The following is a 501632-nucleotide window of genomic DNA, read 5'->3' as shown; positions in this document are numbered from 1 at the left end:
CCAGGTGTAACAAAAATTCCTGCATGTCCTTAGTGATCTGTGGAAGGGAGCTGCTGAGGACCGAGGCCACATGAAATCTGGGTGCTGACAGGTATGGGAGCATGGTCCTACCATGCTCAGCCATGGCCGATGAGTTCCAGACTTGTGGGCACACCTGGGCTCCCTTGCTCGTCTAAGTGGTCCATTAATGGTGCTCATTAATGGTTTCCTCATTTGGAAAACTGAAGTGGTGGTCTCTCTCATGGGCTTGTGGGGATAAATAAACTGCCTAAAATAAAGCCTGGATGTTCTTAGGTAATTGTGCATTGTTCTAATGTAAGAAGGGACAAGAATAAAAGTAGAGAAATCAAGTCCCAAAGTGGGAATAAGTGACTCTAAGATTAATAACAGAACATTAGGGATTTCCTTCATTCTAAGGGCTGAAAATGCTTTATACTAGGTGTCAACACCCCATGTGCCCCAGATAGCCTTGTGGGAATAGCTGTAGATAACACCAAGTATCACCTAGTCCCCAAATTACTTACTGGCATGGGCACTCTCAACTAAAGATTATCTTTCCTTAAAATTTATTAAAAATTGGGCTGGGGATGTGGCTCAAGAGGTAGCGCGCTCGCCTGGCATGCGTGCGGCCCGGGTTCGATCCTCAGCACCACATACCAACAAAGATGTTGTGTCCGCCGATAACTAAAAAAAATATATTAAAATTCTCTCTCTCTCTCTCTCTCTCTCTCTCTCTCTCTCTCTCTCTCTCTCTTTAAAAAAAAAAGTTTACATGTGCATGCTGGCAAGATGGTGGAGACTCTGGTTGGGGAAAGGGTACCCATGAGAATGAAGGGAATATCCTGGGTGTGCCACAGAAATTTGGTGGAAAAGTTAGTTTCATTCCAAATCAACCCAGGAGAGACTCAACTCATTGAAATTACTGAATGTTGGAGCTGAAAAGAATTTCGATGTCATATAATCCATGGTCTTACCCCACTGCTATACAAATGATGAAACAGCTCAGAGAATTCAAGTGACTTTCCAAAGGTCGCATAACTGCTGCATGACAGGGCCAGGTTCAGAACCCAGTGCTCTGACATCTATCCAAAAATTCCCAGGCCCCTGCACCAGAGCCACATGGTCTTGATCTCTGCTGCTTGAAGATTCTTTCCTTGATATCGGGAACTAGTGACTGCTGCATTCCTAGGTTTCTGCCACTTTTGTTACTGCCTGGAACTAACCTCAAGAGAAACCAAGGTACAGGGAAATGGAATAGATTGTGCTGAGTAGGTTTGGTGGGGAGTTTAGTGGGGAAGAGGGAAGGAAGAAAGGATAGAAGTTTTGTATAACTACTCAATAATTCAAAGGCTGTCATCCCTCTACCCATCCCCTGACCCCCCAACTTTGAGGGGCCTCTAAGTTCTCTCTGGAGGAAACTAGATCCAGGGAATTAACTGTCACTCTTCTGACTGATCGCCTAACACTTTACCTGGGGACAGGGTGTTATTGGAGGCAGCTGCTTGGCAGGGAGCTGTCTCTCCAGCATAGGTTGTCAGTTTTTTGATGGCCTGAACTTCTCATAGGTCCTGACATAGCATTTCACTGTTAAGAATAAAAGCCAGACAGCACAAGATGATTTCCATATTTATATGCACTTTTCACATAGTGGAGAAGTTGTAGAAGAACTAACTATAGAATATCTATAAAATGGGGCTGGGGATATAGCTCAGTTGGTAGGGTACTTGCCTCACATGCACAAGGACCTGGGTTCAATCACAATAAAAACAAAACAAAACAAACAAAACCAGGAGAGCTGTAAAAGACCCTCCTGGGTGAGAGCAACCTTCAACTTTGCTAGTAGTGAAACATCCTAGTAAATGCCAAATACCTTTTAATATCCTGTGCCAAAACTATTACCATCAAGATAATTGTTTGGGGGTATGTGGTTGTGGCTCAGAGGTAGACCACTTGGCTAGCATGCATGAGGCACTGGATTTGATTCTCAGCACTGTGTAAAAATTAAATAAAGGTATTGTGTCCACCCACAGATTAAAAATAAATGTTAAAAAAAAGAAGAAAAGCCAAAGCAGGCTTTTTAGAAAGGTCCCTGTTTCATGCTTACCCTTAGAACAAATGAGATAACAGTCCCCCAGGGCCTGTGTTTTAGGGGGAGTCTCAAGGGAGAAGTTTACAGGGACTAGAGGGAGAGGAGAAAAGGAATGGATAAAGGAGCAGTGGTAGAAAGTGTTCCAATCCTTTTGAGATTGAAACAATTTGGAGACGCATCCCTGGAAGTAAACAGGAAAGGGTATTGTCTGGGAGAGAGACAATCTGAATAGCAAAGTGGTAGGAACAGGGATGCTGGAGCAGGCTGCCTGCTTGGAACTTACCACACCTCTTAGAGGCAAGTCGCTTGACCTTTTATACTACAGTCTCCTCATCTGTAAAATGGGCACAATGCAGTAATTATCTCACAGAATTATTTTAGGATTAAAATAACTATTCTCAGTAAAGCATCAAGAAGCCTGCCTGATGAAGAGAAATTCCTATATGAATATCAATCTTTATTACTTGGAGTGAGTGAAATAAAGTCCCCCCCCCCAGGGTGGGATATAATATCTTTTGTTTCGTTCACTTCTTCCCTTGATTCATTCTGTATTCTTATACTTTCTGTTTTCTGCCTCAGGTTTCTCATTTATAAAGGGTGGAGCTCTCATCACCAGCCCACCTTATCAGAGTTATTGTCAGTGGTCACAAATAGCACACTAGACACTAACATAATCTTTTTCATTTTGGGGGGGGCTGGTGATATTAATGAATTAGTTTATTAATGAATTAGATACCTCTGAGTATATTGTAGATTCCACAATCTAGAATCGCCCTTTGGCTGACTCCTTTTCTATCCCTCAGCCCATGGCCAGGCACCTAGACCATCCTAGAGATGGCACGCCTTTTGTTTTCTGGGAATGGAGATCCCATGATTTATCTCCACAATCCTCCTTATTCCCGTCCTAGATCCCATGGAGAAACTCTTATAAAACCTATCCTTCTCCCTGCCTCTTGCTGCCCTTTTTCTTGTTATGCATGTCTCAGGTACATCTATTCCCCATCTCCAGCTCAGTTTCTTCCTTTAATCTAGAGAAAAGCGAGGATAGCTGGTGGTGAGATAGAGTGAGGACAGGTGTGCAACAGGGACCTACTACTGTTCAGGGGGCGGCTCTCATTCTCATCCCTGGTTATCTCTGGATAGTGAATGACTCTTTGGGGCTGCTGGAAGGACGCTTTGCTGGCAGGATTGGAAACTAATCAACTAGACGGTTCATGAGATAATCTGGCTGAATTTTCCCACGCCAAACCAGATTGCAAAGCGCCTCCTCGGGTCTAGAAACAAAGGCAGCGGGAACTGTCTTGCCTCTCGGTTTCAGAAAGAGCATGTCCCAGACTCAACCTCACCGCGGGACTGCACTCCCAGCGCTGGTGCGCCCAGGACGCAGCAGGGAGAGCAACAGCTCAGACTTGCGCTGCGCATGGCCGGGTGACTCGGGAGGGGTGGAGGGGGAGGCGGAGGCGGCAGCAGGCAAGGGGCGGGCACGTCCAGACTGAGCTGAGCCGTGATGGAATTAGCCCCGTGGCGGTATAAGCCTGTCCAGAAGCCAACGCGGTCGTGGGGCAGTCGGGTTTTGCCTCCCATGAGTCCGCGCGATGGCTACCCCGGGGCTGCGCGGTGAGTTTCCCCAGCCGGGGACCCTGGTCTTGAGTATTCAGTGTGTTCTAGGAGAGAGGGGGGCGAAGGAGGCGGCATTTAACTCAGCCTTCGGAATTGGTTACCACAAGGGAATCTGTACACGGTGGTGTGAGAAACCTACCCCTTTCCTCCCAGGCAGGGAAGATGAGGGACACCTGAACAATTGAGACTCACGCCCATCAAGGAGAGGGAAGGGAGATCAGGAGGCAGGGGACTGGTGTGGCCACTTCACAGGGATTTTTTTTTCTCCCTATTCCTATCTCAATAATTTTGCCTCTGTTTGTTACAGTTCTTGGGACGTTTGCTTAGAGAGTCTGAGGGAAGTAAACAGCTAGCCAGGCTTAATTCAGTAGCAGACTGGTGAAGATAGAGCATCTCTAGAGTGGCCTCACAGATCCAGTCCTTAGTCAAACCCACCTTTATAAAGGGCTTCAATATTAGTCATTTTACACCAGGCGTGGGAAAACACAGGAATTGCTTGCCCAGGGATGTTTCTTGGAAGAAAAGTAGATTGTAGTAAATTTGGAGATACTTCAAAATTATAGTGAATAGACAAATGCATTCGGGCAGGGCTAAATTTACCTGGAGAGGAATTTTGTTGGGTGTCTTGTTTCTGATAATTCTTGAGAAAGCCATGAAGTAGGGAGATGCTCATTATTTTGGCATGGACAATGAACCAGGGGTAGGTGTCAGTGGTAGTCTTGATGCTTTTGTTTGCATAGGTGATACTTCTAGGGACCAGGTGGACCCTGGCCTGGGGCAGGAGGTCCCATTGAACCAGGTAAAGATCCTTTGAACCTTTGGGCAAGTGGTGGAGTGAGGGTATCAGGCAAGGTAAGAGAGCTCTTCCAGATTATTCTGATATTCTTGGTCTCTCCACCTGTCTGCATTTTGTCTTTGGGACCAGACATCAGAGCCCTTGCCCAGTCTTTCTGTCACTGTGCCCCAGCTGCTGGACATCCAGGGTCTGTTTGTTCCTCTGACCTGTCTTGCCATACACTATCATTTTGGGAACTAAGGCCCTGAAAAGGTTCTTTCCCAAAACCTCTTCTGCTGAGTTGCCTCGTTGTGCCCTGGGGCCATTTTGTTTGCTATTTGAAGAGGTTGTGAGAGGAGCTAGGAACTAACCCAGTTCTAGTCTCCTTTCTCTGTGTGCCTTCTGTCTTTTATCTTAGGGTAAGGTTAGAGGGCAAGAGGCATTTGGGTCCTTTCAGCTTGTTTTCATTTCAACACCTCTTTTGAAGGATATTTTCCTTGGATATAGATTAATGTCTTGCAGGGTTTTTTTTGTCTTTCAGCACTCTAGGAATCTCTCAATATATCTCCATTGTTTTGATGAGAAGCTAACCTTAACTCACATTTTAATATTATTATTTTATTCATGTGTAATCTCTTTCTAAATTGGTAGCTTTCCAACTTTTATTTTCATAAAGTCTAAAGTGAAACATGACTTTTCTCTAATGAGAAAATGATTTTCTGGAAATCTAACCATCCTGTGGACCTGTTCTGCTGGCTAAGAGAAGCCTGTCCCAGCCAGTGGATGACATTCTAGAACACACGGAGAACAGAAATTTGACTACTAGAGATGGGAATCTAGGATGAAGTAGAATCAATCTGTATTTTTGATCTGTTGGTTAGTCCTCTCTGAGGAGATGATTTTGAATAGAGATTGCATTAAATGAAGGAATAAACCATGGATTTCTGGAGTATGATCTAGCAAAAGAAGTATAGGTGAAAGATTCCAGGATTCCAAGATGACAGGAAAGGACACGAGCTGTCCAAGGAATAGTGGGAAGCCAAGTGGCTGAAGCAAAGTGACCAAGAGGGTGAGTGGTAAGAGTGAGCCAGACCATGCATGATTTTGTAGCTCAGGTCATATGTTCTTGGCATTAAATTAGGGAAAGGGAAGACTACTATTTATCAAACATCTATTTTGTACTAGATGCTGCTAGTATTTTTGCTTCACCTTGACTTTGGGAATCAGTATTATGAACGATTCAGAGAAGAAAAATCTAATGTTCAGAAAGGTTTAGAGATATGCTTGTTTTCATATGTCAGTCATTGAAGGATGAACCCAGAATTTAATCTTGGATCTGACCCTGGACCTCATATTTCCCACAGCAACTCACCCTGTTGCTTTTACTCTATATTAGGTCATTAGGAGGAAGTATAAAAGCCAATAATTCAGAATGTGAAAAGTGGGTGGAACTGGGGCTCTGTGGGGAGATATTAATTTTGAAAGAGATTAGTTAAATGCTGTGGTCATATTTTAGGTAAGGCTGTACCGTACACTACTTCCAACCTGGAATCATCATGGATGGTTTGTTTAGTTGGATCAAGTCCAAGAAGGCTTGAGAGCATATTGTTACATCAGAAAACTTAAACTAAAAATAGCTATTAATTGAGAAAAAAATTATTTGTGAGTTTTCTGACAGCCAGGTCAGAAAAGAAATAAATTATATCATTCTCATTTATCTTAAAAAAGGTGACTAGTTCATCAACATTAAACTTTAAGAAGAATGTTGTAGTGATGCTTGTGTAAGACATTGCCCAACATAATGAACTGTAGCTTTATTAATAGTATTGTTTATCAGAAAAGATTTATTATGTTGTTTCCATTTTTTGAAAAGAGAAATTTCTGTTTTATTCTTTTCTAGTCTATTTTTTTTAAAATATTGTTTGCAGACCATTAGATTCATATCCTAACAAATTAATGAGTTAAAACTCTAATTGGAAAAGAAGTAGCTTATGGTGTATAGAAAACCATTTAGTAGTCTATTTAGACCAGTTACTGTCAATCTTTTTCATGACACTTCCATCAGAGGCTGTTCTTATCCACGTTTCATCTGTCATCATTTCTCTTCAGCCTGAAGAACATCCTTTAGTATTTCTTGAGGTGCATTTCTGCTGATGACAAATCCTTTCAGCTTATGTCCTCATTTCGACACCTCTTTTGAAGGATATTTTCCTTGGACGTACATTAATGTCTTGCAGGTTTTTTTTTTTTTTTTTTTTTTTTTGTCTTTCAGCACTCTAGGAATCTCTCAATACGTCTCTATTGTTTTGATGAGAAGCTAACCTTAACTCATATTTTAATATTATTATTTTATTCATGTGTAATCTCTTTCTAAATTGGTAGCTTCCAAGCTTTTATTTTCATTTTTGGTTTCCAGTAGTTTGATTGTGATGCATTTATGTGTGGCTTTCTTTTTAATTAGTTTAAATTGATACATTATAACTATACATAATAGTGGGATACATTGTGACACATTTGTATGACACATGCATATAACATTATTTGGTCAATTTCATGTACCTGTACCTCCTTTTAGGTGTGGTTTTCTTTGTATTTCTTTTTTTTTCACTTGAGTTGGCTAAACTTCTTGAATCTGAAAGTTATTGTATATTATCCAATTTCAGCCAATATTTTTTCAACAATTTTTCTGACCTATTTTCATTCTCTTCTTTTCCTGGAACTCCAGTCACATGTATGCTAGACTGTTTGATATTGTTCCAGTAGTTCCTGAGGCTCAGTGAAATTTTTTCCAATCTTTAGTTCTCTGTTCTCTAGATTAGATAATTTCTATTGATTTGTCTTTAACTTCATGGATACTTTTTCTGCCTCTTCCAGTTTGCTGTTAAGTTCATCCAATGAATTATTTTAAGCGATTCTAATTTTCTAGGAATTCCATTTTTAAAAATAACGGTTTTATTGACATCATTCACACACCATAAAATTCACCTGTTATGTGTAATACAATTTAGTGATTTATCGTATATTCACAGACTTGTACACTTATCATCACAATCTAATTTTAGAAAATTTTCATCCTTCTAAAGGAAAATTCATACTCGCTGGCAGTCACTAACCTTTCTCATATCCCCTTAATCCATGGCAACCACTGATAAACTTTCTTTCTGGTGCATTTGCCTATTCTGGACATTTTATGTAAGTGGAACCATACACCATGTGGCATTTATGCCTGGATCTTTTACTTAGGAAAATGATTTTAAAGTTTAGCCACATATTGTAACATGTATCAGTACTTAATTCTTTCTTATGACTGGAAACTATTCCCTTGTAAAGATATATAATGTTTTGTTTATCCATTTATTAGTTGATAAAATTTGGCTTTCTACTTTCTGGCTATTATGAATGATGCTGTTAGGAACTCTTTTGTACGTTTTTTTTGTGTGTGCATGTTTTTATTTCTCTTATTTCTCTTGAGTCTCTATCTGGGAGAAAAATGGTTGGGGTAACTGTATGTTTAGCTTTTTCAGCAAATGTTAGAGTACTTTCCAAAGTAGCTATACCATTTTACATTCCTACTAACAATTCATGAGGGTTCCAATTGCTTCACAATTTCAACGGTACTTGTTATTGTTCACCTTCTGGATTACAACCATCCTCATAGGTGTGAAGTTGTATGTTATTTTGGTTTTACATGAATCCAGGATCAAGAGAAGCCTATCTCTGGAGAAGAGGAGAAACTACCATGCCTGGCAACCCAGGAATGTGCTTTGGCTTCCTGGCTATAGAAGTGGTGTGCATCTCAATCAGGGGTAGGACCTTCCACTTGCATTAGCTTCAGCTTGGCTCCCCAACTTCTAAATGATACTTTAGAGCCTTGAACACAGTACCCGCTTAAGAATCAGAAGGGGTAGGAGTGAGTTCCACACATCCAAGTAAATTCAAATGCTAAATGTCACAAAATGTAGTTAGTTAACTTGTATCTACAAGATTTGGTACAGTTTTTGATGACCTGAAGGCAGGTCTGCCTGCCACAACAAACAGAAAGGCAAGTGACTTCTTCTAACAGCACAGATATGTGACATTCTAGGAAGAACCTCAAGAAGGAACTAAATCTGTTGGCCAACTACTACTGTCTTCCAAACTCACCATTTATGTTCTTCACCTTTCTGTTATTATAACAAAATACCAGAAATAATCAACTTATAAGGAGAAAAGTTTTATTTTCCCCCATGGCATGGAGATTCCAGTTCATGATCAGTTGGCCCTGTTGCTTTGAGTCTGTGCTGAAGTAGCACATCATGCAGGTAATACATGCCTGGGGCCCAGGGTTCTGGATTACAAAGAGAAGGACATCTCATTGAACTGAGGAGGCAGAAATCAAAATTGGGAGCAACAAGATGGTTGTAAATTATGGGGAGAGGCACAATAGAGGAGGAATCTGTATCAACAAAGATCTCCAGAGGTCTCTTTGGGGCCTGCTGATGAGTCCTTGTCTAAGACTGAAGCTTCACATGCATAGAATGAGATATATGGGGTTTGGTGGAGAGAAGTTTCTTCAAGACTGAGATCAGAACAGAACTGCTAGAGGTCAGACAGTACTGGGGGATGTTGCAGTTACATCCCAGCTGGAGTGGCAAGACCTTGTTAGTATGTCCTGACATTCCAGGCATGAATGGAGCAAAATTGCTCATCTCATGGCCAGGATTCAAAAGAAAAGACAAGGAAGGGGCTGAGGTCCCATAATCCCTTTCAAGGGCATGCCCCAGTGACCTAAAGACTTCCTACAAAGCCACCCCTCTTAAAGGTTCTAACACCTCCTAATAGCAGCACGGGCTGAGCATGAAACACATGGGCTTTGGGAGACATTTAAGATCCAAACTATTCTTTCACCATTCATTTGTTCATTCATTCAAAAACTGTTTAATAAGCAATTATTACATACCCTGCCTTGTCTTGGGTGCTGAAATTTGAAGTTCTTAGAACATACTTAAGGAGATAATTATGTAAAGTTGTAACTTTAAAAAAAAATTATTTATTCTAATTTGTTCAACATGACAGAAGAATGCATTTCAATTCATAGTACACATTTAGAGCACAATTTTTTCATTTCTCCAGTTGTACACAAAGTAGAATTACACCATTCATGTCTTCATATCATGTACCTAGCATAATAATGTCCATCTCATTCCTCCATCTTTCCTACTCCCATGCCCCCTCCCTTCCCCTCCCTCCCCTTTACCCTATCCAAAGTTCCTTCATTCCTCCCATGTTCCCCCTCACCTCCTTTATGGGTAAATTTGTAACTTTAATATGGTACAATTAAATATGACTATGTCACACTAAACTTACCATTTTTGATAGGTCTTTATGACATATGCTTTTGAAATGCTTATCAAAATCTCAGGTTCTCCCCTTTTTCCTAAATACACAGCTAGAGTGTATTTCCTAGACTCTCTTAAAATTAGGTATGGCAACAAGACTGAATTCTAGCTGGCAGAATGTGAGCAGAGTGGTATGTGCCATTTCTGTTCCTGGCCCATAGAAGCCCTCTGTGCTTGTACCTCTGCACTCTTTCTCCCCCTTCAGATAACTGGAATAATAACTCACAGGGCTGCTGTGGAAGTCACAGTTGAAATTGGCAGAGCCTGTATCACCCAGGGTTCCTGAAAAGGTACATGGAAAAGAGCTATTCCACCAACTTCTTAACTAACCCAGGACTATTTAGCAAGAAGTGAACATTGCTATGTCTTGCTCATTATTTATGTCTCAGTGCATTTGTTGTATCAGCTAGCTCAGCATTATTTTAACTTCTGTAGTATCCTTCACTATCAATGTGGGTAATAATAAATAATTCTGTTTATGAATACAGTAACTCAGTCCTCTGAGGTATCATCCATGTCAAATACCCTTACTTCAGTCTTGCTCAACAGGGCCTTCCCCTAATTTCTCCCAACCTGACAGACTTACAACATCCCCTCACACTTTTGCACACTCCAGGTAGGGAGAGACGCACAAAGGCAGGTACTGGATGTCACTTATTTTTGACATTTACTATAGTCTGTAACATATTAGGTGCTCAGTGACTGGACAGATAAAAATTAAAAAGGTGAAAGATGAGCAGGGAGGTTTCTGGGCAAAGTCCTCTCTCCTGTGCTTTGTGGTAGTGAATTCTAGAGCTATGATTATGTTGAGTCTGCATATTCTTGAGCAAACACAACATTGTTTTTATTTTTATTTATTTATTTATTTTTGGTTTGTTTGTTTTTGGTAACGGGATTGAACTCAGGGGTACTCAACCACTGAGCCACATCCCCAGCATTTTTTTTTTTTGCATTTTATTTAGATACAGGATCTCATTGAGTTGCTTACGGCCTCACTAAATTGCTGATGTGGGCTTTGAACTTGTGATCCTCCTGCCTCAGCCTCCTGAGCCACAACATTGTTTTAAAATAAAAAGTCTTAGTAGATGGGGTAGAGAGAGAAGATGGGAGGGGAGGGGAGGGGGGATAGTAGGGGATAGGAAAGGTAGCAGAATACAACAATTACTAATACGGCATTATGTAAAATTGTGGATGTGTAACCGACGTGATTCTGCAATCTGCATTTGGGGTAAAATTGGGGGTTCATAACCCACTTCAATCTAATGTATGAAATATGATATGTCAAGAGCTTTGTAATGTTGTGAACAACCAATAAAAAAATAAAAATAAAAATAAAATAAAATAAAATAAAAAGTCTTTTGTTTTTTTTTTTTTTCCTGCAGGTATTCCCAGAGTTTACCTCTCCCTTGTGACCAGAATTAAAGTTGGGATCTTATCTTCTCTTTAAAAATGATAAAAGGGTTCCTTTTCCAAAGTATGAGAACTCATTTTTTTTTTCTGTGCTGGGGATCAAACCCAGGGCCTTGAACATGCTAGACCAGTGCTCTATCACTGAGCTACACCCGCATCCTAGAGGATCAGTTCTGAATGAATACTAGTGGTATCATTTCTGGCCCATGCCAATAATATACATCTGGAGCTCTGTGCTCACAAAATCCCTGATTAAAAACCTGACTGGCAAGAACTTCTGCTTCTAGCAATGTTGGAATAATTGATAATGAAGGAGGCATTCTGCCATAAATTATAACTGGGCAAAATATATGAATCTATCATTTCCACCACTGAATAACTACCAGCACAGAAGTGCAATCTGGAGAGAACAGAAACTCACAAATTGAGCTCTAAGAGAACAGGTTATTGACTGGGGCCCAGGGTTCTGGATTCCAAATAGAAGGACATCCCATTGAGGAGGCAGAGATAGAAACTGGGAGCAACAGATAGTTGTAAATTATGGGGAGAGACACAAGAGAGGAGGAATCTGTATCAACAAAGATCTCCAGAGGTCTCTGTGGGGACTGCTGATGAGTCTTTGTCTAAGAGTGAGGCTTCACATACATAGAATGAGATATATGGGGTTTGATGGAGAGAAGGTTCTATAAGACTGAGATCAGAACAGAAATGCTAGAGGTCAGACAGTACTGGGGGATGTTGCAGTTACATCCCAGCCAGAGTGGCAAGACCTTGTTAGTATGTCCCGACATTCCAGGCATACAGCTGAGACTTCAGAGCTCCATTTTAGGATGGAAACCTCTGCTTGTTTACAAGGTGCTCAACATCACTAGTATTTGGGGAAGTGTAAATCAAAACCACAATGAGATACCACCCACACCTGTTAGGATGGCTAATGAGATAGCAAATGTTCATGAGGGTATGGAGAAAGGGGAACCCTGCTACACATTCAATGGGAATGTAGAGTGGTGCAGTCACTGTAGAAAAGAGTATGGAAGAGTATGGAGTAAATCATCATGATGTTGTTTAGACAATGGCTTCTGAATATTAAAATGAAAGTACAATGTTTCCCTTCATTTGCTTTAACAAAATGCTACAGGTAATTTATAAAGAAAAGAAATTTGTTTTATTATTATTTTTCCTAATCAATTTTTTTATTTAATTGTTTTTTTTTTAAATACATGACAGCGGAATGCATTACAATTCTTATTACACATATAGAGAGCAGTTTTTCATATCTTTATATAAAGTATGTTCATGCCAATTCATGTCTTTATACATGTACTTGTTTTTTTTGCATTACAATTCTTATTACACATATATACCACAATTTTTCATATTTCTGTATATAAAGTATGTTGACACCCAATTCGTGTCTTCATACATGTACTTTGGATAATAATGTCCATCACATTCCACCGTCCTTGCTAACCCCCTGCCCCCTTCCTTCCCCTCACACCCCTCTGCCCTATCTAGAATTCATCTATTCCTCCCATGCTCCCCCTCCTTACTACACTATGAGTCAGCATCCTTATATCAGAGAAAACACTTGGGCATTTGTTTTTTTGGGATTGGCTAACTTCACTTAGCATTATCTTCTCCAACGCCATCCATTTACCTGCAAATGCCATGATTTTATTCTCTTTTATTGCTGAGTAAAATTTCATTGTGTATATATGCCACATTTTTTTAATCCATTCATCCACTGAAGGGCATCTAGGTTGGCTCCACAGTTTAGCTATTGTGAATTGTGCCGCTATAAACATTGATGTGGTTGTGTCCCTGTAGTATGCTGTTTTTAAGTCTTTTGGGTATAGTCCAAGGAGAGGGATAGCTGGGTCAAATGGTGGTTCCATTCCCAGTTTTCCAAGGAATCTCCATACTGCTTTCCATATTAGCTGCACCAATTTGCAATCCCACCAGCAATGTATGAGTGTACCTTTTCCCCCAAATCCTCACCAACATTTTTTGTTGCTTGTCTTCATAATAGCTGCCATTCTGACTGGAGTGAGATGTAATCTTAGGGTAGTTTTTTTTTTCTTGTTTTAGACATAAATTTTGCATCACTCATTTTTTTTATTATTAGTTGTTCAAGACATTACAAAGCTCTTGACATATCATATTTCATACATTTAATTCAAGTGGATTATGAACTCCCATTTTTACCCCGTATACAGATTGCAGAATCACACGGGTTACACATCCACGTTTTTACATACTGCCATACTAGTGTATGTTGTATTCTGCTGCCCTTCCTATCCTCTACTATCCCCCCTCCCCTTCCTTCCCCTCCCATCTTCTCTCTCTACTTAAGGTAGTTTTGATTTGCATTTCTCTGATTGCTAGAGATGATGAGCATTTTTTCATATATTTGTTGGTTGATTGTATATCCTCTTCTGAGAAGTGTCTGTTCAGGTCCTTGGCCCATTTGTTGATTGGGTTATTTTTTTTTTGGTGCTTAGCTTTTTGAGTTCTTTATATACCCTAGAATTAGTGTTCTATCTGATGTGTGAGGGGTAAAAATTTGCTCCCTGGATGTGGGCTCTCTGTTCACCTCACAGATTGTTTCTTTTGCTGAGAAGAAAATTTTTAGTTTGATCCCAAACTAATTGCTTATTCTTGGTTTAATTCTTGCACTATAGGAGTCTTATTAAGGAAGTTGGGGCCTACTCCCACATGAGGAAGATTAGGGCCTACTTTTTCTTCTGTTAGGTGCAGTGTCTCTGATTTAATTACTAGGTCCTTGATCCATTTTGAGTTGAGTTTTGTGCATGGTGAGAGATAGGGATTTAATTTCATTTTGTTGCATATGGATTTCCAGTTTTCACAGCATCATTTGTTGAAGATGCTATCTTTTCTCCAGTGCATGTTTTTGGCACCTTTGTCTAATATAAGATAATTGTAATTCTGTGGGTTAGTCTCTGTGTCCTCTATTCTGTACCATTGGTCTACTAGTCTGTTTTGGTGCCAATACCATGCTGTTTTTGTTACTGTTGCTCCATAGTATAGTTTAAGGTCTGGTATAGCGATGCTACCTGCTTCACTCTTCCTGCTAAGGATTGCTTTAGCTATTCTGGGTCTCTTATTTTTCCAGATGAATGTCATGATTGCCTTTTCTATTTCTATGAGGAATGCCACTGGGATTTTGAGGGGAATTGCATTAAATTTGTGTAGTACTTTTGGTAGTATGGTCATTTTGATAATGTTAATTCTGCCTATCCAAGAGCAAGGTATATCTTTCAGTCTTCTAAAGTCTTCTTTGATTTCTCTTTTTGGGGTTCTGTAGTTCTCATTGTATAGATCTTTTACCTCTTTTGTTAAGTTGATTCCCAAGTATCTCATTATTTTGGGGGTTATTGTGAATGGATAGTTTTCCTCATTTCCTTCTCAAAGGATTTGTCACTGATATACAGGAATGCCTTTGGTTTATGGGTGTTGATGTTATATCCTGCTACTTTGATGAATTCATTTACTAGTTCTAGAAGTTTTCTGATGGAGTTTTTTTTTTTTTTTTTGGTCTTCTAGGTATAGAATCATATCGTCAGCAAATAGTGCTAATTTAAGTTCTTCTTTTCCTATACATATTCCTTTAATTTCTTTCGTCTGTGTAATTGCTCTGGCTAGTGTTTCAAGAACTATGTTGAATAGAAATGGTAAAAGAGGGCACCCCTGTCTTGTTCCAGTTTTTAGAGGGAATGCCTTCAATTTTTCTCCATTTAGAATGCTGTTGGCCTGGGGCTTAGTGTAGACAGCCTTTACGATGTTGAGGTATGTTCCTGTTATCCCTAGTTTTTCTAGTGTTTTAAACATAAAGGGGTGCTGTATTTTGTCAAATGCTTTTTCTGCATCTATTGAGATGATCATATGATTCTTATCTTTAAGTCCATTGATATGATGAATTACATTTATTGATTTCTGTTTGTTGAACCAACCTTGCGTCCCTGGAATGAATCTTAGAAGCAGAAAAGCCCTCATCAGACACTGAATGAAATTGCTTTAATTTTGGATTTTGAGCCACAACCCCAGCCTGACCCAGTTCATTTTAGGAAACAGATACCTGGTCCACCTTTGGAGAGACAGGAATACGAAAAAGACCATCAGACTTGGTTACATCCAGGAGAAAGTGACAGTTAGAGATGAGAGATGCTTATGAGTGGTGGAGGGCAATGAAGGACCCACAAATATTTTCAGGGATCAGTCAACTTCATTAAAATGGTGTGTGTGTGTGTGTGTGTATGTGTGTGTGTGTGTGTGTGCGTGCACGCATGCATGTGTGTAACATGTGGCAGGGGTTGGGGGAAGGATTACATTTTGTTCACCAATGCATCATCACATTCTTTCATGTCAACAAAAGAGAAAACAGAGCAAACCTGTTACAAAACAGGTTATAATTAGTGAGGTAACAAAACAGTTTTGATCAATTATGGTGTAGGCGGGCTATTTTCTTATGACATATGAGGAGGAACACTTACATCTTAATCTCATCAGTCACACTCTAAAGTGTAGGATGGGCTGCCAATGAGAAAGTTTCATTTGGACAACTTGTTCAAGTCTCGTTAGTAGATTTTGTCATTGAGTGAAGCACTTCTTGAAATGAATTTTGTAGAGAAATAGAAACTGTAAATCCAAACAAAAACAAATACAACTTGACTCACATTTCCTGATTTCAATTCAACATACCACAAGGCTATCACAGTACTGGCATAAGGAGAGATATATCCCTGGTCTTTATTATTTTAGGATCTTGGGTCTGAAAATTGAATGTTAATGTAATTTGTGAAAATGCCTTTTAAAGAGGTGAGAAATGTCAGGAAAGGACTTACTAACTTATATGAGCTATTCCCTTTCCTTTTCACACGTTAGTTAACTGGTGTGGTTAGAAGTGTGGACTGTGAGTATGCCAGTGATCTTGAGCAGCTTTACATGACATCTCTAATGCCTCAGTTTTCTCATGAGTAACATGATGACAATGATGTCTACCTTATTAGGGTATGAAGATTAAATTAGTTGATATTTGTAAATTGCTAAGAACACAACCAAGTGCATATAAAGTGTTAAGTATTTGTTTTAGTCAGCTTTTTTGCCACTGTGACTAAAAGACCCAATCAGCATAATTGTAGAGAGGGAAAAGTTTATTTGGGAGCTCACAGTTTGGAGCTAGCTCCATTCCTCAGGGCTGGAGATGAGGCAGAACATCATGGTGGAAGAGTATATGATGATCAGAAAGCAGAGAAGAATCCATTGGCCAGATACAAAATATATATCCCAAAGCCATGCCCTCAACACCCACCTCCCCCAGCCATATCCTACCTGCTTTCAGTTACCACTCAGTTAATCCCATCAGGGGATTAATTCACTGATTGGGTTAAGACTCTCTCAACCCAATCATTTCTCCTCTGAACCTCCTTGCATTATCTCACAAGTGAGATTTTGGGGGACACCTCACATCTAAACCATAGCAGTACTAGTGTTTAGTTGTTATTAGGGAAGCTCTCTGCTCAGTTCAACACAGAGAAATCTATCCTGTTCGAAACTGACTCAAAAGGAAAGATTTCCCAATTCCCTATATCTCTTCCAACTCCTTGTTGTATCCAGAGTCCTAGGCTAGGCATGCAAAGATATAAGAGGCAAATTTTCTGAATGTCAGAATTTAGGGAAGGATTAGCATAGGACTAGTACTTTAGCTGAATAGGACTTAGGCAGGCAGAGAGAACATTCATTCCATGCAAGAGTAACCGCATGAGCAAAGGCACGAGTTTGAGAGTAGCTTTGGCTAAAGAGGAGTTGCTAAATTTTTGGTCTTAAATGTCCCCTAAAGGCCTGTGTGTTAAAGGCTTGGGCCCCAGCCTATGGCACTGTTTGGAGGTGGTGGAACCTTTAAGAGGTGAGATGCTGTCGGAAGAACTTAGGTTATTGCATCCCTTCAAGGGCATGCCAAGACCCCAGGCCCTTCTTTCTCTTTCATTTATTTCTTGGCCAACTTTGGGTGAGGAGTTCCTCCACCACATGCTCCCATCATGATGTGCTGCCTTGCCACAGGCCAAAAGCAATGGAGCTTACTGTGCATGGGTGGAAACCTCCAAAACCATTAGCCCAAACAAACCTTTCCTCTTTTAAAGTTGATTTATCTCAAGTATTTTTTAGAACAGCAGAAATCTGACAAACACGGGAGTGCTCTTGTTCAATGGAGGATTAGGCAGCAGAGAAACATAAAAACCAGATATAGAATTCTTTGAATGCCAAATTGTTCTGTAAGCCTGCAGACAATGGACACTTTATAGCAGCACTGTGACCAGATCCATAAAAGTTTCAGGAATTTTATGACACTTACTTGAAGCACCAAAACCCCATCCACCCACTCCTCATCCATTCATCTACTCAAGTACCCATCCATCTACCCACCTATCCATATATCCATCCACCCCTGCCTACATCTAGTCAGTCATAGCCCATCTATCCTTCTACTAATCCATCTGTCCATCCCTCCCTTCATCTGCCCACTCATTTATCCATCCTTCCTCTGACATTCCATTTATCCTCACTATAGCCAGAGTGCTCTTTATAATATAATATTAATTTCATTGCACTGCTGCTCAAAATCCTTTAATGTTGTCATAAATCAAGAGCCCTGCATATTAACAGTGGGATTTGGGGTGGTTACAGGGTTGGGGAGAGGTGTTTGGAAGTAAAAAGGAGAACAATACCAAGATCAAAGATAAGAAAAAGCAGATCACCTTCTGTAGTTGTTCATTCTTCCTGAAGAGAGAGTGTGTGTGTGTGTGTGTGAGTGTGGGGGGGTGCGTGAGCAAAAGATACTGGAAAGATTGATAAGAAAGATTATTAAGGGCCTCATAGGTCACATTAAGAAGTGTTTACTATAATTCAGGGAGTTACTTTCAGAGCCTAATGCCGCAGTCTGGCTGGGCACAATTCAGGAGCCACTTGTCAAAAGAAACTAACTTTATTTTTAGAACTACAAACGCCAAACAAAACAGCTCCTCAGGAAAAAACCCTCAGAGCCCAACTGCCACCACCTGCTTCCCCAAGCCTCTCACCCCCACACAAACCTCACCACCTCCCACAATCCTCCTGCTCTTGAGGCTGATTGGCTGGGTCGCGTGGGCGGAGCCAAAGAAGTCCCCTAATGAGCAGCTCCCTGGAGGAGCCAATCAGCTAGATGTTGCTGGGGCCGCTGTGAGCCAATCATCAGCCGGCAGCTGGAAGTTTGCTGACAGCTGGAAGTTTGCTGGGGCCCCTTTGGCTGTGGCTCTCAACAGCCCACCAGCCCCACCACATAGTGATCACCTGTTTGAACTCTGGGTGATAAGGGAGCATGAGGAGGGAGTAAGTCTTCATTCTCAGAAGTTCAATAATTCAAAACAGTCAATCCCAGAGATTGGTTGCACAGGACCAGACAAATGACTGATTTTCTCCCTGGAATCTTCCCACTTTCCTTGCCCATTGGCAGATGCCTATTCCTTTCTTCTAGATGAGTTTCAAAGTTCATGTTCTCTGGGGGCCTTTCCTGATAGCTCTAGGCAGAACTAAGGACTTTGGCTTCTATAGATTCTTGTTTATACTCCAACTTTGGCTCCTTTCCCATTCCTAAGGTTGCCTTCTCATTGGTCTGCCTTCCTTCTGTGTTAATCTTTCTTTCTTGGGAACATCTAGGGCTTGGCGGGAAGGATTGTTTTCTGTTTGGCCTGTTTTCCCAATGTTTTATGAAATGCTTTGCAGTTGAAATGACTCTGGAATGAATGAACAAGGGGTATGAAATATTATATGCAATACCCCACCCTCCCTGGGAATGGCCAAGTGTGTGCTCAGAATGCGATGGTGAGTGAAACACAGGGAAAGACAAAAATGCAGGAGTAAGGCAGAGAGTGAATGAGGGTGGAGCCAAAGAGCAGTCTAGACAGGTAGGCAGGAACCAGACCACAAAGGTCCTATTTGCCATACTGGTTTTGGTCCTGATCCAACAAGAGTGGAAAGCTGTTGGGTTGGAGTAACATGGTCAGTAACTCAAGCTGCTGTGTGAGCTGAGGATGGAAGGGAAGCAGGGTTAGTGGCAGGGAGGACAGCTTCTCTCCAGGTATGAGGTAAGGATGCAAACTGTGGCATTGTCATGATCAGGAAAGGAATGTTGGGGACTGGGGAGGGGAAAGGACTGTTTTTGAGCTAAGACTTTGATAAGTAGGGGCGAGGAGGCAGATTTGCAAATGGTTCTTCTTGTGTGTGTATATGGTGCTTTTGATTGAACTCAGAACCTTACACATGCTAGGCAGGTGCTCTACCACTTAGTTATAGCTTCAGTCTTTTTTTATTTTAATTTTTGATGGTCCTGGGGATTGAATCCACTGCCTAGTGCATGCTAGGCATGTGATCTACCACTGAGCTCCATCCCAGCCCCACAAATTGTTCTTTTGTGGGAGGGAACTGGAGGGTCATCCTTCTACTAGGTTTGATGACATTCAGAAGCAGAGGAAGTTGCAAGACCTATTGGGTAGGGAGTGGGGTGATCAGCAGAGCCAAATTGTAAGCCTGGAGCCTCAAATTTTGGTTGACCTAGGTCAAATTCTTACAGAAAAGGAAGGCAAGACTCAGCATAAATACTGGTTCTAAATGAAATGAAATTCTAGGATATAGATATTCCTTGACTTGCAATGGAATCACATCCCAATAAACTCATTTTAAATTGAAAATATTGTAGGTCAAAAATGCATTTAATACACCTCACCTTCCAAACATCATAGCTTAGCCTGGTCAACCTTACATGAGCTCAAACTCTTACATTAGCTTGTATTAGGCAAAATAATCTAGCACAGAGCCTATTTTATAACAAAACATCGACTATTTCATGTAATTTGATGAATACTAAAAGTGAGAACAGAATGGTTGTGTGGGTATGCTTTCACAACATTGTAAAGTTGAAAAATTGTAAATATATTGATCATAAGTCAGGAACATCTGTGCTTGAGAAGGGTTCCAGGGTGAGGCCTTCAAATAGGAAAGTTCCCAGGTCTCTCTGAGGCTTCCAAGAGGGTCTGCCTCATTCTTGATCTGGGAGACTATAGATACTCTGTCTCCCCCAGAGCAGCCCTGGGCCTATCTGGTCTTGAAATGTAGTGGCCTTGAAATGCGCTGATGGAATCTGTTCTTTTTTCCTGGGCCCCTTGTATTTCACTCACTAGTGGTTAGCAATGAGACTAATAATGCCAAGAGGGAAACTCTGAGGGTAACCCCTGCTGCCTGAGCTCCCTCTAGAAACCTCCTCTCACAGTCCTCTCTCTGGGAGGCCCTGGAAACCTCCTAGGACTTGATGACTCACCTTGCCCTTCACCCTCGTGCCTGGTGAGCCCACTTCCTTTGGGCTTTGCCCAGCTCGTTCCTGACTGTGTTTCTGGTCTCTTTGCCATAACTACTGCTTAAGCTTTTTTTTTTATTCTTGCTAGTCCTCCATTGTAAATGCAAGGAGAGATTCCTTCCTTTCTCCCCTGTTGGAAAGACTCTTTCTTCTAATCCTGTGTAGTGAACTTGGAGATTTCTGCCAAGCTGTCCCAGCGCAGCATGAGTTGAAGAACCCAGACAGAACTCCTGCCTCGCAGTTTCATGGTGCAGCAAGGATGATACTTTCAGACTAAGACCTCTGTCCCCGTTAGTGTGTGGGCCTAGTGACATCTGTAGGGCGTACTCATGTTTTAATTTTCACTTACATTGTCGGAGGATGTTAGCATGGGCTCTTTGCACTTTGGTGCAAGTTAGCTTTTTGGACAAGATAACCTGTAGTTAAATGAAGGAATGGGTGTGCAAAGACCGTGACAACTAATGGGAAAGTGGAGGGATAGAAAAGGTGGGACCAAAATTGGGGAGAGGTTTGGACAAGCTCTGGGAAGGAGACAGTGAGAGGCCAGGCCGTGGGAGGCCTCTGGAAATGGGATCTGCCTGTTTTTTTCTTTGAGATTCAGGCCTCTCCCTTTAGCCTATGTTTACTTCTTTTAAAATCTCTGATCTTGCTGCTTCTTCATCTGCCTCTGTAGAGCAATCTAAGGAACCTGCAGCTCTCTTAAGTGTGAAAGTTAGAATTGCCTCAAACTAGAAGGGACAGAGTTCCTCCCTGGCACCACTGATCTAAAATAGCTTAAGAATGTAGAGGATAAAAATCTGTGTGGTGGTCTTGGAGGAGCAGGAAATCAGTTTCCTTGGACCAACAAGTGGATAACAACAAGTGCTTCTCCTACCTGAACTGGCAAATGTCCAGGAGGAAGTGGATGGAAAATAGGTAAGTAGGTAGGAGAGACAGGGAAGGTCGGGGCTTGGAGCAGAGCAGCTGGATGGAGCAGAGAAATCAGTGTAGGAAGAGGCAGTTGAAGGGACAGGCACTTGTGCCTTGAAGGAGGATTTGATAATTATTCCTTGCATTTTCCATAGCTCATATTCTCCCAAGGAATTTTAATCTTTTCTCTTGCTGTATCATTCCACTCACCCTAGGAGAAAAGGATACAATAATGACCCCCCCACCCCACTAACCCTCCAACCACAGAATTAAAAACTAAGCTCAGAGAAAATATATTCTTTCTCCAAAATTATAGTAACATCATGACTAAGAGCCAAGGGTACCCCGGGCTTGCCTGTGGCTCAGGGTGCTGGTTGTGAAAGTGAGAGTTGTAGAGTAGAAAGGGAGAACAAAATGGTGAAATGGACCCAGTGCTTGTTCACTGGCCATAGCACCTGCCCTTGTGCTATCTCCATGCAATCCCAGCTCATTTTGAGATTTATTGATTGCTTTATTCTTGTCCTGAGAAAAGACTATCAACTTGTGACCACTCTGAGACACGCTGTGTGGCCTCCAAATAGCAGGCCAAGATCAGAACACTGCCATCCCCTTCATTTCCTCCCCACACTCTAAAAGTATAGGCCCCCTTATGAAGTGTGTCTGTGGATCCACAATTCTTCAAGTTCTTCATAAATGGAGCAAGTAAGAATTTTCAGAAACACATTAATTTCAGAGTCATTGGGAATGAGAAGGAGAGCAGGTGGGGACAGAATTGGAGAATACAGTTGTCCCTTGATATCCACAGAGCCAGTTGGTTCCAGGACTGCCCACAATTAGCAAAATCCATGGGTACTCAAGCCTATTATATAAAATGGTGCAGTGTTTGCATAGAATCTATGCATATCCTTCCATATGCTTGAAATTATTTCCATATACTTATAATACCTAGTAAAATGTAAATGTTGTGCACATAGTTGCTAGACCATATTATTTAGGAAATACTGACAAGAAAAATAAGTCTGTATATGTTTAGTATACATGCCTGCCACAAGTATTTTGATCTGTGTTTGGTCGCATCTAAGGATGTGGGACCTGTGGATGTGTAGAGTGGATTGTATATGGACCACCTTTTAGTTTATAGTAATGACATTATACTGGCAATGGAGGAAATATTTGAGCCAAGGAGTGGATTTAAAAGATGTGTAATTCCCTAAGATACCACCTCACCCCAGTAAGATTGGCAGCCATGATGAAGTCAAACAACAACAAGTGCTGGCGAGGATGTGGGGAAAAGGGTACTCTTGTACACTGCTGGTGGGACTGCAAACGGGTGCGGCCAATTTGGAAAGCAGTATGGAGATTCCTGGGAAAGCTGGGAATGGAACCACCATTTGACCCAGCTATTGCCCTACTCGGACTATTTCCTGAAGACCTTAAAAGAGCACACTACAGGGATACTGCCACATCGATGTTCATAGCAGCACAATTCACAATAGCTAGACTGTGGAATCAACCCAGATGCCCTTCAATAGATAAATGGATAAAAAAAATGTGGCATTTATATACCATGGAATATTACGCAGCACTAAAAAATGACAAAATCACGGAATTTGCAGGGAAATGGATGGCACTAGAGCAGATTATGCTTAGTGAAGCTAGCCAATCCCTAAAAAACAAATACCAAATGTCTTCTTTGATATAATGAGAGCAACTAAGAGCAGAACAGTGAGGCTGAGCAGGAAGAAAAGACTAGCATTAAACAGAGACATGAGGCGGGAGGGAAAGGGAGGAAAAAAAAAGGGAAATCACATGGAAATGGAGGGAGACCCTCATTGTAATACAAAATTATATAGAAGAGTTTACGAGGGGAATGGGATAACAAACATGGAGGGAAATGAACTTCAATAGATGGGGTAGAGAGAGAAGATGGGAGGGAAGGGGAGGGGGGATTTTAGAGGATAGTAAAGGTAGCAGAATACAACAGTCACTAATATGGCAGTATGTAAAAATGTGATGTGTAGCCGATGTGATTCTGCAATCTGTATTTGGGGTAAAAATGGGAGTTCATAACCCAATTGATTCTAATCTATGAAATATGATGTGTCATGAGTTTTGTAATGTTGTGAACATCCAATAAAAAAAAATAAAAAAAAATGTTAAAAAAAAAAAAGATGTGTAATTTTAAAAGATCCCTCTGAGGGTGAAGGGGGTGGGTGGATTGGGAATTTTCTAATGACCAAAATAATAGGTGGCCCACAACTAGAGATGAAGAGTACGGGGGATGTGTGTTCTAGGCCAATGGAAAAACATGTATAAGATCTGAGCTACAAGGGAGTGTGGTGCCTGAAAGCAGGGCAGTATGGCTGGAACCAGCAAGATATGGGGAGCACTGAGGTGCGGCTGTGGGCAGGGCCTTATTGTGCAGGGTCTTACAGCCTAAGATTAGTGGGAAGCCCCAGAAAGTTCTGTACAAGAGGATGTCTTGGCCAGATTGACATGTTATAAGGACCTCCTGGCTGCATTATGGGGAACAGTGAGAGGGAGCAAGGGTGATGGCAGGAGGACCTGTTAGGATGCCATTATCTCATCCAGGTGCTGAGGGTGAGACATTGGGAATGAGAAGAAGTCATGGAAGTACAAAACAGATGTGTTTTGCTCATGTTCTAGGAGGTAAAAGTCATAGGATTACTGACAAATTGGATACAGGGTATTAGGGAAGAGGGTTATTGAGGCTGCTCCTAGATTTCTGGCTTGTAAACTGATTGTAGAATGGAGCATTGATAGGAATGGGGGAACCCTGAAAAAGAATCCTGTTGGGAGAACATAGTCAGTTTGCTCTTGGGCATGTTGACTTTGAGAGACTCTGAAACATACAAGTATAGAAGCCAAGAAGGCAGGGCAATGTGTGCACTTGGGCTCTAGAGGAGAGAGCAAGGTTAAAGTAAACTGGGGAATTATCAGTCACAGATGGCAATGACAGTCTCAGGGATGTATTAGAGAACCCAGGGAAAGAGTGAGAGTGTTGAAAGACCTGGGGAAATCCAACTGATTAATACAGAGATGGGTGAGCCACACTTTCTGCCCTCAGGACAGCCATAGCCATGAACACTCAGGGATCTCTTGTTCAGGACAGCAAGAATGGCAAATGAAAGGTTATTTCCAGGGGGTTAACCCATGCTGTGTACAATGGCCTTGACTTCTCATTGACCTCAATGCACTTCTTCTAGCTTCTGAGGGAATCCTCTAGGTGTGTGACCACCTGGCCCATGCTTCCTGATGGCCAGGCTGCACTCACCCCCTTCAGCCTTCTCTCATGGTGCAAGCCAGCTCTCTCGTTTCCCACATCTGTGTCCTTATCACTTAGAATGCCTTTCTGGAGCAGGATGGCTGAACTGTATGTTGTGTTCTACCTTCTGGGGAATGGGGAGGCTGCCATAAAAGCAGTCCCCTGATAGCCGTGAGACATGTGGCAGTGAGCAAGCAGAAGGAGTGGCCAGGATGGCTAGTGAGGCTCTGGGATGTCAGCCTCAAGCCGCAGGTAGCTAATGCACTGTAGCCTGACCAAAGCTTTGGTTTGCCTCTGAGTGTGAGCTACCCTGAATCACAGCTGAAAACAGCTGCCAAAGAAGGGTGGTCCTGGACTGAGTGCCATCCTCATCACTGCCCAGTTATGTATCTAGACGGCCTTGGGCTTTGCAGAACAGAGGTTTTGAGGATTTCTGTAGGGAAGAGTCATCTGTTCCAAGTTCTGCCCTGGGCCAGGTGGGGAATAGCCATGCAGAAAGGCCCAAGGGAAGAAGCCTCTTCTCTAGTGTCCTGAGCTGGAGGACCCCTGTTGCCCTGCCAGCACACATGTCCAGTGCTGTCCTTCTGTGTTCTCCCCCTGGGGAGGGCCTTGCTGGCCTGCCTGGTTTTCAGAAGCCACCACCCCTCAAGAACAGCTCTGGGCTCAATTCCACCTCTTTCACTTCTTGCCCATGATACAGACAAGAGCTCATGCTACAGGAATAAGTTATGGAACTTTATCCTGCAGGTCACAATTACGTTTCCAGCATGCAGCTCCATCTTCATAAAGAGGTTATGTTTCTCAAGTGCAGGGACCAAATGTTCTAGGCTCCCTGGAACTGTCCAGCAGATAGCTGAGCACAGATGGGGCTGCTGCACAAGTCAGTGACAGATCCAAAGCTGTTGCAAGAAACCCAGCACAGCTGCTTTCTGTTGTTTCATTCCTTCATCCATCCATTCATTCATTCAGCAGGTGCTTGGGAAAGAGCTGGATGTCTAAGGTGTTATTTTTGCTTGCATAGAGCTTAAAAAAGAAAATAGGAAGACTAATTATAATCACCACCACCTTTTATTGCCTGCTCAGAGGCTAATCGCTGTTCTGGATGCTTTTTTATTAAAGGTCATTTATTTTTATTTATTTATTTACTTATTTTTAATTGGTTCACACCATCTGTATGCTTTGAATGTATTCTTTTCTTTTTGTTCTCACTTGGATCCTGCAAGTTTGGGATTCTCATTTCACAGCTAAAGAGACAGGCTCAGAAGTCACAGTGCTACTGAATGGCAAAGCTGAGGTTTAAGGCCAGGTACAGTGGCATGCTGCTTTGCTTCAAAGTGTTTCTCAGACGTGGGACTAGATTGAGCCTGATCAACTCACGTCTCCTCTGTGCAAAGTGGAGCTGCAGTGTTTAATCTCTCATCCCCTCCATTTCTAACATTCCACAATTCTATCTCCTACAGGGGTCTTTTCCCTCCAGGAGGCAATATCAGGAATTTTCTGAAAAAGCCCTGTTCTCTCACTGTGGATTTTTGGAAGGCTTACTCAGGGAGGGCTGAGAAAGGACTGTGGGCCTCTGAGGTCTTAGCTTAGGCAGCAGCAGGTCCACGAGGACCCATCAAGAGTTGTGGAGGATGGCCCCCATCCAGAGGATGCCTCTGCCCCAAGTAGACCCACCCTTTGTGTGTCCTTGCTTTCTCCATGGGGGTGTGCTGCTGGCTTTGCTTTCCTGGGGTGAAGCCTTAAGGCCTAAGCCATTGTCATCGGTTCACACAGTGACCCCCTCCCCCGATACTGCCTGCCTGATACTGCCACCTCTCTCTTCTTGTCCCAGACAGTGGACACCATGGCCAACCCCCATGTTCCAAAGGAAAAATTAAGGACAGTGTCTCAGGGGTGGACTGCTTGCCTAACATGTGCCAGGCCCTGGGGTTCCATCCCTTTTGCGTGCACACTGCCCCCTGGTCCCCAGAGAAAGGCACAAGGCAAGAGATCATGATTGGAAGGATCTCCTGATGGCAGCTTGAGGCGTGTGTGTGTGTGTGTGTGTGTGTGTGTGTGTGTGTGTGTGTTTTCCTACTTCCTTTTACTCCTCTGTAACCAGTGTGAACTTGGTTCACTAAGGCTGTAAGAAAACATGAGCCATTTTCTTAGGGCCGTGGGTGGCTTTCCTCCTCAATGCCTCAGTTTCTCAATATCTTGCATTTCCCCTCGTCTGAAGTTGTTTTGTCTCTTTGTCTTTCCCTCTCACAGATCTCCCTCTGCTCCCTGGCTCTCCACGCAGGCTGAGCCCTCGGACAGGGGTCAGAGGGTGCCAGGGCCCCCCAAATGGACAGCAGTACCTCAAGGTGCCAGGTCCCCAGACCCAGAATCCACAGGGCAGTTCCAGCAGAGACTCTGGCCAGGGCTCTGGTGGAGAAAGCCCCCACAGCAGCTCTGTGAGTACTGGTAGTGGGCCCACCCCAACAGAGGCCCCAAGGGAGCTTCTCACCTGGGGGATCCTCCAGCTGGGGGCTGGTGTGTGTACCTGTGTGAGACCCTGGGCTTTTATTAGGGCCCTTTTCTCTTCTCCCTCTAAGTGAGGTAATTCCCAGCAACAGTGATTCTCTTGGTTAGGGGAGGGTCCAGAAAGGAGGTGTGGGAGGCCAGGTGATCCCACCTGTCAGTCTGCAGACACCCTGGCTCTCGTCCCATAGGCCCGAGGAACCTGTCTTCTCTGCCTCTGTGACTCTGAGCCTCTCCCCTGTGCCTGGCACTTCATCTGGTTGCCTGGGTGACCTCTCAGGTGGCTGCAGAGGCAGCTGGGTATCAAACCAGTAAAAAAACAGGGAAACACCCAAGGGAGGGAGGCAGGTCTCAGCCCTGCTCCGCCTTGTTCTCTCTCCTCCTCTTCTTTCCACCTCCCAGTCTGGAGTGGAAGAGAGAAGGAGCCAGTTCCTCCTGCTGCTGTCATTGGCTGCTGTCATTGACAGGGTCCTCACCAGTGACTGAAAAGGAGGAGGAAGAAGAGGATGTGGGCCTGTGAAGGGCAGAGTGTCGAGTGAATTCCTGTGGGGGGGCCAGGTGACTAGAAATTGGCCTTTGTTCCAATGGATCCAGAGAACCTGCCCGTGAGTATTCTGTGTGTGTGTGTGAATGCATGGAGTGTTTGCAGGCCAGTGTGCAGATCTGAAGGGAGGTAAGTGTGTGTGGGTGTGTCACAGTGCACGTGGAGGGGAGATGCATGTATTTGTAGATTCCTTTACATGTGTGCAGAAGTGGCAGTGCAGGAGGATGTGGATGGAGGTGACAGTGTGCACATGCAGGAGTGGGTGTGTGGGTGGGGGGGCAGTGTGGATGTGCTGGGGTCTGCTGCTGCTAGGTGTGCAGTCTGTGGAGGTGATATCTGTGTGCAAGGATGGTGGAGTGTGTGTGAAGCACTGATGTCCAGACTGTAGACGAGTGGGTGGAGGGCTGTGTGGGCTGTGTGACAGATGGACTCAGGCTGCTCTGTTCCTGCACTGGGGCGGCCAGGGCCTCTGGGATTGGAGGGATTTGCTTCCTAGTCTACTTCCATGTCCATGAGCACAAGGGTAGCTGTCTCCACACTCATCCCCTTACTCACTGGAACTCACAATCCCCGTCCTTTTGTCTCTGGCCAGGTTATCAATAACTACCTAGATGCCAACGAGCCTGTGTCTTCCGAGGCCCGTCTGAGCCGCATGCACTTCCACGACAACCAGAGGAAGGTGGACTATGTGCTTGCCTACCACTACCGGAAACGCGGGGCACACCTGGGCCAAGGCTCTCCTGGCCACTCTCTGGCAGTCATCTCCAATGGGGAGACAAACAAGGAACACCACGCTGGGGGCCCCGGTGACATTGAGCTGGGGCCACTCCATGCCCTGGAGGAGGAGAGGAGGGAGCAGCGGGAGGAGTTTGAGCACAACCTGATGGCTGCTGGGCTGGAGCTTGAGAAGGACTTGGAGGTGAGGCTGTCCAAGGCAAGAGCCTCGGGGCGGATGGGCTCTTGGTAGTCGGTGCCACCTGCAGGGAGCCTTGGCTTTGTCCTGGCAGATGGTACTTTCTTTCTTTTTTTTTTTTTTTCCTGGGAAACCCAGATTTTCTTGCCCAAGGTCTTAGTATTGCTGCCTAGGTGATTCCAGGTGGCAGTGGGATGGCCATGGTGTACCAGTCTCCTCCCTGGATTTGGCCTGGTTAGAGACTGAAGGCAAGACTCTGCTTCTGGAATCTCTCTCCTAAAGGCCTCATCTGGTAGCCCTCTCCATAATGTTTCCTTGGGATGAAGACCTGGTTTGCCTGCTGAACTTTGGGTCTAAATCCCTCTGTGGAGATAAAGGGATCTCCTTAACTAAGGAGAGTGTCAGTTCTGGCTCCCTGAAGGAGCTGTTGAGGGACATTCTGGGGAACTGATAGGACATATTTTACCGACTTGTAAGCTATGTATACATCACCTCTGGTCAGCAGACAGTCCAAGAGAATCCATGGAAATTCTTTCTCCCACATATACATTCTTCCTTCTTTCCATCTACCCATCCATCCATCCACTTGTCCATCCATTTATCCACACTGATGGTTTAAAAATGATCTGTCTTTGTTATTTCCTCCAAATCCCTCACTTACCTGTGTCACCGTCCCACACTCTATTCCTAGCCATCAGCCTTTTCTCAGTTGTGGCTAGGTTATCTTTGCCTTGTCTTTGTGCTGGGGGTCCCCTCTGTCCAGATCTGTGTATGCTCATCCTTCAGGTCTCAGCTCCAATCTTATCTCCTTCCAAACATCTTCCCTAAGTACCCCTGATGACATATCTTCACTCCTGTCATTTTTTGTCCCTTGCTCCTGCTTTATTTTTCTTCACCTCACTTATCCCTGCTATTTAGAGTAACATGATATCTCCCTCTCTCTCTCTCTCTCTCTCTCTCTCTCTCTCTCTCTCTCTCTCTCTCTCTCTCTCTCTCTCTCTCCCCACTAGCTCCATGAAAGCAGGGAAGCAGGGATCTTGTTTAGTTGGCTGCTACATCCCAGCACTTAAGACAGGGTCTGGCACATAGTAAGATGCTTAATAAATGTTAGTTGAGTGGCTTCTCTGAGTCTCAGTCCCCTTATCTGCAAAATAATGGATGCCTTGCTGAATGGTGGTTTTTACATCTCTCACCATTAGATGGGGCAATGAAAACATTTAGCCCAATGTCTTGTACATAGTAGGTACTCAATTGGTGCTCATTATAATTATTTTAAAAGGTATTATGCTTAAGGTTCAGCTGTCATTCTCATCTGAAATCTATTTGGTAAGATTCAAGTTAATACTATCCTCAGATTGGGAGGGACCCCCAGAGATCATTCCTTTCTTCCTCTGTCCCCTGGTGGATGTCATGCATCTGGGCTCATGTCCTTTTGGTGCCAACCTCTGTTGCTTATCCAGACCTCTCAGGTAGGAGATGCTCCTCTGGGGTTGGCATTCCCTCCAGTAGGCAGAGTGGGCTCTCTTGCTGTGGGGTTACTGATTTTCACTTTTTGAACCCAAAGCTATTTGGTGCCTCCATTTGGAGTTCTGGTGAGGTTTCTTCAAGGCAGTGGTATGTTCTGAGGGTCATGCAAAGAACTCTTGGCTCCCACCACCTCTGTGGGAGCTGCAATCTATCTGCCTATTGTGGGGTCTCAGGAAGTGGAGGTCAAGGCTTTGCTCGGGGCTCAGTTGGAAAATGGCATGTGTCATGCTCAAGAGGGTGGTCTCGGAGGGCTGATGATATATGTTCTGTCAGCCTCGGGACCTTGGCTAGGTTACATGATCCTTTTGAGTTGAAGTTTGCTTGTCTGTAAAGAGGGAATAATACATTCTTCACTGGGTTGTTAGGAAGCTGAGACAAGACAACTAAATAAAGTATTTAGATAACAAGGCAACTAGCTAAAATGTTTAGTAACAATGAGTCAGTGTTATTGTTAGAGTTGCCAGGTTTGGTGAATAAAAATGCATGGTGCCTAGTTAAATGTGAATTTCAGAACAACAAAGAATAACTTCTTGCAGAGTGCCGTGGTGCACGCCTGTAATCCCAGTGACTTGGGGCGCTGAGTCAGGAGGATCATGAGTTTGAAGCCAGCCTCAACAACAGCGAGATGCTGAGCAACTCAGTGACACCCTGTCTCTAAATAAAATACAAAATAGGGCTGGGGATGTGGCTCAGTGGTAGAGTGCCCCTGAGTTCAAATCCCTGGTGCCCCCGCCCCTCAAAAAAGAATAACTTCTTTAAGTTATTATGAGTATGCCCTATTCAATATGGGGGATATGTTTATACTACAAATTTAAAATTCAAATGGGTCTGTCCTGGTCCCTCTCACGATTTCTGCTAGCGTCTCTGTTCGTCTTCCCTGCTCTCTAGCATGTTTCACTTTGGCTGCTCCTGGATATTCCTGGCTTTGGCTGGGAATCGGGAGGGCACAGGGTAGCTCTGAGGCTGACTGTTGTTAGAGGGGGCATGTATCATGTCCTGGATTGTTGTTTCTCGTGTATGACCACTCAGGGCTCCTCCCTCCCAGTTCCCACCTCTGACTTCAAGGCCCACTTAAACTCTTCTCCTTTATGAGGATTCCAGGTTGTGCAGTCTCCCCAGGCCCCTCATCATAATTATTATGATGGTAGTGGAACCTCACAGTGAAGAGTTAATTGTCCTTCTTGACCATGGCACATTATTATTGCTGATCTGCAGAGGAACTGCATATTTCTGTAACATTCCCCTTACTCTTTGCTGCCCACTCCCTCCACAGGCAATCATTCCAGTGCATCGTGGTTCTGGAAAATGTATAGCACTGTTATTGCTGTATGCAATTTTGTTTTTCATTTTAAAAATAGACATTATTACTTTGAATAGTTTTATTTTTACAGAAGAAAAGAAATAGTACAGAGAGTTCCTATACACCTACCTGGTACCCAGTTTCCTCTCTTATTAGCATCTTACATTTATTTGTATGGATCATTTGTTACAATTAATGAACCATTATAATTAATACATTATAATTAACTAACATCCATGCTTCATGCATATTGCTTTAGCTTCTTATTTTTATTTATTTATTTTGTGGTATCGGGAATTGAACCCAGAGGCCCTCTATCACTGAACCTGCAACCCCTATTTATTTTTGAGGCAGGATCCCCCTTAGTTGCTGAGACTAGCCTTGAACTTGCAATCCTTCAGCCTCAGACTCCTGAGTTGCTGGGATTACACCATGCCTGGCTCCTTAGTTTTAAAACTCTCCTCTATTCTAGAATGCCAGCTGGGACACTTCATTACACTTAGCAGTCATGTTCTCTTAGGCTCCTTTTGGTGGTGACAGTTTCTCAGAACTGTATGTATTTTAAATTTACATAAAAGCACTCTGTTTTATAGCTTATTGTTTCCTTTTTCCTCTCAGCACTGTGATTTTCAGACACTTCACATTCTGCATGTACGTCCCATCCATTATCTCTAATGGGAAAGCAGTTTGCAGCCACCGGAGTTTACTGAGTCATTTCCTAATAGTAAAGGGAGCTTAGGTGGGCCAACCCAAACAGGGCTGAAAATAGATTGTCACCTCCTTCAGGACTGGCATTCCATGATTTTCTTGGTCTCCCTCCCTTCCTCAGCACCATCTTTGTGCCAAACACTGTTTGGGGATCCATCAGCTGGGGCCTGTGAAGTTCTGAACAATTCTTCTCCATGTCAACGTGGTTGGCCTTGGCCTTGAGCAGCGGTGGGGGCATGGGAGGGAGACTTTGCCTGACTGCAGCTGGCAACAGTTGATGAGCAGGTGCAGCCCTACCTGCTCAGCTGGGACTCCCCACCTTTTGGGCGGGGCTGTCTTAGGCTCTGATTTCATTTTGACTTTAAAGTAAATGGAGAGGAAATGGGTCTCTGTCAGAGACACATTAAAAATTATTCACTTAGACTTTCAGGTCAAAATAATTTGTACCCACCAAACTTTGAATTTCAGAATTCATTTCCAACCCTGGTTGATATCTGGGCAAGTTTTTGACAGGCGGACAATTGGTGTGTACTTTCCTTTGGTGTTTTAGTTTTTCATTCTTTGTGCATATTTCCACGTATTGATATTGTCTGCCTTCATATTTTAAAGATGTTTCTGTATTTTATCAGATGACTGTGCTACAATGTGCCTCTATATTTTCTTAGTTTTGACCATTTGATTGGAATTTCATTGGAGACATCCCTGGAAATGCTTATGAGTGACAAAGACACTTGAACCCTTACTTACTACCAATTCATATAATTGAGGGCCATCTCTTTGGAGATAGGAAGCCCTTCCAAATGGGAGGCCAGTTTAAGCAACTAAGGAGGTGTAGTTAGGCTTGAACTTCCAGAGTGAGTCTGCTCTTGTCCTGCTGGGGCTATAGAGAGGGTGAGCTGAATGGGCCTCTTGTGACAGCTCTGGGAGGTCTGACCTTCCCACCTCCTCCCACTATCTTCCAAACCTCCTGCCTTGACCCAAAGAGCCAGCAGGACAGAGACAGAGGCTCAGATGCATGGGTACCACCTGGGGTGGGGGGAACCCCAGAGCAAGGCACAGTGCCATGCATGTGGGAGGCCAGGAGAGGTGTTTGTGCACTTTGAGGCATGAACTTCCCCTGCCCTTAGGCCCTAGAATTCCAGCAGGCATGGCTGGCAATTCCAACTTTGCGGGCAGTAAGGTCTTTGATACTGGGAATGGAGGAAAGAGCATTGAAAAGGAGGCCAGGTGCGCACCTGTTCAGGGTTAGTGTTCCTGGGATTTGGGCGTTAGAGAACTGACGGCAGAAGCTGGCATCGTGTGGTGTGGTCTGGCATCTGCAGCAGGCACATGGGTTATTTCAGCAGGTTCAGGCATAGAGAGGACAATGTGCCAGCTGGGAGGCTCCAGGGCTACACTCCATTCAAGAGGCTAAGCTCTCCTTCCCCACTTGGAGTCAGGTGGGAAGCCAGGAGGGACCCAAATCCTTCTCTCAGCAGAAAGGAAACCCCTCCCCCAAATCATAGACTGTCTCTAACACCTGATCCTGACCCTGTGGGCCTGGCAGAGCCTGGGCATCTCTCACCTCAACCCAAATCACTGCACTGAGTCCAAGGAATGCATCTCACTTTCTTAAAACCAGCAGCCTCTGTTTCTCGACCTCTGTCATCACCCCCATTCTCACCTCCTTTCCAGGAACACTTTTCTACACCTGATTAAACAGCTGATAGGACCATCTGTCCTCTAGGGTCTTTGGAATGAGGTGGTAGTAACTTTGGGAAATTCTCTGTCTTCAGAGTTTTGTTGTGGTTTATATGTGAATTGCCCCCCAAAAGCTCCTGTGTGAGATAATGCAAAAAGGTTCAGAGGTGAAATGATTGGGTTATGAAAGCCTTAACCCAATCAGTGAATTAATCACACGACGAGATTAATTGAGTGGTGAGTGAAGGTGGGTGGGATGTGGCTGGAGGCAGTGGGTCATTGGGGGCATGCCTTTGGGGTATATATTTATATTTGGCAAGGGGAGAGCTCTCGCTCTGCTTTCTGATCAACATGTGAGCTGTTTCCTTCCATCACGCTCTTCTGCCGTGATGTTCAGACTCACCTCCAGTCTCAAGAAATGAGGCCAGCTGTCTATGGACTGAGACCTCTGAAACCTCCTTTGTGATTGTTCTGGGTGGGTCCTTTACTCACAGCAGTGAAAAAGGCGACTAAAACAAGTTTAATGTGTGGTTTTAAGGACGGAAATTGACTTTACTATCTTCTGTGTGCTTCCTAAGGCACATTTTTGCTATTTCTTGGATTTGATCAATTAGTCTTCACGCGTATCCTACACGTAGGTGTTATTACAGTCTTTTTAAGGAGATGAGGCTCAGAGAGGCTAAGTGACTTGGCCAAGGTAACATTGCTACTAAGTTATCCATCTGAGATTTGAATCTCATCTGAGCTTCAGACCTCCTCGGATTTTTCTCGTCCCAGGGAGAGTTGCTAGGCCCTTTGTAGGAGTTTCCTATTTCTCCCTCCCCCAAATCCACAGAGGTTCTCTTCAGGGGCCAGGAGCTATTTTTCCAAAGGAGGAGATATGAGATACCTTGCCCTCCCTTTCCAGAGAAGCGTATAGTGCCAGAGCAGTGAACTACCAGACCCTGGGCTTTTTGCCCTTGGAGGTTGCTGTGGCCTCTCAGAAGCACCAGGCCAACCTCGGCACATCTCCCCTTATGTGGTATAATAAACAGCTTCCTGGGTGCAGTCCTTAGAGTTGCCTCTGTCTCTCAGGTTCTTATAGAGCTCATATCTAACCAGCTCCTCCTCTTAGAATGCCCAATTCTTGCTTTGACTTTGCTTTTCTAGAGGAAACTAGGACTTCGAATCCTTAGCAAAACCTGATGTTCTGTCTTTTAGGGTGACAGTATCCTCTGGAGTCTTCAAGCCCATTGTTTTGCCTGGGGCATCCACAGAAAGCAGACCATTGGGTGCTGGAGTGAGGGCAGTGGTATATTTCTATGGGTTGGACGTCCCGAGGCCTGCGTTGATGCCATATAAAATCAGTCTATCGCTCCTCAGGAGTGGGGTGGAGGGGCCATAGTAAAGGCAGGGGAAGTGATACGTGAGTTTACAATGATGCCAAGTCCACACTGCTCCTTGGTGATGGCTGCTGCACTATTGTGAGTGTGGTTAGCAGCCACACTGCTGTTAACATGCCCTAATGACTAGGGAAAACGTGATGATTTCCCTCTGGTCTTGGATGTGTTCCTGTCCCACTAACCTCCCTCCCCCAAGCAGCATCTAGAGCCTTGGGCTTCTCAACTGTCTCTTTTCTATCCCAAGGGAGCTTCAATAACACAACAAAGACAGCCCCTGTAGCCCTGCCCTTGGGACCACAGAGCTGAGAGCTGAGCCACAGGTGGACAGGCAGGATCAGGTTTCAGAGGGCAGGACTGGGGCAGCCTGGGGTGGGAGGCAGGAGAAAGGAAGGAAGGGGTCCAGTCCCCCAAACCTGGTTAAGTATCTATTTCCTTTTCTAATGAGATGATGATGATGATGACGATGATGATGATGATGATGATGATATAAACAAGCATTCCATCTTCTCATTTGTTCACTTTAGCAAATCCACTGAGGTAAGTAGAGCAGCTATTGACCCTTCCCATGGACTAGGGGACAGGGAAGTACTTTATCCAGCTGGAGAATAGCGTGGCTGGGCCTTGAAACCAGCTCTTCCAATTCCTACTCCTCATATTTTCTTAAAATAACTTACCTGAGGGGTGTTTGGCCTATCCACTCACTCCACCTTGGAGATAAATGAGCATTGTCCAAAAATTGAATGGAATTGGGCAGTGGGTCTAGTCAAGAAAAGCAGGCAAAGAGAGGCAGGGTGGGTCCCTTTTCAAGTCCTTTATGTCTATCATCTTTCATTTATGGATGGGCATTTCTGGTGGTCTGCAGGATCCCTCAAAAGGGGATAAAAGGAAGTTTCTGGGCTTTGATTTGCCATGTCCCATCCTGTGATCCCAGAGGGCATAGATCAGTGAAGTCACAATTGTCCTTGCTAAGGGACCTGGCCTGGGTCCCATCTCTACTGGCTGTGTGTTTTTCTGATTTTCCTCTGTTACCAGGGTCTTTCTGGTAACAGATACATGATATGTATGAGAAAATTGGATCATAGAGCCCTAGAGTTGTAAGGTTTGAGGTAATTTTTTTTTTCAATTCCATCTGAGAGTGGGAACTGAAATCCAGAGAGAAGATATGACTTGCACGTGGTCATGGTGGTGCTAGTTAATACCTTAATCAAATTAACCATTGATGATAGGAAGCCTATGTAAGCACATTAGTCAAGGGAGTTAACTTCCTTCTATTAGGTCGGTCTTCCTTGTAGCTCAGTTATTACCTTCCTGCAAAGCTGGTATCCCCTGGTGTTCCTGCTATGACCACACTGGGTGTTGGTGACTGGGACCTGTTCTTGCCTTAACTATGTGCTGTGCTGATTGTCAGATATCCTGAGTATCATTCCTGTTCCCACATGCATTTACAGCAGCCTCTGTAGTTGGTGAAGAGAGACTTGGGAACAGTTGGTCTCAGTCCTGTCAATCATTCTTCTTCATGGCATTACTGGATGTTTTGGGCTCTGAGACACACATCTAGAAAGAAGTCCCGCTTTGTCACCTGAAAATTCCAGGTCTTTGAGGCTTCTTGGGCGGTCGTTACAATGGCAAAGGGAACGGGAAAGCGCTACCAGGAGGAACCTGCCAGGCTCTTTCTCAGGCTTGCTTTCTTCTGCTTTAGTGATTTATGGAGCACCTCTTAGGTGCCAGGGGATGGGCTGGGAGATGACACAGAAGTGAAAAGAGACATGGTCCCTGTCTTCAAGGGGACGCAGAATTGATAGGGGAGAATCACATGATGAGGTCTAAGTGCTGTGGAGAGAATCCTGGGGTTGTGTGTGGGGGTGTGTGACTCGAGGAAGTCTTGACCCTGCCTTAGAGCTGTTGGCTAAATCACCTTCCTTGTCCCTACCCCAGATGCTGGGGGTCCCCGCAGAGGGGAATGGACTGTGTTCCCTGCCCTTATCTGATCACTATCAGCATGCTGAGATGCCAGTGTGGACCATGCACGTTTAGAGGGTTTAGCCGAAGTGTTTGTGGGGTGTGGCAGAGTCTTTGGCCCTTTGTGGTGTGAAGATAAACACGTTGGATCTATTCGGTGCTTGATAGATGTCGAAGGTGGTGCTTGGGGCTGCTTCAGCCCTAAGTGCCCCCTCACTGCAGGAAAGGTCTCATTGCTACCCCTGCTCATCTTGTCACTAATGACCCTGGGACCAATGTGGCAGCAACAGGGCTTCTTAACTCTTAATGATTTTTGTAAATAGAATTCAGGGGTAGAATTCATAAACTTGGATGGTAGGAAACTGCATCTTTATTTTCATTGACACTTAACTAAGATTTAGCAGTTATCACAAATGAGGATGTAGACAAAATCCTATAGTACTTCAAGTTTCTGTGATTTTGTCACCTATGGAAGTGATATGTAGATTTGTCATATTGTAGTCATTGCACATACCTTCAAAAACATTTACATTCTCCTCTACTTTCAAATTAGGACACTTTTTAGATTTGCTGCTAGGTCTTATTATTTAATGCACTGATATTAAGAAGTAAGCATATTACTCTATCACAAATTTGTTAAAATTTTTGATAAGTACGGATTTTGTTTTGTTAGCTTTCATGGCCATTTTATACATTTAAAGGCTTTCTGAGAAGTGGTCCATGTGTTCCATCTGTCTGTCCTAGGGTTCCATGGCTCAAAAATAGAGACCCTTGATCATATCTCGCAAAACCTAGGAGAGGCCTCAGACAGTGGGTGGCAGTCTTGCCTGGCTGCCTGTGAAGAGAGACCAGATGGGGACAACCCCAGCTGCTGTCTGGGAACTGCCTGGCTCAGAGAAGGCTCCTGAGTTGTCTCTCTGCAGGTGTTTGGTTTGTGGGTCACTTGGCATCAGCTGAGCTTCTACTCACTACAGCTGCCACACTGGGCCAGCGTGACTATATGCACTTGGAAACTTGTGGTTTGGTCCTTGCTATGACTAGACCCAATCTGAGAGTGAGCTGAGCACTGGATATGCAGGTTCCAGGTTCTGCTTTGCCACCTCCTGGCTTCTTTCTGGATCTTGAGTTTCCATCTGAAAAAGGAGAAAGTTGGGCAGAAATCAAGGACTCTCGAACTGTGAATCTGACAGTCTTGGACTGAGGTAGCCTATACCAAAATTTAAAAAAAAAGAAAAGATAGGTTTTCCTAATTTATTAAATAATGATATTAATAAAGATAACTTCCTTAATTGAAGTTTGTTCTTACATATCTTTTTGTTAAAACTTTGGAAGCTATTACTCCTTGTCTGCCAGTAAGTACTTGTAGAGGGGAAGAAGGAGAGTGGAGAAGGGAAAGAACATTCATAGAAAAGATGTGGAATTGGCTGATTATGTTTAACTTCACAACTCAGTTCAGGTTGTGATTTTTTTTTTTTTTTGGATCACTTATAGATTTCTCTAAGTTGTTTCTTGTTTGAATGTTGGAATTAATCATATTGGTATTTTAAGGCTCTTTGTAAAGGGTTTAGTGAGGAACACCATGGCCTGTGGGTGTCCTGCCATCTTCTGTGTGTCTCCAAGGCCCCTTGCTCTGCCCTTCTGTGACCTACAGCACTGAACGATGCATGCTGTTTGAAAGGCTGACTCCTGTTCTAGATGAACAAAGGGGCAAATGGATTGGAAGGTTGCTGTGGAGTGACATTATCTCCAGGGGCGATAATGCTTCTGTTTACATCCAGGCCACCAACACAAGCTATGGGTCACCTCATGTACTCCAGCCTTCCCTTGTCTGTGTACTGTGATTGTAAGAGAAAACAAACTGATGTTAAAATGGAGGTAAAAGGAAGAAAGCAGGCAGAGTCAGCCACATCACTGTGTACAGAACATAGCAGGTGCACTTTGGAGAACTTGCCTTCCCTCCTCCCTCTTGAATTGCCCAGGGATTCAGCTAAAATCAGAGGATATACCTGGGCATGGTGGTGCACGCCTGTAATCCAGGCAGCTTGTGAGGCTGAGACAGGTGGATCAATCGCAAGTTCAAAGCCAGCCTCAGCAACTTAGAGAGACCCTAAGCAATTTATTGAGACCGTGTCTCAAAATAAAAAATAAAAAGGGCTGAGGATGTGGCTCAGTGGTTAAGTGCTCCTGGGTTCAATCCCCGCTACCAATAAATAAATAAATAAAAATTAAAATAAAATCAGAGGATATGTAAATCTTCCCAGCAAGATTGATAGACATTGTCATTCATGGCTCTTAGAGAATCCTGCACATTCTGATGCCTCCCAGAACGTGAACCCCAGTCCTGGGGCGTTGCTGGTTTGGCAGTTTCATCTGCTATGTTCCACTCTGATGTGGCCAGCAGCTGGACTCTCTATCCAGCCCAGCTGTCCAGGGGTCAGAGTCAGGTCTGGACCAGGTGATCGCTGGGTTTCCACTGAGGAATGGATTATTCTCTGGTGTCAAGGGCTGTGGTCTGTCTGGCTGAGGCTATTTCTGTCCAAGCTGTGTTCCTTCCTTCTGTCAGAGCTCTTGCAGCCCAGGGAACTTACACTTAGCTCATCCACAGGCCTTTGTGGGGTCGAGGTGGCTCAGGCCTCAGAGAAGGCCTATGGGGTTTAGCACCTTTTCAGGAATAGGAAGTCAGGGGTGGGATTTGATCCGTGTGCTGTTCTGTTGTTTTGTTTTCTGTTGTCAGATGCAAACCCAGGGGCCCCCAAAGGCTTCAGAACAGAAACCCCGGGGCCCTTGGAGTTTGCATGGGTTTGTTGCTGGCTCCCTGAACTCACTGCCCATCCGTGGTTACAGTGTTGTGTGTGTTGCTATGTACTGTTCTCACTCTGCACTGTGGAGTTGGGAAGGACGCGCCCAGACCACGGCCTGTGAGTAGGGTCTGGGTGTCCCAGCTGTGCTGCGGAAGATTCAAGAATGAGTGGTTATTTTGGGAGGTGACTTCTGCTCTTCCACACCTGGACTTCTCCAGCAGTGTGACACAGTAGGAAGAACTTCAGGTGTGGAGAGTGAAGAGCTGGCTTCTTGGATGTCTTTGTGTAAGGTTCTTAGCAATGCTGGGTACATTTTCTTACCTGAGATCATCAACTATAAAGTGTCATAAAATAGACCCAAGTTGTTCTCCTTTGTGCTTTAATTTTCCATTTTTCCACCCTAGGAGCTGAGTTGACTTTTCTTCATTTTCAGAATGAATGAAACTGTCTAATGAATAGATTAGGCATCCCCAAAGGAGGAGGCACACCATCCAGTTGGGAAACAAGAGACACACCATCAGAGAGTTAACTATTCAAGACACATATTCTAATTGCTTCTTTCTCTGTTTCCTGAGCAAAAGGATCTACAATTTTCAGCAATTTGGAACCCATCATTCTGATTTTGGATATCGCTGCTTACCAGTGTCAGGATTTTAGGCATAGCCATTTTCTACTATCTGTACCATTACTTGATGAATACTTTTGTTAATTTGGCTCACTTTTGAAACAAATTTGTTTTGAAAGGGAATATTGTGTCTATCAGAAATGGAAAACCCACAGTGACTGAGCCAGGAGGATGGCAAGTTCAAAGCCAACCACAGCAACTTAGAGAGGCCCTAAGCAACTCAGTAAGACCCTGTCTCAAACAAAAAAATTAAAAGGGCTGAGGTTGTGGCTCAATGGTTAAGCACCTCTGGGTTCAATTCTGAGTACTTTAAAAAAACAAACAGACAATGAGGAACCCATATCACTGGATAATAAGTAGACAATGACTACAAAATAAACACAACAGAGGCAAAATGACATTACTGATTTCTAGCTGTAGAGGGTCTGAGGCTGGAGCCTGTTCACTCTTTGTTAAGGAGCTTAGCTAATGTCAGAGGTTAGAGGCCTTGCCATCAAACTGAAACTCAATCTTTGCAGGATAATTGGAAAGAGACTTTCTCATGATTTTATTAGTAACATTTGATACTATGTTGTACCTGTCCATAATCTTTTGCCCTTATTTCACGCTGGGCAACCTTCCCAAAATGCTTAGGACCGCATCTCTAGCCATGCTTGTCCCTGGATAGACTGAAGACTCTGAAGATAGGGGTTATATTGTATTCATTTTGGGGGACAGTGTTTGACACATAATAAATACTCGATATTATCGAATCGATGCAAACATAACCTCTAGCAAAGACAGTACATTGCGGAGTTGTTCCGGAAGGAGGAGGTCCCAGGTGTGGGGGTTGGTGGGAATGCTTTCCAAAGGAAAGGGAGCCCCTCTTATCTTTTCCCCAGCCCTGCTCAGCAGGTTGCTCCCGTCTCTCAGCGCACACCCTCTCCTAGTCCTACTTCTTCAGTAGCAGCACTGCCCTGGTTCTCGTATCTCCTTTTCCAATCAGGGGACAAAATACCATAACAATTTGGAGCCTCTGCAGCCCCCGTACAGCCGCCCACTGGAGGAGAGGGCTGGCGGCAGCAAAACGGAACCAGAGGTGTGACAAAGGACGGGGGAAGACAGAAGAGAGGAGGAAAAGGGCTGGTGGTCAGGAGACCTGTGGGTAAACTGAGCCCCAGCACAGGTTGTCCTCTGGTCCAATGTTGCAGAGATGTGGTGACCTGCTGGGGTCACCAAAGTCTAGCACTGAGGGTCGTTAGCGGGTTCTTCTTTGTCTTCCTACCCTTCCTTTCTCTCCAGGTCTCTCCTTCCCTGTTTACCTAATTCCGTGGGGCATGATGGTGACTGTTGTCATGGCTTTGATGATGGCAGTGTTCACGTCAGTCCAGTCTCCTTGATCTGATTATAAAATGCTTCAGCAAAAAAAAACCTCAGACACTGTTTCCCATGGACTTGTGTCAGGAGCGGTCTCCACCTCCCCTGGCTTGTCCTCAGGGGTTCTCTGGCAGGGGGACTCCACTTCCTCCAGACAGAAGAGTTCTGAACTGGAGAGTGTTCTCTACTAAACCTTCTCGCTTGTTCCCTCTGTTATGCCCACCTTCACTCCAGTCAGACTCGATGGGAGATTGTGGGGTGAGGAGCTGCTGGATCTCTGCAAATAGCTTCTAGTCACCCACAGGCTCAAACTGCTCAGGACTACCCCTGAGACAACTGTGTGGACCTGGAGCCAGTTAGCAGGGATGAGAGGCAGCCAGTGTTCCCAGGAGGGCGAGGCTGGGGACCACACTGCAAGCCATGAGAGATCACCCAGTGCTGTGAAGTGTCAGGGCCGTGTGGTGCCCAGAGTCTCCTTGGGCCTCTGGCAGGGAGGACAAAATAGCCAGTGTGGAATGTCAACCCACTGGGAGCAGGGCTGGGATGATCCTTGGAAGTGTGTCCTGCTTAGTCCTGCCCTTGAGCATCAGGAGAGAGGATGGTGGGGCCGAGACATTTGTCCTGGGCATGCTCAGCCTCCCTCTTCTGCGCTCCCCTCCTCCTTCCAGGGCACGCTCAGGTCCTCCTTCAGACTCCTTAGTCTGGCCCTGTTGCTACAGCTGCATTTCCAATAGGGATCAAAGCTTTCAGTATATGGTGTATCAGGCATCGACAGGTGGAGGAGAGTCCTGGAAACCATACCATGTTGACCGGCTCTTCCCTTTTGCAAGGGTCATGGCCCTTGAGAGCACCCCCCCCCATCCTTTATCTCCATAAACCGCTTACATTGCACCTAATGCCGTATCAACCTGGCAGCATTTAGCATGGAACACCCCTTAAGTGCAGAGAGGCTCATGTGAGCCCTGGGATGAAGGAGAGGATGATCACATCGAGGGCATATTCGGGGATGTCAGTGTTGAAAGAAGAAAACAGGTGGCAGGGAATTGCTGGGGGGTCATGCAAGATGGCCCACGTAAACAAGCAGGTTTCCTCCATGTAGGGGCTGATTACGGAGGGCAAGTGCTTAATCTACCCCTCGTTTCTTGCATTCTGGGTCATTCCCTCCTGCTGCTAGGAAGCTAATTCAGTCATTAATCCGAGCCTAAGCCAGGTGGAGTTACACAGATATGCTGGGATCTCCCTTCCCCAAATGCAGAATGTAATTCCCTCCAGGCTGTGGCTTATCTGTACTGTCACCTCTATGGTTTTGGGTAATTGCAAATTGTGTGTATAGACCTTGGCATTTGTATGCATATATCCATATCTGGATGTGTATCTGTCTCTATACACATCTTAACTATCTTGCTGTAATGACTAAAACCATGGATGGTGGAGTGAGGGAGGGTTTCCAAAGGAGAAAGTTCTGATTGAAAACCCCATTTGAATGCTGGATTGAATCTGAATCCTAGCTCAGCCAGTAAGTGATGCAAACCTTTGTACAAACTGTAGCATGTCTCAGATCACTTCAGTTTTCTTATCTGTAAAAAATAACGAGGTTGGGTTGTTTTGAAGAAGACTGGCACATCACACAGAGGGAGCTTAATATTTGCTAAGGAAACAAATGATGAAGTGAGATAATGCTTGTCACAGTGCCCACTGGGGTATGTTAGAAGCTAGTTCCTTCATCTCACACCCAAAGCCCCATCAAAAACTTGTCTGTATTTCTGGCCTCCAGGATGACCTACCTGTGAGTTAGATGTGATCTTCTATGCTATTTACTCCTCCTTCCTCTCCCGGCCTGGCTCACGGACCAGGGCGAGACTCCAGCTCCTGCCTGCTTGCTCAGATGCCCCGGAGAGACCCCGCCTGTAGGACAGCTGCTTTTTCCCTCTGCTCTTTCTAGAGTCCCTAGAAATCTCTCCAAGTTAGACCCCACATCAGACACATTCCCTGAGGCTGGGTGGTCTCAGAAAAGACTCACCTGGAATCACAGAGATCTTTTATTGTTGGGCCCCTGGGTAAGTCATCCATTTTGGGTGCCCTAATTTGAGCTAGAAGTCTAGCATGCTATGCAAAACACCGTTTAAAAAAAATCACATCAAAATTGAAGTGTATTAATGTAGCTTGTTATAGTGAGACTTTTTTTCATGATCAATCAACCTGATTTATCGGCTTTTTTGAACCTGAACTTTCAGGTATCAAATTTGTTTAAAATGAGGTGAAACTATAACTTTCTTACTGTGCTTTGGTTGAAGAGGGTACCTCCTCTTTATATAACTCTAAGCACAATCCAGCCTATAAACCCACTCTAGAAATAGAGATTACAAATTGGCTGTTTTGCTTACTCATGCAGTGTCTCAAAACTCAGGAGGGAAGTCCTTCTTAAGGTCTAACCTAAATCCCTTCAGAGCAACTATATGATGGCAAAGAGGAGGTCAGATGGCAGGTATTTGATTGGCCCCGTTGGGTCTAATGTACGTAGAGATTTGTCTCAGGAGCTTCATCTTGAGGCTCCTGTGTCTCAGGCAGTGGAGCAACAGGAGGATTGGAAAATATCTTCCTGTGGACCTGGGGAGGGAGGGGTCTGGCCGTCTGCAGATCAGAGCTCTTTTCTCAGCTTTCTCTCGGACTCAGGATAGGTCACATGACTTTCCCCACATCTTGAATTTCAGGGTTTTCTAATGGTTGGGGTTCTTCCATCTCCTGTCTCCTGTGGGCATCTAGAAGCCTGTCAGTGCTCCACATTCTGCAGAATCACACACTCCTCTGCCTCAGATGTCTGAAGGTTTTTTTTTTTTTTTCCCCCACCATCCACCTCTGAAATAGGCTGCCCATGTGCCAGGCCTTAGGACATCTCCATCACCTTAGATAATATCACCTATGTTTTCTAGAGTCTGACCCAGACCTCTCTTGCTACCATCTCAGCCTCTTGATCCACTTGGTCCTGGCCTCCAGAGAGGCAAAGAACAGCTGCTTGGCTCTGCCCCTGTTCCTTCCGTGTTCTCTTTGGGGTATCACCTCCATGCGTCCTGCTCATGAATCCCCCAGCAATTTCTTTGTCACTAGATCACATTGCAAGCTCCTGTCCAAATGCTGTCTGGCTGCTTCCTGTTCCAGGCATCTCCCTCCCACCTGAGTATTTGTGTTTCTGATTATTTATCCCCAGATGCATCGGGCCACATTTTTCCAGGTTGAATCTGCTCATTGTTACTTCCTGCCTGGGTTTGCTAACATCTCCAGGTCCCTTTTGCAACCACCGATGCAGCCTGGCTCGGGGTGGAAATGTGGATAGAGATGGGATGGGACAGGGGAAAGCCAGTGACCCTGCCGAGCGGGCCCCACCCCCTCTGAAGCCAAGGCCTTCCCCAGGAGAACGTCTGAATTGATGAGCACAAAAAGCCATCAAAGTGCTTCCAGCCTGGGGATGACCTAGACGGAGACCTGTCCCAGCTGTTCGGCTTTCTCTGGCTCTCCTGAGCAGAGAACAAGGAGACGCCTTCCTGCCCTCTTGGCCTTGCAAACAGCCATCACCAGTTCTAATTAAATAGTCAGCAGATGAAGTGACCTGGTGCCAGATGAGGGGGTGGGGGCTGTGCTGTGTACTCGGTCACTTCCCGCCCGGGACCCATCGTTGTGAAGGGGCCCTGCCAAGGCTGTGCCATTCTGGCAGAGGCCACAAGTTAAATGAAGAGGTAGAGTGAATGCTTCTCTCATTTTCTCTAAAAGAGAGAGTTTATTTTCGCCCCCCCCCTCCACCCCCACTTTGTTTTATTGTAAGCCCTTGATGACTCAGAAAGTCAGAGTTGGAAAGGGCCCTTCGAGAGTCTTTAATTCACGTCTCATTTTACAGATGGAGGCCTGTAGCAGTTCAGTAACTGAAGTTCACAAAAGCATTTTAAATCCTCCTCTGCCTTCTAGATGGGTGCTAAGTATTAGGCATGGAAAGGAGGTCTCTGGGGGGTGGCGAGGGACTTGGAAACGGAAGCCTGATCCAGACAACCCTGTCTTCAAGGGGCTGTCTCAGTGTGCCTGCCTTTTCCCACACTTTATACCCTGCACCAGAGCTAGGTGAAGCTGGGTGGAGTCATGTTCCGTCCCCCACTCCCCCACCCCCCATGCTCTTGGTTGACTATGATTAAATTGAGATCCAGGCTGGGGGTGAGGAGAGTTGAGCACTGCTCCTGAGAGACTGTCAGAACTTGGGTGGCAGGTGGAACTGGCTTAGAAACTGAATTTACGCCTGCTGTCCCCCTCCCCGGTTCTCTTCCTTCCTGCCCACCACAACTTCTCCGTGTAGAACATGTTGCTTGTTAGCAGGATGCCTCAGAAGATGCTGATGAATTTGGAGTGATTTTAAAATTCATCTGGGGAAATAAACAGCTGCAGCCTGAAACACAGACGCATACACTTGTGCTGCTCTGTCCACGTCTCTCCCTGTCCTGCTTCCCCTGATCTGGGAAAAGTGTGTGACCCAGTTCATGGAGCAACACAGAGACCCATGTGAACGATCCGAATGACTGTTGTGCAAAGGAAGAGGGATTAGCTGTCCTCTAGACCGGCAAATGCCACAACAAGAGACTGCATGGTTTTAAGAACGCTTGTCTGGAATCAGAGGGAGCTTTGCATCCGTGGTTTGCAGAACTCTGTAAAAGCAGAGCTGCTTCTCTCTTCTAAGAACCTTCTACTTCCTCAGGGAACAGGCAGGAGAAAGGGGACATTTATTGGTCACCTGAGTACATACAGACTTGTGTTTTCTTAAAAAGACTGCTGTGAAATAGGTAGTAATTATTAAGTTATTATTCCCATTTTATAGAAATCGAGGCTTTCGGAGATTAGGCAGAGCCTATGTAATGGATTTATCTGACTGAAGTCTTCAGATCCCCAGTCTTTGAGGAGCCATGTGATTTGTGGAGGTGGCTGTTCACCCAAATGCTACTTCTGTTTCCTCTCTGAAGATGGAAATCAAATGGGCTATTTGTCTGGGTTATTAGAATTTTTAATCACACAAGGTGTCTAGTCCTTTGAGGTAGGGTTAGAAAAGACTATTAAAGAGAGATTTGTCAGTCCACTTAACTGGAAGTGTCACCCAGAGATGATTCTTTCAATCCCTAGGTTTGCTAAGCACTTACTAGGCATGGCCTCTGTGCTGGGGAGAACTGTGAAGTCCCAGCTTGGCCATCGACTATGGGCTGCAGCTTCATTGGTCATGCCCAATCTCTTTTTTAGAAACCCTTCTTCTAACCCTACTACCCTCTCCAGCTTTCACGGACTTACATTCCCCTCCTTCATATCTAGGCTTTAAAAAAATAAACTTTTATTAAAGTACAGTGTATATTAGAAAAGTGCACCAATTGCAATCGTACAACTTGGTGAATATTACTAAGTGGGCTCATGTGTTTAATTACCACCCAGATGAAGAGGTAGGGCACTTGAAACTTTGCGGAATCCCCATGGGCCTCCTCGTAGTCATGTCACCCACCCTATCCTGGGTGCCTATCCTGGCCTCCAGCATCACAGATGAGCTTTGCCTCTTTTGAACTTTGCACAAAGGGAAACATACAGTATGTATTTGGTCTGTTTTTTTTTTCCTCAACATTAAGCGTGTGAGATTCATTTATATCGTGTATAGGAGTGGTTTATATAGCATTTTGCTGTTTGGGTAAGTAAAATGTGCTACGTTCATTCTACTGTTGATGGACATTGGGATTGTTTCTTGTTTTAGGCAATTATGAATAGCATTGTTATGGCTCTTCTTTGACATGTCTGGGTGAATGCATTTCTAAAGGGTGTGCTGGGTCATATGGTAAGTTTATGTTCAGCTTTTAGTAGGCACTACTGAACAGTTCCCAAAGTGTTTATACCGATTTATATTTATGAGCGTTCCAGTGTCTCCACATCCCATAGACACTTAGTATTTTCAGTTATTTTAATTCTAAACAGTCTGATAGTGGTATCTCTAATGAATAATGAGATGAAAATCTTTCATGTTTTTTCCCCCAGTCCTTTACATTGCCTATTTGAGTCTTTTGACCATTTAAATAAATGGCTCATCTGCCTTTTCCTTATTGATTTGAAGGGATACTTCATGTATTCTTGTTCAAGCCTTTGTTAAGTACATGTTTTACGAATATCTTATTTCCATTCTGTGGTTTTCCTTTTCACTTATGTCTTTTCGTGGACAGAATTTTGTTTTAGACCAAATTGTTGGTCTTTTTCTTTATGATTAGGGCTTTATGTGTCCTGTTTAAGAAATCATCACCTATCCAAGTAATGAATCTATTCTTTAACGTTATCTTCCAGAACTTTTATTGGTTAACCATTTACATGTAGGTCTATAATCCTCATAGAATTGATGACTTCTCCTCCTTGTGTTTCTTGTGTGAAATGAAGTGTGAGTCAAGGTTAATTGTTGCCCCTCTTGGCTATCCAGTTGATCCAACATCACTTATTAAAGGACCATTCTCTTTCAATGCTCTGTAGAGTTATCTTTGTCGGGAATCAGGGGTCGATCTCTGTGTTGGTCATCTTCTGCACTTCATTTTATTCCACTGGTTTATTTGTGCCAATGCGTCATCGTCTTAATCAGTGCACTTTATAATAGGTATGGATATCTGACAGAATTTCTCCAAAGTCATTCTTATTAACAATTCCCATGTCATTACCACTCACCTAGCCTGTTCCTATCTACTTTCCAGTTCTACCGCTCTGCCCCAGATGCTCTTGCACAGATGATCAGGGTCCTCTCGTAGGTGCTAAAGTGAACAGAAACGTTTTAGTTCTCAGCTTCGTGAGTCTTCAGCATCATCCAGCACACCTTGAAAGCCTACCTCCCGTGTTACTGTGCTTTCCTGATTTCCCTACAGCTTCTCTAGTCGAGTCCTCTGGGCTGAGTTGTTCTGCTCTGATTTCTGAATGTTGGACTTCTTCAAAGCTCATTCTTAAGCACTCTTCTTGTTTTGCAGTCACTCTTAAGGTGATTTTTTTTTTTTAGAGAGAGAGAGAGAGAGAGAGAGAGAGAGAGAGAGAGAGAGAGAATTTTTAATATTTATTTTTTAGTTTTCGGCGGACACAACATCTTTGTTTGTATGTGGTGCTGAGGACTGAACCTGGGCCGCACGCATGCCAGGCGAACGCACTACCGCTTGAGCCACATCCCCAGCCCTGATTTTTATTTTCAATGTTTTGTTGCCTTATTTATGGTAAGAGAGCTCCGGTATGTGTATTTCCAGTTTGAATTTTCCTTATAGGTCTAAACCTTGGATTTTTTAGAGTTTTTTTCTTTAGTGATCTTTTACTGAATTATTTCTTTCAATGAATAGTTTTTTAAACCTTCCCATCTTTTCTCTGTGTATCCCAGCCAAGGGATACACAGAGAAATCAGACAAGGGATTTCATTGAGATTCAGTTGTTAAAAATTATTAATAGGGGAAATGATTTCTCTTCTCTGCAAAAGAGAGTAATCTGAGTTACTGCTGTAAATTTCTATACTGTTTTTAGAGATGGATATTATCCCTGTAAGATGTTAGTTATCATCTCACTTTAAATTCCTATTAATCATCTGTCATCTCCAGAGATCCTGTTTTCATCTTCATTTTGACCATCTAGAAGGGAAAACAAAGGCACAGAAATAGCAAGTGAATTCTTCCCACAACAACAGGAATGCAGACAGACAATAAACCCCTTAACTTTTCCCATCAAAGACACAGAACATGGGTGATCCTCAGAAACCCAGAGGTGCAAATGTCCAATCTCCAACCTTGATTACTAGTCCTGGGGCGAGAAGGAGGAATGAATGAGCTGCCCCTTCACTTATCTGTGGGAATGAGGAACAGAAAAGTATTGATACTACAGAGAAGTATCTACTAATTTGCTCACTGCTTAAGCTCTATGATTCCTCCAATCCTTATCATAGTCACTTTCCACCCTTTCTAGGCCAAAGTTATCCACTGTGTCTCTTAAAGCTGGAGTCCGGTCACAAGTGAATATGGATCAGCATTTCAATTAGAGTTAAGGTTCTGCTTTCCTGTAGTCTACCAGCTCTTAGATGCGAGCATTGTCAGGATCACTTGGATAATTTATTTTATTAATACATCTCTATGTATGGTTTTATTAGTGGTATGTCCTACAACTTATAAAAGATATATTTATTTTTTTTCTTAGTCTATTAGAATAAATACTTAACTACTTTAGGTAGAATGTAGAAAACTTACTATAAGTCTCCCCACTTTAGTTGCCTCATATATTATAGTTATGTAAGTTGAAAATGCTATCAGACTGTATTATATTTTTATTTTTCAACTGTCAAACATATTTTAAAGAAATAAAAAAGAATAATATATTTTATTTTCTCAGTTACCATTTTTTTTTGTGTATTTCTTCCTTTCTTCCTGATATTCTAAGTTGCCTTTCAGTACATTTTCCTTCTGTCTGAAGAATTTTCATTAGCAATTATTTCAGAACAAGCGTGTTGTCAATAATTTTCTTATTTTTTCCTTAATCTGAGCAGTCTGGATGTAGACTTCAGAGTTGACAATTATTTTATTTCAGCATTTTCAAATGTTTTACTTACCTTCTGGCCTCCATGGTTCCTGATGAGAAATCGGTCGTCATTCCAAATCATATTCCCTATAAATAATGTATTGTTTATCTCTTGCTACTTTCAAGACGTTTTTCTTTGTCTTTAGTTTTCAGTAGATGAATTATGATGTGATTGGGCATGGATTTCTTTGAATTCAGCCTTTTAGAGTTTGCTGAATTTCTTGAGTCTATAGGTTTATGTCTTTCACTAAGAAAGTTCTTAGCCATTGTATTTTGAAATATTTTTTACTGTACTGTATTCATTTTTCCATCCTTCGGGAGCTTCAGTGGCATTAATGTTAGATGTTTTTAGTATTATTCAACAGGATTCTGAGGTTTTGTTCACCTATCTAGTAATTTATTAAACATCTACTCTGTACTTATTAGGTAAGCATGCCAATTAGTTTTGTGTCATAAAAGTAAAAAGAAATTTTGAATGTTGGCAATGTTTAAACTTTGCTTCTCTGGGTTGTTCACATTAGATAATTTCTACTGATTTCTTTAAATGTATTGATTCTTTCCTCTGTTGCCTCTGTTCTTTTATTGAGCCCATCTAGTAAACTTATAATTTCAGTCATTGCATTTTTCAGTTCTAAAATTTCCATTTGGTTCATTTTTAATAATTTTAAATATTAATTATTTAAAACTGGTATTTGATTAAATTTTTGGAAAACTTATGCAAATTTGAACAACATGTATCTAAATTTTACAGTAATGATTTACTTCATAAAGAAGCTCTTATTTGAGTATAGAAAAAAAATATCATCTCACACTTACTTGAATTGCCAACTTTGTTTTAACACCTGAGACAATGTTAATATAGCTGTCTCCTTTCACTACCAGGGGGAAAAGTATTCCATTTTATATCTCAAGTTTAAATTATAAATTACATAGTCTATCTTTAAGTAGTCTTCAACACATAATAATAAGCATCTTAATATTTATGTAGACAACCTACAGAAATACAATTGAATTCACAGAAGCATTTTGTTTTATTTCTTTAAATATGACTTAAGTATGCATTAAAGAGATGTGTTTAAAGTCAGGAGCAGTGACACACACCTGTATTCCCAACTATCCTGAAGGCTGAGATCACAAGTTCAAAGTCAGCTTGGGCAACGTAGCCAGACCCGGTCTTGAATATAAATAAATAAATAAATAAATAAATAAATAAATAAGACAGATATGGCTCAGTGAACTGTCCCTGGGTTTAATTTTCAGTGCTGCCAAAAAAAATATTCAAGAAATATGACCATTAAGAACTCATTGAACTGTTACAGTATAATTATTTGGAGGGAAATAGAGATGATAAATTACTTCCCTTAGTGGATAAGTATAAAGCTGTTCAAATACTAAAAAAAAAAAAAGAACCCTGTAAACATAATTCTTTCCTAATGTATTTTCCTACTTTGTTTATATATAGATAAATTAATCTATAAAACAAGTAAAAATTAATCTATAAAACAAGTAAAACTGTCAACTCTGATGGCTTAGAAGTACAAACACATTTTTCAATCCGAGAAAAATGATAAATTTGTCTTTAACAATCTTTAATAAGATTTATCAGCTTGTCTGAACAACAAAAAAATACTACTGAAGGGTTGGGGTTGTGGCTCAGCGGTAGAGTGCTCACCTGCACTGTGAGGCCCTGGGTTTGGTCCTCAGCACCACATAAAAATAAATAAATGAATAAATAAATGAATAAATGAACTACAACAAAAAATAAAATATTAAAAAATACTACTGAAGAATGAATGCCTGTATCATCATTTAAATAGTGTCCAACAAAGTCTAAAATTTAAGAAAAAATAAAGAAAAATTTATATTAGTCTTATAAAAAATAATTCCACTGAGATTCTGTAATAGGAACAGAATCAATACCTAAATTTTTAAAAATTTAGTTTTGAATCATGTTGATGAATTAAAACTTTAAGAGTAATAATAATGATACACAAAATGACTTTAGATATAATTCCATTTCACTATTTTTTGTTTAATGACTATAAATCCTTATTTCTTCAGAAAATATTACATATTTGTTGAAACACACCACCTATCTAGTAATTTATTAAACATCTACTCTTTTTATTAGGTAAGCATGCCAATTAGTTTTGTGTCATAAAAGTAAAAAGAAATTTTGAATGTTGACAATGTTTAATTTTACACATTATTTTTTAGTCCTTTATAGAATATAAAACTTAGGAAAATGTTTTCAACTAATATTCTCATTCAATGTAAATGATGCAAACTACAAATAATACTAAGCTAAGCACAAAAATCTAAGTCTCTAGAAGTTTGACTTTTCAGTCAATAAAAAAATGATACAGATCACACTACTGACTGCCCCCAAACTGTTTAAAAGTTAAATATTCTCTGTTAAGAAGCAGATTATAAGAAGGAATTGTTTTCTATACTCATATTTTAAAAACAAGATTCTGGTATACATAAAGAATTTAAATACAAATTCACAAGTGATGGCTAAAATCCAGTCAATTTCCAGCCTGATACAATATAAATCTACCAGTTATTGTGTACAAAAATTCAAAATTAAAGCTTATAATGGAAATGTCAACAAGTCATAACCAGACACATTTCTACTGATGGATTCCACTATACTTCAACCAGGCACAGCAGATGTGCACATCTGATAGCTTTAATTTTCTAGGCCTTTTCTGTCAGACTATAAATAGGGAATACATAAAACAAACATCAATGCCAAAACATTAGGGCCATTTAAAAAAAGTGAATAAGATGTGATGCAAACACATTTGATAGTTCTCTGTATAAGCCACCTTCCACTGACTTATAAAGCTGTGGCTTTATAATTCTTTTTAAAAGGAAAATGTTTCTACACTGCTTCGTGGAGTAAGTTCACAGTACATCCTTGACTATAGTACCCATCTCCAAATGAGCTTGATCTATCTCATCAGGATTTCTCCGGAAAGTTGGCTTATCATATTTTCAGCAGCCTTTAGTGCTTCAGTAGCCTTGCATAGTTCCTTAATAACTGCTCATAAAACTTCTGGGTTAATTTTTTGTTCACACACTGTCTAGTGTCTCCTTATCTCAGCCAGTATTCAAAGTCCTTGAGATCTCAAGCAGAACATCATGGTCTCCCTCACTGCTATCTGATTTGTCATTGCTGCTGGTGCCCTGGTGCCACTGCCACTCACCCCAGCAGACACTGAGGGAGGCCCCATTTGGTTCTTTTTTTTTTTCTTTTTGTCTTTTATTTCTTTGCTGGAAAATTTTTTGTTTATTTGTTTTTATTAGTGTATTATAGTTATACATATTGTTGGGGTTCATCTTGACATAATCAAACAAACATGGAATGTAATTTGCTCCAATGTAGTATGCTGATTTTAGATCTTTTGGATAAATACTGAGGAGTGGGAGAGCTGGGTTATATGGTGGTTACATTCTTATTTTATTTTATTTTATTTTATTTTTTAGGAATCTCCATACTGCTTTCCAGCGTGATTGTACTAATTTGTAGTCCCATCACCAATGTATGAGTGTACCTTTCCCCCCAATATCCTCACCAGGATTAGTATTATTTGTATTCTTGATGATTGCCATTCTGGCTGGAGTGGGAGATGAACTCTCTATGTAGTTTTGATTTGCATTTCCTTGTGCAAGAAATAAGACCAAATAGAACCAAGATACAATAAGTGGGACAGCATCAAATTAAAAAGGAAACAAGAATATAAAGAGAGAGACTACAGAATGGGAGAAGTTCTTTGCCAGCTATTCCTCTGATAGGGGATTAATATTGAGAAAATATACAGAACTCAAAAAACTTACCACCACAAGAAACAATAAATGGGCAAAAGAACTAAACAGATACTTCTCAAAAGAAGAAATACAAGTGGCCAAGAAATATATGAAAAAAATGCTAAACATCCCTAGCAATCTATTTATTTTAAGAATGTTCTTCTTTGGGGACATTTAAATCAATAACTACTTTAAAGTATTTGTCAGATAATTCCCACACTTTTTTTTTTTTTTTTATTGGTTGTTCACAACATTACAAAGCTCTTGACATATTATATTTCATACATTAGATTGACATGGGTTATGAACTCCCAATTTTACCCCAAATGCAGATTGCAGAATCACGTCAGTTACACATCCACAATTTTACATAATGCCATATTAGTGACTGTTGTATTCTGCTACCTTTCCTATCCCCTACTATCCCCCCTCCCCTCCCCTCCCATCTTCTCTCTCTACCCCATCTACTGTAATTCATTTCTCTCTTTGTTTATTTTCCCATTCCCCTCACAACCTCTTATATGTAATTATGTTTAGCAATGAGTGTCTCCCTTCATTTCCATGCAATTTCCCTTTTCTCTCCCTTTCCCTCCCATCTCAAGTCTCTGTTTAATGTTACTCTTTTCTTCCTACTCTTCCTCCCTGCTCTATTCATACTTGCTCTCATTATATCAAAGAAGACATTTGGTATCTGTTTTTTAGGGTTTGGCTAGCTTCACTAAGCATAATCTGCTCTAATGCCATCCATTTCCCTGAAAATTCTATGATTTTGTCATTTTTTATTGCTGCATAGTACTCCATTGTGTATAGATGCCACATTTTTTTTATCCATTCGTCTATTGAAGGGCATCTGGGTTGGTTCCACAGTCTAGCTATTGTGAATTGTGCTGCTATGAACATCGATGTGGCAGTGTCCCTGTAGCATGCTCTTTTAAGGTCTTCAGGGAATAGTCCGAGAAGGGCAATAGCAGGGTCAAATGGTGGTTCCATTCCCAGCTTTCCCAGGAATCTCCAAACTGCTTTCCAAATTGGCTGCACCAATTTGCAGTCCCACCAGCAATGTACAAGTGTACCCTTTTCTCCACATCCTCGCCAGCACTTGTTGTTGTTTGAATTCATAGTGGCTGCCAATCTTACTGGAGTGAGATGGTATCTTAGGGTGGTTTTGATTTGCATTTCTCTGACTGCTAGAGATGGAGAGCATTTTTTCATGTACTTGTTGATTGATTGTATATCCTCCTCTGAGAAGTGTCTGTTCAGGTCCTTGGCCCATTTGTTGATTGGGTTATTTGTTATCTTATTGTCTAGTTTTTTGAGTTCTTTGTATACTCTGGATATTAGGGCTCTATCTGAAGTGTGAGGAGTAAAAATTCGTTCCCAGGATGTAGGCTCCCTATTTACCTCTCTTATTGTTTCTTTTGCTGAAAAAAAACTTTTAAGTTTAATTAAGTCCCATTTGTTGATTCTAGTTGTTAACTCTTGTGCTATGGGTGTCCTATTAAGGAATTTGGAGCCCGACCCCACAATCTGTAGATCTGAGCCAACTTTATCTTCTATCAGACGCAGAGTTTCTGATTTGATATCAAGCTCCTTGATCCATTTTGAGTTAACTTTTGTGCATGGCGAGAGAAAGGGATTCAGTTTCATTTTGTTGCATATGGATTTCCAGTTTTCCCAACACCATTTGTTGAAGATGCTATCCTTCCTCCATTGCATGCTTATAGCCCCTTTATCAAATATAAGATAGTTGTAACTTTGTGGGTTAGTCTCTGTGTCCTCTATTTTATACCATTGGTCCACCCGCCTGTTTTGGTACCAGTACCATGCTGTTTTTGTCACTATTGCTCTGTAATATAGTTTGAAATCTGGTATCGCTATACCGCCTGATTCACTCTTTCTGCTTAGAATTGCTTTTGCTATTCTGGGTCTTTTATTTTTCCATATGAATTTCATGATTGCTTTATCTATTTCTACAAGAAATGCCGTTGGGATTTTGATTGGCATTGCATTAAATCTATAAAGAACTTTTGGTAATATCGCCATTTTGATGATGTTTGTTCTGCCTATCCATGAACAGGGTATATTTTTCCATCTTCTAAGATCTTCTTCTACTTCTCTCTTTAGGGTTCTGTAGTTTTCATTGTATAAATCTTTCACCTCTTTTGTTAGGTTGATTCCCAAGTATCTTATTTTTTTTGAGGATATTGTGAATGGAGTGTTTTTCCTCATTTCCATTTCAGAAGTTTTGTTGCTGATATACAGAAATGCCTTTGATTTATGCGTGTTGATTTTATATCCTGCCACTTTGCTGAATTCATTTATTAGTTCTAGTAGTTTCTTTGTAGACCCTTTTGGGTCTTCTAGGTATAGAATCATGTCATCTGCAAATAGTGATAATTTAAGTTCTTCTTTTCCAATTTTTATGCCTTTAATTTCTTTCGTCTGTCTAATTGCTCTGGCCAGTGTTTCGAGAACTATATTGAATAGAAGTGGAGATAGAGGGCATCCCTGTCTTGTTCCGGATTTTAGAGGGAATGCCTTCAACTTTTGTCCATTCAGAATGATGCTAGCCTGAGGCTTAGCATAGATAGCTTTTACAATGTCAAGGTAAGTTCCTGTTATCCCTAGTTTTTCTAATGTTTTGAACATAAAGGCATGCTGTACTTTGTCGAATGCTTTCTCTGCATCTATCGAGATGATCATATGGTTCTTATCTTTAAGTCTATTGATGTGGTGAATAACATTTATTGATTTCCGTATGTTGAACCATCCTTGCATCCCAGGGATGAATCCTACTTGATCATGGTGCACTATTTTTTTGATGTGTTTTTGTATTCGATTCGCCAGAATTTTATTGAGGATTTTTGCATCTAGGTTCATTAGAGATATTGGTCTGTAGTTTTCTTTCTTTGAGGTGTCTTTGTCTGGTTTCGGGATCAGGGTGATGTTGGCCTCATAGAATGAATTTGGAAGAGCTCCCTCTTTTTCTATTTCCTGAAATAACTTGAAAAGTATTGGTATTAATTCTTCTTTAAAGGTTTTGTAAAACTCCGCTGTATACCCATCCGGTCCTGGGCTTTTCTTGGTTGGTAGTCTTTTGATGGCTTCTTCAATTTCATCTATTGATATTGGTCTGTTCAGATTGTCTATATCCTCCTGACTCAGTCTGGGCAAATCATATGACTTAAGAAATTTATCGATGTCTTCACTATCCTCTATTTTATTGGAATATAGATTTTCAAAATAATTTCTAATTGTCTTCTGTATTTCTGTAGCATCTGTTGTAATATTGCCTTTTTCATCCCGTATGTTAGTAATTTGAGTTCTCTCTCTTCTTCTCTTCGTTAGCATGGCTAAAGGTCTGTCGATCTTATTTATTTTTTCGAAGAACCAACTTTTAGTTTTGTTAATTTTTTCAATAGTTTCTTTTGTTTCAATTTCATTAATTTCCGCTCTGATTTTAATTATTTCTTGCCTTCTGCTACATTTGCTGTTTTTTTGCTCTTCCTTTTCTAGGGCTTTGAGTTGGAGTGTGAGCTCATTTATTTGTTGGTTTCTTCTTTTTTTGAGGAATGACCACCAGGCGATGAACTTTCCTCTTAAAACTGCTTTCATTGTGTCCCATAGATTCCGATATGTTGTGTCTCTATTTTCGTTTATCTCTAAGAATTTTTTGATTTCCTCCTTTATGTCTTCTGTAACCCATTGATCATTCAGTAACATATTGTTCATTTTCCATGTGATGTAGGATTTTTCCTTCCTTCTTTTATCCTTGATTTCCAGTTTCATTCCATTATGATCAGATAAAATGCATGGTATTATCCCCACCCCTTTATATTTACTGAGGTTTGCCCTATGGCATAATATATGGTCTATTTTTGAGAAGGATCCATGTGCTGCTGAGAAGAAAGTATATCCATTTGATGATGGTTGATATATTCTATATAAGTCAGTTAAGTCTAGGTTATTGATTGTGGTATTGAGTTCTATAGTTTCTTTATTTAACTTTTGTTTGGAGGATCTGTCCAATGGTGAGAGAGGTGTGTTGAAGTCTCCCATAATTATTGTGTTGTGGTCTATTTGATTCTTGAATTTGAGGAGAATTTGTTTTGTGAATGTCGCAGCACCATTGTTTGGTGCGTAAATATTGATAATTGTTATGTCTTGTTGGTGAATGGTTCCTTTTAACAGTATATAATGACCTTCTTTATCCCTTTTGATTAACTTAGTCTTGAAGTCGATTTTATTCGATATGAGGATGGCCACCCCTGCTTGCTTACGAGGACCATGTGCGTGGTATATTTTTTCCCATCCTTTCACCTTCAGCCTGTGTATGTCTTTTCCCATCAGATGTGTCTCCTGGAGGCAGCATATTGTTGGATTTATTTTTTTAATCCATGATACCAGCCTATGTCGCTTTATTGGAGAGTTTAAGCCATTAACATTCAGAGTTACTATTGATATGTGGTTTGAACTTCCATCCATGTTTGATTGTTTATCCTTTTTTTAAAAAAAAAAAAATTTAGTTTGTCTCTCCATGATTGTCTTTCCCCTTGCCCTCTGTCTTTACTGCGGCACTTCCCACTGATGGTTTTGGTTATTGTTTTTCATTTCTTCCTCGTGTAGTGTTTTGCTCAAAATGCTTTGCAATGCTGGTTTTCTGGCTGCAAATTCTTTTAACTTTTGTTTATCATGAAAGATTTTTATTTCGTTGTCATACCTGAAGCTTAATTTTGCTGGATACAGAATTCTTGGTTGGCATCCATTGTCTTTCAGTGTTTGAAATACATTGTTCCATGACCTTCTTGCTTTCAGTGTCTGTGATGAAAAATCCGTGGTTAACCGTATTGGTTTACCCCTAAATGTAATCTGTCTCCTTTCTCTTGTAGCTTTTAATATTTTCTCTTTGTTCTGTATATTGGATATCTTCATAACAATGTGTCTTGGCGTTGGTCTACTGTGATTTTGTGTGCTCGGTGTCCTGTATGCATCTTCAATTTGTATATCTGTTTCCTTTTTTATTTCTGGAAAGTTTTCTGTAATTATTTCCTTCAGTAAGTTTCTCATTCCCTTGGTTTGAATCTCTGTACCTTCTTCTATCCCGATGACTCGCAAGTTCGGTTTCTTAATGTTATCCCATAATTCTTGGATGTTTTTCTCGTGATTTTTTACCAGCCTTTCTGAGTTGGCTAGACTCTTTTCAAGATGGTGTATTTTGTCTTCATTATCTGATGTTCTGGTTTCTACTTGCTCCACTCTGTTAGTGATACTCTCAATTGAGTTTTTAATTTGGTTTATCGTTTCCTTCATTTCTAGAATTATTGTTTGATTATTTTTTATAGACTCTATCTCCTGATAAAGATGCTTAACTTCTTCTTTTATCTGTTTGTGAAATGCATTCTCAATGTGTTCTTTCGCTGCTTGAATTTGCTGTCTTGTATCCTCTTTAAGGTTCCATTCCATCTGTCTTAGGTGTTCCTTGAGTTCTTTATATGACCATTTTTCTGATGACTCTAGGTCCTCCTGAATATTTAGGCTATCCTGCGTTGTTTGTACTCCTTTTCTTCCTTGTTTTTTGAAGCTGCTCATGTTGTTTCTTGTTCTGTTTGACTGCTGAGTTACTGTTTACTCCTATAAATTAGTTTGATGCTTGGGAGGAAAGGTATTTGAAGGGAAGGGAAGAAGTCTCTAAAGAGAATGAGAGTAGGCAGGTAGAATTCAAGAAAAAAGGGGGGATAAGAAAAATGAGAAGACTAAAGAAGAAAAAGAATAGGAACTAAAAAAGAAAAAGATTTAAAAAAAATAATAATAATAATTAAAAAATTTAAGTTAAAATTAGTAGAAAAAAAATTTAAAAAATATTTTGTAAAAAAAAAAAATTAATAAAACAACAAGAAAGAAAAAAATGAAAATGAAAGAAAAACCTAAATCAAAAAAAAAAAAAAAAAAAGGAGAAAAGAAAAAGAAAAAAAAAACCTAATAACTGCAGTCTTAGAGTTTGATTAACTTCTCTTCCAGTAGATGGCGCTGTGCCCACCAGGTCAAGTTTCTCCTGTCAATACGCGGGAACCAATCACTGTGCAGCAGCTCCTCCCAGACTGGGCGAGTCTCCAATCCTGAGTGTCTAGGGCCTCCTCTTGTGTCTAGTCACTTCCCACTTTTTCTCTAGCCAGGCCCCTCTCACCACAATACTGGCTACACGCCAAGTCTGCTGCTCCCGGGAGCCCTGTTTTCATGAACGACTGGGCACACTCTTCCAGTTTGCCATTCCCTCAGACCCTAAGCTTGTAGAGTTTGGGGCTGAGAATCCTCAGCGGCTTTTACTTGCCCTCTGATATCCACTTCCCGTAGGTGGTGCAAGAGGCCTCAGCAATCAGCCCAGGTGGGAGCGGTATTTCCGCTTGCGAGACCCGCACCACCTCTGATTCCCTCGGGCTGGCTGAAGCACTCACAAAGAGAGCTGGGAGGTGCCCTTAGGGGAGAGCTGGGAGGGGCTCTTAGAGTTTTCCCGATGTGTGGAGAGGCAAGGCTATGGGATCACACACCTGTTTCAACAAAGTTATCTCCGCAGCAGTCTGATGACACGGTTTCCCTTTGCCGGGAGACTAATTCTACGGGTGGGTCCTTCTCTCCCAAGCCCCGTTTCAAACCTGTGGCCACTACTTATGAAGGCTCGGTAGGCATTTACCTTCGTAGGATGAGAAGGGCTGACCCGTTGTTTCAGCGGGATGAATTAATGCCGAGTCATAGCTGTTTGTCTGCGGGAAGCAGGTGACCGGGAGTTTGAATTCAGCGGGCCAGAGCTCAGTGCGTGTTCTCGGATCACTTGGATTTTAAATTGTCGCTCATCTTATCAGCTGTTTCATATAATTCGGCAGCTCAATCGCGCGGTGAAGCGTCTGCTCTGTGGTGCTCTGTGGGAGGCGGCGGCAGCAGCGGCGGCGGCAGCGGCGGCCTTCGGGACCCCCGGGGAGGGGGTGCGGGTTGGGGGAGGGGAGGCGGCGCCTCAGGCCACGCGGTCCGGGTACCGGACACGCAGGAGAGCGGGCGGGGTGGGGGAAAGAAGTTGAGATCTAAATTTAGAGACTGAGCTTGGGAGGAGAGACGGCTGGGGAGAAAGAAGCAAGGTGGAAAGGCGGAGAGGAGAAGGGGAGGGAGAAGTAGAAGGGGTTGATGGAGCCAGGCGGCTCGGGCTGCAGCCTTACTGCTCGCGCTGAAGTCCTGCTGTACTCCCTTCACCTTGGCTGGATTAGTGGCTGATTCACTCCACCTAGGCCCTTATCATGACACGGTGCTGGGTTTTTGTCGACAGATCTCCTTTAATGATCTTTACCTCATCTTTTCAGACGCCACGGCGCGGGGCTCAGAGCGGCTTACTCACTTCCCGCCGCCATCTTCCATTCCTCTATGTTCTTATTAGAACAGTGTCAATTCCCACACTTTTGTTTCCTTGTCATTGACATCTGTTGATTGTCTTTTCCCACATTTTCTGTTTTTTCATGTATATGTGGGCTCAGTAATATTAAGTTTTATCCTGACCATTTTCAAAATTATTATGAAATTCTGGGTCTTATTTTAATGCTGTTTGTGTGTTAGTAGGCAATTGATCTGGTTGGGTTCACTCTGCAAGTTATGACCAGGGTGCTTTTGGTTGTGTTTTCAATATCAGTTTCATTTTTAAAGCTTTATGCTATTTGGATCTGTCGTGCAGATGCTACCAAATGGCTAGTTTGGGACCTGGGTATACCTACACCACATAGTTCAACCTTAAAGTATGAAGCTTATGCTTTATACTGTGTGATATATGATAGTATCCATAGGGTCACTTAGAGATCTCTCCTCTTTGTGACCTTTCTAGAACCTTAAAGCTCCCTGGGAAGTTCATCCCTTAGCTAGAAACCTTGAAATCTGCTTACCCTCCTCTGCCACATACTCCAAAATCACACAATTGCCAAGTGATGGGGCCAGGGGAGAGAAGCAACTGAGGTTTGCTGACCTCTTGGGAGCACAGAGAGAAAGTTCCTGAGTTTATCTCAGAATTTTTTGGGTCTGTCTGTGGATTAGAGCATAAAAGATTAGAGAAAACAATGGTGGCTTTCTACACTGTCTCTTAATACTTTTAAAAAATTTCTCAAGCCAGAGTTAGAGGGCTTCTGGGGCTCTCTCTGTCTATGCTGATGCCCACTTCTGGGTTTTGGACCTCCTTGAGTCTACTAAGTTGGAGAATAATGGAAGAAAAGAGTGCCCAAACTTATCACCAGTTTGATGTTAGCTCAGATTCCTTTTTTTCCCTAGTTGGCTTAATACTAATTACTTTTAAGAGTTCTCAAATAACTTATCCATACATTACATTTGGTTTTGTAGCTGCATCTAGAGGGAAAGACACAGGGCAACATGCTTACACCCTCTCACGGAGGACTAACCCTTGGGGTTTTGTTCAAACTCAGCTTTCAGAAGAGTTTCTGTTCCAATCAGTCTCAGGTGACTCTGAAATTTGTATTTCTTACAAGTTCCCAAATGATGCTGATTTTTTTTTTTTTTTTGGTCTCAGAACCACCTTTTGAGACCCGTTATCTACTGTGTTTTAGAGATGGGGAAACTTTTCATCCAAGGTAGAATAAAATCAGATTCCTTATTTAAAAACTTTAAGTAGGGCTGGGGATGTGGCTCAAGCGGTAGCGCGCTCGCCTGGCATGCGTGCGGCCCAGGTTCGATCCTCAGCACCACATACAAACAGAGATGTTGGGTCTGCCGAAAAAATAAATATTAAAAAATTCTCTCTCTCAAATAAATAAATAAATAAAAATTAAAAAAAATAAAAATAAAAACTTTAAGTACCCAATGCTTGATATTTAACAAGCTGAGAGAGAAATGACAGTGGAAAGAAATCCTTTGGTTGAGCAGGTGAGGAGATTAAATGAAATAAAGTATTATACAGTATACTATAGATATTGGCTAAGCAGGAACTATGATTGATGCTTTACACTGAAAGATGTGTTGGGGAATTTCCACAATATCTGTATTTTAAAAGCAAACCATAATGGGACATCTGATAACTCTCAAATTGTTTTGTTTGTAAGCTATATCCATACTCTAGGGGAGATAACAAGAGGAACTACATTTTAGTCTTATTTTTTTTTTTAAAGAGAGAGTGAGAGAGGAGAGAGAGTGAGAGAGAGAATTTTTAATATTTATTTTTTAGTTCTCGGCGGACACAACATCTTTGTTGGTATGTGGTGCTGAGGATCGAACCCGGGCCGCACGCATGCGAGGCGAGCGCGCTACCGCTTGAGCCACATCCCCAGCCCTACATTTTAGTCTTAATTCTGAATAACAAGATAAAGCTGGTTGACAAAAGAGGCATTCCCAATGTCCACAACACCTTGGCAATAATGAAAGGATAGAACATGGGGTGTGGTCATATTTATGTACTATACTCTGCAGATGGACTTTTAGAAAGCAGAGACAAGGTAGATATTATCTGAAGGTGCATCAAAGGAATCAGAATTTTATAAAAATGATATTTAGACAATGGTACATAATCTCATGATGGCACAAAAAGAGAAGGAGTTTGAAGAGAAGTGTACTGCATAGCCTACCAGGAGTGTGAAAGGACATCTGGACAGACGGGGAGTATGGGGTGTGATGAAGTCTGAATGCAAGGAGACAGGCAAACGCTTAGGACAAAGTGGGTCAGGAGGCCCAAGTTCTGAGTGAAATGAGGTAAGGCCCATGGTGTCTGTGTCACTGTGAGGAAGGAAGCAGCAGGTGACGACGCCTAGGAGTGCATAATGGACATTTCATGCTGGAGAAGAAGAGTTACTGGAGGGAAAGGATGTAAGCCCGGCTTTTGTGGGCAGGTGTGCAAGTTACTAGTCCAACAGAGACTGAGTTGATTGTGTGCCAGTTTGGGTGTGCTCTTGAGAATCCTCCCCGTCCTCTGCTGCTCTTTCTCATACATCCCTTTATTATGGACCTTATTGAGTTGAAACATAAGTAAAGATCACGTTCACTTCTATCTTGAGCATGGGGATTCTGTGTTTTTCAATATCAATCCCTAGTCTTAAGCTAAGGTCTTGTAAGGAATCCCTGGGTTTCCTAGATCTCTAGGAAATCCCCACGTGTCTAGGAAAATCCTAAAAAATAGGGTGGCTGAAGAATAATCAACTTTAATGTAGGCAATTTATACAGACAAAGCATTTTATTCATTTAGTCTGACATATGTTTCTCTGTCCTGAGCTGTGGGACCCCTCTTCTAATGGGGTCCCAAAGGGCTTTGGGTAGAGTCTTGTTCCACAGTCGGTGCTGGGACAGCTTGAAGGCATATTCTGTCTTGTCCTCTGGATTAGCATTAGGTCTGCCAGCATCTCAGAGTGACTGTCATAGTAGAGGAATGAACTTTGTGGCCATAAGAGGTCTTGCTTCTTTCCCCAGGTCCCTGGAGGAAATTTTCCATACTGCCAAAGACTCAGTACTGGTGGGAATTATTACTTCTGGGTAAAACTGGTATTCCCAAGATGCAGGTCTGGGCAAAAAAGAAAGAGTGGAATTTTAAGCTCTAGGGGCTACAAACCAGTTATCTGATGAGTCCTATTTTCCATTGGTTTATCTGCCCTTGCTTGTCCACAGATTGTCTGTCCTTTGTGAACTAAGGGCCTGCACTATTCACAAAACTGTCATGAGTCCTCCAGGCCACCAGGGGGTGGGAAAGCCTCAGAGTGGCTTGGCACTGAGAGAAATTACACAAAGCATAAAAGGTTAATTCTGCCTAAAAAAAGGTTTATTTCTCAGGCACTGACCTAAAAAGTTTCATTTCCCCTTGCCTGGGAATGCTTCTTTTTCATTCCTAAGTTGATTGCCTATTAGGTGGCCAGCTTATCACAACTGTCAGTGTCACTGGGAGCTGTGTAGAGCAGAGGAGACCTGGTCCTCCCAAGAGAGAGTCTGGAATATGATGAGATCTGAATGCAAGGAGATTGTACGATACTTACTGTGGAGTCACATCCTTGAGGAGCTGTCCTGATCCCTCCACCTGGCTCCTGGACACTCATCACATTGACCTATGTTTTAGCAGGTATCTTTTTTGGAATGTGATTGATTGCTTATGTTACTGAATCAGGACCACTTTGCCTGCTTCACAGTATGCCAATCACGGAAATGACAAGTTTTGCAAAAGAGAGTTTATTTGCAAGGTGGCCAAGTGTGGCCACAGGAGAGAAAGTCTCAAATCTGCCTCCAAAGGAGAAAGTGTAGGGTATGTATGAAATAAAGAAGCAGGGTGGACTGAGGCATGAGGGGATGTGACTGGAAACAAGGCAAGGTGAAGTAATTAGTGGCTTGCACATGTACAATCAATTTCCCGGTTCTGCATTTTCTGCATTCAGAAAATGGTGGCGTTGGCATGATTTATTGGTGCCATTTTGACTCTCTGTTATCAAAAGAGATCCATCAGATAGTTGGCGGGCCCAAGTGTGGTGGCTTCCACCAATTTGACCTAGTCAAGGCTACCTCCAAATTACTGAAAGGCGACTTAAGCATTACCATTGTGACCATACATCACAGGTTTAGCTATTAAAAAAAAAAAAAAAGCTAGTCGTGGTTCTGATATTTTATTGTTTTAACTAAGCAATTAAAAAAATTAATGTTGTGGCACTGCAAATTGATGCAACCACTCTGGAAAGCAGTATGGAGATCCCTTAGAAAACTTGGAATGGAACTACCATTTGACCCAGGTATCCCATTCCTCGGTCTATACCCAAAGGTCTTAAGATCAGCATACTACAGTGACACAACCATGTCAACATTTATAGCAGCTCAATTCACAATAGTTAAACTGTGGAATCAACCTAGATGCCCTTTAATAGATGAACGGATAAAGAAACTGTGGTATATAAACACAATGGAATATTACTCAGCATTAAAAGAGAATAAAATTCTGGCATTTTCAGGTAAATGGGTGGAGTTGGAGAATTCATGCTAAGTGAAGTAAGGCAATCCCAAAAACCAAAGGCCGAATGTTCTCTCTGATAAGTGGATGCTGATCCATAATGGACGGAGGGGCATGGGAACTTTGGATAGGACAAAGGGAAGAGGAGGGGGCATGGGGATAGGAAAGATGGTGGAATGAGTATACTCACACCAACACGCGTCTTCATACATGTACTTTGAATAATAATACTTACAAGGAGCTTAGAGCTGTGCTTGGGATATTGCAAATACTCAAAGAAAAGTTAGCTTTTTTGTTGTCTCTTTCCCAAGTGTCTCCTTCCTTCCTTCCTCTCTCCTGTTTCATTTCCAGAGCTTCACATGGTGCTTAAAACAATTGATGTCCAAGCATTAATTGAATGACTAAGAAAATGACTGAAGAGAGAAACCGTGACTCGGCAGTATGCAGGTCGAGCCTTCCAGGGACGTTTCTCTCTGTGCTTGGCACTGTGTTGGCTTGGTACTGCTGTGGGGCCTGGAGGGCGCAACCCTGGAGACCAGACTCCCCGTGGGGAGAGGTGGCTGCTCAGAGTTGGTGTCAGGCCCTTTCGTGAGTGATCTCGAATCATACATTTTTACTGAGGGTGCTGCTGTGTCAGGTAGGGTTACTTACATAAATAATTTAATATTGGAAGATTTAACTTTCACTTTCCCATATTTCAGTGAACCTGTCATTACATTTCATTGAGGTTTGCGGTTCCTTTCCATCTGTGAATTTTCCTCTCTGCTTGTTTTCTTTTTTAAAGATCCAAGCACAAGTTTTAATTATTATTATATTTGAAAAGTAACATTTACTATAAATATTTTTAAAATTGTGATTCAATATACTTAACATGAAATTTTCCATTTTAGCCATTTTAATAGGCATTAAGAGCATTCACATTGCTGGGCAAACATCACTATTATCCATCTCCATATCTCCAGGAGATTTTTTTTTTTTTGGTACTGGGGATTGAACCCAGGGGTGCTTAACCACTGAGCAATATCTCCAGCCCTTTTTATATTTTATTTAGAGACAGGGTCTTGCTAATTTGCTTAGGGCCCCATCTCCAAAACTTTTTCATCTTCCCAGCTGAAACTCTGCACCCATTAAACACTAACTCTCCATCCCTCCCCACAACACCAGTCCCTGGAACCCATCATTTCACTTTCTGTCCCTATGAATTTGACTACTACTACTACCTAATGTAAGTGGAATCATACAGTACTTTTTCTCCCATGTCCTTTAATTACACTTAGAAAAATGCTTTCAAAGTTCACCCATGTTATAGCATGTATCAGAATTTCCTTTTAGAAAAGCCAATTTATTGGGGCATAATTGACATACAAAGAAATGGGCACATTTAATATGTACAGTTGATGAGTTTGGATATATGTAAACACCCACAATACCACTATCACTGCAATTGGTAGAAGAGACATGTCTATCATCTCCCAAAGATTCTTTGTATTATTTGTTTTGTTTTTATTTTTGTCATAAACATGAGATATACCATCTTAACAGATTCCAAAGTGCAAGATTCCATCTTGCTAATTGTAGGTACTGTGTTGTATGGCAGACCTCTAGAGCTTACTCACCTGATGTGACTGAAACTTCATACCTACTGAACAATAACTCCTCATTTCCCCCACCCCTCAGCCGCTGGCAACCACTACTATATTCTCTGCTTAGATGCGTTTGACTATTAAAGATGCTTCATATAAGTGAATCATGAAGTATTTGTCCTTCTGTGACTGGCTTGTTTCACTAAGTGTGATGTCCACGAGGTTCAGTGATGTCATTGCAAATGGCAGGGGTTTTTCCTTTCTAAGACAGAGTCACATTCTATTGTATGTGCACCACATTTTGTTTATCTCCTCACCCATCCATGGACACTTGCTTTGCTTCCATATTTTGGTTATTGTGAATAATGCTGCTGTGAACATGGGTGTACCAATATCTGTAGAATGCCTATTTATCCTCTCTGCTTTAGATTCATAGGCCAAGAAGGGCCTGGGAGTAACTGTATTTCCAGGGCCTCTCCTCCAGCAATACAGATGCTATCTCAGGTCATGATGCTATTTGGATTTCTTCTGGTCCACTCCAGACATCATTGGTAATAGAATCTGTGGTTCCTTCTAGTCACCCTTGCTCCCAGAATAAGGCAAGTAGTGTAGATCTCCAGAAAGACAGAAAAGGGAAAGTTGGCTTCTATTGGGGTTAGCCTGGAGGGATCATTTATTGAATATGTATAGATTTGTGGTCAGGTTCTGTGATCCAGAAGGCAAGAATATACTGGCTCAGGGGTCCTAATTAGCCATGGACAGTCCTCAAAATCATCCTCACCGTGGCTCATTAAGGGCTGCATGGTGCTAAGGGGGCACTCCTCAGAATTCAGGATATGCTATTCAGTGTTTACAGACTCAGATCATAGCTCTGCCCCTTATTGATTGGTATTCTGGACAAGTCACCAAATCTTTCTTAGGTGTACTTTTTTTTTTTTTTCTATCTTTAAAGTGGGGGAAAAGAACAGTGTCTACTTGCTGAGTTCATTGAGAAAACTAAATGGGATAATGCACTAAAACTCTCAGTACAGTAACCAACATATGGTAAATTAAATATGAGCTATTATTATCATTAGTAGCTTTTATTCTTACAGACACCTCCCTTTGCCCAGCCTTGGTCATCAGTTTGTGGCAACCATAGGCTGGGCTGCATCTTTGGTGCCTTTCCCATGGAGTTGCTCTGTGTCTGCAACACCTTGAGATCAGCTCTGAATCCTGAAAGCTTGGTGAAAGCTCTGACACCTTGTAAAGCCTCACTCCTGCCTAATAACTTTCTATATGAGTCAGGGGCCACCCTGGGTGTTTACATATCCGGACCCCTGGGGTGGGGAAGGGGTAGTGGCTGCCACTGGCTTTGTAAGCTTCCAGGCAGCTGGGGCCAATTGGAGAGGTCAATCCCACCAAAGAAAATGCTGTCTGTTTCCAAGGAATAGGAATATTAATCTGACATAAGGCCAGAGCACACTGGACCAGAGGGAGATGAAATAGTGGAGCAAGAATGTAGAGCTTTCTGGTAGAGTCAGGCAATGGATGGCTGCAGCAAATCGGAAGCAGATTGTTTAAAACATGGCTCTGATGGTCGTGTTTGTGTTGGGGTCTCCTGTGCTCTACATTAGCAGGCCTGCCCTGGGATTGTGCTCACCCTCTTCACCATGCTATGGGAAGAGAGTGGGTCTGTGGGTCTGCCTGCTGACTTCCTTTCATTTCTGTTTGGTTCATTTACTGGCCAGGTGATCTAGAACCATCTGAAGGCCCAGCATGTTGCCCTGGGGCACAGGTTGGAGAACTTAGGTGCTCATTGTTTTCTTCTAGTGCACACAGTACCCAATGCCAACCACAGCAGGCAGGGAACCTCCACCTGGATCCAGGAGGGGTGTCCTGGGTCTGAGTTTCTGTTGCCAGCTCACCATCTCTGGGAGGGTACAGGAGGTACAGCTGTCCTGGGCTGGGACAAAGATGGCCTCTGGGTCTAAGGGATCTGATTTTGCCTTCAGGCTGCCTTGCCATCCTGCAAAGATTACTCTTCTGAGCTGTTTGCATGATAGCAGCAGCAAAAAATGGTGGGAAAGGGAAGAAAGGACAGGCTTTTATATCTGTGCTTGGCTTTCATATCAGCCTGCATAACACCTTGGAAACTGAGCTGCCCTTGTGCTCTGAACAGGGGCTAGTAATTTCATCCTCTTCTCTCATGAATTTTACAGTGTCGGCTAGAATCACTGCCCACCATGGCTGTTACGTAGGATTGCTTTGCACCTTGACTGGTGAGAGGCCCAGATTAAAAAATGTCCTTTCCTTTATTTACTGCTAGGGGTCCATGAGACTGCATAGTGGAGTGTGCAGGGTCTAGAAGTGAACAGCTGGTTTCTCATCTCTATTATTTACTACTCGTGTGACCTTAGGTTTCCTTACGTTTTCTGTGCCCAGTTTCTTTATGTGTAAAATGGGATTTTCCTATATACCTGATAGGACTAGTGTTAGGATTAAATTAGATAATGCATGGAAAGTACCTACAGAATTATTTGTCACAACAGTGGTCAAGTCAATCAATGTTGGTTTTTATAATGGTTAATTATAAATATAGGGCATTGTTTCAAGTGCATTAAATAAAATCAGAACGTGTCAGAATTAGAAATGACTCATGAGACCAGTTATCTCATCCAAACTTCTCATTTCATAGACAGAAAAAACAAAGTCAGGAAGGCACTGTATATTTTTGTGTTAGCTTTCCATTACTGTAACAAAATATCTGAGATAATTAACTTAAAAAGAGAAAAGACTTATTTTGGCTCACAATTTTGGAGGTTCTAGTCAACGATTGAGTGGCCTCCTTAGTTTTGGGCCTGTGACCAAGTAGCACATCATGGCAGGAATGTATAGTAGAGCAAAACCACTCAACTCATGAACCAGAGAGCAAGGAGAGAGAGAGGAAGAGGCCAGGGACTCACAATCCCTTCTGAATGCATGCCCCTGATGACTAAAAGGCTTCCCACTGAACCTTGCTCCTGAAGGTCCACAGCACCTCCCAATAGTACTAGGTATCAACCCTTTAACACAAGGACTTTTGGGGGACTTTCACTCAAGCCATAGCATTTGCCAAACCCCATTTTTTGGCTGTAGAGGAGCTGGGACTTGGAAGGCAGGCTTGAGTTTCTAGCCCAAGGCTCCTTTCACACACTGTTCACCATGCGGCCCACCTCTCCAACCTTGAAGAGAGTTGTGCAGAACATCCAGAGACCTGGACAGCTGAGCAGACATCAAATACACAGATATGCACAAATCCACCCAAGTGTTTGTGCTATTTCCAACTGACAGCATAAATGACTGAGCAAGAGAAGGTCACTCAGGATGAATATTAGACAGTGAAAGGTATTTCCATAAGCGACTGTTGAGATAGAAGGCATCTCTAGCTCTGGTTCAGCAACAGAGTAGGCGAACCTGCTCCTGGGAGATGTGTGTTTTCTACCTGGGTGAACCTGATTTCCAATGGAGTAGGTATACGCTCTGTATCTGAGTCTCAGACATTTAATTGATCTCAGTCTTCAACACCTAGTTGGGAACTGATGGCTGGGAAAGGGAAAATGGAGGCACTAATGAGATTTCAGGCTGACACAAGTTGGGTATGTTGGTGGGTTTCCAGCAGAGCACATGGTGGGTGGTTAATGCTCCCTGGTAAGTGGATTATATAGACCCCTAGCAGGAGAGCCACAGGATGGTGTCTTTGTTCACGTGGCAACCTTTGCTCACCTGTCTCCCCATCCAGTTCTTAACCTCATCCTCCTCTTTGGAATTTTCCCGTCTAGCCTCTCTCCTCTGGGAAGCCTTGTGTGGCTCTGTGGACTCCAGAGAGGCCTAGGCAATGCCTCCTGGCTCCAGTTGGATCAAGGTCTCTGCCTTTTCTCCCTGGACCTTAGTCTGTTGCGGTGGACTTTGAGTCAGGAAAACAAAGAGCCCTGTTTGGGGATGTGGGCGACCCGGTCGTGTCCTTTCTCCATCCTTTGCTCCTCCCTGATTGCTGTCTCAGACCACCCAGCTAATGTCTGTCCCATCTTTGATGTTGGTTTCCTCTAAATTTTGGAAAAGAAGACCTGTCACATGACTCTAGTTCTTTGGCCACTAGTCCCTCTGATGTCTGACCAAGCTGTGAATTTCCTCTGTCCAGCCAGCAGGTCAGGACCTGCAGCTGGCACTGTCCCTGCTCCATGCCTCTGAGGGGAAGTGCAGATCCTAGCCTGTTTGAAGGCACCATTAAGGCCTGTGGCTCTCAAGAAGTGAAGATAAAGCAGAGCAGAAGGTTCTCAAGTCCAGAATGGAGGCTCATCCCAGGAAATCTCTCCACACTTGAATATCCCATTTGTAACATGGACCACACAAGCCTATGCTCAGTACCACGTCCTTGTGTGAACCTGGGTCCCTGATGGGGGCTTGTGTTGGAGAGAGAAGCATTTGTTTTTCAGATCATAGGAGAGGTAACAGACTGCAGTGACTATACTGATACAGGTTGGATAAAATCTCAGTGTAAATCCAATATTTTTGCCTGTTTCTTTCCTTCCCATTTTTAAGATCCTTGAAGAAAAAGTCTCCTTGTCCATTTTCAGTGCCATTCAGCTCTCATCTTTCTCTTTCAATAGTTATTTCCAGCTGTAATCCTCTTTTTCTGCCTTCCCTAGTCACCAACCCACACCACCCTCCATCTCCAACCATAGCCTAAAAGATTTAATTCAATTCTCTTGCTCCAGCCAGGAAGTTTCTATCTTCCATAAGGTCAGGCCAGGATGAGCATTATTGAAATCGCTAATTTATTTCTGTAGCTTCAATCTCCATCCTGGAATGGAACAATGAGACTAAAAGTGTTCCAGACACATTGTTTGTTTAACAACGGAACATTCTTCCAGCTGAACTGTATGGCTATTGGATTTTCTGGTTTGATTGGTTAACCCTCGTAAGGGGTTTGGTTTTCTCCTGTTAGAGCTGGAGGGAGTGGGGGCCTAGGGGTCCATGAGCCCCTTTAATTGTTATATCATTAGTTCCCCTGACCCTGAACCCTTACCTAGTAAAATGGTTTGACTTCTGTAACATCATGCCTGCATCCAGAGAAATAGTTAAGGCTGTAAATCTCACAAAAATGAGAGTGCTGTATAGTCCTGGGAGAAATTACAGGATTGCCCCTTCTGAATTTCAACCCTGTTGGCTTTGAGAAGGCTGTTGATTTTATTATTGATCATTGAGTTTGATCTGATGCGTTTCACAGAGACTTGGCTCTGTGGCTGTGCTGTTGGCTCCAGGGGCAGCAGCTATGCTGATGACGAGATTTTCCGTTCCCCCTGCCAGAAGGCGAGAGATGGTAGGGTAGATGCATGCTTGCTCCTCCCTTCCTTCTGGAAAGTCTGATTTGGAGGCATGCATACGTGGGTTTCTTTAGATTAGATGGCATGTGTTAAAGATTGCTCCTGACATTCTGCCAGACGCAAGAGGATAGATGGAATGACCTTTGGAAGATCCTTCTTGGTAGAATAGTTATAAAGGTTTTTCTTGTGTTTCTATGAAATATACATTTCTTTTTTCTCTGTAGATACATGTCTAACTACTGAAAGGGATGTTCTGGGATCACCTTTGTCCATTTCACTAGCTCTGGTGAGAACCATCACAAATACAATCCGTGAAGCAGATAATGGGCTCAATTATCAGTCATCAATACGGAAGCCCTGACTTTCTTCCTTCCAGCCTTACCAAATACCGACTCCATCTTAGGAACTAAGCTGGTGTGCTCTCCATTATTAAATTTCTTTTGGTATTTTTACTCATCAAGAATAGAAAACCATTTCAATTCTTTCTTTGCTTGCTCTCTCCACTGCATTGGACACAGTTGACCACTTCTTTCCATTTGTTATTTTCTCTTCCTCAGGTTTTCTGGGTTTGTAACATGATTCTTCCCTGAATTTCCTTGATCTCTTTTATTATTTTATTCTTTTTTCGGGGGGAGGATTGAACTCAGGAGCACTTGACCACTGAGCCACATCAATAGCCCTATTTTGTATTTTATTTAGGGACAGGGTCTCACTGAGTTGCTTAGCACCTTGCTTTTTTTCTGAGGCTGGCTTTGAACTCCCAGTCCTCCTGCCTTAGCCTCCTAAGATGCTAGGTCTTTTATTATTCCTCTCTTTATTATTTTATCTGTCACCATCCTTTTTATTCTCTTTCCTGTGATCTTGCCTCCTTATCCACCATTGATTTATTAGTGTTCTCAGAGTTCTGATTTAAGGAAAATTTAATTAGCGATTTATTTTTTATTGATTATTTTAGTTATATATGATAGCAAAATCCATTTTGATATAATTGCACAAGCATGAAATACACCTTATTCTAGTTGAGAGTTCCATTCTTATGGATGTACATGGTGGTGGGATTCACTGTGTTGTTTTCATGTTTACATACATGGGAAAACTATGTCAGATTCATTCCACTGTCTTTCCTTTTCCTATCCCCCTCCCTTCCCTCCATTCTCAGTTATCTACTGCACCTCTCTTCTTCCCCTCACCCCATCCCCTTATTCTAGGTTAACACCCACATATCAGAGAAAATCACTTGGTCTTTGGTTTTTTTGGAACTGGCTTACTTCACTTAGCATAGTATCCTCCAGATCCATCCATTTGCTGGTAAATGTCATAAAGTCATTTTCAGCTTTCTTACTTCCTTTTCCCTTTCCTTTTCTCTTCGTCTTATGCACTCTTTCTGGGAAATTTTACCCACATCTACGGCTCATGTTATCTACTTACACGTGTGTTTCTCAAAAGTTCTCATGTGACCTGCACTCGTCCTGTGTGTTCTCATTGAAGTCTGTCTCCTTAACATAAATACCTGCGGTCCAGAGACATTTCAAACCTAATGTGTTCATAAAAGAACTCAGTATCTTCCCTGTCAAACCTGCTCCATCTTTGTTACCTGTCTTGGTGGCTGTCCTAACTATTCTCCCTGTCATTCACTCCATAATCTGGAACCTCCCTAGTCCCATGCCCTCACCTTCCCCATTGCCCTCTTCCCTCCTTCCCTCCTTCCTTCCTTCCTTCCTTCCTTCCTTCCTTCCTTCCTTCCTTCCTTCCTTCCTTCCTTCCTTCCTTCCTTCTTCTATTCTTTGTCTTCTTTCTCCTGCTCCCTTCCTCCTCCCACCTTCTCCTTTTTGTGCTAGGGATCTAACCCTGGGCCCATGCATGGTAGGACAGCTCTCTATCACTAATCTATGTCCCTAGCCTACACTGCAATATCTCTTAACTGGTCCAAACTATCTTTATGTTGTTTTATAGGTACTTTATGTGATCATTATAGATACAGATCTGAATGAGCCACCCACTTATGTGAAAACTTTCACTGACTTCACCTGGAGGCAAGTTAGCACTCCTTAAGCCTGTTGTCCTAGATTCTCATGATTAGTTTCTCGCCCACCATTTTTCAGTCTTCAACAAGTCTCTCCAGTCTCTGATTTGCGCATGGCCACTCACCCCAGGCTCCAGTCCTACCCAATCCCTAGTTGGGCTGCTTCTCGCCTGCAGGTCTTTGCCTGTGCCCTTCCCTCCATTGGAATGCTCTTTCCTCCTCTTTCTGTGCTGGTGTTAGCATTGTCCCTTCTGTGAAATCTTCAGTTTCCTCCTCCTCATCTTCACTGTACACTACAAATGTAATAATTTGTTTTCCTATTTTCCCAGATTTTTATTGGTGTATTGTAATTATATATCATAGTGGGATTCATTATTGCATATTTGTACACGTATATGACGTAACAATATAATGTGATTCTTTTTGTTCCTCAGTTCCTTCTCTTTCCCTTCCCTCCCTCCCTGATCTCCTTCCTCTGTTCTGCTGGTTTCCTCCACCTTAAAACATTATTTGTTTTCCTGTCTGTTTCCCTACTAGACAGAGAGCTCCTTAAGAGTGTGGGTGTTGTCTTTTATCCCCATAATATGAGAGCTTCACATGGGTCTTGTACTTGTGGATCAGTACCTATTTATGAATATACAGTCCCCTAGATTGTTTTTCCTCTGATCTGTATCTGAGCTACAGTAACCTGTTTGCTTAGACTAGTCTTCAATATCAACATGTTAGAGATCTACCAGAAATCTGAACCTGGCTTTGTTTCTCATGTTTGGGTATAGTCAACTCTTACCTGCCTGCAACCTCACCTGCTGTTTTGATTGTTTGAAGAAGTAGTTTCATTGCAGACTTGGCCTTACTTGGCTTGTTAGTCCTGACCTGTGGCTGCTTCTGTTCCATGGCTCCCATCCTCCCATCTGGGGAATAGGAAATGCAAACAGGCTGTTTTAAGAGCAGAAGGATCAAGAAATGCTGTCAAGTGCATGCAGACCTTTTATACTTGTGGATGCAACACTTTTAATCATTTTTAATGTACTGGTAATCAATTCCTCCTTTTTTTTTTCTTCCAACCAAATGGTAGCTTGAACAGAGAATGACTAGCAATCAGTTTCAAGATAAGATTTGAGAAGGAACGCCTTTACTCTACTCCATTTTGCATGGAAAATTGAACTCTAACCATACTGTCGGACCGTGTAGTTCTTTAGGGGAGTCCCAAATCTCAAGATTATCTTCTGGCTTCTCTAAGTAACGAAAGAACCTATTTCTAACAAGTTTGTATGTCCCCATAGGATGCTATATAGATCAACCCGGGAACCTGATGTTCCCAGTAATCTGTTGGCTCACTTGATCTAGAGTTTGGTTTTTATTTATTTTCTACACTGGATTCAGCTTAAAAGAAAGTCAATAATGCTGGGGCTGGGATTGTGGCTCAGCAGGAGAGCGCTCGCCTAGCACGTGTGAGGCCCTGGGTTTGATCCTCAGCACCACATAAAAATAATTAAATAAATAAAATAAAGATATTGTGTCCAACTACAACTAAAAAATAAATATAAAAAAGAAAGTCAATAATGCTAATATTGGCAATTCATCTATAGTGAATCAATTAATTAATTTAAGTGTTTTGGGCACACTTAGTCTGACCCAGGTATTGTGCTAGGGCTGGCAATACAACGGGGAACAGAATCGGTCCCAATCCAAGGGGAAAACCTTAAAGCCAAACAGATCTGAATACAAATCTTGATTCTATCAATTTTCACTGTGTGATCCTGGATAAGTTCTTCAACATTTCTGAGCCCAACTTCTTCATCTATAAATGAGGATTATTTTATTTCCTTTATAGCAGTATTGTAAGAATTAGAGAATACATCATATATAATCTGGTTGGGACACTGTCATTCATATATATATATATATATATATATATATATATATATATATATATATATATATATTTGTAGTAAAATACAAAAGCAGAATTCTCTTTGGTCTGCTTTAGCTTATAGTGATAGCTAAAATACATAGTGATTCATTCTGTGATACAGATACCTGTCTCTTAGCACTTCAGATGTATCAACACTTTGAACAATCTTATGAGGTTGATACTTCTATTTTGTAGAAAGAAAAACTAAGGCATAGGAAAGTTTAATAACTTACCCAAGGCCATACAACAAGTGAATGGTTGGCTGGGGATTTGAACCTAGCTAGTTGTCCTTCACATTACAACCTTTAAGCACTGTACTATGCTGCCTCTTCATGAAATGCTCTAATCATATTACTAAGTTACCAGTCATATTATTTTCCTAAGTCTTCCATAACAAATTGCCTTAAACTTGTTGACTTAAAACAATTAAAATTTATTTTCTCACAATTCTGGTGTCCAGACACCCAGGATCAGGGTGTCAGCAGGGTTGGTACCTTCTGAACAGGACACATCCATGCCTGTGATGAGCTTTTGGTGGTTACTGATGATCTTTGACATGCCTTGGCTTTAATTATGTCCACCAGCCATCTCTACCTCCATCTTTGCTTTGCCTTCTTCTTGTGTGCATGTCTTTGTGTGTTCTTTCCTCTACTGATAAAGATAACAGTCACTGGATTTGAGACCATCCTAATGGCATGGAACCTGGGTATGTTTGGTGTATGAGTTGTGAGAAGAATTCATCAAGATAAAGAGAAGTAGCTAAGAGAGTTTATTGGAGGAAGATGTGCTACAAGGGTGCAGAACAGATATGACAAAGATGTCTTCCCATGGGCACAAAAGTGACAAGAGAATCTGTGCTTATATGTGCTTTGCTTTTTTTTTTTTTTTTTTGCCTTTGGTGGGATTTTTGCTGGAATTGGTTTATGTTAAAAGAGGAGTGATTGACAGATTCCTGTCCCTTGCACATAATGCATAGTGGGCATGTGACAAATGCTCATCCCCAGGTTTAAAATCAGATGTATGAGATGTGGGTAATATACATGAGGTATTATAAAGGCCCTTTCTCTTCTTAGGTTACTTTAGTTCAAACTTGGGAGCTTCCATGCATGTTCCTCAGGATCGTTGGGCAATCTTTTGAAAAGCAGGATCTTGCTGTTTATACTTCCAGGAGGTAGCTTCTCCAATAACTGCAAAGGAGTGGGTTGAAAAGGAGGTTCTTAGGCTCATATCAGTGTGGCTAATCAAGGAAGGGGGAGCAGGGTCAAGGGTCCCTAATCTGTCTTGCTTCACCTAATGCTATATGATCTCATTTTAACTAATTGTATCTTCAAAGACTCCTTCAAATAAAATTACCTCCTGAGGTCTCAATGGACATGATTGTTTTTTTGGCAGGAGGTACTGTTCAACATACTATAATAATCATTTGATCTTCACTTAAAAGGAGATTCCATGAAGGAATGTATGTTTATGATCTTATTCCAAAAACTCAGGTGAAGGGATTAAAATAATGCTTTAAGAACTTGATCGTATTTTAGAACATAATTCTGACTGGTGTTTGGGCCATGGCAGAACAGTGGACTGAAGGGGATATTCACTTCCTCCTCAGATGGCCATGGACCTTCCTTGAGGCACCATATGACTAAGGTGACTAAGGCTGATTGCTGTCTGCAGAGACTATTTGAAGCCAGATGTCATACACACCTTTGCCCTGGGCTTCTTTCTAGTTGGTCAAACACCTCAAGATCTGTTTTTCATGTGTGGGGCCTTGATTTCTATTACTTACTCATTTCTGTCCTCTGAATGAGCTCTGATTTGTTTGAGCTCTTGAAATGAACTAGTAGATGCTGGTTGTGGTGGCTCATATCTGTAATCCCAGCAGTTTGGGAGGCAGAAGCAGGAGGATTATGAGTTCAAAGCTAGTCTCAGCAATTTGGTGAGGCCTCTGCAACTTAGCAAGACCCTATCTCTAAATAAAAAAATATGAAAAGGTCTGGGGATGTGGCTTGTGGCTCAGTGGCTAAGTGCCCCTTGGTTCTATTCCTGGTACCCAAAACAAACAAACAAACAAACAAACAAACAAACAAAAACAAAAAACAGATCACATCAGCATTTTATAGTTGCCATATCATGCTATGTACACAGAGTTCTTGAGCTAGTCACAGCCTCTCCTTGCACTTAATCCCAAATGCATTGAGAGACTCCAGGGGTCTGGTGTGTTCGCATAGTCTGTTACCTGCAAAGCATAATGAATGTGTGAGTGGCATATATTAAGGCATCTGCTGCAGCTTCAGATTAAAGGAACTGGAAGCTCACGCAGATGTCTGTCTCCTTGGGTTCATCCCAGCCCCTGGAGGGCTATCAGTCGGGGAGAGTTAGCGTGGGAGAGGATAGAGGCATGAATCCAGAAGGTGGACTGTCTGGTCCAAACTTTTGATCAGAAGATGTATCTTTTGATGTAGCAGACGGAGTTCCCTCCAAGAGTAATGCTCAGGCTAATGGGCCAGTCTGCTTTTCTTTGCATCCTTTGGCAGGTACAACCCACACTGATGTGGCTGGGTTTTATCCCTGGGCCAACCTCCCATTGGGGCTGATCTGCCTCTTGATATCTCCTGGTCTGTTCTAGTGATAATCTCCTTAGGTCATGGGGTGTGACAGAACAAACATTTATTGGATACCTATCATATATAAGATTCAGTAGAAGACATACATGTTCAAAGGTTAGGAGACTAAAAAAAAAAAGATTAGAGGACACAGAGCTATTTCACAGTTCAGTATAGCAGACATGCAAACAATAACAGTTGTGAGGGAAATGCCAGGTGAAGACATGTCCATCAGTAAGGCCTGCCTTAGAGTAAGAGTTAGCAAATTATGGCCTGCAGGCTGAATACAGCCTACCACTTACTTTTATAAATAAAATTTTACTAGGATTCAGGAACACTCATTACTTATGTATTGTTTATAACTGCTTTTGTGATTCAATGTTAGGTTGAGTCGTTGTTAGAGAAACCAAGTGACCTGCAAAGCCTAAAAAGTTTGTTGACCACTGTACTAGAAAATGGGTCAGCAGGCGGGAGTGTACCAAATGAAAAATAGACATGATCCTTATCCTTAGGGTATTTCTGTATTTGCAGCTCACACACAGAATTTAGGGGAGCAGGAATTGAGGAGCCGACTGGAGGAGAACTTTGGAGATGTGTGTGAGGTTTCTGATTGGGAAGGGGGTGCCACAAAGCATAGCAAGTGTGCATGTAGCATGAGGAACTTGAGGAGGCTGAGAGTCGATAGGTACACCTTCACAGGTATACAGAAAAGCTGGGGATGATGGGAAACTCAAGACCAGAGACCAAGCAAAGGATGGAAGGCTGTGAAGATAGAGGGGATTTTATAGTCTCAAAGCCATGGTGTGGTAACCAGGGATGGTTCTGTATAAATAATCAAAGCAACATAAAACTCTGGAATTGGAAAAGTCCTCAGAGATCATCTACCTCAATTCCTTCATTACATGAGTGAGGAAGAATGAAGGGAAAGGAAGACACTTGCTAAGTTCACCTAGCCAGTGAGCTGGGAAGATCAGGGCTAAGTGCTGTTCTGACTTACTCAGGGCTCTCTTCTCCAGTTGTGAGTTAAGCCCTTGGATACTGGCCTTTTGGTCTTTTTCTTTAGGGGAAAGAGCTATGAAGCTCAAGTCTCATCCAAATATTTCTATTTTAAATTTCAGTAGCCCTTCAGATCCGACTCTTTTTTTTTCCCTAGCCTCTTGGATGGTTCTGCCACCTGTGGGCTACTTGAGGGCAGGCTGTGTCTGTGAGTTCCTCCTTGGTTTTACTGGGGACTCCATGAATGTGTATAAAAGCACTGAACATTGAGGCCTCTGCCTGGCCCATCTGTCATAGGGTGGAGATCTGGATTTCCATGGGCCTCTCTTGGTTGGGCTTGGGTATAGCAGTGTTGCTTCATAGCTCTGGCTTATGTCACTAGGGCTGAAACGGAGCCACTGAGCCCTGGACCATTGTTTTAGCTTCCTGTGTTGTCGGTCACATGCTTTATGGCCACCTGCAGAGCCTTTCCTCCAAAACACTCACCACCCTTAAACAAAGAGCTTCTTTATGTGTTGAACATCTCCCAGCAGCCCTATTCACTCAGGGAGGATTCAGCTGGGATGCCATGCATCTTCCATGATTGACAGAAACACCTCATTTGTCCTGATGTGTTGATGGAAAGACCAGAGGAGCAGCCAGAGAGGACTCTCCAGCTCAGCCCATCCCTAATTGACAGGACACGCTCCTCCCAGGTTCCTTTAAGCTGTGAGAAGACTCTCCTTGGCTTCCCACAACATGCTGGATGGGCCCCAGTCCAAATTCCTCCAGTGAGGCAGAGATGGGAAACGTGGAGTGGGCGGGGGAGCTATGGTGGAAAGTGAGTTGGACAGTATTTGCCCACAGAGTCCCAGATTCATTTTTTGTCTGTACATTGGCCCAAAAGTTGCCCTGAGCCAGTGGTGTAACTGGCTCAGCAATAGAGCCAGAGAACATGAAGCCAAAATTCAAGAGCCAGGGGACACCAGGTGTATTGAGAGAGAGAAAGCATGCAAGCTGCCTTACACACTTAAAGGAAAAATGAACATAGTTCTGTCTGATCCTGGGGACCCATGAACTCTTCAGTCCTCATCCCTTCTCTTTCATCCCTTTTATCTGGTCTTTTAATAACAATATAGAAATCAATCATTTATAGTAGCTTTGCAAGTTAGGGTAGAATGCTGACCAGCCTAAGTTACCAAATGTTGACTATAGGGTACTGTTTGCATTGGGGATTTTACTATCAACGAAGGAACCTAAGATACACTTGCACCTGCCACACACACACCCGTGGGTGGTTTCCCACACCTCTGCACATTGAATCTTCATAATAGTGCAGCAAACGACATTATTTTACCCATATGTGGATCAGGTCTCAGAATTATTAAGTAACTGTCAAGGTCACACAGGTACAGGGTTTTAGAGTTATCAGGTTTCATGGCCCATTTCTTATTACACCAAGTATATTATTCAAGGAGCTTGCACAGAGCCCTGACAAACCTGGCCCTCTTTGTGGGTAGAAATGGAGATATAGATAGCATAATTTTAAAAAAAACTGACAGATAATAATTGTACATCCTATAAGTGCAGTATGATGTTTTGGTGCATTTAGTATTGTGTGATGAATAGCTCAGTGTATTTTAATATAATTAAATCCACCCTTCTAAAATATGCAATCCAGTGGTTTTTAGAGTTTTCATGAAGTTATGCAATTGCCCTGAGGCAGCATGATTTGGACCTCTTCAGAAGGATCCAAGGACCTAAACCCTTTCTCCTGACAGGCCCTAGTGGGCTCTGATGTCTGCCATCAATCCCTGGAAGCCCCTGACACAGTATGGCTGGGCAAGGTCTGATCTTTAGTAGCCTCTAAGGCCATTTTCACCAATGGATAAAACAGTCACTTGGTAAGTCCCAAGTAAGGAAACCTGGGTCACAGTATGAATTCCTTGCGGTCACCCTAGGGCCTTCTTACCTGGAAAGGATGTGGATTGAATGACAGGTAATCCCAGGTGAGGGAATATGCAGGACATAGACCCTTCAGAGTAAGGCTGCAGGCAAGTGGGAGCTGTGATAGGGAGCTCTGGAAAACAGCTGGGTACCATGAGAGGGAGCAATGGAGTAACTGAAAATGTATTTTCCTCATATTTCATTTACCTGGTCTTGGTAGAAGCTGGCGACATCCCAGGACTAGTTTCTGCACTGCTTCTTTGATTCTGTTGGTTGGAGGTTGAATTAAAAGAGCTTAGAAGGCCATGCATTCTGAACTTTCTCTGGTCTAAGACACATGTATGCAGCTTTCCTGAACATGTGCTATGGGAAGACCATCAAGGACTCCAAGTAGGATAAGCTGGACGTCCATCTGGGCCAGTGTGCATCTCTTGGGTGATGAGTTCAGGAGACCTGGATTCTTCTACCACCCACTGTGTGTTTCTGAAATCATCTGGATTTCCATACATTTCCTTTGGTTCCATTTGTTATAGTGGGCTGTTTGGGTGCTTACTCTGTTATGGGCACTGTGCTAGGTGCCTGGGTACTTGGGATTTAGTGATGAGCAAGACAAAAACTCAGTCTTTAGGAATCATTATTTTATTTGATCCTTTAGAAAATGTAAATATCCCCTGGTTTGGCTTTGGTCTTCCTGTCATTTACAACCTGTATGGATGACTTTTCAGATTATATTCCTGAGTATAGGTTTTGCTTTGGGGCAGAAGTAAGGATATAAAATGCTCCTATCATCTCTCTCTGGCTGTTTCTCTGAGGGTCAGCATCCATGGTAAAGATGGGGCCTCAGTTGGCCCACATGGTGTCTTTGGGTCATTTAATAAGATGCTGTTTTTGAAAAAAAAATAGTGTATATTTTTTGAAAACTGTCTTAATGCTTTGCTTCTGTTTGATCAGGACATTTTACTGTTATCTATCAGAATGCTATCATAGTAAATATACTATTAAATAAAAGATACCTTCTCTATAGTTCATGCCCCTGGACAGAGTTCTTCTGTTCAGTGCATGATCTATACACCTGCATGTAGCCATAGTAGTATTATTGGTAAGCATAATAAATAGTGGTATTTGCAGCTGGTATCTGTTGGATTTTTCATTCAGCAGTGATGCCTTACCCTGAGTAAGGATCTTCGATTCTTTCAAGTTTTAGAATATGAGAAGGGAAGGGACTCTTGGGAAAGAAGAAGGAATCCAGGCTTGGTCTCTGTACTGGCTCACTCTTGAGTCTTTCCAGGAGGCTGGGAACTCTGCAGCCCATCATATTATATTTGCAGCCAAATGCTTGAAAGCAAAGTTCTTTAGTTTGAGGCATGGAGAGAACTCCTGCCCTTCTTGAGGATCAAGGACCTTTCAGGGGAAGGGGACTTTCAGAGGTTCACAGGTAAGCAGCAACCAGAGCTCTGGGAAGGCTCAGGTATATCACTCCTAAAGTGCCACAATGAGAGGTGCCAGACTTGGCTTCAGGACCTGGTCTCTATGTCTCGTCAGTGTGTCTTTTGTCTTCCTCACTGCCCCAGAGAGGCAAGCACCACTGGAATAGTGTGGCTTCAGAGGTGCAGAACAGACTGTGGGCTTTCACAGCGGTGGAGAGGCCTGTTGGCTTGGACAGCCTCATCCCTGAGCTTCTCTAAGGGGGTTGTTCAGCACGGTTCACGTTTTACTTTCCCCTCCTGTTTTTCCTAGTGCCAAAGGAGGCTGAGCCAAAGCAAGTTTTTAGTATTTGCTTTCTTCATCTCTTTAAACACACAGGTTTATTGAGAAGTGTGGTATTCTTGGACTTACGAAGGGACTCCTGCTTTTCTTCACAAGATATTTGTTATGGTTTGGATGTGAGTGTCCTCCAAAAGCTCAATACTTGAGAAGGTTCAGAGGAGAAATGATTGGGCTGTGAAAGTTTTAACCTAATTAGTGAATTAATCCCTGGTGGGATTAACTGAGTGGTAACTGGAGGCAGGTGGAGTGTGGCTGGAGGAAGTGGTTAATTGGGGGCATGGCTCTGGGGTATATAATTTGTATTAGACAGTGGAGTCTCTGTGCTTTGTGATCACCATGATGTGAGCTGCTTCCCTCTACCACACACTCCACCATGATGTTCAGTCTCATCTCAAGCCCCAAGAAATGGAGCCAGCCTTCTATGGACTAAGACCTCTGAAACCTTAAGCCCTCAAATAAACTTATCCTCCTTACAGTTGTTCTGGTCGGATCCTTTAGTCATGACAGTGAAAAAGCTGACTAAGACAGCATTGATTTGAAAGTGACCCAAGATAGTAATTAGATTTCTCTCTAGGCCAGAGAGACTTCTACAAATTCCCTGAGCATGAATTATACCGTATTCTCCTGATTATTTTTTATAGTGATTATTGATCATGAAGTTTTCAAGTGAAAGACAGCAGGTGCCTCAGGGAGAACACTGTAGTCTTGGAGAAGACACCAACTGTGTCATGGCTAAATTGGAGGAGCCATTGTCACATGAGACATGCATCTGCCCCATCATTTTTCCTCAACTGGTTAGTTATCTTCTTTCTCCTGGACCCCAGGTGACTCCTCCTTTGTGTTCTGGCACAAGTAAGGGCTGAGCATACCACATGTATCTGATTCAGGGTACCATGCACTAGGCCTTGTCTTGGAGTCGAGAGCACAGAGATAACAACAGAGGAGCCTCGGGTACACTTTTGACCCATGAGGGGTTGAAGAGAGCAATTCTTTGTCATGTTAGTCGAGATAATGTCAACCCTCATTTTTTAATGAAAGTTTACCATGGGCTTAGCAAGCTGCACAGCTAGGTCTTTGCCCCCTGGAGGCAGACAGGAGAGTCAGACATGGGAAGGTGCCCACAATCAGCACTGTTATCATAGGTGAGTGCTAAGTGAAGAGATTGGAAGAAGCTTCTTGCAGAAGGTGCAACTTGAGCTTGAGCCTCTGTGGAGATGGTCTTTGGAAGAGAGCCTTGGAGAATGGTGAGTGGCTCTGCTGGAGGGGGCATAAGGGAGCAGCTTAGTCATGACCAGCACCTTCTCTGTGTGGTCTTACCTCCAGGCTTCTTGGCCCCCACTTCTTCTTACTTCTTTTTGTGTGTCTGTGTGTACCAGGGATTGAACTCGGTGGCAATTGACCACTGAGACACATCCTCAGCTCTTTTTGTATTTTGTTTAGAGACAGGACCTCACTCAGTTGCTTAGTGCCTTGCTGTTGCTGAGGCTGGCTCTTAACTCATGATCTTCCTGCCTCAGCCTCCTGAGCAGCTGGGATTACAGGTGTGCGCCACCATGCTCAGCTTCTTTCTTACTTCTTGCTCATTCACTCTTTTGCCACCTGTGTCTAACCTACTCATGTCCTCAGTCTTTTTTCAGCATCTCCTTCCTCTCCTCTGTCTATGTTTCTAATTATTTCCCCCAGTTGGATGACTTGCATTCTTCTGCATTGAATCTCATTTTGTTATTTCCTGTCCCATATTTTCTAAACTCCCCAGGTCCCTTCTCATTTATTTCCCCATCCTCTCTGGTGCTGTTTGCAACACCGCCCAGTTTGTTATCATCTGCAGATTTAATTAGCATGGTTGATGACCCCTCTCTTCCAGACCAGAGGCTATGGGGAAGGACAGGCAGTCTCAGGCAAGGCTAGATCCAAGTGTGTGTGCACTGGGTCACGGCTGTGGAAGAGCCCGTTTTGGCTGTGTGGAGGGGACAAGTTCCAAACTGGTCTCTCACCTCATATAGGGAAAAATGCCCCAGGAGCCAGGTTTTTCTGGGAAAAAAGGGAGGATGCTGGAAACTGGATTGCACAAACCCCTTTAATTCAAATTCCTCTGGCCAGAGAACACCATCTGCAGAATCTAATTATTAGCATTGAGTACCTGTTGTGTGCCAGGCATTGTGCTAGGTACCTTCCCTCCATTACTGCTGATCTTCACAAGAACTCTGTGAGGTCACCGCTGCTTCAATTATTATTATTTTTTCCTATTTTACAAAAAGGGAAACTGAAACTCAGAGGGATTATGTTATCGATCCCTGATTATAGAGGGAGGGAGAAAAAGAATGAGATTTTCATCTGAGTTTCTTTAAGGTACTCTGCTTCTCAGCAAGTCTAGCTACTTCTTCTCCTGTCACCAAAACCACTCTAGGCTAATGGATTATTTTTGTAGCACTCTAGGCAGGTGGGCTCATCTGGATATTTTGGGGAGTCCACAAAATGATTCCACTATTTATTATTTTCATCATAGCAATAGGACTTTTCCTGAGTGTACCTAATCAGTTCATTAATATCAGATTCTAGATATAGATATTAGCTATTTCAGTGGCTTTCATTATTAAACTGACTTCTTTGAACTCTACCTCAAAATATCTCAAATCAGAGTGTGGTGGGATGGAGGCAGGGAACTGGTGTGATAATTGCAAATACCAGAGCTAGCGTCAGGCTGATGGGTCTGCAGGACAGCACAAGTGGTTTTCAACAACATCTCCCTGAGCATAGAGACTCAGGGGAGTCCCATATATCAGAAAGGATAATTTTTCTTAATGTTTGATCTCCTTCCCTTTATCTGCTAAATATTAATGCTGCTCCCCAGCCACTGTGACAATTGAGAGCCTCCACCCATTTCTAAAGGGGATGGTGCTGCTCTTGAGGTTTGTGCCACGGAGGCTACATCAAGGCTCCAGAGGAGCTGAGCAGATGGGGTTGTGTCCCTCCTAAATTCAAACATGTAACCTCTTGAAATATTGTTTTAAGAGAGTTCTTCAGCTGATGAAGGCTTATAATCAGTTTTGTTTACTTGCTTGGTACTTGGGATTGAACCCGGGGTGCTTTACCACTGAGCTATACCCCTAGGCCTTTCTATTTTTTAAAACAGGGTTTCGCTAAGTTGTCCAGGTTGGCCTCAAACATGTGACCCTCCTGCCTCAGCCTCCCAAGTCACTGGGATAATAGATGTGTGTTGCCAAGCCGGAATGTAATCAGTTTTTGTGGAAGGTTTTAAAGCTTGTTTGTACATGTTGAAGTCCACCCTGCCTCTCTGTTGGATCTCTGTTGTGAAGGATTGATGGTCCCCAGAAGGAAAGTCAGATACCTGACTTCAGAACCCTGCCTCCATGATCAGCAGAGGGTCACAGGCAAGCTTGTTCCTTTATTTTGTTGGACCACAGCTAGACCAATTCCAGAGCAGATGGACTGTTGTTGGTCTCACTGGAGAATGAGTGGAAGTTCTTAACTTGAGCACTCTTGAGAAAGGAAAAGATGTTTCTTCAAGGGTCCTATAACTAAGGGGACTCTCTCATCATTGTTTATCTCACTGAACATATAATGAATCTGGGTGAAAGTAACAGGTTGATCCATCAAGATCACTACTGTGAGGTTCATGGGCAACAGCCACCTGGTGGACAATATGGCCATCACAGCCCATATCTCAGCATCCTGGCTCTGCTGCTTCTTCTCTGCTTCAGGCAGGCTGGTCTCCATATGTGTGCTCTTTCTTCATTGAAACTTTGCCCATCTTGTTCGTTCTCTTCTGTGCCATCCACAATCCTTTCTGCATGTGAAAATCCTATCATAAGGCATTCAAAGTATAACTCTCTATAACATTGCCTCTGCCTCCTCTAGTCCATAACTCTTTGTTGCATTGATACAAAACCAGCTTAAACTGACTTAAACAACAAAGGAAACATATAAATTCAGGTTACCAGAAAGCCCACCATCAGGGCTGGTGAGACTTGATCCAGCAGCTTAAATAATAGCCCCAAAGATACCCGGCTTCTCCAGAAATCTTTGTGCTTAACCTTCTCTATGGTCCACTTCATCCCTTGTTTACTGAATAACCCCTTGGCTGGCCCAGACCTTTCCTTTATCATGTGAATTGACTGCCCCATCGTCTTCAGAGTCTGACAGAGAAAGCTTCTCTCCCCCAAAACCCTGGCCAACATTTCCTTGAATCCTACTGGTTTTGATGAGTTCTGAAATGTGCTTGTAATGCAATTATTGTGGTCAAGGGGATGGATAGGCGAGTTTGCAAGCTATTCAGCCTTCTCTCTGGAGTTGTTGAAGGGAACAATTCTACTAAAAACATAAAACTGAGATCTAGGAGATGAAAAAAAAATCTGATGGGTGAAAGGGGAGACAAAGAACAAATGACCATTCATTAGTTTTCTTGTCCCTTTGGACATTAATAACCCTAGTCATGATTGTCATTTTCCTTCTGTATTAGATATCATTTATCTGGTTTCCAAAAAGATTGAAGACTGTGTGATGGTATGATGGGTTTTATTTCTTTTGTGTGTCCTTGACTCTTAGCACATTTCTGAGCACATGGTTACTACACAATACATACTTGTTGAGTTGAAAAATGTTGGAATGATTGAATCATAGGAAAATAGTGAAGATATTCCTTAGGGGAGAGGTGAGTCACCACCAAGAGAAGGCTGGGGCACATCACTGGGGTGAGGAGTTCATTACTGATAACATGAAAGTTTTATAGAAGTGTCTTGAGGAGTGGAAAGAAGGTAGTGCAATTTAAGAATCATAAGTTTTGAGTTGGGATAGGGGTACTTTTAGGGATAATATAATGGACCTTTAAATGCTTGGAAAGGCTGCTCTCTGAAGCATCTATTTTCAAAGAAATGAAGGCCATAAAGGAGATAATGGACATTCCTACCCATAGATTTGATGGCTGTTGAACTTAGTGGTGCTCATTGTTTATCCCTAGAATGACTCTGTGATTTATTATCCAATCCAAGGCATTTTTTTAAATGCTAGATGTTAGACTAGATGGGATGATGAGACAAGGGAAATAAATTGGGACCGTCCCAGGCCAACTAGGACCCATTGGTCCTCTGTGGTCTAAATATCTCCTAGTCACCAACTGGGGTATCCTTTGCCCATTACTCTCCATCTGCCTTCTATTCCTTCCAGAGTGAAATGCTCCTAGTGTCCTGCTGGGGGCGAGTGGGAAGCACACACAGAGTTTGGAGTCTGCAGCATCTGATTCCACTTGCAGGATGTTGACTGTTCAAAATAGTTTTACTGTGATGAATGGGAAAGGGCAGCATTTCTCTGGTTTTTCCAAATGGTTATCTATGATCTTTTCTCCTCTGTTTGCAGCTGGTTCTATGTACCTGAAGCCCAGTTGTTAGCCTTCTTTAGTTTTGGGAGAGGTCCTGTCCTTTCTGCCAACATCTTCAGGGACTACGGATTCTTAGACTTTTTTTTTGGGGGGGGGTAGAAATTTTATCTCTGGCTACTGGATTTTAATCAGTCTGTTACTTTCAGCAGTGCAAACTCCCAAGAGAAACATTGGTTTGTTTAGTTATGTGTCAGGGACTATTGTCTCGGTGGGCTTAGCTGTGATTTCCCCCATGATGGGATTACTAAAAAGGACAAGGGGCATGTTTTATAAAGTACCTAAATATATATAATCTCATTTGATCTTGAGATACCATGGAATCATCCTTCATTTCTGAATATTTGTTAATTAAAAACATAATATATAATATATTTAAATGAGTATATTTATTTAACAAATAATATATTTCATTAAAAAATCATATTTTTAAACAAAAAAGTTGTGGGAAGTTGTGGCATTCTTTTATACTCTTGCATGTCTTTCTCCTCTGCCTTTATTGAGATATAATTGATATAAAATAAACTGCAAATATTTAAAGTATGTAATCTACTGAGCCTGGGCAAATGTATATACCTGTGAAACTATCACCACAGTCAAGATAATGAATATATTACCACCTCCAACATTTCCACATGTCCTTTTGTAGTCTATTCTTCTCTCCTCCAAGTGGTATTTTTTTTAAAAAATATTTTCTTAGTTGTTGATGGACCTTTATTTATTTATTTATTATGAACTTATATGCAGTGCGAGAATTGAGCCCTGTGTCTCACAGTGCTAGGCAAGTGCTCTACCACTGAGATACAACCCCAGACCCCTCCAAGTGGTATTATTATTATTATTTTTATTGGTTGTTCAAAGCATTACAAAGCTCTTGACATATCATATTTCATACATTAGAATCAAGTGGGTTATGAACTCCCATTTTTACCCCAAATACAGATTGCAGAATCACATCGGTTACACATCACATTTTTACATACTGCCATATTAGTGACTGTTGTATTCTGCTACCTTTCCTATCCTCAACTATCCCCCCTCCCCTCCCATCTTCTCTCTCTACCCCAAGGAGAGAAATGAATTCCAAGTGGTATTATTACTGGCAGTTATTTTAACAATGTTCCTTCATCTCAGAGAGTTATGGTGGTTTGTCAAAAATGGCCCAGCTGGTATGTAACAGAGTTGGTGCCCAAGGCTAGGTCCTCTGGTCCTGGAATCCATGGCCTCCCCATGGCCTATCTTGTGTGGTGGTGAAGAATATTCCCTGTTTCTTCTCGTTGTAGGGTTTCTGAAGTAGAATGAAGCTCAGAGAACACGTCACACTCTGCTGTTGACTGCCCATGTGGATCCTTTCAGGGTGCTGAGTTGCCCTCAGGGGGATCTGTAGCTCAGGGATTAAGTGGGGAGTAGGTTCTCTTAATCCTTGTGGTGGTGGGTCTGAGTTCCATTTCCCTGGGTTGCACCTTGCTGCTGCTGATTCAGCTGGACTTTGAGCAGTGGTTCCTGGGTGACTCCCGTCTGGAATGCACTGAGAAGCTCTCACTGAGAAGTACTGAGTGTGATGACAGTTCCAGAGATCATTTCTTCTGGGTGCCCACCCATTTTGGTGCCCAGAAGTATGGCAAGAGTGGCTAAGTTTCCATTTCCAAGAGTCTCTGGTTGGGTAGTTTTCAGTCTTTAGTCGGGGACTAAGGGAAACCTTTTTCATAAGAAGGGTCATATTTCTGGTCTTTTAGGGTCTGGGACAGGGCTTGGTGAGTTTTGGAATCTGCTCTCTGCCTTTGCTGATCATTAACCATCATCCTCATCCTGGAGAGGTGATTTCCTTGCTCTCACCCAAGAAGTTCCCAGGAGCAAGTTTTCATCTTTCTTCCCTTTGACAGGGAGTTCTTCCCTGTGCCTAATGCCAACTTGCGTTGTCTCTGGGAGGTTCCTCATTGTATATTGGGAGTTTCTGGAGCTGCAATAAAGTTAAGGCTTTGGAGATTAAGGAAATGACATGGATAGATGACGGTGTTCCTTGAGCAAAGCAGTTGTGAGACCCATCTCAGATAAATCCCTGTTCTTGTGTCAGAAGACCTCCATCCCAAGGCTATCCAGACTCCTCCTTATTCCATGATAATGGCTTCCTGGCTGCCACCTCAGCACTGCCTGGTAGAGCTCCTCCATCTGTGTGGGGTTCCCTGGGGTTCTCTCACTCTCACTGTGGGACCATGTTTTTTTTGGTCCCTGCTGATCCCAGGTACTGGAGTCTGTGGGAGCCTGTCTCTCTTTTCTCCCCCTTTGTTCCTTCCATGCTCCTCTCCCCACCCTTCCTCTGACAGTCCCATTCTCAGGCCATGATGTGCTGCAGCTGATGTTCTCAGCTCACAGCAGGGCTTGGGACCAGAGTACACGGAGGCCTCTGGGGTCAGCACTGAGGTGGCTTGGCAGGACTGTGGGGAAGGAGGCTTGTGGAGTATCAGTTTCCAATGTTTGGCTGGGGCTGCCTCCCATTCACTCTTGTCTCTCTCGAGGGAAGACGTGGTCTTGTGAAGCCACATGCAATCTTTGGATTACAAGAAGACAAACCATCAGCACAATCTCACCAAGAGCCTGGAGCAGCAGCAGGAGTGCTGAGAGAGTCGGTTGGGGGTAGAAGTCCACCCTACTCTCCAGCCCTAGCTACCTAATGTTTCGGGAAGGGAGGGGCTGCAGAATTGCCTGTCCCTTATGGACAGTGTGGATGGATCCTGGTGCCAGGCAACCCGGATTTCATTCTTGGCTCTGCTGGTGCTTAGCTGTGTGTCCAAGTCCAGACAATCACCCTGCAAGGATCCAGGTCTTCATTTGTTCTGAGAAATGTTGGTATCCTTGGAGGGCTTTCTGACTCAAGAGTCCTGTGGCCAAATCAATTCACTCCAGTGAAATTTCTCTCTGTCTCAACTCTGAGCTGTCAGCATGGGGATGTTGGATGACACCATAGCACTCTAATGCTCGATGAGCTAAGATACCCAAAATCTTTACACTGGAAGTCTCTCTTATTTTCCAGAGTATCCCCGATACATCTCTTTAATGTTACAATACCCCTATAAGATGATAATTATGGCAGAGAGATTCCAGGTCTATGTAGCTTCAGTTCTGTTTAGGATGGCTTTCATGAGCACAAGAATGAGTTTGTGCAATTGCACAGGGAGCAGGAACTACAAATGCAGTGAGGACTTGGGGCTACCAATTGGACTGGAGAAGCTCTCTCAGTTTTTTATAAAGTTCATGATCAGGTGAAGACTTGAGTAACTTTAGTTAATTGGCATGAGAGAAACATTCAGAAAAGACAAATAATTAAATGATTTCATCAAAACTAAATTAGATTTAATTCTGTTGGCCACAACATACCAATCACTTTCTGGGCTATGATTGCCAGTTTTTGGAAAGTGGTCACAGGATCCAAATAGAACCACCAGGTGTATATATATTGAAGTTGCAGTAAATATTTACGGAGCATTAAATCCATGCCAGGTACTGTATTAGCTGCTGAGGACAAAGCAATCAATAAGATACATGCTTTCTCCATCCTTCTGGAGCATCAGGTCTAGCCAGGAAGGTGTCAACACCTACTGACAACTGATGGGTCACTGCTATGAAGGAGAAGGGCAAGGAACTATGCAGGCAAGAGCAGAGGACCAACTATAATCCGGAGGTACAGGAAAGCCCACCCCAAGGAAAGAATATTTAATTTGAGATCCAAATATTTATATATAGTTTCCTGGGACTGGGGGTGGAGAGAACTTTGCAATGGAGGAGAAAGAGTATGAGGAGATCCTGAGGTGCGAAGTTGGCTGGAGCAGTTGGAAATCAATGAGGAGGACTGTGTAGCTGGAAGCTGGGGAGGAGCAAGAGAGGTGTTCGTGCTTTAGACAACATTCGTATCATCAGGCTTGATACTGAGTCAACTTTAGAAGGAAGGGAGGTTAAGAGAGGATAAAACACTGGCTGATTGGGCAGGACTTGGATTCAGGCTGGGGTCCTGACTTTGCCTCTTTGTGAAGCCAGTTCTCTGTAGATGTACTTAGTGGTGAACAGGTTTAGGAAACCACTTGACAACATAAATTACAAGAGACCAGTAAATCCAAAAGTCAGATTATAATTGAGGAGTGTTCATTTCTCTTGATGAGAACACTAACACCCTCTTCTTGGGCTCCTCTCCTTATTACCTAGGACTGGAGAAATAGATTTTGTAGAGCTTTGTGAAAATGGCATCACAGTGAAAGGCATTGCATAGTTTTGTGGGACATTTCAACTGCTCTGTCATAATATGTAAAATCATATTTCTTGCCCCTGGAATGGTTGTGTGACATAAATGGTCATGCTTGGGCTCTCCTGCAGAAATATTTGTGCACTGATTTTCCTTTCTCTGATGACCAGAATCAAATTATAGTTACAGCTCATTTTGCATAAACTTTAATCTTAATTGCCTGAAGAGATTTGGGAGCTTCCCCCAACCATATTGATTACACATTATTTATTTATGAAACCTCTTTTAGGGATGGGTTGTATCCTCCAATCTCATACTTTATGCCAACTTGCATGTCAGTTTCAGAAAGTCTTCTGACCTTGTCCTTGAATTCTGGAGACATTTTTCTTTCCATATTTTTTTAAATATTTTTTTTAAAGAGAGGGGTGGGGGAGAGAGAGAGAGAGAGAGAGAGAGAGAGAGAGAGAGAGAGAGAGAGAATTTTAATATTTATTTTTTAGTTCTCGGGGGACACAACATCTTTGTTTGTATGTGGTGCTGAGGATCGAACCTGGGCCGCACGCATACCAGGCGAGCGTGCTACCGCTTGAGCCACATCCCCAGCCCAATTCTTTCCATATTTTTATTGGCACATTATATTTATATATAGTGGTGGGATTTATTGTTATATATTCACACATACATTCAGAATATCAAGAAAATTTGGCCAGTATTATTTCCCAATAGTTTCCCTTCCCTCCTCATTCCCCCTGCTCCCTATTCTCTACTCCCTATCTCCCTTCAATTTTGGTGTGTCATTCCCAAAAAACAAATGCTGAATATTTTCTCTGATATAAGGAGGCCAATTCATAGTGGGGTTGGGAGGGGGAGCATGGGAGGAATAGACAAACTCTAGATAGGGCAGAGGGGTGGGAGGGGGACGAAGGGAGCAGGGGTTTAGCAAGGATGGAGGAATGTGATGGACATCATTATCCAAAGTATATGTATGAAGACACGAATTGGTGTGAACATACTTTATATACAACCAGAGATATGAAAAATTGTGCTGTATATGTGAAATAAGAACTATAATGCATTCTTCTGTCATTTATTTAAAAAACAATTTAAAAGTTTTTAAAAAAAGAGAATAGATGGAAAAAAAAATTCGTGTATGTGTGTTGGGGGGAGGTACTAGCAATTGAACTAAGGAGCACTTAACCTTTGAGACACATCCCCAGCCCTATTTTATATTTTATTTAGAGATAGGTTCTCACTGAGTTTCTTAGTGCCTCACTTTTGCTGAGGCTGGCTTTAAACTCATGATCCTCCTGCCTTAGCCTCCCAAGCTGCTGGGAAGACAAGCATGCTCCACTGTTCCCGGCTCACCTAATTTTCTTTAATCCTTCCAACAGTCTTTCAATGTTTCTCATTCTCCTTAGGCAGGTAAATAAACAGGATCCTTTGATTAAATGACTTGCTCAAGGTCCCACAGCTGTAAAACCCAGTGTGCAAATCGTAATCTGTTTGAATCAGCAGCTCCAAGCTCTTTTCATTCATCTACTTGGCCTGAAAGAATCCAACTCCAAAAATGGAAGTATGGGCATCAGTTGGACCTAGAAAACAAGGGCACTTTTTTTTCTTAATACATGTTAACCTCCAATTTTAGATCCCTGGGATAGTGAAAAAGAGCTTCTGCATTTGGTGATGTTTCTACTCAGGGTTTTTCATGCATTTGTTTGTGCTTCAGGAGACGTAGGCAGTCACACCAGCTAATATTTCACATCAGCTAATATTTCACATCAGAGCATGTTTTTCTTTTTATGAGAAGGTAACAATATTGCATGACATGAAAGGAACATGATGAGTAGATGTTAGCACCACAAAATGGCATTCCAGCTTTTATTTTCATTTCAAACAAGTTCTATTTGGGGAAAATGGAGAAGCAGCCTGCTTTGTTGGAGAAAATTAATGTCCCCAGATTGGGAAGCCGTTTTGCATTAGGATAAGGTTAGGCTGAAATGGTCAGAGCCTCTACATTCATATGGGCTAAATGAGGTAGAATTTTTTCTTTCTCATAAAAAATCTAGGAGGCAGTCCCGGGCTGCTACCATACTCCATGGGGTCAAACTCAGCTTCTCTCTTGACCCTTTGCTGTTGCTGGTCTGGAGTTTGACTGCGGAGTTTATGATGCTCATTTCCATTTTCCAGGGAGGAGATTAATGGGAGGGAAGAAGATGAAGGGCTTCTACTTGCTGTCTTTGAAGAAGACTGACAGAAGCTGCTTCACAATTTTACCTACACCACATCAGCCAAGAATCACTGTTATGAAATACCTCACTGTGAGGGAGATGTACTCTTGATTTTAGATGGCCGTCTGCTTAGTCAGAGATGAAGAAAATGAGGAGTGGAGGGTGTGGCTCAGGGGTAGAGCACTTGCCTCACTTGTGTGAGGCTCTGGGTTAAATACCTGGAACCGGAAAAGAAAAATGAGAATGACTGTCAGGGGACAGCTAGCAATCTGCCACTAAGGTCATGGAATTCGATCCTTGGCATCCATCCCTACTCTTTCTCAAACTTTGAACATCTGCACCCACTTAATGGGTATTTGGCACACACCCGAACCACCAAGTCTAGATAAGGTTAAAAAGGCATTCATCCCAATTAGGAAATAAAGACAAACCATAATGTATTACAATTAATGATGTCTTGATTTCGTTTTAGTGAAAGGGATGGTACTGTCTGCCATCTTTCACCAAAAGCATCGATTCTGAAGCTATGAGAGAGAGAACTGGGGCTTCAGGTCCAACTTGTAGATGGCTTCTTTTCTTATCCTTCATTTATTACTGAATCAGAAAAGCTTAAATTATAGATAGAAAAGCAGCAAGTGATTGACGACTCTGCCTAGTAGTCGGGAGATTCCAACCAGAGATGGACCTGGAAACTGGAGAGGTTTCTTGCTAAAGGCCAATTTCAGTGTTTTGTTAGAACAAAGTCACACTTGGGAGGTGGAAGGTTGAGTGCTTCATCTTAGGGCTGCTGTACAGATTCCTTATCTACCCTGTGATTTGATAATAGTCTGAAATGAGTGTTTGTGCTTTTACAACTCTTAGATGTGGTTTTTAACTACGCTCAGTAACAGGGCATGTCTCTCTTCAATGAGAGGAGAAAAACCACCAGAGCAAGAACTTCCTGGATTTGAAAAGTATTTTTATTTCACTTCCTGTATAACTTTACGAAAAATCATTTAAATGTTCCCTGCCTCAGTTTCCTTAGCTCTGAAAAATAGAGATGATGCTAGCGCTGGCCTTACATCACAGTGGTGAATATTGTGTTGAGCTAAAGCATGTAACCACCTAGCTCAGTTCAGGCACATAATATAACATTGATAAATGTGCATTGTGGACATTTGTTATTATTTTTAGGTATTTGAAAACTCTAGATTAGGTGATTCTTTCACATTAGTCTTGGGAAATCTTGGATAGTTTAGTGCCCATTCTTCTACCTTATCCACATGAGCTTTCATCCCTGAAGTGGGATGTGTTCTATATGTTTGACTTACTGAATATGTGTACTTTGGGGCCAACACTTAAAAAAATAATAGAAATAATCTTCCTTTGCATTATGAGTTTCATAAAATATCTTTTTATCTTCACTTCAAAAACATATGTAGCTTCATAGTGTCCTTCATTGGGGAAAACGGTCTTCCACATGCCATCTGTTTCTCTACCCAGCACACTGGAAAGGCACAGTCAGAGGTTGTGAGTTGAGATAGTTTCCACCATTATTTTTAACACTAAACCAAGATCAGAGGGCATTATTGTTGAACCAAAAGTGGTCTCTGTGAATGAAGCCAGGGAATGATTTTCAAAAGGACCACCTGCTTGTGCTTGCTGTAAACAGAGTTGGTTCCTTCTCGGCACTGACTTCTGTGCATCCTGCTTCATAAAATACATGGTAAACTGGGTATGGTGGCACATGCCTGTAATCCTAGGACTCAGAGGCTGAGGCAGGAGGATCACAAGTTCAAAGCCAGCCTCAGCAACTCAGTGAGGCTGTAAGCAACCTAGTGAGACTTATCTCAAAATAATAGTAATAATAATAATAATAATAATAATAATAATAATAATAATAATGGGCTGAGGATGTGGCTCAATGGTGGAGCACCCTTGCATTCAATCCCTGGTACCAAAAAAAAAAAATTCAGAAAACCTTCTTTCCCTGGATATTCAGCAAGTAAATGGAATCAGGAGCTGTGGAGCACTTCTCTCTGTGCAGCACCCTTGCTGAGTCCTGATCTCCACTCTGTCTCTCAGTGGCTCTGTCCTAATGTGAATGACACAGCACACCAGCATCTTTCCACTGTGCTGCATGGATTTTATGGTGATTTTCAATAGCCATTTGATGAAGGAATGGCCATCAGTCTGTTCCACTTTCTCTTTGGACATAATATTGGTGATGAATTTTGCAGTTAAATAGTTTTAGAAGTGTCTCACCAGTAATGAGACTTTTGCCAGTTTTTCCTGATTGGTTTTGGTCCTCTTTTATTCTTTAGTGACAAAATTGATTAAATTAATATTACGGCTGGGGATATGACTCAGTTGGTAGAGTGCTTACCTTGCATGCACAAGGCTCTGGGTCTAATCCCCAGCATCACACACACAAAAAAATTAATATTAGAAAGTATTTCTCTTCCTGTGTGTGTTTGGGGAAAAAATTGGTTTTATTTGAGGAAAAGGATGAATCCCTGTTGTGATATGACAAATATTTATAATAGCCAAGGCCAAATGGATTACTCAGTTAATAAAACCTAATTTTCTAATATTCATCACCACAGTTTCTTTCCTTTTCATTTTTGAGTGACATCAACGTGGCACAATCACTTGCTCTGGGATGTAGATCCGTGTTCTGTGTTTTCATTGGAGCCCTGCTTAGAATTCTTGTTTATGATATTGTTTTGGGTTGTACTATTTGCATTATTATTTATATCACGACTCTTAGGCTTAGCTAGACCACATGTGTGATTTGGAACTATAACACAGTGCAATAGTAGAACAGAAAAACAAACTTGAACAACGAACAGTAAACACATGTGGATGAGGACAAATTGCAAGCTATTTGCTGCATGCTAGCCAGTGGGAAACTGACCAATGGTTATTAAGAGTGTAAAGCAATTTCTGTGAAAATTATAATTGCTTATGTTTGAAATCTGTGAACAAAATTGTTTCAACTCTTTTTCTTTCCTTCTGAAGTCTCTACACTTCCAGAGACCACACTTTGGGAACACTACCCTATGGTTTTTTTGATGAGCACATTTCTGAAACATATGAATTGGATATGGGGTGGGAGGGAGCTGGTTCCTAATGAAGTTTAAAGGAAACAAAACCAGAAACTGAAGAACAACAAATCTGGGCTTCTAGAGTTGGGGAACAAGGAATTTAAGCTATGTCCTTACAAGTGTTTCCATTTCTTCCTTCTTTGTACCTTGCAGAATAAAAGCCAGGGATCCATCTTTGTCCGGATACACGCCCCGTGGCAGGTGCTGGCCAGAGAGGCAGAATTCTTGAAGATCAAAGTTCCCACCAAAAAAGTATGACAATGTTTCTCTTGGGTTCTGGGCTTCCTGAGGGCTGGATGGATGTGAATAGTTTGGGATTAGGGCCAGGTGGGATGTGGGTTTTGTGGAATTGAAATCACACTTATCTCCCTGGGGATCCTAAGTATGTGGCCATGAGGTGGGTGGGACAGGGAAGTATGAGGAGAGAAATCTTTCCATTTCAGAGCTCTGTCTGGGCTGTCCTGCTTGAGAAACCAAATATGGCCCATTTTTAATTTCTGTCACAACTCCTTTCCTGCTTTTCTTGGGGTCCCAGAAATGCCAGGCACTTTTCTAGAGTGAATATAGCAATGAGAGTAGATGGCAAGCCATGCTGACTGGGTCATCAGTGTGCAGGGAAAACAGCACCCAGCTTGCTGTGGGGGTACCTATTTTGGTTCTAATTCTATCACTGAAGATTGTGCAATGGTGAGTTTCCACTTATCTCTTTAATGAAATGGAAGGTGAACTGATTAAAAATTATCTGGGATATGTTTTCAACGTGTTCAGGCCAGTGTCCCACCTCTGGGGTTTTGTTTCAGTCTGTTGGCATGGAATGAGGTTCTGGTGTCAGTATTGTGAAAAATACCAGGAGGTTCAGCTGCTCACCTGGGTTGAGAGTCACATGGTAAAGATGATATGTCAGGTAGTTTTCAGTTAGAATGGTCTACATACAACTTAAAAATCTCCCCATGGAATTCCTAGGTGACATGTCTCTTTGTGTAAAAAAAAAAAAAAATCCAGCAGACAGCTCCAAAGAGAAAGGAAGTATGTTTACATATCTTACTTTTTTTTTAAAGGAATTTTAGGGGAAAGGAGTGGTTGTGATTGATTCTGACCACCTAAGATGTCTCTTAGGGAGAGTCCTGGGGCAGATAGTAATGTGGTTAACTGTGGGTGCTCTGTGGATGATCTCTCTCTATTTCACTTTCTCTCTCTCTCATATTCCTGTAGTGTTGATTCAGAAGTGGTAACAGTTTTTTCTCTTCATCATTCTATCATTACCATGATTTTTATGTTCCCAACCATTATTAGAATCCATATTTATTGCATTCTGCACTACCACTTCCCACTATTGGTAGAATCACTACATTCAGCAACACTGTGTTAGTTTTTCATCACTGTGACAAAATACCTGAGAAAAACAATTTAAAGATTTATTTTGACTCTTGGCTTCAGTCCATGGTTGGCTGGCTCCATTGTTTTGGACCTGAAATTAGGCAACACATCATGCAGGAAGGGTGTGGCAGAGGAAAGTTGCTCAGCTCATGGCAGCTGGGAAGCAAAAAGAGAGAAAGGGTCTAGGGACATACCTCCAAGGACCCACTCCTTTCAATTAGGTTCCACCCCCTACAGTTTTCACCATCTTCCAATGGTCTGTGCAGCTATGAAATTTCCCATGGATTAATCCATTGATGAGATCAGAGCCCTCATGATTCAATCACTTTCCCAAATCTCTGCTTCTGAACGTTGCTGCACTTGGGACCCATGAGTCTTTGATGGACACTTCATATCCAAACTGTAACAAACACCATTCTGATTTACATTGTTGGCTATGCTAATACCATCTTTATTGCCAGCAGATCTACTGTCTCCGTCAAAAATCACTCCTTAAATACTAACATGTGACTGGGCCATCATGAATCCCCTGCTTAAAAAGAAAAAAAAGCAGTAGATTCTGTACTTACAGATTTATTAAGATGAACCATACCTCAATGGAAGATGGACAAATGCCTATTAAATAATGAACAAATAAAAATATGAATTTTAGCTACAAGTGTTTTGCCTCTAAAAGGTAAATGGGGTGGGGGTGTTGCATGCTGGAGTATCCACAAGGACTGCACTGATCTTTCCTCCTCAGTCTCACCACTGTGTGCTTCATCTCCATTGTCCTCTCATTCCTAATACCAGTGCCCTCAGATGCAGGCACATCTTTGTTCTGGACCTTTGTTCCCCTTCAGCTGACAGTCTCTCAGTCTCCTGGCAATGCGACCCAACTCTCAGCCTTGGGTGGAGGCTTCTGCTCCCCTCTGTTGGGCACCTAACTTGGCCAATCCTTTCATTTTCTTTTGCTTCTCTTTTCTTTCTAATTCCTATATATTCTTCTTCTTTCTTTTTTGATTTATCTGAACAGCTAATGTTCTCTTAATCTCATTCTATTTGAATGTAGTTTTCTGTTTTAATCTTTGCTGGCTGATCCTTGGAAAGTAGGTGAGCAAAATTCTATATCCCATGACATTTTTACCTCCAAGGATGATCCTTTTGGCAGGGAACCTATCCTCATCCAGCCCCAACTCAGCCTGCCTTTCCTCTTTGCCCTCCTCCTCAACCTTCCTTTGCTCTCAGGTTTGCCTTCTCCTTTTCTCTTTCCCTTCCAACTTCCTTAGCCTCCCTCTCTCTGTTCTGTGCATAACCAGTCAGAACTCTTCCCCTCTCATTTCTCTGCCACCTTCTCCTCCTCATTCCCAGGCTCAGCCCTCAGTCATTCCTATCTCTGGTCTCTGCTTTGTCCTGTCACAGGCTCAGATCTTCAGAGCCTAGTTTTGCATAAAGGACATATTTGCCCTCAGAGGTTCAGTGCCCCTATACACCAGCTATTTGGAACTGACCATCTATAGTTTATGTTAGACTTGAATTTGTACATGAGTCGACATAGGCAAGGACATATTACAAAGCAGCCATGTCTTGGTTTCCCTCCTGCCTTTTTATTCTGGCGGCATAAGGTAATGGAAACTGCAGTGAACAAATCTTCAAAACAGACTTTTGCCCTCATTAATGTGTGATTTGGAGATGTCACTTTCTCTTTCAGAGCCTCAGTTTCCTCATCTGTAATTTGGGCATAATAATACCTGCCCCATTCTTCTCTAGGTCATTATAAGAATCCAATGAGTGCTGTTGAAATGCTGAGGTTTGTCATTGTGTCTGTTTTCTCAAACATTTTTATGTGTACACTCAATTCCTAGTCCCCCAGTCAACTTCCTTCCTGACCAAATAGGCAGCCAACACTGCTGGAGCTCTGGCTGTGTGAAGTCTTTGGAGAGGCACTGAGGCTAAGGAAATAGCTCAGGCCCTCAGGGAGCTGATAGTCACAGGGTGACAGGAGGAGTACACAGACCCAGACTTCAGAGCAGTGATCAAATTCTATGTCAGCAGCAGCCTATCAGCAGAGCACAGGTTCAATCTGTCAGTCTGGTGGATTAGGGAGCCTGGGGTGAGGCTAAGCCTTGTCTTGCTCGTACAGGCTGCAGGTATAACAGAAAAGACTTTCCCCAGTGTTTGTGGGTCCCAGACTTGACACAGGTGGACTATTTTGGCATCCTTCTGCAGGTTCAGCCACATGGCCCCAGATCTTCTATATACTCATAGAATGCAGTGGCTTGTAGTTGATCTCTCTTTGGGCATTTTAAGCAAATGAGGAGGATACAGCTTGGTATGCTGGGTAAGATGCATGTGTTTGTAAAAACTAACCTGAAACTCTGATCCCAGTGTTGCGATGTGGGCTGACTTCTGTATCTGCAGTGAGAGAGGGGCATGGAGAAGGAAGGAAGGACAGGGTAGTCTGTGGAGGGCCAGCATTGGGCTCAGTGGTATTTTCACTTTTTCATTGGGTTTGGGATGGGAGTAAAATGAGAATAAATCACATTTGCAGAGAGCTGCATTCCAGCGGGTGGAATGTGAAGGAAGAATGAGGCATGGGTTGGGATCAGTTAAGCATCCTCCAAGCCAGTGGGGTTTGGATCATAACCCAGCAGGGTCCAGAGAGACTGAGAAGACGGGGAGGAAATCACGAAGTCGATCGCAAACCTGGACAAATCCATGGTAATGCATCCAGGGACTCAGAGTCCTGAGCATAGATATTAACTGGGAGGGAGAATCTTGGAAGGAAGCGTTTGTTTTCCAAAAACAACAGCAAAACAGCCAGAATTTTGTGAGGGACACTCAAAAGTCTATGCACAGGAGGGTGGGAAGGCCTGGCCTTTTGGCCCAGAACAGGCTGAGAAGGTTTGAAACGGGTGTTTCTGGGGCAGGTGCTTTCGTACTCCTCCTAGATTGTAGTCAATAGTGATGTTTCTTTCTCATTCACTTGTTTACTTGTATGAATGAACACCCTTTTTTTCCACCCTTGACATCTACATTCCCCAAACCCCTAGATTAGCCTGAGATTGGATGAAGGGTTGATAGTGGAGGCTATTAGATGGAACTTTCTTGTCAATGAAATCATATTGATCCATCCAAATTTGGAAGAAAAGACATATGACATGCCTGGGATGGGTGAATATCACTTTTGCTCAATCTGCCAGCTCTGTTCCCTGTCCTGGGGATCCTGTAAGGACTTTGCCTATGTATCCTTTGTGTGCATGAAAATGCTCTCAATTTCCAGCAGGTTATACGTCTTTAGGAATGCAGTCTCAAGAGTCCTGCACATCTCCCAAACAAGAGTAATGATTATTTTGGAGGGCCGCAGCAGGGAGCAGTGAAGGTATGGGTAGAAGGCTTGGCATAGAGGCATGCCTCACATGATAGCCACCATTATTACTGTTGTTGCTGTGTCGTTCATAGTGAGGCTTTTTCCCTTCTCTCTTTCTTCACAGCCAGCATCTGCAGCACTGGGGGGAAACAGCCCCTGTTTCTTTATTCTGCCAAGGCAGCCAGAAGCCCAGACATGGAATCTGTGGGAAAGCAGGGACAGATGGCCTTTAGACTACATCCTGGGGGATTTCTGCTTCTCAAAGCACGGGACCTTGGGACATTCCTAAACATGATGGTTCCATGTGCAAGGTCTGCAATGCAGTCCCCAGGAAAAGCCAGCAGGAGCACTGCTCAGGCCCTGCTGTGCAGGAAGGAGAGCTTGAAGTCACCCATTTCAAGGAAGAGAGAGCAAGGGAGAGAAAGCAAGTGTGAGCTCTAACGTGGTCCCTGCCCTCATGAACCTAGCTTTATTTGGTTCATATCTTAGTTTTTTTTTTTTTTTCAAAATGAGACTCAAGATGGGTTATGATGAAAAAAAAAAAAGAATGTGAATCGATCATTTAGAAAAGAAGACAAGTGAAAAAGAATCATGACTGGGGGAAGTGGGAAATAATGATAGTAGAAATTAAAAGATAAGGCTGGAGTGGTGGTGAATGTCTATAATCCCAATGCCTTGGGAGGCTGAGGCAGGAGGATTTCGAGTTCAAATCCAGTCTAAGCAAATTAGCAAGGCCCTAAGCAACTCAATGAGACCCTGTCTCTAAATAAAATACAAAAAAATAAAAAGACTAGAGATGTGGTTAAGTGCCCCTGGGCTCAATCCCCAATAGCACCTCCCTCCAAAAAAAAAAAAAAAAAAAGAAAGAAATTAAAAAATAAGGGTGAATGATGCACATGAATCAAAATTTCATTTAATTCTGGTAGTAAAGCAGAGGAAAGACTATGGCTCACATCATCTATAGAAATAAGTAGCTCATTTGTCAGAAGAGGCAAATATTTTTCTGTTGCTAAAATATAATTTTTATCTAAGGGACTATGTTTTCAGCAATAAGTTCCTATAAGGTTCTGGAATGTTCTTCATATGGCCACTTCTTAAGCTAAATTTGCATAAAAACTGGGGAAGAAATGTTAAGCTGTAGTTCATGGTAGGGTGCTGTATTGCAAAGCACTATATGCAAATTTCTGATGAGCTTATGTGATTAAAAGACTAGAGCAGAAATGCCACTGGTACTTTAATCTCCCCTGTGGAACCCATATTTTGAGATATTTGTATCTACTAAAATTGCATTTATTAAAGAATAACTCATTGTCTCCTTTTCACTCATGGAAAATACATATAATTGCCATTAAGGATTTCTAATTAGTTTGAGAAAACCCATGTTACCACACTGACCTGATACAATTCCAGTTTAAGCAAAGATACTTGATGTTTTAATTAGCTTGAGTGTCTCCTTAAGAGGAAATCTTAATTCCATTAAGATTAATAAATCATTGGAAATTATTCTCAGAAACATGTTCCTACCTTTCTAGGGATTATGATTTGGTAGCTATGGTTTTGCAAAAGTCTTGCAGGAAGGCCATCCCCTGGCTCATGTTACCTACTGTGCCTCAGGGTCTCTGCTTGGCCAGGGCCACAGCATCTCTTGCTTCACAGCATTTGAGGATTGTATTAATCAAAGTTTTCCAGAAAAACGGGAGAGAGAGAGAGAGATAAAGAAATGAGATTATAAAGAATTGGCTTATGTGATATGGAGGCTGAGAAGTTCTAAGATCTGCCATCTACAAGCTGGATTCCCAAGAGAACCAGTTCCAGTACAAGTCCAAGGGCCTGAGAACCAGGAGAGCTGATGGACTTCTTGTCTGAAAGTCAGCAGTCTCAACACCCAGGCACTGATGTTTTCATTCAAGTCCAAAGACAGAAAAAGGTTGCTATCCCATCTTAAGGCACGCAGGTAGAAGAGTCCCCTCATAAACATCTTTTGCTTTATTTAGACCTTTAACTGGTTGGACAAGTTCCCACACAGGAGTGAGGGCAATCTGCTTTATTTAGTCTATTGATTCAAATATTAATCTCATCCTTAGACTCCCTCATAGATAAACACCAAATAAAGTTTGACTAAATATCTGGGTGTCCCATGGCTCAGTCTGATTGGCATGTAAAATGAATCCTCACAAGACTTGTACTTTTAAAGTCCATAACAATCTTCATAAAGGAATGGATAGTGGTAATCAGTAAGATATGTTTAGGTCCTAACTTTGGAACCCATGAATGTGATCTTATTTGGAAAAAGGGTCTTTGAAGATCTAGTTAAGTATATCATCCTGGATTATATATATAGCCCTATATCCAGTGGCTGGTGTACTTATGGGAGAAAGATAGAAAATGATTAGAGAGAGAGACAGAGGTCCGTGTGAGGCAATACAAGCCCAGGGATGCCCGGGGCTACCAGAAGCTACAGGAGGCAGGGAAGAATTTTCCTCTAGAACCTTCAAACGGGATACAGCCCCACAGACACCTTGAGTTTAGACTTGTGGCTTTCAGAGCTATAGGAGAATAAATTTCTTGAGCCACCCAGCTTGTGACAAGTTATTATGGCAACCCTAGGAAATGACTACACCTTTTCTTTGGGCTGTAAGCAATAAGCAAGCAATCTCATGGGCTCATTGACTTGCTCTGCATTCTCGGAATCCACTTTTCAGCTTCTGAAATGACTTGGAATAGCCCTCTCCACTCATTGCCATTGGGCTTGGGGTTGTAAGGAAGGATCTTTGTGCATGGATCTTCCTGCATGACCTTGGCCTTCATGAATACTTCTCCACATTTCCTTCCTGTTTGGAGGAGGCAGGAGGGTCTGGGAGAGGCTCACCATGGCATGGATGGTAGAAGGAGATCCAGCATGGCAAATATAAGGAAGAGCTGTTTATTCAATTCAACAAGGATTTTCCCACTGATAACCTCTATTTTCAGAGATAATTAGTGGTTTGATTAAGTAAGATTTTCTGTCTTCTTAAGAAGTATCTTCAAACAATTCACAATTTTCACATTTGACTTTGAGAAGAAAGGTTCATAAAATCACTCTTAACAATGTCAACCAAAACTAAGTATCTTAAAATTGAAAGATTTGTAGTAATAGTTCATATGTAGATAATAATTGAATTTAATAAGTAGTTAATGCTTCCCATGTGCTGGGTTAATTGATCAGAGCATTATGTACATTATTTTGTTTCTATCTTCAAAACACTATGATGCAGGCATTAATTTTAGCCTCATTTTATAGATGAGGAAACTGAGACTCAGGGAGGTTAAGAAACTTTCCAGCTCACACAGCTTGAAGGAGATAGATCCAGGGAATCAAAACCATGTCTATATGACTCCACAGCTATGATTCTGCTCTGTTACTTTACTAAAAATCCACAATTGGACTTGAGGTATTAGGTGATGTGGTTTCTCAAAGGGTATTCTATAGAAAAATAGTCTGTTTTTACCAAGAACAAACTCAAGAATCACTAATTATTACATTTTACTTGAACAATTAGAAGTTCTGAGAAGTCTTACAGTAAGAAAATGGTTTGTTGTTCAGCCTTTTTCCTCCTGAACACCTATTAATATCAAATGTTATTAATAGATAATGTTAGGCAGAACATGCTCTGTGGAATTCTGTCTTAGATTAAATAATCCTGGACTGGAAGAGGCTACACATTTAATTTTCTACTTTTTGTTGCTATGGACTAGCTCGGTGAATTTCTTATCATTCCTGGATTATAGTTTTCTTACCTATAAAGTAAGGAAGTTGGACCCTCAATTCCCTATCATAGTTTTAAAATGCTGTGGCCCACATATAAACCAAATGACAATTTGTGAATTTGTGACCCCCTCCCATTATTGATGTTAGAAGAGGGACTGGAGGACTTATTATTATTATTATTCATAGTCTGATTGTGTACAAATATTTCAGTGTAAAAATGTTTGTGTCTGCCACATGTTTAAGCAAAGTCATAAGTGAGGAAGTACATTTAGCCTGTAGCTGCCTATTCTGCATTTGCAGCTTCACAGTATCCCTGAATCTGGTAACACCCCTGGGTTTTCTCTGAGTTTTCCTACCCATGCTGGGCTGCTCCCTCCCAAACCATGTCTCTCTGTGAAGCATATATTGTGCTCCCTGATACAGATTTCTTGTCAAAAGCAGAGTACTTTCCTCTTTTTTTTTTTTCCTATGGGATGGAGCCCTCTCAGGTGCTTTAAATATTTATCCCTGGTCTTATAATGTTCTCTCCATTTTTCCTTGAATAAACAAATACTACTCATCCTTTGCATCTCAGATCACTTTGACCCTCTCATTGACCCTGTTTTATTTCTTCAGCTTGAATTGATCTCCCCTTTTCTGGGTTCTTAATCAACGTACAGTTGATATGTGTCTTATTCATATCTTTAACTGTTTGGGGTACCTTCAAGTGTACCATAAATTCCCTGGGAGTTGTAACTATATTTTATATTTCTTAGGTGTTCCCTGCAACTTTAGAATGGTGTTCCGTAAATAATTGTTGCTCAATAAATACTAGATTGATTGGCCCAGTGGTGCCAAATAATTCTTGTTTTCCCATCCCCAGGACCTTCTTTTGGTCATGATTCTCAGCAGAGTCCCTCAGCATAATAATAGATGTTTTAGTTTACAGCTGTCTACAGTCATTATGAAATTCAACAAGCAGTCACCCTCACTCCCTTCTTACCCTGACCAACTTCTTTTTTTGTCAGGTGACAATTTAGTTACTCCTTGGAACTATTGTGATACTTGAGTAAATCTAGGAAATAAAGATTAGGAGGAGCCGTGAGTTTTATTAAGGCAGTGAACATGTAGTCTTTGCCATCTATTTAGCCTTCAAGATAGTTCTCTGGACATATTCTTTTTATTATTATCATCAATAATTTTTAAACGAACCAGAACTGTAGCTGTTTACATAGGACTGGCTGGCTATAGGTGGGGGCCTTCCTCTTGTTGTCATTGCCTGTTCTCAAACATTTGTTTTTAATAGAGGCACAGCTGAGAGGGTAGGGTTTACATTTCATATCATTATGGGCTTTTTGGTGCATGCTCTTTGATTACTATTTAAATAGGGTGGAAAAAGTGCAGAATGCTTGGACTTTTTATTCCTTTGTTTTCTGTAATGCTTCTCTTTTTTTTCTTTTTTTTATTGGTTGTTCACAACATTACAAAGCTCTTGACATATCATATTTCATACATTAGATTGAAGTGGGTTATGAACCCCCAATTTTACCCCAAATGCAGATTGCAGAATCACATTGGTTACACATCCACAATTTTACATAATGCCCTATTAGTAATTGTTGTATTCTGCTACCTTTCCTATCCCCTACTATCCCCCCTCCCTTCCCCTCCCATCTTCTCTCTCTACCCCATCTACTGTAATTCATTTCTCTCCTTGTTTATTTTCCCATTCCCCTCACAACCTCTTATATGTAATTTTGTATAGCAATGAGGGTCTCCCTTCATTTCCATGCAATTTCCCTTTTCTCTCCCTTTCCCTCCCATCTCATGTCTCTGTTTAATGTTAATCTTTTCTTTCTGCTCTTCCTCCCTGCTCTGTTCATAGTTGCTCTCATTATATCAAAGAAGACATTTGGTATTTGGTTTTTAGGGATTGGCTAGCTTCACTAAGCATAATCTGCTCTAGTGCCATCCATTTCCCTGCAAATTCTATGATTTTGTCATTTTTTATTGCTGCATAGTACTCCATTGTGTATAGATGCCACATTTTTTTTTTTATCCATTCATCTATTGAAGGGCATCTGGGTTGGTTCCACAGTCTAGCTATTGTGAATTGTGCTGCTATGAACATCGATGTGGCAGTATCCCTGTAGCATGCTCTTTTAAGGTCTTCAGGGAATAGTCTAAGAAGGGCAATAGCAGGGTCAAATGGTGGTTCCATTCCCAGCTTTCCCAGGAATCTCCAAACTGCTTTCCAAATTGGCTGCACCAATTTGCAGTCCCACCAGCAATGTACAAGTGTACCCTTTTCCCCACATCCTCACCAGCACTTGTTGTTGTTTGACTTCATAGTGGCTGCCAATCTTACTGGAGTGAGATGGTATCTTAGGGTGGTTTTGATTTGCATTTCTTGGACTGCTAGAGATGGTGAGCATTTTTTCATGTACTTGTTGATTGATTGTATATCCTCCTCTGAGAAGTGTCTGTTCAGGTCCTTGGCCCATTTGTTGATTGGGTTATTTGTTATCTTATTGTCTAATTTTTTGAGTTCTTTGTATACTCTGGATATTAGGGCGCTATCTGAAGTGTGAGGAGTAAAAATTTGTTCCCAGGATGTAGGCTCCCTATTTACCTCTCTTATTGTTTCTCTTGCTGAGAAAAAACTTTTTAGTTTAAGTAAGTCCCATTTGTTGATTCTTGTCATTAACTCTTGTGCTATGGGTGTCCTATTAAGGAATTTGGAGCCCGACCCCACAATCTGTAGATCGGAGCCAACTTTTTCTTCTATCAGACGCAGAGTCTCTGATTTGATATCAAGCTCCTTGATCCATTTTGAGTTAACTTTTGTGCATGGCGAGAGAAAGGGATTCAGTTTCATTTTGTTGCATATGGATTTCCAGTTTTCCCAACACCATTTGTTGAAGATGCTATCCTTCCTCCATTGCATGCTTTTAGCCCCTTTATCAAATATAAGATAGTTGTAACTTTGTGGATTAGTCTCTGTGTCCTCTATTCTATACCATTGGTCCACCCGCCTGTTTTGGTACCAGTACCATGCTGTTTTTGTCACTATTGCTCTGTAATATAGTTTGAAATCTGGTATCGCTATACCGCCTGATTCACACTTCCTGTTTAGAATTGCTTTTGCTATTCTGGGTCTTTTATTTTTCCATATGAATTTCATGATTGCTTTATCTATTTTTACAAGAAATGCCGTTGGGATTTTGATTGGCATTGCATTAAACCTATAGAGAACTTTTGGTAATATCGCCATTTTGATGATGTTAGTTCTGCCTATCCATGAACAGGGTATATTTTTCCATCTTCTAAGATCTTCTTCTACTTCTCTCTTTAGGGTTCTGTAGTTTTCATTGTATAGGTCTTTCACCTCTTTTATTAGGTTGATTCCCAAGTATTTTATTTTTTTTTGAGATATTGTGAATGGAGTGTTTTTCCTCATTTCCGTTTCAGAAGTTTTGTCGCTGATATACAGAAATGCCTTTGATTTATGCGTGTTGATCCTGCCACTTTGCTGAATTCATTTATTAGTTCTAGTAGTTTCTTTGTAGACCCTTTTGGGTCTTCTAGGTATAGAATCATGTCATCTGCAAATAGTGATAATTTAAGTTCTTCTTTTCCTATTTTTATGCCTTTAATTTCTTTCGTCTGTCTAATTGCTCTGGCCAGTGTTTCGAGAACTATATTGAATAGAAGTGGTGATAGAGGGCATCCCTGTCTTGTTCCGGATTTTAGAGGGAATGCCTTTAACTTTTGTCCATTCAGAATAATGCTAGCCTGAGGCTTAGCATAGATAGCTTTTACAATGTCAAGGTAAGTTCCTGTTATCCCTAGTTTTTCTAATGTTTTGAACATAAAGGGATGCTGTACTTTGTCAAATGCTTTCTCTGCGTCTATCGAGATGATCATATGGTTCTTATCTTTAAGTCGATTGATGTGGTGAGTAACAATTATTGATTTCCGTATATTGAACCATCCTTGCATCCCAGGGATGAATCCTACTTGATCATGGTGCACAATTTTTTTGATGTGTTTTTGTATTCGATTCGCCAGAATTTTATTGAGGATTTTTGCATCTAGGTTCATTAGAGATATTGGTCTGTAGTTTTCTTTCTTTGAAGTGTCTTTGTCTGGTTTCGGAATCAGGGTGATGTTGGCCTCATAGAATGAATTTGGAAGAGCTCCCTCTTTTTCTATTTCCTGAAATAACTTGAAAAGTATTGGTATTAATTCATCTTTAAAGGTTTTGTAAAACTCCGCTGTATACCCATCCGGTCCTGTGCTTTTCTTGGTTGGTAGTCTTTTGATGGCTTCTTCAATTTCATCCATTGATATTGGTCTGTTCAAATTGTGTGTATCCTCCTGACTCAGTCTGGGAAAATCATATGACTTAAGAAATTTATCGATGTCTTCACTATCTTCTATTTTATTGGAATATAGGTTTTCAAAATAATTTCTAATTGTCTTCTGTATTTCTGTAGCATCTGTTGTGATATTGCCTTTTTCATCCCGTATGTTAGTAATTTGAGTTCTCTCTCTTCTTCTCTTCGTTAGCATGGCTAAAGGTCTGTCGATCTTATTTATTTTTTTGAAGAACCAACTTTTAGTTTTGTTAATTTTTTCAATGGTTTCTTTTGTTTCAATTTCATTGATTTCCGCTCTGATTTTAATTAGTTCTTGCCTTCTGCTACATTTGCTGTTGTTTTGCTCTTCCTTTTCTAGGGCTTTGAGATGAAGTGTGAGCTCATTTATTTGTTGGTTTTTTCTTTTTTTGAGGAATGACCACCAGGCGATGAATTTTCCTCTTAAAGCTGCTTTCATTGTGTCTCATAGATTCCAATATGTTGTGTCTGTATTTTCATTTATCTCTAAGAATTTTTTGATTTCCTCCTTTATGTCTTCTGTAACCCATTGATCATTCAGTAACATATTGTTCATTTTCCATGTGATGTAGGATTTTTCCTTCCTTCTTTTATCATTGATTTCCAGTTTCATTCCATTATGATCAGATAAAATGCATGGTATTATCTCCACCCCTTTATATTTACTGAGGGTTGCCCTATGGCATAATATATGGTCTATTTTTGAGAAGGATCCATGTGCTGCTGAGAAAAAAGTATCTCCATTTGATGATGGTTGATATATTCTATATATGTCAGTTAAGTCTAGGTTATTGATTGTGATATTGAGTTCTATAGTTTCTTTATTCAACTTTTGTTTGGAGGATCTGTCCAATGGTGAGAGAGGTGTGTTGAAGTCACCCATAATTATTGTGTTGTGGTCTATTTGATTCTTGAACTTGAGGAGAATTTGTTTTATGAATGTCGCAGCACCATTATTTGGTGCATAAATATTGATAATTGTTATGTCTTGTTGGTGAATGGTTCCTTTTAACAGTATATAATGACCTTCTTTATCCCTTTTGATTAACTTAGTCTTGAAGTCGATTTTATTCCATATGAGGATGGCCACCCCTGCTTGCTTATGAGGACCGTGTGCATGGTATATTTTTTCCCATCCTTTCACCTTCAGCCTGTGTATGTCTTTTCCAATCAGATGTGTCTCTTGGAGGCAGCATATTGTTGGATTTGTTTTTTTAATCCATGATACCAGCCTATGTCGCTTTATTGGAGAGTTTAAGCCATTCACATTCAGAGTTACTATTGATATATGGTTTGTACTTCCATCCATGTTTGATTATTTATCCTTTTTTAAAAAAATTTAGTTTGTTTCTCCTTGATTATCTTTCCCCTCGCCCTCTGTCTTTACTGAGGCACTTCCCACTGATGGTTTTGGTTATTGTTTTTCATTTGTTCCTCGTGTAGTGTTTTGCTCAAAATGCTTTGCAATGCTGGTTTTCTGGCTGCAAATTCTTTTAACTTTTGTTTATCATGAAAGATTTTTATTTCGTTGTCATACCTGAAGCTTAATTTTGCTGGATACAGAATTCTTGGTTGGCATCCATTGTCTTTCAGTGTTTGAAATACATTGTTCCATGACCTTCTTGCTTTCAGTGTCTGTGATGAAAAATCCGTTGTTAACCTTATTGGTTTACCCCTGAATGTAATCTGTCTCCTTTCTCTTGTAGCTTTTAATATTTTCTCTTTGTTCTGTATATTGGATATCTTCATAACAATGTGTCTTGGTATTGGTCTACTGTGATTTTGTGTGCTCGGTGTCCTGTATGCATCTTCAATTTGTATATCTGTTTCCTTTTTTATTTCTGGAAAGTTTTCTGTAATTATTTCATTCAGTAGGTTACTCATTCCCTTGGTTTGAATCTCTGTACCTTCTTCTATCCCGATGACTCGTAATTTTGGTTTTTTTATGTTATCCCATAACTCTTGGATGTTTTTCTCGTGATTTTTTACCAGCCTTTCTGAGTTGGCTAGACTCTTTTCAAGATGATATATTTTGTCTTCATTATCTGACGTTCTGGTTCTACTTACTCCACTCTGTTAGTCATACTCTCAATTGAGTTTTTAATTTGGTTTATCGTTTCCTTCATTTCTAGAATTATTGTTTGATTATTTTTTATAATCTCTATCTCCTGATAAAGATGCTTAACTTCTTCTTTTATCTGTTTATGTAATTCATTCTCAATGTGTTCTTTCGCTGCTTGAATTTGCTGTCTTGTATCCTCTTTAAGGTTCCATTCCATCTGTCTAAGGTGTTCCTTGAGTTCTTTATATGACCATTTTTCTGATGACTCTAGGTCCTTCTGAATATTTAGGCTGTCCTGCATTGTTTATACTCCTTTTATTCCTTGCTTTTTGAAGCTGCTCATGTTATTTCTTGTTCTGTTTGACTGCTGAGTTACTGTTTACTCCTATAAATTTATTTGATGCTTGGGAGGAAAGGTATTAGAAGGGAAGGGAAGAAGTCACTAAAGAGAATGAGAGTAAGCAGGTAGAATTCAAGGAAGGGGGATAAGATAATTGAAAAGAAATGAAAAGACAAAAGAAGAAAAAATAGGAAATAAAAAAAGGAAAATAAAATTAAAAGAAATAATAAAAAAATTAAAATTAAAATTAGAAGAAAAAAATTTAAAAAAAATTGTAAAAAAAATTAAAAAACAAGAAAGAAAAATGAAAATGAAAGAAAAACCCAATCAAAAAAAAAAAGAGAAAAGAAAAAAAGAAAAAAAAAGAATAAATGCAGTCTTAGAGTTTGATTAACTTCTCTTCCAGTAGGTGGCGCTGTGCCCACCAGGCCAAGTTTCTCCTGTCAATACGCGGGAACCAATCACTGTGCAGCAGCTCCTCCCAGACTGGGCGAGTCTCCTATCCTGAGTGCCTAGGGCCTCCTCTTGTGTCTAGTCACTTCCCCACTTTTCCTCTAGCCAGGCCCCTCTCACCGGTGGCGCTCACCACAATATTGGCTACAACCAGTCTGCTGCTCCCGGGAGCCCTGTTTTCATGAACGACTGGGCACACTCTTCCAGTTTGCCATTCCCTCAGACCCTAAGTTTGTAGAGCTTGGGGCTGAGAATCCTCAGTGAATTTTACTTGCCCTCCAGTAGCTACACCCCCGGTAACTGGTGCAAGAGACCTCAGCTGTCAGCCCTGGTGGGAGCGGTAGATCTGTGCCGCGGGTCCCGTGCCACCTCTGATTGCCTCGGGCTGGCTATCGCGCTCACGGGAGAGCTGGGAGGGGCCCTTAAGGTTTCCCCGATGTGTGGAGAGGGAAGGCTAGGGAATTACACACCTGTAGCTGCAGGTTTCAATGAAGTTATCTCCTCCGCTGCAGTCTGATGACGTCAGTTCTTTGCCATGGTGGTGTCTCTTGCAAATGGCAACAGCTCGTTTCCCTTTGCTGGGCGACCAATGCAACGGGTGGGTCCTTACTGTCTCTCCCAAGCCCCGTTTCAAACCTGTGGCCACTACCTATGAAGGCTCGGTAGGCATTTACCTCCGTAGGATCAGAAGGGCTGACCAGTTGTTTCAGCCGGATGGATTAGTGCTGAGTCACAGCTGTTTGTCTGCGGGAAGCAGGCGAACGGGAGCTTGAATTCAGCTGATCCGGGCTCTGTGTGTGTTCTGAGAGGCCCAGACTGTTCGCCCCAGATCCACATCAGCTCAGCAATGCCTAGTGATCCTGAGCAAACAGATTTAGGTTATTTACGACTCCCTATGCCTGCACAGCTGAAGAGGTCAGGGACTTGATCTCTCTGCGCCCGCCGCCATGTTGGAATCTCTTCTGTAATGCTTCTCATCTTCAAAAATCAGAGAGGAACAAAATTGATGGCACCTAAGTGTTGTGGTTCCGGGGACAAAACTGAGATGGCACAAAGCCATGTTCTAGACATGCAGACAGGCCTGGTCAGACCATGTACAGGACTTGGAATGGATAAGCCCGACCCAGGGTTCAAGGACAAGGAAGTTAAGAACATGAGAATGTCATAGGAAATGAATTTTAACTTTGTTGTGTTTAGACTTACCATGGGGAAAAAAAATAAGATCGAAGTGGTGGTTCTCTTTGTTAAAGTCTTGTCTGTCTGAAATGGAGAGCGTATGCCAGTTGGGAATGGCTGGGGCCTGGTCCCTGGACTCTCCATTCTCAGCTGGTGGGCTGAGAATGGAGAGTGTGGGTAGGTTGACCATTGAATCTATCATACAAACTGGGGCAGTTTTGAGAGTGAAGGAACTGTTAGTAATAATTATGCAGCATAGCAGTAATAAACCAAGACTGTCCTGAGTCACTGGGACATACAGTCACCCTCCACCCATAAACAGTATGGAAACAGGGTCCCATCTTATCCATGGCAGCTCCAGTGGATGGGTGGGAAGGAGCTGGCATAGAGGAGGGGCAGAGAAACAGGCAGGTACAGTCCACTGCCTGCACTTGAGCTTATGGACAGAGTTTTTACCTCATAGCATCCTGTCTTGCTCACACAGCTCCCAAGATTTGGTTGTTAAATTTTCAGGAATTTTGAAAACTGGTTATTAAACCATTGGCAGCTTGGAATTGACTATGGTGGGAATATTTGCACTGTGGAACTCAGCAACTGGTACATATCCTCACCGCCTCCCCACCTGCATCCACGTCCCCAGGAGGCTGTTCCACACATACCAGACCTGGGAATGGGAGACTCCAGCTCACAGTGGGGGCAAGGTGGAGCCTGTTGTCGTTAGACTCTTGCCCTGGTCACCAAAGGGCTACTGGTCTGAGGAGGGCCAGTAATGACAAAATGTATGTCAGGAACTCTGAATGGATTCTGTATTTGCTGCCTTGAAAGCAGAAATTAATTGCCCACTGCTCCTCCCACCTGCTTGTTCTGCTCCAACCACAGAACCACAGAATTTGTTGTGCCTCCGGATGCCAAGCCTGTTTCCCTTAGGGTTTTTCTGCCTGCCTTTCCCTCTCTCTGTTAGACCTTGTCTTGATACCTTCAGAATTTGCTCCCTCACATCTCTGGAGTCTCTTTTCAAATGTCCCTTCCCTCAGACAGGCCTCTCCTGACCATCCTGTGTGTAAAATAGTCACATACCTCCTTCCACTCTCCTTCCTCTTACTTATTTATTCTCACACTTAGCACAACCTAATACTGAGTCATGTCTTTGTTTCTGTTTATTGTCTGTATCCCCACTGCATTGGACACATGAGGGCAGGGATCATGCTGTGCTGGATATGCAGCACCTAGAACAGTGTCCCATATAGACCAGGCCCATTGTTGACAATGAGTGAACCAATGAGTCACACAACCAGGTTTCACCCACTGGGAGAGGCTGGGTGGCTTGCCAGAGGGATGCTGAGATGAGTTCTGAGACCCTATCCAAGTGTGCATCTGGTAGTACACATACCATTTGTAGCCATCCTTAATCTGGGTTCTTAGTAGCCTTTTCAGTTGACAAAAAATATTTAAGAAGTCTAGTTATACCTGGGATATGGCTAGGTTGAGTATAAGAAGCCCTAGCCCTTTGATTAGTTATATTTTCCATCTATCCATCATTTATCTTCATCTATTCACCCACTGATTGATTGATCCAGCCATCCATATATTCATCATCCACCCATTAATTGATTTATCTACCCATTCATCCATCTGTCTGTCCGTCCATCCATCTATCATCTGTCCATTCAATGAAATTTATTTGGCACCATTATGTACCAGATGCTTTGTTGATGGCTAGTTGTACAGTAGTAACTATAACTGTTCCCTGGTTTCCTGTGGCTTTGGTATGGCATTGTATGGCTAGTTTGAATTGGGAGGCATCCATGGATAAACAAGAGTGGTGTATGATGAGAGTCAACTAGAGGAAGCTCATTTAGATGGGCGTGGGTGAAGGCACCATCTGAGCGGATACCTGAGAGCTGGGGGGAGTTTGGCAGGTGGGGAGGGTAGGTAAGAACCATCCATAAGAGGGAATGACCTGTCCTCAGGACTAAAGGTCTAAAACCCCTGGTTTGTGAGAGGAATTGAGGGGAGCCAGTGTGGGTACAGCACAGACTGTAGGTGGGGAGGTTGGGATGGAGGAGGAAGGCGGGAGGCATGTCTCCTAAGGGGCCTTGTCAGCCATGTAATTTTAAAGGTTTGGATTTTGTCCCAAAATTTAAAAGTCAGCAAACATTCATTCATGTGCAGAGGACATGTTGACAACAGAAATATAAACCATGAACAAATACAGAATTAGACAACAGAGAATGTGCATTTTGTAAATACACCACTGTCCACATCCAGTGTGGCTGCTAACTGGAAACTTACCTGTAGGCAAGGGAGTGGCTGGCCTCTTTCCTTCAGGTGCCCATGGAAAGTCTCCCTTTTGGCTCTAGGTTGCAGCTGCTCTTAGCGGCTCCTGCTGCTGTTTCCATTTTGACCGGTGAATGGCTTAACACCCACTCACATGGGTAAATGTGCTATGGGCAGTGAGCGAGGACAGATGTTCAGTGGCATGGAACTCCTCACGTCCTGGTTCAGTGCCTGTGTGTGTTTATCTCTCAGGCACCAACTAGAGAGTTCTGCTCTATCTTTGGCTTCTCCTGCTCCTCACTTCTTTAGCTCCAGAACCTTCTGTCTTTGTCCAGCTAATGACTTGTGGTACACCTTCTATACTGCCCAATATCTCTGTGTGACTGAGCCTTTTGAAATTAAAAGGGAGTAGAAGGGGATGAGATAATCTTCAGATCAACCTTAACTCCCAAGATGAGTGAGAGGCCATAAACAGTAACAGTTGAACCTCAAAGATTCAGGAACTGGTGTGGGAGCAGAGGAAAGCACAAATAAATAAAAGAGGCAGCTAATCTGGATTAATTTCTGTTAATACCCATGTTCCCAGCTCAGGTACACCGTCCATCTTTATCCCTCGCCTGTATTCTTTCTGCAGGGACAGGTTCTTTTAGGCTACTGTGGATATAAGTGACTTGTGGACCATCAGGATTATATCGTTTACATATTGTGTTGTTACACCTTTTCCCTGATGTTTGGAGTCACTGGCTCTCTAAATGTTCATGCATCATTGGGCATGTTAGTAAAACTTTCTATGTCACCTCAGTTTCCTTAGCTGTAAAATGGGAATAGTGTCATATACACCATCCAAGATAAAAATCATTGTACTCTTGTTTCTCTGCCTACCAGAAATGCACATGATTTTAATGCAGAGAGGAAACAAATCAGTCTTTAGACCACACTGCTCTGCCCCTCTGGAGGGGAGAGGCTGAAGGAGACAAGGAGGAAGAAAAAAGTAAGGAAAAAAAAAAAAGAGAGAAATTTCAGTAAACCCCTCAGACTATGACAGTGAGGCCAAAGTGAACTTTTATGAGAACCACATTTAAGCCCGGGAATAAAAAATAAGAGCAACATACTTTAAAAATTATTTATGATTTTAAGCACATGAAAGGCGTATCATGTACCCAGGGAGGGCATAATGGGGAACAGCTGGCTAACATGTGTCTTGCCATTTCTGAGGATGTTCATAATTCTCTGATGTCCAAGAATAACAGTAATAACAATGCCACTGCTGATTGTATTAATAATAATAAAGGAGATTGGGGTGCCTCTCTGGGTCCCTTGCAGGAGGCAGAAGGAAAGCTTGGGCTGCTGGGTTTGGTGGGGGCTGAAGGAGGAGCTTCCTTCTCGTGGCGCTCTGCCAAAGATCAAAGGGCAGAATGGCCAAGGAAAGAGCCCCGAGGAGGAGCTGGGACACCTGGGTCCCAAGCCTGGTTTTACCACTGACTCTGGCAATTCTCTGCCAAAGCCTTAGTGCTCTTTTCTATAAGCTAGAGAAGCTCGCGCTGCCTGGCATGCCCACCTTGCAGAGCTTTCAGGGTCCTGAGTGAAATGCTGCCCATGGAGGAGCTAGACACAGTGGGCAGGCAGCAGGGGTTATTGTCATCTTTGTGCTTCTCCAGCACTTGGCACAAGGAATCACCAGGCTTAGGACCTGACTTCCAGGAGGTGCTTGGAAAGGTTTGTTCCATGAATAAATGTTTCTTTTTCATTAAGTATTTGAAGTAATAGAACATTAGATTTGCCAGCACTTTAGCCATTTAATCCAGTTCCCCCTTTTATGATTTGTTAAGTGTATCTGGAGCAATGCTTACTCGAAGGTTAATTAGCCGCCCCTACTAAGTAAACCTGAGTTCATCCAGTGTCCCATGAGTTATGGAATTTTCCTATCTGGCCAGGGTGAATAGGTGCCATTCCCAGTCCTTCGAGATTGTTCTTTCTCCATTCTGGGGTAATTTCTTCACATCCACGCTACTGAATAGTCAAGGGGGATCTTTTGCAGATTATGGGGTTCTCTGGGTCCCTCTCTTCTCTTGGTTACCCTGTCCTATGAATTTTAGTCTCCTTAATCTCCCCAGAAATATAGCTCTGTCTTCTCAACTCAGGGAATTTGCAGGGCTATCCCTGTTTCCTCTTCCCCTCCCAAGGCAGGAACATGGAGCAATCACAGGGTTCACGTGTGATTGATTACTGTGATTCGTCACTGCCCTTCTTTGCCCGATGTTTAGGATCTTGAAAACCATCATCTCATGTATTTTGTCTGGGTGTTTTTTTTTTTTCCCCCAGGTGAGAGAGTAAATCTAATCTGGCCCTGTTACTCTCTCAGGCTAGGGAGTGGAAAATTTCCAGTTCTTTACTGAGAGGTGAATAAATAAAGGGGAGAGTGTCTTGCCCATAGTTACACAGCTAGTTAGTATTGGCAAGAACTAACATGCAGGCCGTTCACTCAGAATGTATTACTGTGTAATTATTCGGTGTGAGGCACATAGGGAGCTATCCTTGCTCTCTAGAAGTCCATATCCTTTGGGGAGATAGGCCAATAAACCAAGAATTAGAGACAGAGAAGTGAAACATGATAAATTTCATGATGCAGGTATTCATTCACAGGGTACCAAGGAAGCACAATAGGAAGTGAGTGGGCAAGGAGCTTTTCTGGGAAAATTGATAGTTAAGCATCCGTAATGAAGGAGAGGTAGGAATTATCCAGGTTTAAAAAAAGAGAGAGAATGAGGAAATTTCTACCAAGGCCAATCATCTTATGATTGCTCATTATTCATAAATAAATGCAACACATACAAAGGTATGGAGGTAAGAAAAGGGTTCCTTGCCTTCCAAACCTGGTGTCGTGATATTGTACATGGAGACACCCACACGTACTTTATTGTGGGTTTGTATCTGACTCCATTCCCCAGAGAGCCCTTGAAGTCTGAGAAACTTCTTTCCACCCTAAATCTGGTGAGACGGTTCCTGTAGGATCTTGTTTGGAGTTATGAAGTAGATGTTACCATGAGGTATCTGGTGGGATCCAGGATTTCACACCCTTGACATTTTCCAGAAGGCAGATGATAATATCACCTTCAGTGTTTTGGAACATCCCCATCAAGAAATGGTCAAAATTTAATCAGATTTCATTCCTGGTCCCACTAAAGACATAACACAGGAGCCCATTGCCTTTAACTCATTTATCTAAGCAAGTTCTACGAGGTTCATTGCCAAGTTGAGGCTCAGGAACTGCTTGGAAGTCTCAGCTAACCTTCTGCCAGATACAGCCCTGAGACAATTGCTGGGTCATAAATCTGCACCAACTAAATGCAGGCATTCCTGGTCCCTGCTGTGCTGGGCTCCTGAGTGCCTTTGCACCTGGTGGGGACAGGAAGGGAAGCATTTTAGCCAGCCAGAGGCTTTAGGTTTTTGGCTTTATTCCCCTGCTGGGTTAGTTTCTACCAAGGCCAATCATCTTATGATGCTCAGACTTCAGCCTGGACTCCTCCAGTGACATAACCACGGCTGTCAATGCTGTTTCTCTAGAGATTTATCATTCATTCAAAGACAGGGGACATTTGGGGTATCCTGCCTTCATGGAGATTATGGTTTAATGGGGGGGGCAGCTAGAAATTAATCAAATAATCTCTCAAGTAAATATAAAATTAAAACTGTGCTGAGTGCTTTGAAGGAGAGGAACTTGGACCCATGATATACCATGAAGGTGGGATTTGACCTTGTCTGGAGGCCAGGAAAGGCTTTTCACAGGAAGTGACATTTGAGTGAGGCCTCAAATGTAAATGGAGTTTAAGAAGGGAGAGGGAGGAGATGCAGCATATGGAGGGCTCAGTATTTAGGAAGAATTGAAAAGGCCTGTGGCTACAAAGGAACAGGGAGCAAAGGACTGGGGGACAAGTTAAATATGGGGATGTCTATGGGGTCCCATGGACTATGTTAAAAAAATTTTGTCTTTATTGTATAAGTAATGGGTAACCATTGAAAACTTTTTAATGGGAGGGAATATGATTAGATTTTGCCTCAGAAATATCACTCTGGCTCTAGTGTGGAGGTGAGTAATGGTACAATTGCCAGATAAATTATATACATAATATAATACATGATGCCCAATGTAATAGTGAGCTTTCCTTCACTATAATAAAATACCCGACATAAGCTAATTATGAAGTAAACAGAAGTTTATGGATCTGAAGTTTCAATCCCAGATGCAGTGTCTCTATTGGTTTGAACCTAGAGTGTGTGCTCATGTCTCAAGCTAGGAGGGAGGGGAGAGAGATAAAAAAAAACAGGAAGAATCCCACAATTCTATTCTGAGGGCATGCCACTAATCAGTGACCTAAGAGTATCCCAATAGGCCTCATCTCTTTAAGGTCAATAGTACCACCCGGGGATGAAGTCTTTACATGTGACCCTTTTGGGGATACTCATCCAAACCCAGCACCCAGTTAATTTTAATTTTGGATAAACAATGAATTTTTTTAGTGTAAACACATTCCCTCTACTGAATGGAACATACTAAAAATATTGTTTTACTAGGAATAATTTTTTAGTATATTACATAGGACACTAACAAATGTTTATTGTTTATCTAAAGTTCAAATTTAACTGGACATTTTGTGTTTTTATTGTTAAACCTGACAGTTCTAAGTGAGAAAAGATGTAGTAGGGATTTTGATCATTGCTGTAGCTGAGGGTTCCTTGGACTGGGACATCAGAGATGGAATTGGAGAGATGTGGATGAAGTAGAAATACCTTTGGTTGGTCCAAGTCTGTCATGCCAAGGTATGAAGAGGACAGTCTACCAGCTTTATTTCTGCTCTGAAACTTTAGTTTCCACACTCATAACATTTAGAGTAGAATGGCTGTGGGTTTGGTTTACACTGTAGTTTCAGTGCAGGGCATGTACTTGATTGTGCTTGCCCCAAATGACCTTTAACTATGTTCTGGAACAGTATGAGGGGGTCATTTTCCCACCTTTTCCCTCCAGAACCAGAGATGCCTGAGAGGTGAGCTTTTTGCAATGCATAGTGTGAAGGAGAGATTTGGCAGGATCTTTATAACAACCGAGGAAATATTGTGTAAGTTTCTCAGTGTTCTCCTCCACGATATCCACATTTTGGCAAACGAAGCAGTAGCATAAAGCCAGACACATAGGAGACCCTTATTAAGAAGAATAGTTTATTTCTAGCCACCTAGAAGTAAACAATCCCCTTATTTCAGAAAACAGGCTCCCTCTTCTTACACAGACTCATTCAAATATTTTCTCAACTCACAGGTGTGTTTTTGCCATGACTGTTTGCTTAATTCCTGTTGCCGTGTGCAGCAGGATCTTCATCTGCTGGCCTCAATTTGCCCTTCTGCCATGACTGTCATATTCCCCATGCTCCAAAAAAGTTGCCATGTGTTCATCAGCTTTCCTTTATAGTATAATAATACCTGAGCTAATCAACTTCTAAAGTGAAAAGGTTTATTTTGGCTCATGGTTTTGGAGATTTCAGTCCATGATTGATTGGCCTTGTTGCATTGGGCCTGTGGCTAGGCAGCACATCATCACAGAGTGTTTGGTGGAATAAAACACACACCTCATGACTGGGAAGAGAAATAAGAGGGAAGAAGGGGACAGGGTCCCCAAATTCCCTCCTAGGGCATACCTCCAATGACCTGAAGACCTCCCACATCTCCAGTGACCTAAAGACATCTCTACCTCTTAGAGGTTTCATTGGCTTTCAAAAATGCCACACTTCGACCAAGACCATTTGTTATATGGACTTTTTGGGAAAAGTTAAGGCCCAAACTATGGCAAGCTCATTGAGCCTCCTGAAATCCAACTTAAGTTCCTCTGCTTTATTTCTGCAATGTCTTTGCTTATATCTGTTCAAGATTTATTCGTTAAAAGTATCTACAAGGTAATTTTAATAGAAAATGAAGTAAAATGTGTAGAGAACAAGATAAATGCTCATTGCTGGATAGATGGCTAGACAAATTATGATCCACATTTACTGTGCAATATACTATGAACTCATGAAGACAGCTCTAGATGTAAAGAACAAAATTATAATAGAAAGGAGTTTACCCCATCTGCTAAACCCAGCTGGAATGCGTCCCCTCAGAAATGCTTTTCTGATTCTTTAACTGGATGTGCTGCCTCTTTCCCTTGAACCCCCAAAGCTCTTTGCAAATATTTGATGTACTTTATCTCAGCCTAGCTCATAAGTATTTTGTACATGTCGTTTTGCTCATGTAGATTCCAGCAACTTGAGGCTATCATGATAAAGCAGACTTTTAAGTCAGAAGATCTGGAAGTTGACTTTTGTTCCAGTTATCTATAGCAGGATGACAAATCAATCTCAGCTAGTAGCTTAACACTCATTGTATTATATCTCATGACTTTTGGGGCAGGAATTTGAGCAGAGGTAGGCTAGGAATCATATGGTATCACTGTTCCATATGGTATCAATTGAGGTCATTTGGTGGCTTGGAGTCCAAGGGTCTTTACTCTCATGCCTGATGCTTAGTAGGGCAGCTTGAAGCCTGGGCCTCGGATCCTTTTGGAACTCCTTTATAGATATTTTACAGCATGGCTCAGGGCTTCAAGGGATAAGGCAGAAGCAGCTGATTTTAAAGGATGGAACTGGCATAGTCTACTGTACTCTACTGGTCAAGTGGCCATGAAACTCACACAAATTCCATGGGGAAGGGTGGGAATAGAGATGCTGCATCTTGAAAGGGATTTTTTTTTAATGTGTGGCTGCTAGATACAGTGCTGCATACCTGTAATCCCAGCAACTCAGGAGGCTGAGGCAGGAGGATTGTAAGTTTGAAGACAGCCTCAGTAACTTAGTGAGAACTTATCTATCTCAAAATAAATGGATAGGGGATGTAGTTTGGTGCTCCTGGTTCAATCCCCAGTAACCCCCGCCCCCCCAAAAGTGACCATCATTAATTTATTAGTTTTACCGTTAGAAGTGAAAACTCTGCCTCAATTAGTACATTTACAAATTAGAAAGACCAAAAGTTATAATGTAGCAAAGTAGTATTCTGTGCATTATAAAAAAACTATAATTATTAATGATTATCTTGGTGCTGCACCACTCCAGACAGATTCTCATTGAATGTTAATATTCTGAAGGCAAACTCATTTAAATATAGATATGCCTTGAGAGAAACACAAAGAATGTGGTACAGGGTGGTCACAGAAGCATGGCGTAGCTGTACGATACGGATTTGGGATTAGGTTGACTTGAGTGAAACCCAAGCTCTGTCACCCATTACTCTCTGTGCAGCCTTGATTGTCTTATCTCACCTGTTGGAGTCTTAATTTCCTCATCATAATGTGGTTATAATATTACCTATAGAGCTGAGTTCTTGTGAGCTTGAAGCTAGTTCTGGTTAAAACCTAATATTACCTATTTATTTCTATATGCATTTGTCCAGTGAGGATGGGGTGACCATAATGCATAAGTGGGCATGCATTTTCTTTTAAGGTATGTGACAAAGTCATACAGATAGTTGGGTCTCTGTTTCTCTACACTGGTCACCTCCATCAGTACACATAATCGAGACAGGGTCCTTGTGAAAGCAATGGGGGAAGATAAGAGCTGTACTTGTTTCTCCTAATTGCCTCATTTCTCCAGATCCGGAGTGCACACACCACAACCTCTGCTCCCCCAGCTTTGTATCCCAAGCAGCTTTGGTCACAAAGTCATTCTTCTCTGAGTGTTGCATGTGGCCCCCTTTTCAGACCTATGGCTTTGTTTTTCATAGATGTATGAGATCAAAGCAGGAGGCAGCATTGCAAAGAAGTTCAATGCGATTCTGCAGAAGCTGAGCTCACCCCTGCAGCCCAGAGTTCCAGAGCACAGTCACAACAGGATGAAAAACCTCTCCTACCCATTCTCCAGAGAGAAAATGTACCTGTGAGTATGGGAGCCACAGGGGCAGGCATGCAAGAGGGGATGGGGAGGAGGAATTATTGAATACTTTTCTGTGCCTGAGCCCTGGGAGAGAAGAGAGGAAGCATGGTTTCACAGTGAAAGGGTCCCTGGGCCTGTGACTCCCTTTCCCCATGTGAGATTGTCCCTGGGCATCTCTCCAGTGGGGACACCTGCCATTTGGCCACTGTGCATGATGAAAGGGGAACCAGGGATCAGCCAGCTATGAACTGTAGAACTCTCATGAGAAAGTGGTCAGACACCTGTGTACCTTCTTGGGGAGGCCATCTGCCCAGTTCCCATTCTAATGGGGCTTTTGGCATCATGTGATAAACCAGACACAGGATGGACAAAGCTTCGTTGTATATTCCCATTGCTTGCTCATGTACTTATTGACTCAGGAGATGCCGTCCCCAATTCCCACCAGAGAAAATAGAATCTCTTTATAGGAATATCCGTTTGGGAAACATCTGGAAGGGGAACCCATGGTCAGGAAGTAAGAGATGCAGCAGTCAAACATTAATTCTGCTTTAGGAACTAAGGGGGGAATGTGTAGCTGTCAGGAGTGATAAGGGAATTGAGTGAGAGAAGGCAAGGAAGGGATCTGGAAAAGCAAAGAGGACCGGAGGATTTGTGTCTTTTTTAGGAGGTGGGAGTCATGGAGCAGTTTCTGTGTTCATTGGAGATTCTTTCACACCTATCTTTGCCCCATTAGATAATAACTGTTCATAAGTATCTGCTGTGGCTTTTGCAGATATTCCCTTAGTGAGTCCTCCTACTCCCCTGTGAGGTGACCTGTCAGATTATAGAGAGGAAATGAGTTCCGAAGTCAGTTCAGGTCATGCAGCTGTAAGTGGCTGTGCCAGACCTGGCATTGGTGGCTCCTGGCCTCCTGCTCTTTTTGTACCCTGGATTCTTCCAGGCTTCCTCTGCCATGGGCCTTCATTTATGCTGGTGCTGGCCTCTGAAGAGCCACCTCTGGCACCCTTCCATTCATTTCATTTTGGCTATCTCCCAAGGCCAGTCATCAGCAACTTCCTTTAGAGAAAATTCTGTTCTTCCCACTGGAAATCCAGCAATGTGCTCTCCATCCTCTGAGCTTTCACAGCCATGATCTATACAGCGTCACACTCTACTCTGCATCCTTGACTTGGAGACAAACATCTCCAGATGGTGGCTGGTGGCTCTGAGGAGCTGGGAGCACTTTATTCAAATGTGTGTCCTCCTGCACAGTGCCCTGAGCACAGGGAACACTCCATGGATGCCTTTTTTGAGTGCAATTCATGAAACTTAGAATAGACATGAACCTTGCATAATTAAGAGTTTGATATCTAATTGATGAGATGATGGTGCGAACATAAAATGAATTAATTTTTTATAAAATGATTATATGATTCATTTCTTTTTCTACAAAGGGTCTAAGAATATCTTAAAACTTGATGTTTATAGTCATAAAATGCTTATCTTTTACACTCTCAAGCAACCAAATTCATTTAATTTGAAAAAAAATGATGGGTTTAATTTAAGGGAAGCATATTTGCTTTCCAACCATTTCAATTTTTTATGTTGCAATGATTTTTATGAGTTTTTGCCTTTATATATGTCTGTTCTTACTCAGAAAATTAAGTTTTTATTTATTTTAAAAATTGTGTTGGTGAATTATAATTTTGTGAAATATAATGAAATGAATTTTTTAAAAATTAAGAGGTTTTTTTTTTGTATTTTTACTATCTTTATCCAGGCACAGGTATATTTCATGCATACTTTTATTTAGAAAACTTATCTTTAAACAATATTTTTCAATAATCATATAATCTTTTCCTATTTATAAAATTTTTATAGTTATAATTTTCAGTGGTGGAATGATAATCTATTGTATTGATTTTGAAATTGCTTTTTATCTCCATATTCTTTATGATAAATAACTTTATAATGAATATTTTGTTTTTTTCTTCTTTTCAATTTATTCTTTATGATACATTCCTACCATGAATTTTCAGAATTATTGTGTCAAAAAGAGCAGAGGCAACGTGTGAGTGTGTGTGTTTTACACATCTTGATGTGTTGCTTTCTAAAAGGTTTGCTTTGGGCTGGGGTTAGCAGTGGTATTACAGTGAGTATAATGAAATGAGTTTTCCACCTGCTTTCTTGGTATCTCCAGGTACAACATTCAGGAAAAGGACACCTTCTTTGACAATGCTACTCGCAGCCGCATTGTAAGTAACTGGATGTGCTGGGTTAGAAAGGGGGTTTGGGAAAGACTGTATGTGGTTGGAAGGGTATTCTCTGCTACCTCTCCTCATCATTTCCTTGGAGTTGCCTAGCAACTAAGTGCAGTATCTAAGAGCTTCCCTATCCCGATATAAAAAACCAACCAAAACCAACAAAAAATAATTTCTGTCACTATAGGTTGAGAGAAGCATTTCTGCTAAAGCCATTCTTAGAATCACAAAGCTGATGGGAATTTTAAACAATTAGGTGACCCCCTTGCATAGTTGAGGGAACTGAGGCTCTGAGAAACCATGTATTGAAAAAAAACCCTAGCGATTATTAGTGTTAGAACAAGGACTAGAAGCAATCCTGATTGCAGGGCCACTATGTTCTTTAGGCATTTTCCTTCCTTCCATTCCCCATGATGATGTGAATTTATATCACAGGAAATACTAGTTAACCAACTTATCCAAAAATAAAGTCATCAGTCCATTCAACAGACACACATTTGTGATTGTAGCCCTTCTTCTACAGTCTTTTTGTCTTTTACATGAAGGTTTTGAATTGTGTAGGATGTTTGATTCTCATAAAAATCTGCATATAGCATATGTCCCTGTGGCCCTATGTGAGCCCCTATAGAACCTCCATTTACCCATTAGTTAATTCTGTACCACCTTAGAGGTCATTAAGCCTATAGGTAGAGGAAAGAAGAGGGAGGGCCCCAGGACATGCTAGAAATTTCTTGGGACCACACTGGAAATGGAAGTGTGATTCCAATGATCCTAGGAAAGAGCTTAAGTTTCTATTGGAGAAGAAATAAGTGAAAAAGACCTAGAAGGACCTCCTTGCCAACTGAGTGATAAGAAAGGATAAGGAAGAAGGGACAGGTGACTAGAGAAACGTACAGAGGAAAACGTGGCCTTGACTCTTGCCTTCAGGATGTGCAAGAAAAACATCTCAGGTTCCCCAGCCTGGTGTTGTAGGAAGGGTTAAAAATGGACATATGATTCCTTTTTTCTTTTTAAGGAAAAAAGTGTGAACTTCCCATTTTCTTTGATGCTCTTACAAGCCAATTAAATCTTACTGTGGCTTGGGTCCCATGACTGTGGGAGAGTTATAGGGTGTTGTGGAGATTACCCGATAATTGCAAAGTGCCTGTAAAATAATACAATGCCATATAAATTCTGTTCCTAATTATTATTGCTGTTGAATTACTGTACTGTATTAGAAGCAGAATTAAACACTCTTGGGTCCCATTCTCTTGGAAGTTATTCATTTACCACTCCCTTTAGGTCTGTGGCTAGAATATGGGAATGTGAATAATGATGGGGTAACATATCTTCTCTCACGCCTCCCTCCTTCTGGAAGCTTCTTTCTTCCCCTTCTGCCCTTTCCTCAGTTCACTGAGAGAAGGGTCGGAAAGAACCTTGAATTTCATCCTGGAGACTGCTCTGTCCTGTACTTTTTGTTCAAGGACCTCGCTTGCATCTGTAAAGGTCTTCCTGTCCCGTTTTGTTGGTGACTGACCAGTCCAGCTGTTTGTCCCAAAGTAGATGTCATTGCCTCTTCATAGCCTACCTTAGGCTTGGGGCCTACTGGGAGGTCAGTAGGTTTTTTGTTTGTTTGTTTATTGTTGTTTTATTTTTGTGATTGAACCCAGGGGTGCTTAACCACTGAGTCACATCCCCAGCTCTTTTTATTTTTTATTTTGAGACAGGGTCTTGCTAAGTTGCTTAGGGCCTCACTAAGTTGCTAAGGCTAGCTTTGAATTCGTGATCTCCTTGCCTCAGCCTCCCAAGCCACTGGGATTACAGGTATGCACCATTGTGCCCGGCAGAGGCCACTACTTGTACACTGACTCACCTATATCTAAGATTCTTCTGCAGAGGACACCCCTTTCCTCCATGTAAGAGGTGCTCTAAGGCAAAAAATCCTGAAAGAAGTGTAGGTTATGTTTCCATTAAGGAGGCCGAATGAAGACTCAGCAGTGACTTAAATAAGATTACCGCTGGCCAATATACTGGCAGCCCTTTTCCATTTTACCAAGCACTTTCTTGTGGGCTCTTGGGGCGGCTCCCCAGAAGGCTCCATCAGGGGACAAAGCAAGGCAGAGCCCCTGAGGGTTGGCTCTGGGCCCCTCTGTACCTGACTGTGCCTCCTGAGTGCTCCCAGTCTGCATGTGCTCTAGGCTAGTGCAGGAGGCATACCGCCCTAGGACCTGTGTGAGTCCAATCCTGTTCCCTTAGGGCCTGGGGTAGGGTTGAAGGTGGGGAGCTTCCTCCCAGTCCTCCAGAGGGCTCTTTGCTCCAGGCTTGCCTCAGATCTTTTCTTACCTCCTGTAACTACAGTCAACTTATAGTCTTTTATTTATTTATTTTAGTGAGGTCAAAGTGTGTGTGTGTGTGTGTGTGTGTGTGTGTTTGTGTGTTTAAATTCTTTGTTTTCTCAAAGTATTCAAGTTTGAATGGGTTTGACAAGCGGTCCATGAGCTCGGCACATGCTGGGCTTCCTTCTCCCCGCCAGGGTCCCCACACTGCGGTCCACGCCCGCCCGCCCACCACACAGGCGGCGGTGACGCACGGTGGTCAAGGCGTTCACAGCTCTGCTGTCGTCCCCTTTTAGGTGCACGAGATTCTGAAGCGCACCGCCTGTTCTCGAGCAAACAACACGATGGGTAAGGAGCCCTCCCTCCCCCTGCCCTTTCAACAGCTCCCTCGGTGGTGAGCAGGGAACAGCAGACACGCACCCCCCACATGGAGGAGCCGCCTTCCCTTAGTTGGAGAAGCATCGCCTGGGTCCCTAGGAGCAGGGGATGCCGGGTTTCTTGGTGGGGCCGAGGCTGCTCCTTAGGCTGTGGAAGGTTCTCTCTCTCTGTACTGCTTGCACTTTTATTTTCTCCTGATAATTCCACTGCCCCTCGCCTGCCCCATCTCCAGTAGCTTTTAACAATCACCTAAAACATGGCCAATTTTTATTTATTTTTAAGAAGAAAGCATTTTAGAAGGCCTTTAGTCCAACCTGCTCGCTATATATAAGGAACTAATTATACAGTGAAGGATGGTGGGGTCTGAATGTGCCTCTTCTAGGTTCAGCTTTCTCCCACTGCATCTGGCTGTTTACCTTGTGGTTTGTTTTTCAAACTTGAGGGTTTTTAGAAAATACCTTGGAAGCAGGAATCTCAGCATTTGGGAGCTTGCAGTATAAGGTAGTCTGCCCTGATGCTGATGGATTGTGGATATACCTGGTGGCCAAGGGGAGATCCTGAGTTGTGACCATGACCTTACAGTTCCTAAGGTGCCCATCTCAAAACAGCTTTTGAGCCCATAGGGATAACCAACTTTAGGATATGCCCTGTGGTGGCCAGTCTTTGGCTTTTGCAGCACCTTTGATTGAAAAGAGTCCAGGGTTATTTACAGTCAAGTCTACTGAGTGGAGAAGGCCATCAAGCTAAGGAATAATGATGATGACAACAATAACAACTTACATTTTTGGGCTCATGAATTGCCTTGAGATCAAGGAAACAGTTCTGGGGAAGGTATTAAAACAGGTTTTGTATTATTGACAGGAATTTTAGAAAAGTGCTTAAAGGGCAATTATGTCAGCTCATATTTGCTTTGATGTATTCATCTTGCTGCAGATTTCCAAATAACACTCACATTTTAAACTCAAATCTTTCATGCCTTGTTATTTGTGTGGAGCATGGTGCTGATGAGGCAAAAATGAGTGGGCACATGAGACCATTATCCCAGCCCAATTCCACAGGTAGATGGAAGGTCTCATTCCAAGAGACCATTTTGTCCCACAGTCAACAAGATGAGACAAGAAATCTGAGATGTATTTTATAATTTTTTTGGTAACTTCTCTCAGTTTTCTTGTATTCTCCTCCACTTATTGACCAGCCCACATCTCAATTGCATTAATATGACTTTTACCGTCTCCTATCCTTCCCAGTTTGACCCAAATTTCTCAGATGTTATTAGTGACTTCTTTCCCCTATTTCATGGCATTTTTCTCAGTCATCATCTTCTTCTTAACTCTCCAAAGCTTCCTTCCAAAGCTTCTTTACTGAACCTCCTCGGATGGTTGACACACTGCTAATAGTTGGCACCTTCCTGCTGGTCTGCTGAGCTGCTGTTGTGTTTACCCCATGGACTTTGTCCTCTTCCACATTTTAGATGTTATCTTCTCCAAGTTCCTTTGGTCTTGCCTCCCTGCACCTCCCTCCTTTCCTTCCCCTTTGCTCCTCTTATTCTCTCTCACCTCTCTCTCTCTGTCTCCGTCTCTCTCTTTCCCACCATACAGAGGACTTGCAACCATGTATTTTTATTCCTGATTCTCTCACCAATTCCAGACCAGCATTTCCAGTGGCTGAGTGGACGCCTCCATTTAGATGTTCACTAGAACTTCAAAGTCAATATTTTCACCGCTGTCTGATATATTTCCTTTCTCTCTTTTTTCCCTACTTCTCTTCCTGTTAATGTGACTACTGACCTCTCCATTTTTGCTCCTTCTGTTTCCTTTACCTGACTATCCTACCCGTCCTCCCCAGTCTCATTCTTGTCCATCCCCAGATCAAGTCACTGACCCAGTGATTCTCCCTTAATGGCCTCTAACTGGAATTTCCATCAAAAGCAGTCTCTTTCTTGCTCATTATTTATGTCAATGGCTTTGACTCCCAAGACACTAAGTCCAAGAGATGTGTCTGAATCATCTTTTATGCACTAATGCACCTAGATATCTGCTTTGCACATTCTATTTAGTTGATTCAATTTAGCTAATTAGTTAAAAAATGCTAAGCCTGCTAGTCCCAGACATCAGTTGTTGTAAATTTCTGACTATGTGTGTTCGTGGACAACTGACTTAACTTCTCTGCAACTCAGCTTTCTTTTATGAAAAATAGAAATAATATCTCTCTTGCAGAGTTTTTTTAAAAGATTAAACAGACAGCTGTTTGTTTTGTATACTGGAAAGTCCTTAAAAACTAAAGTTTATTTGGGGGGACAATCTGTAGGTTGTCACAAAGTTCCTGGAAGTCCTCAGCTCTAATTTTGAAGGTTGTATTTTTCCTTTGAGGATCTGAAGCGCTTTTTTTGGTCTCAAAGTCAAACATCATTAGGATTTTGTCATTGTTGAGTAGTGTTCACAATTTGTTAATTTCCTTTTTGACATTGAAAAACATTTATTGAGTACCTGCTATGTGTCAAATGATGTTACAGAATCCCAGGGATGCCAAGATGAATTTGACTATTTTCTACCCTTGAGGGACCCTTAGTGTAGCCAAGCAGACAAACTTGCATACAGGTAATTCTGAGATAATGTGGCAGGTGGTATAATAGACATGTAAAGTGGAATGGAGTCACAGATCAGGAAGCAATTAACTTCCATGGATGCTTCTAAATATCAACAGAAATTATCTAATATTAGTTTCATTGCTCCTAGGGAAAGTAGGTAATGTCAGGAATTATCATCTCTAACTGTGAATGGACACAAAGAGAAGAGGTAACTTGTTCAGGGTCAAATATTGAGTCACAGTCACCAAAAGTAGATCTAGAACTTGGATATCCTTGCCCCAATCCTATTTCCCTATTTCCACTACTTTGGGATGCTATCAACTAGGGGTTGCCTTAGATCAAGTCTTTAAAATTCTATTAATTCCACAGTAGCTGCTTAAGAGTTTTGTAACAAGGGGCACATGACTGAACTCCGCTTTTCAGCAGAGAACCCCAAAGACCAGTTTTCAAGTGGTTTGACCTCCACCTATAAAAGTCAAGGTCCCTCTAAGCTCTTTGGCTAACATGTCAGTCTTTCTTAGAAGATCAGAAACAATGAGGAACATGGCAAGGCTTCACCACAATATGGATCTTTTAGAATTTATTACCCTTCTTTCTGGTTTATAAGGGGAGACCAGAAGCACAAATGGCTACAGTTGTGTTAAATTCCTCCAGAGCCCTATTGTGTCATGAAGAGAAAAGAGGTGATCAGGATTGTACTTGTGATTATAGTTATTTTCATAAATTCACTCACATTGCTTATTATTTTTGTGACAAACCTACAAAAATTTATTATTTCACATTATATCTAATTCAAAAATTAGAAAATGGAAAGGATAGTGAAGATAATAAGAATTCAGCAATATTTCTGTTTGGTATCATCACTTTTTTTCCTTTGTAGACAGTATGTATTTATTGAATGTCTACTTTTGCAAAGCTTCCAACTACATACAAGTTGTAGGTACTGATTTATTTATATTTCTGCCTTGTTCCACAAAATTTCTGAGATGGCTTACAAGGAAAACAATAAAACAGCCTAATATAAATAATAAATTAAATAAAACAGGAACCAGGAAAAACACAAATTGAAATAGAATGTCAAAACTAGGAGGAAAAAATAGAATAAAAATATTCAAACCATAAGGTCCTTGAGTTTCTGTAGTTGAGCTGAAAATTTAACCCCAACCTAAAGAGAAAGGGGAATATGGTCAGTGTTGTAACTTTTCCTAGTTGCAGTAACATCTTCTTGAATAGAAATCCTTCCAAAATCTATCTCAAAAGTCCCTGCTTTCTATGTTGAATATGTCTAAATATATTCTCGTATAAGTGCATATGTAAACTTTTCTGGATAATTCAGCAGCATTGATGAGAACAAATATTTTTAAATGTTTCCTCAGGAATTATCAGAGTGTCATTAGAATTAATTGCCCTATGCTGCTCTGATTTCTTCAATTCTTGACTCTGGGAACCTCTCTCCTAAGCTTTGCTATTTTGGTTTTGCTTTGCAGTTCGAGAGACAGGAAAACATGCTAATTAGAATTTTGGGTAAAGAGAGTGAAAATGCATTGAGGGAGGGTCTGAGTATTCTCCTGTGGTTAAGGTACATTTAACATTAGGGAGAGCAGGTTTCATGAAATCTGTATTGGCTGTTTACAGATATTTTCTCTTGCTCCTGGGTGTTCTGTTATGAGAACTTAGATAACCAGGTAAGAGATTTCTCTACAAATAAGATATTTCTGTTTCAAAATAATGAATCCTTGCTTGCATATGGTTGTGTGTTTTTCAAAGCACTTTCATACTCATTATCTCATTTGATCTTTTAATTTACCATGCAAAGTAGGCTCAACAGATGTTAACTAATTTCACAACAGAGGGATTAACTGGCATGCCCGCAGTGGGATATTTAGAACAAGATTTTGAACCTGGGTTTCTTGGCTCTTTTTCAGTGCGCTGTAAGTTAATCAGTTGGCAAATCGATGAAGTTATCGGGAAAGATTTCCCAGAGGAGATGGAAACTGAACTCTTCCCAGTGTAATGCCCATTGATTCATTCAATAACTATTTATCAAACATCTACTCTGTGTTATTCCTATTTTAGAACTGGGGAATAGAAAAGTTTGTTAGACAAAAATCCTTGTTGTCATGGGGCTTGTAGTCTAGTGATGGGAGACAGAAAATAAACCAAAAAATAAGAAGGATAATATGTCAGGTAGGGATTTATAATAGAAGGGAAAAAATAAAGCAAGGAAAGGAGCTAGAGAGGAAATGGGAGTGGAGAGTATTGTAATTAGTGTAGTCAGCTGGGTATAGTGGTGCATACCTGTAATCCCAGTGGCTCAGGAGGCTGAGGCAGAAGGACTGCAAGTTCAAATCCAGCCTCAGCAACTTAGCGAGGGCTTGAGCAATTTAGTGAGATCCTGTCTCAAAATAAAAAATAAAAAGTGTGGGGATATGCTCAGTGGTTAAGTGCCTCTAGGTTCAATACCTATAGTACCAAAAAAAAAAAAAAAAGAAAAAAATAGCATAGTCAGAGAAGGCTTTCCAGATGATATAATATTTGAGAAGGGGACATAAGCCACATGGTGCCTAGAAAGAGAGAGATGTGCAAGAACAGCAAATAAGACAGAAGATCTAATAGTAGCAATTCCAGAGAGTCAGTTAGGATTCCAACAGTAGCAAATAGTACACTCAGGATAATTCAAGGCAGGCACATACAGAGATCATTTTCAAAGATCTAGGCATGGAGTTGAGGAATCTCAGGAATAGTGTACTAATCTAGAGTTGATAGTAGCAGACCTCTCACCATCCCTAGGACCATAAGGAGAGGTCAGTGGACATGGAAAGAAGGAACTAGGTAGAGGACTGGCCCTTTATAGGTGATTGGGCAGAATCCAGGGGTCTAAATACTCTCTCCCCTTGACTGGCTGAACACAGGAGGAAGCCACAGACCATGGGAGCCCACTCATGTAAGATGGAGAAGCAGACAGTATATCTAGAAGGGGAATTGGATGGTAGGCACACACCTGGTGAGGCTAGAGAAGCGGATGCCAGTTCCAAGTCACATGCTCTCTCTGGACCTGTTTCTCTCCCCATCAAATAATGGGGGCTTCTCAATGTTCTTGAAGTTCCTTTCTAGCTCTGATATTTCGTAAACCATGTGATTCAGAGGAGTCAGGTGATCTCCTTTATATATGAGTCCAAGAAACCAATGAACTCACTTCCCTGTAAGTTCACAGAGAGCAGATTCCAGGTTATGGCCTGGACCTGGAGTCAAATGATATCCACAGACCTCGGAGAGGATGGAGTAGACAATTACAGTGGGAAGGAAGATGCAAGTGAGGATTCAGATGAGTTGGTTAGGATGGAAGACAACTTTGTACTCCTGTATAGATCCTCTATAATCTGACCACAGGTTACATTGCTCAGGTGTGGGTGCACTCAGTTGGCATTAGAATCACCTGGTGCACTGGTTAAAGCCTCGGCTGCTGGGACTTCATGCCAGATGTGCTAATCAGAATGTGTAGAAGCAAGGTCCTCAGGTCCTGAACTATCTACCCAGGTGATTGTTAGGAATTCTAAAGTTAGCTAAAGAAAAAGATAAACATAAAAATTCAGATAGGGTGGGCAGTTGCAGGCTGCTTGACCTACTTACATATGGGAATTTAAAAAATATTGCAAAGTGCTCTACCTCTTGGGAATCTGACCATTCATTTTATGAAGTACTAAGGATAACCAAGTCTATTTGTAAAGGTTTAGTTTTTGCTGTTGCTTTTCTAAAATTCGCTATATGAACATACAGCATTTAGTCCCTTTTAATGTTGTAGCCACTAGCAGCTAAGACTCTTCAACGCCTCCCTCCCTGTCTCCTTCCCTCCCTCCCCTCCTTCCTTCCTCTCTTGGGGATGAGGATGTTAAAATATTATAGTATACAAAGATAAAGCAAGTGGAGCTGACCTTGAAAAAGTGGGGTGAACTGGTGTTTGGTGATGATCTACGTTTTAATTTTTTAGGTTTCTTTCATAGCCCTCTGGAGGGACAGTTCAACTTCTCCTTATTCACCCCCTGGAAGGGAGGGATTATGGGCTAAAGCACACACATTGTTCAGAGACTAAAATATTTGCAATTTGGGTTCTGCCTGGTGGTGGACGTGTGTGAGTGATCGTAAACTTGGTCTAGCCCTGTGATGCCTTCTTAATCAATGTCACGTTTCCGAAGGTCAGCCTTTAGGGCCCTGGAAGTTTACTCCATCATCAAATGACTTTAAAGCGTGCCTTGCCATGGAAAGAAACCCAAGCCTCCTTGACCATATCAGATGAGGACAAACACCTTTCTTGTTCCTTCATATGGAAGTTATTATTGCCTTTTCATGGACAGAAAATTACAGATTGATGGGGCTACATTTTCATGGTCATTGTGGTGTCAGAGCATTTAAACAAATGTATGCTTTGGGCATCCCCCCTCCCACTCAGGAGACGATGTCTTAATTATTTTGACCGAAGCCAGACCATGTTGTGTGTTGTAAACATCTGGTTTATCATTCATCCAGCTGAACTGGTTTCTATTTTGTTAGAAGAAAAGGCTTGGGATTAAAGGCATTTAAGTAATTAAGCACACGTCAAGACAATTTGGTGATGGGTAAATATAGTCTCTGTTAAATGCACCGTCTGGGGGCTCTGGTTTAGATTTACGTCCGGCTGGAGTGCCGGGATGAAAGCGGAATGCCGGGAGGACTGGGCCCTGTTCTGGGGGGAATCAAAACCAAATGGGTTTTCAGGAGTAAGGCACCATTCCTTTAAGAGCCTGTCCCAGTGGATGAAAGTTTCCTTTGAGTTTGGCCTGCAGGGAGTAGAGCTGTAGTCCCTGTCACCCAGCAGCACTTATAGATTTAATGAGACTCACTTTGGGAGGCAGACCATTAACCCCTGTGCTTTGGTGGTTCCTTTGTGTCCAGGAAACAGAGATGTTGCTGAAGCCGAATGCTAGGCTTTCGGTTTTGGATGATGCGTATGTGTTTTCAGGGACCAGTGTCCGGGCCTGAGTCTACCAAGGTCATGTTTCTTGGCCCTCTGCCTCTGGATGTAGACAGTGATGCTGGGCCAGGTTAGATCAGGCCATCTAGAGGTATGTTTTATTGCCGGGCAATGAAGAAGCACAGTTTCTTTTCTTTGGGGGTTACAGTTTGAAGCAACAGGTGTGAAGTACCTGGAGATTTGAAGGAGAGATGGACGTGGAGACTTTGGGAATCCGCAAGGGTCCCTCAGAAGTTATGATTTGAGTCAAGGCACTGCTTCTTTTGGGGGACGGGGGGGGGGGGAAGGAAAATGTCCTTATACCTTTCTTCTTCTTTATGGCCCCCATTATTCTGGGAGTAATAGGACAAAAGCTTAGGTCTCTTCTCTCTCTCTCTCTCTCTCTCTCTCTCTCTCTCTCTCTCTCTCAGGGTCTAGAGCAGGGAGCAAAGAATATAGACGTTATCCTGAAGAAGAAAGCGTTGCCGTTATGGCCAGAAGAATAGCACATGATGGAACCAATTAACCCATTTTTGCTGAAAAGAAAGGGAAAAAAAATCAATTTCAATTTTCAAAGCAAGGACTCTTTTTTTTAAAAAAAAAAACCGTTTGATTATTTTCTTCTCCTTTCAAACTGATTTCCATGCTTGTTTGGGGGTAGAATCTTGGTTTCTGAAGTCTGAGAGTGAAGCAAGAGGCCAAAGCAATCTCCACTTGAATGAAGCTGTGGATGAGTAGTTGTTTTTCAACTCTCCTCCTACTTCCCCTTTCTTTCATGTAGTCTCCCCTCCCTTCCCCCAGCAGTCATTCATGGGGAGCACCCATATGAAACCACCTAGGTCTCATGCTGGAGGTTCACAGCCACGGGTGGGAGAGACATTCATTTACATCATTTGAGGCCCTGGATTTCAGAGTTTGGACAACTCAGATTTCATAACTTGAATCTTTGCTCCAAGGCAAAGGACCATTTGTCTGGACTTCCTGTCTTAGGAGGCAGACTAATCAACTGAAGTCTAATGTTTCCTCATCAGCATAGGATGCCAAACAAAGTAGTGAGGAGGGCAGTGCCCTTCATAAACAAGAAGAGATACAAAAACCATAGCCAAAGGGCTGGTGACTCTCTTGATGGTCATTCTGTCTGTGTTCCCAGCAGTGAGCTAAGTGCTTTGAAGGATGTAAGTGAAGGAAAAATGCTCTCTCGGACCCAGGTCCCATGTAGGACTTTTTGGCAATGAAATAACAAGCAAATGATATCCTAGAAGTGAATCCAGCTACCTGCTTTAGGCTGTGTTGCACATAGGAGCCTTATTTGAGATGGGGGTTTAGGTATATAGCATTAGACCCCCAATGATTTGAGATCTTTCTGAGGCTGTGGCAGCTGGACCCAGGAATTCAGGTTGTCAATCTAATGCGTACAGATACTTGGCTACTGTGCTAAGAAAAGCTGAGAATAAGCAGAAGAGTTAAGTAAGGTGAAACACCTGTTTAACTTCTTCTATGCAGTCTTGGGACTGTCTTTATGGTATACAGAGCTGCCATGGCAACCATAGGGTATGAGTTCAGGGACTGGATGGTTAGTTCGTGGGGTGCAGTCTAGCTGGAGCCCGACTCGCCTGTGATGCTTCAGCCTCTATCCATGTTGACAGCAGTCTTGTAGCTTTGAACTAACCCCCTTCCTCTGAACCCCTTCCCAACTTGGGACTCCTCCCTTTGATTATTGTAGGGTGGCTTCGCATTGCTGTGGTTAGAGCTCTTGAACTGATTAATGATGTTCTGAGTGAAATTGTAGTCTTGTGAGTAAAAACAACAACAACAACAACAAAAAACTGCAGCTCAGCCAACCTCCCAGGCACCCCCCATCTGTACTCCCTTTACTCACCTTTTAGTCCTCTCACCTCCCAACTTTATTTTGCATATTTTATGTTCTTGCCAAAGAGGAAACTTAAAATCAGAAAAGGACTGCTGGCTCTTTGGTGACACAGCAGCACCCAAGCACTCAGCTTTCAACTCATGGGAAAAGTGGCCAGCCACTGAGTGTCCCCTGCAGCCTCCCATAGGCCTCCACTCCTATGTGGGGCCTGTGGCATCGTCATTGTGACATCCTACATCCTAGAATTGTGGTGAATCTAGGCAAAATTTGAGGAAGAGGGGACTGATAGAGGAGATAGGATTGTTTGGGTCTCTGAATGTGTGGGTGGAGTGTTGGGTGAGTACAGGAGGTAGAACATTATCCATATTAATGAGTAAATGTTGTCTAGATTTGTTATCCAACTTTGTTGCTTATCCAGAGCCTTGCAGATGCTTAGCATTTGTATATCATGTGTCTTTCCCTCCAAAATCAATTATCTCCTCATCTTACTACTGTCTACAGTCTCTCTGGAAGGAATGGTTCAGGGTTGACAATGTGTGCAAGACAAGGGGAATCCCTGTGTACCGGGAACTTCCTCCTCCTCCTCCTTCTCCATGATCAAATGTGGATCTTGTATGGTGAGATCCCTGGCACTGTGTGTTGGTGAGGCATGATCCCTCCCATCTGGAAGCCAGAGACCCAGCACAGCCTATCCTGACTCAGATAGAACATACATATAGTCTCTGAATAAAACCAAGAATGAAACAAGCAAGTAACAGTGACATTATGTTGAGCTGAAGCTGAAGTTAGAGGGACAAGACATTTATTCAGTAGAATCTATTATGTGAAGGTAGTATGAGACACTGTTGGAATTCAAAACTGAATCCTTGTGTAGGTTTCAAACTTTGTGATCTCAGGGCACCTTTACCCTTTTAAATATTACTGGGGAAACCCAGGGAACTTTTATTGAGGTGAGTTCTGTGGTTGAACATTTATTGTGTTAGAAGTTAAAACTGAGAATTTTCTAAAGCACAATACTATTTATATATGCGTGCGTTCCTTGAGCCATGGGTGGGTGGAATCTCTTGTGAGAGAATAAGAGAATAAAAAGTAAATATTGTCTTAGTACTATTACAAAAATAGTTTTGACTTCATAAATCCCCTGAAAGGGTCTTAGGGACTCCCAGGGGTCCCTAGAACCACTTTCCTACTTCCCCTGACCTCAGGGACGTCATGATCGGGTGGGCAGGTCAGTCACAGGCAGTATATGAACACTGCCCTGTGAAGGAACAGAAAGGTGCCAGAAATGCGAGCTGAGGTAAGGTGTGGATGAGACTCTGACATATCCTCTTTTGATCATAATTAGAGGAATCCTTTTAACCACACCTCTGCTGTCTCTGAACACACATTCCCAGCTGATGTTATGGCTGTGGTGGTACTGGTGGAAGTAGAGGTTTCTTGGACTAGAGTGATCTGAATCTTTGAGGACAGGAGGAATATGAAGTTTGAGATAGTGTATTTGATTTTTAAACACGACTTAGTATTTGGGAACTGAAAAGCATTATTCTTATACTAAAAACTAAAGCTTGACAAAACTTCTAGATTGGGAAGGATGTAGAAGAGAATGCAGTGACTCTTGGCTGGGAGATACGTGAAGGTTTAATATTTATAAAAAAAAAAATGCGGGGAAGTAAGGTGAGAACCCCTGCCCCAGAGTTACTATTCTCATCTTCTTTCTGTTCCTTTCTGCTGTAGGTATTAACTCCCTGATAGCAAACAATATCTACGAGGCTGCCTACCCGCTTCATGATGTGAGTACCACGTTTATCCATACTCTCTCTCTAGTCTTCCACAAGTTGAAAACCACTTATAGAAGTAGTGGGTGAACATTTGCAAGGCAAGGCAGGAGAGGCATTGAAACAATTTGGCTGCTTCTGGATCACTCAACGCTGACAGTAATGCCCAGTTTGGTTTTGTCCATGGTCTTAACCTGTCTCTCCCATGATGACTCTAGATGGAAAAAGGAACTGGTTTTTGTTTGAGCTTCCCCTAACTCTCTGCCTTTGGTTTTGGTAAAAGTGTGAAAATACAGGTACAGCATCTAGATGATTAAAGGGAGGACATATTGATGGAGGTGGGTGAATGGGCATGAATGGAGACTTGAAGGCCTGTCACTGGACTATCACTGACTATCTTTGGTAGGAATGATGTTATGAACATCTTAATGATGCAACACAATGATATTTTTGAAGACAATTCATGAAGAACTTGAGTGGCCCTTGACCTAAATGCCTTCTGGCTTCACTGACCATTTGATTGGTCATGTATTTAGCGTCTGTCATATAGTAGGGCCATCCATGTGAGACTGCTGAGACATGGTACCAAATGAGGTGGTCAGACAAGACGTTCTCAGATGGGGACCTTCTTCCTGACATCTTTGCTGTGGTGTATACAAAGCTAAGTTCTGCCTGTTGTGAACAAGGGTGAGCATGTCATGCCCAGGTGGCTTTTACATGATGTGCTGACCCCTCTATAGGCACAGTCCCTGCCATCGCTTTTGCTATGGGTAGGTGCAGGAAGAGGGGACTGATAGAGGAGACAGGATTGTTTGAGTCTCTGAATGTGTGGGTGGAGCTTGGGTGAGAACTGAAGGTAGAACATTATCCATATTATTGAGAAAATGTGGTCTAGATTTGTTATCCAACTTTGTTGCTTATACAGAGTCTTGCAAATGCAGATTACAATTGGCCCTTGAGCTAAATATTTCCTGGCTTCACTGAAGTAGTCTTCTACAAGTTGAAAACCACTTATAGAAGGCAAGATATTCATTCAAAAATATCATTGTATTGCATTATGGTTCACCTCTGAAGCATAGAGAGGGACCATCTTATCTTCATGTGTGATGTTATGAGGGTAAACATTGCAAATGTTGGTGACTAAGAAAATGGAACATCAGCTCCTTACTGTGCCATGTTTTTGACCTTCCCTAAATAGAAATGAAATAAAGAGAAGATATTCGAAAATGGAAAAAAAAAAAAAAAGAAAACCTGCTCTCGTTTGGCATCTGTTTTTGATAATTCCATTGGCTTTATCTGGCACCCCTTTTTCTCCTACAGGGTGAATATGATAGTCCAGGGGATGACATGAATGACAGAAAGGTAAGTCTACTTTGTGCTGCTGGGGTGCATTGGTCACGTAAAACTACAGACGGGTAAGGAACTGGCTACAAGTGTCCTACATGTTTTCTTTACCCATTTATATCTATTATCAACAGTTTTTCCATAGCCACTTGCCACCAGGCATTAGGAAATGCGAGGTACACTTCAGCGCATCATCACAACTGTATGTGTTGTAGGGACACACCTGGCATTTAGTGCCTGGGCAGCCAGAGATGCCAACCATCCCGAAATATATCCAGCAGTCCCCCACTAGGCTCTTATCTCACTCTCTAATGACAATAGAGCATCAGCGGAGAAACAGTGACAGTCCAGATTCCTTAATTTACAGAAGCAGAAACGGAGACACAAGCTGAGTACTTTGCCCAGGCTCACGCTGCTGCACACAACACAGAGGAGGTTCCGAACACCATTGCCCCTGAAATCCAGTGTCCCTACCAAAAATGCATGATTATCCATATCATTTTGGTTGCTTTTTCTTTTTATTGGAGAGGGGATTGGTGATCTTTGTGGTTCTCGTCCTCTAGGCAGGTAAGTGGAATATACCTACTTCCCAATTATAGATGAGAAAGTGGAGAGAGGAGGTGGCTCATCACACTTCATATGCCAAGAATCTAGGAATTAGAGGTTACATTTAGGGGACAGCAGTGGTCCCTTTAGATGTCCCTCCAATGGCAGTCACAGCTCCTGACCGTGCAGTCCTCTCCTTAGATCCCCACCTAGATCTGTTGATTTTGTTTGCTGTTTCTCTGGGGTCATGGCTGTACCTCCTCCTCAGCCATGGCCCAGCACTCAAAAGAATGGTCCAGCCTCTTTAATGGGGACACATCTGTGAGCTCCTCGTGTCATCCTTCCATTCAGTCTTCAGCAGCTTGAGTGAGCAGAGGAGGGTGGGCGCCGGTGGGAGGGACAAGGAACTGATGCTCAAGAAGTTTCCCTCCCCCAGCTCTGTTGTCTGGAAAATCATTCATCCCCCAAGTTGCCTTTTGAGCAGTCTTCTTTTTATCCTGCCTATTAGTCCCTGTTATGAAGTGTTAAGTATTAAAAACATAAAAGGTCTTTTCCAGAAATACTGCTGTGATTGCTTACACATGTCTCCTCTCTGCCTGCCCAGGGAATCTGCTGTAGTATTTCGATGTCTTAACCTCATCTGTTTTCTATCTGATGCTAATAGTCTCGGTGTTTAATTTCCTGAAAAGTCTCGCATCAGATTTAAAGGAAAAGGAGGAAGCATTTCTCCCCACATCTCACCTCTCTCACCCAACCATTTTCTGTCCTCCCACACTCTAATTTCATGTCTCTCCCCTTTAAATGGCAATCACCACCCACTGCCCGCCTAAGAAATCTCCTGCTGGGTGGTGGTGTCCAGGAACACTGCAGAGACCAGGAATACACAGTAACTCACCAGAGAAATCAGATAGCCCTCTGTTATCTGCACTAGTGGACAGAAGCAAATTGTAAATCATCCAAAATACATGTGTATTTGTATTTGGAATGATATTATTGTTAAAACAACAATAATAATACCTTTTAACAAAATATTTTCCTTTAAAATAAACATTTTGCTTAGGCTAATATAATGATGTTGGTGCATGCCTCTATTTGGTAGAGTATGTCAGAGCTGAGATGTAGTGAAGGACCTGCCAGGATGGAGTTGCATCTTGGAAAATTCTCAAAGCTGAGGTCAGAAGGATGCTCCTTGAAGGTGAACAAGTGTCTTTGAAAGACAAGGACCTTATTTTGTAGTTTTTCTTGGATTTGCTGGACAGAGCCAGTGTTCTTTCTTTGCTCAGGGCATGGTTTAAAAAGTGAGCTTTGTCATCATGGGGGATAAGAGAAGCCATGAAGGAGAACGAGAACTTTTTTCTGTCCATCTGAGTTGGGAAACTGATGCCTAGCCAGGTCAGAGGACTGGTTGCAATGTTTGTAAATGATTGTTATAGAAGTTAAAACTAAAATCTGTTGTCCAAATCCCAGCCACTATTCTTCAGTCATATGGACCTTGATATGAATACTATATTGTATCTTAAGAAGAAAGGGCAAAACCTTCTGAATACGTACAGCATATTTGCTAGTTTTGGTTTTGACATTATAATAGTTAAGTCTTCTTTGAGAGGGCTGCAGGAAGTATTTTGGTTAGGTATAGGAGAAGGGTCCCTACATTTTTTTGTAGATGTAGGATGGCCTCTCTGGGGACTTTAGGAGTAATTTGTAATTGTATCCCAAACTTCCAACACTGACAGTGCCTGAGTCTTTTTCTTCACTCTCTCCTTGCAATTTGTGGTGCTTTCCATGATCTCCCCAAGGCCCAGGCTTGTTTCAGTGAGACTCTAGGCAAGCCTGGAGGCCCTGGAGGATGGCAATCTCCTTCCCCTCCAGCTTGCCTATGAAACTGTGCAGACTCATGACTCAGCTCCAGATAGGGACTGGAAGTCTCCCTCACTCCTCCTGGAAAATAATTAAGAAGAGGCTCTCTCTCCCTCTGGAGAAAAAGGGTTTCCTGCCTTCCTAGAAGCCAGAGCAGCAAGAGAGGGAGCACTTGGGGTCAGGTGGATGCTACCTGGCTTCCAGCATCTGCTTAGTTCTACATCTGCCAAAGAGGCCTACTTTTCTGAAGGACCCCAAAGAAGTGACTGCCACCATCTTCTGAGGAGTGCCTTGCCTCTGATGGCTCCCTGTGGCTTCCTCATCCACAACTGGAATGTGATTGACTTTCTTTAGAACTTTCTAGAAATCCTTGGTTCTAGGTTTGTAGCCTTTGCAGGTAGCAGGCTTCTCTAGTGGAAAGTTAGTAAGTAACCTGCTGTAAAGGTGTGAAAGGAATCAGTCCTTCTTTTCTTTTTTAAATATTTTTTCTTTTTTTTAGTTGTAGATGGATACAATACCTTGATTTTATTTATTTTTATGTGGTACTGAGGATCGAACCCAGTGCCTCATGTGAGCTAGGCAAGCGCTCTGCCACTGAGCCACAGCCTCAGCCCCAAGGCAGGTGTTTTCCCTCTGTGGTTCACTGAGACTTAACTTGCCACACTGCACAACTTTGGTTTTACTATATAAATAAGTCAAGACCTAGATGAATTGATGTCAGTTGTCAAAATGTTTAAACAGGCCACTGCAGGATCTGGGAATAGAATCCAAATCTCTTTCATTCAGGCCCACCTCTGTCCCATGGATGTTTCTGAGGTACCTATAGCTGATATCTTTCTGCCCATCTTACCCCAGTTTCTCTTTCTCTGGGCATTGAGACCAGGGGTGTTTTTACCACTGAGCTATATATCTAGTCCTTTGAAAAAAGTTTTGAAACAGGAGCTTGCTTAGTTCTTGGAGATCTTGCTATGTTGCAAGGTTGTCCTGGAACTTGTGATCCTCCTGCCTCAGCCTCCAGAGTTCCTGGGATTACAGGGGTGCACCACTGTGCTAGCTCTAGTTTTTGAGGAGCTTGTGGCTGCAGAGGGAATCGTGATTCCTAAATATCATGCTGTTCTCTATCATTGTAAAGGTTTTTTGCAAAGGGTTTTAACACCTGAGTTCCTTTATAGTCTTAAGAAATACTTAAGTCAATGACCCATTGTTAAATATGATCCCCCAGGGAGCCAAACTTGCTGCTTATATGCTTTGATCTGTCAGATGGGATAGGCCTTTCGGGTTGTTGTTTCCTGCCATAAAGGCTTGAGGTCAGACAGACATGCCTGGAATTACATCCAGGGCCTCTACAATGTGACACTCACTGGAAGGACTTGTAGCCTCTTTTTGATTTATTTGGAATATTCGCCAGTTGTTGAAGAGAAGATGTGGTGTAACATTAGGGAGAAAGTACATTTGCTAAGAGCTATGCTGGAAAGTTCTAGAGCCTGCAAGTTGTTGAAAGGGACTGTTGTAAGTTACCATAGTTGTCCCCCTGCACTTTAATCACACTCATGGGGCAGAGACTCCAGAGCATGCCTCCCTTCACCCTGACGACTAGCCTCTTCTGGGACCCTGGAGTCTGGAGTTTATCATGATCCACTCTGTCTTAATTATGTGTGATTGAAAGTTCTTAGCAGTGGGGGAAGAGTCTGTAGCATTCTCCACCCGCTTTCTGGCTCCCCTGCAAGCGACAGAGGGTGTGTGGTCTGGCCTGGTAAGGTCCACGAGAACGTCCAGGCATGACTATTGCACCAGTTCCCTGATTTAGTGCTCTGTACACAGCTCTAGCGAGCTTTCTCAGGGACTGCCAAATGATTTCCTCCTCTGTAACCATCTAGCCCTTCTGTATCAAGTCAAGAAGTCTTCTTGGCTCATCGTTGCTTAAACCCACAGCTGCAGGGATAGCTTTGTGTTTAGTGGCTACCACACTGACTATAGGGACTTTGGAGGTTTCATAGAACAGGTACAGAATCCAAGCTGGGGAAGCTTCCGAGTTTGCTTCTCAGTTTGGGCCGGAGATGATTGGGCCATTCTTGTTTCTTGGATCATTTTTAGTTTTTTCCTGCAAGGTAGTGACAAATGGGCATACTCAGGCTCAGGTTTCAGCTGGCCATGTAACTTGGGTAGGAATTTGCTCTAAGGTTAAGAACAATGAGGCAGGCAGTGACATCCACAGTCCTCGCAGGGGTTCTTGCCAATTATCTCCTGACGTAGGCTGGCCTCCCTTTGGGCCACAAATAATGTCACTGTGATTACAAGGTGCTGAAGAAGCCATGGTTTGCATATGGAAGAGAAAATCAAAACCCAGGGCAGTAGAAGTACTGAAGATGGGGGAATGCCGATTTTAGCTCTTTAGAATAAATACCAAGGAGTGGGATAGCTGGGTCATGTCATGGTACCATTCCTAGTATTTTGAGGAATCTTTATACTGCTCTCCAATTTGCATGTATGAGTGTACTTTCCCCCCCACATCCTTGACAACATTTATTATTATTTATATTCTTGATAATTACCAATCTAACTGGAGTGAGATGAAATCTCAATGTGGTTTTGATTTGCATTTCCTTGATTGCAGGGATGTTGCATATTTTTTCATATATTTGTGGGCCATTTGTATTCCTTCTTTGAGAGGTATCTGTTTAGTTCTTTTGTCCATTTTTTGACTGGGTTATCTTTTGTTTGTTTGATGTTAAGTTTTTTGAATTCTTTATATATTCTGGATATTAATACCCTGTCAGAGCAGCAGTGGGAAAAGATGTTTTCCGGTGCTGTAGGCTCTCTCTTCATGCTCTTAATTGTTTCCTTTGCTGTGTCGAAGCTTTTAAATTTGATGCTGTCCTACCTATTGATTCTTGGTTTTATTTCTTGAGCTTTAGGGGTCTTGTTAAAGAAATTTGTGTCTGTGCCAATATGCTGGTGTTAACTATTTTCTTCTAGCAGTTGCCAAGTTTCTGGTCTAATTTCTAGGTCCATTTTGAGTTTAATTTTGTGCAGAGTGAAACATAGGGATATAGTTACATTCTTTTATATATGGATATCCAGTTTCCCCAGGACCATTTGTTTAAAAGGCTTTTTTTTCCCAAAGTACATGTTTGGCACCTTTGTTGAGTATCAGAGCAGCATACTATAGTGATGCAGGTACATCAATGTTTGTGGCAGTGCAATTCACAGTAGTCAAGTTATGAAAATAGCCCAGGTGCCTGTCAGCAAATGAATGGATAAAGAAAATGTAGTTTATATACACAATGGGGTTTTACTCAGCCCTAAAGAAGAAAGCAGTTATAGCATTTCGAGTTTTCATAGGAGAGGTCAGAGTCTAAGCAAATGGTTAATGGATGGCACTGGTGAATATCATGCTAAGGGAAATAAACCTGACTCAGAAAGTCAAGGGTCGAATGTTTTTTATTTTTTCTCTTATGCAGAAGCTAGAACAAAATAAGAGGAAAGAATTGGGATATCCCATGAAGGCAGAAGGGAGGTCAGTGCAATAGAGAGAGGGGATAAAAGGGAAGGAAGAGGGGACAGGATGATGGAAGAACTGAGGCATGAAATTGACCAAATTATACTATGTACAGATATGAATATACCACAGTGAACTTCACCTTTGGGCGTATCTGAAAAACACCCATATAAATAAATAGAAGAAAAATCAGTAGAGGAAGGAAGGAAGGGAAAGAGGAGGTGCTGGGAACCGAAGTGGAGCAAATTATAATCCATGCATGCATGATTGTGTCAAAATGAACTCCAATATTACGTGTGACTGTACTTCACTAATAAAATAATTTTTGAAATATGGGGGAAGACATATTGATAACCATAGGAGTGGGTTAGGAGGTACCACATTGGAATGAGCAGAATCAGTACCCATAAATTCAGATCTTATTCTGCTAGCACACTTTCTATGTGTCTGAGTTTCCTCCTTTGCAAATGTAACTGTGAGTGTAGTTTGCCTCACCACAATCTGTGTGGTTTTTGGTTGTATTTTACAGTTTCTGGGAGATATTATGACAATAAAATTGTATATCCATTAAGTAGGAGTGACATTCTTATTTCAGTTTTAATATCTTGCCTTTATATATTCTTAAGTGAAGGTGATGGCTTCCTGAGAGCTGGATATCCAAAATACCAGACTAAAGTAGGTTCTCCTAGACAGATTTCCTTGTGAATCCTGTATAATGTGTAAGAAAGGATGATGCATAAGGAGCCTAAGGAACATAACAACCTAGCATCTGTATTGTAAATCTGTCAATTATAGACTCATTATTTTGTTAAGCACCGATTCAGTGTGGGTATCTAAATGAAGTCTAGTGTCCATTACTAAATTATTTATCAGTGGATGATTGCTTGTGAAGTTTGCTGACCAGATATTTGAATCTAAAATATTGGATTTATTTATGATATACAGATTTGTCCACCTGGACTTCTGCCAAAGTTGCTACATGATTCTCATAAGATAGCATGACCTGAGGTGTTGATTGTGGTATCTTTCTTTTTAGCATCTTGTGTATGTTGCAATGAGGTTTCATCCCAACCTCTCATATCAAAGTCATCAGTGACTGTCAAGTTGCTGAATCCAATGGCCACTTCTTTACTCTCATTAGAACCTGTCCCATCATCAGCATTTGACACATTTTATCATGTTATTCTCTTGGAAATCATTTCTTCTCTTGTTTTCCAGGGACCCACATTCTTCTGCTCTTCTTCCACACTGTCAGCTGCTCCTTCTGTCTGTTTGCTGTTTCTCTATCATCTATTTGTCCTCAAAATGTTCTGGTGCTCAGGTTCTAGACATCAGGCCTCTTTTCTTTTTATTATTTCTTCTTTGGTGATTATGTCCATAGTATAATGACTTTACATATCATCTCTTCTCCAATAACTCCCAAATTTGCATCTCCAGGCTGAACTCCCCTTTGTACTCCAGATTTTTAAACCCAGCTGTTTACTCCGCATTCCCATGTGGAGGACTAAAGAGCATCTCAAATTAAGTCATCCCAAAGTGGACTCTTAGGTCTGCTTCTCTTAATCTGGTTTCCTCACAGTCTTCCCTGTTTCAGAAAACGTCATCAGTATTACTCAAACACTCAGGCCAAGTTCTTATTTTCTCACATGCAATCCAACAGTAAATTGATCAGCAGTATCAATTACTTTTCATTATGTCTCCTACCACCCCTGTGGTTCCAGCCATCATACTCCACCCAGACCATTCCAATAGCATCCTACTCCTCTGTTCACTCTTAGTTCGTTCTCTATACAGCAGCCAAAGTGAACCTTCTACAACCGAAGTCAGATCGTTTCTCCTTTCAGCTACAAATTTCTCAGTGACTTCCTTCAGAGTCCAGAGATTTTAGCATAGCCTACCATCCCCTGGAATGATCTGGCCCCCCTGTTTACTTCCTGATATTATATCCCATTATCCTCCCTGGGCTCCTTTTGCCCTACACACAGTTTTCTTGTTCTTCCTAGGATATACCATATATGCTTGCCTCAGGGGATGTGTATAGGAGGAATGTTCTCCCTAGAACACTCCCCAATTTTCTTCTGGTCTCAGCTCAAATGTCACCTTCTCAGAGAGGTCTGCTTTGGCCATCCTACTTCAAATAGCATCCTCTCCCTCCTTAACATAACACCTTACCTTAATTTACTTCTTATTGTGTTTGTAAACTTTATGTTATGTGTTTATATTTCTTTCTCCACACCAGGTGTAAGTTCCTTGATGCAGAGCCTAGGATATAGGAAATGTTCAACGAGTACTGGTCAAATGAGTGAATAATAAATTCCAGGGCTCATTTTGCTGGACTAGGCAGGACAAGGGGATCAAGAAGGAAAGGTTATACTTATTAGGTACAGGACTGACCCTGAGTGTGATAAAAATAACTTCTATTATTTGAAGAAGAAGGAGACATCTCTCTAGTCTTCTGTCTTTGAACATCTCCCTTGTAGATGGTTCGTGAGCCTTTTCAAAGTTGGGCTTTGGGGACAAATTTTGACTTGCTAGGATGAACAAAATAAGATGAACTGTTACCTGCCTTTACCCCTAATTTGCCTCCCTATTTTTCTTTTCAGCTGCTGTATCAGGAGTGGGCTCGCTATGGAGTGTTTTATAAGTTTCAGCCAATTGACCTCATCAGGTAAGTTGTAGAAGGAGACTTTTGAGAGGATGTTCAAGATGCAAATCCTGAAATACAGCTTGTTAACCCCTTGAGTCCCTGGGAGTCTGTTGTTCAAATGGAGAGCGTCTGCTTTTCTAGGGTGTATGATCCTCTTTTCTGTGTCTCATGAATAGGAAATGGAGACTGTTCAGTACAAGATACAATTGATTGACATCTCGTGACTTCTGTCTTGAGATTCTCAGCATTGTCTGTCTTTTCCTGCCTCCTTTTTGAGAGTGGAAGAGCTGTCTCTCTTATTTTTTCCCTTAAACTTGTCTTAGGGAAATACTTGAGCGAAGCAGAACCTTGGGTGATGCCCAAGTGGTCACAACATTGTCTAAGGGAAGGGAAGATCTGGAGGGTCAATGGGAATAAGCTGCCTGGTTGGACAGGGATTGTGTGCTTTTTATAGTTTCTCTAGAAGGGAGGAAAGACTGGGTCCTGAAATCTGTCCCTTCACTGCTTCCCCAGAATGATGTCCTTTTGCTGGCACCTTGGAGATAGCCCTAGCTTCTCTTGCATATTGATGAAAATTCCTTTGAAAGAACTTACTAGAATGCAGTAGGGTCACCTATCCTAAAATGGGTCATTGCTCTAGGAATCCAATATTCTCCTAGAGGTCACAGTCTTCCCTAGCTGGAATGTTGGGTGGCAACACTGGGAAGTTGGGAGGTGCTGGGCAGAGAGTCTGGAAACCTGGATTCTAGTCTAGATCTGGCACTACGTGCTGTGCTTTTTTGGATCAGCCACATTCCTTCTTTGGTCTTCAGGGTCCTCGTGGCCAAAAATTGGGAGGTTGAATTGAGGAAACTATGAGGTAGCTTGGCGAACATGCTAATTTGGAAAAGATGGCAGACTGAGCTTACAGGAGGATGTCTCATGATTGACATAGTGGCCTCTCTGCCACGTAGTCACTTGTGGCTCTTTTAATAATCTAAGTAGGCAGTCTGCAAATACTGAAAGAATTCCTGGCTGATTGCCCTGGGCTGGAATTGTGAGAGGGCAGCCTCCAGGAGGATTGAGTCCAGAGGGAGGAATTCCAGCTTCTTGGACGAAGAAAGCAGCACCGGGTCCAGAGTTTGGGCAGGCTCACCTCCTACGCTAAGATGTGGTGGCCCTCCCAGGGAACTGGGAAAAAGCAGGTGTTTGTTCCAGCTGAAGACTTTTAATGCAGTGTTTGGGTCTGAGAACAAGGGTGTGGGGTGTCTGTGACTGAGGCTCCTCACCCAGCAGGTTTGTTCCCTGGCTGCCTTTTTGCTACATGGGCCACCTAGAATGTTTTTGGGGCCACACCAAGGCAGCTTCTTTCATTCTTGGTAGGCTTTGATCTTTTCCTCTGGATCTCAAGTGGCCACCCACCTCTGTCACATGTTTTGTCCACTACCCATTCCTGTTTTAAAGATATGAATAAAAAAATAAAAATTCTCTCTACCAGAGAGCCCTATTTTTCCCCCCAGAGATTTCAGGTGATTTTCCTGCCAGCTAAATGAGGAATGGTTCCAGTATGCATTCAGTTTTGGCCACCAAAGCAGCCTCACCTGCTAGGGAAGAATTGACCTTGGAGCAGAGCCCTGTTCTGGGGCCTGATAGGTTTGGAGAGCTCAGATCTGTCTATACGGGGCACAGAGAGCTGGAGTGGAGCTGGAGGCTGTCCACAGGGCCTCATAGATCAGATGCTGAGGTGCTCACACAGCCCCTGGGCAGGGCCAGTGGGTTGCTGGGCAAGGAAGGGAAGGCTGAGCCTGGTTGGGCAGGAAATGAGGACTGAACACTGGGTAATGTGTATGGGGGTGCTTAATAGGACAGGTTGTTGTGGTCTACCCCGTCACATAGGGAACTTTCTGACCTCAAGGAGCTACTGGAACAAGAAGTGATGGCATTAGGGAAGGTATGAGGGAGAGGGAAAGAGCGGGGGCTATAGGGACATAGGAGGGTAAGCTGAGCTAGGAACGTCACCAGCAGGTGCCCAGAGTCCTCATAAGTAAAGGGAAAACAGGTGGAGCATGTGGAAAACAGCTCCAGATGGGATTCATCATTTTCCTTTCTGCCCCCCAAATGGCCCCCTCTTGCCTTTTGTGATTCTGTTGAAGGCCTCTTCTCCCTCTTCTGTATCATCACCGTGGCTTCAGGACCTTAGTGATTCCCTCTCTTTCTCTTCTCACTCCCTAATCTGACTCCAGGTCTTGCAGCGCACTGTTTCTTTCTCCTGCCTCTCCTCTTCCTCCTTTCCCCCCACCACCTGGGAGGACTTGCTCAGCGCACAGAGCCCAGTCTGCAGCTCCTCCTCTGGGCCACCAGGAGCTCCTCCTTGTGTCTATTTTACTCCATCGCTACTTACTAATGTGATTCATGCCCATGTAGAAGTTGCATTCATATGGTCCCTTTTGAAAGATGGACAGAAGCAGGGGAATCTTAGACAGTTGAATATGAATATGTCTGGCCACGGTATTTCCCACCCATTCCCTGGGGCACTCTGTTCCTCATTTTAGCATTGAGATAGTGTTTCTTCTCTGGAGCCCTTGTGCTCCTCCCCTATGCTAGTTGCTTGGCACATTTTAAAACTCTTTATACATTAAACTGAGGTGTGGGATAGCTGGAACAAATGGTAGTTCCCTTCCAGATTTTCTAAGGAATCTCCGTACTGCTTTCCAGATTGGTTGCACCAATTTGCAGTCCTATCAGCAATGTAAGAGTGTGCCTTTTCCCCCACATTCTTGCCAATACTTATTGCTGCTTGTATTATTAATAACTGCTATTCTGACTGGAGTGAGATGTGTGGTATATATACATATACAATGGGATATTACTCAGCATTAAAAGAGAATAAAATCATGGCATTTGCAGATAAATGGATGGAGTTGGAGAATTCATGCTAAGTGAAGTGAGCCAATCCCAAAAAACCAAAGGCTGAATGTTTTCTTTGATAAGTGGATGCTGATCCAAAATGGGGGTTGGGGTGGGAGCATGGGAAGAATGGAGGAACTTTGGATAGGGCAAAGGGGAAGGAGGGAAAGGGAGGGCACATGAGGGTAGGAAAGATGGTGGAATGAGATGTATGTGACTCTACTTTGTGTACAACCAGAGAAATGAAAAATTGTGCTCCATTTGTCTATTGTGAATCGAGATGCAGTCTGCTGTCATGTATAACAAATTAGAACAAATAAATAAATTAATTTTAAAAAATATTTAAATTAAAAAATAAAACTCTTGCAAGAGCAGTTGACACCTTTGGTGGGTAGGAGGTCTGTCTGCATGTTCTCAGCCCCAGGACTAGCTATCCTTCAGCTTCTGTAGGCCTTAAAGACTAACCTTGAATCTTGGGCTTTGGGGCTTCATTTCTGGATGATGAAGGTCAACAGAAGGGAGGCAAGATGCCCTCCCTGTACCCCTCACCCCTGCCTCTCCTAGCTGCACCATCATTCCTGCCCAGCAGGCTGCACTGTGAGACTGCTGATGAGTCTCATCCAGCCCAACAGGGCTCTCCAGTGTGTATCCTGTCTTTTCTCTAGAAACTTTGGGGTCTCTAGGCCTTGGCCCTGTGTGTGTGTGTGTGTGTGTGTGTGTGTGTGAGAGAGAGAGAGAGAGAGAGAGAGAGAGAGAGAGAGAGAGAGAGAGAGAGTGAGAGTTGCCTGAGAGTTTATTAGGGAGGGATCTAGCAGGGACCCAGGTGTATGAATGCAACCCAACTCAGAAGATCCCTCTGGGAGCTTTTAGCCAGTAGTACTTGTGCCCTGGAAGAAACAGTTTGTAAATAAGAATATAGGGAAATGGCTCTTCCAGTCCCTCAGAGCGGATAGAGAGTCTTCATAGCTATCAGAGTGAGTTTCTGCCTGGCTAATGCTGTGAGAGCCTTTTATTTTCTGGGAGAACTTGGGGGAACCCGAGTTTTGTACAAGTCTGATTTAAATATTTCTCAGTGCCATGACTTATCTTTTCACTAAAATTAATATCTGCTCAAAGGCTGATTTTTCTTAGCTTACAGGTTTTGTTATGGATGAGACAAAATAATAGATTTTATCTTCTGAGTTTGACTTAGCTCCTGACTATAGTTTGCTGAAACTGATATATAAAACTTTTTAAAAAAATATTTGCCATGTATGGTGGCACATGCCTGAAATTTGAACAAATCAGGAGGCTGAGGCAGGAGGATTACAATTTCAAGGCCAGCCTCAGCAACTTAGCAACTTAGTGAGACCCTTTCTCAAAACGAAATATAAAAAGGACTGGAGATATAGCTCAGTGGTAAAGTGCCCCTGGGTTCTGTTGCTGCACAAAACCAACAACCCCACAAACAAAAACACCCCCAAATCCAAAACTTTTTAATTTTATTTTTAAGCAGCTGACACTGCCTGCTTGCTTCAGGTGGGAAAGAGTGGGTTCTGAAAGTCTGCTAGGCTTTATCAGATCTCAACCTGTTGACTCTGGACAATTCACCAAGGGGATAACGCAGGGGGGGACATTCACTATACCCAGCCAGGATTATAGTCTGGAGAGGGTACTGATCCTTGCTCATTCCCACCTTTAGGGATGCTTGGTTCATGAGTGAAGTTTCCTGCAGTTAAAACCAGGTTTCAGGTATGAAGCACATGCCACATCCATGTGGCAGTCCTGAAGTCTCTTAGAAATGTCTCAGCTTGAAGCCTTGGAACATGGAGCAGGCTCCATGTGATATCTATGGAGGGATCATTTCAAGAGACTTTGGGTGGTCCCCTGTACCCATTGTGTTACTGGTCTCCACCATCTTAAAATTCCATCCCTCTCCAGCTTTGCTCCGGAGAACCTTCCAGAACCCTGGCCTCATGGGAATTGGCTCTCCTTCTATTGCCAGCCACAGGTCATTGTTTTTGCCAGTATTCTCCAAGATTGCCTTCTGCAGGCTGTGTGACTTGATCCATCGCTCCTGGTCTCTGGGCCCACATCCACCCTCCTGAAATGCGACCCATCCAAATCTCTTCAACAGGGAGACAGGGGAGGCCACATTTTCCCCAGGAGATTTCCTGACAGTCTTTCTTAGGAAGGACAGGCCATAGCTGATTTGGGGGAGGGAATACAGAGAGAAAAATGTTGATTGAGCCACGATTAATTATTTCCTGAGCCCTGCCACCTTCTCCTGGATCCATCCTTGGGATTTAGAAAGGTAATTCAGGTTAATGCAATGAACAAATACTGATGCTTACAATGAGCAAATACCTTTGCTCAGAAATATGGAAGGTACACAATTGGTTAAGGTGGAGCCTATGGTTTTTAAGATCTAGCAGTTATGTAGGGAGACAACTATGTGCAAGACTGGATGAAGTGAAGACTATAAGGACTGTAATAATGGACAAGTGTAATATTATGGAGTCACAGATGAAGAGTATTTGTTTCTAGCAGAATAAGGTAAGACTTCCTGGCAGAGGTGGCACTTGATTCAGAAATATCACTTTCTGCAGGACTGAAGTCAAAGAGTGTGCCTTAATTGCCACTCTGAATTGCCCTTTCTAAAAAAAAATATTTATTTATTGTAATTATGTATATATGACAGAATGTATTTTGATTCAGAGTACACAATTGCAGCACAACTTTTCATTTCTCTGGTTGTCCACCATATGTACCCTTTATGTGGATTTGTTTAGCTTAATACAGAGGGCAAAAAAATCATGTCGACCCCCAAACCAGATCCTACTTTTCTGTTGTTTGAGAATGGTTAGCTCAGGTATTTGACATGCAGGGTTTTTTTTTTTTTTTTTTGTAAGGATTCTGTGCCTCCATGTCCCATGACCCTTGCTCTGTCCTGTGAGCTAGCAGGGAGTCCAGGCTTGGAAGGAAGGGAAGCTGGATCCTCAAGAGGCAGCTAAAGAGAGACTACATGAATCAGCACCTTGGCTTTTGATTGGTCTTTGCATTTGAGGGTTGGATTTACCTGGGAAATGTCTTGCAGCCTGGGAAGAAATAATAACTCATGAGTCTGAAGAATATCTCTCTGAGGCTATGAAAGCAGAACAGACAGAGTAAAACAACAGCTGGTCAATATGAGGCAGAAACAAGGATGAGAATGTTCTGTGCTGGTATATTCAGGTCCATTTTATAGCTCAGGATGCAAGTTAGACTGTAAGCTAAATCTAAGTGTAAAAATGTCTAGCAAAGTAGCCTTTTCCCCATTTCCTCCACTGACTCCAGTTTGTACCCTTTCACAGGGAAGGCTGTTGATGGTTTTGTTGATCAATGGACACAGGAGTGGGGTATGATGCTCCCAGCTTTAAGCCAAAGACTTCTGAAGGTGGCCTTCTCAGCCTCACAACAGCCTTCCATAGATGGGGCTCCTGTTTTAGATCAAACTTTTAACCTTCCTTCCTATAGCGTCAGCCACATGGTATAGATATTGTATTCCAAGGCACCAACAGGCTATGCACATTCCCCATAGCCACCCAGCATTCCACGGACAGAGCTGGAAAGAAGGAGCTATCTATCTGAGTCATCAGCTCATTGCCTCCTTGACCCTCTGTCTCGTATCCTATTTCCCAGAGACAACGAGAAACTGATGTTAGTCTGAAAAAATTGACCAGTTATAGACTTTGGCCTTTGGGTGCAATGAACGTTCAGTTATCCAGAACCCCTAGGAACAAACCAAGGCATCATAAAAGTGGGACAAACTTTATAGGTCAGACTCTGCAATCTGTATACGGGGTAAAAATGGGAGTTCATAACCCACTTGAATCAAAGTGTGAAATATGATATATCAAGAACTATGTAATGTTTTGAACAACCAATAAAAAAATAAAAAATAAAAAAAAAAAGAAAGTTCAGTGCCCGGCCCTGGAATGAAGGAATGGAGGATTCTTTCCCCAGTTTCTGCTTGATTTTTTTCCCTTGTAATAGAACCTTATTTCACGGACAGCTGTTTCTCTGTTGGACACATCTAGCCACTAGGAGGTCATGGAGAGAGTGAGAACTTTGCTGATTGCCTTCCTTTCTTGGTTCTACTCCTGCTTCCTGGAGCTGCACAGAACAGGAATACCCTAGTCCGCTTCCCATCACTGTGACAGCATGCCTGAGATAAAGGGAGAATTTTTAATTTTGACTCATTATTTCAGAAGCTTCAGTTCATTTGGCATGCCTTAGTGCTTTGGATCTGAGGCTGCACAGAACACCATGGTAGGATAGAGGAGGCTTGTTTATCTCTAGGTGGCTGAGAAGCACAGGAGGAGACAGAAGGGGCTGCTATTCCAGTAGACCCTTCAAGGGCACATCCGATGACCTAACTACCTCCTTCTAGGCTCCACCTCTTAGAGTTTCTTTCATGTTCCAATAGTGTCACAGGTTGGCAATCAAGCCTTTAACACATGGGCCTTTGGGGGACACTTCTGAACCATAGCATTTCATCGCTAGATCCCAAGAGCTCATGTCTACCTCATGATTCAAAATGCATTTAGTCTATCTGGGAGATGGTGGAAACTTGAAGAGGTAGGACTTAGTGGGAGGAAGTTAGGTCATTGGAAGATGTGCCATTGAAGGGGTTATTGGGACCCCAGCCTCTTCTTTCTCTCTCCCTTTGCCTTCCAACTGCTATGATGTTCTACCTCGCCACCGGTCCAGCTTAACATGGACAGAAACCTCTAAAACTGTGAAAATAAATCTTTCCTGCTTTAAAATGGATTATTTCAGGTATTTTGCCACAGTGAAAAAAAATCTAACAGAAGCCTGTTGTACAGGTCAACCCTTTAAATATTTAAAAATGTTGATTGTGTTCACGACAGTTCTGATTTACTTAAGCTTTCTTTCTTCTACCCAAACACTCCTGGGCCTTTCAACATTTCTTCATGTCACACTGGCTTTTCTAACAGCCTGAGCAGTGTGATCATCCTCCTTGGGACCTACTGGTCTGGGCACCTAAGAGGAGGAGCTTGCAACTCCCCTCCCCTCATGTTTGGAAGCCAGTACATGTTGTGAACAGTAGACACCATGCTGGGAATATGGAGACTAAGTATGGCCCTCCTGTCAAGGAGCTTGATTTCAAAGGGGAATCTTCAAGTTTGTAAGGGACTACTGGGCTTTTGTCCATCTTAGGTCATTGCTCCTAGAGAAAACTGCTGGACCGTAAATATTTCACAGAAGGAAAATTAATATGGTTGAAGACTTGAGGAACATCCATAGCGACAGGCTAATACAAACTCTCAACTCTAGGAAGAAAGTGGGGAAGGAGGAGGCTGATGTTTGTTAAATTAGAAAATGGGTGAAGGGACCATGTGAGTCTTCTTCAAGCCTCGAGGTACCTGTCTCAGGAAGTTCCTTTAGGCTAGCAGTGGTGGGTCAAGAATGAGAAGAACTCAGTTTTAGTCCAGCTTTGCTTCTGGTTGATGTAATGTCCGGGGTGAACCATTCTCTCACAAGTCTTAGTTTCCTCAGCTGTCAAGTGGAGGCTATAACATCTGTCCTACCTCCCACAATATTACCATAAGGAATAAGATGAAGGGTTGCACAAATGTTATGATGGTGGCTGCAGGTCTGGTTAAATGAGCTATTATTTATCTATTCTGCTGGGGGGGGGATTAAATATTTCCTGAAGTGGAAGAATTTTATGCAGTTCTTTATATGTACGTCATATATGTGATCCATATGCTCTATAGCAACCTTGCAAAGTGACCATTTCCATTTTCCAGATAAGGACAAGGTGCTCAGAGAAGTAAAGCTTTCCCAAAGACACAGAGAAGCTTATCTGAAATTCAAACCAAGTGTTGCCAGACTCCAGGGACTGACTTACTTACTTTCTTTCCTTCCTTCCTTCCTTCCTTCCTTCCTTCCTTCCTTCCTTCCTTCCTTCCTTCCTTCCTTCCTTCCTTCCTTCCTTCCTTCCTTCCTTCCTTTCTTTCTTTCTTTCTTTCTTTCTTTCTTTCTTTCTTTCTTTCTTAATTTCCATTGTTCTTTGTGGCTGAAGGTGCTGCAGAGCCCTGCCCAGCTGTTGGCAAGCTACCTGAGTCTCCAGCTCTCTAGTGTTTATTCCTTTAATTACTAATCTCCTTGGGCAAACTGTGGTATGGTCAGCTGGTAAGCATGGTGAATTGACCACAGTCAACCTTTGCTATAAAAGGGGGTCATCTTAATGAACATTCCTCTTTGTCCTTAGCAGGAGTAATGTGGCACTCTCAGGGCCATGTTTTTGATTTCTCATTTCTTATGATGTTTTTTTCCCCCTGACTCCTTCTATGCTATGTCAAGTTGTTAGCTGTCTCCTCCTCCTCCTCCTCCTCCTCCTCCTCCTCCTCTTCCTCCTCCTCCTCCTCCTCCTCCTCCTCACCAGGGATTGAACTCAGAGGCACTCAACCACTGAGCCACATCCCCAGCCTGTTTTGTATTTTATTCAGAGTCAGGGTCTCACTGAGTTGCTTGGTGCTTGGCCATTGCTGAGCCTGTCTTTGAACTCGTGATCCTCCTGCCTCAGCCTCCTGAGCCGCTGGGATTACAGGCATGTGCCATTGCACCCAACTCACTTTCTACTTTTTGCCAGTGGAGTAGCTCTCTTTCAAGCTCTGCTGCTTTGTCTAGGTTGCAGCTTCAGCAACTGGATTCCCAGGCCCATTAGCTCTGTGTACAAAGTAAGATGCTTCCACAGCTGGTCCCAGAGCCTGGCTATTGCCTGGTGTATTGGGAAGGGATCTACCTGTGCATTGAAAATGTCTTCTGAAGCACAAGAGGCCTCAGGACAGTATCAGGATGAGCATGATACAACAAAATGCCTTCACTGTCAAGGACTGTCCTTTGCCCTCCTTGCTTATTTTGGGAGGTCCAGCCTATCAAAGATTTTTTTTTCTTAAAATAGAGCTCAGAGTCTTTTAACAATGCAAGAGTCAGTCTGGGCATTAAGGGCCTACTGCATGCCAAGCTTTGTACTGGGTGTCCAAGCCTCAAATAAGAGGGAAACAGAGAGCTGAGGGTATAATGATGGGACACAAAGTTCTCATAAAAGAAACCTTTTGATGTGGGTCACCGAGCTGTAAAGTCATACCCAACAGGGAAATACAAAACTGTGCACGGCAGTGCTGGGGCAACATGGTGCAAGGTTTTGAAGGCCTTAGTGACTGGCTTTGGTGTGGTTGATTAGAGCAAAATGACCCAGGTGAGTTTAAAGTAGAAAGCAGAGGTTTAAAGGGTTTGAGGTTTGCAGCAGAGGTTTGAAATATGGCTGGGGGATTTGCAAGATTTGGGTTAAAGCACACTTGGTCGGGAGATATCAAATGGAGAAGTGCAAGAATGGACTGAGGTAGGAGGGCAGAGGAGAAAGCACTAGGGCTGAGGGAAATGACTGGAGGACATGTTTGAGACTGTGCACGGGAAGGGGGCTAGACAAAGGGATAGTGATGATGGAGAATAACAGAGAGGCTTGCAAGTGGCCACTCTGGAATTTAGGCAGATGGCAGAACAGAGGGTTCCTGGAAGGTTCCCGGATGTCCAGTGAGAATGAGTAGGCCCATGGATGTTCTTCACTCATACTCTTTCTGGGAAAATTCTGGGCAGGTCTTCCACAGCCTACTACACTGCCTCTCCCTGATAGTCTCATTCCTCCATAAAACCTCGATGCTGTGGGATGGCAGGTGCAGTTTTGTCTGCAGAAGTCAAGGACCTCAGGTAGAGCTGAGGGACTGATCTTGCCCTGGAAGGAGCCCGGGGACTGGCATTGGGTTGCGTTACCATGGACACGGCCCAACTGTTTGATCCCGCGAGCCACTGTTTTGCCACGTGTCTCTGGAACCCCTGAGCTCCCCACTCCTGCTAATGATATTCCCTGGAGTGATGTTCTCCACCCACACCACATGGCTCTGTAACCAACATAAACAGAAAATGTCTTAACACATTGAATAACATCGGCAGAACACACGTTACAACAACAACCGCAAGATAGCTAAATTTAATTAGCCCGGCACGCCCAGGCTTTTTGCACAGGCACATGCCTCTGTTTTAGAAACGGAAAACCACAGCATTTTGTGGGTCTGGAAGTCACAGACATAAAAAAGAAAAAAAATGTGAAAAAAACTTCAAGATCTGTGCCTGGGAGACTGCTGTTCTCTAGTACCTTACTGGGGTTATGTCAAGGTACTTAAAAGATGTGGATAGTGGGTAACTGCTGGGATTGCTGTCTGTCCTGGCACACTGGTTGGCTCAGATGAGATGAGGTTTGTGGACCTCAGCCTTAGTCACTCATCCTGGAGATGGGACTTGGGAAACCCCCTCGAGGACTTGGGCCTCAGAGTCGTTGGAATCACTTCACCACTTTCTTTCTTGGAAACCATATTCAACTGAATGTAGTTAAGAGAGAGAGAGAGTAGGTTGGAGGACCAAGATTTTGAACTTTTTATTTGATCATTTTAGTCAGGAGGAGAGAGGCAATGGCATAATTTCCAGCTGCCATCAGTTCTAACAAAATGGCACCCATTCCTTAGATCAATGTTCTGCCCAATCCTTAGCCCTGGGGCGGGAAGTCAAGCTGCTCTGAAATAGAGAAGTAAATCAGCCATTTTTGAAGGGGGTCTGTTTGCCCCACTCAGGGGACACTGGGTCCCTGGAAAGCCCCACCTGATGGTTCATGTAGAATTCTCTTACTGTGGTTCTGTCCCTTTCACTTTTGTTCGGTCTTCAATGGGGTGTTCTGCTTAGCAGGGTCTGCTTCCACTTTTGTCCAATACTGTGAGTCCATGTTCCATTTGGATAAACTATCTCTTCTCTGAGGGTTTGACTTTGGGGAAAGAAGGAAGTTAAGACCTCAGACAGTCCATAAGGTAACCAGAAATGTCAGGAGCATGTCTTTGGGGCCAGTGTGAAAGTTAAGACAGAGTTAAGACAGAGCCCCCAGACTTAGTCCTCTCACTATTCAGCTGGGATGAAACTCAAGTGTTTGGGGAAAGAGCTTTAAGAGAATGTAGTTCAATTTGATTCAGTATATTTATTGAGCACCTTCTCTGTGCCAGGTACTCTTTTAGGTGCTGGAGTTACAGTGTGCACAACATCAATATGTGCCAATCTTGGGAAATTAGATAATTTAACTTCTAACTTGGGACACTTGTCCATGAAAGCTAATGCTATGGATAATGATGCCAAATATACTAGTTAGCTATTTTCACATAAATACTGTAGAATAAACCTCCCCAGAGTCAGCAAGCTTACAACAACAGTCATTTATTTTTTTGTTCATATGCTTAGAATTGAGTGGGAAAGCTCTGTTCCAATGTGAGAAGGGTTTAGCTCTAGGATTCTGACTGTGTTTAGTTCTCCACCAGGCTTCACATTCTGCTTAGATTAGCAGCTACCTGGGGCATGGTACTCCCATGGGAGTCATAAAGGCACAGGAAAGCAATGGAGACATGCTATGTCTCTAAAGACATATGCTGACATCCCATCATTAGCATTCCATCGGCCAAAGCAAATCACATGACTAAGCACAGTCCATAGATCTAGGATGTATACTTAAGTAGAGAGGAATTAACATTTAATGAATGCCAATGCAACTTATCACACTGAAACAACAGGTGCAAGCCAGGACTGTCCCAGGAAATCTGTACTTGTGGCCTATCCTGGTTGACCTCAAGGAATGTATGATCTAATAGAAGAGAGAGAATGTATAGTTAATCCTAAGTGTGACACAGGTTACCATAGGGGGTAAAGGAGTATACTGGGAATACAGACAGAGGGCAGTCCAATCTAGTTGGAGATGGCCTTCCTGAGGAAGTGTCATTTAAATTAAAATTTGGTAGTTGAGTCAGAGTAAAGATGAGTCGAGCAAAGATGAAGAAAGTTATGATAACAGGTACAGTTAGACGATACTGTGTGGCAGGCATTGTCCTAAGACCTTTGCATTTGCTTTGTCACAACAACATGTTGTGATAGATACTATTCTCATTTTATAGAAGCGGGAATTGAAACACACAGAGGTGATTAAGTGCTCTGAAGTCACATAGTTTGAAAGTGCTGGAGATAGGATCTGAACTTTTCAAGTCTGGTTCATTACTGTGTATACTGCACTACTGCTGGCGGAGGGAGCCTGGGAGCTGAAGCATAGCCCTGCAGTGACTAATGAGGCTGGGGAGGGAAGAAGAGACAGGGGGTTGACCATCTTGGGGACTGGTTAAAGGATTCTGGAAATCATTTGGGATAACCCTGTGGGAAAGTGTACCTCCTTGAAGGATTTGGCTCCTGTAGGTTTACATGTGCCGATGATGATCTTGATAAATTTGCCTTTTGCTTTTGAAGGACCTGAAGGTGTTCTTTGGGGGGCACTGGGAAAGAACTGGGATTATACTTTATGTGTATAAAAGATGGAGGGGTCAGGTCTGGGGAGATGTTCTCTTTCAGAGAGGACAGTCTGGATCTCCAGATCCCCTTTTCTCTTCCTATTCTCACCTCTCCACATCCCAGCTCACCCACAGGCTCCCTGGGTTGTGATCCAATGCTCTGAAGCATCTCCTGCTGTTCATCAGTGGTGGTTGTGTGAGTGGGGATGTCGGTAACCATCAGTGAGACACTGTTTACTCCACACACCTCATGCATCAGTTCTACCTGACGACAGTACGAGTTGTCAGGAAACCCTATTAGCACAATCATTGTCATTTGCAAGATGAGGACACTTTAGCACAGAGCAGAAAAATCTCTTTCCCCCAATACTGGTAAGTGTGACACCAGAACCCAATACCTTCCCTGATTTGCTCTACTTTCAGGAAGGACGACTGCTCTGGTGAGATGCACAGACTATCCCCTGAGGAGGGGTTGTGGGAGCATATGGTCAGACATTCAGATGTGATAGTGAAGACTCTAGGAACTTCTAGGACAAAATGGATCCAGTTCCTTAAGGGGGCCTTGCCATGGATTAGGAGAGATTAGGAATCTTAGGTCTGAGAGCATTCTTGAAAGTCATTTAGACTCCACCCCTGGGCTTATAAAAAAAAGGGGAATTAAAATCCTCTAACAGAACTCAGGAGGCTAGGACACAGAGGCGTCGTGTCTAAGGTAACTTCCAAATGAGGAATCTTTCACCTGTGTCCCTAGAACCTGCTCAGATTTAATGCCAACAGTCTACCTGGGAGGTGGATGGATATGAGGGGTTAGAGGTAGAGCCTACTCAAATAAGTGCAGACAGTGGTGACCTGGGTAGAAGGATGTGTGGGATTAGAGGTGGTGGTGCTTTGGGCAGGTAGACTTATACGTTACCTTCCTCACCTTAAAAGAAAAAAATCAGTTTAGACAGGTGATATATAGTATCCCAGAACTAATGTTCTATGGTTCTACAAAGATGAAATCTCAGTCTTGAAGTTGATCTGGGGAGATGGCCCAGGGGAGGGCAGTTGAAATAGGGATTGGAGCACAGAAGTCGGGACCCTGATTCTGGACTTCATCCATTGGACTCAACCGCATGTCAGGCACCTCCCACCCAGGTCTCTGGCTTTCTGTCTTCTTTTCCCCAACTGGCTCACTTCCCCAATACCCCCATCTCTGTTTTCTTTAGCTTCTCTAGCTTTGATCACATCTGGAGCATTTTGTAAAGTTGATGAATGTGTTTTCCTGTTGGGACACATGGTGTGTGTCAGAGGCACTTAAGAAGCTCTGGAGGAGTGGAAAAGTCTGCATGGCATCTCAGAGGCTGCTGGCCTGGAGTGTGGGTGGCAGCTGCATGGCAGGGATCTAGCATGAAGGGCAGCTGCCTCTCTGGGAAGGCCCAGAGGTCCAGCCTGGAGACCACTGCTCCAAATGGCTTTGAGTTAAGTGAGGATAGTGTGTGGGAAGGGGGTGGGGTGGTTGGGGAATTTATTGGAATGGTTCCTCTGCCTTATTGTCACAGGATACTGCTCTTCATGGTACCAGGGAGTCTTATCTCTGCATCCAGCTGACACACACACACAAAGGGTACCACCTGTAGGTGGACAGTGGGTTATGAATGTGGTGTGAAAGGTGGCAGTGATCGCCTCTATGGAGTGGCAGGACCATTGGGCTTCCCACAGGAGCTTAACAGGGAACAGGCCTATCCCAACATACCCTGTTCAGAGCTCGCTTTGCTGTCCCTCATTATCCCCCCTCACCCATGTTGGCTGTTCATTCTCAGTGTCCCCATGGATGGGTGAGATGGAGTCAGGGTGATTCTACAAAAGTGAAGATGATTTTGGCAGGAAGGATGGTGGCATAGAAACACACAGACTCTGTGAGAATGATTCTGATGTCATATTTGCCCTATTCTTTCTTTTATTTCTCCTTTTCATGAATGGCAGGGTGGTGAAGGTGAACCCAATCAGTCATTTGTCTGGAGAGGTGTTTCAGAGGCTGGCTTACTCACACCCTCCAGAGCCTGAAGAATTCATCTTGAGTCTCTCTCTAGTTCTCTCCCTGGTCCCCTTAAACGTTCTCCTCCTTCTCCTCCAGTAATACTTTTTCTCTCCATCCCATCCTTACCTATCAGTTCTAGCCACTCTGTTTCCATTCATCCTGAGTGACACCCTCCAGCCTTGGAGACTAGTCATTACCATCTGGGCCTGCTGGAGGTGGTCTTAGAAAGCGATAGAAGGTATTTATAGGTCCAGGGAAGGATGGAGGCTGGGGAATGCCAAGCAGAGTTCAGCCTGGAAGGTTGTTTATGCTCTTGCAACTCCAGCAGAGAACTGCTCTGTCTACCCATGGCTCAAATTAAATTGCAGATGCCCCTGAACTTGGGGTTAAGAACATAAACAACTGGTGAGTTGTAGACTTCAAGCAATGAGCAAACTCAGCAGGGGAGAGGCCTGGTGAAGGGCTGGCCAGAGATGGATTTTTCCAATTGATGTCTTTCCAGCAGGCTTTCCTGACTTCTTGGATTCCAGGGACTAGAGCATCTCTCCTGGGTAGCACATCTGGGAGTGTGGCTCCCCCTTGGTTGTGAGGTGGAAGCAAAGAGAGGAAGGAAGATTTCCTAGTTTTTATTCCATTTAGTTTGCCTTGCTTAGGGAGGGAATTTATAAAGAAGGCAGAAAGCTGAGTAAATCGAGTGTGGAGTCCCCATGAGGGAAGCCTCTGACATCTACATCCTTACTTTGAGCCGATTCCAAGATGCTGAGTCTGAGCCGAGGATGTTGTGAGGCAGGCTCAGGTGTGACAGAACGGCCCCTCTGGTGAGGAAATGGACAGCCACTTGTGTGGTGTGACTGGCTCATTCATTAATTTGCTTGGCCTTCAATCTATTCAGTGTCTGAACAGCACCTACACTTCCACAGGAACTGGCTCAGACCATAGAAACGAAAAATCCTGATCTGCAAGGAGCTTAGAGTCAAGTTGGAGAAAAAGATAAGTCAGCTAATCCCTACAGATGCAAGATGGGTGGTGGAACAGAACATGTGCAGTGAGATCTTGACGGTACCAAAGATTGGTGTCTGAGTCCATCAAATGGGCCTCGTGGGGATGCAATGGCTGAATTGCAATTCATTTAGTCATGAATTGATATAAGTTGAGTGTAGAATAAGGGATGGACATACCAGGCAGGGATGACAGCATGAATTATGGCATGAAGGGGTGAGAAAAAGCACAGTCTTTTTAAATTTTATTTTTATTTATTTTTTCCACAGTATTTTTTTTTATTTTTAAAAAGGAGTTTCAAGTAGCAGATGGAATGAGGAGTGTGTGTGAGGACGGGATGAGATGTGGGGCAAGAGTCAGATAAGAAAGCCAGCCTCTATCAGCATCTAAAGTGATGTGGAAGAATTTTAAGTAAGAAACTGGCAAGATAAACTTTATTTGATGGGTCAGAAAAGTTCCCTCTAACTGCTTTTCCCAGAAAAATGTCAATGTTGGTTTGAAAAGCATGGCCTTGTGGAGTAGAGAGGAGTAGGTCGGGACCCCTGTAGGGGAGAGAATGCGAGCACAGAGGACAGTGGCTTCCTGAGAGAGAAACGTCAAATAAGTAAACTGAGGCTCAGGAAAGAAAACTCAATAGGTCAAGACCATGCATTTAATTAGTAGCAGAGCTGGGTCTTCTGGTGAGAGCCAAACAGAACAGAAGATCTCTCTACCTTGCTCAAGGGTGGCCCTGTCCTCTCCATTTCAACATCACCTGTTACCTGTGGAAATGAATGGCAAAAATATTCATGGAAATGTTTGTTCAAAATCCATAGGAAGACTACAAATTCACCATCACCCTGGCATTTTGCCATGATACTTCCTGAGAACTAGGTTTGCTGGTTTGTGTTTCATCTCCTTTCATTCTCTGTTTCCTGGGAGTGGAGACTATAAAGAACAAAGTTAGGACTGATTGGCCAGTGATAGTCAGTGAGGCTGAGTTCTGGGGTCTACTTACCAGCTCTGGGTACTTGAGAATGGAAGGCACACACACCAGATTTTGAATTGGTACACATCTGGTTAAAGTAGTTACCTTGAAAGAAAACAGAACCAAGATTCAGAATGTTCTTGACAGGATAAAACCTTGAGCCCAAACCAACAAAGTGAAATTTAGTAGTGGCTGAAGGAAAGTCTGTTAATACCATGCAGAACAAAGAGATCTGGTTTGGTGGGCATTTGTGTGAGAGAGATGGGAACACAGCTCCCTGAGCTCCCTGATATCAAATATGAACTTGTCCTACACTGAAATAAGGAGGCTGTGGGATACAGATTATAGATAATTATAATGAACCAACACATTGAACTGTCAGTCTACCATGGAAGACGGTGCTCTATTCTGGCACCCTATTTTTTTTTTTTTTTGGTACTGGGGATTGAACTCAGGGGCATTCCACCACTGAACCACATCCCCAACCCTATTTTGTATTTTATTTAGAGACAGGGTCTCACTGAGTTGCTTAGTGCCTCACTTTTGCTGAGGCTGGCTTTGAATTTGTGATCCTTCTGTCTCAGCCTCCTGAACTGCTGGGATTACAGGCATGAGCCAACACGCTTGGCTCTGGCATTCCGTTTTAAGTGGTCAGTTGACCCTGGAGAAGATTCACAGATGTTGTCAATGAATGAAGCTAGGGAAGATTTCACCCAGTAGATATGTTTTAAAATTTGGTTCAAATATTTTAAAAGATAAAATGTATCATTTTTAGTTGGAACCCCAACTCTTTAGTCTTCTTACAACTCCTAATGTCCCTTGTTGCCTTATAGCCAATCCAGCAGCTCACATTTCTAATATTCCATTTAAACTTGGGCCCTTGGGTTAAAGCAGTGATTCCCAACTCTAGCAGTACAACAGAATCACCTGAGAAACATTTAAAATACATATTCCCTACCTCTACATCTGGCCATGGTAAAGTGTGACTGGGATAAGACTAACTTTTCTATCCTAAACAACTAGAAACTTGTTTGTGTGTGTGTGTGTGTGTGTGTGTGTGTGTGTGTGTGTGTGTAATTGTTTTGAGATATTAGGCAACATGCAGGTGTAATCTCTGAAAGAACAAGTTTGACCTTATAGTGGCTCTGAACAAGTACAAAATAAGATAGTAAATGGTAGATTTAAACTCAACCATATTGAGTACATTAAGTGGCCTATCAAAATTAAGAGCTAGAAATTGTCAGATTTAATAAAAATGCAATACCCAATTATATGCTACCAACTGGAAACATCTCTAAAATATGAAGGCACAGACATGTTAATTTTAACATGGATGAAAAATATATTAGTGTCAACACTAATTAAAAGGAAATTGCAGTGGTTTTGTTAATGTCAAATAAAGAAGGCTTCAGGATAGGAGTATTATTAAAGATACAGATAATATTATTTTGACAAAAGATTCAATAAGAAGGCATAGCCTTAAATATATGTGTATCTATTAACAGATCTTCAAAAAATTGACAAGACAAAAAGTAAAATAGATATTTCGATTATATTTTGTGATTTAAGCTTTCTTAGTAATTGATTTAGCAGTAGACAATCAGTAAGACTATGGTAGGCTAGAAAAACATTTGTGAATGAATTTGTCACTATTTAGAGAACACTGTAGCCAAACTGTAGCAAATACTTTTTTTCATGTGAGTGTGAATCTTTTCCCTGATTTTTTCAAAGTCAGGAAATTGAACACTGATGCAATATCATTATCTATTCTACAGTTCATATAGAAATTTCAATGGTCTCAACAATGTCCTATATTGAAATGTAATTTTTTTTCAATTCATAGCCATAAAACAACTTCCAATAATTTTAAAGAATTGAGACCATACAGCATATCTCTTTAGACCATCTTGCCTACTGCCCCCTCCCTTTATGCAGAACCACACCTCATGCCTCTGCTGTAAACTGACCTCAGCCAATTCAGTCATGCACAATTCTTTATTTTGACAATGGTGACTCCTGAAGATGTTTTGAAATAAGTGAGTTATTAATTAAATATTTTATTGACCTGTGTGAAAAAAGTAGTTCATAAACCTCTTCAGGACACCACAACTTGCTATTCTTTTATATTCTCCCACCATCTCTTTGCTTGAAAGATTTAATTCTAGCAGATACCTCAATTCTATAGTCCTTTGTCATTCTCATAACTAGTGTCAGGAAAGCAGAAACCAGAGACTCAGCTAGCCACAGGGCCATGTAGGGTTTATAGTCTTATTTTATTTTATTCTTTTGCTGGGGATTGACCAATACAGTACATGTTAGGCAAGTACTGTCCTGTTAAGCCACACTCTAGCCCCTGTTTTGATTGTTGATAGCAGCAGAGCAGACATGCTTATAGTAGCTGCTCTGAAATGTGCCTTCTAGATCAAGAGTGAGCTGAAACCTGGCCCTGGGCATTCCTGATTGTCACCTGAGCTATAGCTTCAGTCAAGTAAGACAATACTTTCGCACTTTATATGATGAAATATTTGAAAGAAAAATTCTACACACTGTAACATTTTCCTAAACGGTGTTCTCCTCTTTTGAAGATGTCCAGGGAAGGATGCCCGCTGGCCTACCCTTGCAACCTATTCCAGTATCTCATAGTCATCACGGTTTCCTTCTCTCCATTCCAGAACTGTTTCCAGGAACAGATTTATTCTTGTTTTCAGAGCCTCCTTCAAAATGTGCATAGCCAGGCGAGCGCGCTACTGCTTGAGCCACATTATAAAGTCATCTCAGCTTTTGATTTCAGAGCCAGAATTTTTAAACACCTTCCTCCAAAACTCTAGTCTCCATAGGCCAATGTTTAATGACCTATACAGGGTGATTAGTGATTAATGATTTTTGCAAGTGGAAAAGCAGCTTATGCTAGGTTCGGTGGTGCATACCTGTAATCCCAGCAACCTGGGAGGCTGAAACAAGAGGATCACAAGTTCAAAGACAGCTTCAGCAATTATCGAGGCCCTAAGCAACTTAGTGAGGCTCTGACTCAAAAAAATAAAAAGAACTGAGGATGTGGCTCAGTGGTTAAATATCTTGGGCTCAATTCCCTACCCCCACAAAAAAGCTCATGAGAATTCAACCCAAAATGATGACCCCAAATGAAAACTTCATAAACTGTTTTTCTATAAATTATGTGAATTAAATTAAATTTCCACTGTGGGGCTGGGGTTGTGGTTCAGCGGTAGAGCACTCACCTAGAATGTGTGAGGCCCTGGGTTCAATCCTCAACACTACATATAAGTAAATAAAATAAAGGCATTGTGTCCACCTACAACTAAAAAAAAAACAAAAAAAAAAAAAACCAAAAAACTGAGTTTAAAAAAAAAAGTTCCACTGTTAAGCAGTAGTCATTATCATCAAGTGTTAATGATAAACTGTGCATGGTACTAACCTGATACTAAATCTTTCAAAGAACCACCCAATCAAAAAGTCTTTATGGGCTGGGGTTGTGGCTCAGAGTTAAAGTGCTATCCTACCATGCATGAGGCACTGGGTTTGATCCTCAGCACCACATAAAAATAAAATAAAGATATTGTGTCCACCCATAACTAAAAAATAAATATTAAAAAAATGTGCATAGCCCTTCTGCCTGCCCTTCCTTGTAATTTTGATTTAAGACTTGCAGTTCCTGAGGGCAGAGAGTGGGTTTGGCCGAGTTTCACAGTTGGTGTGTTTATTAGGGAAGGATTGTCCTGCTGCCGCATACATGGCTATTAACTTTCTCTCTGTGGTTATCCTGCTAATTGTTTTATGCTCAGATAATTATTTCCAACTATCACTTTGTTCACTTGCAGTCTCTACTGAAATCAGAGAAAGGACTGATGTGCTAATAGCTTGGATGTGCTAATGGAAGCTTCTTTGTTTTGTTCTGTGATTGATTGTGATTAGAGCCTGAGAAATCAGACTCCACTGCTTAGTTAGGGCCAAGGCATGGGCTAAACAACTTTTGTAAAATAAGACAAATTATTTATTTTATTTTAAATTTTTTATTTGGAAATAATTTCAAACTCAGAGAAATACTTCGAAAAGAACTCTGTATTGTTAGCACTCCAATTCATCAGTTGTTCAATTTGCCATATTTACTTTTCTGGATGCACATGAATATATATTTGAATATCATATATGAATCCAAGAATGCATGCATATATGTACATGAATAATAATAAATAAATAAATAATAATATGTACACATTATTATTTAATTCTTAAGAGCACATGGCAGACATCATACCCTTCATACCAAAATACATCAGTGTGTAATTTCTAAAAAGCAGAATTTTTTTCTTACCCTATGATTTTCAAAATCAGGAAATTGAGATTGATACAATAACATTATCTATTCTACAACTCATACAGAAATTTCAATGGTCTCAACAATGTCCTATATTGAAATGTATTTTTTTTCAATTCAAAATCCAAGCAGTATCCTTTAATCTGGAATCCTTCCTTTGTCTTTCATGACACTGAACTTTTGAAGAATGGAGGATGATTTTATAGATGGTCTGTTTGGACTTGTTTGATGTTGCCTCTAGAATGGGCTTAGATAGTGCATTCCCAGCAGAGAACTACCCCAAGTGACATACATGTTCATCCTTTAGGAAATATCACAGCAGGAGGCTCATGTTGTCTGAATCCTTTTTCTGGTCATTGGATTATGGTGATACCTGCTAGATTCCCCCACTCTGAGGTTACTGGTTTTCCTTCAAAATTATTACACAATTTATGAGAAGAGTCTTTGAGACTGTGGGACCCTTCTGTTTCTTGTTAGATATTCACTCATTACTCCAGGCATTGTTTGGGGTGTATTGTATCTTTCGGGGTGGGATTTTGAAGGAAGAAAGTTTGGAGGAATTCTTTATCAAAAGTTCTTTGTCCCCTGGAGCCATGGAGTGAGTATTCCTGGAAAAAACAGGCTTTTTAGATGATTTAACTTAAATCTAGATGGGGGATATAACTTACCTTCAAATGTCAGTGTTTGTATGTATTTCAGAGGGATTAAAAATGTGGAAAGGGAAGAAAGAAGCGTGACTAGATAGAAGGGACTGAGCACAGTTTCCTTATGGACTGAGCTCTTGATTTGGCATTGTCAGTGCACAGCCTGATTAATCAGACCAGAAATGAATAAGGTTTCATATTTTATATGCATAATCCTGGACCTAGAAGGATTTGCCAGAAGTTACTTGATTTAACCCTTCCTCTCTTGGGCAGAAATCACCAGAAATGTCAGATGTGTTGGACTTTACATTTCAATACTTTCAGAGGGGAGATGTCACCATTCTTTCTCAAAGAAAGCACAACTAGGAACCTAGAGAACAAAACAGACAAAAAAATGTGATTCCTTCCTTTAAGAAATGTTCAGTCTCCTGAGAGATGCCTCGATTAACCACTCCTCCATCCCCACCAAAATAGTATCGGCTTTTAAATCTAAAGTTGATCCCACTGCTGTTTTCAGACTTTTCTGGGCTCCAAATATTTTTCTTCCCACTCTCACTTGGTCTCCTAAGACAGTGTACCTTACCTGGCCTTTGACATTCACTGCCTGTTGTGCATTATGCTTTCATAGAGAACTGGTCGTGGTTCAAGATAACCATCTTCATAGATTCTAAGTATCTACTGGTGGTAAGATGCTTATTTATTTCATGAAATATCATAAAAAGAGAATGTTGCCAATTACCTTATGCCAGGCCATCTCTGGTAATTGCATTCTGGTTCAGAGATATTAAGATGTGAAAAATGTGTCTATATTTAAATTGATGAAATATACCCTTAAAGCACCAGTGGAGAAATTCATTATTTGTACTCACTTATTCATTCATTCAACAATCATATAAATGTGAACTTGAGGTACTGCTTTTTGTGGGGAGATACAAAGAATATCCTTTAACCTTTATGAAATTTAAGAGGACAGAAAAATAGACTTGGAAACACTTGAGTGTGAATGCCAGTCCCATTGTTCCCTAATGTTAGGAAACTCAATAAATTTATCTATTTCTCAATCCTAATATATAAAATGGGGTTAATAATATCCATCCTTTGGATAGAGAGAAAGGATGGGAGAGGAGGGGAGGAGTAGGGAGGATAGGAAGGGCAGCAGAATAGAATAGACAATATGATTGATGTATGTACATTCCATGTATGTATTATATATCAAAATGCATTCTACTGTCATGTATGACTAAAAAAATAAAAAAAAATTAAAAAAAATAATATCCATCTTGTTATGCTGTTGTAAAGACTGGAAGTAATATTTAAAATTATCTAGCCTAGTGTCTGACACACAATGCCGGTGTTACTAGAGAAGGTGCTCAATTAATAGAAATTAATGGATTGACTTACAGGTGTATGATGAATATCCCTGGTTATAAGAATGCACTACAATTGGGCGTTCCTTTTGATGTCTAAATTGCATTCCCTTCCGTCTCATGGAAGCTGTTTTGTTCTGTTTCCAGTAGAGATGGAGAACAGCTGGACACCATCCCTCTGATAAAGTCTGGGGACAAAGGTGGAGTCTCCCTTACACAATGGTCTTGAAGCTGTAGGGGAGGGATGCGTCACCTCTCCCATCTGAATGCTTGACATTTGGGGGCCATTTCTTTTCAGTCGCCTCCGGCAAACCAAACGTCTGCTCCCACCTAATTGCAGTTACTTTCCTGGCTGTGAACCTTAATGACAGGGCTGGGTGCCACTGCCATTTGGATTTGTTGACCAGCTACAATTATTTTCCTAGCATGTTCCGAGCTTGCTTAAAACCATACTACGCATTTTGGTCCCTGACTGCTCTTTTGTTTTTTCCTTTTCATTTTGAAATCTGTATGTGTTTTTCTGACATAAGGAGAGGAAGATGGGGGTGGGGAAGTGGAATTAAATCCATATGTTAGCAATGCATTTGTCCTGAAAAAATAAGAATGCCTTTTGGGGAGAGTTTGGGTGTTCTAGGCGCCATTTTGGTAAGCCCTACCTTGGCCTTTTGATCTCCTCTGCCCGTGTTGCCACTTACCAGGCTTTGAGAGCCTCCAGCTCACCTTGGGACACAGCTCTCCTCTTTCATTCAGTCTCTTGCTGTCTTTGTACCTGAAGACTTGGTCTCCTCTGTATTTTACACATGAAGTGAAGGATAAGTGATTGAACCTTCAGTTCTATCTGAGGCATTAGTGAGGCCATAGCTGGTTATTGCCCTCTGTAACCTCACTTCCTATCTAAAGACCAACCTTTGTCTGCATTGCTGAGGACTCATGGTATATATTAGTGTTCAGGCTATAGCTAGTTGGCCTCTGTAAGCTCCTTGATTATAAGTATATGATGGCTCTTTTTATTTCCTCCAAGCTCATGTCAGATTTTACATTTGATTATTTTTAAGCCATCACATTTCTTTCCCCTCAATTATTTTTGTATAATTAAAGAGATAGTTATTTTTCATTTGTTTGCACACAAACCTGGTACCCTGGGTTCTGAATGCAGATTGGGGAGCGTGAACTTTTTCTCATATCTGGCAGCTCAGTTCTAGGGGGCTGCCAAATTCAGAAGCTCCTCTCCTGATGCTTAGAGGGTCCTCCAGCTATGGTGTCCTGCACCTCAGGAGCCATGCGTGTCAAGGATCTAAAAGCACTCGGATTCAACTTAGGCCTCAGGTAGTGTTAAAATTCTACCAACGATCAACATCATGTACAGCCACAAGACTGGGATCCTAATTAGAATAAGATATACCCCATGTTTGTATAAATATGTCAAAATAGACTCTAATGTCATGTGTAACTAAAAAGAACAAATAAAAATTAAAAATTAAAAGAATTCTATCAATGAAAAGTTAGAAATGGGACCAAAATTGTGTTTAAGACCAAAGGAGGTTCCACACCCTCTAATATTTAAGCTAAAAAATGCTGGGAGAAAGCTTGCCAGATACAAAGGTTACCCATACATAGATTGTTCCAGAAAACTAGGAGCCTGGTGACAGAAGCTGGCAATACTTTTGGATAGCTTTATTCCTAAATGTGTCTGGTGTGACTCAGATGAGGCTCTCCTCCACTTGCCACTACCTGACCCAGCAGGCGTCCACTTCCCTCATTCATTCATGCCTTTAGCAGGAATTGGGGGTGGACAGAGCCTTGTGGGGAAAAAAAGATGTATAGTCCCTTGAGATGCTTGTAGTCAGGCTGGAGAGACAAGGTACAGCTAGTTAAATACCATGATAGCAGTAGAGTTGAAAACGCTCAGGCAACGGAGCCTAAGACCTGTTGGAAGTGCAGTGTTTGCTCATCATAGTTATCTGACTTTTGGCCAGATGTTGAACATCCCCGATCATCACTTTCCGAGAGTGGTTAGGTTACCAGAGTGGCTGAAGGTACTTTGGAAAGTATAAAGAGCTGTGCAAATTTTCAGTATTGTTAGTCATACTGAAGCAGTGGTGCAGTGTGGAGTGAGACCATTTCTAGAATGTGACAGGTGAGCTATGCAGCATATGTTGGCCAAAAGTGCTGCTGTGTGGTGTGGGGAAGGACTGATCGGCTTGGTGGAAGATGTTTTCAATTGATTTCCACGTGATTAGCATATTTAAATATCTTTAACCCCAAAGAGGATAGTCAAGATTCAGGTTTAGCTGGTGTAGGTTTTGACAGTTTTTAAAGCTGATTTTATATCAGAGTGCTCAATTCATGTTCCTCTATTCATCACTATGGCTAAGTGTTCACCACCCCAAAGACTGTGGTTGGGAATGGGCAAGTCACTGATGGGAAAGGCTTGTGAGTAAGGGAGCACGTGGCTCAGAGGCAAAGAAGGTCCACTCTGGAGAGATTATAAGGAGAAAACTATTTTGAAAAACTCCTGAAGAAAAGATTTATGGTACTCAGGATAATGTATCTTAATATTTGGAAAAACAATTTGGAAGTGTTTCATCTTTATTCTTCCATAATTTTTAACATGACTCATATGAGAATATGTGACCTTTTGGGTTAAGATGAAAGAATGAGGATTGTTCCTGCTTTGTGAGATTATTTTTCTTTTTCCCTGTGTGTACATAATTATTTCCTATTCTTTCATTCATTGATGGTATTCTAGTGGTAGAGAGGATGTCGAAGAAGTTAATAGTGGAAAGAACAATTTGGAATTGGCAAAATAGTAGGGCAGTAGAAGAGATCAAAGGCTCTCAAAATAGATAGGCCTGGGTTGGAAATCCAGATGGTAGCTAACTGGATGTGTGACCTTTGGAAAGGGGTATAGCTTTTTTTTTTTAAGCTGGAATTTGCTAGAATGCTTTCTAATGCATAGTATGGGGATTAAACCATCTGGGTATGTAAGAAGTTGTGTAAGTGCTCAAAAAAACCCAAAAAACAAAAACAAAAAACCTTTCCCCTCTTCTGGCTTAGTGGAGGAAAGGAGAGGAAATTTTTTTTTTTTAAATTGGTTGTTCACAACATTACAAAACTCTTGACATATCATATTTCATACATTAGATTGAAGTGAAGGAGAGAAAATTTGGAAAAAAGAAAAATCATAAAGCAGAGATACAGTGCCTAGGGAAAGAACTGGCAGAGTTTTTTTGTAATGTGACAAACCCACAGTGAATTTGAAAGAGAAAGAACCAGGTCTCCGTTGCAATTTCATGTGGGTGAACATGGAGGAAGAAGTGTGGACTGTAGAATCTCAGAGTGTCTTGATGAAGAGCACCTGGTTTATAGTTTGGATGTGAGGTGTCCCCCAGAAGCTCCTGTTAATGCAGGAATATTTAGTGGTAAATGATTGGATCACAAGAGCTGTACCCTCACCAGTCTACTGTGGTTTGAATAGACCAGGTGGGGCATGGCTAGAGGACATGGCTCACTGAGGGTGTGATCTGGAAGGGTTCCTCTTCCTACCCTTCTTCCCTCTCTTCCTCTGCTTCCTGACTCTGCCATGAGCTAAGAAGTTTCCCTCTGCTGGGCCCTTCTGCCATGATATGCTCTCTCATCTTGGGCCAGAGCCATGGAGTAGCCGTCTATAGACTGAAATCTCTGAAATCTCTGAAACTGCAATCCCCAAATAAACATTTCCTCTTCTAAGTTGTCGTTGTTGGTCATTTTGGTCACAGAGATGCAAAAGCTAACTAAAACAGCTAGGTTCTGGCCCAGGTGTCATTGAGGGTCCCCCAAGGTGTTCTCTGAAAATGTTATTACAAACATTGCCTGTGAGTTTCCAGTAAGAGCTGTGCTTTGTACCAAGGAACAGTCCTTCATCAGTCTTTCAACATTAAATTAAAAGTCTTTCCTTGGTGATTGTGAAACATCACAGTACTGGCCTTTCTTTCCCCTCTAGAACATTGTAAAACAATGTTTTATCATAAGGGAAGAAAGCTTTTTTCACCCTGCCCTTCCACACATTGGGGAATAGCAAATTCAAAACAGTTCTTTTGCCTTGTCTCATTGTAGTCTCTGACCTCTCCTAAAAATGTGGCCTTAGGAAGTCATGGTAATTCAGGCTGAAATCCTCTGCTGTAGAGTTTTCAAAGCATTTTTCATAGGCTCTCAGTGGACATTCACAACAATTCCATGAGATGGAGTTATTTTTTGTTTAACAGTGACACCAACTTGCTGGGAACCTGAACCAGAGCCAGTGTGTGACAGCTGTGCAGGTTGTTCATTGAGCAAGGTTCCTGGCCAATGGGGCCCAAGGGAGCTGGCATGTATCATATGCTACTTACCAAGTTTTAAACCTTGGTACCTCTTTCTCATTCACGTTATAAAGTGTTGTGGCCCTGCCTTGGACACAAACTTTTTTGACTTTAATTTTTCCATCTATCAACTACTATTAATTTTTGAATCCTCATGCTAAAAAGTCTGTGGCATTTTAAGTGTGTTTTCCCTTTTTCCTTAATTGTAATAGGAATTAATGCATGCTGATAATGATAATGAGGATGATATGATGATGATGATGATGATGCTTACTAAAATTCCTGAGTTTTATCATGTGCTATTTTGAGTATTCACTATATAAATTAACTCATATGAATCTTCTCACAGTCCAAGATCTGGCTTCTAACTGTGGCTCTGCCTTATTGTTAGACAAGTCTTGTAATTTCCCTCAGTCTCAGTTCCCTAGTCTGTAAAGTGAGAGGATTAGAACAGACCAGTAAATTCCAACAACATCCACCCCTCCTTCTGACTTTTGAGCCTTGTAGTATTAGGATCCTGGCAGGAAAGAGGTGACATATTCAAATTGTTAATTGAGACTGCAGGAATTGAAAGCATCCCAGAGATCGGGGAAAAGGGAGGAATTGTTATCATCTCTAAACCCAAAGGTGAAGGAGGAAGGAAGGAGTGCAGACCCTACCCAGAGGAGACTTGGCTGGGGCTGTCACACAGGGGAGGCCTCTGATAGGAGCTATGGCACCAGCTGCCAGCCCAGGGCTCTGTGGCCAGAAATCTAAGGGAAAGAAATGCCTCACTGTCTTTATTCTCTCACCCTCTGATTCAGGCTCAGGCCTCCTATTGGCCAATCCAGAAGCCAAAGTGCCAAGGGATTTGTTGATGAAATCTACAGATGTCAGCCTCCTGGGACAAAAGCAGAGGCAGCGGGGTAGAGAAGGGGTCCTTACAGGCCACATTCACACAACAGGCTTAGTGCCCTAAACTCCCGCAGGTATTATTTTTGAGTTCGTCCTATGTGGTGTATTATGAAGACATGATTTTAGTAGAACTGTCGATATAGAGATATAGAGATATTTTATTATAAAATCCTCTTACATATGATCTTTTCCACTACGAACTCTACAAAAAGTCACTTATCCTTCCCCTTTCTAACAAAGGTGGCACATGGCTGTTTATGTTGTCACATTCATCATGTAAGAAAAAATGAAGTTGTTCTAAAAATACATTTTTAAAGTAGCAGAGTAAATCATCTTTGGCTTGAGGAATGATATGTATAAAAATAGATTAAATTTCTCATCATACTATAAACCTCAAAATAACCTGAAATTTGATATATTTTCCCTCTGAGTTTAACATTTAACTGGTTTATGACCTAATATTTATCTTTTATTTCCAAATGATGAGCTAACAGAGAAGGGCTCACCATAGATTATAGTTGTGGTTGGGGTCAGTCTTTGATTCCCAGTAAGTGAAAAGCCATTGGGATACAGTTGATAATGATAGTTCCCTTCTCTCTAAGCATTGGGTTTTGGTAAGGGAAAGTCTTTAAATGTCAGATGCTAATTTTGATAATAATTAGATGGATGTGTTACTTCTCAATTACTATAAAAACACCTGAGCTAATCATTTTATAAGGAAAAAAAGGAAGAGATCAAGGTTCCCACAGTCCCCTCCAAGGACATACCTTCAATGACCCAAGACCTCTCTCTAGGACTCACCTCTTAAAGATTCCACTATCTCAAAATATACCATTGGCTGGGGACCATGCCTTTAACACATGGACCACTGGACATATGAGATACAAACTGCAGCATTGCAATGTATGGATGTGTGTGAATATCATCTAGAGGCAGATTTATGGATTTCTTTCTCACTATTTTTATATTATACATTAATATGCTATATCTCCCCATCAGTGCTCATTGTTTTAATCTTTATATGAAAGTTCTATGGGTAAAATGTAAGCCTTATTTAAGAATGAGAATAAAGATAATGTAAAATGGCCCAAACCACCAGGCAACAAAGGATCATGGATCTAGGCATGAACATGTGTCTCCAATCACCACTTGACATGTGCTTGGAAGTTCTTATGCTGTTCACTAATAAACTGTTTAAATAATTACTTTCTCTATTGATTTTTTTTTTTTACAAATAGAAATTGGAACAGATACTATCACTGTCTTACTGTCTTTCCTGATGTAAACTCCACTCTGGAAGTCACAGTGTTTTATAAACCACAGGATAAAGAATTTCATTTAATTCATTTAAGGTGGTCCTGAGGGTTCCTTCCAGTTTTTTATTCAAATAGAAAGTAGATAATAATGCTTTTTAAGATTAGAGCTGCCAATCTATCTTATCATCTGTACTGTCACCTAAAAAAAGACATATGTCATAGGTAAAAGTACAAGTTGAAATCAGACAGCTTTCAGTTGCAGCCTGGATTCTTCTCTTGTTAGCTAAGAGGCCTTTCACAGGACTGTTTCTCGGAGCTGTGCTTACTTCATGTGCAGAACAGATCAGCCTAGTAACCTCCTGGTGGGGTTTTTGTGAGAATTTAGTCATTCACTCAACAAATGCTTTTTAATCCACATCAATGTGTTAGGCAGGTTCTAGGAAATGAGAATATAGCAGTGAACAGGACAGGGAAAATTCTCTGCTTTCATGAAGCTAGCATTCTGGCAGTGGAGATGGACCAAAGCACAATACATGTGGAAAGCCATGTTAGGTACTGATAAATGTTATGAGGAAAAATGAATGACAAGATTGGTGTCATTTGGGGTGAGATGATGAGGGAAGGTCTGTCTGATATTGGAGCAGGCAGTGGAAGTGAGGAATCAAGTATGGGGAGGTCTAAGGAAGGATGTTCCAGGCCGAGGGTACAGCCATGGCAATGGCCCCCAGGCAAGAGCAGACACTGCATGTTTGAGGGTCCTTTAGTGGAACTATAGAGCCAAAGATGACCAGCTCAAATAGGACTTTGCTGGTCATGAAAAGAATTTGTGGTTTATTTTATTTATTTATTTTTGACTTTTTAAAAATTGATACATTATAGCTGAACATAATGGTGGCATTTGTTGTTACATATTCACACTTGTACACAATGTAATAATAATTTGGCCAATATCATTCCCTGATATTTCCCCTTTCCTTCTTCTCTTCCTGTCCACAGTCCCTTTCCTATATTCTACTGATCTCTCTTTGATTTTCATGATCTTCTTGCCCCCTACCGCCTTTCTTTTCTTTTTTCCTCTCAAGTTTGTGTATGTGAGAGAAAACACACCATCTTTGACTTTAGGAGTGTGGCTTATTTCACTTAACAAAATGTCATTCTGCAAATGACATCATTTCATTCTTCTTTATAGTTGAATAAAACTCCATTGTGTATATATACCACATTTTCTTTATCTATTCATTCATTAATGGGCACCTAGGCTGGTTCCATAGTTTGGCTATTGTGAATTGTGCTGCTGTAAACATGAGTATGCATGCATCATTGTAGTATGATGACTTTTATTCTTAATTCTTTTTGAAAATGTGTTCTTTTTAGATACAAATGACAGTAGAGTGTGTTGTGACATGTTATATATACATGGACTATAACTTATTCTAATTAGGATCCCATTCTTGTGGTTGTACATCATGTGGAGTTTCACTGGTGGTGTATTCATATATGAACATAGGACTCTAATTCTTTAGGATAAGTACCAAGGAGTGGTATAGCTAGGTTATATGGTGGTTCCATGCCTAGTCTTTTGAGGAACCTCCATATTGATTTCCATAGTGGTTGTACTAGTTTACAATCCCAGCAACAGTGAACAAGTGTTCCCCTTTTCTTACATCCTCTCCAGCACTTATTATTGTATTCTTCATGGCTGCTATTCTGACTAGAGTGTAGTTTCAATTCACATTTCTCTAATAGCTAACCATGAACATTTTTTCATGTATTTGTTGGTCATTTGTATTTCATTTTGAGTAGTGTCTGTTCAGTTCATTTGTCCATTTATTAATTTTTAAAAATTTTAAAAATTTATTTATACATTCTGGATGTCAATCCTGTTAGAAGAGTAGCTAGCAAAAATTTTCATACTGTAGGTTCTCTCTTCACATTCTTATTTGTTTGCTTTGCTATGTAGAAGCGTGTTAATTTGATGCCATCACATTTATTAATCCTTGGCATTATTTCCTGAGCTTTAGGTTTTCTCTTAAGGAAAACATTGACCTTTCCTATATATATTGGAGTGTTGACCCTACATTTTCTTTTAGAGTTGCATAGTTTCTGGTCTAATTCCTAGGTCTTTGATTCATTTTTGAGTTGACTTTTATGTAGGGTGAGAGATAAAGATCTAGTTTTGTTTTGTCTTCTACATATGGATAACCAGTTTTTACAATTCCATTTGTTAACAAGGCTGTCTTTTCTCCAAGATATGTTTTTGGCACCTTTGTTAAGAATCAGAAGACTGTATCTGTGTGGATTTATTTCTGTCTGATATTCTGCACCATTGGTCTATTTGACTATTTTTATGCTAGCACAATACACTCTTTGTTTTTATAGCTCTACAGTATAATTTGAAGTTAGGTAATGTGATGCTTCCAGCATTGCTTTCTTAGCTTAAAATTGCTTTGGCTTTTCTGGGTCTTTTATTTTTCCAAATAAATTTTAGGACTATTTTTTTTCTGGTTCTGTGAAGAGCATCATTGGCATTTTGCATTGAATGTGTATCTTTCTTCCAGTAATATGCCCATTTGAACAATATTAATTTTGCCTGTACATGAACATGGGTAGTATTTTTATCCTCTTATGTCTTCTTCAATTTCTCTCTTCAGTGTTCTATAGTTATCATTGTAGAGATCTTTCAGCTATTTAGTTAGAGTTGTTCCTAGATATTTTTTTGAGGCTATTGTGAATGGGATTATTTTTCAGATGTGCTTCTCAGTAGATTCATTATTGCTGTATAGGAAAGCTGTTGACTTTTGTATGTTGATTTTTAAATCAGCTACCTTGCTGAATTTTTTTATTAGCTCTAGCATTCTTTTCTGGAGTTTTTTGGGTCTTCAAAGTGAAGGATAATGTCGTCTGTGAACACTAGTAATTTGACTTATTCCTTCCCCATTTTTATCCCTTTTTATTCCTTCTCTTGCTTAATTTCTTTGGCTAGAATTTCTAGTACTATATTGAATAGCAGTATTAAGACTGGATTTAAAGGAAATGCTTTCAGTTTTTTCCCATTCACTATCATGTTGGCTTTGAGTTTATTATATGTATTCTTTATGATGTTGAGATAAGTTCCTTCTGTCTCTAGTTTCTTCAGTGATTTTATCATGAATGGGTGCTGATTTTGTTGAAGGCTTTCCTCTGCATCTATTGATTAAGTTGTCCTTAATTTTATTTATGTGATGAATTACATTTATTGATTTGTGTATGTTAAGACTATCCTTGCATCCCTGGGATAAAACCAACTTGGTCATAATGTACAATCTTCTTAATATGCTGTTAATATGATTTGCTAATAATAAGAATTTATCTATCTGGCCCAGAACTATGGGATCAGTCAACTGTGGACTAAACCTCTGAAACTGTGAGCCCAAATACACTTTTTCTCCTATAATTGTTCTTGTCAGGTCTTTTGATCTAAAACAATGACCTATCTATTGATCAGAGAGGTATGTTGAAATAACCCAGTATTATTGTATTTGGGTCTGAGCCTTTAATTCAAGTAGTGTCTGCTTTATATAATTATGTGCACAGATATTTGTGACATAACTATTTACTATCATTATATCTTCTTGTTCAATTATGCCCTTTACCGTATTATGTGAACTTTTTGTCTCTCTGAAGACTTGAAATCTCAGCTATCCTACTCCTCAGTCTATACCCAAAGGATGTAAAATCAGCATACTATAGTAATGCAGCCACATAAATGTTTATAGCAGCTCAATTCACAGGAGCTAAACTGAAGAGGCCTAGATGCCCTTCAGTAGATGAATGGATAAAGAAACTGTGAGATATATATATATATATATATATATATATATACATACATACATACACACACAATGGAAGATTACTCAACATTAAAAGAATAAAATTCTGGCATTTGCAGGTAAATGAATGGAATTGGAGAATATCACACTAATCGAAGTAAGCCAATCCCCAAAATCCAAAGGCCAAATATTCTCTCTGATAAGTGGATACTGATCCACAATGGGGGAGGGCATGGGAAAATTGGAGGAACTTTGATTGGGCAAAGGGAGGGGAGAGGAGGACATATGGGGGCAGGAAAGATGGTGGAATGTGATGTACATTATTACCCTAGGTACATGTATGACTGTACATATGGTGCAATGTTACATTGTGTACAATCAGAGAAATGAAGAGTTGTGCTGTTATTGTGTACAATTAATCAAAATGCATTCTACTGTCATCATACCTAATTAAAAGAAATAAATTTTAAAAAGATTTGAAATCTGTCAGATATGAGAATACCTACCCCTGCTTGTTTTGCAACTCCATTTGCATAGTATATCAATATCCATCCCTTTCACTTTCAATCCGAGACTGACTTTGCCTGTAAGGGGAGTCTTTTGCAAGCAAGATACATTTGGGTCTTGTTTTTAATCCATTCTGCCAGCCTATGTCTGTAATTAGATTGTCGAGACCATTTACATTCAGTGTTATTACAGAGTTGTGTTTATTAATTTCTGTGATTTTGATTTATTTCTAATGTTCAATTTGGTCCCAAATTTGCTTAGCCACTTTTCACAGGAAATTGGTTCATTTTTGAGCTGTGGGGTTTATTTTCAATTTCTTCAGTGTAAAATAGTTCCTTAATTGTTTTCTATAGTGTTGGCTTAGTCATCATGAATTCATTTAGTTTCTGCTTATCTTGGAAAGGTTGCATTTCTTATTCAATGCTGAAGGATAGATTTGCTGGATATGGTAATCTTGGTTGACAGTTATTTTCTTTCAGGACTTAGAACATATTTCAAGTCTTTATGGTTTTTTAAGTTTGGGAAGAGAAATCATATATAATTCTGATTGACTTCCCTCTAAATATGACCTGACATTTTCTCTTGAGACTTTTGAAATTCTATTCTTGTTCTATATGTTAGGCATTTTAATTATAATGTGTGTGGAGAGGATCTTATTTTTTATTTTGTTTATTTGAGATTCCAAATCTATCCTCTATCTAGATGTCCATCTCATTTTTTTAAGGTTGGGAAAATTTTATATTATTATTTCCCAAAGAGGTTATTCATGCCATTAACCTGCATCTTACAACCCTCTTCAATTAACAATGATTCTTAAATTTAGTTTCTTAATATTGTCCCAGAGTTCTTGTATATTCTGATTATGGATACTTATTTTCTTTACTTTAATACTGTCTGAATGTCCAAGACTGGCTACTTTGTCTTTCAACTTTGAGATTCTGCCTCTATCATGGTCTATTCTATTAGAGATACTTTTAACTGAACACTTTACTTGATTTATTATGTCTTTCATTTCTAAGATTTCTGTTTGGCTCTTTTTCAATATCTCTATCTCCTTATTGAAATTCTCATTCATATTTGATACTTACATCTTTAATTTATATAGTGGTTTTTCCTATGTTTTATAATTATTATTCTGATTTTTTTGTCTGATATTTCATTTGTATCAAAATCCTTGAGTTAGTTGCTAGAGGATTATGACTTTAGGAAGCATCATGTTACTTTGCATGTTGCAAGAGAATTTGTCTGTTGCAGGAGAAGAATGGAGAGAAAGAAGAGAAAAATAATATGAAAACAAAACAAAGTAAGATCAAAATTAGCAAACCAAAAATCCTAATGCTCAAAAACAAGACAAGGAAAAATAACTATCATAAAAAGTGCTAAAATGAGAAAAAATGTATATGCTTACATGTCCTTGAACCAATCAGCACAGAAAGAACACTAAAAGATAAAAAATAAAGAAAAATAATTCTTAATGAAAGATAAAAGAATTGTCTCCACTGAGATAGTGGCAATCAAAACAGTTGATCAGGTTAGTCATTGCCTATGCCTGCCTACCTGTTCTTTCCATTTCTTCTTGAGTTAAGAAGAGAGAAATTGAGGGGGCAGAATATGAGTGAATGAATATGAATAAGGTATGAAGAAGGAGGGCTGGGGATTATTAACCTCTCCCTCTTTGTGTTGCTCACTGAGCTGCCAGTTGGAGAAACCTAAAATTGAAGTTGATGGGGGCAGAAATTTTGGTGGAATGAGAGGTACTTCATTACCCTAGGTACATGTATGACTGCACATATGGTGCAATGCTACATCATGTGCAACCAGAGAAATGAAAAGTTGTGCTGCAGTTGTGTACAATGAATCAAAATGCATTCTGCTGTCATATAAACCTAATTAGAATAAATAAATTTAAAAATAAAAAGGTAATCAATAAAACAAAACAAAACAAAAAAATTGAAGTTGGTTGAAATAGTTCTCAGATTCTCTTCTTCCCAATATAAGGTAAGATAAAATGGGAAGTACTTCAGATTTTTTTAAGCATTTTTTAATCCTTTATGTTATTTATTTATTTTTATGTGATGCTGAGGTTCAACCCAGTGCCTCATACATGCTAGGCAAGTGATAACTGAGCCACAACCCCAGCCCCTCAATTAGAATTTTGTCTGCACAGACCAGATCTGTGCACTCCAAGGGTGGGACTGCTACAGAGTTCTGTGAGGAGAGTTCCAGAAACTGGGGTTTATGTCTAACCAGGCCTTAGAGATTGTGTTGGGTGTTATCTGCCCTACAGATATTAGATCAACAGACCCCTAGAGCCAGGAAGATGTCAATCTCTGATGAGAATCTGAATCTCAGCTGCCTCCCAAGAATTCTACTCACAGGGCAGGGGAGCCAACCCTCCACAAATACAGCTATCCCAGGCTTAATTCCTGGGTGTATTCACATCTGTCTGTTCAATTTTCTGATCCTCTTTAGCTTACAAGAGCTACTAGACTCAAAGGGAAAAGAAGTAGCACATTCCTCCATTTTTCTGACTTGAATTCCTTGGTACAATCTTCTTTGTGCCTGTTTCACACACATTCTACTAGGCACACCCTAGGCCACACAGTAGGTACTTGCAAGGACTGTATGACAGTGTTTGCTATGATCTCCTGGCCTCCTCAAGATGGCTCCTGCCTTGGCTCTCCATTTGCCAGTTTAGAAATATAGGACTTTTCAAACACCAGTTCACTGTGCAGCCTCTGGATTAGTTAAATTCAGGGTGCTTTTCTGATCTACAGGTTTTTCTGTACCAAATTTGTGTTATTCCTGCCCTCTGCAGTTAACCAGTACCACTGCTGTCACAACTAACTCAACTCCAATGTACTCTTTCTTATTCTTTGTTCAATGCACATGCATTTCTGAGTCTCTAAGAGATTCTTTCCAATGTTGAATTTCAGCGAATCCCCTCTTTTACTCACCTTGCTGAGAAGCATTACTCCCACTACGTGAATCTCAAACCACAGAATAACTGGAAATGCAGACTTTCTCTCCAATTTTGGGGTTTAGTATACATGCAGACAATCATTTTGTGCAGAGGAATAATAAATCTGACAAAAGAATAAAAGTATTCTTCCAGATGCTTTGTAGCAAAGAAACTAGAGGTTAAGGATAGAAGCAGGGTATAGATCAGGTCACCCATTAGCCTCAGAGGAGAGGGGAGAAGAGTTAGTTCAGGTTGTTGTTGTTGGGGATGGTGAGGTATGGTTGGATTTGGTGCATTTTTGCAAGTCAAGTTTATAGGTTTTGCTGAAGGGTTGGTAATAGAATTTGATAAAAGAGTAAAGGATTATTATTTCAATGGTTTTATCCTGAGCAACTGGATCGTGTTTCTGTATACCCAATATCTAGAAGCCTGGTGGGAAAAGAGTTTAAGTGCAGGTTAAAGTGGACCAGGTATCAAGAGTTCTACTTCATCAACCTTGACTGTTACTAGCCATCCATAGGGAAAAAAATTGAGTAGGCTGATGGAACCATAAGACTAGAAACCAATAAGCTGAAAGAATATGAATTACTATGATATCCTGTTTTTCCATTCCCATAAATGGGGTTTAGGGTACAAATCTCATAACTATAAAATAGGGCTTCTGTATTATTTTGGGTCATTTGGAACCTACAGCCATTGACATTTGTAATACTAACCAGAAAGATATTTCTGCCTGCTTCTGTGGTGTGGTGTAGTAGTGAAGAACAAGTTCTTTTGGTCCTCAGGAGTATAGTACTGCTTCACTAACTGAGGCAAGGTATTTACTGGTAAATAAATTTATGGTAGATACAGTTCTACTTCTGGGGCTTCCACACAGGCTTGTGAATTTTGTAGCTGGCCCATTTCAGTGGAAGCTGAAATCCAGATCACACTCCACTCCAAGCCTGTGAATTTTATGGGACTATGTATTCCTGTGGAATGAACCTTTTCATTCACACAAGGATATGAGGACAACATTTGCTTGCCAAGACCTTATATCCTTTTGTAGGATTTTTGTGAGGACCATCAGAGATAATGTGTATTCAATAGCATACCAGGAATAAAGTAGGCACTAAGAAACAGAGACACTTTATTTTATTATATTCATTTCTAACTATTGTATCCTATCCCATCCCATCCCATTTTATTTTATTCCATCTAATCAATTTTATTCCATTTCATTCTATTCCATTCCATTCCTATCTATCCTACTGTGGAGGCATGGCTAATTATCAGGTCCTTCCATTCATTCAAGGAGATATATAAACAGGTAGAAACACCTTGATTAGAAAAGACTTGAATAAGATACTAATGAGGTTTGGATTTATCCCAAAGAGACTGTTTTTTAAAACATAAAAAGATCAAGATGACTTTAACTGTCTTGCACATCTAAATCTAACCATAGTTGAATCTTAACATTAATTTTTTAAAGACAACCACAATATTAATTTTTAACCAGTTGCACAATGTTCAGGAAGTATTAAATGAAATGCTATGTAGAAAGTCCTTCATTCAGGCCTGGGCATATGGTCCAAGCTAAATAGATGTTTCATTTCCTCCCTTTTTCTCCAATGCTGGTTCCTTATCAACCATAGTTCATTTATATTATCTCAAAGAGTTGAGAGTAGAGAAAAATAATGTTTATAATTTTGAATATAAAACCTACATTGGCCTGTCTCTCAGTTCACTATGGAGAGTTTTTTTTCTGGCTTCCCTGGCTTCTACTATAGCTGGGAATTTCCATGCTGCCTTCCAGAGAGCTAATGATTATGAACTTTCATTAAAAACTTAGAACATTTTCTCCAAAATCCCTGTACCTGCTTACAACATGCCTCAGGTCACCAAATGTGCCTTTAATCCAATTTCAGCAAGGTTAGGAAAACATGAAATTTTTTTGTAAGGACAAGAAGGAAGGTGTGTGTCTGCTATCCTACCAGGTTGACGTGGGCTTGGCAGGAGTTGAGCACATGACTCTCTCCCTCCAGTTAGCAGGGCCATCTCCTCAGGAATATGCCCTGTTGGCATTTCCCTGATGATTAATTAAAGAAATTGAGCACTTTTATATGTATTGTTCACTTGGATATCCTTTCTTGTGAAGTTTGAGTCAAGTCTTTTGCCCAGTTTTCTATTAGTTATCTGCCTATTTCTCAAAGGAAGAAATTCTTTATGTGTTTTGACAACATTCCCTTTATTGAACAGTTATATGTAAATATCTCGCCATTATGTAGCCCTCTTTTTCACTTGTGGTGTTTTGGTGTTAGTGGATGGACAGAAGTTCTCCATGTTAATAGAATTTCAGAATAATAGGATCAATAACAGTTAACATTTATTGTTCGTTTACCATGCTCTCATAAAATTTGCTCATTTAATAAAATGAAATTTTGAATGGGAATAAAATTTTAAATGGGAATAATGGAGGTTGGAGAAGTTGAGAAACTTTTCCAGGTCAGGAAACAGCAGAGGCAAGTTTCATATCCAGGCCTTTCTGTTTCAGAGCTGTGTTCTGTTGTTTTTGCTATTCTATAGAAAGTGCCAGTGGCTATACCAGGGACAATGTCCAGTTCTTGTACATCTTTTGATTGACTTGCACAATCTTTTTCAATTGAATTAGTTGCCAATATTTGAAAGTTATTGATTTATACTCTCAGCTTTATTATTTCCTTCCTTCTGCTTGCTTTGGACTGAATGTACTCCTTTCCTTTCTTCCCCCCAGTTACAGTATGAGGTTAGATTATGAATTCAAAACTCTCTTGTTTTTTAATGTAAGTATTTAATGCTATAAATTTCCCTGTAAACCTGATTTCAGTGCCATCCCACACATTTTGGGTTGTTATGTTTTCATTTTTACTCATTTTAAAATACTTTTTAATTTACTTGATGGTTTCTTCTTTGATCTATGGGCTGTTTAGAAGGAAACTGTTTAATTTCCAAATATTTGGGAATTTTCCCAGATCTCTTTCTGTTGACAATTTTTAGTTTAATTTTGTTGTAGTCAGAGAGCAAAATATTTATTGCTTCCACCCTTTTATACTTCTTAAATTTGTTAAATTGGTTTTATGATTCAAAATGCAGTCTATCTTGGTGCAAATGTATTGAAAAGACTATATTTTCTTCTGTTGCTAAGTGGAGTATTCTTGGTTGAGTTGGTTTATATGTTTACTTGTTTGCTTAATTACTGAAAGAGAAGTTTAATGTCTCTACAGATGGTCCCTGATTTAAAATGATTTGACTTAATGATTTTTTGAGTTTATGGTTGTGTGAAAATGATATTCATTCAGGGGAAACCGCACTTCAAATTTTGAATTTTGATCTTTTCTATAACTAGTTTATTTGACTAAAGAATGTCCTTCAACATTTCTTGTAATGTAGATTTGCTGGCAATGAATTCTTTCAGCTTTTACTTGATGAAATAGTATTTGTTTTGTTTCCTTTTTGAAAGATATTTTCTTTATGTATAATATTCTGAAATAAGTTTTTTATTCTTTCCATACCTTCTAGCTTGCATAGATTCTGCCAAGAAATTGGCTGCAACTACTACGAATTGGCTAGACATTTTCCTCTCTGTTTCTAATACCCCACCCACCTCACTCAGCTTGTTTATTTTCTTTTTCTATCTCTGGTTTTCAAAATTTGACTATGATGCATTTATGTAAGTAGTTCTTTATATTTTATTTATTTTTTGGTGTTTATTATGCTTGGGGTGCTCTGAACTTCTTTGATTCATATTTGTTGCTCTTCATTACTTTTGGAAAAATTTTAGCCACACTGCATTCAAATACTTCTGCTGTCTTTCTCTTATTCTTTGGGGACTCAAATTATATGCATGATAGTACCTTTGATATTGTCCTTATAGCTCTTGATTGCTCTATTATTTTCATTGTCTACTTCTTTTCTCTTTGTGTTTAATTCATCCTTTGTGGTGGAGTCATCTCTAATGTATACATTATGGCTATTTTGAATTCCTTATCTGGGCAAATATCCAAATGACCTTCAATTTCATCAATTCCCTTATTTCTTGACCACAAGATTTTGTTTTTTCATGTATCTTGTAATTTGAATGCTAGACACTATATCTTATAGGACAGTAGAACCAAGTAAATAGCATTTATATCTAGAAATATGTATGCCTCTAATTAGGGGAGCTGAATCAGTCTAATCAGAGGTTGAGCTGGGTCCGAATTTTGTTGCTGCTAGAGTCACTTTCAGTATATCACAAACTTCAGATTCCTTTAGTAATGGCCTGATACTACTTTATGATTTTCCTGGGCCCTGAAGTTCTAAAAAAAAAATTGTCCTTATTGTTCATCTTCCATCCTTACCTTTCAGAAGTCCTCCTGCCGCTGTGGCATAGAGGGGACTCTCACCATGTCCCCACTTCTTCCTCAGGAGCAGAGCACTAGTTCTTGTTACACCTAAGCCTCAATAATGAGGCTTTCTCAGCATTCACGTTCTCCCTCTACTACTCATAGTCAATTTGTGCCTTTTATTTGTGGGATTTATCGGGTGGAAGAGTTTCTTGCCCTTCTCCCATGGCAGCAGACTTATTTCACAGATTTTCCAGATTTCTCTTGGGGCAGTGGAAACTGCATTCTTTCAACTGTCTAAATCTTAAGTGGAAGTCAGCCCCTGATGGTGGGTAAATAGATTATGACACTGTCCTCTTTATCCTCCAGTCCTTCCATCAAAGTATGGGCAAGTATTCCATTTCTCTCCTATGTTTTAGGTCACTGGCTCTTGAGAAATGAAGTATATTGCTTCTCTGTAGACTGTACTTTTCCTCACCAGAAATCTATGATCAGTATTTATCTAAAAGGAAATTGCTTTTAATAGCAGATGGATCATGGGAATTGAACTCAGGGACACTCAACCACTGAGCCACATCCTGAGCCCTTTTTGTGTTTTATTTATAGATAGGGTCTCCCTGAGTTGCTTAGTGCCTCGTTGTTGATGAAGCTGGCTTTGAACTTGTGATCCTCCTGCCTCAACCTCTGGAGCCAGTGGATTACAATGTGCGCCAATGTGCCCAGCAAGGAAATTGCTTTTTAGAGGTTTGTTAAACATAAGCTGGGAATCAAAAGATGTGAGTAGGTAGAAAGGAATCACTTTTTCTTAATAACTTATTAACCAGCTGATGTTCCATTAAGAAGGTGGGCCTGTGCCCTCTGATAGCAGTCCCACCCACATGCACCCCTGTGGAAGACTAGCCAACCACAGACCACCAGATCCAGAAGTAGCTCTCTCTGTGTGCATATCATACAAGAATCCTGTTCACATGTGCCTCTGGTGGCATGTCCATTACCACAAACTAGAAGACATGGTAAAAGCTCTACCCATTCTCCCATAGACCTATAAGCAGCCTTGCCTGCCCATTAGGCCAAAGGCAGCCTGACCTGTGTGTGGATCTCAGCAGCCATACCAGTCTGTAGAATAGAAGCCCAGTCCACTTCTAAACCCTTTCAATAGGCCCATCTGCCCATACACTCTTGAAACACTCCTACCCGTGGATCCTGACAGCATATACAATTTTAGATCTTGGCTTAGGTCTTCCCATTTACTGCTAGCTGGCTCACCATGCTGGCTGATGACCTTCCCATAATTTCTTACCTTCCTGTTTTATTAAGATCTTTAACTGATAAAACTGTTCAGTAACAACTGGAAGAAGTGACTGCTTCTAAAATTCACATCTGCCAACTGAGGGCCACAAGAATCATGCAAACGTGACACTAACAAAGGAGCCCAATAAAGCTCCAGTAAGCGACCCTTTTTAAAATTGAAATCCACAATCTGCTTGACAAGTAATTAAAATTAATAATATTAAAGAATCTCACTGAGCGCCAAAAGAACACATATAGACAACTTAAAATCGAAATCAAAACCAGGAGCATAATATTTGAACAAAATGAGAAATTCTACAAAGAAACCATGAAAAATAACCAAACTGAAATTATGGAACTAAACTATATAGTTACAGAACTGAAAAATTCAAGAGACAGCTTCAGTAGCAGACTCAATTAAGCAGAAGAAAGAATCAGTGAACTTAAAGACAAGTCCTTTGAAATTGTCCAATCAGAAGAACAAAAATTGAATAGAAAAGGAATGAAGAAATCTTAAGGGATTTAAACAGCATCATTAAGTGAACCTATATATGTGTTATGAAAGTTTCAGAAAGAGAAGAGAGAGAGAAAGAGAGAGAGAGAGAGAGAGAGAGAGAGAGAGAGAGAGAGAGAGAGAGAGAGAAGGTGGTTTATTTAAAAAAAATAATAGATGAAATCTTTTAAAATCTAGGGAGAGAAATGTACTTTCAGGTTCATAAAGCTTCAGTGTACCCAGATAAATTGAACCCAGAAATGTGAGGACCATAGCACCTTACAAATAAATTATTGCAATACAAATAAATTACTCCATTCAAGTGAAGTACTGCAGTGATTAGGTTAAGACTCTTATTGCCTCTAAACTTTCTTGCATTATCTCACAAATGAGCTTTTGGGGGAACACTTCATATCTAAATCATAATATTCATAGAAACAGAATGAAGATAAAAATCATATGATAATATAAATAGAAGCAGAAAAATATCTAACAAAATTCAACATTGTTTTTTGATGAAAATTTCAACAAATTAGATTTAAGAGGAATTTACCTAACAGAAGATGTATATGAAAACCACACAGATAATATCATATTTAATGATGAAAAATGAAAGCTTTTCTTCTAAAGTCTGGAATAAAGTAAAGATGCTCACTATTGCCTCTCCTATTCAATGTGGTACTAGAAATCTTAGCCAGAACAATTAATTAAGAGAAAGAAATGGAAGGAATTCAAATTGGAAATAAAAGATTAAAATTTTTTTCTGCTTTCAAATAACATGATCTTAACTATAGAAAACCCTAAAAATGCCATCCAAAAATCTGGTGGAATAAACAAATTCAGAAAAGTTTCAGCATTGAAAATCAACATATAAAAATCAGTTGCATTTCTATATACTAACAATGACCTATATAAAAAGAAAATTTAAGAAAAATGTCTCACAAATGCATCAAAAAGAAAAAAATGCCTAATAACAAACTTATTCAAGGAGGTAAAAGATTTTCACACTGAAAACTATTAAAAATGATTTTAAAAGGCAAAAATAAAAGGACAGAAATCTTGTGTTCAGGGATTGGAAGAATTAATGTTATTAAAATGTCCATACTACCTAATGTTCAATAAATGGTGTTGGGAAAACTGGATGTCTGCTTGCAAAAGTGTAACAGTGGACACTTATCTTATACCATACAAAAAGTCAATTCAAAAGACTTAATTGTAAAATCTGAAATGATATAAATCTTAGGAGAACATGGGGAAAAAGCTGGTAAACATTGGAAATAGCAATGGTTTTTTTGCATATAACATCCAAAGCATAGATAACAAAATGTATAAATAGATAAATTTGATTATAGCAAATTGAAAAGCTTCTATACAAGCAAAGGAAACAATCAAAGAGTGAAAGACAACATAAAGAATGGGAGCATGTATCTGTAAACCATACATATGGTAAGAGATTTTATCCAAAAATAGAAGATTCCTACAAGTCATTAGTAAAAAAAATAAAAATAAAAAAATGTTTATAGCCTCCTTGTCATTCACAATTGCCAGAATGTAGAAACAACTCAAGTGTACATCCATAGATATATGAGTAAACAAAGGATCTATACACATACAGTGGAAGACTATTCAGCCTTACAAAAGAAGAAATCCTGCTATTAGTAACAATACGGATGGACTTGGTGGTGGGTATTATGCTAAGTGAAATAAGCCAGATACAAAGGGACAAATACTGCATGATCTCACCTCTGGGAAGAATTTTAAAATTATCAAACTCATAGAACTAAAGAGTAGAAGAGTGATTTCCAGGGACTGCAAGAAGGGAAAAACAGAAAGACAGAGGGTAAAAAGATTTCATTATGGAAAGTACATAAATTCTGAAATTCTTTGTACAACCTAGACCCTGTAGTTAACAGTAGTGTATTGTGCAATTAAAATTATCCTAGTAGGGTAAATCTTAGGTTAAGTGTTCATCACACGAAAGAAAAAATAAAATGAAAAAAAAAGAGCAGAGGCAGAAGGAAACTTGGAGGTGAAGGATACATTTCATAAATGTCTGATTGTGCTCACAGGTGTCTCCGCATACCGTGCAAGTTAATTATGTATAACTTTTGTGCACCAATCAGACCTCAGTAAAGAAGTTTCAAAAATAAATAAAAATCACCCATAATCTTATCATCCAAAGAAACCATAACTAATATTTTATTGAATTTCTTGTAATGATTTTCTAAGGAGTGTGTGTATGTCTGTATGTAAGTATGCATGTCCAAATACACAATTTGTGTGTTTTGTTTCTATAAGTTGATTCCAAGAAGGTGCGTGTGTCTGTAGATTGAAATGATAATGTATTATTAATGTTTGGTAAAAATGCCAACACTTATGGTATATGTGTGTGTAAAATAACTTCATTTTATTTTTGAATGTTCTTCTTACTGCATTATAGTTATGTATAACAGTGAGACTCATTTTCAATAATCATACATGTATGAACTATTATATGGAGTTTCCAGTACTTCCTTTTTCCTTCCCCTCCTTTATCCTCCCATTCTTCTTCCTCTACCCAATTGGTATTCCTTCTATTTATCTATCAGTTTTAATGTGGCACATTATAGATATGCATAAAGGTGGAATTCACTATGAAACATTTACATATGCATAATTTGACCTACTTCATTCTGCGGTTCCTCTCTTTTCCCATCAAAACAATAATACCAGATAACTTCAACATATCTCTCCCACAAGTAGAGAGGTAACCCAAACATAAAATAAGTATAGTATATTTCTAGTTTGCTGTTAAGGCTGGATTTTTTTCTTGCAGCTCTCTGTTTCACATGAACAGCTAAGACAGGTATCTGTATGTGATTCCAATGGAATACAGTTAATTTCAGAAAAGACAGACCAGTTGTCGATTCTTTGCATCAAAGTGCACCCTTTCCCATGTAACCTACACCCTTTTGTGTTTATTACAAGAACTAATGAGTATTTGCACTGACCACTGCTAGACAAAGAACAAATAGAAATAAGGAAAATATATGATGTTCTTAATATGTATTTCCTTTTCCTTTCTTTTTTTCCTAGAAAATATTTTGGAGAAAAAATTGGGCTGTATTTTGCCTGGCTGGGGTTATATACATCATTCCTCATCCCATCTTCTGTAATTGGGGTGATTGTCTTTCTTTATGGATGTGCAACTATCGAAGAAGATATTCCCAGGTAAGACAGGTTTAAAGAAAAAGGCTCAGTTCTCACATGTTGGTAGTTTGGAGTTTTCCTCCAGTTGCAAGTACATTTCACAGGCTTCCTTCCAAACTCTGTCTTCCTTCTCTTACCACACAGGTAACTTCTCTCCAGAGAGATTAGGGAGCTATGGATTTGGGAATGGCTTCAGAGCCGCGCTGGGCTTGACCCTCTTCCTTTCCTAGTGGACCTTTTCCCTATTGCCAGGGTCTGGGCAGGTAAATAATACCAGATGGGAGGAAAATGCCAGAGAAATGATTTTTTTTTCCTCTTCTTGACTTTTTTTCTTTAGTTTCTCATAAGACCTAAGATAGGGTGTGGAGAGTAGCATTGGATAGAAATCACCTATCTGTGTGGTCAAACACTGTTGGAATAAAATGTTGTGAAGAAACAGGATCTTCTAAAACCAAGGAAGGAAGGTTAGTGGATGGTTCAGGAATCAGAAACTGCAGGAAGTGACAGAACCCATGGAGAGGCTCTTGCAGTGCTGGGATTGACCAAAGAATGGTCCTTGTAAGAGAGAGAGACAGTCTACAAAGGAAAGGAGCTCTTTAGGAATGACAGTGTTACATATTAACTGGGTGACTGGACTGTTCACTCTCTGGGTCTTAGTTTTCTGGCTATAAAACAGTAATAATAAAGGCTAACTCACGGTGTTGAAGCTTAAAGGAGACAGTATCTGGCACATAGCCGAGAATCAATGAATAACTATTAAATGAATCAAAATATATGGGAAAAATACAAGAGACAAAATGCTTAGCTAACTTTTAGAATGTAAATCTCTGGCTGTCTTTAGAACTAGCATTGCAAACTGATGAATGGCTAGCATGTTATAATATTCTTTTGGTTGCAAATGATAGAAATGCAAGTTGAACTAGATTGAGTAAAAAAAGAGACTTTATTATAAGGGTTCTAGGGTGACTTCAAGGAACCCAGTTGCAGGCTTGTGGATGACCTAAGGATAAACGGGGTCTCCTGTTTATCTCCTGACTCTGGTTCTTTCTAGTATTTATTGGTTTCACTACAGATTTTCTCTATTAAATGTAAACAGTGCTGCTAGTAGGTCATGAATGTTACTAGAGCTTTATACTCAATGGATCTCAAGTGAGAAGGTCCTATTGGCTCAGTTTGACTTAGGTAGAGGTCCTGGACCAATCAGTGGTGGTCATGGGCACAATCCGTCTGTAGCAACGTGGTGTTCTTCCAGTAGCCAGGTAGATAAGAAGGCTGGGGATATTATGAGTACCTACTATTTTTTTGGGGGGGATACAGTGGCTGTCCTGAAGGAAGGACCCAGAATTGTACTTGTTGAGGAAAATGTATCCATCAGTAGGCAGGATCCAGATGGTTCTTCTTGCCACTCTCACTCTATAGAAATGGTCTGTAGAATAAAGCTAAATAATTTGGTGTAAGAGACAAGAACTCGGATATTTTGTGTATAAAACTTTACTGTCATCTGTCAAGTATTCTTGATTGGGAGTTCTGGGACCTTTGTTACAGAGGTTGGTTATTAGGGTTCTAATTGGTTTTAGGGCTACCTTCCCTAGTCCATCTATTATGAAGGAAGAAATAATATTCAAATACCTATCTTTTGCCAGGCATAGTGCTAGGTGATTTTTATTTAATAGTTTCTTTGATCCTGTAAGAGATCAGTGTTGTAAAATCTATATGATAATAGTATTATTTTCACTTAGAGATGGATAAACTCATGTCCAGTGAGATTACCTAAATTGTCTAAGTCCAACTGCTAATAATCTTCAGGGATGGAAGGTGAACTTTTTTGCTTCCTGGTTTAAAGTCTTTGCCTTTTGCAATAGTGAAGTCTTCAGAAGGCTCAAACCCTCCTTGGCAGCTCAGTAGCTTCACTGGGAGCTTGCCTAGGTATGTTCTCTTGTTTTCTTTGTCTAGTTGTGATTCCTAGATGTCTGGTCTCAGGTTGATCAAAACAGGAAAGCCCCATAGTGTGCACAGGGAAACAAAGCAGTGTGGTGGGTGGGGCGTCCACATGCTGGGTCACATCAGGACTTAGAATTTGTGCCCTGGATCCCCATATGGGAATACATGTGGCGAGCAACCACTGCAGCTGGAAATGGCCACGGTCTGCACATGCTACAAAGTTATATATCTAGCTACAGGAATGCACACCACACATTCACACCACTAACATATGTGCAGGGATATACACATGTAAAATGCAGTTGTTATCATTGCTGACATGTTGTGCCCCTTAGAGCATGTCATATTCTACCACCTATGAAGAGCAACCCACGGGTAGGTTGTGGAATCAATTTGATGGGTTATTTTTTAAACGAACTATGATGAGATAGGATAGTATTACATTATTATTCATTACAAGCAGGAAGGACAAATGTTTAATGAGATACATTTCAGTGATATAAGTGTGAGGGTCAAGGGTGAATGTATTTGCATACTGGAGTCTTATATGTTTTTTAAACTGTAAATAACAGTAAAGAAAGTTTGAAATTAACTAATATAAAATTGAAATTTGGGTGTTGGTTTTCAGACTCAGGATAGAATGTGGTAAATTGGGAAGGATGAAAATAATAGAAAAAAATAAGTATCTTATATATAGGTGTCTTTTTAAAAAAAGGACTGCTCTTTAAGCATAATTGCATATCTATCAAAGGCCCAAGATTTATGGGCCTGATGGAAACACACAAAATGCCACTCTTCATCAACAGAGGAATATTCACTAAATCCCAATATTGAATCTAAATAAATTCATATTCTTTATGGGTCTGTGTCTATCAGCCCAGTCACTCCTAAGTGTGATTAAAAACTTGCACTATTTTTGGGATTGTTTTAGATTTTATATTATATTTTATATTTATATTTTATATTTAGATATTAAATGCACCCTTTATTCCACACTAATAACTTTGATATGAAAGATATATTCAAAAGTTGATAAGTAATAATTCCATGTGCATGTGATACATCTAAAGAACTTTACTTACCAAGGGACTGATTTCATTTGTTAAGCACTTACTTACATGGATAGGGAAGATTGGAACATTTTTTGGAAAAGCTGATTAATCCAAACCATATTGGAGAAAAAAGGTTGTTACTTTAGGCCTGAGACCTTAATAGCAGATGTTTTGTCTGAATAATTGCCTCTTTGTACCTCCCTACTTTGTGCTAGCAAGTTCTGCCTTACCCAACTTGTGAGTAGTGATTCACTCTTTTTTTTTATTGTTGGTTATTCAAAACATTACATAGTTCTTGACATATCATATTTCACATTTTGATTCAAGTGGGTTATGAACTCCCATTTTTACCCCGTATACAGATTGCAGAATCACATCAGTTACACTTCCATTGATTTACATATTGCCATACTAGTGTCTGTTGTATTCTGCTGCCTTTCCTATCCTCTACTATCCCTGTGATTCACTCTTAAGAACCCCAATTGTTTTAGGGTCTTGGTTCAACTGATTGTCAGGTCATTTATCAACCTTCCTATGCTTTCTAAAGAAAATGATGGGTTGAAAAAATATGCCATTAGATTTATGGCCACCATTACTTCTCATTGGAGATCTGAATTTTTCATATAGCTAGTGAGTAACTCAGACATGATTTCAATTCTAGGTGGACTTCCTCATTCTTCAACTTGTCCAGAGGCAGCCTCTTTCAGGGGATACAAAGTCATTTTAATGTCATTTTGAGACAGAATGTCTCTAGAATTTTGTTAAAATCGCTTGTATCAAAAAATATATAGCAAGCATTCTGACTTCAAATTTAGATGAATAGAGAATAATCCATGCTACTGTGGCTGCTATTTTGTACAAGTGATTGATAGCTGCCTGCACTCTAATTTAAAAAGCCAATAATTTACACAGCACTTATGTTTCAAAGTGCTTTGCACCAAGTTGGTTGCTAATACTTTCTTCATTCTTGACCTTTTAGAATTGACTAGATTTAACTAAGATTAGTTTAACTAGGATTATCTGTCTTCCCAGTCCTGGCTTTAAAAACTCTGAACAAAGTGAAGTCCTTAACGTACTCACTTGAAGGGCAGCACTGAGACATGGCTTAAAAACAAAGCTTTTTACAAGAACTTATATGGACAAACTATTTTCTTTATAAATCTGTTTTCTAAGAGGACATTTTCTTTTCTGAAAGTAGCAATTTCTTCTCATCCACCTTGTGAACATTTGCCTGACTCAGAAGACTAAAATAGACCTTGTTCTGTATTTGCCAATAAGAACGTGCCCAGGTGAAACTAGCACAGCTGAACTTATTACTAAGATATTACCATTTAATATTTTCAATGTGAATGAGTCATTTTTATTGACACTTGCCAGTGGAGGGCTTAGCAGCAAGTCAGTGGAGGAACTAGGATTTATCCTCAGAGACCTAGAGTTTCCATTCTCTCACACAGAAGGCCCTTCCCTGATGGGGACTTAATAGCTCATTAAAAACAGAAGCCTAGAAGCTGGAACTTGACAGAAAGTGACAGTTCTCGGTAAATCTCTCACTCTTCAACTTCTTAATGATGGGGAAATGGACACAGTGTTCCTCAACTTTATAGGTTTCATGGAGGCCCTTCTTTGAACAGGGCACCAGCTCCCCCATGGGACAGTGGACTCCCCCTTGACAGCCATGCTCTGCAGCGCCCTCTGCTGCCTCTTTCTATAGAAAACAGAACTGTGGTTTTCAGCCCAGGATGCCCTGCCTCCCCATCACCATGGTTCCAGCTGCTCGGGTGGGAACAGCCAAAGTCTCGTTTTCATGAACCCTTGAGTTCTCCACCCTCTCTCCCCCAAAACCATGAGCTTAACAATCCACTTGTTACACACCAAAGTGATGAGTTCATTCATTTTCCTGCCACGATGTGGTTTGAAGGGATAAATTGAGGAAGCCTGACAGTGCTGGTAATTCTTTGAATCTTATTTGTAAGCTTTTATATGAACCCAAATTTGTTGAATTCACCTAATAACCTAATAAATGAATGGAATTTCATATATACTCATCCACCCATTAAGTAGAAGTGTCCTTGGAATAGGGTAGAATATGGGCACTTGATATTTTCTGGCTCATGCTTCTTTCCCAAGTATCAGAGGATCTAGACTTTGGAAGAATTTTTCTTTCTCCCTAATCCTATTTCATAGTAATGATAATTCTTATTAGATTGAGGTTATTAATCTCTATTCTACAAATGGCCATGCAGTGAATGTTCTTAGAAAAGGGCTTCCAACCCAGCTTTATTACATTTGTTTCCTATGGATTTTTTTTAGAGCTTGTGCTGGTCCAACCATACATACTTGTTTGATTCTACTTGTGACCCATTCCACACATCTGTGAGTCATTCAGTAGGGTTTAAGAAGAAAGCACATATTTGAAGAATGGGTGATGAAATCCAGCTTCAGGCAGGTGATTAATTCACAATTTTTGATGCTTGCTACCAACCTCACAAACTCAACACATTTTGAATGAACTTTCTAGGGTATCATTCAAAGCCCAATATCTCTGACATGCAGTCACTAACTTTCTGGGATACATCTAGTGACAGGGAGTTCCATACCTTAAAAGATGGACCATTTGTCTCTGTTTTTTTGTTGTTGTTGACAAAATATGAGTAACACTCTCAGATGAACAATCCAAACCTAACTTTTTTGATATTATTTACTTATGGACTTGATAAACTCAACCACAGATTTGGAAATGGGAGGTCTTTTGAGGGTGACTTGCCTATAATTGGGCCCAACCTGAGCTCCATCTGAACCAGCATCTGTCCACTGCAGCAAAGAGATGTGTGACCAGCAGAATGCCTTTACCATGTGTCCCCTGTGTGACAAGTCCTGTGACTACTGGAACCTCAGCTCAGCCTGTGGGACTGCACGGGCCAGCCACCTGTTTGACAACCCTGCCACCGTTGTCTTCTCCATCTTCATGGCTCTGTGGGGTAAGTGGGTCATAATGCAGCTTATATGGGGACTCTCTGTAGAGCTATCAAGCTCTAAAAATGGCCATGCAGTGAATGTTCTTAGAAAAGGGCTTCCAATTCATAGTCTTCAGTTTGCTCTCTTTAGTAGATTTTTTTTTTCATATCTCAAGAAGCTTTTTAAGGACAATTTCTTTCTCTTCTTTACTCATTCTGATGAACAGAAAACAAAAATATCCTTCATGACCTTACCTGTTTTCTCTTAGATACAGTAATGTCAACCCCATACTGGCCTCATGTATGATTTCATGATTTGAAAGCACCTATCATACCCATGGGATCCTCTAGGCACATTTCCTTAGTCATGTAAAATCATAGATGTTGTGCTGTGTAAGACACAGAGTAGTGCTGTAACCCCTGTGGTTAGATAGTTTGCTGGTGGTAAAAGTGGGCTAAGATATGGCCTCCTGACCCCAGGCTCAATGCTATATTTAGGACACCATGAATATAGACTGTAGAGATTTTATTGAGTACCAGAGTGGTGTTTTCTGTATTTCCACCAGAGAGATTTGAGAAGGAAAGAACAAATAGTTTCTTCACTTTCCTCTTCCTCTTTTCCCCCGAAGAGTATCAGGGTAACAAACTTGCTCTGAGCCACACTTATCAGATCACGAAAACACACACACACACACACACACACACACACACACACTCACACACTCACTCTCACACACATACACACTCCCAGTCTTAAAAACTAACCTGGAACAACCACCCATGGTAACTGAATGTTTCTAAAATGACACACCCATGTGTATTTTCAAAAGGACAAAGTCAACATGTTTCAGTCCATTTGAGTAGCCACCTGCTCTTTGCTCATCATTGAATGTGCAGACTCCTAATGCTCCCACAGGATCACAGACCAGCAGGACCTCCATCCTGCTTTAGAAGCTGCTTGATTTATCACTGCCTCCGCAGGGTCTGGAGGACATGCCAAGATGGGGCCCTGAGTCACACATCCCTAAAAGTGTGAGAAGGAGGAGAGGGAGAGGTCTGTTCTCAGTAGTGCTGGAAGAACAGGAACACAAACTTTCTCCATTCCCTGTGGGGATCTGTACTTGGGTGGAGACAGAACTTAGCTGGAAAAAAATCCTGCGTGGCTAAGCCACCACAGAAAACTTCCAAGGGGGCACGCTGGTTTCCAGGAAGAACACCAGCTTCCCAAGAGCACATGGGAAGTCCAAAATAAAAGCAGTAAACAGCAGGAAATGGCCATACAGCTCTGGAATTGTCTACAAGAAGGGTCAGGAGAGCTAAGAGAAGTTGGTCTTGTTGTCTGGTAGGTCATGGGCAGCTCTGTGTCTCTTCATCAAGCAGGGCATCTTGTAATTACCCTGAGATCCACTTGAACTGAGTTGGAACCTGGAATACACATTAGTTTTCTGATATATTACAACCCTAATTCCCAATAATTCATCTTGTGGATACTACCACCACTGAGTAGCTAAAACATAATGACTCTGGGCCCATGATCCCTCAAGAACCTTCCTAGGACACATAATATCTGGTAGAGAATTGTGATTTTTTCACTTGTATTTTATGGGTTTAAGCCCCAACAAGTGTCTTTTGTGTTTCCTCAAAAGCCATGATGAGCAGATACCTCCACCCCTTCTAAGATCCTCAATCATTTACTGCCTCCACCTCTGCAAAATACAAAGAGGGTGGGATTGGGCCCAGGCTTCCTGGCTTTGGAGAGGTTTTTATTTTTTTTAACAGCCTTGTTGTGTTTTATGTGATCATGTATTTGGTTACAGCAGCCAAGAGCCCTAGGCATGATTGCCTACAAATTACAATTAAAAATTATAGCAATGCTTCTCATTATCATGATTATTATGATTAGTGGTGTTGTGTTGGGTGGGCCTGGGCCAGGGTCCAGGTCTGCCAGGAATAGACTTATGAAGAAGTGGCTCTGTGTAGAGCTGTCTTTGTGGCAGTGAGGATGAAGTTTGTGGAAACTCGGGGTCTTGATGATACTGGTCTTGAGGATACTCCCATCCTGATCAGCAGGATGGGAGTCTGCAGGAAACTTCAGGTACACCTGCTGTAGTCTGGCTTTAAACTCCAAGAAACTTTAGGGCAGTGAAGCCCTATTGAAGAGGAAGTAGATAGAGAGGGTTTCTGAAATCTTTTCTGAAAAGAGGTTAAGAACACCAAGTTAGAGGTCAGACTGTCCTCAATGGACGTTCCAAATCTTCTCATCATCTTTGGATTCTGTTGCAAGTACATGTGGACCTAGTCCTTTGTCACTAAAGTTAGTGCTCTTAAAAAGTGGACATACCTCTGTGTCTTAAAATCAATACTCACAACCAGGGTGCCATGCTATCTTGGGCATGTTAATCTTTGAACATCACTTCTATAAATGGTGCAAAACAGTACCTACTCTTTTGTGCTTTTATGCCAAGTGAATGAGATATATGCACAGTAGTTAGCATGATTCTTGGCTTAGAGCATGCACCCAGGAGCTGTGAGCTGCTCTTCCTGGCATGATGGCCTTCCCTTGCCCCCATGACTCCTCTTCCCATTATTGCTTTGCTCCTCTCATGTGATCCCACAGTCTGACTTCCTATTCTCATGGAGACCCTACTTGGTCAGCACTCTGGGCCCTGCTGTATGCACACTCTTCTCAGCACCATGAAGAACAATAGGTAAAGGAAAGACTTTCCCCTGATCTCAGAGTGTCTCCAGGCCAATGTCAGTGTCAAGAGGTCAGGTGGCACTCATGAGAAATACTTCAAATACAAGGGAGGAAAACATATGTACTAGTGTATTCTAATGTAGTTGCAAGTAAATAAATGTAGCTTTAAGTCATCACATGGCCAACTAGTACAGAGGTGTTTGCCATTCCCAGTTCTGTGCTCTGCCCAAGTTAAACATGGACAACCATGAGCCCAGGAAGAGTTGATAGCCCTGATAGAGCACAGCAGACCTGACAGCAATCAAGCCCAGCATGCAGTGAGGTCTGCGTAGGTCCCTACCAGGGATAGTGTAGAGCTGGAGGGATGACCTTGGGGAGTATTACATTCCTTCCCTTTCCTTTTGTGCTGTGACCAAAAGGACAGTATGAGTGTGGAGAAAGAGGAGACTTGGACTGACTGGGGATGGGAGGAGGCAGGAAACCTGAGGATAGGATAGGATAGGAGAAGGGTACATTCTGCATAAATTGGGGGTGCAGAGGACAGTGAGGAGCTTAGCAGCAATGCGGGCATGAGGTATGTGTTGATAAATAGTGGGAGATTTCATTTTAGAGGAGTGGGTCAGATTTTCATGGTCCTGACATCCAGAGAAGACTTAGATCATAAGGAGCCACTGAAAGTTTATGTAGGGGAGTGTTGGCATTCTCCCACTTTTCACTGCCTAAATCCCATTGCTGGCTAAAGCCCAACTCATGCCTCCTCTGACAGCTAACATTCCTCTTTTGCATACCCATAGTTTTCTGTCTGTATCATTCTTAAGTCTCTGTTATTTTTATGCCTTGTATTATAGTTGTTTACAATCTATCTTTATAGACTGCAAACAACTTGAAAGCAAAATCTGCATCAGATTTACCTCATCTCCTCCACAATGTCTAGAACAGTGTTTTGTACATCACAGATACCTTAATTGGGGGTATTATTTTTGCAGGATTAGAAATCCACTCAGGCTTGCTTAAAACACAGAGATTTATTGTAAGATAGCAAGAGGCAAACTCAAGAATGTAGGAAATGAAATATAGCCAGGCTTCCTGGGAACTGGAGCTGGGGAAGGAATCAGAAACCAGAGCCTTCCCTCCTTTCTCAGGTGCTGTGTGGTTTCTCTCATCTCTGCTTCTCTTTTTCTTTCTTCTTTTCAGTATTCTAAAGAGAGACTCTGACTAGTCCATCAACAGAACCTAGATCAGGTGTTCAATCCTGGTAGGACCAGCTTTGACCATAGGGTTGTAGTAGGTAGCAAGCTTTGCCTAGAGCATGTTGTGTGTACCCTTGGAAAAGCCACGGGCAAACTGACAGAAGGGTTGGGATGGTAGACAGACGTTCTACAGATCTTTTCTGAACAAATGAAAAAATGAGTGAATTCTACTTATAGAGATTATGCTACATAGGTTGAGTCTCCAGACTCTTGAGTCAGATAGAACTGTTAAGAGGCTGTTACATCATCTCAGAATCAGATGATTATGGCTAATAGAAAGGAAGTGGTGCTGGGGACAGAAAGAAAGAGATGAAGGAGAGAGATGCTGACGAAGGTTCAGGAAGAATCCATGCATAGGCAAGATGAGGCTGGTCAAAAGGCTACAAATCCCTCCATTTTTATTTTCTTCAATCTTCCATCTTTCTTTAATTAAAAAAAAATTATTTATTTATTCTAATTTGTTATATATGACAGCAGGATGCATTTCAACTCATAGTACACATATAGAGCAAAATTTTTCATGTCTCTCTACAAAGTAGAGTCACACCATTTGTGTCTTCATACATGTCCATGTAATCATGTCCATCTCATCCCACCATCTTTCCTACCCCATGCCTCCTCCCTACCCCTCCCTCCCCTTTGCCCTATCTAAAGTTCCTTCATTCCTCCCATGCTCCCCCTGCATCCCCATTATGATCAGCATCCACATAGCAAAGAACACATTCAGCTTTTGCGGGGTGGGGGGGATTGGCTTACTTTGCTTAGCATAATATTCTTCAACTCCACCCACTTACCTGCAAATGCCACGATTTTATTCTCTTCTAATGCTGAGTAATATTATATTGAGTATATCTACCACAGTCACTTTATCCACTCATCTACTGAGGGCATCTAGATTAGTTTCACAATTTAGCTATTGTGAATTGTGTTGCTACAAACATTGATGTGGCTGTGTCCCTGTAGTATGTTGTTTTAAAATCCTTTGGGTATAAACTGAGGAGTGGGATAGCTGGGTCAAATGGTGGTTACATTTCAAGTTTTCCAAGGAATCTCCATACTGCTTTCCAGATTGGTTGCACCAATTTGCAGTCTCACCAGCTATGTATGTACTTGCCTTTTTCCCACATCCTCACCAACATTTATTGTTGTTTGTTTTCTTTTTTTTATTGGATGTTCACAACATTACAAAGCTCTTGACAAATCATATTTCATACATTAGAATCAAGTGGGTTATGAACTCCCATTTTTACCCCAAATACAGATTGCAGAATCACATCGGTTACACATCACATTTTTACATACTGTCATATTAGTTACTGTTTTCTTAATAACTGCCATTCTTACTAGAGTGAGATGAAATATTAGAGTAATTTTGATTTGTGTTCTCTAATTTCTAGATATGTTGAACATTTTTTCATATATTTGTTGATTGTATATCATCTTCTGAGAAGGGTCTATTCATTTCCTTGGCCCATTTACTGATTGGGTTATTTGATGTTTTTGGTGTTACATTTTTTCTTAATTTTGTAGGATCAAATCTATCTTTTTTCTCATAATTTCGAAGTAGGGAAAGGGGTGTGTATGAGTGTGTCCCTTTAATATAGCCACACACTGTATAATGATGTTTTGATCAATAAAGTACTACTTATACAATGGTGGGCACATAAGATTGTATGACCTAGTGACACCATAGCTGTTTGTGTACATATACCCTATGATGTTCATACATTGACACAATTGCCTAATGCCTACTTCTCAGAATGTTTCCCTTCCTTATTAAGTGACACATGACTGTGTATCTACAGACCATTCAAGGATGTGGAATATTTTAAGAAGCTCAGCTAGAAGTGGGAGACAGGGGCTAAGATTTAAAGAAAGCTTATAAATGTAAAATCTATATAATGTATCCCCTACCTCCACTGGTGAAAGTGAAAAGGCTATTCATAATCCACCCTTCAAAAATAATTGAATTTTTTCTTTTTTTTTAAAGCTACCATGTTTCTGGAAAACTGGAAGAGACTACAGATGCGACTAGGCTATTTCTGGGATCTGACTGGTATAGAAGAGGAAGAAGTGAGTTCCCTTGTGTACTTCTCTGGGCCCTTGATTTGCTTTAACCCTGGAAATAGACTATCTTCTGTAGGATAGCCATGGATGTTTGCTGTCTCATCAGCCAGCCCTATCTGGGTCACATAGTGGCTGCTTTTGCAGGATGGCTCCATGGGCTAGAGCATGGTTGATAGGCATTGAGGCAGAAGGTTCAAGGGTTCCTTCTTCCTTTGAGCTGTAAGACATTGGGCTAATGCATAGTCATATGTACCAGGACCCTACTCTGGGAAAAGAGATGGCATAAGATGCAAGAGGCAAGAGGCAGACTTGAGAGCATGAAGCCAGAGAATAGGAATCACTCCTATGTAGCCCAGAGCTGAAGTGTGTCAGAATGCCTCTGTGGGCCTACTGAGGGCCACTGGAGAGGCATGGGGGCTGCGCCAGCCCATTGATACCTGAGGACAAAGATAGACCTCTTAACTACTATGATGTGAGGTGGAACTCTGTGTGTGAAACTGGAAGGTGAGCTTGAGAGTAAAGGATAGATTCTTCTAGAATTGAGTCTTCTGGGAAGATGATTTTTAAAAATGTTTTTACTAGTTCATTCGAGTTATACTAATAGTGGAGTTCTTTTGACATTGCCATACATGCATGGGATATAATTTGCTCCGTGGATTTTGATCCCCAGTACTTCAACTTTCTCTCCCTTCTTCCTTAAGAGGTAAAGTGTTCCCCTTCCATCACTCCCACCTCTACTCCCTTCCCCTTCCCCTTATTTCTTTCTATCTATCTATCTATCTATCTATCTAATTTTAATGAGTGCTTTATAGATATAGATGAAGGTAGACTTCACTGTGGTATATTCATATATGTATGCAGCATAATCTGGTGACTTTCATTCTGCAGTTCCTCCTTTCCAGTCCTTCCTCCCTCCTCCTCAATCCCCTTCTTCTACTCCACTGATTTTTCTATTTTTATGGATTCCCCTCAGCCACCCTGCTTCTTCCCCCCTGATTTAGTTCAAGTTTCCACATGTGGGAGAAAAGGGAGAAATCATTGGATCCTTTACTTTCTGTGCCTGTCGTATTTCACTTAGCATGATGTTCTCCAGTGCCATCCAATGGCAGATGTTGTCATCTCATTCTTCTTTATGGCTGAGTAAAAATCCATTGTGTGTATAGACCACAGTCTCTTTATACATTTGTCTGTTGATGGGCTTCTGTGCTGGTTCCATAATTTGGCTCTTGTGAATTGTGCTGCTATAAATATTGATATGTCTGTGTCACTATAGTATGCTAATTTTATTTATTTTGGAAGAGGACTTAAAGTATGTCAACAAATCAGCCTCTCCTCACAGCTCTTTTGAGAGCTAGTTCCATAGTCTTGATGCTGGTGAGGTGATGATGGACAGTGTGTCATGATTGCTCATGGTTATCCTCCTTCCTCAGACAGCAACCTCACTTAGCTTTCTATTCCCTCTTCTTTCCCTTCCAAGCTCAGTTAGCTCCCTCTGTGGTGACCATTACAACTTTCAAGAGCTACTGATATCACAGGCCACCATGGGCAGGAAAGCAAATATGAATATTGGAGTGGAACTTCCAGTACTTCCAATATGATGGATGAAGTGCTGGGAACTGTGACTAGAGGACTAGGAAGCACTTTGAGTTATCTGAGTCCTCACTTGCAAAGGCTGGCTATAAGCCATAGGTGGCTGCATGGAGAGTGAATCTTTTCCTCACTAACTGATGTTTTCTGCCTTGAACTGGGGACCACTGGCTTTGTGGTCCTGATGTTTTATAAGCAAGAAAAATGAAACCTCCAATTTAGTATTGTTTCCACGCCTCTGTATTCCCAAGTCTAGTGTATTTCATTTCTTCTCTTTAATGCTCTAATTAGTCCCAGTTGCCTTTGAACAGATGAGCTGAGAAATAGTAGGGCCTGCAGGACAGTTGCATGGAATGAAATCTGCAATAATGTAGATTTTCCCCAGTTAAAATTGGTTTTCAATTGATTGAGCCCCATCCACCCATCCTATATGTTAAGCATAGGCCCTGAAATTAACACCACCATGGATTCTGTGACAAAAAAGAATGTCCATGTGGATTCTGCCTTTAGAGAGGGATTCAAATCAGTCAGGAGAATAATAAAGCAATTGCATTTCTCAGAGATAAATGCCTGAACTGGTGCTCCCAACAGAAAGAGTTACAGGAATTAGTTTGGTGTGGGTGATCTAGTGGGGACATAATTGTCCTGTTGGTCCCATTTTATTCAGCTAAAATATGTCAAGATATACAGAGAGGGTGGGTGGGGAGGGAGAAGGAGGGAATGTGGTTTATCGTGTGGGGAGGTAAACAGGGAATAGGTCTTACTCTCCTAATTCTAGGGAGTAGGATGTCTTCAAGGAAGAGAAGAAATACCCTGGGATCCAAGTCTGTGTGGGCTAGAGATAAGCTAAGTGTGTCTGCTAAGTAGAGCTGAAGAAGCCAGAACATCTCCCTGTTAAAGAAGAAAAGTAAACATACTTGCACACAAAGAAGCATCAGTTATGACTCAATGTCCTGAAATCTCTGTAACAGGTTCCTGGCAGGAGTGGAATTATAATTCATTTTTTCCATATAGCCAGATTTCCTGTTTTTCTGTTTAACCCAATGATCCATGGTAAGTTCAGGTATGTGATTAAGGAACTCTTGTGTAGGCTGAGGGGCCTGACCACAACTGGGTTTATCTGTTTCTTTATCTGGGGCCTAATGTTCCTAATGGGATCTCTATGTGAGGTTTCTACTGGTTGGTTCAGCATGCTTGGTGTAGCCCACAAGTGGACAGCCCAGGGTCAACATGAGAGAGGAATGGAGGTCAACCTTTTTTCTGTTAATGCATTTCTATTTTGGACTATAATATCAAGCACACCTAAAAATCCAGTCCAATTTTGAGCATATCCATTAAGTACCTGCTCTGCATCAGATTTTGGTATGGGGTATGAAACTACCTTAGGAACAATCTCTTTGATCTCCAAAGGGTTGCATCCCTATATCTGGTCTATAAATATTTAGAATAGAATGGAAAACATGTAGGAGACTTTCCTTCTGGCTAATGTAAAAAGAGAAAAAAGAGAAAATGCTTTTTTTAAAATTTTTAAACAGGGTTTTGAAAACTGGTTGAATTTTAATGGGCAGCAAAGGGAAGGGGGGGCACCCATGAGGAGACAACAGTAAGCAGGAGCCCAGGAAAACTAGGAGTATAGAACAGAAAAAGCAAGATCACTAGAAAAGTCCTGTTGGCTGCAGGAGACAGGGATTGGGATGCAATAGGGAACAAAGGAACACGTATGTGTTTTGGCCAGGCTGGTGACCAGGTCTGGGTGGGCACTGATTTCTTATCATCTACTGTAGGTCATGGGAATGGATAAAAGGCAGGCTAGGAAAGGTATGTGTGACTTATATCTGATTCCTAGAACTTATATGAAGCATTGTATGTCGAAGTACACACATCTAAATGTGGGACAAAAGAAAGGCAGATAACATTGGGTGTTGGGGAGAGGGAGGCAGGTGTCCTGAAAAGCCATGGTTAGAAGCTTTTTCTATTTTAATTAGATTCCTTTTTTCAGTACCAGAAATACTCCCAAGCCTAGCTATTTGGAACTCAAGGTGTTATTCCTCCCTGTGGTATTCACTAGCACTTTCCTACTCAGAAGAAGAAGAGTGCTAACACACATATAGACCAAAGCCCATTCTTCACCTTTGGTCCTTCTCCCATGGGTGTCCCCAGCATATTGCACTCCCCATCCCCCACCAGAGAAGCGGAACAAGCACATGGGCTCAAGTCCATCTGGTCAACCTGAATGCAGACAGAAGATTGAGATTGCTTTCTTATGAGAGAAGGGAAAGAGGCAAGCAGCCAGGCCCCAGAGCCCACTCACTGGTCCAGTACAGTCCCAGTGTCGGGATGTTTTTATGGACATCACCAAGGGACTTGTTGAAGGACTCCTTCGGGCCCTGGATGACTTCCTTGCAGGGAGGCCTCTCATGCCTGCCCATCCCTCTCTGTCCCACCCCTCACCTATCACATGGAGCCACCTTTTCTCTCAGGAAGCATCACCCTCCTCAGCTTGGCGTCCCCAGACTCCCCGGTCTGCTTCTTTCTTCTGTTGTTCTTATTCTCTTATCCCCATCAGCTGGTTTCTCCTTTCTGGCACAGCTTTCTTTCTGTTTCCTCTACTTGAAGATAAGCTGTATGGTAGGAGGGGCTGGGTCTACAGGGTCAATGCAGTAGTGTTGCCAGTGCTTCGAAAAGAACTCAGAATGTAGTAGGTGCTTGATAACTCCTTGTTGAGGACATTTGTTGAAGCATCTTTAGATTTACCTCTTCAGATCAGCCAAAGGTGGTTCTGAGATGGCCTGAGTTCTTTCTCCAGATGGAAATAGTTCCCAGTAGTTGGTGGGAAGGATTATGTATTTGTGATAAGTCGACATCAGATTACCCACCCAGGGAAGTTGTGTTTGGGGATGGTTGGGTTAATCTGCCCTTGGCTGGATGTGTCAAAAAAGTCCTTACAGGCTTAGATTCTGCTCTGATCAGGAGTTTTTGAAGGATTTTAAAACCTCACCAGAGCTGCTTGACAGCAAACAGGGAGATCCTTGCCTAATCTATCTCAGCAGATTGAAGGACACCTTGGCTCTGCTTTGAGTTTCAGACTCTTGTCCATGTGCTGAAAAGCTAGACTTGTTCTAAATAGATAGGAGAGATCTGAACTGGTCCCCAGCATGGGGTGAGGTGGGCCAGAGCTACAACTGTATCCCTCTATAACAACTAGAGGGATACAAGGAAACTCTGTGTGGTATCATAGCATGTTTTGGAAAGCCAGAAACTGGTGGGAAACATCCTATCAGTCTATCAGGAGGGTCTTTTTCAGCCCCTTTGCAGGTTTATAATTCATATTTTGACACTCACCAGAAGTTTATCCTGCAGTTTAAATTAAAATATTTCATTGGAATAATGTAGGAAAGAAAGTGACCAAATTTTAGGGCCCAAGGAAGAAAACTTTGAACCAAATATCTTTACAGCATTTCTCAGAGCTTTATAAATTACTTATTGTGTCTCTTGGAAAGATGATACATTGAGCGGTATTTTCCAATATTTTGGATGCTAAAAATCACTTTTTAGCTAAAACTCTCTTGGAACACACCTTGGAAAATACTGTGTGGGAGAATGGATGAAGGTGAGAGACAGAATCCAATGAACTTCACCAGCATTTCAAGAATTCTGTGTTTTCCGCATGGTACCAGTTTGTGAGAAACACAACATGATATAGAGCAGGTAGCCAAACCTTATGTTAGGATAAGAAGATGCTTGCAAGCCAAACAGCTAGGAAATAAGAGACAAATATGTAATCAAGAGCTACAGTGTGTGGTGTAAGTTATAAAACTCAAGGAATTTGGAGAGGGAGGAGACCCTGGCTAGCCTGTAGGTATGTTGCAACAGTCAAGAGAAGGGCTCCTGGATGGGACTGACCAACCCTGGAAGACTGGCTGAGATGGAGGACCCTCTAAAGCCTGTGAACAGCGTCACCTACTGTCCTGTCATACTTATTAGTTACATGGTTTCTCCAACATCATGACTTGCCTTGGGAAAACCAGAGACAGGTCAGGAGCCTATGTTATTGACCTCTGGAATCTCTGACATGCAGGCAGTGATAAGAAAATGTGTGTTCTCTGAACAGCCAAGTCCACTGAGAGCCAGCACCCGAATCCCTAGGAGTAAATGAGGCAGGAACGTGAAGTCCTCGTACCTCTTGATATTTGTCCTGGAACTGGAAGCTGCAGGGAAGGCCTGCCAATGAGGCCAGGTGTACACTGTTAAATTCCCTTTGAAGTGACTCATGCATCTTCCTGCCCCAGCATCTGCACTGATTTGATTTGACCATGGTTCTCTTGATGAGTTAGGTGCTCTTTCGTATGCCTGGTGACTCACTATGCAGGTCTGTATGGCTGGATGGCCCAGCGATGTCTCTTGAGCATTGATGTACTTGCCAATGAGTTACTCACCTATGCTGTGCAGGAAACAGGTTCAGGCAAGTGAGTTTTAAGATTCCCTGTGGTCAGTGTTGACTTTGATGTTTATTGGTCGCCATTTTAGCTTACAGAATAATGGAATGGGGAAGAAGTGTTGTTGTTGTTGCCCTAACTCCCAGCTGTGGGGGCACATCTGTTTCTCCAGCTGGGATTTGACTCCTTGGAATTTTGAGGTCTGAGGATAGCTAGTGGGATGACCAGGTGTATGCCTCTGCCTTTGTCAAACTGCTATGCAAAGCACGTGGCTTCTCTTTGTGTCAGCTGCCCAGTTAACATTTCCTCTCTCCTTTCTCAACACCGGTGCCATTCCCAGGAGCGTGCCCAGGTTTGGTTTTCAGTGTGACAAAAAGTGTCATGTGTCCCCTCTGGCCCTGTGTCTTCCACATTGTGTTCCTGGTCTAGACTTTTTTGTGATTGTGTGTGGTGTGGCAGTTCATGTACAGTAACATCCAATCCTAAACCCTGACTTTGATGTACTCCATGTGTCTGGCTATAACCCGGAGGCCAAGGTCATCGTTCTTCCTATTTACTAACCGCTCTCTGACTCTTTGGTTTAGGAACACTCCCGGCCTGAGTATGAAACCAGAGTTCGAGAAAAGATGCTAAAGGAGAGCGACAAGTCGGTCGTGCAGAAATTGGAAACAAATATGACTGAGTCCGAGGATGAGGTAAGATGCTGTGCTGATTGCTCATTGTCCTCTTTATCTGTTAAGATCCTGTTGTCATGGTATCTGGACCGTCTTAGTGAAGGGAGACTGGGCTGTGAGAGGGAGTTATGTGGGACTGGATCAAGTGAGAGCCTGGCATCTCCCCTCATCCTGCAGCGGGAACTCTTGGGTAGCAGGCTCTCTCCCTGACTGGATCCATCCCTTTCCTGGTGGTTCTTACTGTCTGGTCAATACCCACTGCATACTAGCTCTGGGGTCATCAGGGTGTGCGGGGTGTTTAGGACAGGCACCTCTTCTGGAGAACAGACAAAGAGGTCAGGTTGGGGGAGAAAGAACGGTCTCCAGCCTGGCTCCTCTGGGTACCATCACCTGAGCATTGAATAATGGTAACCACCACTAACAAGCCCCACACTGGCAGCTAGCCCTTACAGAAGGCTTGCTGTAGGCTGGGCACTATTCTAAGGGTACTATATTATCTTGTTTATTTTCACAGTAAATCCATGAGGCTCGTACTATTGTTATGTAAATAAAAACTAATGGAAAAAACGTTATATCTACAGATTGAGTCATTTTCCAGAGGTCACGCAGTCAGTAAAAGGTTCTAACCTGGGTCTATGCATCCAACCAGTAGTCACACTGCCTCCTAAATGGAGGGGGAAATCAAAGGATGAAGCAAGAAATGGCTCTTAGGGCTAACAGAAGCAAATTCATGCTTGTATTTGGTTGAGGTTTTTTCATAATGTTCCTAACATTTCATTTTTCTGGGTGGGCTTCCAAAAGTAGGAATGTGACGGTGAGCATGTCTTCAGAGTCACATTTCTGAGCTTCGGAATTTGCTGTGATCTGTAAATACTCTTGGTGTGCGAGTGTATGTGGGGAACACTCTTTGGTAGTACCTGTCTCTTAGTGCCACCCTCCTTTGAAATCTAAAGAGTATGTGTGTGGTTTTGTCTTTCTTCAATCTGATTTCTGAAAAAAGTTAAGATCGAAAAATCTGTTTGTTTTTTACATGTCTTTTCTCCATCTTGGATTTGAATTCGAATTTCGTTTTATTTTACATCCTTTCAGTTGGAACCATTCATTTTGATGTGCAAATTTATACAAGTAACAAAACAGAAGTGTGTAGTGTTTTTGAGCCCAGAATACCAGCATTTTTCAAAACAAAACAGGAAATAGAGAGGGTGGACCTCTGAGTTATTTTTTTCCTAGACAAAGAACACATCCAAGACCACCAATTATTCAGGGAAATAATGAATTCATACTCAGGAAAGACTAATCATTGCAGCTACCCTCATCAGAAAGCAAGCATTCTGTGTTCTGTCAGCTTCGGCAACTCCATGCAGCCTTCTTCCTCCACCGAAGAGCAATATACAATGGATAATTTTATGGAAATCACATGTAACTTTTATTGACCACTGACTCATTTAATTTTAATTCCATCGATGGGAATGCCAAAGAGCTGGAATTGCGTACATGGAGGCTGTGGTTCTAATATAAACATTGCTTGGATATATATGCATGATAGGTCAAATAACTTTCAGGAAACATGAATAATTAAAAAACATCTGAATGCATTATGAATGATACATATGTTTATGTTTTAGCATTCAACATCTATTTTCATTACACTATTGAGAATGCAAAGCTCAAAGCATCTAATGCCTTATAGGCCCTGGGAGGAAATGACCTTCCCAATAAGCAGCAATGTAAGATTAAAATGGCCTAGAATTTCATCATCAGGATCCTTCTTGCATTTCCGCCATTCTCTGATTATTGTAAATGCCTCTGTTCTTGCTGTAAACCTAGCCATTGATGGGAGATAACAATGGAGCACAAATTGCATCTGTTTGGTGAAGGGAAGCAGGTTTCACCTGGGGAACAAGTTGTGGTCAGTGCCCACTGCATAGCAGGGTTCTGGGGCACCCAGGTGTGTGTGACATTTAGGAAAATGTACAGACAGGGGTTAGGGATCAAAGTCTAGCTGGTCACCTTGGATGTACTTCTTTTGTCCTTTGAGAGTCACCTACATTCTGCCTTCATTGTAACCCTGGGGCTGCATGTATTTCCTGCTCTCTTACTTTTCTTTCTGTTGAGTGTAAAAAGCTATCATTAAAGCCCAGATTGGTAGAGGAACTTCCCCAAGACCACACAGCTAGTTGTAGGGAGGCATGTGGTAATCAAATCCAGTTCTGCTTAATCCCCAAGGACTATTGCTGTCTTTTTTTTTAATTTTAAAGATATCAAGTTCATTTATTTTTAAAATATTTTATTGAGATTTAGTTCTATACTCTTAAAATCCACCCATTTAAAATATACAATTCAGTGGTATTTTGTTTATTCAATGATGTGTCCAACTGTCCCCACAATCTAAATTTAAAATCCCCCTCCTCTAAAATTGTGTACCCTATAGTTGCCAACCCCTGAGCAACAACTAATCTACTTTCTGTCTCTGTAGATTTGCTTATTCTGGATTGTCATGTAAATGAAATCGTTTGGTATGTGGCCTTTAGCTTTTTTCACTTAGGACAGCTTTATATCCATGTCATGGCATATAGAAGTACTTCATTTATTCTTCTTTCTTGACTAGTAATATTCCATTTTTGGATATGCCTCCTTTTATTTATCCATTTATCAGTTGATGGATATTTGAGTGGTCTCTGTATTTTGATTATTATAAATAATGATGCTATGAACACTTCTGCCTGGTTTTTGTTTGACTATATGTCTTCATTTCTCTTGGGTAAATGCCTAGAAGCAGAGTCATATGTTGAGTCTATGCTTAACATTTTGAAGAACTATTGTACTGATTTTTGAAGTAGCTGTTTTATTTGATATTCTATCCAGCACCATATGAGGCTTCAATATTTCCACATCCTTCCCAACAATTAATAGCTGTCTTTTAAATTTTATTCATTGTAGTAATGTGAAGTGGTATTTCATCGTGGTTTTAATTTGCATTTCCTTAACAACCAATGTTCAAGTGCTTAGTGGTAGTTCATATTCTTTGTAAAAAACGTCTATTCAAATCCTTTCCCCATTTAAAAAAATGTATTAATTGACTATTTTCAGGTTATAAGAGTTCTTTATATGTTTTGAACACCAGTATTTTGGGAGATAATATAATCTACAAATGTTCTAATTCTGTAGATTATCTTCATACTTTATTGATGATATCATTCAAAGCCCAAAAGTTAAATTTTGAAGTAGTTTAGTTTATCTATTTTTCCTTTTGTCACTTGTACTTTTCTTATATCTAAGAAATTATTACCTAGCTCAATGTCATTGATATATTCCTAGGTTTTTCCCCAGAATTTTAAAGTTGTAATACTTATAGCTAGGTCTTCGATCCATGTTGAATTAAATTTTGTGTATTATATAGAGGAGTCCAAATTTATTTATTTATTTTTTGCATGTGGATATTCACTTGTTCAAGCACTATTGTTAAAAAAGTTTATTTCCCCTTTGAATTACCTTGACACACTCATATGCACTCAACCATAAATGCAAGAGTTTACTTCTAGACAATAAATACATTCCATTGATCAATGTTTGTCCTTATGCCATACCACATTGTCTTGATTATTGCACCTGTGTAATAAATTTCGAGGTTGAGAAGTACAAGTCTTTTGACTTTGTACTTTTTTTTCCCAAAATTGTTTTGACAATTTTGGATGCCTTGCATCTCCATATGAATTTCATGATCAGCTTATAAAGAAGGAGAAGAAGGAGGGCAACTGGGGAGAGAGGAGGAGAAGGAAAAGGAGGAAAGAATAAGGAAGAAGGAAGAAGAAAGAGTAAAAGTGGAGGGGGAAAGAGTAAGGAAGAAGAAAGAGTAAAGGAGGAGGAGAAGGGAAGAAGGAGAAGGAGCAGGAGAAAGAGAAGGAAGAGAAGAAAAGAAAAGGATAATAATAATAATTATTATTATTATTTGGAATATAGTAGGGATTCAATTGAATCTGTAGATTAATTTGAGGAGTATTTCCATCTTAACAACATAAGTTTTTAAATCTATGAACATGGTATATCTTCCCATTTATTTAGATGATTATTTTTCAGCAATGTTTTATAGTCTACAGTGTACAGGTCTTGCATCTTCTTCTTCTTCTTCTTATCTTATTAATGGATTCCCTAGGATTTTCTATTTACAAGGTCATGTCTTCTGTGAGTTAGAGATAGTTTCACTTTTTCCTTTCTAATTTGGATGTTTTCTCTTTCTTAACTAATTGTCCTGACTAGAATCTTCTGTACAATGTTGAATAGTGGTGGTGAGAGTGGATTTCCTAGTCTTGTTTCCAATGGAATGAGGAAAAAAAAATGTAACCTTTCATCATTAAGTGTGATGTTCACTGTATCCAGTACTCTTATTAGAAAACAAACCTTTCTATGAGATTTCCCTGAGAACAAGTCACATCATATCAACATGATGCTGGCCTGAAATGAAATGTTCTATACTGTAATGAGGTGACAACAACAACTCCATGTTGGGGAGGTACAACGTGGTAAGACTTACAGGTTGGCAGAGGAGGAGTCAGAACCCTAAGGGAGTAATCATGGTGCTTCCTCAGGTCGCTGAGCCTTTCTCTGAGTCTCTTCTGCCCCAGCCGTCATATGGAGAAATTGGATTTTATAGCCTCTGCAGTTTTCAGAGTCAGTGATTTTCTTCGTTGATGTGCAGAAATGTTGGTCATCAACCCATCACCTTGGGAACTTCCCTTATTTATCTTATACATCATAAATTTGGCTATTCTTTTAACTACTCTAATTGACTTTCTAGGTAGTAGGAATAAGAGGAATGTTAATAATGATAACAATCACATTTAGGGAATGTTCTATATGTGTAAGATTCCACAAGTATTTTTTAAGTCTCAAAACCATTTTGATCCCCTGTTTCACAGGTGAGAAAACTGAGGTTTAGGGAGAGAGGTCATTTGCTTGATACAATATGTGGATAGAGTGTGTGCCAGGCAGTCTGACTTGAAAGCGGTGTTCTTAACCCTGAGTTTCTTCACCTCTCAATGTTTTCTTAAACAGATCCTCATATACCCCCTAAAAATCCATGTTTAGTTCTTCCCTAAATTATAGACAGGAAGGACTATGGTGCTTGTTGGAAAGTAGATGAGGGACAAACTGCCACCTTGTGTTAGTGGTTTTGTGTAAATTTTGGTGGAGTGAGGCTCTGTTCCACTGAGGACATCAGGGGTGGTATTAGCTCAATTTGCAGCAAGAGGGTCGACAGACAGTTGGGGAAATTCAGGAATATAGACACAGATATACATTGTGTTTCACAGGAAAAATACGAAGTCTGGAACTATTAATCAAAGAATAGGCTGTTTTTTTTTTCCCCTTCTGTATCAGAAGAAACCTTTTCTGAAATTGCCTGTCCTCAACAGATTTAGAGGTTTCCTGTAGTTTCCCTACTGGACAAGCTTTTTCTCTGTCCATGTAAGATGGCAGAGCCCTAAGTTGAGGCAAGGTGCTAGTGTTGGCAGGACTGAGCAGCTGTGCTGGTCTGGACCTCTTATCTCTTTGACATTTCACTCAGCTCCCTTTAATTCCAACCCTGTCTCTTCTCCTTCCAGAAACTTTGTATTAATTAAGAACAGCCAAACAACAAAGCTCATGCTATGTAGAGCAATAGAGGGGAAAATAATGAGGAACTAATTACAAAAGTGTTAGAAGAAGGGATGCTGAGGCAAGTGGGGTGGTGGTGAAGCAGTGAAGGGTTAGTAACAGTAGGGAGTGGCTTTCACTCTTGGGGCTGGAAGGACTAGAAGGGAGGTGAGGTCACCAGAGTCCAGGAGCCAGGAGATGGAACCCAGCAGGAGGAGCGCTTCTGGAAATAAGGTCTGATGCAGGTAGAGAGTCGGGAGAGATACCATGACTTTCCCCTGCCTGCCCTCCAGGCTCTCACTAGCACCTCCCATTGGCCAAATGTAACCAAAAGTCAGTTGATAAATTATTCTGGGAAATACAGCTTCCAGGGTTAGTGCCCTGATGTTATGGTTTAGATATGAGGTGTTCCCCCCAAAGCTCATGTGTGATACAATGCAAGAGGATATAGAGATGACAGGATTGGGTTATGAGAGCCTGAACCTAATCAGTAAATTCATCCCCTAATAGGGATTAACTGAGTGTTGGCAGGATGTGGCTGGAGTAGGTGGGTCCCTGGGTGCATGCCTTTGGGTTTTATATTTTGTACCTAGTGGGTGGCATCTCACTCTCTGCTTCTTGGAGGTCATGTCCTGAGCCTCTTTCTTCCACCACTCTTCCACCATGATGTCCTGCTTTACCTTAGCCCTGAGGTTTGAAGCCAGCCATCTATGGACTGAGACCTCTGAAACCACGAGCCCCCAAGGGAACTTTTTTCTCCTCTGTGTTGTTCTTGTCAGGTCTTGTGGTCACAGCAGAGAAAATGCTGACTAAAACACCTTTGATGGTAGTACAGTAAGGAAGGACAGTGAGTGAATCTGAGAGCAACTGGCAGAGGACTGGGACGAAGGTCCAGTGTATGTCAGCCTATTGTCACAGATTATTGGCCAGCTGGCTACCTGCTTGGGAGAGCTGAGAGGCTATTGGGGAACAGAGATAAGAAATCGAGAAAAAGCCCAAGTGTGCTTGCCGCTAACGTAATGAACAAATACACAACAGACCATTTCTGAACTACTGAGTATTGGTGTGAAGGAAGAGGAGAGGCGGGAGGGGGAGGCACTGGAATGTCAAAGGTGAAGTCAGATAACCGAAGCCTTCAAAGAAGAGGGAAACCATACTGTTGGGTCAAGATTCAGGGAGCATGGAGCCAGCTGGGGGAGGAAAAATGTGGGTCTTAGAAGAGACTTTTCCTATAAAACATGTCCCTGAAAGGACTTTCAAACAAAAGTCTATTTATTCCCAGGAGTTGCCTCATGGAACTTGTTGTCACCCAAATCTTTGACCCAGGGCGGGTGCAGGCAAAAAAGCAGTCCTCCCCTCTCTGCCTGGCGCTGCCTGCAAGGTTCTGTTTAATGAATGTTTTATGGGGCACACTGAAGTTAATGGGGGGCCTGTGCCAAGAGGAGGCCTGTGGATAGATGGGTGTTAATTTACTGTTCAGTGCACCACCCTGGGGACAATTATTTCAAAAGAAAACTCATCTAAAGTTAAGGCATTGAAACATTTACGACAGATGCCTCTGGCAGGGGCAACAAACAAACATGTGGAATAAATTATGCATAAGGGTATGGCCTCTGAGGAGGCTGGGACAACAGCAACCGGAAGCCAGGAGATCGTCAGAGTGTGTGTGGGAGAAGGGAGGCCCGGGAAGCAGGGTGGACGGGTCCTGTCTGAGGCTCTTCCCCGGGGCCAAGGAGGACATGGTCCAGGCTTTCCATGTAGACCCTCTGTGGTTTACCAGAATGATCTATGGAGCAAAGTTCCCTTGGGCTCTCTTTTGAAGGCACTAAATGACTTAATAACCACTTCAGGGTCAAAAATATAGAGTCTAAGTAATTATCTCAGATTTTTCTTTGGGGTTAAGAATGTTGCTCATTGGCCAAGGGAAATACTGGGGCAGAGAAAGGGACTCAATTTGCCTAAGATTTCCACGGTGACAAGTGGAGGTGAGCCTGGTTCCATTTCTAAACTCTTTTTATTTGCACTGGGCCCAGAGTCACTAATCATCTGAGTGTTTTGTGGATCCTCACTGTAAAGGGCTGAATTCGGAATCACTGAGTACAATGTTCTTTTCTGCGCTATTGCATGAACTGAGGAATGAGTGTCAGGAGGGAAGCGTGGGTTCCAGCCCAAGCTGAAGGACATCTGGGAAGGAGACTGGTTCCTAGGTTCTCAGACTAGCCCCTGAGCTCACCCGATAAAGACAGGCAGCTGGAGGGTTGTTTCAGCTCTGAAATGATTGTAAGGTATTGATTCCTTCCCTCCTTGAGTTTCTCATATTTGGTGATAAAGATAAGGAAACAGTGTAACTGTCTGGCTGAACCATAGTTTGCAAATTAGAATTGTTCCTGAAGGCTGCCCCCTGACAATTTTATGGACTATTATTTTTTTATTTTACTTTTGCTTCTAAATTATTGTTTCTGACTCTGGCTCTTCTCCTTTCTACTCTCCCTCTCTCTTCTTCCTCTCTCTTCCGTCTCTCATAGAGTGGCTTCCATTTCTCACCTATAGTCCCCTGCTCACTGGGACATTCAAGCCAAGAGAAATGGCCGTGCAAAGGAGCAGAGAAACCAATGGAGCTGGAGCGAGAGAATTGGGGTGAGGAGGGGAGGGGTGGTCAGGCCTCTCAGATTGTCCGATGTGTCTTCTTATGAGGACTGAAGGACTGGAGTTCAGAGTTGGATTCCGTATCCCTTTCCCTCATTGGTGGAATGTAGTCACATGGCTCCTCCTACATGAAGAAAGTCTGGGAAAAACAGCCCTTGGCTAGCAGCCTCCAAGCCACAGCTCCAAACACGAAAGAAACATTCTATACCCATAGCACGAATATGTGATGGGAATAAAATGTGGGCCATTAGACTGTGGCAAGATGGTTAGGACAGGTTTAGTTTGGAAGAGGCTACAGGTGATTCTGGCTGACTCTCACCTCCTGAGAATTGCTATGGTACAAAATGAGAAGAAAAAGCTTTTAGAAAGGAAAATGCTGTCAGGAATTTCAGTGCATGAAAAGCATACATCCATCTGTATCACATTGTCCCAGCTGTACCTCAGGAAATAAGTTTCCTTCACTTGAGCTTAGGACTGATCTTCTCTGAACAGAATTTAGTACTATCTTATGGTATATTGTAGGTAAAGTTTTTTTTTCTTTTGTGCCCATTTCTTTAATTACCTAAGAAATACATAAAAACATTTCTTCTTGAGAAAAATCCTGACAATAGAGATAAAGTAAAAGTCTCCTTGGATCTATCTCCTCCCAATGTTTTTTTTTTTCCCCCTAGATATAATCACAGGTACCAGTATGGTTTGGATCCTTCAGGACATTTTCTTGGGTATTTTTGAACATATTTGAATTCATGTTTGCTTTGGTTATGGATTTTTTTTACACATGCACAGGAGAAAAATCATGGACAAATGGTTTCATCAAACCATAGTTTCCAAATTGTGCCCCAAGGCACCCAGGGTACTAGAATGAATTCACAGTTGTGATATTAATTTTTAAACATCTTTGAGAGAAGCCCAACAATACTTGACATTAACTCTACATCCCGTAATATTACCTCAGAGGTGGTCAACTTTAATACTGAATGTCTTTTATTGGCGTATCTTAGTGAATCTGAGTTTGCCATGGTTGTAGCACAAAATTGGAACGGGAAGCATGAGTGACATCCAGTCTGACTGCAAGGATGAGAACAAGGAGAGTGTTAAAAAGTGCATAATTCTATCAGTAAGTAATTAGGGTTAAGGATGAAATGAACTATCATGTATTTTTGTGTATTTTCCCTAATGGCACTCTATCAAAATTGCTGAGTCACTAAGGGCATAGTGAACCTAGAAAATTTGGGAATGGCTTAATAGGTTCAACCAAAATTTAAGAGTAAAGGAGACAGCCAAGAGCAGAAAAGCTTTAAAAGATAGTGTTTCAAAGTTGCAGGGATTTATTTTGGGATGGCAAACTGGGCTACACCCACAGCAAACTGTGGGCTGTACCTGCTCCTTGAGACTCCCAGTAACTTGACTCTTGGGTGTTAAGGTAGATCTGGCCCAGTATATTGTTTTTCTGTTTCTGTCTTTCTTTTATCATCTCTTCTTTTCTATGTATGTGAATACGTGTGTGTGTGTGTGTGTGTGTGTGTGTGTGTGTGTGTGTATGTGTGTGTGGGGGGGGGAAGGAGAGCATTGAAGGTTACTGGTCATGAACATCCTTTTAAATCCTTGCTTTACTCAAAATCTCCAGGGTGGTTTAGGTTTCACGGAAAAGGATGCCAGAGAAGTGTAGAATGTGTCCATAAACATCTCTCTGCATGGAGCCTGTGAATTACTCATTCCAAGTAGAGACTCCTCGGGTGGCCCAGGCCATCAGAATCGGGGCTCTGGCCCTCTTCAACTGACAGCCCATTCTCAGCATCAGAAGTTCTGGCTAAAATGAGACCTTCTCTTCTGCTCACTGTATACATTTCTACTGGCCTGGGTCTAAATTAAGAAGTTACAAATAAGGAGAGCTCTGAGGCTTGGATTGTGGGAGAAAAGCTAGAGAGAGATAGGCAGCCCATAAAATGAGAATTCAGTGGGAGAGGAGTTGCAGCCAGTCTAAGCTTGAAGCTAAAGCTGGGCACAGTCAAGATGGTATTTCAGACCAGACCCTCATAGCTTCTCAGAAAACACCAGGCCCAAATATGTTCGGTGATGGGGAATGTTGGAACAGCAGAGTTGCTAATAGAGGCCAGCACATACCATTGGGGTGTGTGATGTTAGCCACTATTGACTTGCAGTTTGGACTTTTCTTGTTGCAGTTTAAATGATTTTTCCTTATATGGCCTGAAACATGTAAATTAAATTTGTCTTTTGCTATCAGGGCCAAGATGATTTTTTTCACTTCCCTAGAATTCAGTGGAAGCACACACACGCCCTTCAGGTTCCCTGCTCTTTCTCTGTTAATGAGCCTTCTGGAAACTCAAAAGTGCTGGTTGAAAATAGTCCCCTAGAGTCAAAAGGTGTTTGGGTTTCCTGTGATTCTTTTGACATGATGGTCAAAAGGAGTTTTCAAACAAAACCAATGGAGTTGTCCTTTTGTGGATGGAGAAGAAGAGCCCTTGAGACTGTCCTGACAACAATTTCCTAAGATACAGGAGGCAGGAACTTCCCTGTCCTTCCACGGCCATGTTCTACTTGGCCATGCTCTAGAAGGGATTATCGCCCAAAGCATCTGTAGCCCCATCACTGATGGACTCTGTTCTTTCTGTGCATTAACTCTCATGAAGAACAAATATCTAGGAAGAAAAAGAAAAATGGTTCCTTACTTTAGACTCATTCAGATTCCAACCCTGAGCCAATGATTCACATGCAGAATTTATTTGGGAGGTGGAAACCCCATTAGTAGAACGAGGCAATAAGAGATGGGAAAGCAGCCAATGAAGGGTGACTCGTCAGTCAGGTTGCCCCTGTGGGCAATCAGGACTTGGTTTCATTAGAAAATTCTGGAAGCTTATATGGAATGTGTACTTTAGAGTTTTATTGCCTCGAGGATGAGTGTTTTTTGTTTCTGCTGCTAATACAACTTACCTTACATTTGGTGATGTATAAGCAACAGAAATTAATTTATCACAGTCTTGGAGTCTGAGAAGTTCAAGATCAAGATGCCAGTAGATCTGGTGTCTATGAGAGTTGCTCTCTGCTTCCAAAATGGTGCCTGTTGCTATGTCTTCACGTGTGAAGACAGAAAGCTTAAAGGGTACCAGAGTAATCCTTTACCCTCATTTATAAGAGCACTAATCCATTCCTGAGAGTGGATTACTTCAAGTCCCCATCTCTTGCTAATATCACCTTGGGATTTCAGTTCCAACATGAATTTTGGAGGAATGTACATATTCTAACAGTAACAATGAGACAGCTGGGTATATACCAGATCCTGTCAAACACTGGAGTCACCAAGTATGACTGTGTGTGCGTGTGTATGTGTGTTGTGTGTGTGTGTGTGTGTGTGTGTGTGAGAGAGAGAGAGAGAGAGAGAGAGAGAGAGAGAGAGAGAGAGAGAGATATCCTGTGCTTATGGTCTGCCTTGAGTAAACACATGGAAGAGAAGGCTCAGACCATTAAAAAAGCCTCAAAGAAATACATATGCTTGGCAGTTGGAAGTTGGATTTCAGATTATAATGGTAAGATTCAGAGATTTGGGGCAAATGTTGACAGTATCAAGTGTCCCCAAGTCTTGAAGTGCCTGAGTCAAGGTCTAGCCAGAAAATCAGAAATCTGTGAATCCAGTAGGTGGAATCTAATTCAGGGAACTAGTAAAGGTGTCAAAAGGGCTGCCAAGCCACACTAGAGTGGTAGAGCAACTCAGAGACAAGTAGTAGCAGGAAGCCAGAGACTAAGCAAGGAGGTGGTACTACTGAGCCCATGGCTGGGGACACCTGGCATGAACTGGAATTACAGCAGACACTGCATGGTGGAAGATGGGACCCTGCCCAAGGAAAGCACAGCACATCGGGTAGCGAACATAAGGAGATGTTGCAACCACTGCACCAAGCAGAGAGAGTGTGTGTGTGTGTGTTGGGGGATACTCTGGTTCATCCTTTTCATATATACCTGCCAACCTTGCACCTGGATCTCCCATTGGCTGAGTATAGCCAAAGCCAGTTGGGAAGGCAAGATGGGAATTATATTTCCAGAGATCACTCCCCTGTATCATGCATTAGAGAAAGAAAATGGCAGATCTGAGAGCAAACAGAAATAAATGGTGCTAGTCAAAATCTTTCAATTGTAGCTGAGCAGCCGCAGGGCTTTAGACGCCCTGTCTTGATCATGTGGGGTCATTGAGGAACTACCAGTTCTTAAATGTGCCCTTTAACTCTTCCCCCTTACTCAGGCTTGCCAAGATTTGATGTCTTGCTATTTCTGGAGAATAAGTGCCCTTATATTTTGAAGACTGTTTGAGAACCTGGAGCACACTTATGTTCTTTCTCTCTCTGAAGGTATTGCCATTTAAACGTGTTATGTTTATCATTTTCATGAACCCAAATGCCAACATTTGAAAATAGCACTCTGAACTGGTGCCGACCTTGGGCCCTCCCTGCCTCTGCCCCTGGACTCCCCATGTGTTCCCCATTTACTCTTGCAGCCTTCCTGGAAAGAGGTGTGTCCCTGTAGTAGCCCCCTGTTCCTTTAGAAGGGGAAGCCCAAGTGAGAGTGTCACAGAGGAACGTACAGAGGAAAGTTGATGTCCAGTTTCCAGGGTTATATCTTTGGGTTCACTTACTAATTGACAATTCATTATAAGCTCAAGAACACAAGAACCTTCTCTCCCTACCCACCTCTCTTTCTCTCTCCCTCCCCCTGCCCCCAACATTCAAAGTCAGATATAGTGTCCTAGTGTGATTGGAGACTGGAGTCCTAGGACTATCTAGGTTTGACTGCTTGTCCCCAAAATCAAACAGAAAAGGTAGTGGTGAAATGCAGAAAAGAAAATTTTAATCAATATGGCCATGTTGAGAAGGCAAAGTGAGATTCAGCATATCAGCCCTGTCTAGCATTGCTGACATGAGCTTTAGGTTTAAATAGAGGAAGAATTGAGGCAGGTGGCACAGTGGTACAAGCCTGTAATCCCAGAGACTCAGGAGGCTGAGGCAGGAGGATCATAAGTTCAAAGCCAGCCTCACCAATTAAGCAAGGCCCTAAGCAACTCAGTGAGACCCTGTCTCTAAATAAAATATTAAAAAAAAGGGCTGGGGATGTGGCTAAGTGGTTAAGCACCCCTGGATTCAATTCTGCATATCCCCTTCCTCCACTGGAAAAAAAAAGAAAAAATAATTGATCAGGAGGGAGAGGTCTTCATAATTAAGCAGTCTTGGTCAAACTGTGGTCTGCTTGAACATGGTTCTGCGAAGTGACTCCAGAAGAGTCCTCATCGCATGTCGGGGCTTCACAGGGTGTAGGATGTTTATCTCTCAGACCTTGTGATCCTGGAAAAGTTGATGACTGGAGACTTCTAGGCACCACTCCAGGAGGCCATCTGTGGAAGCTGATGTCAAGTGTCCCTACAAATTTTGCCTCAGTCTTGAAGGGGGATGAAATAGATTAGGTGCATTTAGAGTTAATAAACCTCGTATTACCAGGATGTAGATGAACACTGCTTGTGATGGTATAGATTAGGTATCCCCCAAAAGCTCATGTGTGAGACAATGAAAGAAAATTTAAAATTGAAATGATTGAGTTATGACCCTTAGTGTATTAATCCCCTGATAGGGATTAACTGAGTGGTAACTGCAGGCAAGTAGGGTGTGGCTAGAGGAGGAGGGTCCCTGGAGATGTGCCTTTGGGATATATATTTTGTCTTTGTTGTGTGAAGTTCTCTCTCTCTCTCTCTCTTTCTCTCTCTCTCTTTCTCTCTCTCTCTCTCTCTCTCTCTCTCTCTCTCTCTCTCTCTCTCTCCTCTCTCTCTCTCTCTCTCCTTCCTGGTCCATGCTCCTAGCTGCTTTCCTCCGGTGAACTCTTCCACCATGATGTTCTTCCTTATCCCAGGCCCTGAGGTATGGAGCTGGTTGTCTATGGATGAGACTTCTGAAACCGAGATTCCCCCAAATAAACTTTTATTAAAATTGATCTTGTCAGGTCTTTTGGTCACAACAGTGAAAAAGCTGACTAAAACACTGTGTGTAGGGCTGAGCAAGGTTCTGACCCAAAGTTTAAGGTAATAAAGGAGACAGGCACAAAATGAAAACAGAGACTGCAAGCTTTATCGTGTACTTAGTTACTCATTGGGCATCTATAGACCTAAGATAAGTCATTTATTTTGGCAAAAGCAGCTTCCGTAAGTCTCTCTAGGCTATGAGATACTTCTGTTCCACACAGGTCAGATCTGGAGTTCAAGGTGGAAAATACACTGAAAATGGGGTCAGTGGAGATGCTAATTCTGGAGGCAAGAGAAAGAGGTCTCTTCATGGGAGAGGTAAAAGGGGGATATTGCTAGTTTCATGTCTCATATGGTCTTCAAGTTTTAGAGACTGAAGCAGGAGAATGCAGGGAGGGAGACCATCTATGACTTAACTTCTCTTTCATACCTATCACCTCTTTAAATTAAACCTCTTTAAAAGACAATGATTCAAACAGACTCCCCTTGGGGTATCTCTTATTTCTGTTCTTTTTTTCCCACTTTCAGCTGAAATCCCTGAGGTGTGGTTAAGGAGCACCCTCTGAAATGCAATTCCACAGCCTCTGGGCGATTTAGATATTTCATTTTCTCTAACAAATGAACATTGACTTGTCCTGGTAGGAAGGGTGGGGAAAAATGGTTGGCCTTGAGCAGTACCCCACGCCTTTGTAAACTCCGCATGTGGTCCTCTGCCTGTCTTCTCCCACTGTCAGAAACTGGTTGCTGCAAGGCCTGCAGGAAGCTCTGACCTTTGGGGGGGGGGGGCAGCTGTCTCTATCCACAGACTGTCCAATATCAGTTCTTCCTCTAGGGATCTGGTACTGTTGCCACATCCACAGTTTTTTTGCATCATTATTTTATTTATGTTCTGTCTAGGTCCCATGGGCCTGTATTGGTCTCCATGATTCCTCTGGACCATTTATGTGACTGTGGTGGGACATATACATAACCTTGGAAAAATCAGTACCCACCCAGGGCCAGGAAATCCTCCTCATCAGTGGCCTGGGGTTTGTCCACCTCTGGGCCCATTGGATCCAGCTTTGATGATTCCCCAGGAAGGCCAGACGTGGTGATGTTAAATTGGCTGTAGAGATTTGAAGTCCAATTCATTTTTATTATAATGTTGCACAGTCCACCGGCCAACTTACATAAATTTTATCCAGGATTTGGGCATCTGCATTGAGTTTAGTGAATTTGTGGTAGGAAGTTTGCCCTGGAAATGTACTCAGCCGAATACTTGCACTCCTTAGCATGGAATGACTCCCATCCAAGAATCTCAGTGAGCTTGTCTATAAACATGAATGAATTAATCCACCCAACACCACCAAATGCTCTTTGCCAGCTGGATTATTTTAAGGAGTTGACCAGCCCAGGGGTCTTTATTGAATCATCAAATATTATATGTACCACCAGAGAGACTGGACTCCAGATTGAATGGAGCGGGGGCCACTCTGCCACTTCTACCTCCAGTGTTTGAGTATCATGGGAATCAGCAATGAGCAGACAGCTCTGGGGATCAGGCCACCTTGGCCATGACCATATTTAATTCCACAGTATTTAGTATCTTACTTTTTAGAGCATAAAAGTAATATGTGTTAAGTAGAAAATCTAAAAAAAGAAGTAACATATAAAAATGAAAAGTAAGTCATCTCTTATTTTTTATTTATGTAAAAGTTCTTATAAACTCTTTTATAATAACTGATTATTACTAAAGTAACAATTGTTATTTAGTAACTGATTGTTAAAAAAATCATATACTTAATTTTGGGTAGTGATTTTTTTACTTTGTCTCAGAACATAAGTTCTCAATGTTATTAAATGTCATTCACAGTGTGCTCATTTCAACAACTGCATCATATTTCATCAAATGGCTATATTATAGTTTTCTTAGCTCTTACCTTATGGTTGAACATGTGATGAACACACTTGTACTCATAATTTTTTTCGATGTTGGGACTATTTTAGGAGAATTAAATAATAGATTGCATCTTTACATTCACTGGGCTTCTGATTATACCTGCTTTTGTGCTTGGGGTGAAGGAACTTCATAGCTATGACCCTTGTCATATGACTGGTATATGGAGGCAGCTCTAATGCAACTGTTTGTTTTGCTAGTGCTCAATTGTTGACTCCAAGTGAAGGTGGGTGAGGTCACTAAAGCCATATCCTAGAATTCTTCCATCAACTCAGGTGCCCCTTTTGGAGAGCAGGAGGCCTTTGCTGTTCTTGCATGTGTAATGTGGAGAGCAGATGTCCTGGAGCATAGGTGAGTCACTATCTTAGGCGTTGGGGTCTAGTTTTGGCCAGGAACTACTTATCTCATCCTGGGAATGGGTGGGCCACTTATATGGAATCATGGGACTTTCTACATCTTCCAACCCCATAACTAATATGGAAAAATGATTCTGGAGCAATGGATGTATCATGAGTGCTTCTCCATTGAAGATATTTCCTCAGTTGAACTAAGGCCAGGGTTTTGGCAGGGGAATCAGTGGGACAAATCGTGAGCTGTGGTTTTAGCTCCAAGAAAATGTGTCCCGGTTGGTAAATGAGCATCCAAAAATGCATGAAACTCTTTTTGATAACTTTGACTTCTGGAAACAATTTAGAGGACAAGTAGGGTCAGTCTGACTTCCCAGAAAGGGAAAGTTTTTCTTGTTTTGATGCCGGTTTTTCCTTCAGTTTCATAACATGTACACACAAACAGTGTTGACCTATGGAAAGTATTATTAATCCACAGAAGAGCACTTGATAAATGCTTTAATATAATGTTCTTTGCTTTGGTACCATTTTTCATTTGATAGTGAATTCTTCATTGATAGCCCCTTTATCTTTCTGTAGTCCTGGTGTTTCCTCTTTATGAAACATGAAAGTGTGGTATTACCCTAAAACTGACCTAAGAGTGTTCTTTGAATTGGGGATGCATTTCATTCATTTTCCTATCTTTGTTTTGCAATTATATATGGTTTAGATTTGGGGCTCTGAACTATTTCATGCTTTGACTCTAAACTGGGTACCTATGAACTTCTGAAAAGGTAAATTCTTAATCAGAGCTGAAAGTATAAAGAGATCTCCTTTTAAAGGAAGATGAAGAAGGAGAAGGAGGAAGACAGAGGAGAATAAAGATAAAGAAGAATAGGAGAGGGAAAAGAAGGAATGACAATGACTACTACACATGGGTAACAATGATATCCTATTAAAATCCAATTTTCAATATTTGTTTCAGCTTTTATCCATAAATGGAGTGTTCCAGGCTATGCCTAGCTCTTTGGGAGACCCAGGCAGGAAACAAAGCTGGTGGGAGCACCAAACTTGTCAGACTTGGTGTTTGGCTGGTGTTTCTTGGACTTGGTTAAGATTCACCATGACCTTAGCTCTAGCCTCCTTGCTTATTCTGTCCTAGTTTCATGCAAATTTGGAGGACAGGAAGAGGAGTGGGTCTCTTCTTTATTCAAGATTCCTTTTTGACCTTCCTTTAGATTCAGACTGAGATGTGTAAACAGAGATTAGGGACCAGTATGAATTTGGCTAAAATGATGTCGTGTTCTTTTTCAAGCCTTTGTCAAGTGAAGACCCCTTTGGAGTGATCTGGTAAAGGGGCAGCTAATCTACTTGTGGGATAGCGAAAAGAATGGCCCAGACCTTTAAATAGTTGGCAGTGTTAAAAGAACACAGCAGGTCTAAGAGGAGCAGGGAGGTTCCTCCAAATCACAGATCTGGACCAGATCTTGATATTGGATCTTACTTCTTCCAATTTTAACATCTCTCGCCTGTCTCCTTTTCTCTGGCAGAACTGTGGGGCTGGCAGACAGAGGGAGGGCCACAGATGGATCACCAGGAAAATGTGATTAGTGTCTTTGGGCTAGCTTGAGCCCAGAGGGGAAAGGTGGAGATGGTAACGCTCCCTCCCGCTCAGTCTCTTATACCCTCTAAGGATTTGAGATTCTGTCTGGGTTTTCCTTGTTTTGGATCCAACAGAGGAGTTTTGTGACTTGAAATCTAGAAGGTGATGGGCTGCCAGTTTGAGTCACTCCACAGGGGCCTTAGAAACAACAGCTCCATAAATAAGCTGGGAGTTCCCAATTTCCCAGAGCTGCTCTGTGTCCTCTTCCCTTTCTTCCAGGGAGATCCATAGCCTTCCCTCTCTGTGCTGACCTCTCTCAGCCACCATTTAACTCATGAGTTAATCACAACCCAGATGGTTATTTTGGCACACGGGGTAAAGGGGATTTAGCATTTTTCTCAACCACCTGGTTGAGTTTTCCCAAACAGGAACCATGTCTTCACCTTCTGATTTCTGGAAGGAAATGTTTAAAGTACTTTGACACAAAAATTTATCTCCTATCTATATGTGTGGGTTAAAAAAACATGTTTAAAAAAAGGAAAGAAGACATGCATGTGCTTCATTCTTAAGACCCAGTTGTCCAAGCCAGAAACCTGGGAGGGTTACACATTGTTCCTTCCATCTCACCTTCCACACCTAACGAGCCACATATCTGCCATGGTCTCTCTGGTATGTGTTCCTTTTTTTCCTCTGAGTTCAGGCCCTCACTGCCTAGTGCCCAGATTGCTTCAGTGGCTCTTAACTGATCTCTTTCCAGTTTGTCAGGCTCCATGCTCCACAATGTATTAGGGGTCCACCCGGAATGCAGATCTGATTATGATACTGTCTTGATTAAAACCCGCTAATGCTCTCCAAAGTTTGGGGGATCATTTTTTAATTTCTTGGCCTTACCCATGAGGTCCTACATGACCACCTCTCCAGCTTCACCTCCTGCTCCCGGACACGAGCCCTCTCTGCCTCGCAGCTCTCTGAGTGTATCTTACCGTGTCATGCCTCAGTGGTTCTGCACACGTGTATCTCTCTGCTTGGAATGTGCTTTCTCTTTTCTATCCTAGAAAACTCAGGGCTGCTGTCATCTCCTCTGAGAGGCCTCCCTCACTCTCTGGAGCAGACTGAACTACTGGTCCTTGTATTCATTTCCTGGGACTGCAGCAGCAAATGATCTCAAACTGGGTAGCTTAAAACAATAAAAATATTTTTTTGTCATGATCATGGAGTTCAGAAGTCCAAAATGAAGGTTTAGGCAGGGGCTGTGCTGCCTCTGAAGTCTCTAGGGAGAACGCCCCCCTGGCCTATGCCAGCTTCTGGTAGCTGCAGGCAGTCCTTGGTTACAACAGCTTAACTCTGATCTCTGCCTCCATCTTCCATGACCTTCTTCCCTCCATCTCTCTCTGTCCTCTTCTGTTATATGGACACTGATTATTGAATTTAGAGTCCACCCGAAATCCATGGTGATTTTACCCTGAGATCCTGAACTTAGTTATATCTACAAAGACATGTTTTTTTTTTTTTTTTTTTTTTTGCCAAGTGAGGTGACATTTAAAGGTTTTGGGCTGAAGACTTGGATATATCATTTTGGGGCCACCATTCAACCTATTACAATCTCATAGCAACCTATATATTCCTTTTGTGTGTGGGTGTGTGTGTGTGTGTGTATATGGTGGGGGGGATGGAACGTAGGGGTGCTCTAGTGCCAAGAAACATCCTCAGCCCTGTTTTTGAAACAGGTTCTTGGTTAATAACTGAGGCTAGTCTTGAACTTGCCATCCTCCTGCCTCAGCTTCCTGAGTCGCAGGGATTACAGGTGTGCACTACTGTGTCTGCCTGACTCTGAATACTCTCCTTTTAGGAGGAACTTTTCCGTAGACATTTTAAAACATTCATTGATATTCTTATTTCTCTCTCAAGATGAAATGTCTTTGAGGACAGGTCTGTTTGGCCTTGTACCTCTGACTTCTAGTTCCTGACCTTGCTGCATCTCAGCATGACACTTCCATTCCTTAAGAGCTGATAATAGGTACTTATCCTCAGTGTGGCTGGACACAGACAGACATGCTTGAAGGCAGGGTTTGGACTGCTGGACTCCTAGAAAGACTATCCAGTCAAGGAAACAGATTATGCAGTTCTGTTTGATTCAGGCATACATTTTTAGGCTATTTGGTTTTAAGGAATAACCAAAGGAAGGCCTCAGACTATAACAAAACATAGGGAGGAGCTTGATCCAGTCAACCTACATTCTGATGTATTTTGTTTAATGTGTGATGATTGTGGGCACATTTTTTAAAGTTACCAAATGGCTGAAAGAGGGTGGTAAAACATTTTTGAGCATGCATAGGCATTGCCTGGATTCTCCATATTTCAAGCGAGAGCTTGGCTTTCAAAAGAAGATCAGGTCTTGGGGAACTGGTAAGTTAAAGTTCCCTATGCATGTAAGTTATGCAACTTTTATTCTCTAGGCCTCAGTTTATTTTCTTTTTTCTTTAAGCAGAACTAATAAGAACATGACCCTGACTCCCTGCTTTTGTATATTTGCTTATGGTTGGTATTTGCTCTAAGAGTCAGAACTCTTATCTACCTATCAGTTTACAAATGATGAATGTGGCCCAATTATATGCCATATACTTTCCCATAGGCCTAGGTAAGTAAAGCTGTCTTTTGAAGATGTCCTTTAGACTATGAGGCTTATCTTGTTTTCATCTTTGATCTTGAAAGGCAAATGTGAAAGGCCTTTGGCAAGAGACTTCTAGCTCCTGTTTACTGCCTTTACTTTCTGAGCTACCCTGTCACAACCCATATTAACAATTGTGTTTTTGTGAGACAACCTATAGTATCAAACTGTTCTTTTGGAAAAGAGAGGATGCAAACAGATTCTTTTTGGGGGGTGGTACTAGGGGTTTAAGGGTTAAACTCATGAACTTGTGCATGCTAGGCAAACACTCTATGCACTGAGCTATATCCCCAGCTGCACAAACTGATTTTTTTTTTTTTTTTGGTACCAGGGATTGAATTCAGGAGTGCTTAAGCACTGAACCACATTTCCAGCCTTTTTTATATTTTATTTAGAGACAGGGTATCGCTTAGTTGCTTAGGGCCTTGCTAAGTTGCTGAGGTTAGCTTTGAAATTGAGATCCTCCTGCTTTAGCCACCTGAGCTACTGGGATTACAGGCATGTGTCACTGTGTCTGGCTACATAAACTGATTCTTAATGTTGGGTAAACTCTTCACAAAAGTTTAGAACATGGGACTTATAAGGTAGGTTTCTTTGTTACCTCCATCGAGCAGAAAAAGAAATTGATTAAGCAGTGTTCTCAGCCATCTCTGTCCTGCATCACTACAGAGAAGAGACCTGAATACCCCTTTCTCTATGGAGATCTGACTGTACCATTAGTGTCCTGGATGCAGCAGCCATCTCTCTGTGACAATCACTTATTACCAATGCCAATTTGAAAGCAGAGCCGCCATTCTTTTGAGTTTTAATGGAAGTCTTTGCATCTGCACAGAAAACTTATATTTCCACTAATCTCACTTTCAGCTTTTCTTCCTTCTTAACAGTATTTTTACTCACTGGCCTCCTGCCCATTATTTCCCTTATTATGGAGTCCTCAACTCCAGCTATGCAACTCAGCTTACTCAACACAAAGGATGTTCAGGTTCTGCCCTCTAGCTCTATTATTACTTTTATTTTATATAATATTTCTAACTTCTACTACTGTCCTGGAACTCTGGACCCTCATCCTACCTCCATCCATTTTCTTCTGCAGTTTAATTCATGGCCCTGTGACCTTCTGGCCCGAGATGCTACTTGTTTTTATAAAACGTTTGGCTGGGTTGTGAATTCTGGTTGCCAGCCAAGGGCACCTCCAAGTCCATGGAGGTTCAGGCAACCCCAGAATTTTTCACAGTCAGATCACTCCATTAGTGAGGAGAGGCTAAGGAAGGAGGACAGTAATGATGGTAACAGGCTCACTCATTTGCCCTGAAGTGTTGCTTTCAGAAAATGGAAATAGATTCTCAAAGGGACTGGCCAACATATGAATGAATCCAGAGCCATGAATAGCAAACAAAAAACCTGGGATATACTCAGTGGATGAGGATGCTAGGGAGGAACTTCATGCCCCTCTCCATGGCTTACCTGGCAGGACTCTGATTGGTAGCCAAATTCTAGAGCAGATAGAACCTGATTCTGGCCCAATATTTGACCCTCTTTTGGTTGAACAGTATTGAAGAGGTGTGAATAGGGAAGGAGTTGAAATTAAAAATATTTTGGAAAAGATACTAGAAGGGAGAAGACTGAAGGGGAAGGCACTGTCCTTCCTCTTAAAGTAACAATCTGAAATTTATACACCTTATTTCTACTCATAGCCAGTAAATCAGAACTTAGGAAGCTTACTCCTAATGGAAAGGAAGCTGGAGTCTACAGTTTTTATCTGGACAGCCTTGAACCTAGCTAAAACCAGTAGCTCTAACACCATGAGAGTAGAAATGGGTACTGGGGCACAACCAGTAACCTTTGTGGGGAGCAATACACTTAGTTGATTTAGTTAATCATGTACTAAGTACAGTACCTAAGTGGAGGCATTGGGGGATTTGCAAATGATCCTAAGCAATATTTTATTGAATAATTTCCTTGAAAAGTATTTTTTGGGTACCTGCTATGTTCCAGGCACTGCTAAGAACTATGGATGCAAAAGGGAATAAGACAAATTTGTTCTGTGCCTTCAGCAAGCTTACAGTCTATGGAAAAGACAGGCATTAAAAGGAAATAATTATTTATCATCATTTTATTCAGTGACACAAAATGGAAGAAACTAGCCTAGTCCAAAGGGTTAAATAAGGCTCTGATGATGATTTGATGTTCAGTTCAGAATTGATGGATGAGTAGAAGTTGGTGAGGGAAAGAGAAGGGAAAAGCTGAGATTAAACTACAGGTACTGTGCACCCTACTAATTGCTAGGCCCTGTGGGAAGTACTTTTAATCTTTATGGCATGGGACATGTAAGGTTGGCCCCTTTATTACCCCCATCAAACAGATAAGGGAATTGTTTAAGCAATGTATCTGATGTCACAGGCCAGGAGGGTAAGAGCTGGGAGCACTTTGGATTTACAGAGCACTTCAGAACCCTGGCTTGACACCAAGGCAGACTGACGTGGAGCTCATTCCCTGAACTACTCTGCTGTGTCACTGAGAATAGGGAGCATGCTTTGCAGGTCAAGGAGGTGAAAGGATGACTGCGTTGGGAGAGTGGCTCCAGCCAGATGTGGCTGAAGGTCAAGGGGGAGCCAGATCATGCACAGCTTTGCAGGGCTGGCTGAGAGCTTGACCTTTCTTTTTAATACCAATGGAAATTTACTGAAGAATTTGAAAAACAGGGACACTGTATGATCAGATTTTCATGTGAAAATGCTCTGTGGAAGGGGATGGGGAATGTAATACTATGTTCAGGGATATGGGCAGGGATTCCTTCAGCAGATGATGATAGTATCTTCTAGAATAAGAAAGTAGCAAGGTATTTAGGGAGCAGAGTTCGCTGGGTTTGGCTAGGAGAAAGGGAAAGAACTGTGTGTATGTCTAGTGTAAGCAGCTGGTTGGTGGTGATTTTATTTACTGAGATGAGAGACTGGACAGCTTGAGGGAAATATTCAACTTTGGACATGTTAAATAGAGCTTTTATAAAATATCCACTTGGATAAGACATTTAGGCATTTGGGTCCAGAGCTCAGAGGTCTGGGCCAGAGATGTAAATTTGGCATTCAGATGGTATTAGAAACACAGGAGTGGACAAATTGAGATGTCTTGTCTATCAACAAGTATCTTATTATTTAGAATGTATCATTTAGAATAAAATGAACCCAAGACAGTTTACCAGTGTCAAATAGAGTGGTGCAAATTCCAAGAAGAATGTCTATCCAAAGGAAGAAGTGGGAATCTGAGGAGGCTGGAAGTGTTGTAAGCATTTCCAAGATAAGTTCAGAAAATAAGTGAGGTTTGGATAATTGGATTGATGTTCTAGAAAATTGATTGAGCATCTTCTTTTTTTTTTTTTGAAAGAGAAAAAAATTGCCAATATATGTTATGGGTTTTATTTTTTTATTAGTTGTTCACAACATTACAAAGCTCTTGACATATCATATTTCATACATTAGATTGAAGTGGGTTATGAACCCCCAATTTTACCCCAAATGCAGATTGCAGAATCACGTCGGTTACACATCCACAATTTTACATAATGCCCTATTAGTAATTGTTGTATTCTGCTACCTTTCCTATCCCCTACTATCCCCCCTCCCCTCCCATCTTCTCTCTCTACCCCATCTACTGTAACTCATTTCTCTCCTTGTTTATTTTCCCATTCCCCTCACAACCTCTTATATTTAATTTGTATAGCAATGAGGGTCTCCCTTCATTTCCATGCAATTTCCCTTTTCTCTCCCTTTCCCTCCCATCTCATGTCTCTGTTTAATGTTAATCTTTTCTTCCTGCTCTTCCTCCCTGCTCTGTTCATAGTTGCTCTCATTATATCAAAGAAGACATTTGGTATTTGTTTTTTAGGGATTGGCTAGCTTCACTAGCATAATCTGCTCTAGTGCCATCCATTTCCCTGCAAATTCTATGATTTTGTCATTTTTTATTGCTGCATAGTACTCCATTGTGTATAGATGCCACATTTTTTTTTATCCATTCATCTATTGAAGGGCATCTGGGTTGGTTCCACAGTCTAGCTATTGTGAATTGTGCTGCTATGAACATCGATGTGGCAGTATCCCTGTAGCATGCTCTTTTAAGGTCTTCAGGGAATAGTCTAAGAAGGGCAATAGCAGGGTCAAATGGTGGTTCCATTCCCAGCTTTCCCAGGAATCTCCAAACTGCTTTCCAAATTGGCCGCACCAATTTGCAGTCCCACCAGCAATGTACAAGAGTACCCTTTTCTCCACATCCTCGCCAGCACTTGTTGTTGTTTGACTTCATAGTGGCTGCCAATCTTACTGGAGTGAGATGGTATCTTAGGGTGGTTTTGATTTGCATTTCTCTGACTGCTAGAGATGGTGAGCATTTTTTCATGTACTTGTTGATTGATTGTATATCCTCCTCTGAGAAGTGTCTGTTCAGGTCCTTGGCCCATTTGTTGATTGGGTTATTTGTTATCTTATTGTCTAATTTTTTGAGTTCTTTGTATACTCTGGATATTAGGGCTCTATCTGAAGTGTGAGGAGTAAAAAATTGTTCCCAGGATGTAGGCTCCCTATTTACCTCTCTTATTGTTTCTCTTGCTGAGAAAAAACTTTTTAGTTTAAGTAAGTCCAATTTGTTGATTCTTGTTATTAACTCTTGTGCTATGGGTGTCCTATTAAGGAATTTGGAGCCCGACCCCACAATATGTAGATCGGAGCCAACTTTTTCTTCTATCAGACGCAGAGTCTCTGATTTGATATCAAGCTCCTTGATCCATTTTGAGTTAACTTTTGTGCATGGCGAGAGGAAGGGATTCAGTTTCATTTTGTTGCATATGGATTTCCAGTTTTCCCAACACCATTTGTTGAAGATGCTAGCATCTTCTGAGGGTAAAATCTGGGAGCACTTTGGATCTACAGAGGACTTCAAAACCCTGGATTAGTTGGAAGGCTTGTTTTCTCCACTTCCTAAGTGGGTCACACTGACTTCTGATCTTTATAAAAGACACTTTGGTTACCCATTCTACATAACTCACAGTGGTGGGGACTTTAAATATGAACTGTACATTTTAAAATTATGCAAATTTGAAAAGCATATTTGTTATATAAAATTCAAGATTCAAAGTACATAGGTCATTATCCCAAGGTCACCTGATTGGCAAATGGCTAACCTGGGTATAGATCTTTGTACTTACAATTTAGAAAAATTAACATTGCTATGGATTGTTGTTTTTGGTGTTTAACTCTTCTCATTCTCAAGTTCCTTATATATAATTTAGGAGCTAATACCATTAACTCAAATATTAAGCATTTCTTGCTTGTTTACTATGTGTCAGGTGCTATTCTAGACCATCAGATTATAGCAAGGAGCAAAGCAAAGTGTTCTCCCCAACTTGTTCCCACCAGTGAATGTGCTAATCATGTTTTAGAGTTGTTTTTTTATTTTCCCGCGGTGTGTGATGATTCGCTAAGAGATGCTATGATGTATGTGAAGTCCCTGCCTTCCCCAAAGAGTATATAAAACTGCGGCAAACCCTGGCCTCAGGGCATCTCAGCATCACCAGTTGCTGTGTGCGCAGGGAGGACTGAGCTAGCTCGCAATAAACACCTCTTTGCTGCTTAAAAAAAAAAAGCAAAGCAAAGTGTTCTCAATGAGTTTATGTTCTTATGATAGGAGGATAGACATGACTGAGGCAAATAAACATATAATGTGTCAGAGGGTAATAAATACTATAAAGAGACATGAAACAGAGTAAGGGAAAGGTCTTTGATAAATAAAAATTGAGCAGACTCCATCATGAACTAAGAGAACAGTATAGATAACTGGGGGAAAAACATACAGGCAGAGAGATCAGTACATGCAAAGGCCTTGGCGCATATACCTCCTAGATGTAGTTCAGGAACAAGCAGGAGGCAAGTGTGACAGTAACCGAAGGAGGAAAAGGGAGAGGGGAAGGAGAAGATGCCAGAGAGTAGCTAGAGACGGGGTCATGCAGGGTCTCCCCATTAGTCAGAACTTTGAATTTTTTTCTGAGTGAGAAGTGCAGCTACATTAGAGTTTTAAGCAGAGAAATGAGTGATTAAATTTGTCCTGTTGATAAAATATTGTGAGGCAAAAGAGGTAACAAGCATTAAATTGCTTTACAAACTGGGAAGTTAGATTGAAGAATACTTCCAGGGTGAAATAATTGGCAGACAGTTGTAGAGCTAGCAAAGAAGGCACTGCCCTGAACCCCAGGCCACCCTTTTCTGTATGGCATACTGAATCTTCCTCACAGTGTCACTCTTGAATAATGTTAAAGACATTTCCTCCTTCTCAAGCCAGGGGTCTCATTGTCCTGGCAACATTTGTCTTTTGGAAGGAGGTACAGGAGCTTGTGATCGATTTCAAATGGTAGACAGAAGGGAGCTGGAATAGGGAGCTGGAATAGGGAGCTGGAATAGTCTGAGGCAATTTGAGCCTGGGCAGTCAAGATTGTCATAAATTAAACACAGGCCTTCTCTGCTCAGGGTTGGGCTAGAGAAGCTAAAACATCAGGAATTAAGAGGAAAAACCAACAGTTATGCTAGCATATGGAGAACTCCATTAATATCTAGTTAGGAAGCCACAGGGTGGCCAAAAACAATAGAGTTAGAATTTATAGGAATTCATCTTTGTTTATATAGTATTAGGCATGGGTTAAGGAGATGTAACAGTGCATGAATTGGGACAGAAGTGACCTTGTATTATGTGCCCCCCTCTGGAGGACCAGCTCCTGTAGATGAGTGCCTCTGACCTAGGGCTGGCCTTGGCCCTCCCTGAGTGTGGACAGCTTCATGTGGTTCCTGTGGGTGAGGAGGGAAGGCCAAGCTATGGTTCCTGGCTGGGGAGCCCAGGGATGGAGTCCGGCACCTTGAACCTTTGCTGTTTGTCAAGGATGGTTTGTGCTCATTCTCTTCTTTTTCTCTCTGCCCTCCTCCTCTATCTCTTTCTGCTTTTTCTTCTCCCATTTCCTGCCATGAGTAGAAAACATTAACTAATGCTTGATTTGATCTCTATTAAATTTATAATTGTTCATAAGATCACTACCCATGTATCATTCATCCAGAACACACCCCCAAGAGAAAACCTCAACGGGGATTCTCCATTCCCAATAAAATATATGCTATGTGGCTACTAAGTAATCTTCATAAATCATCTACTCTTAAGGAAATAAAGCATAGTTTTTTTTCAGTGAAACTTTTTTGGATTCTAACTATAGAAAAACCATAATGATGTACAATCTGTTTGTGAAATTATGTTCCTTACCCTAAGGTATGATTTTTTTTTGGAAGTAACAGACAAGTGATATTCCAATTTTAATTACTTGAAGTCAACATGTTTTAAAAACATAGCCACCTTTAGGTCTCCATATTTTTCAAATAATTCTTGTTACTTAAAGTTTCTTTATCTGCAATTCCTTCATATTGGAATCTTGGCAGACTCAGAAATTATAATTTTTCTCTAAAAGGACAGAAAACATAGGGTACAATTGGAAATATGTATAGGAGATATATGTTGTGTATATATGTAGGAAAACACACACACATACACACCATGCATTTACTCTTGCTAGAGAAGCTCATCCTGGGGGTTTCTTTTTTTTTTCTTTTTTTAAAGAGAGAGTGAGAGAGGAGAGAGAGAGAGAGAGAGAGAGAGAGAGAGAGAGAGAGAGAGAGAGAGATTTTTTTAATATTTATTTTTTAGTTCTCGGCGGACACAACATCTTTGTTGGTATGTGGTGCTGAGGATCGAACCCGGGCCGCACGCATGCCAGGCGAGCGCGCTACCGCTTGAGCCACATCCCCAGCCCCATCCTGGGGGTTTCCAAGGGCAGAATCAAGTCCAAGTGGTGGAAATTTCAGTGACAACAGATTTCAGACTCCTTGGGGAAGAATTTTGTCACTGTCAAATCTGCCCACTGACAGAATTGGCTGCCTCATAAAGTTCAGTAAAAGGTTGTTTTTTTTTCCAGGACTTTGCAAATACCAGAAGCTTTCAATGACAGGATTATTATAAAAAAAGCATTCAGTTGATGCCCATCTATTTAAAAACCATGTTATTATAAAAAGTAAAGAACAAGTTGATCTCTCAGCACATGGGGAATGTGTGACCTGCTGAGCTGTGAATGAATAGGTTGGCAGTGTGGCAGAAGCCACGTGGACGGAAGAAGGTACAGACTGTAATGGATGACTGTGGCAATCTTGATAATGCAGGAACCATGAGGGGTCTCAGACACTTATGTATTTTGGCAAGTAGGTAATTCTTGGAAGTATTTAATTACAATTGTGCAAATATTATATGCTAAAGAGTCCCTCTTCCCTACTCCCTCCAACCTTTTTCCTTTCAGGGGCTCTGAGACTAAGAAACTCCAAAAATAGCACTCATCCTTTTCAGCTCAGAAACTAGGCATTCTGAAAAAATATTGTTCTATTGTAGTAAGCTCCCCAACTAGGGAAGATACCAAATAGATCATGAGTTGTCACAGAGATGAACAGATAGTCCCAGAAACATTGGGTGGTCAGAAGAAAGTTGATAAGATGCTTATTTTGTGGACCCAGAATACTATAAAGAATAAGCTAATGAATACCCATATAGTAAGGACATTGCTTCACCATAAAGAACATTTTTCATAATTTCATCAGATTATGTTAAAATGTCATTATAAATAGAATTGGAACATATATAGAGAGAGTAGTCCTTACGTCCTCAACCCGCTCATTCTCTTCCTAAAAGTTACCACTATTCTGAATTTGTATTTACCATTTTCATGACATTTGTGTGTATTTATTGCCTCTGCATGCATAAAAGTATTATAAAATATTTTTGTGTTTGAAAACTTTATCTAAATGATATCATACAGTACATATTATTTTATAGCTTGGTTTTTTTTTTGGTTAGCCTTGCTTTTTAATATATTCATTTTGATAAGCATAGTTCTAGAACATTCATCTCAACTAAATCATCATAATACATATATTAACATACCATCATTTATTCATTTTCTTCTTTGAGAGCATGGAAGTTCGTTTTCTTGTTTTTCTACTATCAGCTGTATAGTTATGAATCCCCTCACACGTGTGTTTGGGAGCATTTAAGTAAGAATTTCCTTGGGAATAGAAATACTTACTCTTAGAGTGTTCACATCTTTACAGGATTTACTCAAACTCTTCTCAAAATGATTGGACTAATTTATACTCCTACCAACACTGTATGAAAATTCCTATTTTCCGCATCCTTACCAGCTCTTGCTGATAACAGATTTTAATTCTTGCCAGTTGATAAATGTAAATGGCATTTCAACATAGCATTTTAAAATTTTGTAAAGAGATTCTTTTCCCTATGAATCTTGGAACTATGTGCAATTTATTCTTGTGTATGAAGTGTAGTAGGAATCAACCAGTGCAGTTCATTGTTTTCTATATGATGGTTTTATTTTATATTTTCTGAGGTACTGGTAAGAGTAGACATATTTGCCTATGTTTATTGACCATGTGAACTATTTGGTCTTCTAATTTTCTCATTTTTATGTTGGACAGTTTGTCTATTGATTTATAGGAGTTCTTTATATATATGATTATTATCCATTCTTAGTAATATGCATTGAAAATATCTTCTTCCAGTCTGTGGTCTGTTTGTACTATGATTATGTTATCTTAAGATGAATATTGGTACTGTTTTGATTGTTTTTGTTGTTAGAACTTACTTGTACAACATGCATTCTGCAGCAATTCATATGGTATTCCGTATTGATTTATTAGATCAGGTTTATTCTCAAATATGCTGTATACCTGCATGATCAATTTACTAAGTGTGTTGTATTAGAATCTCTCTTGTAAGGGAACATTTATGAACACTGATCATATACCAAGCCAGATCTGAACATACAAGTCTGAACATATTTCACAGAATTTTTCCTATAAAAATCAAGGTTTCTGATTATCATGCAATTAATGAAGAAATAAATTTTTAGAGATTACCAAAATTATCCCTATATATTTGGAATTGAGAAAAAAATTCCCCAAAACCTCATGGACCAGAAATGAAATGGGAAAATAATTGGTGTTTAGGGGTGACAGTCAAATATTGAATTTGTCAATTTCTCTAGTAGTTCAATTTTTCATTATTATTAGTTATCTATTCATTTAGAACTAATAGATCGGTACATTCACTTAGAATTAGTCCTTATTGTAACAGCAATTCCACCATGCTTAAAGACAGTGACATTTATTATGGTTGATAAGCTTCAGTACATTTCCTGTACTAAGAAGTGGTCTTCTCCACATCTAGTTTGCCATACTGCCAGAACTGTAAGTATCTCTTACATTTTCTGTGTAGACAATCATCTTTCCTATAAGTATTGACAATTTTGATTTCTACCTTTCCAATTCCTTTATTTTATTTCTTTTTCTTATTCTACTCTATGGCCAGTGTCTTTAGTATGGTATGGAGAGGAAATGTAGGTAGTGAGTATGCTTATTTTATTCCTGGTTGTAAATGGATGCTTTAAATATTTATCTCTAAGTAGAATTTTTGCTGTGTTTTCTTTGCTGATAACATTTATCAGATTAAAGGGAGTTCCCATCTGTTCCTATTTTGTGAGGATAATTTAAATTAAATTATCAGATGCTTTTTGTTCACTGATTCAAATTGCCATGTGACTTTTCTCCTTTAATCTGGAATGTACTGAATGAACTTCATTAATAAACTCTTAAGTTAAACTATACATGTAATTCTGATCAAAACCAACTTGGTCATCAAGTACTGGTTTTGGTATATTGCTGTATTTGCTTTGTTTAGGTTTTATTTAGGATTTTTGTGTCTACATTTATGAGTAAAGTTGACCTAAAGTTTTCCTTTCTCGTGCTATGTGTCTGGTTTTGATGCCAAGGTCGTTCAAGCTGCACGGCATGGTTTTGGAGTGTTCCCTCCTTTTCTATTATCTGGAATACATTATAGAAAGGATTATTTGTTTCTCAAGAGTTTGATAAAACTCATTTTAAAAATGTCTAGGCCAACTGCTGGGTTTTGTGGGTAGATTTTAATTTCAGGCTCCCCCCACCCATGGTTTTGTGCTTTTAGTTTTTCATTTTCTTTTTGATCCCATGTTGTTCACTAATATTTTTCTAGGAAATTGTCCATTTTGTGTGCATTTTTAATTTTTTGGTATGAAATTCTCTATAGTCTTATCTTTTGAAGTTATTAACCTTTGCTTTAACTGTGATGATATTGCCTTTGTGATTCTAAATAATTTCTTTTCTTTTTCAAAATCTGGTTAGTATATATGTTTAAACTATTTTATTAGTCTTTTCAAAAATTGAACTTTGGTCTTATTTATGCTTCTTAGTTTTTGTCTTTACTGGCTTTGTCTTTCTGATGTTCTTAGTTGTTGAATACCTTATTTCTTCTCTAGTAAAAGTATATAAATGTCTTATCACAAAACATGTTCATTTACTCATCCCCCCCCCCGCCGCAATTCAACAAATATTTAGCTCCCACGCACGCACTGTTCTAGGTACTATGGATTCATCAGTGAGCAAAACAATCATAAAAGCACTCCCATATTTTAAAATTTGGAGTATGAATTTTTTATTCCATGAATTATTTAAAAGAGTCTCCACATTTCCATTGCTGTGGAGGTAGGGAAGTTTGTCTCTTAGCTATTTCTAATTGTGTTTTGTTTAGAGAATGTGGCATGTCTGATACTGATTTTTTGGGTACTTTTCAGATTTGCTTTGTGACCTGGAATGCGGTTATTTTTTTTGTAAAAGTTCCATGTGTGCTTGAAAAGAATGCCGACCAATGATCTTAAGATCCTTTCAACTTGGCGATTCAATGGTTCCATGTCAAAGTCAAATAACCCTGCCTGGTCTGGCATGTTGTTCAAAGTCGTGGTTAAAAGTGTCTAATTCGTGTAGAGGTTGATTCAATAGGCTGTTGGGAGTGGTGTTTGGAGTGCCCTCTACTCTAACACAAGAGTTTAATGAGGACCGTTCCCTTTTTCTTCTGAAGAACCGTAGGGCAGAGAATCATGGAATATCAGAAAAATCTGTTTGTGGTTGTCCACAGCCAGCAGCAGCCTAGCAGCTTGAGCAATTAGTCAGCAGACACTTAGGTAGCACTTAAGTTTGTGCTGTGAGCTGTTCTGAGTGTTGTTACACATGCCATCTCATTTAATCTCACAGCAGTCCTTGACAGAGTTACCATGATTATTCCCATTTCTTTGAAGAAGAAATCAACCACTGATAAATGAGGTCCTAAGGTCTCATAGACAGTAAATGGCAAATCAGGGTTGAATTTGGGCAGTCTCTGATCCCAGGGACCATGCTCTCAACTGCTCCATGATGCTGCCTCTCCAGAGGTATAATTTTGAAATCTGAATAATTATCCACACATTTCCAGATCCAGGTTTTGGAACCACTGTCTGGCTATGCTTATCATTTTCCAGATGGAGAAACTGAGGCCAGGAGGGCCAGGGGTTTCATCAGCACATGAAACTTGCCTTGCGTAAGCTCTGCAGGTGTTGCAGGGGAACTTAGCATTGCCCTAGGAGACCTGGCCCACCAAGTGCTTGTGGATCTGAGTAGCTCATTCTTTCCCAGGGAGAATCCACATAGAGCTGATAGCTGATTTTCAATTGTTCTGTCTCTCTCTGACCTTCTCCTTCTGTCTCTCTGTCTCTATCTGTTTGGATCTCTCTCTCTCTCTCTCTCTCTCTCTCTCTCTCTCTCTCTCTCTCTCTGGAAAAGTCCTCTATTAAAGAAGCAAAGCAGACACCCTGGAAATTTGGGGAATTGGTGTGGGCTGTTGGCATCCATTTCTTCTCTAGTGGAGTGTTAGAATCAAGTTTGTTATGGTTTAGACATGGATGTCACCCCCAAAACTCTTGTGTGAAACAATGCAATAATCTTCATAAGTGAAATGATTAGACTGTTAGAAGTGGAACCTAATTAGTTAATCCATGGATATGCATTAATTAAGTGCATACTATAGGTAGAGAGGGTGTGACTGGAGGAAGTAGGTCACTGAGGGCATGCATTTGGGGTTTATATTTTGTACCTGGTAAGCAGAGTTCTCTCTGCTTCCTGTCATGTCCTGGGCTGCTTACCTTTGCTAGGCCCTTCTGCTATGATGTTCTGTCTCACCTCAGCCCAGAGCTATGGAAAGGTCGACTGTAGATGGAACCTCTGAAACAATGAGCCAATTGCTTTTGTCCTCTAAGTTGTTCTTGTCAGGTATTCTGGTCACAGTGACATGAAAGCTGACTAAAACATGAGTGAATCTGTTTAAAACAAAACAACTCTGCCCTGACATTCACAGAAAACAATTATTAGAGAAGGTAATTTGGGTGAGAGAGTTGAGCTAGAAGTTTTGAATATAGGTTTAAATAATTCCACTTTATTGTCTACAGTCATATATTATTTATTAACATATCATAGCTAACTAATATTATGGTTGTGTTACTGTTTCAGAATTTCCCAAAGTTATTTCCTTTAGTATGATGTCACCTGCCATCCTGCTTTCTATATTTTAACATCATTTTTCAGATGCTGCGTTTAAGCATAGCTGGCTTGCTTATTTTAAAGTAATCATATATATCTGGTATATAGATTTAGCTACATGATATATTTTATTTTCTAAAAAATCCAGAAACTTTATATAATTTAATTATAATATCAAATAATATATAAGAATTAAACATGCAAAATGAAATAGTGATGAACTAAAGCTATCCGATGCATTTTACATTGATATAAAATGAAGCTCAATAGGTTTAATAGCTTTGTATAATTTCAAACAATGAGGTATAAATCAGTAAATTTGCATTTTCATGTTTAAAAAGAAAAAAAAACATGAATGAATGTGATTCAAGTCCCAGATCCTGCCACCTTTGACTTTGTCATATTGGACTGTGACTTATTCCTCTTATTTTTCTTGTCAATAAAAAGAAGCATAATAATACTAGCTTGTAGTATCACTGAGAGGACCAAGTGAAAGAATATTTGTAAAGCTCTTGGTACATGTTAACAACAACAGCAACAACATACTTTGACCAAGTTCCATTCTGCATCAGGCATGGGTGGAGACTCTCTGGATATGTAGCATGAAATAAAGAGAAAAATCCATGCCCTTAGGGGCTTTGCAGTCTAGAATAGAGACACAGTAATAAACAAATACATATGGAATGTATTCATTAGTAAATTTTTTATGAAGAAAACAAAGCAAAGTAAGGAGGAGAAAGTGAATGGTCTTTCTGAGCAGAAACTAGATGCAAAGGAAGGAAGTTACGCAGGAGCCAGTTCATGGAGGCCTCCGCTCACTGGAGCATTCTGGACATCCTCTCAATACTCTGAATGGGATGCGAAGTCATTTGGCGCTCTGAGAAGAGGATGACATGCTTAGACTCACGTTGTCCAGTGTTTGCTTCAGTTGCTAGTGGAGACTAGGTTATGAATGGCAAGGGCAGAGTGGAGAGCAAGTAGGAAGATGTCGCAGTGGTCCCAAAGGGAGGTGACAGTGGCCTGAATTAGGGTGGTAGCCATGGAGAAGATGAAAAAGATTCAGATTCTGGCTACCAATATTCAGGCAAATCCCTCAATATTTGTTGATGAGGTGAGTGTGAGATATGAGAAAGAAAGGTTGAGAATGACACCAAGATTTTGGTTTGCACAACTGAAGAGTATTGGTGAGGGAGGAAGAAATCAAGTGATTAGTTGTGAACATGTTTAATTTGTGACACCTGTTACAATCATGTGGTGATAAGGAGAAGGCCACTCAAGGGAAGTTCCAAGTGGATAGTCACTGGCATTTAGAGGATATTTTAACCATGAGATTCATCAAACTCACCAAATGGGTAAATATAGACAGTGAAGAGAGATAACCCAAATGAGGCTTGGGTCTGAGTAAAGTTAGACTGAGATGATGAAGAACTCAACAATGTGATCTAAAGTAGTCTTATTTACTTATCTCTTTACTGTCCGTCTTTGAGTATATAAGATCCTGTAAGACAGGGATTCTGTCAGATTTCTCAGTGCCATATGGCTGCCTGTGTGGGGTAGCGCAGAGAATTTAGTCGGTATTCAATAAATAAATGCCAACAGTCTGAATTTATGAAATTATTTTTGATTTATCTTATTTTCATTAAGCCTCTGATTTTATGCCCAGGATGGAAAGCAGGTGATTCTTCCTAAGCCTACAAGTCAGTTGAGACCTGGAGGAGAGGCCCTCCCTTCCTCCCTTCTCTTTAGTGGGTACACTCCCTCTCAACCCCAGCCTGTGTGTTCTCATTAAGCAGTGTCACTAGGCCAGGTGATACTTGGAATGCTAAAAGACTCCCTGGGACAGGAGGGAACACTGGACAACCACACTTTGAAACTCTTGCCCTGGGGTGACTTGGCTAGAAGAAGCCAGGCACAGAGCCACAGTGAGTTTCACCCTGCTGAGGAAGTAGACTTTCAGGAATCCACAGAGCCGGCCAAGTCATGTTAACACAAAACTGGCCAAGAACTTTGGCTGCCTCGTTTTCTTCCTGGAGATCCAAAGTCAGCAGCAACTAAGATTCCCTAATTTCAGAGCCCCCACTCTTCCTTGACTTTTGTTTTATTAAGAGTGTGATGCTGGGAAGATGGCGGCGGGAAGTGAGTAAGCCGCTCCGTGCTCCGCGCCGCTGCACCTGCGCAGCGTATGTTGCCGAGTCTTAAAAGATGAAGTAAAGATCATTAAAGGAGATCTGTCGACAAAGACTCAGTACCGTGTTAGAAAGGGGCCTAGGTGGAGTGAATCCGCCACAACTCCAGCCAAGGTGGAGTGAGTCCATCACGACTTTAGCGCAAGCAGTAAGGCTGTAGCCCCCGAGCTGCCCGGCTCCCTCGGCCCCTTCTCCTTCTCCTCTCCACCTTTCCGCTTTGCTTCTCCCCCGCCGTCTCTCCTTCCATGCTCAGTCCCTAAATCTAGATCTCAATTTCTTTCCCCCACCCCGCCCGCTCTCCCACGTGTCCAGTACCCAGCCCGCGCGGGCCCCGAGGCGCTGCCTCCCCTCCCCCAGCCTGCACCCCCTCCCCGGGGGTCCTGAAGGCCACAGCTGGGCCGCCACCGTGCCGCCGCCGCCGCCACCGCCGCCGCCGCCGCCGCTTCCCGCGGAGCACCATAGAGCAGACTCTTCACCGCGCGAGTGAGCTGCTGAGTTAAATTGAACAGCTGATAAGATGAGTGACAATTTAAAATCTAAGTGATCCAACATGGCGGTGGACGCGGAGAGATCAAGTCTCTAACCCCTTCAGCTGCGCGAGCATAGGGAGAAGTAAACTGTCAAAATACTGTTCGCTCAGGACCACTAGGCACTGTTGAGCTGAAGGGGATCCCGGGCGAACAGTCTGCCCCTCTCAGAACACACCGAGCCCGGATTGGGCTGCATTCTAGTTCTGGTTTGCCTGCTTCTCGTGACTCAGCACTAATGATCCTGCTGAAATAACTAGTCGGCCCACCTGAACTCACAGAGGTAAAAGCCAACTGAGCACGATAGTCAGACCCAGGGTATCCCTCTGCTGACAACAGAGGTCCCTTGCAACAGCTACCAGGGGAGTTGCTACCTGAGGGCAAACAAATTTGCTGGAGGTCCTCAGCCCCAAGCCCTACAAACTTAGGGTCTGAGGGAGGCAAACAGAAAGGGTGTGCCCAGGCATCCATGGAAACAGGGCTCCCAGGAGCAGCAGACCCGGAGTGTAGCCAGTATTGTGGTGAGCGTCACCGGTGAGCGGGGCCTGGCTTGAGGAACCACAAGAGAAGACCCTAGGCACTCAGGATTGGAGACCCGCATAGTCTAGGAAGAAGAGCTGAGGCACAGTGATTGGTTCCCACCCATCAAGAAGAGAAGCCTGGCCCAGTTCCCACCTACTGGAAGAGAAGTTAATTGAGCTCTATGACTGCATTTATTATTATTATTTTTTTAATGATTATTATTGGTATTTTTTTTAAATTTTATTTTCACTTTTTGTTGTTGATGTTGTTGTTGTTCTTCAACTTTCTTATTAATGGTTTCAATTTTTTTAAATTCTTTTTATTCTATTATTATTACTATTATTACTATTATTTTTTAAACTTTAATTTCCATTTGTTTATTATCATTATAATTTTTTTTTGGTTTTAAATTTTTATTTTTTCGTTTTTTCTTTCTTTCTTTTCACTTTTTTCTTTTGTCTTTTCATTTCTTTTCAATTTTCTTATTCCCCCCTTCTTGAATTCTACCTGCCTACACTCACTCTCTTTAGTGACTTCTTCCCTTCCCTTCTAATACCTCTCCTCCCAAGCATCAAATAAATTTATAAGAGTAAACAGTAACTCAGCAGTCAAACAGAACAAGAAGTATCATGAGCATAAAAAAGCAAGGAAGAAAAGGAGTACAAACAATGAAGGACAGCCTAAATATTCAGGAGGACCTGGAGTCATCAGAAAAATGGCCATATAAAGAACTCAAGGAACACCTTAGACAGATGGAAAGTAACCTTAAAGATCACATTGAAAATGAATTACATAAACAGATAAAAGAAGAAGTTAAGCATCTTTATCAGGAGATAGAGATTATTAAAAAAACAAACAATAATTCTAGAAATGAAGGAAACGATAAACCAAATTAAAAACTCAATCGAGAGTATCACTAACAGAGTGGAGCAAGTCGAAGCCAGAACGTCAGATAATGAAGACAAAATATATCATCTTGAAAAGAGTCTAGCCAACTCAGATAGGCTGGTAAAAAATCACGAGAAAAACATCCAAGAGATTTGGGAAACTTAAAAAAAAAACAAACTTACGAGTCATTGGGATAGAGGAAGGCACAGAGATTCATGCCAAGGGAATGAGTAACTTGCTGAATGAAATAATTACAGAAAACTTTCCAGAAATAAAAAAGGAAACAGATATACAAATTGTAGATGCATACAGCACACCGAGCATACAAAATCACAGTAGACCAACGCCAAGACACATTGTTATGAAGATATCCAATATACAGAACAAAGAGAAAATATTAAAAGCTACAAGAGAAAAGAGGCAGATTACATTTAGGGGTAAACCAATAAGGTTAACAACGTATTTTTTATCACAGACACTGAAAGCGAGAAGATCTTGGAACAACGTATTTCAAACACTGAAAGACAATGGATGCCAACCAAGAATTCTGTATCCAGCAAAATTAAGCTTCAGATATGACAACGAAATAAAAATCTTTCATGATAAACAAAAGCTAAAATAATTTGTAGCCAGAAAACCAGCATTGCAAAGCGTCTTGAGCAAAACTCTACACGAGGAAGAAATGAAAAACAATAACCAAAACCATCAGCGGGAAGTGCCTCGGTAAAGACAGAGGGCGAGGGGAAAGATAATTATGGAGAAACAAACTAAATTAGAAAAAAAAAGAGATAAATAATCAAACATGGCAGGAAGTACAAACCATATATCAATAATAACTCTGAATGTTAATGGATTAAACTCTCCAATAAAGCGACATAGGCTGGTAACATGGATTAAAAAAACAAATCCAACAAAATGCTGCCTCCAGGAGACACATCTGATTGGAAAAGACATACACAGGCTCAAGGTAAAAGGTTGGGAAAAAATATACCACGCACACGGTCCTCGTAAGCAAGCGGGGGTGGCCATTCTCATATCGAATAAAATCGACTTCAAGACTAAGTTAATCAAAAGGGATAAGGAAGGACATTATATACTGTTAAAAGGAACCATTCACCAACAAGACATAACAATTATCAATATTTATGCACCAAACAATGGCGCTGCGACGTTCATAAAACAAACTCTCCTCAAGTTCAAGAATCAAATAGACCACAACACAATAATTATGGGTGACTTCAACACACCTCTCTCACCGTTGGACAGATCCTCCAAACAAAAGTTGAATAAAGAAACTATTGACCTCAATATCACAATCAATAACCTAGACTTAACTGACATATATAGAATATATCAACCATCATCAAGTGGATATACTTTTTTCTCAGCAGCACATGGATCCTTCTCAAAAATAGACCATATATTATGCCATAGGGCAACCCTCAGTAAATATAAAGGGGTGGAGATAATACCTTGCATTTTATCAGATCATAATGGAATGAAACTGGAAATCAATGATAAAAGAAGGAAGTAAAAATCCTACATCACATGGACAATGAACAATACGTTACTGAATGATCAATGGGTTACAGAAGACATAAAGGAGGAAATCAAAAAATTCTTAGAGATAAATGAAAATACAGACACAACATATCAGAATCTATGGGACACAATGAAAGCAGTTTTAAGAGGGAAATTCATCGCCTGGAGGTCATTCCTCAAAAAAAGGAAAAACCAACAAATAAATGAGCTCACACTTCATCTCAAAGCCCTAGAAAAGGAAGAGCAAAACAACAGCAAATGTAGCAGAAGGCAAGAATTAATTAAAATCAGAGCAGAAATCAATGAAATTGAAACAAAAGAAACTATTGAAATAATTAACAAAACAAAAAGTTGGTTCTTTGAAAAAATAAATAAGATCGACAGACCTCTAGCCATACTAACGAAGAGAAGAAGAGAGAGAACTCAAATTACTAACATACGGGATGAAAAAGGCAATATTACAACAGACGCTACAGAAATACAGACGACAATTAGAAATTATTTTGAAAACCTATATTCCAATATAAAAGAAGATAGTGAAGACATCGATAAATTTCTTAAGTCATATGATTTGCCCAGACTGAGTCAGGAGGATACACACAATTTGAACAGACCAATATCAATGGATGAAATTGAAGAAGCCATCAAAAGACTACCAACCAAGAAAAGCCCAGGACTGGATGGGTATACAGCGGAGTTTTACAAAACCTTTAAAGAAGAATTAATACCAATACTTTTCAAGTTATTTCAGGAAATAGAAAAAGAGGGAGCTCTGCCAAATTCATTCTATGAGGCCAACATCACCCTGATTCCGAAACCAGACAAAGACACCTCAAAGAAAGAAAACTACAGACCAATATCTCTGATGAACCTAGATGCAAAAATCCTCAATAAAATTCTGGCGAATCGGATACAAAGGCACATCAAAAAAATTGTGCACCATGATCAAGTAGGATTCATCCCTGGGATGCAAGGATGGTTCAATGTATGGAAATCAATAAATGTTATTCACCACATCAATAGACTTAAAGATAAGAACCATATGATCATCTTGATAGACGCAGAAAAAGCATTTGACAAAGTACAGCATCCCTTTATGTTCAAAACATTAGAAAAACTAGGGATAACAGGAACTTACCTCGACATTGTAAAAGCTATCTATGCTAAGCCTCAGGCTAGCATCATTCTGAATGGAGAAAAATTGAAGGCATTCCCTCTAAAATCTGGAACAAGACAGGGATGCCCCCTATCACCACTTCTATTCAATATAGTTCTCGAAACACTGGCCAGAGCAATTAGACAGACGAAAGAAATTAAAGGCATAAAAATAGGAAAAGAAGAAGTTAAATTATCACTATTTGCGGATGACATGATTCTATACCTAGAAGACCCAAAAGGGTCTACAAAAAAACTACTAGAACTAATAAATGAATTCAGCAAAGTGGCAGGACATAAAATCAACACACATAAATCAAAGGCAGTTCTGTATATCAGCGACAAAACTTCTGAAACGGAAATGAGGAAAAACACTCCATTCACAATATCCTCAAAAAAAATAAAATACTTGGGAATCAACCTAACAAAAGAGGTGAAAGACCTATACAATGAAAACTACAGAACCCTAAAGAGAGAAATAGAAGAGGATCTTAGAAGATGGAAAAATATACCTTGTTCATGGATAGGCAGAACTAACATCATCAAAATGGCGATATTACCAAAAGTTCTCTATAGGTTTAATGCAATGCCAATCAAAATCCCAATGGAATTTCTTGTAGAAATAGATAAAGCAATCATGAAATTCATATGGAAAAATAAAAGACCCAGAATAGCAAAAACAATTCTAAGCAGGAAGTGTGAATCAGGTGGTATAGCGATACCAGATTTCAAACTATATTACAGAGCAATAGTAATAAAAACAGCATGGTAGTGGTACCAGAACAGGCGGGTGGACCAATGATACAGAATAGAGGACACAGAGACTAATCCACAAAGCTACAACTATCTTATATTTGGTAAAGGAGCTAAAAACATGCAATGGAGAAAGGATAGCATCTTCAACAAATGGTGTTGGGAAAACTGGAAATCCATATGCAACAAAATGAAACTGAATCCCCTCCTCTCGCCATGCACAAAAGTCAACTCAAAGTGGATCAAGGAGCTAGATATCAAATCAGAGACTCTCCATCTGATAGAAGAGAAAGTTGGCTCTGATCTACATATTGTGGGGTCGGGCTCCAAATTCCTCAATAGGACACCCATAGCACAAGAGTTAATAACAAGAATCAACAAATGGGACTTTCTTAAACTGAAAAGTTTTTTCTCAGCAAGAGAAACAATAAGAGAGGTAAATAGGGAGCCTACATTCTGGGAACAAATTTTTACTCCTCACACTTCAGATAGAGCCCTAATATCCAGAGTATACAAAGAACTCAAAAAATTAGACAATAAGAAAACAAATAACCCAATCAACAAATGGGCCAAGGACATGAACAAACACTTCTCAGAGGAGGACATACAATCAATCAACAAGTACATGAAAAAATGCTCACCATCTCTAGCAGTCAGAGAAATGCAAATCAAAACCACCCTAAGATACCACCTCACCCCAGTAAGATTGGTAGCCACTATGAAGTCAAACAACAACAAGTGCTGGCGAGGATGTGGGGAAAGGGTACTCTTGTACACTGCTGGTGGGACTGCAAACTGGTGCGGCCAATTTGGAAAGCAGTATGGAGATTCCTGTGAAAGCTGGGAATGGAACCACCGTTTGACCCAGCTATTGCCCTTCTTGGACTATTTCCTGAAGACCTTAAAAGAGCACACTACAGGGATACTGCCACATCGATGTTCATAGTAGCACAATTCACAATAGCTAGACTGTGGAATCAACCCAGATGCCCTTCAATAGATGAATGTATAAAAAAAATGTGGCATTTATACACCATGGATTATTACGCAGCACTAAAAAATGACAAAATCTTGGAATTTGCAGGGAAATGGATGGCACTAGAGCAGAGTATGCTTAGTGAAGCTAGCCAATCCCTAAAAAACAAATACCAAATGTCTTCTTTGATATAATGAGAGCAACTAAGAACAGAACAGGGAGGAAGAGCAGGAAGAAAAGATTAACATTAAACAGAGACATGAGGTGGGAGGGAAAGGGAGAAAAAAAGGGAAATCACATGGAAATGGAGGGAGACCCTCATTGTTATACAAAATTACATATAAGAGGTTGTGAGGGGAATGGGATAACAAACACGGAGGGAAATGAATTACAGTAGATGGGTAGAGAGAGAAGATGGGAGGGGAGGAGAGGGGGGATAGTAGAGGATAGGAAAGGTAGCAGAATACAACAGTCACTAATATGGCAGTATGTAAAAATGTGATGTGTAACCGATGTGATTCTGCAATCTGTATTTGGGGTAAAAATGGGAGTTCATAACCCACTTGATTCTAATGTATGAAATATGATAGGTCAAGAGCTTTGTAATGTTGTGAACAACCAATTAAAAAAAAAGAGTGTGATGCTTCGGGGGAAACCTGAGTGAGATAATATTGAAGCTCAGAGGTGGGTGATTCCAAAGCTATGGTTTTGATGCTGACTTTGGGAGTAGATTGAGACTAGTATTTGAGACCCCTGCCACCTTCCCCTCAGTGTATCCATGTCTCCATCAATCCTGTAAGTTCTGTTGAGGAGGCCTACGTTGAGGGATGACTTCATCACTGAGTCCAGGCAGTCAATTGAGCAAGAATTTTCTTGAGTCACTTAGAATTGACTTTGCCCTGAGGTTGTGTAAGGTCTACAGAGAGCTGGTTTCTGTAAGTGGCCTTTAACATACACACCGTAGCTAACCACCCCCATGGCCCACTTTAGGCCGTCACTATAGAAGTTTGTCTCCTGCCAGCAGCTTGCACAAGAAATATTTTTGTTCCCTTACTTTGGGAAAATTATTCCCCCTTAGAAGTTGCAGAGAAGGAAAGAAGAATGCAAAATAGGCTTAAGTTCAACAACCATTGCTCAGGTGCTTACTAGGCTCTGGACACCGGGCTCTGGACTAAAGAGGTCATATCCTAAGCTGAGCCACAAGGAAGATAAAAGACTATGGTAAGATGGTCATTACTTAAACCTACCCACTGCCACAGATGCCCCTTGCAGGAGTCTGCATTCATATTGGATTAAAGGTGAGCATGTCTTTGAGGAGAGGCAAACAGCCAAACTCAGAAGGGAAGGGAAGGGAAAGTGAAGAGAGGAATCCAGCAGCAGTGAGAGCTCAGAGGCAGGGCCTTGGTCAACATTGGTCGTGTTTAGAATATCAGACATCAGGTCCTACCAAGAGGGTACTGAAACGAATCCAATTCCCACCTCTAAGAAAAAGACTGTCTCTGTGATCTCTGTGTGATTGACCTCATCTCTCCTTGTCTACTCCTGGGCTTTTACTCTAAAATGATCATTTTTTAAAAATAATCTTGACTCCTCAATATCTTCTTGTCCCTACCTGCCCCCTGCCCAGTCAGGTCAAAAATTCTGCTCTCTTAATGACATTCTCCCTCAAATACATGCTCACCTCAAGTTACCTTGCTTTGAATACCGTTATCTTCCTTTTTCTCTTATTCTTGAAATTCCCACCTGGGTTTCCTTCCACTCCATTTGCCCCTTGAATAATCGTGTAATTTGTTTTCCTCCACAAATCTTCTGAAACTTGTCATTAGTTACCTTCCTAATCTGTTCACCTGCTGCCTTCACTTTCTCCTTCCTCGTTCTTTCTACTGTCTCTATTTCACACCAGAGAGACTAGATCACCTTGGCCATGACCTTGGTCAGGGAAGACTTATACAGAACAGAAGAAAAAGACCCAGGAGATGGGTGTGTGGACCATTCTGGAACATGTCATGCAGGGGACAGAGCATTCCTTGGCATTTGAAAATCTTTGACATTGGAGGGTCACTCGATGGGTCAGGATTTTCGCCTTAGTGAAGGAACAAGACCAAAGTCAGAGGATGCCAGATGTAGATGAGCTGGGTGCTGTTCAGACCCCATTACACTTTGACCTTTTTGCAGAATAATAAGCAAATCTGGATTAAACTGTGGTTGTCCCTTATGGTTGGATAAAGCAGTATGTCTAATTGAGATGTTCACCTTTTGGGTTTTAGCCCTTTATATCCAGTTCCCAAGGATTTGAGTAGAAGGAGATAGGATTAGTCTGTATTCTAAGCCTCCCTTGAAAGGGAGAGCTGGAGTCAAGCCTTTGTTTAGAGACAGCTGGGGCATTAATGCCTGGCTGAAAGAAAATCCTTTGTGATGGCTATAGCCATGGTTTTGGACTAATTAAGAAAGCCCTCTGATTGACGCAGAGAAGGGTGAGTGGTCCTCTCTGTGAGCTTGTCCTTGCTCCAGGCCTCTTGTAGCACTCAGCTGGTCTTTGACCCTGGGGCTTCCATTCAGTCCAGGCTTCCTTTCCTTTATTAATTTCCCAAAGCATTGCATGTTCCAGAGCCATCCCCACTCCCCAAGAAAATTAATGGGCCAGCCCCGCTGCTCAAGCTCTGATTCGAGTTCAAGTTTTGGCACCTTCCCCATCACAGTTGTTTCTGGGTTTCATTTTATTCTTCATTTCTGTTCCCCACAAGGTCCTCATCATTGGAATAGGAACCTGGAAGAGGAATAGAGATTGGAGCGATGACTAATGCTATTTTTTAGTGGTCTTGTTGGATTTTACCAGATTTTCATCATGATAATACAACAGTGCTTGTATTGTGTACCTTCCTAAGGGAAGTCCAAACGAAGTCAGAAGAGGGAATGGGTACGGGGTATGGGGCCAGAAAGACCTCCTGTGTTTCTTGTCAGTAATCCTAGGCTTGCTGTATATTCTCAAGAAGGTTTCTCTCCATCTCTGTGCCTTGTTCCCCCCACATGTTTAACAGAGGTAATCATGCTGGTTCCCTCCCTTCCTCAGAGGGAATGAGAGGATGAATGAGATCATGTCTGTAAGTGTGTTGAATTCCTTGGAGAAAGGTGCTGTAGAAATTCACAGATGTTGGGTATTCGTGTAGCACTCCGAGTTCTTGGAAAACAGGGCCTTGTGCATAGGACCTTGCATGCTGCTAGCATTTGGCATAGAGCCCCAGAGTCCATAGCATGCAAGAGGGACTGGATGTCCCCAGCCTCTATGAAGGACCCCACCCAACCAGAGCCTCAGACTGATGCATGCCAACCTGATCTAGAGTTAGTTAAGCAAGGAAATTGCACATGCCTGATTGGAAATATATCCCAGGGTCTCAGAAATCCTGCCTGTATGGTGGTCTTCTCCATGCATAGCTATACTGACTCTTGCTTCCGTCTGTTCCATATTCAATGGGATGTAAGAACTCAAGATTATTCATTCATACTTATTTAACAACTGTTCTCAGGCAGCCATAGGCAATGGTGAACAAGCAGATTCTAACAGAGGGGAGGATTCAGTGGGAAAGGCAAATGATTGGAGTGTGTAACAGGAAATGTGTACAAATCTCACAGGTAGAGATAGTGTCTTATCCAATTATTTGGTAACCTAGCTCAATCCAGTTGGTTAAACCAATGTTTCTCAACTGTTCTGTCCATGACATATCAATGCTTAACTCAGTTGGTTAAGATGTTTTTTTAATTTTTTCTAGGTGGCTTCCCTCTTTTCCTTCACATTCTCCTCCATGCAATGGTGCACCCAATGCTTTCCCTCCATTCGTGTTAGAGTGAGGACATGTGAATGCACACCTACCCCCATGTGCCTTGAGCCTCCTCTGCTAGAACCTAGATCTTTCACCTGTACTGTCAAGAACATTTCTGCACAGCGTTCACATTTTCAGACACACACAGTGGTGCTTGGTAGATGCAAAAGAGACCTAGGCAACAAAGTGGGATAATTGAATTTCCACTGTTTGCATACGGACAGGAGATAAGGAGTTTTTATGGGATGAGTAGTGGAAATCTCTAGGAAGAGAGTGTTCCTATACCACTGCCTGTCCAAAGAGCAGTTGGCTATGTCAGAAGGGCTGTCTGTGTCAGGCTTTGGTGATAAAAACAAGCAAAGAAATTGCTTCCCAAAGAACCCAGAGGGAGGATGGTATAAAGGCCTCTGATATAAAGGCCCTCAGCTCTTTACTAAGATGTCTCCGGGCCTTCAACAGGGTCAATTCCTCCTCCTCTGTGCTTCTTGGGTACTTATATGTTCTTTGATTTTATTACTCCTAATAATTGATGGTAGCTATACTTACTGTTCAATGGCATGAGTTTACTTGCCTTCCTTGAATGAACTGAGTCTAATTTGTCTTTGTATATTAATCTAGTATGTAAGAAGGGCTTAATAAATATTTAGGAAAGAAAAAGGAAAACTGGAATTGTAGACATGGAAGTCCAACAAGGAAATGTTGGACCTTCCTGTCCAGGATACCTAGTTAGCACCACACACAGATGGAATTTAAGAAATTTCTTGTAGATGATGTGAGTAGTGGTCCTGTAGGGGTCAACAGAATTGACTGATGGCCTGAGAGCAAAAGGTGTGCTTTCCATTTCTTGGGGATGCTGTAGGGAAGCCATTCTACATAGTTACCCCGAGACCTGCTCCTGTGGGAGTTTACTCACCTGCTTCCTAGCATGTCTGATGCCACCTTTTTAGGATGGGAAGAAGCCAGTCTCAATAGAGTGATCTCTTCTGCCACTTGAGGGGAGTACTGCTCCAGCCAAAGGACTGGGGAAACGGCCAACTCCTCTGTGGGCAGAGAAGCTATTTCCAGAAGCCAGGCCCGTGAGAGAAGGCTGCCATTGCCACTGTGCTGGAAAAAGCTGCAGTTGTCTGTCCTACTGTTGGTTCCCCTATGGCCTGTCTTCTCTTTTCAGTTAGGTGGGGGGGGGGATGGTGAAAGAGGAGCTGGGAGTGAAGGAAAGGACTTCATCTGAAAGGGAGGGGTAGGTGGTCTGTTGTGCAATCTTGCCCCCCCCCCTCCGTTCTTCCCCACTTCCATAGAGACTTTTGGGGCCTTGCCAAGGGTCATAATTGTACCTTGCAACTTGCCCATTTGTCCTGTTACTCTCACTCTCTTTTGGTATCAGAAATTGAACCCAGAAGCTCTTAATCTCTGAGCCATGTCCCCAGCCCTTTTTTATTTTGAGACAGGGTCTCACTAAGTTGCTTAGGACCTCGCTAAGTTGCTGAGGCTGGCTTTGCACTTGAGACCCTCTTGCCTCAGACTCCCAAGCTGCTGGGATTACAGGCATGTGCCACTGTGCCCAGTATTCTGTCTTGTCACTCTTCCCAGTTTTCTTCTAAATGGCCAAGTTCAGAGGCAGCCCCCTGAGCCTCTGTCAAGGCCAGGCCCTCCTCTGGGGTAGTTCAGCAAATACTGGAACGTTCTTTGTCTTTCCTCCTATTGGCCTGACCAAGAATGGAAGGATTTATTTTTTTATAATCAAGCCAAGGTGGCACAGAAATGGCTGGTCATATGAGTCTCCACTGTGTATAGATCTGGCAGCAAAAGAAACTTTCCTGGGAACCTACTATGTGTTTCACTCAGAATTGGAGCTTTGGCCTATATTATCTCAATTAATGCTCTTACATCATCTTTGGGAGTAGACTATTATGTACATAGGGAAAAATAAAACCAAAATGAGAATGTGCCTGAATCTCCCTAACAAATACTAAAGCTAACAAATACGAAAGCCAGTGTTTGCCACCAGGGCCCATACTCCAAAGCCTTTGCTCTGAACCACTATTGGAATACTGGCTTTTGTGGGATCTCCAGGGGGATGAACATTAGTAAGCAGTATGGACCTATTCTCAGATGAGTCATGGTCAGAATGAGAGTCAGTATGGCACATAGGAAGGAGGCCCTGAAAAAAATCTACAGATGGAGGTGGCATGTCATGTCCCACATGCTCAGAGGGACACAGAGACCTTGCATGGAATGTGCTTCATTGGGATAGGTGATGTTTTCGAGGAAGACTTTTAAAGTTGGAACAAGAACAAGTAGAATTATTGGGAAAGACTCCATGATGGAGTGATATGGCCAGGTGAGCAGTTGGCTTACTTTCAACCAAGGCCACCAGACCTCCCGTGGCCCGCAAGAAGCAGCTTTCTGCAGAGCGTCTGGCCTCTACATGCTACCTTCTTGTTACTCATCTGTTTCTTTTGCTGGATCATCAACTCCCCAATGGCAAAGCCTTCCATGGTTTGTCGTTGGATTGCCGGTGTCCGGCCCATTTTAGGAACTTGGTGAGTCGGTGTTGAGTCTGTGCCCTTACCACCCTGAGAAACAGTGGTCCTGCCGTTGGCAGCAACTTGAGCTGCTGAAACCAGGGAGCAGCTGGCATTTCTGGTGGGGCAGCTTGCTGCCAGATACTGGTGCCACATTGGGAGACAGAGAGTCTCAGGGCTTTGTGGAGGTGTGGGAGGGACACCTGGCACAGAGGGCCCCTAGGCAAATGCTGGGCTGCCTGTGCTTTGAGGGTGACTGGGGTGGGGTTGTGGAGGGGAGTTACTTATATTCTCCCCCTCTCCACTCCCTCCTGGGCCTGCACACATCTGCCATGGTGAATTATAGATGTTGGGATACTGTGCCACAAATGAGCAGAGGAAGGGCCTATGTGGAACAGACCTGAGAAGAGAAGATAGTAAGAGTGGAGGTGAGGTAGTCAGGAGACTGAGCCTTGGGAGAACCGGACTAGCTTGTCTGGTGTGATTGATATCCCCTTCTCCTCCATGAAGCAGTTGCTCATGCCCTGGTGCAAAGCCCCCTGTGCAGGTTCCATGGCTGGTACCAGTGTCAGGGGGAGAGAGGATTCTGCTGCTTACCAGGGCCTGGGCAAACACCTCTACTGCTCTTCCTTGCAGAGAATGTCTATCATTTGTAGGCTGATGCCTAGAGGAGGTTGTCTGTTGACTCAGACTGTCACTGAGTCTCTTCCCATTAAGTCATCAGTCACCAGAACACCAGTTGGTGACTAGCCACCCATAAGCTAGAACAGCTTCTTATCATTTTCTGGGATCTCTTCTCCCATCATTATATGACACTGAATCTAAAGAGCCCCAGAGTCAAATGGGACAACTTAGATGGTTTTAGTAACTTTTTAAAATCACATCTCTGGTAGGTTCTTATTTAGCCTCTCTTTGAATGCTTCTAGGGATGGCAAATTCACTACTCTATGATGTAGTTTGTTCCATTTTTGATCAGGAATCCCATGATTTCTACCAGTGGGTGCTCATGCTGTTCTCTGTACCCGCCCAGAGGAGGCAGACCCTCCTCACAGGCAGTTCTTCAGATGCTTGAAGGCAGCCATCCTGCCTCACTGGAGTGTTCAACCTGAGCATCTCCATTTATTTCAGCCACTCATTACTTGACAAGGCTTCCTCTTCTATCTGGGTTATCCTCTTCTAGTTGTCAATATCCTTCTTAATAAGAAGATCTCTCATAAAATCTACCAAAGTGGGTATAGGTTGTCTCATATTTATCTCAAATATTACACATCTGTCAGTGCTATCTAAATTTTAGAGGCCATAGTACACTTTTAGTTTATGCCAAACTCATGTCCAGGAGACCCCCTTGTTCATATGAGTTGTCATTCACATGGGCTGAACTCACCCACATGCTTTTCTGCTCCTAAACATAGGTCCTCACAGTGGTCCAATCCAAACCCATCCTGTTTTCAGCCAATCTTGCTAGGCAGCTATTGATCCTCCATGAACACTCAACTTGCAATCACTGTTTTATCTGCTCTTTCTAACTTGTGATATCTGTAAATTTAAGCTTTTCCTATTATTGTCCTTAACATTGACAAAAATTAAAACCAGAGAAGGCAAAAGAGAGGGTCAGACCATCTAGGAGCTTCCTTAATTATTTTATAACTTAGGTAAACTCCTTAGTTAAATTTACTCAGCCAATTTATAAGTCCATCTAAGTCCACATAGCACAGAAGATTGCCACATGGAAGATGGTGTTCAGCCCACCTCAGCAATTTGTTCCAGTAAATCACTTGGAAAATTTTAACCCCAGTCCCCAGTATTTGCCTTTATATGTCTTTTTACACAGAAACTGTGGTCCCTCATGTGTCAGTCTTTCCTTTGGCACAAAGGGGGCTGATGATTTGGCTTCCTAAACCAGAGCCCCGTTGGTGCCACCCAGTTGGTGCCTTGAGGATTTTAGCCCAAGCATGGGCAGGCTTGGAGCCAACTGCCAGGCTCCAGTCCAGAGTTCTGGTTGGACAGCCCTTCAGAATTCCTAACTTAAATGATGCTGTCACATCTGGTGGAGGGTGGATTTATAGCGATCAAGCTATGCAGCCAGTGTTCCAAACTGAGTCTTTCTAAATTAGCATCAGGACATCTTCAAGGCCACCCCAGGAAACAACATGTCAAAATCTGCCAGCTTCAATTATCCAGGGGCCACTACCTCTGAAGCAGGACTGAAAAGTAGAGTTTTTCGGTGGGGAACCTGGCCCCATTGAGGCAAAGCTGTTTGATGGCTTACAGGAGGGAAGTGGTGTGTCTGCATTCTCACTCTTTCTTTCTTCCCTCTCTGATCTTATCTCCTGCTTATCTTGTCTAAACTCTGCAGATTTGTTTTCAGAGCCTTTCATTCAAAACCCTACTACACTTTCTTTTTCTTTTATTTCCTTCCTTCCTCTTTCTATCTTTTGTGTTGATGTTAGAACCCAGGGCCTGGCACATGCCAAGCACACACTCTATCACTGGCTGCTCCACTGTCTACCCTGCTTTTCCTTCCACAAGATGCCAAAGGGGGTCAACTGTGGGAGAGCTCGGAGCCATCTAAGGATATTGCCACCATGCTGGAAAAGGGAGCGCCAGGGAAGAGGATCCTATTTTCCTTTGAAGAAGAGCTGGGAGGAGTGTTCCTTTTTCCAGGAATGAGGCATTTTTTGAAAGCTGTAAATCCTCAGTAGTGGTCAGTGCCTTTGGGTAGGGTAGCTGAGCCCTCCTCTGTTCCGCATGCTGTTAGAGGACCTGTAATAGGATTATATGGGTGGCATGAGGATGTGGTGAGGGATGAAGGTGGGTAAGACTCTCCTGATCTCTGCTCTTCAGAGGAGGCAATGGCATGGAGAAATCCCCCTGCTCACCCAGGGCACTTAACCAGGAGCCCTGGCAGAACTGGGATATCTGCTATTTATCTTTCTGCAAACTCATCCCTGCTAAAGAGAGTGAAGAGGAAGGGTTCTCTAACCTTTCTTCTTCCTCAAATCTCTACATGGATTGTGGTACCTTTATGAGTCTTCAAACTCTAGTGATAGAATAATGTTCTCCTTGCTGATATTCTGAAATGGTGAGCTTGACCCTGCTGCCTTTGGGGGCATATAGACTGCATTTCTCATTTGTCTCCAATTCCTCTGTGCTGCCTCATCCTTTCTAGTGGGTGCCCAAGGCCTTACCAGAACCACCCACTGTTCCCTGATGCTTCACAGAGCCCCCTGTTTTTTCTGTACCACATCCTCAATCCTGAGAGCCCTGTGTCTTCTCCTGTGCCTGTGGTTCATGTTTCTTCTTTTGAGTTGGTGTCATCTTTGCAGTACATTTTAAAAGGAAATAAGAGGAAAAACCTCTTATTTTTAGCATTTCTGTTTTCAAAAATCTTATAATGAGTAGCATTTGAAAATAACTGACTATATTTTTTCTCTTTACAAAATAGCCCTTCTTCACTGCAGGAAAAAAATGAAATTGCAGATAAGTTTTAAAGAAAAAAAGCAAAGAATAATCATTCCTGATTTGATCACTGTTAACAATTTGGCATAGAGTTCCTTCTAATTTTTGTGCACATTTGTATATGTGTGGGTGTAAATTAAATGGTATGTTCTGTACATTTTGTGACCTGAGTTTTTCACCCAATAGTCATTTTTAAGAGTGAGCCATGCTTAGCTTTGCTGTTGGCATGATGGTTCTCATGCCAGCATGGGGTCCTTGTGTGTTTACCCCTGTCAGTACAAGATGACTGCCCAGCATGTTTGCCTTTTAGCTGGGTCATGGCTGAGCGTTCCTTTTATTTGTCTCCATATGTCCATGAGGTCTGATTTCTGTGGCTTGACATCTTTCTAAAGCATATTTCTTACTATGGTGTATAGGTTCTCAGAGATCACCTTTCCCTCTAGGAGAGATCATTAGTAATTCTTTACTAACAACCCTGCTTCCCTTTTGTCCACTCTTGATCCTGTGACTGGGAAAATAGCACATTTCATCCTCGGTGAGGAAGGATAACAAAACGGAGCACAGAGGTACCATCCTGGGAGATGCGATGTGGCTCTTGGTCCAGGAAATGTCTGTTTAGGAGAGGTCTGGCAAGAAATGAGGAGCATTTAATAAAGAGAAAGAGGATGCTGAAGTGGGATGTAGACAGGAAGTGGTTCAGTTGCAAGTAGAGTTGACTTTTCTCTGTGACTTTGACAATGGGGCATGCCTATGAGTTGCACAAGTGGCCAAGGCAGGTGAGAATGTAGAGGTCATCAAGGTCTTAATTTTATAGATAGGAAAACTGAGTCCCAGAATGCAGAAGTTCTGTAGAAAGTATTGACAGTGACAGGTCTTGGGACCATGTCTCCTGACTCCCAGTATAGAGTTATTGCTGTAGTCCAATATTGGGACAAATCTGAGAACTGGCAATAGGGAACGGAGACCACTAGGTTAGGAGGTGAAGGGCAAGTGTAGGTTCTAAGTAAAGCTCAGTTCACTTCCTTTTTCCTATAAGAAGACCTGGCATTGGGGATATAGGCATCTCAAGGAAGTGATAACTAGTGTTCCTTTACCCCAAAGAAGCCAGTCAACCAAAAAGTATCTCTCCAGGGCCTGATTTCAAGCTGAGACTGAGACCAAGAAGACCAGTGGCTAAGAAATGTTATAAGACAGTGTAAGACCTAATAAATTGCTCTATCATGTGGAAGAGACTTTGCTAGTTATGGAATCACAATGGAGAAGATGGGTATGAGGAGTTGCAACCAGAACCAGGACCCCCTGGAGATACCAAAATCCTTATTATAAAATGGCACACTATCTGCACACAACCCACACAGATTTTCCTGTATATTTTAAATCATCTCTAGATGACTTATAACACTTAATACAGTGTCAATGCTGTGTAAATAGGTTTTATATTGTTGCTTGGGGCATAATGACAGGAAAAAAGTCTGTCAGTGTTCAAATGCATATTTTTCCAAAATTTTGGCCTGTGGTTGTTGAATCTGTGGATACAGAACCCACAGACGTGGAGGACTGACTGTATGTGTGGGCAGGTAGCAGGAAGAGTGTAACATCCACCCACGGAGTCCCACTTACCTAAGCTCCCATTCAATCTTCTCAGATACATTCATTCACCCATTCACTCTTTTATTCAGTAAATATTTATCCAGGACCAGGAACTGTTCTGGGTTTGGGGAACATAAAAGACATAACAAACAGCCCCCTGCCCTCACCAAGCTTATCTTCTGATAGGACTACAAAGTGAACTGAGCAACTCGACCATCTCTGTCCCTTCACTTTTCTGTCTCCCACATCACAAACTATAGGTTCTAAGAGGCAACTATGATGATAAAAGACAGAATATTTATCAGCATTAGTAACCAACTGGATACTCTGCTCAGCTTTTTATAAGGATAATTTTATTTATCCCTCATAGCTTTCCCAGGAGACGGGGGTTGACAGATGAACTAATGGAGGGGTAGAGAACTAAAATAATGACCCAGAATCAAGTGACAGCTGGGATTCAAACCCAGCAGTTACAACTACTTCATTTAGGTGTCTTACCTGGAGTGTGATACAGGGCTGTGGTCACTGGCATCTGGGGCGGTCTCTTGTCTTCACAGAGCTCTGCACTTTTCCCAGGGAGGTCATTTTCTAGGAAGAGGTGGCCCCTACTGCCAACAGAAGGCTGTGACCCGGGAGGGAGCTTCATGCCAAGCATTTTCCGTGTTTAAGACAGTGCTGCTTGCCAGGAGCTGTTGGGTTGCATCAGTTCTGGCTGGCTGGGAGAGAGTTCCCAGGGTCGTATGTGGGGAGGGCTGACATGTTTATGTAGAGGTAATGACTGTGTTGGCTCCCTAAGGAAAGATTAGGATGAAAGCCCAGTTTACTGTTTGGGGACTTGAATTGTGATCCTCCAGGGCCCTGGAAAAGATGTATACCTTGCAGATTCATTTAGAAAGTTACTAGCCCACACGGTTTTTCAGTATTCTACTCTCCTTTGCCCACTAGCTAAACCCGTGAAGTGGTGGGTGGAAAATGGCCTATGTCTGAAACAGCAAATTCCAAGGGAGTTCTCCTCCAGTTTTGGAATCTTGGTTAAATAATTTTCCCCCTGGGGGAATCACCTTCTTTTGCATGTGACTGAGTCACATCTTGAAGAAGCCTGACTTCCCTGGATTCCATCTAATCATAGACTGGAGGAGCTGCGGTTGGTAAGGATATCACAGGGGAGATAAGGGGAAGAGGTTGTCCCAGAGAATCAGAAAGGGAGTAGGAAAGGCAGATTCCTCATTTCTTCCCCCCAAACCTTGCTATCCCTTGACCTCACATGACCCCTATTCTTCCAGCTCAGCTCTATCCATGGGCCTTACAGCAGGTGGAATGCATGTGATCTCCAAGAGGAATATTAAATACTAGAAAAGCTATTATTTCTGCTCTCTGGCAATAGAGTAGGAAATGACCACTGGCGTAAGAGAGGCTTCTTCTGCTACCAAAGTAAACTATCCCTGGCCTGACTCTGAAATGTGCCAGTTCTCCGTCTCTATGATGAATCTCCTTAATCCAGGTGCCATTAAATTGGAATTTAGCGATCATTCAGATTCAACTGGTGTTTATTTTATGAAGTGGCTACTATGAGCCAAGCTCTGGGCAAGGGCTTTTGCAGAGGAAGATCAATTTGTCATTTAAAGAACAAAGAACTCAACGTTTATCTTTGCAGGATCTATGAGGAAAGGGTTTACTAAGCAAGTGAGTGGTGTGTGCAAGATTTCCAGGGGAGATTTTTAAACTACTTAAGAGGACAAACTGCTCCCCAGACAGTGTTGTAAGTCTTCTCTCATATGGGCAATCAACAGACCCAGGGGACAAAGCCATGCCGAGGGAAGACTCAGGGCAAAAATCCAACAGAACCAGATTCTGTTTCTAGTTCTGCGTTGAACTTGCCATGTCCCTGTCATAGCAGTGACATCCAGTCCAAATAGCATGCCTCCTTCTGTGTACAAAAGAGAAAATATGAATCAGTATGCACACACATTAGTATTTGCTTCCATATCCATTTAGACATTCTTCAGGCTTCTTTAAGAAATTAGTAATACTGGTTACCTAGGGGAAAGGGGGATGTAGGAATGCAAACGGAGTAGATGAGGCATAGGAAGGAGGAAGACTCCTCATCATGGATACATTATTATATTTTTTTTTTTAAAGAGAGAGTGAGAGAGGGGAGAGAGAGAGAGAATTTTTTTAAGAGAGAGTGAGAGAGGAGAGAGAGAGAATTTTTTTTTAATATTTATTTTTTTTTTAGTTCTCGGCGGACACAACATCTTTGTTGGTATGTGGTGCTGAGGATCGAACCCGGGCCGCACGCATGCCAGGCGAGCGCGCTACCGCTTGAGCCACATCCCCAGCCCACATTATTATATTTTTTAACTACAGGAATCCGTTACCTATTTTAAACTTCAGTTTACGAAAAGGTCTCCTGAAATTTACACGTAATACTTGGTGGAACTTCCAAACAAAAGAGAAGTTACATTGGCTTTACCTGTTTTGATAGTATTTTTGGCTCTTTCTGATGATGATTTCCCTTTCAAAGAGCTCCCAAACTCTTTTTAATTGCTGACTTCTAGACTCTTGCTTTAGATGGGTGCTATTTCTCAGTGCCAGGTCCTTGGGCAGAGATTTTCAGTGTACTGAGTCTCTTCTGCTTTCTCTATTTCCTTATCCCTGAAAACAGTTGCATGTGTATACCCATGAACAGCCTCCCCGAGAATGCACTGACACACAGCATGCCTTAAAAATGGACCACAATTATAGGCCTTGGGTCTGACTTTCTTTCCAGTGCCTTCAAGTTGACATATTTTTACATATCCTTGGATGGGAGGGCAGGGGACATGGTTTGGAGTTTAGCCTTTGCTATGTAGATAGTCTCTTGACTCTGAAAACCTGGAAATGCCATGGGGAATCAAAGCATGATTTAGAAGACATCATGACCTAGAGACCAGGACAGGTTTGTCTCTTCCAGATCCCGACAGGATGAAATTCTTGGGAGTGCCATGCACAGTGACGAGTGTGGATATGCCATGACACACCACAGGCACCAGCAGCAGTTTCTGGGAGTGGAGGGGTGCCCAGGCAATGTTTTCCAAGCCCTCCAGTTTATTCTAGTTTGGCCAACCAGGGTGTTGCTGCAAGACCTCAAAAAAAAAAAAAAGCAAAAAAAAAAGCTGACACACAGGATGACAAATTAATCTATTTGGTGACATTCCCTTAATGGATGGGGAGAGATTTCCAAAACATGGGCTTTGGCAAAATTTGATGATAATAAGGAAAATGGTTGAATATTTCTCAGGTTTTCAAGTATTGTTGGTATCACTTGCACCCTGTTATTTTTCCCTTCAAGGGGCTATTTAGGAACAATCGTATACATCTGTGTGTGGTTGCAGTCCCAGGGCTGCAGACAGGCACATCCTTCAAGCAACCCTAGGGAAAGGTGGGTCTCCTTTTGCTCAGTCCTATCTGTCCCTCATAATAGAGTTCCTTTCTTTGCAGAAGAGAGGGGAAACCTGTGTCTCCTCTATGGGTTGTGATGGTATTTTTTTCCTCTTTGAACATATTTCTAATGAATTAAAAAAATTATTATTCTGAGTGGGTTTGAGGGAGTTGCTGAGGGACAGATCTCTGCTGTAGATACTTTTGCATCTGTCAATACCTTCCCCATGCCTTTGAGGTCTCAGAAGTTTGCAGATAATGACAATGACTTTGAAGAAACTTAAAGTTTTCCTGTATTCCTTGATTTTTTTTTGAAATGGTGACCAGAAAGGAGTCCCTAGAGCAAAACAGAGAGGAGAGCTATTTTCCCTTATTTCTTCCTTATTGTGACCCACCACCCGAGGACATACAGCTAAACCTTGAAAGGTTCCTGTCTGAGGACAGGTGTGGTTCTGAATGAGCAGGTATCAGCTAGACATGACAATCATCTCCCAGGGCCAGGAAACTGGGAAGTGGAGGAAATTGCATGGAAGGTAGGGATCCTCATGCTAGACCTGACTCTGCCTCTAACATCCCATGGGTCCTACAGGTTTCTGTAGCTCTTGAGCCTCAGTTTCCCATAGTTAAAGTAAAATTAAGAAGTCTAATAATCACCCCACATAGTTGCCAAGGCTACTTTAAATACATGTTTCATTATGGAACATTTCAGATATGCACAGAAATAGGGAAATTAATGTAGTGAACCTTCATGTTCCCTCACCCAACTTCAATGATTTTCAACTCATGACCCGTCCTGTGTCACCTATCCATGCACACAGCTCCCTCATTATTACCCTCCAATATGAGGACTTCATGGAATGAAACGATGGCATGGAGGTGCCCATCCAGGACCCCTAGTGCAAAGGACATGGTTAGCAAATATTGGAGGATTTTGCACTTATAATAGTATGAGTTTTATAATTATTATTTCCCAGAACTTCTGTGGGATGGCAATAGAGCACAGCATTTTCCTCTGTCTGAAGATGAGAAGACTAGACTCAGGCCAAGTGTCTTTTTTTTTTTAAATTTTTTATTGATTATTTAAAGCATTACATAGCTCATGATATATCATCTTTCATACATTTGACTCAAATTGTGTTTTGAACTCCCATTTTCACCCCAAATACAGATTGCAGAATCACATCTGTTACATATTCACATTTTTACATAATGCCATATTAGTGACTGTTGTATTCTGCTACCTTTCCTATCCCCTACTATCCCCCCTCCCCTCCCCTCCCCTCCCGGGGAGATAGAGAGCCAAGTGTCTTATTTAAGGTCAGGCAGCCATCAAAGACTGGAGCAATCACTAGAAATATGCCTTCCAGTTCCCACATTTGTTCTTGGCTCTGTGTTATCTCTGCTGCCTCTGTGTATATTTTTTTCCTTTTGAATATCTTCTTAGGGAGGAACAGGAGACTTGTGAAATTTTATGTAAGCTCACAGCTTAAACAGCACCTGTCCACAGGGCTATAATAATCATGTATTCATGATCACAACTGCTTTTGTCTCCAAAGGATCAACAACCCATTTCAGTTCATCAAATACTTTATGTGTTTCTTTATGCCCTGATTGCCAGAGAGTAGAAATAAATAAAAATTGATGCTTTCAGGGAGCTCATAGTCTCCTATGCACTGAGATGCATGATAACTGACAGAGTGGGAAGGGATGAGTGTGTGGTGACAGGTGCATGGAGGAGGGTTGTTTGCCTACTTGTAGCTGCTGTCTCCATTAAGGATTATCAGTAATTACACAAATTGTCACCCTGACACGGTAGCAGTTTGTGCTTGCATTTACTCAATTCTAAAAGCTGACTACAAAGTTTAGGGCTGTCTGTGGACTTGGTTTTACAGATGACTAAATTAATAATGACCTCACCAATGGAGGAGGTATCATCTGCTAATCTGTTAATCAGCAGCCATTGTGAAAGTTTAGGCCTGACCACCCAAGACCACTCTTACTTCTGACACCATTTTCAAATTCTGAGGGCCTGATACTTTATTAGAAGGGCTTACAGAATTCACTGAAAGCTATTATACTCAAAGTAGTGGTAAAGGAAGAGACACAGGTTGAAATCAGTGAAGGGCAATCAGTGGATAGGGTGGAGTCCAAGAAAACATGGAACTTCTAGTTGTCCTCTCCCTGTGGAATCAGGCCATCATGACTTTCCCAGCTACATTATGTGACAACATTGCAAACCAGGACATTCACCCACTCCTGGGTGTCCAGAGTTTTTACTGGGGATAGATCACAAACCACTGGAATAGCTGACCTTTAGTCTCAGCCCTTCTGGGAGCAGATATAGCATGGCTTAAAACCCCTACCATAGAGCACATGCTTAAGCAGGTGATCCAAGGGCCTGGAGCTCACTTCCCAAAGGCTGCTGGCAAAGACCACACCTCCCTGTGGTTAAGAATGATTCTTTACTATACAACCACCAAAGAATCTTTATTTGAAAGCCTAACAGTGCTTTTAGAGTCCATGAGAAAGAAAGAAGACAGATAGAATAATGAGCATAGTTCTGAAAATCATTTTATGTTTTCAAGGTACAATTTGATAATGAGGAGATTGAACAATTTTTTTCCTTCTGGCCCATGAAAGTCCCACAGCCAGTTTATTAGTCCACTTTCTGCTGCTATAACAAAGCACTTGAAGCTGGGGAACTTTATGAAGAATAGATTTATTTAGATCACAGTTCCAGAGATTCAAGGGCCTGCATCTGCTCATGACCTTCTTGCTGATGGAGTCAGTAAAGTGAGAGACAGGGTATATGTGTGTGTCTGTCTGTCTGTCTTCTGGTCTCTCTCCATCTTCTTATAAAGCCACCAGTGTTCAGTCATGAGAGCTTTACCATGATGACCGTATCACCTTCCCAAGGCTTCATGTCTAAAAGATGTAGTCAGATGAAGTTTCTAGCTTCTTGATGCTTCACAATGGGGACAAATTTAAACACATGAAACCTTAGGGGAGCAAACTGGAAACATATAAGTTCGTAGTAACCTGCAAATTGCAGAGCTGAGGCTAGCCCTTTTTAAGTGTTTCCTCAACATGGTGAGCCCTGACTCTTAGGCAGCCCTAGGGAAACTGTCTGGTATTTACCTCCTCAGACTCAAGCAAGAAGGTCTCTCTCTGTAGAGAGAGCAGAATGTGACTCTCTCTTTCCTTCCCTTCTGCCTTCCCTTCTCCCGTCCCTTCAATGTTTATTGACTGCATGGTGAATAAGGATAGAAGGAAGGAAAGGATAGTCTCCTCATTTCTATTAGGAATTTGCCATTCTGACAGCTGTCTTCCAAGTTGCCTACTCTTTTGAGGGAGGTAGGTTTTCCTTCTCCTTCCCAGCCTCAGTCTTCATAATTCTGTTTCTGTATCAGAAGACAATCAAAATATAATCATCATTCATAATTTCTGATCCAGTTTGTATGATCCCAGAGAACCCTGGCTGCCCTTTGCCCAGGGTCTAGAGATAAATGAATGAGGAGACCAAGGTCAGGGTAAGTACTTTTGCTTAGCTGTGCAGTTTGTTCATTAGGTAAAGAGCTGCCCTTGGCAAATTCTGGGGGCCAACTCCAGCTACTTCTGGGAGTTAAGCATTTGAGATAATTTGAGATCACTGGAAAAAATCCCCCAGGCTAGTGACACAGGGAGGTGGCTCTGTACCCTGCGGTACAGAGCAGCAGGCCTGGTTGGAGTAGCTGAGGCTGCAGATTCCCTGACTGTCACTTCCCAACAATGCAGTGAGTCAAGGCTAGAGTATGAGGAGATGATGTGTGTTGACTCCCTGGGTGGCAGGATGGGGATGTGGGGCCGGCTGCAGGGTAGCGGCCTTCCTCCAGGTGAACACACCACTGTCACCTGCTGCTTCAAGTGGAAGAGCAGGGAGCAGTTTCTCTTTCAGGAGCACAAGTGAAGTCCTGATGGGCACAGAGTACCCATCTCTGGGTGAGTTCTGCAGTGTGTCTCTTTTCAACCGTGGGGTTATCTGCCTGAAAGTGCAGAAGGACATCCTCCCTGATGCAGAAGCTGGGGAAGGAGAGGCATAGAGCTTAGAAAGCAGTGGCCCAGCAGCAGGAGGGGGAAGGCATGAAACTTGAATAATACTGGAGATGGGCCCTGGCCCTGGGCCAGTTATTGTGTAAGACTCAGACCCAAGAAACAAGATGAGATGGTCCCCTTGTATGGGGCCAATGGAGATCAGTGATCACTTCTTAAGGTGTAACTTGCAGACCAAATTCATCACTTCTCAGAGGTCTAGAAACCCCTGTATCCTCTTGCTTTATGAAGACACGCTGCAATTCAGGGAAAGAACGAACATCACTGAGAGGCAAGAGACCGAAGTCGATTGGCTTAAGGTCAAATCATTATTCAGTAGCTGAAAATAATAATAATAAAGCAAATACTGGGTGGCAGATGCTCCTAGGCCAGGTAAGGGAGAAAGCAACTTTTCTCAAACTGCCATAGATCTGACTAGTTTCTGCCAAGAAATTCCATGATTAAATAAGGCATTGAATGATAGAATAACCTGAGAATACTATATGACTTTTCAGGACCTTTAATCTGAATTGACATGGTAAATTTCCTAAGAGAGAGAAAGAGAAATTACATATATGGAGCATCACTAAGTACCTGGAAAATCCAGTTTGCTGAAGAACATTGTCTGGATGAGGCAGAAAAGATCATTGGAATTATTTGAATTTGGATTAAAATCCCAGCTCAGCTATTTACTAATGTACTAATATAAACATGGTCAAATAAACTAACCTTCCTAGATTTTAATTTCCTCACTTATAAAGTAGGAGTAATAATTCTTATAAAGTTATTGTGAGGACTAGATGAGATCAAGATATGTGAAGAATACTGAAAAGTGCATGTAATATAGAAAGCATATAATAATTGATGGGTAGATGGTGGAATAATCAGTCTTGGACCACAGCTAAACTAAGCTGGATTATTGTCTTGGGGCACACCTGAACCTCCAAGCATGGGTTTGTGTGTGCACACACAGGTGCATGCAGGCACTCATGTATGATTTTCCTGAATTTTTTCCAAAGATATAAAAGCTAGGAGCTCCTACACTATGCTTCTATAACATCTTGGCCATGACAACAGCTACTCACTGCAGTCTAACTAACTACACATCTGTCTCTCCTGTGACACTGAGTGAGAGTCTTGGAACGCAAAGGCCACAGTACAGTTCCTGAAACATAGCAGCTGCTTATAAAATCATTGGAAAATGACCGGTTAGTACCTTTTCTCAATTTCTTGGGCAGAAGGGCTACTGCACAGTGGCATTGAGAGGCCTGACCTACCAAGCCTGACATTGTATCTCAAGTTCTCTTGAGGGCCAAGAGTAATTCCTTTGAATTCAACACTGATTAGGGAACTGGAGGGGGCTAATAAGAAGGGTGGTTTATGGAGTAGATGAGATTAATTCTGGGGGCAACTGCAGCACAGTGGACTTTACAGTCGGCCCTGCAGGGTAAGGGTTTGGAATTCTGGGCTTGGGCCTTGGGTCCTTCTCTTCTTTACCACATGGGATGGTGGATGATCACATGCAGAAGCAGATGTGGATTGGTTGTTTTCATGGATCCTGCCCAATCCACCCTCAGGCTGGGACCTGTACATACTATGGTAGCCAGTAGTTCTCTGAGTGCAGCGCCTCCTTCTGGGCCCCCTGTGTGCAACAGTAAGAAAGGAGAAAGCTGGGCAGAGACTCTACTGGTACATGCACCCACGGAGCAGCTGTCCTCTCTTTTTTTCCTAGATTTTTCTTCCTTTCTTTGACTTCATTTTTCTTTCCACACCAGGGTCTGGTGAGTGAAACCATCCTATGCCATCCTATGACACAAACTTCTGCCACTGTATCTTCATAGAGAGCACCAAACCCAAACAAAATACCATCATCTCTCCTCACCTACCATCCGTGATGGAAGGAGGGATGCCTGTTATGGATGGTCTCCCTCATGAATTTCAGAACTAGTTAATGAGCAATATGTACTCTAGTGGATCTGGGTATGTTTACAGGTAGTGCTAGCCCAGTTTGGGAAATTATTCTGTTCTGAAGCATAATGAAGGGCTCCTTCCTTGACTGGTATTCCCAGGTTTGGGGAAGATCTAGGAAGTATTTTCCCATGTTTTACCCAACTTTCCTTGTTGGAGTCCCATCCCATTTGTTCTGACCTATTTTGAATGTAGAAGAAGGACAACATATTCTGTCTAAGTTAACAGAATCTAAAAACAAGTTGACAAACATTGCACCCTAGTTCAGTGTTACCAGATACCCTGGAGAAGGCTAATTGCAGTGCTTCTTATGCTAGTTTACTATTGTTGCAAGTTGCTGAAAATAGTTTCTTCTGTAGCCCTAGTTAAAAACATGCACTGCTTGGGATGTGTGCTGTCTGCACCCTGGTATAACAGTGATGATTGTCTGTGGGTTGAGGCTAGGACTGATTGATGGTGTTAACAAAACAATGAACAATGTTCCTTTACTCTTCTGACCAGAACACATGGGTACTGGCAAGACTCATGATTTATTCATTTGCACGTGAAATGGATTTCAAAGGGCAGCAGTCTTTAAATAAAAACGACCAAAACAGTTAAAAATGTTATTTTTTTTTCCACTTTGAGAAAACTGCCACCTTTGCTGATGGCTGGAAGGCAATGAGCATTGCTTAAAGTATAAAGGTGATAAGGTGATGTTAAGGTGCTTTGTGCATGAGGGGGAATTTTAAAGCCCTAAAACTAATGGAATGCAAAGTAACTATCTAAATTAATATAATTAGGTGCTCCAGTATGTAAAGCAAATGGTTGAAAATCTATGCTTCATCTGTGGCCTCCCAAAGTGGCTGATGCCTAAGCAGTGCTCCTCTCTTCACTTCTTGCCCTTGAGTTTCCATGATGGTACAGTATCCCTGGACTCAAGTTTACTCAGTGTCTGCTCCAGCCCTGGAATCAGCTGGAGGGTTGGGGGAGAGCAGGGGAAGGGGCAAAGGTGGGAGCAGTTGGCAAGTTGGCTGGGCCATTGGCGCAGCTGACAAGGTGGATTCTGTGCTTACACTCTGAGCTTAAGGGAAGTGTCTCCAAGCTCATTTCTACCCATGAGCTCCTCTTAGAGTATCTGTTCACACAGCGACAAGCCACAGGAATATAGGCCCTGGAGCAGAAAGAGCAAGGGAGGGGGGGTGATTCTTGAAGAAGAATATTTCTCAAAATGAGCTGAACTTCAGCATTACTCATGAAGCATTTTCAAAAATAGATTCTTTCACCTCTAAGATTCCAAGAGAGTAGAACTTATTTTTTAAAAACTTCTAAGTTGGTCAGCTAATGTGTGATCAGTTGACACTGCCCTAAGTGTCTCATTCCAACCTCAGCCTCATATAAGGGCCGCCTCCTTGTCTGTAGCCTGAGCATTGACTGAGTGCTACTGTTTGCATTCTCCAGGGCTCATGACCGGCTTTTCCAGCCCCTCAGCACAGTTAGGTGTGGATGCCTCTTAGAGAGCCATCATGGTACGGAGAGGAATAGATGCAGACAGGAATGCAGAGTCGCTAACTTCCTTCTATAATTATTTAGTAGGAAAACTGATTGTGGGAATTAGAAATATTGAATATGAAGAAAACAAGAATAAGACAGGGATCATGAAGAACTTCTAGTCGGCAAACAGATTCTCTGAAGATAAGTTCTCCATTTTGTGGGCTAAAATATAAGGAAAGGAACCCACATAAATCTGGAAGTTAGACTGAGAAATACTGTTTGAGCTAAAGGGGCAAGAAATACTAGAAGGAGGAGCTAAGTGTGGCTGCGAGGTCACAGTTGCAGAGGTCTTCCTAGTTAATAGCACACGCCTATGGGACATGCAGTTGACTGTATTTCTTAAAGTGTCCAACCTGTTACACTTTCCTCTGAACTTGAGGTACCAAGTTATATTGTGGGATTTTGCTGTAGAAAAGTAGATTTGACCCACCCAGTGACCCAGTACTCAATCCCAACCTTATGAGCATTGAGCAGAACCAAAATGAGGAAACCAAAATGGAATTATCATTTCCAAACTGACATCGACTCACTGAATCATCCATGCATGAAGCCGGTGGAGCAGGATGATCTAAGTATTGGCATCCATGGTGAACTACATGTGGAGGCTCTTGCTTTCAGAGAGCTAATGTTTTCCTGAAGGATTCAGATAAGAATGAAGAAATAAACAATATAGCTTCAGGTAGTGATAAGTGTTGTGATGGAGAATAATAAGGTCCAGAGGATGGGCTAGGAGATTTGGAAAGTTCCTTCCTTGGAAGAATGTGGAGTGAACCCATCTGGGTCCAAAGGTCTGAGAGGAGTCCCATAAAGTTCTCGATGTGGAAACCAGCTCAGCGTGTTGAAAGAACAGGAAGGAAGCTAGTGTGGCTGGGATGGAGTAGCCAGAGGATTGCTTGGTAGGAGATGGAGTGTGAGAGGAGCCAGATCCCGGATCATATTAAACCTTGGAGGACACAGCACAGAGTTTGGATGTAGTCTAAGTCTATAAACATTTGCTTTAAAATGTTTGTGTAATGTTCTAGATACAGTAATATACCAACGATTCACACATACTGTACCAATGGGGGGGGTGCTGATGGCTTCATCCAGCTGCCTCCTTTTATAGACAAGGAGACCTGGAAAGGGGTTGACTTGCTTGCTGCAGGCACTCTCTTTAGAGGCAGCCTATCTGGGTTAGGGAAGTGAAGGGAGAGAAACTCATCCCAGTACCAGTAGCCAGGGAGGACAAGACAGATAGCTGAGAGACTTAGATAGTGAAACTACAAGCTCTCTGGGGAGCCAGAGGGAGCAGAGTAAATGAGCTGGACCTCAGGGAGCCAGAGTGTTTTTTCTGTGGCTGCAAAAATCCAAGCAGTGGGAGGAATAAATAATGTTTTCCATTTTAGCCACAAATTACATTACGTTTTGTCCTGGGCTTTAGACATGCCTGAGGACTTAGGTGCTGTGCCACGTGACTGCCTCCTGTCCCTTTGCCAAGATTCCCCTCCTAGACTGAGGTCTTATCCCTAAAAGTTTATCTCTGGAAGACTCTGGGGATCTGTTTGGGCTGAATCTACAGTGTGCAGGGTTAAGACCTGGAAGCTCAGCCCCAGAGAGATGGTTTATGCTTGAGCTGTAGGAACCAAGACCACTCTGTGGGCTGATGTCTTGGTGACAGGAGCTGTGGGGGACACACACTGAGTGAAGGGGGGATATAGGGTCAAATGTTGACCCCACTCTTCTGGTCAGGACATGAAGGCTTCCTGCTGGAAGGGGTATTTTAGGAGAGAGACGTGGTTGGTGGGGAATCTCTGCTGTTAGAATAGGTGTGGTTTGTGAGAGGTCTTGAAGGCTCACCCAACACAGAGAGCATCAGTCAGTGTGTCTGGGGAAGGGTGGTAGCAGATGGCAGAATGAGGTCACACGGGATGGTTATGAGGTGTTGGAATGGGAAGAACAGCCCCTGGGTCTGTACTATAGAAAATATTGATTGCATAGAACTTGGATTTTGTTGTCTGTTTGACAGAGAAGCTTCACCTACTGCATCCACATAAGGATCTGGATTTCTGGTGGGTGAAGCAATGATGGTGATGAAGCTGGTGATGATATGGTATTAGGTAACACGTTTTGGATTCAGACTGTGTTCCAGGCACCGATGATGTGCGTTCCATGTGGTAGCCCATTTCATCTTCACAGCAGCAATCTTGTACTGTGGGCACTATGTCTAGTCTCTTTTTATAGATAAGAAAATGGAGGTGTAGAGAGGTTGGCAATATGCCTGAGGTTATACCGACAATAAGTATGTGAGCTAGGAATTGAACCCAGGCAGCTACCCCAGACCAGACTATACTGCAATATTCCTTCAGGTCCACTGGCCCTCCCAACCAAGCTGATGGGATGCCCAGCTCTAGCAAGAAAGGAGAAAAGAGTGATGAGGAGAAGAAGAGAAAGATAAATGAACAAAGAACATTTCTTTCTCAAATGTAACTTTATGGCCTTATTTCACATATTTTTGGCCTCAGCCTTGAGCCTTGCTGTCTGTCTCTTCGTTTCCTTCAACATATATGTGGAGGACCAACATGACCTGAAGTCACAGGTCAAGAATTCACAGCATAAATCCTTTCAATTAATTGGTTTCCTTTATTTAGTGAGAGCCGTGTCATCTTATGAGTGGTAGAATTGATGATATTGGCTGACTGAAATTACACAGAGGTGTCCCACAATTCCAGGATAATTGACGTCCACAGTCCACAATGGCTAGCTCATACAAGTGAATAAAGTTCATTAAACCTGAGACCTTCAGCAACATAAGACCAGGTTGTTGTTCCTCACCGCTTCCCAGAGCTAGGAGTGCCCGCATTTTCTTGCATTTTATCTTTAACAGTGTCCCAAAGACCCTTGTGTGGAAAGGGTCACATTTTCTTTCTTTCACATTTTCTCTATTTTTTCAGTGTTTCATCCCTTCTCAACACCTCCTCTTCCAAGTCTTCTGTGTATTCAGCTCTCCACCTAGCTGTGTCAAGTCATATCATGGAGGCATCCAGCACAGGAACGTCAGAAGTGGTTGGCCAACTTTGGGAACTTGTGTTCCTGATGAGGACATTGGAATAAAATCCTGCTAGGCGGCCCTTTCTCTGACACAGTTAAACCTGGGATAAGACTTATCTGTAGTCTTCTACCTGATCCCCACTTTACATCAGTCTCCCCATCTCATTTTACCATGGGACCTCTTGTGTGGGCACCAGATGGGTTAAATTTCACATGTCATGCAATTTAACCATCCATATTTTACCCAAGTCATTGTTGGAAGCAGGGAGTTCCTCAAGTGATTTCCCTCAACCCCATCCAAGTACCGCCAACCCTCCTAGTTCCCAGCTTAGCAAAGGTATTTGGCTTCCGTCTCCTCCAGATTGATAGAAGACCTGATGTAATGGTTGGATACCCTGTTGCAGGAAGTCATGGTAGACAAAGCATTCCTGAAGACAAGGATAAGAAACTACAATCTTATTTCTGCCTAGTATTGGCTTCAGTGAATACTAATAGTGCCTGAGCCATGCCCTGCTTTCCTTCATAATAAGAGAGGGACCTAGGTGAGGCTGATGAAGTATCTCCAAGATTATTTGCAGAGTCCAACTCCATCTTTTTTTATTTATAGTAAGTATGTAAAAATTTTCTGTATTTAAAAAAATATACATTTTTGTTAGTTGTAGTCATCCCACTATGCAATAGAATCAGAATTTATTCCTCCTTTTAACTTCCTATTGACTAACCTCCTTCCACCCGTGTCTTCTCCCTTCTCCTCCAAGCCTCTATTAACCACTATTTTACTCTCAATTTCTATGAGATCTACCTTTTTAGATTTCATATAAGAGTTAGATCATGCAGTATTTGTCTTTTATTCTTTTTGTGACTGAATAGTATTCCACTGAATTTATGTACCACATTTTTTTTTTACTTATTAAATGGATGCTTTGAGTCCCCTTCTTGAAACACCCCTGGATTTTGGTTATATCCCTCTCTTCTGGTTTCCTTGGTTTATGAGTTTTTAGATGACAGAGCTCTGTAGAGGGGGTAATATGGGAGCATATAGAGTGCAGAGCACCTGATTTGGACACATTGGGAGTTGTAAATTACTATTCCTTGAGCAAAGTTCTTTTTTTATTAGAGCTTTTTGGTTATACATAGTAATTGAGTTATCATGACATACTCATATATGCATAGAAATTAATTTTAATTCACGATTCCCCCTTTATCCTCCTGTCCTCCCCCTCTTCTCCTTCCTTTATTCTACTAGACTTCCTTTGCTTGTCTATTATTTGTATTTGATTGGTCCTTTATGTAATCTTATCCTTCCCTTTCCCTTTCCTTTATTTTATTTTAACTTCTGCATATGAGAGAAAAACATTTGACCTTTTAGTTTCTGAGATTGGCCAATTTCACTTAGCATGATATTTTTTGTTTCCATCCATTTACCAGAAAATGCTATAATTTCTTTCTTTTGTGTGACTTAATAGAATTCCATTGTGTGTATGTGTGAGTATGTGTGTTTACCACAATATTTTTAATACATTCACCCATTGATGAAAATCTGGGTTGATTCCATAATTTAGCTACTGTGAATTGTGCTGCCATAAACATCAATATGATGTTTTGATGTGACTTCCTATCAGCTAAGTGCTTGAGACATAGTCCATTTAATTCTTGCGAAGTCCTCAAAGTTGCAATTATGATACCTATGCCATTGTTGGGGGAACTGACAAACCCAGGAGATTAAGAAATTTGCTCAACAAGAAGAAAGAGCATACAGAATGACAGAAAATCTTGGCCAGCTAATCCTCTGATAGGGGATTAATATCCAAAATATACAAAGAACTTAAAAAACTTAACACAAAACCCCCCATATAATCCAATCAATAAATGGGCAAAAGAACTAAACAGAAATTTCTCAATAAAAACTTCTCAATATGGCTGTCATATGTCATTTGGGAAAATACCCAGGAGTGAGATAGCTGGGTCATATGATTGTTCCATCCCTAGTTTTTCAAGGAATCTGCAAGTTGCTATCCAGAGTGAACTTACTAGTCTAAAGTTCTACCAACAAGGTACAACAGGTGTTTCTCCTCACAGCCTCACCAGCTTTAATTATTGTTTGTATTTTTGATCACTGTCATTCTGACTGGAGTTAGATGAAATGTTAGTATAGTTTTGATTTGCATTTCCCTGATTGCTAGAGATATTGAACATTTTTTATGTATTTATTGACCTTTTGTGGGTTTTTTTATTGAGAAGTTTCTATTTAGTTCTTTTGCCTGTTTATTGATTGAATTATTTGTTTTTTGTCTTATTATAAGTTTTTTGAGTTATTTATATATTTTGGATATTAATCCCCTATCAGAGGATTAGCTGGCCAACATTTTCTCCCATTCTATAGGCGCTTTTTTCATGTTGAGCAAATTTCTTAATCTCTTGGGATTGTCAGTTCCCCCAGCAATGGCGTAGTTATCATAATCACAACTGTGAGGGATTTTGCAAAAATTAAATGGAATATGTCTAAGGCACTTAGCTGAAAGGAAGTCACATCAAAAGCAATATTAAAGTGGTAGCTCATATTGCTTAGTGTGTTTGTAGGCTGAATGACAATACCGCAGAAAGAAAATGGTTAAAATGGGATGGCTCTCAAGACGTGGTGCTCTGTCTTGCAGAATCACCAGCACCAGCACTAGCTTTACATAGAAATTTATTACAAATGCAAATTCTCAGACCCCATTCCATATCTACTGAGTTAGGCTTTCTATGAGTAGGGTCCATGAATCTGTTTTCACAATTCCTACAGGTGGTTTTGAAAGTGCATGCTAAAGTCTGAAAAGAATAAAGGAGAGCAAAGTCCTTGAAGTGGAAAGTGGAAAGACTGGTAGTCAAGATGGGGAGGAGCATCTCTTCAAATGAGATGGGAAGATCAGAAGAGAAAGATTGAAGGTGAATTTTAGATGGCAAAGGGAAAAGGTGAGATTCTCATAAGATAAAAGACTAAACAATGAGTGTGAGAGAAGGGCTATTAGAGGGCTTTCATAGAAAGGGGCAATTTGGAAACAACTGATGGAGTGTGGAAGAAAAATGAGAAGCATGGTCAGGCAGCAATGGGGGAACAGCTGACGTGGCTGGTTGTGACTGTTTTGTGGCACCAATCGACACAGTCATGTGGTTTTTTCCACTGGTGCTCAGAATTCCATATCTATTTATGGAGAAGTGGGACGACTGTTCTGATCCAATGCAAAACACTGTGGTGTGGATCAGTAGGCAGAATAAGGCATGAAGCATGTGTGATGTTGTGTATCATTGTAATGACAGACCAGCAATCTGGGCTCAATAGAGCAGGAAACAACCAGGGAGAACTAATTGCTTGAGAGAAAATAGAGTGGTTAAGGGAGTGGAAACCAAAGGCTGAATGCTGTCTCTGATATGTGGATGCTAACCCATAACAAGGGAGCATAAGAAGGAGAAGAATAGAAGTCCACTGGATCAGACAAGGGGGGATGAAAGGAAGGGAAGGGGCATAGGAATAAGAAAGACAGTGGAAGGAACTGAACATAACTCTCCTATGTTCATATATGAATACACGACCAGTGAAACTCCACATTATGTACAACCACAAGAATGGGATCTTAAATAGAATAAGTTATACTCCATGTATGTATATATGTCAAAATGCACCCTACTTTAATGTATATCTAAAAATAAAAAATAAAATTTTTAAAAAAGAAGAGCATGAGCATAGTGGAGTAGCAGGAACTGAAGGGTTCTGATAGCAGCATCGCCTTCATAGGCTTGGGTAAGGAATAGCTGGCCAAAGTGAACTAAGATTGACAGGAAGCATATAAAGGATGACAAAGCTTTGCATGAGCATCCCTCCTTTTTTAAGTTCTGGATCTGATTTTTTGTGATGGTGGCAGGATTGTGGTGTGGCAGAAGATGAGGTGCACTTGATAACCACAATCAAATTGCATGGCTGAATGGCATGCTGCTCAAAAGAGAGATTCCTATAGACAGACGAGCAAAGGCTTAGAAATAATAGGTGGCCAGCTGTTCAGCTCCTCTCCCCCAAAATGGAAGTGAATGCAAATAAGCAGTTGCTTTCAATACCAACCACCATCAGAACAAATTTATTATAGTGTTAAAACATAATTCATGGTTTAAAATCCTCTAAATATTATTTAGAATTAAAAATCTAGAAGCAATTCTTCATTTTGGAAAAACCAGCTTGATTTCTCAGCAACTATGCAGAAAGGTCAGGGAACATATTGTAGTTTTCTCTGAAAGTAAGTAGCTGGCTAACCACGGGAGCATCACTTCTTCCCTTGTACCTCAGGACTGATCTGAAAAATGAGGGAATGGATTATTTGTTTCCTAAGACCCCAGCCAGTCTTGCATTAGATGGTCCATTATCTGCCAGCTGAAAGAATCATTCTGTTCTGATTTTTGTTCTTTTATATCATGGTGAGAAATGCATTGTGCATTGCCAGGCACTTGAGTCAACTTTCTTCTCCACCTAAAACCCTGATAACATCCACACCCTTTCTTCTTGTTATAGTGAACCGTTTGATGATACCATATGTTCTGATATTTCAGTGCTTTTATACCTGGTACTTTCTCTAGAATACCCCCATCCCTCCTTTTGTCTTGGAAAAGTCACATCATTCTTTTTGTTCTTTTCCACATTTTTATTGGTGCATTATAGTTGTATTTAATGTGTGATTTGTTGCTACGTATTCATACATGCACACAATGTAACAACGTAATTTGGTCAATTTCACTCCTCAGCATTTCCCCCCTCCCTCCCTTCCTTTCATACCTTTTTCTCTTTCTTCTACTGATCTGAGTTTGATGTTTAGGAGAAAAAAGTCAAACTTTGAAACTTCACATCATTATTTAATCACAAGGAAAATGTCCTCTCATCTTGGAGTCTTCTCTTATACCCCTAGGCTGGTAGTATCTCTCTCTCTTCTGTTTCTGTGATACTTTGCATGTGTCATATCTTGTCACAATTTGTGTTCATCTCTCTCATTTCTTCTACTAGTTAAGATATTCCTTAAGGGAAAACAGTGTGAGCTATTTTATATATCTCCAGTACTTAATGTTAACACAACATTTTGTGCATGTTTTGATGTTCAATGAATGCAGAAGTAATATATCTCACATTTCTCTCTAAAAAGAACTGATAATTTTCTAAGAACTGTCACATGTATGATATTCTCCTTTGAGTGCTTAATAGGACAGGTTTACCAGTTGTCCCATTATAGATGAAGCTATGAAGGCTCAGAGAAATTGAACTCATAAGGTGACAGAGGAAATGAGGCCCAAGTATTGCATTTCTAAATTTATTCATTTTTCCTTCTCTGTGACATTGCTCCCAAATAATTGTTCACAAATAAGTTGAATGTGTGAACATTCTAATAAAACCAGGTTGACCCCATTTGCGTTCTTAACTGGAGGCAGTCAGGTAGGGGATGATGCTGCTAGTAATGCTGCTGCCGCTTGGCTTCCTGCCCCTTGTAGGCTTCCCAGAAGAAAAAGGATTACAGTCTGTTTTCATTGAAGCCCAACTCAGTTCTTTGCCTAGCACAATGTTTACTATCACTTGGCATTTATCATCTTTGTTCTTTTTATTTTAGTGTTTGAAGTCATCTGTGTCAGCTTAACATTAGTGTGATTGAGCATCTCTTCTCTACAGCCTGGCTTAAGTATATTCAAAATATAAAAATCTTAATTGAAAACCTAGAGGTATCTGTAGATCCTGGGCCCTCAAAAATGTGGAGTGTAACTCCCCACCCTTTAAATACGGCAAATGGTGACTTCCTTTTGAAGAGTAAAGTATAGAAAATAGAAGGGGAAAAAGAAACATTAAAATAGAGAAATGCAACAAACCCTACCTCTACCAGGAAGTCAAGGGTAATATCATCAATGATGGTTACATCATAACCTATACCCTTTGATATGAGATATGATGTGAATGGAAGTTGTCTTTTAAAATTTTGTTTATTTATTCTAATTTGTTTTACATGACAGAAGACTGCATTTCAATTCATAATACACATATAGAGCACAATTTTTCATGTCTTTGGTTGTACAAAAAGTAGAGTCACACCATTCGTGTCTTCATACATGTACTTGGGGTAATGATGTCTATCTCATTCCACCATCTTTCCTACCTGCCCCCCACTCCTTCCCTTCCCCTTTCTCCCCTTTGTCCTCTCTAAAGTTCCTCCATTCCTCCCATGCTCCTCCCATCCCCATTATGGATCAGCATCCTCATATCAGAGAAAACATTCAGAGTTTAGTTTTTTGGGATTGGCTTACTTCACTTTGCATAATATTCTCCAACTCTGTCCATTTACCTGCAAATTCCATGATTTTATTCTCTTTTAATGCTGAGTAATAGTCTAATGTGTAAATATATCACAGTTTATTTAACTATTAATCTACTGAAGGGTATCTAGGTTGATTCCACAATTTAGCTATTGTGAATTATGCTGCTATAAACATTGATGTGGCTGCGTTACTATAGTATGCTGTTTTTAAATCCTTTGTGTATAAACCAAGGAGTGGGATAGCTGGGTCAAATTGTGGTTTCATTCCAAGTTTTCCAAGGAATCTCCATATTGCTTTCCATATTGTCATACCAATTTGCAGTCCCACCAGCAATGTACAAGTGTGCCTTTCTCTCCACGTCCTCACCAACACTTATTGTTGTTTGTATTCTTACTAGCTGCCATTCTGAGTGGAGTGAGATGAAATCTCAGAGTAGTTTTGATTTGCCTTTCTCTAATTGCTAGAGATGAGTTTTTTCTTTTTTAAAATCAGTATTAGTGATCAACCCAGGGCCTTAAATGTGCGAGACAAGCACTCTACCACAGAGCTACACACCTAGCCCCATGAAAGTGGTCCTTTACCTCTATGGTCTTCCTCCCTCGAGTCCAAAACTTCAGTCTAATCATGCAAAAAAAAAAGTCAAATGGGTTTATATTGAGGGTTATTCTACAAAAAATTTGACCAGTACATCTCAAAACTGATAAGTTCATCATAAGGTCATCAACCATAAGGACAGTCTGAGAAAGTTCCACAGTCTATAGAAGCCTAAAGAGTGTTGGAGACTAAATGTGTCATCCTGGATGCAATCCTGAAACATACAATGGACATTAGGTAAAAACTAAGGAAATACAAGTGAAATGTGAACTTTTGTTAGTATACAATATAGTCTTGAAAAGTATTCTGTGTTTGTAGAAGAAACTGAGTGCAGAGTATAGGGTCTCCCTGTATTGTTGAAGTTTTTCTTTAAAACTATTCTATAATGATATTCATTTAAAGAAATAAAGTAGAGAAAGAAACTAACATACACTATTTATGGAAATGCAAAATTGCACAACTACTTTGGAAAAGATTCTGGCAGTTTCTTACAAAGTCAAACATGCACTTATTGTATGACCCAGCAATTCCATTAGCTGATATTTGCCTAAGTGAAATTAAAGCCTATATTTGCCCAAAAACTGGTACGATAATACTTAGAATAGCTTTATTTGTAATTGCTAAAATCTGGAAACAATACAAACATTCCCTTGTGTAATAAATGGATAAATGAACTAAAGTACATCCATACAGTGAAATCTGTGCTATTCTCCAATAAAAGGGAATGAACTACTGAGCTATAAAACAACATGGATGAATTTCAAGTGCACTGCTCTAAGTCAGAGAAGACAGACTCAAAACAGGCTACATACTGCATGGATACACTTATATAAAATTTTAGAAAAGGCAAACAAGAGGGACATAAAACAGATCTTGGTAGGTTCTGGGAACTGGGTAGGAGATAGACTAGAAAGCCGCATGGGGAGTATATTGGGAAGTATTAGAATTGTTCTATGTCTTCAGTGTTGTTATGTTTATATGACTATATATTTATCAAAATTTGCAAAACTTCACACTTGCAAAGGTTAATTTGACTACATATCTGTAAAGTATTCTTTAATTAAAAATGGAAAGACAAATAATCTTAGGGATAATTGCCACTTTTCAAAATCATTTTTCTCCAAGGGATTTGTGTAGATAATATTCTCACCTACTGCCTTTTCATTGATTTTGTTTCTACGTTTTCAGTTTGCTGAAAGGGGCACTTACTTGTGTGGTTTTATTGTGAATATTATTGTGCTACCTGCTGCTTGGAGACTTATAAGCAGGACCCATAATGCAGGGACATAGACACAGACAGCAGAAACAAAGAAATAAGCACAGACAACAGCCAGGCTCATGCCTGAACAATGGTGACATTAGCTAAGTGCTTCATAATCACCTGCTTTTAATATAATCATGAAGTTGATGAGACCTTACTTTTGTATAAGCCTTGCAGTTTACAAAGCTCTCTCATGTGCATTCACTCATGTGATCCACATTTTATTTATTGTTTTGGTGCTAGGGATCGACCCCTGGGCCTTGAGCATACTAGGTGAGCGCTCTACCACTAAGCAATACGCCTAGTCCTGTCATCTCTTAGAAGGAGAGGAAGATGCTCAGAGTTTTTACCTCTGCACGCTTGCATTCTCTTGGCCCTCTCCATAGGTTGACTAACTTAAAACACATGGTCATTTAGTGTAATGGATACAACTAGTTTACATATTTTATAGAAAAGGAATATAATTATTTGACGGATAAAGAAACAGGTTCTAAGAATCTCTTAACCTCATTTTCCTAGTAAGTATTAGCTCTAAGAGTTCAGAACGAGATATGTCTGCTTCCAAGAAAGTTCCCTTTCTGTTGTCCCATATGTTGGTGATGTGACTTTTAGGAAGAACGAACTTAAGTTAAGGGTATTTTGCCATAAATATTCACATCTTCAATGTACTGGTGACTGGGGAGTTTTAATTGGTTTTCATTGTTACAGCCAGATTATTATGAGTAAAAACTGCTTTCTTCACTGTTCCCTTTACTAGTAATTTCGGGAGCTGGAATGCAGTCTGTAATCTTTGAGTTTTCTCTTAGCTTCTAGTGTTTGGATAGTATCTCGATGTGTGAGCACTGTGTGTATGTTGGAAGCTCTGCCTTCCAAAAAAAAAAAAGAAAAAAGAAAAGAAAGAAAGAAAAAAGAAAGCTAATCACTGTAAACATAACAAGGATTTTTCAACAAATACTAGAATATGTACATCAAAATGAGTATTTTTCAACATAGTTGCTTTGAGAGACCCTCCAATTCAGTTGCTTTTTAATTTTTTTTCTCCTTGGTATTCAAAATAGTCATGCCAGTTTCCTGATCAGATTTAGCTTTCGGGCCCTTTTCCTTGTGTTCTTGCTGGTCTCTGAGCTCCTCCTGGGCAGGCTGAGCCCTTTCCTCACTGTGTCTTCAGAATCTAGCCCACAGCCTGGTCTATCGAAATGCTCAGACCGTGTTGATTGAGTGGAACTAAATCCAGACTCATTCACCAAGACCTTGATCATAATTAGGGAGGCCTCGGTGAGAGCCCCTCGGGGTCTTCAGAATCCCCACTGATGTCGTCAGTCACCAGCCTATCTTCAGTTTTCCTTGTCGATATCTTAAAGGAAAATGCTTCCGAGATACCTTAAAGGAAAACACCAGAGTGAAACATCAGGAAAGCAACGAGTGACACTAAGAATTAATACTGAAGGAAAATGAAGGAAATTCCCTTCTTTTTGATATCTGATCTAAGTTAGAAGATTATGAGTGAGTCCTTTTCCAACCCCATTAGAAATAGAATTATTTCTAATAGGATTATGCTCCCCTCTATTTAGAATGGTCACCACCATAGTTTCCTTGTTCTCACCATCTGATGCAACAATCTATGGGACTAAGGGTCCAGTGACCCCTAGTTATGCAAATCTAAGTATATGATTTGTTTACATATCTGTAAGTCAATATACTAATTACTAAATGACTTCAACCTTAATACTTTCTAGTCCATTTATTAAGCCAACAAAACTCTATGCTTGGTTCCAGACATGCAATGAGACCATTTCTTTCTTCAGGTCCCCATCTGCTCCCTCCCAAGACAACCCTCGCTTCCAAGCTGACTGATTCTTGCCTTTGGGGTATGCTGGTGCCTTCTCTATTTTGTTAGCCTGTGAGACTCTGGGGCTAGTGACCATACAGTCTTTATTCTGTCTCCTCATTGTGCCTGCCTCCAAAGTCTATAAGGAGCGGGCACACAGAGGATTTGAGAAAGGAGTCTTTTAGGCCAAGGTCCTTAGTTTACAGTACAGGCTTTCAAAGGCTAGATGGCACTGTTGCTAGAGCCAGATCAGGTGTGTTCCAAAGTACCAGTGGAGAGAGAAGAGAAAACAGAGCAGGGGGCCAGGAGCCCTCCCTTGCTGAATTTGTCTCAGACTCCCTGCAGATGCCGACCTGCTGGTACAGTGTGCTTTGCACCTTCATAAATGTGGCTTCAGAAGATCTTCACAACAATCACGGGTGGTAGTCAGGACAGCTGTCTTGGTTCTAATTTTACAGAATTGTAGCTCAGCGGGAGCAAGCGCCTGGACCCTAAGTATACCACAATTATACAACAGAACTTTTTATGATTCATGCCTGTTGGCATCCCCCAACTAAAGAAGGGTGGGTCTTCAGAATATGCTGAAAGAGGTCTCTGGTGGGTAATATGTTTATCCCAGGAGAGCAGCCTGGGTGAACTGTACCAGGGGAAAACGTAGAGTTCTTAATCACATCTGTGGAATGGCTCAGCTTAACCTGTGTCTCAAAGTGTTTGCATTTGACACAAAGAGATAAAACAGTTGCTTTGGAGAATAAAAAAATGATACTATATACAGGCTTTTATAAAGAATAAAAATTGTGGCTAATTCATATAGTTATTAGAACTGAGGTCAGTGGTTGATATTTTATTTAGAGGATAATCTATTTAGAGAATGCTGCTTTGTGATTGGGTTGCATCTGCCCTTGTCTATTTCTTTTCTTGATTCATGAAAACAAATAAATAAAACCATCCAGTGCAGAAGACAGGGCAGGTGTAACTACTGTGCCCACTTTACAGATGAAGAGAGAGAGGGTCAGAAATATAAAGACACATGACCAACATCACACAGTTGATGAGTGATTACACTAGAACTTGAGACCAGAGTAAGGGTGAAATAAAATCTTGTCTTCATCTCAGTATCATTTTCTGGGCTATGTCAGCTCATCTAGAAACCACAAAAATTAGGAGGGCCTTTGTTGACATAGAAGGTAAGGCATCTGTGACTAGAAAAATATCTGTACAGAGTGACAAATGATTAATGATGTATAAAAAAATTAAGAACAAAGTATGTTATTTGTGACTTCTGATTGTCTCTACTCTTCTGTTTCTTCCCAGGATGATGAAGATAAACTGACTTGGAAAGATCGGTTCCCAGGTTACTTGATGAACTTTGCCTCCATCTTGTTCATGGTAATTCCCTTGAGGGACCATGTGGCTATGACTGTGTGTGTGTGTGTGTGTGTATCCTGTTATGTGAACGCTGTGGGTATTTTATTCTCTTATGTTATAGCAATAATGAGGGGCGGGTAAAGGTGAAGCCACAGTCCTGCATAGAGAAGCAGGATCTTAGAAAATAGTGAGGCCATTGACCACACATGTTTGAAGTTGGAACTTCCATAGAGAGGGTTGTTAGAGAGTGCCTTCCCATGTCCTCAGACTGAGAATGTGGAGGGGTAATGCTGCTTCGAAGGCTCAGGCTGCAGAACTGTGGCAGCCTGTTTGGACTGTGATTTGTGGAATGGACCAGTACCCAGAAGCCAAAGGAGATAGTCAGCTAGGACTCTAAGTCTGATGTAACAGTGTCCCTAGAGATGCTGAGTTGATTTCCCTGTATTCTACCGTAGAGTTTGGCAACTCATTTTTTCAAGACCTGGGTAATCTCAGCTATGTCAGGGACAGCTGAGGGAGGGAGGAGTCTTTGATTCCTGTTCAAATCAGATCAGCGGGAGGAGTTCATTCTTAGGAGCCAAGATGGGTAAGACAACAGTAACTTAAGCTGCAAGACCTCAGGAAAGCTGAACATCAAAGGAGCAAGTTAGAGTCACAGACACACCTGTCCCAGAGTATTTCTAAGCTGGAATACACAGTAGTTGCAGGGTGGAAGAGGAATAACTTATTCCAAAAATTAGGATTGGAAAAGCATCATAATTTTATGGGCCCACTGGCCAGAGATAACTCTGACCCTGGTTTGAGATTATAATGGCGATTATTTTTACCATCTTGATTATAGAAGACAGGAGCCACATCCTAATCCCAGGCATTTAAGAAGTGAAGGAAGCTTAGACACCATCTAATTCAGCTTCTCATTTTGCAGATGAAGTGCAGAGTTGTCAAAGCTTAGCAGCTAAATTTGTTGTCTTCTCGTTGCCTAAGTATAAAGCATATAGAATATATTCAAGAATATGTGGTGAGTTGCAGTGTATTAAGCTGAAATGATATAAAGTTTAATTTAGCTCTCAAAGCCTCCTACAATATGCATATTGCTATCCAAGAGTTTATCCATTCATTCAAGAAATACTTAAAGCATGCAACTATGTGCTTGGCATTATTATTAGTCACCGAATAAAGCAATAAACAATTTCTTCCTTAAGGAGTTTATAGACAATAAGTAAAACAGACTTCCATCTCTAGTAGAGGTGGGGTTTGTAACATCTCATTTTGCCATAATTGATGAAAAAGTTTGGATAAAAGTATTTTCCAATCTTCTTAAAGCCTTGAAAGGCTGGCAGGATAGTAATAACACTAGGTTGAAATTCAAATGGAAATAGGAACCAAGGAAATAAACCTTGGCCCTAATACTGATTTTACCTTAAGGACAATTTCCCATCTAGGCAAACTTAGCCTTTGGTTTTGCTGGTTTTATAGGAATGAAGAAGATAGAAATCAGGGACTGTGACTGTTTTAAAGTGGAAGAATATTTCACAACAGTGTAATGCAAAGAATTAGCCTCAAAACGTATGAAGAATCATAAACCAATGAAAAAGACAGTGCAATTAAAAACTGGAAAAATAGGTACTTCGTAAGAGAGGAAATTCAAATGGCCAATAAATCTAGAAAAGAGTATGCAATCTCATTAGTAATCATGGAAATTCTAATTTAAACCACAGTAAAATACCACATGTACCCAACAGATAATATGCCATTAAAAAGACTGTCAATAACAAGTGTTGGAAAAGATATAGATCAAAAGAAACTTTTATACACTGCTGGTGGGAGTGGAAATTTCTAACAAAAGACACTTTAGAAATAGGCTGGCATTATCTAGTAAAACTGAAATTTATGGCCTGAAATTCCACTCCTGGGTATATGCCCTGGAAAAACTTATTTGCATGCACAGCAAAATACATGTACAAAAAAAAATGTCTATGGAAGCACTGTTTATAATAACCCCAAACTGGAAATAATCCAAATGCCTATCCCCACTAGAATGGATAAACAAATCGAGGTATATTTATACAATTAAGTCCTACATAGTCACGGAATTGAGCAAACTAATGGCAACATGGGTGAAAGAAACCAAAACAGAAGAATAAATGTGGTTTGATTCTAATCAAAGTCCAGAAAGAAACAATCCTAACTCTGTTGTTTAAGGGTACATACCCAAGTGACAGAACTATAAAGGTAAGCAAGGAAATGATTGCCACAAAGAGAAGCTAGTGAAAGTGGGCATTGGGTACCAGGGAATAGGAAGGAGGGCATGCAGAGATGCTGGCTGTTGATCTGGGTTGTATTGGAGTTTTCTTTGTTCATTCAGCCGTGTGTGCATGTGTATGTGTAAAAGGAATTTGTCCATATGTTCACAATAAAATTTAAAAATACACAATATGCATGTATTAAATAGGTTGGTCAGGGAAGTTCTCAGTAAAGAGATTTTTATCAGGGATCTGGATGAGGGGAAAGAGCCAGTCACATGGGAATTCTAGGGGAACATTCTAAGCAAAGTGAGGGGAGAGGTGGAGTTTGGTGTATAGAGGAACAGCAAGCAGTGGCTAGAGTGTGGCTGGAGCAGAGTACCCTAGAGAAAGGGAGAGGTGGAAGGAATGTGGTCAGAGAGATCATAGGGAGCCAAGGCATGGGCCCCACAGGCCACAGCAAGGACTCGGCTTACCTAATTGAGATGGGAACCCCAGCAGGAGGTTTTGTAGAGGAGTGACCCATTCTGACATCAGAAAGGTCATTCTGCTGTAGTGAGAAATGATGTTAGGAAAGCACAGTTAAGAAGAGGGAGATTGCATGGGAAGCTATTGCAATAATTCAATAAGTATGGTGGCCCAGGCTGGGGAGATAGTGAAAAGTGGTCAGGTGCTGGTTCCATTTCAAAAGTGGACCTGAAAGAATTTGATCTTGTTATATAAAATGCAGAGAAATGGAGCATGGCTCTATGCTTCTATCTTTAACTAATAAAAAGGCTGCACGTATCACTTACTGGGATGGAGAGAAATTCTAGAGTTGTTCTCATGAATGGATCTGACTCTAGAGCTCAGCTTCTCATCCAGGCTGGAGACATAATAGGTTATGGATGGTATTTAAAGGCAAGAAATTGCATGAGATCACCAGGGGAGTGAGGTAAATAGGAAAGAAAAAGTTCAATGTTATAGTTTGGGAACACACGAAGAAGAGGCCAGAAAGAAGATTGAAAAGGAATAGCTAGGAGAGAGCTAGGGGTCAAGAAAGTGTATCAAGAGGAGGGCAATGCATTGCATCACATGTAACTGAGAAGCCAAGGAAGAAGAGACTGAAACTAGCTTATCTATTGTCTGGGAAAAGACCTTGTACCATCATCTTCAGCTCATCAACAAATAAATCACTGACCACCATCTGACAAATGCTGAAAACCAGGTCAATGCTGGATCATCTTGAAAGTTTCTTTCTTTTTTTCTTTTTTACTTTGATAGAGATCTTCTAAAGCTAGACTGAGGATGGGAATTTTGTGTGTGTGTTGTTTAGAAATAATATGTGATTGCCTTTTAAAAAACAAAACAAAACCCATTTTCAACCCACTCAACTCCTAATCTTGAGATAAATGCAAGATTATGTTTCAGAACCAAGAACTAACTGATCATCATGCCATGTTTGGGGTTCCCCATCTGCCATGAGCAGTGCTGAGCCCAGGATGTGTGAGTGGGGGCTGGGAGTGAAGTGTAAGATTGCAGGGGAAGCAGGTAACCCCCTCTGGATCAGCCTTTGAAAGTCCAGTCCTCAAGCCTGGTCTAAGCTTACTGACCTGGGACAATTTTTATAGTACCTCTTTTTTTTTTTTTTTTTTTTGCTTTCAGAAGTAATCTAGGTTGGATAATAATCCAAGTTGTACAATAAATTATGTGGTTCCCTACCTATTAAATTTTTATTAATTTTTTTAATGTTTTGCTACTAAGGGTTGAATCCAGAGGCACTTTATCACTGAGCCACATCCCTGGCCCTTTTTATTTTTAAGTCTCACCAAGTTGCTTTAGGCCTTGCTAAGTTGCTGAATCTGGCCTTGAACTTAGAATCCTCCTCTCTCAGCCTCCTGAGCTGCTGGGATGACAGGCATGTGCCTCTGTGCCCAGCTAAAAATTCTTTTTTGGTACTATCTTTCCCTTGTTTCTTTATGTTTTTTTTTAAAAAGCTCAGTCTTCTAGAAACAAAAAGGAGGAACAAAAAGAGGAGCTTGCAGTTATCCTAAACAAGATGTGGAGCATGAAATCAAGGAGCTAGGGTGGTGGTTAGGAAAGAATAATATTTTGTCAGGAAATGATGGTCTACCCAGAGCACCTACTTCAATAAAGACCAATAAAGATGAGTATCTCCCATCTCCTTCCTTCCTCTACCATTTGTGACTGCTCCTTGGCAGAAGATGGCAGGACCACAGCCACTAGGAGAGATTTAGAGGTGCTGTATGCCAGTTGGGTGCAATTTTTATGGGGTGACAAGAGCAAAGAAAAGCCCTTTGCCATTTCATTTGCCCTGTCATGTTGGAAGACGGCTTGAACAAAGAGAATTCTCTTTCTTTTCCAATCTTCTTGAGTTATGAGGTTTTTTTCTTTCTCCTTTTTTGAATTAACTCTTTGTTTTCTCTTTTTGTTATTATTTTTAATTGTTAAAAATTATACATAATAGTGGGCTTCATGGTTACATACTTATGCATGCACACAGTGACAATATAATCTGGTCAATTTTATTTTGCAGTACTTTCCCTTTCCCTCTCTGCTTCCCTCCTCTGGTTCCCTTCCTTCTACTTTACTTCTCTTTATAAGGTGGGGGATTGTCAGAGGCCATATCCTTCTCCTACAGCCTGAGCTGTCCCCTCATGCCCAATATGATCATTTACTTACACCTGTGGGCTGGGGAGCCACCATTGGAAACCTACTCCTACTCCCTTGCCTGGATGGCTGCAATAGCACCTTACATCAACTCCCTGATTTTGCACTACCCCTTACAGATCATCAGCACACTGAGTTTTATTTTTTAAAACTTAATTCAAATCCTATCACTCCTCTGCTTAAAACTTTCTCATTTCCTGAAGTACGGAAGCCAAAGCACAGGGCTGACCTCTCCTCCTGCCCACCCATCTCCTACCCGGCTCTCTCCTTGCTCACTCTGTACCAGCCACCATCTGCCTCAACACCTTCCCTCTCATTCCTTCCTTCAGGTGCTTGATGAGAGGTCCCCTTCTCACCTTGGCCTTTCTCAACAACCCTATTTAAATTGCACACTATCCCCATATTCCTGTTTAACTCATTTGTCCCCACAGTTTTTATCACACCAGAGTTATTGTATATTTTATCTATCTATGTGGTTATTGTCTGTCTTTTCCCACTAGAAGATCAACTACACAAAGGGAATAATTTCTGTTGTAAAATTTTTATTAACACATTGGTTACACATATTAATGGGAGTCCATGTGGTATTTCCAGACATGCATAAAGCATGCATTGATCTTATTCAACCACACTTCTTCCACTCTCACCCAGCTCTCCTCCCTTCCCATTCTCTAGTAATATCTCTTCTGCTTTCAGATTGACTCTTTTAAAAATAGTTTCCACATATGAGAGAGAATATGTGATGCTTGTTTTCCTATGTCTGGCATATTTTTTTTTAACACAGCATTCTCTAGTTCCATCCATGTTGCTGTAAATAACAGGATTTCATTCTTCTTTATGGCTGGATAATACTCCATTATGTATACATACCACATTTTCTTTACCTATTCATCTGCTGATGAGCACCTAGGCTAATTCCATAGCTTAGCCATTGTGAATAGTGCTATAATAAACATGGGCATGTAGGTATTTCTTGTATGCCAACTTCATTTCATTTGGATATATACTCAGGAGTGGGATAGGTGAAACATATGGTAGTTCTATTTTAACTTTTTTTATATGAACCTCCATATTGTTTTCAATAGCGTCTGTACTGATTTACATTTCTGCCAACAATGTATGAGCTCTTTTTTTTCTGTACAATCTTGCCAACTTTTATTATTTTTTGTCTTTTTGACAATAGCTGTTGTAAATGGAGTGAGATAGTATCTCATTGTGGTTTTGATTTCCATTTCCCTGGTGGCTAATGATATTGAGCATTTTTTCATATGTTCATTGAACATTTGTATTTCTTCTTATAATTTTTTTTTACTGACACTTATTACTGTGATTGGCAGATAGGAAGTGCTTCAGACATGTGTTAGAATGAATGACTGAGAGATAAACAAATTATTTAAGCGGATGTCAGGTGAAACTTATTATGTCAGTGATAAAGCCATGATGTGTGTGTGTGTGTGTGTTTGTGTGTGTTTGTGTATGTGTGTGTGTGTTGAGGCTTTTTGTTTGGTTTTGTTTTTTGTTTTTTGAGCCACTAGACTACTGCATTGTATCCTAGGTTGGACAATCTCCCACTGGATCAGCAGAGATTGCTTCTGCCTTATGCATTTCTGCATGCTTCTCCTCTCTTTTCTGGAAAGTTCTTCCTCTTCCTTATTCTTTCCTCTAAGTCTTTCCCATAGGAATCTATCTTAAACTTTTTTCCACAAGGTTTCCTCTGACTGTTCTACTCTCGGCTGAAAGCTTACCAGAAGCTCATGAACCAAGTGAGGCCTGTGACTGATTAGCTACTTACTAGGGTTACCCTGTTGTATGTGTGCAATGATTTCTCAACTTTGCTTCAGAGCGGAAGTCCTGGAGTGTAGGGACAAAGCTATTTCTTCTTCCTTTTTTGTAGTGTCAGATAGTACTCTGGGATCTGTAGCCTGATTTAACATTGCAGTACCATTTTTTATGCCCCAGAGATCAAGTTATGGGATTAAAACACAAAAGGCCACAGGAACTATGCTAATGTGATCATATGCAAGGTGACCAGGTCACCCATAGCTGAGAGTCAGTAAATTTTTGCCAAGCTGCCTCCACACTGAAATGGCATAAGCCATAGAATGTGACCCCAAACCAATTTTCTTTCAATATAGTTATGGGAGACTGATCACAAACATGCAATAATATACCCAGTGCAGTGGTTTACATAATAGATGATAAAAATTGTTATATTTAATAAATGAAGTTAATTATATCATACAGACACAAGTAATGGACATGGTATTGGATTTTGCCAGAAGACCTGAGTTTTAATATCAGGGTGGGATTGTAGACTTAGGAACTATAGAGCAGGGCTGGATCATCATTAGATCTCATTTATAAAAAGCATATCTTGCATGGCCATTGTAGTGATTAGTGCAGGGGAAGATGTGCATCGAATAATGACATCAGGAAGGCACCCTTAGCATCTCAGCTCTGCCATGTCCCCTCTAGGCCTTAGATCAATTAGATTGTTGCTTCTTGGACCTCAGTTTCCTTTTGTACAAGACCAAAGCCTCTCACCCACGTCCCATGCTGGTGGTGGAAATGGGGTTCCCCTCGGTGGAATGGGCTGGTTGAGAAATAAAAGCTAAGAAAAATAGAGTGGTGAAAAAGACCACAGAACACAGAAAGTAGTTTCAAAAGCGGGGACAGGACGGGCAAGCCGATCAGATGGATTGAGCTTCTAGACTATGGCAAAATGGAGCCTGCGCCTGCTTTATTTATATCAGGAAACATCAAAGGCCTTCCATGGAATGTTCTTCTCCAAAAAAGGTTAAAGGTGGCCTGTCCAGTTCCCAACAGGTTACTACTCCCATCTCCAGAGCTACGATGAGGGATCTTCCTAGCAGAGCGGATATAAAGTTTACACGCATTGGATAATGTATTGCCCATGGGAGAGCCACCGATAGTTCGAAATGCCAAACCTAAATCTCCCTAGCTACCATACTGAGAGAAGATCCTCATGTAATTTACAGATGGTTTCCCGCAAAAGCCTATATGAGAATGATTCCTAAATGTTAAAATTCTTTAATTCCTACCACAATCCAGGAGACTAGGAGTAGAGCCATACCAGTGGCTTTGAGCAAATCCCTTCCCTTTGCCATGCCTGCTTCTTGGTCTGCAAAATGATCACAGGACTGAGTTGGTGCTCTTCAAGTTTTCCCAGCTTGAAAACTGTAGAAGCTAGAGATGCTCTTGGAAATAGCAAAGGAGAGGTTCAGAACCTGATTTTTTCAAGGGATAGAAAACAAAGACCAGAGAAAATAAGGCTGCAAAGAATAATCAGAGACTGGAGAGAGGGTGTTGGAGATAGGGATACAGGGAAAGAGAGGCTAGGGATGAAGAGGGCTTCCGAAAGTGAGCACAGAGGTGCTTTTGGACCCGAATAGGGATCTTGTGAAAATGCAGATTGCAAGTCAGTAGGCCTGGAGTTGTATATGAGATTTTCCATCTCTATCAGCTCGAGCTGGTGTAACTGAACTGGACCACACTTTGAGTGGCAAGGAAGGGTGTTCTGCTCCCGACTCTAGCAGCCAGGCCTTTCAGAGAAGCCCAACAGCCCATCTCCTCCCCTTGGGGTCCCCCATGTCCCTCCCCCAAAACCCTAAAGCAAAGGATGCTTTTGCTATTTTTTTTTCTTCCGTCGTTCACCCAATCGTGCATGCATGAGTGCACACACACACACACACACTCCTCAATGACCTGACCTCCACTGCTTCATCAATACTTCCATCACTGGTCTTCACTGCAAAAGTGATTTTGGGGGAAAAGAATCTCACACCACATTTTCCAGGCCCTTACTGTCTGGCGGTGACAATCCCAGAGGAGCAGGAAGTGAAATGTCTACATTGTTGGAGCAGGGTGATGTCATGTCCAGGTTTTCCCACTCACATGGTAGTCATCCCTCCTTCGTCCTGCAGGCTGGTGTCTCTGTTGTTCCCACCCCCACCCTGAACCCTAAGTCAGGCCTCCCACAAAGTGTTTTCCCCATCTATCCTCCCCTACACATACACACACACACACATACACACATTTTACCCAGAGAACACTACCTTCCTGCCTCTCTTAGCAAGGGCTTCTTTCTCACACCATGGTCCACAGGGCATATACTAATATTTATAAAGCATAACAACAGGATAAAAAGCTGAGTCTGCCACCAGTACCCCCAGTTTCAGCATCGCCAACACTCCCTGGAGCTCTGAAGGTGTCTATATCTGGACACATCTGCAACCCATTTCCAGCCTACCAGAGTGTCATTCACACTGCCTGTGAAGCCCTGCCCAAGCCTCAGCCCCTCCTCTCCTTCTTCCCTCCCTCCAGAACATGTAGTCCAGCATAGGTTCTGCTTTCAGAAACTTATACCTGCCCTTTTCTCCCCCTACTTTTCCCATTTAGCCTTCATAGCCAGTGCCACTCTCCCCTGTTCCCTAGAACCCCACAGCCTCATTTGCAGAAAAAATGCTTAAAAAAAAGGCTTCAAGAGACTGAAGCAAATTAGAATCACTCTGAGCACAGGATGTACCTAGCAGTTGCCTTTCCTCCCTCTGTGCTCTCAGAAAGGCTTACCCAGGGCACTTTCTTCTCACAGCATCCTGTAAATGGTCCGTCCTTGGTTGTGATGGGGAGAGGAAGGAGAGTGGGGATATAGGAAAGGAGTGGGGCTCTTGGGCTGATGTAGGTCTAGAAGAGTCCCTTATTATTCTTAGTTCTAGAAATAGGAAATAGGGGACTTGGAGGTCAAGTGGCTGGTACATTTCCTTTTGGAACACAGCAGCGAGAGATTTACGTACCAAGTGAAAAATATGCCACTCCCATTTTAAGTCACCTGATAGAGAAATCATCCTGAGGACTGAGTTTGAAAATATCACTCCTGATTTATTTCCCCCCTTTTTTTCTCTTTTGAGTAACACAACAAGCCATAGCTCATCCCTTTGCAGCTCAAACACCTTTTTCTGTGGCTTCCTATTTTATTTCATGGATGGTCCAGCTCAAATCCCACTTCCTCTATAAATACTCCCTGGCCCACCAGATCTGCTTGGTCCCCTGTACTCTGAGTTCTTTCAGCAGCTATGCTCTTTATTTAGCACTTAATGCATTCTTAAATATTATTTATTATTGTTCAAAAGTGAACAATAATATAGTCAATTGAAACATACTTAATGAAAGAAATTACAGGGTGTGTTGTACACTGCACAGTTTTCCTCCAGATTTGTGTGTGTGTATACGTGTATGCATGTGTGTGTGTGTATTTTAGATTGTTCAGAATCTGCTTTAAAACTAAAGATATTCTCCCCTGGAAAATATACCTACACTCAGGATTCTGCATAAGGATTTGGTGGGTTTGCAGATCCTTTATTGTTCACTGAAGGATTGCAGTTTAATAACACCTTATGTAGCAGACAGTATTCTAAACTGAACAAATAGTAGGTGCTCAAGAATTGCTTGCTGATGTGTGTCTCTTCCTGTTTGCCATTAACAGATTGCCCTGACATTCTCCATTGTCTTTGGGGTCATTGTGTATCGGATCACAACTGCAGCTGCTCTGTCTCTCAACAAAGCCACACGCTCCAATGTCCGGGTGACAGTGACAGCAACAGCAGTCATCATCAACCTCGTGGTCATCCTCATCCTGGACGAGATCTATGGTGCTGTGGCCAAGTGGCTCACCAAAATTGGTACTGTGTCGCCAATCCTGTGTTTGTGTTGGAAGTACTTGAATATGATCAATCCAATGTGTGGAAGGTGTCCAGTAATAATGACTCCAAATCTCAAAAGGGATGGGAACAGGATGCTTTGCACAGTGCATTTTAATTAGAAGAATGCAGAAGGGCAAAAGCTGTGTTCTTATAGGGCTCACCAAAGGGCTTTCCCTAAAGATGGGAATCCTTCCTGTAGCATGCTTGATTGATAGTCCTGTGGCCCATGTTGATTGCCTCATGGGACAGGGAACTCACTATCCCCTAAGGATAATCCATGGGGTCTATTCTTTCGAGCAAGGTAGATTCAACGCTTTCTGTTGAAAATTATAGAGTTTAGTTCTCCTCGTTTTCCCAGCAGCATTAATAAAGTGGAGGAAAGCCTTCTGATACTTGAGCCCAAGAGGGTCTTATCTATCCCAGAAAAATCCATGCATTCCCCAGACACTGAGCAGACTTCAAAGGGACATATCAAACTTCCCAAGCTTCAAACCAGTGAGAAAAATGTAGTGGCCTCAACATGCAGACATGTCATTTGAGCTGCGACCTGCTGTTGCCTGAGCACCACACATTGGCATTTGCACTTATTAGATGGGGGAGGCCTGAGAGTCGAGACCCTTTCCTCATTGTACTCTGGGTGGCCTGAATACACCTTCCTTTCTTGAATTTGGGGATTTCTTTTTTGACTGTAGGGGCTAGGAGTCCCAGCCTCTTGCTCACCTCATAGAGAAGTGGAGTGAATGGTATAATGTCTTTAATTCACCGACCAATCAGAAGTTAGACACTCCATAAAACTCCTCAAGAGAGCCTTCCCAAGAAGACCAGAGAATTCCAGAAGGCTACTATGTTGGTGACTTTCCCCAGCATGGCCTTTCCTCTTAGACTATACACGGTAGCACCGATGTCTGACTTCTATGTGGGTCTAGGCAGTGTACCATCTGGAGTGCAGGTCTGACCTACAGAGTTATAAGTATTTTCTGCGTTAAGTATCTGCATAATTATAAATATGATCTATGTTCCTTCTAAGATTCTTGAGAAAAAAAAATTTAATTCAGTGTGTTTGGCAATTTACTATATAGTAGTCTATAGGAATACTTAGTAATTCTTTAGGGCGCTTAGGGGAGTCTTGGAGATAGAAGGACCTAACTGGAGAGCTCAGAAAAGTAGTGTTGGGTGGGCATGTGTGTAGGAAGGAGGGAGTGGGCAGGAGAAGTGGAAGGTTCCTGGAAGAGGAAACAAAGGGAAGTGTGGCACTAAAGGGACAGTTCTGATCCCTTGGGTTCACAGAGAGGTAGGTGGCATGTGGGCCACGTGGACCACTAAGAGAATTTTGGCGGATCTTAATGCTAGTGGAACAAAAGAACCAAGCTTAGCATACAGGAAAAAGAGCATGATGTATGTCCAGGAAGCCAGAGTATCCCAGGATGGTGGCTCTCTGGGACCCATGGCATACCCAGGGGTGGGAAACTGGGCCCAGGGAGTTGGCCAATACCGGGCTTTATTTTTCAGTGGAAAACTTTAAGTTCCAGGCTCAGGAAGTATTTGCTGGAGTTCAAAGGTGAATCTGAGCAGGAGTACCATCCTCCTGGTTTGATTACTGAGCCAGGAGAGAAATAAAACAAAGGCAGAAGTAGACTAAAGCCAAGATAGGAGCTTTAAAATGGAAAAAGTCTGCATTGAAGGAAGTCCTCTGTAGGAAAGCCAGATAAGCTTCCTAGTACCAAATTCCTGACAGATTTATCTTTCTACAGCAGGACAGGGTGCACAGGCAGCTTTACCAGTCTTTGCACAGGGAAGATCACAGGACATTTGCTTTCTGCTGGTAGTTTGCTTCAAAGGAAGGGCAGAGACAGCTGACTGGCAAGGAATGCCAGTGTCACCCTCCATACTTTCTATCACTGAAGAGGAGAAGTGAGTGAGGTGGGGAGACAAACTAAGCCAAGCTTTTCACTCCTGGTATTCCTTCATGTGGAGGGACCATGCCTCTCCACATGGAGGGATATCAGGAGTAAAAAGAAATGTCCTGGTCCTCTATACCTGGCCCCAATCCAATACTACTGAGGAGTTTTCTAAGAAGATGATGTGCTGGAAATATTGCTTGCAAAATTACTCAGGCCAGGGTATAAAAACAATAGAATAGAGAAAGGCAGGAAGACCTAATATAAGGGAGGTTACTGAGTGCATGGACAGGAAGTGAGGAAAAGAGAAACAGGAAGTCAGTGATGTAGAAATTTCTTCTTACCCTCTATTTGAGTTTTCTTACACAGTTCCAGTAAGTTGTAAAGATGGGAGATATGGAGATTGATCAACTATCAGAAACTCATTAACAAGAGTTTAACCAACACTCCCATGTACAAGCCTGTGCCTTGAACTCTTTTGTTTAAATCATAAGCAAAGTGGCCATACACCAATTTCTATTCTGTGAAGCTGTATCTGCTGTTTCTATCAGTACTCTCCCAATCACCCAAAAAGTTTAGGATACTTCAGTTTGTTAAGCCAATGCCCCATGCTCCATTAAAGAAAACAATCTACACACTGGAAAAGAGATGGCATTCTTTCGTTCTTTGTGGCAGCAAAACTCAAATGTGTTTTTAAACTACAAAATTTTTCTTTTAGCCCATTTTGTCTTCATAAAAACTATAGCCTATAAGGGAAGTATTACGTCCTAATTTTACTAAGATTCAAACTCAGATTCTGCCTTTAACGTGCAGATACTTTTAATCCTATTTTGGTGTAAGTTTCCCACCATTTGTATGGAGTTGTTACATTGGGTATCTGCTTAGGGACCATGTGGGTGTTGTCTTGGGTTGTTGCTTTTGTTTGTCTTACATTGGATACTCCCAGAGTACTCAGAAAGGCACTGTTGTATAGTAGGAGATCACTAAATTCAAGAATCCAGTGGAAGAATCTTTGAGTTCCTCTTTCTTCCCATCCCTCAATTGTGTAGCATTGGGCAGCAGGGAACTTTTCTGGGTCAAGTTTTACGGATCCTTTCTTCATATGAATGATTTTCCATCCTCTATCCATGAATCACCACCCTGTTGGGCAATTTCGAATCCTAAACCTCTATGCTTTTGTCTTCAGCCTCTCTCTGTGGGCCTCTATTTTGGAAATCCTCACACAGTCATCCTTTCTTAAACAGTGGATTTGGGGACATCACCACTATTCAGTCTCCCAGAGCACTGTCCTTTGCTCCTATGACAGATATAAACCTGGATTTGAGGATCTCAACCACCTACCCTCACTGTCCTCCTGCACGCCAGCCAACCCACTCAACTCATTGTCACTCCAGGCCACTCTCTAACCTCCCTCCCCTGGGCCTGGCTCATGCTGCTGTAGCTGCTATCACCACCCTGGGCGACCCTCTCTATAAAGTGCACTTAAAGCTTCCTTCTCTGTGGGCACTCCTCCCTCAATGATTTTCCTCCCTTTTCTCTAGCATAGATCTTTCATTCAACTTGTTCATCAATCAGTTGTTCATGGAGTGCTTACTTTGCGCCAGCCACTATTTGGGGAACACAGCAATAATAAGAGTCCAGACACTGTTGTAATGATGTTTTCATTGTGGTAAGAGAAATTCAGTAAAGAAGAATATTTCACAGAGCCTAAGAAATGTGTGATGTGATGGGGCCCTGCGTATGGGACCAGGTGGTCAGGAAGGGCCTTCAAGGTGGTAACTTTGTAGGTGAGACCCAAATGACAGGGGGGAAACTTCCACACAAGGATCAGGAAGGAGCACTCAAGGAAGACAGAGCAGCAAAGACAAAGGCAACAGGTGGGAATAAACTTGGAGGGGGTCATGTGCTGTTGGATCTTATTGCTCATATTTTCACGTATTCCCGTATTAGAATAGACTAAGCCATGCTAGGGTAATATATCGTCTTCAAATATTGGCCACATAATATAAAGTAGTGTGTGTTCTTGCTCACACTACATGTCCAGTGTGCCTGCTGCCACTCAGTGACTCAGACTGATAGAGCCCGTGGAGAAACTAGAGCTTGAAGGTCTATAGAGGCTATCAGATACCTCCACCTGGAAGCATCATCATACCTTCTGATCACATTTCACTGGCTAGAACCAGCCTAATGATGAAACAGTTGGAACATGTGTGGAAGATTGTGGCCATCCTGTGAGCAAGACAAGTCTCTATCACTTGCTCCCATCAGACTGCAAGGCTCTTCAGGGTAGTGACTTTGTCTTTTATTTATTTATATGCCCTATAGTATTTGGCTCATGGTGGATCTTAGCACATATTTGTGGAAATTTTTGGTAAAATGCATCTCTCTCTTCACTCATGCAATCAAGAAGAATTTTTTTTTCAAGAAAGCCCACAGGTTAGGCATTCTGTAAGTCACAGTAGAGGCTGCCATGAGCGTTCAAGTGTTCACTACTTTTGACTCGGCTTGCCTGCATAAGGATTGGAGGAAACTTTGAGAAGAACAAGACAATGGCAAAGTTGTCCCAATAGGATAGTGACTGACAGATGCAACGGGGGATCAGAGGATTTGAACTTTCCTTGATGTCAAAGAATACTCACACTAGCAGAGATTATCATACAAAGCAGGTGCCCAGTATACTAGCAGGCCGAGGTATGGTTTCAGGGTCGCCACAGGCCCCTGCAGGGACATAAAGCTGTGAATAATGCCACCTAATGGAATGAGAAGTCTGCTAGGCTTAGGGGCTTGCTTTGCCATTCTCACGCTGGGTTAATACCCATCTGGCTTCCTGCCCCAGATCTCCTGATAGTTGAGGAGGCTATGACAATGTGCTTTACTTACCAGGTGCAAACAGCTGGTGAAAACAACCCCAACAAGTTCTCAAGAGTTTCCTACAAGGCTGAGTGATGAAGACTAATTTTCTGGGAGTATCCCTCCATGGGCGCAGGCATCAGGCCTATTGGAGGTTCATCTTTGCCCCAAATATTTATGACAAAAGACAAAAAATGTTAGATGCCTTGTGAATAATCAACTCAGCAGTGGTAGATAAGGACTGTCATTTTCTCCCTGGCTTCCACTGTGACAGTGGTAATGAGCTTGGGTGCAAAGCACCCTATAATACAGAAGCAGCTCAACACTGGTGAAATGGGGTTGTGCAAAAACTGGAGGTGGCTGGGGAAATGGGTGAAGCTCTGAAGCCTTGTCAGACAGGGAACCTGGCCAACTAAGGCTGCCAGTGTACAGAGTGTGCAGCCAGTTTCAGCAAACACCAGTAATTGGAATTAGTGTCTACAGGGGCAAGGATTCTAGGAAGTGGGGAGAATGAGGTCTTTCCTGATCCCTAGTGGTCTGTAGTAACCACTACAATTTTTGGAGGGATGATAGGTGGTGGTTATAGAGAAAAGATCCAAATCCTGGGGGAGGAAGCGAGCAAGAGCTGGACAGGACATCAGGATCCCAGACCCATAAGCAAATAGGACAGGCTTGGGTGTGGTGGGAGGCCAAGGCATGAGACCAGGAAGCAGAAACCAAGCTGGCCATATTGAGGCTTGCTTCCCCTTTGGGTCAGCACTCAAGGGCCTCCTGTGCATTTCAAGCAAGAGGCTTCTGAGCAGCACATTTGGAAGTAGGCTGTCTGAAAACTACAGGCTCTCATGGCCAACAAAGGCCTGTGTCATGCTTGGTTTGGAAGGGGGTCTGTCCTTACTCCATTTTGCAGGAGATGAGGCTGTGGGCTAGCAGCAGGCTTCTAGATTGAATCATCAGAATGACAAAGGCTTGCCTTATAGGCATCCTCCTCCTCCTCTTCCTTTTCCTCCTTCTGATCCTCCACTTCCTCTTCCTTTTAAAATGGTATGCAAAGTACTGAGTGGTTTGTGGAGCCCTGGAAAAGATCAAAATTCAAAACTTGATGTATAGTTTCTCCTGAGTATGATTTGGCACAATCATGAGGTTGAAATATTGCCAGTTGGACCAGCATAAATTGGGGACCATCTGTATATTTAATCTTCAAAGCAACCCCAATGGGGTAAGTAATCCTAACACTTCCATTCGGAAGATGAGGAGACTGAGACACAGAGAGACAACAGAAGAGAGGTAAACAATAGTCCCCAGGTCACAGGTAGTGAGTAGTGTGAGTCTGGCCTCAGTGTCCTTACTGATGCTTTGATGCTTGACTGTCTAGTAGCTGTCCTTGTTCCTCAGGAAATCTTAAATATATTGGGAAAATAAAAGAAAATATGGCAAAGGACCCAGGAGATTTAAAATGCAATGTACCCACATGTGAATGAAGGTGGTCAGATGGCTCAGAGGATGGTGACAACTGAGTGGATCAGGTGCCCCATTCTGGGAGGATGGCTCTGGGGACATGCTCTGAGTCCAGACACCTGCCTCAAAGGCTTGCAAGCACAAGTAGGTATTAAGGGTTCATAGGTTTAGGGTTTCCACATGCTTTATTAAGTTTTTAAAATGAAAGGAGTTTTGAAGAAATTTCCATCAGGAAGTCTTGATTGTAAAACATGTCTTCCTATTTTAAGCTGCCCTCATCAAAAGGCTATAATATATTAGTATAAGGAGAGAAGAGAGGGAAGAAAGGAAAAGGGAAGGGGAAAAATCAATACCAAAGACACCAATGACTGTCAGGGCATCAAAACTTTCTAAAAAAAAAAAAAAACATTTGGAGTGTATGGTGATGGGTCTAATTTCCCATCAAATGTAGACAATGTGTTTTTGGAGTTTTGCATGGTGAAAATCTTGGCTTTATTGGACTGAGGGCTCTGGACAGGGGTATGAAAGTTGCAATGAGCCTGCCCAGGAGCAGAGGTCCAGGGCAAGGGGCTGAGAATGGGTTGGAGAGAGACATTATGTGGGATGCCTAGAGTGCTGGGAATTTGAAATCTGGCCTGAGATTCAGGTCTGCAGGATGATATTCCCTTCCCTTCTTTCTCTGTCACCAGCTCTTGACTCACTGGGTGGCCTCAGGCAACAGGGTGAGGAGACTAGGCTTCCCCATCTGTGAAGGCCGTGAAAGGGTATAATGACAGGGGATTCTACCATTGTCTGAAGGCCCCTCCATGATGTCAGTGCAAATTATTGAGAGGAGGCTGTTATAATTTAAAAAAAAAAGATGTAATCATGGATACAGCCCATGATTGTAGAGAAGTTCATACTATTTTGCTGAAACCATTATTAAGTAACACTGCTACTTACAATAGTTCAGAATAACTGCTCAGGAGTCCTTCCCAACATGAGCTATGGCTATGAACACAACTCGTTCATTTTTCCACTTAATCACTAAAGCATTCATCTCTCCTCTTAGTAAGACATCCCATATATTCCTTCCCTCTGAATTTGCTAAGAACCTGGAGACCTAGACCAGCCAGGAAGGAAAGAAGCTATGGTGGTCATTCTCTGTTTGCCACCTCTTCTCCCTGGATTCCTTCTCCACCTGGCTAGAGAATTTGGGGTGTCTCTTTCCTGCTTCTCCCTGACTCTGCCACATCTCTGGCAGACCTGCAATCCTTCATAATCACAGCTCCTGCAGGATGAGTCCTCCTCCTTGGTCCTCTTTGGATTCCAGTGATACCATTTTCTCTCCTTGTCCCTTCACCGCTATAAGTAGCTTCTTCCTTAGAATCAGGTCCTTTGACCCATTGGAGCGAGATTCTGTTTTTTGCTGGGTAGTAGAAGGGGTGGGGCCAACATCCACACTTGAACAGGGAGCCACCTGAGATGTGAACAGCTCTTGGTCCTTCAGGTTGCATTGCTCTACCACATTGTAGTTGGACCCATAGAGAAAGCTGGACCACTGCTGAGATGGCCTCTCCATGCTGCATGTCCTGGACAGACTTCTGGGCTCTTCAAGGAAGGATGACCTTCTCCTTTGTGTGTGTGTGGGGGTCAGTTAAGGGGCTGCCACTGCCAGGTTCCCACTATCAGGACACACATGCACACCTCCCCCTTCATCTCCAAGATGATCCCAACAGAGAAGCAAGACAAAAGGCTCTCCTTTCTCCCTAGAAACCCTCCCTAGGAGCACATAACTTGAATTCATAAACCTGCAAATACAACAGATCCGGTGACACACTATTTCCACCTCTCCAGAGGGAGGAGGCCCTCGGTAATTCCAGGGGATGCCGCCACCCCCAGTGATGCTGGAATGCCCATCCCTGACTTTCTCCCCCCCCCATTCCTGACTTTCTAAGAGGGTTTTGTCTGGGATTTTCAGATGACCCACTGGCACCTCTCCACTAAGTCTCTCATAATGCTCCTGGATACAGTGTAATAGTGTTTGAGCCTTACACTCTGCTTGGTGCTTCCTGGGTTTTATTTTTCTGGATCTTTACAGCAAATGCTTAAGGAAGGTGCCATTTTAGGAATTAGGATATCAATATACCAAAATTAAAAGGAAGCATTCCTGGAAACTCAAGCTCCTTTCATGTGTTCATGAACAGAGTGAGATAGACAGGCCAAGGTTAATCAGCCTCAGGAAAAGAAGAGACACTGAGAAGTTAATCAGCAAAGCCAAAAAGATCAAACTGGCAAAGACTCAAGAAGAAAGTAAATACATTCGATTTTTCTGAATATGATTGAAATAATTGTAATTCACTTCTTTATTTCACTGGATACTTGAGCAATTCTTCGGAAATCAATTCTTATTATGGCAGTACTACATAATGAATGCTTTTCTAAAATCTGCATTTAATTAAAAGAAATACCTTTGTTGCTCAACTTATAAATAAGACATTTTTTTCTAGAGACAAGTACATTGTATACCATGATTTTTCACTAAATACTTTATTTGTTGAAATTATATAAGTCATCATCAAGTGATTTTGTAAATAAGTGTGTTTTAAACATTATTGTTAAAAAGGCGGGGCGGAGCGGGGTGGGGGGGCACAGACTAAGATGCCAAGGCTCAGGAAGATAAACTCCTGTATTTGGGAACTCTTGGCAGAAAAGGTCTCTGGGTATCCAGTCCAGGGCTTTCCTCTATTCTTCATCATAACCTTATGAGTTTCACCACAGAACACAGAAGATCAGAAATTGGTCTTGGAAAAAGACTTGGGAAACCACCCAGTCCGACCATATGACACTGAGGCCCCCACTTGCCTGAGGTTCTGATTCCTCAAAGTTACCTGGATACTTTGAAGGAGGGTTCTCAGTTCACACCGTGCTCTAGCTCCTTGGGTCATGACTCAAGGAGACAAATGCATAGGGGACCAAGGACTCAATGTGTCCAGCTTGGAGCTCTTAGTTTTCCTCCACATCTGTTACTTTTCACTCATTTTTTTCCCCCAACTCAAGAAATGGCAACATCAACCATTCAAATGCTCCTGCCAAAACCCAGCTGCTATTCTGGATTTCTTTCCCTCGTTCACCACTAGAATTCAGTGTTGGTGAATATCATCTATTCCATTTTCAGATCTATCCCGGATCTGACTGAGTTGCCCAGGTTCCAACCTAGGGTTGGTCAGTCCACTCCTACTTCATCTCTCTGCCTCCACTTTTGTCCCCCTTCCCCATGAAATCACAGTTTATTCTCTGTGATTTTAAGTTTTTATTTCACCAAATCCCTTCCCTGCTCAAGAACCTCACTTGGATTCCCACTGTGTAGCCTACAGGGCTCCAGATGAACTAGCTCCTCCTCCATCTCTAATTCCACACCATACTTCCTCCCAGCTCCTGTCGCTTGGCCCTCTCTCTTCCTGCACAGCATTAGTTCTATCCTGCCCCCAGCCCTTTCCTCTTGCCATCAACACCTGGAACACTGCTAGCTGCTCCGTGCTGGCCCTGATCCTTCAGGCCATAGCTAAGTGGTCACCTCTTCAGAACTCTTTCTGGACCACTCCACCTTCAAGTCTTCTACCCACTTTTCTTCTCATCTCTCTCCATGTTCCTTTAATATTGCATGACTCTGTAAAATGCTCTTGTTTGTCTCCCTCTAGAGCATGAGCTTCACATGACAGGGAACTTATTGGTTTGTTCACCATTGTACTCCGAGTCCCCAGTGCCTGGCACATAATCATCACTGGATAGATAAACGTTGAAAGAAACGAGACAGCAAGGGGAAAAGTGAAAGCGTTCCCTTGGGGTTATCTTCCCTGAAAAAGACCTGAGGGACAAGGGTGTCTTGGTTTCCAGACCAGTGTAGATATTTATAAGGTGACCCATTGGTGTCATGGGACTTTTTGAGACTACAAAAATGACACCTGCTCTCCCACTGCTTCTGTCCTTGCCACAGGGAGAGTCTTCATAGGGCAGTTGGAACATTCAAATGTCACATCCAAGTCCAGTGCCTAAACAGCACGTGGCACCTGATGGGTGCTGCATGGGGTTTCTAGTGATGGCCCATAATATAACATGACAAATTCTCCATCACTCTCTGTATCTCTCTGTCTCTGTGTCTTTATCACTTCCTCTGTCTGTCAGTCTCACTCTCGGGCGTTCTCTCTCTCTCTCCCCCTTACTTTCTTGTTTAGGACCTCTTTTTCTCAAAATGAGATGCCCCAGGGTCCAGATATCCCTGGGTAGCAGTGAACCAGGCTGCTAGCCCACACATATCCCCTAGTCTGGGGTGAAAGCTCTCCTCCTGGTTGTAAGGGTTCCTTGTACTAAGAAGCTCTCCAGGGTAGCAGGAGCAACTCAGGTGTCCTCGTCTCCCTTAGCCAAAGTGCTGGCTGCCTACTGACCCAGCTGGCTGGCTTCTCCTCTGGTGATTCCCTCCCATGGCACAGACAAGGCAGCAGCATCTCACTCAAGGCTCAGACAGTCCCTCCACCCACCCATCCACACACAAATGGAGGAGGACCAGATGGTTGGGCTGTCAGAAAGCAGTGCTATTTGCCAAAGTTCTATTGCCTTGGGGGAGAGGCAGGGAGAACAGGCGCCTTTGCTCTTGGGCTCAGTCACATAGGCTCAGACCCTCCATGCCTCCGTGCAGAGCAGAGCCAGGGTGGACTAGTGTAAATACACACTTAGGCATCTCTTCACTTTATCTTTTGGCCGTCATTATGCATCTGCTGGCTAGGGGCTATTGGGGAAACCAGTTTTGATGGGATGCTTTTCCAGGGCTTAGATCCTGCAGCTGGTATGCTTTTGCTAGCCATGCTGTTTCCATATGATTAGGAAGGAACTCTGGGGACTTGGAGTCCTAAGCTGGCCCCTGGGACTAACTTAGGCTTTCATACTAATTATTTTCCAAGGCAGCTTACAGCTGGGTCATTTGCACTCATATTTTTTCATGACACAATGCAACAGAGGTTTAATCCTTAAAAGAACAGGGGTTGGTGTCTGATCATGGGAGTGCTATCTGATCATCCATTCTGGTCTGAGATGCAGTCCTGTTGGAAACCTGTCCCCACAGGTTGAGAGCTAGAAGAAACCTTCAGATGACTTCTATTTAACCTTGGGAGCTTCCTGGGGGAGGTGAGATTTCAGGGGCACATAAATGATGGCAAGGGGCTGCCTGCCTGTGGACTCACACTGCTACCACTTGACTCTCCTCCTTTATATGCCCATAGCAATGGTTTCTAGAAGCACTGTATTTGGAGTTCTATGAAGCACAGCATTAAACCATTCCCTTATGGTCTCAGACCATCTGGAGTCTTGTGAGGAGATCCTGCTCCATGGCCTGAAAAGCAGATTGCCCTACCTAACCTTTAGGCATAATTCCACCCCAAATGGACTCTGTTTCATGTTTTCAGCCACACGGGTTCTGTCACAGGCAGTTAAGGTGCCCTGTGTTGGCTGTTGAAGGAGATCCAAAAGCCATACTGTAGCTCCAGCCTTTGGCATTCCAAAGCTCCATTCTCTCTCACTGTGAGGTGTTCCCTGAGGTCCTCCTTCCCCTAAAGGCTCAACCAAGTGCACACCATGGCCACAGGGCCTTTCTGAGGTGGGGGGACCCAGCTGATTTAGTGGCCTATCAAGTGGATTTGAATTGTTTATTGGAAATACCCATTATTTATGGTGGCTCATGGCCTTAAAACCACAGGCAAAGGCTGCTTTTAGAAATAAAACTAATAAATAATAGTCTGGCCCATAATTTATCAGTATAGAGGAAGGGAGCCATTCATTTCCATTTGGAGCAAAGAGCTCTGAAAGCAACAGATTCTCTTTTCAGACAACTGGAGGAAATTCCTGTAGGGACTAGAAGATCTGAGTACAGACAGTTCAAAGGGGATTATGAAAGGAAATTAAAGACACGTGCCACTCCATACCTCTTCCTAATCCCCTTCCAGACATATTTACAAGACAAATTTTCTAATTTTTCAGACCCTCAGACCTGATTATTTATTTTGGTGATATTGGTTTTAATTTTCTTACTCCAAAATTTAAGAGAGATGAATTGTAGTTAAGTTACTTTTCAATTGAATGTCTCAGGCATGCTGGGCAGAGGCTCAAATTCCTTTTCTTTCTTTTTTTCTTTCTTTCTTTCTTTCTATTTTTTTAAAGAAAAATATCCTATGGGAAAGTCCCCTTTTCCCTTTCTTCCTTCCTTCTCTCCTTCCTTCCCTCCTTCCTCTACCTCCTCTTTCCCCACCTCCCCTCCTGCCCCTCCTCTTCCTTCTCCACCATCATCATTTCTATCTCTCCTACCCCATTCCATTCTCTCTGGTTTGTAACCCAGACCCAACAGCATCCTGTGGACAGTCTCTATTCATGCCCCTGTGCCCATCCTGAAGTAAGACTTAGTCCTTTAGCACATTCTACAAGGGCAAACCTAGAATTTTATGAATTTTTAGTGAAGGGTGAATCTTTCACCTAAGATGAATTTAATGAATATTTTGTGGGAAACTAAATAAAGTTGTCATACTAAAAACCACACAGAAGAAGCTAATAAAGATTTCTACTGGGTGTCTCTGCCCATTTCTCCTCTGGCTCAACTGTCTCATTGCCCTGTCTGCCCTTCCCTTCCCATTGCACCAACTTCTCCTCCTTTTCTGCGTCCTACAACTAATTTCATAGACCCTCTCTTACTGAGGAAAGTTTAACTCTCTTTATGCTGCTGCTTTTGCATCTTCACACCTATTATCCTACTCAGCAAAGAAAGTTACCTCCTTTGGATTTTTTTTTTTTTTTTTTTTTTTGTACTGGGGATTGAACTCAGGGGCACCTCGACCACTGAGCCATGTCTTAGCCCTATTTTATATTTTATTTATAGACAGGGTCTTACCACGTTGCTTAGCACCTCACTGTTGCTGAGGCTGTCTCAGCCTCCCTAGCTGCTAGGATTACAGGCATCACGCCTGGCTCCTTCTTGAATGTAATTGTGGTATATGATAATTTTTTTAATTCTTCCAAATATTTTTTCCTGGCTTTCATTTATTCGTTTATTCAGTACCTGCACCTCATAGAATATGTCTGGCAACAGCTGTGACCTGTCCAGATATATCTCCGTGATCCCGTTTATTGTAATTTTTTTTTAAAGCCTGTAACTGTATGTGGCAGGGCCGGGGCAGGAGGGAGAAAAAATGATCAGGTGAAGAATCACAGAAGAGATCACTGCTATGAGATCTAAACTGAATGTGACCTTTGAAATCAATAGCAGGCGTTTCCACTTGGACCTGAGAATTGTTTCCTCTATCAAGGGCCAAAAGGATCAGGTGGAGGAAGGTGATGTGGAACCTTAGGCCCAGTGAAGACCTGATGCACATAAATCAAACAGCAAGGCACTGGCCTTTGTTGGGGCAAGATTTGTAGCAGGGGAAGGAAAGACCTTAGAAATGTAAGATCTAGGGCACTTATTAACATGCATGAACTAAAGAAGAAACAACAGAAGTGGCAGAGTTGGCTGTAAATGGTGAGTACAAGTCATTATCTGAATGATTATTTGGTGAAACAGTGTGAGATCACTCAGATCTCTTATCTATGAGGCTATCCATTCAGGCATGTCAAGAAGGAGAAGACCACAAAACCATCAATCAGCTAAGGTAGATTTTTCCAGCTTCATTTCCTATACAGTTACAATACTGTCTAGATTTCACAGCAGGCAATGCTAATGCCAATATAGTGAAAAAGAATCTCTGAGCGTTCCCACCCTCAGACCCCCTTCCAGACCCACGGGACTTGTCCCTTCCTGTGGAGTCTCCTGAGTAGTCCCCTGCTGGTGTTTGGACCACCACTGTGTTAGAGGCTCCTTCTGTTGTTCTCCTATGATTAGGACGAATACTGTTTTACTCCTCCATCTCCATCTTAGAAGAGTCCTCTCTGAATTATTGCAAATATTTCTTGGACCTCCAAAAAGTCGTTGCTTCTCTCAGGATGTGCTGTTTGGAGGATGTGATAATAAATTCTCAATGACTTATTCTAAAGGATGAGAGTATCACACTCAAATACCTTGTCTCTCACACACATTTCTCCTCACCTATTGTCAACACTGGCTGAACAGATTCACAGAGCTTTGCCTTTCAGGCTGCTCCCAGTGACCTCTCAGCCTGCTCAGAAGCACTGCCCCTACTTCCCAAGGACCCCCGTTGGAGTGGGCCTTTCCCTTCATTTAGAAATGGAAGCTAGTGTCTCAGAACTTATATCCCAGAATACCACCTGCATTAGTCAATTGAGCCACTCTAGCCCTGATGCCTGTTCTGTAGATACTGTCATAAACTTCCAAGATTGATTACTTGCTCATGTCACAGCCAGATGATGGGAGGGTCTTCAATTGGGAGATCTGAAATTCCTCCTTTGGGGGGCGCTGTTATGCTCCAGGGGCGGGAAGTCTTCCCTGGGAGATGCGGGAAGAGAGTCAGAGGAGAAGACCTCGCAGGAGATGTGAGAGACAAGGCTTGGAGGTGGCAGACTTCACTTCCACTCATGTCTCACTGGCTACCACTCATTCACATTGCCCTCACCTGGTGTGTATCCAAGAGGAGGGGAGGAGCTTGATGAGCCCAGGCCCATGTCTGTGTCACAGTCTCCCCCAGGGAGCATGGGAGGCCCCACACAAGCAGGACCCCTACAGGTGTGCTCTTATGTCCCATGGGTCTTCTCCCGACCACAGGCCTTACTCGAGATGGATTTTTAGTGTTAAAGTTTGTGTTCACCTACACACACATGTATATATACATATATGTATGTATATATGAATTTCAAATTTACTTAAGATATTTACCAAACCTAATATTTAAAATAATTGAATGTGATAGACATCCTTATCCAAAGTACATGTATGAAGACACAAATTGGGTGTCAACATATTTATATATAAGCAGAGATATGAAAAATTGTGGTATATATGTGTAATAAGATTTGTAATGCATTCCACTGTCAATTTCTTTTAAATCAATAAAAAATATTTACCAAATGTAATACTTTCTAAACAAAGCCTTATGCAGTTGAAAATGCTCAACAAAGTAATATGATTCTCTATGGTTCTCAGTCTCCAGGCGTGTTCTCTGGCAACTTGGTCCCCACACATAAATCATATCTAGGTGATCTTCAAGCTGCATCTGTAGAAGTCAAGGGCACCTTGGAGGTTCTCCAAGACTTGGGGTAGAGGTTAGGTGCTTTTGACCTCCACCAAAGAATAATCTTTATGCAGGCAGTTGTTCAGCGAGAAGGGAGGTTGCTACTAATTATTTACAAATAGGCAAGCCTGAGACCCAGCATTGACATGAATTAAGGACTCACTGTGCCATGTAGGAAATAAGATTATGGATATGCAGGCTTCTCTAAGAGCCCCTTCTTCCAGGAAAGGAGAGATAACACCCTACGTTTCTAGTTAAATCTGGAAGAGACTTGACCTTGTGTGAGAAGTTTTCCACAAAGAATTTGCTCAGTGAAGTTCATAGAAGGACAGGGTGCAGGCTTTATGCATCTCAGCATGATGACAGGCATGAAATCAGTGAACTCAACAGTGACAAACATTTCTCAGGTGCTTTATGTTAGGATGGGGAGGTGAGAGAGAACATAAGATGCAAACATTAATGGTCAAAGATCCTGATTTTAAAATACAATATAAAAAAAATGTCTTTAGAGGTGGGCAGATTTGGGTTCAAATCTTACCTCTGTTGCTTACTGGTTTTGTGATTTTGAGTGAGGTTCTAATCTCTGGGCCTCTGGGCCTTCATCTATAAAACTGAAAGATAATACCCACCTCACATTAGATAGCTGAGGATTAAGTGACATAGCAAACTACACACCTGTGTACAGTGCCATCTGTGGAGCAGCTTGGAGCTGACACTCTTATGTAGTACTCACATCCCCTTGAACCACTCTAAAGGTCACCTTCAGACATTGTCAATTCGCACTAATGACTTCCTATAGCTGTCTGTCTGCAGACATTCTCCGGTTCTAGGAATATTCTCCGCCCATGCATAAGACAGAGTAGAAGTGCCAGGGAGCTAAGTTTGACAGTGACTTTCAGTCAGGAGGCACTCCCACCTGCTCTCCCCTCAGTGTGAATTCTGAGGTATACTTCACACAGCTCCCTAGAAAGTTCTCAGTGAAACTGAGCTTCAACCACCTGGAACATTAACCTGTGAGTCCCAGTTGCCTGCAGCATCAACCTGCTCATGAGCATACCCTGTGTCTTCCTTCCCTTCTCTGTCCCACCATTCCATTCCCTCATCTTGCTTCCATGGAGAACCTCCCAAATAAACTACCAATTCCTAAATCTTTGACTTACTGGGATCTGAATAAGTGTACATGGACGCTGTGACAGCTATATTACTATTAATTTTCAAAATACATGAATATATATAGCTAATACAGAGAGATATAAACACTATAAAAGAAAACAGAAAAAATATTACTCCTAGCTGAAGGCATCTGGGAAAGCTTCCTGGAGAAGATTATGGGTAACATTTATTCTAGATGTCAAGAATGCAAAGGTTGTGTACATGAGAATATGGATCCGAGCAGGGCATTCCAAGGGGATGCCATGTAAGTGTGGTCAGGGCAATGAGGGGCTCTCTCTGAACCAGAAAGCAGACCTTCCCGAACACTGAATCTGCCTTGATCTTGACTTCTAAGCCTTCAGAATGATAAGAAATAAATTTCTGGTTTTTATAAGCTACCTAGGTTATTTCATTTCATTATAGCAGCCCAAATGAATACCCTGTAGCCTCTGATTTTTGCCAAGTCATTTGTCAATCTGTAGAGTCCCCACCATGCATCCCACACAGTTGCCTACTGAAGCTTTCCAGGTGTCTCAAGTCTTCTGAAGGCACCTGTGGGGTTTCTGCTCAGGGCTCCTCAGGATCCTGGAATGTCAGCTGACTCCTGGACCTGATAGAACACACTAGGGCTGTAATCTGTGAGCTGGGGACCCTAGACTCAGGCCGCGTTTGTCTCACTCATCTGAGGAGCCTCCATCATTTGAGAAATGATCACAAGGTGTCTCAGCCTATCCAGAGGACATGCCAATGAATGGTTACCTGACAAAAATGAAGAAGGAGTAAAAAGAACAAGGCCTAGCTGCCCTATTGGCTCTAGTTCAGTGGTCAACCAGTCGTTTTAGTTGGAGACCTTCGTTTCAGTAAAATCTTGTAGAAGCTGAAGTTATACAGGTAAAACTGGAGTTCCCCTTGACAGAGCAAAGAATGGGAGTTGGAAATTCTGCTTTCTCAGGCTCTTCTTTGAGGAGCACAGTGTGAAACCATTGCTTGAGTGTCAAGAAGAGGGAGGTTGAAGAAGAAAAGTCAAGAATGTAGTTTTTGCTTTCCATAGCCTCAGATTCTCTGGTGAACCATTTGGGCCTTCCAGATGAATTCATTTCTAACATGCCAGAGAGATGGGTCCCTTGGTTTCAATTTAGAAGGAGTAAATTGGGAGACAATGACTCACAACCAAGGTCAAGACTCTGGAGAGGTGAGAAATCTCACCTCTCTCTAATCAACTTTGGTCTTCTCTTGCAGAGGTTCCAAAAACAGAACAGACTTTTGAAGAGCGCCTGATACTCAAGGCTTTCTTGCTAAAATTTGTCAATGCCTATTCACCCATCTTCTATGTGGCCTTTTTCAAGGGGAGGTGAGTATAATGGTGTCTCGTGTGGAAAAGTGAATTTGTCACTAATTCTGGGTCCTTCACTGTCAGGACATGTAAGGCTAGTCCACCCCCATTGTCTACTCACATCCTCATTCCTGTTCTCCAACTTCGTCTCCTCTTGGAGCAGTAAATCATTCTGAATTAGCTTCTTCAGAGTCTGACAACCAGGGAAACTCTACTGGAATTTGGTGTCTCCCTTGAGGACAAGGCAGGGAGTGGAGGGCATTGCATGTCTAGCCCTCAGTGTCTCTTGGGTCTTGCAAAGCAATTGTGGTGCTAACTACTTGAAATCAAGATAGACTTCACAGGTTAAGGCCACTGTCCTTCACAAGACTGTCCTCTCTTCATATACCATACACTAACTCTGAGATTCTCAGGATGTTAGCAATTCTAATCCACTGGTTATAAATTCCAGGATTCCCACTCTCCTCTCAGGTATATTAATTCATTAGAATGACTCGCAGAACTCACAATGAGCTATATTTACACTTATACTTTTATTATAATAAAAGGATACAAATCTAAATATGCAAATAGGAGAGGAGATAGGTTGCGGTTTCAGAGGGTCCTAATCATGAAACTTCCATGTCTGTAAGACTTGTCACCCTCCTGGTACATGCAGGGGTATCACCAACTAGAAAGCTCACCCAAGTTTTGGTATCCAGAAATTTAATTGGGATTTCTTTACTTAGACATAATTGATTGAATCACTTACCATGTAGTTGAGCTCAATCTCTAGTTTCCTTCCCCCACTGAGGTCATAATGCTATCACTTGGCTAAAATCCCCAACCAATTGGTTAGTCTTTCTGGCATCCTCTGACTTTATCCTGAGTAATCTCATTAGCATGAATGTAGGTGTAGTCCCAATAGCCCACCATGAAAAACAGTCCTATCACTCTGGAAATTCCAAGGATTTAGGGGCTTCTCTCAAGAACCAGGGATAAAACTAATAAACTCTTTATTGTGCAATAGATCTGGAAATAAAATAATTTATGATAAATTACTTTTTGTGGTCAGGTCATTTGGCTACTACAAGCAGATTTCCCAGGAGACATCTACCAACTGTATTAGACAAGCTTCCCTAGAACTGCAAGTTCATCAACCAGGCAGTGCTATCAGGAACTGTCATTATTCACATTGGGTAATATTTTATAAGGGTTTATGACTCAAAACACAAACCCCTCTGCAGGACCTCTGCCCTTGGCTTCCAATGAAAGTATAGTACATGCAGGGGTATCACCAACTAGAAAGGGGTATCACCAACTAGCAGAGCCAGCTATGGTGATGCATACCTATTATAGGATTATCCCAACTACTTGAGAAGCCTAGGCAGGAAGACCCAAGTACAAGGTCAACCTGGGCAACTTAGCAAGACCCTGTCTCACAATAAGAAATTAAAAGTACTGGGGATGTCACTCAGTGGTAAAGTGTCCCTGGATTCAATTCCCAGTAACACACACACACACACACACACACACACACACACACACACACTGGGAATCATCCATATTAATGAGTAATTAATGAGTATATATTTCGCTAGTGCTTTCTATCTAGATTTTATAGCAAGGGCAAATCATACACATAGTTCAGACAAAAGGGTGTTTGATGTTTAGGTAAATTTGTGGTATATTGGAAGAGATAGTCTTGGCAACAATACCACTGTAAACTGTGATAAGTGCTATAGGAAGAGGTGTAAAAGTGTTGGGGGGCTGCGGTACAGTGCTTGCCTAGCTTGTGTGAGACCCTGAGTTCCATTCCCAATACCACAAGAAGGAAAGAAAAGGGTGTGAAACCACATAATTATAAACAGAAACAAGAAGACCTCAGATAAGGAAAGATTCAAGTGGAGCTTTCCATGGATGAATAGGATTTCAATGGGTGGATAAGGGGATGCCATTTTTAAATAAGCAAGACTCTTGATCATCTGTCTGGCTTCATGACTGGCTTTTACCTGTCTAATTCCCCATCTGTCCAGTTGTCTTATCCCTGAATAAAATATCATCTATATAGAAGGGGAATGAGACAGACTTCCTTTCATTTAAATATTTTTAGTGAGAAAAAAAATCAAGATATTCTTTCTTTTCTGATCTCGGGAATCTCCACTGGCAACTTTAGTCAGTCAAACCTTGATTTCCTGGGAAGTCATAAGCCCTCAATAAAGAGCTGCACACAATTCGATTCTTGACACTGGTGAAGAGAAGAAGGTGCGTAGAGAATACACTTAGACTCCAGGCATCATTGTGCTTAGTCTCAGAGATCACACCCACACCCACAAACACATCCACACTCACTCGTACCCCTTCTCAGCTTCACAACACACTCAGTCTTAGCCCCTGCCCAGCTTTACTTCTGTCCACTACAATCTGACTGGGTTAAGAGGTTAAGAAGTGAACTTTAGGTGTTTTAGGTAATAATTGGTTGCCTATCCCAGAGTGATGTGCTACCTCCCTGTACTCTCAAGGAGGACATTGGATGAGAATGCACATCCTCAAGCAGCCCTGGCACATTCCATCTTCTGTAACTCTTCCCACACCTTTTGATTTCAGGTTTGTGGGCAGACCTGGGAGCTACGTCTATGTGTTTGATGGTTACCGCATGGAAGAGGCAAGTACAGTCGCTGGTGTTTCCTACCTGGCTAGCATTTTATAGATGTATCCCCATCCCAGCCCCATTTTTATCCCCATCACAGCATTTCAGGGCCCTTGCTTCTCTGAGCTCCACTTGACCTAACTGCTTCTTTCTTTGTCGTCTCCTTCCCGCAGTGTGCTCCAGGGGGCTGCCTCATGGAACTCTGCATTCAGCTCAGCATCATCATGTTGGGGAAGCAGTTGATCCAGAACAACATCTTTGAGATTGGAGTCCCGTAAGTAACAAATCTCACTTTCTCTTTGCTGCCAGAGGCTAGCCCAGAAGTACCAGACTTTGAGCACAAATTTTATGGTCTCTCCTCTTATCATTTAGCTTGGCCATTTACTTTCTCTGTCTTCTTGTCAATAACTTTTCCCATGGAGTAATTCCATTCCCACTGACCTTGTGTGCCAATCTGATCTGGGATGTTAGTGGCTCAGAAAGATTTACTACTTGCTTAAATTCACAGAACGAACAAATGGCAGAGATAGAAGTTAGGTATCTCAGATCCTAAAGTAAATAATATTTTTAATCCTATTTGGTCTCTGAGGATGGTGGAAAGATGAGTTTGAAAGTTTGATGCATGATGGAATCATTTCGAACTTGAATCAAATGTATGAAAGATGATATGTCATGAGCTTTGTAATGTTTTGAACAACCAATAAAAAAAAAGAAAAAAAATCTCTGAAAAGTAAATGTTGAAGATATAATCTCAGGAAGGGAAGGATGAATAGTTGGTGAAACACAGAATGAGTTGTTTTCATGTAGATTCTTTACCCTTTCTCCATGGTTTTATGCATATTTCATAGAAGGACTTCTTTCAATCAGGCTTTGCATGGAAATGGTCATGAAAATAAACACTGACCTGCAGGCCCCCAAAGAAAAAAAGATGGAACGAATTAAATCCTACCTACAGTTCCAAGAAACATGTAACCTCTTCTGTGTTTTCCTTCTATTGCTTTGTAGTTTTGAAGAAGAATCTATTTCAGGGGATCTTTTAAGGCAGCCAGCATCACAGAGCCAGGGATAATCAGAGGAAATGCTAAGAGTGTGGGTCAGCTGTCTTGAGGACCATTTGCAAGATTTGACCATTCTGGGGTGCAACCGCCAGAGAGTGCCTGTAGGGCTAGTTGAAGACTGTGTGACATGCTCTATCTTCCTGTTAGAAACTTACCATGCATATTACACTAATGGTTCTAAGAAATCCTCCAAGAAAAAATTCTTTGGTTAATCTCTTTCTTTCCAACTGAACTTGAACATGTTATTGCTTAGGGTTCTTAATTGCAGCCATTGGAATCATTCTGACTAGTTTAAGTGGCCAAATAATTTATCAAGTGGCTACCAGAATGTTTTGTTTTGTTTTGTTTTTTAAGGGCCAGAGAATCTGGCTCTGAACTACAAGGCTAGGAATAACACTTTGTCCATACTGCAGGAGGGCTTTCAGGGAATACCACTGCCTCCATCTCTTGGCTCATATGGCTGAAATGTGGAAAGAAAAATCATATATGGAATGATTCTTTTCTTCCCAAAGATTTTTAGTTTGGGAGACAAAATTGCCTGTAGTTACTGGGTGCTCTGTATGTAATCTGAACTCCTTCAGAGTAAAGGTCAAGAATTTGGAGTCAGTTGAAGAAGCTTCAAAAGCAGAGGGGTTTCTTCCAGGGTGTGTCTGTGTCTTGAAAGGAAATGTCACCATCATTTGTTACAAGATGGTCTGCCATAATTTCTCTTAAAGAAACCATTGCATGTGGATATTTTTTATAAACAATCAATAGATTAACTCTGGTCTTCTCACAAACTCTGCCCCACAAGAGGTGTTGCTACAGGTGGAAAAGGTAAATCTCATAGAGATGGCAGCTCCTTGACCAAGATGTTGGGACATGTCAGGGACGTGGCAAAGGCAAGAGCCAGAAACCAGTTAAATCCACTTAAAGTTCACTAAGTCCTAGGTTCCTTGGGTTGAATGGAGACACTAGAAGAGATATGGCCCAATCTCTTTCTCCATGTAAAATTCTACATTATACACCTGCCACCATGGGAGCTATCACTCTCTGAAAGATACTTTCTAGTCTTCCTCAGGAACAGATAGCTAAAGTTATAATGAAGAAAATTTAGTTTACCTGGGGGGGAAAAAAACATTTAAAATGGAGCTGTAATTTACGAAATGACGATCCTTGGCATTTCTTCATGACATTGTTTTGTTCCAGTTCTCCAGTTGGGTCTTGCCATCACATACCATTAATTAGATCGAACACCTAGTATTATTGTCTGCCCACATACTGGGACAGCCTCAGGTGGCACCTAGCCAGACACTTTTTCTAGAGAAGGACTGATGTGAACATAAGTGTCTGGATGCCTCATTCCTTTCCCCTGCTTAAACAGCCTGTAGTCAGCCGTCAGAAAAGCACCAGTCTCAAGAAACTGAAGCTTCATTCTGTTCCCTGATTTCTAACCAAAAGCTGTGTATTGATAGTCAAGCAAGAACAGATGGTTCTTGTTCTCTAGGAGCTTAGCATCTTACAGAGACACTATTTGTTAGGAACGAACATCGAGAGAATATGCAGCAGATACCAAAGCCACATCTGGCCCCTTTGAAGCTATGTGGCTGGCCCCTCCACCACTCCTGCAAGGAAAGTCTCATTTCTCTCCAAACATCTGGAGAAGACACCTGCACTTCCAGTGCATTGTTATTCTGCACTGGATGGAATTATAGATAGCTTCTAGGCATGAGATGACCATGTTTTCATCTGGACATCTGTTCTACCACTTAGCCCATTCTTTCTGGACCCAGAAGCCTTTTATAGAGTGTAAGAGAGAAAAAAAAAAGAACAGGCATATGTTTGGACAGTGTGTTGGCACATTTCCTACCCATCAACTCCATCAGCTCCCTAACAGATGAAAATAATGCATGGTGGTTTGCCTTGAAGGCTTAATTTTCTTGTTTATTACTTGATGTGTGTTTAATTAATGGAAATTGCATAGTAACTCATGAAGCTGCAGGTAAGTCACTTTTCTAAGTCTTGCTGTCCACGTCTCTTGGTAAATTTGGTGGCATTGTAGTCTTTTCAAAAGGTGCCTTATAGGTCTAGCACCCCAATAACCTCTCTTCTACTGAGTGAAGCTGGTCTCTATTGATTTCAAATACAAGTCACTCCATTTTAAAACATGCTTCCTCATTTCAGTTTCTAATCTGCAATAGGACACATATGACATAGCACATAGGTAACATTAGGGATGCAGAACAAAGATTCTACCAAATCCAAAGTTCTCTATGATCCTACAGGTTGTATTTTGAGTTTGGTCCATAAAGTCACTATGATTATGATTACTGGACCTTCACTTCCCACTTGGGGTACATTATTCATTAATTACACTTCTCCCATCCAGAATTTAAGCACCTGACAGTACATTGATGTATGACAGTTGAAAAACATGGAATAAGCAATGAAAAAGAGACTCTTTTCAAGTCAAAAGAGAAATGACAGTTGATTCTGACAGCAAAGAAGGAGTCAGGTAAATTATAAAAGTTATAGGGTGTCTCTATAGGGCAGAAATTTAGTGGCTAAACAGATTCAAGTTTAGATCCAGCTGTAAAATATACTTACTGTGTGACCATCAGAAAGTTATTCTCAAAAAAATCTGCCTCCAACATGGTCATGTAAGGCAAATGGCTTGGATAACTGCTCAGCCATCTAAAATACATGAACAGCAGAGAAAGAAGAAATCATTCTTGGGGCTCCAGGTAGCCAAGATTTTACTGTATGTCATGGGCTGTTATGTGGCTGGTGATACTTTTTAAATGTTGCAAGTCCAGAGAGTCAGCCTGAAAAGACCCCACTCAGGAACACTGTTTTCCTCTTCTGTTCTAAGCCTGATGGCTTTTGGATTATAGTATACCTTGTCATTACCTCCAGAGCCTTCCCCTTCAAATTTTTCTGCAAGGAGATAAATATTGATCTAATAGGTCAGATTTGACCTTTGAAAACTGTACTGGGGAACATGGATTGATAAAATTACGTTAATGTGTGTGTATGAATATGGCATAATGGATTCCACTCGTCTACATTATTATAATGCACCAATGAAAATTAAAATTAAAAATGGAAATAAGACTAAGAAATTCAGTAGGTGGTTGTACTAAGAATGCTGGGGGTTAAAAAAAAAACATGATAACAATAAAGTTCACAACACTGATCATCTTTAATTCATCGTTGATATTTTTGGGGTGAGGGGTTACTGGGGATTGATCCCAGATGTGTTTTACCACTGAGCCATATCCCCAGCTCCTTTCATGTTTAATTTTGAGACAGGGTCTTTCTAAGTTGCTGAGGCTGGCCTGGAGCTTACGATCCTCTAGCCTCTGCCTCTCGAGTCGCTGGATTACAGGTGTGTGCCAGGCCCGGCTTCATCACCTAGGTTTGCAAAAAATTTTCTGATTCTTATTCTTACATCTTTCTAAAAACACGTGAAGACTGTCTCATTGATATCTATCCATTAGTCCAGACAACTGTAGTCACCTCTCTCCCTGAGGTTGTGACATCCTCAGTAGACTCTGGGTGTGCCTACTGCAAAAATTAACATGACACAATTGTATGGCCTTGAGAATCTTACAACCCAGCAGAGTCTCAAACTAGAATACTGTTTCCCAGTCTTCAGTCCTTTGTGAACCAATTGAGGCCTCTGTTCAGGCATCTTCTACCAGGCAACAGCGTCCCCCAACCCCCTGTCCTCTTTTCTAGACCTGAATCAGAGACCCTGGAGATGGAAAAGCAAAATGCTTCTAAGGAATCACAATGATAATAGATAAAACTTGGTTGCGTGTTCTCAGACTATCCTTCCTCACGCAATGCCAGGCTCCCGGGGCCTGACACAGTTGTGACAGATGCTTTCCAGAGAGGAGCTAATGGTTTTAAACAGAACTATCCCAGAAAAATGTTCATAGGCAGCTCCTTCTGAGATGACTTCAGACATGCTAACAGTGTGGCAGAATTCAATCCCGTGTTGTTTATTACCTGTGCCAATTGGTGGAATTTTCCTCATCCCACAGCTTTCCCAAATGTGTCTCTGCAAAATAGACCTTGGATCAAAACTGTGCAGTATTCCTAAAACACAACATACCACATCATGACTCTTTGCTATCATTGGATCTCAAATTTAGCTCCATTCTTGGAATCCCCAAGAATGGTTCTTCCTTTTTGAAGCAAAACTGAAATGGGCCTGTTATTATCCAAAGATGGATTTTTTTTTTTTTTTGGTCTTCCAAAGGATAAATACCAGCTTTCTCATGTGCTAGATTCTTTCGCTTGGCATACATTGAAATAGACCAACCAGACAGACAGATCAATACTTCCACTGGCAAATGTCCTTCCATCCTTATTCTTACGAAAAGCACCAGATCACATCCCCCAAAGAGTTGTAAGAGATGGCTGGACTCAGCTAGTAAGATTTTATAAACTGTCTGCTTTCTTTGTGTAAATGTACTAAGTTTAACATTTCAAGACATAAAACACTCTCTCTTTAAAGACATCACAGAAGGTCTGTGTTCTGCTCAAATACAGTGGAGTCTGACCCTGAGTCAGAAGTTTAAAGAATAAGTTTGAACCATGACTGGTGTTGAGCAACACCCTGTGGTTGATATGTTCCTCCCCTTTGGCCCATTTATGGTTAGGTTCTGCCTTCTTTTATAGGGTTCAGGGTTCATGGAATAATAGGATGGCGTGGGGCCCAGATTCCTGTGGCAAGAAGGCCCAAAGGGTGACAATCACCATTTTCTTGGGTATGAGCCCATAGGGCACAGGCAGAGAAGGAAATGGGAGACTTCCAAAGAGTTTCTAAGACTTGTCATTAAAAAGGGATGGAAAAAATAGCAGAAGAAAAGGACAAGGGGTAACATCAAAGGACTCACTTTAACAAGCGAGTGCATCATACGGTCAGAATCATAATCCTCAGTTTTCCAAACGGCCCATCTGTATGTTATACAGTTTGTAGGATTCCTCTTAAAACCTGCTGTAGAGAGGCTTTATTAATTTTTTAATAGTCACCAAGCTATCCAGGAGGAAAACTTGTGGGAATGATGGGCTCATAAGAACTATTTGGGGATTTTTTTTTGGGGGGGGCCTATCTACACTTAAAAGATTTTGAAGCCCCCTCCTTCCTTCCTCTTCCTTTGCCACCTTTGCCACACAGACTTGGCCTTGGCCTTCTGCTCCCATGACTCTCTTTTTTTTTGTGTGTGTGCTTTGGAGGCTCCTGTCACCCACTCCTCCTCCCCTTAACTGCTTTCCAGAGAGGAGCTGAATTGTTTTAGGCACTACTGCCCTAAATAATGTTCCTGGGCAGCTCCTTCTAAGATGACTTTCCTCCCTGGAAAGGTCTGATATTCCTCAGGGCTCTTTGCTGACCCTCTGCTCTGACCATAGTTGGTGTGCATTGCCTTGGCTTCATTCTCTCCATGGCAGTTCTCAGATCTTTGCCTCCAGCCCAGCGCTCCGTGCACATCTATACAGTTGCCTACTCCATTGTCTGTGGGTTTCTCTGCCTGATTTTATTGGAATTATTTCAGATCTGGAGTTTCCCTGGTTCATTTTCTCTTCTGAATAAATGTCTCCCTTCTGCAAGTATTAGGAATCCTAGTTATCTGGGCAACGTGGGTACAGAGACATTCGGATCTGCTGTTCCTTCAACAGGGCTGTGACCGGTTTTTATTCCTTACCTTTTGGGAAATCTGATGACTCCAGTTGTGAGATTCTGAAGCATGAGTTGGTATGCTTTTCTCTGCCACCTTTTACCATAGGCACTTATCATTCAGCCACCACAGCTTTGCTAACTCCTTTACACCTGATCCATCTTTTAATATACTCATGAACAACCCTCACACACTTCTTATTCAAAGCTGTTTTCATTACCCTTTATTTATTCAGAAGTGGATAGGGATATATATATATACACACCTGTGTTCAATTTTTTATAATCAAATCCACTGTTTGGTCTTTATTAAAGATTTGGCCAAGTTTTCTGATTATTGGGTACCTAGAAGAAAAGTCTCATTTTAATTTTGGTGCTAAATTTTCTCTCCCCACTTTTCCTTTTTTTTAAAATTTTAATTTGTTATATATGACAACAGAATGCATTACAATTCATATTACACATATAAAAGCATAATTTTTTATATCTATGGTTGTACACAAAGTAGAGTCACATCCTTCGTGTCTTCATACATGTAGTTAGGGTAATGATTACCATCACATTCCACTGTCTTTCCTACCCCTATTCACCCACCCTTCCACTCCCTCCCCTTTTCCCCTTTTCCCTATCTAGAGTTCATTTAATCCTCCACCCCCTATCCCCCGCAGCATATTAAGAATCAGCCTCCTTAAATCAGAGAAATCATTTGGTATTTGGTTTTTTGGGATTGACTAACTTCACTTAACATTATATTCTCCAGCTCCGTCTATTTACCTGCCATCATTTTATTCTCTTTTAATGCTGAATAATATTCCATTATGTGTATATACCACATTTTCTTTATCCATTCATTTTTTTTCTTTATTCTTTTTTATTTTCTTTGACTGTCTCCTTCTGTCCTTATTTTCAGACAAGGTCTCAACTAGTCCACACAATTTGGCTTCAGCATCTTTAGGCTGTGTCTAGTTTTTCTCACTTTCTCATTATCACAGAATTATTGACTTTTTTTTTTTTTGGAGGGGGGTACCAGGGATTGAGCTCAGAGGCACTAAACCACTGAGCCACATCCCCAGCCCTATTTTGTATTTTATTATCACTGAGTTGCTTAGTCTCGCCATTACTGAGGCTGGCTTTGAACTCATGATCCTCCTGTCTCAGCCTCCAGAGCTGCTGGGATTACAGGTATGTGTCACCATACTGGCTATTTTTTATATGAAAATTTTTTAAATGTTTGTTTTTCCCAAGTACTAGGGATTTCAAGCAGGGTCACTCTATTATGGAGTCACAGCCCCAGCCCTTTTTATTTTGAGACAAGGGTCTCACTAAGTTGCTGATGCTGACCTTGAACTTGAGATCCTGCTGCCTGAGCCTCTCTAGTAGCTCGGTTTACAGGTATGCACCATCATGCCTAGCTCTACTGCTGCTTCTAATAGATCTCAGCTCATAGTTTAAATCTTGTGATTAGGATGTTATTGTGATGATGGTGAAGATGATGAGAGGGATAATGATAGATACATTTATTGACCTCTTGGCACGTACCAGGTCTTAATTTGAGCTTGTCACATAGTTCATCTTCTTTAACTGACCCTCTGGCAAGTTAATATTTATTTCTTCATTTTAAAGACAGGAAACTTGGTTTTATGCAACTGTATTCTACACTAAAGATTAGGCTTTTATCACCTTTGTTTCAAATTATATTAGCTAAGACCCGATGAGAGCTCTGCTTTAAACCATTAGACTTCCACTAGCTGACAGAAGCAGTTTCTAACAATAGAAGGAGGTGAGTGGTCATGTTGGGTTACACCTACATAGAAGTTAGGTGGTCTTGGGTGAATACTGGGAGATGGTGGGGAGGCCTGCCCCATCCAAGGACAAAGCTTGGACTCCAAAATCCCCTTGGACCTTTTCAAGGCTGTGATTCAGAATGTTCTGTGAATTCTTCTGTCTCCTGGAAACTTCCTCTTAAGCTGGTCAGCAGCACTGGCACCTAGCTCTTTCACCAGTTTTTTATTCTCTATGCATTGGACAAAGTATGAAAACCCTATGTCCTCTGCCATATAATTTATATATATATATATATATATATATATATATATATTTATATATATATAAAATATATATATATATAAATATATATATATATTATATATATATATTATATATATAAAATTTATTCAGTGTTCACTGTCTCCAAATATCATGGCTAGGATTGTGTCTCCTAATCTTCTACCAACCCTTACAGGTTGGACCATTATTATCTTGTTAATCATTCTAGATCAAAAAATATTAAATGTGGTTGTCTTCATCAGTCAGGATGCTATAATGAAATACCACAGATAGGTGGCTTAACCAACAGAAATTTGTTTTTCTGTAGTTCTGAAGGCTGGAAAGTCTAAGAACAAAGTCCAGAAGGATTAAATTCCTGATGAGGGCTCTTTCTGGCTCACTGATGGATGCTTTCTGTATGTCCACACATTGTGGAAAGAGAGAGAGAGAAAAAGAGCTCATCCTCTTCTTGTAAGACCACTATTCCTATTGGATTAGGAACCCCACTCTTATGGCCTCATTTAATCTTAATTAGCTCCTAGAAGCCCTATCTCCAAATATACTCAACATTGAGCATTAGAATTCCAGCATATGTGTTTATGGTGGCTAGTGTTCAGCTTGGCTTTAATAGAGATGATGCCTTTCATGTTATTGAGACCCCAAAAATGTTTGACCTGTGAAGAGAGCACCCTTCTTCTACTCTCTAGAAAACCCCTCTGTTCTCCAGGAAGAAGGTGAAAATATCACCCATTGGGCAATAGGACTGGTTCATATTTATCAGGAAGGACCAACTCTCTATTGCTTATCAAACAGTAGGAAGAATTTAAAGTTTCATTGGGTTTGAAGCAACTGATCTTTGGGGGAGGTTGTTCTCTTTCATTATCTTCATTAAAGATATCCTCAGGCTGACTTTTGGAGAAAAGTAGCCTCCCTGTGTCTGTTTATCTGTCCTTAGATTAGAGATGGCTTCAGTCTCAAAATTAGTGTTTTCCTCCTTTCTATCTGCAGAATTAACCCTCTCCAGAGACTGTTGGTGACTATTCCATTTCTTTTCCAGGAAACTAAAGAAACTATTTCGGAAGCTGAAAGATGAAACAGAACCTGGAGAAACTGACCCTGACCATTCAAAACGTCCAGAACAGTGGGATCTAGACTATAGCTTGGAACCCTATACAGGACTCACTCCAGAATACATGGAAATGAGTAAGAGCCCATGGTCTTTCCTTCCACTGAAAGCAGGTTCAGACGAGGGATCTTTGTGTAGAGGGATAGAGGGGTCGGGGAAAATGACTGAGACAGCCTCTGCTCCTTCGTGGGTTTCATGGCTTCTCAGTGTCCCCTTCAGTGCCATGTGAAAGTTAAGAAGCATGGGGCAAAACGTGCCCTGGAATGTGAAACAGAAGCAGCTGTCACCAATGGATAGATGATAGCAGGGTGATGCCTTCTTCTCCTTGGGCCTCCTCTGCTCATCATGAAATCAAAGTTGGGTCTCTCAGGTCTCCTCCCAAACCTTCTATTACTGATAAAGTCAGGAGGTAAATTGTGAAATCTGGAATTTAAGAATCTAGTTTCTGTGAAAGAAAAGTAACCTATTTTACTTGTGAAAAGGATATATATACATCTTGGACAAGGAGCCCCACTCTGCTCAGGCAGGGCTGGGTAACACACCCACTTATCAACAAAAAAGTTGAGGACATTTTGTGTAAGGGTGAGAGGTAGATTTCCAGTTACAGAGCCTCTGGTTATTTTATATAAGGCTTGAAGGCAACAGTACAAGTCAGTACAAGCAGATAGAAGCTACTCATTTCAGATGTAGCTTGAAAGCCAGTGCTGTATTATGAGAAGTGTTTCAGTTTAGACCGGATGCCTTCAAACTCTTGGCCACTTAAGAATAAGTCTCATCTTCTGTTGGGATAGACATTTGAGAAACTTTTTTCCAAGGCTTGGAACTAATTAATTAAAAGGATAGGACACCAATGATAAACAGCCCAGGTACAACATTGAAACATTTGTTCAATCTAGAGATTATAGAGAAACATCAATCAGAGTCACAGAAGAATCAGTCAATACTTAATTCAATACTTAATATAATTGCACCTATCATTGTGTTTGCACAGTGACTCCTGACCCTTTTGGTTATTCACTTTCAATAGGGGTTACCAATGTCTCTCTGTACTCCAGGTGCCTTACTCATTATTTCTAGTGGATATTTATCCTATTCTGTTATAAGAATGTATGTATGTAAATTAGGGATGGCAGGAAGGGCAGGTTCTAGATTAGATAGTCAGGAGAGTTCTAGCCCTGGTTATGGGCAAAACCTGATCTTTTTAACCATAATCTACTTATCAGAAAAGAAATAGTCAGGAACAATTGCTTCAGGAACAATTGCTATAGAAAATACCAAGACCCACCCAATTTATAGAAATCAGTTTTCTCATGCTTTTCACATTTAGCTAAGTCCTACCTCTAATCCATCCTGACTCTGAGCCAGGTATTTCCAAAGGGGTGACTGCTCATATTTCAGATTGCCATTCTACATCTGCCATCCTCTCACCCAGAAAAAAAGAGTTGCTGCCAGAGATCAAGCTTCCACTAGGAATCCTTGAGTTCTGTATAACTCCAACCTCCACCCCTGGTCCCCACCCCACCACCAATTATCTGTGGAGATTGCCATACCTGCTACCTGTCTGTTCCACTAGTTGGCTATTGCAAACCTTCCTTTGTGTGATTAAGAGCAAAGACCCTTGAACTGTATTCCCTGGGTTCAGATTCCTGACTCTGTGTCTGACTAGCTAGATGACCTTGGGAGAGTGGTTAACCTTTTAAGTGTCTATTTACTTAGTTGTGAAAAAAAAAAGGATAATAATATTTACTCCATGGGATTGTTGTGAGTACTCGATGAATTAATAGCTGTGAAGGTTTTAGAAGAATGTCTTTACATATAAAAACTATATGTTTTAGTTAGCTTTTTCTTCTCTCTGACCAGAAAGAATTCTAACAAGAACAATGTAGAGGGAAAAAGTTATGTTAGCTCATGGTTTCAGCCGTTCAGTCCATGATCAGCCAATCCATACCTCTGGGTCTGAGGTGAGGCAGAACACCATGGTGCAAGGGCATGGAAGAGGAAAGCAGATCACAACATGGCAATCAGGAAGCAGAGAGAGAGAACTCCACTTACCAGAGACAAAATATAAACCCCAAAGGTACATTCCCAGAGATCACTTCCTCCAGCCACGCCCTACCTGCCTACATTTACCTCCCAGTTAATCCATATTAGTGGATTAATCCACTTATGGGGTTACACCTTTCATAATCTAATCATTTCACCTCTGAAAATTCTTGCGTTATCTCACACATGATCTTTTGGGAGACACCTCATATCTAAACGGACACAGTATGAGGTGTCAATATTGATTATTTTAACGATCTTGAGGTCCTAGGAAAGCAGAGAATAGGAAATATGCTCAACTTTGACAGCTTTGTATGGCTAAGTATAAATCCACAATGTGTTTAGATTTTGATTGTTTACAAAGTCATGGGAAGAGGAACAAAAAGAAATAGAAGACCTAGTTACTTGTGGAAGAAATTTCCAGCAAAATTTAAAGTGAAACTCACAGCACAGATTAAAAACAAAAGCAAACAAAAATTCAAATATTTAACAGGTTATAAGTGAATAAAACAACCATATATATATAAGAAAGTTTGAAAATAGAGTAAAAATGGAAAGTTTCTCCCCAAACTCCCCTCATTCTAACCTAACTTTTTAAAGCATTTTGGTTCCATTTCTTAGACACATTTTGTTATATATAAGATTTTTAAAATAAGGTTGTGATCACATACTGTTCTTTTTTATTCAACAATATAAGAATAAATGCTTCTAAGTTGTCACATAATATTCAAAATTAATGGCTTCACGATAGTCCCTCTAATAAATGTAGCATTGTTTATCTCCCAGTTCAGGGTTTGGAGGCTTATTCCTCAATTCTCCCCTATTTTAATGCTCTAAAACAGTATACACGATCTTTGTGCATATAATCTTTTCCACATTCAGTATCATTTCATCAAGGTATATTTACAAAGGTGTGATTGACTGGGCTGATATGTGTTCATTTTGTTGTTCTTGATTCATATTATCAAGTTACTTTCCAAAAGGATTAGACCAGTTCACCTAGACAAAGACAGTTCATGAAAACTCCCTTTTAGCAAATACCCTTACATATTCTATTTCCTGAAGTCACATGATATGGAAGAATTATCAGTCTATAGTAAGCTTGAGACTCCCAACTCTCTGTGCACACCCCATTCCACCCTGTTGACCTGAACATTCCAAACTCATCCCTAGCTTCACTTCGTATAGTGCTTTCTCTGAAGTCATTCCAGGCCAACCTGCAGTTGGTCCTGCGTGATTTCATTATTTATTAGCTTCTCTGCCCTAGTCTTACATTTAGTGCACACACTGATGGGATCTTACTGAATTATGGTACTATTGCTCATGGCTCAGGTTTTAGTCACCTTTTTTTGCTGCTATGACTAAGGATCTGACCAGAACAATCTTAAGGGAGGGAAAAGTTTATTTAAGGGCTCACAATTTCAGAGGTTTTAGCCCATAGAAGGCTGGCTCCATTCCTCGGGGCTTGAGGTGAGGCGAAACATCATGATGGAAGAGTGTGGCAGAGAGAAGAGTTCATATCACAGTGATCAGAAAGCAGAGAGAGAAACTCCACTCTCCAGATACAAACATATACCCAAAGCCACACCCCAATCCCCATCTCCTCCATCCACACCCTAGCACTTCAGTTATTCCATCAGGGATTAAGTCACTGATTAGGCTAAGGCTATAATCCAATCATTTATCCTCTAAACCTTCCTGCATTATCTCATGTGAGCTTTCCAGGGACACCTCATCCAAGCCATAACAGCTCACATATCTGTTTTCCAGCAGACCTGGTCTGTTATGTTCTAGAAAGAACAGTGAGATACAAAGACAAGGCTTATTTGTCTTTGTATCCCCTGGAATCCGGCACATTTCTTGGCACATAACAAGCTCTCAAGTGCATCTGAAAAACAAAAATAAGTTCATGGAATCAACTATGAATGAATATACTAATTAATGGAAAAGATTTTTTTTACATGATGAGTTAATAATAATTTTATGAAGCAAATGAAGGATCATTTTCCAAGCAGCACTGGGTGGATGGTGGATTAGAGATGTTATGAAGAGGTTTCCAGTTTAGGTATGAGGTCCTCTTTGGTTTCAAGGATCTACATATCAGTGATAAAAGCAGAGAAGTGCATTCTAAGGAGGAGTTACTGGCAAATGAGACAAAGACAATCAAATGGTAGTTTGGGATAGGAAAGGTTTCAATACAGACTTGGGATTAGCAGACAGTCCTGAAGACAGAGGAAGTGATGGTAAAATCTTCACCATTATGCTGACTAAGAATTCTTCATTGCCCTTAGGCAAATAGGCAGCAAAGAAGGGGGTCATAAGACTAAGGAAGAAATGGGGAAACACAGGCTATTTATTTGATGATTCATTTATTCTTTCATTCATCAATTTATTTTTGTACCGGGGATTGAACCAGGGATGCTTAACCACTGAGCCACATCCCCAGCCCTTTTTATATTTTACTTAGAGACAAGTCTCACTAAGTTGATTAGGGCCTTGCTAAGCTGCTGAGGCTGGCTTTGAACTCGCAATCCTCCTGCCTCAGCCTCCCGAGCTACTGGGATTATAGGTCTCTACCACCACAACTGGCACATTCATCAAGTTTTATTCAGCACCTAGATGGAGGAACAAGTTTGGAAACCAGAATAGTCCCTTCATCAATTCAGAGTGACATTGACATTAATCCAATCAACATATCCAATAGATATTAATGCAGACTTATCTGGAAGAGGAAGCAGCCTGGATCATGTATGGATTTTCCAAGCTAGGTTCTACAAAAAATCTTTAGGCCATTTCATTAAGAATTTCAATTATTTAAGGAACATTACTATCTAGGGGCTGGGGCTGTGGCTCAGCAGTAGAGTGCTCACCTAGCACATGTGAGGCCCTGGGTTCAATTCTCAGCACCACATAAAAATACATAAAATACATAAAAGATATTGTGTCCACCTACAATTAAAAAAAATATTTTTTAAAAAGAAACATTACTATCTAACTTAATATTTCATGTAAGTGTAAGGATGATGTTTTCCGGGGTAAGGTCCCTTTCATTACTTTTATCTTTAGACTCTTCTCTACACCTTTCAAGGGTGTTTTCATGTACACTTAAAGACTGGGCTGCAGGATAGAGCCCACCAAGCTTCATCAAGCAGCACTCCTACACCTCCATGCACCATGGTTAGGGTGAGCATGGGAGTCAAATCAATACTTCCAATACTAATGCTATGTGACTCTGAGCTTGAGGCTTAAAGTTATCAGACCCAATTTTCCCATCTAAATTGTAGGTTTGTTGATAACATCTACCTCATAGGACTGTTATACAAATTAGGTGCTGAATACCAAGTAGCCAGGTGCTGCAATCCAAGCTACTTAGGAGACTGAGGTAGGAGGATCACAAATTTGAGGGTCAGCCTGGGCAATTTAGTGAAACCCTGTCTCAAAAAATAAAAAGGGCTGGGGGTGTGACTCAGTGGAACAGTGCCTGTGGGTTCCATCCACAGTTCAAAACAAAAACTAATTAAAAAACAGTATATACGTAGACTCTCATTAGCCATTATTACTGTCATGAGTCCAATTTCTGTTGAATCTAGAAAGCTTTTTGATTGAAAACATTCTGAGGGTTCAGAATATAGTGCGCCCATCAGTGTTAGGATTGTGTATAATTGTTTAAAGAATGAGGGTACCGGGCTCCAAGACACACCTGAGAATTATATTCAGAAGCATGAGCTATAAATACTCTGAGACATTTGTCCTTTCAGAAAATTCTAAGCCCCTGGGGCCCTACTTGAAAAGACTGGAATCTCAAATGGGTTCTTTTTGTCATCTGTTTATCTAAAACCCACAATTTTTTTTCCTCCAGTCATCCAAAACTTAATCGCTATTGTCTTCCTACCTCAGGAATTCAATTATCCCCCTTAAAGCCTTCTTCCAGCTTCCCAAATGCAACCCAAACATTGAGTCCTTAGGGCCCTTAAGGTGGGTGGTGAGATGCATTTCTTCTGTCACTCAGAGTCATTAGACAAAAATCTCAGTCATGAAGTTAAATCCTGTTAAACCCTAATAGAAAAGAGGTGCATGGGGGAAGGCCTATTTACTCACTTTTCATTTGACATGAAAGTCAGATAATTACTGTGAAGAGCCACGGGCCCCCAGTCTCTCCTACTCTCTGAAAATGTCCACCAAGGTGTATAAGAATCATAGCCCAGGACATCAAAGCGCTTGGGACCACATCTGAGTTGTCTTATGAAAGTAGAAGTCTGAACTGCTAGGTTCAGAAGGAACAACCATGACTGGTATAGATCCTGTCTTGTTCTTCTGATTTATTTTCAGCTTTGCATCAATGATAGCTGTAGAGAACCCTGTTTGGTATGAGTCTGAGCCTTATTTATTCATGGTTCCTTCCCTGCACTGATTTTGCCTCTACTGAGAATTTTAAATTACTATTGAGGCCCTTACCTCTTCTCCTTTGAGTGACTACAACTGTATCCTAACTTCTTAGATCACTGATGACCTTTCCTATTCCTCTTTCTGCCTTTCCTTTTTACTTTTTAGAATAGGATGACTTTAGTAAAATACAAACCAGACCATTTGTGTGTGTGTGTGTGTGTGTGTGTGTGTGTGTGTGTGTGTGTATATATATCTTACCTCCTTCAGTGATACTGACTTAAGGTTCCTATCCCCTAGGACAACACACAGGGACATCTGTGAACTGACTCTTGTTTAACTGTCCTTTACACATCCACAGATGCATATCTGGGTAATTGTCTTTACCATGTCTGCATTTGCCTGTGCTCTTTATTCTATCTGCCTACAAGTTCTTACTGAGTTATTCAGGCTCTATCACATTTGCTTTTGGAGAAGATGACTTGCTGATTCTCTCATCCTCTGTTCTTCTGTCTTCTCCTGAACCTATGCCCTTTAGAAAGTGTGAGTGCTTTGGGCACAGGGACTGTCTTAGTTCTTTTTAACACACCACTCAGCACCATTTCCTGGAACACAGTAAAAGTTCCATAAAATATTTGAGTGACTAGCTTTCAGTGGCGAAGAAATAAAAGTCCCACTTCTCTTGATCCCAAGATATTTGGGCCTCCCTCTCCACCATGGACATATTTAGATATTTCTTTATAGGAAGCAGTTTTCATCTTCCAAGGTGAAGCTAGGTCATGTCTATTATCAAGGTTTCTTTCAAAGAACAAGTTACCTCTGGTTTTAATTTATACCTTTCCTTTCAGGAATCAAGTCCTTCATGGAAATGGACAGGGTAGAATCCTCTGCCTCTGAGGTGGTCTTGGCTTGGACCACAGACTTGGCTTTAAAGATTTGGCTTTGACCTCCACTCCATATCCACATCTTTCCTCTGCAGCATCCCCTCCTGACCATCCTGAGGGCAGTGCTATAGTGTCAGGACCAGTCCTGGGCACTGGGGACACAGATAACAGATGTGGGCCATGCCCTCCAGGGCTTCAGGATCTGGTGACAGAGACTATTGGGCAGGCAGACAGTCACCTGGAAGGTCTGTCTCAGAAGAAAATTCCCCTGGCTTTGCCGGCTTCCGAGAGGCTGTGGCTCTGCAGCTTGTCTTTAGCCCCTCAAAGCAGCCTTAACCCCATTCTCTTCCTGCTTCCAGCCATAATTATCCACTCACCAAACCTCCTTGGGTTTTAGAAACCACAAACTGGACCAAACAAAGGAGGCTCATCACCCAGTTACCACCTCAGGTTTGTTTTGAGACTTCAGAGGAAGCAGGGACCGTCCAAGAAGAGAATCAATAATTAATTCCTCAGGGCACGTGTCCTGAGTCAGTTACGCCATTAACAGACCAAACACATTTGTTTGTATCTTTCCACAACATCAGAATTTATGGAGTAACAAATTCACAAGCTTCATCACTTTCACCAGTTGCAATTCACTGAGTATTCATGGGTTGCTTGGTAGTCATAAGCTGGGAAATTGCAAATCTTTCATTCCAATCTTAATGACTAATCTTTATAACACTGGAAGCACACATCACACTTTACACAATGATAGATATAGGTTACAGAAAGGTTAAGGTGGCCCCAGGGTTTTGGAAGTCTTCACTGACCTCAAAGGCAGATAACAATTGCAAGAAAGTCATCACAGGTTGCCAGATAGAACCTGCCAAAAAATTTGTTCAGGACCCAGAGCTGTCAGACCTGGGAACTTATTCTAGGCCAGGGTTTGAAGGACAGGGTGTTTTAGAATGGGTCCATTTCAAAAAGAAAAATATGGCTGAACCAGTGGCACACGCCTATAATCCTAGTGGCTCAAGAGGCAGAGGCAGGAGGATCGCAAGTTCAAAGCCAGCCTCATCAACAGTGAGGCACTAAACAACTCAGACCTCTTCTCTAAGTAAAAAATATATATTAAAAAAAAAGGGCTGGGATAGGATGTGGCTCAGTGGTTGAGGGTCCCAAGTTCAATTCCCAGTATCAAGAAAAATAATAAAAATAATAAATAAATAAAAGATCCAGCTGAGCCAAAGACCTGAATCCTGGGGACATAAAGTCAAAGGTTCATGGCCTGTTGACCCTGTGATGCATTCACCATAAGGTCTGATGACGGTCACGTGTGTGCTGCAGTAGCCAGTCTTGTGGTGCTCCTCCATTCATAGGTCTCAGGTGAGAAGGTTGCTTTATCCAGTGGTCCCTTGGGCTTGATAAGATCATGGACCTGGTTTTTCTGATATGGGTGGATATGCCCATGCATCTATGTGCTTTGAATTTAATTTGGGAAGCTCACAGGTAGTCATTTGTATTCAGCACAATTTATCCGTTTGTGCCTGTGTGGTTGTGTTATGCAAACAGTGGTTGTTCAGTTGTACAAACAGGTATAGAGTCATTCTACTTTGGCACTTGTACTCAAAATGGAACAACTCAAAACAAACTACCACTTTACAAAATGGAGTAACTCAGGGTTTGGCACAGAACAATAGGAGTCTGAGAATTATTATTTTAATCACAGTGGAGTCACTCTGGAGCAGGACACAGCCTGCTCTCCACATCAGACTTCTTGGATAGCAATACCATGCCCAGGGCCGACACTGACACTAGGAACACACAGGGTAAATGTGAGTGACCTCATAAATGAGGGTGTTTATCTGTCTACAACTCTCTTATCTAGGCTGAAGGAATCTCACTTTGTAGTAATGCTATGCCGATTCTCATTTATTTACGGGCTGATAATCCAGTGAGTGGATTATCTAGAGTGGTGGTTAACCAAGTTTCTCTTTCCCTGCCCCCTCCTCCCACTTCCATGCCCCTTCCCTTCCTCCCCTTAACTTCTGCCTTTTCCCTCCCTCCCCCACCCCTGGCTATTGTGCTCTCCTCCCCCCCTGAGCAAGCCAGGGAAATAAGAGAAGGTGTAATGTGAACCCATCTGTGCTGCTTCTGATGGCTGCTGTGGGAAATGGCTCTGTGAGACAGAGAAGACTGAAGTCCACAGCAGACATCAAAACCTCATTGGAGAACTAATAGCCCTTGGTGATGTGTCACCATGCCACCACTTCTACTTTCTCTATGCTTTTGAAGTAGAAGTCCATTATGTATGTCGCCTCTTTACCTGTAGATATCATTGCAGGGTAAAGTGAGCAATATCCCTCTGCCCCATATTTCCAGTGTCAAATGAGACTTGAGTGAGAATATAGCTCTGCTTCAAACTCTTTTTTTTTTCCCCTTCTGTTTTTTGCAGTGCTAGGAGGGAGGGAGCCCAGAACTTGGCCTACCCATAGTAGACAAGTGGCTACCACTGAGCTACACTCCCATCCCCCAGCTCTGCCCCTCTCTAGTGGTGTGGTCTCAGGCATGTTATCTCTTGGGGGGCCTCTCTTTCTTCCTAGATCTTACAGTGCATTAAACAAAAGGATGAGTTCTTTTACCGCCATGATATAACTCACTGGTCTATGGTCAGGTCTGTGCAGTATGTCACAAGTATGGCAGAACTCCTGATATTTTGGAAACATAAAGAAAAACAGAGTCAATGTTGCCTTTGCTTTTTTGGACTCCTAGATGGTTCTTTTGAGTGTGAGAGCTGGGGGAGTTTCAGCACACACATGGAAGTGAATGGCATAGAAAATGATTTTTCATTGCATTTTTGACAAGAACAAAGTGTTTTCAAACCACGGGGCCTGGGGACCTCCAGGGTCCCTTCCAGTGCCAGCATTCTAGGTCAAACATATCAGCTGGATAATGCACCTCAAAACTAACAGGCGCAGGGTGACGTGAGCTGCCTAAAGTCACCCCAATGACTCATTAGTAGAACTGAGACTAGAGCTCCTTTCCAGACCATTCCAGGAGACAATTGCATCAGGACCCATAGGAACTTTGGATTCAGTGGAGGAATAGAGTGAGGTTCCTTCCTTCCTTCCCAACTGACTAGACCTCCCCAGTTCCAGAGGGGCTCTTGTCTTGGACTTAGAGCAAAAATGAGAGCAATGAAACCAAAGCTGCCTGCTCCCTCTGGTGTGCCTGACATGGTGATCCCTGGCCCAGCTCTCAGCTGTCAGCTTCCTTCCCGCGATCCCCAGGACCACCCATGCAGACAGGAAGTGCGTTGAGCCCACTCTGAGCAGTTGTAATGGTAGGGCAGGTCATCAGTGGAGGGAGGCAGCAGGGAGAGATGTATTATGTTCACATTTTTCTAAATTGAACTGGAGGTAGGGCCCAGGCTGGGCAGCCTGGGGGAGGGGCTGTGAGAAGGGGAAGCTGGGAGTGGGCTTGGTGGGGGGTGGGGGGGGCAGGGAGCTACCTCTGGGCAGGAGTGGCTGTGGGGATGGGCTGGCTCCAGACAAAGAGAAATCTGAGAGTGAGGGATTAAGCTGGGAGACCTGTGAGGAGAGCAGCAGAGCCCTAGCTTTCGAGGGAATCTCCAATATCAAACCCTTTTCCTGAAGAGCTTACTAAGAAGGACTTCAAGGCTAGCCTCCCATCCCCCATCTCTGAGGGGAGCAAGAATGCTGGCCAGGAGCAGGCTGTGGCATTAATCATCATTGTCCCTGACCCCACTGTGGGGCTTCAAAGCTCCTTCACTGCAGGCCCCTCACAGCCCAGCTAGGGGGTCCCCCTCAGGGCCCCAGGAGAAAGGATTCTTCTCTTGCTTTAAGAGCTGCAAGCTGGACGCTGGCAGTGTGCAGGGGTTAGATTTTTCCTACAAGGCAGAATTCGGTAGAAAAAAGTAGGCCTGAGTTTAATCCTATAAGAGGAGTTTAGGGACAGGTTCCAAATGAATTTCTTGATAAAGTTTTATCACCTTTTTATCCAGATAAATACGTGATACCATTGTCAGTTTTTCACACCTGAAGACTGATAGCCTGTCTTCCTGAGAGTCACTAAATCCTGAGGGAAGCTTCAGGAGGGCAAGTTTTAGGTCTCATGCATTCACCCCCACCCCTCCCCCACACACAGGGTCTAGTATGTAGTAGGTACTCCTTAAATGTTTGCTGAACAAGTGTAAAGAACAAGTGATTCCATAATGAGGTTCTGGAGGAGGAAATGACAAGCGCAGACATGGCTTTTCATCCAAGTTCTCCAGACCCCTTGCTGTGTTGCTTTCACTGGCACAGTCTACCCCACCCCTCAAGCTGCAAAGACTCCTTAGTTTGAACTGCTTGTGTTTAGGGAATGCTGTCCTCCCAAGAGCAGATTTCCTAAGATTTCTCCTAAGAGCAGCATGATCAATTAATGAGCTTGTAAAATTATCTAGATAGTTTAGGCAAAATAATCCCATGGATTAGTCAACAGCTACTGCTTTATAATATGTACCCCAAAGTCTCAGTGACTTACAACTGAGAAAGAGAATAAAGAACAATAAAAAGGGCTGGCTCATTGAGTACCTTACCCTGGAAATGACTAGGTGAAAAGTGGCCACTTATCAAAGAAAGAGTGGGAAGGATTGACACTTCCCATGGAGAGATGACTTAGGTGACACTCAAGTTGCCTTTCAACTCTACTCGTCTTTGGTGAGGACTATGCTGGGTAATTTCCAGATTTACATCCAGGCTGGATGTCAGTGTATTCCAGAATATCTGCAAAGCCAATAGCACCAAAGCCCAAATCTTTTGTCACATGTAACTCCAAGTGTGTGTGCTATGAGCCAGTGGCTCACAGAACCAGGAAATTCCTTTCCCTGAACCATCCTGTTTATATGAACTGAGTCATTCCACTAGATAATTAGCCACCTGCCACCTTCTCCAAATGGCATTTAAACACAGTTCAGGCAGCATCCAGGGTCTTGTTCCAACATTTCTGGGAAGCAGGGTGAGTCCCAGGTCATTTGTCTCCTTTAGCTTCTGAGCCAGGCATTGATTGGCATGATCTGTACTGGGGGCTCCGCCTCCCATGCACGCTTAAGAGAAAAAGCAAGCCTACCTCTGGATAGGGCGCCCCTCAGTGTACTCCAGAAGGCTCCTGATATGCAGAATATGCCTTATCGGTGTTGGAGAAGTGAGTGAGTGAGTGAGTGAAGGGAGGAATGAATGAAAGGCACTCTTTTAATTTAATTTGGAGAACTCTTTCAATTTGGAGGTTTTAATTTGGAGAACTGTGCTGCCTTCCCATTTCTCCTCTAACAACTAACAACGAGGAAGTTCAGGGTGAACTTTGTCCCTCCATCATCACTGCGTTATGGGCCCCCAGAGTCTGCTTATTTGTTTTGCCCTCTTTTCTGAGGACTTCTTTTTCCTTCTTGTAAAATTCCATAAGCCCAATTGCATTTTCGTTGTGTTGACTTTTCCACAACCTTTTGGGAAGAGGTAGAGGGCAAGGAATAAAGTAAACAAATGTCCTCAGTAATGATTTGCGGCTTGGATGCTTCTTTCCAATCATGACTATGTTCCTTGCCCCTCCCTTCCTCACTGCATGACCACAGTCCATGTGGGTGGGTGGGAAGAAGGACAAATGTCTCAGTGGCCCACACACTCTCATCTTGCAGGTGGATAAAGTAAACAGGGGTGACAAAGCCCATCCATTCATTTGTTCATTTAATAAACCTTCACTGGAAATTCACCAGGTGGTTCTCAAAGAGGTGAATCAGTACTTCTTACCAACTCAGTCCTCCCTCATCTTGTTGGAAGGCTGGGGTAAAAAGCAGTGATCAAGTCTCCTTTAAGTACAGAGGAAATGAAGAAAAACTAGAGCCAAATGCGCCTTGCTGATTTGTCCTTGTGTCACATTGGTTTCCATGCAGTCCTCTTTCAGTGCTTAAGCTGTTGCTTCAAGCCTGTCCCTTCCTGTTGTGACTTCTCAGGGTTTCTGAATGGAGCCTGATCCATTGTATAAACCCCAGGTGACTCCATACAGATTGAAAGGGAATTCCACTTATTGTCTTTATTTCCTAAGTAGTCTGTGAATTTGGACTAGTGGAGCAGGAAAGATCTTAGCTACCAACCATATATCGAACATTCACATACCTCTTTTACTCGTTCTTCAAGTCCAAAGATCATGAATTCTGCAAAGCCTCCACAATATGCTGGTGAGAGCAAGTTATTCCTGCCCAGTGCTCCATAACATCTTGTTGATGCCACCATTATTGTTCTAACTCAATGACACTGTCAAGGTTTGTTTACATTTTCTCTTCCCCACTGAATCCTCTGAGTTCTTGGAAAGATAACATAGTAATCTATTTGTCTTGGTCTGTTTTGTGTTGCTGTAACAGAATACCTGAGACTAGAAAATTTATAAACAATAAAAGTTTATTTGGCTTATGGTTCTAGAGGCTGGGAAGTCCTAGAGCAATGGCTCTGGTGTGTGGTGAATGCTTTCATGCTGCATCACCCATTTGTGAAAGGCAGAATTGCAAGAGAATGCTCCAGTGGCTTTTATAACAAGCCCCTCTCACAGCAAGTCTCCTCCTTAATCCATTCACTGAGGACTGAGTCCTCTTGACCTAGTCACTTCACTAGTCCTGCCTCTCAGCACTGTTGCACAGGAGATTCAGTTCTATCACATGAGCTTTGGGGGACCCCTTCAAGCCACAGCACTGATAATCTTTGTTTCCTAGCAGTGGACATGGAGTCAGTATGTAGCATGCGCTTGGTTAATGCTTGTTGAATGAATGAGTGAGTGAGTGAGTGAATAGTAGTATTGAGGACTCATATTTCCTGTTTTCCCAGGAAACAGAGGCCTAGGCGGAGACTGTAGCTCATGCCTTTTCCTCTCTCTTTCTACTGACACAGAGACTCTCAGTGCAGAGCACAGTTGGCATCCCTTGCCTTTAGGAGAAGGGGGTCACTGGGTACAGCCTTGAAATATGGGCTGATGAAACAGACAGTGATGACCTGCTCTGGCTGTGCTTTCCACCAGTGTTTCTATTAATGGATGGTTTCTGGCAGAATCTTTTCAAAAACTGCCTCCTGACCGAGACAAACTCACACCAATGTGTCCCTCAGTTGTTCCCTTGCCTTGCTCATTAGTGGCTCACAAAAGGGAGCATTTTTAGGTCTGAGTTTTCAATCCCTCTAAGCAGAATGTGTTGCTTTTACTAAACTATAGAAAGTTAGAAGAATAAAAAAGAGCCGTTATCGCTTTCAGTGGAATCGGAATGTTTTCACTCCAGCTTTCTTTAAAGCATCTGTACAGATTACAACAACGAGAATTACTGTGCGGAGGTGTGAAGATTTTATGTGTCTGTCTTCACATCCTGGTTAAATACAATGCTTTCAATTCACATATTTAACGTTTTCAGCCTGTGTGTGTGTGTGTGTGTGTGTGTGTGTGTGTGTGTGTGTTTCACACCTGGCAAAAATAAGTTCCTATTTATGGAACAGATGTCCTTTAAACATCTGCTTCTGTGGTAATAGGCGTAGCAGAAGATGATGAGGACTCAGAAAAAGGTCAAATACGGCCCCTGGTGTCATTGGGCTGATCATCTGGAGAGCAGGTCACAGAAACAGAGAGGCATTGGCAATGCATTATGGGAAGGAAGAGATGAGCCCTGAGTCCCGTGTGTGTGTGTGTGTGTGTGTGTGTGTGAGAGAGAGAGAGAGAGAGAATTGAATGAAGAGTAGATATTTTCATTGAAGAATTTTATATAAATGAGTGAAAAATCAGAGCTTTGTCCCATCAACCTCTTTTCACCAGCCCTGTCCTTCTCTACTCTTTTCCTTCTCTAAGGAGACTGTCCTGCAATGTCCTTGCTGTCCATTTAGTTTAACCCACTCCTCCTCGTTATTTTAACCTAAGACTAGGTAATCACTCAGGATTTTAATTGCCTGGAGCATCAGGCGGTGTAGGGTTGGTGGTTATTTTAGAAGGTTCTTGGCTGCTGGAGTGTGAGAAGAGAAAACCAAAGGAGTTTATGCCCAGAAATATTTTCAGCTTTTGTGCTTCCAGTTCAACATTTCTGTAGCACTTTACAGCAGGCTTTGTGCAGATTTAGTTGAAAATCAACTTATGGATTCTTCCCTAATTGTCTTGGCCAGGTTTAATCTGTTATTGGTCAAGGCATCCTGGCTTCTATTACGCAGCACACGGAGGATTTCCGGTGTTGCTCTTATCCTAATGGAGACTTGCTGTTTTTAGAAACAAACCTTAGCGTTGATGAAGGCTGGTATCACTGTGTCCTGTGAAATGAACCCAGAAGGATTCCCATCTGATACAGTATTTCAGACCTTTGACTGAAAAGAGCAAGTCTTGGATTTGGCATTCACATGCTGGAAGATTATGGTTTTATATATATTTTTTCTCCTGAAGATTAAAACAAAGCTTGTTGTTTGTTTCTGCCTCTTTGGATTGAATCCTGGAAATGCTCAGGGTACCCTGTCTGAGCAGGCAGCCTGCAGCAATAGTGCATCTGCAGAGGAGAGCTTTTATTGGCCCAGGATACCCCAGGGTCCCAGAAGAGGAGGGAACAGGAGTATCCTCTTACTGCAGGTCCAGCATTGCTGGCCTTTGCTCCTGAGGTTGTCCAGGGCTGACCACATAGACTTACGTGACACAGGGACGAACGTGAGATGTTTAGTTATGGGAATAGAATAAATGAAAGGAACTCTAGAGAGAGCTCTGGAAGATGATTGTGTTTAGAGAGGAAGAACAACAGAGAGCTTGTGTCTGGAGAGTTTGGGAAGAAGGTAAAAAGCAACGGGCATCCTTATAGGACAGCAGTTTGTCACTGCCTCTGGAGTTCATAGGAGAGAAGCGATAATGAAAAGTACCATTTCCCCCAAATCCTGGAAGGATGTTGGATTTCTTTTCTTTTTCATGTCTTTTCTTCCTTTTTTCTTTAATTTGGGGTTGAACCCAGGAGCACTTGACCAATGAGCTACATCCCCACCCCTTTTTGTTTATTTATTTTGAAGCAGGGTCTCACTGACTTGCTTAGGGTCTTGCGAAACTGCAAGTCTGGCCTCAAACTTGTTATACTCCTGCTTCGGCCTCACAATTTGCTGGGATTATAGGTGACGCCACTGTGCTTGGCTACAGCCCTTTTAAAATTTTCATTTTGAGACAAGGTCTCACTAAGTTGCCTGGACTGGCCTTGAACTTGCAGTCCTTCTGTCTCAGTCTTCCAACTAACTGGAATTACAGGTGCGTGCCACCCCATAACACCTTGCCAGGCAGAATGTTAGATTGCTGAGTGCTATTTGCCTGAGTGTGGTGAGGGCATACTGTATACATTTGCAGTCACTCAGAAGTAAACTACCCTTTCCATTCCCACCAGTCTCCTTGCCAAACTCTTGCTAAGACTTTGAAGAGTTTACATAGTTCTGCTGGAGGAAATAATTTGTGATAAGATTATTTGCCTTCTTAAACTGAGTTCATTAGAATCAAGGAGACCAACTTTGAGCTCCATAAGTAAAGATACATCCATTTATGTACTAAAATACAGACATTTTACAGGTTTAGAAAACCAGTCTAACATCTATTCTGCTTTTCTCATTAATTCCACCCCCTTCACCTCCTCTGCCCTTATCCCTACCCCTCACTCCAAAGTGAATTGCTCAGCAGAACCTCATTTAAAAGGTACAATAGAACCTACATATTTGAACTGGATCTGGGAGCTCGTTCCATTCCCATTTGCCACCCATCTAGCCAAGTACTTATCCCAACGGCTCAAACTTGACAAATCTGAGCCTTCTAGTGCCACTGAATAATTCCTGCTGGCTTCCTAGAGCCTGCTGAGAATCCACTGGGCCCCAGGGACAATGGCAGTGGACAGTGTTGTATTAGCAAGAATGCTGACTCACATCTGTGAGCCTAGAAAATTGCCACATCAAAAGAAATTAGTCTGTTTCCCATGTATATTCTCTCTCTTTACTTTCTTTGCAATACAGAGCCCTTATGCATGCTAGCCAAGTGCTCTACCACTGAACTACATATCTCCCCAGCCCTTTTAAATTGTTATTTTATATTTTGAGACAGTGTCTCGCTATTCATCCAGGCTGGCCTCAAATTTATCACTATTCATCCTGCTTTGGCCTCCCAAGTAGCAAGGGTTAGAGGCATGCACCACCATGCCTGGCTCCCACATGCATTTTTTCTTGAAATTTCTGTTGCAGTTGGCTTATTCTTTTGCATGTATATGGACACACACACAATTTTTTTGTGTGTATATATATATATATATATATATATATATATATATATATATGTGTGTGTGTGTGTGTGTGTGTGTGTGTATAGGTTTTTCATTCTTTATTTGAATATCCTAGAATATTAAAGCTTGTCTGGGAGGACAAGTATCACAGCATGAAAACAAATCAGACCAGTAGGGAGTTTAAATTAGTCCCTTCAATTTATCAATGAAAATGCCAATACCACCCAAACAGAAGGGTCTGACCAAAGGCCTATGGCTCATTAGAGAACATCTGGGTCCAGAATTCAGGTCTCCTGACTTTCATTCTATGCTTAAAACCTTACATCTGTTTAGCATATATGTATACACAGTATACATTGCAGCCATATGTACATGTTGATATTTATTCCCATAAGAATAAAATTAGACATAATACATAATATTTATTGAATAATTATTAGGTCTCAGACATTGTTCTAAACACATTACATATTTAATATTATTTATCCTTATGAGAAATCTCTTAGGTGGTTATTTTTACTTTATTATCTTCAATTTACAGTTGCTATAATAAGGCATAGAAAGTTTAATAACTTGCCCTCAGTATGTAGAAAAGTTCAGTTAAACTTTGACTTTCCTGAAACTCAGGGCTGTTTTCTTCAGCAAATATGTACTCAGCCCTGGAATAGACAGAGCCCTTGCCTTACCACAGAGGAAAAAATAGACATGTGAGTTTGTCAGGCACAGCACTCAGTGATGGCTGTAGCAGAGGCCTGAACACAGGACAGAGAGTGTTCAGAGGAGGGAGTAATGGGCTTCACCAGACAGGTGGAATTGGAACGGTCTTGGAGACGCATAGGAGTCTGCCAAGTAGAGAATGGGTGCTGGGTACACAAGAACAGAAGGGCCTGTGTGTCAGGGAAAATTCTAGAGAGTGAGAAGTTCAGAGGATTCGAAGCGGGAGGAGGATCCCTATGGGAGAGATTTCAGAGATGAGGCTAAAGAGGCAGGTTGGGAGCAGACCCTAAGTGTCTGTATGCCAAGATAAGGAATATAGGTTATATTCAGTAAATAGAGAAGATCCAGGGGAATTTTTATGAGTAACTTTGGTGAGAGAGCACAAGGGTTGCAGGCTGGAAGTCGGGGAAGACTGACAGCAAGGAAAACAAGAAGTCCCAGGCAGGGCCCAGACACCTGCTGGCCATCAGACTCTCGTAGGCTACCACTTGACAGCGCTGCTCACATTGCTGCTATGGCTTGGAATGCTCTCTGCAAGTCAGTCTTCCTGCATACCACAAGAAGATGGTGTCCGTAGAGATGGTGCTTAGATACCATGCATGGAGAGTTTCCTTAGTCCCCACCCTGAGCAGCTTAGAACTTGGCTCCCTAGGTTCTCCTCTGTCCTCTGGCACATTTTTCTTTCTTGGAACACATTTTTTTTAAAGAAGTACAAAAATATCCTGTTGCACATATTTGTGTATATTTCTCTCTCCCCCTCTAAACCCAGCTCCTCAAAGGCAGGACCAGACCTTTGCCTTCTTAAATAGTTGGCACAGTGCCTGGCATTTAGCGAGCTCCCAATAAATGTGTGATGAATGAACAAAACTTACTAAACAAAGGCAGGGACTATAGTTATGGAAAAAGAGCCCACATTTGGGAGGTGTTGTTTTAAGTTATATCAAGAATTGGCAAGCTACGGTCCGAAGGCCAAATCCAGCCTGCTTTATTTTCTGCTTTTGTAAATAAAGTTTTATTGGAACACAGCCAAGTCCATGCATTTGCATGTTGTCTATGGTAGCTCTTACTCTACCGTGGCCGAGGTAAATCATTGTGACAAGACCATACGGCCCCAAATCCCCAAATATTAACTCTCTGGCTCTTTGCTGAGTAAGTTTGCCCACCCGAGAGAGGTGAGTGGGCTTCGTGCCTGGAGGTGAAGGGTGGCAGATAGGAGAGTCAAGACTTTTCCTTTGAAATACCAGAGCTTTGCTCAAGTGATGGCAGTGATCCTTAGGGTGTAGGTATTCAGAAGGAAGTACTGTTTAAGTGTGGTGCAGGAGGAAAGGGGAGGCCCTGGTAAGAGAGCACACGGGTCATAGTTCTGCTTCTCACTGGTGAAGCTGGTCATGCTGTTCTCTCTCCTAGTCATCCAGTTTGGTTTCGTCACCCTCTTTGTGGCCTCCTTTCCCTTGGCACCTGTGTTTGCCCTCCTCAACAATGTCATTGAAGTGCGACTGGATGCAAAGAAGTTTGTTACGGAGCTGAGACGGCCAGACGCTGTGAGAACCAAAGACATTGGTATGTGCCTGGCATAGGGGCCACCGCAGGTCCGGCTCCCCCTGCCTGTGGCTGCAGCCTCCACCCTCATGTGTCAGGAATAAGAAGGTTGGGCAAAGCCCTTGCCTCTTCGCCCTTCCAGGTTCTCATCTGCACATCCTTGGATGCAGGGAGGTCTTTGCAGAACCTATTATCCACCTCAGCGATCCCCCAAACTTCCAGACAGTGGGACACCTAAGCCTTCCCAGACAGACCCACTCCTTGGGGGCCCTGCAGACCTCCCCTGGTCACTTGCCTGTAAAACATCACCCTAAGCTGCAGCCTTGTCATCGTTGGGCCAAGGGTGGGAGTGAGACAGACACCCTTCTTTCTGTCTTTTAGGAATTTGGTTTGACATTCTCTCCGGAATCGGCAAGTTCTCTGTTATCATCAATGTAAGTACATTTAATCAGGACCCCCGGCTCTGTGGGAGGCTCTTTTAAAAGAGCTGAGGTCTTCTAAGCAGGAAACCAGCCCTTGTTTCCTCCCAGCCTTTTCCATTGGCAACTTTATTTCATAGACAGTCTCCTGGTTAATGGTAACTTTTAACTTTTAGTTAACCAGAAGACTGTCACCAGAGCTGGGCCATTTCTTTTTTAATTTCACTAAGAGAAAGGTGATTACCCATTAGAATATATACCTTGGCCTTAAGAGTCAAAATCCGATCTTTTCTCAGAGCCAAGAATAATGAGGAAAGAATTCTACATATCTATCCATCGCTTTCCTTTCTTTTTGTACTCCCGAGTTAAACAATACCTGGAGTATTGCCCAGGCTGCAATTCCTAATTACTGTTCCTCTGAACTGTCAATTAATTATCCCCATGGACTATGGCACTGCGTAGATTAAGATAGGCCCTGGAAGGAGAGGGGTCCTACCTGTTGTGACCTCCTTAACTGCCTTGCCAGACATGTCCACACTGCAGAGGAAATCCTGCTGGGCCCCATCCAACAGCCCCTCTGCTTTCGCATTCTGGATGGATGGTGGCCAGGCAGGGCCTCCTGTTCCACCTCCCAAGAAAATATCAGCCAGCTTGCTGCATGTCAAGAAAGCCACTATTGCCTTGGGAGAGAAACATTGACTCTGGCTTTAACCTGGTTCCTGCTAAGAACACAGGAAAATAATAAGAGACGTGCAAGGAGAGGCAGAGAAAATCAGCCCAGTGCATTTTGAATGTTTGCAGACATCTTGAATAGTAGAGGATAGGAAAGGCAGCAGAACACAACATACACTAGTATGGCAGTATGTAAAAACGTGGATGTGTAACCAATGTGATTCTGCAATCTGTATACGGGGGAAAATTGGGAGTTCACAACCCACTTGAATCAAATGTATGAAATATGATATGTCAAGAGCTTTGTAATGTTTTGAACAATTAATAATAATAATAAAAGAACCTTAGAAATAAACAACAATTTGGAAGACAGGTCTGCAGTTGTGCAGTTGTGTCCACTAGAATAGAAGCCCTTAGTATTAACTATCTATAGTACAGAATGACGTGAAATTTTATTCCCCTATCTTCTCTAAGGCTTGTTTACTTATCTGTAAATTGGTACATCAGAATAGTACCCACAAAATAGGATAGTTCTGGAAATTAAATAAGATAAAGAGAAGCCATAAACAAGTGCTCAGTAAGTTGTAGCTCTGATTATTATAAATGTGTTATTCCTTCTCAAATATGGTCACAGCCATCCACACTCACATATACATTGAGAAAACAATATCTAAACTACATTTTTAAAGGGACCTTAATTGTTGGTGCAGAATGCAATATAAACACCTGCCAAAAAGATTTAAGATTTTCTTTGCAGAAAGTACCTCCATGTTCAAACATGCAATCATTCATTTGTCATTTGGTTTGCTTCATAGACATTTATAGAGCACTTAGATATGCCAGATGCTACATTAGGTGTGTATAGCTCTAGCAGGACCTTCCTTCCCCCTCTGGATCTTACTTTCCTTAAGTAAAATGGATAAAAACTGACTTGCATTGTGTGCTATGAAGTGTTTAGAGATAATAGTCATATTGAGGAAACAGAGGAATCATGCTCCTGGCTCTCTGGTGTCCCTCAGGGCAGACATACCTGGCCATCCAGCTCCCTGGTTCACTGCATTGAAGTGGCTCTCCCATCATGAAGGGTGACTTTCTTAGAATATCTTGCACTATGTTTTGGCTTGGCCAATGACATGTCAACTCAAACATCTCAGAGGTGAATTAATGCATCCAGCACCCAATGGCTCAGTCTGGCCTTGAATCCTTTGCTACGGTGATTGTAATTCACCCTCTTGATAGCCACTATCAGGTGGATTTACTTATGCTTATCAGAGATGGAAAAGCCAGGTGTGTCAGCCACATGAGCTCAGGGACAGGGATAGGTACCTGAGCATGCTGCACCTCTTAAAGGACAGCCCAAGAGCAGACAATTGCACAATCACATGGGCCCTGTGCCATCCAGACAGCATCCACCCTGACTATTCCTCAGTGCTTGTGGTTCCGTCCTGTAGGCTTTTGTCATCGCTGTTACCTCTGACTTTATCCCCCGCCTCGTGTACCAGTATTCCTATAGTCATAATGGGACTCTGCACGGCTTTGTGAACCACACCCTCTCCTTTTTCAACGTCAGCCAGCTGAAGGAGGGAACGCAGCCAGAAAACTCACATTTCGACCAGGAGGTTCAGTTCTGCAGGTAAATTCATCCTGAGGAGGAGGGCCCCAAAAGACCAGAAGCAATAGATTCAGCTAATTACTTGGATGACCTGGAATTACATCATTCTCCCTGCTTCCATCTCCTGTTCCTCCCCATCAGTAATTTATAAATTAGTTTGAATTAATCAGAAAATAGTTATTGAGTGCCTTTTGCTAGACACCATTGAGCAGTCCTCCTCATCAAGAATTGGGAACTGGCAGGTTGGTCAGTAATTATATGGAATCACAGGCAGAATGGACAATGAGTGCTGTGAGTGTTCAGAGGTTAGGGAGATTACTGGGGACTATAATGGAAAATGTGGGCTTCCTGGAAGGGCTTCTGGGATTTGTAGGATAGAGAGGGAGAATATTCTAGCACTGGCCAAAACATGGTGGTGGGGGCTATTAGACAATCACTTAGGGGCTAAGCAATATAGTTAGTAATGAGGATGTTTGGAAGATAATAATGGTAACGTAGGAAATACAGCATATGTGGAAACTCCTAGGATAGTGTATGAGTCAAATCCTTGTTGAATTTGGATAGGATGAAATCTGTAATGGGAAGTCTTGAAATATGACAGGAATTTTAATATGAGGCCATGAATGATGGGATGAAGGGCAGTTTTAGGAAAATTGATCTGGTCTCAAAGAGGAAGATGGACTAGAGCCGAGAATTCAAGGAGAACAACTGAGTGGCCACATCATTTAGACATAAACTGTCTAAAGCATAGAACAGATGGTGGAAGTAATTTTAAAAAAGGAGAAAGGTGAGCTATTTCATATGATGCACCACAAACCTGGTGACAACAGATATGGAGAGGGGTTGACTTAAGGATATCTCAAAAATCTGTGATGAGGCCATACAACCAGGAAATTGTGGGTTCATTGACTTGGATAGGGAAAATGTCTCCTCCTCCTCCTCCTCCTCCTCCTCCCCCCTCCCTCTCCCCCTCTCTCTCCCCCTCCCCCTCCAGGGATTGACGCCAGAGGCACTTAACCACTGAACCACATCCTCACCCCATTTTTGTTTTTTATTTTGAGACAGGGTCTCACTAATTGCTTAGGGCCTCACTAAGTTGCTGAGGCTGGCTTTGAATTTGTGATCCTCCTGCCTCAGCCTCCTGAGCTGCTGAGATTACAGGCGTGTGTCACCATGACTAATGAGAATCTAACCTTACTGTACAAGTGATGGATTTGATTTCAGTCCTGTTTAATTTAAAACATGGTATGAAGTCTAAGAGGTCAATCCTAATTCCTGACCACACTAAGCTGAATTCTGGAGAGGTGACTGAAATCCATCACACAGGGATCATTGAAGCCATGGAGCAAAGATCATATTGCATATATTTAAAAAATAATAGTAACTACAACAACAACAACAAAAAAAAAAGCCCAAGAAAAGAGCCTCTGGAACCATTGTCTTCCAAAGACCCCAGTAGTGTCTCATGTAAAAGCTGCCGGGGCCTCCACTGAAGAAGAATGTTTTCTGTAATGTTTGCAGCAGTGGTGACCCAGTATGTGTGTCTTGTTCTCCCACCTAGGACACATGGGACCCAAGGCCCACCATTTTTGAGGCTGCTGCTTAGGTTCATATTCTGAGTCGGAGAACACAAAAAGAAAATGATTTGGTCTTTCCAATTCAGATGGATGTCTGGGTTAAACAACCTTACCAATCTATGATTTAAATAAAAGAACATCTTGGTCTCAGGCACATTAACTCCAGGGTTTTACTCTAGCCAACCAATATGAAAAATTAGGGACCAGATCTAATAACAGATGAATAAATTCATTCATCAATTTATATCAGCCTAGATGTTTCAGTTTTTTTCTTTTTTTCACATCTGGGACTACAAAGAGTAACTCTTGGACTAAAGTCCTATTGCTGGCAAATTCAGACTCTGCACTACCCAGGGGTCACTCCTCTACCTGCTGGCATACCAGACTGTCTGTCCATGGTGCTGGAGTTTGGTCTGCAGATCCAAAGGCATAATTTCATAATACAGATTGTCTGTGCCAGTGCTATCTTCCAATAGCATCTGGATCATGAAATAAGTCAACAGATTTACACTAACTAAACAAACAGGCACAAATAGTGAGAATTACAAAATCGTTTCATAACTGGAAGTGAACCCAGAGATTATTTCATTGAAGCTCCTCATTCTACAAAAAAAAAAAAAAAAAAAAAAAAAAAAGAAAGAAAGAAACTGAGGTTTAGAAAGCTGAGAAGTTCTCTAAGACAGAAGTTTCTAGCAACAGATCCTAAAGACATCTGTCCAGGAGTACAGGCCTCCACTCCCATGTGTGGTGGGAAAAAGCTCAGTGGGCCTCATGTGGGGAAGCAAGGCTAACACTGTTTCCTTAGTTGGACTCGAAGAACGTATCTGCCATAGGGACCTATAGGATTGTGCCTTCCCTCTGACCATCAGATCTCTCAGTAGCCCTTATGAATGTGTTTTCCAGATTCATCAGTGCTTTAAATTGGCTTGAACAAGAAGGGACTTTAATGACCCCCATACTGAAAGTTGAGAGAAGGTCTAATTTTAGACAAGGCTTTATTCAGATAGGTAGGCTCAAATTCGATCTATCTCCCAACTCTACTTCAGTCAATGTCAATTGCATTTTCAAGCTCACTCTGAATTGTATCCACTCTAGTGAGAAATCAAGATTAATAGGCACTACTCAGCCCTAACAACAAATGCCCAGGACACCAGGCACTATTGGTACATGTAAACTGCTCTTGAATTTGCCTTCAGGTCACTGGATTTACAGCCCTGTGTGAAGCTGTGATAGTCTGTCTCCATTTTTTCCATGCAAGTAGATGCAAGTAGCTGCTGGGATCATGGCTGGTCTCATCCATTTACAAAAAAAAAAAAAAAAAAAAAAATTAAAATTCTCTCTCTCTCTTTAAAAAAATTAAGGATATGGTGGTCATCTTGAGGTGTGTGGTGTGTCTAGGGCCATGGGGTCCCACAGAGGGGTTTAAGAGAACAGTGATGAGATAGAATTTTCCTGAGTGTTTTCTCTCTATCCATAGTGTGAAGGCTATCGGGTTCTAATGAAAATAAAAATAAAGAGATAAAAATAAACTGTAAGCAGATGTTCAGAGAATGGGGTCAGCACTTAATTTACAATATATCAAATAGGTGTTCTTGGAGGCTACAATTCCTAGATTAATAAGATTGTTGATGGGAAATCTCAACTTCATGGGGTCCTATCCACGACTCCAAGATAAAAAAGAAAAAAAGAAGGACTATGACAGAAAAATGCTATGAAAAATCAGAGACAACACTACAGCTTGCCCCAAGAGCTGGTTTTTGTAATTTCTTTCATGGTGGGAAGTGAAGTTGGGAACATGATGACCTTTCTTATTCTTAGCTTTCAATGATCTCTAAAGATAAATGTAGTTGAATAAAACTGAGGTCTTGGGCTTTAACCCAACCACACTAGGGATAGAGGTATCTTAACAATGTCAATAAAAGTTAGGACGAGTCTCTGGCTGCCCATTTTAGATTTTGAGATTGTATTCCCAGAATTCTTAGAGTGATGCTTGCCTCAGCCCTTCTCCTGCACGGCTGCTTTGTAAACAGTCTTGTGACATCACACTATAGGCATGATTAGTGACCATTTGACAGAGCCACCACATCTTGGAGGATGGATGCTTAGTTCCTGGCTCAGCTGGAAGGATGCAAAGAGCTCACCTGGGCAGGGCATGGCCAGGGATCTGGTCCCAGAACAGAACTCAAGGAGCCCACATGGGCATGATCAACCCACAGGGTCTGTTTGGAGGTGTTGAACATCCAGAAACAGCATCCTCAGGTGGTCCTGCCAGATTTTTCTCCAGGCCCTAAGTACTTCCATATTCCAAGGTCCTGTGAAAAGTCTTTGAAGAGGTGAGTTCCTTTCCAGGCCATGGTTTCTTCACATCTGTTCCATACTGACACCAGAGGGAGAGTCAACTTTTCCAGGTGTTGGTTTTCCTGATCTTTACCAACCACTGGATTGGCATGGTTCTCATTAGTTCCTAATTGCCTGTACTGTTTTCCTTTGCTAAAATGCCAGTTTCAGAAGGCAGTTTTAAGTAACTCAGATGGTATGAAAATTTTGTATGTAATTGTATTCAGCATTAACATGACATTCATTTCCAGTGGGGATATTTTAAAAATTTCCTTATGTACCACTGTTCAGAGTTGAGAAAGGCATTTACTAACTGATTCATTATATAACTAACACCTCGTTTAAAAAGAAAAGCTGTTACCAATGGTTGATGACCAAACTCTTAGTGTCTGGCTTTGGCTCCTTCCTTGTTCACAGTGATTTTTGTATTTTGATGACTGTGGCAGATGTCACAGTCACTGGTCGTCTTGCAGATGAGGATGAGGTTGGGAATGGGGACATCTGAGTCAGTAGTCTCTCTTCCCTCTCTGTACTTCAGTTTCCTCATCTGTAATAGGGAGGGCTTAGAAATAATTTCCAAAGATTCCTTTCTGTTTTTCAAAAAAATGTGATTACTCATGTAATATATTAATGTATTCCTATTAAAAAATTCTTAACATCACAAGAAACCACTCTAACTCCAACCTTCCTCCACTTTAACCCCTGCCCAGTTCTAAGCATTTTCCCAGCAGAACCAAGGTGACACATGAGTGTGAATTTTTCCCATTTTTTCTGTGAATTAACATAACATAGACTTGCAGAATCTTTAGACTATTGTTTAACAAGCTTGTTTTACAATGTGACAGAGTTTATTAATGGGAACCTTATTTCTTTAGGTGATGTCTAAATTAACTTTAATCAACATTTTTTTCACAAAATTAGAATGATAGTAATGTAATTTTAAAGCTAAAATATAATGTTGACTTTGGTACCAATTTCATTTATATGTGAGTCTGTCCTAATAAACACTATAATTTTGTTCTTGAAAGCTCAGTGAAAGCTCAGTATAAAAATGTACTTGGGTCAACTGAATATTGTCAATTATTACTTTTTAAAAATATTAATTTCTTTGTTATAAAAGTAATTCTCTATATATAATTATTTTATATAAATATATATAAAATTCTAAATATCTCAAGTAACCACTCCAACTCCAATCTTCCTCCACCTTAACCCCTGTCCAATCCTAAGCATTTTCCCAGTAAAACCAAAGTGACACATGAGTGTGAATCTTTCCTGGATATTTTCTCTGTGAATTAACATAGTATAGACTTGCAGAACCTTTAAAATATTGTGTAGCAGGCTTGTTTTACAATATGACATAGAGTTTATATATATATAATATATACACACATACACATACATATACGTAAAAGAAAAAGTTCTTTTCTTAGTTCCCTCCTCAGTCATCTCCCAGGAGAACTCATGTGTCCATTTTCCTTTGAAGACTCCAAAAATCACATTCAGAATTCATCGTATTGTCTTATGAAAAGGTAATGTTGCTTCCTTTAATATTGAGCACTTATACATATGCATAAACATGTTCATTTATTTATGGTTGGGCTGAGAGAACCCAAGTGTGCACTTCTATGCACTTGACACTGTGATACCCATTGTGTTGGTTTTCGTTTTATGGATTAGGATGCTGAGGTTCAGAGATGTGCAATCACTTACTTAGGCTCTTACAGTTAGTAAGAGGCATAACTACTTCAAGTTCATGCTTGCTTTTTAGACACTCTGGTTGTCGCCTTATTGAATGTCTTTCTTGGAAGACTCGAGAAACCCTCAAAATCAATGTTCACACTTAAGGAAACTAAAGGAGGATTGGATAGGTGAGGGTGAGATCTAGGAATATCCCCCAAATTGTATCCCTGAGGTTAAATTCCTGATTCCCTCTGGGGGCCACAGCCCAGCACATACACTTGGTTGTGGCTATTCAGGGGATTTTGGGAGACCCAGGCTCTCCAGGCCAGGGGAGAAGGTCAGCTGTTGGAGGACATTTGAGCTAATGGGAAAGGATCAGAAAGAAGTTCTGCTTCCTGGATCTCATGGCCGCCACCTATCAGCCTGAGGCTTGCCTGTTTTTTGCCATTTACCTGGACAGGGATCCTGAGAGAAGCTCCCACAGCCACATGGGTGTGTGACTGCCTTAGATTCTCATCAGCACCATGGGTAACTTGGGTGTTTGGTACCTGAGTGCTCAGAATCCTCCTGGAAAGCCAGGAGGAACTGGAAGTAGCAGTCTGTGTGCTCTGGCCTCATGGAGCAGAAGTGGTGCCAGTTATAATAAAAAGAGAAAGAATAGCTCCTACAGATTAGCATCTAAAACCTAAAATGCTATGAAATCTAATATGATGTCACAAGTGGAAAATTTAGCACTGTGAAACTTTTGTTTCATGTGCAAAATTATTAAGAATTTTTGTATAAATTACCTCCAGGCTGCGTGTATGAGATATGTATTAAACATAAATTAATTTCATGTTTAATTTGAGTCCTACCCCAAGACAGTGCCTTATTTATATACAGATATTTCAAAATCTGAAAAATTCTGAAATCTGAAATACCTCTGGTCCCAAGCATTTCAGATAAGAGATATTCAACCTATATTTATTAGGTTCCTCTATTGTGCTGAATTCTTTGCATTGATATTTCATCTTCATAACACCTCTGTGAGAAAGTTTGGGCCAATTCATACATGAGAACATTGGGTTTCATAATATTGAGTAACTTGTAAGAGGAATGTATTAGTTAGTTTTCCATCACTGTAACAAATACCTGATAATCAACTCCTGAAGAGAAAAAAAATATTTTGGCTTCTAGTTTTGGAGATTCCAGTCCTTTATTGATTGACCCTGTTGCTACAGGCTTGTTGTGAGGAAGTACAACATAGCAGTGAGTGGCAGAGCAAAGCCACTCACTTGATGGCCAGGAAGCAAAAGAGAAGGAGAGGAAGGGACAGGGTTCCATGATCCCCTTCACAGACACACCCTTAATGACCTATAGACCTCCCACTAGGCCCCACCTCTTAAAGGTCCATTACCTCCCAATAGTACCCCTTAGGGACCAATCCTTTAGCACATGGGCCTTTGGGAGATATTCAAGAACCAAACAAGAGCAAGGACACAGGAGCAAAGTGGGGATATGGCGTTCAGACCTTCATCTGCTGTCTCCGAAGCACACTCTCTCATCAATGTTGAACACTGGGCTTAGAAACAAAACAAACAACATAAACCATTGTCCCAGTAGTGGAAAAGATTAAGTCCATTAACCGCTGGTCTTTTGTATTTTTTTTCTTAAAGCTAATTATCTCTTTGTTTAATTAGTGTTTTCTAGTTATTTAGTAAAAATATTTGATAACCCTGACTCCTTAGGATAAAATTTTTTTAAAAATTGTGAAATCTGAACTTACATTGGCATGTAAACAGCCCATTATTTACCTGGTGGCAGAAGATTACAGGAATCAATGTTTTTCAAATGATGAATCATGGTTCATTAATGGATTATATAATCATTCCAGTAGGTCACAAATAATGTTTGTTGTTGCTTTGTTTTTGTGGTATTGGGGACTAAGCCCAAGGATACTCTACCACTGAGTAACATTCACAGTCCTTTATATTTTTATTTTGAGACAGAGTCTCACTAAGTTGCCCAGACTGGCCATAAACTTGGCAATCCTCCTGTCTCAGCTTCCTGAGTAGCTGGGATTATAGCTCTTTACCACCATCCAGGCTTCAAACAGCAATTCAAAGAACAGGACAGGATAGGCTAGATTAGGCTAGGTCAGTACATTGTATAGAGAAAGGATAAGTATGTTTTGTGTAATTTTCATTTAAATATACTTCTTAGGTTAAGTCATAGTTTTAAAAAGCTAGCTTTGGAAAGAACAATGTGAGCAGATGCAAAATTCATTAAATCGTTCACTTCTCTTTTCCGTGGTGTGGCTTTCCCCTTAGTACCTAACAGAGCCAGCCTTAGCTTATCTGGATAGAGGTATTTTCAGCTAGAGTTTTTGGGATAGATCTCTCTGTTAATCTTCCCCTCGACCTTCAGTTAAATGGATGTGCCTGTTAGATTCAAAACATGCTTTGGACACACAGGGAGGGTAAAGTGACGTTTCCAAAAGCTTTGGTAAGTTAGTAGCTGAGGTGGAACCAGAATTAGATTATTTATGGATTCTTTTCAGACTGTAAAAAAGAGGAGTGAGCAGTGACTCTCATACCAAGGTCAGTGAGCAGCTGTTCCTTCATCGATAGAGCTAGAGAGTAAAAGAAAGAGACTTTCATGGTATCAGGAGGGATTGGGCTGAACCTGGGAAGGGATTGCCCTGCGGTAAGGAGTGTGTGTGTGTGTGTGTGTGCCCATGCCCGCCTATGTGCCCATGCCTGCCTGTGTGCCTCACCTCCTTCCCTGGAGGTTTCTAGAGGAGGATGATCAATTGCCTTCTGCTGTAGGGTTGTTTCTGTTGACAGCAAGGGGATAGGTGAATCTGAGTATTTTCCCACCCCAAAATGTCCTCCTTCATTTGTTCAGGTCTCTCTCCTCTTAACAAGGATAATCTGGAGCTGGCTGTGCTTCTGTCCTTAGCCACGGATGGATATGATGAATCCCGTGGTGCTCTGCTGGGCTGCAGTTAGCTTTGCTTTTCACCCGGATGTCAAACCAAGCTTGCAACAGCTGTGATCAGCTGTTAGGAGAGGGGGAGCTGGGTGGGAAGGGGGAAGCTCCTGGTCTCTTGCCAAACCCTGGTTGAAAGCTCAGTGTCCGCCATTCAGTTTGTCTCTATTGCTCACTATTGCTGTGCCTTTTTCTATCTCTGTGTGTGCATAGCTTTCCTCTCCATCTTTTTTTTTCCCTCTCTCTCTCTTGTCTCTCCTTGGACAATTGAAAGCCATCATGGTTTTACATAGATATTTTGGAGCAGCTGGTTCATTCAGGACAGGGAAAGGGACAAAAGAGCCCCCATTTATGAATATTTCCCCCCAATGCAGCTGTTGGTGAGCTACTCTATGATAATGAGGGAGAAGCCTGGATTCAGCCAGACATGCATTCTTTCCTTGCCTCCACATCTTGCTGGCCATGAGACTCTGGCCAAGCACTTGAACTTAGCTCTGAGCATCAGCTTCCTCCTGTGTTATGCAGAGATAAGGATGCCTGCCTGAGGGATGCAATGATGCATCTTACAGAGAAGCCCTTTTCTCAGGGATTGACACAGACTTCATGTTCAGAGTGTGATGGTTTTCCATCCTTCCTAGACTGAGTCCCTACTCTGCCTTCCATAGCAGCCACACACACTGCTTGGTGGCCTGATGCCACCCCATCTTCCCCCAGGATAGGGCTTGTTTTGTATCTAAGAAAATGAGCTAGTTCTAACATGAATCATTCCAGAATGGGGGTGAAAAGGCAAGAGTGAGGGAAAACCCAAGGCTTCTCTCCCATCTGAAAAGGAGACATGAACTCACACTAGGCTCTGACATCACTTTTTTTTTTAGATCTTATTTTTTTAGATCTTATGGCTAATGAAACAGAAATACTGATCAACTTTGATTATTGACCCTCTCACTCCAAATTTACCCACCTTCAACTTGGTCTGGATCAGCCAGCCTTCCTGTGGGCCTTTGGGTTCAATAGTGCAGTCAGCCCCTCTGGTAGCTGGATTCCCAAAGCAGCTGGCTGGGGAAGCCCAGGATAACCTGCTGTGCTGCATCTTCAGGGAGCCTCAGGCTGCCACAGAGTTCTAGAAGAGGCATCTGGGGGCCTCCCTACTCTCTCAACCCACAGGATAGTGGGGAGCCCAGGTGGACCCACTGGCCTGGGTTATTATTATGATTCTTGAGATCATCTGGAAATTGAATTTGGATACCAGAGGAAGCTCTGGGGATTGTTAGGGAAAACGAGTACGAAAAGGACATTTCTAGGCTGACATTGGCTTTTATGGACTTTGATTCTCTTACTCCGTGCATATTTGCTGGTTGGGTCATAGATTTTCCCCTTCCCAAGTCTAATTTCTCCCATTTCCCATATCTAATAATTAAGAGCTTGTCCAATACTCAAATCCTTGAGTTTTTACTACCTTTCCTCTATCTCTTTGGACAGGTTCAAGGATTACCGAGAACCACCATGGGCACCAAACCCATATGAGTTTTCCAAACAGTACTGGTCTGTTCTGTCTGCCCGTCTGGCTTTTGTTATCATCTTCCAGGTGAGTTGTTCAGATAAGGAATGGCACTTAGGAGCCGGGAGCCAGGGATAAAGAGAGTCATGACTACCTGGCTGCCACTTACCTCCAGGTTTCCATGGTATTGTCTCTTGATATTCACCTGGGTCTGGTTTCTGGGCCCTCCTCAGAAAATTAAAATCCAAAGAGGCCCAAGTCCCTTATATAAAGTGTTGTATTTGCATATAAACTATACATAACCTCTCCTATACTCTAAATCATTTCTAGATACGATAATGTAAGTTCTATGTAAACAGGTGCTATGCTGTATTGTTTAGGTATTGATGACAAGGAAAAAGCTGTGCATGTTCAGTACAGATCCAATTTTGTTTTCTAATATTTTTGATCCATAGTTGGATCAAAAGAGCCCACAGAGATGGAGTGCTGACTATACTTTGTGATACAGGGGTCTTCACATGTGGCAGGCAGAAGTGAATATTCCCTTCCCTGGGTGAAGCAGGAGGACTCCCAAGAGGGCTTCTTTTAATGGATGGACTTTGCAAGAGAATAAAACACAGAGTAAGGTTACCGGACAGATGTGGAGTAAGTTGCCGGGTAGAGATAATTTCCCATTTAAATCTAAGATGAAGAAAGGAAAGTGGGAAGGGCAATTGAAACCAGAGTCTTAGCCCCTGTGCAGACAAACAGCCCACCTCATTTCTGCAGCCCCAGAAAGGCTCAAGTTCTAAGCCTTTCTTCTTATACTCTTGGGGCCCTCCTTTGTTAATGCTGCTTAGCCACTGAGACATCTGGTGGGAAGGGCCCCCAGAGCCATCTAGCCATCCCTGAATGAATAGCAAACTGAGCCCAGTGATTCCTATCTTTGACAATAGCCTCAGCTCCAATTGCGTTGCTGAGATTCTCCAAACTAAGGGGCCCCCAATTCCCACAAGGGGTCCTGTGGGTCTTCAAGTGGGGCCAGCACACAAGCCCAGATCCTTTTCTCTTGGACTCCCTTAGGCTTTTGTATTCCCTGAAGACAGATCTCTGGAGGGCTCTAAAATATCCTGCCCCCAGACCCCAGCCCAGGAAGTAGAGAAGCCCATCGGCTAGTCTTTCACCTAAAGAAGACTGCCATTCTTTCTCTGCAGAGATGAGGTGATACATTTGAAAAACCATCTTCTACAGCATGAGCAACCTGTGACATGTGACATACGGGAAAGAGAGAAGACTCTTGCTGCCCCACCTGCAAGAGTCTTCTCTCTTTCCCGTATGTCACATGTCACAGGTTGCTCATGCTGTAGAAGATGTTTTTGAGGAAGAGAATATGATGAGACAGTTCTCTGACACCTAAGGTACCTCTGAAAGCAGAAGGTGGGCCCCAGAGTCTTTCCCTGAGTCCCTAGGAACACATACCTTTCAAGGGCTCAGTCATTGCTTTGGGATCTTAGAAGGGTGAAGCTACATTGATGTGAAATCTGCAGTCAGGGAAAAATATCACAATTGGAGAAGGGTGTTGGGTAAATGTGTATGAAGGGTAGCTGGCATGTATCAGACCATGCCAGGAACTGTTGTCACATACACATTTGCTCAACTGAAAATGCTTCCAGGAAAAGATAGTCCTTTCTTACCTATGTACCCAAGGGAAGGGATGTAGCTCAGCAGCCAGAAGAAGGAAGCCCTATGCAAATGTGCACAAAAGCTTAGAATTGATCCAGGAGAGCTGGAGGCAGGAAGTCCCAGTCAGGTCAGATGGCTGTTGATGCACTGAGGGCAGAATGCAGTGGATGTGAGCGGTAGGTGAGGGAGACTGAAACCAGAAGTCAATGCAAATACCAACAGCCCATCTCAGAGAGGACAGAGAGAGCCCGCTGGAGGGGATAAAGGAGTAAGGATCACAGTTACAGCTCTAGAGAGGCCACTGCACTTTGTGGCCATATCCCAGAAGACTCTGGAGCAGGGAGGACCTGGAGGATTGGAGGACAAGAACAAGCCCTGCTGAAGGGAAGGAGCAATAGCCACCAATTATCAAATGAAGCCTCGCTACACACAGACACCATCATTGATATTGGATGTGTCTGCCTCTCCACTCAGCTCCTCTCTCCCTTGCTTTTGGCAGAACCTGGTGATGTTCCTGAGTGTTCTGGTGGACTGGATGATACCAGATATCCCAACAGACATCAGCGACCAGATCAAGAAAGAGAAGAGCTTGTTAGTGGACTTCTTTTTGAAAGAGGAGCATGAAAAGCTCAAGCTCTCTGAAGAGCCAGCCCAGAAGAGCGAGGGAGGCGGGGATCAGAGCAGGAGGAGCCGGGCTGCCAGCTCAGCACCCTCCAACCGAAGCCAGCCAGGCAGCATAGCATCCACAGGTTCCCAGCACACCAACGTGTGAGCTGCGCATACCACCCCACCGCGGGGGAGGGCGTGGCAGCAGCTAGACACAGGCGCAGGAGCACACTTGTACACCCACCCACAAGAGCTTGCTCTGCATCTTCCTGGACCCGGCCTGATGGCATCTTGAAGTATGTGTGAAAGGGAGAGAAAATTGAGAGAGCAACAGAATGAGTACTAGAAGGAAGAGACATAATGCTGCTTTTCAGAAACTCCAAGCTTAAGTTTCTTGTAGATCCTATTTTGAGTTATATCCTTTTGGGGGATTGTTACCCCATTGGGGTCTCTCCACCCCATAACTTCCAGACACCATGAGCCTTCCCTTGTCCCCTGGGGCTCCCTCTTGTACTTCACCATTATTTCAGATGACCGCAGGCTGTGAGAGAAGTGCAGCAAGAGCCACATCCTAGTCCCCATGGTACATGACCACCACCCCCTTCCTGCTGTTACCCTGAGAAAACCGCTCTGGGACACTGGCAACTTGGTCTGTCACACATTGCAGTGGATGCAAATTAAGTTACAGAGCCGACTGCTGTGGCCACTGGACCTAAGGGTGGTGAGCAAAGGTCCAGCCTGGGCTTGTCTACAGTTTATGTCACAAGGACGTGTGGAGTTCAGTGCAACTGTCACTTTATGCAAGTTCCAATTTTAAATAATAAAATAAATGGCCACATTCTTTTTAAAGACGCATCTCTTGTCTTTGGTACCTTATCATTCTCTTTTCTTCCCTCCTTTCTCCCTCCCTTCCTACTCTATTCTCTCTCCTCTCTTTTCCCTTCTCTTTCTCCCCCTCCCTTCCTTTGTATGAATATTTATTGAGGCCCTAGTATATTCCAGACATCATTCTTAGACTAAAGATATAGCAGAGAACAAAGGAGAGAAAAATCCTTGACCCAGAGAGCTCACAACTCTGGAGAGAGTCAGATAATAAACCAGTGAGGGGCTGGGGATGTGGTTCAAGCGGTAGCGCGCTCGCCTGGCATGCGTGCGGCCCGGGTTCGATCCTCAGCACCACATACCAACAAAGATGTTGTGTCCGCCGAGAACTAAAAAATAAATATTAAAATTCTCTTTCTCTCCCACTCTCTCCCTCTCTCTCACTCTTTCTTTAAAAAAAAAAATAAACCAGTGAGTATGTAGTATTTTAGATAGAAATAAGTGCAATGGAGAAATATTAGATAGGACAAAGTAGACAGGAAATGGGGCTCAAGAGATGAGGGTTCTGCCATTTTATATATGAATTAACATCAAACCCCAGCTGGTGAAGAGGTCACAACTCGCAGTGCTAATGCATTCAGTTGGTAGCAGCTTCCCAGGGCTCTGTGGTGAGATTTCCATGCATAGTTAGAAGTAAAGGCCAAACAGATCGTCATCACTCACTGGACCCCTTCTGCTGTCCATAAACCAGTGTCATGGCCACCCCATCCACACCTGTCTTCAGTTTCTCACAAGCGAGATGACTAGAGGTGACAAAGAGTTATTCTGATATTTCAGGTGCCTGGTAGGGGAGGGCCTCTGGTATGGCAGGTCACCAGCACTGTCCACCACAGTTTTTAGTTCCCTTCTGGCCACATATAGGGTTGCATTGACCACCAACAATTGCTATAGAAAGCAGCCCCTCCTCTTGTGGGGACAACAGGGCATAGATATAACTGTCAGTGAGAGCAGCAGGTAGTCATGTCACATGTGTGAAAGGGAAAGAAGAAAATTGAGAGAGCAACAGAATGAGTACTAGAAGGAAGAGACATAATGCTGCTTTTCAGTAACTTCAAGCTTAAGTTTCTTGTAGACCCTATTTTGGGTTATAACCTTTTGGGAGGATTGTTACCCCATTGAGATCTCTCCACCCCAGAGTTTCCAGACACCATGAGCCTATACAAATAATCCTACAATCAGTTGCAACTACGGCACACCCTAATATTCACAATCACCACTGGATCCTAGATTTGAATTCCAAAGGCATAATAATATTATCCTACAACAGGCTTCACTCATTTGGAGGTAGTAGTGGGCCATGGGAGGAAAACTGCAGTTCACAGAGCAGTAACCATATGGAGAGTCCAGGCCCATAGCAAGAGGATGTCTCTAGGGATTCACACCAACGTGGGTGGTGTTGACATGCCCTGGAAGCAGTGCCTTGCCAGACTCAAGGGTTGTCTCCCTCACCAAGATGCCCACTTGGCACTGAGTGAGCCACCCCCATGCCCACTGGCTGCTGGTGTTAGTCAGGGTCCCACTTTTATTCTTCTTTTTTAAACTAAAAGGAACATTTTTATATGACCATAAAGGTAACACTTTTACACAAGACAGATTCAGACAGCCCCAAAAGCAATGAAGATGAAAAGAAAACCACTCAAAAATCCCCAGATCTATAATCAACTTTGACAAGTCTTCCCAACTTGGATTCCCTGTCACATGCATCTCTTTGTTTTAGTGATAATTATGCTGTATGTGCTGCCTTGTTATCTACCCTCACTTCATTATGTCACCAACCCTTTTATCCCAATAAATATAGATTCACTCATTCTAAAGTATGTACTGAGCATGCACTATGTCCAGGCTCTGTGGTAGGCATGTAGGGATATATCACCCCACAAAAGAAAATTCCTGCCCTCACGGATCTCAAGTCCTATGTGGGTCAGAACAATAGATAAAAAGGAAAGTAAAAGAAAGGTGATAAGTGTTACAGCAAAAAGAAAAGGGGAAGGAATGGAAGAGGAATTAGAGGTGGGATTAGGGGCTCCATTTTATTTCCATTATACAGATGGGGCTTTTGCTTTATTCTTATTCCCCTTAATTGTTAGAGTCTGTAAACAAGTTAGGATGGCACCTGGCATTTTGCCAGAGGGAGTGGTTTGTGAAGTAATGCCAGCGAGCCATTAAGTGTGGAGATTCCTTATTGGTTGACTGCTGTATCTAGTTTATGCTAATTAAGATAAGCTGTGAGGAATGTATATATACCCCTCCTGTCCTACAATAAACGGCTCCCACTCCAGCTGTATCAATGTACACAAGTTGCTTGTCACCTCCCCGGTTATTTTGCTGCAACTGGACTGCAACACTTAATCAGCTGGGTGTAGAAGCTTGTGGTGGCCAATAATCAAATCCTTGTGACCAAGTCAAACAGAACCATCTGGAGAGGGCTACACTACACAAAGAAGGAGACCTAATCTGACTATGAACAAGTTTCTGCTCTGAAAAGACTCACCTTTCTCCCATTCTCCCCCTGCAAGTGAATTAGGAATTTTATTATTTGCCCCCATCCTTGGGCCCAGATGATTTCAGGAGTGTGCTTATTACTAGCAAGATCTCCATATGTGCCTGCTGCAACCTAGCAGTGGCAGAGGTTGGGTTAGGGTAAGAAACAGAACTTCCCAAAGCCGATTTTAACCTGGGTCAAGAGTTGGTGGGCACAGTCTTAAAAGCAAAACAAACAATAAAAATTTGTTCTCCAAGCTCTTTACAGAAATAATATGTTTTCTACCATTGTAGCATGCAAATAACTATTGTAGATGAAAATGTGAAACACTGAAGAAAGAAAAATCACTCATTGTCCTATTCCCCTTTCCCAGAAATAATAATAGTTAATTTCACTTTAAGTTGTGTTCCCATAGTGAATAAGCAGCCACCTGTATTTATTTAGAGTAATATTTATTTTGTCTAATTTAAAGAGTGAAATCAGACATAATCCCAGCAATTTGGGTGGCTGAGATGTAGGAAGATTGAAAGTTTGAGGCCAGCTTCACCAAGTTAGCAAGACTCTATCATCTAAAAATTAAAAATAAAGAGGGCTGGGGATGAAGCTCAGTGGTAAAGCATCCCTGAGTTTAATCCCAGGACCAAAAAAAAAAAAAAAAAAAAAAAAAGTGAAAAAAAAAGCAAAACTTTAAATCACCCAAGTTTTCACCTCCAAGACAGAATTTACAATCAGCCTTTTTCTTTTCACATAACAGTTGAGATTACTTTGCACATATTAACTTTTGGACTTAGTACTGAGAAACATCCACAAGCCCTAGTCCCGGTTATTAGGCAGAAGTGCTTAGGGAGATAAAGTATCCACCACTGAGTGGTCCCTTAATCTTTCTTTTGAAAAAAAAAGGAAATTAATGGAATCATCTTGACTGAAATAAATAAACTTCATGACTGTTTTCTTGGCAGAGGGCTTGGTGAAGGAAAAGAAGAGTAAAAACACACAAGGTGAGACTTTCCTTCGCTCTCTGCCTCCTGGCCGCCCTGCTGGATGGGCACCACTTGCTATCATCCCACTGGTGAAAGTGGAGTTACACTATTCTCAATAAAGCTTTGAAGGATGCAGGAAATCATCACTAAATTACTGCATGAGAAAATGGTCATGAAATAGGTGGGGTGTTGGGTGCAAAAGGAGTAGAGGTTCACCAGATTGGACAGATAGGAATGGGGGAAGGAAGGGGGGGTGGGAATGGGAAAGACAATAGAATGAATTGAACCTAACTTTTCTATGTTCATATATGAATACATGACGAGTGTAACTCCACGTCATGTTAAACCACAAGAATGGGAGGTTGTACTCCATGTATGTATGATAGGTCAAAATACATTGTACTGTCATGTAATAACTAAAAAGAACATTTTTTAAAAAAGAGAATAGAAGATGGCCATGATTTCACTATATTTTTTTTTTCTGTGAGAGAAATGGAAGTCTTTTGTTTAGCTAATCTTTCCTGCAAAATCTTCTAACCTTGTACATACATTAGCCATTTTTAAAAAAAGAAAAATGAAAGTAAACATCCCAGTTTCTAAACTGTAGAAGGAGTTTCTACAGGGCTATGGAAGGCCTTTCAGGGAGCAAGAGAACAAGATGGGGAATAAAGGACGAATCTTTACCTTATGGATTCGTTAAAATACATATCGAAGCAGGGTTTTGGGTTAAGAATGAATTAAGAAAACTCTTTGCCATTTTTATATGGTCAAATCCATCCCTTAGTTGACCAGAGTACACCTTCAAGGTAAAGAAAAGAATATTTAGATGAAGGTAAAGAGGCCACCAAAGTCCTTTCAGGATTTAGGCCCTCATTCCCATGGCCAGTAGTAGTCACAACTGACACCCTCTCAAAATTGCCTGTAGTGGAAGGGAGCTTCCAGGCCAGGCCAAGGACATGTCCCTGCTCTGGGGCAGCCCACGCCCAGTGCAGGGAGTTAGGGATCAGCCTGCCTCTTTTTAGGTCCACTAAGGGTTCCCCTAGCTCCAGAGCTCTCTGTGGGCTTGGCCGAGGCCTCTTCTGCAATTTCCCCCAGCTCCATTTCTCCATCTGCCCAGTGTGCTTTCCTCCCTCTCCCCAGGTGTGGCTCAAAGCAGCTCCCCAGGAAACCTCCTGCAAGGAAGGTATGTGGGTCTCATCTCAGAGGCTGCTTTCCAGAGAGCCTGACCTAAGGCATGGGGTATGCGAGTGGTGTATTCTCTGAGCATATGCATTTCTGAAGCTGCTTTCATGTTGGAATGAGGGCTTGGCTGGATTCACCGTTCTCAGGTCATCCTCTTTTCTTTCAAAACATTGTGGCTATGGCAATTAATCCACGCTCTTCCAGGGCTTCAGAGGAAGAGCCTCTGGAGTAAGCCTGATTGATATCCCTTTGTAATCCTCCTACCCCATTACTGGTGCTAGTGGGATTTTAAAATTCATTCTTATAATTCAGAAATTTCACCAGGATGTGTCTCCATGACAGTTTTTTAAAAAAATTCTTTACCTGAAATGTGAAGATCACATTTAATCTGTATGTTTACTTCCTTTTCATCTCTTTTAAAAGTATTCATCCAGTATGGGAATGGATTCCAGTATACAGATTCCAGCTGATTTGGTGGCTTCAGGAAAACATTGACATTCTAGGTTGGCCATCCAGCTTCTAAATTTCATGCCCTCCTCCTTGTCTTCCTCCTCCTTCTCATCTTCCTCCTCCTCCTCCTCCTCTTCCTCCTCCTCCTCCTTTTTTATCTTAGCCATTTCTGCAAAAACTTAGCCACCAACGTACTTCCCAGGCACTCTATATTGATATTTATTTTCTAGAAGTTGATATAAATGGGATCATACAATGTGTGCACTTTTGCCACCATCTTCTTTCTCAACATTTAATGTCCTTGTCTTATTCCTCTATACTTCAGGTATATACTCTTCCCAGAATACCGTGTCACTTTTTCCCCTGTACACTTTCCCCTGAAATAATTCATTTTTAACTTCCAACTTATTATCCAAGCAGCATCAAAAACTTCCTATCTGAAACATTCATGGATAAACCTGGAAGAGGGGTAATGACTCCCGCAAACCACCTGTGGCACTACAATCCTGCTCTCTTGTTCCAGTGATGCCCTGACCTTCACCTGCAGTGAGCATTTTCCATTCCTTGGCTAGTAAACCAAGGGATTAGATGGGGTAAGTTCATTCTTTCACTGTTCTGATGTATGAAGTCTAGATTCCCTACAACAGGGCCATGGTGAAAAGTATGAACCACTGTTGCTGACTCACTCGTATCTTCCACCTTACCGTTCTACCCATCTTTTATAACACAGGCTCTGGCCACCTGTGTCTCAGGTACCCTAATTTAAACTAGACAAGAAAAGGATTGCTCTCAATTTCCACTCCTGCCCTCACCCATTGCAATACTGATTTGCACAGCTACAGCAGAGGGCGCCAGAGAGCAGAACCCACTCTTCAGCTTAGCCACACACATTCTTCAGGACAGATGTTTCCTCAGAAGGCAGCCCTGTTTGCACATCTGGTCCTCCATAGCAGTGAATGGCAGTGTCCCCAGGGACAGATTCCTTCAGAACCAGGCTAGAAGACACAGTGGAACTCACTTATTCTTCTGACCTCCCCATGACTTCTGCAGCTTTATCTCTAGAAAAAAAGTTACAAGGCAGAATCCAGATGGGAATTTAAAAAGACAGCTCTACAGATTAGGAACCTTCTGCTTGATTGCCCCACCTTTCTCTCTCTTCCTGTCAGCCTGACAGGGAAGAGCTTTGGACAGAGGCTTCCAAGCCAGGACGTCTTCCTCAATTAGGGGAATGAAGCCACAGGCCCTAAGGGGAAGAGGCATTCTTTTGACATGGATCCCACATCATAACCTGCTCCTAGTTTGCTCCCAGCACGATTGGACTCTGGTTGGCCTGAACTGAATTCTGCAGAGAGCATATGTCAACTTCTATCAAGAACCACATCTGCTTGGTTTGAGTGAGGCTGCTAGTTGAGAAACAGATGAGGCCCCTAAAACAGGCCTCTTCATCTCTTTTCCACAGACCTCATTTCCTACACTGGGAAACTTTCCTCAGCCCCTACCCTATCAACTTCAAACTTGGATTTCTTAACTGCCAACTCCTGACATCACAATATCCACCTGTCTCATGATTCATTTTTCCCCTGCCTCAATTTATGGCCTATTATTTTTTCAAAAGGCAGAGTTTTTTTCCCTTCATCTGTCTTCCTTCCAGAAACCCCTCCTAAGAGCCTGTCCATGTCCACCAGCAGCCCCTGGAGGGCACTTTTCCATATGCATTACGTCAAAAGTAAGTTGTATTATTAATATGGGCAGATTCTGGCTTTATGGGGAAAGAAGTGTCTACAGTTTTTAGGAACACTTTCTAAGAAAAAGTACCCAAAACTATGAAATATAATTAGGTACAAAGATGAATATTTAGCACAAAAATAGAAATGACAAAAAATATACTTTGTATACTAATATTTTAAGTATCACAAACTCTCTAACAAATAACTTCATTTTTTTATTAGCCAAACACATAATATTCTAATATTTTCTCCCTCACATCTTTGGCTGGGTATTTGTTTTTTTATTTCCTTTTCATAACAATGTTTTCAATAAGGAAAAGGGAAGGCAATTCAAGTTTGATCAACATTTGTTTTGCATTTCTGATAGAAAATATCCATGTAGAAAAGTTTCTTCCAACTCAATAATGCCTATGAATCTTAATATTATTTTCAAATTTGGAGAAACTTATATCAAATGTCTTTCCTTGTCAAGGAGTTTATATTTTTAATTATTTTCTCATAGAGTTTATACTGCTCTAAGATTTGAAAGAATTTTCCTTCCACTTCAAACTGTTTCTATATCCTTATAGTACTGTGTACCCTTGAAATGGTCCTTGAGGCCAAACTATACTAGATCACTGTAAATTTGCTTGTCATCACTACCCTTGTTTTAATAGTCACTGAACTGAAGCCTGGGGAGGTTGAATAACTTACCCTCTCCACACAGCTATGGGGACTTCCCCACAGGGGTTCAGACTCCAGCCTGCCTTTCTCGGGATGCTGCTGGACTTGACACTCACTGCCCTAAGTGCTCTGCTGGACACCCGTGGAGATGTGCCAGGGACACAGGATAGCACACTGGTGATAATTACTGGTGGAGCACTGGGTATGGGCCACAATCTGGGCTAAGAACTGTACAATCGTCACCTTGTTCAACCTTCATGTGCTCCTGTGAAGGGTTTTTCTTCCCCATTTTACACTTTCCAGAATGATCCACACCACCAACTTGGATGGCAAATCCTTCTTTTTTCCTATGAGTCACTCATTCACTCATATAGTTTTTGACAGTCAAAAGGTCATTCATATCTTCTTGATGAGGCCTCCTGGAGTAGATTTGTCCCAGTTCCCTAGGTCTTGACTCTCACCAAAGGGAGGTTTTTAGAGACTCCCCTGCCCCAGCCCTATAGAGATCCCAGGAGAGTACTGAGAGTCCTCTTTGGTGAATGCCCCATAGGGAGACACTGGAGACATTTGCTCACACCATATTTGCCGTTGCTGACCATATTGCTGATCATAACAAGGTCATGACCACACTTGGCCCCATCGCCATTGCCCCATTGTGCCAGAGAGCTGAATCTTGGAGGGTTCTTGACCACATATGGAGCAAGCCCAGCCCTTCCAGGAGAACTCTCGGAACTTCCTATTAATCCAGGTTCTCCAGCCTGGACTTCCCTTCAGTACTGGGGTATCACCCCTGAGGCAGGTCTGCTCTGAGAAAGACCAATTTGAAGTTAAGAGTGGGGGTTCAGACTATCACAGAGAATCGGCCTACCTTCCTCCTAGAAAACAGCCTCCAAACCAAGATGAATGTGTGGGGTGGTTTGAACAAGGTGACGATTGTACAGTTCTTAGCCCAGATTGTGGCCCATACCCAGGGCACACTTTATTACATATTTATCAAAAAGGAAACCTCCTGCTTCGGCCCTGGGAAAACCACAGCCTCCTGTCTGCCCAGGCGAGAGAGAGTACATGCAGTGGGGGAAAGGAGTTCTAACACTGTCATGTGTGGGTGACGAAACTATGGCTCAGCGAGGCTCGGCCCCTGCTCCAGAGACAAGTAAGCAGCAGAGCTGGAAGTTAGTCTGCATGTACCCCACTCCAGAATTGGTGCTCCTCCCACTCATTGGAGAAGGGGAAAGAAGGCATATTCATGGGGACAAGTGCTCATTTGGCAATGAGGAAGAATACTCTAGTGGAAAATGCACTCCGCTTGGGAGTCAGACTTGGATTCTAGACCCTACTCTCCCATTGAGCTACTTTCCCATTGGAAGATGGATACTTTTCTTGCCTCCTCTGTAGGGTTGTTCTTGGTAAGCTGTAGAGCACTAGACCAATATCAGGATGGTATTATAAAGTAATACATACATATCTAAGAAGATGAGCATATTATCATCAATGATTTAAGAAGTTTATGTCTAGCCTGAGATCCATGAGCAGAGACTATTGTGGCCAACAGGGAACCTAAGTCCAGGTAGTGCTGTTCTAAGAGGGTGGCATATATCCCAGGAAATGGAGCCTTTGTGGGTTGTAGTAACCTCTACAGAGGTCAGTCACTGCCTGCTTATTATTCTTGACATTACTATAGTCACTTAATTCTGTTTTGGCACGGGGCTTCCAGATGTGTAAATGATTGAGGAAGAACTCAAATGAAATATCACTGCCCAGGATTCACTAAATAATTATTATCTTCTTTACCCCACTTCTGTTACCATGCCTTGGCTTTTGAAACAAATGTCTTGCTTCGTCATTGAATAAGTACACTGTGGTTTTTAAAAAACCTTGCCCGGACTCCATTAAAAACATATAAAGCGATGGCCAAGTAGAAGTTTTAGTTGGTAGGCCATAATCTTCAGAAAATGTATTAATCTAAACTAATTTTTCATGGTTTTTGTGGTTTCCTTGAGTGGTTCCTTATAAATATCAACCAAAGTAAAGAGAGGTTTTTGTTTGTTTGTTTGTTGGTTGGTTTTTGTGTGTGTGTGTGTGTGGGAGAGGGTAGACTTCTGGATTGAAATGCTTCTCTTCAGAAGAAAACTGGCTTTTCTCTTGATCTTTGGATGATTTCTTCAGAGCACCAAGACACATCTAGTATCCAAGATGGTAACACTAGGCATACCACTGCTGGTTAGGGATGTCATATGGATACAATTACACTGTCTGAAAATGCCATAGGACCTTGAGAGAGTTAGCAACAGAAACAATGTATAGTGGATTTATGACAAAATGTGTTCCATCTAATGGTGAAGATCTGTAGTCCCAAATTTATCCCCAATAAGCATAGAAATGAAGAATCAGACACACATTAAAAGGCACCAACTCAAATGAGAATTCATCTTTGGAAAGATATTATGTAGGCATTTCTCTTGCTCTTATTGGGAGATGAGGGGAATGGGATGTGTTTTGGAAATCAAGAGGTCAGATTAAAGCATATTCTTAAATGCTTTGAAAAAAATATATCATCCACTTTAAAAAGAGATTTGGAATTATTATTAGAGTAAACAACATAGTTAAGTTGTAGAGACTGAGATCAGAAACAATATGCAGAGTGTCACAGAGGTCACAGATTACCAATTCAGCAAGTTTCCTAACAATACAGAGACTGCATTATTCCATTTGGATATTTAACTGGACCCGTTGAGTACGTGATCTCTGTTGTCTGAGCACAAGGATCACCATTCTAGGCTGGCTATGAGGCTTTAATTAGAAAACAGCAGTGACAGGCCCCTGCTTTCTTTCTTATGCCCTAACCTCCTCTCTCTTTATTGCTACATTGTAGCGATTCAGAGCTGAAGTCTCTCTGACACACACCAGCAGGACCATTCTGGGGACTAAAATGTTGAAATAACTTTGTACTCCATTATGAATAGCCCCCAAGTTCTCCAAGTGGTTCCCAAGTCTATCCCAATTCCTCCCTTAAGGCAACTTGGTCCTCCCTATAACGTTGGAAGTCAATAAAGGCCATATGCTTTTTACAGCAGGGGCCCTGGGACCCTGAAATTGGTAGGCGTCTACGTAGTACCAAGTACAAAACAGTTGAATACCTGTACTTAAAAAGTTGCCAATTCCTGGAAGCCGAATCCTGGAAGTTCCATCAATTCCCTCTTGCCCTCTATCAAACCCCGCCCCACCCAGAAACTAGCATTAGAATCATTGCAGAGTTGCCCCCCCCCTCTTGCCGCCAGGCTCTCAAGCCACTGTAGGCAGCCAAGATAAACACACTCAGGAGAAATTTGCCTGAGTTCATTCCAAAGGAAACAAGCAGGGTGGCTGCCCACCTTTGCCTTGATTGGAGAACTAAAGTGAGATCCAAGATGGAAAAACCCTGGGCATCTGTCAATGTGGCTTCTCTGTAGGAATTTTATCAAAGTATTTAGGACCTTCCAGATTTCCTGACAAGACTTTTGCAAAGATGAAAGTTTGTGTGTCTCCACTTTCTCAGGTTCCTTCTTCTTCCCCTCTCCTACCTCCTCGGATCTTGGTCTCTCCTAGAGGAGGAGGTAATTACTGTTTCTAATCAGATCCTGAGGAAATGAACTAATCACTGGCGGGCCTACATCACCTCCTCAAAGCCCTAGAGATAGATTCTCTGCTTCTATTCCGTTCTACTGAATTTACTCTGAGCCAACTGGAGTCTTTTCCCAGGAAGACTGAGTGGCTAAGTTGCTTCTGAATCCAAGGCAACTTTGGTTTTTTTTCAGCACTACATAATGGATTTGAAGCCCACTTTAATAAACACCTGCTGTCTTCTCCATGCAACAAATCTTCTCCAGGAGCATGAAGACAGAGCTTGAAGCATTCCACCTAATCCACTCTCATCCCCTCTCCCTCCTGCAGAGAAAGGATCCTGTGGAGACATGACTCAGAGACACTGATAATTCCAGTGGCTTTTGGATTCCTCTGGAGGTCACTGTATTCATCCCCCTGCCTCCAGGCCAGGAAACAATGGTCTCATCCCAGACTAATATGCCAGAGCCCAAATGGGCAATTGAACCCAGAATCTGAAATAAATTTACTCAAGATGAAAGGAAACCATGCCCCAGGGAGGAGAGAAGTACAACTAGAACAGGTAATACAGAGCAGCTCCTGACACTGTCTTGCCCAGGCCAGAGGGGGACACACTGGAGGCCATCATCATGGCTTTGGTAAGGGTAGGAACAACACTTGAGAATATTTGAGAGAAGAAAAGGGCTAATTATTTAGAATTTAATTTCAGAATACATCTGATTCAAGGTTGTTTTTAGGAGCTATATCTCCACAGCCACTCTGAAGTAGGTCTGGTGGTGTGGCTGCCTCCGTGGAAGTCAGGAGGTGGATAATGGACCACCATCAGCACGTCAGTGCCAACATCAGTTTTCTTAGCATGCCTGCCCCTCTCTGTACCTGAGGAGCCAGTGCTTGAGATTCTCACATGACATCCTTGTTCCTTCACTTAACTGGGTCTCTGCTCAACTACTACTCTCTCAGAAAGGCCTTTCCTGGCCATCTTCCTGGGGTACACCCTGGGACCTAGGGGTATACATAATGAAGACATGGCCTATTCCTGGGAAGACAGACCCAGAGAAGACCACGCATGGGTTTGGGACACCATAGTCAGAAAATTCTGGGACTGAGTATATGACTAGTAGTCTGGAATGGGGGCATGTCTCACTGTGTGGGGAGGGGCATGGCTGGAAGACAGCTGGGACAAACTCAAGAGGTAGTATCGACTCTGGCTTCTCTCCTCAAGGCCACATCACAGAGGCGAGATGGTCTCTGTGCTAGACATCCCTTTATACTAGGGAAAAGAGAGCATGAGGGGGAGGTAAAACAAGAAGGCTGCCAGATAAAAGTAGGTTGGTCTTTCTTCTTAAGAGCTTTCTGGAAGTCCCACTCTATGACTTTGGTTTACATATTATTTTCTGGTATTTAGGAAGGAATCCCAGAGAAGTAGTTCTTTGCTGAGCACAGTGCCCCATTCCCCAGGGAAATGGGAAAGAAGAAAAGGGTTTTGTAGAGGCAACGAGTAGCCTGGGCCTCTTTCCCCTCACACATCTCCTGAGCCTGTAAATAGAGGAGGAAAAGACGGATCTTTGTTGAAAGCCACGGCAGAAGCTGCCCCAGCAAACTTCCAGCTGATTGGCTCACCATGGCCCCAGCAAACTTCCAGCTGATTGGCTCACCATGGCCCCAGCAAACTTCCAGCTGATTGGCTCCTCTGCGATGATGCTCATGGGGCTGTTTCCCCGCCCTTTCAGACCACAGAGCTGCTCATTGGGGGACTCTTTGGGCTCTGCCCACGTGACCCAGCCAATCGGCCTCAAGAGCTGGACCTAAGGGTTCCGGTTGAGTGTGCTTGCCAGAAGAGCTGGTGGTGGCAGTTGGGCTCTGAGGGAATTCCTGGAGAGCTCCTGGTAGTGCCTGGTGTGTTCTAAAAATAAAGTTTGTTCCTGCTTGACAAGTGGCTCATGAATTGTGCCCAGCCAGACTGTGGCAGATTTGAAGGTCAGGTAAGAAGAAGCACTAGTGGAAGGTGTGAGTACAGGGGGTCCCAGGAGATACCCAGCCTTGCTCTCCACACTGAGGGGAGAACAGATATCCCAGGCTTGCCTCCTGAGGCTCTAGGGAGGTGGTGGTTTCCTCTGCTTTGAGTTTGCTGTGTTAAGAGCTTTATACACATCCTACCAACAATGCTACAAGATAAGCTTTAGGGTTTCCATTTGAAGATGGAGATGAAGATGAAATCAAGGTTGTCTCGTGTCTTAGCAAAGTTTATAAGTAGTGAAGCCTGTTTTTCTTCCATCTGCACCAGAATCCAAAGCACACACTTTCCTCTGCCATGCACTTGTCCCGGGCAAACTACAATGGGTACTCTTTCCAGACCAGGTTGAGATGCTGAATTCTTCTCCTGGTCTTTCACTGTTCCTCCCACTTCCCCTACTGTCTCTTTCCCCAGGGTCCCTTTTCCTTTCCTATGTTCCTACTTCTTCCATCAGCAGCAATCTACTGAACATAGAAATCAGGGTTGGAAGTTCCCTGTCCTCACCCAGGCAGATCCCATAGTCCTCCAGGAAGAGCACAGGGATTGACTTTGAGTGACAGGAAGACCAGGATGTCTCCTCTGAGTAAAGTCTGGGCCAACTGGTTATGTTTCTGTATGATCAGTGTTCTCCAGAAAAATAGACTAATGGGATGTTTGAGATATATAGAAAGAGATTTATTAAGAGCAACTGGCTCACATGATTATGGAAGCCAAGAAGTCCTGCAATCTTCTGCTCTAAGCTGGAGGCCCCAGAAACCTTCAATTCTGAAGGTCTGAGAGGAGACATGGTATAAGTCCTAGTCTAAGTCCAAAGGCCCAGAGAACCAGGAGCACCGCCATGTCTGAGAGCAGATGAAGATAGATGTCCCAGCTCAAATTCACATGGGTAGCTCTTGGCCTTACCCTTCATCCCTTCTGTAGAAGAGCAGATTGGTATCTCCAAAGAAAGAAAGCTAGAACTCTTGTTCCCCAGAGATGTGGACACCTTGGACCACCCAATCCTGCTGTGGTCGTCATGCTATTTGTCCAATGTATCCCCCAGTCCACTCATTCTCTACTTCTCTGGGTCACTGTTCCATGGTCTCTCTTATCCTTCCACCCCTCAGTAACTCCTCCCTCATCCTTCCCCTTCACTGAGAAGTAGGAGCTAGAGAGGAAAACCTCTCCCTTCTTTTGTCCCCACATCCTCTGAGCCCCACATCTGTCTGTCTTTGAGCCTGCACAGTCTGCCTTCCTGTGCTCTCCAGGGTCTCATCTGGCCACACCAGACCCCACCCTCTAGTTTCTTCTCAGGTAGGTAGCCACCCCTCTTCTACTCCATCACCAATTTCTTCTTTGTCTTGGATCATTCCCACCAGCACAGAAACAAGCTGGGATAACATCTTCTATTAATACAAAAATGTATAAAAACCTCTCCCTTCAATTATTGCCCTGTTTATTGGTTCCTCTTTAGAGCAAATTTCCCTCAAAGAGTTTTGAGTTTTTATTGTCTGCCCTGAGAATATTTTTCTCCTATGTTCTCTTGGACTCTCACCCATAAAGCTTTTGTCCTCACCACTTGACTTAAATAACTCTTGACAAGGTTATGAAAGAGCTCCGTATTGCTCCATCCAATCGTCAGCTCTCTGTCATTGTCAGCATTTGGGACAGTGGGTTGCACTCTTTTCCTTCTTAATATGTTTTCCCCATCTGACTGCTGGGGCATCCCTCCCTCTTGATTTTCCTCCTTCCTCCCTGACCACTCCTGCTCTATCTCCTTCTCTACCTCCTACCTCTGCCTCAAGGCAATATATTCCTCCGATTTTTTCTCTCTCCCTATCTTTTCCTCCATTATTTCTAACCTAGTCTCATAGTTTTATTTATTCAGCAGTATGGGATGGAAACCAGGGACTTGCATGTGCTAAGCAAGTCCTCTACTGTTGAAAGCCATCCATGGGCTATGTGTGGACTACAACAGCATCGAAGCTAGTGCATAGGAAAATCTGGTGTCTGGGAACTTCCAGTGGAAATTTTCCCTGGCCAAGACCACCCAAACACATTGTGAACCCTATTCAGCTCTACCTGATCCCACACAGCACAGGAGATAGGGTGACCTGCTGTAGCTACACAGCCTCTCTGAGATGGGTGTGACCTGCCAAGATGCCGATCAACCTGCTGACTGCAAGACATCATGAAGCAAGACTCCACCCCTGAAACCTTACCCCTGCCTTTGATGTACCCACTTAAATAAACCACAGGAGCCATTTTCTAATTGTCCATCTCCAGCTCCTGCGTGGACTGGATCTATCAGGCCCTTTACTTCAAAACTATAATTCTGATTCTGTGTCTTTTGTTCTTCACTAATTATTTCTGGCTTATTTTCTCTGTGGCTTAACCCTACTTGGGCAGGAAGAAGGACTCCCTGGTGAGGCACTGGCAGCCTCCGCATACTCTACCACTGAGCTATGTTCCCATACTTTATACTTTTGTTTGAGACAAGGCCTAAGTTTCCCAGGTTGGCCTTGAACTTGTGATCTCCTGCCTCAGCTTCAGTAGCTGGGGGTTATGGGTGTGCACTGCTATGTCCTCCGGTCTTAGGGTTTTAAACACAGACCCCAGACTTGAGTGTCTAAATGCCTATTGAACATTCTATGACTACTTAATTTTATCTCAAATTTAATATGTCCTAAACCAGATTCCTCCTGCGTGATTCCCATGACTGAAAATAGCAACCTTTGCTTTCCAATTGCTTAGATCCAAAACCTTGAATTATCTCAACCCTCTAGTTCCTTACTCAGTATGAAAGGTCCATCTTTCATCAAAGTGCCAAACAGACAAAGATTTAAAGGCCACCCACAGTTTTCCCCATTTTTGCTGATGGAAATTCCATCCTTTCAGTTGCTCAGATCAAAAACATTGACATCATCATTCCTTTTCTCTCTCCCTTTTAGGCCCCACATTTGTACCATCCGCAAATACCATCAGCTCTGCTTTCATACTATATCCAGAATCTGATCACTTCTCACCAGTTTCAACACTCCTTAGCTGCTGCCTTCTCTGCAGGATTAGTACAGCAACTCACTGATCTCTCTGCTTCAGTCCCTGGCTTCCTTACAGTCTGTCCTCAACATTCTCCACCTCACAGACAGAGTGGCCATTTGCACATGGAAACTACCCATGCTGCTCCTCTATTCAGAGATACCAAGGGGCCTCCATGCTGCTCAAAGTAAAGAGCAACCTCCTCACCATCTGACCTGGATCCCAGTTCTCTCTCCAATTTTGTCTGCTACAGAGGGTACCAATCTAAAGGTTAAACAGCACAAAATGGTTCAGCATTGATGCTGACCAATTCCAAATGGGTACAGACTGTATAGTTGGAGGAGGGTCCTGAAGTTTCCAGCTCTGTCAGGAGCTCCTGCGGTAGGTGCTGGCTATGAAGAGTTACCAGGTGGAGAGGAAGCATTGATGTGGCCAAACAGATGGCAGCATAGGATATGAAAGCTCAGAAGAGTGGTGGTTTATCAAACAGCATGCAAGTTTTTCAATAGTTAAATGATTAGTGTTTCTAAATAGCTGCATTTGGGCCAAATATCAGCCATTTTCTTCCTTGCTCTCTCTGCTTCTGTTCCATTGGCTTTCTTACTGTCCTGTGACAAACTTCCCTGCTTTGGCTATGGTTTCCCTGTGTGTGAGATTCTTCTTACTCCCTCACTCCTGCAGATTTCCATTCAAATATCACCTTCCTAAGAGAAGACCATCATGACCACCAGGGCATCCCCAATAGTTGTATCTATCAGTCTGATCAGTACATCAGGGGATTGGTTTCAGTACATACTACAGATACTAATAGCCATGCATGCTCAAGTCTATTATATGAAATGGTGTTATATTTGTTGTAATCTATGTACATACATCCATATACTTTAAATCATCTCTAGCTTACTGCTACACAGAGTACTATTCCAAAGGTTAAACAGCACAAAATGGTACTAACATAATGTAAATGCTATATAAATAGTTGTTATACTGTATTTTTCATGGAATAATGACAAGAAAAAACAGTCTATACATCTTTAGTACAGATGCAATGTTTTTGAATATTTTTGATCCAAGGTTGTTGAAATTACAGATGTAAAACCTGAAGGTACAGAGTGGGAGTGCTGATTCTATTGTTCTCCAGAATTCTGTCAACAATCTGATATTCTGTATACTTACTTGACAACTTCTTGTACCCTATTTTTCTTCCACCAGAATGTGAAATTGAAGGGAGAAAGGGCTATGTTTTTTTCTCTTCTATATCTCTGGTGCTTGCACCTAAGAGACCTTCAATGATAATATGAAATGCATAAAGAAATGAGCACTCTGTCATTAAATACAGCAATAATTAGTACCAATAATCCTTTTCCTGGGTTAAAACTCGGAATAAAGAAGAACTTTTGGAGATTCAGAACTACTCAAAGTTGGAATAAGCTGTTTCAAAGAGATGCTTAAAGTTTTGAATCTGCATGCAGGAAATCTGGGCTCCACCAACCTGAGTTTCACCTTATGCAATATAGTTAGAGCCTTCCAGGCTCTGTGTCTGCATCTTCAAGATGGGCAGTATCACCCATGTCACAGGGTTAGGGTGAAAGTGTATGCAAATGCTAGTTAATGTCCAGCATATCTTAGGTGGATAGGTTGGTCTCCTACCCTTAGCTTTTCTCATCCCTGCAGGGGCATAATGGTACTCAGATGGAAATACAGCTTCACAAGACTCAAGAGAAGGTAGGAGACATAGATTCAGACAGGGTTTGGAGACAGGTGGAGACAGAGATATCTCCATTGCTCCTGCTGAGATGGCTTCCAGGCTTTATGTGATGCTGTGGGAGAACTGGTGACTGCTAACCCAGATCATGCACATTTAAAGCTCATTCTGGTTCCCTGGCACAACAAGCTAGAGCAACAAAACAGATAACAGCTTTCCTCCTTAAGCCAAACTCTGAGTAATTGGTCTTTTGGTTCTGAATTGATAGGGTGAGTGGGACCTCATGAAGATACTATATATTTTTGTTTGAATGCAAGTGAATTATCTCTAAACCCAGAATTTTCACCCAAAGGATGATGACTCCCTAGGCATCTGAGGGTAGAATTCAGGAGGTGCAAGAATGTGGAAAAGAAAAAAAGTACATCTCTATTTTTAGAATCTTCTAACTGAAGTGTAGTGCATCCTTGCATTTTCAATATAGACAATAAATCACATTACCATTAGTGGCTCCTTGACTTTGTCATCACTAGAATTCACAGATAGTTTCATGCCATGTACCAGCTGTTGCAGGTGTCTCAATGCATCATCACTACATTGATAATGTTTGGTTTTAGAATCACTTAAAAATCTTATCTAACTCATGACTAAAGAAATTTTTATCTCACATGATAACTGTTTTAAATACTGTTTGGGTATGTTCAATGTATTTATACAACATTATTCTGAGAAGTGTCTGCAGGCTTTAATAGATACTATATTTATCCTTTGCTCAAAAGCTTTCTCTAGACTTTTGTGTGTGTGTGTGTGTGTGTGTGTGTGTGCGCGCGCGCGCTCAGGATTGAACCCAGGGTCTTGTACATGTGAGGCAAACACTCTACCAACTGAGCTATATCCCCAGCCACTCTCTAGACCATCTTGAAGAGACAGATACATGCTGTGGGGTGTGTGAGTGTGTGTGTGTGTTCCAGTCCCAGAGGTAAACCATCACTCTAATTTCAAGAACACTCTCCCCAAGTCAAACTTTGATCCCTTTTTTATTTTTTTCCTTCCTTCCTTCTTTCCTTCCTTCCCTCCCTCCCTTCTTCCTTCCTTCCTTTTTTCTTTTCTTTTCTTTTTTCTTTTTTTGGTACCAGGACTTAAATACAGAGATGTGTAACCATTGAACCACATCCCCAGCCCTTATTTATTTACTTATGTATTTTGAGATAGGGTCTTGCTAAGTTGCTCAGGGACCTGCTAAATTTCTGAGGCTGGCTTTGAACTTGTGATCCTCTGGCCTCAGCCTCCCAAATTACTGGGATTACAGGTGTGCACCACTGCACATGGCTTGATCCTGTCTTTCTTCCACAAAAATCGGTTGCCTGGAGTTGGCATGCCTGGAGGATAGGGCTGCTCTCTGTTTTGTCCTAGTGCCCACCAGACCACAGCGAAGGCACTGGAGCCATCTCTTCTCCAAGGTGATCGGCTGGGCCAATGAGGTCCTCCCTCTTGGGCTTCTTCCTCAGCTCTTACATCATCCATCCACCAGGACCACGCTGCCACTGATTATCTTCTTGAACTTTCTCATCTTTCCCCATCTGTTATTCACAGAAGGTTTGAACTTCTTGATAGCTCCCAAATATTCACTCTAATCGGAAAACCAAAATAAACCACCCTCAGCTGAAAATCAGTAAATTGTCAGGTTTCCATATAGAACAATGGGTGCTTCAGAAGAGCCCAGAAAGCTTGGTTGATGTCTATCTCCAGTTTGCGCTTCTTTGTCCCAGATTCTCTGGCACATTGGCAGAACTCCTTCGCTGAAGCCACTTTGCTATTTCTTAATTTTAGTCAGACAGATTAGGTTAGTGGAGATAAGAGAAAGAGATGGAAGCATGGATTGTTCACAACTGATTGAGAATAACTCTAATATGGAGCTACTGAAGCTCCATCCCCTGCTTCTATCTTGAATGACTTGATTATAGAAGTAGGGACCTAATAATAAAAATGCAGAAATATAGTGAGCATATAACAACCTTGACCCTGGGGATGCAATGATAAATAAAACCATTTCTCTCCTCCAACTCCAGAGGAAAAGGTGAAGGTCATTTGTTTAACAAATTAAAGCAATATAAGAGAGTCTATAAGTGATAGTCTTTTTGGCTAAAAATGACAGAAACCCAACTTAAATAGTTCTAGGGAAAAGCAATTAATGATTTATGAATTAACTTTAATGTACTCATCAGCCTTCACTATAATGAAACAATCACTACAGTAACACTCATGATCCTCCCCAAAACACAGTATCTTGTATTTTTACCCATATTTACTGTCCTTAATAAGACAGAAAGGCTGCAGCTCTGCTTTGTTCCACCAGTCTTCATTTCTGGACCAGATTGAAGGAATAATCTTTTTTTGCAGAAGAAATAAGTTGTAAAATCATGCATTAATTCTTCAAGCATGAATTAAATGGTCAAATTATCACAGTGACTGGCCAAAATAGCCACATAGTCAAATCTAGTATTAATGGTGGTGCCAGTATTAGTGATGCACCCAGGATCAGTTTCCTTATCTGGAAAGTCTTGGGCATTAGACAATCTCTTAGCTCTCTTCCATGCTATGGCTCTGATTCTGAAGTATTCTCTCCTAAAACTGAATCAATTCAAATGTTTTTATTGAAAGTTACAGACAACCCTGACTCTGGAGTTTCTAAAAATAAGGGGATTTATTTTCTAATACAGGAAGTTCACAGAGCAAACCAGATCAAGGACTCTTTCTTCTCACCTCTGTTTTCCTTCCACAGGTTGGCTTCTTCTTCAGCCTCCTTGGTCTCATGGTCATAAGTTGGCTGTAGTAGTTGAAGGCATCTCATCCAGACAGGACACCCCTAACTGGAGAGTAGTGGAAATTTTTTCTTATATCTCTTTTAAGAATGAGGAAACTGTCATAGTCTTCCCTGAAGAGCAATGATACTCAGAAGTTGGAAAGCTGGAGTTATTAGGGTTCTTTGAAAGGACAGGGGAGAAAAGACTATTGGACAGGCAATTCACTTGTTTTGCTTACAATTCCACTTATATTTTGCTCCCCCTAAAGCATCTTCCTTTTTCTCAGAGCCCTGATTCTTTCTGCTGCCTGATTAGCAGAGAGGGATAATGTGATATTTCTCTAGTACAATTCTAAAGGTATGGCAAGATATAGCAGCATGAAAATGACAAACTTCTCCATGTGCAAATAGAAAATGAGATCAATCTCAGGCTCTACACATCTGATATCTTTCTAGGTTCTTCAATAAAGTTGGAAAAGCAGGTAGCATTCCAGATTCTGAAAGATGATTGCTTGTCAGAGGATCAGTCTGAGAGATAAATGACTGTCCCATTTTGTGTTTTTCAATGTTGATATCATAAAGAAAGAAAAAAGATAGAAAGCCCTAGCTTGGGGCCTTTGTGCTTCTCGTTAAGCCAAATTCCTGGGCTTAATCCCTCTAGCTCCATGTCTACAATCCCATCCCAGAAATAAGCCCATTTCTTTGATTAAATCTCCTATAGCAACTGTTTCTTTTGTCTTTATTATATCAAGCCTCAGAAAAAAAGACATCAAAGTCACACCTGAAAAATATTTTAGATACTGAAATCATAACAAAAGGAAAATGATAAATGTTTCCTTGGTTTTTTTTTCATATTTTTATTATATATTATATGTGTTATAATTGTTTGCAATGGTGGGATTCATTGTTGTATATTCATACATGCACACAGTATAATTTAGCCAATATCATCCCCCAATATTTCCAAGTTTAAAGATATAAAAATTAGACTTTAAAAATTAGTAAGACCAAAGTTTATAGAAGAAGTTAATCAGATTTTACTAATGAATCCAATGGAACTTTTACAAACTAAAAATTCCAAGAATGAAAAATTTGGTAGATGGATTAAATAGTGAATTAGACTGCTAAAGAGAAAACTAATGATACAGAAGACAGAATTGATGAAATTTTCCAAAATAGAGAAAAATAATTCTTGAAAGATACATTAAAATACATGGACTGAGAAACTCTATTATTTGTATTATTTTGAGGATGTCCATGATTTTGAGGAATTTCATACCCAGCAATTATAACCCAAGTCTTTCTCAGTCTTTTAATTCTCAACCAAGATAGAAGTCTTGCACATATTTGTAAGTGGAGAGATAGTTAAGAATTTTAAAGACAGCAATGCTTGAAATAACCCAAGGAAACTAAAAGCTAAATAGTAATGGAAAAATAGATAAATAAAATGCAACATATATTTTATATGTGCACATTATACATAAATCACATTATGATTGTGGAGTTCTATCAAGAAGTAAAAATTAATGAGTTAATATTATTGACATAAAATATGGGTAATTAAGATAATGATGAACAAAAATTCAACTTACAGAAAGATATGTATAATATCAAAATTATGAAAACCATATGATTTACTATTTGGGGATACGTGAATATATGAAAAATATAAAGAAAAAGAATAAACCATAGGGTAAAATTCGGGTTACCTTTTCCTGAAGGAAGAGTACTGGGATCAAGGAGAAGCACACAGGGAGCTAATGTTCTATTGCCTGAGCTGGAAGCAGCTCTGTGACCATATTTTATTGATTTTTATGTCCTTCTATTGTGGTAGGAATATCCTTGTTTATACTCAGAATATAAAAATAAACATTTATTAAAAATACATATCATGCAAACATGTACCAAGAACAAAGCAACAGCATCAATTTTAGCAGACAAAATGGATTTAAAGGTAAATTTCATCAAAAGGAGCAAAGAGATACCATATATCATGAAAATGAACAATAAAAAGGATAATACAATGATAACCATAATAAAGACTGGAAATACATAAATTATAAAACTTGGACACAACTACTGGATTAATAAAATGAGTCCTTTAAAAAAATTTTAATTTGTTCTAATTAGTTATACATAACAGTACTAGAATGCATTTTTTAAATTTAGTGATTTTAACACACTCCTCTATGAGACCAATCCCACCAACAACAACAAAAAAAGAAAAGATACAGCAGATTTGAATTCCACAATTTAATAAGCCTGAACACACATATTTCACACCTAATAAAACAGAGCACATATTCTTTTAAAGAACACATGCAACATTCTCAAAAGTCAACATTGAACTTGAGTGACAAAGGAAGCTCCACTAAATTCCAAAGAACCAACATTACCACCCGGAGTACACTCTCTGACCACAGCACTATGAAATTAGGAGCTGATAACAAAAGAAGAGCTTTTAAAAGTCTCACATGCCTGGAAACCAAAAGAAGACTAATTAGCAACCCTTTAGTTAAAGTGGAATCATCAGGAAAAGTATGAAATACTTAGGAATGAACAAGAGTGCCATATATCAAAATTTGTGAGACATAACTAAATCACTTCTTTGAGAGAGATTTATTACTTTAAATACATTTATCAAAAAGCCAGAAGGAACAAAAACAAATGAGCTAAGTTTTCAAACTCAAATGTTAGAAAAAGAGCAGATGCTGTTGAATAAACCCACAGAACTAAAAAGGAAAGAGAAAATAAAAACGAGGGCAAAAATTATCAACAAAAGAAACTTTAAAAAAGCAGAAATTGACAAAGCTAACAGTTGTTTTTGTGAAAAAGTTTATATACATCTGATATGTCTCTGGAAAAATATCCAAATTTTAAAGGCAAGAAGAGGAGCTACAAATAAAAAAAAAAAAGAACAAAAGATACAATAGGGCTTATTGTTATTTTTTTCATATTATTAGTTCATTATAATTATACATAGTAATTGCAATAGGGATTTTAAAACAATAAAAGACTGTTATAGGCTAGTGTAGAAAAATATTTGAAAACATATGATTAATAAAATTTTGATAAATAAAGCACAACTGGTGGAAGAAAAAATGTATATGATAATCATTATTTTTTTAATCAAAATACTATGTGTTTTCCCAAATTCATATATGTTTCAATAATGCTCAAAACTCAAAAAAAGTTCTACAGGAGAGTGTTATTAAACTTCAAACAAAATATATATATATATATATATATATATAAAATCAATCATATGCCAGTTGTTCTGGGATGAAGAGAGAAACAAAGCAATCCAACTTTGTATGATGCTCCTATAACCTTGATTCTAAAGTAGGCAAATGATAATTTGAAAGATTCCTTTCATTTCTGGAGCATATATAGGACTACACATGCACCACCCCTCCCCATCCCAGAGTATTTGTTAATGGAACCTGATGATGTATTTTTTAAGGTATTTATTTATTTATTGTCACTTTTTTATTTATATATGACAGTGGAATTCATTATAATTCTTATTACACATATAAAGCACAATTTTTCATATCTCTGGTTGTATACAAAGTATACACCATTTGTGTCTTCATACATGTACTTTGGATAATAATGACCATCACATTCCACCATCATTTCTAACCCCAGTGTCACAAATGACACTGCTGTCAAAATTAACAAGCCAGTAACAGATTGAGAGAAGCTATTTGCAACAATAAAAAATAAGCAAGAGATAAGTACCTAGAATGTTCAACGAACTTTCAAATCAGAACAAAAACCTGAGGGGACCACGGCCTCACCAACCCAGAACCTCCTTTTTCTCTTGCCACCTAGAGACACCTGTCCTGCTCCCTGCCCTTGGCAGGAAAGACACTTCTAACAGTCACCACTGTTAAGTACAACAACATCCCCTCTAACCCCTCTGCCCTATCTAGAGTTTTGTCTATTTATCTCATGCTCCCTCTCCCTCCTTATATCAGAGAAAACATTCAGCATTCATTTTGGGGGGATTGGCTAACTTCACTTAGCATTATCTTCTCTAACTTCATCTAGTTACCTGCAAATGCCACGATTTTACTCTATTTTATTGCTAAGCAATATTCCACTGTGTATGTATGCCACATTTTTTTTATCCATTCATCTATTGAAGGGCATCTTGGTTGGTGCCACAGTTTAGCTATTGTGAATTGTGCTGCTATAAACATTGATAGGGCTAGAAATCTCGTTACTTGATTTATAATATATATCAAAAATTATCCCACAATAAACATTATTCTCCACAGAGAAACTTCATAGAAGTTATACAATCTTTTTAATAATTTTGTGCATGAAATAAAGTTTATATATGTTGAACCCTCAAAATTGTGTCATCATGTTGGCATTCAGAATGTTTTAGATTTTGATGCATTTGAGATTTCAAATTTTCGGATTAGGGATGGTCAACTTATACAGAATTGCTAGTCAATTCAAAATGCAAGAAAAATAAGTATGAGAAATAGCAATAGAAAAAATAGCAAAAACTGTATTTTTGGAAGATGGTAGAATCCTTCACATAGAGAAACTAATATAACCATGAGCCAAACTGTTGGAACTAACAAGACAGTTCAACATCTACACATGTAAAGTCAGTTTGTAAAAATCAGTTACATTATTTCTGCAAAAAGCCCAATTAGAAAATATATAAATAAATGTGTCTATTAAAATATTGGTAAAACTAAAAGTTGCTTTTAAAAAGATAATAAGATCTTCATGTAGACAAAAGGCAAGAAAAAAAGTCAAAATAAAAAAGAAAGAATTAAAATTAATGAAGAAATGTATCTTGGACAATTATATTATTGTAATTTCCTCCAAAGTAATCTATTAATTCTTTGCAATTCTGTTAAATCTCATAAGGAATTTTTGAGAAACATAAAAATTATTCTAAAATGTGTATCAAATAATAGAGATATCACAAATTGCAAATTAAATGTTGTAAAAAAAAAGCAAATTAAGTCAGATCATTGTACTCAAGGAAAATATGAGAACTCCACAAACCTACAGTAGTTTATTGTATTGGTCATTTTTTTCTTTTTTTTTCAGTGTTATTTTTTTAGCTTTTTTTTATTGGTTGTTCACAACATTACAAAGCTCTTGACATATCATATTTCATACATTAGATTCAAGTGGGTTATGAACTCCCAATTTTTACCCCAAATGCAGATTGCAGAATCATGTCGGTTACACATCCACAATTTTACATAATGCCCTATTAGTAACTGTTGTATTCTGCTACCTTTCCTATCCCCTACTATCCCCCCTCCCCTCCCCTCCCATCTTCTCTCTCTACCCCATCTACTGTAATTCATTTATCTCCTTGTTTATTTTCCCATTCCCCTCACAATCTCTTATATGTAATTTTGTATAGCAATGAGGGTCTCCCTTCATTTCCATGCAATTTCCCTTTTCTCTCCCTTTCCCTCCCATCTCATGTCTCTGTTTAATGTTAATCTTTTCTTCCTGCTCTTCCTCCCGGCTCTGTTCTTAGTTGCTCTCATTATATCAAAGAAGACATTTGGTATTTTTTTTAGGGATTGGCTAGCTTCACTAAGCATAATCTGCTCTAGTGCCATCCATTTCCCTGCAAATTCCCTGATTTTGTCATTTTTTAGTGCTGCGTAATACTCCATGGTGTATAAATGCCACATTTTTTTTATCCTTTCATCTATTGAAGGGCATCTGGGTTGGTTCCACAGTTTAGCTATTGTGAATTGTGCTGCTATGAACATCGATGTGGCAGTATCCCTGTAGTACGCTCTTTTAAGGTCTTCAGGGAATAGTCCGAGAAGGGCAATAGCTGGGTCAAATGGTGGTTCCATTCCCAGGTTTTTATAACAAAATACCTGAGCAGGCTACTTATGAAGAAAAAAGTTTTATCTATCTCACAGTTGTGAAGATTCCAGGGCATGTTGCAGGCACGTTGTAGGCAGTTTGGTGAGGTCCTCATGGCAGACGGTGGAGCTCTCAGGGGAGAAAGGATCCCACAGCAAGGTAAGGAGCAGAGAGCTGGGTGAGCACAGGCTCAGGCTCAGGCTATTGGAACAACTCATTCCTGTGAGAACTCATTCCAGCATAAAAGCATCTCTTCCAAGGGCAGCACCTTTATCGACTGAAGGACCTCCTTTGAGGTCCCACCTCGGAAAAGTTCTGTACCATCTTCCAACACCAGCACTCTGGGGATGAAGGCTTCAACACATGGATATTTAGGTGGGACACATTTGAACCATATTTGAACTTTAGAATGTAGTTATTAAAGCGATGTGTTAAAGAGACCAGTGCAATATAACTGAGTGCTGAAAAACTTATTATATCATATGATATACTCTTTTCCTAAATACATATATATCAATCAGCACAAAATCATAAAGAAGAATCACAATGAGAAAAATAAAAGTGCATAGCTATCTTAACAGAAATAAATAGTGGCTTTTGATGAATTAATGATCTGTACATGAAAAATAAACTATAATGTTAATAAAAGAAATAAATAACATATTTGTAACTTTGGGGTGAAAAGGGATTAGTAAATAATACTCCAAAAGCAAGACAAGAACATTTTTTAAAACGTTGATTTGACTTTATCAGAATTCTTGTGTCACAAATGACACTGCTGTCAAAGTTAACAAACCAGTAACAGATTGAGAGAAGCTATTTGCAACAATAAAAAATAAGCAAGAGATAAGTACCTAGAATGTTCAACTAACACTTAAAAATCAGAACAAAAACCTGAAAACCCAGTGGAATAGTGAGAAAAGGAGATGACTAAAGGAATTCATGATAGGGAAGCCAAATGGCTACCAAGTCTCTGAAGTGAAAAGTCATGATACCACTGTCGCAGCAGCAAACACTGCTAGTGATAGTATTACTAAGTACTTACATACAACACATTTTCATGAATAACCTCATTTTTAATTTTTTTTTTATAATTTGTTCTTTGGAGTTCTCCACGGCAGTAGAATGTATTTGACATATCACACATACATGAAGTCTAACTTCCCATTCTTGTGGCTGAACATGATGTGGAGTTACAGTGGTCATGTATTCATATATGAACATAGGAAAGTTAGGTTTGACTTATTCTACGGTCTTTCTGACTTACAATCTCATTTTATAGAGGATATAAGTTACAGAGATGTGGATTACCTGGCTCTATGTGGTTACATAGCTGGTAAGTGAAAATCTGAATCCACACTGGTAACTATAGCAAAACCCAAAACTTTATGAAATTGTCAAGGATGTTGATATGGATGAGGGGAACAAAAAGATTCATGAACTTCTGGCAGGAATATGGACTGGTGCTGATATTCTGGAGAAAAATCTGGGATTGTTAAGTACAACTATGCTTTGACACTATGACTCAAGCCCTGGTCACCAAGAAATGTGAAAAAGGAGTGAGATGCAGACTAGGTACAAAGCCCCAGGGGCATAGGTGAGAAGGCAGTGGCCGTCAAAACCAGGACTCATAGGGACACACAGCATCAGCAGCAGATGATACAGCATGGTGGTGCATGCCTGTAATCCGAGTGGCTCAGGAGGCTGAGGCAGGAGGATCATGAGTTCAAGGCCAGCATCAGCAATTTAGTGAGGCCCTAAGCAATTTAGCAAGACCCTGTCTCAAAATAAAATATAAAAAGGGCTGGGGATGGGCTCAAGGTCAATCCCTGGTACAAAATAAACCAAAAAACAAAAACAAACAAAACAAAAACCACAACAGCAGCAACAACAACAGCAAAACATAATACTACATAAAGAAGAAAAAAAAAGAGAAAGTTCACTGCACAATGTCATTTATGTTGATGAAATGCACAAGCACATACCCTAGACACTTCCAGTGGATTTAAAATGTATTTAGAAAGTACCAGGCACTTCAGGGGTGGGGAAGAGAATGGGGGATCAAGGATAAAGTAGACAAAGATCAATGTAATAAAACCAGTTTGCCAGGGTCTGAGGAGCCCGGTTAACTCTAACTTCTACATTTCACGTTCATCTCCCCCACCCACAGGCACAGCAAGTCTCCAGAGCTGCCAGCCCACACAGGGCAAGTCCTGTCATATCTGTGTGACTATGGCCAGACCCCGACATGTTGTGTGAGGCATGGCTTTCCTTTACCATATAACCCACAGAATGTGGACCTTGGTGATGGGCAAGGCTGGGCCTCTGTCCCCAGTGGCCAGTGCTGACAGTGCTGACACAGTTATGTCCCACCAGGATGGTGCTTCACCCTGCACCCTGCACCATCCCACCCAGCTAGTGCCAAGTTCAGCAGAGGCCTCTCACCTGTACAACTGCCACTACTGCTCTATGTGCTCAGGGGATCACAGCCTCACCAACCCAGAACCTCCTTTTTCTCTTGCCACCTAGAGACTCCTGTCCTGCTCCCTGCCCTTGGCAGGAAAGACACTTCTTCCAGTCACCACTCCCCGACTTCCATCACATGTGGGCCAGGCCTTGGAGTTTAAGTCAGTAGAATTTCCAGTATGCTTTCGCTTGGTCTCAGCTGGCTTTTGGGCGCCAGCTGTGTGGGCCTTGAGCATGTCCATGTTCAGCCTGGGCTGTGTCACTTGGCACTTTTGAATGTGTTGCTTTCTAATAAGGTCATTCTGTGTGTATATACTTAGTATCCCCTGCTAGACTGATAGGTCTCAAGGGACCAGGCTGTACCACCCTCAAGTCCTTGGAAATGTGTGTGTGTGTGTGTGTACATGTCCTAGAATCATGTTTGTTTTGCTATTTTCCACTTGTCCAGGTGGACCTCCTCATGAGGGCTTTCTCACCTTCCCGACTCCCAGACTTGACCAGGCTGTAGCAGGAACTGGTTAGAAAAACCCACAAAGCTAATGTGGGAGCTTACAAAAGCCCTTTCACATGCATGTTCCCATTTAACTATTGCAACTTCCCAGAGGCTGAGGACCTTACCCAAGGCTGTGCAGCAGCTAGCGAGTGGCAGAAGCAGGTTGGATTTCCCGTTTTCTGAATCGACCTCTCAGCTATGCCAAGGCAACTGACTGCTGCCTAGTTCTTGTGAGTGGAATGCTCACTGCTTGTCCCCTTGAGTTTTTGCAAATTCGGTGGCCCAGGCCTCTAACCTGTCCAGTTTAGCAGAAGTGAGAGTCTTCCAGGACCAGGGGTGATACTGCCAAGTGCCTTGTGCCACACAGTAGCCTTGTCAACTGTAAATACCCCAAACTGTATTTATACCACAGTGAAGTACTGGTAACAGTGGGAAGCCTGGGTTTAGGGCCCTGCCTCCATCCAGGTCATATAGGTCTTCCCCTCCCATTGTCACACAGGACCAAATGAACCCATGCTCGTCATTAGTTTCCTGTGGCTTTTTCTTCACGAACCAGCCCCACATCTCCCAAAATGTGGATCTCTATCATTATCCTTGAGCAGGGCTGGTGGAGAGAGCATGGATCCCTGACTTCCCAGATCCCACCATCCCTCCCCTCTTACCAGTTTAGTGGGTAATGATAGCTCCAAGCTAGATCTGGTCCTGGTAAGCTCTCTGAGTTTCTCATGACTGCTCTAACAAAGACTACAAGCTTGCTGGCTTAACATAGAAGAAATCTATTCTCTTACAGTTCTAGGGACCAGAGTTGTGTAATCAATTTCACTGGGCCGGGCTGGGGATGTGGCTCAAGCGGTAGCGCGCTCGCCTGGCATGCGTGCGGCCCGGGTTCGATCCTCAGCACCAGATACAAACAAAGACGTTGTGTCCGCCGAGAACTAAAATAAATAAATAAATAAATAAATTCTCTCTCTCTCTCTCTCTCTCTCTCTCCCCCCCCCCTTTCCTCTCTCTTTAAAAAAAAAAAAAAATTTCACTGGGCCAAAGTCTAGGTGTTGTCAGAGCAGTTCTGTCTCTGGGGGGTCTGATTCTTGTCTCTCTCAGGGTCAAGTGTTTGGGGCCATATCATCTCAATCTTCAAAACCAGAGTCTTCTAACCTCAGTTCATCTTCATGTTAGTTCTCTGAGTGTCTTCAAATCTCTCTGCCTTGCTAGGTACAAGGGTGATTGCTTTCCGGGCCTACCTAGTCATCTCCCCATCTCAAGAGCCTTCATTTGTTCACATCTGCAAAGATCTCCCCCAATTAAGGTAGCACTGACACATTCCGTGTATCAAAATGCAGATATCTTTGTGGGGTATTGTTTTCCAGTCTTCTACTGAACTGTTCTTCTACTGAGAATTTCACTTCTCTGGGCATGGGTTTACCCATTTATGACATAAGATGGCTGGGCTAGATGACCTCTGAAGCCCCTGCTGTTCTACAACTTTACCTTGCCTCATAACCCAAGCTGCTAGGGCAGCTGTTCCCGATTCTGCCTCTCCCCTCAGCCCTGGAGCCGTGTCTGGGGTAGGGGGCACATTCTGCTTCCCGCCCAGGGCCATTTCCTGGGGAGTCACAATTGCCTGAGGTGTTGGGGCTAGTCACTGAAAGGTGGGCTTGAGCAGCCCTGCGTTCTCACGTGGCGCCTGTCAGACCTGTCGCCCTGTCTGCACCAACACCCTCCTGAGCCCAGGAGTCTCATTCAGGGGAGGCCAGTAGGCCCAGGTCAGTGAGGAGGAAACAGAGATAGCAGTGGAGAACGCAGAGCACCAGGGCTTTCCCCTGACCTTGGCACCTAATGCATGCTTTCCTAGAGGGCCCCCAATCAAGTCCCTCTGGAACATCTTGGGTGTGGGGGTGGCAAAGCCCTCTGGCCCCCTCCTCTCCACCCCAGCTGCACAGCTTCCTACAGTAAATACATGACCTCATGTCTGGCTGCCTAACATTCTGGAAACTGTCCAAGGAGCCTAGGCAGGTGGGGATCCCAAGTCCCTTGGTGTGGAGGAACAGCAACCCCAGGCTGAGAAGTCAGCTCTGTCCTCTTGGATTTATTTTATTTTAGGTACTGGGAATCGAACCCAGGGGCGCTTAAACATCTAGCCACATCCCCATTCCTTTTTTTTTTTTTTTTTGGTTTTATTTAGAGATAGGTTCTTGCTAAATTGCTTAAGTCCTCTCTAAGTTGCTGAGGCAGGCTTTGAACTTTCGATCCTCCTGCCTTGGCCTCCCAAACAGCTGGGATTACTGGAGAGCACCGCTGCACCCAGCTCCTCTTGGATTTTAAAGGCCACCTTTGAAGGCTGGCTGCAAACCCTGTGTTTGTTCCTCTCTTGCTCCATGTGGGGCAGTCCCCCCACATGTCATGTATTTTATGGTCCCCTTATGAGGAGAACTGTCAACTCCCCATCAGCATCCCTCTGCCTCTTCTTTCCTTTCACCTTGGCTGCCAGGAGTCTCAGCACCATCAACTATCTAATAACAGTTCTGTTTTGGAGCCCTAGCTCATGGCAAGCACTAGGCTGAATACTTGATGTGTGTGATCAAAGAAGTTTGGGTCATTCCTTCCAGTTTTACAGGTAAAGGAACAGAGACTTGGATAAATCATGGAGGGACTCATGGTCCCTCAGCTCACTGAGTGACAGCCTGGGATCTGAACCTGGCTTGGCTCAAATCCAGCACAGGCCTCTCACTTGCCTCCATCCCTGAGCCATCCCACACACCATTCTTGCCCCAACCCGACTGTGTCTCCTCGGTTTCTTTGCCAGGTATGTCCTTCTCCACCTTTCAAACTTTGATCAACTCTCACCAACATCATTATCCCGGAAAAATGATCATTCTTTTCCAGCAGGCTCCTTACTCCTCGCTTCTTACCAGACTGCACTTGTCTTTACTGTAAAATTTCCCTGCAGACACTGGGTTAATGTTGACTGATGCTGGGTGGAGTTGGGGGCAGGTCCTGGACCTGCCAACCTCATGTCTACCATATCTACCATGCTGTTCTTGTCACCACAGTCCTGACTTCCTCTAGCTCTCCCAGGCCTACCTAAAAGCCTGAGATAACAAGTGTATCTTGCTGGAGAGAGAATAGGATCCAGCATCATCCCCTCCCCACACCCCACCACTATCCAGTCTTCAGTGTATCCAGCACTGTCCAAGGTCTAGAACACTCAAGAAACCCAGGAGGATCCATGTGACTCCCTTCCCACCACCAGCTTCAGTCTTGGGGCATGTACCATGGGATGGTTTCTGGCCAACCTCCCTCTCCTGGCTCTTATTAGCCTCATGACAAAGAGCACCATCTTTGTAGTCACATAGACTTGAATTCAAACACCGGCTTTGCCACTCTAGCTTGTCTTTGGATCTCTCTAACTTCAGATTCTTTACCCATCAAATGGGATCATGCTACTTTGGAGTGTTGTTTTGAAGAATAAAGGAGCATAGTACAGTAGATAGCATAAGATAGGACTGCTTGAAAGGAGCTCCTCAAAGTGGACTCCTGTGGAGTACGGTGATCTGGATCAGAGCCTTGGATTGTCTCATGGCTGTGGTGCACCTGCAAACTCTGGGAACTTCCTGTACAAAAAGTATATGGGTCAGGATAGCCCAGTCTGCTATGGTGATACCCTGACCACAAAAAGCTCTGTGCAAAGCATGGACGCTGTGTCAGGTCAATCTTGGCTTAGATCTCTAATGACAGCTCCGGGTGGATAGAGGATTCTGAGCATAGTGAGATAACCAAAATGTTCCACCCAGGCTGTAACCTCCAAGCCTGCCTGCTTAGAGAAACTTTGAACAATGGGCTTCCTGGATGCCACAGGATGCTCTTAGCATTGCAACAGTGAAATAACTACAAGAATGTTTCTAGCCCTGTAACTTTCTAGTGCATAAACAACAATGCCTCAATAGCCTTTAACTTGCTGATTATGAGATTAATAAACTTGCTGGGCCAACTCTGCCACTGTCTCTCCATCAGGATGCAGTGTTCTACCTAATCCTAGATTTCTATCAATCTCTCTCTCTGTATGTGTGTGTGTGTGTGTGTGTGTGTGTGTGTGTGTGTGTGTGTGCGCGTGCATTTTCTTTAATCCCTCATTGCCCCTCTCTGGTTTCTTGGGTTCAGCTGTGCAGGTTGTGGTAGACTCTTCCTCAGGAGGCCCCAGTACATGAGCTGCCCCAGTCTTTATGCCAAGGGATAAACCCTGGTGCCCAATAGTGGCCAGGGCAGTGGCACTGAGCACTGTCTGCTGCATGAAGGTCCTTTCTTCCACCCTGTCTCCAGAATAGAGCCTAACTAATGTGTGCCTTATGTGTAAAGCATCCTGATGCCTTTTGTATAAAGTTTCTGCAGCATCCCATCTCAATCTGCCCAGTGGGGCCATGCCAAGACCCAGACCATCCTGTGGATCTCTGCATTCCCTTGATCTGTTTTGTCACCCCTGCCCAATTCCCTACAAGCTCTTGTAGTCTCCATTTGGCCAATGGACCACTATGCATGTGAAGACACAGCCCCTGGGGATACCTGCTGGCTTATGAAACAGCCAATTGAAGAAATTCATACAGGTTATTTTCAGGCTACAGGGGAATTTTTGGCAGACCCAAGGGTGCACACAATATTTCAAGAACTGATATTACTGTAAACTTGTTAGATCAATTATGATTGGATTTTATTGGGGTTAGGTGACAAATTATGATATCTGAAACATGGGAACAGTCAAGATAGTGTGATAATCTATCAAGATATTATCAATACAAACCAACCCAGATTCAAAGAAGAAGCTAAAAAGATAAGATTTAAATAAACAAAAAAACAAATGAGTTCAGTCTTTGCACTTACCACAGCTGCACTGTCCTTATGCCAAAGAAACTCTGTCTCCCTCCTACCCATCCATTTAATTTGTGTACCTATCTCCTGTTTCTCCTGAAGTTCTCACCCATGGGTGCAGTTTTAGTGCTGGTAGGACCCAAGAGACCCCCTAGGCTCTGGGGCCCCAGCATGGCTGTGTCCTCAAAAATCATCACAGGTGCTTATAACAATACAGATTCCTGGGGTATACTCAAGTCCATTGACTTTGAACCTGCAGGATAAGAAGCCTAGGAAACTGAATTTCAGAAACTCCTAGGTTATTCTCTTGAGCATTTGAGTACCCCTGCCCTTGCCCAATCCTCTTATGGAGTTATGGAGGCCAAGGGATGAGGGGGCTTGCTCAGGGTAAGAACCAAGTCCAGAGGGACTGGGTAGTCCCACAGAATGATCCCCTGGCTCTCTACAATTCCATCTCTGTTGCACAGACCCATTCCTGCACGTAGATTTTCCTGTGGCCACCAGTGCTAGGACTCTGAGGTCACCTAGCAGCTGTAAGTGCCATCTTTCATCTGTGAATTGTGGGTGGCCATGTAGTTTCTAGTTTCTTCTGATTCTACCCAGGGGGCCTTCTGGGCTCTGCCAATGGCTTCCAAGCACGGGATCTTTCCAACTAGTTTCGCCTCCAGGAGAACAGGCCCTGGAAAATAATTCCATGTGCCATTCCAATTCTTGAATTTTTTAAGATGTGTCTGCATTCTTCTGTATTTCTGAACTCTGCCATTGAATATATGTTCCTCTTGGGGCAGGCCACTTGGGCTGACAAAATCTTGAATTACCAAGATGATTCTTTTCATCTTCTCCAAGGCAGAAAGTACTCTGTTGAATATCACAGTCAATGTTTTGAATCCAGAGAAGTTGAAAGAAAAAATACAATATCTCAGTGGAAAGGGATAGAGTTGGTATTAGAATCACTTAATTTCTTACTTCTGCACAGTTAACATTTTGTCAAACAAGGATGATCCACATGGCATCCTAACGTAAGGAAAATATTTTCTGCATCTGATTTCATAGTAAAGAAGACAATATGTCCCCATAGCTTTTATGTGGTTTTCTGTTTTGAGGATGAAACAAGCACCATCCTTCCCACCCCAAATACAAAATTAACATGTTTCATAGTTTACAAAATACTTTCACATGTATTATCACTCTTAGCTTTCAAAATCCTGCATGATAGGCATTGTTCTATTACTATCAGATACTTCCTTCAGATGAGGAAACTGAAGGGTCAAGGAATTCAATTACCTTCCATCCCACCACTCTGTCTCTCTGAAGGCAAAGGCTCCTTCTGGGGGTCAGTCCTGCCCTAGTGGTTCCACTGACCTCAAGACCCTGTTCTATCCAGACCTCCTCCCTAATCAGAAGTCCCTCAATCTTCCTTTGCCACCAGCAGGGTTAATTCCTTCCATTTCAGCTGTAATATTGATTCCATTTTGGGAAATGACAATTTCAGTCAATGGGCATATACATTACCCCATTTCCCCCATATGAAGACTTTGCAAGGTGGTTACTGTCTTCCAATTTTTAGTAAATACACTGAGACCAAGAATGTCCTGTAGGGCTTCCATTTGCTCCCCACATCTATTTTCCTATCCCTTTCTTCTTGCTCTGGCTGATCCACTTAGGCCTGGGCAATGGGCTGGGCTCCCACACTTTTCAGGCATGAAGTTGAGTCCAGCTCAAGCAGAATTGCAAGAAGATATGTGAGGAAGGGTGGTGGACATTGAGATAGCCCCTGCTCCCCTTCTTCCTGCAGAGGTCCCAGCTCCTGTCAATCAGCTCCCTCTCTTCCTCTCTACAAGTTCTAGGAAGCACCTCCTCCCCACCTCTTTAAACCAACATGTAGCAGTAGCAATGTCCTACAGGTCCATACTGGAGTGGAGGAAACAAGAAAATTGAGTGTTCCTGCAGTGAATGTTTTTATGATGTTATTTTTTTTTTCAGAAAACTATCTGAAAAAAAATATTGATCCTGCCTCAGCCTCCCGAGTCACTGGGATGAGAGGTATGTACCACTGGGCCTGGTCCTTGGAGACTATATCTTGTCCTTGGCTCCTTCCTCTCAATCTCTTTCTCTCTTTCTGCTTCCCAGCTGCCATGAACTGAGCAGCTTTCATCCACCATGCCCTCTGCAATGATGTTTCTTCAGATAACAATGGACTGGATTGGGTACTATACATCGCTTTAGGCGTCTACTGGAACCTCTGAAACTGAACCAAAATGATCTTCCTTCTCAAAAAAAAAAAAAAAAAAAAAGAAAAGAAAAGAAAGAAAAGAAAAGAAAAAGAAAAAACATTGTAAATATCACTTTATTTAAATATTTCATTTTATCAAATATTAATTAATGTATTATAATTTCATTTTCCTCTCTTTAATGGAAGCAAATTCATCAACTATACTTTGAAAATGTACTGCTTTCCTTAACTTTTTCAAGTGAGAATTATAAGTTATAATAAAAGAGGGGAAATAACATTGAAAATATGTTTGATGAATATAAACTTTAGCAAGAGCTATAAATATGCTTTCTTATTTTGGAAATCAGTGAAAGAAAAAGTAACTGGAAATATATGAATCACGAATTTTAATTATATGACTCGTATATATCAAATGATAATTAAGATTTTAAATGTCTACATTTCACATTTGAAATAGAGATAACAAATTAAATAAAGTTGCTCAAATTTCTAACTATAAAAAAATAAGAACATTGTAGAAATGTTTCCACAATTACACCTGATATACAAAAAGCAGTCACTAATGTGGCTCTTTAGATAGTGTAATGCTGTAAGTCCTGTTGAAATTCTATTTGAAATAGCTTTGACTGAAATGGAGAATCAATAATTTATAATGTAAAATCAGTATTGGGTTTGGATCTTCTAAAATGAATTCATGAATTTTACTTCATGTAATGTTATACAAACTTGGAAGTGGCCTTGGGAATTCTTTTTTTTAATACCAGTTATAATATTGCCCTGCTAAAGAATTTTGGTAAACTGAAGCTGATTAGCAATTATTTAAGATAGTCACTTAGTCAAGAGAAATTGTCAAACATAGCAATTCTTTCAACTGAATATGACTTAAGTAAATATGTGGATCCTGAAAATAGTACTAATGAGTTTGCTTCCATTTTAAGCCAGGAAAGTAAAATTATAGTACATTCTTGTTTTGATATAAATAGAATATTTAAATTTAAAATAGTGTTGTGAGTTTTATACACATACTTTTCAATGCTTTTAAAACTCTTCTAATGTTGTGGGGGAAAATTAACCATTAAACATGCACAAATACATAAACATATTTTCCCTTTTGCATCAGGTTCCCATATGCTTGGCATGGCATGGCAGAGGCTATTTTTTTATTAAGATTTTGATATATTATCCAGCATGGATTTTTTTTTTACATAAATTTCAATTTGAAAAAAAAATACCTTAAACATTATTAATCTGATTGCTGAGTTTTTGGGCTTCCCTTAAGTTTTGCATACAGAGCAAGTGGCTCATTTGTCTCACCCTGAGTATTGGGATCTTGCTGGTCCTTATCCCAGGGCACTGCACAGCCTCAGAGCCATGCCTTTGTAAAGAATGCAGTCTTGCCCACTTACCCATTATTTGCTTTCTGTGGGCTCAGTTTCCTGTGATCCATCATGGTCCAAAAATATTAAATGGAAAATTCCAGAAATAGCAATATATATATTTTAAAGAACTTTTGGGCTGGGGATGTGGCTCAAGCGGTAGCACGCTCACCTGGCATGCGTGCAGCCCGGGTTCGATCCTCAGCACCACATACCAACAAAGATGTTGTGTCCGCCGAGAACTAAAAAATAAATATTAAAAATTCTCTCTCTCTCTCTCTCCTCTCTCACTCTCTCTTTAAAAAAAAAAGAACTTTCATTACAGTGTATTGTTATAATTATTCTATTTAATTATTATTGTTGTCAATCTCTTACTGTACCTAATTTGTAAATTAAACTTTATCCTAGGTGTGCATGTATAGGAAAAAATCCTGGTCTATATGGGATTGGGTACTATGCATGACTTCAGGAGTCTACTGGAGGTCTTGGGACATATCTCTCATGGATAGCGGGGCCTGAGAGTACCTTCATGTTCTTCTCAACTTTCCTAATTTGACTGTGCCTCTGATTCCTGTCCATACAAAAATGTGAATGCACTTACCCAAGGTCACACAGTTGGCACGTAAGGAGGCAAGGTTTTAAACCCACTTCTCAGGGTCTAAAGAGCTTGCCTCTGTGTTATGGCCTCCCTCATGAAAGCAGGACTTGCCTAAAGCATGGCTGTCCAGGGCTCAGGCAGATTCCTGAGGCACCTGTCCATCCTCTCCAGTCCAGAAATGGAGCCTGAGCCAGGCCTGATTCCACAAGCTCTCTCCCAGGCCAGGCACACTGCTGGCTGCTTTCCTTACAAGCAGAAGAGTGACAGAGCCCTGGCTCCACCTGGGAGTCCCCAGGCCTTGGGCAGGCAGACTTCTGGAGAGGTTTTGATGCTGGATTTGCTTTTTTCTTTTCCAAGTCATCCTCTAATTGAAAATGACTCCATGCAGCTGTCAGCCTGGAGGACTCAAGTGTCTGCACCCCAGCCTGTGCCAATTGCACAGATCCCGTTTGTGATGACCTCAAGCACAAAAGTCCAGGAAGACATTAACAACTGTTTACTTGTGCCTGACAGAAGGCTCCAAGGCCTGGAGAGTGCAGGCCTTGGGGCTCCTGAGGCTGGAAGTGCTCCTAGGGAGCCAGAGACCCCCACACTAGGAGCTTGTTCACAGATAATAGAGAAGTCCCACCCTGCCTGCTGGGGGTGGGGGTGTGGGGGGAGGAGAGCCTGAGCAGAGGAGGAGCCTGGAATGGGGTTCTCCTCCCCTGCTGCAGGAGCTAAAAACACCAAGTGCAGGAGTCTTGCTTCAAAAGTCATCAACAGAATGACTTTCTTTAGTTGCAATTTCTGAGCAGAATTTACCCTCTCTACAAGACAGCAAAGACTGGCTTACCTTTCCTAGACCTCATTGGCAAAATGGAAAGTAACTCTTGTACCCACCTCTTAGGTTGGGGTGGGGAAGAGATGATTTTGCCCAATTTAAAGAAGAAAAACAAATGCTCAGAGAAAAGTAAATTGTCCAAAGTCAAATCGTGTTATGATTATTAGGGCTGCAATGGAATTTAATTTACATTTTTCTGAATTCTAAGATTAATGTTGTTTGAGCTGTGCTATGGATTTGCCCATTCACTTAATGATTATTTGACAAAATGAGATATTTTAAAATGTTAGGAATATTAATGTGAATGTTTAAGTATTCATTCCACAACTATTAATTATTCAGATGCTCAGAGAAGAGTACTATTCAAAGTATATGGTAGCACATAAGACAGCCAAGACCTCTGCACTCAGGCAGCTCATAACCAGCAACAAAGAAGATAAACAAATGCACAGTATAATATAAGGCGGTTGGAAGCACTGTGAAGAAAAGTAGAGCAGGGTGAAGAGAGAGAGAGGAAAGGATGTCAAGGGAGGGAAGGATAGGGAAATGGTAATGGTGGCTATTTTAGCTGTGGAGGACAACGAAGTTCTTTATAGAGTTGGAATTTGAGCAGAGATTAGAATGTCATGAAATAATGATCCACAAGACAATCTGGGTCTGGAAGGTCACAGGCAGAGGGTATGCCTACATGATATAATTTTACCTTCTATACCCTGAAAAACAAAATTACATCATGCAGACAATTACTTGTATGCCTTTATACATGGGGCTGAACTTAGGGAAGTTGTATTTTAAGGAATAAATGAGGGAATGCAGAGCAAGTGTAAATGACCTACCTGTGTTAGAAATGTTTGCTGGATTCAAGGTGAAGCGATGCTGTCACTATGACTAGAGGTGGGTTAGAGAGGTGACTCAGCAGGCCAGGTCATCTGGGGCCTGGCAGGCGCTGATGAAAAATTTGCATTTTATTTTAAATGTGATGAGAAGCCATTGGAGGTTTGTTGAATTGATGATTAACATCATCTGATGTGTGTTTGAACAGGATCTTGCTGCCTACTGATTAGGATAGAATGTAGGGGAGAAGGAAGAATGGAAGAAGAAAAACTAGTCATGAAATTTTTGCAAAAGCAGAGGTGGGAGGTATTGATGGGTTGCACTGCGGTGGTGTTGGGAGTGCTGGTGAGTGCTGGGTAGCACTGTCCATACTGTGAGGGCAAAGCTATAGGAGGCACAGTGGGGAAGACATGCTATAATGCCAGGTGAACGGAGGTGTGCCAGTCAGTTTTCCATTACTGTGACAATGGATTTAGAGGAAAGATTTATTCTGGCTCATGGCCTCAGGAGTGTCGGTCCCTGCTCACTTGGCCTTGCGGCTTTGGGCCTGGGGGAAGGCAGCCCATTAGAGCTGAGGGCATGGTAGAGAAGGCTTGTCCACCTAGTGGTGGCTGGGAAGCAAAGATTGATGGGAAGCAGCAGGGGTCTCTCTCCCCCTTTAAGGATGTGACCCTAATGACCTAACTTCCTCCCACTAGTCTCCACCTCCTAAAGATTCTGCCACTTCCCACCAGGGCCAACTGCTATCATTATATATAAGTCAGAATGGTCAGCTGCACCATTCTGTTGATGTGAAGCAAAAAAAGTGGACAATCCTGAACCAGGCTTCATTGGTCTAGGTGACTCTTCTGGTCTTGGCTGCGACTCACTCACATATGTCTGATTCTTGGTAGGCTGGTGGCTGTTGACTACTCTAGAATGGCCACGGCTGGGCCAGCTGGCATTGTTCCATGTGTCTCATCCCCCCACAGGCTAGTTAGAGGGGTCCAAGAGAAGGGTTGCATAGGGCCTCTTGAAATTTGGGCCTAAAACTTACACAATGATACTTTGTCTCTCTCATACAGGCTCTTGGGGGACATTTCTGATTTAACTACAGAAGGAGGGTGAAGATGTAGGAGGATGGGGGGGGGGAAAGAATGGGAGCTAGGAGTTTAGCTTTGAATATTATCAGTATTTCCAAAGAGAACTACTATTTGAGGAAATTTTGAAGAACTATCAACTCAGAAGTAAGAGACAGGTCTTTGCCATTGATCATTTAAATTGTTGGTCATTGATTTGTCTGACTTCACCTCCAGCCTTTTAGAGGAAACAACTAAACCCACATCTAATGGTTGATTGTCACATGCTCCTGGTGTTTTTTGGCACCTTTGGGTTGATGGACAAGGAAGACACTTGAGGACAGGTACTCATTATTGCCTCCTTTTCAGCATGAGGCTTAGCCTAGCGCCTGCCAAAGCCATAACACAACTCTCATCAATGTGAACTTATCAGAGGGAAACGGAACGCGCACTCTCCAGGTCTCCATCCTCTCCAGTTATAAAAGGTCATCCCTGCACCTGCTTTCCACTCTGCCAGATGGCTCCTGCCCTGGGGTGGGAGGTGGGATGAGAGCTCACCTCTCTGGGATGTAGAAGGCATGTTGTTATTCAAAGGACTGATTTTCTGGTCACAAGTTCAGATACCTGGTAGCTGATACGTTATGTCACCCAGCTTTTAAGAGATTCTGAAAATAAAATTATATCATGTAGGTGATTGTTTGTATGCCTTTGTATGTAGGTGCTATACTTTGGATCTTAAATGTCCCTGAAAGGTCCCTGTGTTAGAGGCTTGGTTCCTAGTCAGTGGCACTATTGGGAGGTGGTGGGGGTTTTTAAAGGTACGGCCTAATGGGAAGAAGTCAGGAGATATTGGCACTCCAGCCCTTCCTCTTTCTTTTTTTGCATTTGCTGGCCACTATGAGGTGAGCAGCTTCCTCCCCAGTGCTCTCCTGCATGATGTGCTGCCTTAGTACAGGCCCAAAAGCAACAGGACCAACAACTAACATCTAAAACCATCAAAACTATGAACCAAAATAAGCCTTGCTTCTTAAGCTGATTATCTCAGGTATTTTGTTATAGTAACAGAAAGCTAGCATAATGGACTTACAGGAAGAAAGTTGCACTTTTAAGAAATAACTTAGGCAGTGCAAAGGCAAGAAGAACCAACATGTGCAATGATACTCAAGAATGTATAATAAGGGAGGACCAGGATACCTGTGAGGAAGATCCAGAGTATATCATCAATTAGGTACAGCTGCATAACAAACTATTCCAAAACAACCACTTATCATTATACACAAGATAGCATGGTCAGCTGCACCGTTCTGCTGATGTGAAGCAAAAAAAGTGGCCAATCCTGAACCAGGCTTCATTGGTCTAGGTGGTACTTCTGCTCTTGATTGGGACTCACTCACATATGTCTGATTCTTGGTAGGCTGGTGGCTGTTGAGTACACTAGAATGGCCACGGCTGGGCCAGCTGGCATTGTTCTGTATGTCTCATCCCCCCCCCCACACAGGCTAGTTAGAGGGGTCCAAGAGAAATAGAAGTGTTGCACAGGGCCTCTTGAAATTTGGGCCTAAAACTTACACAATGATACTTTGAGTACATTCTTTTAATCAAAGAAGCCATAAAACCAGTCCAAGTTGAAGAAGGGGGGGAATAGGTTCTACTTCGTGATGGGAGAAGTGTGAACTCATATTGCAAGGTACTTGGTCACGGGGTGGGGTAGAGAACTGGGGCCATATTTGCATTCCATTTACTCTGGGAAACAACTTGACTTTTTGTCTTCTGTCACACAGGGTCCTCATGATGCTAGGTAGATGGTAGTGACATATTCCAGGGGAAGGACAGCCCCAGGGTGTAAGCAGACAGGGGCATGGGCACCAGGAAAGAGGCTTTCTACTTCCAGCAATCCCCAGGAATTCTCCACTATAGGGCTTCTCATCAGAGGATCAGCCCCTTTGTGGATGCCACCCGGGTGTGGGCATCAGAAGCTCCCAGTTTTCTCCAGCTGACATGGGTCTGGACATCACTCAACACCATCTCTGCCCTTTGCAGAAAACAGAAACCCAGAGAAGAGAAATGACTCATTCAAGGTCAAACAGTTTCTCTTGGTTCCAGGAAAATCTAGATATGTGAAGACTCAGGAATAGTTTTCTTTTTCACTTTCAAAAAGCAGAATGACAACCCTTTCCAAAAACAAAGCATAATGTCAAAATTACTAGGTTATAAAAAAGAAACATTTTAGAAATGAGAACAGGATTTCAGAACTGCATGAGGTAGAGATGTAATTTACAAAGGAATCAAACACTGAGGTCAGAGGTCAGACCATTAAAGGGTCTCCAAGCTGCCTGGCAGCAACCATAGTGGGGTTTGGTTTCAAGGCTTTTGACTATGATCAGGTTATCCTTGTAGGAAAAAAAATATTGGCATTATTTTTCTTTGCTGATTTAGATTTCTGTCCTCAACCTCCTTTCTATTCCACCACTGTATATTTTCTCCATCTCTTCGTCAAAGAAAATGCCTAAGCCTGGACTTTAACACCATTTTTTAAATTCAACATAACATCTATTTGTGGAATGCTTGTTATAGGCTGGGTGATCTTCTAGGTGCTGGTAGATGTAAAACAAAAAGAATGGACACAATCCTTGCTCTCAAGGAGCTTGAATGCTCATGACCAATCAAAAGGCGCAAGATATCAGGGCAAGAGAATGGCCAGGAGAGGGTGAAGCAAGACAGAAGCCAGCCATTCAGTGGCAGGCTGACCATTCTAACCTGGCTGGTCAAGAAAGGTGCCCTGAGGAGGTGACCTGCAAAGTGACCACCTGAAAGAAAGAGCATTCAAGGCAGACAGACCAGCTGGTGTGAGGCAGAGCCCTGTACACCTGCAGCAGGACCTAACTTGTCACCTCTAACACATTGCAGGTTTTGCTCTCCAAACAAAGAGTTTCTTAAAACATTTTTTCCTATTGGAAAGAAGACTGTCAAAGTTGGCTCAGAAACCATTTGCACGGCTGTCAGGGGAATAAACACGCAGGCCCTTGTGTCTCCATAGCCTTTAGAGGAGCCAGCGCCCTGGTGTGTGGGGCAAGAAAGATGTGAACCCTGGAACCGCATCCAATTTCCCCAAAACCCAGGTAACAAGATCTCACAGACTTGACAAGCACGCCCTCTCCCCACTTCCCTCTGGCTTCCCTTCCTTCCCGGCTCACCATGTCCCTGCCCCCTGGAATTCATGGGCAGAACAGCTGCACGGGGGGCTCAGTTTTCAATGAAACAATAAAATACTCCTGCGTGTCCTTAAGGGTATGGCATTTATGACTGGGGTGGGCCGGCTTCCTTGCACAGACACCCCCTCCCCAATTCCCAGGCTCGCCAGTCCAGACGCCCACATGTCCCACAGCCTGTCCTTAAGCCTCTGGGAACTTGCAGCATGGGTGCTTCAAGATGTCCCTGCTCAACATGGTAGTACAGAAAAGGACATGCACACCCAGTGTCCAGGAGGAACTTGGCCGAGGGTGTACAAAATCACATTCGTGTTGTGGACCATCTGCTCACACCCTCCCTGACACCTCGCCCTCCGCAGAACCCCCACTTCCCCACCCCATACGCTCAGCTGCCTGAGTGAGTGAGCTGTCTGCTCTCTTGTTCAAAGGCAAGGAAGCCCTCTCTGGCTCAGAGAGGAAAGCAAGCAGGCGTGGTCCACATTCCCATCAGGTCTGCACCCACCCTGCCCCCTCTGCCTTCAAGCTCTTCTCTAAGGCACCAAGAAGTCCCTGACTTCATAAGTTTCCCATTTGCACAGAATGCACGTTTGGACATTGAAGGCAGATGCCCCTGGACTTCCTTCCAAGTGCCAGATTGGAACACCCATGCCTAAGGGGCCAAACATTGCAAGCTTCCACGTGGGGGCGCAGCGTGCCAGCCCATGCTTCAGCCTCAGTGGTCACCCTCCACCTCCAGCACAGAGTATGTACAGTTGTTTTGCACATTTCATCTAATTTTGGCCTTATTGCTTTATAAAAATGAGTAGGAAACTAGGGTAGAAAGCACAGATTGTATTAGCATAATATAAATGAGAAAAAGATAGGAGTTATTAGGCACGCCCAAAGAAGATTCATGAAGCCACATTCAGATGCTCACCAGAATTAAGATGATTGACTGTTCCAATGTATGCCAGACACGTTCCTGCCTCCTGCCTCCGGCCCTCTACCCAGAATGCTCTTCCCCTGGATTTCCACATGGCTTACTCCCTCACCTCCTTTCCAAGTCATTGCTCAAAACTCAGCATTACCAGTGAGGGATTTCCTGATAAAAATTGCAACCTGTACTCCACCCTCCATCCACATTTAGGATTCGCTGTACTTGCTTTTTTTTTTTTTCCTCTCTCTCTTTCTCCCCTATACCCCCCTTGCCATGGTGCTTATCATGATCTAGCAGATCCTACTCATTCATGGAATGAACTTTTTATTGCCCATCCCCCTCCATTACTAGAATGTAAACTACATGATAAATGGATCCCAGACACTTAGAATGGTGCCTTGAGTCTAAGAGGTGCTCATTAAATATCTGTTGAATGAATGAATGTTGAATTGTAGCAGAAATAAATATATTCGATATATGGGTAGTATATTACAACAATCATGTATAAATGTTGGTATGAATATAATTTTATTATTTCTTTTCTATCCCTGGGAAAATATATCCCTATGCCATTTAAGTCAATGACTGTGCTTTTGAACATCGGATTTTGGTGCACAATTTCAGAAATACACCATACCTAATAATAGGGGACAGGTTTTCAATAAGCTGAGCCCCGAGTTTGAGGAGGCACAGAGTACTGGCCAGGCCCAAGACTGGAAGATAAAAGCTGGGAGACTTCTGGGATGAAGCAACGGGACCTGTCCTTCTGGTGGTGAACATTTGCCTATCTTGGGCCAAGTTTTACAGCAGACTCCTGCCAGTCATGGATGGCCTGGGAAATGTAGCCAGGGCTAGGGTGGAATAGTCAGTAGGGGTTTGCTAGTTGGCCCTTTGTGGCAGGTAAAGCTGCTTCATTCACTCAGCCAGGAAGGAGCTGGGGCTGAGTCACGGGCAGGAAGCCCTCTGTTTTAGTCAGCTTTTCTTGCCGCTGTGACTGAAGGATCTGACCAGAACAATTGTAGAGAAGGAAAAGTTTATTTGGAGGCTCAGGATTTCAGAAGTCTCAATCCACAGATAGCAGGCTCCATTCCTTGGGACTCAAAGTGAGGTAGAACATCATGGTGGAAGAGTGTGGTGGAGAGAAGCAGCTCACATGATGATCAGAAGCAGAAAGAGGGATCTCCACTTGCCACATACAAATATATACCCCAAGCCACGCCCCCAATTCTTACCTCCTCCAGCCACATCCCATCACCTCAGTTACCACTCAGTTTATCCCTATCAGGTGATTAATTCACTGATTGGGTTAAGACTCTCACAATCCAATCATTTCTCCTCTCAACCTTCTTGCATTGTCTCACATGTGAACTTTTGGGGGACACCTCACATCCAAACCATAACAGAGGAGCAGAGTGGGCATCTCTCAGTGAAGCTCTGCCGGAAGGCAATGGGAGGAGGCCCTGGCACAGGGACAAACTTTGCCCTGATTTTCTGGATGAAACCCTTAACAAACACATGAATGATTCTGTAGTGGCACTTGGGAAGCACTAGGCCACCTACCAAGCACTTCACAGCAGGAGTTCACTTCATTCTTAAAAATACCCTGTGCTGTTAGGTATTTCCCTTCCATTTCAGGAAAGAACTGAGTAAGCGTGCGTGAGGCTACCAGGTTCCTACGGGATGGAGTTAGGGTCTGGGCTCCTCTGCTGGCTCAAAGGCCCACAGGTAGCAATGCTTCATCTTGCTCATGAAGCCATATTGACCAAAGGCCATGCTGTGGGACTTCACATGGGATTCCCCTGCCCATCTCTAACAACTCCCTGACCCCAAAGGAGCTGAGAGGTTCTTTGTGGAATTGATAACAAAAACCCAAACCTTTAAAGACTAAACTTCTGAAAAGACAAATGCATAAACCTTGCCCTCCAAATGAGAGGAAAATGTTGCCTGATTTGATAGACCAAATGTATAGAGTAGACCATAGTCCAGCCCAACTTCATTTTGGCTCAAGGAAATTGTTTCTGTCTTTCTCAACATACAATTGCAGAAAATGTGCATCACTCCATCCTCTCCTCTCAACACTCTGCTGTAGGCTGAAAGTGTGGGTCTGAAGAGTGGATGTTGCTGGCTGTGGGAAGGGGGTGTGTGCAGCTGGAGGGATCTGTTGGTTTAGTAGTTCAGCGTCCCAGCCTCCAACCTCAACCACAACGCTAATAAAACCTCAACCTCGGACTCTGGCCCTCCCCAAACCCTGGGAATCCCCCTGGCTGTGTATTCACATGGTTCTGTGGATTTAAAATTTCTGTGAAGTAAGATTGAAGTTTTCCTGATCTCTAGAAACAAATTGTAACAAAAAAGTATCTCAGATCACACGAGTAGTATTAATTCATTCAAAAGAACAGATACTTTTTCAATGGAAATGATGCATTTTCAATACAAGTAATGACTATCTAGCATGGATTATGATATAAGGCAATAGAAAAAAGGAGTGAATTATACATTCACTTTAGAAAAAAGATTTTCCTGCTTTTTGCTGATTCAACATAAAACATTAACATTGACAAAGATAAAAGAACACTGGGTCATTGATTACAGACTGGTTAATGAATATTGGCAATTCAAGGAGCATTTAGGATAAATCACTATATTAAAAGAAAAATGAGGACTGACAGGCAGCTCAGTGGTAAAGTGCTTGCCTAGAATGCACAGGCCCTGGGTTCTATCCCCCAGCTCCATGACGGAAGAACTAACAAAAGGAAAGAAACAAAAAGAAATGAAAAGAAAGGGGAAATTAGAAATGTTCTGGCCTTTTGTAGCTGTTATATGAAAGAAACTTGCTAGGACTAGTGGTCACATGAGGCACGGAGTGCAGAAGGACCTGTATTTGGCATTTAATATTTTGCTGTTGGAATTTTGAAATTCTTAATCCTTTATGAACAGGAACCCCATGTTTGTATTTTACACTGCCCCCCACCAAATGGTCATCATCAGGGTGCCCAGTTGGGGTCCAAGTCCTTGGTCTCCTGAACAAAGAATTGAGCAACACAAACATAATAAATCTGACAAAAGTACAGATTTATTGAAGGTGAAGGTAGAAGTAGCACTCTGTAAGGTAGAGTGGAGTGGGCTGAGCGAGAGGGAGAAGCTCGTGGCCCTGATGTCCGGAAATTGGTGTCTTCTATGCTGAACGGTGAGGTATTCTCTTCCCTAATCTCTACATGATTGAAGACCTTGTGCCACTTGACCCCATTGGTTACCTTATGATACTTGATTAGAAGAGTATCCAATTTTCCCCCATTGGTTACTTTAAAAGACCTAATTAAAATACTATCCAATTAAGCCCATTGGTCATTTTAAAATAACAAAACCTGTGGCCAAAGTTGTCATGGTGGTAAGTCCTCAGGGGTGGAAGTTGTCATGGTAATGGGGCTTATCATAAACATGACATGACTTGTCTTCCTGTCATATCCTCCAGTGGTTCTTATACCCAGCCTCCGCCATCTTGGGGTTCTGAATTTCTACCTAACAAAATGACATAGCTGGTCTTGAGAAGAGGAATGGATCCAGATTCTGATTATAGCCCAAGTAAGCTCTAGGAGGTTTTCCCTTCAGAAAATGTGGGGGTCAAACACTCCAAGAAGTACTAATTACTGTAATCTAGAATTCTCTCCCTCCTCATGAATAAAAGAAGAAAATTCCTCATGGCAGCTATTTGAGATTTGAGCTCTGAAGTTAGGGCAAGGTCTGAGTGCCAGCTGTCTTGTTTATCAACTGTTTATCAAGGAATCACTGCCTCTCTTGGAGCCTGGCCTCCTCATCTGTCAAAGGAGAAAGCTGTAAATCCAAGAGTCAGGATTCCATAAGTGCACTATCTCTTTTTCTGGCATTACTTTTGAGCCAGGTGGTGAGAGGCTGTTGTGCAGGATGAATGCTGGGTCAGAAAATGACCCATGGAGGCACAGGGTGGACCCTGCCAAGGTTTGGAGGTGGGGAAGTGCAAGCAAGGTATGAGAAAAAGGAAAAAAGTCAGGGGAGTTGGGCTCAGTGTTAGCATGAGAGAGAAAAGGCTAGAACACAGTCTGTGGCTACACTGTCAATGGTCCTAAATACCCAACAACATATCTTGGACTGTAGAGAGTGGGTGTGGCCTGATGAGAGTGACATTTGATGAAAATTCAGAGATTATTCTCATTCTGCTCCTTTAGAATGCTGGATGGGGAGGGAAGAAAGTTAACTTTGCTGTGGGCCTGCTACAGCTTGGCATGAGCCCCTACCTCTGTTGTCAGCTGCATCCCAGTGCAAAGAAATGCAGAGGGCAGCAAGGAGCCCTGTGCTCCTCAGGCCAGGCCTCTGCTGTCTTCCTACCCTCCTCAGGAGTTGCAGTTTTTCTGCTCTGACTGTTGGGCAAGAAGGGGAGTAGGTGGCATGAGTGCAGGGTGCAAGACCCACCCTGAAGATGCTGCCTTCACCAGGCCTGACACACATACTGACATGAAGCAGGATCTGTGTCAAAAGTTCAGAAGGAAGCATGACAGGATAAGAGGGGAGGAAGCAATATGGATGGCTAGGTTACTCTTAGATTCAGACCCAGCATCCGGATTTCCAACTGCAATAGAAAAAGCATGGACAGAAGTGGGCCTCCCACCAGGGAAAGGGGACCAGTGAATAGCCAGGGTGACGCTGAGTGATGTGTCAAACCCAGATGAGGGGAATGAGCAAGGAAGAAGTTCCACCACTTCCCAAGTCACTGACCTTCTCCAAACCTGGCTTCCAACCTGCCAGGATGCCTGTCCAGGTTTTTTCCCTTCCATGTGACTTTAAATTTTTCTATTTTCCAGGGGATATAGTAGAGAATCTTGGGATCTACACATCTGTTTTCTGTCTCCAGATGGACCTAGATCTGACTGATCACAACCCAGGGGCAAGTGCACATGGTATAGAGAACCTGAGGGCAGGCAGAGGAAGCTCAGATCCCTTCTTGACAAATGAGATCCTTGGGCCCAGGGTGGCCCATCTATTGACAGCTGTTCTCCCGCTTTACGACCTCATGACACGTTTCTGCAGGTGACCTGTCCAAGCTCTCCAGAATGGCACATTGGATTTCTGTGTGCTGCCTTTTGAATTCTCTGAGTCCCAACACCTCAAGCCTATATGTTTGCTCTCAGGTACATTTTGCAGTATCTGGAATACCCTCTCTTATTTCTCTGTAGGCACCATCTCCCCTCCCTTGTCCCATCTCCCTTTAGGTGAGGTGATGAGCCCCTTATTGTCCTAAAAGCAAGCCACTGTTCCCTAATATACAACCATGGAAACATTGCTCACCTTGTGTCTTATCCCTCCAGGAGGTTGGGCTGCAATCTGTCAAGAAGGGTCTGACACAGAGCAAGTGCTGAAGGAGGGGTTGTGCAGTGGGACCAGGGTTCCAGGATTCACATCTGTGGCTCAGGATGGACACAGCAGGCTGACTTAGTCAGCTTTTTCACTACTGTGACTAAAATATCTGACCAGAACAATTGTAGAGCAGGAAAAGTTTATTTGAGGTCTCATGGTTTCAGAGGTCTCAGTCTTCAGAAGGCTGGCTCTCTTCCTCAGAGCTTGAGGTGAGGCAGAACATGGGGGAGGAATGTAGCAGAGGGAAGCAACTTGCATGATGATCAGAAAGCAGAGAGAGAGACTCCATTTGCCAGATACAAAATATATACCCTAAAGCCACACCCCCAGTGACCCACCTCCTCCAGCCACACCCTATCTGCCTCCAGTCACCTCTCAGTTCATCCCATCAGGGGATTAATTCACTGATTGATTTAAGACTCTCGTAATCCAATTATTTCACCTCAGTCTTCTTGCATTATCTCACACTTGAGATTTTGGGAGACACCTCACATCCAAACCATAACACAGGCTTTCACTCGTGTGCACTGTATCTCTTCCACCTCTGCTATTCTGTGGTGGCTAACAGGGTCTGGGGGCAGACAGCAAATTACAAAAATCTAGTAGCAATCAGCTCCACCAGTCTTAAGCAGGAGCTAGCACTAGCAGGTCCTCCATGTGTTTTGCACTGTGAAACTGACCTGAAAGGAGCAGAAGAGGGCCAGTCCCTTCCAACCCCTCAGGAGCAGGGGCAGAATACAAGAGGGCAGAGGGCAAATATTGCAAAGGAAACTCATGGAAACCAGGATCCTCGGCTTCCCACCTCCTTTGGTGTCATGATTTAGAGTGTAATTTTGTAAGGGTTTAATTTAATCTGGACTTAAAAATCAAAAGCGCTGGAAGAACTGACTTGGACTACCATAGGAGGGAATTAGGCAAGAAAAAAGTAACACGTCCCTTCAAGTGAAGGTGGCAATAAGCAGTAGAATTTGTAGGTCTGGCCTCTGGATTTCCTCTTCTCAGAGCCTGAAGGTACAGGCTCCTTCTCTCAGGGCAGGAAGCCGATGCTCTGGAACTTTCTAGATGCCAAGTGCCCTGTGTGTCTGTCTGCTATCCTGACAACATCCCTGAGAGATAGGCAGAGTAGATGACAGGCTGGGAGGTGTGAGTCCAGCTGAACCAGTTATTAAAATGCCAAACGGCTACCATATCAATTAGATAACTGTCACTTGAGCCTACTAGTGATCTCCGTCTTCCCTGGCTACTACAGCCTTTCCTTGAGATCCTCAGGAATTCCTTATAATTCAAAGAAGACCCTGAGGAGGCCTTCAGGACCCTTCTGCAGCCTACAGCCAAACACTGGTGTTCAGACCACCTGTTTCAATTAAACACACTTTCACCATCACCCCAGAGGTTGGAATCAACATTAATGCCATTTTATAGAAGTCTGAAATTAGGTCACATGATTAATATGGTGGTGGGATTAGGTTTCATGCTGCCTGACTTGTCACTGCATACCAGCCACAGAGACAGCCTCTGGAGGTCAGATGACCACAGACTGGAGATGGCATGTGGAAAAATCCAGGTTTCTGAGAAGTGCCTGAGAATATAGAAATGGTTGGCAAAGTAGATGCCAGGTGAGATCTGCAGGGCTCTTGCAAATGTTCTTCTACTGGCCCTCTTAAGGCCGTGTGGAATAATAGAATGTTCTGTACTAGATGATGGAAGATCTGATTCTCATCCTAGCTCTGCCCTGTGTTAGCTGTGTGACTTTGACTGGGTTGCCTAACCTCTCTAGCTGGTTTAGTAGGTTGGGATTGAACCTAGTTCCAGTGGCTTTTCTGAAGCTTCCCAAAGCCCACTCAGCTTGACCCTTCTTCTTGTACAGTCTCAAAGCTCTCATTCCTGCCACTCATTCTTAAGGTAGCCTGAGTCCAAGAATACTTTAATTGAATCAGGAATGCTTTTATAACCTTTTTTGGGGGGAACGAAATCTCAGGGTTGTTGGGTACAAACAACTCACTACAGTCTTAAGGAAAGTCACCTGAGTAGTTTTCTTGATGTGTACCTTAGATTAAAAGAAAGTTCCCTTGGGGTGCCAGAGGCAAAATCCTAGGCCTGGGTTGGGCCAACCTCCCCATCTATCTGGTTGGGCAGCTGCCAGCAGGAGCCAGAGGCACAGGAATTCAGAAGGAGTGGCCCTGCCCACCGCCTGCTCCCCCAGGCCTTTGAGCATCTGGAAGGGGACCAGAGGGCCCCGCCCTGACAGCAGGAGAGTGGCTGCATCTTGTTCCTCTGGAATGGAACAGGTTTGACAGGGTAAAAAGTCCCTCTGTGGACAGAGGCTGCACTGCGCTTGCCTGTTATGGTGAGAACCAGGTGTCCAAGCTTTCTGATAAAAAAATTTTACTCAGCTGAAGGACAGAGAGGTGATTCATTCATGAATTGGGCCTGGTTTGCACTTCTATTGCCAAAGCTTGGCTTTGGATTTTTGGTTGAAGATCCTAGGCCTTAATTAGGACCATTAATTGCTCACAGTCTAGGAAAATATGTTTGACTTCCCTTAGGCATACTAACATTTCATGCCTTGAATTTCACAGCAGCAAGCATTTTATCCATGAAAACATAATTACGCAATACCACTGTCGCCCTCCCAAACTGTTCACTACTCCTTCTCTGTCTTTTGCTGTTACATTTCTTCTACCTGACATTATCTTATCTATATATTTTCTTATTTTTTTTCCTGCCATACCCTCAAGGTAGTAAGCTCTAAGAAGGCCTGAGCCTCATCTGTTCAAATTTGTCATTGCATTAATCCATACCTAGGAAGAGTGGGTCGTAATTCCTCGTGTGTGAAATGGAGGAATGGCTGAATGGATGAGTGACTGCCAAATCAATACAAGATGTCCTTTGTCTCTGAAGTGTAAGCATAACCCTGGTTCATGACCTTGGATTTTGGTTTTCTTAACTACATTTAAAACTTGTTTTTGTCTATGGATATGGAAAATGTGGTATATACACACAATGGAGTTTTATTCAGCCATAAAGAAGAATGAAATTATGTCATTTGCAGGAAAATAGATGGAACTTGAGAACATTCTGTTAAATGAGATAAGCCACATTCAGAAAGTCAAGGGACATATGTTTTTTCTCATACTTGGAAGCTAGAGTGACAAAAGGAAAAGAAAGTGGTGCGTGTGGGGGATCTCATGAAAATCAAAGGAAATCAGTAAAGAAAAGGGACAGGGAGACAGAAGAAGAGAGGGAAAGGGGGACTACTGAGGAATGATATTGGCCAAATTATATTGTTATATTGTTTACATGTAAGAATATGCAGCAAATCCCACCATTATGTACAATAATAATGCATCAATATAAAATATGGAAAAAAAAGTTGTTTTCTTTCAATTTGAGTCCCCTTTCAATAGTTCACCCATGGAATAATGGAGTCTCAAATCTTTGGGCAATAAAGCACATTATGAGTTCACATTGTTGAGACTCTTGCCTCCCCCAGCTCATCACAGATTTCTGAACAGCCAATGAGCAGCACAGCCCTTCTCGCTAATCCATTTTCTCTGAAGTTTGGTGCAAATCCTCTTTCTGCCAAAATCCCAGTTTATTAAGGGGATTCATTCATTAATTTGTACAATGAATTGAGTGCTTACTGATAGCCCAGGGGCTGTGCTCAGCATTTGGGATAAAGTTTGGACTCAAACCAGGATGACCTGCAGACACATGGAGATTATAGCTAACTGGGGCAAAATGGTAAAGTAATTACACAAATTACCATATCTCTATAATTTCAGTTGTGTTATGTGATAGGAAATAAAAGGCTGGGTCCAATGAGAATATAAAATGCGGGAGGAGAGGCTAGACCACAAATAACTCAAGAGGAGATGTCCTGAAGAAAAGGAATTTTTAAACTAAGACCAGAAGGCAGAGTAGGCTTGAATCAGATGAGGGGAACTGAGGACAAAGGAGGAGTATTTAAGACAGAGGGAGTCATGCCTGAAAGCTCTGGAATGGAAAGGGTGTTTGCCTTCTCCCAGGATTTTACTAACAGAGAGGATATTTTATTTTCTTAGCTTCCCAGGACTCAATATCCAGGAAAAGTTCTAGCCCAGAAAACAGAGCGGCAGGAAGTTCATTTCTGACCAAGATCTTTAAATGTCAGCTTGGGTCTTAGTCTGTTTTCTGCTGCTATTACATAATACCTGAGACCAGGTAGAGGCTCAGAAACAGGAGCAAGGTGCCAGCCTCTGGTGAGGGCTTTCCTGTGGCATCACATAGCTGTGGGAGTCACATAGTATAAGAGAAAGCTCAGGTCCCTCTTCCTTTTATTCTTAAGTCATTAAGGCCATCCATGGGACTCCACCCTCATGGCTTCATCCAATCTTAATTCCTTCTCAAATACCCTTAACCTCCAAATGCTGTTAACATATGAATTTGGGGATTATTTTTCCAACACATGAACACTCAAACCATAGCAGCTTCCCCAGAACTTTTCCTTCAAAATATAACCTGAAATGTCTCTGGTGCTGGTATGAAAGCTGACTGCTAAGGCCTCATGTCATGATGGTTACCTGGGGATGGAGCTACCTCAAGCCTCAATATATTCATTTCCTTCTCCTCAGTAATCTTCTAGCACTTTTCACGGCTTCCAAGTGATGCTGTGGGTAGGCATCCAGCCCTTCTGAAATGGAGGCCTGAATCCTAGGTCCCAGAGAGTCCCGACTCCCCTTCCCTGATTTGCTAATGAGCTTATGATTTTGGCTTCCAAGAGCCTAGTCTAGGCCCATTTGTAAATGCAGAGGCTCATTTATGCTGGGTTATTTATGAATAAGAAAGAGCTGTTCTTTCATAATTTTTAAGTTCATATCTAACTTGATAATCAATTATCTATTGGCTATTCTTTTTCTTGACACGGTGGACATCTAAAATCCTTCATCTTGCTGTCGTCTTGAATTTGTTTTAGAACCATTAGGGCCTCTAGACATGGTGGGGTCATCTTCCTAACGCCTTCCTTGCTCACCTCCACACTCCACTGGTTACCGGATCTCATTGATTGCACCCCCCAATCTGCGGCTCTAATCTGTTGTACTCCCTAGATCTACGCCTTCTCCTTGGCTCAGGCCTTCATTTGATCACTGCAGCACTGTGTCCATCCCTCAATTAAACTGCCACCAAAATGATCTTCTAAAAAGAAAAGAAAAAACAAAACAAAAATCCACTGTAAACACCCTGTGGACTCCTCATTGCTTAATAAACCAGAGATTCTCCTAGTGTGCAGCAACATCACTTGGGACCATCTTAGAAATGCAAATCCTCCTGCCTCACCCCAGATCTAATGAGTCAGAGGCTCAGGTGATGGGGCTCAGCAATCAGTCTTAACAAGTTGTCCAGGTGATTCTCCTGCAAGTTAAAATTAAGAGCACCCAAACCATAAACTCCAAACTTCATAGCCCTTCCTACCTGGCCTTGAATTAGCCCCTCCTGACTTTGCTCTCCAGTCTCCTAAATTTCTTGTTAAGACACACTTTGTGCTTTCCTCTACATATCTTCCATTCTTTCCTAGTCTCCACTTTTGTAGGCTGTTCCTGTCTGGAATATCCTTCTCCTCCTTCTTCCCTGTAAGACTCCAAATCTTGAGAGCCACCCTCTCAACGAAGTCTTCCCAGACTGTCCCAGGCAGCCAATTACTTGCCCACTTTCTGGGTTCCTGCCGTGGCTCTTTTTTTGGTAAGTTCATTAAACCATTTTAACCTGCAGATTTGGCTTCAATGTAGGGAAAAGCTTTCTATCAGATAATTAGAGTTATTTTAAAATAGAGCAAGCTGGCTGGTGAGGAGGTGCTTATCACGGGGCATGGAAATTGTCAAGGATACTCCAAACTGCTATACCTGAAGGCCCCACCCTTTTCACTCACTGCTCTTCTAAGCGGGAATGACACCTCTTGTGCTGAGTCTATAGAGTTGGGCACAGTGCCCAATACCTAGTAGGCATTTGACAAAAAAAAAAAAAAATTAAAGTATCAAATGAATAAAAATAGATTTCTGCCTTATAAGGGAGCATGGATTGCTGGATCTTAGAGTTCATGTCCAAATCTAGAATTCCTGTCTTCTATTTGCAAAAGCCCCAAAGGAACATTATAGAAGGACTAATCTTTACCTTCCAAGCAGGAGCAATAACCACTTTCCCGCAGTCTGGGTGAGTCTTAAGTGTTGGGTAAAGGATGGCAGGTGGAGTATAGGAACCCCACTCTTCTTCCCTACCCTACCAAAAATCTGCTTCTGCCACTGCCCTCAGGTAGAAGAGCTGTACCTGTACCCTTATAACCACTCCCTGTGTGCCAAGAGTGCATATCTTCCTCACTCCCCTTATCCCTCTCAAATCTGGTGGCCAGGGTCCCAGGAAGCACTTAGCGTCCTTTCCACTGTCTTAAATGCTTAGATCAATGTGCTTCTGGGGTCCATAGACTTCTCACGTCCCTATCTGGGCACTTCCCTTTACCAGCTTATGACCTCAGGCAAGTTACTTCTCTCGACCAATGTCCTCAACTGCACAAAAGGGTTAAAATAACCAGGGATGGCACAACACTCCATGGAGATGCATGCCTAGTGCCTAACACGAAGCAAGCAGTCCATAAATGATAACCATTATGACTATTATTAATTCTTTGGTTTCATCTTGTTTTCCAACCCGAGTCCCAGTACCAGATTCTAACACTTTCTTACCAACCTGGAGGGCCCACAACTACAACCCCTTCTGTTTTGGTCGACAGACTCTGCCTGATGCCTTTTCTGTTTGTAAGTTTTCCATCCTGGTCTGCCTGTTTGCTAGCTTCAAGAATGTTCATTACCCATATGCTTCCCAGCTGGCTCCCAGTTCACCCTTCTGAAGGTTAAACTTGTATTCAGGAGCATTACCTTTCCTTAAAAAAATGCAGTACATCCATAGTTAGGATATGACAGCACCCACCCACGCCCAGCGCACGGGAAAAGCCGTCTAACTCATTAGTCTGTTTTTCACAATAAACTTTAATTTTTCTTGCTGCAGAGACTTCTATAATTTAACCATCAATGTCATTACTGAACTCTATGACAATTCAACCCAGCCAAACTCACCCGTGGAGGCCACTTCTTCCAAGAGAAGGATTTTGATGTCTTTGGACCATTCCTCTTCTCTACTTCTTCCCCTTGCTGCCCCCCACCAGGCACATTAGTGCTTCTTGAGCCCCCATGCTCTGTCACTCAGGAGGCCAAGGACTGAAGAAAACAAATCCATAGACTGAAATTCAGAGTCCTTCTGACCTGTTCTGGGATTCTGCTCTTCTGAGCTGGGCCAACCTCCACCCATAGCCAAGGGAAAAAATAGGGGCTCTGGTCAAGACAGAAGCATTTGCACTTGGACTTGCTGTGAAACACATGTGCTTTTTGAGTAGCCCACCAGCCTGCTGTAACTTGAGAAGGGCATGTGTAAGGAGTTTGGGTCTCCTTAGATTTGTGCTGGGGATCTTGAGGGAGAAGGTTCCAGTTGAATTAGACTTCAGTGACTGGCTGATCCTGAGTTTGTGAACAGAGCATGCCCAAGGCCCTCAGGCCTGTGTTCAGAGGGAGGAGTGGCCGTTGTGAGCAGTTGGTTGAGCCCCAGCTTCACAGCTCCCTCGTGGAGGCAAAGCTGGCAGTGTGGTCGAGCAGAGCTGGAGCTGTGAGGCCTTGCTTAGCCAAGGACCTGGTATGGGCTTTGCACACCCAGGGCCTCAGAGCTTGAAGGCTGGGGGATGCGTCTTCCTGGTGAAGCCAGAGAAGTCTCCAGGTGACCATAAACTGGCTACACGGACTTTGTTCCTGAACACATGTTCAAAGGTGATAAAATAAATGCAGATGGTCTCTCCAAGCCTCAATGGAGGGATTTTTACATTGACTAAATGAACTATAAAGCACACATAGACACACATGCCCTCACACACACGGGAAAGGGAAAGGGAAAAAATCTTAAAAAGTGCCAAACCCTAAAACATCAATACCAACCTGGAAAGAGCACTGTTACAGAGACAGAGGGAGAGAGAAGGGGTGGGGGGAGAATACACACAAGAACAAAGTTGTCTAATAAATTTGAAAAAGAAAACAACACACACACACACACACACACTCACACTTCAGAAAAGTACTACTTGGTGGAATTTCTACAAAATTTATTGGAAGAATTAGAACCGCTTTCTCTGATGTGTAAACAGAGGATTAAAGGCCTATTAGAAGACTGGGTCAGGAGTTTGGTTAGAGACCTGCAGAAGGGAAATGGGCAAATACTATCCTAAGGTCCATCTCTAATAGGGTAGAAGATGGATACAGGATGAATCTTCCACCACCCAGTTTAGAATTTCCTACCAGAATTCTAGAATGAAAGTTCCTGCAACTCCCTCTCCCAACGCTAATCATCATCATCAGTAACACTTAAGGGGGTTTCTCATGTGCCAGGGAATGGATGATTTTTGCAAAACAACCATATAAACAGACGCTCTCCCCATTTTATGGACAAGTAAACAATGGCACAATAGGTAACCTGTTCAAGTTCACAGTCTCCGAGTGTGGAGACTCTTAGAGACTTGAGAGAAGGGAGAGAAAAAGTCCCCATCAGTGGCCAGTGGGACTTTCCACAACGAAATTAAGGAAGTGAGAACCATCCAGTCCAGACACCATCCTCTCTGCAATAGAATCTCATGATACTCAAGTTCGCATAAGGACTCATCCAAGGCCACGCAGCTGTGGGCAACACAGTGGCTCAGAGTCCATTTTCTCTTATCTAGTCAAGTTCTTCACAGCTTCAACAAGAAGCTAAACGATATGGTGAGCAGAGCGTGGAATTTTGGGAGATCCACACACCAGTCCTCCAAGGTGTCAGGATCTCCCAAATCCTGTCTCAGAGATGGGTTTATTTTTCAGTCAATTATAATGGCAATTGTACACAGTGGATGTATACAGTGGTTGAAACACCTTTCAACCTCGAGGAAGGCTCTGCCCTGGCCCAGAAGCCTAGCTTGTTGGCTTTGGCAGCACCTGAACTCCCTCTTATGCCAATGCAGTTTCTGAAATGGAGCTGGAAAATGCTTCATTCATGGCCTTGCCACCCAGAATGGAAGAGGCTGGGCCATCAGACAGCCTGCAGCTCAGAGAATGTTTTCAGAATCTCTCTCCAGGTCCACTGTCTTCTCCAACCTGCATTTTTGCCAGGAGTGTGCTGCTCCAAACTTGTTCTTGACAGGCTGACAAACGCCTTGCATTCGAGGCAGGGCCCAGGACTCAGCCTTGCTGTTGAGGGTCCTTGCCTTCCAAAGTTGGGGTCTAGGACTTCTATCACTCAAGCCAGTCAGCTGGACCCTCTAGACAGGTTCTGGAATAGAAGTTCCAAAAGAGGAATCTATGGGCTCCTTAACTCATGACCCTGAGGATGGCCTTGTGACAGACAGCCTCGGCAGTTTACTGCAGCACTTTCACAGGTTGCTCCAGCGTCCCAGAATCCACTGTCAACTGGACCGTACCACTCCTACTTTAGGTCCTTGTACTGGAACTGTCTCTACCGCGGGGCTAGTTAAACATCCAGACACCAGGTCTATAGATGCCCCCCAGCTGCAGCATCTAACAGCCTGCTGGGGGTGCCACACCCTCACTGGAGGCCAAGGGGAAGGATTAGCAGGCACCACCCAGTAATGAGCTCCTGAGAAGGGGGCCTGCGTCAGCAAGAGGCTCCCAGTATCCTATCATCAGGCTTATCCTGACATTGACGTAGGCTCAGGGAAACAGCAGCTACAGACGTTGGCAGGCAGAGAACTGTGCTTTTCATTCTCTAGGACAGCAGCGTTCACATTAAACTGTGATGCTGCCAGGTTGAAGCAGGAGGGAGAGGGATGAATGAAAGGGGAGGGAGGCTTGTTATCGTCCAAACATGGATCTACCTCTTCACTCTGCCAATTTCCTGTTAAACAACCATGGTCAAGCTAAACCCACAAGCCTCAGTTTCTTCACCTGTAAACTGGAGATGACAAATGGCTCCCTCAAAGGATTTGTGGCAAATAATGGAGGCAGTGTTTGAAAGTGCCTGGCACATAGTGGGGGCATGGCAGGCTCATTTCCTGCCTCCACGTTAGGCATTCAGAATCAAGCTCTCATCATGATGCTCTTAACCAAAGCTGCTCTCATTTGCTGAGTCTGTCTTGAAAGCTCATGGCACATAAAGGACACATGCTCTATAGGGGTGAGTGTTAGAGGTCTCAGGAAGACAGAGCACACATAGGCTTTAAATGAAGGCAGGGTAACCCAGTTCAGGCACAGAGCAGGGATTCAGGGCAGTAAGGATAGCTTCTGTGTTAGACGAGTGGACACCTTTACCTCTGGCAAATGGGAGATGAGAGCCCATATGCTTCAGCCCTAAGAGTTCCAGCTGCTTCTCAATGGGACAGGGCATCAGCAAACTCCTTGAGGGTCACTATGGGTGTCCCCTCCATCCTGAATAGAGAGGACAGGGGATGCCATCACCACAGTGACCCCTTGCCTATAAGGACCTCTGCTGGGACTCTCTGGACACCAAGAAAGTCTCTTATGTTTGGATGTCTTATATCTCGAGGTGGCAAATCAACCAACAATAATACAAAGATTGAACATAATATCTAGAGAGGAAGAAAGAGGAGGGAAGGAAAGGAACTCTCAAATGCCTACTCCATGCTGGAAAGTTCAGAGTGGGCACTTAACTGGCCTGTCAGGTTTCCTGGGAGGTAGGCCAGAATCCCCATCAGATCTGACCCCAGGAAACCCAGGCTCCCAGGGTTGATCAGGTCAGAGGGGAGGAGCTGGAAATTGGACTGAAGTCTGACTCCAAAGCCAGAGCCCTTTCCAACCGCTCACAGATCAGTGGGGAAGGCCATGGGCCAAGAGAGTCTATAATGAGACAATTTATTTTCTGTGTATAGATTATTCATGAGCCATTTCAGTTTGCTTCTGGGTAGCCATGTAATTATTCTGTTACAGTTCGATCCCCGGCATCACAGGCACACAAATTATTCTGTTACGAATATCTAGAAATTTTTTCCTATGTGCCTAAAAGGATGAAAACCACTTACCAAAAGCAAAACAAATCCAAAGCCAAAAAAGAAAAAAAAAATCCAACCCTTAAACAACCCCCAAACAACAAATGTGCTGAAAAGAAACTTACAAAACTAAAATTGCCAGGTTCGTTGTTATTGGCACAAATCATAATTCTAATTGGCAAGACCAAGAGTAGGAAAAAAAAACAAAAAACAAGTAAGTACTTGGTGGTGTGCTTGCTGGCCAGGAGGAAATGTTAAGCTCAAAGCTACAGGGTATAATTTCAATGGAGGCCATAACAGTTCTTTTAATTAATTAATCCAACATGGAATATACCAGAAGGGGGATATCATTGTGTTTATACACAACGCCGACATCATCTGATTTTAACAAGTTTACTAAAGCGACAGTCATGGCCTTGACAATACTGAATGCAAAGTACTGGTGTACACAGATTTTACAGAAAGGCTCCTGAGAGCCAGATCACAAAACAAGATTAACAGATGGGAGAGGCCTGGGGGGAGGCAAGCACACTGACTTTATTGAGAAAAAAAGCTTATATACTGTAGGGTTGCTGAAGTTTAATAAATAAAGGTCAACTTATAATATATAAAAACAATATAAACATTTATATGCTACATGCATATCATATAATTTAAAGTAATAATTTATATATGGGGAGAGATGCCAATTCATGTTCTTCCGATTTTTCTCGACAAGGCACACACACAGGAAGTGTCTATTCGTATCCAGCGCCAGCCTACGAGTTTGTTGTTTTCTGAAGTCAGTGCTCGGACGTAGGTTTGGGACGTTTTGCACTGAGAGTTCCAGTGTTTGTCGTCGATCCCCCTGCAACCGTTTTTGACTGGCCTGGCTTCTTTACATCTCGTTTCATAAAAATATTGTTTGACGGGAGAGTTGCCGGTTTTGATCTCCCCCAGCACCGTGACCTGGTGTCCCCGAATGTCGATGGCCGACGACTTGTCGGTCACCCACAGACTCTCACTGTCACACACCGAGTACTCTCCTCGGTGACTCTTATGCTCTGCATACCGTTTCCGCCGTGATGTTCTGTTGGCCACCACGGGGTTGCCCACGTAATCCTCCATGAGATACAAGGGAGGAGGCTCCAAGGGGGTACTGTCGCTTAGCAGGACTCGGGGGGAACTGTAGCGTCTCTGTTGTCGCAGCAATTCGGTGTCTGTCGCAATCATTGGCTGGAATTCTGACCTGGCAGGTTCTCCCTGCTCGGGCTCTCTGGCTGCCTCTGCTTTCGGCAGGACGTTCTGGTAATTTTCTTTAACATCCACCATCTGCTTGGAGAGCTTGTTTTTCAAAATATCTGCCTGGATCAGCTTAATAATCAGGGAGTTGAGTGAGTCTTCCGGCAAATTCCTTTGATCCATGTTGTTACCTTGGATGCCACGGAGATAAGCGAGAAATATCACATAAAACAAGATGGACATCACCTTGTTCACCTGTAAAATCTGAAAAGGAAATAACGGGCGTTAACGGCAGGCTGCAGCAGCGGAGTCCAAGTCATTCTGGCACCAGCCACCTGAGGCTGAGAATTCCAGAGAGGGCGAAAGAGAGAGGGCACCACCATCCCAAGTAAGCCCTGAACATTCAGAAGGGGCTCTTTCCCCAACCCCTGGGAAACACTGGGGAATGCACACCCGATCTTCTGACTGATAGCTCTCCTAGACAGGCAGCACTGACTGCCTTTGCATTCGGTGTCTGCACTATCCTGCAGCCTTCTGCTGCACGTGGACGATGTCCTGCCACTTCTTTAAACATCCCTTGAGCCCGGAAAGTCAGCTCTACCTTGTCAGACTCTGAAGACTTTAAACCTGAGAAATATAGATGTGTAGTTACATTCCTTTACCAGCAGCAGACCCTTATCATTGTCTGAAAAAACATAATTCGATGACTCCCCAACCCCAGCCCCTGAGGCCTTCAAAGGAACACATGGAAGCCGGGGATTGGATCAGTTGCCTCTAAGAGATCAGAAATGGGCCCACCCCTGGCCAGGCCAAACCTGGTAAAGTCTGTTCTCTTGCCACAACTCACACCGCATGAGGGCCCTAGTCTCTGGGTGCTCTGTTAAGCTCTCAGATGGAACATGCATCATCAGGCCACCCAGCCAATCTGCTCAGCCCCCAGAGACTCTCTTCTCAAAACGGCAGCCGTGCAAAGGCACCGTCTGAAGAAGAATGAAATGTAGAAAAAACTAGTTCCACGTAACAGGTTAGCCTTGCCCTGAACAGCAGGTCAGCCTTGGTTCATTTCTCCTCCTTTGGATTGTTTCAAGTTTCCATTCCAAAGTGTTTGCTTTAGTGGTTCTATTTCTAATTCTACTATCTCCTTGTTTAAACGGCACTTGAATCTATCAGTGTTCTCTTTCTGTTGCCATAGTAGAGCCTCAACACAGGGCTCCTGTTGAGTCCTTGTGGAATTCTAGAGCTGATCTCCAGACACCTCCCTTGCTGGTCTCTCCCTCAGTGGAGCAAAACCCAGACTTTCCGAAGGTTTGCGGTAGAAGGAGACTCTCAGGTGGAGGGGGTACCTGAGCTAGTGTTCCTCACCTGGTTCATACCTCCTACATCCACCTTGAGGTATTCATCTTTTAATAATCATCGCTGCCACTTCACTTCATTCTTTAATAATCATTGCTTTTAAACATGATGCCTAAACATGGAAAATAAAAACTCTTCTCTTGGTTCACCTTTGGTATTTTCAGAAAGACTTCACTAAGTCCAGGGGGAAAATACAGAGGAAATAAACAAAGATGACAGGAGAAAAAGAAAGGAGCCCTGCTTCACAACACCAGGTCTGCTCCTAGGTCACAGACACGGCCTCCTTTCTGGTCTGTCTGAAATACTGGCTTGCTCTCTTGTCCCCAAAGGCCAGCAATTTTGTAGACACTGTGTTGGAATTTCCTCCCCCCTGGCTCCTGGCCTGTCTCAGTGATAAGGGAACCATCTTCCTTCTCTGGGAACCACTCACTGGACAGCTGACTCCTTCAAGGTCAAAACTAAGAGAAGGATTCTAGCGTAACTACCCACCCCTAGAGATTGCTCTAGGAATTGTATTATCCCAGGAAAATGGTTCCCACAGGATAATTAATACACTCTGTGGACAAGTTTTATTTCCTGTGGTCTTGCAGGACCAACAAAATGAAACCTGAACAACAACAACAACAAAAAAAACAACAACATGGGATATATGCCACTAAAATCACCATCCCTCTCTCCCTGCCAAAAAAGAATGCAGCTACAATAAAGTCATTTGGGACTGAGAGACTATCAAAAAGTATATTTAATCTCTCTAAAGCCCAGCTACTGTAAGGTAAGAATACATTGGGTACTTAGTCATAGGGAAACAAATCAAGGAGATGGGCAGGGGTCAGATAAAAAGAACATCTAAACTAATGCCTTTATTTCTGTGTTAATCGGCTTTCTGTTACTATAACAAATATCTGAGATAAACAACGTAGAGAAAGGTTTATTTTGGCCCATGATTTTAGAGGCTTCCGTCTATGATTTGTTGACCCTATTGCTTTGGGTCTATGGTGGCATATCATGGTGTGGCAGCAAGTGGCAGAGCAAAACCACTCGAGGCCAGGAGAGAAAAGAGAAAGACACTGGGGTTCCAAAATCCCCTTCAAAGCAAACACTCCCAATGACCTAAAGACTTCCTACTAGTACCCACCTCTTCAAGTTTCATTACCTCCCCAAAACACCAAACTGGGGATCAAGTCTTTAACACATGGCCTTTGGGAGACATTCGAGATCCAAGCTGTAACAATTCTATAGATAAGGGAAACGCTAACTACAGTTTAAAGAAGAGGAGAGAGACAGACAGGGAAGTGACAGGGTTCTTTGCATTCTGGGCCTGACTTCTCTTTTTGTTAACTGTAGTAAGATTGGGCTCATATGTCCCATGCTCCAATCTCAATCACTATTTCTGCATGTACTGTTCTCTTTATTTTACTCACTTTTATGACCTCTCGTTGAAATTGTACTCATTCTTCATAAGCTGACTTTTCTGTAAAGCTCCCCAAGATCCTCAACAGTAGCAACTATGCCTCCCTTGCCTTCTCTCAGCCATTCTCCAAATGGCCACTGAAGCATCCCTCATAGCATTATGTAGTGTGGGTATCACCCAATTAATATTAATGTGGGCCCTACCCAGTCCTGCATCCATCCTCTTTCTTACCATCAAATCAAAAACCTTGCCATGATTCTCTTGTAAAAGCAATGGGAACACACCATGTGCAGGCTAGTGAGTGTTTCTAAATTATTTTCAAGGCTTCATCAAACCCTGCAGGCTTTTTGTGGGCTCCATTTTGATTATCTGCTATTAGTTTGTTTTGTTTTGTTTTCATAGAGAGCAAGCCCAAGAATATTGGTGACAAGACTTCCCAAAACACAGAATCTAGACAACCTCCTTGTTTTTATAGATATGGAAACTGAGGTCTGGAGCAGTGGTGAAGTCAGATTGCTAATTAATGACAGAGAGTGAGAGGGGACACTAAGTTCTTGGGCTCAACAAAATCTGGTGGCTTGTGGGTGATCAGGTTACTGTGAGGGATGGATAAAGCACTTCCTATGAAAGGACTCAGGACAGTGCCCGTACCTAGCGAGTACACTAGAAATGTTAACTTGAACATGAACCCGAGTTTGCTGTGGCAATAGGAGGGGCCCTTGCTGAATGCACACATGTGGGACCAAGCATCTGGAGAATTTCTTTCTCTACATCTGGCTCGCAGCCATCTGAACCAGCATGGTCTCCACAAGGCTTTTCCTCAAATGCCATTGCTCATAAGTGATAGGACCTCAGACTGGCCACCCTGGTTGTGGGAGAAGAAAAGTATCATGAACTGGAAGCACACAGACTGGGAAAAACAAGGAACAAGTGTAGGGACATGTGAAGGGATGCTTCTGAACCTGCTGGGAGAGAGAGGAGGCTGAGTTGGTCTCTTTTGATTACTAAGACTTCATTTCCCACCCCATCTCCTGGAGTGGGATTTTCCTGGGAGACTATTTCCCTGGAGTGGGGAATGGAAACGGGCAGTAGTGGTTCAACCCAGGTAAGGCCCAGCAGTTTCTGCTTAAGGGGACTTCTCTAGTACTCACAGTCCTTTGTAGAAACCCCCATGTAAGCCATTATCCTACTGTATTAGTATTGCCAGGCTGTCTCCTCCTGGATGACAGGGACCATTATCTTTTCACCCACAGATCCCTCATGCCCAGCACAGGGCTGCACACCCTGCAGAATTTCAATGTCTGCTTATTGAACGAGCGCCTGTGAGGATCGGGACCTGCCCAAGGCACTGCTCACGGGCCTGCATGGGCTTCTGCCAAGTCTGGGTTTGGAAGCCAATCAACTCTGCCTTCTTTTCCCAAAGAAAATACAGGCCCTGGCTCTGAAGCAGGCCATGGGTCCCCAGGCTCTTCTTGGCTATAATTAGAAAAAGACCTGTTAAAGACCTCAGTAAAACCCCCTTCCTATACTCTCCCTAGTGCCCATTTCCCCTGCTCAGAGTTTTCCAAGATCCCGACCAATATGCACATGCTGTTTTCCTCGCTTAGAAATGCTTTCCCACATATGGTGTTTTCTCAGTCCCCGGAGCAACATTCCTACAAGGTTTCACCATCCCTCAAAATACTCAAAAGAGAGCAATTTCTGATTCCTCCTTTTTGGCTCAGTTTACAATACACACAGAGGGTTTCTGGGTATCCATGAAGCAGCTGAAATGGAAAAGGAAGCCAGGGTAGAGAGTGGTACAAGATCTGAGGCCAAGGCAACCTGTGCCTGTCCTGACATGGGCTGAGATGGGGGTGCCTCCTTCGGGTTCCAATTCACCTGTCCAGGGCTAGCCTCCCTACACAGGGGCATCACTCCTGACCATGGACCCATAGACCCCTTTTGCTGCCCAGGTAAGGAGTAAATGTTTATCCTGATGAGATCAAGAATGAAAATGCTATGGGCCTGGTTAGAATGAGGACTGATGCACATGAAATCTTTAATCCTGATGGCAACCTCACTGAGGTAGGTATTTTTTGCATATTCCATTTCATATGGGAAAACCGAGGCACGGGGAAGTTAAATAACTAGCTAGTAAGCAGCAGAATCAGGATTTGAGTAGTCTGGTGCTAGAGTTCATGTTCTTGATGATGATACTATGCTACGCCTGTCTTTTCTGCTTTCATTCTAGAGAATTTATTTCCAGAGAAAGCTCAAGTTCCAAGCTGGGAGCCAGGAGCCAGGAACCAGGACAACTGCCAGTTAGCAAGTTGAGAGCCACCCCAAGAAGCCTCAGTCCTAGGCAGAGTTTCTAGGGATCTGAGGCCACCACTTCTGATTTTCCTCCCCATATTCACTGTGAAAGCATTTGCTCATGAAAGTAAACAAAATTTGGTTGACCCCTGTCCCTCCTGGGCTTGATACTGTCCAAAGCAGTCCCTCTGGAAGTCACCCGTCCTTACAGAAGTCACATGTTGTACAGGGCCAAGCACTTGGATATACCAACCCATGTCCTGGGTTTGTGGCCATCCCTGGAAACCTGGGTGACTTACAAAGTCAGAAAGGATCTGTTTTAGCTTCCCTCAGAGAGGAATCATGAGATCGAATGTGAAAGCAGTTTTTAAATTTGCCAAATTCTGAATATGCAAATTCATTATTTCTTATACAGACACATCCTCTGGAGGCAACTGGGTCCTTTGGCTGGGGTCAAAGAAGACACTGTTCAACTGCATCCAGAAGGGCCTAATTCTCTGGAGAATTTCTGGGGCTATGACATGGTCTCTGACTAATGCTAAGGGCTGCAAAGACTACATCCTGCTGGATAACCCTAATATCTTGCTCGGGGAATGCAAAGGGAGAGAGGTGGGAAAGCAATAGATTTAAAGTAGAATGACCAAAAGGAAAGGAATGTGGTGGAAATATTAAACTAAGACCTTATAAAAGACCAGCTGAGCTTGTTCCCCAAATCTTAATTGCCAAGTTAATTCACATTGGCTGTGTTCTGATCACAGGTCCTGAGGCTTCAAAATTAGTCAGTGGGGCCACATGAAGATGTTCTGACCCATGACAAGGCTGGGAACTGGGAGAGAGAGAGATGCTGGTGGAGCCTCTCCGTGGGGGGTTGGTCTGGTTTGGGTTAATCTCTTTATTAATGATCCGGAAGTAGAGAGAGGAAAAAGTGGCAGATTAATTAAAATGCACAGATGATGCCCAGAGGGAAGGTGCTACAAACACCAGTGAGAACAGACCAATTAGGCTCCAGCACCCATGGGGGCTGGCAACCTGGAAATAGCATGGTTAGATTCGAAGTGGAAACATGCAGGTCGACTCACTGGGGGCAAGAGGCATCCAAAACCAACAAGGGAGGGAAGTGCTTGTAAAAGATGAAGGGAGGGAGCGACTTGGAATTGCTACAAGGAGTAAATGAGAAGTGAACTCACATGAATGGGGCTGGGTGGATTTCCATAGCGCCTCTTCCTTCCCCTCAAGTTCTACATTTTTCATCTCATTCACTCTTAGCACACTGTGGTGGTGGTGGCGGGGGATGTGCCCTGACACTTCCTATCTTATGAAGCACAAAAACAGACAAACCCTGAGGGCAAGGAACACAGTCATCTGACTGCTGCCAAAAGATGCAGACCAGCATGCTCTAAATTTTCAGAACACCAAAAGCAAAATCAGCTGCGCTCTCTGCCTATATTTGGTGAGAACTCATTTGAGATCCCCGGACACCAGGCAGGTCTGCATCAAACAGGCAAGAGCAGTGCCAGGGAAGCAGATTCTATCCACTTTAATTCTCCAGGCAGCGTTAAAATGTAACACTTGAAACTCAGGGCACAGAAAATGATTGACAAGGTTAACCCTGGGTCCAAGATCAGAAACAGGACAAGGTCCTCAAAGTTCAGGGATATCGGTTTCCCAGCCGACACAGGGCATGTATGCAAGAGATGGCACATTCCAGGATGAAATGAAATGAAATAGCCTCACAGGGTTGAATCACCTCTCTTAGAAAGGAAGTATTAAAATCAGTCCTTCCTGGAGCCATACAATAAATAGGTCCCCTGAATGGTAGAGAAGGAGCCTATATTCCTAAAGAAGGAATATATTCCTGAAGAAAGCTGTGTATACTGAGATGGAGGTGGAAAGCTGTGAGTTTACTCTGTACTGCTGCTGGAAGAGGAATTTTTACATTGTTCAAAGCATACCCAACTCTGGCCCCAAGGCAGTGAGCGATGGAAGGTATGGCACATGTCAAAACAATGTGCACCGGCAGCTCCAGCACCGAAGGTAGTGCACTCACTCCCCAGGCCAAGGAGCCCTCGGGCTTAGCCCCATCTTGGCAGAGAGATCTGAAAGGAGCTTGGTATGCCGACGGGAGCCCCAGGAAACTTGGATTTACTTGATCCTTTGCATACCACTAACATGGCCAGAGGGTGGACTAGGAAGGACTTCGGAGAAAATCTGTCAATCCAGCTATTGGCTATAATGGTATTATCTAGTAAATTTAGTTTTATTTGTTTGGGGCATTCGCATTCATCTCCCACTGTGCATACAAGGTTGCATGCGTGGGCTTGTACACACACACACACACACACACACACACACACACGTCTGGTACTCATGGAAATGAGGATGGATGGGTTTATAGTCAGTCTATTTTCAAGTGGTATCATTTCATGGTCTCAGACATTCTGATTTGAGTTATTTCCTGCATCTGAGTTATCTCCATTCTCTGGGTGAAAACATAACAGGGAAAGTTGCTTTATATGCACAGACTGCTGGATACATTGTCATTAACAAATAACTTTGGCTCCAGAAAAAAACACCCCAAGTCAACCTTTTTGTTTTATATGTATGCTTCTTATTTGAGTCGGTTTCAGGCATATACCTTTGCCTGAAAAATGCTGTACAAATGTAAGTCATACTAGCACAAGGTAGGCAGCTAATTGATTTTTTAATACTTAGAATAAATAAGAACAATAATGATGCTGCTGCTAAAGTATCTACTTTGTCTACCCAGCCAAGAATGAGTTTCAAAATGGCAGAAGAACAAAGCCACTATGTCTCAAGAGTTAGAAGCTAAGGGAGTCCCCAAAGCAGGACTGCTATTCCTTTCACTCTCTGGTTGCCTCTTCCAAACCAAGACTGTAGCTGGCCTGGCAATGCCCAAACCAGCATGGACAGGATCAACAAACCACACTGGTTTGGCCCAAGAGGACTTGGCTGCACTTCTCCTGTGGGCTTCTTCCTTTGCGCTCCATGATCAGGCCTGCATCAAATATAGCCCCTCATGCTGCCCGCTCCCTGTACAGCCAGCCTCCTTCCACTAGGAGGAGCAACGGCTCACTGAAGCACTGGTCTGGATGCCCCATCCAGGAAGCCATGCTGTCTGAAGACTGTGGGGGCCTCAGCTGTCTTTTGCTCTGCTGCGTGTCTCTCCCTCCACTCACCATGGTCACCATCATTCACCTGAACACTTCTATAGACTGGAAACCGAGGTAGAATAGAGGTCTAGCTGGTAATTTTCTACATCCATTCTGACCCGTTCGTGTGGTGATGCTGAGATGTACACACAGGAGAAAACCAATCTTTCATCCAAATCAAAGCTTGTGGCAGGTGCTTAATAAACACAGACTCCAATTTTAAGCAGTCTAGTGACTTTCTAGCAGCGGGGCAAGACTAAAAACCAACCCAGGGCTGGTCCTCTGAAAGCAATTTTGGCATAAACATGCTAAACCCAAAGCTGCCTCTAATCACAGACACAAGTTGTAATGATCCCTTGTAAGAAAGGCTAATGTTCACTGAGCCACACCATATGCTAGACTTTGTGGAACACTTAACATGGATTATCTCAGTTAATCCTCACAGATACAATTATTATCCCCACTTTGCAGCTGAGGAGACTGAGGCTCAGAGGGATTAAGGAATTTTACTCAGGCTTACACATCAATGGAGAACCACAGCAGGATTCAAACCCATCTGTGTGACCCAACAGCCCGAACTGTGTAGCCAAATCACATAACAACTTCCCAATTCATTGTGGTCCGAGGCACCTGTCTCTTCCTTGCAGCACACTCAGCAATGAGCACCCTACTAGCATCAATGTTTCTTTCACTTTTTTAGAGAAAAGACATTCTAGACAGGTCCTCAGAAACGTAAAGACAAATTGCATAGTCCAAGACTACAACACTGGTTCATTGTGGCTGAGAAGCGTATTTATTCCACATGCGTCTTGTGAGCTCTTTTATGTAAGCTTTCATTTTTCAAATATAGAATTTTCCTTTCCTCTTTCCTCATCTGATGCTAAAGAAAATCAAGAAGCCAAGGATTCTTTTTAAAAATCGGCCAGAGTTGTGAAGGTGAGACAGTTCTGACTCTGGTTTCACAGGTTGCAATGTATTTGTGGTTGATGAGGACAAGCAAAATAATGTGAACATTTGGCAAATCTCCTGCTTTGATATATTCATTAAGCCAACTCCTCCACTAACTTGCTTTGCATCTGGAGGAGAATAATTGCTTATCAGGGGGTCTTGATTCCGAGAGCAACATTTCTCCCACAAGGGTGCCACCTGGTATTTTGGGCAGGACAGGTCTTCATTGTTCAGTTGTGCTCCTCACACAAGCAACTCAGGTTCTCACCTACAGCAAGGAACTCAGATTCTCATCTACAGCATGTCCTCCAGTCGTGGTGACAACCATTTTTTTAAAAAAAAATGATGTGAAGTTTTCTAAAGACCATTTGGGGACACCTTACCACTTCTGGTTAAGAATCATATAGCACAGTGCTGGGAGACTTAGTTGTTTTGGGATTGTTGACCCCTTTTAGAATGTAATAAAGCCCAAGAGGTCACCCCTTTGTATCAGGGCAAAGTCATGATTGTTTTGACGAATATGGCATATCAAAATCAGTGATATGTAACTTTCGAGGCTAGGTTCTAAAAGGTTCTATGTCTTTGGACTCGTTCGTGCAACTCTGAGCTGCCACGTGGGTCTAAGGATCCAGAGGCCACTGAGTTGAAAGGGGTTCCCAGGAAGTTCAGTCTTTTGGCCATCCCTGATGAAGCACTAGTCTTGCAAATGAAACTGACCTGGATGATCCAGATTAGTCTATTTGCCAGCTGAATGTCCCCAAGTGAACTCAGAAAAATCATGCAGCCCACTTCTGCCCAAACTTCTGACCCATGAAATCAGAAGAAATGCTACAACAGTTGTTTTCCTAAGTTTTGGGGTGGTTCGTTATAGTGCAAAAGATAGGCAAACAACCACAGTTGGAAAAAAACTACTGGGGATTAGAGGTGTTGACTTTTAGTGCCAATAAAGACATTTTGTAAAATTTTCTCTGAAGGATCCAATTAAATTCTTGAATGAGGATCTAAAATGATCTCTGGATTATTACCCGTGCACTACTAACTACTTAACTCTGAAAGCATGAAGAACATGGAAGTTCCGGGTCCTGTCAATCATCTGAAAGTAGAACCTAGCTGAGCTTCTATAACCTTAACAGGCCTGGCTGAAAGTGTGGAACCACCCTGAGACTTCAGGGTAAGCTGGTATAAGACAGAAACAGAGGAAAGAAGAGTCAGAATGTGTGTGTGTGTGTGTGTGTGTGTGAGAGAGAGAGAGAGAGAGAGAGAGAGAGAGAGAGAGAGAGAGATATGCTTTTATGAACAGGACATTTGGCCGAGGCAAAGGCCCTGGACAGGTGGCTTTTTATACCTGGCTAGGGAAAAGGGAAGGTAGGAGAGATTGTCCCTACAAAGCCTTCACTACTATAGCTCCAGAGGTGTCTGCACTTAGATTGGAGTTACAAACTGTTCCACCGGCCACCACCACCCCAAGGCTAGTTCAATTCCCACACCACCTTACATTTTCACTGGGTTTCAAAAAGAACTTCCTGGAAGTGCTGCAGAGGCCCACAAAGCAGGCCATCATCATCCTACAAGCCATCTGTACCTTGTCCTAAGAGTGGCTGAGGTCATGCCCAGTAGCACTGTGAGCAGAGGCTGGGAAGAGGAGGAACTCCAAACAATACAAGTGCTGAAGGGGAACAGCCAGTGTGTGTGAGTATGAGTGTGTGTGCCTATGTCTGTGCATGTCTAAGTGTGTGCAGGGGTGTGGTGGATGTCTGAGTGATGTCCATCTGGATATGCATGTGTCTGGGGGGGTGTGCCTGTGTGTATCTGGCTGTCTGCGTGGGGGGGGGGGCGGTGGTGTGTTGGGTGTTGGGAGAAGGCTGCTGCAAAGGGGAGATGACACACTGGTCGAAGGGATCAGAAAACTGGGGTCTCCTCCCGGCACCCCACGCTATCATAGCAAATTCTTGGGTGAATCTTTCTGCCACCTCCCTGCAGTCATCAGTTTGCTCTTGAACAAAGTGAAGGAACAGAGCAAACCATCCGGACCCATTCAGTGCCAGCAGTGGGTCTGTCCTCAGGGGTCTAAAGCCAGGCTATGGTCCCCTCAAGCAGAGAAGTGAGCTGGCTCTGGGGTCCTTCTTACCCCCCAGGCCACTGGTGCTGCCAACTCTGAGCAAGGCACCTGGCTCTAGTGACTTTCCTGGGTCCTAGAACAGGAAACATGTAAGGACAGGCCAGAGAAAAGCCCGGGAGATAGAAAGAAACTCTGGGTCAAGTTTGCATTTCTCATTATTTCTCCAACCCTTCTCAAATTCCTTTTGTTTAGAAAGCTCCTTGAGTTTCTGAAGGCTCCCCTCCCCCATCCCACCCCCTGGAAAAACCCAAGGAGCTCCTCCAGCCTGTAACCCTTCCGGATAACATGTTCCATATGTCGGTCACTCTCTGCAAGAGACGTTTGCACTCACTTTTCTGATCATTTACTCCGTGGTCCCCCCACACTGCCTCTCTCCAGAGCAGTTTCCCCCAAACCCCCTTTAGGGCCCTTTGTCCAAGACGCAAGGAGCAGTATCAGGCAGGGGGAATCTGCTGTCCCTCCCAAGTCAGCTCCCATTCAGGATTCCTGCAGGTCTGCCTTCCCAGGGCCCCAGAGTGGGCCGGCCTCTGCTCCCACCCACCCTCCGCTGACAGCTGCAGGGAGACCCTCCTTTAAGCGCTGGGGCTAATTGAACAGTGCTCTGACTGAGCTTGCCACCTTCTTTGCTCAGGGCATGCTTTTCCAGCAAGGCAACACAGCATGCTATTGTCTTCCTTTCCCACCGGGTGACCCACCAGGGTAAATAAAGGCTGAAGAAAATTTTCCAACACAACTCCCAATGCTCCCTTTGTGGATGCAAACCCACATTCTGTGCCTGACCCCTAACCCAGGCACCACCAGCCCAACCCTCCCTTCTTTCTCATACTTTGTGTGTGTGTGTGTGTGTGATTTGAGTTTGACAGCTTGAGATCAATGCAGAGCACAGCCTCACACTAATTTTGGTGGGTTCCCAAAAGTCAGATGAAGGTGGGCTTCAGCACCTTGGGAGGGATGGAGTTGCAAGGGCTGGAGATGACTTCAGATTAGTCAAGGGAACCTGAAAATGGCTTGTCATTCTCTTCCTTGGAAGGTTTCACATTCCTAGGGATGTTCCAGGGATCCAATAGAGGGCACTTTGAAATAGGCAGGAGGCAACCCCTCAACCTTACAAAAGGAGGCCAGAGCAAGTGGGTGAACCGGAGGCCCCAGGGGCCAGACTGAGAGGATCAAGCATTTCCAAGGAGATACACAGGTCTTGGTCAGAGATGCACCTGGGATACACATGGAAGAACCATCAACTCTCTCTCGAAGGAAGAATGACAGATTGAACACCTGTACTGTGTTGGGTATGATTTAAAACTTACATCTCACTGTCTGTAGCTTTTGGGGAGAGAAGTTGAGAAAACTATGAAGAGAGGGTGTTTCTATTTTAAAACTGAGAAATCCAGGGCAGAGCATAGTGAGTGATGGTTAAAATCTGTCACAGCTAAAGGCAAAACTACAACCAGAACTCCAGCTTTCTGATTCCTGAGCCTCTACTTTTCCTAAAAGATTCCTCCCTACAGTATCAAAGTCCTAGATGCCTATGAGGACTGAAGAAGTGGAGGCCCTCTACCCAGCTGCTGAACTCAGGCAGAAGGCCCCCACATGGACAAAAGGCAGGTTACATGTTTTTGTCTTCCCCCAGTTATCTGTGAAACACCAGTTTATACAAAGTGGATCATTCTTTTCAAAGCTGGACTACAAAAAATATACATCTCTTGCCTGTATTAGCCCAAGTTGCCCATGCACTTCTCTCTGATTCTAACCGAAAGGTTAGCATCCTAGCCTCACCTAACCCTTCCTCCCCTGCCCCCAATCTTGGCTCTATTTAGTCTGAAGATTTATTGTATTCTGGAGATCAAACAACAAGTTAAGCAAAAGTGGGTGTAAAAAAACAATCCTACTCAACAATACCTGCATTAAGAAAATGGCAACAATAATAAAGGAAAATCGTTTGATGATGGGTTTGGATGATGCATGGGGGCTAATGAGACAACTCAGCTAATGTAATTAGGGGGTCTGACTCCTGAAATCCCAATTATGCTGATGGGCTTGGCAAAGATCCCTGCAATATGGAGCTAATAAATGGATTGACATGAAGGGTAAGTGGAACCTCAGGATGTGCAGGAATGTGCCCTGACACCGTGATAGACGTGTAGCTCATGGGGCCAACAAGGACCTGATGAATTAAAGTGAAAGAAGGCTGAGCCCCCCTAGTAGGCAGAAATTTCTGGCCAACAGACTAGCTCTTCTGCCACTGGACCAATGGGCAAAATGTTAGAGCCATCTAATTTCAGGGATATCTATTGGGTTTATTACAAAGAACACTATTGTGATTTCCCAGGCATGCAGTCTAAATGAGCAGATTAACTGGATTGACTAAAGGAAACCTCAAAAGTGCTTCTTTCAGACCTGAGGGTCTGTGATACTATGTTCACATTGTGAAGGCAACACATTCCACCACAGGAGGTGGACAGGGCCATAGACCTGAGAACAGCTAGTGACCTCCACCCTAATGTGGAGCAAGTCATGTGGCTGGTGGGGAAGGGATTGCTGCTGCCTGTGGTTTCACTGAAGGGTCTGGAAATCCTTTATATTACTGGCATTGATTCAGAATGTAGAACTTTTGATCCTATAACATGATACATTTTAATTCCCCTTGGTGATGTTAATAATGTAGTTGGCTAATACCACGCTAACAGAATTTATGACGCCTGAACTCCTCCAAGAAAAAGAAGTAGTAATCATTATGGCTATGCACGTGGACTGTAGTCTGTGCCCGATTAATGCCACCAAAAAGGCTAAATGCAACCTTGAATCAAATTATATTTTAAAGATTATGAGTTTGCAATAAAAAATCTTATTGTGAATTTCTCTTGAAAGAAGTACATAACCATTCTTCAATCTAAAGAATTATATACTGAACTAGTTTTAGATGAAAACAAAGTATGCCTGTAAATGTGAAGCAACTATGCTGTAAGTACATTATAGTTCCATCATGAGCACATATGCTTTGAGATTAAAGTCTTCACCAAGGGAATAAGACATAGTTTTCTATTTGCTCTTCAACTATCTGGGTGCCCTGTTGATGTGCATTATTCCCTCTGGCTAATTCCTCCGAAGACTAGAAATCTGGAAGAAGAAAAGAGGCAGAAGAATTTCTTGATGTAAGTTCCCATTTTTCCACCCCTCTCTTAAATGATGCTATGCTAAATTCCAATAATATATGACACTTCAGTCTTCTCAAACATCCCGGTAAGAAACATAAGGAAAAGAAATCACTCCCTCTGTACTTGAGTACTTACCCTCTGCCAGGAACCATCTTAAAAATTCTACAATCACAATCTGATTTGATTGGGATAGGTCCTATAGTCTACAATCTTGTATCTAAAACCCTGTATGATACCTGACATCCTCCATGGGATTGGAGGTAACATCTCATGATTAAATGCATTAATTTCCTGCTGCAAAATTATAAATATTCACCTAAGTGAAATAAAGATGTCAACTTAGGTCAGATTTTGCAGCTCAGTGAGTTTGCTATAACCTTTAGAAATGACTGAGTTTTCAGAGCTTCCTGTGAGTTTCACAGTTGTCAAGAAAAGACTAGGAATGTGTACTATTTTATTTGATAAATGAGGAAACCAAGCCCAGGAGAGCCTGCCTGAGGCCTCACTGTGCACTTCCTATAGCCATGACTAGTAGCAGGGCTGGGATTAAAACCTAGGCATGTCTGTTACCAAACTCCATGCTCTCCTGCACCAGACCTTGCACTGATGTTCTCCATCATGGGGACAAGGAGAAGGAACACACCTTGAAATGGTTTTCTGAGGAATCAAACTAAACAATGACTGCATAGACCTTTGTTATGTTCAAAGCATTTTTTCCTTAAATACATTTTCCTAGAGAGATTATTTTTCCTTACTATAAAAAATTAATGTGAGCATATTAAAGAACACAAAGCGTTTTAAAAACACAAAAGTTGATAAAGAAGCCTATCGGTTCCTCCAAGTATCTTTATGGAATATTTATGTCCAGCTTTTGTAAAACACATGCTAAATTTTTCTATGCATTTCACAGATGACATTGTTTAATACATACCATTCTGTAACTTTCTTATTTTGCTCAATAATATACTCTAAGAAGTCTCCCATCATCTTAAAATTCTACCCAGACAAAATTTTAATGGCAACATAAAATGTTCCATACCAAGGTGTCATGAGTGACTGGATGATACTCCCTCTTGTTGGATATCTATTATTTCCAATGCTTCACTCTCATACATAATACTGCAATAAATCTCTTCCTGTGCAAAGCTTACTATGAGTCCCAGTTATTTTCATGGTCCCTCACTTCAGCCAATCCCTAATCTCTGGTCATATCTGCCTTGAATTTCTCCATTCTCAGATCAGTTCAAACATCTCTTCTCCCAGCCCCCACACACCCTGCACAGAGGGGGAATGTAGCATATATACTGTTTGGTACCAAACAAATTTCTGTTCTCAAGGACAGCTCAGCCCTTGCTGCAGATCAGCAATTTGTTATTGTTGTTTTTCCTACATGAGGTCTTTCTTCTATTCCTTTTAACAGTTCTTGTCTGCTTAAGCCATGTGTACCAGAGTATGAAAAGTCTTGCCAAAACAAACAAAAAACCCCCCAAAAAACAAAAAAACAAGCAGGAGTCCCTCAGGCAGAAACTTCTTCAAGTTTCCAGTCACAGACCTACTTAAATGTGTAAAATTAAGGTGACCAGATACTTCATCATCCAAACCAGTACACTTTTGAAAGTGAGCGAATCTGAGATGTAAAACGGCAAATTTCCTATTCCAACAGGCACAAAACCCCAGGACCTAAACTAAAATGAACTTTAAAGACTAGCTGAACCAAAGTCTTCCTTGAGCAGAACCTGAAGAACGAGAGCCTCGCTGATCTGGATTACAAGTGATCCAGTCAACAGCTGATGATGGACCAGAATTACAGAGACCAGAAACTCCTCAATTGTGACACAACTACAAGGACCTCTGGGTGGACCCCATAATTGGTATGGACTGTTCCACCAAGAATTCCTAGTACAACCAATCAGCTCTCTATATTCCCTTACTACCAACTGATGGGGAGACAGATGGGAACATGTGTCCTGTCTCCTCACCAGTCAGCCTTCATAGAAGCTCTTTTTGCAAAAACTTGGTTCACCTGTATTGGCCTCTGTGCACATGAAGCAGCAAGCCCTCGCACAATATCAAAAGGGGGCACTTAAGAACTTTGTTGGAGTAACAAAAGCACAGTAGCTGGACTGCCCTAGGTCAACCAGGTTGTGTGGTCACCCTGGATATATAAATAGCCCTAACTTCCTCTGAGGAGCAGTCGTCTTTGTCACTCCCCCACCCCACCAATGGCTCTACCCAATGGCTCTGGGACCTGTTCCTCCCACTTCCTCAGAAGCCTACTCCTTATCACCATAACAATCAGAGCTCCCCTCCCAGTCATATCTACTGGGTTCCCAGCCTGACTACATGATGTTCCAGGTGTTGTCAAATTTGGGAAAAGAGAATAAAAATTAACCTCTAGCTACAACTACTCAGTTCTAGGCCTGCATAAGAGAAGAGCACCACATCCATCAGGGACCTCTACTTGTGAACAGGAGCCTTGTCCGCTCACGTCATTACCACCAGCATCAAGTCCTTAATGAACATTCCCCCCCACACACACACACACACACTGCCCATGGCCCCAGATATCACTGACCTCATGTTAGGGGCTCTGTTTTCTTTCCGTCCTGCACATCTGGACAGGGGGATCTCTTCCTCCAACTGCTGCGACAGCTCCCCTCAATTTTCCTCCTACCACTGTCATTACTAACCTTTTCACTTGTTTCATGTGGTTTCCCAACACTGTCAGTGAGCTTCTCTGTGGCGGTGAATGCAGTCCCCTTCACCCTGCTCATGTGTGGATAACTTCCACATCCGCACCTGGGCACAGGTCTCCGCCCTGCACTCCGAACTTGGAGATCCAGTTGCCTACAGGACATCTCCACTTGGGAACTTTGGAGGCATCTCAAGAGCAGATATCCAAAGCTGAAATCGCCATCTTACCTCAAATCCTGCTCTTCCTACACCCTCCTCCATATTCTTTCAGGAAAGGATAGCACCAGAGAGAGATCATGCTTGAGTCCTCTCTCTTCCCTTTCCCCCATATCAAATTGATCCTTAAGTCCAGTTGATTCTGCCTCCTCCTAGTTCTAAAAATCCATCCTTCATGTCTCTATAGCCCATCCTCCTCTTTCCTGGATTACATCAATGAGTCTTTAATGGTTTCTGAGACCTGACATAGCGGTCTCCCAGTTTCTCCATCATTTCTTCTGCACAATGGAATGGAAGGGTCTTTCTAAAGTTAAGCCAAATGAGGTCACTCCCCAGCTGGAGACATTTCTCGTCTCTGCAACCTTCAAGGTGAAGCTAAACCTCTTCAGCATGGCACGAGGCTCTTGGTTGGGCCTCTCTCCTTAGCCTCATGTCCAGTTGTCCTCTCACACACAACTGCACTGGGGGACTTCAATTCTTCCAACACCTGCTCCCTGTACCTCAAATCTCCTTTCTCCTCCTCTTTCCCTAACTTCTGTATCCATCTGACCCTGCTCACATATCACCACCTGAGAAAGACTTCCCCTCAGCACTTACCACATATCTTCCTCAATTAACTGTGAGCTCTCTTTGTATGCATTTTGATAATCTCAGCACTACACTGATACCAGTTCATAGCAGAACTCAATAAAAGATCCCTAGACTCCAATTCACTCGATCAAAGGGATGAATGAAGCTCTCCAGGAACATGACCATTGATATTTCTGACCTGGTATAATTATTGTTAGCACTCCTTCTCGCTCTCAAGGGTGCTAGACTTTGGATAATAAATTTCATGCTTGCTCTAGTGCAAAGGCTCTTGTTATAGAGTGCCCACACTTCCATTCAGAGTTAAGAGAGATGAAGTGGTTGGAGTGAATCAGAGAGAGACAGAGTTGAGGGTGTGTATGTGAGGGTAAGGATGGGAAAGGAGTTTCTGGCTGTCCTGGGAGATGGGGGATGGACACAGGAGATCTCACCTATAGAAGTGCATGTCTGCAAGTGTAAAGGAAGAACTAAGCACTCAGCACTACACTGATACCAGTTCATAGCGGATATCCAAAGACAAATAGAAATTTCAGTTCTAACAGCTCCAGTCCACCATCCAGAGCAGCATGGCTGCCGAACCTTGGGAAGGAGAGGCAAGGAGAAAGGCAGCTTTCTCATGCACAGAGGACAATATCTATACTAAGGTGGGAAGGAACAGGTCCAAAAGCCCCCATGGACTGGAGTCTCCTCTTTCTTACACACCCCCTGCTACCCCATGATTCCGCCAACAAGACTTCCTGGCCCTACTCTGGCATAAGATCAGGAATAGACTTGAAATTCCTAGGGATAGAAGAGAAGGCACAAGGACAGAGGAACTGCAAAGAAAAGCAAGTGGGAACCAACACCCAAGATGTGAAAAGTCAGCTTTCCTTTATTGTAACAAAACATTTGAGATGATCAAACTGATAAGAAGAAAGGGTTATTCAGCCCCTTTTTTTGTAGGTTTCAGTCCATAGTTGGTTGGCCCTATTGCTTTGGGGCCTATATGGAGGTGGTGCGTCCTAGTGGGAGAGCATGGTTGGAGGAAGCAGCTCACCTCATGTGTTATGGTTTGGAATGTGAAGTGTCCCTCAAAACCTTATGTGTGAGACAATACAAGAAAGTTTAGAGGAGAAATGGGTTATGAGACCCTTAACCCAATCAGTGAATTAATCCCCCCTGATGGGATTAATTGACTAGTAGCTGTAGGCAGGTAAGGTATGGCTGGGAAGGTGGGTCACTGGGGGTGTATCTTAGGGGTATATATTTTGTATCTGGGGTGTGGGCTCTCTCTCTGCTTTCTGATCATCATGTGAGATGCCTCCCTCCACCACACTCTTCCACCATGATGTCCTGCCTCACCTTTAGCCAGCTGTGTACAGACAGACCTCTGAAACTGTGAACCTCCAAATAAACTTTTTCTCCTCTAAATTTATTCTTTCTCAGGTCTTTTAGTCACAGCAGTGAAAAAGCTGACTAAAACATCATGGAAACTGGGAAGCAAAGTAAGAGGGAAAGCAAGAGACCTGCATTCCACTGTTCTCTTTCAGGGCACAACTCCAATGGGCTAAAAGCTCCCACGAGGCTCCACATCTCTTCAAGGTTAGTCTACCACCTTCCAAAGGCACCACCTGGAGATCCAAGCCTTTAACATGTGGGTCTTGGGGGGACATTCCAGACCAAAACTATATCCAAGGGGACCTGAGAAGACTAGTATTGGACCCAAATAAATGTCCCTTAGTCATAGGTGGGAAGGCAGAGTCCAAGGGCCAGGCTCTGGAAGGGCCTCCTTCCAGTTCAGGAAGTGCCTAATGGTGTCTCACACTATGGAGTTCTGCAATTATGTGTGTGGATTGAAAAGAAATCACTCCCCGGGGGGCTGTACAGGCATCTAGGGAAGGCTGGGTGGATAAGTCAATGGGAAGAAAGGGTGACATCCTCACAGTGACAGAATGAGAGGACAGCAGTCTGAGGCACAGGCTCAGGTCTGGGGAGGGGGAAGATGTTTTTAGCAAGATCACTTAAACAAGGGGAAGGAACTGTTTTAGGACCAATAATACATACAGGAGCTCTGCTGCTGGGACCTAGGAAGAAAAAAAAAAAAAAAATATATATATATATATATATATATATCTGTCTTGCAAAATATATCTGTCTCGTAAAATAACGAGAGTTTTCTCTAGTCTTTTCCCCAAAAAAAGAGCTTAGAGGTTTTTTGGTTTTTTTTTTTTTTTTCGTTTTGTTTTGTTTTTGTAAAGGCCAGCTTTGAAATTACTTTTTTGTGACATTCTTTACTGCATGGCTTCCTCCCTTACTGTCCCCCTCCCAGGGGCAGTGAGCCCAGCAGGGAAGACAGGCATGAATAAGAAAAGGGACTGGCAAAGGTGGTCAGGCCAGCTGGGAATCTCCTTGTCACTCAGCCTTCTTCCCGACCCCAGGAAGGTCTTAACTGTAGGGTTAGGAGAGGAACACAGAGTAAGTGACACTGGTGGCATTTGGTGGCCCAAGTGGTACAACTAGTAATTCCTGACATTTACTTTGTTATATTTTTGAGTTGATCATTATAGTGTCCCAACAAAACATGAAGTCAAATTTATTTCTTCATTTTAAATTTAAGAAAACCGAGTCTCAGGAAGTTTACATGATTTGTCCAATGACAAACAGCTAGTAAGCGACAGAGCTAGGATCCAACCTGCCATCCTCTGACCCTTGTTTTATTCCTAAATACTCATGAAGTCATTTCTTAGTGCTGCATAATACTCCATTGTGTATAGATGCCACATTTTTTTTTTATCCATTCATCTATTGAAGGGCATCTAGGTTGGTTCCACAGTCTAGCTATTGTGAATTGTGCCACTATAATCATTGATGTGCAGGGAAATGGATGGCATTAGAGCAGATTATGCTAAGTGAAGCTAGCCAAGCCCTAAAAAACAAATGCCAAATGTCTTCTTTGATATAAAGAGAGCAACTAAGAACAGAACAGGAAGAAAGAGCATGAGGAAAAGACTAACAGTAAACAAAGACGAATGGGGGGAGAGAAAGGGAGAGAGAAGGGAAAGCATATGGAAATGGTAGGAGACCTTCAATGATACACAAAATTATAAGAGGTTATGAGGGGCAAGGGGGAGGGGGAAAAAAGGGGAGAGAATTGAACAACAGCAGAGGAGGTAGAGAGGGAAGATGGGAGGGGAGGGGAGGGGAGGGGGGATAGTAGGGGACAGGAAAGGTAGCAGAATACAACAGTCACTAATATGCTATTATGCAATAATGTGAGTATGTAACAGATGTGATTCTGCAATCTGTATTTGGGGTAAAAATGGGAGTTCAAAACCCAATTGAGTCTAATGTATGAAAGATGATATATCATGAGCTCTGTAATGTTTTGAACAATCAATAAAATAAATAAATAAATAAATAAATACTCGTGAAGTGCTTGGTCATGCTTTTCCTCCCTACTACACAAACCCCGGCTCTCTTCACCCAACAGAGGTATGAGATTCTTACCCATACCACAAGGGTATGGGTATAGATTGCCCACACCTCCATTCAGAGTTATCCATGCATTGAAATTTCAAATTATTGCCATTAATACATTTTTAAGAACCAAATCTTTTGTAGAATCTGATTATGTACAGTGCACAACCTGCTCATTAGCCAAATATACTTCTAGCTGGGTGACGCTTACTTGACCAGGATCCCAGGTGTCCTACTTATTACAATGAAACCTGGTATAAACTAACAATACACAGGGCCCCTGGCCTGTTTTCAGTCTTATGTACAATGTACCTCTGCATCAGACTTGCAGGGATTACACATTGTGCTGGGGATCGGATTCTCCTGATTCTCCCAGCCCTTCTACCACTTACCAAGAAAGAAGATGCCCGGATGCCTAAAGCTTGCTCTATTCTTCCCCAGGAAGCAGAGGCTTCCCACCAGGAGGTTTGTCCCTGAATTCTTCAAAGATCCAGAAATCTATCCCTGGCGACCCAAGTCAAGACTCTCTCTAGAAGTCCTCCCCTCCATCTAAGCCTGTTCAAGGAAACTCTCATGGTTTTTCTTCCAGACCCCTTTTCCTCCTGGCCAAAGAAGAGCTTCCTAAAAGCATGGCTACAGAAAGATGTCACGATAAACGGACTGGTAAGGGCCGTAACTCCCCTGAGCAGTCCATGCCCTGCGTACTGGAGATTTCCCCACCGTTTACCCAAAATCTTGCTGAAATGTCACTCTTGGGGGGCACACATTATTGATATGACCATCCTTTCACACTTTAGCTTTACTTTATACATTTCAGTATATTATTACCTTAGTTTTCCAAACTCAGTACTTCTGTGTGTCAGATGAGGAAACTGAGGCCCGATGGGAAAAGTGGTGTATCTAAGGTCTCGCACTGGTGGACAGCAGAGGGAATCATGAATCTAGGTGTCCCTACCTCTTATGGGTTGTTGTTGCCAAAGGCCGACTGTTCCCCATTAATAACCCATGAAACAGTCTAGAGAAGCCAGAGGAATTTCTAGTGCCAGAAAAGATCTAAAAGCCAGTGAGCCCATGTTTATTAACACAAATTACACTGCGGATAAATAAACTATTTTAAATGTTTATTGCAAGATCTGGTAACAGGGGAGAGGAGAGGAGGCCAGAAATAGAGGAACGTGAATTAAAACTTATGCTGCCAAAAGGAAGGGTGGGGGAAGCGGGGAAGCCAGAGCAGGTGTTGACAGCATGCCCAGCTCCTGTGAATATCAGTGGCTGAGAGACTTACAGTTTGCATTTCAAAATAACAGACTTTGTTGGAGATCATCTGGGCTCCACAGTCATCTTGTGATCAGTATTTTAAGGTAGAGAACCTCAAGGCTGGGGGCATGCGTGGCACACGCACCTGGACCTGACAGTGAGGGGAGTACCCTGTCTGGCGATCTTACAGCTGCACTGACAGGTATGGGCCAGCAGGCAGAGGGGAAGGAAGGATGGCCACCTCCGGTCCTCCAGACCTGGGAGAAGGCAGGACACATTCATCCAGAGACAGGAAATGAAGAGGAGGCCATGGTTCCCTGCCCTGTGACCATGGGAAGATGAGGTGGCAGGGAGATTTAGCAACAGGAACTACACAAATGCTTCACTCAGGTTACAGTTGGGACTCCAAGTGGAATGCCCCAGGGACACAGATGTCCCTGCTTCTGCCTTGGCATCCAGACCATGACACAGGACTCAAGAATTAATCTTCAGTGTGAGGGGGTGTTTTCCTGCTATGAAACTGGGATGTACTAGACATTCCCGCCTGGAGCTTATGGCAGCTAATCCAGCTTCCTGTTCTCAGTGGAGATAAGAGAGGATTCCTGTCCTCATGTCACAGAAGGGGAAGGATCCTCACCACCCTTTCTCTCCATGACAAACTCTGTGCCAGAAGCCTCTCTCAAGATGTCAAGTAACTGCACAAAAAAGGAACAGAGTCCCTCTCATTCTTTTTTGTTTGTCTCATTAAATCAAAGACATGGGTCACTAGAAAATTGATGGATGTCATGAGTCTAGACAAAATGGAAAATATTCAATGTTAAGAAAATGCATGGTTCAAAATTACTTCTCTACTACTTTGACATGTGAAGGAATCAGACATATTCAACAAGATTCACGACCTTCAAGGAAGGTTTGGCTAGTGTTTCTACTTTTTGCCTTATTAGTCGGGCAGGATTAGTTCCATGTCAATTATAAACTTCCATGTTTATGCACAGCCAGCAGTAAAGGAATGTGCAGTTCTCCTCAGCATGATGTCCATTATAGGACAATGACTGTGCCCTAGGGAATGTCCACAGACCCCAACACAGTGATGGGGTCCCCAAAGATGCTTCCTGTGCAGCTGGCTGTCCTTCACGTGTGTCACCCGCCACCTCCCTGCACAGGGGGAGCCCAATGTCTAAGCTATGTGGCGTCATCTCCAACCCTCCCCTTGGTGCATGTTTGGGAAAATGGCTCTCATGTATGAGGCTCTGATTCTTCCATACTTCAGCTTTCACATAGTAAATTTTTTTGGAATTCACAAAATTTTTCTTTCTCTTAAGTGCCCAGCTCTGGCAGTTAAAAGCCACAGCTTGCCAGAAATTTCTGTTACAGATTTACAAAAGAGGTTCAACCATTCAACTGACTTCTCTGTTCTAGAGGGTCTCCACCCTCCAAGGGTGATGACTATTAATGACCCTGCTGACTGGGGATAGGGGAAACCTTCTCTGTCTCTTAGAATAGTGCTTCCCTATGTCCTGGCATAACTAGGTCAGCATAATTACCAGGCGGGGGTAGAATTCGAGCAGTAGTAGTGCACTGAGATCGACTGCCAAGTCACTCCTTCTGAGTTCAAATCCACATTGTCTCCCTGTGGCAGAGCTTCCCTGGACTGCTTCATCTTTTCTTCTCAAGAAGAGAGCAGACTTATAAAAGGAGAGGAACAAATACTCAAGAGGAGACACTATCTGGCCCTGGGAAGGTGTGGCTCATGCGAAGATCCAACTCTTCCTTGGATGAGATTTCTGATGGGGCACAGAAGGAGTCTGCCCCACTTTATAATTAGATTTTGACTCAGAATTAGGTAGGCAATCTCAAAAGTAAAAAGAGCCCTCAGGGCTCTCAGAGTGAATCCAGTTTAAATGGATACTGCATTAAGATACTGCATTGGAAAGAAATAAAAGGTAATTACAGGCATGATGGAAAATCTCTCTCTCTGTTGCCATGTAACACACAAACGTTATATGCCATATACATGTACTTAAGCATGTATATATAAAGCAGCGGAGGACTTAGCATATGAGTTCCACTTCCAAATCAAGGTAGAGTTGATATCACGGAACAGACTGTGATTATGTTGATTGAAACCAGATTTAAAGGACCAGGGGAATTTGTTTGGGAAAGGAGAATAGGATCAAAATACTCCTCCAGAGAGGAAATCTCACTAGAGGAAAAACCTGGTGGATGGAGGGGCAGGAGCCGAGGGAAGGCGGGGCATGGAACAGCATGAAGGCTTTTTGGCTGCATTTGGGAAAGTGAAGTGAATCCCATTCTCTCCCTGCCTCCGAGGGTGTTCAAGGTACAGAGCGTGATGAATTTAGGAGGGACAATGATGGACAAAGACACACCTAAAAAGAAAGGGAGGAAAGGAGCAGGAAAGGCCACTCAGAGGGATTGGTCTGTTTATCTCTCTGCTGCTGCACACTGACAAATAAATTCACCCTGATTTGGTGACTCAATAGTGAAACATACCTCATCTCTAACTGTCTGAATTCAAAAATGGATGTTCATCATGTGTAGGTTTGAAAGAAACAAGATTAATGGACAGGTCTAGCAGGGTGCATCAAAAGAATCTCTTTAGACACAACCATTTGAGGAGGGGTGTGAGAAGGGGGAGAGAAGAACCTGGCATTTGGCCAATCACTCCCAGAAGAAATAGAAAATTCAGAATTCCATCCTTTTATGTCAAAGCCACTTGCAGCTCAAAGCAACCCTAGCCTGACGAAAGGACAGAACTCCAGTACAGCACAAGGTCATGCTCACCTGGAGATCTCCCCAAATACATGCTTTGAACTACGGTGGCATTTTTAAAAAGTCATTACAGAGAGCAGGATTTTAGCAATCAGAAGAACTTTGGACATCAATGAAACCCTCAATCTTTATTTTAAATTTGAAGAAACTGAGACCCCAAGGTCACAGAACCAGTTTATGGTTGAATCAAAACTGGGTTTCATGCTTCTACTTAAAGTAGAAGTTTCTTTTTTCTTTTCTTTTCAGATTTTGTGTTGTTTCTATGAGATCAGCTTTGTCACCGTCAATTAGTCAATTCAATAATAGAAGACACCCCAGGGAGCTTGTCCCAGGGTCAGGTAAGTCAAATACAGAGAAAGAGCACCCAGAACACTGAAGACTCCTTCCTCCTAGGCATGGAGATGTCTAAATTTGGGGGATCACTTCTCTTTTAGTGCAATGCCATCATTCAGGTGACAGAAAGCAAATCCTAGGAACACCTCTTAAATTTCCTTCCTAGTGATCCAAAAACAAAGTGTGACATGTCCCCACCTTCCAAGGGCCTGGAGAATTTCTATGGCTGTCAGGTTCCTGCTGTTCTTTCCCTTCCTCCCATAAACAAAAACCTACTGGTACCAAGAGTTCACGTTCTACAGTCGCAGGGCAGACAGCTTTTCCTCCTGGGAAAACCCAGCCTACAGCATTTCTTGCCTGTTCATTTTGAAGTGGAGGAATTTCCATTTTCAAGTTTGAACAGGAAACTACCCAGGAAAGAAGATTAAAAAAAAAAAAAAGAGCAAATAGCAAATAGTATTTTGGTGAGTAGGTAGTACTTTCTGGATATATTTCTTTACCACATTTGAGCAGATTTAGAGTTCCCATTTCCCCCTCTTCTCCCCTCTGCTTGTCTCCCCCCTCAAGCATGTATGTGTTCACACACACACCACTTCTGGAATGAATTGATGCCTAGGAAAGTCTGGATCAAAAGGAGAATGTGTCAGAAGAATTATGAGGGAACAAGAACTTGTCATAAAGACACCCCTGGGGCTAGCAGGACATTCTTCTAGCATTATCCTGGCAGGATGGTTTTAGAACTCAACAGCACAAAAACCAGACAGACCCTGGTTCCATTTCCACTCTGTGGACTGTGTCGAAGCAGAATACCATAGCTGCTCTCCCAGAGTGCATCTCACCATGAGCAGAGCAGACGGAGCTAGGTCCACCATTCAGGAAGAACTTCCTAAACTTGACACTGAAAGGTAACAGAGTGTGGTGTGACCCCACTTCCAAGGCCATGGAGGAGGATCAAGGATTTTATTTAAAGCTCTGGTGCACACCTGTTCCTGAGACCAGCTAAAGGCGGCTTAGCCTGGAGACGCCTGCCCCAGCCAAGAGATATCCATGGGGACCTTCCAGGGCCACCTTGGCCTGGAGGCTCTTCAATGGGGATGAAGCATGGAGGGCATAAGGATGGCCAAGAGTCTGGGGACCTTCTTTCAGCCCCAGCTTTGTCACCTACAGTTGAAAGGTCTTGAGTGATCCCTATCAGTTCCAAGTTTTGACAGGCTAAAAAGAGAAGTTTCTAGGATACATGTTTCTTAAGTAGCTAGTCCTGGTGCATGGATCCTATTAGACGGACACAGATGCTGGTGTGCGATCCATTCCAAACCTTGGCTCCAGCAGCTGCTTCTGTGACCCCCTTCATGGACCAGGTAGGTCAGTGGAGTCCCTGGCCTGGGACTCAGGAAACCCAGTTCCACCAGGTGAGCAGCACAAGGCAGGATGGGAAGTCAGAGGATCTCAGAGGCAAACTCTGCCATTAAATGGCAGTTTGAATGTGAATCAGTCACTTAATTTCTATAAGCCCCAGTATACCTGACCATAGCGTCATCATGATACAATTACCAGGAACAAGTGAGGTGTGTCCTGGTACATGCCTGGTGTGCCTGCTGCCTGGCATGTGGTAGCATTCAGTAACTAGTAGGCCTTTCATTTAGGAAAATGTCCTACCTTTGACATCAATTTTCCCACCAGTACATTTCTGGGGAATAAGCTCTGCCTCCTCTCTACCTGGTATCAACACTGTGTCGATGAAATGACATGACAGCTGTTGTCAGGATGTCACTACCTTATGAATGGATATATGAGAAGCAGCAGAGTTCTCAGCAGTGGGAACCAGTCCAGATCAAAGCTGTATCACCTGTCCAGTTCCCAGGTCCAGGTCTGCTTGGCCAGAGTCTTCTGCTATCTTGAATTTGGCTCTCCATGAAGCTGTCCCAAGGACCCCAGCCCATACTGTCCCCAACTGCACTGTCCATCACCCTGGAATGGGAGGTGGTGCTTTTCAATTAGTGTGAAGTAGGGAGCAGCCCTGAACTGAGCAGAGGAGGTGAGCTTGGACATATGAATGCATCTCTCTGAGCCCAGTCTCCATATCTAGATAAAGACAGCAACTTCTGGCCTGTCCATCTTAGGTGGCTGTTGTGAGTCTCAAGTAAAATGTTATCTTGAGTGAGTGAAAAAGAGTCATGAGAATGGAAATGATGACTTCATGTCACATGTGGATGGCTTGCCCTTCTAATGGGGCTGTAAGTGTTCTAGGTGCTCAGAAAGAAAGACCTTGACATGCATTAGCTTATATTCTATCTTCTCTCCTACCCTGGAATGGAGAAACCTATATTTAGCATGTAGTATACTCAATAAATTCATATAATAATAATTTATTCATATAATAAGATCATAAAATTGGATACAAGCTAGAATGTGGTCATTTTGAGTAGTGACAACAGAGACTCTTCTTTAGATCAGAGCTTCCCAATCTCAGCCCCTGTACCTGTAGTCTTCTGGAGAGGTTAATATTACAGATTGTGAAGGATACCTGGGCTCACTGGTTCACCAACTTCAAGGAATGGGGCTCATGAATCTATATTCTAAAATAATCTTCCAGTGACTCCAACAAAAACCAGATCTGGAGCTGCTGCTCCATGCCTGTCTTGAGATTGGCAGGAATTCTGTCCTATGCAATCCCAGCACTGGTGCTCTGCCAGGAACAGGTGAACATGTTGTTGCCAAAATGAGCTGAGATTCCAAGTTGTTTTCCCTGCAGCAGAGACTCTCTTGGGGCTCCCACATGGGGCTGTCCACCTACTGCACTGCTGGGCCAGTGCAGAAAAGCAGAAAAAGCATGGTTTAGGCCAAATCCAGAATTGGCCCCATCTTTGACTTTGCTGTGGAAACACATAGTACCTCTTCCCCAGTTCCTTCTCAAACCGCATACAAATACGTATTTTAAAAATTATTCTCACTTTTTCACTATTACCATAAAATTATAGACTTAGAATGGGCTAATTCAACCTTCTAATTTTTCAGATACAAAACCAAGGCATAGAGATAGGCAGCCGCTTGACTACAATCGAACAGTAAAGCATTCCAATGGTGTGAAGTAACAGAAAGGAGACTGAACCACCCATGAAGTTATCCAAGCATTCTGCAGACCTGCCAAGAGACCACGGCACAATCTTTCTAGTGCCTTTAAGTAGTAGTGGAATTCCTCTTCTAAAAATCCAACATGAGGAAGAGTCCTATCCCTTAGGCCATGTCCCTCATATAAATCCATCTGCATAACAGTCTGCACCCTTCAGGGCTCCTTCTCTTTCTCTCTCAGGGTTCCTTCCTCCTGTCACTCTCCTTCTCCCACCCTCAACCCTCTCTGCCTATCCATCTATAGCCTGCTGTAAGGCAGATCTCCAGGGCTACCTTTTATCATCTGTCTCCCCACACCCATGCATCCTGATGATCTCTTTTGTAGCTCTTCCATTTTGCCTTGTCCTTAATCAATTTATACCTCACGACTTGTTTCTAAGCTGTGTAAGGACAGGGACTCTGCTTACACCTATCAACATCCCCTCCCCTCTGTTGTTTAGCATACACTTAGGTGATTGCATTTATTAAATTAAATATGCATTTATTTAATTAAACTGAATCTTAATCTGATGTCATCATGTGGGTCCTGCCTCTTTCATTCCAGGGGGAAGGAGACAATACCCCCTGGATTACCTTTGGTCTGAGTATCCAATTAGAATAAAGTATAAACAACGCAAAACTCAGAATCTGAAGGCATATAAATGAGGTCTATTCGGTTTGCCCCTTTTGGTACAAAACAGTAGGGCAGAAAGAAAAGAGCCAATTTACAGGTGAAATATATGATATATTTAATCCGAGAAAGACCTTTTGAAGTCACTGATATCTCAGGATGTGTAAATTTATGATTGCAAGAGTTTGGATTGCTCAAGGAATGTTCCCTGGGTTACAGCTCTGAAAATGGACCCTTCTAAGTCTTCCCAGGGTCCAGCACCAATCTACCACCCTGGAGATGCCCAGCAGACCACTGTCCCCTCTTCTGATATTGCACCAAGATGAACTACAGTGGAAACTCTTCCAAAGAAGCCTGTGCTTCTTCCCATACAGTTCTCTATTGTCTGGGCAAAGAGAGACATTATGAAAATGAGTTGAAAAAACAATCAGTAATTGTTCTCCTCTGTCACAGTGAAGATGCTCTGGACAGCCAGAGTGCTCAAGCAGCCTGGCGTAGCACATGGCTCTGCATGAACACCCTTGGTGTGCACCTAGCAATCACGTCATAACACATGGGTGTTAACACTGCCCTCCCAGGGGTAACAAGGGAGCATTATATTAGTTCAGGAAAAAGATTTAATAAGAGTCTTAAGAATGTGAAGTTAAAGTGAGGGAGAATTAGAGGGCCCAGCTGTTCTCCATCTGCCTTCACTTAGGACATTAAAAGAAGCGAGGGGGAAAGACTCACTATCTATTGTTCTATATGTGCTAGTGGGGGGCATTGGCATAACGTGCCCACGGCACTTCAAATTCAGATTTTGCTGTTTTTGCTGAGTATGTGCCAGGGGCAGTTCTAGGCACCATCCCATGCATTTTTCTATATGTTATATATTATCTTACTTAACCCTTATCTCAGGCCTCTGGGATAAGCATTGGTTTCTAATTATAGAGGAGGAAACATAGGTTCATTAGTCATTATTTAAATTAGTGACTTGTATTTGGATATTCTAACTCTAAACCCAATGTTCCTTGCATTAAACTGGAGGTGGCAAGTGGGTTTCAATCCAAGTTCCAAATCAAATTGATTGGTATATGGCAACCTACAGATCTGTGTTAAGGATTAAAAGGTTTGAAGCCCTCTGATTTGAAGTAGTGATTGATGAGTGATGTCTGCTACACACAAAGGTATGACAGAGTGGTGTGATTGTGATGTCCACTGTGGGCAAAGGAGTGGAATTTGGGTAAAAGGGTTAATCCTGTGAAAGGACAGGGTTGTCCTGTGGTAAAGCTTTATCACAGATCCAATCTTCTACGATGTCCTTTTAAACAGTTCCTCATGCACATTACCCTTCAAATGTGTTCGACATCCTCTTGATTTTCATTCCCTGAGTTTTCCAGGTACTTCACATTTCTCTTTAAATATCCAGCCCCCCTCCCCAAAATAAGTCTTGGATCATCATGGCTTATAGCCATAGAGTTCCCTTCTAAAGTCTTCTTCATGTAAATTGCCCTAGTTTAACCTTCCTCATTAACCGGAAAGTTCCTTTGGAGATGAAAGATATTCTTGAAACTCAGAGGGAGCACGCTTTGTGTGATGATTGAACACCAGTCTCTGGAATGATCACTCCTGACTGAGGGCCGTAGTTAATGGAGGGTGGAGAGTGGAGCTGCGGGGAGCAGGGTGTGCAGGGTCCTAGAAAGAGGATAGTGGAGGCAGGACTAGGCTTGAGGGTTAAGAGAAAGAGAAGAGGCAGCTGGGAAGTCACTTTCAGAGGTTAAGCAAAGCAGCGCTGCCTGCTTTGAGCAGGGAGCTGAAGATAGCAAAGAGCAAGTTTAATGGCCAATAGCTCAATGTAGTCCAAAAGTGATTTTCTGCCTTGTACAGAGAGGGAAAATGTCTCTTCTTCATTTCAACTCTACTGTCTTAGTCACTGAAGTCATTTGGATGTCATGCTACATGCAGGACTGACCACATGTAGGACTGTGAACCTGGAGAAACCAGATCCTACCCTGGGCCCCCTTTAAAGTGATTAAACGTGTATCAGACCAGGCTGGACCCCCTGACAGCAAAGACGTCATGCTTGGAGCAGAAACCCTGGGAAATGCTCATTGGGCAAATCAAGACCTTAAAAAATAATTACAGTTCACACATCCTGAAACAATAATGACTTCAAAACTCCCTTCACATGTGATTTATACATAAGCAGATTTCCCCCCGAACCCTCTCCCCCATTCCCACTCTGCTCATTCCACCCAAATCCAAGTGGTTAGAAAGTCAATATTCCTAGGTCCTGCTAAAAAGTCCAGATGGAAAAACCCTGGTCTGTATCAGGAGGAAAAGAACTGCTAACACCACCTGCCATTAAAATTCTTGTACACCCAATTGTGCATGTGTGTTGTACGTGTGTGTTCCAAGAGGTTCAAAGAAGAAAAGAGAAAAATTAATTAAGCCTACACCTCTCTTCCAAGGAATCAAATGCTCTCTGGGGCCTGGTATTGACTCAAAGAAATGCAACTCCTACAGAGCTGCTGGTTCTGATCCAGTGTGTTGTGAAAAAATGAGATTAAATCTGGGGTAAGGGGGATCTGCTAGTGACATGGGCAATTGTTTTGTGTTGTTGTTGTCCATGGGAAGATGCCCCAGGTCAGGGAAGGCAATGGCTGTTAAATGTGCATTTACTATATGCCAAGCAATAGCTAGAAAGGTGCACAGGGAAAGGGACGAATCCCTTGAATAATTGGCTTTGTGGGGGTGAAATAATGAAATGGAGACTAGTTTTGCTTCTCTGAGGTCCCAGGACAGGAAGGGTGATGAAGTGGGGTCAGGAAAAAGGAAATGGCAAGAGGATATGCTGGCCCTGTAGGACATATTGCAAACTGGAATGTGCATCTGGAATGGCTGATCAAGTATTTTTTTTTTCAATGTCAGACTTAAAGGCGTGCATCAAGTGCACAGACCTCACAGGCCTGAGGAGAACAAGGAATGGGAGGCCAGAGACCCCAAAAGAAAAAGGCAGTGGAAGAAATGCAGCCCTCAAAATGTCTGTGATGAAAGCTGCTCTGGGGCCATAGCACCCCTGGGAAAACACAGCCAAAGCACCTCGATAACTGGGTCTGGGACATGCGCTGAGCCCTGGTCTTTCCTCTCTCTTATTGCAACTGCAGGTGTAAAGAAATGGAAATGAAATTTCACAGCCAGGCAATGATCCAACATGCAAGTTCTTCCCTAAAGATAACAAATACAGAAACAGCCCAGAAGATGATGGAATCACTTATAAAATTCAGGAAATAGCATTTTGCAGGAGTGTGAAGGGGAGGCAGTGCGGTGTGTCACCCTCACAGATTTGTAACAGCAACATCTTGGAGAGTGAGGGACAGATGTGTCCTGAACTGGGGACAGGTCCTGAGCTTTGAGCTTCCCAAGGCTTCTTTGAGATACTCCTTCACCAAGAACTGGCTCCTCTGGGTTTAGGGGTTTCGCAGAAACTTTATCAGGGTCAAGGAGGAAGGGTGTGGCTGGCCTTCATCCTCTGACCTCATCCCACTGGAGGTTCAGATTAGGAAAAGAAGATGAATTCTAAGCACAGAAAGAACACTTTCTAGGAAGCCAAACCTGGTGTCAACTTTAGGAAGAAGGACAGTGCCAGAGAGGCGCTCATCCAGGGAGAAATGGGGACATCCAGTCAGTAAACAGAAGAAAAGCTACAGATTTCACCATCAGAGTTGAATTTGCTTCCCAGATCCTCTGCTAATAGGATGGTCCACAGCATGCCAAGAGCCCCAACAGAAGAGTTGGTCTTCGTCTGGTAAAACAGTAGTTCTGGGGCGTGTCCACGTGGGTAAGCATGCCTTGTCAATGTGTGTGCATATGCACAAATGTGTGTGTGTGGGCCCCCTTTTTCAACATCATCAGTCACAAAGAAATAAGGACTAATTTGTCTACCTGCCAAGATCATTTCAGAGTTTGTTTAAAGGACTTTCAAAGAAGGAATAAGCTCCTTGTGGGAAGGGATTAATCCTCATTCAACTTTTTGCCTGGCTGTGTAGCATGGAATAAATGTTTGCCAAAGCTTATCAAGGTTAGTCACTTGTTCTGGGAATTCATAATGCCCCCCTGGGGAAGGTTTTTCCTTAATCCTAGCCCTGGTCTTTTATCTTATTCCAGGTGTCTGCTAGAAAAACACCTTTCATTCATTTATCCATTCATTCAACAGCTATTTGTTGACTATTTACAGTGAGCCAGGTACCATCGTTGCACCACACATGCATGCACATGCGCACACATGCACACATTGACAAGCCATGCTCACCCACGTGGACACGCCCCAGCACTGCTATTTTACCAGCTGGGAAATCCTGCTATGGACAAGTAGGAATTCTCCCTGCCTGCAGGAAGTCCAACATTGAGCGGGAATGGTGTTGAAGCAGTCATCGACAGTAAGAAATGTGGGATATTGGGGAGGCTGTGGCATGCCATGGAAGCATGTGGCAGGGGGTTGTAGCACAAGACAGGGGATGCTCCAAATGCAAGCTGAAGGGGATAAGAGTCAGCAAAAGAAGCCTGGTGGGCAGAAAGAGGAATTGGCCACAGCTTCTGGTGTTCAGTGGGAAGGCATGTGCTGAGGCTCCAAGGCAAGAAGGTCAGCAGTGCATTTTGGGAAACAATCCAATTCAACATGGCTGAAGGGGAGTTGGGGAGGGAAGAAGGAAGGGGAAGAAGGAGATCATGACTAATCTTGAAACTCATATTAAGGACTCAAAGGTACTGAAGAGACACTGTAAGATTTCAGTAGAAAATGACTCAGTTAGCTCTGCAAAATGTGGAGAATGAAAAGAGATGAAGGTAGTTTGGATTAGGAAATGGGGAGATCTGAACAAACTCCAGAGACATCTTAGAGATTGAAGTTATAAGGATTTGGGGGTTGCCTGATTATGGAGAATGAGAGTGAGACCAGCTGAGGATGACTCCCAAGCTTCTGACCTGACAACATGCAGGACCAAGTGGTTCCGTTTATTAAGATGGAAAACAATGGAGATGAGCCACTGGAGATGGGAAGGTTTAGAGTGCAAAAGGGACCTCTGTTCTGTTTGGGGAACACTGAGCTATAGATACTTATAGGACACTTGGCTGGAGGGTCTATGGAGCAGCTGAATATATGGGTGTGTAGCTTAACTGAAAGTATATGTGTCTTTGGAAGCCTGCCTCATACAGACATCAGTCACACCATGGAAGGTTGGAGATTGGCCATGAGTATACAGAGAGGGAAGCCCAGGTCAGGTAAAGAAGAAAATCATCAAGGTTAATTGGGAAGAAACAGCACAGAGTAGGAAGAAAACCAGGATGATGGGATTGTCTCAAGGAGAGAAAGAATTTCAAGAAAGAAGACATCCTGGGGGTGGGGGGGGGGCAAGCCCAAAGGACAAGCAGGATGAGGCCAGAGAAGGGGCCACACTGTGTCAATGGTGGAAGGCAGATTTCAGTGGGTTTCAGCACCAAACAGGAAATGTGGAAATGGAGTCCACATGAAAGAAGTCTGGATGCAAAGAGAAGGAGCATAAAGGAGGAGCTGGGGTGGAGGGAGCTCCTGCAGGGAAAGGCACAGAGGAATGTCAGGAGAACCACCAGGTCCCCTGAACTTCCTGGCAACGACAGCATTAGGCTAACATCTAACTTCTGATCATGCATATCCCAACTCCTAAAATGCCAGGGATTATACAGTTGCTATTCCTTCTAAAATTCAAAACAGTGCAAATTTATTCTTTGTTCTCATTCTATACCTGTGTAGCAAAAGGAGTGAGATGATTATTTTGTCCCTCTTGATGATGATCAAACCCAGGCACAGACTGCCTCAGCTCTGCTGCCAGGTGGGTGGGTGGTGGAGATGGACGGTCACTCTGCAGTTTCTCCTTCTTCCTCAGGCATCTCCCCTGGACCAGCAGCTGAGGGCTGCATGCAACACCCTTGTGCTGGTAATAAAGCAGTCATTTAGGGACACTGGGTCAGCTCAAGCTCCAATCACTTGACCTGAAGGAGCTCACTCAATTTCCCTGTCTATTCCAGGAAGCCTGGTAAAAGTCTTGGCAAATATTAGAGCTCAGACGCTGAATCTGGTCCTTGTCATTCCACATACACAGAGCTACAGGAAGGGAATCTTACACAAACCTCCCCTCCAACAGCCAGATACTCAGCAGATTCATGCCAGAGCTCGGACCCCAAGGAACCTTGCCAAGGAAAGAGAGGAGGCAGCTGTGGGCCCCTAGAGCTCACAGTCAGGGATGCAAACAGAATGCAGACCACCTCTGCCCTGTCTCTGCCTGCCCCAGGAAGCCTGTTTCAGCCCTGCCTCAGATGGTTAGATGCATTTGGCCCCAAGCAGGGGATGAGAAAATAGCATTGGTGAGGTTCTGCCCAAAGCAGAAGAATGCACAGCTTCTGGTGTTCAGTCAATTTTGAGGGTGAGGAAATAAACCTCTAGGACACTGCAAAATCAAACAGGTAGGCTACCGTTCTTTCATTTGTTCACTCATCAATCAATGCTGACCTCTTTGATCTTCAAATAGACTGGTACTGTTTGACTAAAGGGCATTTGGAAGTGTATGGAGGTGTTTCTGGTTGTCATGGTGACTGAAGAGGGCTGATGCTCCTGGCATTTAAAGCCGACAGTGCATTCTGCACCACTAGGAACTGTCCCATCCCAAATGACCACAGTGTCCTTCCTAAGGAAAAGTCAATTCTAGCTGGTGACTGACTGAAGGCTTGTCACTGACTGCAGAATTCCCACGACACTTGGAGGAACAAGTCATGGACACAGAACCACCTGCCTCTCCTGCAGTAGACCACACCCCTTGGTTATCCTCCAGGTTCACACAGCAATGAGGTCTGTCTGGTCTAGGGGAGCAGGTGGGCTTCATTACCTCCAGCTTGCCAGAGTTGGTCCTGCCCTCCTAGACCCTGTGTGTGGACTGACTGATTCTAAATCCTAACTTTTATTCCTGACCCTTCTTCCAGTGCATCCTTCACCGTATCTTGGTCCCTGTCAACCACAGAAGCAGCTTCAGTAGCTAACTGAGCTGCATGTCAGCATCCATGAATGTTCCCAGTGTAGCTGCTGAGTGCTTTGAGCAAGGCAATAACTTCTCTGAGCCACACCTACCCACACCCACTTTTTCATCATCTATACCAACAGAATATGAGTCTTGGCCCTTCACTCCAGGGGTGCGGGTTGGCTTAACCAGATGGCACAGACAGGGCTGGGGGCACATCAAATAAAGAGGTGTGTGTGTGTGTGTGTGTGTGTGTGTGTTTGAGGGAGCAAGCTTGCATTTTGCTAGTCTACGTGTATGTCTGTGGTACTGTGGTAGGGCAGACAGGTAACCTGGTGGTAAAGATCCTTTTATACCATGAGGGCAGGGACCAGGCTGGGCACTTCTGTCCCCAGCCTTGACTTGAAGGTATCTTTCTCTCACCTTGCAGCTGACACACAGCATATAACCCAGGCAGTCTGGGGCTGCGTTCAAGAAGCTTGGCATAGCCTCGTGGAGCTGACAGCGATCGAAGACAGATGTGTGCGGTCAAAGAGTAATGGGAGTCACGAAAAGGAGTAGCAGGCTCCCATGTGGAGAGAGACAGGAGCCAGGAGGGGAGCAGTGGGGGCAGTTTAAAGAAGCACTAGCAAGCGCCAGATGCGTGCTGTGTGACCCCCATGGGCAGGGCAGCCTCTGTCCCAGCTCCAAGATATTTCCACAGGAAGGCGGGGCTGCGCTCTCTGCAGGGGGCCGGGCCAGGACTCCCATTTGCTCCACACATTAGGCTCCAACTGAGAATTCTGTTGTGTCCAGGCAGGGAATCCTAGAGAGCGCCATTTACCTCCCAGTCTCTCCCCTGGAGAAAAGGAGGTCCAGAGGAATTAAGTGTGCAGACCAAAGGCAGGCAGCCCAGGGGCTGGGCTGAGATGAGAACTTGAAGCTACCCAGAACCTCCCTCCACATCCTTCGCCCAACCTGTGGCTCTGCTCACTCTTGTCCCTGCTCTCTCCACTCCTTCCACACTCAACTTGGCCCTCTGCTTCCCAAGACCCTTTATTCTTTGTCAGTGGACTGCTCTGCTTTCTCTGTGGCTCTCAGAAGCTTCTGAATTGCTGGGAGGGATCTCCAGGAGTTGTGTTGGAAGTTTAAAAGGCTGAACTCAGCCAAGGAAGGGAGACACCTTCCTCTCTGGGTATGGCTGTGGCTGAGGTAGATAAGATCCCACTCAGCAGGGGCGCCTGCCACTCCTCCTCTTCCTCCTGTATATTCACACCTGCACTTCATGGGCTATAGGTCCTCAGTGTCTTTCCTTCATGTTACATGTTAAATTGTGTTCCACAAAATACATCTGTTGGAGTCTTAGCCCCAGTGCCTTAGAATGTCGCTTATGAGGAAATAAGGTTAAGTGAAGGCATTAGGGTGGACCTCAATCCAGTGAGATAGGTGTCCTTATAAATAAAGGGACAGTCAGGCATAGGAGAAGAGCAGGTGAGGACATAGGAAGGAGGCCATGTGAAGATGGAGGGCATCAGGGCTGGATCTACATGGACAACCAGATGCTAGGAGAACGGCAAGGACAACTGCTTCCTGAGTGACTTCATACTGAGCTTGGCCCAGTCCACACCTTGATTTTGGACTTCTGGTCTCCCGAACTGTGAGACAATAAATCCTTGTTGCCTTAAGCCACCCAATGCATGGTACCCTGTTATGGAAGCCCCAAGAATCTCATTCATTTCCTCTCTCAATGGTCCTCCTGAAATTCCTTAGGGCCTCCCTCTATGGCCTGCAGTACACCATGTAATGCTGAGTTTTTGTTACCATGTCACAGAATCCAAGCTAAATCCTGTTGACCTTGGAGCAGAAGAGTTCCTGAGATGTGTCTAGGAAACTCCAACTGTACCCTGCAGAGTTCCCCAACATCGTCCTCCCTTGACCCCTAAGTAAGTCGTTTCAGAAAGTTCTGGTTGTCAGGCTGCTCCTGATGCTGCTAGGCCGAGGAGACCTTCTTGACAGATGACCTTGGTCAGTGGTCAGCTGGGGAAAAGAACCCAAACAAGTGCAGGGAGGGCTTGAAGAGACATGAGGCTAGGCAAACGGGAGAAGAAAATCCTCTAACTACCCAAAACATCTGCTGGGAGAACGAATATAGCTAAACATGGATCAAAGAGATTTCTAAGTAACAGAGAGAATAGTTTTACAATGCAGCACACAGATAAAGCCAAGGGGAAAAGCTGCCGGCCAGGCTCCAGTCCTTCCTAAATGAACAAATAAACTGATAAGGGAAGAGAGTCCAAGAGGGGTGGGAGAGAGAAGCATGCACATGTGGGCAGATCTGGAAGCCAGAGAAATGCCCATGCTCTGAAAAACAGCCAGCTTCCTAGAGAAGGGGAGAGAGAAGGACAGGAAAACCCCAAAAGGGAAGAGAGCTGGTATCGAGGGCTGGAAAAAACACTGTCAGGAAGTCACATGCACATCAGAGGGTTCAACAGACTTGCAAGAGACTTTAAAAGTCAAAACAATATGAATATTTATAGTAATAATACTCATCATCTGTTTTTAATTTATTCTCTAAAAATTTATTTAATAAACCATCATTTATTAAATGTTTCCTATGTGCCTCACTGTCCTAAGCAATCTGTGTATAATCATTTTATTCTTATGCAATCCTATAAGGTAGTTATCCATTTTACAGATGAGGAAATTGAAGATGACAGATGCATAGGCACCCTCGTCACGGACACCCTGACAGTAAGCGATCAAGCTGGATTTGAAGGCCAGGCAGCCTGGCTCCTGCCCCCAAGTTCTCATGTGAAAGGCACACTTAGCCGAAAGATTGGGGATGGGTGAAGAGGAAGACAGGAGGAGAATAACCCCCAAATTAGATCAAGAAAGCACATAAGCCTTAAAGATCAAGATAGAACAACGAGAACAACAAAAAGAGAGCAAAGAGGAGGTGATGGCCTTTCTCAAAGTGCACAGCGTTCTTCATTAGGCTGCCCCATTGGCGGTACCCTGGGGTCTCCCTGCTGTCCTGTGATAACCTCTAACTCAGGTTCTCACACTCCACGATGTCAGAGCTTCCGGGAATCACCACCTTTCTTTAAAATGTTGACCTTCTTAATCCCAGAAAGGTTACTTCTACAAGTCTCTTCTAAGAGGATAAATACCTACACCCACACACTTATATATAATGTCAAAGATGGTAACTGCAGTATAAAAGCTGTAACCAAGATGAAAATGTGCCTCAGTAATGAAAAGGTTAAACTGTGGTACAGGATGGAATATTACGGGGATATCACCTTGTACAGGAATATTTAAATGCATGGAGAAACACACACAATGTAATATTACATGGAAAATGCCAGTTAAAATTTATTTATATAGGATGATAAGTCCCTTATTGAAAAAGAGAAATGTACACACACATATACAAATGAAAGAAAAAGAACCACAAAGGATATATACTAGAATGCCGATGGAATTTCTGGTAATTGTCTTGTTCTTTTTAACATTTTCCTAATTCTGTACATTGAACATATTTTAGACCAGATACTTACCGCACAATCAGAAAACAAAGCTGTTTGCTATAACTACTTCTAAAAAGGTCTCCCAAAACTTTAGGGGCATCTTTCCACTGCTGAGTGCAAGAAAGGAGGAAATCCTAACAGGTCCAAACAGCTCTATGACTTCTTTGGTCTTAATCTTAATCTAGGAAAAGCCAAACTCATGAATTAAAGAGGCAAATGTCTTGTTTCTGATAAATGAAACACATTGTCTATACCTAACAATTTAAGGACAGTGATAAAGACGAAGAATAGGATAACCCTACCATATAGAGGGGTACTGCAGTTACTATAGCTAGTAGAGACATTGGAGAGTGGAAAAGAGAGGAGAGGAGAGGAGGGGAGAAGAGAGGAGAGGAGAGGAGGGGAGGGGAGGGGAGAGGAGAGGAGAGGAGAGGAGGGGAGGGGAGGGGAGGGGAGGGGAGAGGAGGGGAGGGGAGAGGAGAGGAGAGGAGGGGAGGGGAGGGGAGGGGAGGGGAGAGGAGGGGAGAAGAGAGGAGCGGAGGGGAGAAGAGAGTAGAGAAGAGGAGAGGAGGGGAGGGGAGGGGAGAGGAGAGGAGAGGAGGGGAGGGGAGAGGAGGGAAGAGGAGGGGAGGGGAGAGGAGGGGAGGGGAGGGGAGAGGAGGGAAGAGGAGGGGAGGGGAGAGGAGGGGAGGGGAGGGGAGAGGAGGGAAGAGGAGGGGAGGGGAGAGGAGGGGAGGGGAGGGGAGAGGAGGGGAGGGGAGAGGAGGGGAGGGGAGGGGAGAGGAGGAGAGGGGAGAGGAGAGGAGGGGAGGGGAGGGGAGAGGAGAGGAGAGGAGAGGAGAGGAGGGGAGAAGAGAGGAGAGGAGGGGAGGGGAGGGGAGGGAAGAGGAGAGGAGAGGAGGGGAGGGGAGGGGAGAGGAGAGGAGAGGAGAGGAGAGGAGGGGAGGGGAGAAGAGAGGAGAGGAGAGGAGGGGAAGGGAGAAGAGAGGAGAGGAGAGGAGAGGAGAAGAGGGGAGGGGAGAGGAGAGGAGGGGAAGGGAGGGAAGAGGAGAGGAGAGGAGAGGAGAAGAGGGGAGGGGAGGGGAGGGGAGAGGAGAGGAAAGGAGGGGAGGGGAGGGGAGAGGAGAGGAGAGGAGGGGAGGGGAGAAGAGAGGAGAGGAGGGGAGGGGAGAGGAGGGGAGAGGAGAGGAGAGGAGAAGAGGGGAGGGGAGGGGAGAGGAGAGGAAAGGAGGGGAGGGGAGGGGAGAGGAGAGGAGAGGAGGGGAGGGGAGAAGAGAGGAGAGGAGGGGAGGGGAGAGGAGGGGAGAGGAGAGGAGGGGAGGGGAGAGAAGGGGAGGGGAGGGGAGGGGAGGGGAGAGGAGAGGAAAGGAGGGAAGGGGAGGGGAGGGGAGGGGAGGGGAGAGGAGAGGAGAGGAGAGGAAAGGAGGGAAGGGGAGGGGAGTAGAGAGGAGAGGAGAGGAGGAGAGGAGAGGAGGGGAGGGGAGAGGAGAGGAGGGGAGGGGAGAGGAGAGGAGAGGAGAGGAGGGGAGAGGAGGGGAGAGGAGAGGAGGGGAGGGGAGAGGAGGGGAGGGGAGGGGAGGGGAGGGGAGAGGAGAGGAGAGGAGAGGAAAGGAGGGAAGGGGAGGGGAGCAGAGAGGAGAGGAGAGGAGGAGAGGAGAGGAGGGGAGGGGAGAGGAGAGGAGGGGAGAGGAAAGGAGGGAAGGGGAGGGGAGCAGAGAGGAGAGGAGGAGAGGAGAGGAGAGGAGAGGAGGGGAGGGGAGGGGAGCAGAGAGGAGAGGAGAGGAGGAGAGGAGAGGAGGGGAGGGGAGAGGAGAGGAGGGGAGAGGAAAGGAGGGAAGGGGAGGGGAGCGGAGAGGAGAGGAGGAGAGGAGAGGAGAGGAGAGGAGGGGAGGGGAGAGGAGAGGAGGGGAGGGGAGGGGAGAGGAGAGGAGAGGAGAGGAGGGGAAGGGAGGGGAGGGGAGAGGACAGGAGAAGAGAGGAGGAAATTATTTTTAAATAAACAAAGTCAGAGTGAGATAGTGGTTGGAACTACCTAGACTCCAGAGTCAGTAAAGAGTGACTCTTAGCTTGGTGCCACCACTTCCTAGCCATCTAACCTTGGGCAAATTACTTGTTCATTCAACAAATATTTACTGAGCAACTGCTGTGTGCCATGAAGTGTTCCAGGTGCAGGTGATGTAGCAGTGAAGCAAGGATACACATAAAGCTCTGCCCTCGTGGAGTTTACATTATAAAGGGGAGACAGATCATGCATTAGACAAACAATCAAAATACATGATTTCTCAGATATCTTAGGTGCAATGTAGAAAAGACTGTTGAAAGCTCAGCTGCCTTATCTACAAAGTGGGATGAAGTGATGGAGTAGTGTGGGGATTCAAAAGTTCACATTTACAGTCTGATCACAGTTCCAAGTTCAACAATGATTAACCATTACTATTCTTTAAATGTTATAAAAGCTAAATTCATCTTTCTTGCCTGCATGGCAAAATGGGGAGTTAATAGGAAACGGGTGCAACCACTGAGACATCACAGAAGCAAAGTGACGAGGAAAATTAAACCAACCATTATGCTGCAGGATCTTGAGTTTTTAGATGGTTAAAACTAAGAACAAAACTTTCCTTACTCTGGGGTTTATCCAACTTCACAAGAAATCAATTACTTCTATCATTTAATAAAAGTAGTATCTGCTCCTTTGGTATGTCCCACTCCAGAATAGAGTTTAGCAAAAAGTGTGATATTGGGATTTTCCTGCAAGGATGCTGCTCCACCAGAATTTTCTCTATCACATCTCCAGGGGTGGCTAGATAACCAAACCACTCTCCTCTGAGTCCACACACTTCTGAGGCCATTTAGGAATCATGAGATTGGATAAGGTTTTCCCAAAGGCTGTTGGAGGCAGACTGTAGACCACCATGTGGATTCCTACCCCAGAATACAAAGGTGAATTTGATCCTTGCCCTGCCACTGGGCCAACAGTTAACATTTCTCCAGGGGAGGAAAGAAATGGCATCCTGGTTGGGGAGAAGCAAAAGTCTTCTAGAAATCATGACTTATAAGCTTTGAATTCCAGCCTCTGGAAAAGAACTCATCAGAAGCTAGAAAAAAGCACAAAGAGATACACATATGTATTTGTATATGCATGTGCCAACAGACACATGTGCAAGAATGTTTTAAATAACTCAGTGTGAGGTTTCAATCAGATCATCCTGGTGTTTCCAAACCAGTAGCTGATAAATGGCAGATCTAGAAGGGGCTAGATGATTTGTTTGCCCTTGACACCAAGAAGGAAAGCTTGCGAGTGGTTTTCCCCTTCCCCATAGGGCCAAGTTTGGCAGAACTCTGCAAACCTGGGAGATGGAAACATTACGGTTTTCTTTGAAGCCCTGCCTATACTCCAGGTAAGTCTTTTCTCTTCTGGGATTGGGATGGCAACAAAAGAGCAAATCACAGACCAAATGCTAAATTCAGAGGAAACCTTCAGGAAGGCTGACTCTCGAGTACTATAACCTTTAAAGGAGAACCCTGTGAGAAGAAGCACAGTGTTAAACTAGAAACAGACAAGAAGAGCCCAAAAGGAGTTTCCAAAAAAGTCAAAGAACATTCTTAGGGGGAAATAATGAAAACTGAAAACAGAAAAAAGTGAGAGAAGCCATGAGGAGGTGCAATTGACCCTTCACCCCCAAAGCACAGTGTCCTGGGAGGGAAAGGGAAGTGACCCAGAGATGCAGGTTCTGCCTATGTTCTGCATAAACTCTCTTTCTTCTGCGCAAATGGGTCAGGCCCCAGACACTCCACACTTCTCTGCACCTCTGTGCCTCTGCTGTGCTGTCCTCACCCCCTGCCATTTTCTCACTTGATCCTGGGGTCTCATCAATCAATCACCCATCAGAAGTCTTTGGAACTTTACCTGCCAACTATATGTACCATTCCCATGGCCCTGGGCATTGCTATCTTGAGTGTTATTTAGTTGGACATGTCCATTTTTCCTACACTCACTGTCCTAAGTTTTTGGAGGTGAGGAACTGTGCATTTCCATACTCCTCACTAGCACAGAACACAATACCTCACTATATCAGGCACTCAGAAGCTGGTCACTGAATGATTTGCATTTTATGAAATAGAGTTTATGCTCATTAGGTCAGTGGGCAGAGTTCATTTTTCATATTAGATAAATGAAGTATATTTAACATTCTGACATTTTTCTCTCTTTTGTGCTTACTTTCTTACTTTCCATGTCTGAAGACCTTGTGTGCCATCAGTTCAGGCATGGAAAGTAGGCTCTTTCTGGAGGGCCTCAGGATCCAGACAAGAACCACACTCTATCCTTTAGGGGGGCTTTGATTATTCCCTCTTCTATGACATTTTTCTTTCTCCCACCCTCTACCTTTCATCCATCAGCAAGTCCTTCCGGCCCTTCTTCCAAACAGATCCTAAATCGTCTGGCCTCTTAACCCCTCTCTTGTTCTCACCCAAGTCCAGGCCACCAATTTCTCTGAGCCATTGTACTGGCATCTGATTTGACTCCCTGTTCCACAGCCCATCTCTGACAATGTGTTAGGATGACCTTCTAAAAATATTAATCAGGTGATAGTATACCCTGGCCCCATATCAAAAATCTCCCATCACAATTCAGAGGAGAAACAAACAAAACCAACCAACCAACCAACCCTGGCTTCCTATCATACATCTCAGTTCATCACACAAATATACTCTGAGTATGGTCATTAAGGCCCTGCATCATCTAGCTGGCCTGCTGGCCTCTCTCCCTGTCTGTCCCAGCCATATAAGCCTTCTGGCTGTGTCCCAACCACATCAATCTAAAACACTCTTTCCTGCTGTCTGTCATATCACTTGGTTTTATTTTCCCCCTGTCACTAATTCCCATAGAAATTTTTAAAATAACCTTTCCATTCATATGCCTGGTTGCTTGTGTTTATGGATGGTCTCCACCAGAATGTAAGTTCTGTGAGGGGAGAGGGTAGGTGAATCTTTCTTGTTTGCTACTATATCTAGTGTACCTAGAAAAATGTCTAGCATGCAGCAGGAGCTTACTAAATATTTCTGAATAGAAGGAAGAATCTTTCTGGGTACAGAGGTAAGATTTACCTAGTAGGGGAGCTCTGGCTAATGTCAATATCAATGCCAAAAGAAAATCTTAGAAATCAAAAATTCAAAGCCAAGACTTCAGAGTCCCAATTGGGATTTATTCTACCCCTTTCTAAAGCTATTTAGCTAAAATTTCCCAGGGGTAAAATAAAGATTTTAAAAAACAACCACAAACTTTTCCTCAAAGATAAAATCAACAAATACAGATCAATCAGTACTGAAAAGCATCTTGCCAAATTCTGAGAACTCTTGGGGCAGTTGAAGCTTTGCTTGGCGTCTAGTCCAGTGTGACCAAGATGGCTTGAATGTTGTGTTAGGTCTTGATGGATATAAAGGTGACTAGAATATGGCCTTACAGAGAGTGTATAGATTCGTAGAGAGACACAGGAGCATGCCTATTGTAGAAAGTGATGAACTACAGGTTAAGTGCTGGATTTTGAGAAGGTTTCCTGGTGAACCACAGCACCTATCCTGGTTAAGGCAGGCAGCCAAGAGATCCTAAGCACCAGAACAACATGCACAAAAGCAAGGTCTCGGCTGGCAGGAAACTCCAGCATACAGTGTATATAAAGTGGGTTATGTTCGATGATCTTGGGACTGTACTTTTCATGTGGTGAAGAGTCTCCTTCTGCATCTTATTTATTTGAATATGAGGTTTTTCCATAGTACTGGGTATATTCACACTTGTCTTCCATAAGCAACAAAATTGTTCATCAACAAAAGTCCCAGTGAATGCAGGAAACAAAGAGAAGGGAAAAGCAAGAATACAGCTTGAGGCCTTTAGGAGTTAACTAAACAGTTCATCTAATAATTAGATAAAGGTTCTAATGAGAATCTCAAAAGTGAGACTGTGTGTTTCTTGTAGAAAGGCATGTGGTTTAAACGGAACCTGGGCAGACAAATCTACTCCTGAATGAAGAAGAGGTGCATTAAGGACAGTATCCAAGGTTTGGAGTTAGAGGGCTCCAGCTTCTGATCACTTTGTATAATTTCTCTTGAGTCTCATTGTCCCATCAGTAAAGAGGGGGAAATCATATCTATCATGTAGAGTTGCTATGGAAACATAAGACACCTTGCACACACAATATCCAGGCTCAGGACCCTCTATGCAAATAAATAAGCTAACAAATCCTCAACAAATTTTTTTAAAAATTACCACATTAAAAACCAACATACTGGATCAGAAACTGGTTATCTAATTATCTAGGATTTAAGGCTCTGAATCTTACTGTTGGGATATCCCTAAGGCCTTCATTGTTTAATCTTGTGTTTGGCTTGGAAAGTGCAGGGAATTAAAAGGAAAAAAAGTCCATAGCAACTGGGATTTGCAGGTATACACTGTTTGGACTTCTCTTAGGAGCTTCCTAGAGAAAAGCCTAAGCATTTGGATAAAGAAGGTACACATCTGGAGTGGCTGGCTTTCACCTGGAAGGCACGTTCTAGGCTCAAGTGCTATCAATCACTCCACCCGAGAGGCAGCTGAGAGGGACCCACCCTACCAAACCTTATGGGCAACTACATCTTCCTAAACTACTATGTAAAATTCATGTCACACTTGTCTGTTCAGAGTCCCACCCTTGGATTTTCTAAGATGTCATTGTATCTTTTATTTTCCCCTAGTAAATTAATAATATTCAAACAATAATCTTGGGATAGTAATGGCTAACATTCTTTGAACCTTGACCATGTTCCATACTCAAGAAAATCACCTCCTCTATCTTGTTCAGGACCCTCAACCATGTAATGGGAAAGGTCAGAGCACTATCCCTCACCACACTTTATACTTACAGAAACTGCTTGAATCTTACAGATGTTACCCAGGTCCCACAGCTAAGAAGAGGTGAAGGTAGCGCTTAAATCAGGTTGGTGCTACGGAACCTTTATTGTAAATTACAACAATGTACAGCTAAGGAAAGTTTTCTCTCTCTAAAGCCAGACTATGGGGCAGGCAGTTTGCTAAAGGGGCTAGCTCTTTTCTCCATTATCTTCAGTTTTCATTTGATAGGAACATTTTTAAGAACTTAGAAGAGATTCCTGTTTCAAGATGGCAGCCTGAGATCCCACTGCAAGTTTTCCCCTGGAGTACATCTGTGTATGCAATAGAAAAATACATCAAATTCATAACCTCCAAGGCTTAAAAACAAAAAGCAGAATTTTCATTTGCCAAGAACCATTGAGGCATCCCTAAAAGAAGGTAAATATTAAGGAAGCCACAGAGTGAAGGCAAAGCACAGAAGCTACCTTCATGATATGTAGGAATGTGTCACAGAAAATCAGCTGACAATCAGAATAATCAGGACCTATCCCAGAAAATCCAGCACTATGAAAAGAAACAGCAAACTTTATCAAACCAAAACCCTCAAAACCCAAGGAAGCCATTGAAGGAGCCATCAGAAAGGAATATGGATATCGACTCATCTCAAAGACATAAAGCACTGTACCCACAAAAATGAGAATAAGGATGCTTCAAGGAGATTTTCATAATAAGAAAATAAAAAAGGAGGAGCCATCAAAGCAAAGGAGGTCAGATATTAGATCTGCCACCAGATTCACTATGATGTGACAGGGAAGATCTGTTTTGCAGATGCAGATGTAACTGCGTGCAGGGAGTGCCAGAACAGCTGGAAACAACCAGGGGACCTACTGTGCAGATGTAGTGGACAACCCACGCTAAAACAAACTCAGATTTCCTGGACAGCATGTTTCCTGCCCAGCACACACCCATCTGAACATTCTGGCCCATGAGCAGCCCCTTACAAATGGAGGCTCCATGAATCTTATATCCTGGATGACATCATGAGAAAGACACAGAGTAATACACTGCTGTTCTTTCAGTCACAGCTATATGTTTTCTTCACATTTTTTATGGTGCCACCTGAAATTTCCCCCAATATTCTCAATGTTTCAGAAGCATTTAGATCCTGTGGTACCTTTTCAGGGAACATTTTCCAAGCCTGACTTCAGAGAAGCAGAGCAGTGAGCTCTTTGAATAAGAAAGTACAAGGTTAAACCATATTATATATTTGTAACTTAAAATTTGCAAAGCACTTCCCTATGCAAGATCTCATCTGAACCCCCACATTAATTGTTTTAAATAGGTAGGGTGTATTATCTTATTTTACAAAACAGCAAATGGAGCCTCCCAGAGGCTGTGACTGTCAGTGATGAACAGAAGTAGAACAGAATCTGAGCTTCCTGATCAAGTATTATTTCTCCATATAGTTCACTGTAATAAGGTTTTGATTCCTTCACCATTAGCTCTAATTCCTTCACAAAATCCTATGGGGTATGTCTACAGGAGGACCACTCTTAACTCCCTTTAGAGTAATTGTATCTAATTGTATCTAACATTTCTCAACACTATAGTCAATTTTTATTCAATCCACAGTCCCTGGTCAACATGTCCTACATTAAAATCCAGAAGACAAAATAAGGCATCAAGAATCCAGCATGAATGCTTCTACTGACCTCCTATCTCCTTGCTTATAAAAAATAAAAGCCATTGCTGAAGCTGACTGTTATATGTTTGAGGAGGGAAAGAAGGCAGCAGATACAAAATAGCCAAAAATAACTTTGGTTCCATCTACATGATATACACAAGAGAAAACTCTGGCAGAAGTTGTCTCTGTTGGCCATAAGCAATTCACCCAGTAGTCTCTCATGCTTCCCCGTTCCTCTGCTCACGTGAGATCATGGATGTACCACCATCCAGCCTTCTCCCTTTAATTTGTCATCCAGTCTTCACAGCTGGCTAGCATGGCTCATGATAGTTCCTGTACTACATTTATGCCACTCTGCATTCCAGAGAATCCCAATTCAAAAACTCTTGCAGAAGCACACACTTAGTGATTCAACCTAGACTACTGGCCCCTACATGGCCTGATAGCATCCACAGTAATATTGTTTTAAAGAACTGCTAACAAGGAACCCAGGGGTGGAAATGATTACATATGGTCCACTCTACAAGTCGAGAGTATGTGGTTGCAATAGCTTGTTTCAGGTCTTGATCTGAGCCTCTTTCCCCGTACCTCTACTGTCCAGTCCTCCGGGGGCCCTGGGAAATGCAAGGATAAGAACAACCAATTTCTCAATGTGGAGGCCTTTTGGTTAAAATATATGTTCAAGTGAGTCTTTTGGAAAGACCACCCTAAAACTGAACCGTAGAGCTGGATCCCATGGAATAAGGAGAGGACACAGGTGCTTTCTTTCCCATTGAACCATCATTGCCAGAAAGCATCAGCCTTCATCCATAGCTAACCCAAGAGAAGGTTGTTTGATGGGTATGTAAATTCTCAAGGACAACTGATGTTCACAGCTGATCATTCAGAGGTCACAAGCCACTTTGTATTAGGTACGCATTTATGCAAACTGTGTACTCCAGCCAGGTATGTTACCTGCCTTTGTGGGCTATCAAGAGAATTATTGAGATGAAACACATAAAAAAACCTACTCATCATTAATGCCCTATGGATAATGGTCAACTCTTCTGTCCCCTCAACCTCACCATTTACCTCCAATATCCCGAATAGAAGGAGAATGGTAAGCACTTCAGAATCTGCTGAGAACCTGTCCTCTGGGTCTCTAATTTCAGAGGCAGTGATAGATGGATAGCAATAGAAAGGCTCAGACCAAATGAGCTGAATATCTTTAACTAGATGAGAGATTTTCATAGTACACCAAGGGTAGGATGGGACAGATACCAAGAGGCAGGGAGTGGGGCAGAGTAGGTTATAGTACTGTAAGCTAGTGGTTTTCCACTGTGCTGCACAGTGGAATCACCTGATGAACTTTAAAAACTACAGATGTCTCTCTCCCAAATATGGACATTCAAATTTAATTGGCCTGAAAAATATCTTGAGCAACCACATCACAGTCAGCCAGAGTTTAAAAATCTCAAAGTGCAAGGTGAGGATGGTTAAGTCAGAACAAAGATCTTTGAGAAAACACCAGACTTTTGAGATGCACCTTGCGCTCCACTGGGCTTTATCAAGAACAGCTTTTTTTCCACCTCCCAGATTGCTGGATGGCATGCACACTGTCACACACACTCTCTCTCTCCTTTTATATACACTAAACAGTGTGACCTTGCAAGAAATTGTTCATATAGATCTATCGCTGGCAAAAGAGGTAGTATAGATTTGGTAATTGTTAGGAGACTTTGACACTACTACTACTACTACTACTACTGTACACATATAGAGAGTGAGAGAGACTTTAACATAGGAGTAGTCTATGGGTGGAGCTGATATCCAGGAACCTGGGAACCCTTCATATGCTTCAAAAACTTCTCTGTCTGTCCATATTCCTTTGTGATCTTAGGAAAAGAAAAGTGCTCCCAGTGCACAAAACCTCCTCTGGAGCAAGTCACTGAGATGGTTTCAAATTTTCTGGGGTGTAACTCAAAAAGCCTTCTTCTCTATGATCCTGAATGAAATTAAAGTAGAATAAAAATGCATAGAAGGAAAATGGTTGGAAGATTCCCCCCACTGCCAACCACCCTTTGTTCTCAGTACTAAGAGTCACTATCTAAATCCCTGGTTTCCCCGAAGACAGAACCACCCTAATTAATATAGTCTGTTTATTCTCTGGAGTTGGCAAAACCTCCTCTAGACCCAGCACTGGTCAGAGCAATGAGAGATCAATCAGGGGCACTGCTCACACTCTGCATTCTATCCAGTGGTACACTCATTCACTCATTCTTCTGTCCATCTCACCATCAGTCATTTGTCCTTTCATTGACTAGCTATTTATTAAGAGCCATTTTCCATACTGCAGCCAGGGGCATCCTTTTAAGCTCACAGGTGGACTGTGTCCCTTCCACGCTGTCTTCCCCAGCTCCCTTTGCCACTGGGGTAAGGAGGAAGCTCCTGTAGGCACATGGCCCCACACTGTTCTGACTGGGCAACATCTATCTGGACCCCATGCTGTTGGCTCAGCTCTGCTGCTTCTCACGTGGGGCCTCTTCCCATGAGACTTCCTCTACCTGGAATTCTCACTTCCTCATCTTTTCTACTTCCACCAAAGATCACAAATGAAATTACAGACCATCAGAAAATTTTCCAGTCATTTCCTGGGTTGTTGGCTCCATGTATATTACTAGAAACTGATCATCTCCCTCCACCTCAGTTGATCTGGGAAAATTTCCTTTTGTCTCTGTCACAGCTCCTGTGACTCTTCCCCAAGTCACAGAGATCATCATTACCACAAGAAGGTGTATGATGGATACCTGGAATCCTTCTGCAACTCTCTTGCATTTTTTTTCTCCTTTTAGTCAAAAAATCAGACCCTCTGACCATTCCTCTGTCAAACAGTCCCCTGATGGTCTCATGAGGCTTTCTGCACACAGATGGAAACTTTATACAGTAGTCCCTAAAGACTATATAAACACCAAAGGCAGAAGAACTAGGAAGATGTTTCCCAATCCAACCAAGAACCAAAAAGGAAAAGAAAATATCAGAGGATTATAGTAACGAGTAGAGGTCTCTCAACTAGTAATCCAACCAAAATTCGACTTGATTTCCTAGACTTGTTAACACACCACAGTGTTCCCCCCTCACTCACACTTGCACGCACACACACACGCACACATGAACACACACACATGTGTACATGTGTACATGGGCATACACACACTGAATACATCAAAGGCAAGAACATAAAATAAACACCCTATAAATTTCCTTGTAGTAATTTAAATGCTGAGACATGAAAAGAGAGAAAGTACTGTTTAAAATCTCTTTGCAGTGAAAGAAAGTCTCAGATACTCAAAAAAGAAAAAGAAAAAAAAACAGCAATGGCAGTATAATTTCTAACATGAAGGAATCTTCAACTTGAGCTATAACCAAGGCCGGGACACTAATGGGACTTATTTTAGGGGAGCTATCTTTGACCCCCATCACCAGGAAGATGTACTGTTAGAAGGAAAGTCTAGAAAGGATATGGAGGAAGGAGCACACAAGTCCTACATGAAATGTTTCACCCTTTCATATTTGAACATCTCCTGAAATTCCTCTGGGGAGTCCTCTCTCTCCCACTGCATGCAGGGTGGTCATCCTAGGGTCTGTACATCCAGGGGTCCTCCCTATGAGAGATCTAAAAGGCTCTCCTGCTTCCTGACAAACTGGAAACCAGGAAGCACCTCCAACAGCATGAAAGGTGGTACAGGGTGCAAGATGGGGGATAGGAGGGCCCTAGAGGTCAAGAACAACCCCGTTATGGAGAGGAGGAACACCAGGCCTCCAGACCCCAGGTCCTCTAGGTCCCCCTACTCCCTCCCAGTGCAGAACCTGTTGCAGGATATCACAGAGCTTTCAGAAGCCTCTTCCCAAACACTGAGGTTACTAAAAGCAGACCTGGGTCAAGCTGCCCACACTTGTCTTTCCCAGTCACTCCAGCCTACAAGACCTTCCTCCAAACTCCCAAAGCCACTACGGTCCCTGTCACTCATCTGCACTGGTTAACGGAATACTATTGTGCAGTTGCCCCATCCAATTGTGTCTGTCTCCTTACTCCCAAAGAGACTGCAAAGCCACCCAAGGTAGGGTCTTGCCTTTCACCTCTTGGTATTCTAGATCACATGGTTCCTAGCATGGTGAGGACTCAGGAGAGGTCCAGGAGTCCCTTTGAAATAACACGTTTGTTAAGCAGATAAGAAAACCGTCTAACAGATATGCTATGCTTTTTAAAGTCTCCCTTCTAAATTATAAAGAAACTACTAAATAAGGACCTAATGTCTATTTCTCCGTGGTGTCTGGATGTGAAAACAGGATGTGAAAAAAAAAAATGGTAAGGAACTCCCTGAGCAGGAGGGACTCAGAGGACAGAAGTGGACAGTAGATGGCAGTCTGTCCCTGTGTCAGAAATGGTCACAGAGATCATACACTCTGCAGGGAGGCAGGAGGGAACAGCAGTGCCAGGAGGTGGACTCACCCTCCCCCACCTGTGCTGACTGCAATCATGAGCAGAGACATTTCTGAAAAGTGCCCCATGAGCTGGTACTCCTACACATCCTCCAAGGCCCAGCATCTGTCCCCCATAGCACACATCTGTCCCCAAACTTTCCCTAAGTGGAATCAAGGGCTTGCAGTATCAGGGCTCTGAGTATCCATCACCCTAACCCCGGGATGGCCCTGGAAATCCAAGAACACTAAAACCACCGGCACAGGGCTCACCTTTTCCCCATGACCTATCTGTCTACCAGCTTAGACCTTGAGGCCAGCATCTCATTCATCTTTGCATCTTCTCCAATATCTAGCACATGGCCACCAACAGGACACTTGCTAAATCATCTTTACACATGTTTTAAACTGTTTTCTGAGTATCCAAAGAGGGATTACTCTAATTCATGTGCAATGACACCAGATTCCTCCCATGACCAAGAGTTCAAATTTGCAGAATTAGGCAGGCTAAGACATGGGGGAGAGAGGGCTCAAAAAAGAGCAAGAACATGCTTTTCCTGAGAGCAGGCAGTGAACATTCAGGACCTCAGCCTTGGAACAGACAAAAAGAGAGACACAAGAGAAAACAGCTCTGATCCCTTGGCAGGGTGCACCTCCTCTCTGAGCCCTATCTCTGGGGACTGTCCTATTACTGCTGCACAATAGGAGCTCACTGGCCATTCCTATATTCATTCACCCAACACATTTCTGTGGCAGACACTAGCCCAAGTGTTGGGGGACAAAAAGATGAAAAGAACAGATCTCTTTCTTTGCAGAGCTCATATTCTATTGAGAAGATAGGAATGCAAATAAAACAGGGATGCTAAGTGGTATAACACAGGGAGGCTGGGAAGGGAGCCCTCAGTTCTCTGAGGGAGTGCAGGGGGCTTCCCAGGAAAAGTAATGGTTAAGCAAAGATTTAAAAAGATGATTCTAATATCACTGCTGAAGATAGAGGGATAAGCATTCCAAACACAGCATATACAACATATCCTCCAATGCCATCTTAAATTCAAGAATAGGTACCTATTTTGACCACTCCCATCATTTTGCAATCAGGACATTTCTCTCTACGTGTAAGTCATTTGAGCCTTCTCCATCTTATCTATCCAGATTTTTCTACAAGGCTTTGATTCTCATAATTTAATGAGAAGGCAAGAAAGACTTCAGCAATCATCTAAGGCAGTAACTCAATGTTCTTATTTAACGGAGAGGAAAGTGGGAGGTGGTATGTGCCTCAGGGACGTCCCCCAACTGTCGTCAGTTTCTGGTAGAGATAGAAGTGGAATCTGGTCTCCTTGCTCATAGTTTGGGATCTTTCTGATCTAGCTTATGAATTCAGCTTCCCACAATTTTATGCCACATCAACCTCTCCCCATGCTCCCAGCTCCCCATCCAAGACCCGCCACAAACCTGGCAAGCATGCTTCTTCAGCACTTTATAAACATGCACTCATCCATATGTTCAATAACTTATCTGGCATCACATCACTTCATTTCCTCCTCCACTCCCTTCACATTTCTGTACGCAAGTCCTCCAGGCCAGCAGGAATACCTGGAAATCCCAGGGATGGGGCTTAGAGGTGGAGGGAGCCACATAAGGACATCTGGATGGTCACAATGGGCAGAGTCCTTTTGACCAGTTAGTGAATCCAACTCCTCTGGATGGAGGCCCATGGAAGGAAAGTGATCCACTCAGAGTCACACAGCTACTCTGAGTCCTCTGCAGCGGGGAATGTGATGAAGCAAATCATCTGGGTGTCAAGTGGCCTGGGCATCTTCCCACCCATGGGACACACGTGTTGTGAAATCAGGTGCATTTCAGAGCTGTGTCTTCCTCTTGAATTCTGTGTAAGGACCTTGTGAAGCATCAGGAGCAGGTCCGTGAGGCACAGAATGGAACTGATCCCAGATGGAGAACTTCAAACATAGTCTCCAAGGGAACACTTGGAGCCAGAGGGGGAGAATATTTTTAAATACTGGGGGCTTAAAACTAGCAGAGAGGGAGGTGTGGGAAATGGCCAGAATGTGGCTATCATTTAACACAAACAAACAAACAAAAACCAAGGTTGTAAGTCAAAGGGAAGAAGAAAAGTGTTACCCTAGATGTCAAATTTTTAAACAAAGTAAATTTTTTTTTGATCATCTACAATCTAAAAATCTAATAGTTGTTAAATTAGTGTTGCATAGTTATTTGCCCAATGCAAATGTGTTAAGCAGAAGAATGCAATCATCTCTCATTAATTGTCTTGATGTATGTGGTAGTGTTAGTAGGGATATTGGTCCAGGAATAAATAACAAGAACTTCAGTCATTCTCACTGAAGAAAGCAATGGCCATCCCAAGAACCCCTTTGGTTTCCCTACTTCTGGTACTACCTAGAAAGTAGCATGCAGAGCAAACACCAGGGCTGGAGGATTCTACAGCTGCTCTGATTTGCATCAAACATAACCTAGGAACCTCAGTCCTTTGCAGCAACCCCTGTCCTGAAACCACCCAGTTAGAAGTCAACTTAACTTTGGCCCCAGTCTAAATGGTGTGTGTTCCCTAGCCTAACAAGGAAACCATTTTCTGAATTCTCTCTCTCCATTCACATTCTCTTGTATTTAGATCCTATGCGATCTTCATCCCAGGGCTCAAGAATGCTAGGACCTACCACCTCTTGTGGGCGTGTGGATCAAAACCAGATGTTCAGCTCCCATCTTATAGAGTTTACAAGGAGGCAATTGTGGCTTAAATCAATACCCACATTCTGGAAGGGCAAATTCCCTTGTCAACAGAAGGGGAAGTAAAGGGGAGGGCTGATGGCAGCTAAGACAGATCTGACACATGCTTGCCAGGAGGTGGCTAGAAAACCTAAACATTTGTCTTGCACATGAAAAAGAACCTTTGGTGGAGCAGGTTACTCTGTGGGGTGACAACCTTTGCAGAAGGCTATCGAAGCAGCTCCCATCTGGATGACATCACAGAATATAAAAAGCAGAACCAGCTGGCAGATTTCAGGAGAGAAAGACAGCATATGGATATTTAGTTGTGAGACTCTGGATATATCACTTAACCTCATATCACCTCAGTATGCCCACCTGTAAATGGGATTATTTGAGGCATTGAGATAATGCCATGTAATATTTATAATAATGCCTGGTATCCAGTAAGTACTCAAATATTCACTATCATCATCACTACCATAATCATCAATCATCTAAAAGGTGGATGCTTATCTTAGAAACACTGACACCAAAAGATATTTGAGCAGAAGCTGAATCATTAACACCTGGTGTACCAGAAAGCCAAAAAGCTAACCCCTTCCAGTCCTGCACACTGCATACTGTGCAGGCTAAGCCAATGTCTTGAATGATCTTGGCCAAAACAAAACACTCAATGTCCTTTTTGCCTTTGAGTTAGCCATTCCACAAAGATAATAAACAGGAGCTCAATAGGTGTATGCCAAGGCATGCTCCAATTGAGGCCTATGAGCACTGAGGAAGGGGCTATAGTAGAATCTTAGGTGGTGGAGCTGGAATGGGATTTTGAGATCCTTTCACTTTTAGGTAGGGAAATCCCAGCCTGGAGAGATGTCTAATTAGTGACAGAACTTAGTCCCCAGCCAGGTGCTTCACCTCCAAATCTGTAAGCCCCCTGCTGCTTAAGATCACCTGTCCTGGAGGTTTCTGAGATCACTTATGGGATATGACTCCAGCATCTCCAGCTTTAGTATGCTCAAGATCTTTACTTCTTTCCAAAATCCCTGAGTGAACAAATTCATATGATTTGGGGATCGGCAAATGTCTTCTCTGGAGATGTTGCTAGATAATGAGCAATCACAACAGACCACACCAAATTTCACTTCAAAATCTAATCTCCAGCTAAACCATAGTCAGAGTCAGAGGTTTGTCCTCTGAGGATACCCAGAGTCCTGGCCAGACCTCAGTGGTCCCCAATATTATGAATAAGACCAGGGCACAGAACAGGGTATAGACATCAAATGCATCCTGAACATGTGGGGGAGGGGCAGGAGCAATCTTTAATCCCTTGGTATTTTTTAGGTAAAATGAAAGGCTGCTTCATGGAAAAACATCAATGACAACAAAAAATGAAGCTCTGAGCACATCTACATGTGCTCCCACAGGTTCAGAAGTGAGTGCTTTAAAAGTTTTTTTTTTTTCTTCTTCCTATCCAGATTTGATCTTAACATAAAACTGTCTAGGCAAGGAGGAGGTAGTATTGACACTGGCCTCATCTTTAAAAGCTCAAAATCCTCAAATACAAATGATTTCAAAAAAGCTGCTCCCAAATTTTTCATGAGGAGGCCGACCTGCAAGAAGCAATACAACAATCCAATATGAGCCAGGTGCCCTACCTGTCACCCATAACATAAGCTCTGCAAACACCTCATGCCCACCCAGGACAACTCCTGGGCTCATGTGTCCCTCAGCATGTGTGTGTGTGTGTGTGTACACAAACACACAGGGTCTCTCCTTTCTCTGTACATGCCGGTCCCTGCACAAAGTACACACAAAGTACACACAAAGTACACATAGAGCTTATCAACAGCACCACACAGGTCTTAAGCTTGTCTCCAGTAGAAGATTTGGTCCCTCTCCAACAAAGTCAATTTTAAATAAAACTAAATCCCAAATCCTAGCAACGGTCATTAGTTCAATATCCCCATCTCAGAAATGGTCTGCCTCATTAAAGAGTAAAACAGCAGCTGGCGAAGTCTGGAAGCAGGGTGGTGGGTTTTAGAGATTCTCTGTGTCAGGCGGAATCCCCTCCCTCCACTTCCAGCCAGCACATGGATTTATATCCCCTCCATTTGAGGTGGGAACCCTATAACTGCTCAGGAAAAGGTCTGGGGAAGCCTGCAGCCCGCTGCCGCCTGCTCAATTAGGCGTCCTGGATAGAGGGGAAGAGGAGAGGCCTGAACATCTGATACATCTGGGAGTAGAACTGCAGAGATGGGAAATGTTATGTAATTAAACTCTGCTGGCCTGTCCCGCTTGGGGAATGTGAGACCCATCAGCAGTGACCTCTTCCAATCAACTTAATTGGTCCAATCTCGCCAAGAAAAGCAACAGAATTGGTTTAGTGCCTCATGGAAATAGCTTAGCTCCTGACTATTTATGGCCACCGAACTCAAGGATGGGAGCCTTGACTCTGAGCCAGGAGTTGACAGCATGTGCTAACTTCTGGGAGGACTAGGAGGTTTCAGTGCCTCTGTGTCTCCATCTTTGTCTCCAGGGAAAGTGGCCGTACCCAACTTGCATGAGCATTTCACAAATCCAAAGGCCAGACCTGTGTCTTTCCAGGCAGTCCTGCCTGCCAAGGACTGATAGTCTAGAGAAAACAAACACTGATAGTAATACAGGGTGACTGGACTTTGCTTCTCTTTTATTCAAAGGATGGCTATGCCAGGGACGATTACTATTTTCTCTGTTCTCAAAGTCACATTTGTTTTGTCATTGTGATCTGCCTAGCTGATGTTAAAAAACAAAACTAGGAAAATGTCTCTGAACTAGTAGGTGATTCCTTCTTTTGAGTAGACTGGAGACATTGCAGCTTTCCATCAATTAAAAATCTAGGTTTGGCTGCCTCCAAGTTAGAAAATGAATAAACTAAGGCAGTCAAAGAAAGCTTTGTTTACACACTGGGTGAGTAACAGAGACGCAGTGGCCATCAGGACTACTGGCTTGCATTGTAAAAGGGAAGAGGCAAAGAATCCATTTTCACAATGACTTACAAAATGCCAGCACATGTGTCCAATTAGATTTCATCACTATATAGCTTTGTACAACAAAACACATCAAGTTTTTTTTCTTTTCTATATTTTTATTTTTATATATTTTTATATTAAACTATACTTTAGGTAGCTCCTTTCCCATTTGTTATTTTAAAAATCATCTTGTGCAGATTTGTTCTCAAGAAACAATTTTTTTAAACACTTATTGTGGTGTTATGTTGTTTTACAGAGACTTGTTCCCCTGAGTAGTCATACCTACCAGCTTGATATAATGATAAAAGCATAAATGTGACAACCTGTATTTATTAGGTTTCTAAATGTGCCAAACTCTTCTCTCTGCATTTGATATGTATTAACATTTCTGGCAAATATTATAGCCAATGCAGCATTATCTATTCTGCATTAATAGGCTACACTTATTTCTTTTTTCTTTTTTTTTTTTTCTTCTTTTTTTTATTGATTGTTCAAAGAAAAGGGGAGTGAACTGGCCTTCTCATGGAGTCATTATCAACTTTGCTATTGGACAAAAAGAGAAATGGAGGGTCAGAGATATGAGAAAAGCTTTTCAAAGTTCCAAATTGGCAGAACTGGACTAAAATCACAGTACTCCTTCCCAGCAGAGAGTCTTCCACTGCACCACACTGTCCTATGAAATATCTGCCACTAGACCTTCTGCCCAATGGTCAAGTCCTATAACATCTGTCTCCTACAGAGATGAATTTTCCTAAAAGATAAGATGGTACCTTAAAACAACACAGCTATAATTGCATGGAGTCAAAAAAATCTGATGAGTCAAATAAAGTTGCCCTCATATAATTAGAGCCTAAAAAAAAATGAAGGTCCTTATGATTTGGTCCAGAAAGGTGAATATGTGCCTCCTCTTTCCCTTCCCTGACCCAGTTACCTCACCAGTTATATCAATATATGACCTCAACTGAGCTTCTCCTTCCCCTCGCTCTCCAAAACATACAGCTTCTCTTTTATCTATACCTTTTTTCTTAAAATACATATCTGAGCATCTAAGACAATTTTCATTCTTCTTTATATACACAGAATTCCTGCAAAAAACAGTCACTGAATTCCTTTACAAGAACCAGAATATGTATCCCTCCATCCTTCTGATGATTTTTCCCCCAGTTCCTTTAGTCCTCAGCTTGCATGTTCTTGCAGGTGGACACACACACACACACACACACACACACACACACACGTTTTAAATTCAGCCCAGAAAACATCAAAGATGAACAAACACTCCCTGTCCACACCGTTCCTGAGCACATTTCACTCTTCTCCAGCTCCAAGTACTCCTGCTCTGAAGGAGGCACTACACATTCAGAAATTCAAATCTTCAAATGGATAAGGACCTGCATTTCTGATTTAGAATCCAGCACCTTCCAATTCTCAGACAAACTCCCCCTACAAGAACCACTGGCATCTACCAGTTCCCTCCCAACCCACAAAAGAATATATTATCCTTTATCTTTATGCCCCTTTTTACAAAGCCACACATATATTTCTAGCCAGCTTTTATTTGGTCCCCAAGATCCCCAAAGATCTCTAGAAGTTGAATTATGGACCTTAAAGAAATCTTGACAGGCACTGAGTTCTCTTCATTCCTGGAAAAAACTCAGCAGCCAGTTGAGCCCTGAGAAGGAATTTTTTCCAGGGCAGTTTGCCATGCCTAAGTACCCAGAAGTAGGCTGAACATCCAGTAGGCATCCTATTAATCTTAATTGATAATCAATATTAATTGGTGATAGTGAATGCACCTATTAAAAGAAAGCTGTTATAGGACATTATACAACATGCAAACCTACCACTGTGCATGCAAAACATATTCCTCCACTCAGTCTACTCCTGTGTACACATCCCTTTCTGTTTCCCACCCTGAGCCAAAACACAAACACAGTTCCCCTTAAATATACATCACTCATTCTAAGCCTTCTCCAATTCTTTTCTTTTTGGAAGGCAGGGAGGATAAAAAAGCAAAGACCAACCCAGTATCCTTCCCTTCAGTGCCTCATTTCTCCATCAAGAGTGTCTGAGCCCATACTTTTCTAACCCCCACGTGTACAAATGCCATGGCAGCCAAATTCCACACCCCAGGCTCATAAAGTTCACACTCTACTCTCCTCAAATACCCCCCCCACATCCCTTTTGTAATCCTCCGTCCATTCTTCCACACAAGTCCACCTTTCAAGCACCACACACAGCCACCCTCCCACACCACACCCACTCCATGTGTCTGTGCAGGCATGCACAAGCCATCTGTCCTCAGCACACTGCACCTCTCCTCCAGCTCTGACACTCTTTGTAGGCACGGATTTCTCATTAGCTGCACCTATGTCCTCACAAGCTCCCATCTCCCGCTTTGCACACAGATGCCCATCCAACAGCCCCTGCCCTGACTGCACACCTCCAAGTCCTTGCAGAGTAGGATGGAGCACCACCCCATATATTTACTCTCACACAGAGAGACTCTGGGAAACCCAGAACCAAATCCTCTAAGTCAAGCTTCAACCTCACCAACACAAAATCTTACATGCTTTCCCTACAGCAAAGGCCCAAAGACTTTTCAATTCCCTCTCATACTATTTACAGGAACCTACTTTTCTTTTTCTCTTCCCCCTGCTCCAAACGCCATACCCAGGTCTGTGAGTTTGAGATCAAGGCAAAAGCAGTTGGATTTTTATCCCGAAATTCTACATCTCCACTTTCTTTGTGAAGCACGTCTGGGAAGAGCTGCGGACAGGAGCGGGGCAGGCTGTTAGCTGGAGAATTTCAAATGTTGTGAAAACAGAACTGATTGAAAAGTTCCCTCTATGTTACAAGTGTCTCCCTTCATGAGTGCGCTTACATACTTTCCTGGCATGTTTTTTAGAGGGTGGGAGAGGGCATCTTTTTACTAAAAAAGCAGGTTCTCCATCAGACTCTGGGAGTAACACCCACTCCTGATATGTTCCCTCCCCTCCCCCACCAGGCCCCCGCCCCCACTTCTTCTCACACATAAACAAGTCTGCTGGCGCATAGTCTCCAGCTCCAAGCCGGCACTCGCTAGGGCTGCGCCCTAGTAGCTGCTTCCACGCTGACTCTGAACCTGCCACCAGCTGCCAGAGGTCGAGGCCAAATGGTCTTTTGGGTGTTTTTCTCACCTGGAAACACCCATGGCTCAATTCCAAAGAGAGGGACCCTTTCTAGTCAACAGTGCCCATTCTATTCAGCGCAGGGGTCTCAGTGCAGTGTATCTGAAGCGCAAAGGAGGAACGCAGCAAATTCCCGCAAAGCAGCAGCGCCTCCTGGACCAGCACCCACTCGCGCTCGAAAGCAACAAGCAGAGTCCCTATCCCCCTTCCAGCTCCTTGGCCACCCCAGCCCTTCTTTCCTGCACCTTCAGTTCTCAAGCGTGCCAAATTTCATTAGGAAAATCCATCCAATAGAGTTCTGGGGCAACGGGGCAGTTTGGTCTTTTGTAGGTTCTTGTAATTCCGACTTAGCTCCACGGATCCCCAAGTCTCCCAGCTTTCCCATCGGAGTTCCTAGAACTCGCTCGCTCCCGAGAAACTGCGAAGAGACGGACAGAGATGGCCGAGCCCTGATGCTCACCGCACCCTGGCGGGGTCCCAGATGTGCGGGCAGAGCGGGAACTCCAACATCTGCTCAAAGACCCGGGGTGGGAGCTGACCAAGATGAGCCCAGGGCTTTTTTGGAGAAAAGATTTCTGGAGACTCCAACGTAAATATGTGGCGCGGGACGCGAGTCCCAACTCCACAAACTGGGAAGCGAAGGTCCAGGTTCTGAGCTTTGGGCCCCCCCGCCCCCACCCCACGCCCTGGCCAGCACCGTGGCAGGGCCTGAGGAAAATCCCGCTCGGTGGCTAGCAGGGTGCAGGGCGCGTGCCGGGAGCTGCCGCGGCGGCGGCATCTTCCGTCTCTTTCGGGCGGATCTGTCTGCTGCCCGCTTTTGTTATAGGATGTGCAGGGAGCTTTCTCCGAGGAGAATATGGGTTGTAAGAGTTGGAGGTGGGGAGTCCTATTGAATCCCTTTCCTGCCCTTCCACGGTCCCCATTTCCCCCTCGCCTCCACTCCCCGTTTTTCAAGTCTAGTCCCTTAAACCTGATCACTTTCCCAGACTGAGGGCGGCTTCTTGGGCAGCCAAGGGATGAGAGGGAGGAGAAGGTGGGGAGGGGTGCCTGTGTGCGTGTGCGTGTGCGTGTGCGTGTGTGTGTTTGTAGTGGGGTGGCTGTAGTTGCGCCTCGGCCTGGGCAGATCCCAGCGCAAACTTTGGGGGAGGCTCAAGCCAGAGAAAGTAAGTGCCTGCGGTAGGATGGGGGTGGGGTGGGTGCAGAGTTGGGGGCCCCCCCGGCATTGGCCCACTGGAAAATCCCCACACACGTGCCCTCCCACCCACTCCCTGACCTGCCCACCCAATGTGCCCGCCGCCTCCCCTTACCGTGGCAGAAGTAACCATGGCATCCGTATGACTATTTCCAGGGACGTCGACATGAAGAGAAAGGTAGACGTGAGCTGGGTCATTCAAAGTCTCCCCCACCCCGCCGCAGCCACTACCCAGCAGGGGGAAAATGAGAGAAGAAAGAAAGAAGAGGGGAAGAAAGTTGCGCCGGGCTCTCTCTCAGGGCGGTGCGCAGAGCTGCTCGGTAAGGAGAGGAGCCTTCAACTCTGAGTCCCGTGAACATAATCTGCGCGGTTATAACCAGCCAACCCGGCCAGATGGCTCCGCGCTCAGCGCCTTAACCCCTTACGCGCCGCGGAGTCCGCCCCCGCGTCCCGCTTGAAGTGCGCCTCCCAGGCCCGCGCCCCAGCGTCCTCCGATTTCTCTCCCGCTACCAGTTCAAGGACCATGTCATTTTTCCAAGCCCCTCTTAAAACAAAATAAACCAAAACGAACTTCCAAATTAGTAGTATTCTTCAGTACCTACTACCCTTGATTTCTCTCTTAGCGATGGGGGGGGGGACACAACGAAACATTTGACTTATCACTATATTTTACATGTTAATACTTCAGCCTCTCTTGTTTGTTCTTTTTCTTTAAATTTTTTCTTGTCGTTTTTTTTAATTTAAGATTTTCTTTACAAGGTTGAAGGGCCTTTCTTGCTCCCTTGCTCAGACGGGTCGAGTCTGAACCATAAACTCCTCCTCCAAACCTCAGAC

At 42.3% G+C, this 501632-nt stretch overlaps 2 protein-coding genes across 3 annotated transcripts; one reads left to right on the top strand and one right to left on the bottom strand.

Moving 5' to 3' along the window:
- The first annotated feature begins 27177 nt into the window (after positions 1-27177).
- ANO2 (anoctamin 2) lies at positions 27178-374533 on the top strand. Its single transcript, XM_081309365.1, has 25 exons — positions 27178-27305; positions 27840-27977; positions 28509-28835; positions 99753-99851; positions 126561-126712; positions 128889-128943; positions 131561-131612; positions 142821-142876; positions 144182-144223; positions 152711-152775; positions 199352-199486; positions 205276-205436; positions 211351-211433; positions 218035-218145; positions 297743-297817; positions 308213-308408; positions 326224-326335; positions 328904-328961; positions 329120-329220; positions 338773-338918; positions 358555-358707; positions 359068-359120; positions 361229-361410; positions 371436-371541; positions 373616-374533. Exons 2-25 carry the CDS (start codon positions 27957-27959, stop codon positions 373886-373888), a joined length of 2814 nt encoding a protein of 937 aa, XP_081165491.1. The 5' UTR covers positions 27178-27305; positions 27840-27956; the 3' UTR covers positions 373889-374533.
- A 62281-nt stretch (positions 374534-436814) lies between these two features.
- On the bottom strand, positions 436815-501327 carry NTF3 (neurotrophin 3). Of its 2 annotated transcripts, none has more exons than XM_081311570.1 (2): positions 500914-501327; positions 436815-437891 (listed from the first exon to the last, which is right to left on the bottom strand). In XM_081311570.1, exons 1-2 carry the CDS (start codon positions 500929-500931, stop codon positions 437097-437099), a joined length of 813 nt encoding a protein of 270 aa, XP_081167696.1. In that variant the 5' UTR covers positions 500932-501327; the 3' UTR covers positions 436815-437096. The 2 variants fall into 2 exon arrangements, with proteins under 2 accessions (XP_081167696.1, XP_081167697.1); XM_081311571.1 differs by lacking the exon at positions 500914-501327 and adding an exon at positions 499852-500160.
- Positions 501328-501632: the final 305 nt, after the last annotated feature.

This window comes from Spermophilus citellus, assembly GCF_964194105.1.
Source record: "Spermophilus citellus genome assembly, chromosome: 10".
Classification (NCBI taxonomy): Eukaryota; Metazoa; Chordata; class Mammalia; order Rodentia; family Sciuridae; genus Spermophilus; species Spermophilus citellus.
This window is presented reverse-complemented; position numbering and strand designations above follow the sequence as displayed.

Excerpts from the sequence above, each read along its gene's own strand:
- ANO2 (XM_081309365.1), top strand. The coding sequence starts at position 27,957 with ATGGATCCAGAGAACCTGCCC. Across the intron at positions 126,713-128,888 it reads TCCAGAGAGAAAATGTACCT|GTACAACATTCAGGAAAAGG; the intron begins GTGAGTATGGGA and ends TGGTATCTCCAG. Across the intron at positions 371,542-373,615 it reads CTTTTGTTATCATCTTCCAG|AACCTGGTGATGTTCCTGAG; the intron begins GTGAGTTGTTCA and ends TGCTTTTGGCAG.